The sequence below is a fragment of the Leopardus geoffroyi genome, chromosome B1, assembly GCF_018350155.1.
Source record: "Leopardus geoffroyi isolate Oge1 chromosome B1, O.geoffroyi_Oge1_pat1.0, whole genome shotgun sequence".
NCBI classification, from domain to species: domain Eukaryota; kingdom Metazoa; phylum Chordata; class Mammalia; order Carnivora; family Felidae; genus Leopardus; species Leopardus geoffroyi.
Genome location: NC_059327.1, coordinates 131706348 through 132187397, shown reverse-complemented (window position 1 = coordinate 132187397; position 481050 = coordinate 131706348). Strand labels below are relative to the sequence as shown.

Genomic DNA, 481050 nt, shown 5'->3' with positions numbered 1-481050 from the left:
AGTTGTCTTGCCAGAACCCTGGGGAAGGAGTATCCCAAGACCTCCCAGCATGGCACACCTCAGCTCCACTTACCACACCTAGGTACTCCCAGTATGGAATACCCTTGACCCCTTTGCACAAGCTTTACCCACTTTGGCTTTGGGCACACCCTGTGTGGAGTACCCTGGGACCCCTCAACCTGTGCCCACTCCAGTTCTCGCCATCCCATCAGGACTGCCCCAGTGCCGAGTGGCCCAGGGACTCTAGTCTGCACCTGCTACCGCTCTAGCTGGCTAACCAAAGTCAAAAGGAATGTGTAATCTACATGGGATGACCATACACAAAGCCATTTCCTCAGGTCTTAGAGAAGTTGCTGTTCTGCCTGATTCATAGAAACACAGAAAGTCAAACAAAATGAGGAAACAGAGGGATATGCTCTAAATGAAAGAACAAGACAAACCTTCAGAAAAAGAACTAAATAAAATGGAGATAAGTAACTTATCTGATATGGTGTTCAAACTAATGGTCATAAAGATGCTTATCGGACTTCAGAAAAGTGTACGTGAATTGTGAGACCTTCAACAAAGAGATGAAAATTATACAAGAGAACCAATCACAGTTGAAGAATAATTGTGTGAAAAATACTCCGGAGGGAATCGACAGTAGATTAGAGGACACAAAGAATGGATCAGCAATCTGAAAGGGTAATGGAAAACATGCAAGCTGAACATCAAAAAGAAAACAGAAAAGGAAATGAGGCTAGGTTAAGGGATCTCTATCAGAGTGTGAAGTATAGTAACATGCATATTCTTGAAAGTCCCAGGAGAAGAGAGAGAAAAAGGAGAAAACTTAAATAATAGCTGAAAACTTCTCTAATCTTGGGAAGGAAATAGATATGTAGGTCCAGGAAACACAGAGAACCCCAAACAAAATGAACCCAAGGAGATCCACACCACGACATATAATAATTAAAATGTCAAAGATTAAAGATAAAGACAAAATCTTAAAAGCAGCAAGAGAGAAACAACTAATTACATACAAAGGAAACTCCATAAGGCTATCAGCTCATTTTCAGCGGAAACTGCAAACGAGAGTGGTATGATCTATTCAAAGTGCTGAAAGGAAAAAACCTACAACCAAGAAAACGCTACCTGACAAGGTGATCATTCATAATCACAAGTTTCCCACACATACATAAGATAAAGGAGTTCGTTACCACTAACCAGTCTTACTAGAAATGTTCAAAAGATTTTTTTTTAATTTAATGTATTTATTTATTGAGATAGAGTGCAAGTGAGCGAGGAGCAGAGAGAATCCCACAAGTGACAGAGAAGTGGAGCTCACCCGGGGCTTGTGTGTTACCCGAAGAAGGGCTTGAGCTCACCTGAAGTGGGGCTCATGCTCACCTGATGTGGGGTTTGAGCTCACCAGACATGGGACTTGGTCATGAGATCATAACCTGAGCGGAAGTCAGATGCTTAACGACTGAGCCACCCAGGCGCCCCCAAGGGATTCTTTAAGCAGAAAAGGAAAGGCCATAATTAGAAGAAAACTGTGAAGGGGGGGGGGGGGGGGGGAAACCAATGTATGAGTAAAAGCAAACATACAGCACTTATAAAACTAGTGTGAAGGTTAAAAAACAAAAATAGTAAAATCCATGATACCTGAAAAATTAGTTAAGAGATTCACAAAACAAAGGATATAAAATATGACATACATAAAATGTGGAGGTAGAAAGTAAAAATCTAGTTCTTGTGAGAATTTGCTTAAGTGCCCATCAATATAGATAGTAAAACCTTGGGTTGTAACTTCTGTGAGTGTTCTGCAAGACGAGCAAACATTTGTAAGAAATTTTAACTTGAAAAACGATGTCTTGCAGTAGTAGTACGTGACACTGTCACATGATCACAACCGAGCCAGTGGTTCTCTCTCTCTCTTGCTGTGGGATTGTGGGTAATTGTCTCCCATGCTTGGATGCTTGGTCTCAGGCCGCAGTGTTTGGCAGAAATCTGTGATTTTTCAGAACTTCGGAAGGTGCCCACAACTGGAACTAGTGTATTTTTTGTCACTTCAAAGCATGTATGGACAGTTTTTTGCTTTTCCATACAAGGAATGCTTTGCTTCATTGTAGGGCAGCCTGCCTTCAGATATAGACCCTTTCCTCAGCTGCCTTATTATCAGTTACATTAAATACAGTATATGACAAGAGTTTATTAATACTTTACTGCTGTCAACATCCGTGTGAACATATACAATGGCCCCCATGCAGAAAAAGATTCCATTAGTGTTAGCTAAAGTCATCCTGCAATAATAACCCTCCCCTCTCTTGTCTCCCTCATACCAGCCATCAAGGTTTTCAAAAGTAAGTGCAGGTTAACTTATTTTTCTTTATATTTTTTAATTTCTTCCTTATTTTATATTACAGTATTGTAATCATTTTTATATGAATATTTTTGGGTTATGGAAGGAATCATCTGAGTTGCCATTTCTTATGGGGAAATTCACTTTTATATACAAGTGCTTTGGATTATAAGCATGTTTCTGGAACGAATTATGCTCACAAACCAAGGTTTTACTGTATATGAACATTATGGTAACCACAAACCAACAAACTCTGATAGATACACAAAAAAGTAATGAGAAAAGAATCCAAGTGTAATACTAAAGAAAGTCATCAATCACAAGGGAAGAGAGCAAGAGAAGAAGGAGGGAACATAGAACTACAAAAATAATGAGAAAACAATTAACAAATTGGCAATAAGTATATACTTATCAATAATTAAATGGGCTAAATGTTCCAATAAAACAACATAGGGTAACTGAGTGGATTAAAAAAACAAAACAAAAAAGACCCACCTATATTCTGCTTACACACCTACAAAAGACTTGCTTCAGACTTAATGACACAGACTAAAAGTAAAGGGATGGAAAAAGATACTCCATGCAAATGGAAGTGAAGAAAAGCTGGGATAAGCAATATTTATATCAGACAAGATAGTCTTTATTTTTTTTAATTTTTTTATTTTTTTTATAAAAAAATTTTTTTAACGTTTATTTATTTTTGAGACAGAGACAGAGCATGAATGGGGGAGGGTCAAAGAGAGAAGGAGACACAGAATCTAAAACAGGCTCCAGGCTCTGAGCTGTCAGCACAGAGCCCGATGCAGGGCTTGAACTCACGGACTGTGAGATCATGACCTGACCTGAAGTTGGACGCTTAACCAACTGAGCCACCCAGGTGCCCCTGAGACAAGATAGACTTTAAAACAAAGATTAACAAGAGAAAAAGGAGGATATTACATAAAGGGATCAATCCAACAAGAGAGTATATACTAGTTATGATTATGCACCCAACACTGGAGCCCCTAAATACATAAGGCAAATATTAATAGACATAAAGGGAAAATTGACAGTAATACAATGATATTAGGGGACTTTAACACCTGATTTATAATAGCTAGATCATCCAGACAGAAAATCAATAAAGTGGCTTTGAATGACCCATTAGACTAGATGGACTTAACAGATAAATATCAAACATTCCACCCCAAAGTAGCAGAATGCACATTCCTTTCAAGTGCACGTGAAACATTCTCCAAGATAAATCACGTTAGGCTCCAAAAACCTCAATAAATGTAATAATACTGAAATCCTATTAAACATCTTTTCTGATCACAACAGCATAAAACTAGAAATCAGTTACAAGAAAAAAAAAAACTAGAAAAAACCACAAACACATGGAAGCGAAACAATATGCTACTAAACAACCAAAGGGTCAACAGAGAAATCAAAGAGGAAATTTTATTTTATTTATTTATTTTTTCAACGTTTTTATTTATTTTTGGGACAGAGAGAGACAGAGCATGAACGGGGGAGGGGCAGAGAGAGAGGGAGACACAGAATCAGAAACAGGCTCCAGGCTCTGAGCCATCAGCCCAGAGCCTGACGCGGGGCTCGAACTCACGGACCGCAAGATCGTGACCTGGCTGAAGTCGGACGCTTAACCGACTGCGCCACCCAGCGCCCCAAAGAGGAAATTTTTAAAAAAGCACATGGAAACAAATGAAAACACAACAGTCCAAATACTTTGGGACATGGTGAAAGCATTTCTAAGAGGGAAGTTTATAATGATACAGGTCTATCTTAAACCTCAAAAAACAAGGAAAAGCTCAACCAATCCAGCCTTACACTCAAAAAAAAAAAAAAAAAACTAGAAAAATAACAAAGCACAAAGATGTTAGGAAGAAGGAAATAATAAAGATCAAAGCAGAAGAGAGTGTGTGTGTGTGTGTGTGTGTGTGTGTGTGTGTGTGTGTATAGCCTCTATTTCATTTATATATTTGGCCTCTATTTTTCGCCTCTATTTCATTTATATATATACATATATATAAAAGATCAGCAAAACCAAGAGCTAGTTCTTTGGAAAGACAAAACTGATAAACTGTTAGCCAGACTCATCAAGAAAAATAGGACTTGAATAAAATCAGAAATGAAAGAGAAATTACAACTGACACCACAGAAAAACAAAGGATTATAAGAGACTACTATGAAAAAGTAGTAGACAACTAAGAAGAATGAATGAATTCATAGAAAGATACAATCTTGCAAAACTGAATCAGAAAGAAATAGAAAATCTGAATGGATCAACTACTAATGAAATTGAATCAGTAATCAAAAAACAACAGAAAGTCCAGGACCAGATGGCTTCATAGGTGAATTCTAGCAAACATTTAGAGAAGAGCTAACAACTGTTCTTCTCAAACTATTCCAAAAACCAGAAGAGGAAAGAAAGCTTCAAAACTCATTCTAAGAGGTCAGCATTACCCTGATACCAAAACTAAAGACACTATAAAGCAAACCAAAAAACTACTTGATGAACATAGATGCAAAAATCAAAATTTTAGCAAACAACATTCAATAATACATAAAAGGATCATTCACCAGGAGACCTGGGTGGCTTAGTCAGTTAAGCGTCAGACTTTGGCCCATGTCATGATCTTGCAGTTTGTGAATTCTAACCTGCATCTTGAGATTCGCTCTCTCCCTCTCTCTCTGCCCCTGTCACGCTCATATGTGTGCTCTCTCACAAAAAAATTGGGGGGGGGGGGCGTGGGAAGGATATGTTTAAATAAATCAGTGGATCAATTATCACAAACAAATGGGATTTAATCCAAGGATACAAGGATGGTTAGATATCTGCAAATCAATCAACATGATACATTAACAGATGAAGGATAATATAAAATCATATCTCAACAGATGCAGAAAAAGTATTTGACAAAATTCAATATTCGTTTATGGTTAAAACTCTCTACAAAGTGTGTTTCAGGGAACATACCTCAATATAATAAAGCCATATAGGACAAATCCACAGTTAACATCATACTCAATGGTGAAAAACTGGAAGCTTTTCCTCTAAGACCAGGAACAAGAGAAGGATGTCCACTCTCACCACATTTATTCAACATAGTACTGGAAGTCCTAGCCATAGCAACTAGACAAGAAGAAGAAATAAACAGCATCCAAATTGGTAAGGAAGATGTAAAACTATCAGTATAGGCAGATGACATGATACTAACTATAGAAAACCCTAAATACTCTGACAAAAAACTATTAGAATAAATGAATCAGTAAACTTGTATGATACCAAATTAATATACAGAAATATGTTGCTGTTTCTATATACTTAGTGACCAAGTATCAGAAGGAGAAATTAAGAAAACAATCCCATTCACAATTGTACCAAAAAGAATAAAATACCTAGGAATAAATTTAACTGAGGAGATGAAAACTATAAAACATTGAAATTGAAGATGACAAAACAAGTGGAAATATATACCATGCTCATAGATTGGAATAATTGTTAAAATGTCTGTATTACCCCAAAGCAATCTACAGATTCTCTGCAATCCCTATCAAAATATTAACAAATTAATTGAACAAATTAATTGTTAGATCAAATTGATATGAAACCACAAAAGACCCCAAACAGCCAAAGCAATCTTGAGAAAGAATGAGGCTGAAGGTATAACAATCCTAGACTTTAAGATACATTAAAAAGCTATTATAATCAAAACAGTATGGCACTATCACAAAAAGAGACACATTAATCAATAGAAGAGAATAAAGAGCCCAGAAATAAACCCATGCTTATATAACATAATGTATAGAGAAATTAAATCACTGTTATAAACCTGAAACTAACAGTGTGTGTCAACTATACTCAAAAATTAAACACAATTTTTTGAGAACAAGATCAGCTTTGTTCCCTCTGAAGCCACAGATCATGGTCCTACACTAGAAATCTAGGCTGTCATCTTTAGGACCATCCCTGAGCAGGGCAAGTAAAATACCAAAGCTCTCCTACCATTTTTAAGTTGCTGTTTTCCTGATTTAGCATTCACTGGGCTATTTTCAAGTTGGTTGTGACATTAAAAAAATAAAACAGGGGCACCTAGGTGGCTCAGTTGGTTAAGCGTCTGACTCTTGATTTCAGCTCAGGTCATGATGTTACTGTTTGAGTTTGAGCCCCACGTCTGGCTCTAGACTGACAACACACAGCCTTCTTTGGGATTCTCTCTCTCTCTTTTTGTGTCTCAAAAATAAACAAACAAAAACAACCAATGCTTATATGGACAATCTACAACAAAGGAAGCAAAACTATACAATGGGGGGGAAAACTGTCTCTTTAATAAATGGTGTTGGGAAAATTGGACAGTTCCATGCAAAAGAATGAAACTGGACCACCTACACCCTATACAAAAATAAAATAGATTGAAGACCTAAACATGAGACACAAAATCAGAAAACTCCTAAAAGAATACACAGGTAGTAATCTGTTGGATGTCAGCCTTAGCAACATTTTTCTAGAATGTCCCCCAGGCAAGGGAGAGAGAAGCAAAAATAAACTATCAGGACTATACCAAACTAAAAAAGCTATTACACAATGAAGGAACCATGAAGAAATAAAGGGCAACTTACTGAATGGGAGAAGATATTTGCAAATGATAATCTGATAAGGAGTTAATATCCAAAATATATAAAGAGCTTATATAACTCAACACCAAAAATGAAATTGATCCAATTGAAAAATGGGCAGAGGGCCTGAACAGAGTAGACATTTTCCCCAAGAAGACCTATAGATTGGCCACCTAGGCACCCCTTTCAATAAATTTTTTAAAACAATTACAATGTATTGTTTTACCAGACTTAATAGATGGTTTAAAGGTGGCAGGGAGGGGTACCTGGATGGCTCAGTCGGTTAAGTGTCCAGCTCTTGATTTCAGCTCAGGTCATAATCTCATAGTTTGTGGGTTTGAGCCCCACATGGAGCTCTCTGTTGGCAGCACAGAGCCTGCTTGGGATCCTCTCTCCCCCTCTCTCTCTGCCCCCCCCCCCGCTTGTGTCTCTCTCTCTCAAAATAAACAAATAAACAAACTTTAATAATAATAATAATAATAATAATAATAATAAAGGTGTGAGGCACATGTATGGCTCAGTCAGTTAAGTATCCAACTCTTGATTTGGGCTAAGGTCATGATCTGCTTGGGATTCTGTCTCTCTCCCTCTCTCTCTGCCACTCTGCTGCTCACACTCTCTCTCTTAAAATAAATAAAAAGAAAAAAAAAAAGGTGGCTACCCCTGAAACCAAGAGCACACTATATATACTGTATGTTAGCTAACTTGAAAATATATTAAAATAAATAAAATAAAAATTTTTTAAAGGTGGTAGGGAACAGTAGCTTTCCAATAATAAGTTCTATTTAGTAAATATCTAATAACATGCATAAGTTTGCTATTAAGTTTGAGGGACAAAAAAATGCCTCATTTAATTTTTTTTAATGTTTATTTGTTTTGAGAGAGACAGTCTGTGAGCAGGGGGAGGGGCAGAGAGGGTGAGAGAGAGAGAGAATCCAAAGCAGATTCTGTACTGTTAGCGCAGAGCCAGATGCAGGGCTTGATCTCACAAACTGTGCGATCATAAGCTGACTTGAAATCACGTGTCAGATGCTTAACTGAGCCACCTAGGCATCCCCTGTCTCATTTAATTTTGAATGGAAATAGCCAAGTTATTTTAAATGTCTGGTGCTTGGGATCTTCATCCACAAAATGAAGAGATTGGACCAGATAATTTCTAAGAATTTATTCTAACATAAATTTGAAAATTTCTCACAGTAACAGTAGAGTAAAAACCTACAGTAGATTCACAAAAGATAAAGGAAATCAAAGCATACTATGTTGAAAAAAATCATCAATTTACAAAGCAAGGTAGGAAGAGAGAAGAAAGGAAGAACTTCAAAACAGCCAGAAAATAGTAAGATGGCATTAGTAAGTTCTTACCTATCAATAATTACTCTAAATGTAAATGTACTGAATTCTCAAAAGATATACAGTAGTTAGGTGGATGAAAAAACAAGCAAGCAAGTATACAAACAAGAACAAGACCCAACTAACTATATGTTGCTTATAAGAGACTCATTTCAGCTTTAAGGACACACACAGACTCAAAGTGAAGGGATGGAAAAAGATATTAACATAAGTGAAAACTGAAAGAGCAGGAGTAGCTATACTTCTGCAAAATAGGTTTTAAGCCAAAAATGTTAACAAGAATTAAAGAAAGTCATTATATACTGACGAGGTCAATTCACCAAAAAAAAAATCTAACAATCATAGTTATATATGCACCTAACATTGGAGTGCCTAATTACATTAAGAAGATACTAACAGATATGAAAGGAGAAATAGACAACAGTATAATAATGGTAGGGGACTTCAATAACCCACTTTTTAAAAATAATTAATTTATTTTTAATCTTTATTTATTTTTGAGAGAGAGAGAGAGACAGAGTGCAAGCAAGGGAGGGACACAGGAGAGGGAGATACAGAATCCTAAGCAGGCTCCAGGCTCTGAGCTGTCAGCACAGAGCCCGATGCAGGGCTTGAACTCACAAGCTGTGAGATCATGACCTGAGCTGAAGTCGGATGCCCAACTGACTGAGCCATCCAGGCACCCCAATATCCCACTTTTAACACGGATAGATCATCCAGACAGAAAATCAACAAGGAAAATTGGACTTTACTATACGTTAGACCAAATGGGCCAATATATACAGAACATTCCATCCAACAACAGAATACACATTCTTCTCAGGTGCATATGGAATAGTCTCCAAGATCATATGATGATAGATCACAAAGGATGTCTTAAAATATTTAAAAAGAGAGAAATCAAACCAAGTATCTTCCAACCACAATGCTTTGAAAAAAGAAACCAGCAATAGGCAGAAGCTGGAAAATCAAAAGATATATGGAAATTATTCATAATGCTGGACAAGGAATAGGTTAAAGAAGAAATCAAAAAGGAAATAGGGGCTCCTGGATGGCTCAGTTGGTTAAGTGACCAAATCTTGATTTTGGCTCAGGTCATGATCTCATGGTTTGTGAGACTGATCCCTGAGTTGGGCTCCACACTGACACCATGTAGTCTGCTTGGGATTCTCTGTCTATCTGTCACTTCCCCACTCATGCTCACTCTCTCTCAAAACAAAGAAATAAACTTAAAAAAAAAAGGAAATAAAAACATCTTGAATCAAACAATGGGAACAACAAACCAAAACCTGTGGAATGCAGCAAAAGTAGTTTTAAGTTTATAGCAATAAATGTCTACATTGAGAAAAAGGAAGAATCTCAAACAATCTAACTTTATACCTTAAGAGACTAGAAAAAGAACAAACTAAGCCCAAAGTTAGCAGAAGGAAGGAAATAACAAAGATCAGAGCAGAAATAAATGCAATAGAGACCAGGAAAACTATAGAAAAGATCAGTGAAGTTAAGAGCTGGAAAGATCAAATAAAGATCTTTCAATCTTTATTTGAAAGATAAAACTAACAAATTTCTAGCTACACTAAGAGAAAAGAGAGAGGACTCAAATAACTATGTAAATGACAAAGGAGATATTACAACTCCTACTACAGAAATATAAAGGATCATAAGAGACTTTTATGAACAATTATACATCAACAAATTAGACAACCTAGGAGAAACTGATAAATTCTTAGAAACATACAACTTATGTCTATTTCAAAACAGACCAATAACTGGGGTGCCTGAGTGGCTCAATCTGTTAAGCGTCCCACTCTTGGTTTTGGCTCAGGTCATGATCTCATGGTTTCGTGAGTTCAAGCCCCGCATAGGGCTCTGCATTAACAATGCAGTGCCTGCTTGGGATTCTCTCTTCCTCTTTCTGCCCCTCCCCCACTTGTGCTGTTTCTCTCTCAAAATAAATAAATAAAAACAAAACCAGACCAAAAAACAAGGAAGGAGATTGACTCAGTAATCAAAAACTTCCCAATAAGAAAAGCCCAGATGGTTTCACTGGTGAATTCTACCAAATATTTAAAGAAAAATTAATGTGAATACTTCTCAAATTCTTCCAAAAAATGGAAAAGGTGGGAACACTACCAACCTCATTTTTGAGGCCAGCATTGCCCTATGCCCAAAGCATAAGGACACTACAAGGAAAGTAAACTACAGACCAATATCTATGGCAAAAGTTCTCAAGAAAATATTAGCAAACCGAATTTAATAGCACATTAAAATCATTGTACACCATGATCAAGCAGGATGTATACCTGGAATGCAAGGATGGTTCAATGTATGCACACCAATAAATGTGATACATTAAACAGAATGAAAGATAAAAATAATATCATCTCAACAGATACAGAAAAAGGATGTGACAAAATACAACATAATTCATAAGAGCTGTCAACAAATTGGGAATAGAAGGAACATACCTCAACATAATAAAAGCCATATATGATAAGCCTACAGTTAACATTATACTCAATGTTGAAAGGTTTAGAGATTGAAAGCTTTTCTTCTGAGATCAGGAACAGGTCAAGCATGTTCATTCTCACCTATCCTACTCAATCAATATAGCAATGGCCAGAGCAATCAGGCAGGAAAAAGGAATAAAAGGCATCTAAATCGAAAGGAAGTAAGATTGTCTTTGCTTGCAAATGATACGATCTTACATGTAGAAAATTCTGACCATCCCATCAACAAAAAGTTAGCATTAATAAGTTATAGGATATAAAATCGACAAACATAAATCAGTTGCTTCTATACACTAACAACGAAATACCTGAAAAAGACATAAAACAATCTTATTCATAATGACATCAAAAACAGTATTTAGGAATACATTTAAACAAGGAGGTAAAAGAAAACTATGAAACTGTGATAAAATAATTGAAGGAAACCTAAAGAAATGGAAAGATATTCCATGTTAATGGATCAGGAGTTAATACTGTTAAAATGTCCATTCTACCCAAAGCCATCTATAGATTCAATGCAATCCCTTTCAAATTTCCAATGGCATTTTTCCCAGAAATAGAAAAAAAAATCCTGAAGTTTGTACTGAACCACAAAAGACCCAAAATAGCCAAAGCAATCTTGATAAAGAAGAGTAAATTGGGATGCATCACACTTCCTGTTTTAAACTATACTAAAAAGCTACAGTAATTAACATAGTATGGTACTGGCATAAAAGACAGACACATAGACCAATGGAACCTAGTCAAGAGACCAGAAGTAAACCTTTGCATATACAGTCTGCTACTATCTTACAATGAGCCAAGAATACTCTAGTGTCTTTAATAAACGTTGTTGGGAAAACTGGATAACCACATGCAGAAAAATGAAATTGGACCCCTATCTCACACTACTCATACAAATTTAACTCTATATGACTTAAACATTTAAACATAAGACTTGAAACTGTAAGACCTCTAGAAAAAAAATAGGGAAGAAGTTCCTTGACATTGGCAATTATTTTTTGGATATAACATCAAAAATCTAGCAGCAAAAACAAAAATTAGTACATGTGATTACATCAAACTAAAAAGCTTCTGCACAGCAAAGGAAACCATCAACAAAATAAAAAGGCAACTTACAAAATGGGAGAAAATATTTGCAAATCATATGTCTGTAAAGGGGTTCATATCCAAAGAAAGGAAATCGTACAACTTAATAACAAAAATACCAAACAATCTGATTAAAAAATGGGGAGAGGCAATCCCATTTCAGAGTATATATCCAAAGGAAATTAAAACAGGATCTTGAAGAGATATCTGCACTCCCATGTTCATTCCAGCATTATTCATAATAGCCAAGATATGGAAACAACGTGTCTGTCAGTGGATAAAGATGTGTATATACATATATACAATGGATTATTCAGCTATGAAAAAGAAGGAAATCCTGCTATTTCAACAACATGCAAGGACCTTGATAGCATTATGCTAAGTGAAATAAGTCAGATGAAGACAAATGCTATATGGTATTAGTTATATGTTTAATCTAAAAAGCCAAACTCATAGAAACAGAGAGTAGAATGGTGGTTACCATGGACTGTGGGGGAGGAAATGGGGAGATGTTGGTCAAAGGGTACAAACTTCCAGTTACAAGATGAATAGATTCTGGGGATCAAATGAACAGCATGGTAATTTTAGTTAATAATACTGTATTGTATACCGAAAAGTTGCTGAGAGAGATCTTAAATGTTCAAACTATGCAAAAGAAGTAATTATGTAACGTGATGGAGTCATTTAGTTAATGCTTTGGTGGTATTTTACGATATATATCAAATCAACATGTTGTATACCCAAACTTGTAAAGTGTTATATGTTCAATCATATCTCAATAAAACTGAATATAAGTAAATAAAATATAATAGTCAAATCATAATTAACCAGATGATAGAAATAAAGGTGGAATGAAGAGAGGGCATACAACAGAATACCAAAAGAGATTTGAGGTGAAACTCAATGAACAGAATATCTTATGTTAGGGTCAAGCATAGGAGAAAAAGTAATTTTATCATTTCTTCTTAAAAAGAAATGTAAGTGTTGCCTGTCTCCAGTTTTGTTTGCCTCCTAAAAATGGAACCAAGCAGATTTTAAACCAGTTGTTAAGTCTCTAAAATATCGAAGAACATAATGGCCACGTTGCCTTTGATAACCTTAGCTTTGTTAGTACGTAAGGTTGCTTGAGTTAGGAATCGTCTGGTTTGTGACTGTCCATTTTTAAGAGATTCCTTTGTGGAGCATTGCTAGGAGCCATTGTGGGCTCTGCCTACAGCCGTATCTTGGGGATCAGGATCTCAAAGAGTAGAGGAGCAGCTTGTAGTAAGGCAGAAGAGGAAGAGAATACGTTCCGTGTTTTAGAAAAGGTGAAAATAAATTCTCTTGTGCATATCAAGGGAGTTTTCCAGTTGGAAGTGACATAGAACCTACCACCATGCCTTTCAAACCCTTTTGGTGAAGAAGGATTAGTTAACTTCATAGAGCAGAGCCCTGTGGAGAGTGTGGAAAATGTTGGTCTCTATGACTTTCTGCTTTGGGGTGCTAACCCAGACTGGCTCAAATGCAGGTAGGGCGGCTTGGGTTCAGGCTTCTGGAAACCAGGACATGCAACAGAACAGGTGCTGGCAGAGGTGTCTACCCAGTTGTGGGCAGACTCTTTGGATCTGTAGTAATAACAGCCCTTCCCACTGATTAGCTAATCCAAGCTTGGGTGCTTTGTGTCCTTCCAAAAGTAATGGATTATGTGCTCCTGAGTTATGTGTAGCATGGAGAAAATTAGTTCAGATGTGAGCTCTTTTTCCCCCTTTCTTCCAAGAGTGACTGGATGCTTGGCAGGGTGCATAATCACATGGTCTTCAGATCTTTTAAAAGCGGATTTTCCTGGGCCTAATCCCAGGGGAGTTGGATACACTCTCTGGTAATTACTGATTCAGCTCCCATTGGTGTTGAACTGAGAAATTTAAATAAGAATTCACACACACACACACACACACACATCCTCAAGTGAAGGCAAACCTTAAACTAGATTAGTCTTCCATGGTCACCTTTTCTTTAGGAATAGGAGAGAAGGAAGCCCAAGAGCAGATTTGGAAATAACCCCATTCCCCATGGTATCATAAGAGGCTAGAGCTATTGAAGGTGAAGGTGAAAAGGAAGTGCCAGCTACGTACTGGCTCATGGTCCCAGCAGGACCAGCCTGTCGCTTCCAAAGGCTTCTTGTTAAAAATGGGTTTCCTGGTCCTTCATGCCTGGGCATTCTCAGGAGCTCACATGTTTGTGTAGCAGGCTCAAGGGCTCTCAAGTTCACATCACTGGCAGACTGTTTGGAGTTTCTACGTTTCTGAGGTAACGTGGGGCAGGGCTTTATTCAATGAGACACTAAAATCATTTGTACCCAAAGCCTGTTATGCTACTGAGCAGTGGCACCTTCAGTTTGTTTCTCTGGGGCTGGTGAGGGAGTGGGGGGGACCCCGGGTTTGGTAACATTTACTACACTGGTTAAAAGCGTGCCACAATCCGGGGTGCCTGGGTGGCTCAGTAGGTTGAGCTTCTGACTCTTGATTTTGGCTCAGGTCATGATCTCACAGTTTCTGAGATCAAGCCCCACATCGGGCTCTGTGCTGACAACACAGAGCCTGCTTAGGATTCTCTTTCTCTCTCCCTGTGCCTCCCCCACTCTCTCTCCCAAATTTTTAAAAAATAGCATGCCACAATCCAAGCAGCTCTCCTCCCTGGGGTATGCTTCAGTTTTAGTTGTTTAAAAATACACCCTGAGACAGAAATTTCAGGACACTAAGTGACCTAGAATCAGTTCAAAGGTTATTCTGTTCCTTCACAGAGCTCAGGCATTCCTACATTGGTCTCAACTGCCGTCTCACACAGTAAATTCCTTTTATGTGTGTGAGCGGGATTGGACCTCCCAACGTGTTTTGGGGAGCAGAATCAGAGGAGTTTGCCCTGCTCTGTGAGGGAAGGAGTTTAACAAGCATAGATCTTTCTGAGAAAGCCACACAGAGGTTTTGATGCAATTTTCTTGAAAATATCAAGTCACAATTTTATTTTCCTCAAGAGAATGGGTCAGTGTTCCCCTAAAATCTTGCTTACCCCATTAGCATGAATTTGTATTTTTATTTTTTAATTAAAAAATTTTTTTTAATCTTTATTTTTGAGAGAGAGAGAGAGAGAGAGAGAGAGAGCGAGCGCACCAGTGGGGGAGGAAGAGAGAGAGGGAGAGACACAGAATCCAAAGCAGGCTCCAGGCTCTGAACCATCAGCACAGAGCCCAACACAGGGCTTGAACTCACAGACTGCGAGATCATGACCTGAGCCCAACTTGGACACTCAAGTGACTGAGCCACCCAGGTGCCCCATGAATTTGTGTTTAAAGTGCTGGAGGTACATTCTGTTTATGACTTACTACAAACAAGGAATCAGAAGGTGAGGAGAGTGATGTGTGGGAAATACAAATCTCAACATCTTGTTGGAGTTCAGCAAAGAAAGAATCTTTGTCTCAATGCTGATAATAATAACCCACCACCATTTTTTAGTGAAGATTTATTGTTGTGCTTACTTTATGTTCATCCACATAAATTCCCATAATGACCCCATTAACTACTATGGTTTTTCCCATTTTTCAGATAAAAACACAGAGACATGGAGAGTGGGCAATGTACCCAGATCGTAAAGCTAGGCTGTCAGTGTGCAGACTGGGCCTTAAGCATCAAGCAGTCTTTGGTCTCTGCTTGTCTTGTCACTTGTGCTGGTCTCTGTTAACTTCAGGTTTTTGGAGCTGCTCATTTCCACAAATGCCCAGGATGCAGTCCACACCCTCTACTTACAGTGGGATCTCTGGACCAGCAGCATGGCAGCATCTGGAAGCCTGCTGGAAATGCAGGATGTCAGTGCACCTTCCTACCCGCCCGAAGACCCCTAGAAACTCACATGCACATTCAAGTTTGAGAGGCACTGCTCTCTGCTGCCAGAGAACAGTAAGTATATCCTTCACACTTTCTCTCCCTTCCCTCCCCTCCACTGAATCTTGTCTAGTAATTTTAATTTCTTTAAAAGTAACAATGACTTGGGGCGCCTGGGTGGCGCAGTCGGTTAGGCGTCCGACTTCAGCCAGGTCACGATCTCGCGGTCCGTGAGTTCGAGCCCCGCGTCAGGCTCTGGGCTGATGGCTCAGAGCCTGGAGCCTGTTTCTGATTCTGTGTCTCCCTCTCTGTCTCTGCCCCTCCCCCGTTCATGCTCTGTCTCTCTCTGTCCCAAAAATAAATAAACGTTGAAAAAAAAAAAAAGTAACAATGACAGAAAAATCACAATGTCTCAAAATATCTTACCGAGAGTACTCAAAGCTACCCCACAGAAGCATGACAAGGATTTCGGAGCATCTTTGAATTGCTTTTGAGAAATTAAAGAAAAATTCCAGCATCACTCTAAGGTGATGGGTTTCAGAATTCACAATCACCTACGCTTTATACATTCAAGGGCACAAGGGAGACATGGAGGTCCAAGGGGTCTGAGAGTCTCCATCCTTTCTTGTGTTTTGCACTGGGCCACAGTTCCTGAGCAGATGCTGCACAACACCGAGCCACCCTGTGGTAGAAGCCTTGTTGACGGAGGGGACAAGTGAGAACCAAGCTGTCAACAACCCCAGTTCCTGCCAAACCTCATTTGTCTGCCTGCCAGCCAGGATTCTGAACATACATTTGGGAATTTTGCCTTTTGCCTTGTACTGAATGTGAAGTTCTCCTGTGTGTGTATGTGTTGCCTCGATAAGCTGACCCAGTTTAGGGATAACTAGAATATGTTTTGGTTTACAAGATTCAGAATCTATTTCTAGAAGAGGTAAGAACTCTAGAACCGAAAGGGACCGCCTCTCCCCACCGTGCGTAGGTCCCCCTTCTGAAATTACCATTCAGGCGGTACCAACATTGCAAACGTACAGGGCAGGACACATCTGCTCTGGGGATGGGAGGGGGAGGGCTTCCAAGAACCTCCTCGCTCTGCCAGCCAGCCGCAGAGCCTGATGTACTTGAGGCCAGCATCGCGTCCTGGTCCCTCACAGGGGCAACGCGAAAATATGATTTAAGAAAATGGAGGCATCACGAAATGCTGCGTGCCAGTTCCTTCTAGATGTTGTTACTTTGGACCCAGCGTTTCAAAAGTTAAATTACTCAGGGTAAGCCGCAGTTTTGGCAGAATGGCATTAAATCGCACCATCTTTAGAGGTTCTGTGTCTTTCTTGGTCAGAAGACATATCTGTTGGAATCCTGGGCAGTACTCAAAGACTTTTTTTTTTTTTTTTTTTTTAATTTCAGGCTATACATATATGTGTGTGTGATACACACACACACACACACACATATATCTATATATTCAATATTTATTTTTGACAGAGTGTGAGTGGGGGAGGGGCAGAAAGAGGGAGACACGGAATCTGAAGCAGGCTCCAGGCTCTGAGCTGTCAAGCACAGAGCCCAACGCAGGGCTTGAACCCACGAACTGTGAGATTGTGACCTGAGCTGAAGTCGGACGCTTAACTGACTGAGCCACCCAGGCACCCCAGGCTTTATATTTTTAATGTTCACTTTTGGCATGTAGAGCCCATGTAAGACGTGTGGTTTAAAGAATACCTGCGTGCCTAACCATCACAGGGGTGTGTTCTTAGCTGTGCCCCCCAACTCTGGAGGCTGTTCAAGGTGCTCGTGAGGCAGTGCCTGGCTTGTGGCAGCTGATGCACGGGGCAAGATGCTCACTTCAAACTGAAATGCACCTTTTCCTCCGAGTCACAGTGTTCTGCTGGCCTTATTAGCGTCAGAATAATAAGTAGCTAACGAATTTACTACAATGGCCTCATTGACTTTGCAAAGATACTTAATTAAACACGTTTTTTTAGCTTAATGCCTTCACTTCTGCCCCTTCAGGCCCTTCCATGAATAGAGCACAGAGCAAAAGCCCATTTTTTTTTTTACCTAGAACCATGGGCATGCCTAATTTGTAATGAGTTTGCTTCACCTTCCAGTGACCTCCCTGGAAACAGAATAACAAAAGCTTAATCCTCATGAAGCTTCTGGGGAGTTCAGGGAACAGCAGTGATTCCTTACCTTAAGGTCAGACCACACAGGCAGCTGTCATACACTCCTGATTTTGTCAAAAATCTCAGAACATTCACAGTTAAAAATATTTTATTTAAGTTTACACAAAATACAGTCATGTACAAAAATGTACATAACGTTTTTCATTCAGTTTACATTTTAAAAAAGGACAACTGTAATTTCAAATACTTTCTGCTTATATGTCGTGTAAACATTGTTCTGGGCCCATATTAGTAACTAAAATTGCATCTACTCTTGGAGATTTGCATGACCGTACGTATAGGTGCTTTCAGACTGAGAAAGAGATCTGCCAAACCCATTTCTCAAGACGCGAGCATGACCACAACAGGCTGGGTTCCAGGCAAAATGAGAGTCTCTAGAGACATAACTGCAGCTTCCCAGCCACGTGAACTTGTAGGTGTACAGATTTCATTTTACAAACGTTTTTGTGTACATCGGTAATTGACCCCAGCCTATGTACATCTATTATGAAGGATCGTGGTAGAAGAATGCAGGCACCCATTCTGCAAAATGGCCAGTGCCCCAGTGCAGTGCCTGACATATAGATCATTCTTGTTTGGAGCGTGCCAGGTTGGCCACCATGCAAGGTGTGAGTGTGCACAATATGAACGAACACTCGAAAATATGTTTAGCTAGTCTTACATCAAAATGTACTCTTGAGTACATTTTGAGGGTCAAGTGGAGAAAACATAAAAGAAGGGAATAAAAGAAAACAAAGCACACTGAGTTCTGCCACACACAGTGTGCTTCAGAAGAAACACTGCTTCACATTTGAGTACAGTTTTGTCTCCCCCTGTTGACGTAACCAAGTGGATACTGAAAAGAACATCAAGGAGATGTTGATCATGAGGCAGAAACCACCTCTCTCCACCTAGGGGTGGGGAAAAAAAAATCCAGGAAGCAGTGTGTCAGGAAGATTCTTCTTGAAATCAAAACAGAATTTAGACTACAACCAACTTTTCATAAAGCGGTTAATAGTTTATGGTACTCAAATACAAATATACCATCAAAAGTAGTAAGGTGTTACTGTTAAGAAAAGCGGTATCTTCATTATCAGATTAAGAATCTCTTAAAAAGTTCATCAACCAACTGAAATTTGATTTACCTTGTAAATCTGATCATTTCTGGATACCGGGCCCAATTCTGTCTGCTGGGAACTAAGAAGTTCCAGAAAGAACCAACCTAATTGGCACCACGACCGCCCCTTGTATAAACCTAAATATTCGGCTTATTAGGAATTCTAAGCTCAACCACATTAACAAATGCTCAGCCCCCAGGGGCTCCAAGACTGCTGGCCTCAGGACATCTCAGTGCAACATTTATGCTTCAAGCACAGCCCTGCGGCGTTTGTCCAGAAATGCTACACCTGGGAGCAGGCACGCCCTGCAAGAGCCTCTTCAGCCACCACGCAAGAATTGCATCAGAATGAGACAACGCAAAAATGACACCAATGTCACAGAGATGTGGCTGAGTCCTGCCTAGGCAATAAATAATAACCTTTAGATTTCAAACTGTCAACGAAAGGGAAGAAATCTAATTTTTAGCTCTCAATGCGTTCTTATAGCTAGCAATTCAAAAAAATTAGTTCCCCAGCTTGAAATTTGGTTTGGTCTTCGATGGAAACTTCCCCTGAATTGGGAGATCACTGAGATTGTGTGAGCTTTCTTCTACCAGTTTAAGACAAACATGCTGTCTGAAAAACTCAGCAGGCCCTGATCCTAAACCCTGCACAAACATGTCTGCAAAGTGAGATTTGAACTAAATGATGCAGAGATGAAATGCAGTCATGATACCGTACTGAATATAAACATCTATTTCAATGTTTACTCCAGACTGAACACGATAAGAAGCAAATGCGTGTGTGAAAATTACAAGCCTCTGCTATTTCTCATTCTTACAATCATACCATCAAGTTTATTCACGCTTTACCTTTACTTATCATTGCTATTAAATAACCCTTGACATTTGTTTTGTTGGCATGTGCTAATAAACACACACACATTCCCAAGAGAGCACAGGAAAAAACCCCAGTCCAGAGTATTCTGTGTGAAGCCAATTAAGACACTGCCTCTAGGGCCATGAGACCCTGGGCTGCAGAAATGGTTGCTGTGGAAACAAATTTGCCTCAGCCTTTCTGGCAGAGCCAAAACCCACTGCCAGGTCTTCAAATAGGGTCTTGTGTAAACAGGGCTTTTCCGCCTTTAATGTGGGCGCCATTCTAGGAAGTATACAGATGAGAAATTACAAAGGAAAACACAACATTCCATGCACAATTTATTTGACTGTAACTTGGTGTTTTCTTTTATTCATCATACAAATTTGAGTGGGGAGTCCTGGATAAGTCTTTTACTTAATTTACTTTTGGCAGAAACAACAGATTTCAAACATTTAGTAGCTTCTCATTTATATAGCATTTTTCTTTTAAAATTCTGTGTGTAGCATATTAGTATTTTCAAAACAATACTCTTCAACAGATGTGCTTTAAAGGTTAACTGGTAATGATTTGATTTATATTATAGCTTATTCAAGAGAATAATTACTTAAAAAGGACACACTAGACATGTATTTCCTTAAAAAATACGATTTTTGGTCATGTGAATGATTCATGTTCAGATTTCAAAAATAGAAAACATCCTAAAGTGCTTAATTTTATTTATAATATAATTCCTTGAAATTATAGTGATCTGTAATGTAAACAGTAGAGCAAAGAATACCAAACTATATATTCATGTACATTTAAATTTGTAGGAATATGTACCGTCTTTAAATGTGTGGATTAAAACAGGGCACTTCCAAACACAGCTCATGCTTCTCTATATGATTATTGTTAAGAGCAAACTTAAAGGTATTCTTTTTCCCCACTCCCGACTTAAAACGATTTTCAACTGACACCTTCTACCTCACCTCAGCAATGGAAAACACTGCTATAAATCCAATCTGACCAGTTTCTCAAGAGCCCGTTTCGAAACTGACAACTGGTCTGTATAGAGTTTAGCGTTCTCTTTATTTTCTTCTTATTATCAAACAAAACAAAATGGTACCCTTTAAGAAAGCAACTCTCAAAACAGAGGAGGGCAGCCTTGCTCTCCTGTTCATCCTGCGACTTGATCTTTAAAAGGCAGAGCCTGCTGAAGTGCCTTCTCTTGGCAACCAGTGGCTGGTGTGCAGACACTTGACCTCAACCTCACAAAGCACATAGGTGGGCCTCGGACGGACAGGCAGAAACAGAATTCACTTTCCTCAGTGCAGATGCAGAAGGTTAAAAAGGAACAACAAATCACAAGGTGACATCAGCACAGTGAGAGATGAATGGTTTGGTGCTTTAAATTCCCTGGTCTTCCCCAAATGTCTAATATAGACAGCTTTGTGACACAGTCTTTGAAAAAAATTATAATCATAAGTGACCACACACCCTTATTTTCCTCTTTATACGTACATGATCTTGAAAATAGTGTGATTTAGATTCTGCCTTCGGCTGAGTTCTGAGGGCTACATTTACCCCTCAGGGGATTTTAGTGCAGGTTTACTTAAAAAAAAAAAAAAAATTAAACTCTGGTAAGTACTCAGAAGGTTTAGAACACAGGCTCACTCTTTCTCTCTCTCATGATCCTCAACACTTAAGCTAAGAAGTAAGCGAGATCTTTTATGTTTGGTAAGAGTCAAATGAAACCAAGCCCCAAACAGGATGTCATAGCATGCTGGCCTTGCTCAGTGTTTGGTGTTAAAATCTGAGACTGATAAGTGCAATCCATGTTCAGGAAAGAATTTTCCAGGCTCTTCACCCTGTTGCCTGAATTAAAAATCAACATTAATATAGCCACATTCCCTCCATCCTCTGCAGATGATCCAGTCCTAGTCAGGAAACAAAATGCTTCGCCAGCTGAGGGAGTCTTGAAGAAACACACCATCAAATAGATGACTGCACTGCCATTTTGGGCAGGTACGGCTTCCATCTTCCTGAGAACTGAAGGGGACATGATCCACACGGGTGGGGAAAGGCGCAGCTCTGTGGAAAGGTCACGAGAATGGCCGAGGCAGCAAACAGGGCTCCAGCACGTGTTCCCACTTTCCTGGGAAAGAGAACATGGACCTGCACAGCGAGTTCGTTCTCTAGAGGGAAGTCCTGAGCTTGTTTTCATCACAGTTAGACAGAGAATGGTCTCCTGTTTCTCAGTTATCCAGGGAAGAATAGTGTATATTCTCTGTAGATGAGCGTGTCTCAACGTAGTGATTCAGCACGGCCAACGTTAGTAAAGCTTCCCCTGCAGTATCCACATGCACCCATGGGATCTTGACTGTTCCTTGCAAAAGTCTTAAGTCGGAGCAAGTTGCCCTCTCCCATGCAGACAGCTTCTAAGGCAGGCGATGGAAGCTGGAGCTGATCCCAAAGGCCTGGAGGCAGTAGGGCTGTGTGCTCTGAGGTCCAGCTCCCACGCTGCCTTCCGGGTTTTGCAGAGATGCTATTTACCAGGGGAGGCGGGTAGCAAGTCCAGCCTGCACCTTCAGCCCCCTTAGTGCCGGCTGGGGCTGTGCCCCTTACATGGACTTGGAATCAGTGTCTCTCTTGCTGATGAGCACCTCCAAGAGCCTTAATTTTGCCTTTATGTGCTTATATTCATTGTATTCTTCAGCCATAGGAGTGCGGTCTTCCTTCTGGACACTTCTAACGGAAACAAAAGGAAAGGGGGCTGAGGATCGTTTAGATGATATTGCTTATCAGGTGAATTATCATCATGTAGAAACTCTGCAGTTATCAACCTGTAGAATCGGTGTTCCCAAGTGTCACTTGGTATCAAGACTGACGCTGGGCGACAATCAGCGAAAGACAGCTTCCCCCAGAAGGCACCGTGCAACTGAATTTTTGTAGTTAATCTGGCATCTTGCAGAATGATATGAAGGACTAAAAACCGAGAAATGTTTTCTCTCTGATGTTGGTGTATGGATTTGCATTAAGAGTCTCTGTAGACTGAAATCCTTTATTTATACTTAAATGTCTTTTCACTTTTATAGATTTCATCTAACGAACTATTAAGTTTCTAATTACCAACTGGGATACCCATAATTTACAGGTTTAAAAACACAGAGTTAATATCCTGATTATAAAATTAGTCTTGGAATTCAGCAATTGGATCACATAATACTAATAAAGCTTTACAGTTTACTAGGAATCTTATATGCATACCTTTTATATGTGCAAGTACTAACTGAGAGCTTATGGTAGGCCAGGAACTGTGCTAAGTACCCTGTGTCCATGATCTAATATAACCCTCACCAGAGCTTGATGAAATAGTGCTGCTGTCTACATTCTCAACCACTGAGCAATACAGCCCAGCTGCTTCTAATTTCACTTTGAAATGCACATGTCAAACATTCAAATACCAGGCTTCCTTTTCTTCTTAAAGAGAAAAACTGGGACGCCTGGGTGGCTCAGTCGGTTGAGCGACTGATTCTTGGTTTTGGCTCAGGTCATGATCTCAAGGTTTGTGAGTTTGAGCACCGCATAGGGCTCTGTGCGGAGCCTGCTTAGGATTCTCTTTTTCCTTCTCTCTCTGCTCCCCGCCTCCCCTCTTGCACTGTCTCAAAAAAAAATTAAAGAGAAAAATATAAGAAAGTAGATGCATGGGGCTTATATAATTTTGCTCAATGAACTGAAAGTTCATTGATTCATGCCCTGCCTTGTTCAAGAAAAGGGCTCTAGATGGCTTCTCAGCAGAAGGCAATGAAAGGAATAGCCATCTGAGAGTTGACTTCGCCCTGCTCTTTGAGGGGCTTCACTGTCCTCAGATATGAAATAATGGGACCAGATTTAATGATATCTGAAGTCAGAGTTTTAAACGTGTATGATAATGCACCTGGCTGGCTCAGTTGGAAGAGCATGGGGGTCTCAGTCTCAGGGTCATGAGTTTGAGCCCAACACTGGGTGTAGAAATTACATACATACATACATACATACATACATACATACATACATACATATACATAAAAACTTGTATGATTATTATAAATTCCCATTAACTATACTTGCTTAAAACCTGTGAAGTTTACATAATTTTATATAGCTCCTCAACAGGATATCTGCATAAAGTGACTATAATTACATGGAAAAAAAGATAAACAGACAAACCAAAAGTATGTTCAGAAAGAAGAATGGAAAAAACATTAATTCTGGTTTATCATCAGTTATTATTTTGCATATTATTTCTTTTGTCTGCTTGTCTATATTTTCTAAATATCATACAATGCATGGAGAAAGAAAAACAAGTATTTATGTATAAAAATTCATAGATCCAAATCAGGGACGCTAAAAATACAAAATTTATATGATAAACTGAAATGACCTGGAATATATTTTAAATGCCAAAATTGATGTTTACAGTGCTTTTATTTCCAAACACTTTTGAGAAGGATGAAAGGGGACCTTTTAAGGGGAAACTATATTTATATTGCTTAAATAACTTGGATTAAAATAAAATCATTTTAAAATGTTAAAACTGAACTTCCATGTAAGAGAGGTAAATAAATCCATTCCCTGTCCTTCCCTGTCTCAGGCTGTGACCTGAGTAAGAGCTGTCTGTGGTCACTAGCAAACAGGGGATGCTATTCCTTAGCATAATGCTCTACAAGGTTGATTATACCATGTCTTGAAACTCACCAGAGAAAGGCATACTGTCAGTTTCATGGACTTACAGCTTCTTGTATATTTTTCATTCAAACCTGACAACAATCACCTTTGCTTTTAAAATAAGCCTAAAAACACCAAGGTTTAGAATTGCCCTTTCCTTATTTCTCCTTCTAGTTTATGAAGACAAAACCAAACCCAAACCAAAAACCAGTGCTGTCAACTGGAAACTTAGCTTCAAGCTGCTCTTTTTAGATTAGAATTTGATGTGACAGGTTTTATAGATGTTAGCTGAATTTACATCAGTCGTGGATACTATTCAAGGAGCATTTCTTGCTGAAGGATCATACAAACCTCACCATCTCACCGTAAACTGCCAGGGGCCCCGGGTGCAAACCAAGGGACTAGGTTACAGAGAGGAGGCAGAGGGCTTCCCACCTTTGGAGCACTGCATAAATCTGACAGGAGCAAAAGAGGGGTGTGTGTGTGGAGGGGGAGAAGTGAGGGGAAAGGAAGCATGCACTACCTTCCATTTTGTCTGAAAAAATTGTCTTCAAAATCACGAAGTTTCTTTCGAATCCTTTTCTTTTGTTCTCTCATTTCCTGAAGATGTTCTAAGAGTTCCGGTCTGAGAGAGACAGAAAAATTTCAAGAAAATTGGGTTAAATTGGAATTGTTATAGATATGATGAATGTGCAATTTGACAGGGGTTGTGGAGAAGTGGGGGGAAGCATGGAAATGCAAAATCTGTTAAGGGAGCTGAGGGTCAGCAGAAATGGCGGTTTCCTATCCCCTGAACCAGATAGAGCTCCCCGGACTCCCGCAAAGCTCCCGCTACTTATGAAGTCTTAGTGCCCATGGCACTTTATCACATTTTGTTTTGAAAGAAAGATCTGTGCTTGGTACATGTTAAATGATGAGTTGAAAAACACAGAACCACAGAGTGCCATTCTAGAGCCCCGATTGTTGAAGTAAGATCTTGCATGCTGCCTCAAATAACATGCAATGGAGAGTAATACAAATGCTGAGCTGGAAGTAAAAGAAAAAAACTCACCATTCTATTTACACTGATGTACCCCAGGACAACTTATTTAAATACAAAGGCTAAAATATTTAAAAATGGTATTCTCATCAACACATTTCAACACCACCATCAAAATGACATACATACATTGAAGCAGCATGGAGGTTTGAAAGCCCGGTGTCTTGGCTGCATTTTGATGGTATTTTATCATCCATTGGGGAAATAAACCCATCAGCATCATCTTCAAATTGGTCCAGGAAGCAACGTGCACTGAAATCGGTTTTCAGAGTGACTGTGAAGTCTGGCTTTGTGTTGCTGTCATCTTCTGAGCCCTCATCTTCTTCCTGGAGATGTAAAACAACCCCAATAAAACATCTGGTTACTTTTCCTGGCACTCTTTCATTGTAAGTATCGTGTAACGACCATTTAATTATCCAGACAGCATATAGTTTCTTCTGTATCCACATTTAGCAACACATATGCACATTATCAGTATATAACTGAGCATCTATATGAACACAATAAATAACACAAACACTAAACACAGCCACTCAGTAGGGGGAAAAACTATAAAACTATAAAAACTAGTGTACTGCACAATTAACACTTGTCAAGAGGATATGAAGGAACCACCATTGTAATTTATACCGTAAATCAACTGCAGTTAAAAAAATCTAAAAATCCCCAGCTCTGTGATAACACATAACAAAATCCACCACCAGCAGTCAGTGCATTAAGGATTCCTTTAGTTGTGGACCTCAGAAAATGTGTCTTTTATTAAGCTATGAACATCTTGAGAAATTAAACAATACAGCCTTTCTGTTTAAGAGTTGAGATTAAAACATATTTTGTGGTTGCTTGATGCACACAATTTTAAGAAAGTTTTGAAAAGATCAAACCATTTATGTTCTCATCATTGGGGTCATAAAACTCAAGTATTTTTTTCAACGAGCTTCCAAGGGACGCGGCTGTATTGTTTAGCATCCAAGATTCTCAGAAAAGCATGATATTCTCTGTCTTGGCAATGCAATTAGAAAAACAATGAAGTCAAATCACAGCTTCTTAGTGCCAATTTAAAGCTATGTAAATCTAAGGATGAAATGATATCAGTCTAAGTGAAAGACTTTAAAAGAAGTAATTTACTGCCAAAATGTACAGTCAGACCAGAAGAGGATATCCTAAGATGTGAAAAATTGAAAAAGTGGTTAAGAGCACAGATATGTGAACAACAGCAAGTACAACATCGGCGGTTCGAGTTGAACCAGGTGACTTCAGCGCAATCCAGCAAATTAATCGCAGGAGGTGGGAGTAGTTACCATTGGTGGTCAAAGTATGCAGACCGCCAGGGGTGGATTTCCTTACCATAAAGTTTGGTATGTTTCTAATACTGCCTCTGAGGAGAGATAATGTGAAGAAACAAATAAACAGGAAACACAAAAACAAAAAAAGGACTATTGCACAACTATGATGAAAGTACTGCTCTGAAGGCACGAAGATAAAACTGGTCAAAACTAGGTAGCTTTCTCAGATTCCCTTCTGCTGTGACGTCAAATCTTCAGTCTCTTTGCTTAGAAGTAAATGCCTCATTATTAATTTTTAAAAATTGAAATTATTAAAGAAGATTTTAAATTTATAGTGTCAAAGTGACTTTAAAACTAATAATTTTAAAGTTTCTCTTTTTTTGTGAAAGGAAGTTAACAATTCCCACCTATGTAGTTTTCAGAATTAATGGAGATAACGTATGGACCTCGCAAGCTACATGGGGCACAGAGGCAGTGCAGATCAACCTCCTGCCCCCATCCCCTGCTCTCCTGGATGAGGAAGGACCAGGTGAAACTACTGGACAGAAAACTCCACTGAGGCGAGGATTTGGGCCTGTCTGTTCACTGCTGTTCCTAGAGCCTAGCCAATGCCTGCATATCATAGGTGCTTAATTAATGTCCGTCAAACAGTCTAGTAATTCAGTTTTAAAAGAAAAATACAAATTACTGGAGGAGAGTATAGCCTTGTAGCCCAAGGAAGGTAAGAAATAAAAGTCAGGTGTTTTGGCCTAATCAATTACATCCCAAGGCCCTAAGAGAACTTAAAAAGGTGAGAATGTGTCTTGCACACAGTGGGAACTCAAAGCATTTAAAGAGGAAGCTGAATAGATCTATTCTCAGTAAAGCTGTGAAAATCATAGGGGGAAAAAAAAGAAATGATAAACCTAGATCTTCAAATTGTAAGACCATAGGGTCCTTGTGCACATTGGGTAGATTCTAGAAGTTATCAATACTAGATAACATCTGAATGACTGAAAAAGAATCCATGATCAACAGTGACCCCTTTAGGAAAACCATTTTTCCTTTATTGACAGGACTGGCATAATATTTGGATTTCAATAATTAATGAGGTGAGCTGATCTACGAAAGGAGAGCTGATTGTGAAAATTGATGCAGGGTGATGATGCAGGGTGGTATGAATCTGGAGGGAAGTCTATAACAGGTCCTTTGCCGGACCCAGCCTTACTCAGTATTTATCAATCACTTGGATAAAGACGCAAAAGGCATATTCACAGAATGCATAGAGAATACAAAGTAGGGAGGGATATCTGATATGTTGGGATAAAATGTCTAGATTTAATCAGTTTCACAAGGCTGGTATATAGAAGTGTGATAAGTAACTAATTGAAAAAATTCAAGGTGGTACAATTTAGGTTAGAAAATAAAAGATGGACATGTAAATGACAAGCAATCCAAGGAAAAGCAAGCTGGGGACTATAAATCAGCAGTGAGATAGGGCTGTGGGCAGTGGTTCTCAACTGGGGGTCATTTTGATCCTGGTGGACCTTTGGCAAAGTCTAGAGACATTTTGGGAAGGGGGTGGAAGTAGTGCACGACTGGCATCTGGTGGATGGAGGCCAGCCCCCAACGACAACAAGTTATCTGGCCCCAAAAGTCTGCAGTGTGGAAGCTGAATGCACGTGCCCCAGAAAGAGTACAGCAAATTCACAATACATTGACGGTCATGTAGGCATAGAATTGTAGGACGAACGGCTCTGGCCGTCCAGATAAAGATCAGGATCAGTCCTTGCTCCACTGTCTTGCTGGCTAAATCATATCTAAAATAATGTTCAGTTCTGGGTATCAGTGAGTCCGAGGGCTCTAGGTAAACTGGTATGTGTGTATACAGCAGAACCGGTGGGTGGCTGGGAGGTGACCCATATCACATAAGGAACAGGAAGAAGAACTTGGAGAAAAAACTTCCACAGGCTGTGGGTGAGAGCAGACAGGGGAGGTGACAGTAAAGACATGAAGGGTTCTCAAGGAAGAAGCAGTTATGCTCATTCCATATTGTTCCAGAAGGCAACACTAAGCCTATTAAGTAGAAAGTCATACATTAATAATAACTAAGAATATTATAATTTTAAGTCATTTTTATAGTTATCAAAGTTATTATATTCTGAAATTTCACATTATATAATTATTATTTTTTAGTATTTCAATAATGATAATTATAAAACTAACACTATAAAATCACTTTTTAGCTAATATTGGAGCTTAGCCCATGGAATGAGTGACCTTACTTCTCCATTGTTGTAAACTTTTCAAGATTCAGGATGGAATCACTTCTTAGAGATAGTGTCTCTATTCTGTCAGATAAATTTTAAATGAAATTCTTATGTTGGGAAGGAGAACTGACTAGTCTATCTCTAGGATTTTTGGGCTAGAAGATGTTGGGCTCCAGAACTTGAGCTGGCTCTTTGTCATACACAGCAGGTTTCCTACCATTTAAAACCAGGGGTGGTTTTTAAGGAAACCACGTCGATACAATCTTCTGATCTGCACCCATATCAAATTCTAAATTATATCAGAATTGTCAAGAATTAGTACAATCCAAACACATGCTAATAATTTGGGCCAGTTGGAACAAAATGAACTGAAAGACAACACTATTTACAAAAGCAATGTAAGCATTGCAAAATTATCTGAAATTCTGACCACCACATGGGCCAAGAGAAGAGCCATGGCCAAATTATACTTGTGAAAAAGATAAACTAAGCCAAACAAGAAGATTTGGGAGACCATCATCATTGATATATCTTCCATTCGTTTAGTGAGGCAATTATTAACTGTCATATTTTGGATGTATTAAAGAACACATTTTTATCTAGTAACAGTTCTGTGGTGTGCTTCTAAGAGTATTTCTAATTTTCATACACACAACTGCCCAAATTTCTTCAGTGATGGTGATTTCATTCTTGTGTGAAATTACCAGACAAAATTTGTCTTCTTTCATCAACATCAAATCTTATTGTAAGAAAATAGCTCCAATTTTTAAAATATAATATAGCATATTTGCCTAAATTTTATGTTTAGAGCATTTTCATAAAACAAGGTCTATTTAAAATAATATGAATAGTGAGCACAATCATTGCCTAATACCTTCAAATTAGGTCCATGAAGTATTTAATTAAGGCCCCCAAGAAGTAAGAAAAGGAATAGAATAAATAAGAGAGAAGATGGTGTAACTTCTGGTACCTTCCTTCCGTCATAATGATGAGGACCAGGTAAGACAATGGAGCAGTTCTCAACTGGTGTCCCTCATGGGAACGAGGCCCTCATATTCTGTAATAACCTTTCCTGACTACAGTAAATAAATGACCTCCTCAGGCCTGGAACTTTCACAGAAATATGACAAATGAAACTCCTGAAACTCACTTCTGCTTTGGGTTTGACATTCCTTTCCATCTTAAACAATTGCTAAAATACAATCACAGATTTAAAAAAACAAAAACAAAACTGAATCTGACTTTTCATCTCTAGAGCCCTGTAGAAGGCAGTTCAGTTCGTTCCAGTTATCTGGAAACAAAACCAGGAAAGAAGCTGATCCTGGTCCAGGCCAGTTGGGTCCCTACAGAGATGTACAGACCCGCGAGCACAGAGTGTACTCCCTCTCCAGCAAAAGCGGCCACTGAAGACAAGGATTACCTGCATAAACTCCATAATTACTATGGGGGCAGAAAACAGAGCATATACTCCAGTGACTGCTGGCAATCGTACTATATTCCCAGATCAAGAGCAGATTATACAATCAGCCCCGAGGACTAAATGTGTTTGGGGAAAGTAAAAAAGAAGGAAGAGTGGGTGAAAGTGCGCCAGCAAGCTGTCAAAGACAAGGAAGATATCGGTCTATAAAACGATAGATTTTGTTGCATGCTATATGTATTGCCCCAGTTGATTTTGGGTTTTCTAGTAACTCAGTAAATAAGATTTCTGTGGAAGTTACCCAATGAGTTAATTAAAAAGGATTCTGGAATACAGAAAATCCATTCCAAAGAGAGGAAAAACAAAACTAAAAAATATTGTGAACGTGCCCCCCCCCCCAAATCCCCGAAAAGCAAAATAAAAACAAAACAAACAACAAATAAGACACCAAAACAAGCAGGGGAATGAGATGCAATAAAGGAAATCAGCTCGACCACAGTATCAGTAAGAGATCACAGGCGGTTCCAGGCATTCCTGATTTTGAGGGCACACTACAGGAAGCCACCACCGAGGGCCCAAGCATGACCTCACTGCGTCCACAAGCGGAAGGGAGGCCAGGAAAGCGATGCAGATTCAGCACGAGGTGAGCAGTGGGAGGTCCTCACCTTTATCTCCTTGAAGAAGGAAGCAGTTTCGCCCTCAATAATTGGCTGCAGCAAAGGGCTTCTCCGCTTGCTGGAGGGGGATCCCTGCGACAGGCGGTGACAGTTGGTTACACTGCGAACCCCTCTCCCTTTCCCGCCAGGCCTCTGCTTCCTCTGAATCACTAGGGTTTATTACTGCCTTCGAATTATATACTCTAAGCCCTCCCCACCAAAAATTCCCAGGAAAACCAGAAACAACCAAAGTTCTCGTCCAACTTGGTGCTCCGCTCCAGAGCCCACAACCCAAACCAAGGAGGCCACGTTAGAGCAAGAATAGCATGTGAGTATGTGAACTGAACGCAGAACAAACCTCAGGAGGAATGTGTGCTCCTCACTCTCTCTGCTGCCCGATCGCAATAGGTACAGGAACCCTAGAACTGTTACAAGCTTCAAGTAGAACAACATAGGCCCCTCAGGTGATTCAAAGGTTGTGTGACTTCCCTGTTGTACACTCACCTTATTTAGGGACACTTACTTAGGGGCACTAAGGGCTCCTAACTGGAGAATGAAAGAACTCCTTAGACTTAATCCTTTCACTGGTTCGTTTACTAATTTATTCCACAAAAAATTCCTAGAAAAGTAGCTTTCTTCTAACGTACCTGCCTAAAGTCTCTGGAACCTCATTCCTATGAACAAGTACACTGTCAGAAGAAATACAAAGATCATATCTCAGGCTTAGAAATAAACAAGGAGGTTGGGGGGGCGCCTGGGTGGCGCAGTCGGTTAAGCGTCCGACTTCAGCCAGGTCACGATCTCGCGGTCCGTGAGTTCGAGCCCCGCGTCGGGCTCTGGGCTGATGGCTCAGAGCCTGGAGCCTGTTTCCCATTCTGTGTCTCCCTCTCTCTCTGCCCCTCCCCCGTTCATGCTCTGTCTCTCTCTGTCCCAAAAATAAATAAATGTTGAAAAAAAAAATTTAAAAAAAAAAAAAAAAAACAAGGAGGTTGGGGCGCCTGGGTGGCTGAGTCAGTAGGGGCTGCCTGGGCAGCTCAGTTGGTTAAGCGTCTGACGTCGGCTCAGGTGATGATCTTGAGGTTCACGAGTTCAAGCCGCATGTCAGGTTCTGTGCTGACGGCTCAGAGCCTGGAGCCTCCTTCAGGCTGCTTCAGATTCTGTGTCTCCTCTCTCTCTGCCCCTTCTCCACTCATGGGTTCTCTCTCAAAAATAATGAACATTAAAAAAAATTTTTTAAAGAAATAAACAGGGAAGGTGCCTGGCTCAGTCAGCAGAGTGTGCGGCTCTTGGTCTCAGGGTTGTGAGTTCGAGTTCTATGTTGGGTGCAGAGATTACTTAAAAATAAAATATTAAAAAAAAAAAGAAAGAAAAAAACAAGGAGATTTACTTTTGTAAAAAAATTATTTTAGAGAGAGAGGGGCTGCATGAGTGGGGGAGAGGGAGAGGGGGAGGGGAGGGAGAGAGGGAGAGAGAGAGGGAGGGAGAGAGGGAGAGAGAGAGGGAGGGAGGGAGGGAGGGAGAGAGAGAGAGAGAGAGAGAGAATATATCCCAAGCAGGCTTCATACTCAGGGTGGAGTCCAATGCGGGGCTCAATCCCACAACTCTGGGATCATGACCCGAGATGGAATCAAGAGTGAGATGCTGAACAGACTGAGCCACCCAGGCGCCCCTAAACAAAGAGGTTTAAAGCAGGAATGGAAGAGAGGCAGCTAATGTAAGCATACATTTTAATAACAACATAAAAGCAAGGCCATGTCTGCTGATTGAAATGTTTAAAAGCCATCAGGGGAAGCCCCTAATATTCCTGGAGAGGAGAGCACTGGGACAGAGGCAAGTGATTCCCCAAGAGAAGGACAGGGCATTAACGCTCACGCATAAGCTGGGTGGAAAAGCCAAGACTGGAATATGGGAGGAGGGCTAGCTGGCCAGCGCCTGACAGGCCTTTCCAGAGCTGACAGCAAGCTTCCCGTCCCTTCTTTGGCCAAAAGCCGCTATGCGTAAGTCAGAGGATGGTGGTCTCCTTCCCTTTTCTTCTACCTCACGCTTGTCTGCAGCCTCCAAAAAAAGGAGGCTCTCTTGAGTTCCTTAGAGGATTTCTCCCAGGATTGGATTCCCAAGGGGGCTATCCCTCGCTTGGAGGGAGAGAGATGATTATTAACAGTGGGCCCTTGGGACAGAGAGGTCTGTGGACTGGAGAGGCCTAGAGAAACCACAGGCCTGTCCTGCTGGCACTCTGTCTCTGAGGAAAGGGGTAGGCGGTCCACCCAGCATGAGTCAGATCGATGTATACGTCAAAGCATGCCGCCCAAAAGAAAACAAAACTCTATCAGCTTCACATTTGCTCATTTATGGCAAATGTAGCCTCAGTAGTCTCTGATAAATCCTTCACTCCTCAAGCTTATGAACCATAAATATTAATGACAGGTTTTAACTATGAAAGACTACTCTTTAATGAGAAGGCAGGTTAGGGCCCTCTTAATATAGCCAGGGCCCATTCCAGCAGGCAATCAACCACAGAAAGGCGCCGTACTCACAATGATGGGTATGGTGTTGGCTCTGGACAGGATCTGTTTGACCAGCCGGTATCTGTCATACAGCGGCTTCATGACCTGACGTTCGTTCTTGGTTACCTGAAAGCAAGAGCAACGCAGCTGAGAAGCCTGCCTCTGGTGGTCAGGCTGTCAGCAGCTCAAGCTCAGGGCCTGGGGGAAATACAGATGATTCAACTCCGCTCTCGCCATTCTTGCAAAATGTACTTAAACTGATAATATTTTTCAGCCAGTGAATGTTTAAAATATCGACTTTAGTTGCAGACCTTTGGAAATCAGCAGCACTGCTTTTCCTCAATCAAAGCTATGACCAGAATTCCCAGGTGATTCAGGTTCAGGGAAGAAGAAAGCATGTATTTCTATAATACTTACGGTGCGACTCTGTAATCCATTTTTTTTTTTTTTACATGTTTCTCTCCCCGTGAAGTTGTTTTTAAGGACAAGGTTCTGGCGAACAGTAGGTATTCAAGGAACATCTGCTGCAAGACTGCATGGACTGACTCCTCCCCATAGCCCTAAAATCTGGCAGGGCGCTCACAAATGTTTAAAGAACAGCCCCTTCAGGCAGTGGCGGGGGGGGGGGGGGAATGACACCCAACTCCCTGGGGTTTGGTACTAGAAGCCTTTCGTCATTTGCTGCTTCTCCTCTCCTGTCACACCTCAAGCTTCAGAGATAAACTAGGCTGTCTCCTACCTCTCCGCCTGGTCCTGTATGCCCTGCAAAGGCTGCCTCCCTGCTTCTTGGTTTGGCAGGTTCCAGATCAAGAGCCACCTCCCCCGTGCAGCATCTTCCAACATCCCCCATTCTGGGACACCTGCTCACTCACCTGTGTGTCACCTACTGCACCCTGTGTATACTTTGTAACTTCACACATGCTGTGCTATAGACTGAATGTGCATGTCTCTGCCAACCTCCTTTACTGAAACATAATCCCCCATGTAATGGCATTAAGCAGTTGGGACATTTGGAGGTGATTAGGTAAGGGTGGAACCCTCATGAATGGGATTAGTGCCCTTAAAAAAGAGAGCTCCCTTGCCCCGTCTTCTAAGTGAGGACAGTAAGAGAATGGCTGTTGGTGAACCAGGAAAGAGCCCTCAGCAGACACTGAATCTAACAGTGCCTTGATCTTGGACTTCCCAGCCTCTACAACTGTGAGAAATAAACTTTTGTTGTTTATAAGGCACTCGTCTATGGTAGTTTGTTAGAGCAGATCTGTGGATGACACATTTTATACCCTATAGTAACTATGTGTTGGCACATCTGTCTCCTTTTTAAGACTGTAAGGCCCTTGAGAGCAGGTGTTTGTGTTTTGTATCCCTGGAAACTATGTCAGTGCCTGACATAATGGAAATATTACATGAATATCTGCAAAATGAGTGAACATTTAAAACATAAATATGTATGCAAAATGTATAGGTATGTATGCAGTTCACTTGTTTACTGAAATGGCCAAAGGGATTAAGGATCTTTGTTTTGAGTTTGCTATTTGTCTTCTGTGCTTTATTTCAGTGCACACATAAGGAATGAGTTACAGCCGTAAGGAAGGGCAAATAGCATTAGCTGTGACCATTTCTCTAATGGGCCTTTTGGGCCTCCAGCTTTGAAGACAACTGTGGATTATGCATGAATGGGTCACTCCTTTATAACCTTTTATTTTTGCCTTTCTCAAAGTGGTCAACAATAAGTAGACTTTGGACAAACTTCATGTGTCAGGATAGGATCCTGCCATTATGCAAAAACATCTTGTGGACTTATTTTCTATTCAGAGCACTAAATAATCTTTTCTATTTCTTCCTAATGTCACAATGTTAAGAGTCAAATGGAATTTTCCTATTTCTTGTTACCATATCAAAAGGAGTTTTAAAATTTTTATTTCACAGATGACTGTCAAAAAAGAAAGGGAATACAGACATCATTTTACACAAGAAAGTCTAAGGATCAAACTACGGATGTTACTACTGGACGCATGTACCACAACGGCTAACATGAAAGGACAGACAGTGCCAAGCATCAGCAAGAATGCTGAAGAACTGAACTCTCCTTCACTGCTGTGAAGAGTGGAACACTCTGGACAACTATGTGGCAGTGTCTACTAAGGCTGGACATAGGACTCCTCAGTTCCACTCTTTTTTTTTTTTTAATGTTTATTTATTTTTGAGACAGAGACAGAGCATGAGCATGGGAGGGGCAGAGAGAGGGAGACACAGAATCTGAAGCAGACACAGAACCTGAAGCAGGCTCCGGGCTCTGAGCTGTCAGCACAGAGCCCGAAGCGGGGCCCAAACCCACGAACCGCGAGATCATCACCTGAGCCGAAGATGGACACTCAACTGAATGAGCCACCCAGGCGCCCCTCCTCAGTTCCACTCTTAAGTATATACCAAACAACCGTGGCCTTAAGCTCACCAAAAGCCATACAGAATTATGTTCACAGCAGCACCTGGAAACCATCCATATGGCTAACAACGGGATGGATAAGGTATGTTCCCCAAACTGAATACTATACAGAATGAGGATGAATAAGCCACAGCTACAGGTAGCATTGTGCATTGATCTCACAAAAATAAACCCAAGTAAAATAAGCCAGACACTAAAGAATACATACTGTAACATTCTACTTCTGTAAGTTCAAAAATAAGCAAGTAGAATCTACAGAGTTAGAAGTCAAGATGATGGTTTTCCTTCATGCAGTGGAGGTCATGGTAAGGACTGGAAGGGGCTGGGAGCAGGGTTTTCAGAGGATCAGCAACATTTGTTTCTTGATACTGGTTACCTGGACTTTGTGAAACTGCATCAAAATATGTATTTATAATTTCCATTCCTTTCTGTATTTATGTCATACTTCAGCAAGAATTGAACAACAGCCACAGATAAGTCTGAGGAGTAGAAATGGAATGACTTGTACAATCTCACGTGTAGAATGACAAAATTTAGGACTGGAACACATGGAATAACTTTTTAAATACAAGATGTATCCATTAAATGTGTTGCAGATGAGGTTAAGGCACATCCTAATTGTCACCACATAACATGTGGAGAAATACTGTGCAAGATAAACAATAGTTTAGTGACCAAAAGACAAATCAAAAATAATCATAAGGAGCTAGCATTTCCCCATTGTGGACTTGCATCCTATTACTTGTTGCTTGGCATAAACATCTTTGGATTGTAGAGGACGGTCTGGATTTTAGAAGGAGACTTATCTGGTACAACCAGTCAGCTATGGCAAATTTAAAATATTAAATATCTTTAAGTCTGACGGATGGAAAGAACTGATACTACTTGATTTACACCAGAATTATTTTCATGAAATATCTCTGAAGACAAAGGCTTGGTGATACTCCTAAGTTAATACAATTTTCACTCACCATAAAGCCATGTCACATGCAATTATCAGTAGTGGATTTGTTAGATGAGCCAAAATCTAACCAACAGTTACATAAACAAAGCAGGGCCTTGGCTGAACTGCTAAAAAAGGGTCAGCTGATATTAAATGGACCATGGGAAAACTGTTTGGAAGTCAATGTCTCTTATTCTTGAATATTGGGCTGCTTGGAGATTCTGTTATTGACCCAGTTCTTGGTTCTGGCCTTTAAATGAGCCAATAAAGTTCTCTGAGCCTCGGTTTCCTGATTGGTAAACTGTAGAATTCAGATTAGAAAATCTTTATGATGTACAGTTGCTTGAAGATAACTTTAGGCTAAGCATGTAATACATGGTATTTTCTATAATACTTTCACTCCTCTTGCCTCAAACCTTTCTTAGATTTTCATTTAGGTGGTAGCTGTGAATGGCTTTCCAGTGTGTGGGAAAAGGGTTACTACAAAGATGTATTTTGCACACAAATCAGGACAACGTAAAAACCTAGATACAAACATCTAATGGGGGAAGGCAGCTCCTCCCATTCTGTCTTTGTTTTTGATTAAAAGAAATCTTCATTTACTGGTCTCTTACCACTTTATTTGGTTGCTCTGTAAAGTGTCAGATAATATTTCCAGGTACCATGGGAACATCAGACAATAATTAATCCACATTTAAGTAGAGGAAAGTCTTGGACAGAAATTACAAAGACCTGATGAGACAACTGCATTTGCCTGCCTTTATCTTTTGTGATGGTTTTTGTCTTAGCCTCAGATAAAACTTCCCTATAGAAATACCCATTTGAGGTCTGTTACCTGCACAACACAACAAAGGTCAAAGAGAAAATGATTGGTGCTTTTAATTTGAAGATAAAGATAGAACTAGAACCATGGCATGTTAGAGCTAGACGAGCCTTGTTTTTTCATATGATGAAACTAAGCACCTGAGAGGGTAATGACTTGCCCAAGGCAGTAGATCTGAGTCAAGAACTCAGGTTTACTGACTCCCAGCCCAGTTTTCTTTCCATTCACATATGAGCAAGATGTGAAGTAAAGTAGAAACTTAACATGGTTAAGACACACTAAAAATGTCACAGTGAAGCATTTTCCTCTAATAGGGCTTGACCAAGTTGTCTTCTGAGTATAAAGAATTCTGCCTTCCAAGCTCAGAGCTCTGCCTGTATTGAGTTCACAAGACCTCTAGCTATCAACAGTAGCACAGAAGCACTGTGCCACCTAAAAATCTTCTTAGTAAACAAGTGATTTGAGTTTGTGTGTGGAGGGATATCTCTGAGTCATAAAACTACTGGCAGGAGAAGACAAATAAGATGGATTCTTAGAACTATTGCATATTGGCCCATCAACTCAGAAAATGGCAACTGTTTCCTCTTTATTATCAGGTAAAAATGGTGGACTGTGTGATGAGCTGTTGGCAACGGCCAACTTCCGCAAGATCCAGATCAGGATTTACATGCAGATCAAGTGGATTGATGGGCTACTCCAAGGAACAAATCAAAGCGCACCTGATGGAGGGTCCAAAATAGCACCACGAGTAGGGTAATGAAATAACCAAAGTCACAACAACAGAGAGAAAGTAACAATCTCTGAAAAAACACCTCCTGAAGGGCCAGGCCCTGGACAGTATATGACCATCCTTTAATATAGCAGTGCTCACAGGTACAGAGCACACAACAAGCTTTTAAAACGCATAAGGGGCAGAAAACTAGCCAAAATGATGAAACAGAAGAACTCTCCTCAAAAGAAATTCTAGGAAGTAGAGACAGCTAACGAACTGATCAAAAACTATTTAAGCAATATAACAGAACAAGAATTTAGAATAATAGTCATAAAATTAATTGCTAGGCTTGAAAAAAGTATAGAGGACAGCAGAGAATCTATTGCTACAGAGATCAAAGGAACTAAAATATAGTCATGAGGAGCTAAAAATGCTATAAATGAGGTGCAAAATAAAATGGATGCGGCCATAGCACAAATTGAGGAGACAGAGGGGAGAATAGGTGAATTAGAAGATAAAATTATGGAAAAAGAGGAAGCTGAGAAAAAGAGAGACAAATAAATCCAGGAGTAGGAGGGAAGAATTAGAGAACTATGTGATGCAATCAAATGGAACAATAGCTGTATCATAGGAATTCCAGAAGAAGAAGAAGAGAGAGAGAAAGGGGCTGAAGGTGTACTTGAACAAATCATAGCTGAGAACTTCCCTGATCTGAGGAAGGAAACAGGCATTAAAATCTAAGAGGCACAGAGAACTCCCTTCAAACGTAACTTGAGTCGATCTTCTGCACAACATATCATAGTGAAACTGGCAAAATACAAGGATAAAGAGAGAATTCTGAAAGCAGTTACGGATAAACGGGCCTTACCATACAAAGATAGACACATAAAGGTATTAGCAGACCTATCTACTAAAACTTGGCAGGCCAAAAAGGAATGGCAGAAAATCTTCAATGTGATGAACAGGAAAAATATGCAGCTGAGAATCCTTTACCCAGCAAGTCTGTCATTCAGAATGGAAGGAGAGATAAAGGTTTTCCCAAACAAACAAAAACTGAAGGAATTCATCACCACTAAACCAGCCCTACAAGAGATCCTAAGGGGGACTCTGTGAGTGAAATGTTGCAAGGACCACAAATTACCAGAGACATCCCTACAAGCATGAAATCTACAGATATCACAATGATTCTAAACCCATATCTTTCACTAATAACACTGATTGTAAAAGGACTAAATGCTCCAACCAAAAGACACAGTTTCAGAATGGATAAAGAAACAAGACCCATCTATTTTCTGTCTACAAGAGACTCATTTTAGACCTGAGGACACCTTCAGATTGAAAGTGAGGGGATGAAGAACTATCTGTCATGCTACTGGAAGTCAAAAGAAAGCTGGGGTAGCCATACTTATATCAGACAAACTAGACTTTAAAGGCTGTAACAAGAGATGAAGAAGACCATTATATAATAATTACAGGATCTATCCATCAGGAAGAGCTAACAATTTTAAATGTCTACGCACTGAATTCAGAAGCCCCCAAATATGTAAAACAATTAATCACAAACATAAAAAACCTTATTGATAAGAATGTGGTAACTGCAGGAGACTTTGATACTCCACTTACAACAATGGATAGAACATCTAGACAGAGAATAAATAAACAGGGCCCTGAATGATATATTGGATCAGATGGACTTGACAGACATATTTAGAACTCTGCATCCCAAAGCAATGGAATATACTTTCTTCTCCAGTGCACGTGGAACATTTTCCAAGATAGATAACATACTGGGTCACAAAACAGCCCTTCATAAGTATAAAATAATTGAGATCTTACCATGCATACTTGCAGACCACAAATGCTATGAAGCTTGAAATCAACCACAGGAAAAAGTCTGGAAAACCTCCAAAAGCATGGAGGTTAAAAAACACCCTACCAAAGAATGAATGGGTCAACCAGGCATTAGAGAAGAAATTAAAAATCATATGGAAACAAATGAAAATGAAAACACAACCATCCAAATGCTTTGGGATGCAGCGAAGGCAGTCCTGAAAGGAAAATACATTGCAATCCAGGCCTATCTCAAGAAACAAGAAAAATCCCAACTACAAAATCTAACAGCACACCTAAAGGAAATAGAAGCAGAACAGCAAAGGCAGCCTAAACCCAGCAGAAGAAGAGAAATAATAAAGATCAGAGCAGAAATAAACAATATAGAATCTAAAAAAAACAGTAGAGCAGATCAATGAAATGAAGAGTTGTTTTTTTGAAAAAATAAACAAAATTGATAAACCTCTAGCCATGCTTCTCAAAAAGTAAACGGAGATGACCCAAATACATAAAATCATGAATGAAAATGGAATTATCACCACCAATCCCTCAGAAACACAAGCAATTATCAGGGAATACTATGAAAAATTATATGCCAACAAACTGGACAACCTGGAAGAAATGGACAAATTCCTAAGCACACACACACTACCAAAACTCAAACGGGAAGAAGTAAATTTGAACAGACCCATAACCACCAAAGAAATTGAACCAGTTATCAAAAATCTCCCAACAAATAAGAGTCCTGGACCAGATGGCTTCCCAGGGGAATTCTACCAGACATTTAAAGCAGAGTTAATACCTATCCTTCTCAAGCTGTTCCAAAAAACAGAAATGGAAGGAAAACTTCCAGACTCATTCTATGAAGCCAGAATTACCTTGATTCCCAAACCAGACAGAGACCCCACAAAAAAGGAGAATTACAGGCCAATATCCCTGATGAACATGGATGCAAAAATTCTCAACAAGATACTAGCAAATCGAATTCAACAGCATATAGAAAGTATTATTCACCATGATCAAGTGGGATTCATTCCTGGGCTGTAGGACTGGCTCAGTACTCACAAATTGATGTGACATATCACATTAATAAAAGAAAGGATGGAAACCATATGATCCTATCAATAGAAGCAGAAAAAGCATTTGACAAAATACAGCACACTTTCTTAATAAAGACCCTCGAGAAAGTCGGGATAGAAGGAACATACTTAAACATCATAGAAGCCATTTATGAAAAGCCCACAGCTAACATCATCCTCAATGGGGAAAAAATGAGAGCTTTCTCCCTGAGATCAGGAACACGACAGGGATGTCCATTCTCACCGCTGTTGTTTAACATAATGTTGGAAGTTCTGGCATCAGCAATCAGACAACAAAAGGAAATCAAAGGCATCAAAATTGGCAAAGATGATGTCAAGCTTTCACTTTTTGCAGATGACATGATTCTATACATGGAAAATCCAACAGACTCCACTAAAAGTCTAGAACTGATACATGAATTCAGCAAAGTTACAGGATACAAAATTAATGTACAGAAATCAGTTGTATTTTTATAAACCTATAATGAAGCAACAGAAAGACAAATAAAGAAACTGATCCCATTCACAATTGCACCAAGAAGCATAAAACACCTAGGAATAAACCTAACCAAAGATGTGAAAGATCTGTATGCTGAAAATTATAGAAAGCTTATGAAGGAAATTGAAGAAGATACAAAGAAATGGAAAAACACTCCATGCTCATGGATTGGAATTATAAATATTGTTAAAATGTCAATACTACCCAAAGCAATCTACACAATCAATGCAATCCCAATCAAAATTGCACCAGCATTCATCTCGAAGCTAGAACAAGCAATCCTGAAATTTGTATGGAACCACAAAAGACCCCAAATAGCGAAAGTAATAATGAAGAAAAAAAAACAAAGCAGAAGGTATCACAATCCCAGACATTAGCCTCTACTACAAAGCTGTAATCATCAAGACAGCATGGTATTGGCACAAAAACAGACACATAGACCAATGGAATAGAATAGAGACTCCAGAATTGGACCCACAAAAGTATGGCCAACTAATCTTTGACAAAGCAGGAAAGAATCCAATGGAAAAAAGACAGTCTCTTTAACAAATGGTGCTGGGAGAACTGGACAGCAACATGAGAAGAATGAAACTAGACCACTTTCTTACACCATTCACAAAAATAAACGCAAAATGGATGAAGGACCTGGATGTGAGACAGGAAACCATCAAAACCCTAGAGCAGAAAGCAGGAAAAAACCTCTCTGATCTCAGCCACAGCAATTTCTTACTTGACACATCTCCAAAGGCAAGGGAATTAAAAGCAAAAGTGAACTATTGGGACCTCATGAAGATAAAAAGCTTCTGTACTGCAAAGGAAACAATCAACAAAACTAAAAGGCAACCAACGGAATGGGAAAAGATATTTGCAAATGACATATCTGATAAAGGGCTAGTATCCAAAATTTATAAAGAACTGACCAAACTCCACACCCAAAAAACAAATAATCCAGTGAAGAAATGGGCAGAGGACATGAATAGACACTTCTCTAAAGGAGACATCCAGATGGCCAACAGGCACATGAAAAGATGCTCACCATCACTCCTCATCAGGGAAATACAAATCAAAACCACACTGAGATACCACCTCATGCCAGTCAGAGTGGCTAAAATGAACAAATCAGGAGACTATAGATGCTGCAGAGGATGTGGAGAAATGGGAACCCTCTTGCACGGTTGGTGGGGATGCAAACTGGTGCAGCCGCTCTGGAAAACAGTTTGCAGTTTCCTCAAAAAATTAAAAACAGATCTACCCTATGACCCAGCAATAGAACTGCTAGGAATTTACCCAAGGGATACAGGAGTGCTGATGCATAATAGGGGCACTTGTACCCCAATGTTTATAGCAGCACTTTCAACAATAGACAAATTATGGAAAGAGCCTAAATGTCCATAAAGTGACAAATGGATAAAGAAGATGTGGTTTATATATACAATGGAATATTATTTGGCAATGAGAAAGAATGAAATCTGGCCATTTGCAGCAACATGGATGGAACTGGAGAGTATTATGCTAAGTGAAATAAGTCAGGCAGAGAAAGACATACCATATATTTTCATTCATATATAGATCCTGAGAAACTTAACAGAATACCAGAGGGGAGGGGAAGGGGGGAAAGTTATAGAGAGGGAAGGAAGCAAACCATAAGAGACTCTTAAATACTGAGAACAAACTGAGGGTTGATGGGGGGTGGGGGAGAGGGGAGGGTGGGTGATGGGCATTGAGGAGGGCACCTGTTGGGATGAGCACTGGGTGTTGTATGGAAACCAATTTGACAATAAATTATACACACACACACACACATATATGCATATATATATATATATATATATATATATACATATATATATATGTTAATATATATATAAAGTTAAACTAATTGATAAAAAAATGGTAGACTGTGCAAAGAGAAGATAGTCCTGAGCAGCAGATAACCAGATAACCAGAGGGAAGTATTTACATAAAACTTCAGAGTTTGCATTTAAATTTGAACATAGTGTGTTTAGGGTCATGTTAGTTCCCAAGGTATTAAAATACAACGTTAAAATCTACTGATGAGGAACAACATCAAGAAGAAACTAGAAGTTCTGAGCAAGCAACTCCTTCCTTCCCCTCTACATTACCATAAAGGTATGGTTGGCAAAGGTAATACAGTGACGTATAGTTATGTGTTGTACTTCCTGTGACATGGACTTCGGTGAGACTGGTCCTTAAATGTTAAAAAGGACATGCTTTCCTAATAATTAATAGAGATTTATGTAAATGAGTGTGTTTTTGTTTTTCATACACATGTCAATCTGTAGAGTGTGCCGTTAAAGCAAACAGCCTTGTTTAAAAAAATCTACAAAGCAGCAGACAACTGTTTTGGTCTGTGATTTTGATATTCGTTGTCCTTTCAAATCAGAATTTGTAGACTCAGCAAAAACCCATGAGCTCTGAGCACCTGCTTTTCTAAAAAACAAGAAAAAAAAAACCTCAAAAAAGCAAAAAAAACACAAACCCACAACAACAAACAAATGAAAAACAAAACAAAACAAAACAAAACAAAAAAAAACCCAACAACAGCTAGGATTTGGAATGAAAGTTTGGCTCTGGAAATACATGTATTTTTCTTCTAAGAAGAGTTTGCCCAAATGGTATTTACAGTTCAGGGTCCACGGTAACATCACATATCTAAGAATGAAAAGTTCACTCTTTGATATTCACACTGGCCAGATATCAGATGAACTCTGCTTTTTGTGAGGAGGCTGGAGCATCATGTTCCAGAGGGAGGCAGACAGTCTGACTGTGAACCAGCAACTAATGCCACTCAAAGTTCTAGAGAACTTGTTTCCTGCCCTATGAGATGCTAAAATCTGGACCCAAAAGGGTGTTTTTCCAACATCTAAAAAAACCATGAAAGAAAAGGGGATAACAAAGCAGGGCCAAGATCTAAGATTTCACATTCCTAATGATAAGAGTGCTAAAAAAAAATTTGTGTTCTTTCTCCTGGTTCCATCATTTAATAAGAAGTAGGCCGTAGACAGCAGAACATATACTTGTAGCAAAAGTGAAAACATCATTGATTGGGCACCCCCAAATCTGCTACCAAGCCACTGTGTCCCACTACTCAGGCCAGACAGCCCACAGGTAAATGTGTGCGTGTGTGTCTGTCAGCCAGTCTCCATGACAACCTAGAACAGACATCTCTGAGGTTACCACAGTAGCTCAAAGCCAACAGAGCTGGTCTCAGTAGGGCTGGGTTCTGAATCTAGGTCTTCCCATCCCAGTCCCCGTACATGGCCTCAGGCCAGGCAGAATGAGAGGATCTGTGCCCAAGTCTGAGCAACAAACATCTGGCACACAAGCGCCTGAAGTGGCAGTAAAGATTAGGAGGAGAAAGCAGCTGAGAGATCTCAGGCCTCAGGCAAGGAAGTCTTTAAAGGAGTCTATCAATGTCGTATGTAAATATACACCACGAGCAGAGAAGGAACGCTGGAGAAGGAAAGCACGCGAGTCCTGCCCACCTGTCGGCCATGAGGAGAGCTGTACTTAAAAGCCTCTGAGCCGACCGTGGAGAAGGGGTCTCTCTCTTCTAGAAGGATTTCAGTTTCACTTCTACAAGTGCTGAGTCCTCCAGGAGAAAAGGACAAAGTTTCACAATGTATCTGAGCTCCAGTGCATTTACTATTTGGTTCAATGCCTTTAAAAAATCCAAAACAAAACTTGACTTGGAACAGAACCATTATCTCAGAGCACCAGTATTTTTCCACTGTTGGGACAGGCCAGCAAAATCAATCAGCAGCAGCTCCAGCTTTTTTTTTTTTTTTTAATTTAAACCTAATAAATCCAGAACCAAAATACCATGGAGGATGCAATCTATAGATAGTTCATTGGGCACATGATATGTATCAGGTCTCTGTGCTAGATGCTGAGGACCAGGTGCACCGCTCGGTGAACAAAACCCAGAATTCCTGTCCTCACAGACCTTAGAGTCTAGTGCAATTCCAGTCTGGAAACAAGTCTTTATTCAAAAGAGTGTATGTTACATGAAAATACCATCTCTGTTATATAGCCAGGGCTGTGGCTGCAGAAGAGATCTATGCATTTTGGCTATATAAAAATCCTCTGGGAATATAAACTTCATGCTTCTTTAACACCTGCTCTTAAGAACTTGTTTTGTTGGGTTCTTGGCAACACTCTTAACCGAAGGTCACTAGGAGTAACTGACAAGGATATCTGATTACAAGCTCCTTAAGGAATAAAGCAGAAGCCTATTGGGCCACAGTCTCTCCCAGGACTCACAACAAACATGCAATAAACATGCTTGCTGAATAACAAATCTCTTCAAATGCTTCCTGTTGCTGTGAAAAGGCAAAGCCATATTTTGGACTCCTCACACTTTTGGTTCAGGACGATGGCTGGAATTTCTCTACAGATAAACACTGGTTGCAACTACACTGAAGAGAGATTGAATTCTAGGGTAGATCATACTAGTTTAACACTTTCATTTTATGGATAAGAATGCCTAGAGCCCGTCATGAATTGTAGGGGCAGATCTGAGGCCAGGGAAATTTCTAGGGCTTTGTGCTATAATCTATAATCTACACCCCTCTATCACTGTCCCCCTGAAGCCAAACACAAGTGACTAAATGTTAGCTGCAAACTAATTTGTCTTTGGAGCTCAAACTCCACAACTGCTTGAGAGTGGAAGGCTCTTATCAGTTTAGTCTTTGGAAAGCTTAGTTCTGGTGAAAATATGTAATAATCTGATAAACATCAGGAAAACTCAAGTGTACAATACTGTACACAGAAGATTCATTTCTAAGGCCAAAGAGTTCACCCCCCATCAGAAAATTCAGTACATTCACATACCGGCCGTCCATGGATGCTTTCATAATATAGCAGAGCTTTCTGCAGAGCTACCTTCTCATTAGCAATCTGGTCTTTGGTCATATCCTGAATAAACACAAGGATAGAGAAATGAAAGAGGGGGAAACGTTTATGAACATCCCAACTTCTTTATTTAAACAAATTTTCTCAAGTAACGTTAAAGAGAATCCTCATACAAAAGCTCCTTGAGCTCTATTCAAAGCTCACTTAGGAATGAGCTCTTCCTGACTCTTTTACTGGAAATATGGATAGCACAGCCGAGGCATCATCAACTACTTGCATCTCCCATGTGGCAGCAAAGGCACGCTGAATACTGAGGTAAGCAAGGCAGCGAGGCACATGGGGGTCAGCTCAATGGCCCAAGCAGTGACTACAGTCACAAATTACAAAGTCCCAAAGCTCTGTCTATAATCCTTCCACTTCAGACTCATCAAACCGTCTGTTAGCCTGAATGAGGTCCTTCTGTGATCTGTACAATAGAGTTTTCTGCTTCCAATTTGTAGTCATAAACCAAAGTACCTACAGTGAAAACACTCGGAAGCTGTTTCAGCAGCCTCCCTAGGCATCTAAGAGTGTGGAAGATGAGGGTGTGGGAGGTCTGCAAAGGTGTCACCACATCTCTCTTCCCATTGGGACCCATGTGTCAGGCCCTATGTTTCTACCATGTTGACTGGAATGGTTTAGGACTAGCAGTTAGCTGGGGCCTTCACCAAATCGCCACACCTTAATGTCCTCAGGACGGCTGGTTTCTGTCCGCTTCTCCTGGAGCTTCCTCTGGATGGATTCCAGTGTGGCTTCAACGCTGGGCTTTATTACTTTATCCATGAGCTCTTGCTTCTTCTCCTCTTCTTTCTCAAGCTGGGAACCAAAACTCTTGGGGAGAGTGTTACTTCGCTGCCGCATCCTGGGGGTTAGGTCCTCTTCAGATATCTTTAGTTTTGACTCTAGTTGAAAAGATTTGGGGGTGGTGATACATGAGAATTGATGTTTGCTGAACCCAGATTGCTTTTCTGTGGTGTTAATAACTGTTTAGCCCCATCTTTTTGAAAGAAAGTATCTAATTATAACAGTAGTTAAAATCCTTGGGTTATTATGTAAAAGCCTGAAAAAATGCTCATGTTTTCTTGGATTATCTGGAATGTTTTCCAAATTCCTGGGAAAGCTTTAGCTATGTAACATCCATGCTTTGTCCACACCAACAGGTTTGCTGTTCTCAGAATGTGACAGACGTTTCCTATACTTTCTCCCTTACTGTTTATAGGTACCTCCTGATTCACCACTCAACTGCTGGCCAACTTTTTCTCAATAACTTACATCCCTCATTTTGGAATTACTTTCCCTTTCTATTCTATTTGGTTGTTTATGACTGTCTCCTAAAAGACAGCATGCTTTTTGAGGGACAAGGACCAAATTCTTTTCATAGACATCTGTGTTTATAGGTCTTCTCCTAACACCACAGCAAATAAAACCTTGGTACTTTAGTAAGTGTTGACTTGAAACCATCATCCTTAAATTCGTGATTTAGGGAATTGGAGAAATGTTTCAGAATTTGCATCTTAGCTGATCTGAGTTGACCTGTGATAGAAACCATGGACAGACATGGGCAAGGTGTCCCCTGAACACCACATGCACTGGGAAGCAGTGTTAAGGAACTGGTCTTTTCTGAAATATTTCAGCCCATGGTCAGGATGTGGTGAGATCATGAATTCTGCAGGTGGCATGTCTTACAGAAGCCATGCCATGGGTCTAGAACTTTACCTACCTTTAAGTTGTTTCCGGAATTTGGCAAGGTCATTTGTCCATTTTAGAACCTCTGGATTGGCTGCTTTGTCACTGTGGGAAGGCTGAGAAAGGGAAAATTTAACATAAATGTTTTCAAACTGGGGCAGGAAAAAGAAGAAAAGTTTGATGGTGAGTTTGTTTTAAAGAGGAAGGGAAAGTTGAGTCCCACTGGAAAAAGAAATTAAACATGAACAATCACAGCAAATGTCACAGGTGTGATTCCACTGTCTTTCTTTACATCTGGTTATTTTTGATGCTTTCAAAGAATTCCTCAGAGGCAAAATGGTGAATTTCTATGAGGTCCATGGCCCGTTTTCATGAGGTGTAGGGCTCCGGCCATCAGGCTAACAGAACAGAAAGCAGAGGGGTGTAGGTTTTACACTGCAATCACCATGCAAATGTCTTTTTGCTGCACTTGGGGGCAATACTAAGATAGATCTGAGAGTAGAATGAGGTCAATGCTAATGAAATTTTAGAAGATAATCTTGAATGAAGTTTTAGCCAACGAGAAGACGTCATTTAATGATTTTTCCCATTCCTTTTCATGGATAAATGTATAAGATGTCGACTACAACGTTCAATTATTTGTAAGAATACCCTGTACAAGGAAAATGCTGATACATGATGTTTGGGACTTATCAGGGTTTCCCATCCAGTTTTTACTGCCTTTTTGTCTTAAGGTCCATAGAAATCTCCCTTAATCTTTCATCGCTTCTCTGAGCTGCTGACAGGCTGGTATGTCAGGGGACAGGAGGGGACAGGGAGAACCCTGCGAGGAGGCACTTACTCTGTACTTCCTCTCTTCTTCAAATCTATCTTCAAACTTTCGGATCTTCTTTTTAAGGCTCTGAATCCGTCGCGTGAGCTGGGCAGGTGTCAGGTCCTCCTGCTCATCATCGTAGGACCCGAGAGAGGAGCTCCGTCGCCTGTGAGGGGCACAGCGTGGGACACTCACTGCCTGACAGGTGGGGCTTGGGGAAGGGGATGCAGCATGGAGGGAGAGGGTCCCAAAGGTCTCCATCCTCTTGAATAAGAAAAAGTTGACTACCAATTCACTTTGTGACCCTGGGCTCTAGATGTCCCATTTATTAAATAGGTCTTTCTATTGCTCACATTTACGATTGGCAAAGGTAGTACTAAACTATGTGCTGCAGACCCCAAAGTTACGTTTTAGATAAGCTTTGGAAAGGATGTGCTAATGTAAATTCAGTATGTGGTGATATAGTTGGGCCAATTGAAAAATTACAATGGAGCCTGCATACTGGGATGGAGTATTCCCCATAGGTTCTTCCAAAGACTTACAATGTAACTTAAAAAATTACTAGCCATCAACACCATTCCTATTCTTTCTAATGTTATGGCGATGATGCAACTGCTTACCAGCAACACAAACATACCTCATGAAAGAATGGGAATTTGGGGGAGAAGGAGGCACTTCTGTGTCATCCAGGTATTGCCGACTCTGCCCATAAGCGTAGAACCGAGGAGAGAGCATGGGGTCACTGTCCTCATCCAGGAGCTGACGAATCAGGCGCCCAGCCTGTGGGGAGAGGTGCGCTTCGTCGGAGTCCACGTTCTCCTGCTGCCACGAGAAGGTAGGGACTGGCTCTGGAAAATACAGAGGGTAAGAAGTCAAAACCACTCATAAAAGCAAATTGTTTCCAGCGTGTTGGGTGGGGGGATGGGCTAAGTGGGCGATGGGCATTAAGGAGGGCACTTATTGGGATGAGCACTGGGTGGTGTATGTAACCGACGAATCACTAAATTCTACTCCTGAAACCAAGACTACCCTATATGTCAACTAACTTGGATTTAAATTTAAAAAAGAAAGAAAGGAAGAAAGCAAGCAAGCAAGCAAGCAAGCATAATTGTTCCCTAGGTTTTCTGAATGGTTTAGGATGCACTGGATTTGGGAGGCACTGAACAACCTCTCACTTCAGATTTCAGGTGCAGATGAAGGGTGCTACACCCCAACAGAAATCATCAATAGATCTGACAGCCTTCATCTACCTTCTAGCTCTGTCCTCACTTGCATTCAAAAGAGAAGGGGATGAGAACGTTTTCACATGAGGGCATCTTGGAGAAGAAAAGCAAGTGCGTCAGCAAGAGAGATATTTGGCGTCATGGATATGTATCCATCAGTGAAATGACCAAAGAGTCAAATTCATCTTGTGAGAGCCCATTTACCTAGGAGTCTGGACTTCCATTTGGGTCTTTCAGTAAGCTGTTCATGTGCTTCTGCTTAGCGCTGGGATTAGCATATTTAAGATGCATGTTTTGCACTTGAAACTTCAGAAGCTGCTCAAGACTACAGTTAAAGTAAGGTGCTTACACAGATTAGTCAAAAACACAAAGAAGAATGGCTTGCAAAGGATAAATCTGTACAAATTATTTTAGTCTTTAAGGAGAAAACCATACTCAACACAACCTCCTGATTTGTCATTTTTGGAGGGAATAGTGATATTTCTCTTTCCCTCAAGACCCACCTCAATATATTCCTTTTTTCATTAAAAAAGTCCTACCAGATTTTAAAGATAGATCTCAGATGATGTAGGGTATTTCATTTGTAGTACTCCTACTCCCTGCATTAAAAAAAAAAAAGTTATGCCTTAAGTATACTTATGGATTACTGTGATTTATACAAGGCTAGAATTTGGCCATGCTCTGAAAGTTTGGGATTCCTAGAGCTTGAATCATGTAACATTTGTTCCTCCATCTATCAAAGTGTTTATAAAATCTACAAAATTATCTTAAACAAGTACCTACTCAGTATTTTATTTAAAAGCATTATATTATAATCATAGAACGTTAGAGCTGGTTGAAACTTCATACATCATCTAATTTAGCGATTTCTCAGCCCCGGCTGCATGTTAGCATCACAAAGGGAGATACGTGAAACTTCTAACGCACAGGTTGTCAACCACTCAACTCAACAGAATGTTCAGGAGAGGGCCCAGATATACTACCTGCCCCTCCACACCTCCCCCCTATCCCAACACACACACACACACACACACACTTTAAAAGCTGCCCAAGAGATCCTACATGCATTCAGATTTGAGAACCATGGATTCAGCCCAACAGAGAACATATAAGGAAAGTGAAACCCAATGAATTTAAGAGCAAATACCTAATCAATGACAAGAGTTAGGACTAACACTAGATCTCCTGACTTGAAGGAAAGCGCTTCAGTTTAGTATGTGCCAGATGTTCCAATAACACGGATGACTGTGACGTTTTTGAAGACCCCACAGTAGAAGAGGTAAGCACATCACTTAAAAAAAATTAACCTCAGGTAGAATGACATCCCTAGGGTCTCAACATTTAAAGAGAATGAAGTTATCTGGGAACTCAGGTGGTAATACAAATTATTTTTAAAAAGGAAAGCAATGTTAAAGACAGATTTTTGTCCACTCGTCTCCCAAAGTGGCAGGGAACACGTGGGTAGATGTACTTGACTAAAGCTGGGGGGGCCAGGAGTTCCCCTCATATGCACTAAATCTTGCAGCAGGCTCCTCCTAGGTGTCAGGGCTCAGATACAAGCAGCTCCAAACTGCTGGCAGAAAAGAACAGAAAATGGATGGAGGGGTGAGGGAAGGAGAGAGTCAGTGGAAAGTAACCCCTAGAGGAATAAGAAAAATGGAGTAAGCTGCAGAAAATGGAAGTATTAAGCTGGCTAGACTGTATCTTTTCATGATATTTCAGAAGACAGCAGCAATTTTCTTTAAGGAGTAGTATCAGTGTAGGCAGGCAGGGAAAGGGTTAAGATGGCTTACACAGTGGTGCAGCAGGCTATAACTTCACCCCAGAGTGGCAAAGGAGCAAAACAAGCGGGGGGGGGGGGGTGGTGGGGGAGGCCAAGGTGGCATGCAGGGGACAGAGGGCACCGGCAAAGCAAAGTCTGATATTGATATTGGCATATGGGCCATATGCCAGTTGACATTGGCCAGTTTGACATTCCGACTCATCACAATTTAAAAAGGTGTCACCTCAGATCCTGAAGTCCTTGAGTTTGTCTGAACCTAGCAGAATGTCTCTTTAGAAATAGAACAACTGGGGCACCTGGGTGGCTCAGTCGGTTAAGTGCCCGACTTCGGCTCAGGTCATGATCTCACAGCTTGTGAGTTCAAGCCCTGTGTCAGACTCCATGCTGGCAGCTGGGAGCCTGGAGCCTGCTTCGGATTCTGTGTCTCCTTCTCTCTCTGCCCCTCCCCCGCTTGCATTCTGCCTGTCTCCCAAAAATAAACAAACATAAAAAAAAAAAAAAGAAAAGAAATAGAACTAATCTTTCAGTTTTAAACTGTGTCTGAAACAAGAGTGTGTGTCTGTGACCATTATCCAAACATGTCTCCAGTAAAAAACTATATCGTGATCCTGAATTAACTATAAAATACTAATCGTGGAACGGAGTTATGTTATCCTTTGTGGGTAACATGGGGCCATTCATCAGATTTCCTTTTTCTTAACACAGCTCCATTCTTCACCACTCACTTCACTGACAAGATGTCCCAACGTGTCCTTTTCCTAACATCACCAGTGGTATATATGAAATACAAAGTGGAAGCAATTCTAGCTTATGGGTGACATTTTCTCTTAAAGGATAGAGTTAGCATAAATGCATTCACTAAAAAGCGAGAAATGTAAAACCATTATGAATTTCCACCTTAAAAATAAAAGGTTACGCTGCATCATTAGTATGCATGTAGAACAAAAGTGAAGTTTCTCAGGCAAAATGAAATGAAATGCTTGTGTTTCTCCTCTTTCTCTCTCTTTTGGTTTCCATGGATTTATTCATGTACTTTTTTAATTGAAGTGTAATTGACATACAGTGTTATCTTAGTTTCAGGTGTATAACATTCAACAATTCCATACATTACTCAGTGCTCATCAAGATAAGCATACTCTCCATCTCCTTTATCTATTTCACCTATTCCCTCCACTCGCCTTCCCTCTGGCAATGATCAGTTTGTCTGTCAGAATCTGTTTTTTGTTTGCCTCTTTTTTTCTTTGTTCATTTGTTTTGTTTCTTAAATTCTGCATGAGTGAAATCATATGATCTTTGTCTGTCTCTGACTTATTTCACTTAGCCTTATACCCTCTTAGGTCCATCCAGGTTGTTGCAAATGGCAAGATCTCATTCTTTCCTTTTATTCTATATGGTCTTATAATTTAGAACATATAGTTCAATATAACTCAATCAATAAAACGAACTATTCCTGTTTTAGCTTGAAATGATCTAAAAATACAAGGCCTACTCATGTTTTGATAATTGACACTTACCTGGACAAAGAAGAACTGAATAAGAACAGTGTAGTAAATGACCGTGTGTTCAGACAGTGATTTGTCCGCCTAGAGATTGTTTTGAGCATATATTCATTGCCATACCCCATTCCTAGTTTGGGAAATAGCTTATGTTTTCAGCAGTAATTCAAGAGCAATGAAACGGATGAAGATATCGCAAGAAAACTATCCAAAGGGAAAACAGAAAAGATTTGATGCTTCAAATTAGATTTTCATCTTAAAGCACCACATAAAACAAATGCAGCTTTATATCTAGACCAGAATTCCTTAGGTACAATGATTTTAGCCATGTGTCTTGTCACAAAGAACTCTGACCATAAATATGGCACGTCTCTCTATGAAAAATTAATCCACCAGGACGGCTGACATCACAGAAAGTCAGAAGTAACAGAGATAAAAAGCTACCTTAAAAAAAAAAAAAAAAAAAAAAGAAGGTCCTAGGGGAGTCCCAGTTCAGATACTACCGTACACACAGAAATAAAGGAAATTCACTGCGGGAAGAAGAAACATAGTTCTGAGTAATATGAATGTGGTCACTGGGATATAGCTACACTCTGCTTAGCCAGCTGTATCCATTTGCTCTACAAAAGACAAGTGGCTGCTAAGATGATTTATTTGATAAATCTGCCAGAATTAAGGGAGCTGATGTTTTCCATATCTCATTTCCAACTCTGTGCTATTTTGAGTCATTGCTCCCTGGCACGATGTCACACCGCCCGCCTTTCAGGGTGGCTCCTGAGTGGTGTCAGGAGGTCTGTGTACATCCCAGACACAGGAAGATGTAGAGGGTATTTACTGGGAAAATCCTATTATAACGGTTTCCTTCGTGTTACAAAACTTAGCTTGACAACAATGGTAGTCCTAACAAATCATTCAAATAATCTGGGTTACAAGGAGCTTTAGTAGTCAGCTTTGTCAATTCAAATTCCATCCTTAATTTTCATATATCTGCTTTGTCTCTATTTGCAAATTTAGTAAGTAGGCCCCCACTTGTTCTAGTTAAGTCATTAATAAAATATATGGAGCAGACTAGAGCTGAGGACTTTCCTAATAAGAATACCCCCCGGGGCGCCTGGGTGGCACAGTCGGTTAAGCGTCCGACTTCAGCCAGGTCACGATCTCGCGGTCCGGGAGTTCGAGCCCCGCGTCAGGCTCTGGGCTGATGGCTCAGAGCCTGGAGCCTGTTTCCGATTCTGTGTCTCCCTCTCTCTCTGCCCCTACCCCGTTCATGCTCTGTCTCTCTCTGTCCCAAAAATAAATAAACATTGAAAAAAAAAATTAAAAAAAAAAAAAAGAATACCCCCATTTGTGCCAACTTTGATCCATGTATCTGCACATTTAAGTACTGTTGTTAATCAGGTACTAATTCACTTTGCTACCTGTCTTCTATTCTTTCCACATCTGACAGGGCATTGGAGTCCCTGTTAACGACCTAGCTGAGGCCTTTTCAATGTAACCTTTCCCTAATCCAGAGTCTGTCTGTCTGTCTGCCTGTCTTATTCATTCATACACACACACACACACACACACACACACACACACACACACACACAGATTGGTTTGGTATTTGTCCTTGGTAATCAGTGGAGGATCCAGTAACTATGGACTTCTTTTCTGTGTTCAGAGTCATGCACTATCATCAGACAGAACTGGGCTCTGGTTTCAAAGAAGTCAAACTCAGGCTGGTTTTTCTTGAAACCATACTTGGAAACATTTACAGAAGATAGCAATAATATCAACTAACACTCACATAGTGCCTGTTAAGTTCCTATACTATGCCAAGCACTTTGCATCTATTAGATCCTTTAATCCTTGCAACAAACTTACTAAGTGAATAGTACTCTGTTACTCATTATCATCTACTGTTACACCTATCTAAAAATGGGGAAGTTGAGGCTGAAACTGTTACCACATTTACTAACATGTCCACAAAGCGGCAAAAGTATTAGAGCCATGATTGAACCCACGGTGTGCCTGGCTCTTAGCCATTATGGCCTACTGCCTGCCAGGATACATAACTGGAATTGTTGAGAAAGAGGCCTCAGAGAGGAAGTCAGGAGATTTGTTATCTCGAATCATCATTTTGCTTCTTTTGGCCTCAGTTTTCTTATCTGTATAATGGCAGTTTTCAGTCAAAAGATCTTTAAGATCCCTTGATTCTTTATCATTCTTTTAAAGCATTTCTTTTCCAAAGTTATTTTTGATAAGTAGTGATAAATAGGAAATATGAAGTATTTTATACCCTTTAAAAATGTTCTTTTAAACTTAATCTCACTATGACAAAGTTAGTAGAATTGCTGATGGTTTAAACCTCATCCTCCACAAACGGTACCCTCCAAATCAACATGAATTGGCTGATTAGGAACATTCTAATTAAGCAACTCTGAAGGGATTCCCCCCCCCCCCGCTTTTTTTAAAGTAGGGTTCATGCCCAGCATGGCACCCAATGTGGGGCTTGAACTTACAACCCTGAGATCAAGACCTGAGCTGAGATCGAGCTGGATGCTCAACCGACTGAGCCACCCATGCGCCCCTGAAGGATTTTAAGTAACAAATAATAGTACATTTGATTTGTATATTCATTTAATTTGGCAAAGTAGAAAAAAAATAATGCCATGTGGATAGATAAAAAATGTGCCCTGATACATAGCTACATATAGAGAAAAAAAAGAAAAGAAAAAGCACGTATTACTTATATGCCGACAAGCACGATTAGACTCTGATCCTAGCCTGTGGAATCTGTATTAGTTTCATTTCCTTTTTTGTTTCTCTGATAGAATATGCCCCCGAAGCCAGAGAACAGCTTTGCCATATGGCAGCATATGCTTCTGGGGCTAGTACTGGCAGGCTGCTCTGTGAGCGCCGCCTCACCTGGTGTTCTGCGATTGCATATGAGTGAGAGGGTATGAACTAAGGTGTGAGAACAGGGAACTGACAAGCCAACCCAAAACAGGAGGCTACACTGTGTAGTGACTTGGAGACTTACAGTTGGATGCTGGCTCAGAGGGTTTTAGTAACAATGACTTCCATTTATACATTTTATTGCATTGGTTTCACATTCACAGTTTAAATTAGTGCAAAGTGGACTCCATACTGCAAAGCTACCATTTTGTTCGTTTCTTACTGAAGCCATATATATATATATATGATAAATATATATATGTATATAATAAATATATATATAATAAATAAATATATATATATATATAGCATGTATATATGCGTGTGTGTGTATATATATACAACAATTCCTTTATTTTGACTATACTATTATAATGTAATTTGGAAATTTAAAATAAATATACAATAAAAAACGGCCACCGAAAACAGTAATCAAATGATGAAAACAGCCTTGAAATGAATCCGTGTACATTTTCAAGATATGCAAGTTCAGCCACTAACACAGTAACTGGCAAAAAAAGTTAAAACAAGTCCCTTCATTAATTACATGGGTAATACAATTAGTATTTCCAAGCCTATTGTATTTTTTCCCAATAAGCTTTTAAAAATTCTATCTCGTTTCCCAACACAACATAAAATGCTGATTCTTTTATCTAGAAGAGAATTCTTGACATTAAATAATAAAACAGTTTTAAAGAAACTGTAAGTTAGCTTTCAACCATACTGGAGAGGATTTTCATACTCGTTTCTTAAAATATGCTGGAAGAGATCACAAATTTATGATTGACCAAGATAAGAATAATCAAACCGAGTCTATTTCAGGAGGAGGAAGAAGAATCTACCTGTCCCTTTACTGAATACACCAAGATCATGTGGCTAATTTGAATTCTGTCCTGAAATCCTAGGTTTTTTTTTTTTTTTTTTTGTCTAAAGTTTTGTTTCTGATGTGAAGAGACCTTATTATTGAAACCCAAATACAACATTTGTTTTGGCTACTGCTTTTTTCTTTTATTTGGGTAGCAGTGGCTACTGTGGGACTTTTTTTGAAGGGGAGGGGTTGTTTTTATTTGTTTGTTTATTAATTTATTTCAATAAATGAAATTTATTGTCAAATTGGTTTCCATACAACACCCAGTGCTCATCCCAAAAGGTGCCCTCCTCAATACCCATCACCCACCCTCGGGGAGGGGTTGTTTTTAATGTATGAATTTAAAACACACCTCATTCTTCCAAAGTACCGAAAACAAAAGAAGAACAATAAAATACTATCCAGGAATATATCACTTAAACTAAAAACAAAACAAAACACCCTGCAATTCTAATGACTGTATCGTGAGCTGGGAAGATCGTTGAAAATCCCAGACCCACTGCCTAATTACATGTAAAGGGGGCTAGAACACGTTTCTTAGATTGCGAAGAGGGAGGACTAGAACAAAAACAGTTTGTTTTTGCTTCACCAAGCCGTGGATGCAAGGAGCATAATGGGATTGTTATTTTTCACCTTGTGGTCTGTTTACATCATCTTTTGGTCCTTCACCTATGCTCATTTACAAATGAGTACTTTTTGGTTTAAAAACGGGTGGGGGAGAAGACAAGGAAATCCAGGTGCTTTGGAAAAGGACTGATTTCCTGTAGCTGTAATTCTCTGTGCCGCTGTGTTGAGTTGTGCTGCTGTTCTGAAACCAAGCACACAATTTCTCCCTCTTTGTAGCCTCCAAACACACACACTACACAGAGGCGGCTGGGCATGCATTTTGGATACACGCTGATACATGTTTGGATGCAGACACATGGATAACGAAAGAAGAGCAGCCAGAGCCTTCCTGAAATACAATTTGGACAAGATGAGGATACTCTCTTCTTCCTCACAAGTAAATTTCTAATGTTTTGCCAAAAATCTCGAGAAAAACCAATCTAACACACTGTATTACAGGCTTCCAAGCACAAGCACTTTTTATTCATTGTTCTCTTTGATGAGCAAACCCCTTAGGCTGGCCAACCTGGCTTAAAAAAAAAAATTCTATCCATAAAATCAATCATAGAAGCAAGGCAAGCCAAAGCATCTTTCTCGAAAAAACGGGAAGAAGATTTAATGAAGGAGGTAGATGGTGGGTGTGGAGCAGCGGGAAGAGAAGCGGGGTGCCCAGATGAAGTCCTAAACGTGTACCCATCCGTTAGTCCTCTACTCGGTACTACTAGAGGGAAAACACATGCATCAGCACTCCTGGCGAGTTAAGAAATAAAAAAGGCTGCAAGGTGCCGCTCTGATAGAGGGCAAGCACATTTTCTTTCTTAGATTGCAATTACTCCTGGCAACATTTAACGTGACACATTCTATGCCAGGGAAAGGATTCTCAGTCATTTAGAAACACAGTTACTCCTACACCCATCGCTTTCATACGTCCATGTGGTTATACGCCTCTCGTTTATGCGACTTTATATATGCTCTGCCAATATTAAAGCATCCAAATAGCGGCTGACCCTACCTTCCCAGCTCTTCTCGTCACACAATGCAGTCAGGTCCAGCTCAGGCACTTCGGAGACAAAGCTCTCCTGCTGCTCATCGGCATCTTGGGTCCTCTGCAGTTTGGTGTCAGTTATGCCGGAGTGCTCCTGAATCTTCATTGTGGGGTTCTGCAATAACAGCACAATGTCCCCAAATATCTTACTGCTCACCAAAACCCAAAAATGTCTGCAGCAGTTCCACTCCTTCTGGATGAAACCTCCCAAGCTGAGGCTGTGGGTGTACCCAGCACAGAAATCAAAATCATAGTTTGATGCCCCCTGGATACTGGCTGGCCACCTGCATGCAAGAAGCCACTGTCCATCTATGCTCCTTTAACTTTTCCGCTGAGGAAGACAAGAGGATTTCCAAGAGCTGCTGCCCCTCCTGATAACTGCAGGCAGCTGACAGTCTTGATGGTTACTGATTGCGGCCAGGAATGAGGGAAAAGGAGTTTGTGTTTCCTTAAAGGAGTACAGCCCTGCAGACGGTAAACAACAACAAAAATCCTGCTACCGCCGTTGCTAAGGCTGTAGAAGCAACATGGTGTCTCCTGTGTGCAGACTTCTTTGCCCCGTAGGTAAACAGTCCGGCAAGGCCAGGAGCAGAGGCTGTGTGCACGAATGCCCTCCTGCTGGCCCTGCAGGCTTAGATCAATTAAGCAGGGCTAGCTGCACATTCCCAGATTTCCTGTGGTTGTTTTCTCCCCGAGTGTGGGGAGGACAGACTATTTATGGAGGAGCTCTGGGTATTAAAGCATTGTTGCGCAAATTCAAACAGCACAGGGGTTTGGCGGCTCATCTGGGCTAGCAGTAAGGAATACGGACTCTGGAAATGAGCCAAAATGACACAGGGAGCACTTTTTTTTTTTTTTTTTTTAAGTAAAAAGCCAAGAGCTGGCAAGTCAGCAATGCATAATTTATATGTTAACAAATATCAAACTGTCACTTGTTTTCCTACTATTCTTCTAGTCTGAGTACTGAATACTGAGCTCCACTTGGTTTTGCTCACTGGGGGCACCTACACCCTGCTCGGCTACCTGGGGGATGGGAAAACCCTCTCCCAGAGGCGGCTGTTTTAGCTGATTTTATGTTGACAAAATTTGCCCTGAAATTAATTCTTTTTTACCTTGCTTTTTTTTTTGGCATCTTGTAAGCCCAACCATTGTCCCTTTCCCTTCTCTCCTAAGATTATAAACCCAAGTGTTTACTCACAAATACCCTTCTCAAGTAGCACAGATCTGTACAAGAGATTTTCTTTGGAGAATAACTGGAAATTTATTTTAGCAAATATATTAAAGGAAAAAAAACCTAAACATCTGGAAATCATAAATGATTCCTTTAATGCATGAGAAATGTTCTCCTGCTTAAAATAAGCACTATTAAGACTTCCAGCTACTTTTAATAGCTATTCAACCCACTTTGATATCACCAGGGGAATAGATGGGGGCTTTTACTATTATATTTCCATGAAATGATGCACAAGGGGCTGCTATTTTCTTCACATTTGGAATAAAATGAAAGATCATCAATCAGTTCATGATGAGCTCCTAAAGACAGATGAAAATGCCAAGTAAATCTGGGGCTTTAAGATACCTCAAAATGCTGCTTGTCTAATGGGGAAAACAGATTATGCACTTATGCTATAAAAATTATTTGTTCCTACAGCTGAGTCCTAAGTGGACCAGGGCTGAATGACCAAATCTGGCACTCAGTTTTTTAAGTTACGGGGTCAGCCACCAACCACTTGTGTGTGTGTGTTAGAATCTGCATACAGCAAATACACATTTTTCTCAATATTTTTAACACTGGTTACACTTAGAGACATAAAAACGAATATAAGAAATATGATTCCATATTGTAAGCATGACATATTCTTCTGGAAGAGCATGTATCAGCCCCTGACACTGTGCACTCGTGGAATGGATGTGGAGTTTGCTTTACAGGCAGACCTGGGCTTGCCGTGTGGCCGACATTTACTAGCTTGGTGCTCTGGCTGAACTGCTTCATTCACAACATCAATCTTGCAAGGTTCCTATGAAGATCTGGGAGAAGGTATGAAAGGCCACTAACACAGTGCCTGGAGCATAAGAAACCCACACAGGGAGGCCATCACTCTTTTTTCATTACCAGGCCCCATATGCAGATGAGGAAAACACTGCCGTGTCTCAAAATGCTAGAGAGAGAGGTTGGAGATGAGGCATGTTCCACGGCAATTCGAGGTGAACCGTGCTATCTCAAGGGGTGGAGTTTTTTTTTTTTTTTTTAATTTTTTTTCAACGTTTTTTATTTATTTTTGGGACAGAGAGAGACAAAGCATGAACGGGGGAGGGGCAGAGAGAGGGGGAGACACAGAATCGGAAACAGGCTCCAGGCTCTGAGCCATCAGCCCAGAGCCTGACGCAGGGCTCGAACTCCCGGACCGCGAGATCGTGACCTGGCTGAAGTCGGACGCTTAACCGACTGCGCCACCCAGGCGCCCCTCAAGGGGTGGAGTTTTAGATGCATTATGAACAAAGAAAAGAGCCTTTTGGGTTCCAGACACAAGTCAGCACTAGCAATTTTGGTGTTTTGGGGCAGTGTGGGTGAGAAGGGTTGAGGAGGAGCAAGCACGAAGACAGGCACCATGGGAGTTCACCGCAATGTGTACTTTTTACGACTGCTACCTCTGTCTGTATTAGCACCCATTTCAAAGGAGATTGAGATCACAAAATTTTTTCTACATCTGAATTCGCATCCATTTCAAAGAAAGTTAAAATGAGAATATTAAAGTTTTTTCTCCCCCCTCCAAAATGTACAGACTTATTCATTCTTTCAACAGCATGGTATGGGGCACCCACTGTGCTGGGTGTGTGAGACATGCACGCTCCCAACACTGAGGGAGCTGGCACTTTGTGGGACAGGCTCAAGAGTGCTCAGGGGAGTTCTGAGCACAGTTGATTTGGGTGCCATACAACAATGGGCCACCTTGTGAATTAGTGAGCTGCTCTTCACAGTATTGCAATGAAGTTTGAGAGTCAGGTATGTGGGAGACAGAGAGATTACTGCCATGGGTGGGAGGCTGGAATAGATACCCCCTAAGTTCCTATTATTCTAACAAAGAGAATCAGGGCAAAACTTTTTGTTTGTTCAGTAATAACATCACATGCTATCTACTTAAATAGGGTTATTATGTTGTGTGCTAGAGATGCAAAGATAATATTTACTCATTTATTTAACAAATAAATTTTTAGTACTTACTACATGCTAGGCCATTTTCTACACACTGGAGATACTTCAGGGGACAAAATCAAGTCTGTCCTTAATGAATCTTACAGGAAGTGACAGTAAACAAAGAAAAACATGTCAGGCAGTGATATGGACTATGGACAAAAATAAAGCAGAGTAAGAGGGATGATGGAGATCAGGGCCACAGTCTGCAATTTTATAATGAGTGGTCAGGAAAGACCCATCCTATGAAGGGACATATGAGCAGAGATATGAAGGAAATGCAGGAGTGAGTCATCTACTGGAAGAACATCTCAGGAAGAAGAAAAGCAAGTGCAAAGGCCCTGAGGTATGGTTGCTGTGTTTAAGGAATAGCAAAAAGATCACTGTATCTGAAGTCACCATATAAGGGTGTTTAGATTGTGCCACATACAATGGGGTATCACTCACACTATAGACCTATATTAACTTACATAAGCTTCTGGACTTTCTGGCTGATTTTTTACACAGTAGCGGCGGGGTCTCTCTTACACAAACCGCAACCGCTTGCAAAGCATGGGCACACTCAGCACAGCCCTCATCAGCACACCCACACGCTCGGCTCTGTCCCGCTGTGCTGTGATCGGTCCCTGAGGCTGCTCTTTCATTTGCCCTCTGCTCTCAATTTCTGGCCTCACTGGTCTCACCAGAACCTGACATGGCTGCCTTGCCTGGGGGTGCAGAGTGGGCTGCTGGTGTGGACCCGGGGATTTATGTACCCGTGGGATCTAGGGATGCTGCTCAGGGGCCACCCACGCTGAAGCTGTTCAGGCTCGGCAGCAATACGCCGGCATAAAACAACTCTTCCTTCAAATGTTAGTTAGCCTAGTTTGGGTGATGCACCTCTCCAGATCATTCCACACACTCTCCTGTTGCTCATCATATGGAATTACACTTGTCTACTTGCTTGTCTGCTTCTTCTACTAGATCATTAATGTCAAAATGTCAAGGACATTCTCAAATACCAAAATATTTCTGGTTTCAACTTTTGTTGTTTACATGTCTTATATCATCAGTTGAATCAGAGAGTAAATGAGTTACAATAGTCCCCCCTTATTCTGAGGGGGTACATTCCAAGACGCCCAGTGGATGCCTGAAACCAAGGATAGTACTGAACCCTACATGCACTATGCTTTTTCCTATACATACATACCTATGATAAAGTCTAACTGATAAATTAGGCACAGCAAGAGATGAACAATAACTACGAATAACATAGAACCACTGCACTGCATAATGTAATACAAGTGATGTGAATGTGATCTCTTTCTCAGAATATCTTACTGTGAGATACTTACACTTCTTGTGATGCTGTGAGATGACAAAGGTCTATGCGAGGTGAAGCAAGGTGAATCGTGTGGACATTGTGACACAGTGTTGGGCTACTATTGACCTTCAGGTGACATGTCAGAAAGACAATCATCTGCTTCTGGACCAGGGTTGACTGTGGGTAACTGAAATCACGGGAAGTGAAACCGCAGATAATGGGGGACTACTGCTTTTTCACAATTTTCAACTCAGAGATCCTTATGCTGTGGGGTCACACACCAAACCCTTGTCAAAAATGTTGTGCCCTACAGAAACCCACTAAACAACAGTGTGGTGTGGCAGACAGGGGATGGGTTGAAGAGTTGGAGACCTGAGTTTCAATCCCGGCCAACTAGCAGCAAGACCTTCAATGAAAACCTCTTTGTGCTTTAGCTTCTTTTTTTTTTTATGGCTTTTTTTCTATAATGCAAGTGCAAGACTTCATAAAGTTGGCATGAAGATTAAGTGAAAAACATATACAAAAATGGCTGGCCCATAGTTACTGTAAAAAAAAAATGCTATTTCCAATTATTCATTACTTCCCTTTCACATTCATTCATCTGGCAAGTGTTTATTGAACACATACTATGTCCTAGGCACTGGGATTACAGGAACTAACAAGATATGGAATTTAGTGTGGAATGAAGACACTGAACATGTAAATACCAGTGTCACATATGTTATAAAAGAAAAAAAACAGGATGCCAGGGAGCACATACTCAAGAGAGCTCACCTTGCCTGGGACCTCAGGTGACATTCCATGTTCAGGTCAAGGAACCATTAACTACTATTCACCTGATCTTTGTCAAGACTTGCCCTATCAAACTGGGCCTGGCTTTTTCAATTCTCAGACTTCACTGATCTTGCTCCTTCCCTGACTTCAAATAGTTGAATTTTTGTTCCATCCCTTCTCCCTCCCTGCACAGGATATAAATAAGTAGCCTAATGGCTTACCAGAGCTAGGAGCGATGATATCAGAGAGTGTACTGTGTAATGCAGTTTGCACAGGAAGGAACCACACAGTGTTAACAGAAGAACCACATGGAACCATAAACATTTACTGTTTGGCCTGACAATAAAAGAAAGTGGACATAACAAATTTCCAAAGTTCATGGGAATTCCAAAGTTTCAGTGGCCGTTAGAGACTGGGTGAAATGGGAAGTGAATCTAAATAAATAGAGCCTTTAAATTATTCTTGTTCTAACATTAAAACCAATAATAACAAAATCCTAAGGCTTCCATGCAATACACCGAAGTTGAAATAACATGGTGATTCATTTCATAAATCCTTGTTGACAGGGATATTTCAGAATTTATCTCAATCCTGCTCAGGGCAAATAAAAGACTAGACTTAAGATGTTTGATAATTAATATTAATTTTCAGTCTTGATTGGAAAGCCTTGTCTTCTCTCTTACTTCTCTCTTTCTTTTTTCAAGCAGGATAAAAAAGGGAAATGGACTTTTGTTTACTATGAATGTCTTATTTGTTATCAAAGGTATGCTTCTAAGCTCTTCTAAGCAGTAGGCTTAGAAAGCATAAAGAATGTAAAAATATCTTGAAAGAATTTAACACTTCATTAACCTTATACTTCTGACATAAAATGACCTCTCCCAGATAAGGTAATACCCTTCCATGCACTCAATAATTCTTAAAGTTTTTTTTTTTTTTTACATTTATTCATTTTTGAGAGACAGAGACAGAGCACAAGTTGGGGAGGGGCAGAGAGAGAGAGGGAGACACAGAATCCGAAGCAGGCTCCAGGCTCTGAGCTGTCAGCACAGAGGCTGACACGGGGCTCGAACTCACAAACTGCGAGATCATGACCTGAGCCGAAGTCGGACACTTAACCGACTGAGTCACCCAGGCGCCCCATGCACTCAATAATTCTTACAGGTATTGCGTTCTTGATAAAGTATTAAGTATAAAGTTATAGGTTTCATGTTCTGGATTTTATACAGAGGCATGAAATATCTCCCCAAAAGGAAAGAACTTATCAGAAGGAATCACTGAAGCATAAGGTTGAAACTCCATTGTAAGAACTTCGAAAATCTATATTTTCAGTGATACCTTTTAGAATCTAGAAATTGCTGGTTTTAAGGACGACCTTTCTTCTGGATGCTTCCAGTTGTTCACTGAATTTAAAAAGAAACAAAAGAACAAAGACTCTGGATTCCATCTGTACAGGGAACAGTGTGCTAGGCTCTTCCTTACATTACCTCATTTCAAAAAGCCCAAATAGAATATTTTATTTTATTTATTTTTTAAATTTTTTAAATGTTTATTTATTTTTTAGAGAGAAAGCATGAGTGGGGGAGGGGCAGAGAGAGAGGGAAACACAATCAGAAGCAGGCTCCAGACTCTGAGCTGTCAGCACAGAGCCCCAAGTGGGGCTCGAACTCATGAACCGTGAGATCATGACCTGAGCCGAAGTCAGATGTTTAACAGACTGAGCCACCCAGGTGCCCCCCGGGTATTTTAGTAAAATGCCAGCCTCTTGAAAACCTACCCAAAGAAATCATACTTTAATTTTTGGCATTTTGAAGGGACTCTAAATTTTTTTTCATTGACCATTGGAGATCTCAAGCAGATTCTCTTTTTGGATAAGATGAGTTGATTCAAAAAATTAAAAAGATGTGCCACAAAGGGATAAACCGATGTTCAGTTGTCAACACATGCATTCAAACAAAAACACATTTAAGGGCTGCAAAATGATTACTTCAAAAATAAAGTCACAGTTGCGCCTGCATTTGTGTCTGAGCAGCAGATTCTAAAACCAGCTTCTCTCTGCCTACCTGTCCCTGTAAGGAACATCACCAGTGTTCCTCATTCTCATGGAAACGTGACTCAAAACAAGAAGGAAAGACCACCTTTCCCAACAGCTGTCATTTGTTGTCTTAACCTCACATGGATCTCAAGAATATGTAAGGAAAAATTTAAAGGACGGTATTAAGGAAGACAAATTGTCTTTATGAAAAATGTAGCTGGAAACAACATCACATCCATCCATGGCGGGCATGTAAATGTTGGCCTCTCAATCTGATGCTGTAGGAGGTGTGAAATAGAATACCGATTACAAAAAATTCTAGGAGGGGTAACCAAAGCCTAGACTTATTTTTCATCTCTGCGATTTAGGAATTATTGTGGTATTACTAGAAGACCAGATTAACTATTTAGGTTGTAAAATAAGTTCTAGAAAGTGCTGCACATGTTGAATGGTAAACAATCACAATACATGGCAAACAAGGGAAAGAGCTTTAAAAATGGAAAATGGATCTTTTTCACAGTCCATCACTAACAATTAAATATACATTTCCGGGGCGCCTGGGTGGCGCAGTCGGTTAAGCGTCTGACTTCAGCTAGGTCACGATCTCGCGGTCCGGGAGTTCGAGCCCCGCGTCAGGCTCTGGGCTGATGGCTCAGAGCCTGGAGCCTGTTTCCGATTCTGTGTCTCCCTCTCCTCTGCCCCTCCCCCGTTCATGCTCTGTCTCTCTCTCTGTCCCAAAAATAAATAAACGTTGAAAAAAAAATTTTTTTTTTAAATATACATTTCCTTCAGTGAAAGAAACCCATGCCTTCATGAGGAGAAACATCATCCGAATCTTATGAAGTGATGGCTTGTTTTTCTCCTGTGGGGCAGTTGTGAAAGAAAGGTGACATGGATTGCCGAGCTAGATTTTAACTCACTGCCTAATTTTATCTCCTAGCTGAACTTATTATGGTGGCAATGATTATTAATAGTGAGTGCTTCAGGAGAGCCAACCGGGGGCCGGGTGCTGACTGGTAACTGCACATGGCGGACCCAGGTAAGAATAGGACCTGGCACTTGGAAGAAGGACTTGAGATTTTTTCCCCATGATTCATCCACTGCCATAGGAGCTGCCCACAAAATACCAAGGCAAACTGAGTTCCAGCATGGGTTGAGTTTCGGTGCCACCTGGAATTTACGAGTTAATGTTATGAAGTCCATCCACAAAGGCTGCTCTATATCCTTTTATCTTATAGAGGATAATAGGCTGAAAAGGGAGGAAACGGAGGAGACCTCTCTAGGAGGCTGGCGAAGCAATTTTCTTTAAAGTAACGTTCAATGGCATGATGACTAGGTGCTTGCTGTGAGCAGAGGAAAAGAACAGAGAGAGGGTGAAATGAGAAGAAAAAGGAAACAACGTGATCACGGGGAAACTGTGTTCTGACAAAGGTACCTGGTGTCCAGGAAAAAGATGTCAGCTCGTTGCCTGGGTCCCAAAGAAGGAAGCTTAAATGGGTTGGAAACAAGAGATGAAAGAAGTGGCCCAGCAGCTGGAAGTCGCAAAGAGGAAGCATTCCCCTTCCATTATCTGGCTAGGTCGATGAAGTATACATGACAAGAACTGAACATAGGGAATATGATGAGTCCACAGCATTGGCAGGGAACGGGGGGAATTGGCAATTAATTCCCAGCTCTTTTATGCCAATTGTACACAAAGTGTGCATTTTTCTAAGAAGAAGTCTACAGCTTTTAGATTCTCAGTCTCCTGGATTGTAAAACTCCATGGAGGGTAGGGACTGGAGCCGTTGCTGAATCGCAGCTTCTAACACCGTATGTGTCCACAGCAGGACTCAGTACATGCTCCTGAGTAAATCTATCAGTGAATTAGAAAATGTCCAATAAAGATTAGGAATCACTGGGTTAGAGGAAGAGTTCTATGTATAATTAGTATTTCAAGATTCAGAACTCAAGAACAGGTTGAAAAATGCTTTAAATCTGGCCAAAGAGAAAAATTGATAAAAACATTGAAAGTAGAGTTGAAAGCATTTGGAAGTAGATTATGTACACATACATGAATGAAAAATGGGGTTAAGCACACTGAATGGAAGCCAGGGTTGGGAAAAGGGAAATCATTTTGGCCAGCATGGCGATGCCCTTGGAGAACAAGGAATACAGGAAATCACCAAAACTTTAAGATATAAACAACATAAGGGAGTTAGATACTTTTTCTCCATGGCTTACTTAAAATGAGACAAAACTCAGAAAACAAATTGGGTTTAGTAACTCACACTGAGTTTATCTTAATTTGAAAATTAATGAGATAAGTCTCTGTGATAGATCCACTAAACTCACTGCCTATTTATTTCAATCACTTAAAAAATGCATAAAACATAAAAAAAAAATCAAACCAGTAGCTTTGGCTTTTTGTTTTATTTTACAGAAAATCTAAAGAGAAATCTCCATGCTATTGAAGTTTCTCTCTGCAAGCAAAATAAAAGAGTTTAAAAAGCTATGGAAACCAATTTGACAATAAATTTCATATTAAAAAAAAGAATTTAAAAAGCAAAGAAAAGAGTTCTTATGATTCCTCATGGAATCTTTATGTCTCAGTATTTGCCTTTTGAAAACCAATCACAGTCCTGTCCCTTAATCTCATTATCCCTTACTGACAGTCTAATAATGCTTCCCATGTGCTCTCAGGAATGTATGAACAGCCCCATTACAGTCACAATTTTCTTAGCTACTCACCTCAAAATGCTGGGTATGTCTGCCGTCTTTTTCATTTTCTTTGCTACAAGTAACAGCAACAACAAAATATCATAAAAGGTCAATCTGTTTTAGAACAATGCTTTTCATCCACTGAAATTTATGACTTCATTCATTTTAAAAGGAAGCTGAATGGCTCTAAATTAGATTCTGATAAAATTTGAAAACAAAATAAAACAAAAAAATCAAAATAAAACAAAACTAGAAATACAACAATGCATACAGTGGTCTTTAAGAGCACCATGGCAGATTTTCTATTCCAAGCATTTTCCATGCTACAAAATACTGTTGGTGAACATACAGTCTTTTAATTCTATTCTTTTTAGTTCTTATAAAGCACACTGCATTAAGTGAAAAAAAAAAAAAAAAAAAAAAAGCTATTCATGCTCTTGTAAGCAATTTGAGGAGAAAATGCTAAAATTACCTTTCATCGGACATCAGTTCAACATCATCAGGTCCAGCCCTCTCATGAGATGGTGTGGAGTTGAGGCTTTCCATATTCTGTAACAAAACAAATTATTGGTTACCCAGTAAGAATGGTAAGAAACATGCAACAGAAGATCCTCCTTTATTTATAATAGTAAAATCAGATAATATGCAGATATAAGCTAATTCAAGTCCTATTTCTATCTTTGTTAAAACCAGTAAAATTATGACAGTTTAGTAGATGCCACTTGCATAAAATTGGATGTTGAGTTTTATTATCCCCTTAATGAAGGTATCTGATACCATCATAGAAATGATCACTATATCCTATAATGTCCTTGTTAGGTATCATCCATATCTTAGAGCTAACCATAGCAAAACCCAGATTGTCAGAACATCAGGGTGGCGGCATTTGAATTAGAACTAAGGAGGGGCGCCTAGGTGGCTCAGTCAGTTGAGTGTCCAGCTTTGGCTCAGGTCATCATCACATGGCTTGTGAGTTCAAGCCCTGCATTGGGCTCTGCACTTATAGTGTGGAGCCTGCTTGGGATTCTCTCTCTCTTTCTCTCCCTCTCTCTGCCCCTTCCCCACTTGTGCTTTTTCTTCCAAAATAAATAAATAAACTTAAGAACAAAGAAAAAGAAAAAGAAAAAGAAAAAGAACTAGAACTGGGGAATCTGACCCTGAATCTAATCAGAAACCAATGTAACATTCATTGTTCATTTAACATATTTTCAGTATAAACTGCAAATATAAAGTGGGAAAACACATAGCTAAACTGTAAACTATCCATAAAAAGAAATGGCGTAAAGAACCTTTGTTTCTGTGATATTTAATATTAATCTTTATATCAGCTAAGATGGGAAAAATATAAACAGGAAATTTACTTTGAATAGCATGTATTTCAGGCTAAGCCAAGAGGGCTTTAATACTTATTGGGAGGCATATCTGTAAGGTTTTTTGACTGCCTTTGTGAATGTGGCCAAAGCTTTCTAAATACAATTCAGGCAACTGAGCACATAATAAGTAAGCCATCCCCATGAAGGAAGATTACAAATAAGCAAATGAGAACACATTTACATTCACTAAACTGAAAAAAAAAATAGCTGCCTTGGAGATCTGAACCTGAATTTCACTGAACTCAGAGATTCGTATCTGCATCAAAAAGACATTAAGCACAACCCACCTATTGTGTATCATTAGAATAATAATATTGAAGCAACATGTGTTCATCTACATATTTATAGCCTTCCATCATGAAAAACCCTTCACAAAGTAAATCTGACTAAGGTTCACAATAATCTGATGAAATTGACATATATAAAAATCTTTACAAAATAAACACATAATTGGAGTAGAAAACTAATCTTTGGCTCGGTAGATGAATGAATTATTTTCCATTTACCTTGGTTTGACCCACTTACCTGGAATTCGTAAAGTTTAAAACCCTGGGCTCCATCAAACAGTAGAAACAAAGGGAGACACAGTAAGTATAACATAATAGAATGGTGACTCTGGAGTCAGAATGTTTGGGTTTGAATCCTAGCTCTATCATTTACCAACTGTTATGATCCTACCTGACCTTCAATTTCCTCTTCTGAAAAATGGAGATCGCAAGACTTAATATAGGTGGTCATGAAGATTAAAGGAGATAACACATGTATAAGCACTAGAATAATACCAGGTACATTTAAAGGATATTAGCTATCGTTGTTGATGCCGTGATTATTATTTCTGAAACTGTGAGATCCACCTCCCCTAAAATATTTTACTATTATTTCTCCAGTTAAGGAAATGTCCCCAGGAACTGGAGTGTTTGTGTCTTCCATTACTAAACATCAATTTAGACACTTAGATAATTTACACAGTTGATTTGAGAATCGATCTGACAAATGAAAATTATGACAAAATTCAATTATATATTTAGAAGAGGCCTCTCTAAAATGGATCTCCTTGAAGCAAAGCATAATTGCTCTTATTACCCAAATGTGATCTTCCTGAAAAACAAGAGATATATCTATGACAATCTTTGTTTGTTCTCATTGGTAATCTTTAATAGATTATCAAAATCTTTAGTGTAAGATCTTGGGCAACAGTATTAGGTTTTCCTAAAGTTATGGAACATGAATTCCTAGGGAAAGTACAACCTTCTACCCTCAGATAATTTTAGAACTGTGTCAATGAAATACATTTTTTAATTATATGCGAATGACTATTTCTGAATAAATAAAAATCTTCACATTAAGGCTAAGAAATATTCAGAAACAGAAAATAAGCTACAATATTATATGAATTTAAAGATACTTCAGTAAGATGCTATAAGAATTTTTTTCTAAATAGAAAGAACCAAGATATAATTGATTATAGATTTTGAGAATTATAGAAAAAAGATAGCTATGTTAATAACGGAAAGCTTTGCAAAAAGCGGTTGTAAAATGTGAGAAAGTCTAGCTGTTCTCCAGGGTTAAAATAAGTAAGCAATAACTTCAACTCCCTCCCCGACCCCACTTTTAAAACATGTTTGATCCATATGTTTGAGAGCTCCCCAAGGATTTGAGTTTTTATAGATGTAATAGACAAAGGGTGACTTTCAAAACTGTTCTATATTCCTAAGATTTTATGACAATTCCAACTTTCATATTGTCTACACGTTTGAGACTGTTGAATATTCATGAGCTGCTTTCACTTAAAGCAGCAAGCGAGCACCCAGTGTTCCTTTGCCAAGGCAGTTGGGTTGCCCCTATACCTTTTGGGAACAGGAACATGTGAAGAATGTGTTACAACTGGCAATCTACCTCAATTTTTTTTCAGAATGAAACAACAGTAGTAAAGATCTCTGAATACAGTAACAAAAGTACCTATTTCCATGGGCACAAAACATGTTATAAATTCTAACTTCCATTTTTTGCCTAAGGTTTAGGAAGGAAAGATAAAGAAATAGATCAGCAATTCCTCCACTTCAGTGAGATGAGAAAAGAGGAAACAGAATGTGTAGGTTAAAATAACAGGTGAATTAGAAGACTTCCATTGTATGAGAAGTATGCTACTGGACTTTCGAATGTTCTGCAGTTGTTAATAGTATTTGTCTTATGAAAAAATACTGACTCAATGCCTTCTGAAGATTTTGAACTGTTTCATGTCCCAAACACTTCTCTAGGTGTGGTAAAAGAGTGGTTCATTAATGTTTTCATTTATTAAAGGTTAAAGTAATAAAACTCTTTAAAAATATTTTATTGCATTCATTTTTATTTTAATTGGTCTTCTAAACTTAGGCTCTTTTAAATAGGTCATTTTAAGAAATAGCAAAGAACAGATTATGACTTTAAGTATAAATTAATAAAACTGCTTCTTGAACTGTATTAAAAAAAACAGATAAAGCTTAGTCTACAATCCATAAAATTCTGCTTCATTTAAGGCTTACCAGTGACTTTCAAAACACACATATCTGCTATGATATAATTTATTTGGACAGTTTTTATGTGTCAGAAGGAAGTGAATTTTAAGAACCACCTTCCTTAATTATAAAAATATCCTGAAATCTAAAAAGAGCAAAAGCCATGAAAAAATTAGCCTGAGACTGTGGAATTTATTTTCAATTCTTCCCCTTGGCCCCCCTCTCTGTTTTGGCATTAAAAGCTAGACTCAGAACCTGTTTGACCACTGAAGCACTTGAAAACACTTGGAGCAAAGACAAATTTGTCTTCTAGAACTGTAAAATGCTGACAAAGCCTTTATAGAAGACACTGAAAAAAAATGCCTTCTCTCAATATACAAACAGCTCAGTCTGAAGTCTGCAGAGAACACTGCTAGTCAAAACAGGTTCATTATTCTAACCTTGAGCTCTCAGAGAAGGAGCATATTTGATATATTCTTATTAACGAAGGATTAATGTGGATTTGAATTTCTTTTTGTACATTTTATGTTTTCCTGCAAAAAACCGTATAACTTAATCCATATTTAAAAAGAACTACTGGTAGGGTACGAGAATGCCGATAGAAGAGGTTGCTAGCTATCCACCCAAATCCACTCTACTTTCCTTCCACAGAAATAAGTAGCCCCAGGCCCAGTAACATTTCCTGGCCTCTCTTGCAATGAGATATGGCCATGTGATTAACTCCTCTCCTATAGGCTGTGTGAGGCAACGTGTGTGGCTTCCAGTCCTGGCTGATAAACTACCCTGGCAGGTACATTCCTCAATGCTCATGATGTCCTTCTGTGAGTTGGAATGGAGATGAAAACCACCGTAGTGTGCTGGAAGCTACTTGAAGAAGAGGGAGACAGTTGGCCTGGGTCTCGAAAAACTGTATGGACCAAGTCCTCCACTTCTCCCCCTGGCTCTCAACTCCTGTTTTAGGTGGTTATGGGAGAAAGAACATTTACTGTGTTCAAGATCTTGCATTTTGGGCCTTTTGTGACACAAGTTACCCTTAAAAATATGGCACCCATTCATGCACTCGTTTTTTTCAACACATGATTTTGGTCAGTGCTGAACTCTGCTAGGCATTGGGGTGCAATGGTAAATGGGGAACCAGACAGACACTGGTCCTTGCCATCACGACTTCTGTATTAAGTTCTTGCTCCAACTGTGGTTTGTTACACTCTTAATATTTTTCATTTCTAGATAGGTTCTTTCTGAATAATAATATTGGCAAATCAAAATTCAAAGTGGCTAGCATATTCTTTCCTAATTCAATAGTATGTACAGGAAAGAAATACTAGATGTGTATAAACACGGTGAGATTGAAAAGTCAGAAGGGTATTTATGTTTCTTAGGTGAAAGGTAGCTTGTGGCTAGGACATAGGGGCAGACCTTTAGCGTAATGTAAAGGAGGTAGTGGGGCAAACCATTCAAGTGTCTGATGAAACAGTCTTTAGGTCAAAGTAAGTTACAATCAAACCCCTCCACCCACCCACTAGGTTCCACCCTCTATCAATTACTCAAAAACACTGATTCTGCAATGGATCCCCTTCTCTTGCACATCAATTCCCTTCTCTATTGACTTATCTTACACAAATACTCTGCGATATCACTGTCTTTTAAATACTCTCTCTTGATCTTGCATTGTCTCTGATTCTGCCGCTTCATTTTTCTTCGCTCCTAGAGAGCCACACAGGTTCAAAGACTTTCTGCACTTGCAGTACCCAATTCATTTCCTCTGATTCTTTCTTGAAACCGACCAACTGGATGGTTTCTTCTTTCCTCCCACCTAAATCTACCATAAAGGCAGATGTGGGTATTGCAGTATTCCAATTTCTCTCCTCTGATTTGTTGCTGACTAAAATCCAGTAAGGCTCTTGCCGCATGTTTGTACTGAAGATTGCTAGTTGCTCCTTCCTAATCTTTTTTGCCTATACCTTCTCACCTGCCTACAAATGTTGGTATGTCCCAGAGTGCAGTCATTGGAGCCCTTCTTTTTGCTTGTTCCCTACGTGCCAGCTCAGACCATCCCAAGGCTTTAAATGCCAACTGGTGCCAAAGATTTCCAAACTTATCTTCCAAAGACTTCCAAACTTCATCTCTCCCCTGAGCTCCAGATTCATACACCTAACTGCTTACTTGACTTCTTTACTAATGAGCATCTCAAGCTCAACATATCTGAATGGAACTTTTGGTTTTTCCCTCTGAATTTGCCCCTCCAATATTATTCTCCATCTTTCCAGTTACTCTAAAGGTCTTGGAGTCATCCCGCACCCACCTCTTTCTTCACATCCACATCCAATCTATTAGAAAATCCTCTTTATTCCCTCAAAATACATCCATAGTCTGACCTCTTCTTGCCACTTAATGGCTATCATCCTGGCCTAAATTGTCATCAATTCTTGCTTAGATTACGTCAATTATTTTGCTTTAGTGTTTGTTCATCCCTTACCACCTCTGCGCTATTCTTAACACAGTTGCTAGAGCGATTCTTTCAAAAGGTATATCAGAAAATGATTTTCTTCTTTTTAATCTTCTAGTGGCTCCTCATCTCACTCCAGATAAATCCCAAAGACCTAAAAACAGCTATAAAGGCTTAAGTGATCAGTACCCTTGCTACATCTCTGACCTCATTGCTTATAATGCTCCTAACCTCAACCAGCAAGCCTGCTGCCCCCTCTCCCCTCTCCTCACTTGATGGCTCACTCTCTCACCTCTTTCAGGTCCCTGCACAGATCTTCTTAGTGAGCCTGACCGGGGTATCTTCTGTATATCAGTCCTTCACCCCCCACCACTTCCTGTCGTCTCTGCCCACTGCATTTTTTTCCACAGCATGTACTGCCATCTGACTATATATTTTCTTGTTTCTTATTTGATCCTATAAGAATGTAAACTTCAGGATGGCTGTGAGTGTATCTGTTTTGACAACTTCTGTGTCTTTAGCTCCTCAAAGAGTGCTTGTCATACAGTTAGTTGTTGTATAGTTGAAGGAATGAATAGCTTTAAATCAGTGGTTCACAATGTGGGGCTTTTTTACATTACATTGACACTACCCAGAGAATCACTGTCATGTAGTTTGTGACAGGAATTAGTGCACGGAAAACAAGGGTTGAAAATTGCTGCATTAGGTAGATGACTGTTTTGCAGGAGCAGGTAAGACAGCCTGGGGACAGGAGAGGGTGGCGGTATGCAGACATGTCAGGTGGCTATTTTGATATTCCAGGGCAATTATAACAAGAGCCTCAGTGATGTAGTGGCAATACAAAGGGACAAGGGGGTCCTTCATACCATTTTTAAAGTAGAGTCCACTAAATTTGACAACTAACTGAAAAGCTGGAAGAGGGGCTGGGGGCAAACAAAAGGACCAAGAAGATGTTGACTGATGAAATCAGATGGGTAGCCTGGTGAAAAAGAGATCCAGGAGGAAAAGACAATGAATTCGGTTTTAACATGCTCACTTTCTAAGGTGGACTGCAGAGAGCTTCAATCAAATGTTGACTTGGCAGTCATTGGTAGAGAGGTGACATCTGACACCATGTGAGTGGCAAAGCTCTCAAGCAAAGATGGAAAAGAGAAATGAGACAAAACTTGGGAGCATCTACATTCACCTATGCTTTATGGAGGCTGAGCCAGTGAAAGAGATGACACAGAAGAAAGTCATCGTGATCACAGGACACAGGAGAGGTCAGTGTCACCAAGGCAGAGAGGGAGAGGGTTCTGAGAAAAAGGGAAGAAGTATCAAGCCCCACAAAGGCTTGAGGAGTCAAGGACCAAGAGAATGTCAGAGCACAGGGGTCTTAGAAGAGCAGTTTCAATTCCATGTCCAGACAGCGACAGGGAGAAAGCAGGTTTCCCAGAGAAGTGGGCGTAGATTCTGGGTTACTGGGATTGAACAAGCAAGTGTGAGAAGCAAGATTCAGAACAAGGAAGTGCAGAGTGTTCAAAATGTTGGATAGCAAGTGAAGGAAAAGAGACTGGTCATTAGAATCTAGGGAGCATAAAGGAACTTACGTGTGAACAGTGTTCAGTTTTCTCTATTCTTTAGCACATTTAGTTGCATTTAAATCTCACAAAAAAACCACAGTGAGGCATTAACAGTCCCACTTTACGGATAAAGTAACTGAGGCTAAATAACATGCCCACTCGCTATAGATATTTTTTTTTTTAATTTTTTTTTCAGCGTTTATTTATTTTTGGGACAGAGAGAGACAGAGCATGAACGGGGGAGGGGCAGAGAGAGAGGGAGACACAGAATCGGAAACAGGCTCCAGGCTCTGAGCCATCAGCCCAGAGCCTGACGCGGGGCTCGAACTCACGGACTGCGAGATCGTGACCTGGCTGAAGTCGGATGCTTAACCGACTGCGCCACCCAGGCGCCCCTCACCATAGATATTAAGTGATAAAGTTGAAACTGAAAACTGAGGTCTGACTGTAAGAGCTATGCTCTTTCCTTGAACCCTGCCTGTGATTTCAGAGGGTGCACAAGGCATTAAACAGATACCGTTTATAAATAAGAGAGCCGCTAGACTATGTTTTCAGTTTTTGTACAATAACTGTGATGCTTACTCTATATTTTATAGAATTAGTATACTCATATGGGGAACATATGAAAAACAGAGCATGCTAACAGCCGCTTTTTTTTTTTTCTCCTGAGGAGGCTTCACGCCCAGTGTGAGGTCCAACAGGAGCTCGAACTCATGACTGTGAGACCAAGACCGGAGCTGAGATCAAGAGTTGGACTCTTAACTGACTGAGCCACCCACGCGCCCCTTGAGTGACAGCTACTTCTAATACTGCTACCACCACCATGATACAATCAATCACTTTAGGCTTATTTTCTTTCAGTCTTTTTTCCTGGGAATGAACATTTTTATATACATTTGTACACACACACGAGATACATACATATACACACATACAAATATGTACACATATACGATACATACATTTATAGACATACATATATAAAAATGTACAGAGACATATATACATATATAAATGGACACTTCATAACCCACTTTTAATATTGAAGGATATAGTAGACTCTCAGCACCACCACTTGTATGTGACCTTGACGATGTTATTTAATCTCTTCTGCTTCATTTCCCTCATGTTTAGAATGAGAATAATAATAATAATAAAATAATAATAATAATAAATCTGCCTTATGGATAATTGGGAGTACTAGAATTGATAATATATACAAAGCACTTAAAATATAACTTGTCAATGTTTTTTATTTTATTACATGGTCTTCCAAATAATAATTTTACTGAACTGACATCCACATTACTAATCTGATCTCGTACTTTTAAGCATTTAGATTGCTTCTAATTTTCCATGATTATAGAAAGCCTTGCAGTGAGCAAATTAATACTCACTGTCTTTTCCATATTTAAGTAGAACTGAGTGGCAGAAGTATGATTACTGGATAAAATGCATGACTGAGTTATGGGCTTTTGATTCAAGCTGTTAAATTGCACCCAGAAGAGGAAGCTTTTAGAGGTGGATGCTTTTTCTAGGCCAACAGAAATGAGCCAGTGGACAGGAAGCCATGAAAACCGTGTGAGTGTATGTGTATGTTTGTACATGTACATGGAGGTGGGGTGGGGAGATGGAGGTAGAAAACAGAATTTACACGGACACTTCTTGAGTTAGAAGGTAACCTCAGAAATTAGAAAAGCCATGTTATCATTTGAGCAGGTGAGAAAATAAAATGAGTGGAGTTCTTAGAGATGTTTTGAAGCAGGAGAGAAGCTGCTGAAACACAAGCTGGGTGTCCTAGTTCTTCCAAGTAAATGAGGAGACAAGGTTTTGCTCTGAGAATGACTGAAGGGCACAGGCATGAGCTAGGAGTTTAAAGGAGGAGGAAAAGCTTGGGACCGTGGCAATAATTAGAGATAAGGCAGAACACTCTAATGTCACTCACTACCACTAATTTTTAAGCTCTGAATTCTCTGTAGCCTCTTCGTTCCTGCTGGTCATGACTGTCTCAAGAGGTGACAGGGCAAAGGTGATGTGCCCAGCCAGTTCCCACCTCAGAGGTTCCAGATGTGCAAGATGCTTTTTTTGGTCTACAGCATATTCTCCTTGGTTGTGTTGTGGGCTGGTGTGATCAGTGTGAAATTATCACTCGCTGTGTTCAGGTCCTCTCCTCTCATTTACTCTGGAAAATGGCTTTTGCTCCTATCTCTTCAACAAAACCGCTCTTACTCAGTGATCTCCAGCTTGCTAACCCCAGTGGTCAAACGTGTAGTCTTCTACTTGACCCACCGTCTGACCTTCTCTCCTCTTTGAGATACTGGGTTCACCTGGCTTCGAAGGCATCAAATTCACCTTGTCTGTCTTCTACTTTGCTAGTCTCTTAAGTCTCCTCTCCTGGTACCTTCTCATCTCTCCATCCTCTAAAGGTTGGTGTGTCTCATGGCTTACAGCCCCTGAGGTGACTTTTCTTTTCTGTCCACACTCACTCCCTTGGTCTTTCAAAATACACCCAGAATCCATCCACCACATCACGATGACTGCAATGCACCACTCTAGGAGGAACTGTTCACATTTTAGTCTATGGGAACAGTGCCTCTAGAGTAGTGCATCATACAATCTGCAAGGAAATACATGCTGACTCTGGTATCACCTTGTTCAAACCATCATCATCTTAACTCCAGATTATTGCAATAGCCTCTTAACTGGGGTTCCTCTTTCTGCCATTGCCTGCTTACTGTCTATTCTCAACATAGCAGTTGATTCAAATTTCAGTAAGTCAGATCACTATTCTACTTAGAACCCTCAAATGGATTCTCATCTCATCCATATTAAAGGCAGAGTTCTCACAATGATCCATGAGGCCCTACTTCATCTGCCCACTTTCTCCCATTACCTCTTTAACTTTGCTCACTCTCCTCCAATCACAACGGTACCTTTTTTTTGTTTTTTTGAACATTCCAGATAAATGATTGTCTCAGGGCCTTTGCACCTACTAGGATAGTATGGCTTGCTTCCTCACTTTCTCTAAGTCTTTACACTCAAATGTCAAATTCTTGGGAGATCTTCTCAGATCACTCCATTTAAAATTGCATCACTTGCTCCCTCACAATTCCTGTCACCATTTCCAGCTCTATGTTTCTTCCTAGTAGTTATCACTATCTGACGTATTTTGTGTTTTACTTACTTATCTTGATTATTGTCTGTTCCCCCTACTAGAATGTAAACTCCATGAGGACAGTAACTTTTGCCTGTTTTTCTCACTGCTGTATCCCCAGGATCTGAAATATTTCCTGGCACATAAAGGCATATAATTATGTATGCATTTCTCCCCTCTCCCACCCAGTTTAGAAATAAATGTTTACTCAGGGTGTAAAGCACATGAAATGGAGCAGGAAAAGGTTTTGGGGGAGATTTGGGAAAAGTAAACCTAGAAGGTTAAAAGTAAGTGACAAGTTAAGATGCACAACTTAACTTTTAGGATGGAGACTAAAGACTTGCTATGTTCCCTGGCTATTTGCTTTGTGGTTACCTGTGAAGATCAGATTTAAAAATTCATGGCATATGACAGTTAGAAAAGCTTTTAGATAGCACCTTTACTTTCTACGTGGAAGTTGTGTTGGCAGGGTTTTCAATTATTCACTGCAAAAAGACATGGTCCACTTGGCTCACTTATGTTAATACATGACATTCACAATCCTGGAATGAGGAAACTAGCAACTAACATGGGGGCAAACCCTTTCACCTAAAAAGACCAAGATGGCATTGGGCTCTCCCATTCAAATGTTTTTAAGCAAAGAATATGTCTATAGTTATTATATCAATCAAACACAGATTCTAAGGAATAAATGTACTTTTTCATTTTTATTAGCTATCACCACCATGTTAATTTAAGACATTATTCCTTGTGGAAAAGAAATATTCATGGCTTCAGTTCACGTAAAAAGGGACTGAAATAGAGTACATTCTTTCCAATGAAGTGTTGGACTTTTAGTCATTGTAATCTCTTTGGCAGATAAGCAAATTGTGGGCCAAATAAAGAGCTAATGAACTTAGCACCATTTATTTTACTTAAAAATTTACTCTTCCCCTACGCAAGAATTAAGTTAATGCTAAAAACATTTAATATGTATAATGGTTCCAAAGCTTACATTCTTTATTTGGAGTGTATCAGAAATGGACCTGAGGTGGGTGATTGCTTCTGTCCCTTCTAGCTCGTCACTATTACTTCTAGAAACAGAGCATCAAGACATTTGGAGGGGAAAAAAGAAATTAACATGTTTCCCTGAATTTGCCTTTATGTATATTTTATTTAGGGCAAAATTGGGAATCTTCTCTGAGCACATGCATAAATTGACAATGGAAAAGAGGTGGCCCATATTAGTAAATGTATGAAAAACCCAGCATGGAGCTAAAAGCTGGTCAGAGATAAAATAGATCAGAGTATTTACACATTGCATGGTAAAAGCGGACATTACCTAATTTATTATGGGGACTCCAGCTCATGTTATATTATAAATTTTATCTTCAGTTTTTATTGTTGTTGTTAAATTTTTAAAAACTAAATGGACTAAGAAGACACACTTTGGTTCTCACTTTTCAGAGAAACTGAAGCATATACAGAAAAGGATGATGTATATTAATAGTATACAATAACTTGTAATAACTTATATATCAAATCAATAATCCAGGGTTCAATTCTGAGGTAACTGTGTAAGAGGCTGATCTTTTGTTTTTTTTTTTTTTTTGTTTCTGGTTAATTTGGAAGAAAATAGTTTCTAGAGTATAGGTTTAAACTAAATTTCTGAACACAGAGATTTTTGTACACAAAGATAGTTGACCCTCTTTCTCTATGTAGTTTTCTTTCACTTGGCTTTAATTTATTAATTTTTTTAAATAGTCATATATTCAAGAACAAACAGAATGGGGGGAAATAAAAAGGCTTTATGGGCAATATTTCAAAAATAAAATTTAAAAATGCTCCAAAGAATGAGATAAAAATCAGGCCAATTTAAATAAATAGTAAGTTTTCTGTCTTTGTTTCTTTTGGTAGAATATAATTTTTCTCGGCTTTGATTTTAATATTAAAAAGAAATATAAGTGTGCATATTTAGTAGCTCTAAGGTCTTCACAACTCATATCCTATAGTCCTATAAGCTCATGATTGGAATTATTATTATTATTATTTTACATAGCAAAGAAAAGAGATGTGGTATTTCCTAACTGGCTACAAATAAAAATTTTACAGAATTTTCACTTACCACAAGACCATCTTGATTTTCATTGAGTTCAGAGAGTTTGGAACTGGATTTCTGACGTTTAGGTTTGCCCCTTTCTCCAACACAACCAGAAGTATTTTCATACAACTTTTCCACTTCCTGAGCACTCAAAATACAATCTTCGAGGCTGCTGAACCCAGAAGGAATATTTTCTTTGTCGATAAGTCCCCTTGAAATTAAAAAAAAAAAAACAAAAAACCTTGATTTTACTTTAAAAGGTAAAAGGGACATTTTAATGACACTGTCACTGCATCACATAGGAAATCAGGAGGGTGCCCAGAAATTCCATTTTGCCTCTTTGATCAAAATCTGAGCACAAGTGCTACTCCTGAGACCAACTGGTGCCAAATAAATCACATTAAAAGAGAAATTATTCCTAGAGGCAAATTGGCAGGGACTGTGTTTCTACCAATGAACAACTTTTGTATTTGTACCAAAAGTAATTTGTATTCAAACAGAGAGAACAGTGCAAGCTTACAAAAAATCTTCCCATTATTAATAAATTACATCCCCCCCCCACATACACATTTTATAATCCAATGTGTGAAGAAAAATCTGAAAAGGAAATATGTTGTCTTTTTCTCTAGAATGGGACATGCTGATTTTTCCAAATGATGAAGACATTTCAGCATAGTAGAAAAGCATGAGTAACAGAATCCAACTGCATCTGATAGTCTTGGTAGAAATAGTATAAGTTTATAAAAACTACAGAATACACAATATTAAAAAATTTTTTTTATGTTTATTTATTTTTGAGAGAGACAGAGTGTGAGCCGAGAGAGGGGCAGAGAGAGAGGGAGACTCAGAATCTGAAGTAGGCTCAGCTTAGAGTCTGATGCGGGGCTCGAACTCACAAGCTGTGAGATCACGACCTGAAGTCAGAGGCTTAAGTGACTGAGCCACCCAGATGCCCCCAGAATACAAAACATCTTAACTTAAATATGGATTTATTACTTATCAGTACAAAGTTTCATGACTTAGTTTTAGCTTCATGACTTACAAGTAGATATGAATGCCGTAACTATAGAATTTAATTCACTTAATATTACTGAAACAATGAGTATCTTAAACATTCCCTCAAGGAGTTTTCACAAAATTAAATTACTTAGCAAATTATTTGTCTTTTACTACATCATGGAACAAATTAAGCCATCAGTATAGCGTCATGGCTTGCCAAAGTACAAATGAATGAGATCTCTCCCTTATTGTATGACTAAATTAAGGTAACTCCCTACTACTCATGGAAATACATGAGCTCTAAAGAGCAAAATTGATGACTACATTTTACCATCAGTTCAACCACATCCCAAAAAGAAAGATAATGTTAAATATTTATTCTGCAATCTAAATTCATATCCTGTTTTAGATGAGCTTATCATGGAGGCAAAATTATGAATTAAATATTATACTATCTTAGACTATCTTTGGTGATTTTTAGCACTCCACATTTAATTTAGTCTTATTTTATACAACTTTTAATGTAAAAACATATAGACTTAGTAAAAGTATATAAAAGATTGATGCAACAGTTATTAGAAATATCCTAAACATAAAATAACAGAAGGCATGAGAAAGCTGATAGGGGCTAACATGCTGGCACATATACTCATGCAAACTCTCTTAAATCTTCCCCCTTCATGCGCTGAGAGAGGTGCCTTTTATGGATAGTTGGATGAGTTTGGTATCAACTTCAAAAATAGTTGTTTTACTATATAAAATCTGTCTAATCGCTCTTCTGATTTCCTCTAACTCCTGGGGTATACATCCTACTATTATTTTTTAGTGGGGGTGGGGTTTATGTTTGAAAGCTCTTAGGACAGAATTGTTTACCCCCAAATTCCTATGTTGAAGCCCTAACCGACAACGTGACTGTTTTGGAGACAGGGACTTTACAGAGGTAATTAAGGCTCAATGAGGCTATAAGGGTGGGGCTCTACTCCCTTAGAACTGGTGTTATTATAAGAAAAGGAGGAGACACCGGGAAAGCATGCACACAGAAGAAAGGCCATGGGAGGACACAGAGAAGGCACTGTCTGCAAATCGAAGAGAGAAGTCTCTCATCAGAAACCAACCCCATCTGCACCTTGATCTTGGACTTCTAGCCTCCAGAACGGTGAGGAAATAAATCCCTATTGTTTAAGTCCCCCAGGTAGTACTTTGTGAAGGTAGCCCCAGCAGGCTAATACAAAAGCTAAAAACTAGTTTTAGAAATTAAAACACAAAGTTTATTTTATAATCTTTTTGAATAGTGAATAAATGACTGGAATAAGTCCTGTCAAAATAAATATATGAAAATCTGTTCAGTGTGTTCATGTGGAAATCCTGTTCTCTTTAAAAAAAAAAAAAAAAAAAAGGTCTCTGAGTCAACACCTTTCAGCCACAGTACAAATGTGACTGCGAGAGCACTGGAATACAATTCCTGACTGCAACATTCGGACAGCTTCCAATCGTACTGGACATCACTGAGATTTGACCTGAACTCAAATCTCTGCGGCTTCTCACTTCATCTACAGTTTCTCCCTCACCCCTACATGCACACTTAATGTTCTAGTAATACCTAACTATTTATCGTTCCTCTAATAGGACAGCATAATTTTTTCTTTTACTTTGAACTAGGAATTTAATATAATATTAGTAACAAAGAAATCTTTATATACATTTCCAATTTATTGTGTATTGGACAGTTGAAACCACTTTAACTTAAATTATGCTTTGCCTTTTAGAAAGTATTTTTTATAAAATTTTCACACACATAGAAAAGAAGAGAGACTCACAACGAACTTCCATATACCACTCACCAAGAGTCAACATTTCCATGCATCTGGCAGATGGCAAGCTTTTTAATAAATGAATTAAACTGAAACCTTTCACATAATGAACATGTTCCTTAAACCTTGGTATTTTTATGGTAGAAATAATAACATAAACCTGACGTTTCCTTTTAAATTTAAACAATAAATAATTAGCATTAAAATGAGATATTTACAGTCTATCTTCTGTATTTGTTTAAACAATGTCACGATGACTTTAGTATAGACTTTATTGGCTCTTTAATCTCATCCTGAAATATGGTCATCACTGGCTTTAAGGATATATTTTTTTAATTGGTTGCAGCTCTAAGTTGTTAGAAGGCCAAACAATAGACAAAAATATAATGAGTTTGTATATTTAAGAACTCTTTTTTTTCCTTTTTTTTTTTTTTTTTGAGGGGGAGAGGGGCAGAAGGAGAAGGAGAGAAAGAATCTCAAGCTGGCTCCATGCTCAGCACAGAGCCTAATGCGGGGCTCGATCTCACAACCACGAGATCATGATCTGAGCCAAAGCCAAGAGTCAGATGTTTAACCGACTCAGCCACCCAGGCACCTCTTTAAAAACTCTTTTTAGCCATTCCATAGAGTTATTAGTTTTGAATAGAATATATTAAAGTCTAGCTTAATTTTTATTTTTTAAACAAAGCCTGATGAAAATCTTTGATAAATGAATCAATTATGCATAAGTATATACTGAGAAAAACATACTTACTATAGGCTATGATAACGATTCTCAACCTTTGCACAATCAGTGATATGTCACTGTATCTCCTGGGGACATACTGGAGAGGACTTTCATGGGGACAAAAGTAGTAGGTCTGGGGCCCTGAGAGATAAGGGCCTCACTCTTCCACAGCCCTGGTGAGCTCAGAGAGGCAGTGCAGTGTGGCGTGGAGGTTGAAGAGGAAGGACTATCAAGACACGCTAATTACCCAGCATGTCAGGTGAGGAGGAGGCCATATGACTAGGAAGGCGAGGCCAACAGGGAACACAGGAAGGGGACTTCTGCATGCCCAGACCACACACCAAGGAGAAAGAGTAATGCAAGACTGTAAGTTACCTTGGCCACACACAGTTTGCAGCCCGAGATTCACTCACTCAGTGCACAACTTAATCTGACCACAATGAGTAAGCAGCATGAGCAGGGAAGGAAACTACCAGAGAAGAAACTTTAAGGGGAAGGCTGGAGTTTCGTGGATCGTTAGATTAGCCAGCTTCTACCATTCTCCATCTCATTTGTTCTCCTGATATTGATAGTAAAGTATGATTGAGATAACTTATATTAGAAACATTTCCAACTCTGGGAAACTAAACTCTGCAGGAAAGGTTACTTACTCTGTGTTTCATATTTTTCTCTCTATCCCCGTTCACTGTGACCTTACCCCACTGTGCTGTCCCCTGCCTGCTGCTGTGCACCCACCATCAACACTTCCACTGTCTGTCTCTGTTCTCTGTCTTGTGCTTACTACCACTTCCATCCAACCTCAGCTTGCTGTCCACCTGTCCAAACAAAGAGAGTGGAAAGCACGACATCGTGATGTACTAAGACTATTTTTAAAATGCAATGTGTTGCTACATACTGTTTGGCAAAAAATGAGGCAGAGGATATGAACAGTATTAAATAATTTGTACTTGCTGTGTAACATAATTTAGGCAGTACACAAACTAATTATACTCCTAAACATTTTCTATAAAGCTTAGTCAATAGCTAATTTTAAACATAAATACCTCCCGTATTACAATTTTTCTATTCTCTAAAGGTAGTATTACACAGCACCCTCTCCAACCCAGCAGCTCCAAGACAATTAAAAAAATTTTTTTTTAATGTTTTTATCTATCTTTGAGACGGAGAGAGACAGAGCATGAACAGAAGAGGGTCAGAGAGAGAGGGAGACACAGAATCTGACGCAGGCTCCAGGCTCTGAGCTGTCAGTCAGCACAGAGCACCACGCGGAGCCTGAACTCATGGACTGTGAGATTATGACCTGAGCTGAAGTCGGACACTTAACCGACTGAGCCACCCAGGCGCCCCTAAGACAATTTTTTTTTTTTCAATGTTTATTTATTTTTGGGACAGGGAGAGACAGAGCATGAACGGGGGAGGGGCAGAGAGAGAGGGAGACACAGAATCGGAAACAGGCTCCAGGCTCTGAGCCATCAGCCCAGAGCCCGACGCGGGGCTCGAACTCACGGACCGCGAGATCGTGACCTGGCTGAAGTCGGACGCTTAACCGACTGCGCCACCCAGGCGCCCCAAGACAATTTTTTTTTTTTTTTCAACATTTATTTATTTTTTTTGGGACAGAGAGAGACAGAGCATGAACGGGGGAGGGGCAGAGAGAGAGGGAGACACAGAATCGGAAACAGGCTCCAGGCTCTGAGCCATCAGCCCAGAGCCTGACGCGGGGCTCGAACTCACGGACCGCGAGATCGTGACCTGGCTGAAGTCGGGCGCTTAACCGACTGCGCCACCCAGGCGCCCCGACAATTTTTTTTTTAAAGTGCTGCCTATATCACTTAAAAAGTCAGTAGGTTATACCACGGATACTGTTTTATTTCTAAAATTACATTTGTTAGTATAGCTCTTAAACATCTTGACAATATGCGGCATGGTATTTATTTACACTACTTGTCTTTTGTGTCTTTCTTTAATCAAAAGAAATCTCTTTTTTCCCTTAGATTTTGATGTAGATTATGAATCCAGGTAAAAAAGAATGAGGACGACTAGGGTCTGATTTAGTCTTTGACATTTAATAAGGAATTCAAAACAATAACTTTTTAAGAGACTAAATGCTACGGTAGATAAAAATAAAATTTTTGGGAAAAATATATGAATATAACTTTATTTTCCATGACAATTTAAATAATGATTATTCAAAAATATGGATGATAATTATTTATTTGTATTTTCTCAAATCCTTGAAAATCTCAAATTCTTGAAATTCATGCTGTGGGAAAGCTTAAAATCAGTCACTATAATAATAAAGAACACAAACATTTCCTTTTCTGATTAGACTTAGGCTCAACATTCCTTACCCTAAAATGTAACCAACTGTCAGAATATTACAGTGATATTCTAATATTTCATCAGGCCAATATAGCAGGGAAATCTGTTGATTTCATAAGGTGTTCTAACAGCTAAATGAATGTTGTCTAATAAGAGAAAAACCACCTCTGGACAGGCATAGGGCCATTTTCTCTTCCAGTGGTTCAGCATCCCTCTCAATAAGATATTCATGAGGAAGCCATGAAATGTATTAAATCAGAGGTGGTTTCCTACAATATACATCTAGACAACATAAAACATCTAGAAAAAGCTGAAATATTCATTTAGCTGCCTACAAATTTCCAAAAATTACCTTAGTTAGAACAGTCAAGGGCACTTGGGTGGCTCAGTCAGTTAAGCATTTGACTCTTGATTTCGGCTCAGATCATGATCTCACAGTTTCGTGAGTTCAAGCCCCACATTGGACCCTGTGTTGACAAGCGCAGAATCTGCTTGAGATTCTCTCTCTCTGCCCCTCCCCTGCTTGCACTCTCTCCTTCTCAAAAACAAAAAAATAACAAACTTAAAAAAAAAGAATAGTCAAAATGAAACTTTTAAAGTTTTAACCTGAATACTGAAATGGGAATGGCTATAATGCAGTGACTAATTCAGGTGTATATTTTTAAAAGGAGAAGAGAAAATCCAAATAAGAGGCACCAATGCCAACTCACACATCTCTGCTGCATCGAACTTCATCCTGCTCTTTGGACTGGCGGCGGCGCTGTCTGGCAGATGTGGAAGAAGACGCTGATGATGTTCCAGACTCTGAGTCCTCTGAACTTTGGCCTCCAGGGCCATTAACATCAAAAAGATGCTGCTCTACTGCTGACCGGATGGTTCTTTCTAAGAGTCTAATAAAAAAAGAATACAGAGTCACTCAGGTAATCAAATTTATCAATGATTGTCTTTAAAAGTTTGTATCTCTAATTTTGGAAAATCTGTATTTCCAATGGTAGATCTACTATAGTTTCATGAACAGAGATAGCATATGAGACATCTCAAAATATCTGTATCGTGTGTTAAAGATAAAACCCAACCTACCAAATCCTACCAATTTGATAACCGTGTTTCTCATCTCTGTAGGTCCAGGATTACTGAAATGCTCACAGCAAGTCTAGCAACAGTTATCAGAGGCCATCAGGAAATAAGGGTCATTTATATAAGGCAGAATGAGGAAATATTTTTTTTCCTCATAGAATAAGAATAGACCTATTCTTATAAGGGTGAGTTCCTCCAGATGTCATACCAGTTCTTTAGAGGAAGGCAGTATGGTTTGTGAAGCAAACTGGCACAAATAATTTTATGATGGCTATTATCTATTTAGAATCCCTTTAAGATAAAATTATGCAGGGAATAATGCTATTAAAAAGGAATACCTTTTTAATACTACAATTACAAAGTAGAACAATTACTACTTAGAATAGCAAAATCTTTCTGAACCTCCATTAAATTAAATTGTGATGTATACAGTTGAAGCTGCATTCATGCAAACATTCTAATACTCATTACTGAAGATGGTAGGATAGATTTCCTTCGTCCAACATGAAGAAATACTTCAGTACAGGGGCTAAAAAGAGTGCACGATGGGATAGATAAGGTATCCTTTCTAAAGCTGTATGATCTTTCAATGTGTCCAAACTTCTTTTATCACCACACTATTTAATTCTAAATAGCAGGCATGGAAAATTCTAAACATATTCTCCTCAAACCACATTTTTCTGCACTTGAAAAAAGAATCACATCCAAACTCATCAAATGGTAGACATTAAGTATGTATAGTTTTTTGTGTCTCAATAAAGCTATTAGAAAATTTAAAAGAACCATGTACATAGTTTTAAAATGTTCAGATTAAGAAAAAATATTTGCTTAAATAAAATGGGTTTTAAGAAATTTAAGAACTTTAGATTTTCCAAATGTAGTTTTCTACCAGATGCATAGTAATTTCATTAAAACTATTTGTAGACATTGAACAAGTATAGTCTAACTTGGGCATTAGAACTTTTAATTTTTTTTTTTTTTCAACGTTTATTTATTTTTGGGACAGAGAGAGACAGAGCATGAACGGGGGAGGGGCAGAGAGAGAGGGAGACACAGAATCGGAAACAGGCTCCAGGCTCTGAGCCATCAGCCCAGAGCCCGACGCGGGGCTCGAACTCACGGACCGCGAGATCGTGACCTGGCTGAAGTCGGACGCTTAACCGACTGCGCCACCCAGGCGCCCCTAGAACTTTTATATTTAGAACTCCATACCCCAATGATTCAAGATTACCTAACAGTGGCACACAGGGATGTCAGTGAATTAATATGTACATACAAACCCATCCCACACCTTTTCCAAACTATGTAAGATATAAAAGAAGTAAAGGTTGTCAGGAAACACATAAGCAAGAACACATCAGTCTTGGTATAATTCCGGAATCTCTTTAAAATTCACAAAGCTAAGAGAGGTCAGTCCTGCCCTCTCATTGTTTCTTTACCTAACAAAGAAGAAAAAAAAAATCCCAATTTATCCTGTTGGATCCAAATTCATACTAACTAGTGCTTTTTAAAATTCTCTCTACCTCCTTATCACATCTTCCCTCCTTTTCTGCCTGATCCCTGTTGATGGAAGATGCTCTAAAAAGGCCCATTTATGTCTCAGCAAGGAAGGAAGGAAGGAAGGAAGGAAGGTGTGATGGAAAGTCTTTGAGCAAGAAACTATAAATATTTATTTAGTGCCTAATATACATCAGGCACTTTTCTGTATGTTAGGGATACAGCCATAAATATGACAGACAAGACCCCTGTGTTTATGGAGCTTACGTTGCTGTTATGAGGCAAGATGGGTAATAAACAAATCGTGAAATTTCAGATGATGATAAATTCCCTCCAAAATGGAATCCAGGATTGGAGAGTGACTGTGGATAGTCAGGGATGGCTTCTGGGACGAGAGGACATTGGAACAAAAAAGTGGATTATAGGAAAATTATTGGCCAGGCTGAAAAACAGCCAGTACAAGGGCTCTGTGGAAAATATACGCTTGGCCTATTCCAGAAAGAGAAGGTCACGAGGTTGAAGCATAATGAGCAACCTAGTCAGAGAGGGAGGCAAGGGCAGGTAACTGGAGTTTAGATTTTAGACCATGTGCAATTGGTGGCCTGAGGGAAAAAAAGGCAGATGATGGACATAATCAACAGAACACTATTGCTGTCCTGTGGAGAAAGGATTTGTTGCCATCATTAATTTGCTTTTGATTCTGTGTCCCTATTGGGCTGTAAAGTCCCTGAAGGCAGAGCCCAAAGCTTATCTGACATTACACACTTAACACTCTGCTTGGCATAGAGCAGGTACTCAATAAATGCTGGCTGATTAAACATTATGAGGGAAGAAGGAAAGATACTGTTACTACTTTAGCCTTTAATGACATCCTTCATTGCAAGATACCTCCCCCAACACACATTTTGCAAATATTAATAGACTATGACATTATTTTGACTGAAGCAAACATCTTGCATGTTCAAACGGTTGAGTCGTCTCTAGTCACACACCCACACAGAAGCTCAAACAGGAACACTTCTTATTTAGTCCTCTTCTCGGGTTTTAAAAATAATCATTGGTTGCTTACTGTATTAGTTTCCCAATACTATACACCTTTAGAGTAGCTTTTTTTTCTGTTTGATAAATGGGAAAGGAGGGGAAAAACCCCAATCCAAAAAACTTACTCTCCAGTTGTTGAAACATTGCTGACTTGGGATACATGCGTACTGTGGAAAAGAAGCACAAAGAAATAAAGTCAGATTAGAACACAGAGACTGTGAACCCAATGTCTGAAGGGGATTCCAGGCTGAAAGTATCAGCCAGACTCTGACTGTTCTCTGTACAATGTTTAACCATCCACTCGCAGATGCTGATTTTCACTTATTTCTAGAATTAGAGGATGGCCCTGGGTGTTTACTCCTGAAAGGTGCTTCCCTCTGCCCCTCCATTTTAAAGATGTCTATGACATAGAGTTCTAAAGTGACCTTTACAAACCATCTCTACCCTCTCACTCTACCACCACAGTTCTAGTTCAGGGTCTTTTCATTTTCCCAAAATGTTAATACAATGTTGCTGACTGCCTTCCTGCTACCAACTCCACCCATTCCTGGCGCTCCCCAGCCCAAATCTGGTCCCTCCTTGTCCACCTCCTCCAGACCTGCACACAGAAGCAGCTTTCTAAAGCTGCTCTGGACATGCAGACAGCAGCAGGAACCACAGGGGACAGAGAAGAAGGAAGCAACACTGGTTTCTACAGGACTATTTCTAAGCCTTCTTTTCTTCTGAAGTTCCTCAAGATGGAGAATCCCTCAAGCTCTACAATGTTTCATCTCAACACCTAATTTACAGCCCTTTTATTGAGCATTTATAAACTCCTTCTACCTCCCCATTTTCTCCAAAGCCTGAATTCCTTCAAAAGCATTACAAAGTAGTCAAACGTTAAGTGGAACAGTGAGATTATAGAACACTACCTGATCAGCACACTCTGGAACTTCTCCCCTCTTGCTTGCACCCTGTGTTCATATAACCACAGTGAGGGTTGAAGCTAGCAAATACTTTAGCAGCATCAATACCAAGACTTTCTCACAGTCAGCCTTTCGGTGCTTAGTCAGCTTCTAAATCAAGATTCAAAAGTCTGCTTAAAAGAAAATCCTTCATGCTTGTCAAACTACAGTTTTACATAACAGATAAAACAGTGCCCTTTTTTCCTCATTCTTTGTAGAAGACACCTGAAGAAAATGACAGTCCTTAATGACCAATACTGATGGCAGCCTTTCCAGCACCCCAAACATCCTCATTTGTGCTACACAATTTTCAACATACAAAATTGATTTTTTAAACCATCTGTTGGGTTTTTCTTCTATGTACATGTGTATCTCATCTCTTTCCATTCGGAATCTAAGTGCCTCAAGGGACGGTATGACACTTCTCCTTTACTACTATTATGCTCCCTACCATTACCACTATCATCAGACAGAGCTTAGCACTTATTATCCCAGAGGTGATCAACACTCACTCTTTAGCCCAGAGAATTTCCTTTAAAAAAGCCATAGCTATTTTCACGGCCACAAACCACAGTCAAATCCCGGAAGAGACCCAAAAAATAATGCTATTGTTCACAAGGGAAACTGATGTGAAAAATCGCAATAAATGAACAAATGAACAAATAAATACACTCTAACACTTACTGAGTACTTTGTATGTTTCAGACACTGTGCTAAGTATTTTGTACATAGATTTTCTCGTTTGCTGTTTACGATAGCCCCCTGAGGTAGGTACTATTGTTTCCTCAATTTTCAGATGAAGAGGTTAGAGGTTAAGAAACTTGCCCACAGTGACAGAGCCAAGAAGTAGATGAGCTGGAATTTGAACCAAGAAAGTTTTAGCTCAGAGTCTAAGCTTTTAATCACCATACCAGACATTCAATCCATCACTAACTAGAAGAAAAACTCACTAGAATCATCTTTGTAGATGGAGGCTTGGACTTAGGTATTTTACTTTGCTTTTAATCACAACCATTTTTTATCTGCTTCACAATGCCTGTTATTCACAGTGGTTCCCAGGTTACATAACCAATAATATATCCTTTGCTGTTCTCTGTCCTTAACTGGAACAGGCAGTTCCTGCTTTTGATGCTTTGTGGCTCACCCTCTGTAAAGTCAACACTGTATAATTAACTCCTGCATTTCACTTCTCAATGCAGTTGCACAAGCTTAGTTTTGGGAATATGGACCAATGTGAATGATGACTCCAGGAGAATACAGAAGAGGGAGAAAATGTGGATCTGCCAGATGCTAAAAATATTCCAAAGACATGTAAGTATAATCAGCCAATTAGTCCTCCAGGCCATCTCAGAATGAGGAGATGTACATCCTTTCTTCTCTTCTACATACTTTTAACCTGAACTTTTTTTTGCTTATTAAAGCACATGCTGATGTTTTTATGTTCCTTTTGGGGGGCTGGGGGCCAGGACACAAAAACAAAGGTGAGGAAGAAAGAGACAAGAAAATGACATCAAGTAGAATCAGGTTTTGAGATTACTAACTGAGGAAGTGCTTCTCAAACATTAAGGCATAGCTGAATCACCTAGGAGCTTGTTTACAAACAGACTCTCGTTCAATAGTCTAGGTCTCAGGAAGGGGACTGCCTTTCTAACAAATTGTACAGTGATTCTGAGGCTGCTGATTTGTGTAAGACACTGATTAGCAAAGCTGTAATTCCCTGCAACTAAAATTCTTCAAGACTTCAATTACTTGGATATCACAATAGCTATTTTTAAACTTTCTAATCTAAGTAATGAGGGTATGAGTTGGAAAACTTAGGCTAGCATAAGTGAATAAAAGGCAACATGTCAAAATTTCCCTCATAGCTTATAACCTAAGCCATCTAAATCAGTCTTGTAAAATTTATTTATTTATTTTTCAATGTTTATTTATTTTTGTGAGACAGAGACAGAGTGCCAGTGGGGAAGGGCAGAGAGAGAGAGAGAGAGGGAGACACAGAATCTGAAGCAGGCTCCAGGCTCTGAGCTGTTAACACAGAGCCTGATGCAGGGCTCAAACTCATGAGCCATGAGATCATGACCTGAGCCAAAGTTGGCCGCTTGACCGAATGAGCTAGTCAGGTGCCCCCAAATCAATCTTTTTTTCTTTTTAATGTTTATTTACTGATTTTTGAGAGAGAGTGCGTGCACAAGTCGGGGAAGGGCAGAGAGAGACACACACAGAATCCCAAGCAGGCTCCATGCTGTCAGCAGAGAGCCCAATGTGGGGCTCGAGCCTACGAACCATGAGATCATGACTTCAGCTGAAATAAACAGTCAGATGTTCAACTGACTGAGGCCACCCAGGCACCCCAACATAAATCAGTCTTAAAGAGCCATTTTCAGAATGCAAAATAAATGAATAAATCAATAACAAAAACAAGTAATTAAATCATATTCAATTTTGCTTATATATTGATGTTAGGTCAAATTTATGATAATTTACTTTCTTCAACATTCCTTTGGAAGTTTTCGTATACTTAGCATGCCAAGTAAATTGTGTAAAGCAAGTATTCTGAGAAGAGAATATTTTCCATTGGAAATCAAAAAAGGGAAGTTCTGGTCTCAGCTCTGCAGTTAATAAGCTGAAATCATACATTGTCAGTTAGCCTGGCTGTTTGGATTGGTTTCTTCCTACAGAAAATGAAAAGCTTGGCTACTGATCTCTGTGGTTTTCTTTTAGCTCTAAAAGTTTACTTCCCTAAAGTTTAAATCATTACAAAAGGTTATAACTGCATAATGTTTTATGATAGTTTCAGTCATAGTTATGGTTTATTAAATACCAATATGGCTTTGGTCAGGTATCCAAACACCTCTATAGTTCCTGTGGGATAATTCACCACTAACAAGATTTCTAAGAATATTTAATGACAGATATAGGGGTTATATTTCCATAGCTATAATTGACTCATGAAGGTAATTCTAAGACACTGATAAGAGAACAATAAGCAAATAAGCTAAAGTGAAAGATTTCCTTCAAGCCACATGTAGCTTGTTTTTTATCCTCTGCAGAAAGCTAAGAATAATGAATTCTTTCAGAGCCCTTTGCTAACAAAATTTCTTACCATGCTATATAAACACTTGAATATGGAAGAGATCATATCATAATGTTGATAAAGCAAGTATTCAAAACTGAAAGAGGGCAGCTGGGTGGTTCAGGCAGTTAAGTATGTGACTCTTGATTTTGGCTCAGGTCATGATCTCACATTGGTGAGATGGAGTCCTCCTATGGGCTCTGCATTGACAGCCACAGACAGAGACTGCTTGGGATTCTCTCTCTGCCCCTCTCCACCATGTATGGGCATGCTTTCTCTCTCAAAATAAACAAACATTTAAAAAAAAAAAACAACCTGAAAGAAATAAGCTTATATGCAGACTCCAGCACTATGGACAATTTCATTACCCAAGCCTGCTGTAAGCCACAGTGCAACTGCATTCACTATTGGCATAGTTATTTAAAATAGATTCTAAGCCTACTCTGCAATATATTCTAAAATTTTGTTTAATGTTTATTTATTTTTAAGAGAGAGAGAGTGAGTGAGCGAGAGGAAGAGGGACAGAGAGAGAGGGAGACACAGAATCTGAAGCAGGCTCCAGGCTCCGAGCTGTCAGCACAGAGCCTGATGCGGGGCTCGAACCCACAAACTGTGAGATCATGACCTGAGCCAAAGTCAGATGTTTAACTAACTGAGACACCCAGGTGCCCCTGCAATATATTCTATGACATACTTAAATATATTTAGTCCGTATCTCTATTAACAAAACTCAAACTACATTTCTGGGAGCTGAATATGCTCAACAATATTAGTCTATAAATTTGCATGTGATAAGATGCACAGAATGCCTGTTGACAAGTGATTTTCTAATTAGAGCTCTTGGTCTGAAATAAAGAAATCTACATATAAAAAGAATGAAGTTTCAATTCTACTAAAATCCGACATCTTGAAAAAGCATGTGTTCTCTTTTTCTGTATGTTCTCTTACTTCAGTGTGTTTTCTTTTCTGTGGTATATAAATCTGAAGCAGGCTCCAGGCTCTGAGCTGTCAGCACAGAGCCGATGTGGAGTTCAAACTCACGAGCTGTGAGATCATGACCTGAGCTGAAGTTGGACGCTTAACCGACTGAGCCACCCAGGTGCCCCTAATGAATAAGGATATAAAAGACAATTAAGTGATATTTAATTCAGCCTAAGCATGAAGATCATGTAGCTAATCAAAATAGCATCAAGCTCCTAATCTGTCTATTTAAGAGAATACACTATTTTTAGTATTATTTTAAAATACTAAAACAGTTGATATGCAGCGTCAACATTATAAGATGAATCTAATGTTATTTCTTGCAATTGCAGAACAGATTTCTAATTAAAGCTTTAACGATTGTCTTCAGTGGACAGTGTCATACAATAAAACAAATACACTTGATCTTCAGTGTTTATTCACTTTAAATTTTAGCTATTATTATGATATGTAGAAATTAACAGAGCATTTATAGGTGCTCAAACTTTGACAAAAATTGTATCACTCTTTTGTGGTGGTGTTACAGATAGTTCGGATTTAAAAGGCCTCACCTTTTTGGTTTTAAATCATATACTATGCATATAATACTAGAACATAAATTGAAAACATACTACATGGATATGAGTCAGTAGGAGGAAAATATTTATCCTCATACTTTATCAAACATTACACTTCCTAGTCCCTTAAATATTAGGATTTGAAGAAAAAAAATTATTCTTCATTCCTATATTTTCATACTCTATTATGCAATTTCTAACAAATTAAAGAGAGTCCATCAAAATACTGAAATACTCACTTTTCTGTTCAGGCCCTAATTATTGGAGTTTTTAGTTTTACATATTTAGCATGTTTTTGCATAAAAAGAAATTCAGTTTTAGTTTTTTTTTTAAATTTTTTTTTTTTTCAACATTTATTTATTTTTGGGACAGAGAGAGACAGAGTATGAACGGGGGAGGGGCAGAGAGAGAGGGAGACACAGAATCGGAAACAGGCTCCAGGCTCTGAGCCATCAGCCCAGAGCCCGACGCGGGGCTCGAACTCACGGACCGCGAGATCGTGACCTGGCTGAAGTCGGACGCTTAACCGACTGCGCCACCCAGGCGCCCCAGTTTTAGTTTTTTGACCAGGGCCTTTATAAAGCAAAATTATGAATGAAATGGATAGTTTACTATGTATACTCCTTTACAGATAAGTTTACACAGCTCTGATTCTCTCTCATTTAATCTGGCTTCAGAGTGTGTCCTTAATCCAGACATAATCCTTATTCTCAAATAATGCTATTCATATACATCTTTGGCTATACATCTAGTTATTTTCTTAGAATTAGAACAGATTACTTGATTTTTGGATCCAAATGGAATTTTCTTCAATTTTTTTTTTTTTTTTTGAGAGAGAGAGAGAGAGCGCAAGAGAACACACATGAATGAGAGAGCATGGGAGAGGGAGAGGGAGAGAGAATCTTAAGCAGGCTCCACCCTCAGTGCAGAGCCCTGACTTGGGCTCACAACCCTGAGATCATGACCTGAGCTGAAATCAAGAGTTAGACATTTAACTGAAAAAGGCACCCAGAAGCCCCTTCTTCTCAAAATTTATTTTTTATTTCTATATTTTCAGGTTTATTAGTATGAAATTGCAAGTAGTCTCTGATCTTTTAAAAACTACTACATACCTTGACTGCAAATTTCAATTTGGATTATTAGGATTGTTCCATTTTTTCTCAAGTTTATTAGAGGCTTTTCTCTGTTTATTTTTAATATTTTTTAACGTTTATTTATTTTTAAGAGAGAGAGAGAGAGACAGAGAGCGCGTGAGCGCGTGAGCGAGTGGGGGAGGGGCAGAGAGAGAGGGAGACACAGAATCCGAAGCAGGCTCCAAGCTCTGACCTGTCAACACAGAGCCCTACGCAGGGCTTGAACTCACAAGCTGTGAGATCATGACCTGAGCTGAAGTTGCACTTAACCAACTGAGCCACCCATGTGCCCCAGAGAGGTTTTTCTCTTTTAAAATTTTAATTTTTATTCCTAAAGAACCAGTTCCTAGATTCAAACATCAGTTCTGCTCTTTTCTCCATTTCTTTTATTATTATTATTAAAACCTTTTAAATTTCTAAGAGGTTGCTTTTCTTCCTTTATATGGTTTCTTATTCTGATTGTGTGGCTCATTTATTTTTAATCTTAAGAAGATGAAGTCACCTTTTAAAAAAGAGCTTAGAGGGGTTTCTGGGTGGCTCAGTCAGTTAAGTGTCAGACTTTGGCTTAGGTCATGATCCTGCAGTTCATGGGTTCAAGCCCCGCATCAGGCTCTGTGCTGTCAGCTCAGAGTCTGGAGCCTGCTTCGGATTCTGTCTCCCTCTCTCTCTGCCCTCTCCTGCTTGTACTCTCTCTCTCAAAAATAAACATAAATTTTTTTTTTTTTCTAAAAGAGCTTAGAACTCACAAGTTTTCATATGTACTTTCCTCCTTTTTCTTATCAATAGTCTACACTAGTTTTTATTTTGTCTTTGAATTTTTTTCCTCCCTTTAGGAGAGTTTTCATTAGTTGGGAATTTTTTGGTATTAATTACACTGTGGTTAGAAAACATGACTGTTAAAATTTCCACTCTTTGAGAACTTTCAGATACAGCTGAATAATTCTTTAGTAAGTAGCAGGAATGTTTGAGCCCTACTTGTATGGTGCAAAGTTTAGTATGTAATGCTCATTTTATTTTATTTTTTAAGTTTATTTATTTATTTTGAGAGAAAGAGAGAGAGCACGATTGAGGGAGGGACAGAGAGAGAGCACAAATAGGGGAGGGACAGAGAGGGAGGGAGAGAATACCAAGGAGGCTCCATGCTTAGCCCGATGTGGGGCTCGATCCCATGACCATGAGATTGTGACCTGCACTAAAATCAACAGTTGATGCCCAACAGACTGAGCACCCAGGCACCTCTGCAATGCTCCTTTATTTTAAATCTCATTAATTATATCAGATACTATGCTATACTGTGTGCTATGTACTTGATAAAGTTTGTTATAGACATACAATTTTATGTATAAGTTCTATACTTCAAATTTATTTGCCTGTTTATCCTTGTTAACTTGAGTTTAAATTTCTTTCATTTATTGCTGTGCTATTTTACACATGCTAATATATAACCTTTATGTGCTTAGTCATTTTGTTTCCTTGTTTGTTTTTAAGTAGCCTTCATGCCCAGCATGAAGCCCAGTGTGGGGCTTGAACTCATGACCCAGAGATGAAGACCTGAGCTGATCAAGAGTCAGATGCCTAACCAACTGAGCCATCCAGGCACCCCTACAATTTTAGCTTTTATCAAAGAATTTGATCATTTACATTTGTTGTTACAGTTGATGTATTTATTCTAGTTTTGTGTTTTTACTTTATGTTTTCTAATTTGGGAACTTCCTTTTCCTTTGATTTCTGTCTTTGCTCTTATCTTCTGAGGGTATTTGGATTATAGAAATCTTATAGAGATTTCCAATAGTGGTTTTTCTCATACCCATACATCCCTAATTATTATTTATCTCTGATTAAAACTAAAACACCTCCCCCAAACAAAACTCAAAATTCTGAGTCCCGCTTCAATTAAAAAAAAAAAAAAGAAAAGAAAAAAAGGAAACTCTACTACCTTCTATGAAAGACAAGAAATTCAGAATGTTATTACTTTCTTTGCCCCTCCATCAATGATAGTTATCAAGTTTCTACTACTTTTTAATTCACCTCTCAATTAGATGGGCATAACCTTTGATTTCTACTTTTATTTCTATTAGTATGTTTGTTTTCTTAGAATCATAATTTTTAGGTTGGCTTTCCAATCTCTAACCTTCATATCTAGCATTATTTCTCCCAGTTTTTCTTATCTTTTTCCTTTCCACTTTGGAAGAGCTTTTCAAGTTTCTTTCTCATCACATACTTGATTTATTTTTTATGTTTTATTTTTTAATTAATTAATTAGTTTTTAGTTTAGAGAGAGAGAGAATGTGAGCCAGGGAGAGGGGCAAAGAGAGAGAGTCTTACGTAGGTTTCATGCTCTGCTCAGAACCTGACACAGGGCTCATTCCCACGACTCTGGGATCATGACCTGAGCCGAAATCAAGCATCAGACATTCAACTGCTGAGCCACCAAGGCACCCTTGTGCTTGACTTATTTTTAATAATTTCTGCTCTCTATTGTTTCCCACGTAGTTTTTGAAATCTCTGCTAATACATTTCTAGGCTCCCTTCTCCTCATTTCAGTTATTCTTCTGTGTCCCTAGCGTTACAATTGTAAACCAATTTTCCCCTTACAGATTCCTACTTACGTTTCACAGAGGGTTGGTCATGTCCTTGAGCATATTTTTGAGAAGATTAGTAATATTACTTTCAAGTTTTCCTCTGAATCATATAAAAAGCAATTCTCTGCAATCTGTTTTTACATGGAGTCCTCAGAGCAAGTCATCCTTTCTCTTAGTTTGTAATTTTTCTTTATAGGCGCCAAATAGTTCTTCATGTTTTGTGGTTCTGAAGGAGAATCAATCAATCCAGGCACAGCTATTACCGACAACTTGGGTGGTAGATCATTCTTTATTTCATTGTCCCTTGGCTGTGGGTAGATGCCAGCTCATGAATTTAGATTTGAAGAGCCACCATATGAGTCTGCACTAGAATAATCTATAATGCTTAGATAGGTACACTTGCTATTTGGTCCAATTTTCTAAGCTGGAGAATCAAGAATAAATTTGTACTTTGTGCACTGTACTCTTCAAAGCAGGCATTATGTCTAATAATCTTCCTGCCTTTATCCTCTTCTCAAATGCTTTAAGTGACTGGGTATCTCAGGAGGACCCCCTCTCCTTTCCATTGTTTTGTATACTAGACATTCTATCTTTGAAGAGATACTGACATAAAAAAACTAATGGGGGCAGAGAAGTGAAAAAGAATATGCAACTCAGCTCTGAATGGTTCAGAGAATAACTTTCTGTTCAGTAGAGGGAATGTCACTTGTTTTTCTGGTCAGTAGTAGACAAAGGAAGGAAGTCAACTAATTTTTTTTTCCCCTTCCTTCTCTCTTTGTGACCATTTGTATTGTTTAGATAGTGGAGCATGAAGTCTGTAAAGTAATAATAAGTTTCTCAGTCCATCCCACTGATGTGATCTTTGATATATGGTATTCTTGATCATTGTTATAAAGCGATCTCTAGTTTTTGTCTTTAATATCATCACTACAATTTAAATGGGAATCTGGAAGTACTTCTATTAGGTAGAGCTAATCTTCTATTTGTTTAAATTAAAAGTTTAAATTAAATTCAAATCTTAAGTTCTTTTTAAAATTTATTTATTTTTAATGTTTGTTTATTTTTGAGACCGGGAGAGAGAGAGAGACAGAGCATGAGTGGGGGAGAGGCAGAGAGAGAGGGAGACACAGAATCTGAAGCAGGCTCCAGGCTCTGAGCTGTCAGCACAGAGCCCAACACGGGGCTCAAACCCAAGAACTGAGATCATGATCTGAACTGAAGTCTGACGCTTAACCAACTGAGCCACCCAGAGGCCCTGAGCTGTCGGCACAGAGCCCAACGTGGGGCTCGAACTCACAGACTGCAAGATCATGACCTGAGCCGAAGTTGGATGCCCAACTGACTGAGCCACCCAGGTGCCCCTGAAGTTCTTTTTTAAAAAAAAAATTAAATTTATTTTAAGAGACAGAGGGAGGAGCAGAGAGAGAGGGAGAGAGAGAATCCCAAGCAGGCTCTGCACTGTCAGCACAGAGCCCAATGCAGGGCTCAAACTCACAAACCGTGAGATCATGAGCTGAAATCAAGAGTTGGACGCTCAAGCGACTGAGCCAACCAGGTGCCCCTAAATCTGAAGTTCTTATAAACAGAAGTCTAAGGAAGGCAGAAAGACTGAAGAATAGAGCAGCAAGAGGTCTAGACAGAATGGCTCTAAAGATGTCATTTCCTGTGAGTAAACTTTTCCTTTGCCTTCTCATGCTGATGAAATACGTAAGAATACAAAATATAAAAATTCATATAATTTATCAGTATAGCCTAAATAAGAAGCTTAATATTTTAATTAACACTGATAGAATTAAACCCAGAATCTATACTAGTCTCATACTAAGTAAAAAATATGACTAGCTCAGAAACCAAGAACTCAATATTGAATACCTAAAGAAGTATATGATACACATTAGTTAAGTTTGTAATCATTCTTCAGTATAAAATAATTACACTAGTGGTCTGGTTTAGTGTTTTCCAGCTAGGGGTATATCTCTTATGTGACACATTTTTCCCTCAAATTTTTTGTTGTAGTAAAACACACATAAAATTTATTATCTTAACCATTTCTTAGTGTACAATTCAGTGGCACTGAGTATATTCACACTGTTGTGAATTCATTCCATTCATCTCCAGAAACTTTTTATCTTGTAAAACTGAAGCTCTGTACCTATTAAACAGTAACTCCTGATTCTCCCCATCCTACCAGCCCCTGGCAACCACCATTCTTTGTGTCTCTAGGAATCTGATTACATTAGGTACTTCATGTAAGTGGAATCATACAGATGTCTTTTTGTGACTAACTTATTTCACTTAGGAAAAATGTCCTCAAGGTTCATCTGTGTTATGCATGTATCAGAAGTTCCTTCTTTTTTTAAAGGCTGAATAAGACTCCACCATGTGTATACACTGAGTTTTGTTTATCCATTTATCCACTGAGGGACACTTGGATTGCTACTGCCTTTTTGGCTATTACAAATAATGTTGCCATGAACATGGGTGTACAAATATTTCTTTGGGACCCTGTGACCTGCTTTCAATTTCTCTTCATCTTTGACCACACTTGTTATTTTCTTTTCTTCATAGCAGTCATCCTAATAGGTCTGAGGTGATATTAGAGTTTTGATTTGCATTTCCCTGATGGTTAGTGATGTTCAGCATCTCTTTGTGTGCTTATTTGTTATTTGTATAACCTCTTTGGAGAAATTTCTATTCAAGTTCTTCGCTCATTTTAAAAATAATTTTGTTGTTGTTGACTTTTTGGAATTCTCCATATATTCTGGATATTAATCCCTTATGAGATAAATGATTTGCAAATATTTCCCCCATTCTCCTTTTAATTTCTGTTGGGAGTGTCTTTGTTGTTGTTGTTTGATGCACCAGATTTAAAAACTTTCATGAACTCCAATTTGTCTACCCTTTCGTTTCTTTCCTGTGCTTTTGGTGTCATATCTAAGGAATCACTGCCAAATTCAGGACTGGGTAGCTTTTGCCTGATGTTTTCTTCTGAGAGTACTTACAGATTTAGCTCTTACATTTAGACTTTTGATCCATTTTGAGTTAATTCTTGTATATGAGATATTAGGTGAGCGGCCAACTCCATGCTTTTGCATGTGGATATCCAGTTTTCTCAGCACTAATTACTGAAAAGACTATCCCATGACACATTGAAAATATGGACACCCACCACCACTCGAAGCTCAGAATCTTGGCTAGTGAGATGCCAGCATCTTTAAAGAGCTCTACATACTTTGTATCATAATGATGGTATTGTCAAAAAACAGAAAATAATAAGTGTTAAGAAAAACATGGAGAAATGGGACTTGTGCACTATTAGTGGAGATGCACTTAGAAATGGTTAAGATGTCAAATTCTATGCTATGTGTATTTTGCCACAATTAAAAAAATTAAAATGGAAAATGATACAGTTAATGTTATTTATATTTACCCTCCCCCCGCAAAAGAACTGTACAGGCAGAGACAATATGCTTCCTCAGTTTAGAAACACCGAGTTAAAAAGGACAATGGAAACAAATATTTTTAATATATACTTATTTGTGTTCAAAGATACCCAAATGTCTAGTTGACCTTATTATCTGGGAAAAATCAAGTAGCTAATCAAATAAACAGCCTGCTTGTTTGCTGTACTTGGTAGTCAACAACAAATAGAATGACTGATACATCTACTTCTTTAAACTATCCCATCTAAACATGAGAATTTTTCCCTCAAAATGGTAATTTAGAAAACATACAATATGCTTGAGAAGAAAAATAAACTATTAAAATGTAATAAAGTATGACCAAAAAGTCATAAATCTACAATTCCAGCACAAGTTGTTTGAAAGGTAATCCACAAAGAGCTATCTAAAAACTTTTCTACATAGCAGGACAGGAGTGGCATGATACAGTTTTCAGATCCCATCTAATGTCAGGTAATGTTTTTGGTTTGTTTTGTTTTAATTTTTAAAATTTATTTTTTGAGAAAGAGAGAAAGAGAGAGAGAGAGCACGTGCACAAGTGGGGTAGGGGCAGAGAGGAAAGACAGAATCCGCACCATCAGTACAGAGCCTGACACAGGGCTCAAATCTGCAAACTGTGAGATCATGACCTCAGCCGAGATCAAGAGTTGGACACTCAACTGACTGTACCACCCAGGTGCCCCTGTCAGGTTATGTTTTAATCTGAATTTACCCAAAGCTAAATATTTCTTCAATGTAAACTCTACAGTTAAAAGATTTTCATAAATTAATGATCCCTAGTTTCAAGGAATGAAAATACTAAAATACTCAAGAGTAAGTCTGTATTCCAAATAGGTAACTTAGAAATAAATCTATTTGATGTTCCTAATTCAGGAAAATTAAAAAACATGTGAATACTGAAATTGACCCTAAGCAATTCCAAACCTGCTAAAATAGGAATTTAATTTCAATTTGCACCTTGAGTATTAAAACTTGGGCTGAGATTGATAAAGACTGTCAATTTCAGAGTTTCAGTGGAGCACAAAATGAGAAAGAAAAAGCAGAGGAAGATTAGTGCAGTTGCTAAGAGGCAGATGTTAGGTGAGCAAGGAGCCACCATTCAGAGGTCAGGTGACCAGTGAAAGACTGGTTACAGGTATGTAGCCCCTGAAGCACATTTAGGATTTTGATAAAGTACGGGAAGAGATGGGCTTTACTTATGTAGATGGGTATACTGGCTGTATGTACCATCTACATATACAAACTATATATATATAATCCAGGAATTTGTAAAGAAGGAATTCAAGAGTAGAAGTCGGATGGGATGGGATAGGATGGGATGGGATCAGGACAAGATCTGAACCTGGCCATAAGGAATGTGAAGATAGTATAGGTGAGGTGGGAGTGGATAGAGATGAGGAGGAATGGAGAGTAGAGATGAAAAGCCTTAATCCCAGTGAAAATAAACACAGAAATCAAAATCTGAGTTTGCGGATACTGAAGACCCAGACAAATAAAACTAGAACTAGCAACAGATTCTAGCCAGATCTGACTGGATGACAGGGAAAAGAATTCAGACAATAACAGGCTGGATGTGGCACACAACACCTACGGCAAGTTGCTAATCTGAGCAATGAAGGTAGGGGCACCTTTCTGGGAGTCTAGCCGAGACTATGAGAGGCCAGGGTATAGACATCCTTGCCAAGAATGTTCTTCACCTGAAGTCTGCAGGTTCTTGTTTATTTTGTAGCAATCTTGCTAAGGGTTTGGCATAACCCATTCTTCCCTTTCATTTCCTTAATCACTTCAACAGGGTGGGTAATCTCTAATGAGCATCTGGGGAACAATGACACCTACTGTTTGAGCTACTGTATCTGCAGTAATCCTGCCCATGAAATGGCAGCAAGTCAGATTTGTAGCCACTCTTTCTTTCCTTTGCAAAAAAAAAAAATAAATAAATAAATAAATAAATAAAATAAAATAAAAATAAATAAATAAATAAATAAATTAGATTAGATTAAATTAAATAAAGTAAAATAGGACGAATGGTTCTGGTGGGTTAGGCTAGGTGCTGAAGAAGTGCTGAAATTTCAGAAGACAAAGTTCTTATCTGAGAAGATATTTAATCTAGAATGAGATTATATGAGTGCATGTCTATTTATAACAGTCCTACCTTACAAGAGAAAAAAACTGAGGATAAATGAAATGTATGGTAGACTAACATACGGTTCAGCCATGAGTGTTTACAATAGAGAACTGTAATCACAGAAACTGAAATTCTACAAGATGAAAAATGGAGCAAGGTCATGACTGAAATGGCCTCTCTGGTTCCCAGTTCCTGCATCCCACCTTCCTTCTTCCCCCAGCCACAGAAAGGTCCTAGAACCTCCATGAGTGGACTGCATGTCCTCTGCATGCCCTCCAGCTCTATCTATCCTCTGCCTCAGATACAGATTCTGTCTGCATTATACATAACAGATTCTGTCTGCCTCCACTCCAATAGCTGGATGTTTGTCTGATCTCCTGCACCTGAATTTCTTTATGGATCATCTATTTTCCTTCCTCTGAAACTGGAGCCCTGCATTGCCTTTATCTTCTGTTTTGATTCAGTCTTCCTAAAAACTGCCCACTCCCAGACTTACAGCCACTGAGTTTTGCCATTCTACCTCATGCTGGACCTTACAGAATAAACCACCAACTGAATCTCCTGCCACTGACCCGCTATTTCATTCCCGTCCCTCTGGCTGGCTGCCTGTGGCTGGATTTACTTCTGCTGAGTGCCCATCTCAGCTGATGTGCTCATCTCTTGTTTGGACCTTTCCTCTCTGTCTCTACCCCCCCTCAAAAACAACAACAACAACAACAACAACAACAACAACAACAACAACAACGACAACCAGTTAACAATGTCAAAATGTAATATACAGCACACAATATTCAACATTCCTAGTCAGGGAAGATATCATTTTGCAACTACCAGTCACTTTTTACTTTTCAAAGGCACAGTAAATATAATTTTGGGATTTTAAAGAGCCAATTTAGTTTTTCATCATGGTGACAAATCATTACGAAATTCGTAAGTCTTACAGTTAACTCCCCTTTCTGAGCACTGTAGGAATGAAATCTTAATAAAGTAGGAGGGAAAGGGAGACAAAGAAGCTACAGAAGTTTTAATATATTTAAAACATTTAAGCATTCATTTGTTCTTACTAAAGGTAGTGTCAAAAAAGTGCACTAATTTATAAATTAAATAAGCAGTGGACATGTTATGTTTCTAGTTAAAAAATCTGGAAGAGCTGTAATCATAGTTAACAATCATGTTTTCTGTCTTCCACTTGAATTCTGTATGCTAGAGTAACCCAAGAAAAGTTAATCTCAAACCAGCCATGCAAATAACTTGAAAACAAAACCAAAAAAACTCCCTCTAAACAGGTTCATGTGTTACTAATAGATTCTCCCTACTTCATGTCAAGTAGATAATAAAAAAAGTTAAATTAACTTGTATGAACCTAGTTCTTAAATAATTTCTAAGACTATCATATAATGTTATTCAGAAAAATAAACTACATTTGAGATTGTAATTTCAGGCCAAATAATAATTATTATTTCATTTGTGATATAGCTCTACTTCGTTAAATTTTCAAAAGAGTGTCTGCTCGTAACTTCCTTCTTCTGCAACTTTAGCTCTCCTGTAATGTGGGCTAGCGTGCACATTCATTATTTTTTCCTACTTCTATAATATTTTAGTTTTTATGACATTTAACATTGAAAGGTCAAATAGCCTCAACCAAGAGTTGTGGTAAATACATTTTCTTTACATTCTTTTACTTTCATTTTGCAACTATAGAATTTCTTTTTCAAGACTAAATAGTCTAAATAATTTTTAAAAATTATCACGCTAGAAGACACAATTATGTCTCTTTAAGGACTTAAGACATAATTTCCATCCGCTTTTTAAAATGGTTAAAAAAAAATAAAATTCAATACTATGTAAAACATAGATTGATGTTGCCCAGAGGAATAAAAATAAGACATTCCGAGAACAGTTCTCATTAGTTGGCATGATCTAGTGCTGTAGTCGTTTGTATTGTGTAAAATAATTTCCATTAATATATGATAATCATTTGTTTGATATTACTGTGTGTATTTACATAATGAATACCAGAGTCACCACATACTGGGCAACAACTTCCTCATGTGTTTAAGGTAATTGTATAGTTGAGGTAGCCTATGAAGTAGAATATGCTGATTTGATTGGCAGGAAACCAGAGTGAATCAAATGGACCACCATGTTGTCTCAAACTAAAACCTCAAATGTTCTCTCTTTTGCCACAAAGTGATTATGCAATATGCTTCAAGTTGCTGAAGGACAAAACGGTACTGAAAAGCAATCACTTGGCTAAGACTGAAGTCCTATGACACATTTCTGAACTATTGTTGGTTGAATTAAGGTCTAAATCTAATTCTGGGGCTATTACAACAAATCAGATTAAAAAATAAACAAACTCTTTATCACACATCCTGACATTTCTTTTAAAAAAGTAGATTTCACAATTGAGGAAAGAGTTAACATCTACTTTGAATTCTGTAAATTTACCTGTTGTAATAGCTTTTATTCTGCCTCTATAAGCTTTAGCAAATAGCCCTAAATTCCATCAACTCACTGAATACTTACTTTCACACTTAACATAGCCGAAGACTTTTTCAGCCAATGAGCCTTGTGCCCACACCCTTCCCCCATCTGCATATATGTATAGAATAGAAATTTTTAAGACACAGGTAACGGCCTAATCATCAGGAGGTTTCTGAAATTAAAATGGCTACCTTGGCATTTCTGGATTTAAAACAAAATATCTTAACCTTTTCAGCTCTGTTAATTTAAGATTTCTTAAACCAAAGAGAAGAAAACACAGCATGAACAATATGATGAAGAGTTCTAATAAGCTTAGTTTGGCCATAGTGTAGAACATTCTATTGAAAAGCATTAAAATGGGTAAATAAACTCAAAGGAACCTCACCCCTCCTCCATTCCCTGTAACAGAACAACAAAAATCAAATAAATACCTCAAATAGAAAGGTGACATAGGTCTTTCATCCTCCTGCGAACTAAAAGGAAAATAAATTCTGAATTAATTTCTGTTAATATTTTAACATGTCAATTTTGCTAAAATTCTGTTCTGCCTGTCAGAAATTTTATTTTGACACATTAGAGCTAATCTCACAAAGGAGCAAGGTTAATGAAACATACTCTACCTTGGACCTAGCCAAGGTCAATTACTTCTTCATGGGAGACCATCAAGAGAGGTTTCTTTCAAGATTAGCCTAAGGCAAAAGTAATTCACATCACACTTTCAAGAGGAAGCTTTTTACTACCCTATTTCTACAAGCCCAATCCAAGTTCTATATATTATACATAAACTCTTAAAATGATTGCATACATACTCAATTACCTCAATAAAGTTAATTATAGCTCATTACCACAATGATGAAAGTAAGAAGCAGCCAACAAAATATCCCTGTTAAATGTGAGCCACTTCAGGAATGATGCCCTAGCAATGAGAGGCACATCAGTAAACAACACTCTTGAACTTTGTTTTTGGCAGTTACTTTAAGTATTAATGAGTATGGATAACACGTAAGGACATAGATGAAATTATAGAAATAGTTGACATTATTCAAACAACATAGAAGCAATATAAAACTTAATGCAAAGGTATTTTTAAAAATGTAAAATATATACAATAGTTTTCCCTTTAATATGTGTTTTTCTTCTGATAAATGACTTCAAGGCAAAGAATGAGTCAGTCTCTCTCCCTTAGTGTCTGCTGGAGTGATCTTTGAACCGTTTTGATTATGCATTCATGAAATCTGCTTTTAAGCAGCCACTCCCCTCAATATATGACTAAGTATCTACCTCTATTAATTATGTGCATGAATTAAACAGATAAAAGTAGAAATAGAAACTGTTAAAATTAAAAAGAGGCTCTAAAATTTTCTCCTGTACTCCTATGGCTAATCTTGTATACCACATGGGGTGCACACCACCTTAGGGGAAGCAACTAGGTAATCTCAGCTTTCCCTCTCAGCTTATTTTTTATTTTCTTAAGCAACATTGATGAAAAAAGTTTGCTTCAGTCGGTAATATACTGGCAAAATCTTATGACAAAGTTATACTGTAAAACACATACACACAAACACAGCTGTCCTCCAAAGGTCTTAACATTTTAGTTGAAAGACAGCACACAAACTAAGACATACTATTTCTCATTCTTCCATGATTTTGGTTTCCAATTTCATTACAGCTTAGCTGTTCTAATGTTTATGTTGCCAAAGATTTTAATGTTTGTGATCACTTGTGCCAATTCTTTCTAAGTGAAGGGTAAGTGATGGATCAGCTTTCTTATGGACTCTAATGTGGGTGGATTGAGGGCAAAGCTTGTAGAGTCAGGCTGTGTAGCTGAAGAGTTAGAGGTAACATGTGGGAAATGTCCAGGTGTCTTGGGAAAGAAGCCACCTGGAGCTGTGCTATTACAAGAGGGGACTACTTTAAGCCAAACTGATACAAGGAGCTTACATATTAGCTTCAAAATATTCCTTGAAGCACTTAACAAATTACAAAAAATGCTGGAATTGGGTTGTTCCCAAATCAAGGATTCATGATCAAAAAGTACTAATTATGAGCAACACTATGCAAAAAGGCTGCAACTAAAAATCCGTAACGGTTTTGTTATTATAGGAAAATTGCCTCCATGTGTTATAAAATGGGCACCGTACTAAGTATTTTTTTTTTGCCCAGAACAGATCCTGAACTCTAACATGTAACAAAATTGAATGAAAATTAACAAGGGTACGTTAGTGAAGATTTAATTAGCAATATGGTTGGTTTCCTTAGAATTTAGATGATTTAGATGGTGCAGAGTTCTAAACACAGCTGTTCACATGTTTTGGCTAATGTTTATTTTGTGTGTGTGCTAAATTTCTTCGTAGCGGAGGCAATCAAAATCAATCCTTTCTGCCTTCACATTTTTTTCTGACATATTTATTCATTAACCAGGTGCCACCAGGTGCTCTAACATTAATTATCTCACGTAAATCCTCCTCCAAACCCTCCCTGGCACTTGCCTCTCAACCTGAAGAAAGTGGGCTCAGAGTGGGCAACATAACATATGCGGGTCACACAGCTAGTGATGTGTAAATTACTATATTACATGTTAGTCCATTTTCGTTGTTTACCATCTTCCCTTCAGTTTTAACCTATCAGAATACGGTGGGATGAATAGGCGAAGAAAATTGATGTGACAGCCAGTCTGCATTCCAGCAGCCCTCAGCAAGATCTTGTGGACTTTATATCCCATCATAAAGATTCTAGTGACTCTACACCAGACTTAGTCGGTCCACAATGCATGACGACTGATAGCATGTATAAAGTGATTATATTATTGAAGTGTACTCTGGCAGTATAAGAATATCTCCTGATAGAAACACAAGTTTTAATCATAAGCAAATATTTGTCAGGCTGCACCAGCCTACAGCCTACAAAACAAAGTAAAGTTGTCCATGAAAGACATGAGAAACTCTTAATTTGGATAGGTCCCTAAAGTTTAACTAATTTTACACGTTCCAAAAAAGAAAATGTAAAACTACTGAAATTTAAATAAAATAAAACAGGCTTAGTATTAGATTTCTTCAGTCAGCAGTGGTCAACAGGGCAGAAATCCACACACAGTACTCAAGGACAACAATATAATTCAAAACGAAAATGAAAATAAATCAATTTTGATAGTTAATTAGCATATTTCTCTTTTCCTTTTCATAAGAGTACCTTTTCCTTGGGTTTAGTAATGTAATCTTGACAAAGGTATAGATTCTAAAACAACTGAAGCACTGATTTCAAATTAAGTCAATTAATTCTAAAAATCAATTTAATGCACTGATTTAAAGGCGATTTTAAGCAAAAATGGCTAAGGAGAATTCTTCCAAACATAACTGAGAAAACAAACTTTTCCATACAATTTACATATCAGAACATAAGACATTTGAAAAAAATCACCATTTCTACATTGGTACAAAATGGTTATTTTGTTATTGTTACAGTCCCCAAATGTCTACTTATAGAGGTTATTTATGCCTGTTTCTGGATTTATGTCAATCTTAGGCATGTCTGATGGTATTAAACGAGTCATAGTTTTTGGCCTAAATTTTATTTTATTTTTTTAATGTTTTATTTTTGAGGCGGGGCGGGTGGCGGGGGGTGGGGGAACTAGGGCAGACAGAGAGGGAGATGCAGAATCTGAAGCAGGCCCCAGGCTCTGAGCTGTCAGCACAGATCCCAACGTGGGGCTCAAACTCACAAACTGTGAGATCATGACCTGAGCCAAAGTCGGACACTTAACCGACTGGGCCACCCAGGCGACCCTTGGCCTAAATTTTAAATTGAGAATTATTTCTGACTCATTTTTAATTTTTTAAAAATAAGAACAAGTACCGCAAATGAAAAAGGGAGTGTGTGCCATAAAAGTACACCAATGACAAATTCTAACAAATTGGAATTCATTCAGTTTCCTCCTTGGTTACTAACATAAACTCCAGGTTTTAATTATTTCCTGTTTGCTAACCCTGAATAATGGCCAAGTTTAAGCAGCCAATTAGTTTCCCTTTGTTTTCTCTTTAAAATTCAAACATACATTGAGAGATTTGGGCAGCCACCTCATGTATGCCAGGCAATCAGGTGCCTGATGTCCTCAGACACATGGTGATCTATTCTCTCAAAACAACTGTCTCTGGGAAGAACACTGATCAAACAGACCCAAGTAACAGTCCAAATCTAGGAAGCTACAACTGTGAAGGGCAATAACAGATATTATGTTTTTAGTGGGTCCTAATCGAACTTACTTATATGGCTCAACACTAGTAAATGCACATAAATGAATGAGAGCTAGACTTACAGTTTCTTCACAAGCTGTGCTAATTTCTAACGTGAGGCCAATGAATACAATGCCTATCAATTTAATTACATGGAAAGCTAACAGATATCACAAAATGTATGGCATTTTCTATGTCTGAGAAAAAACCAACGCTTTTGGGAGAATCCCGAGGGTGGTTTTCAAAATGGAACTTCCTCTGCTGGATCAAACCACTGTTCCAATCAATTACCTTTTGAGTTATCTCAATAAATGCTCCAACTAGTCCAACTGTCTAACTGGTTGGCTGGCTACCAAAAAAATGAACATCATCTGCATATTTAGCTACACACTTTAACTAAATTTTCAAGTGATTTGATCTAAAAGAAATAGTTCGCAAGTGTTCCTTGAGTACTGAGGAGTATGAAAAACAGGTAAATGCTAAGGATTAAGTTCCATTTATTGAAGAATCTAGGAAAACCATCAAACAACAAAACAGACAAATGACAAAGCAACAAAACAAAACAAAAACAACAAAACAGAGCAAAAGGGAGAGACCAAGTGAGGGAGTAATAAAAGATACAATTAAAAGTATTAAGTAAACATTTTTTCTGGAATTCAGGTTTTTCCCTCATGTTGCAGCAGAATGTGCTAAGTTTTCTTAGACGAATTTTCTTAGAGAATGATGAGGTGAGTGAAGTTAGCAGATTTTTTTCCTTCCTTCCTCTGCAAAACCTAAAGTGTCACACTTGAGCATTTTCAATTTGTCCCCAGTGCCAGGCATTAACCATGTACTACTCCAAGTGGAGAGTGATGTAACAGCTGGTGTTGTCCTCAGATTTTTGGTTTGGCCTCATTCAGGAATATGGAAAAAAAGCCACAACAATCTCTCTGTTCTTTTTGGGAAACAAACGTAGATGTTTTCAGATTGGTTCGTAGCTAAGTGTTTGCAGCTGTAATTTTGGGGGGATATTTTTGTAGACGTACGTATATACTTCTTTGTAAGTTTTGTAAGTATTATAAACCCAAACAGTTTTGGTTAGTTTTATTATTTGCATTTTGTGATTAAGAACACAACACGTGGCCAGTAGAATTAAAAACAAATTTTTGAAGTTCAAGAGCAAATTGATTTTCCTGACCAAAGGGTAAACACAAAGAGCTGAAGCTGTTAATATTCATAGGACAACAGGAATTTCTGACCAACACAAAGAGGTATTATTTTGGAGGCAAAATAAACAGACAAAACAAAAAGACACCCAAAAATTTAGAAGTTTTTTCTCAATTAGAAAAGAAAACATTCTTACCATTTTCTTGATCGCCTAGTGGAAATTTGAAATATACTGGTTAGGGGTTGAATTGTGTCCCTTCAGAAAGATATGTGGAAGCACTAACCCCAGTACCTCAGCATGTGACCTTATTTGGAAACAGAGTCTTTACAGAGGTAATGGAGTTAAAATGAAATCATTAGGGCACCTGAGTGACTCAGTTGGTTGAGTGTCCAAGTTGGGCTCAGGTCATGATTTCAGTTTGTGAGTTTGAGCCCTGCATCGGGCTTGCTGCTGTCAGTGCAGGGCCCACTTTGGATCCTCTGTCCCCCCTTTCTCTCTGCCCCTCCTCTGCTTATGCTCTCTCTCTCTCAAAAAAGACAAGAGAAAAAGAAATCATTTGAGGGGGCCCTAATTCAGTATAACTGGAGTCCTGGTACAAAGGGGAAATTTGGACACAAAGACAGACATGCACCGGGAGAATGCTGTATGAAGATGAAACTGTATCTGCCATTAAGCCAAGGAACTCCTAGAAGCCAGGAGACAGGCCTGGAACAGATCCGTCTCCAGATCCTTCAGTGAGCGCATGGCTTTGCCAACATTGATTTGGAACTTCTGGCCTCCTGAACAGTGAGGCAATAAATTTCTCTCATTTCAAGCCTCCCTGTTAGTGGTACTTTGCTATAGAAGCCCTAGGAAACTAATAAATCTACTAAATGTTTTTTCCCTAAATTCAGAAGTGAGAACCTGCCTAGCCAAAGTGTCTTCATCTTACAAAAAGTTTGTGTCTGAAAATTCCTTTGTAGACACGCTCAGACTAGAATTTATTTCCAACACTGAAATGGGGATTTGATTTCCAGGCCTGTACTAACCTCTCATTCAAATGAACTATCTTAATAAGCAGTCCAGAGACAATATTTAAAAGAAACCTCTGGTTATGATCCAGTTAGAAACACATTTTACGTCATTATACATACACACAAAATGGACACACATTTTATGAAATTTCCTTACTTTTGATATTTCCATTGTGTTACATTTTACTTATGTAAAATTATATAAAATACTAGTCACAACCTGCTAAATTCATTTTATGACCACCAATAAGTCATGACTCACAGTTGAAAAATAGTGTTCTAATAATTACACTTCTCCCTTGCTTGATATATACAATGATACTCAATGAATGTTGTTGAATTAAGATCTATGTTCCCACAGGAGAGAAAGAAAACACTCGTTCTTTCTCTGCTCCATTGCCACAACCAGCACTGGGCCAAAGAAGTACAGATTTTATCCAGTCTAGATGGCAGAGAGGCACAGAGAGGAAGTGGTCCCAGATAAACCCAGCAGTGGGCATGAGAACATAGTTCTAGAAAGCCTTGGGTACTTCCAAGTCTCTTTTAAATATTCTTTTCCTTGTTGAACCACAGGATGGTGTCAAGAGTGAGACTCAGGGACACGTGATCTCTTTGGATTCCTCCTGATTTCATGACGATGGCATTCTTTATCAACCCACATTCTTTTAGATTCAAAAAACATACTTGGAGGGAACTAAGGAACATGTCATTTTTTTTTCAGTTCCATATCCCCAACTACTTCTATCTCTGGATGCCTTTCTAATGAATATAATTCAGAGATTTGAGGGGAGTGAGGGTGTGCACACATCGGGGAAGAGCTTCTCATTAGGGAGAGGGAGGGTTCCTTTCTCTACTTCTATCGTGTCCCTTCTGACAGTCAGAATGTCAGAAGTGAAGATAACTACGTGCTGACTGACCGACATGCCAAGATGCTCACCCTGCACTTCATAGGGGATTTTGCCCAGAGAAATGTTTTTAAGTCACAGAAAGGAATTCCTTTTATAATACTGAAGTCATGTTAACAAGCCAACTGCTCTCCTTAAAGAAGTTTATCCCTCAAACTCACAACTGGTCAATCCCCAAATTGTGCTGATTCTACCTAAAGAAAAAAAGACAAGTCTCTTGAACTTGATCTTTCCATTACCACTGCCTTCGTCTTTCCCAGGGTCAGTACAGTTTCCCTGCCATTCACAACAGTTTATCCTTCATATTCCAGCAGGTTCATCCTCCTAATTTAAAAGCCTCTCCCACTTCCCCATTGCCTTGAAGTAAAATCCAAATGTCTAAACCTGGCACTGAAGGTCCCTCCCAATCTAGGTCCATCCAACATACCACTGTAGACCAGTCACTACACTTTTGTAACTCCTCCTGTTTGTACGTGCTGTTCCCTCTGCCTTAAATGTTTCTTCCACCTCTCTCAGCCTGGGTAAATATTTCGTCTTTCAGCTCAAGTGTCATCTAATCTGGAAAGTCATCTCCAGCACCCTGGAGAGGGAGCCGCCTCTTTCTGCAGGCTCCGATACACTGTTCATAGATGTAAACGAGCAACACAACACCAGAATTCATGAGTTACAGATGCTTGCCTCACCTCCTGGATTCATCTTTATCTCTGTACCACTACCAGCATCTAGCAAGGTACCTAGAACACTCCAGTGCTCAGTAAATGGCTGAGTAAAATCAGCATCACCAAGACTTTGCTGAGCGCTAACGCTACCAGTTTGATGTAATATTTTGAAAACATACACTGTTTAAATAGTAATAATTCATTTATTATTTGTAAAATGAATTGGGCTGGCTAGAAGCATTTTCAGACATGAGCATGTAGATTATTTTAAGTGCTCTTGTTCTCTTCTATTCAAAACTTAATGAAATCACAACTATGCCACAGGCTTTCTCTCCCATCCTGAGACACATGAAATTATTTTCTTTCCTTCCACTGCACAATGAGGTGCGAGTTCTGCCACTATGCCAGCAATGTAAATGCCGTACTTTCTGTGGTGTTCAGTGAGCCCAGAAAAGGATATGTTCAGGCAAGGTAATACGGCCTTGCCACACACTGTATCTGTTTGTTCTGGCTTGAGAGCAGGAAAAGAAAATTATTTCACTTCACTGCAGACCCAAAGGTTGTTTGGGGCTTAAACATTTTTTTGGTTTAGTCACCAAACTATTTTCGAGGCAGTTGGAAGCTTTCACTTGTCTCTGAGAGCCTTGTTCAGAAAAGTGAGGTTTATCATGGATTGCCTTGGGGAGGCAATAATTGAGAATGCTAAAACAGTAACTTTATGGGGGAGTTGATATGAGTTGATGAGAAAATACTTTTAGAATGTTAATAAGTAAGTTAAAATATTTTCTGATCTTTAGTTCAACAAAGTAAAAGAATATGAGGATACCTGCAGAACAGAGGAAGGAAATAGCAAATAACTTTTACTAACTTTTAAAAATAATTACCATTATAACATTATTGATGGTTTGTTGATATAGTTCTTATTTAAAAGATCTTAACTTCCCAAACTGTTGAGTCTGAATGTGGGTTTCTTGAGGGAGATAAAAATATGCAGAAAGCAATGCAAATTATCCTGTCATCTTCCTTCCTCTGCCAGAGGAGGGTTTTACACAGTAAACGAAGTCACTGACTTGTTTCTACTCTATCATGATTCTTACATTGGTTTTTAGGATGATGAGGAACTGGCCAATGTATGAAGGCTTGATGTCTACCTTCCCTTCAGCTTTGTGATCTTCCATAACTATATGCAAGAGCTCGTTCAGCAAGTTCTGAGTGGCTATTATGCGTCAGAGCCTATGATAGATGCTGCAGATACACAGGCTAATAGGATATGGTCCAAATCCTCACAGAATTTATAGACCAGGGAGAAACAGAAATCTGACAGTTGATAATGATTAGGAAGAAAGGATACATGGCTACCATGTATTGAGGGCTTTACCTCAATAAGTCAAGGCTTTGGGCTAAGAGCTTCACATCCATTTTCTCATTTGATCTTCAAAGACACACTTGGAGAGAGGTATCACTAACTGGATTTTTTTCAGATCAGAAAAACAAATCTTCAAGAGGGTAATTCACCAGCTGGAGGCCACAGAGCCAGGCAGGGCTGAGATTAAAGCCCACGTCTGTGGAAGCCAGGGCACCAGACCTTACGCTCAAGCACTATGCAGTCTGTTAGATTAGGGTCATGTAGGCATTATTAGGAGAAAGGTCACAAACAGGAGAACTCTTCCACAAGGGAAGAGAGTGTGCAAAGGAAGGAGGCAGCATGGAGCAAGTGCAGCTCTCCAGATGCGGCTGGTGCATCTAGGCAGGGGCACCCAGGACAGGCAGGCATTGGAGTTTTTGCTAAGTTAAGGAACTGAAAGTGAAGGAGTCATTTATAAAAATACTACACGGTGTATCAATGGTCCACTCTGGCTGGCTGTCAGTTCCTAATCTTGATTTCAGGGGCTATTTTAATCTAGACAGTGAAGTTATAGTTCTTTCCATGATCATTTTGCTGACAGCAAAATACTCATGTATCATACTAAGCTCTTTCTAAGCCCTTAACTTTTTCTGGCCGTTTTTATTCCCTTCAATATAATCTGAGTAAAGCAGTTCAGTTCTTTGCTTTTATTGATTTTTATTCTTACAGTTGATGAGAAACATGATTTCCTGACCACAACCTTAAAGGTTTTATCAAATGTATCGTGTGTCTCTCCTCTCCCCCACTGTCCAGTATTTTTATTTCTTTACCTAGGTATCTTAATTTTGAAAGTCAACTTGCTGGGCTTCCTAATACTTTGTGTTTTTTTTTTTTTTTTACCATTCATCTCCCCACTATTTCCCATTAACATGCCATTCTTATGCGAGAATTAAAATTAGTTTCCACATGTGGCTCTGTGACAACCTGCCCAAGTGTTATAATGTAGTGTCCAGAAGAGGCAAATGTTTAGAGACAGAAAGTAGATTAGTGGTTGCCTAGAGTTGGGATGGGGGATTATAGGGATATTGAGGGTTGTTTTAGTCAGTTTGGGCTGTTCTAACAAGATACCATAGATTGGATGGCTTAAACAATAGAAACATTTACTTCTCACAGTTCCAGTGATTGGAAGTCTAAGATCAGGATGCTAGCAAGATCAGGTTCTGGTGAGAGCTCTCCCTGGCTTGTTGGCTGCCACCTTCTTGCTATATCCACCGATGGTGGGGGTGGGGGTTGGGGAAGAGTGAGCACTCTAGACCCCTTATCTCCTTATAAGGACACCAATCCTATCATGGGAGCACCCCACCTCCATGGCCTCATCCAAACCTAATTACCTCTCAAAGGGTCCCATCTCCAAATATCATCACACTGGGGATTAGAGCTTCAACATGTGAATTTTGGGGGAACATATTTAGCTCACAATGGGGATTGACAGCTGAAATGTACAGGGTTTCTTTGGGGTGATGAAGATATTCTAAAATTGCTTGTAGTGATGGTTGTACAATCTTGTGAATGTACTAAAAAATCATTGAATTATATACTTTATATAGGTGAATTACATGGTTATGTGAATTATATCGCAATAAAGCTTTTTAAAAAAAGTTATTTCCAGTTCTTCTTAAAGAATAGTCCTTTTAAGAGGTTTTATACAGTACAAACTGTTTCTTGGCAATTCATTCTGATCATCACATAAATATATAAGGGTCACAGGAAAAAACAGGGCAGAAGGTTTTGAGAGTTTCAAGAGATTTGATTCCAGAGTATTTGTAATGACACTTCCTGCAAACCATTCTTTAAGCCACTTTCCAATAGTCATCCAATGAAATGGAATGCAATGCTAGAGCCTCACTTTACCTGTGTTAAGAAGTCTTGCATTCAAAAAATTGAAAGGTACTGAAGAATAAAAAAAAAAAAACCAAGAGAAAAGCAATATACTACTACTCTTCATGTCTGAGTAGTTTTGTCATTTAGGAAGAACTATCATATTCTTTAACTCTAAAATTGCCCCCATACGTAAGTATATGAATCATTATCATCCCATTTTATAGATGAGGAAGATGACCTGATCAAATTCACATGGCTAGCTAGCTGTCAGTCTCTGCACATGTTTATTTGATAGCAAGTTTACTACCTTTCTGCTGCTTTCCCCACTGCTTTGCACTGACTACTCAACATCTCTAATTCTTCCATGGTTTAGACAGGGTGATCTCTGTAAAATTTTAAAACATCCCCATCTTAGTTCATAATATCCTCTTAATTTGGAGTAATTAGCAAATATTTAGAGTCAGAGACACTGTAACCACCAATGAGAGAACTCACAGAGGTCTTAATTATTCTCAGTGACTTCTTGTTACTACCAAGAATAGACTAGATCAGTGATGAAATCTAAGTTTAGATACACAAACCCATAAGGGTTAACTTGGGTTTGAAGTGAGGCATCTTTTAACTCCCTCTTAGACTGTGTCTATGGAGGGATTAGGGGACAAGCACAGAGTGCTATCCAAGTATCAACAAGCTAGAAAGAATATTGGCTTACAGATAAGGTAACTGGTGGTGTCACCACCACAAGCAGTAGAGGGCTCTCTAACATTACACACAAGACACACAAGCAGGACTACCATTAGCTGGTGTGTTTTCTGGTTAACTCCTGCATCATCCCCATATTACCCGTGTTTTCTTGTTTGCAAAAGGTTATTCTAACTACCAATGCTTGGTCAGACCAGATGAATTCTGCTGATAAGAAGTTTCAGTGAAATTTTCCCATGCTGGGCCACTACTAACCTGTTAATGAACCCTGGGGCCATGCAAATTCTTAAAAAGGCCATTGCAATTTGGAATTGCAAGGTATTTCACCATCATAAAATAAGTAATCAGTAACAGACACTGAATACCATAATCTGAGAGACGGAGTAATGAACAAGAGAATCATGTAAACTTTCTTAATCTCAGTTTCCCACTTTGGTAAATAAACCAGGGAAACAAGAGGATGTTAACACATGAAAGCAGGTACATTAGTTTAGATTAATCATCAGTTCCTGACTTCATCTTCCATCATCATTCTTTGAGGATATAAACTGACTTAGTGGTTATTGGAAAGTTAATCGAGCAAATCAAAATACTGTTGTGAAAGTTGAGAGTTTTTTCATAGACATAAGACTCAGGGTTAAGATTTGTTTCTTAGCCTCTCAAAATCTTTCTATACATAAAATAGAGATCCTACCTAAAGGTCCACAATATGTAAGGAAAAAAGTCCAATAGGATATAAATCATACAAAGAGCCTGAGGTATAAGTAAAGCCTGGAATCTGATAAAACATACTATCTCATTAGTGACAGAAGGTAAATTTAGTCACCTGAGAAAACAAAACTCTAGGCAAGGCTCAAGATCAAGAGTCATATGCTGTACCAACTGAGCCAGTGAGGCACCTCAAGAAAACTTATTTCATTTCTTAACTTAATATGGTTTCCCAGCTTACCTCGGATATGATTTTACTTCTTTTGGGGAACTTTGTCAAATGGCAAGAATATCTATACAGTGCTATAGAGTGTACTGAGTTTTATCATTCAGTATAAGAAGTACATATAGATATTTTAGTATCTTCAAAAATAATGGAAACAGTCTTAATGACTCAATAGATATGTAGTAAGATCCCATCTTTGAGCCATTTGAAGTGAATTGTAAGAACTGAGTCCTTCACTTTATAGAGGGTCATATTTTAAACATTTAACCTCTGCAGTTTTTTTCTAAAGGTCATGAGTTCTTCTAAACAGTCAACTCCATCTTTGAAGGTCTATAAATTACATTAATAAACAGATAGCAAAATACATTAAAGGGAACCAAAGTATTTCATTCTTAGCTTTCAACCTCATCTGTTATTCTCATCTCAGTTACAGATTAGCAGTAACAAATTTATCTTCTACATACTTTCACAACATGCTAAGAAAGGCTAAAAAGTCACTCATGGAAATTGTAAGCTAAGGAGACATTAGGGTAAAAACACACCCTCTAATAAGATCATATGCTTATATGAGGTTAAATAAAACAAAGTAATGTTATCCATGTAGGCACATCTCTATTATTATGCTAATCACACTGTCTATTACTGAACTCATCACATGTATTGTAATTGTCTGGTACTGTGACTGCATCCTCACTAGCATGTGGCCTCTTTGAAGCAGAGCTTGTGTCTTGATTACTTTAGTATCGCTGGTAGTACCAAGTGTTTAATATATTCAACAACATTGTAAGTATGCTTTAACAGATAACACTAACACCTAGTAATTGAAAGCATCGATTATGAAAAAAAAATACTTCACGTAAGGTCATGATATTAAAGATGTTATTTGGGGACGTTGAGTAGTAAAGTGTTAGATTCATATATATACATATACATACATGTGTGTGTGTGTGTGTATATATATGTATGTATGTATATGTATATGTATATATATATATATATATATATATATATATATATATATACACACCTGCTGTCAATGGCTTTACACAAGCTATAATCATTAACTAGAGTTTAGATGTGTGTTTCTCTTAGTGTTTGGACCATTTGTGTCAGATTTGCTTTCAGGAAGCTTGCCAAAATGTATTTACTTTCCCTGTCACACCCAGATTCAGATTCAGTAACTCTAGGGAAAGAGGGCAGCAGGAATAAGCTGTTTTAAAAACTTAGTTCCTCACGTAATTCTCATGCATCTGAAGTATGAGAATCATTAGCCACTCTGCTCAATACAAATAGGAAGCACAAATTTTTTTAACTGGTATCTCGAGCTATTCTTTTACTCATCTACTTTTAATTCAGTTCTAGCCCCTTACTGCTCTTAAACAGAACTGAGCAAAGCATTCATGCCATCAGTCAGCACGCATACCACAAGGCTCTGCAACCTTCCTGCTTCAGGCAGCATTAACAGTGGGGTCGGTTGGCAACAGACAATCAGAGGCTCACAGGAATCCTTAGCGTAAGGTACTGAACTGGATTTGGAAGAAGCAATTATGCATACGAACGGGAAAGTTTTCTGCCTACATGCTTAAATTCACATGAGATCCTTAATGAAGAGAACTACACAAACCTGCTCCTTGCCTTCAGGAGGTTTATAATCAAAGGCAGGCATAGGCTGGAAGTGAAGACTGCAGGGTAATCAATCAAATTAAATTCTCAGAGCCAGGGAGCAATGAATATACCAATCAGCATTCCTGAATGCAAATTCAAATTATTCCTCTTACATAGGCTTACTAATATGGACTAATAATGCAAAACAATTCTGGAGGAAATCATGCTAATTCTATTTTAGCTTTCATTAACTCCCTCAGCAATATTTTCTTAACAGTTATTATATCATCAAGCAGCTTATTACAGAGTTCAGTAATAGCCAAAATTCTTATCTAGAATATGACTGCTTAAGACCTTTAAGATTGATGTCATTATAAGAAAAACAAGTCCCCAACTTTGAAGTTGGGAAGCAAATCAAGACTCCAAAAAGTGTACATTAGATTTAGTCTGTTGCAAGCTTTAAGTATGTGGCCCTTTCCACTGGGTCAATATAGAAAAATTTCAGACCTATCCATAAACCACTTTCTGCTCCCTTGGGTTATTAATTTTTAGAAGAGGAATTCTTGGGACACCCCCATCAAGTTCCCATTTCAGTGTGCTCGTCATTACAGTGAAAGAAAAACAACCACACTGGTCTATGTCACAGTGTACATCTGCAGGGAACACCCTGAAAATAAACACCGAATTTTTGTAAACCTCATTTTCATTGTTAAAACATGGACATTCAGTAAAATATTGGTGGCATGGTTTTTAAAATTGAAATTCACTTTTTCCCAGATATTTTCAGTCTTATAAACTATTTACTATTTGATATTTGAGATCATTTTCACTAATAAAACCCTTTAGAATTTTCTTAAAGGAAGCATTTACATGGAATCATGATAATGCATGTAAAGTTGAAATATAATCATATGGTTGGAAAAAGTAAATTTAAAAATCATAAAACGTGACCTTGGGCAACTTTGAGACTTCCTCTGTGCCTCAGTTTTCCTACTGTGAAACTGAAGGACTGAATTCCAGTCATCACAGACGTGACTTCCAGTTTTAACATTCTAGAATACATTATTCACTTATTCATTCACCAGCAGTGGTCTTTTTAACAAGCCTCTTTGTTTAAATTCACCTTTCTTTGCTTTGGTATAATTCCTCCACCCCACCCTCTGCAATCCATACTACAATCATTAACGAACAAAATAGAGCTGTGTGCTCATTCTTACACAGCAGTTCTTAGAAAGGTGTTTTATATATATATATATATATATATATATATATATATATATATATATATATATAAATCTATCTAGAATTATTTATGGGGAAATTCTTCCTTAACATTTATGTCCATGTATTACAATGTACTTATTGACAGAAAACCCTTGCTTAGATCTGGACTCCAGGAGAGATCCTAACATGCATTTTTAAAAGGTCTTTAGCCTATCACCATCCTTTAAAATGAGCTGAGAGCTTGCCACAGCTTCCCAACATTGCTAAGAAGCTGACTCAGTTGTATTATAAACCTGTTCAATACATTCTTTAGTTTCTGTTTTTCTTCAGATGTCAAAGATATTTTCTTACATTTATTCTCTTTCAAGGAAGGAAATAATTGGACACAACAATCAAGTGAGAAAGATAAGAAATTGGGCATAAATGTCAGTAAAAGCAGCAGTATAATATTCAAATTCTTCTGGTCTCAGGGAAGGACATCATGTACGACAGGCTCCACACGTTTGCAGTACACGACTAAAAGATGCCAAGTATTGGCAAAGTTACATGGTTTCGTACCACTCAGAAAATACAGAAGAGAATAAAACAAAACAAACAGGAAAGAACACTACCTTTGGAGAGGCATGATTTCACAGGCCATTCTTGTATATAAATTTGCCAGGGACCCTCACAACTGTCTCTTCCACGCCAATTGGGTCCGCCTATACAGGAAACGTCTTCTCACAGTGGCTAAGCTGGGCTTGGGGGTGAGGCTGCACCTCACAGCTGGAGAAGCGACTTGCTCTGCAGTTAGCCAGTGTGCTGCTGCTCCCAGCCTCCAAACTTCTTCAAGCAATGCTATTTTATCGGCCGCCTCTCTACATTTACACTGCAGTCCACTTTGACCTTTTGTTCCAGGGACGCAGCTGAACCATCCAGCCAATCAGAGGAGCAGCTGTTGTAGTGCTTAAAGGCGCTGCTTCTTTTGCTCCTGCTGCTCCTCCCTCCTCCTGCTTCTCAGTGGGCTTGCCTAATTCTGGTAACTCGAAACTTTCCTCTTAGCAAACCCACAGAGGAGCTTGTCAGTCTGGGGAGAGCAACCAATAACTACAGCAAGAGCAAAGAGTCCCCCTTACTTCAGTGTTACGGAGACTGCCAAGGAGGAAATCCATTTGTCAAGGGAAGACACTGCCCTATGAAACTAAAGGTTTCTGTGACAGAAGGCAAGAGCTAAGCTCCATCCTGTCTCTTCCTTAAAAAAAAAAAATCCAAACAAATCACTGGCATTGGAAGGCATGATTCTTCTAGGAGGAAGGCATGCTTCTAGACCCTTGCCCTACCCACATTTATTTCCTGCTGTTTGTTTACACTGCGGTGGTTACCAGTCACTGGTGACATCACCCAAGGCACGTAGCTCACACTTCTGGGGAGAATACATGTCCTAAGACTGTTCAACTTCTCAGGGGATCAAAGGGTCTACTCCCACGGAAGTTATTTCAACTTATTATCTCTTCATTTTATCTGTATAAAATTCAACGTGTTTATTTGTATAATCATTTTCCTCTAAGAACATCAACAGTATGTTTTGACTGGTTGCTTATTTATGTATTTATCTAGAGATCTATTTATCTATCTAGCTATTTATTTATTTATTTATTTTTACAACTAACATCAAATCAATTTTCCATAAGGTCTGCTAACTGCCTGTTAATTATCCAGTCTTCCCTTGCAATTTCTGCTTCAGTATGGAATACTAAAGTGTTGTTCTGGGGAACGTAATTATCAATCCATAGATTTCATACAATGCAGGAACAAGAGAAGTACATTTTTAAAAGGTTTCTTTCAGGGGGCCTGGGTGGCTCAGTCAGTTAAGCATCCGACTTCAGCTCAAGTCATGATCTCAGAGTTTTGTGGGTTTGAGCCCCACGTTGGGCTCTGTGATGATGGTTTGGAGCCTGGAGCCTGCTTCGGATTCTGTGTCTCCCTCTCTCTCTGCCCCTCCCCTGCTCTCTTTCTCTCAAATAAACATTAAAAAGTTTTGTTTAAAGATTTCTTTCATATCACGAGAGCTTACAAGGAGTTATAAGAAAGCTCAGGGCATCGCTTTTAGAAGAAGAAAGGGCAGAGGGACAGAGTCCATGGTGTTGAGAAACAGTGGGGTCTTAAAGGTCCAAATAGGTATCTTCCTCCTCTGTAGTTTTTCCTATTTTTTTTTCACAGACCACTCATAATTCTGAACTTAGAACACAAAGTCTTATTATGTGTCCTTTCCTTTACTATACCCGCTAATAAAAGCATTTCATTGTCTGATTAATCCTCTACCATATTTATGAAAATGGATTAGTCATCCTGAAACTTGTGTTCAGATATTAAGGTAAAATATCAATGACTAAAATCAGCCTTTAAAACAGTGAAAGTTGACTTAAGTCCAGGATTTACTTTAATTGAAATTGTCAGTATATTCTTTTTTAATATCAGATTTGGAAATTCTAATTTGATTCTATAATAACAACTTAGTTCTGTATTTTTGCTTAAGTTTATTTTTCAAAATGCCTTTACATCTTAACACTTCAATAAACCGCGTGAGTTAGAAAATCACTATTACATACCGTAATATCTATTTGATTGTTAAGTAAACCAGGTACTAGAAAATTAAGTAATTTGTTCAGATTTACATAGGAAGTCAGTAGCAGAACAGAAACTGGACTCAGAGCTTCTTAGGTCTGCTCTGGAATTCTGCTATGTCATAGTGGTTACTCTATACCATAGGAGTTTTTAAATATTTTGTAAGATACAGATAGGTTTAGAAACACAGTGGACCCTTGAACAACACAGGTTTGAACTGTGCAGGGTTAAATATAGTAGGGTGCTGTAAATGTATTTTCTCTTCCTACTAATTTTAATAACATTTTCTTTTCTCTAGCTCACCTGATTGTGAGGATACAGTGTGTAATATACATAATATACAAAATATATGTGAGTCGACTGTTTACATCATTGATAAGGCTTCCAGTCAACAGTAGGTCATTAGTAGTTAAGTTTTTGTGGAGTCAAAAGTTGCGCATGGTGTTTTGACTGCACAGGGATTGGCGTCCCTAACTCTTATATTGTTCAAGGGCCAACTGTAGTTGAAGTTCAAATGAAGTAATATTTTGTCTTTTCTCAATTTTATGAACACATCAATACTATATGGCTAAAAGGAGTTCGATAATAAAGGACCTAGCATCATAAACATAAGCTGTAACTCAAACTACAGTTTGCATTTAATATATACTAGAGATAAAACATTGAAGAACAGGGGCATTGGGCATTGAGGAGGGCAGCTGTTGGGATGAGCACTGGGTGTTGTATGGAAACCAATTTGACAATAAATTTCATATTTAAAAAAAAAAGAAGAACAGGGGCATTCATATTTTAACCTATGATTCCACCTATGTTTCCTTATAAATGAAGTCTTCATATCAGTATTCCTCTAACATGCCATATTACTAGTGAGACATCAGTGGTTATTTTTAAAAATTACCGAACATGAGAACTCCACAATTACATGCCTTTTCAAGTTTCTATTATTTATAACAATTCCTCCTCTTTTGGGCTCTCGGTCTATTTTCTGGGCATTACTTGATGATCATTGATGAATTTATACCTGGACTGCAGCTCTTTCTCTCTACCACACCCACTGCCAAAGTCCTTGATCACTTAAATACCTTTGCTATTTCTATTCCTAACATCCTTGTATCAGTTCTTCAGGTCGGGCAGCAGGAGTCTCATTCCCTGGACTCTGCCAGTTCTAACTCCCCAAACACTGATATCCTGACTGCATCTGCTCCACACTTAGCCCTACTGTTCATCACTTACCCCCCACGCTTCTGCCTCCCCCACTCCTCCCTCTCTTCCTTAGCCTTCTCTTCAGCAACAACTGTTCTGTCTGTAGAGTGTAACCTGCACCCAAACCAACTGGCATGCAGCTTTAAAAAAAAGGCACATTCCTGGCTCTTCTTAGCATTTAGTTATTTCTAAAATGGGCTCACTAGCATCCTCCGCTTCTTCACCCTCTCTAAATCCTGCCAGCTGGGTTTTCTACTGCCAGACCGCTAAAACATTGCAAAAGAAAGTCACATAACCCTGGCAACTAGTGACACTAAAAATTCATGCTATTTAACCTCAGCATGAACCTCGATACTGTGTGGCAACCTTTTTACTTATCTTTAAATGATTTTTCACTGCATGCCCATAGAAACTGCTACAAATCTTCACTGCCACAAATCTGAACCTCTCTCAGTCAGTAACTGCCTCGCCTCCTAAATTTATTGAGGAAGCCAAGATCATCAAATGCGAGTCATTACCTTTGTTCTTCCCTGTTACCCTTATGGGTTTAAGTGCACCCCCGCTGTCCATATATACACAACACACACAACACACACATGAACACACACACAATCTTGCCTTCCTCTATTTGACTTCTTCCTAGTCTAGCAGGAAAGGTCTCATTCACAGGACTCCAATTTCTTATCTACCTTTTGGATCTCTTCATTTCCTCCTTTCTCTGGAAGAAACCTGATCTCTCCTAGATCTTAAATCTGTCCCCCTTCCAATAGGAACCTGAGTAAGTATCCCCTAGCCTTAAAATGTTTTCCTCATCTGCCTTGCCTGCTGGTGCTGCAGTGCTATTTTCCCCTCCTCCCACTGACAGACTTCCCCAAAACCTACCTCTGCTGTTCCCACTTCTGCATAAGTTACTTACTCCCCCACCCCATGCCAACGGACGTGGGACTTCACCACTTTTCTGAAACTGCTTTAAGGCCACCAATGCTCTTTGGACTATTAAATCTCTACTCTTAACTTTCCAGAAACATCCACTTTTGGTTTTCTGAAAGTTTCTGGTTCCCTGTAATCTTTCCTGGGGATTCCCCACATGTCCTTGATTACTCCATTCTCCTTTTATTTCATTTGTCCTTCCTTCTCTCTTATCCCCTCCACACCTTGCTTTCTAGCCCAGCACCATTCAGTACAGACATTTCATTAGGGCTTAATAAGTTGTGCTCTGGAAATACGCTCCTGGGGATTGGATCCAGACTCTACAACAGATGAGCAGTGTAAACTTGGGCAGGCTATATAAAAAGCTCTGAAGTTGCTCTGAAGAATAAATGAGATCACATACGTAAAACATGAAGAATAGTGCCTGGCAAATCACTAAGTGCTAAATCATTATTAGTACTATTATCCTAATCAACACTTCCAAGGCCTCATATTATCTTATCCCCAAATTTCTCCTCCTCCTGGCCCCTCTTGTTAATGATGTTGTTATTCTCTTTATGAATCAGATTCAAAGAGTGAGTCATCTTTATTCCTCCTCCCTCGCCTCTCCTTCAAGCTGTTGACTGTCCTGTCTCTTTAATTAGCTGACCTTGGTCATTTGCAGTATGAGAATGATCTTTCTGCCTCCATTCACCTGATCTCCAAGATCTCCAATGCATACATTTCACTGTCAGGGAGTTTCCTACTGTGATTGTAATCTGCTCACTCACTCTTCTGCTAGAAACCTTCATTAGCTCCAAACCATCTTTTTGATGAACCCCAATTCTTTAACATAATGACTAAGACTCTCCACCAATTAACCTCAATCTACCCCTCCAGTTCATCTGCTTATACTTCTTAAAGAAATCACTCCAGACAAACCTGGACACTATTTTTTAATCTGCTCTAAACTCCTCTACCCCAAACATGTGTTCATGCTGTTCCCTGTCTGGAATATTTTCCCATTCCATTTTCTTCTGGAAAAATTCCATGCATACATCAGGCTTTGGCCAGTTAAAATAAATTTATTTTCCCTTTTCAATTTGTACAGCCCTATGCATCTCTAATATTATTTATACCCCCCACCCTGCCCCAGTTTTATTATTATTTGAACCTATATATTATTTCCCTACTGGAATATAAGATCTGCAGGATAAGGACTCCATTTCTGCTATAGCCACTACACAGAATAGACACTTAATAAGTGCTGAATGAATTAACTGATAAACCTAACACTCTTCCAGAAACTGAAGCATAGCTACTTTAATTGGATTTTAATTTGTTGAGCAATATTTCCATCCACTTTTTAACATTTCCCATTGTAGGCTAACACTTAAGATAAAGTAGACACCTCATGTAGGTTCAAATAAAGAATGATAACCAGTAACTGACAAAAGAAATAAATCAGAGTTTATGCATTGCTGTGCAATCACTGCGATGTAAAAAGTAGGATTCTATCCCAGACTTCTGAAAGCTTTTTTTTTTTAATTTTAATTTTTTAACGTTTATTCACTTTTTCAGAGCCAGAGACAGAGTGTAAGCAGGTCAGGGGGCAGACAGAGAGGGAGACACAGAATCCGAAGCAGGCTCCAGACTCCGAGTTGTCAGCACAGAGCCCTACATGGGGCTCGAACTCATGAACTGTGAGATCATGACTTGAGCTGAAGTCGGACGCTTAACCAACTGAGCCACCCAGGTGCTCCATCAAACTTCTGAAAGCTTTTAAGCATTTTACATTATCCAGTTTCTCCTGGATTGTCTATTTCTTTTTCTACAATTCAGCTGGCTTGCGGACTTCTAATTTTCTTACATAATTTCTTCAGCAGATTCCAAGAGCTTGGTTCTATGTGTGTTTGCCCTTGTGCTATCAAGAGCAACAATTGCTCCAAAAATGATGTGGCTTCATTTGCTTCAGTTTCAACATCAATTTGAAACAAAGAACTAAGAACATTTCTTGGCCACATTAGTTTGTTTTCATATATTGTTTTAAAATCAGACTGATTTATTTCCTAAGACAAAATGACATATTAAAGTAATTTCTTTCTTACAAGTTTCTTTCTAACAAGGTGCTTCTTAAACAAGGTTTCTTCCTCATATTTTTATCAATCTTTGTAAAATGGACTAAGGAGCAACACCTTTCACAAGACGGTCACACAGTCCTCATAAATGGTAATGACTAAATCTGATAGGAGTTTTTCATAGTCATGAAACCAATATTTTCACATTATGTATCATTTAGATATTCTGGTATTGCTGCACAGGATCCTGATTAAACTTGCTCTTTGGCAATCTGTGTTAGAATACCAGTGAATTCCTCAGGCGCCTGGGTGGCTCAGTCAGCTGAGTGTCCAACTCTTATTTTGGCTCAGGTCATGATCCAGGGTTGTGGGATCGAGCCGAATCAGGCTCCGTACTGAGCATGGGCCTGCTTAAGATAATTCTCATTCTCTCTCTCTCCCCACCTCCTCTCGTGCTCTCTAAAAAAAAAATAAATAAAAAATAATACCAGTGAATTCCAGGGCTCATCAGAAAACATCATCATCATCATCTACAACAGATGTCACACACAGAAAAAGGGGGCAGTGGGTAGGAACTGGAGAGGTAGTATATGTAAGGCAATTAGCATTTCTTAAGAATCTATGCTGTGCTCATTTTAATAGATGTGGATCTGAAGAAGTTAATTAACTTGAACACTCAGCTAGTAAGTGGCTGACATGAAGCCAGCATCTGAATGCCATAGCATTTCCACTGTATAATAACTCTTAAAGATTATAAAGTATTATAATTACCCATTGATATATATTATCAATGAGCAACAGGAAATAAAGAATCCTTTCTTTTCTTTTGGTCTGAGGTTTACACTTAGATGAGTGTGTATGCTTATATTATAATATCTTATAATGCTTGTCTGAACCAAAGACATACACTGGACCAGAACAAACCTCTTCTGCTATCGTGAGTCAATATTTTGTGTGTGTGTGTGTGTGTGTGTGTGTGTGTGTGTGTATGTGTGTGTAGTAGTAGCAGCAGCAGCAGCAGCCAGTTGTAGTTGCAATGGGGGAAGGAAGTGGTTGGGGTGGGCTGTTGAGAGAAAGAGGAAGATAGAAAAAAGATGGAAAAATTATGCTTTAAGTGGCATTCTTAACTATATTCCTTTTATTAAGAAGTTAATGGTAATGGTAATGGAAATGGGAAGTGGGCTGTCACTAGTTTTTATGTAAAAAAAAAACCCATCTTACAGTATTTAAGAATAATTATTAAAACCTTATAAAGGATTTATTTTAGAAATCAAAACAGTGACACTCAGAACAGGCTCAAGCTAAGTGGAACAGGGAATTTCTAGTTAGGTAAACTATTTCCTTTGGTAACAACAGAAATAAACCTGCTTCCATTACTTAAGGCCAAAATAAAAAAAAAATAAGAAAATCAACATAATTGTTTTCTCAGTTATTAGACTTGTCTATAGTAAAAGATTGCTGGAAAAAAAATCCCACAGGGACAGAAATGATCTAATTGGTTTAATTCTAATGGTGGATCATGCTTTTAAAACTGTGTACTGGCTTACTTCATTAAAATATATCTAACCAGCCTTGCCGGACTCTCAGATGGCTCAGAGGGTTCATTTACTCAGGCTCTAACATCCTACAGAGGTGGAATGACAAGGAGCACGCTGCTTTAACAATGAGGCAGGGTTCCCAGGCCTCAACACCTGGAGATGCATTACTCAGCTGCCCTTCCTCACCTGCCTGATGGCTCTGATTTCACTAATTCTAACAATCCTAATATAGAAAATAAGATATAGAACATTCACCAGAAAGGCTAATGATTTCAGATTGAAAGACAAGTGATTATATTTCATGGTACATGAATACACAGTTCTGTAGAAATTCATACAAAAGCTTTCTCTAATTTTTTTAAAGTTTATTATCATGGAGAGAGAGGAGAGGAGAGGAGAGGGGAGGGGAGGGGAGGGGAGGGGAGAGGGGGGAGAATCCCAAGCAGGCTCCACACTGTCAACATACAGCCCAAGGTGGGGCTCGAACTCACAAACCATGAGATCATGACCTAAGTCAAAATCAAGAGTCAGATGCTTAATTGACTGAGCCACCCAGGAACCCCTATTTTTTCTTAAAAAAAGTAAATTTATAATGACTGAGGGACTGAAATTTCTCCATAAAAACTGGCTAAAAATAAACTCTTTGAGACAACTTACATAATTGTTCCCCAACTTTCTGGGACACAGAAAAATCCACATTTTTGCCAGATGGAATCTCAGTTAGTGATCACTGCCAATAAATAAGTGCTCGAGTACATTTTCCTGGAATGGGACTCCGTGGGCATGACTTTCTCTAAATGTCCCATGGGAGTCCAGATAATAGTGTTTCTGTTCTTATAAAGTATGTCATGTCCTACACAACAGCTGCTACCACACCTGAGATCTGCTGCCTTAAATTGTCCCAGTGAACTTTCACCCTGTTAAATGATATTTCCTGGCACAGGAGAAGCAGGTTTCAGCAGAGCTTCCTTAGAGAAATGTCAAAGTTGCTCAGTGTGATATGGTAACAGACGGTCTAACTCTGTATCCATACAACATAAAATAAACCTCATCCTTCTGAGACTTGAAATACTGAACCACAGGCACAAAGTCTCTCAATGTCAATACTCCGGCTGGCAATATTTATTTACTTCAACACAAAGCATTGTGCTTTGCTTTGAAGCAACCAATAAATAAATAAGTGAAAATGTATTTAAAAACAAAATAAGAGGAATTGGCAATTGTGTTACCAAGAATAGGTCACATTAAAAAAAAAAATCAGTCATGGTACCTTAAAATGCCAACAACCGTACTGCATTTTAAATGATCTAATTTTTTATTTCGGAGAGAGAGAGAGAGAGAGAGAGCGAGCTGGGGAGGGGCAGAGAGACAGCGATACACAGATTCTGAAGCAGGCTCCAGGCTCCCAGCTGTCAGGACAGAGCCCAACGTGGGGCTCGAACCCACAGACCGCGAAATCATGACCTAAGCTGAAATCAGAGGCTTAACCGACTGAGCCACCCAGTTTTGGTTTTCTAAAATCAGGTTCAGATTTTTGATAAGGGGACCAAAAAGACACAACAGTGGGGAAAAAATAGTCCTTTTAGCAAATGGTGTTGGGACAACTGGACATCCACATGCAAAAGAATGATTCTGGACCTGCACCTCACACCACGTATAAAAATTAACTCATATGTACTATATACCTAATTGTAAGAGCAAAAGTATGAAACTCTTAGAAGAAATCATAGACCTAAATCTTCGTGACTTTGGATTAAGCAATGGTTTCTTAGATAGGACATCAAAATCATAAATAACTAGAGAAAAAAAGAGATTAACTGACCTTGATCAAAATTAAAACCTTTGGTGCTTCAGAGGACATTATCAAAAAAGTAAAAAGGCAATTGTTAGAATATGAGAAAATATTTGAAAATCACATATTTGATAAGGGATACTATCCAGAATATATAACTAACTCTTCCAACTCAGTAAAAAGTCCAATTTTAAAAATGGGCAAAGTATTGGAATTGCCATTTCTCCAAAAGAGATATACAAATGGCTAATAAACACATGAAAAGATGCTCATCATTAGTCTTTAGAGAAATGCAAACCAAACCCACAAAGAGACACCATTCTACACTCAGCAGTATGGTTGTAATAAAATAGACACTAACAAGTGTTGACAAAGATGTGGAGAAACTGGAAATATACTTTGCCAGTAGGAACACAAACTTTGAGAAATACTTTATGGGTTCTTGAAAAAGTTAAACACAGGTTATTGTATGAACTAGCAACTCCACCCCAGGCATATACACGAGAACTGAAAACATGTTTTTACAGAAAGACTTGTACAGAAATGTTCATACCAGCATTATTCATAATAGTCCCAAAGTTCAAGCAACCCAAATAAATGCCCATCAACTGATGAATAAACAAAATGTGGTGTCTACCTACAACAGAATATTATTCATCCTCAGAAAGGCATGAAATACTGACACATTACCATACGGATGAACATTCATAACATATTCTAAGTGAAAGAAGGCAGAGGCAAAAGGATGTTTTGTGTAACTGAATTTATACACAATGGCAAGAGTCAAAGCTTCATAGAGATGAAATATCAATAACAAGTGACAATAAAGGGTTAATAAAGGGTTAGTATCCAAAATATATAAAGAACTTACACAACCCAACACCCAAAAAAATCCAGTTAAAAAATGGGCAGAAGACATAAGTAGACATCTTTCCAAAGAAGACATACAGATGGCCAACACAGACATGAAAAGATGCTCAACATCACTCATCATCAGAGAAATACAAATCAAAACTACTGTGAGGATGTCACCTCACACCAGTCAGATTGGCTAAAATTAACAACACAGGAAACAACAGGTGTTAGTGAGGATGGAGAGAAAGGGAAGCCCTCTTAACACTGTTGGTGGGAATGCAAACTGGTGCACCCATTCTGGAAAATAGTTTGGAGGTTCTTCAAAAAGTTAAAAATAGAGGGGTGCCTGGGTGCCTCAGTCAGTTAAGCATCTGACTCTTGGTTTTGGCTCTGGTCATGATCTCATGCACTAACAGCCCAGAGCCTGTTTGTGAATAACATAAACCCATTAATTTATATTCTCTAGTAATGAGAAAAAAAAAATATATATATATATAGTTTTTCGTGACTCAATTATTGTGTATTTAAAGAAATAAATTATTTATGTTTATTACATCCAGAAATTAGATTGAAGGAAGTTCAATGTTTTCTAAAAACATTATTGTACTTATTTAATAAGTGCAACTTATTAAATATTCTTTCTTCAACAAAGCAGTTTAAAACAACCATGAATTTGTTAAGTCTAAGCACTTCTTTGCCTGGATGCAGACGCTAGCATTCATTAAGTATTCTCACCTACACATATACTATGGCAGTTGTTCTCAACCCTCAACCTTTACTAAACATTAGAACCACTTGAAGAACTTTTAAAGATTTTGGTGTCAATTAAAATCTCTATTTTTGGAGGACTTACACTTGGGGAAGTATTTGTAAAGCTTTCCAGGTGATTATAATGTGCAGTCAGCATGGAGAACCACTATACTATAAAATATTCTAAATGTGTAATAACCAAATTTTCTGTTCTATCTCAGGATACTTGACATAGGCTAATTGACCTGCCAGTTAGATCATCAGAGAACCCTAATATGACAGTGGTGGGGTAAAATTTATGAACTTTTCATTCTTGTGATATTAAAATCCACTTCCTTTCTGAAGATATTGCAGAAGACTCCAACTTTTGGTGCCTTTTTAACTTCTTTGGATTTTTAAATAACTAATTTTTTCCAACAAGTATTCAATAAATTTTAATGGAAACATACTAGGTACTAAATACTCTAATTTTTCTTGCATACTCTAATTTGTTATACTTGATGTCTGTTCTTTCAATTAAATATTTAACATCTCCAATAAGATCATAATCATGCTGAAGGCATGGACCAGCATTTCACCTCTGTAAAACAGATAGTATAGTGAAATAGATAGACTTTTCTGTGGAACAATATGGAATACAGAGTCCAATGTGTATGAATACGTATTCCAGTTTTGCTATTGTGGTCTCAAATAAAGTAATTTCCATGAACCAGGATTATCTTGACTATAAAAATATGTGATAACTTCATTTGAAAGTTGTGAGGATTATATGAGATCTCAAATGTAGAACACCTACCATAGATCTAACCATGAAAAGCATGCATTTGTACAGCCATCCACTTATATAGCAAATATTTGAGTTCTTGTTCTCTTAACAGTCACTTTTTCAGATGTTAGATACACTGAATGAATCAAAACATATTACATCTCTGCCATAATAGTGCCTCACTTTTCATGAGGGACTCAGACAATAATAAAACACACATATTTTTTTTTCTTTTTTGAAGAAGGCAGGGCAAGGAAATGATAATGAATATATTATAATCAATAGGTTGTGTAGCGAAGGATTTTTTGAAAACAGGACATTTGAGTAGCTAAAATGATGCAAAGGTGAATTTTAAATGTGTATCTTCTTCCTGTTGAAGAAGGAAGGAAAAGATGGCATAATGGCCCTGCCATCTGAATGAAATCCATGTTTTAAAGAGACAACAAAGGGTTCATCATGCTTAGATGCATTTAGAGAGACACAGAATGGTAGGAAATGAAAGTGAAAATATTGCCAAATGTAAATTATATAAAATTATAATAAAAATGTGTGGTAGGCAGAATGATCCCCAAAGCTGTCCACATCCTAATCGCCAGAACCTGTAAATATTTTATGTTACATGGTATGGGGGAATTAATATTTTAAGTGGGATTAAGTTTGCTAATCAGATGCCTTTAAAATAGTATTATCTTGGATTTTCTCAGTGGGCCCAATATAATGTAATTCACTGGCCATTGCCGGTTTTGGAGATGGAAGGAGGCCACTAGCCAAGATACATGAACAGACTTTAAAAGCTGCAAAAGTCAAAGAAACAAATTCTCCCCTAGAGCCTCCATGGGGAGTACAGTTCTGCTGACACCTTGATTTTACCACAGTGAAACCCATTTCAGATATGAAATTTTAAAACTTAACAATAAATGTGTGCTATTTCAAGGTACTAAATTTGTGGTAATTTGTTGTAGCACCAACAGAAAACTAGTACAATATGATAAAGATGACTTTGGTGAGTCCAGAGAAGAGGATCACCTCAACTGATTAACACTTTAAGAAAGGCATTTGGCTTCTGTATGGAGAATCATGTGTAGGGAGCAAGAGTGGAAGCAGAGAAGTCAAATGGGTAGGTATTTTAGTAGTTCAGGTAAGAGACGATGGGCACTTGAGCTTTAGCTTTAGCTAACAGATTTGATGCAAGGCATGATAGCAATAAGGAAAATAAAATATACCCAAACTGCTTTGATCTGCAGGATGAATTATAAAGCTATTTATATAATTGAAGTGAATTTGAAGTGGGACTTTCCCTACTGCACATATAACACCTAATACCTTAACAACACAGTAAGCACTCAATAAACATTTAATGAAAACAATAAGAATACTGTTGAATATGATGATGATAATGGCAATGAAAATAGTAATGATCCAAAATGATGATATTAATGGTGAAAAAGATAAGAAAAACGGATCCTTAATGGGCCTTTATTGAATATTACAAATAAGCATGTTAAATACTACTGTTTAATTTTCCCCTAAATTTTTTGCTAGGATTCTAGTGAGTTGGTTGCAGTGAGACAAAAACAGAAGGTATACCATGAGCTACGTATAGATTTGATTCCATATAGATGCTTAGGATTTTCTCTTAGTTTGTTTTTAAACTTTATTATCATGTTACCTTTAGTCAAGTAACCAAAAATTAAATTCTATGATCCTCTTTATAAATCTATTATGCCTCCATATCATATAGAAAAACCTTAGCAAGCCCTGTACATTTAATATTTGTCAACATTTAATTACCACAGGTATTGTTCATTAGGATAGAACTTTGCTTTGTTTACTGCTGTGTCCCTATCACCAAGAACAGAAAATTGCATATATAGTGCTCAAAAGACTTGTTGATAAAATGAACAAATGGATACGTCTTTTCTAATCTTTGTTTCATTGGTATTGCCTGAATAATGCAAATCCTAGAGGGACTCAATTTACCAAAATGTCCAATAAATTAAGTTTGGTTTACAATTATATGGGTAATAGCAGACATTCTTTGAGAACAACATAGATAAGATTTCAGGCCCAAAATTCTGACATTATTTAAAAAAAAACACAACAAAGTAGTTCTCTGTAGGACAATACATTCATTTTAGGTATACCTTGCCAACATAATAAAATAAGAGTTAGGTTTGATATTGTGCCTGTTAACATACTACTACTTCATTACTTTCTCTTGAGGAATTACAGAGGAAAAATGATCAGATATTTAGGTATGTAGAATACAGATAATCTTTGGATATATGATGCTCATTTGTCTTCAGTGTTTCCAATACCCACATTCATAACCTGAGGAGTAGGCTACGCCCAAACCACCAAATATTCCAGGGTGCCTGGCTGACTCGGTTGAGCGCGCAACTCTTGATCTTAGGGTAGTGAGTTTGGGCCCCATGTTGGGTGTAGAGATTCCTTAAAAATAAAAACTTTGGGGTGCCTGGGTGGCTCAGTCAGTTAAGTGTCCGACTTTGGCTCAGGTCATGATCTTGCGGTTTGTCAGTTCAAGCCCCATGTCAGGCTCTGTGCTGACAGCTCAGAGCCTGGAGCCTGCTTTGGATTCTGTGTCTCCCCCTCTCTCTATCCCTCCTCCACTCGTACTCTGTCTCTCTCTCTCTCTCAAAAATAAATAAACATTTTAAAAAAATCTTTGAAAAATAGTTTAAAAAACACTAAATGTTTAAAAATATTTTTTAAATATAACATTTTGAATATTAAAAAAGGAATTCTGTCAATAGACTTCTCTCTCTCTGCCCCTCCCCTGCTTGTAGGCATGCTCTTTCTCAAAATAAATAAATAAACTTAAGAAAAAAAAAGTTAAAAATAGAACTACCCTCTGACCCAGCAATTGCACTACTAAGTATTTACCCAAAGGATACAAAAATACTGATTCAAAGGATACACGCACTATATATATATATATATATATATATATATATATATATATATATATATATATATATATGTGTGTGTGTATATATATATATATATGTATATATATATATATATGTATATATACATACACATATATATATATTCCCTGTCTTTAATGTTTGATGATTTGTGTAATCTATCTCAGAGTAATCTTGATTGGGGTCCTTTGAGCTTCATGCATATGGATGTCCACATTCCTTCTAGGATTCAGGTAATGTTCAGCCATTATTTCTTGAAAATATATTTGATCATGACCTGAGCTGATATCAAGAGTCAGATGCTCGGGGCGCCTGGGTGGCGCAGTCGGTTAAGCGTCCGACTTCAGCCAGGTCACGATCTCGCGGTCCGTGAGTTCGAGCCCCGCGTCAGGCTCTGGGCTGATGGCTCAGAGCCTGGAGCCTGTTTCCGATTCTGTGTCTCCCTCTCTCTCTGCCCCTCCCCCGTTCATGCTCTGTCTCTCTCTGTCCCCAAAAAAATAAATAAACGTTGGAAAAAAAAAAAAAAGAGTCAGATGCTCAACCAACTAAACCACCCAGGCACTCCTCAGCCATTATTTCTTTAAATAAACTTTCTTCCCCTTTCTTTCTCTCCTCTCCTTCTGGGACTCCCATCATTCACTTGATGGTGTCATGTAGATTCCATATACTTTTATCACTTTTTTCTTTTTAATTTTTGTTTCTGTATATATTCTAAATGACCTGTCTTTATTTTCTGATTCTTCATGCTAAAGTCTGCTGATGAAATTCTCTACTGAATTTTCACTTCTGTCATTATATCCTTACACTTAAGGATTTCTGTTTGGTTCTTTTTTATGGTTTTCATTTATTACATTTTTAAATTTTTTTCAAGTATTTTTTTATTTCATTTAGTTGTCTGTGTTATCTTGCATCTCACTGAATTAAAAAACTTTTTTTTTTTTAACATTTATTCATTTTTGAGAGAGAGAGAGACAGAGTGTGAGTGGAGGAGGGGCAGAGAGAGAGGGAGGCACAGAAACTGAAGCAGGATCCAGGCTCTGAGCTGTCAGCACAGAGCCCGACGTGGGGCTGGAACTCAGGGACCATGAGATCATGACTTGAGTCGAGAATGGACGCCCAACCAACTGAGCCACCCAGGTGACCCTCATTGAGCTTTTTATGGATAATTATTTTGAAATTTTTTTGGCAATTTGTAGATCTCTATTTGGGTTTGGTTGCTGGAGCTTTATTAATTTCCTTTTGTGCTGTCATAATTGCTTAATTCTTTATGATCTGTGCAGACCTGTGTTGGTATCTTGCATCTGAAGGAGCAAGCATCTCTTCTGGTCTTTACAGATTGGTTTGGGCACATAAAAACCTTCTGTTGGTCCCTGGGCTGATGGAACTGCCTCTAGGATTTCAGCTGGGATTTCAGGTCATGTGGCTGCTGCTGGTTCTGCAGTGAGGTTGCAGCTGGAAGGCCTGATCCCTGGGGTGATGGGACTGCCTCCAGGACCTTGGCCAATAGAGTTGGCACTGAGACAAGGGTCAGCTTTTGGTTCTGCAAACAGTAGGCTTGTTACCAGGTACGCAGATGAGGGTGGCTTCTGCAAGGTTCCTGGGAGGGTTACCAGCAACCTGGGAGTTCCTTGGGTGGCCAAACTGGTCTGAGGCTGTAGAGGCTGGAGCTGAGTCATTGCTTCAAGGTCCACAGCTGGGACTGAAGTCTGTAGTCCTGCTCCAGGGGTATGGATGAGTGTGCCTCTTAACAGGTTCCTAGGTGGGTAGGACTTCCCATGGACCATGACCAATGGGGTTGGAGCTAGGTCACAGGGCCACTTCAGGATATACAGTCAGACCATGTTCAAGAGGCCTGCATCTGGTGGCTGAGAGGGGTCTCCCATCATGTCTCTGGTGGGCAGGAGTACTCCTAGACTGTGGGTGAGATGGGCTGGAGCCAGCACAACGACAACTTTAGGATCCTCAGGCAGACAGAGGTTGGCGGGTCTGTCTCTGGGGACATGGATAGATGTCTCTCTCACTGGGTCTCTGGGTCGGAAGGATTATTTCTGGACTAAGGCTGAGAGGGGCCAGAGCTAGGTCACAGGCTGCTTCATGGTCTACAGCTGGAACTGAGGCCAGTGGACCTATTACTCAAGGCATGGGTGGTGTGGCTCCTCCTTGTCCCCTGGAGGATGGTGCTATCAACAGCACCAAGACCAAATGGGGCTGCAGCTGAGTTCACAGATAGCCTGGGCTCTTTTCTGGGTCTGTAGTTATTATTATCTAACTATAGTTTGTGAGTCTGTCACCTGGGTGCAGGAATGCCTTTTCAAAATGGTCCTCCTCAGTCTTGGGTTTTACTGGGGTTTTGCAACCTTTTACCTGGATCCTGAAGCTCCCACAAAGACACTTTTGTCCATGGACAGCCACTAATTTAGTGTTGCTGTGGGGGGAAATGAGAGGAGGACCTCCTATTCTGTTACTTTGCTCTATAATTTTTAAAGTAAATATAAAGACAAAATATGACACATGGCCTAATCTTAAAGAGAACACAGGCATACCCCGTTTTATTGAGCTTTGCTTTACTGCACTTTTCAGATATTGCATTTTTTATAAATTGAAAGTGTGTGGCAACCCTGCATCAAGCAAGTCTACTGGTGCCATTTTTCCAACAGCATTATGCTCACTTCATTTCTTCATGTCAAATTTTTGCAATTCTCACAATATTTCAAACTTTTCATTATTATTATATTTATTATGGTGATCTGTGATCAGTGATTATGACTCACTGAAAGCTCAGATAATGGTTAGCATTTTTTTAGCAATAAAGCATTAAAATTTTTTTTTTAATGTTTATTGATTTTTGAGAGACAGAGAGAGACAGAATGCGAGCAGGGGAAGGGTAGAGAGACAGGGAGACACAGAATCTGAAGCAGGCTCCAGGCTCTGAGCTCTCAGCACAGAGCCCCATGTGGGGCACAAACCCATGAGCTGTGAGATCATGACCTGAGCTGAAGTTGGCCACCCAACCAGCTGAGTCACCCAGGTGCCCCAGCAATAAAGCATTTTTAAATTAAGGCATATAGATTGTTGTTTCAGACATAATGCTATTATATACTTAATAGATTATAGTATAGTATAAATATAAAATTTTATATGCACCGGGAAACTAAAAAAAATCATTCAACTCACTTTGAGATATCTGCCTTATTGTGGTCATCTGGAAACCAAAGCTGCAATATATGCCAGTATCTAAAACCAAGGTAGTCCTGGAAAGTATGGGTTATGTGGTGGCTGTAGGTATGAGAAAAAGACAAGCACAGAGCTGAGGGAGAAGAAACTGGAAAGACAAGTAGAGGATGGAGCAAGGAGTCTCTTATAGGCTGTGTACATATGAGCTACCAAATAGTTCTGAGCAGGAGTATCATCTGTTTAAAAGTTTCTGGGTCTGCAGAGTTGGTAAGGAGTGTGGCAGTAATGAAGCAAAATAAAGACAGTGAGATTGTCAAAGAGTATTTGGGAATTGGCTGGCTATGGGTAGATGATGGGGAGGGGGCAAGAAAGAGTTTGACATATATGAGGGACTAGGCTGACCAGTGTGTTAGAGTGATGTGGGGATATGGCTCAGTAGAGAATTCTCAATGGGAGACAGAGGTGTAGAAGTCATTGTATAGAGTTAGAAGTTGAAGAAAGAGGCATAGGGCCAGCTTGTGTAAAGAAAATGAACCCAGCAGGAGAGGGGAATGCAGAAAATGCAGTAATTATCTAACCACAAGGTGATGGAGGCCTAACTCAGAATTGAGCTCAGGGGGGAAAATGGAGAAAGGGATGTTGGAGAGACTGAAAACAAAATACTGACAAGGTTTGGTGACTGATCATAGAAAAGGTTTTGAGTCTAGTGCTTGAGAGAATGAAACCCATGACAAAGTGGAGAGGCAAAGAGGGGAAGACAAGTTGTCTTTGGTAGGGTGAGTTTATGGTAAAGGCTGAGGTGGAGATAGCTGACAGGCACTAGAATGCTAGAACTGAGTTCAGGTCCAAGATACTTGATTTGAAAACTATCATGCTATGACTAGATTCACTGTGGAGGGGACAGGAGACAGAGATGGAACAGGTAGCCATGGAAGGAGACATGAAGGTCACTGAATTTGGAGGTGGGAATGGAAGGGAAGGAACATCACAGGTGGAAGCAACACAGGAAATGGGGAATTTTCAAGAATATGTGAAGAACTACAATACATTGAGTATGATGAAGATTGGTTTTTAAAAAGTAGAAAGTGTTTAAAAATACATTCTGTATAAATACATTGAAATAAGTCTAGGAGAATATACAACCAACCTACCATAGCAGGAGGAGAGGGGAAGGAGTTAGAATTATGGAGCTAGGGGGCGTCTGGGTGTCTCAGTTGGTTGAGTGTCTGACTTTTGGTATCAGCTCAGGTCATGATCCCAGGGTTGTGGGATTGAGCCCGGCATCAGGCTCTGTGCTGAATGTGGAGTCTGCTTAAGATTCTCTCTCGCTCTCCCTCTGCCCCTCTCTTCCCCTGCTCTCTATCATTCTCTCTCTCTCTCTCTTTACTAAAATAAATAAATTAAAAAAAAAAAAGAATTATAGACCCAATGATTCATTGGGAACTTCAGTGTTATCAGTGATGTTTTAAATTTTTCTAAGAATCATCTATTCCCCATATAACTCATCAAAAATATTGAAAAATGGAATCAATGGACAGGAAAGCATTTTTAGAATAAAACAACTCTCTTGGACAGAAACACTCTCTTAAGAAAAGATTTGTCTTTAATACACATTGACTTATTGTAGTTTACCTTATTTACCTATCAAGTTAAAAACAACTCTGCAACAAAGATACTTTCTTTAGTTGTATATTCTTCATCATATTATTTTAGGTAAATAACTGGCAAATGGTAACTATTTATTCTGATTGCAGAAAAGGAAAGCATTTAAATCACTCTTCATTTCTTTATCTCTTTATGCAAGAGCCAGGTACAAAACTTTCACTGTCTATGTATCTATAGGACCCTCACTGTGGGACAGGAGACCACAACTTCTGTTCACACAGAACCACACTGGGTAACTTTTCTGCTTATGACAACGGACCCCTGACATTTTTTTAGTGAATATCCCAGGATGTTGGAGCTTTTTTTCTATGTCTCCCTGAAATACTGATCATTTCGATAACTTCTGATTACAGCACTGCACACCATTACCTAGGATCCTTCCAGATTCTGTCCAAAGAGCTTTCCTTCCCTCTTCTTCCTAAATCAGCTTCCAAGAGGACCTGACCTTTATTCCTGCCACCGTACTGTCATATTCGATGAAAAGTATGAAGGAACAAATTCTCTTAAAATGTAACAAACATAACCTTCTCTGCAGACAGCATTTACTTATAACAGTAGTTGCATTTTAGCAGTTTGCAATCAAGTGGCTTTCTTGTTAGAGTACATCCATTTCTTACTACTCCAGCAATTGTTTGTTCATTTGTTTTGGTACTTGTATTTTTTTTTAAACAATGTTATTGAGGTATATTTTATATATCCTAAAATCTACCTTTTCAAGTCTACACAGTTCAGTGATTTTTAGTAACTTTACCAAGTGGTCTAGCTATTGCCATAAATCAGTTTCAGAACATTTTCGTTCCCCCCAAATAAAATCCCTCAGGGCATTTACATTAATCTCTGTGCCTCCCTGGTCCTCCACCCCCAGCCCCAGAGAATCACAACTCAACTGGCTATTTCTTTAAACATGTCTTTTCTGGACATTTCATATAAATGGCAACATACCACACATGGTTTCTTGAGTCTTCACGGATTTTATAGAACAAAACTAGAGATTTTCCTTTGGCCTTTAAGAAAATGACACATTTAAAGAAATATATTACCTTTCAAATAAAACCTTGCAATAAATACTATTAAAAATCTAAAAAACTAAAGTATTAATCCTGTTTTAAGTTCTAAAATTTAAGAACATTCTGAAGGTAATATAGTGCTAGAAACATGAAATGATCACTTAACCTATCTCACACATTGAAACAGATAGTAAGACAGCTATCCCTAAAGCTTTTAATCATTTTAACATCTCCAACTTTACATGTAATAGAACTTACCCTTTTTCCTTTTGAGGATGGATGTGTAACTTTCCCTTCTAGGAAAAATTTTAAATGGCTGGTTTCTTAATATATTAGTTAATGCCTACAGGTAGGTGTAGGTGTAGGTGTGTGTGTGTATGTGTGTGTGTGTGTGTGTGTGTGTGTGTGTGTGTGTGTTATTTTTGTCCTCAGTATCTTTGAAAGGAATAAGAGTATCATGTGTAGCGAAAGGAACTGGAATGTTCCAGCCTTGCTTAAAAGGATGCACCTGTCCAATAACCTCCTGTTTTCTGTGAGTGCCTCTGATCCTCCAAATTTGTGCTACAGTGTGGAGAAGGGCAGGCACTGACTCCTTTGAAGTAGGCAGGTCAGATTAGAAATTATGCTTTTCAGTCTATTGTGAGTTTCAGTAATGTACACATCTCAACTACAAAAAAGAATTTTTAATAGTATTTTTGAAACTGCTGCTGTGAATTTTAGATGACATACATGGATTAGCTAATGCTTTCACTGAATTAAGTGAACATGTCAATAAGTACTTCTGTCTTTGGCTTGGAATTCAATATAAAATAGATAATTCTACTGAGCTCTAACAAAATCAAGAGATACTTATCCTTAAGCTTTTTTCATTGAATCACTCTAATTGGGACAGATTCTATGAAGAAAAATGATTGTTTATATGATCATAGCCTCAATGCCAATTTTTGAAAATTATAGAAATATGGAAAAAATGTCATTCATCTAAATAAATTATGCTCCAAGATAGAAATCAGCCTGTAAGCAGTAAGTGATATCCCCTCCTTTTTGAACTCTCAAAACATCACACTTTAAGTGTGTAGCTCTCTTTACTTTTATTTTTGCTGCCACTATCTGAAGACTACAAAATAGTGAATACATGCTGGTAACAATTCATACTTCTATTACATCTTAAGAAGAAATGAGACTCCCTAGAAGAACTGAAATGAAGAAGAAAAAGACCAAGTGAGACAACCTGGGGAAAAATACTGAACAAGGCCTCAACTCTAAACATTCAAAGTTATCAACACACACTGTTAGCCAAAAATTGCTTCTCAAAAGCCCTAGAAATTAGCCTTTAACCTGTTGTTTAAAAATCATAGGACACTTCACCATTCTGGAAATCTCAGTACCAAAAGGTTCTTTCTTGGTTTTATCTTTGTTATTAACTAATATGGTAATTCTGCTGTAAACCAAACCATGAGGTATAAAAGTGGTGCACTGATTTTTAAAGTACAGACAGAACGATTTTCTTTTTTTTGTAAAGTAAACCAAACTCACCAGGTCATAGACCAAACAAGAATAAATTCTGCTAAATTTTTTTCCCCAAAGAGCAACTACAGAATAAAAAAATCAATACTAGGAAAAACCCAGCTAAAGGCTGCCTGACAATTCCTAGAAAAAAAGTTGGTAAACCAAAGTAAATCTTGTATTAGGTAATAGGCACACAACAATGTATTTAATACACTATTGCCAACCTTTCTGTTTTAAGACTGGCACAACTGGGGCGCCTGGGTGGCTCAGTCGGTTAAGCGTCCAACTTCAGCTCAGGTCACGATCTCACGGTCCATGAGTTCGAGCCCCGCGTCGGGCTCTGGGCTGATGGCTCAGAGCCTGGAGCCTGCTTCCGATTCTGTGTCTCCCTCTTTCTCTCTGTCCCTCCCCCGTTCATGCTCTGTCTCTCTCTGTCTCAAATATAAAATAAACTTTAAAAAAAATTAAAAAAAAAAAAAAAAGACTGGCACAACTAATCAACTGTTAAGGAAAATCTTCCTTAAAGATTTAGAAAAAGTTGTGTGTATATCACATATACCACTTCGAATTTATTTAAAAATTTATGAACTAGGGTGCCTGGGTGGCTCAGTTGGTAAAGCATCCTACTTTGGCTCAGGTCATAACCTCGTGGCTCATTGGTTCAAGCCCTGCATTGGGCTCCATGCTGAAAGCTCAGAGTCTGTAGCCTGCTTGGGATTCTGCGTCTCCCTCTCTCTCTGTCCCTCCCCCATTCGTGCTCTATCAAAAATAAACACTAAAAAATTTTAAAAAAATTATGAACTAATAACTTGTTCTGGACAATAAATAGAAACAGCTTCATCAGTGCATTTTTGAAATGAAAATTGCCATAATATCCATTCTCTTACTTCAAAGATATATGAAGGATTTAAAGTTTATTTTTAGTTAAATTTATTTTAATTATCTCCATTTGTCTTTTGACAATTTGTCTCACCATCTATGAAGAGGTATATAAAGAGTAAATAGTAAAATCTCTGAATGGACATTACAGATTATGGACAGAGACGAGAACTTGGATGAGTTAATACTGCTTGATGATGAGTAGCATGGTTTCTCTCTTTTTTTTTTTTAAGTATTTATTTTTGAGACAGAGAGAGAGAGCGAGCGAGCGAGCATGCTCAGGAGAGAGCACAAACGGGGGAGGAGGAGAGAGTGAGGGAGAGAGAGAGTCCTAAGCAGGCTACATGCTGGTCATGGAGCCTCATGTGGGGCTCAATCTCACCAACCATGAGATCTTGACCCAAGCTAAAATCAAGAGTCAGATGCTCAACTGACTGAGCCACCCAGGTGCCCTATGAAACTTCTTCCCTTTCATTTTCTGCCTGGATGAATTAAAAAAAAGATATAAAGAACAAATATTAAAATTTTTCTTTTCATTATTTCATTAAGGCATTCCTGGCATAACTCTCTACCAAGTAATTTCAGAAGATAACATCTACACTAGCTCTTGTCACCCAGCCACTTGACTTGGATATTTAAACTAGAGAAGAAAACTTTAAAAAGGTCCAGTATTTCTATCTTTGGCCTTTATTATTTTTGGAGCTTTCCTCACTGCCCAAGGCCAGTTCCTCCACTGATGACACCCTTGCCGTTCAGTGGTGAAGACTGCACATAGCACAAACCCGGCCCCAGCAGCACAGCTATCCAGCAGGTGCATAGCCTGTGCTTCTCAAGATGTTGCTCCCTCGTTTCCGAATTCCCTCTGGACGCCTTGTTGTATTACCTCCAGGCTAGGAACATCAGGGTCTTTCTGTCCATGCACGCAAACCGGCCTTTCAGTTGTTAAAATATTATAACACCCCAAATGGAGTAAAACAAACAAAACAAGCCCAACCCTTTCTGGACCGAGTCCACTCGTGCCCTCTGTCAAAGTGCAGACTCGTCTGCCCCTTTGCCAAGATTCACAGGTGGCACTGGGTCCACCATGTGGCCTTCTCACTGATCCCACGCACCCATAACCTCTCCTTCCGCACAGATGCCACAGGAGCCTTTATAAAATACAAGTCTGCTTGGATTGCCCGCCACCTTATATTCCTGCGATCACATTCTGTCATGGTCAAGAGAAAATCCAAAGCCTTTAATATGGGGGACAGTTTTTCATGATCTGATCTATTTAGCCTCTTAGCCCACCTCTAGCCTCATCTACATTCTAAACCCCAGGGTCCTGAATCCACTGCAACACTTGCTGTTCTCTGAGCTGTCCTCACCACCCCGCATGTCCTGGCACATGTTGTTTTCTTCCAGGAGCACCTTGTCTCGATTTACCTGCCCCCCAAACTTCTACTTATCCTACTAGTCCTATTTCTAAAGTTGTCCTCTTTCTGAAACCTTCTCTGACCCTCCTCTCCTGATGTGGTCTGTTCCCCTCCTCTGGCCTCACACAGCACCCTGGGTATTGTACTGGAAGCTTTTTAAGAGCACCTGAACCTTACTTACGACTTTATCACCAGACCATTTCACAGTGCTTGGTAGATGATGGGCACCTAGTATATGTGTGTTTAATGATCACAATTCAACTTTTATTTACTTTTCCTCTGTGTCCCAAGTGTAAGACTTAGGTCTCTTAATTCTCTGAATTGCCAGCACCAGCAAGTAAATGCCACATAACTAGATCTCCATAAAGATTAATGACAGTTGAATGAATCAATACTATAACTACCTCCAGCCCTCCCTTGTCTCACTGATCCTGCAGGCTGATGAAAGATTACTTTTTCTAGTATACAATTTTCCATGGTTCCCATCACCTACTCCTACCCAGGTGAAACTTTTAGTGGCTTCCTATTACCTACAGGATGAAGCCCACTTCCCTAGCTTAGTTCTTTTGCATAGAAATGCACTTTCTTTGACCTTCATCAACACTCTCTTCCCCCTTTGCATCTCAGCTTAGGCTTTCCCTGCCCAAACTAAAATTGTCTTTGTGTGAGTCTGGGACATTAACCCGATTTAGTTTCTTAATATCCCCACTTATTAGAGCTGAAATGATCTCCACAGGCTCCCCGCCGCCCCCCGCCCACTTTTTCTAAGTGTTTTCCTATTACTCCCTTCACTAAAATGTAAGTTCCATAAACACAGGGGCCTGGTTGGCCTTGTTCAGTGCTGCATCCCTGATCCTAAAGCAGTTCCTGGAACCAGAGATTAAGTGCTGATCATTTGTTCAGTGAAGGAAAGACTAAATGCAAAAATATTTCTAGTTGGCATTCAAGGTCCTCAGTGACCTGGGCGCCCTCCATTTTCCCAGCCTTATCTCCAACCAATTCCTCACATGATACCTGTTTTCTATTTCCCAAATACCTCTATTATACTTCCTGACTAGGCCTTCTTTCTCTTCCTATTTAAATTCTCTTCATCTTTTATAGGAATTCCTTCTTTCATAAGGTAATCCAAAGTGGTAAGCTCCTGAGCTATATTATTTATCTATTTAATGTCTTAAATATCTTTCAATTCTCTAGAGCTTTCTTATAATGGATTTTTTTTTTAATTTTTTGTTTTCAACGTTTATTTATTTTTGGGACAGAGAGAGACAGAGCATGAACGGGGGAGGGGCAGAGAGAGAGGGAGACACAGAATCGGAAACAGGCTCCAGGCTCTGAGCCATCAGCCCAGAGCCCGACGCGGGGCTCGAACTCACGGACCGCGAGATCGTGACCTGGCTGAAGTCGGACGCTTAACCGACTGCGCCACCCACGCGCCCCTATAATGGATTTTTAAATAAATGGGCTTTAAGTTATAACAAAAGACTGAAAATTCTTAAAGGGAAAAACTTCCAAATGCTAGGAGTTAAAAAGATTCAGACTCCATTTTATCTATTAAAAAAAAAAAAAAACAAACAACCCTACATGTCTTCTTCAAGTATAACAAAGAGGTTTGTTTTCCGGTATAATGTGCAACATAATAAATAGTTAAAATGATACATTCAAATGTGTTAGTGACAGCTGGTTCCAGTAACAACTCTGATCTCCATTTTGACTGCAAATAATACTGGCCACTGACCATATTATGAAAAGGGAACCAAGAAGTAACTCTTCCCACTTACAACTCTGAGCCTAGCACAGTCCAGTTGACTAGATACTTTGTTTTAAAACATAAACAAAAAAGTACATATAACAAATCAGGAACACTTCTGTGGTAAGAACTATTACTCAAATAAAATTCCCAAAACTTAGAAGGAAATTTAAATAGTTTTACTGATCTGCATCCTGTTGACCCCAGTGGTAGTTACATGCAAACATTCCTAAGTATGCCAGGCTATACATGGGAGCAGACAATACACGCTGTAACATGTAAACAAAAGAAACATGCCAACCTGGATACCAACTTTGCACCACTAGCATCTTCTGCTGAATTCACATCATTCCAGTAGGGTTTTCTATGACTTAGCCGCAGGCTGACCTGAGGAACACCATCTGACAGCTCTGGTTGTGGTACTCTGTGTGACTGAATAGATCCCTCACTCCTGGATTTTGGGATCTAGAAAATACAATTTGGGGAGGAGGGCGGATTTAAAAAAATCTTTCAGATTAAGTTATCAAAGATAATTTGTTCTAATTTATTAGTAACCTAATGTATTAATAACATTCCAGAAAAATACCAACCTAGGTATAGAATTTAAAATATTAAAAATAAATTGCTAAAAAGCAAAGGGCACAGAGAAAGGGAGATATCAATACTTCCAAGGGGAACTTTCAAACCATATACATCCCACATCCCTCTCCTGGATTCTGATACAAATCTTCCCCAGGCTTACCCCATCCATCCCTCCCCTAGCCCCCACCATTAGAATAATTATGCTGTGTAATGAGAGATTATGAGAGTATATCAGAGTGGCAACCTGGAGTGAAGGAAAGAAGAAATAGAAAAAGACAGGGGACAAAAAGGGCTGAGAACCACTGAAATGAAGGATGACAATATCAGAAAGGTGTCCAGAAATATTTACTACCAGCAAGTAAAATCTGCACCAGTTCGCTAATAGTTTCTGTTGTCATCTTCTTTTATAGGGCAAAGTATGGTCTAATACACTTTTAACTAAAGAAATAGCTAGGAAAAATGCACCTTTTTAGTTCTCTTCTGTCTCTAGAAGCATGGGCAACACAAGTGCCAAGTAAACCCTGGTGTACTGACTTCTCCTATCTGAGGTTATGTGCTCCCTCCAACCCCAGAAACACCCTCATGCTTTTATATTGCATCAGAAACAATGTGAATACAATTGATATCCTTCTCCTGAAATTGTGTAAAAATCATGTGAGAGTTTCAGGAAAAATTCACACCCTCAGATCAATTGTATTTGTTACACAGGAAGCTCTTTCTCATCTCCTGGACTTTTCTTATACTTGTCCTTCAACTGGAATGTCATCTATTCATCACTGGCCACTCACCAATTGCCTAAGACCAAACCAAATCTTAACTTCCTTTGAGGCTGAGAGAAGAATCCACTTCCCGGGGTGCCTGGGTGGCTCGGTCGGTTGAGCGTCTGACTTTGGCTCAGGTCATGATCTCACGGTTCACGGGTTCAGGCCCTGCGTCGGGCTCAGTGCTGACATCTCAGAGACTGGAACCTGCTTTGGATTCTGGGTCTCCCTCTCTCTCTGCTCCTCCCCTACTCAAACTCTGTCTCTCTCTCTCAAAAATAAGTAGAAAGATTAAAAAAAAATTTAAGAATCCACTTTCCACAGAGCGTCTCTAACTAAGCTCAGGTCTTAATGACCTTTCCCAACTTTGAATTCCTGTAATACACTGCCACAAAATCCATGCTTGATCTCATGTCGCCTGATAGTTGTTTTATATTTTTAAGTTATATGGCCTCAGCCAGATGTCTGGACACAGAGATTATAGTCTCATTCTCTTCCCCTTTCTCCTCCTCTACCGTGTCCTTTTCCTCCTCTTATTTATATTATTATTTTTAACATTTTGGCCATTGAGTCTAGTTAAGTTTTGAACCCATTAATACTTATTGTCAGACAACACACTTTTTTTTAGAAGGTATTTTTTCTTTTCTTTCTTTCCTTTTTAAGTTTATTTATTTCGAGAGAGTGCATGAGCAGGGGAGGGGCAGAGACAGAGGAAGAGAGACAGAATCCCAAGCAGGCGTTGCAGTATCAGAACAGAGCCCAACATGAGGCTCAAACCCATGAACCATGAGATCATGACCTGAGCCAAAACCAAGAGTGAGATGTTTAACCCACTGAGCCACCCGGGTGCTCCAACAGCACACTTTTCAACTGTAAGATATTCCAAAGACACTGACTGACCAAGAAACTAGGGTAACAGGCAATTAAAAAAAGTAATATGGGGACAGTTATAAACATCAATATTTAATAAATTCATACCTCTATGAGAATTACAAAAATAACACATGAAAATAATTTAGCAAATAGTTACATTTACCACAGAGCAAAGTACTCAAAATATTAATTTTAATATTAATTTAAATTAATTTAATATTAACTTATTAATATTGTTAAGTAAAACTTGCCCAAATCTGACAATTACCAATGAATTGTTCCATTACATTTCTCTGTAGAGTGTTCACAAAAGTTCATGAAAATCAAGGGAAAGTGAATTTTTTAAAATTATAAACTATAGTTCACTGAGATATTTGCCAAGATTACTTATGAAAGAAATATTTAGGTAAACAGCAAGAGAACATATTAAAAGTACAAATATATGCTATTATATATTTCATAAAAGGGGCTCTTTTGCATGTGGCTATTTTTCATATGAGTAGACAGGAAAAATAAATACACTGAACAAGCAGTAAGATTTCAAACTAGTTAGCTAAAAATTCTCATACCCAGACTTAATTCTCTCAATATTAAAACAAATATAAGAATAGTTGTTTGGCAACATTTTATGGTGTTAAAATAAGGACATAGCATTTTAAGTTCAGTGATAATTTGGGCGTTCTAAAGTTGATTCAATAGTTTATGTAAAGGAGAAATATTCTAAGGTAGAAAGGTAACATGTAGCTGATTCCACTTGGTCAGTTTACATTAAAATAGACTACATAAACAGATCACTTAAGACTCAGATACCATAAACTCTATCAGGCACATTTTTCAAAGTATTTTTCTGTGATGATTTAATCTCTATAAAAATAAAATAGAGGGGTGCCTGGGTGGCTCAGTCCATTAAGCATCTGACTTCGGCTCAGGTCATGATCTCATGGCTCATGAGTTGGAGCTCCACCTCGGGCTCTGTGCTGACAGCTCAGAGACTGGAGCCTGCTTTGGATTCTGTGTCTCCCTCGCTCTCTGCCCCTCCCCCACTCACGCTCGGTGTGTGTGTGTGTGTGTGTGTGTGTGTGTGTGTCTCTCTCTCTCTCAAAAATAAACATTAAAAAATTTTTTTAAATACAACAGGATTGTCATTAGCCATGAACTTTAAAATATAAATTTATTAATATATACTAAAGTAGTCCAAAGAGCTGATCTTATGCACAAGTACATGAAAACACCACATGAAGCCTATGAGAGAACAAAATTGTTAGAAAAAGGTAGCTCAGTAACTCTGAGACCATTAGAACTATAGAGTGTGTATATATATATATATATACACACACACACACACACACACACACATATATATACACACACTATATATATATATACGCTATATAAATATATATATATACACTATATATATACACTAAATATACACTATATATACATATAAACTATATAAATATATATATACACTATATAAATATATACACACACACGTTTTAAAAGGAAAGCATGTTTTTTTTATTTATTTATTTTTATTTATTTTTTTTAACGTTTATTTATTTTTGAGACAGAGAGAGACAGAGCATGAACAGGGGAGGGGCAGAGAGAGAGGGAGACACAGAATTGGAAGCAGGCTCCAGGCTCTGAGCCATCAGCCCAGAGCCTGACGCGGGGCTCGAACTCACAGACCGCGAGATCGTGACCTGAGCTGAAGTCGGACGCTTAACCGACTGAGCCACCCAGGCGCCCCGTGGAATGCATGTTTTTAAAGGAGATAAATGATACCATCATGAAGATGTACCTTCAAGACTACACATTTCATTACAGATATGATTACTGTAGGAAAAATAGATAAAAATTTAAAATCGGCTGCTCTACCTTTGTCATTAATTTTAGTACAAATGTATTAACTTTGAGAAAAGTAAAGAGATCACTGTCTTTGCCTTAGCTGGAATTGAGCTTTTTAGAGGCACGTGATTTGAGCCTTGGCCTTATAAGGTAGGTAGAAGAGATAGTTTTATTTTTATGCTCTGAGTGTCCACCTCAGATTGTGTAACGTTTACACTTTAAGGTGGTATTCAGGGCTCCTTTCATCATAGAACTCTCAGAGGAGGAGGAAGACCCCAGTTATCCAAGGCAAAGGATACAAGGAGACATCTTATTACAGTGTAGCCTTAAAGCAGTTCTTCTCTCCAGCAGCCAGTTTTGTCCGGAGACGTTACTGGTTGTCATGATGGGGGTGAGTGGGTGTGCTACTAGAGTCTAGTGGGTAAAGACCAGGAATGTGATGAAGCATCTTACAATGCACAGGACAGCCTGTCACAAAAAAGAGTTATCTGATCCAAAATGTCAGTAGGGCTAAAGCTGAGAAACTGATTCAGGGGCATGGTAAGAAGAAACCTGTATTGACCCAGCTCCTCTTTTTCTATCCTTTTCTTCTGGCTCCACCCTCCCTTTTTTTTTTTGCCATTGCCAAGATGTAATGGGCCCAGGTCAGCTATAGGTTTAGCAAAAATGGGCCAGCTAGGTCATCTAGGCCTGCCTTGTCTAGTCATGGGTGATATTGATTCTGTGAGGTTCAGTCAAGCTCTGTGGGGCAGGGACTCCAAATAGGGCTAAAAGCCTATGATAAAGGGAGTTCATGTGCTTCGAGAGATCCACCTGCAGTTTCCCTCATAATATGTGGCTGCAGTTGGAAAACTGCCAACCATCTGGAATACTGAGGTGACAAAGCTTTTCCTTTCCACTGGAGATATCCATTAAGTCAAAGCAGACTTGGCTTCGTTTTTTTTAGTGATTGCTTCATGATACTGTACTTGAAGTGAAAACTATAAAAGCCCCCAAACCATTTATGAAAAACACTTTGCTCAGAAGAATTCTGCCATTGACTGTTTGAGATAAGGATCTAGGCACTTGTTGTGTGATTGATGTGTATAACCGAAATACTAACAATTCCAGAGACTGTAAAAAGAGCACATTCCATGCATGTATTTGCAGGTATGGAATAGTCTAACACAAGTAATTCAAGCTGCTTTAGATTTTGAGATGCCATGGGGCTAGAAACAAAAGAATAACCTTTGATAAAGTAAAATTAGGAAATATTCTCCTGAATGTTGCTGCTATTAGTTGTAAAGATGTAGTGTTACTCTGTGTTAGGCATGGTTCCATGAGATTTATATCAATTAATCTATTTAATTGTCATGACAACCCAAAGAGGCAGCGACTATTATTACCATCTCACAAATGAGGAAACTGAGGCATTAAGAGTTTGAATTATTTGTTCTATTGAGTAAGTGGCAGAACTACAGTTACAACCCAGGGAATCAGGCCTCAGTACTCGTGCTTACCATTACTTTCTATATCTGGTTACATGTTAAACATTAGAATTGCAAGAAGAAAAGACACTTTTGGATGAAAGTCACATTACAGTCCATAACGCAAACCATTTTCTTCCCTTTTTTTGGCATTAGTAGTTAAAACTCTCTTTAAATTTATCTCTCTGGCATCTACTGAACTGTTCTAGCAGTATAATCTTAGGAGAAAAAGTCAGTTATGAGGACAAAACTATACAGAAAATGTATTCATATTTTTTTATTTATAATGGGCCAAAAATGTAAGCATTTTACAAAGTCAAATTACTATCATAGGCAATTATAGCACATCTATATTTTGAAGGATATCTCAGCCATTAAAATATCTCTAAAGTTTTTAATGAGACTGTGAAATTGTGTTATGATATATAATACAGTGTGAGCCCATTGAGCAAATAAAAATGCATATAGGTATATACCTCCAATAAAACTCAGATCATCACCATACTTAAAACATACACAAATAAATTTCAAAGGCCAAAAAACAAATTTTGTCACAGTCAACACTGCCAATATTTTAACATGGTCTCATCTTTAAAAATCGAACAGGAAATCCAGAACCAGAAAAACATCTGTGAAACTAGGCTCTGATTTACCTTTATACATTGATGTGACTAACAACATTAAAAAATCATGTACCTCAATTTAATATTTATCCATATGAATCTATCACTGTGAGGCCACAATTGTAAGTCATAAGTACAGGCCTTCCATCCCCCAGGCAACTGCAGGGTAAGAGTTGTGTGTCCTACAGGACTGAAACAAAGGGATGGCAGGTGAGTCAGGAGGAAAGGCTCAGTTGACTAGACAGGGACCAGTCTCTAAAATCCAAATCTCCCTTTTCTTTGTGTAGGTGGAGTGAGTTCATTGCTTATTATGGGTTTCTTCCCAGCAAAGTAATGTGCATATGAATCAAGTGCAGGAAAATTTATGGGTCTTCAGAATGATTTGATAGTTATCTAGCTGTGTTTGAGAGACAAGATGAGCCTACGGTCCTCCTACTATGCCTCCATCTCAGCTCCCCTCCTCAAGTGCAGGACAATTTATAACAACAATTTAGAATGCTATCAAAGTAGTTTTAAGTTTTTTGAAGCTCAAGCATAAAAAAATAATATTTTGGTCTTAGGAGTCACCCTAAGTCCTGGTCAGTTGCTGGGCTTGCAATTTGAAATTAGAAAAACTGTTAAGTCTATTCTTTTCATCCTCAGATACTTTGAGCTCTGTTTAGAATAGGGCAGAAAATCACAATCAAGGCTCAAATAATGAAGGAAGTTGTGACAGAAGGAGTCTGAAAAGTTAATTTTTAACATTTAGACGTTCTAAATAAAGACTATTAGACTGTCTCATCTCCTTGACCGTTTTTTTCTCTCCGCTTATCATTTGTATGGAAGAGGGCATAGCCTCTTGCCAAACTTCATGCTCATTCAAGTCATAATCTTCATAAGAAGAAATGGTGAAATAACAGAGCACTAGAAAAGAGATGTTAAACTCCGATTTTTTTTAAAAAGACATTTCTAGGGTAAAAAAGGTTAAAAAAGTCCTCTAAATCTGAAAAAAGCCTTTGTTTTTAATTAAAAATATCTAAGTTTGCTTTTCAAAAGTGAGGTCTTTTTTTTTTGTTTTTTGTTTTTTTGTTTTTTTTACTAAACAGCTGCAGTTTTTCTGATAATCTGATCAATCTATTATGTGCCAGTGACAGTGCTAATTGATGGCCCAGGCTTTTTTCTGAGAAAGCTATTAACATGCTTTAGGGAATTTTGGGGAGTTTCTTGTACATACTTTTCCTTCCTTCCTTCCTTCCTCCCTCCCTCCCTCCCTTCCTTCCTTCCTTCCTTCCTCCCTCCCTCCCTCCTTCCCTCCCTTTTTTTGTAAAAGTGGGTCAGTGTTAAAGTTATAACTAATTAAAATCTCATCTTGATCTAAGTTTTAGTCTGTACTTTAGAATAAAATCACTTTAACTTTGTTAGAAAAATTGTGTACAAAGACAAAAATTTCACAATTAAAAAAATAGTTTATCTTGAAAGAGATCAGATAGATCAATTACAGGTTCAGAGTGTGTACCAATCAAGTAAGGAACCCTCAGCACTTGGTGTTCCTTAACTGTTCTCTTTTCATCTCCTTTCCCCTCTGCAAAGGTAGGTGCATCACAGCAGAGATTTTTGTTTGTTTTGCTAACTGCTGTAGCCTTGGCTCCTAGAACAGCACCTGGCAAATAGTAGGCAACCACTATATATTTGAGTAATAAAAGAACAAATGAATGACCAAACTAAACATCATCTACCTTCCTCTCAGAAACACTGAAATGTTAACAGATTATCCGTTGATACGATAAAGTAAATTCATTCTCCTGTGTAAGCATTGCTCTTATTTTAGAAATTTCATTTATATTGTTTCAAATCTTATAAGTTAATTTTTAAAATGGCTATGGTACAGAAATGGGAAGAAGGGGCAGGAAGCTACATTTACTCAGCATAAGCGATCCCACAGTAGAGCCGTCTGACCTGGGACATAGGCTCAAGAAGTCTCACCTTTTAGAATCTGCTCACAGATCAATCTGTACATGGCAGTAAGCTGAGGCTTATTCACATCAACACAGTTCCAACTGCTATTTTACAAAGTTATTCATTCATGTCCCTGACTTCAGGTCTTTTACCAGGGAAAAAATTCACGCAGAAAGTAATTGTAAAGTGAGCAGTTTAGGAATTTACATAGAAGACTTTCAAAAATTTTCCTTCTATTAGTAAAATAAAAATTTGCTTTAAAATTTTTGATCACTTATTTCTAATTATCAAAATCAATGATCAATCAATGAGAATGTTTATCATCTCATCCCAAATACAATCTTTTGACCTCAAGTTCTTGCTAATGTAGAGGACAGGATTATACAGGGTGAAGGAGTCTTAAAATAGGATGTTCTCTGGAAGCTTATTCCAAAAGGATGCTACCAACACTGGAAGGAATGCTGTGAAAAAGTGGTTCTGACCCAGTGGGGCACATCACAATATCCTTTGGAGATTTAAAAAGTACACCTGCCTTAATTTATCCTACCACCCCATTTCTCAGTCTGAAGGAATATCTCTGAGACAGATCCTGGGCAGGTGAATTAGAAACAAACACCTTAGAATAATATGTGCTGCTGCTGATTCAAAGTTTTAAAATTTGCCAAGAAGCAAATAATTTCTCTTTGAGGTTTTGAAAATAAGTGTTGAGGTAAAAAAAAAAAAAACATTATATAACTGAATTGTTTGATTATAGCTGGTCATATAAGTTCCACATTTATACCAGAAAAATTAGGTGGAAAATTAACAAATCAGATGTTTATTTTAGAACCACTCAGGTTTTGAATTGAAGAGAGGTCTACTCCAACTCCTTTATTTCAAAAATAAAGTCTAGGGGTGCCTGGGTGTCTCAGTTGGTTAAGTGTCTGACTCAGATCATGATCTCACAGTTCGTGAGTTTCAGCCCCTTATCGGGCTCTGTGCTGAAAGCACAGGGCTTCCTTGGGATTCTCTCTCTCTCCCTCTCTCTCTGCCCCTCCCCTGCTCATTCACTCTCTCTCAAAAATAGATAAACATTAAAAAAAAAATGAAGTCCAGGGGTCCAGAGAACTGAAATGAGCTGCCCAAGGTTGTATAGATGAAGGAAAACTGGCTATTAAAAGCCCTTTCTCCTGACCAAAGTGACAGTGAGAAATAAAGTGATAAAGTGTAAAATTCGGGGCGAACTAGCTGATTAGTGGTAATCCAAGGAGGCAACATACCTTCTGTGGCCCAGATGGCAACACCTTGGGCCAGGAGCGTGCTGCCATTGTGTGAAGTTGTAAGCTACCTGGTACAGTCTCATTATCGGTGCCAGCCTGACATACAGGTTTTGTTTATTTGAGAAAAACGCACTTCTATCTTGTTTAAGTCAATGTTGTTCGGGGTTTATTTATATGCAAGCGAACCTAATCCAAACTGATACAAGATTTTGGTCAAATACTACTTTATCAGTAACGCCTTCTTTGACACAATTTAATAAATAGCAGAATTCTCCCTTATGCACTACTCCCCACTTCCTTGGCCTTGCTTTATTTATCTCCACTGCACATAATACCATCTGACACACTGTATATTTACTTTTGCTTATTTATTTGTTGTCTTTTCCTCCTACCCAGATATAAATTCTATGAGGGTAAAAACCCTCATGGGTTTGTGTTACAAACCTGGTGGGATGGAGGGAGGGTTAAGGAAGGGCATGGCTCACCTTAAAGGGAAATATAACTGCTTACTTTTATTGGGTCAAAATTTAGTCACATGGTGACACACAGCTGCCTGGGAAGTTAGAGAAAGTAGTCTTATAGATGTAATTCAGTGTATAAAGCCAAGGGAGGGAGGGAGGGAGAATAGGTTTTGGGGAGGCCACTGGCAGTCTTGAACACAGACCTAAAAATAAATAAATAAATAAATAATAAATAAATAAATAAATAAATAAATAAATAAAGACATGTCTGAAAGGGATGTTTGGGGAGGAACACTCCAGATAGAGAAAAGAGCAGGGCAAAGGTCCTGAGAAGGAAGCATGATTCCCAAGTCTGAGGGACAGTAAGGAGGTCACTGTGGCTGGAGCTGAATGAATCAGAAGAGTGGCAAGAGATGAGGCCAGTGATGTAGCAGAGGGCCCAGATCATGTATACCCATAGGTATTTTAAAGACTTTGGTTTTTACCTTGTGCAAACAGAAACTTTTTGGAAGATGTTGAACAGAAAAGTAACGTGTCTGACTTCCATTTTAACAGGGTCATTAGTATTGCATTGAGAAGAGACTTGTAGAAGGGGCAGAGTAATACAAGGATACCAACTAGGAAGTAGCCGAGATGCTTATGGCTTGAATCCAGGAGCTGGTTAGAAGGCATTATTAGATTCTGGATATAACCTGAATGTGGAATCAACAGGATTTGCTGAAGCACTGGATGTGAGGCAGGCAAGAGTCAAGGATGATGAAACTGCCATCAGGGAGTTAGGAAAGATAGCAGGGAGTATAGATTTTGGTGGGTAAATCAGGAGTTTATAGCCTTGGATGTGCTAAAAACTTTAATAACTTTGGACATGCATGCACCTAACAGAGAGTTGGAGACAGCTGGATATAGTAGTTGGAATTGAGAAACTTGGACTGAAAATACAAGTTTAGGAGCCATCTATATATATGGATGATATTTAAAAACTAAGTAATTAGAAATGATCGTCTAGGGAGTGAATCTAAATAGAGAAGGGAAGAGATCAGACCAAGAACTGATATCCAGAGCATGCCAAGGTTGGAGAAAGAAGACCCAGAGAGACTGAGGAGTGAACAGTGAGGTAGAAGGAAAACTAAGAGAATATCCTGAAAGGCAAGGGTAAAGGGATTCAACAGGGAAGGAATAAATACAGTTACCATGTTATAAAGCAATTCCAAAACATGTATCTACATAAAGACTTGTACATGAATGTTTATAGCAGCATTAACTGTTATAGCCAAAAAGTGGAAACAACTCATATGTCCATCTACTGATGTCTGGGTAAGCAAAATGTGTCTATCTGTACAATGGAATGCTATTCAACCATAAAAAGGAATGGAGTACTGATGCATACTATAACATAGATGAATCTCAAAAATATTACCCTAAGTGAAAGAAGGAAAACATAAAAAGACACATAGTGTATTATTCCATTTATATGAAATGTTTAGAACACACAGATCTACAGAGACTGAGAGTGGCTCAGTGACTTCCAGGGACTGAGCAATGGGGAGTGACTGCAAATGGGTATGGGGTTTGCTTTGGATGAAGGTGTTCTGGAATTAAACAGTGTAGACAGTTGCACAATTTTGTAAATATACTAAAAAATCACTGAATTCTAATTTTAAAAGTGAATTTTATGTACATAAATTATATCTCAGTAACACTGTTATTTATAAAAGAAAGACGGTGTGATCAAGTGTGTCAAATGCTCCTGACAGGGTGAAGAGGATGAAAACTGAGAATTGACCCCTGAATCTGGCAGTGTGTCGTCACTTGACAAGAGCTGCTTCATTCACGTAGTGGGATTGATTAGAGCGGGTCCAGGGAGAATGCAGAAGAGGAAGTGAAAACAGCAAGCTCATATGGTTCTTTTGAGGAGTTTTGTTGTAAGGAAATGAGTGATTGCTAAAAGGGGCTGTGGAGTCAAGGGAGAGGTTTTTTGTTTTGTTGTTTCATTTTTTTTTTAATAAGGCAGGAAACACTATAGCATATTTCTATGCTAATGGGAATGATTCAGTAGACAAAAACCTGATGACCTACAGGGGATAGGAGGGGGGAGAGGATTCAGGGAGCAGAGTGCTGGGGTGGGTGCAGTATGGGACTAGGTTCACAGTGGAGGGGCTGATGTTGGGCACAGCAAGTGCAGCACACCTCCTGTGTCTAGAAGAAAGGAGAGACCATGGCGTGGGGGGCAGGTACAGGGTGCATGTGAGGGTGGGAACAGGTGAATATTCTCTCTTCATGTTCTCAGGGAAATAGAAAGTAAGGTCATCATCTGAGACAGACGGGCGAAGAGGCAAAAGCTGGAATATGAAGACCAAGGAATAAGTATAAAGCAGTTTGAAAGAGAGGAAGAGTGGAAGGATAGGGGAGAATGGCAGGCAAGCAACATGAGGGCTGAGTTGAAGTTGGCAGTCATATACTTAAAGTGAGACCTCAAACCTGTAGTAGAAGGAAGAAAATGACAAAGATCAGGGAAGAAATAAATGAAACAGAGACTAAAAAGGTAATAGAAAAGATCACTGAAACTAAGAGCTAGCATTTTGAAAAGATAAACAAAATAGACAGCTCTTAGCTAGACTCAAAGAAAAAAAGAGGACTCAAACAAAATTAGAAATGAAAGGAGACAACTGAAATACAAAGGATTGTAAGAGACTACAAAGAATAATTACCTGCCAAACAAATTAGACAACCTAAAAATATTCAATCCACTAAAACTGAATCATGAAGACATAGAAAATCTGGGGGTGCCAGTTGAATGTCCAACTTTAGCTCAGGTCATGATCTCACTCACGGCTTGTGAGTTCGAGCCCCGCATCAGGCTCTGTGCTGACAGCTCAGAGCTTGGCGTCTGCTTCAGATTCTGTGTCTCCCTCTCTCTCTCTCTCTCAGCCCCTCTCTTACTTGTGTTCTGTCTGTCTCTGTCTCAAAATTAAACATGAAAAAAAAAAGAAATAGAAAATCTGAACATACCAATTATTAATAAGGAGTAATGATTAACTCAATAATCAAAATCCTCCAATAAACAAAAGTCTAGGAGCAGACAGCCTCACAGGGAAATTCTAACAATGTTTAAAGAGTAATTAATACCAATCCTGCCCCCATAAAAAGATGACTAGGGAACACTTCCAAACTCATTTTACAAGTCCAAAAAGTCCTGATATCAAAACCAGATACTACAAGAAAATTCTAAGACAATATTCCAGATGCAAAAAATTCTTAACAAAATATTAGCAGCCTGAATTCAATACTAATTAAAAGGATCACACACCATGATTAACTGGGATTTATTCCAGGTATGCTTAATGGTCCAACATCAGCAAATCAATGTGATACATCATATTAACAAAATGAAAGATAAAAATCATATGATCATCTCAATAGGTGAAGAAAAAAAGCATTTGAGGAAATACAACATAGATTCATGACAAAAACTCTAAAAAAATGGGTATTGAGAGAACATACCTGAACATAATAAAAGCTATATATGACAGGCCCACAACTTAACATCATAGTCAACATGAAAAGCTAAAAGCTTTTCCTTTAAGATCAGTAACAAAACAAGGATGCCCACTCTTGCCACTTTTACTCAGCATAGTGCTGGAAGTCCTATCTAGAGCAATTAAGCAAGAAAAAGAAATAAAAAGCATCCAAATCAGACAAGAAGTAGTAAAACTGTCTCTTTGCAGAGGACATAATCTTGTATACAGAAAGCTCTAAGACTAGACCAAAAAAGTGTTATAATTAATAAACTCAGTTAAGTTGTAGAATATAAAATCAATATACAAAAATCAGTTGCATTTCTATATACTAATAATGAACCACCAGAAAGAGAAACTAATCATCTTAACAGTTGCATCAAAAAGATTTAAATACCTAGAATAAACTTAACTAAGCAGTTGAAAGATTTGTACACTGAACACTGTAAGACACTGATGAAAGAAACCGAAGATGACACGAATAAATGGAAAGATATTCCATCCTCATGGATTGGAAGAATCAACACTGTTAATATGTCCATGCTACCCCCCAAAGCAATCTACAGATTCTGTACAATCCTAGTCAAAATTTCAATGGCATTTTTCACAGAAATAGGACAAGTAATCCTAAAATATGTATAGAAGTATAAAATCCCCAAAATAACCAAAGCAATCTGGAGAAAGAAAAAATCTGGAGGCATCACATTTCCTAATCTCAAACTATATCACAAAGCTATAGTAAACAAAATAGTATGATAATGCTATAAAAATAGACACAGAGATGGATGGGGCAGAATAGAGAGCCCAGAAATAAACACACACATATACGGCCAACTAATTTACGACAGAGGAGCCAAAATATACAACAGGGAAAGGGCAATCTCAGTAAATGGTGTTGGGAAAACTGGACAGCTACATGCAAAAGAACAAAACTAAACTATTATACTATACCCCAAAATGAACTTAAGACAGATTAAAGACTTAAATGTAATACCTAAAGCCATTGAACTCCTAGAAAAAAACAATGGTGGTAAGCTCCTTGATATCAGTCTTGACAATGATTTACTGGATTTGATACCAACAGCAAAGGCAGCAAAACCAAAAATGAACAAGTAGGACTATATCAAACTGAGAAGCTCCTACACAGCAAATAAAAAGAACAAAACAAAGAGCAATATGCTAAATGGGAGGAAATATTTGCAAATCATGTATCTGTTAAGGGGTTAATATGCAAAATATATAAAAAATTCAACAGCAAAAAATATTTTATTATAAAATGGGCAAAGAATCCATATAGACATTTTCCCAAAGACATAGGTGGCCAGGAGGTACATGAAAAGATGTTCAGCAACTCTAAACATCATGGAAATGCCAATTAAAATCACAATGAGATATTGCTTTACATCTATCAGAATGGCTAGCATAAAAACACAAGAAATAACATGGATTGACGAGTATGTGGAGAGAAGGGGACACTTGTGCACTATTGGTGGCTATTTAAAATGGCAAAGGAAGTATGAAAAATAGTAGAGTTTCCTTCAAAACTTAAAAACAAAACTACCATGTAACCCAGAAATGGAATTTCTGGGTATTTATATGAAGGAAACAAAATCACTAACCTGAAAAGATATCAGTACCCCCATACTTACTTCAGTATTATTTACATCAGTCAAGACATGGAACCTAAGTGTCTACCAAAAGATAAATGGGTAACGTAGTATACATACATAATGGAATATTACTCAGCCATAAGAAAAGGGAAATCCTTCCATTTGAACCAAAGCAGATGGACGTTTAGGGCATTATGCTAAGTGAAATAAGTCAGACGAAGTACTATATCATCTCACTAAAATGCAGAATCTAAAATAAATAAATAAATAAATAAAGTCACGGATACAAAGGCTAGATTGGTAGTTGCCAGAGATGGTGGGTTGGGGGGTGGGCAAAATGGATAAAGGTGATCAAAAGACACAAACTTCCCGGTATATGATAAATAAGTCCTGGGGATGTAATGTACAGCATGGTGACTATAGTCAACAACATTGGTATACATTAAAAAATTGCTAAGATAGCAGATCTTAAGAATTCTTATAAGAAATTTTAAAAAAATTAGTAACTTTGTATAATGATGGATATTAACTAAACTTATGGTAATCATTTCACTGATTATCTGTACTAGGTGCAGAGATCTTTTTGAGACAGTGATTTCAGAATATATATATATATATATGTATATATATATATATAAAATATATATACTTATAAGTATATATATAGTTCATAAATTATATATATATTATTTGTATTTATATAATTTGTATATATATATTATTTGTATTTTTTTGTATATATATATACAATATATATACAATATGTATATATATACATATATATATAGTAAGATGTTAGCTTGATATTCTAGCTTCTCCAGCTCTGTTCAGCAGGTAGGGTAGATAAGGAGTAAGCAGAGTGTTGGTTTGGGAGAAGGCTGAGGTTTTAAGATAGTAGATCTCTTTATTCTTGTGTTGTAATTGCTTGTTTACATGCTATTGGCCTCATTAGATTGAGTGATCCCCAAGTTTATGTCTTTCTCATTGTTGTTTCCCCTGCTTAAGTCTTTGACATATAAGAGCTGATTAGTGGATGTTCAATATATTTTCCTTATGAAAACAAATTTATAAATTACTTCATTGGTTTTTCTTCTCCCCTTCACCCCAAACATATAGCTGATACCTCAGACAGATTTACTTATAAATTATATATTACAAAACTATAATCAGGTTTTCTATGCAAGTTCTTTACATTTAAATGGAACAAAATAGTATTTTCAAAAAGTAATTACACTCTGTTTACTGAGCACTCATCAAATGAGTTCATCAAAGCATCTTTTATAATAATGTCATTCATGAAATCTTGCCATTTGCAACTACGTGGATGGAACTGGAGGGTATTATGCTAAGTGAAATTAGTCAGAGAAAGACAAAAATCATATGACTTCACTCATATGAGGACTTTAAGAGACAAAACAGATTAACATAAGGGAAGGGAAGCAAAAATAATATAGAAGCAGGGAGGGGGACAAAACAGAAGAGACTCATAAATATGGAGAACAAACTGAGGGTTACTGGAGGGGTTGTGGGAGGAAGGATGGGCTGATAGGGTTAGAGGCGCTACGGAATCTACCCCTGAAATCATTATTGCACTATATGCTAACTAATTTGGATGTAAATTTAAAAAAAATAAAAAATAAAACAAGTTAAAAAAAAAGTAATGTCATTCATGGGTTCTTGAAAATACTATCTTCTTCTAAGCATAAATATGGGAGAGGGGATGAAGTCTATGTTTCTCCAAAAAATAAAAGTTAACCCCCCCTGGGAAAGATAAGTATGTGCAGAATTCTATGCTCTAAGAACTCCTCATACTATTCTACAAGAGTTGGGTTGCTTCCTTTGGAAAACTAGAAATCTTTCTTTCTCCTATGATTGTGAATAGTAACTACCATTATTATCTAGTGATATCTGGTTCATAGCTGTGATAAATCCATAAGTGAAGAAACATTTTCTATAAGGGGTAAAATCAACTCACACATCAACACCAGTGAAGGAATACTGCATTTAAAGCTCTTTCTAGGGGTGCCTGAGTGGCTCGGTTGGTTAAACATCTGACTCTTGATATTGGCTCAGGTCATGATCTCATGGTTTGTGAGATAGAGCCCTGAGTTGGGCTCTGTGCTACTTGGGATTCTCTCCCCACCTTTCTCTTTGACCCTCCAGTGCTTGTGAGTGCATTCTCTCTCTCTCAAAATAAATAAAATAAAAAAAAAATAATAAAAAAAAAGTCTTTCTGAAGGTGCTGTTATGGTAAGCAGAACAGTACATTTGCATTTGCATGTATTTATCATTCTGTGTTGTGTGCATGACTGCCAAAAAATGATTTAAAGGGATAAAAAAATGCTATTTATAATCCTTTTTTTTTAAATGTTGTCCTTACTATAAACAAGGAAAGCTGATGGAATGTTTTGCACTCTTTGCCAAACTCTGAAACTAATGAAGCCTCATCCACTAAGCCACTTGGAAACTATTTGCCCTGGAGTCAATGAGGTCTCTTTCATTTTGCAGGAAGTGTCCTTTGTTAGAGCACTGCTCAATGTGACAAAGCTATGACTCATAACTAACTATTTGGGGTTAGTAAAATGCATATCCTCAACAGGTTAAAAAACTTTTCTATTATTGTAAGTGAATACAATAAAACCTTGGACTGTAACTTGTTCTGCAAGTGTTCTGCAAGATGAGTAAACACTTCTAATAAATTTTAACTTGATAAATGAGCGATGTCTTGCAATATGAGTATTATGTGATACCAAATGTCATATGATCACAACTGAGCCAATGGTTCTTCTCTCTCTCACTGCAGGACTGTGGGTGATCATCTCCCATGCTGGGATGGTTGGTCTCAGGCTATGGTGTTTGGCAGAAATCAGTGATTTTTCAGAACGTTGGAAGTTGCCCACAACTGGCGCTAGTGTATTTTTTGTCACTTCAAAGCACCTATGGACAGTTCTTTGCTTTTCCATACAAGAGTAAGCTCAGGAATGCTTTGCTTCATTCTAGGTCAGGCTGCCTACATAGACCCTTTCTTCTGCTGCCTTATTGCCAGTTACATTAAATACAGTATATGACAAGAGTTTATTAATATTGTACTGTAGCTGACATCCATGCGAGTGTATATACTGGCCCCCATGCAGAAAAAGGTTGAAAAGGAAAGTGGTAAGAAGGAGATGATTACTGTGGAAGTTAAGAAGGAAATCATTGAGTAGTACGAATGAGGTATGCGAGTGACTGAAATTGCAAAATTTAATAAGAAGTCTACGTCTGCATCTTGTCTGCAGAGGAGGAGGAAAAGAAGATGGAGGAATCCCTCACTTCAAATGAGATTAGGGAGATGTGTAAAATGTGGGAAACAGTGGACAATTTTGTAGAAAAGCACCACCCAAATAAGGCCATAGCAGTGCGAGCAATGAATCTGTTTAACGGCAATGCAATGTCACATTTCCACAAAATCTTCAAAAGGAGGCAAAAGCAAGTGTAATTGGATAGGTTCCTTGTTAAACCTGCATGAAAAGAAAAAGATTCCATTGAGCCAATAGATAGCAGTGATTCCGTTAGTGATAGTGAAAGTTGTCCTACCCAATAACCCTCCTCTCTCTTTACTCCCTCACACCAGCCACAAAAGTTTTCAAAGGTAAGTTCAGGTTAATTTATTTTTCTTCATATTTTGTATTTTCTTTATTATTTTGTATTATATCACAGTATTATAATCATTCTTATATGAATATCTTTGGGTTGTGGAACAAATCATCTGAGTTTCCATTATTTCTTATGGAGAAATATGTATGAAGTTTGCTTTGATATACAAGCTGCTTTGGATTACAAGCACGTTTCTGGAACAAATTATGCTTGCAAACCAAGGTTTTACTGTACTTTGTTTTACCACATATTCGTTTACAGGGGAAAGACTGGCTTTGAATTCTATTTTTCCCTGTTACCAGCTACATAATTTGGTGCAAATCCTTTAACTTCTCTGAGGCTCATCTATATAATTAAAAACCTACACCTTTTATGATGTTATGGAAATTAAATGAGATAATTCATGTTCCATTAGCACCTGGAATAGAGTAAGCATGAAATAAATGATAGAACTGAGATCTATTAATTTTAACAATTATAAAATAAATTATAATGTAAATAATTATAAAAATAAAAAACATCAGAACTTGGGAAGACATGTCACTATTACCAAATGGTTTAATTTTAAATAGCATTCCTCAAATTTGACAACAATGGAATTCAATAAGCATTTATTGAACAATTATGACATGCTGGGCCTCGGGCCAGGCCCTGGCATCATTAGTGATGTTGGCTGTAGTCTTAAAGAAGTGGATGGTCTAGCAAGGAGACAGACACATAGACTCTAACCTCCAGCAATAAGCACAATTAAAATAACAGCTAACTGTTGGGTGTTTACCAAAAGGTAGGGATAATATTTTAGCACTGTATATATATTTTCTGATTTCCAATTAAAAACAACCGTACAGGGGCACCTGGATGGCTCAGTTAGTTAAGCATCCAATTACAGCTCAGGTCATGATCTCACTCACGGCTTGTGAGTTTGAGCCCTGCATCAAGCTCTGTGTTTACAGCTCAGAGCCTGGAGCCTGTTCAGATTCTCTGTCTCCCTCTCTCTCTGTCCTTCACACAGTTGCACTCTCTCAAACATAAATAAACATTAAAAAATTTATTTAAAACCCCCCCCCCCTACAAAACAAGTACTATTATTTCCATTTTATAGATGAGAGAGCAGAGATACAGAGAATTTTAAAAACTTGTGTAAGGTCACCCAGGTAGTAAGTGATGAATCTGAGACTTGAGTTCATGGCAATCTGACATAACAGCCAGCAATCTTAACTATCATGTCTCCCTACCTCTTATATTTTCAAAAACATTCAATAGCAACAGATATTTATTGAGCACTTGTCACCAGTGGGGGCATTAAGGATACAAGAGAGCATAAATCAGACCTGAATTCTGTACTCTGGAGCTTGTAGTCTAGCAGAGAAGACAAATATTACTCACAGAACTGCATGAATATATACATATATGCTACGATAAGTGTTAGGAAAAATCATGGGTGTTAAGGAATGCATAATGTATGCAATGTTATTAGAGAACAAGGTACACAATTCTGCCTGAAGTGGGTGAGGAAGGAAGGCCTTTCAGGAAATGAGAACAGGAGAAAATATATATAAGAAGCCTGAAATGACTGAGCATGGAGATGAAGAGAATAGATGGCATGAGTTGAGGCTGAAGGGTGGGGCTGTGGTAAAACTGCTGAAGGCATGTGTACTGTGCTAATGGGTTTGATCTTTACTCATTATTCAGTGGGGAAAAAGGCATTTTATAATAGCTATTTTGGCCATGGTGTGGAAGGAAGGGAAAACTAGGGTGATACTGATATATTTTTTGACTGAAACTCCCACAAGCACTAACCTTTATCGATAAAATATAATACCCCAGATAATATTCATACTTTTTTCATCTTTTAAGTTTGATATTCACGAAATAAAGCATGTTGAATGGAAAATTATTGGTTGCCTTCTCAGAGCTCATATCCCTTCTTCTCCTATGCCAATGTCCCCAATTTCCACTGGTATTCCAATTGTATTCCTAATTTCCTAACAAAGTGACCTCTCTCATGGCTCTAAGAGTGAATCATGTGATCTAGACCAAGCCAATTAGCAATCCTATCTCCTAGCTATGGTAATGTCATCAGGAAGGTGAAGCTCTGGAATTCTCCTGGGAATGTTGAGACAAAGGTGCTCTCTTGTCAATCAATACCAGTTCTGCCAAACACTGATTAATGAATGACCTTAAATTGATAAACTGTAGCTTTCAGCAACCTGATGATTTCAGAGTTAATTTGGTTTATGTGCCACCTGATGATTTCAGAGTTAATTTGGTTTATGTTTAAATCAGACATATTTTCAGATTAAAAATACAGTTCATACGGAATATGTAAGAATACCTTTGGATTCAAATACAGCAAACAAAACCATTCTAATTTATTTAAGCAACATAGGGAAATTATTGGCTCACATATTAAAATCCCTAGAAATACTGTGAGCTTCTGACAAAGGTTTCTATCTATCAAGGCCCTAATTTCTTTTCATCTTTTTCAATTGATCTGAAAATCTACACTTGAACTTCTTTTCTGCTTCATATTAAAACTTTTTAGGTGTGCCTGGGTGGCTGAGTAGGTTAAGCGTCCGACTTTGGCTCAGGTCATGATCTCACGGAAGTGGGTTCAAACCCCTACTTTGGATCCTCTGTCTCCTTCTTCCTCTGCCCCTCTCCTGCTTGTGCTCTCTGTCTCTCTGTGTGTCTCTCTCTCTTGCAAATAAACAAACATAAAAAAATAAAACTTTTAAATTGGATGCTCACTCCGACTTTAGCAAATATAAGTCAGAAACAAAGTAAAAGCAGAAGAAACACTGATCAAAATTATGGTAAATCTTTGGGGCACCTTGGTGGCTTAGTCAGTTAAATTAAGATGGAAAATAGGGGTGCCTGGGTGGCTCCATTGGTTAAGCATCTGACTCTTGGTTTTGGCTCAGGTCACGATCTCACAATTCCTTAGGTTGAGCCCCACATCAGGCTCTGCACTGTCATACTTGCTGTCTGTCTCTCTCTAAAATAATGATTATGGGATTATCCACATTGTCTATTATTATGTTTGCGTTAGCCTGCATCTAAGTAGAGGTCAGAGAAATTATTCACTTGAAAACCGACTCATCAGATGAAAAGGTAAGGCTGAGAAAGCAGTATGATTTCTTAATTATAGGAACTGTAAGAGGAGTGCTATTCTAGTAAGCATAATTTGAAGAAAAGAAAAGTGTTAAACAAAGGGGAATGTAATTTTCAAGTAAAATGATAAATTCACCTGCCTATAGCTAATGAATAATATGTGCCTTATAATCATTACGTAAGTTTTTTTTTTAGTTTATTTATTTATTTTGAGAGAGAGAGAAAGAGAATGAGTGGGACAGGGGTAGAGAGAGAATCCCAAGGCGGTTTGCACTTTCAGAGCGGAGTCCCATGCAGGTCTGGAACTCACAGACTGGGAGATCATAATCTGAGCTGAAATACAGAGTCTGACACTTAACTGATTGAGCTATTCAGGTGCCTCTAATAATTACATGTTTTAAAATGACAATATAGTTGTAAAATAGGCCAAACAGAATAACAACAACAACAAATCAAACACATAAATTCTGAGCTTTAGTATCTGGTAATGGTAATAGCAATTGATGAAAGTGATCAGTAACAACAATAATTCAGGTGTTTACACTGACCTATCACAATTGTGATTTTACATTAGGAGTTGGAAAACTGTTTTTGCAAAGGCCATACAGTAAGTATTTTTCACTCTATGAAATATATGGGCTTTGTTGCAAATACTCAACTCTGCCATTACAGTGTGAAAGCAATCATAGACATTCTGTAAAGAAATGCACATGACTGTGTTCTAACAAAGCTTTATCGTTATTATTTTTTTTAACAGAACTTTATTTACAAAACAGGTGATGAGTGGATTTGGTCTGTGGGCCATAATTTGCTGACCTGTGTTCTACATCATTCATTCATTTCTTTCAGCTTCTTTTGTGTCTATTTGTGTGAGTGTTCAATCATCACAACTTTGTGCATAAAATTTTATATTAAATTATTTTAAATTATTTGACTCAATTTTTTACGTAAATGATACAAATTGGAAGGGAACTGTCATTAGGAAAGGGTGAGTTACTGGGTGAATTTATTGTTCATCACAAATTTTAGCTTTAGGGTTGGCTACAAATAGCACCATATGGTATGGCTAAAACAGAAAACTCCTGTCTTATTTGCCATAAAGTAGAGGACTGAGTTTGAGGTGAGCAAAGCAACTTCAGAGTGAGGGAGAAAATCCTGGAAAGGAAACAGCCAGATAAGGAAAGCCTTACACTGTGTGTATAAATTTTGCCCGCCCTTGGCTGTTCTCGAAGCTACGTGTACACAGGTCAGACTATAAGCAGCAGAGCTAAGGAACAAAGAAATAAAGATAGATTTTGATCTGTTGTTTTCCACAGGGAGATAGAGCTTAGATTTTCTGTCCAACCAATATAACAAAATCAAGAAGCTCTACAAGATAGTATTCATGGTATCCAGAATGTAATAATAATTTGTAGACATATGAAGAAATAGGAAAATGTACCTCATATAAGAATGAAAGGTAACTGAGAAAGTCTGATCTGAGATCCAGATGTAGGATTTTGTGGACAAGGATTTTTCAGCAGTTATTATTACTGTACTCAAGAACTTAAAGGAAAATATGGTAATAAATATGCTCAAGTAGGAAATATCAGCAGGAAAACAGAATCTATAAAATAAAATAAAATAAAATAAAATAAAATAAAATAAAATAAAATAAAATAAAATAAAATGAATTTCTATACAAAACCCCACAGTATTTGAGAGAAAAATTCACAACATGGGTTAACAACAGATTTGAGATGACAGGAGAGTCATTAATGTTTAAGACAAAACATTATTATCCCACAAGAAGAACAGAAAAATAATAAAGATTTAATAGCCCCTGTGAGATAATATTAAAAGGTCTAACATACAGCTACTTGGAACCCCTAAAAAGACAAGATAGGCTGAGGCAGAAAATAATACTTTAAGAGAAATAATAGTTTAAAACTTCTCTAAATTTGTTGAAAACGTATTTTAGTTAAAATACATAAACATAATTTATAGTTATAAAAACATAAATTTATAGTTAACCCCCCCCCCACAGTAAGCCTCAAACAGGATAAAAGAAAACCAATTTAAACATATTATAGTCAAACTGCTGAAAACCAATGATACAGGTGCAATACTGAAAGACACTGGAGACAAATAAATATTACATATATGGGAACACTAATACAATGATTCAGAACTTACCTTCAGAAAAATGAAACAAAAGAGACCAGAAGACAATGAGTTTAAAGGCAAAAGAAAAAAAAGTAATCATAAATATAGAACTCTTTACTGGTCAAAATATCCTTCAAGACTCAAAGTCATATGTAGATAAATAAAACTAAGATTTCATAGTACACGTGAAACTAATGTGTGAATTATTCCTCAAAACAATTACAACAAAACCACACAAACACAAACACACACACCTCTAAGACTTCATCATCAGAAGATATATACTATAAAAAATGCTAAAAGAGATTCTGTTGAACAGAAAATGTAACAGAAACGGATGATTTCTGGAATGAAAAGTGCCAAAAACGACATCTACCTATGTATGTGTAAATAGGAAAGACTGTGTTTCTTTTAACTTATTTGAAGTACATATAACTCTTTAAAGCAAGAATTATAACACTGTGCTGTGGAGTTATAAAGATATCATACATATGCCAATTATAGCATTAAGAAGTGAAAGGAGATAAATTAATCTATGATTACAAGGTTCTTACATTTTATGTGAAGTAGTACAACATTAATTCTGAATAGATGGTGAAATGTTAAGGATGTATATTGTAATCCCTAGAGCAGTCTTTAAAATAATAACATAAAGACCCATAGCTAAAAAGTCAATAGATAAACTAAAATGGAATTTTTTAAAAAGGTGAAGTAACCCCAAAGATGACATAAAAGAAGCAGTGAAATAACAACAGAATGAACCTACAGAAAGTAAAATGATAGACCTTTATCTAACCAGATTAATAACTGCACTACTAAAAGGCAGAGCTCGGGGCGCCTGGGTGGCTCAGTCGGCTGAGTGTCCAACTTTGGCTCAGGTCATGATCTCACAGTTCATGGGTTCAAGCCCCGCGTCGGGCTCTGTGCTGACAGCTTGGAGCCTGGAGCCTGCTTCAGATTCTGTGTCTCACTCTCTGCCCCTACCCTACTCACACTCTGTCTCTCTCTCTCTCTCAAAATAAGCTTAAAAAATTTTTTTTAAAATAAATAAATAGATAAATAAATAAATAAATAAATAAATGGCAGAGCTCAGTCAGAATGGATAAAAAATACTTATATATTGTCTATAAGATATGCTCTTGAAATATAAAGACAAAGAGTTTGAAAATACATGATAGAAAAAGATGTATCATTTAAAAGTAAGCATGAGAAAGATAGAATTGTTTTATTAATAAAAGATGAGGTAGACTTGAAGACAAAGAGAATTACCAGAGATAAAGGTAAAATATCTTTATGATAAAAAGCTAATTCATCAGGAACATATAACAATTGCATACATGTATATGCCTTAAAACAGAATTTCAGAATAATGAAAGCAAAAAATTGACAGAATTAACAGAAGAAATAGATAATTCTCTAGTCAGAGATTTCACTCATTCATTCATTCATTCATTCATTCATGTTTTTGGTCAGAGATTTTTTTATTTTTTGAGAGAGACCACGTGCCAGCTGGGGAGGGACAGAAGGAAAAGGAGAGAGAGAGAGAATCTTAAGCAGGATCTATGCCCAGTGTGGAGCCCAATGCAGGCTCCATCTCATGAGTGTGAAATGATGACCTGAGCCAAAATCAAGAGTGGATGCTTAACGGACTGACCCACTCAGGTGCCCCTAGGCAGAGATTTTAATACTCACTAAGCATGTCATAAAAAAAAGACGAAAAATATCTCCAAAGATATACACAATTGCTAAAATAACCTTTAAAACATAACCAGCCACCTTGACTTCACAGATATTTGTAGAACAGTATAATAAAAAAATTGTAAGATACATACTTTTTTCAAGTCTGCATGTAATATTCACCAAGATGGATCTAATGTCAAGTCATAAAAATAAGTATCAGTAAAAAGATTAAACCATAAAGAGTATGTTCTCTGATCACAATGGAATTAAAAATTAATAACAATGAGATATATAGGAAATGTTCACATATTTGAAAATTAAACATCACACTTCTAAATAATCCATATGTCATTCAAAACGGAATAATAATGAAAATATGCTAAAATTTTTGTGATGCAGCTAAGGAAGTATACAAGAAGAAAAAAATTACGTCCTTGTGTTCTACCTTAAGAAACTACAAAAAGAGGAGCTAAGTAAACCTATCATAAAAGGAACAAAGCTTCCAGAAGAAAAGAGGAGAATATCTTTGTGAATTGAAAATAGGCAAAGATTTCTTAGGACTAAGAAATAACCATAAAAGAAAATAATCAATAAATTAGACAATCAAAATTAAAATCCTAGAGGAGAATATAGGCAGCAACCTCTCTGACCTTGGCTGCAGCAACTTCTTACTAGACATGTCTCTGGAGGAAAGGGAAACAAAAGCAAAAATGAACTTTTTAGACCTCATCAAGATAAAATGCTACTGCACAGCAAAGGAAACAATCAACAACTAAAAGGCAACCAATGGAATGGGAGAAGATATTTGCAAATGACATATTGGATAAAGGGTTAGTATTTAAAATCTATAAAGAACTTATCAAACTCAACACCCCAAAACCAAATAATCTGGTGAAGAAATGGGCAGAGACATGAACAGACACTTTTCCAAAGAAGACATCCAGATAGCTAACAGACACTTTTCCAAAGAAGACATCCAGATGGCTAACACACACGTGTAGAGGTGCTCAACATCACTCATCATCAGGGAAATACAAATCAAAAGCATGATGAGATACCACCACACACCTGTCAGAATGGCTAAAATTAACAACTCAGGAAACAACAGATGTTAGCACAGACGCAGAGAAAAAGGAACACATTTGCACTGTTGGTAGGAATGCAAACTGGTGCAGCCACTCTGGAAAACAGTATGGAGGTTCCTCAAAAAATTAAAAATAGAACTACTCTGAGACCTGGCAATTGCACTACTAGGTATTTATTCAAAGGATACAAAAATGCTGATTCGAATGGGCAGATGCACCTCAATGTTTATAGAAGCTCTATCAACAATAGCCAAATTATGGAAAGAGCTCAAAAGTCCATCAACTGGTAAATGTGGTATATATACACAATGGAATATTTCTCCATGATCAAAAAGAATGAAATCTTGCCATCTGCAGCAATGTGGATGGAACTGGAGTATATTTATGCTAAGCAAAATAAGTGAGTCAGAGAAAGACAAATATCATGATTTCCCTCATATGTAGAATTTAGCAAACAAGACAGATGAATGTAGGGGAAGGGAAGGAAAAATTAAATAAGGTACAGAGAGGGAGGTAAACCATAAGAGACTCTTAAATACAGAGAACAAACTGAAGGTTGCTGGAGGGGAGATGGGTGGGGGGATGGGCTAAATGGGTGATGGGCATTAAGGACAGCACTTGTTGGGATGAACACTGGGTGTTGTATGTAAGTGAAGAATCACTAAATTCTACTCCTAAAACCAACATTACACCATATGTTAACTAACTTGAATATAAATTTAAAAAATTAAAATAAAATCTTCTCCTTAAAATCTTTTGATTATAAGAAGATGCCATTAAGAACATGAATTGTTAAAGTTCCAGGGTAGAAAAATTCACACACAACATTTATCTGACAAGTGATTGGTATCTAGTATATAAAGCACTCCTACAACTCACATCAGGCAAATGATTTGAATAGACCTTCAAAAAGAAACATATGCGAGTGGCCAATAAGCACATGACAAAGTACCCCAAATCATTAGTCATCAGGGAAATACACATTAAAACCAAGTAAGCTACCACTATACCTTCTCTGGAATGGCTAAAATTAAAAAGATGGAAGTACTGGAATAGAAAAACATAATTAAAGCAAAAAAAAAAAAAAATCCAAACAGTTGTTCCTTCTAGGTAACAAGGACAAGGATCAACTGAGGAGGGGCACCAGGAACTTTCTGAGGTGTTGTCAATGTTCTACATCTTCATAATTGTTTGGATATTTAATTATCTAAATTAATACAGGTGTATAAATTTGTAATATTTGTCAAACGACATATTTAAGATTGTATATTTCACTATATGAAATTTTACATCAAAAAGTAAACAAATATTGAACTCTAATGAACTTCATGCTTAAGTATTTAGAGGCAAAGTGTATGGATACGTGTAACTTAAAATGAAATACATAAAATATAAGATGTGTTGAGAGATGGATAAAGTATGGATAGATCCACATGTAATAAAGTACACGGAGTAAAATGTTAATCACACCATCTATGTGAATTATTATATGTGTGTTCATTGTAAAATTCTACTTTCTATCTTAAAAATTTCATAATAAAATATTGGGAGAAATATGTAAGAAATCAATGCAGTTTCATTCATATTGAAATCTTTCTAATACATCAAATGTAGTTTTCTAAAAACTGCTTAAGGAACCAAGACTCCTTGGAGAAATGGCTAATTCCAGGTCCATGACAGGAAAAGTACTATTAAAAGTACATAGAGGCCAGTTTGAAAAGTCTCCCACTGGCTAATGTGGCACATTTTATACAAACAATAAGCAAAAGGCTTACAATTCATTGAATTATAAAAGAATCCATGAGTCCATGATAATAGTAAAAAGACAAAAGGGATAAGATGGGGGGGGTGCTCTTCTTTACAGAAAAATGCCTATTAATAAATATAGAAGAAATACTAGAATTAGAAAATTTGCACCCCCAGCAAAATAAATTATTTAAGCAAACGTCCTCAGTATATGCTTATGACATTGTTGTGTGAATGCTGGGCAACAGACTATTCAGTTGGTGTCAAAGATTACTTATCAATTACACATGGAGAAAAGTCATTTTACAAGAGAGATCTGGCAGACACTACCTCAACCAGGTGATCAAACTTGACATCATCAAATAAAGAAGTATGTAGACACTATATACTTCCTAATGTAATGTAATTAGAAACACAAAACAAAAAGATTAACCTCAATCTACTAATGAAGTAACAGATAAATCTAGACTGTGGCACATTTCACAACAGGAGTTGGCAAATTGTTTCTGTACAGGCCCAGAAAGTAAACATTTTAGGCTTCGTAAGCTAGAAGGTCTCTGTTGCAACTATTCAACTTTGTGTTGTGGTGTGAACGGGTATGGCTATGTTCCAATACAACTTTATCTACAAAAAAAAAAAAAAAAATGGTAGGTCTTGACCAACGGGCTCTAGTTTGCCCATCTCTGTTCTGTTCCATGATACTTGTCCATGTGTCTAAAAAAAAGTCAATATCATCAAAGAAGAAAAAAGGCAGAATGTTCTAGATTAAAGCTACAAGGCAGGGGCACTTGGGTGGCTCAGTCAGTTGGGCAACTGACTCTTGATTTTGACTCAGGTAATGGTGTCCTGGTTTGGGGGTTCTAGCCCCACATCAGGCTCTTGGTGTGTCAGTGCAGAGCCTGCTTGGGATTCTCTCTCCCTCTCTCTCTGCCCCTATCCCACTCATTTTCTCTCTCAAAATAAATAAATAAACTAAAAAAAAAAAAAAAGGCTGCAGGGCAATAAAACTCAGTGTTAGATCCTTGATCTGATACTGGACTTTAAGGATATTCTGGGGACACATGAAGACATTAGAATAAACATTTAAAAATTACTTTTGTTTATTGTGTCAATGTTAAATTCCTTCAGTGTAGTAATAGGATTGAGATAATGTCCTTGTTTTTACAAGATATATGCTGAAAACATGTCTGGAAATTATTTTCAAAAAGGAAAGATAAAGCAGATATAGCAATATGTTAAAAACAAAATAGGCCATCTACTATTCTGTGTTCAATACAATGGGTATGTAGGAGAAAAACAAACCACAACAGTTCACTGAAAAGAAAATGAATAGCTCAAAGGGCAACATGTAACAGAAATTTTCTTGAAAACTGTAACTACTTTTTGGAACTTCAAGGAATATAATTACATTTTATTTTACCAAAAACTACTTCTAAAGTTTCCAAAAATATAAGATCTATTTTGCCAAGGATGTTAAAATACCAACACCAAACTTATCTCCATTTTTAAATCTTGAAAAAAGAATGATTCACAGGTGGCCTTAATTTTTGCTAAGGTCTAATCAACAAACATGATACTATGCTTGTATCTGCCCTGTCAAAGTCTATAATGAATGTTTAATCAAAATATTTTTATGTTAGTCTTAGCACTTTATGAGAGAAGTTCCCTGCTTTTTCTCTAAATATCCCAAGTTAAACTCATTCTTTTCCTAGCCCTCAAATAAGCTTTCCTTCCTTTAGGGCTTGCCTTGATGAGGGTAAGAAACATCTACCCTGATCTGGAAGTCATTCCTCTGAGGTTTTTATCTATTTACCATCTTTCCCTTCTTATCCCTTTAGTTTAGGCACTTCTTAAGTCTCATTTGGACTATAGCTTCCTACTTTTTAATCCACTATGTCTGTTGACAGGAGTGATCTGAGCTTATTCCCTGATTAAAACTGTTCCATGACTTTCTACAATCCAAACTCTACAGCACTGCATAATTACACCAGACTATTTCTGCAGGTTCATTTCCTGCTGCTTCCTGAGACACACTATACACAGTAAGACCAAGATTTTTCAAGTCTATAAAAATGCACATTCTGTCTTATACCTCATTTCCTTTGTACACTCTTCTCTCTTTGCAACACACTTTCTTAGAACCCTTAAGTTCTGTCTTGGCTACTCAGTACAAATGTAATTTCTCCACGACTTCAACATAGGTGAAGTAATAGTCATCTGCCTTCTTCTTAGTTTGCATATTACAATACAGAGAAGATTATGTCCCCTCATTTCATGTGCCAAAGTGACCTATATGCTAATGATTTTTAAATTTGTATCTTTGTCCAGTCTTCTCTTCTAAACCCCAAACCTATTTCCAACCATGATCTTGAATTGACATCTCCATTTGGAAGACAGTGAAACTAAAGCAAAGAGCTTAGGGAGCACACAGTAGGGCCAGGGCTCAAATGATTAGGTACATGGTCTCCAACCAGCTCATTCCCCAGGCCAGGAACATGAGAGTCATCGTCGACACTTTCCTTTCCCTTCATCTCTCACACAAAATGTATCACCAAATTCTAATTCTGCAACCTATGGAATGGGAGAAGGTATTTGCATATCCAACAAAGGGTTAGTATCCAAAATATATAAAGAACTTATACAACTCAATACCCAAAAAACAAATTAAAAAATGAGGAGACAAGAACAGACATTTTGCAAAGAAGACATCAGCTGATGAATGGATAAAGAAGATGTGGTTTATATATACAATGAAATACTACTTGGCAATGAGAAAGAATGAAATCCTGCCATTTGCAGCAACGTGGGTGGAACAGGAAGGTATTATGCTAAGTGAAATAAGTCAGTCAGAGAAAGACAGATATCATGTTTTCACTCATATGTGGATCTTGAGAAACTTAACAGAAGACCATGGGGGAAGGGAAGTGGGAAAAAAGTTACAAACAGAGAGGGAGGGAGGCAAACCATGAGAGACACTTAAATACAGACAACAAACTGACAGTTGATGGGGGGGTGGGGGAGAGGGGAAAGTGGTGACGGGCATTGAGGAGGGCACTTGTTGGGATGAGCAATGAGTGTTGTATGGAAGCCAGTTTGACAATAAGTTATATATATGTGTGTGTGTGTGTGTGTGTGTGTATGTATATATATACATATGTATGTATGTATATATATATATGTGTGTGTATATATATATATATATATATATACATATATATATATATATATGTATATATATATGAAGACATACAGATGACCAACAGACACATGAAAAGATGTTTATCATCACTTACCATCAGGAAAATGCAAATCAAAACCACAGGGAGATATCACCTCAAACCTGTGAGAATGGGTAAAATCAACAACACAAGAAACAACAGGTGTTGGCAAGCATGCAGAAAAAAAAGAACCCTTGTGCCCTGTTGGTGGGAATGCAAACTGGTGCAGCCACTCTGGAAAACAGTATGGAGTCTCCTCAAAAAATTAAAGATAGAACTAGCTTACTATCCAGCAATCGCCCTACTGGGTATTTACCCAAAAGATACAAGAACACTAGTTAAAAGGGATACATGAACCCCAATATTTATAGCAGCACTATTTACAATAGCCACGGTATGGAAGCAGCCCAAGTGTCCATCAATTGATGCATGGATAAAGAAGAGGTGGTATGTATGTATGTATGTATGTATGTATGTATGTATGTATGTGTATATATACATAATATTTCCCATAAAAGAAGGAAATATTATTATTCAGCCATAAAAAGAAGGAAATCTTGCCATTTGGAACAACATGGATGGAACTAGAGTATAATGCTTAGTGAAATAAGTTACTCAGAGAAAGACAAATACCATATGATTTTACTCATATGTGTAAATTAAGAAACAAAACAAATGAGCAAAGGGAAAAAAGAGAGAGAGGCAAATCAAGAAACAAATTGTTAATTATAGAGAACTGATGGTTACCAGAGGGGAGATGGGTGGCAGGATGGGGGAACTAGGTGATGGGGATTAAGGAGTGCACTTGTGATGAGCACTGGGTGCTGTATGGAAGTGCTGAATCACTATATTGCATACTTGAAACTAATATAACATTGTATGTTAACTAATTGGAACTTAAGAAATAACTTTAAAAATATACAAAAAAATAAAGACTTAGAATGAAAAAACAACCAAATAAACTTAAGGAGTAAACAGCTTGAAAAGTACAGTATCATTCAGTATCATACAGTATCAGTAGTATCATTGAAACGGGGAATAAAAAAATACCTTTGCCCAATGACAGACCAACATCATAATAAAAAATAATCTGATACAGAATTTTTCTCATTGGTTATTCTGTTCTAAAATCTATTCAATGGAAGGGTGCCTGGTGGCTCAGTCGGTTAAGCGTCAGACTTCTCCTCAGGTCATGCCCTCACGGTCCGCGAGTCCGAGCCCCACGTCGGGCTCTGGGCTGATGGCTCAGAGCCTGGAGCCTGCTTCAGATTCTGTGTCTCCCTCTCTCTCTGCCCCTCCCCTGCTCACATTCTGTCTCTTTCTCTCTCTCAAAAATAAGCAAACATTAAAAAAATTAAATAAATAAAATCTATTCAATAGATCATAGGCAGATTGAATCTTAATATACCATAACGCTTTAGTCATGTCACTTCTTCTACTCACAAACCTTCACTGCCAATATTTTTAACATAGAATTAATTCACACAGCTACTTATGAAAAACACTAAGGTTGCAATTGCGAGCCAAATGGAAAAGTACATTAAACTGAAAGATAATTTATAAAGGAGAAAATGTAAGTAATATAGAATTCCATTAGAAATAAATAACATGCAATTTAGAACTGGCTCTTATTTTTCTGTACTTGCTCATAGACAAAGATAACACCTAATGGTGGTAAGGATATGTGCAATAGACACTCTCATATTTTCCAGTGGCTGTGTACTTTTTTTATAACTCTTTAGTAAAAATTTAACTTAGCAATAGATTTCAAGGGCCATAAAATATTTATACCTTTGAACTAGTGAATCCACTTTTAGCAATCTATCCTGTGGATGAAATTCTAACTAAGAAATAAAGCTCATGCCTAAAAATATTTAACCAAACAGTTACAGTACTGAATATATTATAACACGGAAAACATCTGAAATACAAAATACGACAATGGTCATCACTGTTACTATGAGCCCTTGCTAATATAGAAAATGCTTACACCAATAAATTAAGGGAAAATATCTTTCTCAAATATATCACATACATGTAGGAAGAGAGTGCTTTAAGAATCATCTGTAACATATATAGAGCTATTTATGCCTATAAAGTCGAGGTACAAGAGTCCCTAACAAACAAGCAGATTTTACAGCTGCATGTGATAGCAACAGCGTGGGGCAATGAATAAATGTCACCACAACGAGTAAAAAGTCTGACTATCCAAGACTGACGATATGAAACTTACGTGTAATTTTCCATAGCAATATCCACATTGTAGGTAAGGCATTAGATTCCTAGAATACTCCACTAAAGCCTATTTAGCTTATAACATTGAAAGTTTGGTAGGCCAGCCTTATCAGCCTGTATTTCAAATGCTTAGTTGACACATGATTTTCAGGATGGCTGATGAGAGTAAGTTGTTTGCAATTGGATTCCTTTACATACAAAACATGTCTAATGTTGGTAATGGAATAACAGCTGACTTCATGGAGAAAAATACAGTCACTTTAAAATTAATTCAAAGATTTTGCATTTAAGAAAGACTCTGAGTTATCAGTTAAAAGTAAAATAAGAAAAGAAAACTTTCACTAAGCCCTACATGCTTACTCCATGACCCAGGCTATATATATCACTTACTAACATATATTATCATTAATTCTCACAACTACTCTGCAAAGGAGGTAGTATAACATAACGTAGCATATAGAACTAAACAACAGGAGGCAATAAAAGGGTAAAGAATTTGAGCTTCAGAAGCAAATACCACCCTGGCACTTATCTATCTAGGGAAAGTTAACTAGCCTCTATAAGCCTCTATCTTCTCATCTATAAAGAAGGAAGGAAGGGGTACCTGGATGGCACAGTCGGTTAAATGTCTGACTCTTGATTTCTGTTCAGGTGATAATCTCATGGTTTGTGAGATCAAGCCCTGTGATGGGCTCTGCACTGACAATGTGGAGCCCGCTTGGGATTCTCTCACTCCCTCTCTCTCTGCTCCTCCCCTGCTCGTGCTCTCTCTCTCTTTCTCTCTCTCTCTCAAAATAAGTAAATAAAATTTAAAAAAAAGTTAGGAGGAAGGGAAATGCAGTAGACTTACTGCTATTTACCCAGTATTAGTAAAGTTCCCTCCAGATGCATGCTAGGGTTGTATTTCCTGTCCCCACTATGACTGGGTTGGGTAACGTGATTAGTTCTGAGCAATGAGTTATGAATAAAAGTGACAGAATTACTTCTGGGCCAGAGCTTTTGATTGTCAACGCAAGATTCTACAGGACTCTTTCTTTTTCCTCTAGCACAGTAACTGGCCACATTTGAGATGGGCTGCTCTGTCGGTACACGTCTCTCGGCGACCAGCTGAAGCAGAGCCCCCTTGTCAATCTAAATTGGGCAGGCAGCATAAGTAGGAAATAAATGTTTTAGGTCACTAACATACTGGGATCGCTTATTACTGAAGTATAACCAAGGCTACATGGATGGATAAAGGTCATTTCTATCCTACAGTACTGTGATGATTTCATGAAGTAATATTAGAAGTATTTCCACAGTGTCTAGAATAGAGTAAGTACTCAGTGTCATCATTATTAGATGTTACTATTCTTATAAATTAGAGTACTGAGATCATAAAGTATCCTACAATGTACCTCAGGATACACTACTATTAAATGACAGAGTTGCTTCCGTAAGACTATAAAGCCGGAAATCTTTTCATTAAAGTCACCCTCTTCTTGTATCTGATGTAGCAAAAAACTAAAAGTCCTCTAGTAACTATCTCTTTGTTCATATACGTGTTTTTGTTGTTGTTTCAAAACCTTATCTCTCTTGCAGAAAAACAGATTTTCTTTTACTCTCTAAGTTTGTTTTCTGTTATTTGCTGTTTATTTCATTTAATAAATTTTATCAAATAGCATGGCAACTGTTACGTAAGATTTAATCATCAAACATCTCTATGGTTTGGCTACAACCCATCTTTCAGAATTTATCTTTTATTGCTTCCCTTTATAAACCTTCTGTCCATGCTAGTTTGGCCTATAAATCGTACAGAACATACAATGCTCATTTTGTCCTTCGAGTCTTTGTTTATGCCACTGCAACTGAAATCCTTCCTTTGTCCAGTTTTCCAATTCTTCTTTTTAAAAATTTAAGTTCTCTTTCTTCCACAAAGTCAGCTCTAATCAATTTCATAGCACATACGGTCTATTTTACTTATTTAAAACATAATTTCATAGGGTTTTATAAGATAGCTCTGTATTGCAGGGGCATATTCTCAGAATCCCTTGTCAGGAGGGTTCTGGTTAATTTCTTCCAGTGGGGAATTCTCCTGAGTACTAGAAGGCAGAGGAAAGGATGACCTACTTTGGGTATAATAACTGGCTCACAGAACTGCCTGAAAGCAAGTAAATTAGAATCACTTACACTGTCACATTTTTGAGGGAATTTACTGTCGATCCCTTCAAACCACATCTAACAAACCGAGAAACCATCACCACTGCCATGAAAAACCATTAGCCCAGACTTAAAAAAAAGCCTCTGCTGTTAAAGAGTTAAAACAATCCCTGAGTCACCAAACTTCTTCCAACAGGCAGCAAGCTGTAGTTTAATAAAGACACACTCACTATAAGAGCAATAATGACCAAGAGGGGATTCTAAAAGGTAAAGGCAGCAGCCAGAGAGAAAACAGACAATGGAATCCTTGCAGAAAACAGAATCTAGGCCTAATCAAATCATCTCCACTTCTTCCTGTGCACCTGTCTGTAAGTGTGTGCATTCGCGTGTGAATGGGATTGTTTAGTCCCATTTGTATATGGGTGTGTGTGTGTGCGTGCAGGGAGGGACACCCTGTCTTATTACTGCATAGATTCTCCAATCAAGAGGAAGCATGTCAAGCCCCGACAGAGTACTAACACATCACCAAGAAATTCTGGAGCTTGAGCTGATTGTAATGACTGGTTGGTTTTTTGGATTTTCATTGTCGCAGAAGGATTGAGTGTGTTTTCTGCACAGTAAGAGAAATGGAAAAATATATTTGGCAAACAGAAGGGTAGGCTGGGGCAACAAGTTTTCCCCAACTCCTACTTCACTTTCCTTTTCCTAGGCACACCAGAAAATTACATTTCCCAGATTCCCATGGATGTTACTGAGTTCTGAAATGTGAGTAGAAGGGACAGGTGTTGTTTCTGTGCTGAGGCAGTTAAGTGCCTGTGAACTTTGCACGTACTCCTTTGTTCAGTGCTGATATTAGAAGCAAACACTTTTTAGATGACATAGTTGAAGGATGGAAGCAGCCTGTGATCTGAATCACTGCTTTGAGGCTCACTGCTTATGAATCTCTCCCTCCTTCCATCAGAAAATGACTAGAGTGGGAAATAAACTTTTTAAAACAAATACAATTGTATTATAGGGATTTTTGTTATAGCAGTCAGCATTAATAACTTTGATTAGACTTTGGTCATATTTGTAGAACAGGGCAAACCAGGGAAAATGGGAACAAAAAGGCCAGTGAGATCTTTAGGATTAGTGAAAAATCAAAGAAACCAGGCTAAGATTTGATAGTTTGCAAAATAGGATGGTGAATCCAAAGGTTGACCTGAGATCCAAAAATCAGTCTAGCACATGTAATGTTTTGTATGCATGTCTGGTCTCCAACCTAGTTCCTTGAGGAAGAAGACAATGGCTTTTCAAATTTACATCCCTAACACCTGGCACAGGATATATTGATGAAATATCCAACACTTCAAGGTGTTTATCAAAGCAGGGCAGATTTGTAAGAGGAGATGTTTCAGGCTTGGGATGGTCAGGGATCAGGTGTGGAAACCCAGTCTTAGTAAATTGGGTACTCAGGACTATGAGACCAGACTGGCTATGTACTGGATTCCATGAGAGTGCCTAGTCCAGAGATACTCTCATAAGGTTCTTCTATTCCTTGGCCTATGGTTACAATTGCTTACAGCAACTGGAAAGAAAGACAGGGGTTAAGTGAGCCAAATTACTAGACTGAGAGATAAGGTAGGTACATCCAGATCCATCAAAATTTGAATTTTTATTTAAGGTAAATACTCAACCCTGTATTATATTTTTACTTGATAGTTTGTGTATATTATAAAACACAAGAAATTTGTGTATAAAACACAAGAAAATACTATCGAAATAATTGAATCTACCGGTCATTAATTCTAAAGAGATTCCAAGAATTCTTCAAATGGTTCAGTGGTAACTTAGGAAACCAAATAAAGAATATGCTTATAATAAATAACAGATTTAATCATAGATATAACTCTAATGATAAATTAACAAAATGATTTATAAAAATCTTATGCTACTGGGTCGCCTGGCTGGCTCAGTTGGTAGAGCATACAACTCTTGATCACCCGGTTTCGAGCTGTAGCCCCATGTTGGGTGTAGAGATTACTAAAAATAAATAAATAAATAAATAAATAAATAAATAAATAAATAAATAAATAAATAAATAAATATCTCATGCTACTAAGCACTGAAGAGATAGCTTTGCAAAGTGATTTCCTAAGATAATGAAAGAGGCAAAAAAGAAACAGAAAATGTTATCATCCAGCACCCATAGAGGAGATGGCAAGATATAAAGCATTTTCTATCTAGTAAAATAAACATATATTCATATATAAAAACATATGGGGGCAGAAAAAGCAGATGGAAAATTATTTTAAGAAAAGTTCAAGAGAGATAAATCAGGAAAAAATACAGTTAAAAGCCAAAAGTCTTAAATTCCAGATATAATTATGTGTTTAACGGTTATTGAACCCCTTCCAAATGAAAATGTACTAAATTTGGCTAAATTCTCACAAAAGCAAATTTCCCATAAGCACACACACACACACACACACACACACACTGCTTTCATACAGAATAAGATAAAAAAATTGATTAATTCATTTGTTCATTCTCAAGTATTTATCAATGGATCACTATGTGTCTGACATTAGGAAAATATTACCAAAAATCAAACCAAAACAAAACACACAAAAAATAAGGAAGGAAGGAATGAAATGACATGATCCCAGAAAGAGTTCTCTAATATAATAATGGACACTCAAGACATCAAAAAAAGCTTTTAGTAAACAGAGCAAATACACTCAAAAGAATTGATCATCAAGCTTCAGTATCAAACCATACAGAAAACATATTTATAATACATGCCTATTGGGGGAAAAGCTGTCTGACATTAGGAAAAAAAAATCTACCATACAAATAATAGATACAAAGAAGAAAGGGAGGAATAATGAGATCAATGAAATGGAAAATGAAGATACAACAGAGAATCAACAAAACTAAAATCTGGTTCTTTGCAAAGACTAATAAAGTCTCTGGCAAGCCTAATCAAAAGCAAACAAGAAAAAAGTTCCCAAAAGATAATATTAGAAATGAAAAAAAAGTTTAAGGATTTAATAAAGATTTAAAAAGAAGAGGAAACACTGAAATATTTGATGCTGATAAATTTAGTTAAAATAGTTTATATTCTAGAAAATGTAACATTAAAACTAATTCAGAAAAGATAGAGGGGCACCTGGCTCAGTTGGTTAATCGTCCAATTTTAGCTCAGGTCATGGTCTCAGGGCTAGTGAGTTGGAGCCACATATGGGGCTCTCTGCTGTCAGTGTAGAGCTGGTTTTGCATCCTCTGTCTCCCTCTCTCTCTGCCCCTCCCCCACTAGCGTGCGCATGCTCTCTTTCTCTCAAAAATAAGCATAAAAAATAAGAGAAAACATGAATAGGACTATAAGCATTAAAGATATTGAATCAGTAGTTAAAAATCAACTCACCAAAACAAATTTTAAAAACAAACAAAATAAAAAACAAATAAACCAATAAATAAACCTCACTGGGCCCAGACAGTTTTATATGTACAAGATTGAAGGAATTTGATCATCGTGATCTTAAACTATCTCGGAGATTAGAAAAGACTCTCCTTATCTCATTTTGTTAGGACAGTATAACTTTTACACCAAAAGCAGGTAAAGTGAAACATTTAATTTTTTTTTTTTTTTTTTTTTTTTAGTGTTTATTTATTCTTGAGAGAAAGAGAGAGCACAAGCGGGGCAAGGGGCAGAGAGAGAGGGAGACACAGAATCCAAAGCAGGCTCCAGGCTCTCAGCTGTCAGCACAGAGCCTGACCCAGGGCTTGAACTCATAAACCATGAGATCATGACCTGAGCCGAAGTCGGATGCTTAACTGACTGAACCACCCAGGCACCTCATGTAAAACATTTATAAACATAGATGCAAAAATACTAAACAAAATATCAGCTATTCAAAACTTGCAAGGTATTTAAAAATATGTATCAAGATCAGCTTCAGAACTACTATGCTCCAGTGATGCATTAGTTTAAGCTTAGATAAATTATCAGTATAACTTCCCACCAGAAAAGAGTAAGTGAGAAAAACCATGTAATTATCTTCACAGACACAAAAGGAAACATTTGCTAAAATTTAACTTTCACACAAGATAAATATTCGAAACAAATCATAAATACAAGGGAACCTCCTTAAGGTTATAGGGTTATACCTACAGCAAATAGGTATACCTATTTGTAAGGTTATGCCTACAGCAAATATTGTAAACCTAATAAGTGTATGTGTGAAGAAAAACATATATGGAAACATACTAACACTAACTACTATCATATGGAATGAAAGCAATGAAATAATGAGTTCATTTTGAAGTCTTTACTGAAGGAAAGCTATGTGTCTGGCATTGTGAAAAAATTACACACACACAAAAAAGTAAGAAAATGAAATATGCCATGATGATACCAAAAAGTCAAATGTAGAAACTGTCCATAAAATCAGGAAGGAACTCAAAAAGGTACGCTATCACCATTTCTATTTAGCCTTTACAGTATATTAAAAAAAGATTAAATGATGAAAGGCATGAAAAAAAGTCAACAGAACTCATCATTTTCAGATGATATGACTGTCTACAAAGGAAATCAAACATAAGTGATCAACAAAATATTAGAACTAATGAGAATTTGGCAAGGCCTCTAGATGTAAAAGTCAACAATAAAAATTAGTTTTAACACTAATTATCAGCAACAAAGTTGGAAGACATCATGCATCATGAATATTTCATTTATAGTATCTACAAAATGTGGGCTACCTAGGACAGTTAAAAAGAAAATTATATTTCTTAAATCAAAAGACATTAAAAGAGGTCATGAGCAAATAGAGAGTTCTATGATGGTCATGAATGGAATACCAATTTTCATGAAATGAATCTATCAATTCAGTTTAAATTCTAACTCAAGTTTCTCATGAAATTTGGCAATATTCAATTGCAAAAGCAATGGACCAAGAATGGCCAAAATAATTTTCAAGAAGGGAAGAAAAACTGAAGAAACTGGTTTTACCAGATATCACTAATTAGGACATTGCAATAGAAACATGAGATAAACAAATGGATAAAGCAACCAATAACAAAGCCCAAAACATACAAAACATGTGACATATAATAGAAAGGACATTTCAAACAGTGGGGAAAAGATGAACTATTGAACAGACATGCTACACTGATTGATTTTTATATATAAAATTAGATTCCTACTTTATGCTTACAAAGAATTCAACTTCAGATGGATTAAGACTAACATATATGCAAAGCAAAATTTAAAATTTGTTGAAAACTATAAAGTTGGTTTTCTTAATGACCTCAAGGTATGTGAGGATTTCTCAAACAAGATATAAAGAACACAAAAACTAAAAACTAATAAATTTGACTACATTAAAATAAAAAGCTCTTATACATTAAAAGGCACTACATTCAATATAAAAAGAAAACTAAAAAATTGGGAAAAAGTATTTGAGACATATATAACTGAACTAACAAATTCATAGAGATAATTAAGAAAAAAGCAAACAGGGGCACTTGGGTGGCTCAGTTGGTTAAGTATCTGACTTTCACTCAGGTAATGATCTCACAGTTTGTAGGTTTGAGCCCTGCGTGGTGCTCTGTGCTGACAGCTCAGAGCCTGGAGCCTGCTTCAGATTCTGTGTCTCCCCCCTCTCTCTGCACCTCTCCCGCTCACACTCTGTTTTTCTCTCTCTCAAAAATAAATAAGCATTAAAAAAAAAATAAAGCAAACAACCCAATAATAAAAATGGCAATGACAGGAAAAAGTAGTACTCAGATTAATTATCAGAGATATGTCCAAGCTTAATAAGCACATGAAAAGCTGCCCATATAAATTAATCAGGATAGACTACATTATAGCGAAGTTACAAATTAACCCAGAAGTCTCAGTGGCTTAACAAAACAGGTTTACTTCTCAGTAATGACACAAATCCAGTGTGGTGTCACAGGGGGCCTCTGCTCCAAAAAAAGCCACTAAGGGACCCATGCTCCACTGTCTAGTTGCTACACTGTAAGAAAGGGCTAGAGAGTCATGCACAATTTTTCAATTCTCTGCCCTTAAAGCCACACTTGTCACTTCTGCTCACAGCCTACTGGCCAGAAGCAGCTGGCTGGCCCCAGCTAACTGCAACTGGGCTGGGAAACATCGGGGAAACGCATGGGTATTCAGTGAATAATAAATGTCTCTGCAACAACTAGAAATTAGAAAAATCCAAATTAAGGCAATAGCAAGACACATCTCACACTCATTAGACTGGGGAAACAACAACTCTGATATTACCAAGGACTGGTGAGGATGTAAAAAATGGAAACAATCATCTGCAGCTGTTGAGGATATAAATTGGTACAACATCTTAAGAAAATATTTGTAAATTTGGGACAAATTATAGATGTACATACTTACGACTCTACTTCCCACATGTGCACAAAAGGTGTTGTGAAAATAATTTACTCAAAAATGTTTTAATAGCAAAATAGTGGAAATAATCTAAATATTGGAGATAACCTAACTATTGGAAAAAACCCAGAATGATACCTAAATAAACTGTCATATATTCTTACCCAAAGTGAGTACTGATAGAGCATACTGAACAGAAAAAAAAAAAGAACTGTATTAAGTAGTTAATATAGTATCTGGCACTTGATCAACGTTAGCTCTAATTACCACCACCACCACCACTACTTTTATTAAAAGCAGCAGCATGCAAACTAGCCTTAAACATGGAAATGCATAGTATAAAGTCAACTGGAAAAAGTAGAATGCTAATTAGAATGTACACATTAATTAAAGCAATATAAAATGTATGCATGTCCATTAATATTTCTAAGATACTCTAGAAGCTTGGTAAAATTTAATGCTTATTAAATTACTCTATTAATTTGCTTACTGAAAATTAAATTATATTGCCACTAAATTTATCAAAACCCTCCATTTTTAAAATTTCTAGTTTACTAATAGGCACAGGAATTTTTAAAAACATTTAAGAAAACAGGGTTGTGACAACTATTGTCATCATTGAAGAAAATCTCCTTCATAAATAATTCATGGTGCTTGAAACCATTAACATTTGAAAGAAAAATAATTTAACAGTTGCTTCTATTACAAAAATAGAAGCAGTGTATTTGATAACTGCATTATCTTTATTACACATTTTATAGTTAATATGACTTTGTATACTAAAGGAAACCTCTATAAAAGCATTAAGAGAATCCAATAACTAACTAAAACTATTATGTGCTTATAATTTAAATTTCATCAGCACAGTTTTATCTGGTGATAAAAGGAAGGAAATACATTATCTTTTATTTTATACCTTTATCCTAGCATTGAGTGGATCTGGTATTCATTCTTATACCATGACCTGATGACCTTGAATTTTTTGCTGAAGCCAAGAACACAGCAATGATAGTGGGAAGTCCAGAGCATAACCCAAAGGAAAGGAGAAGAAAAATAATTTTCTACACTCAATTCACTGGATACTATTCAGGGTTTATACTGTGGTCAATGAATATAAGTGTGAGGCTTATTTAGAGACCGAGTACCTGTGTTTGGTAGAAAAAGACCATCTTCTCTAATCCTATTAGGTGACAAGGAATTTTCTCTATGTTCAATACCTCTTTATAGATCTATTTGATATTCTCTTCTTTATCATCTTTTCTGATTATTTGTTTACATATGTACTCTGCACAGTATTGGGCATGAAATGGTTATATGAATATGTCCTTGAGTTACCAGGGCTGGTGATTGTTGCTCATTCAGGAAGTGTCATGGCACTGTGTAATGGAGACACTTTTTTCAGCTTGGACTCAAATCAAGAAGTGGCTTTCCTACCTAAGAAAGAGAAATATAATCCTTCCTATTGCCTAGGAACAGAGACAGCAACTGTTAGAGGGAACACAGATGGGGACAGATGGCTTAGACTAGAGAGACATCTCCAGAGTCGATGGACATATGCCATTTCTGGATTACCATGTTATATCTCTAGCCATATAGGGAGCAGAAATACTTAGCTGTCCAAGGCAAATACAGCTGTAACTGGAGATATCTGAGAAATACAGCTATGGAGGCCAAATGGAGTAACATTAATACCAAGGATACACATCATTCTCTTAGCTCACTATGTCACTCTAGAAAGGACACACCAACCATATTTTGAAGGTGTTCTCAGCTTTAGCTTTCAAATATCAACTGGAGGAAAAAAGATCTTAAGATAAAATCCTGGTGAAAGAGTTAGTTCCTTGTAATCTCTTATAGCTAACATGCTCTGCCTCATTTCTGGGATTTGAAATTACAAGGATTTTAATCACCCATAAACTAAGCAGAGCTTAGTTTGCTCATGTAAACGTAAACTTGCTCATGAAAGGCCACAGAGAAGCTTAAGTTAAAAACCAAGGCTTAACTAATGAAGTAATTTCTCTATTGAATTAGTTTGTTCATGAACTGTACAGCAAGACTGGTAGGAGATAATAAATGTACATTAATTACCGATTTTGTATACAGCTGAAACATTCCAAATAGGATTACTTTCATAAGAATGATACAATCCCTTCAACTTTTATGACAAGTTTTGAGATGATCTTCATTTAGGAGGTGATTCATTTAGGGTCTTTTCACATAAAGGTAGTTATACCAATATAGGAGTTAATAAGCAAATGGTACCTAATGATTTTCCTAAAATCATGCATTTTTTCAAGGCATTTGTTTATGAGTTTATTTTTTACACTGAATTTTTATTAATTCACAATAAATAAAATTTCTATAATACATTGGAATTAATTATACATAAGTGTGTAGACACAGATATTTCAGTGAAAAAAAAAACCCAAAAATAGTTGGTAGCTGAAAAGGAAAGCATGCTGGATAGTTTCGATAATTTTCCAGAAAAAAATCAAGGTGGAATAGGTTTTATTAAAAAAGGTGTTTTTATTTCTTTTAAAAATAAACCACAGACTTACCGTAATTAAGTCACTAAGCAATGACTCAATACTTAATTTGCCTTTAAAAATAAAGCCACCATTATTTTTACGGTAACTTGCAGTTAAAAATCAGAGATAAGAATTCTTTTAAATTTTGCTTACAGTGAACTCAAAGTTTGGTGAACATTTTTTTTTTTCTCAGAACTAGGAAAAATAGTAGCTCTATAAATCTCCTGGTGGCCAATTATGAATATTCTATATACCTAATAGGAGAAGTTCTACTTAAAAGATTAAAGATTAGGAAAGATACTCTAAAATTAATGCAATCACTTTTCTGGTTGGACAAATAATCAAATAACTTTCCATGACATATTTTGGGTTAAAGGGGTTTTTCTTTTCACTGGCAAAACATGTGAATTTTGGATTTTTCTTACAATAAGGAAAACAAAATTTTACACATTAGACTATTCTGTCATAGGTATGACAGTTCTTATTTCTTCCTGGTTAAAATTTACTTAATTGATCGTGTGTTGTTTTTATAATTACGAAAAGTCAATAAAGTGACTTCTATTTTAAAAAAAGAGAAATTACAGCTAAACATTTCACTTTACCCCTCAAACAACCAAGGAAAGATTACTACATTTGACTATATCCTATGATTTAGGCTTAAAACAATCCTGATTTAATATAAGTAAAACCATGTACTAAAATATATCACTGTTAAATAATAGGAGTATCTTAAAAATTGGGGGATGAATATCACCTTGGATTAAAGCACTAAATGAAAAGTGCTCTTTACGCAATCAGGACCAAAAATACAAATAAAGAAAAAGGCTGAAGGAAATGCAAGACACAGAGCATGGAATCATGAGGACATGAATAACCCTGCTAAATGTTTCACATGGTAGCCCAAAGGAGCAGACATAACTTACCCTGGTTTTTAGAGATGGTTTTTGCATGTCTAAGTCTTTTGTCAGAAGGATGGGTAAGGGGTTCTTACAACTGGCCTCCTATAAAAAAGTATAAAAGAAGTATTAGGAACCAAAGAACATTACCCTAACTGGAAATTACAAGGTTGTAAAAAGCAATTTTGATGGGAGACAAGGCATTTTTGGCTTGAGCTGCTTATAGCAGAAGCCACAGAGACTGTCTTGAGGAACCAAAACATTTCCTATTGTTCATCTACAACAGTGAAGCAAGTAAGATAAGATGGTGATGGAGTAGGTATGGGACACACAGAACACATATTCAGAGATGACCATTAAAAAAGTCTCATCTATGCTATCATGTAATTTACACATCCACAGTCAGCTCCTCTCTTCTTTGGAGAAACAGGGGGTTAATTCTCCAAGATATCAACCACAAACTTAGGGTTGCCAACTTTCCCTACAACATTTTACAAATGCGTTCTTATTCTGTAAATAAGAATCTTAAATGAATTCCTTCAATTAGTTTAGCAAACCACTATTGAACAGGGACAGTTTCACACCAACATCCTGAGGAAAAATATCTGAGTATTTGTTTCCAAAATTACTAAGCTTCTAAGTCCTCGGTTCACACCAAAATAGTACTTGCAAAACTAGCAGAAATTACAAGGAGGCAGCTCACATAGAATTGGATTTACTATTTATTTCTATGTGACAAACAACAACAGTAATAATCTCATTAAAAAATAAAAAAGGGCCTCACTTCTCAGTAGCCACTAATTTGGATACATTTTTCATAAATGATTTCATTTCCAAATTAAGGTAGAAAAAATATATAAGGTCATAGACAACAATAAAACTAAGGAGAAAATAAGTTCAATTTCTTTCACTTGCACTATAACATCAACCTCTGTATCCCATTCCTTCCCTCATCATGCTCACCATCCACCACTCCATTATTTAAATTATAGGTTTTTCTCTCCAGTTTACTTAAGGATCAGTTAATTATAACCTTTTAAACAATGTTTTTGTCTACATGCTTTATAATATTACTAAAATTTGCTGGAGTTTTATTCATTTCTAAAGGGAACAGTACATTAAGATAAAATGTCTCTAATGAAAATGCTACTACTACTTACTACTAATGAATACTTATTGAATCTTAGGATTTGGAAGGCACTGTGCTAATGTCTTTGCATTAATGCCATTTTTGCCCCCAGTAGCCCTATTAGGATTATGTACTATTATCATTACTCCCCCTTTAAGGGTAATGTAAAATCTTACAGAAGTTAAGTACTTGCCCAATGTCACATGGGACTCAAAGATGGCTCTATAACTTTATGAACTCTTTATTACCTCCAATATCCAATATACTTGACATCTTAAACCACTAGGTTGTACAACCATAACATTTTAAAGCCAAAGAGTTTTTAAAAATTAGCTATTCTGCCTGCTCATCTTATTTTACAGATGGGGGATTTGAGGACAACTGAGGTGATGTGCCCAAGATCACACAGAGAGTGGCAGAGCTGAGACCCATGCCTGGACCACAGAGTTGTATGTGGCACCTGTTCCAGCTTTGTGCTAGGGAGCAATATTACCAGACTCAGAGGAGATCAAGAGCCTCCTCTAAGCTGGGGGTAGCTGTGGTCCTGCCAACACTCTCAGCTGCCTGTGGCCTCACGTACAGCCCGATGGAAGGGCCCAAGGATACGTTTCTGAACTCTCCAAACAAGCACGCATTCTAGTCCTACCCTTTCCCACAAGTCACAACACCTGCTGGCAGTAAGCTGCTTACTGGAAATAGTGAATGAACCCATTCCCACTTCTGACTCACTGTGAGAGGGATAAACTATATCCAGCATGACATTTAGGAGATCCAAGTGATTAACTGCATAGTCTATTGCGTAATTTGACTACACTTGGATAATATAATTATGCTTAATCTTTATACCCCTTTTAAAACTACTTGTATATAAATGCTAGAATGTCATGCAAGAAAAAAAGGCTGACTCTTAAGGGAAGCTAATAGGAATAGCTGACCTTTGTTTATGACTGTCTGAATGTTTACAAATGCCTACAATTCTTTCTTCCTTATGCACAGGCTAAAAGTGATAGTGTTTCTTTATTCCTCTTATCTCCCCCACCCTGTCCCTGTGAATTAATGAGTACAAGGCTGATGGTCAGCTTTTCCCTATAAAACTCTGAAAATATTTTCTGTAAACTTTTACCTGAAAGTGCCGCTTAATGAATTATGTTTATTTTTTTGTTTTAGGACTTTAAATTCAAAAAACAGAGACAAAGTAAAATTTAGTAGCCAGAGAACTGAACTTGCAGTCAAGAGATCTGGCTTCTCATCCTGGTTTCCTAACCAACTGGCTATAGGAACTCAGGCAAGCATTTTAACCTTTTGGACATCCCTTGGTTCGAAGATTTATAAAACAATTGGATTAGGTGAATTCTGAGAAACTTTTCTAGTTTATCAAGATTCTATGATTCTTTCAAGAAGAAGCAATATTTACTGACAAAAAGGTAACCCACCACCTGTCTGGAGTTGCATTCCCAATGTCCCATGAGATTGCTGCTGAAGCGCTGGTCCCCCCTCCCCCCCCATGCAGGGGGCAGTGAGCCAGGGGGCTGCAGAGCCACAGAGGGAACACCTCCCACAGGGCTAATGTTGGATTTCTGGAGAAAAATTCATGAATTCCACTAGTAGCTTAAATAAGTAACTGGAAAGAACTCCATGTATTCTTTTTTTGTTTGTTTTTCCTGTGTATTCTTTTAAGACAGATATATTATGGAATGAAGTGAGAAATATTTTCAAGATAAAACTTTTTTACAGTTATGCCTTTAAAAAAGCCATTTACACTGGCAGGCATATACCTAAGAGAATTAAAAACAAATGTCCACACAAAAACTTGTAGACCAACACTCATAGCCAGAATTATTTATAAAAACCAAAAAGTGGAAACAACCCAAATCACACGATAAATGGATAAAGAAAATATGGTATATCCACACAATGGAATATCATTCAGCTATAAAGAGGACTGAAGTATGGATACTGGCTAGACACAGATTAACCTTGAAAACATCATGCTAAAAAGCCAAGCATAAAAGGACACATATTGTGTGATTACATATATTTTAAACATCTGGAATAGGCAAATAGTGACAGAATGTAGATTATGGTTGCTGGGGGCTAGAAGGAGGGAAGTGATTCCTAATGGGACCAGTCTATATGAGTTTCTTTTTAGGGTGTTAAAAATGTTCTAGGGGTGCCTGAGTGGCTCAGTCGGTTGAGTGTCCAACTTCGGCTCAGGTCATGATCTCATGGTTCATGAGTTCGAGCCCCACGTCAGGCTCTGTGCTGACAGCTTGGAGCCTGGAGCCTGCTTTGGATTCTGTGTCTCCCTCTCTCTCCCTGCCCCTCCCCTGCTCATGCTCTCTGTCTCTCAAAAATAAATAAATATTAAAAAAATGTTCTAGAAGTAGGTAATGGTTGCCCAACACTGTGAACATCCTAAAAACCAATAAATTGTATATTTTAATTAATTTTTTAATTTACATCCAAGTTAGTTAGCATATAGTGCAACAATGATTTCAGGAGTAGATTCCTTAATGCCCCTTACCCATTTAGCCCATCTCCCCCCTCCCACAAGCCCTCCAGCAACCCTCTGTTTGTTCTCCATATTTAAGAGTCTCTTATGTTTTGCTCCCCTCCCTGTTATTATTTTTGCTTCCCTTCCCCTATGTTCATGTTTTGTATCTTAAAGTCTTATGATATTTGTCTTTCTCTGACTAATTTTGCTTAGCATAATACCCTCTACTTCCATCCATGTAGTTGCAAATGGCAAGATTTCATTCTTTTTTTTTTTTTTTTTTTTCAACGTTTATTTATTTTTGGGACAGAGAGAGACAGAGCATGAACGGGGGAGGGTCAGAGAGAGAGGGAGACACAGAATCGGAAACAGGCTCCAGGCTCTGAGCCATCAGCCCAGAGCCCGACGCGGGGCTCGAACTCACGGACCGCGAGATCGTGACCTGGCTGAAGTCGGACGCTTAACCGACTGCGCCACCCAGGCGCCCCAAGATTTCATTCTTTTTGATGGCCAAGAAATACTCCATTGTATATATATACCACATCTTCTTTATCCATTCATCCATTGATGGACATTTGGGCTCTTTCCATACTTGGGCTATTGTCAATAGTGCTGCTATAAACATTGGGGTGCATGTGTCCCTTCGAAACAGCACACCTGTATCCCTTGGATAAACACCTAGTAGTGCAATTGCTTGGTAGTAGGGTAGTTCTATTTTTAATTTTTTGAGGAACCTCCACACTGTTTTCCAGAGTGGCTGCACCAGTTTGCATTCCCACCAGCAGTGCAAGAGGGTTCCCGTTTCTCCACATCCTTGCCAGCATCTGTTGTTACCTGAGTTGTTAATGTAACAAATTGTATATTTTAAATGGGTCAGTCTTACAGCATGTGAGTAATACCTAAATTTTTTGAAAAGTCATTTAAAGCAAGTCCCCACACACCCAGGGCGAAGGGAAGAGACCTTGGGTTTGTTTGAACTCCTCAGAACTTCTTGAAAAGGTTTGAAGGGGGAATGATTTGTGTTTTTAAGTATTAAAGTATATGTGGGCATAAAAATTCACTCTAAAAATTTTAACTGAACCATATCATGTGTGGCATTCTAATGCTAGTCACCAGAGAAGGAGAAGGTAATGATAAACAAATTAGACATGATTACAGGGTATATTTATATTTGAACATTTCATCTGCTGAAATGAGACTTAACTGATTGCTCACTCTAATGACATTTGTGCAATAACCAACTGCTTAAACCAGCTGTGTCACTTTGGTATCCTGAAAACACCATTTAAAAATATAATAGGGATGGAAAAATACTTCATCACAGTTTTGTTGGCCTTACTATTGGACATTAAAAAAAAAGCAGAAAAAGCACTCACTGTTCCCTCAGCCTAGCACACTACTCACACAGTAATTCACAGGTTTGTTTCCTCATTTCATTCAGATCTTTGTTCAATTTCAGTAAAGAGGATTCCCTTGCTGGAACACCTTATCTAAATTGACACTGCTCTCCCCTCCCACTTAATGCTCCCTCTCTCCCCACTCTCTTTCATCTACTTTATTGATTGATTCATTAATTTTTAAGAGAGAGAATGCAAAATTGTGAACAAGGGAGGGGTAGAGGGAGAAAGAACGCCCCATCTCACGACTCCAAGATCAGGATCTGAGCTGAAATCAAGAGCTGGACATTGAACTGACTGAGCCACCCAGGCGGCCCCTCTCTACTCTCTTCATAGCCATTAGCAAAATCTGAATTTAATACTTTAAAACTGGTGGTTGCCAGAGGAGAGGGGGTATGTGGTTGGGCAAAATAGGGGAAGAGGCATGGCAGCTACAGGCTTCCAGTTATGGAAAGAGTAAATCTTGGGAATAAAAGGCTCAGCATAAGGAATATACTCAATGATACTGTCCTAGTGTTGTATTGGGACACATGGTAGTTAAACTTGTAGTAAGCATAGCATAGTGCATAAACTTGTTGAATCTCTATGCCGTACACCTGAAACTAATGTAATGTTGTGTGTCAACTAAGAAAATTAAAAAAAAAAAATACAAGTTCTAATTCTTTGTCCATCTCACCCTATTCTGTGAAAGGGCTGGTTAGTCTTGCTATTGAATAGATCCACAGGGCCCAGAATAGAAGCTCAATTGTTGAAGTGAATGGGTAAACCAGATGAATGAGTAATACCCCTTTTCTAACCTTTCACAATCCCCTGGGCATTCTTCCTGTTTTCAACTCCCTCCATCAGCTTACATTTCAGGACTCTTCATTCCTTTGCTAATACACTTAGTTTTCTCCATCCTGTTTTCAATCGCTGCATTCATCTGGAAAAAGCACAACCTTGGATGAATCCAGCTCTATGCCTTCTCTGTGCTGGAAATTGAGCAAATGAAAGTGGTTGGGGAAAAAGTATAGAATTGGTTGATGCTTTCATGTTAATTTTATTGCCATAAATGTTGAGTGATCTCTAATGCACAGCAATTCTGCTATAATTCTTTAGCAACTTGATTTCCCATCCTGCAACATGACATTGCATATCTTCTCTTTTCTCAAACTCCTTTCATTTCATTCTTGCTTCATGGCTCATTGGAAAAACAGAAGCATTGGGGCAGATGCTACTTGCTGCCCCACCATCAAATTTACAAACCTGTCTGCAAACATTCCATCCTTTCTGTCTTCCCTCCAGTTACAATGAAAGATAAGATGCTGATCCTATCAGCGATTCCCTCCACCCACCCTGGGGTGGTCTTGTCTCCTCTTATTTTCTGAAGGATTTCACTCCATCAATTATCCCCTCATTCCCTCTACTAGGTCATTCCCATTAATCACAAGCATGTTCTGGAATTTTATCTTTTTGGTTTTTAAAACACTTCCTTAATCTCATTTCTCCCACTGTTATGGTCCATTTTTTGGCTTTCTTTTATAGCAAACTCCTTTGAAACAGCGGGTCTTCATTCCTATCTCTACTTCTTCATTTTTTTTTTTTTTAATTTTTTTTTTTTTCAACGTTTATTTATTTTTGGGACAGAGAGAGACAGAGCATGAACGGGGGAGGGGCAGAGAGAGAGGGAGACACAGAATCGGAAACAGGCTCCAGGCTCTGAGCCATCAGCCCAGAGCCTGACGCGGGGCTCGAACTCACGGACCGCGAGATTGTGACCTGGCTGAAGTCGGACGCTTAACCGACTGCACCACCCAGGCGCCCCTCTACTTCTTCATTTTCAAAGCCCCCAAAACTGTTTTGTTGTTTTTTGTCATCACAAGGGGTGAAATAGTCACAGCTTAGTCTCCATCTTACTGGGGTTTTTAGCAACATCTGATTCAGGAAACTCCTTATTCTTGAACTACTCTTCTCCATTAGCTGCCAGGACATCACCAGTAGGAAAAAGAATAAATTCCTCCCACTGACCAACTCCACATAGTCTCCTTCCTTTGCTGCTGCTTCTCCTCTAAACAATTAAGTTACATATTTATTGCTTATTGCTTTATTTTCTGGATCATTAACTATATAGAAGTCCTATGGAAGCGAATAATTGGTTTCCTTTACTCACTACTGTAACTACAATGCCATAGAAAAGTGCCTAGAATAGTAGGAGCTCAACAAATACGTGTTGGATATGGGGCACCTGGGTGGCTCAGTGTTCAAATCTCAATCTCAGCTCAGGTCATCTCAGGGTCATGAGTTCAAGCCTCACACTGGGCTCCCTGCTGGGCATGAAACCTACTTAAAAAAAATGCGTGTTGAATAAACGAATGAAGTTGGGGTGACTCAAGAGTTGATTAAAAAAATCTTCCTTTCCTAAATGATACAATGATCTCAACCACTTTTATGGCTTTTATTATTTTTTAATGTTTATTTTTGAGAGTGAGAGTGAGAGAGAGAGGGATGGAGGGAGAGAGAGGGAGCGTGAGTCAGGGAGGGGCAGAGAAAGACCGAGACACAGAATCTTAAGCAGGCTTCAGGCTCCAAGCTGTCAGCACAGAGCTCAACGCAGGCCGGAACCCACCAGCCATGAGATCATGACCTGAGTCGAAGTCGGACACTTAACCAACTGAGTCACGCAGGCAGGCACCCCTTTCAGGGCTTTTAAATCAACCAATACACTAAGGACTCCCAAATTCCATTTGTCTTTGATGTTTCTCCTAAGTTAACATTACTTTTAATTAACTGCTCCCTTGGCAACTCTACATGGCTGCTAATAAGCTTCTAAACTTAGTACATCCAAACCTGAGTGTATACTTTATCAGCAAAAAAGCATCTGTCAGTCCTTGAGTCTTCCCCAGATTAGCAGATGGCACCCACTTGCTCAAACTAATGTCTTAATCTACTTTATTTCTTCCCTTTCCTATATCTCCCACATCAAACTCACCATCAAGTGCAGTCAGTGCTACCTCCAAAATAAACTGGGATTCGTTCCCTTCTATGTACACAGCTACCCCCAAGTCATAACCATCATTGTTCACCTAAATTATTTCAGTCATCTTGCCTTCTACAAGGTTTGTATATGTAAATGGGATGATGTCACTCCTCTGTCAAGGTCTCATCATTATTCCTGGACTTTTTTTGCCATAACCTACACAGGCCTGCATGATCCAACTTTTCCCTATTTCTCTAACCTCATCTCCTATCATCTGCCCTCTCCCTGACTATGCTTCAGCCACATTGGCCTTCTCTTCTCTTCTTCATATACTCCAGATCCCTCCCTACCTTCAAGTATTCACCCTTTATGTTTTCTATTTCTGGAATGCCTTTCCACCATTTTTTTAAAGCATGGCTGCGGCATTCTTATGCTTCAGCCTCTGTACCAGCCCCTGTCAACCACCAATCTACTCTCAGCTTCCAGGAGTTCAACTTTTTAAGATTTCCACATATATATGAGGTCATACAGTATCTACCTTTTTATGACTAGCTTATTTCATGTAGCATAATGTGCTCTGGGTTCATCCATGTTACCACAAATGTGAGGATTTCGTTCTTTTTTAATGACTGAAGAATATTCCATTGTAGATACATGCAACATATTTTATTTATCCATTCATCTATCAATGGACTTTTAAATTATTTCCACACCTTGGCTATTGTAAATAACACTACAATGAACATTGGAGTGCAGGTATCCCTTTGAGACACTAATTTCATTTCCCTGGATATGTACCCAAAAGTGGGATTGCTGGGTCATATGGTAGTTCTATTTTTATTTTTTGAAGAACCTGCACATTGTTTTCCAAAATGGCTAAACGAATTTACATTTCCATCAATGTAGTACAAGGGTTCCCTTTTTTCACATTCTCACCTATACTTTTTATCTTATCTTTTTGATAATAGCCATTCTAACAGATGTGAAATAATATCTTGCCGTGGTTTTACATTTCCTTGATGATTACTGATGTTGAGCAGCTTTTCATGTATCTATTAGCTATTTGTAGGTTTTCTTTGGAAAAATGTCTATTTGGGTCCTTTGCCTTTTTTTTTTTTTTTTTTTTTTTGCTATTGAGTTACATGAGTTTTTTTGTATTAACCTCTTATTGAGTATATGGTTTGCAAATATTCTCTCCCACTTTGTAGGCTGCCTGTTCATTTTGTTGATGGTTACCTTTGTTGTGCAGAATACTACAAAGTTTGTGTTTTAGTTTGATGTAGTCTCACTCATTTTTGCTTTGGTTATCTGTGCTTTTGGTGTCAGATTAAAAAAAAATCATTGCCAAGTCCAATGTCAAGAAGATTTTCCCTTATGTCTTCTTCAACAAGTTTTATAGTTTCAGGTCTTATGTTTAAGCCCTTAATCCATTTTGAGTTATTTTTTTTTTTATGTATGATGTAAGATAAAGGTCCAATTTCGTTCTTAGGCATGTAGATATCCAGTTTTCCTAGCATCATTTATTGAGGAGACTATCCATTCTCCATCAGGTGTTCTTGGTACCGTTGGAGAAGATCAGTTGACTGTAGAGGCATGGATTTCTATTTAGACTCTGGATTTTGTTCCATGGTCTATATGTTTACTCTTATGTCAGTATCATACAGTTTGATTACTATAGTGTGATGTTACTAGCTTTGCTCTTCTCATTCAAGATTGCTTTGGTCATTTGGGGATTTTCATGGTTCTGTATAAAATTTAGGACTGTATTTTTTTCCTTCTATTTCTATAAATATCATTAGGATTTTGACAGGGACTGTAATGAATCTGTGGATCACTTTGGGCAGTACAGACATTTTAACAATATTAATTTTTCTAATCCATGAACGTGGAATGTGTTTGCATTTATTTATGTTGTCTTTATTTAAAAAAATTTTTTTATGTTTATTTATTTTTGAGAGAGAGACAGAGAGAGAGAGAGAGAGAGACAGAGACACAGCGTGAGCAGGGGAGGGGCAGAGAGAGAGGGAGACACAGAATCCGAAGCAGGTTCCAGGCTCTGAGCTGTCCGCCCAGGGACTGATGTGGGGTTTGAACTCGTGAACTGTGAGATCAGGTCAAGTCGGATGCTTAACTGACAGAGCCACCCAGGTGCCCCTATTTATGTTGTCTTTAATTTACTTCATCATTGTTTCACAATTCTTAGTGTATGAGTCTTTCACCACTTTGGTTAAATTTATTCCTCAGTATTTTATTGTTTTTGTTGCTAACGTGAATGGAATGTTTTCCTGATTTCCTTTTCAGATACCTTGTTGTTTGTGTACAGAAACATGACTTTTTTATGTTGATTTTGTTTCTTGCAACTTTCCTGAATTCATTTATTAGTTCTAACAGGTTTTGAGGGGCATGGTTTTTCGGGCTTTCTATATGTAAGACCATGCCATATGCAAACAGAGACCATTTCACTTCTTTTCAGATTTGATTCAATTTATCTATCTATCTATCTGGTTTAATTGTTCTGGATAGGACTTCTGGTACTATGTTGAATTGAAGTGGGAAGAATGTCCATTCTTGCACCTGATTTTGGAGGGAAATCTTTAAGTATTTCCCCATTATGACACTACCTATGGGTTTGTTAGATATGGCCTTCATTATGTTGAAATAAGTTTCCTCTATACCTATTTTTAAAAGGGATTTCATTATGAGTGTTTTAAGTGTTTGTTTCTGTTTTAAGTTTTTTAAGTGTTTAATCACATGTTTTTCCTTTAATTTTGTTAATGTGATATATCGCATTGATTTGTTTACATTGAAATATTCCCGTATTCCAGGAATAAATCTCACTTGTTCATGTTGAATGATCCTTTGATGTGCTGTTGAATTTGGTTTGCTAGTATTCTGCTGAGGACTTTTGCAACTATGTTCCTCATTGATACTGAGCTGTAGTTTTCTTTTCTTGCAGTGATGTTGTCTGGTGTAGTAGCAGGGTAATGCTGGCCTCATCACATGAGTTTGAAAGCATACCCTCTTCTGCTTATTGAAGAGTTTAAGAAGGATTAGTTTTTTGTTTTGTTTTGTTTTTTTCTGCATCTACTTTGCCAATGAAGACCATTCTCAGCAATCAAACTACCAACATTTCAGAAAATGCTGACATCACTCTGAAGTGTTACCTGAAGCATTGTTTTTGTGAAGATCCCCAGAGGAACCATGCAGGTGGACTTCAACCACATCAGTGTAGGACTCAGTCTTTTTGAAAAGAAAAAGAAGGGGTTCCAGTTTGACAAATGGTGGGAAAATAGAAAGGAACTAGCCACTATTTGTACTACCTGTAGCAATGTACAGAACATGATCAGGGTGGTACACTGGACTTCAATTCTAATATGAGGTCTGTGTATGCTCACTTTCCCATCAATGTCATTATTCAGGACAATGGTTCTCTTGCTGAATTCCAAAGTTTTATGGTCAAAAAATACATTCACAAGGTTTGGATGAGGCCTGCCATGGCTTGTTTAGTATCTGAAGCCCAGAATGATGAGTTAATTCCTAAAGGAAACAACACTGAACTTGTATCAAATTTTTTCAGTAAGCCACAACAGCTAAAAACAAGGATATCATAAAATTTTTGGATGGGATCTGTTTCTGAAAAAGGAACAGTTCAGCAAGCTGACCAGATCTAAGCTGTCCAGCTATAGAAACAGCAAGATGTCAGATGATACCTCTGACTTATTTGTGATGTTTTTTTTTTTTTTTTTAATTTTTTTTTTCAACGTTTATTTATTTTTGGGACAGAGAGAGACAGAGCATGAACGGGGGAGGGGCAGAGAGAGAGGGAGACACAGAATCGGAAACAGGCTCCAGGCTCTGAGCCATCAGCCCATAGCCTGACGCGGGGCTCGAACTCACGGACCGCGAGATTGTGACCTGGCTGAAGTCGGACGCTTAACCGACTGCGCCACCCAGGCGCCCCTTATTTGTGATGTTTTAAAGATGCAATAAAAGTTGTGTATTTTTTAAAAAAGAAGGCAGATTAGTATTAATTCTTCTTTGAAAGAAATCTGGTATTGAGGTTTTCGTTGTTGTTGGAAGTTATTTGATTACTGATCCAATCTCCATTTTTGTTTGTTCAGGTTTTCTATTTCTTAATTCAGTTTTGATAGGCTGCATGTTCCTAGGAATTTATTCATTTCTTCTAGGGTATCCAATTTGTTCGCATATAGTTGGGCATAGTAGTCCCTTAGGATCCTTTTCATTTTTGAGGTAGCTATTGTAATGTCTCCTCTTTCCTTCTAATTTTGAGTCTTCTTTCTTCTTTCTTAGTAAGTCTAGTTAAGGGCTTATTAATTTTTTAAATCTCTTCACACAAAATTCAGTTTAAAAAAAATATTTTAACGTTCATTTATTTTTGAGAGACAGAGATACAGCATGTGTTGGGGAGGGGCAGAGAGAGAAAGGGATACACAAATCCGAAGCAGGCTCCAGGCTCTGAGCTGTCAGCACAGAGCCTGATGTGGGGCTTGAACCCACGACTGCAAGATCATAACCTGAGCCGAAGTTGGACGCTTAACCGACTGAGCCACCCAGGTGTCCCACAAAACTTAGTTTTATTGATTTTTCTACCATTTTCTGTTATTTCTGCTCTAATCTTTATTATTTCTTTTCTTCTGCTAATTTTGGGTTTACTGTGTTCTTTTCCCAGTTCCTTGAGTTATAAAGTTAGGATGTTTGAGAAATTTGTTTTTTATATCAGCATTTATCACAATAAACTTCCCTCCTAGCATCTTAAATGTTCCTCCTTCCTTTTTGTAGCATCATATAAGTTTTGGTGTGTTGTGTTTTTGTTTTAATTTGTCTTAAGATGCTTTTTAAATTCCCTTCTGATATCCTTTGTGACCCAGTGTTGTTTAATAGTGTACTGTTTTGTTTTCAACTATTTGTGAATACTCCCATTTTCCTACTGTTATTGATTTCTAATTTCATTCAACTGAAGTTGAAAAAGATACCCAGGATGATTTCAATCTTCTTAAATTTGTTAACTTTTGTATTGTCATCTAAGATGTTATCTACCCAGGAGAATGTTCTGTATGCACTTGAGAAGAATGTATATTCTTCTGTTGTTGGGTAGAAACTCCTGAACATGTCTGTAAGGTCTATTTGGTCTATAGCATTCTTCAAGTCAACTGTTAATTAATTCTTGTCTAGTATTCTGTTATTGAACATGGGGTTGAAGTCTTCCCAGTATTATTGTATTGCTGTCAATTTCTCTCCAGATCTGTAAGTATTTGCTTGATGTATTTAGGTCCTCAAATGTTGGGTACACTTATATTTATAATTGTTAAATCTTCCCACCAAACTGACCATTTTATCATTATGATATGACCTTCTTTGCCATAGAGATTTTTTGACTTAAAGTTTATTTTTTTCCTGATATAAATATAGCCACCTGGTTTCTTTTGGATACCATTTTCAGGGAATACTTTTTTTCCAGTCTTACATTTTCAACCTCTGTGTGCCCTTAAATCTAAAGTGAGACTTGGGGCACCTGGGTGGCTCAGTTGGTTGAGCATCTGACTCCTGACTTCAGCTCAGGTCATGATCTCTCACCGTTCATGAGTTCAATCCCAGCAATGGGCTCTGTGCTGACAGTGCAGAGCCTGCTTGGGATTCTCTCTCTCCTTTCTCTCCCCCTCCTTCACTTGTTCACATGCATGCTTGCTCTCTAAAAATAAATAAACTTAAAAAAAAATAAAGTGAGACTCTTATGGAGAGCATATTGCTGGATATTGGTTTATTTTTTTTTCAAGTTTTTATTTGAATTCCAGTTAGTTAACATATAGTGTAATATTAGTTTCAGGTATAGAATTTAGTGATTCATCACTTACATACAATATCCAGTGCTCATCACAACAAGTGCCCTCTTTAATACCCATCATCCATTTAGCCCATCCCCTCACCCACCTCCCCTTCAGCAACCCTGTATGTTCTCTATAGTTAAGAGTCTGTTTATGATTTGCCTCTCCTTTTTCCCCCACTATGTTCATGTTTTGTTGCATAAATTCCACACGAGTGAAATTGTATGGTATTTGTCGTTTACTGACTTATTTCACCTAGCATAATACTCTCTAGTTCCATTCATGTCATTGCAAATGACAAGATTCCATTCTTTTTTATGGCTGAATAATATTCCATTGCATATATATACACCACATCTTCTTTATTGACTGATAAATGGATGTTGGTTTTTAAAAATCCATTCAGCCACGCTATTCCTTCTGGAGAGTTTAACCCATTTATATTTAAAGTAATTATTGACAGGTGAGGACTTATTGTGATTTTGCTCATTGTTTTGTTTTGCATTTGTTTTGTTCTGTTTTTCCACTCTTTCATTTGTTATTTAATTTTTTTGAAATGGTTTGCTTTGGTTCTTTTCTCATCTTCTGTGTAACTATTATAGGGTTACATTTTTTCATTGTGGTTATCTTGAGGTTGCCTAAAATATTTTTGCAGCTATAATAATCTATTATATATTGATAACCATTTAACTTTAGTCACATAATTCCACTCCATCCTGATATACTTCGCTTTCTTGTGGTCAGAATTTGCTTCTTTTTAAATTGTGTGTCCATTAATAAATTTTTGTTTTTTAATTTTTAGGATTAAAAGTAATTTACACATCACTATTATAATGTAACATTATTCTGCATTTGTCTATATTTTTACTTTTAGGGGCACCTGGGTGGCTCAGTCAGTTAAGCATCAACTTCAGCTCAAGTCATGATCTTAAGGTTTGTGAGTTCGAGCCCTGTGTCGGGCTCTGTGCTGACAGCTGGGAGCCTGGAGCCTGCTTCAGATTCTGTTTCTTTCTCTCTCTCTCTCTCTCTCTCTCTCTCTCTCCCCCTCCCCTGCTCGTGCTCTCTCTCCTTCTCCTTCTCTCAAAAATAAACATTAAAAAATGTTTCATATTTTTACTTTTACAGTGAGATTTATGCTTCTGCCTGTTGTACACCATACTTTTATTTCAGTTTGAAGATCTCTTTTTAGCATTTCTTTCAATGTAGGTCTGGTGGTGACAAACTTCCTCAGTTTTTATCTGGCTCAGTTTTTGTTTTGTTCCCTTGGTTTGTTATTTATTCTTAAGGGATAATTTTTCCAGCTATAGTATTTTTTTGTTTTTGTTTTTTTTTCTTTTAGTGCTTCGAATATGTCAGTCTACCCTTTCCTTGCCTGTAAGGTTTATTCTGAGAAATCCACTAGTAACCTTATATGGGGGTGGAGGGCTATATGTGATGAGTCATTTTTCTCTACTTTCAAATTCTTTGTCCTTTTTTTTTGACAGTTTGATTACAATGTGTCTCAGTATAGGTTTCTTTGGGTTGATCCCATTTGAAGCCCTTTGAACTTCATTAATCTGAATGCCCATTTCTCTCAAATTTGGAAACTTTCCAGCCTTTTTTTTAACAATAGGCTTTCTACCTCCTTTTTTTTTTCACTCTTCTCTGGGACTTCTGTAATACACATATTGATTTACTTAATGTCTCATGAATCCTGTAGGCTCTCTTCATTCTTTTTCATTCTTTTTAATCTTATGACTGGCTAATTTCAGATGACCTATATTTGAGTGTGCTGATTCTTTCTTCTGCTGGACTGAGTCTGCTGCTGAAGCTCCCTACTGCATTTTTTTCATTTCACTCATTGTATTCTTTTGCTCCAGAATTTGAGTGGTAATTTTTATGATTTCTCTTTGTTGAACTTAACTTGTTCATGTATTGTTTTCTCGATTTCATTGAGTTATTTATCTGCATTCTCTTGTAGTTTGCTGAGCTTCTTTAAAACAATTATTTTGAATTGTCAGGCATTTCACAGATCTCCATTTCTTTGGGGGTCAGCTCCTGGGAATTTTCTGTGTTCCTTTGCTGCTGTCATGTTTCCTTGATTTTCCATGTTATTTATTATCATATGTTGGTGTCTGCACTCAGCTGTTGTAAGCAACAGCAGAGACTATAGGGGTCCTCAAGACTGTGGTTGTTCATAGTGACAGCGAGGGCTGCTGGGGTCCTTTTGTTCTTTTTTACATCCACAGAGGGAAATCAAAGCCAAGAGGATCCTTGTTGGTAAAAAATGTGCTTTGGCCTGTAGAATAATCTAATGCAGGTAAAATGCTTTTGTCTACACCTATCTATGTGGCCATTCTTGGTTTTTGAGCTCCATTTAGTTGCTAGGTCTTCTTCATTGTACTCTGAAGCTTTCCCAGAGCTACTTTCATCCATTAGTGGTTGTCAGGTCATTGTTTTTGTGGGTGAACCAGGGCTGGGCCTCCTATACTGCCTTCTTGCTTATGCGCTCAGCTTTTCTTTCTGTTCTGTGAAATACCCCATGTACTTCCAAACAAGTACTTTACTTTTCCTTTGTTTTTTAGTCTTATTTTAGCCACATTTCCTTTTTTATTGTTTTCAACCAAAGTACTTTAAGTTATGCAAATATTTACTACAGTGTCACTTATAGTGTCGTCACTCAGTAGAAAAATGTGTAACAAAATCTTGCAATAATGATGATGATAATCAAAATAGAATACTGGTTATCACTTACATAGTACTTACTATAGGCATGGCATTTTTCTAAGTGATTATATATTTATTTATGTTATCTTCACAATAACCTCTCATAACCCTATGAGATATATACTTTTGCTATCTAAATTAAAAAATATATATTTATTTTTACAGAGAGAAAGAGCACATGCATGAGTTGGGGAGGAGCAGAGAGAGAATCCCAAGCAGACTCCGTGCTGTCAGCACAGAGTCTGATGTGGGGTTTGATCTCACAAACCTTGAGATCATGACCTGGGCCAAAATCGAGTCAGATGCCTAACCAACTGATCCACCTCAGTGCCCCTATCTAAATTCCTTATAATATAGAATTTGATGTATTGAATATAAAAGTAGCTTGTCCATAGTCACACACCTAATAAGTGGCAGAGCTGGAATTTGAAACTAAGCAGTCTGTCTCCAAAGGCCTGCTATTAACTGTATAAAAGAATTCTGGAAGAATCCTTCCTATTGATTGGATAAGGAAATGTTGAAAGTTAGGTAATCCTGAAAGTAAATTACAACAGGATGATTTAAAAATGATACATAGAGACCCCTGGGTAGCTCAGTTGGCTGAGCATCTGACTTTTTTTTTTTTTAATGTTTATTTATTTTTGAGAGAAAGAGAGCATGGGAGCAGGAAAGGGGCAGAGAGAGAGGGAGACACAGAATCCGAAGCAGGCTCCAGGCTCTGAGCTGTCAGCACAAAGCCTGATGCGGGGCCCAAACCCACGAACCGTGAGATCATGACCTGAGCCAAAGTTGGCCACTCAACCTACTGAGCCACCCAGGCACCCCATGAGCATCTGACTCTTGATTTCAGCCAGGTCATGATCCCAGGGTCATGGGATCAAGCCCCATGTCAAGCCTGCTTCTCTTTCTTTCTCTGCCCCTCCCCACCATCTGGATGTATGTCCACTTTCTCTCAAAAAAAAAAAAAAAAAAAAAAAAAAGAAAAGAAAAATTAAATTTTTAAAAATGATACATATAAATAATACTTTTTTTTACTTTAAAACACTGAAATGTTCATTTATTTTCCAGTCTTTTGATGTGGGCATATTTTTGGGAATAGTCCAAGAGCTTGGAATTCCACACCTTTTTCCTTGTATAAACCACAATCATCATGTATCACCTATACAAAGTAAAAATGTAAACCTCTTAATCTTTATCAAGTCTTTCCAATGTATTCAACTTTCCTTTTGTAACAGAAATAATTCTTTGTGTACACCATACCATCTCCTCATTTCCTCTGTGTCCTCTCCTTAGGCACCAGGAAGACTACATTTCCAGTCTCTTTTACAGGTTGGGAGCAATATGACTGAATCTGCTCAATCGAATTTAAGAAGTGTTTTAAACCACTTCCAGGTGTAGTCAGAAACCTATCCCATATTCTAAACCTCTTCTTTTCCTGCTGAAGCAATTTTGGAGGAGGGTTTAGAAAAAATGGAGGAAGGCTGCTCAACTCACTGCACTATGAAGTGACTGAGAAATAACCTTGAATTGTATTAATCCACTAAGATTTCAGAATCTCTTACAGAAGCTTGTATTAATTACTCTGAAACCATTTTCCTACAAATAGTTATAATGGCGTTAACATTGCATTTGTTTAATTAAATTATACAGGTACTATAAACAATAAACTGGCATGAATAGTTTTGGGAAAAGACAAAACTTTTGATTAGCATAAAGTAAAACCAGTAATGAACAAGTATATGAGAGAATAGCTTATTAGCCACCAGCCTTCAGCGTTGCCATGGACAGCAGTCAGTAGGCTTTAAAAGCAAATGCAGAGAATTGATTAAATTGGCAAATCAGTTGGATAGAGTTCTGTTAAGCAAACTGTTATTGTGTACTCTAGAAATGTGAACCAGTACTAATTCCAAGAATAGTTACATGACTTTCCTAGTATAAATTTGAGTTAGCTTTTATTTAGGTGTACATGGTGCAATTCAATAGATGTTTTTGAGTAAATATAAGAAACTAGAGTAAGTGCTTTGGGAGACACAAGAATGTATGAGTTATTCTACAATTTTTTAGAGAAAAAAATGAAGGATAAGTAAATAGGAGATCTTGTTCTAACCCTTGAAAAACATATAATGCAATACGAGAGGAGGAAAGCAACTCACCCAATGCAAAATGCAAGACTTGTCCTAAAAGAAGGAGAAAGAAAGTGCCCTTAGACAGTAGAGGAGATGGAGATTAACTGCACCTGGAGATGAGAGAGGGCTTCATTGAGTGAGTAGAATTTGAGACGTCTTAGGTTGGACTCCCACCTACCCAATTGAGAGTAGGCACTACAACAAGGATTGAGGGCAAGTAGTTCATTTGAGTGGTTCAGCAGGGAAATGGGTGACAACAGATGGAAGAAAAGAGCTAATAAAGGTGTCATTACCAAGCTAGTAGAGCTTCTGCAGTAGTTCTGAGACTCCAACTTGGAAAGCTCTGGGAAACACTTTAAAACACACACAACAGAATGATTCCAACCAAGGAGTAAAAGGAGCTGGGAATATAAACCTCCTGTTCCTCAGTCATTAGTTAAGGGCTGCTCCTGGAGGTATATTCCTTTCTAGGCACTTGTGAGTCACAGAAATATAATTTCTATCTTCAACTGAAGAAAAGAGCAGAAATTTAGCACTAAAGCAAATTCAAGTAATCTTTTGAAAATCTGCAAATATGCAAGTGAATTTCCATTTACTGAGGGTCTCTACTTGCCAAATACACACAATATCATGATTTAAAATAGGCAACTTCTGAGATGTCAGATCCAAAATATTGTCATCTCACCGTAAGTCATTTAAAGGTTCTAGGGCACAATGTTTTCATAAGCAAAGCACTTTAGTCTGTCTTCTGTTAAATATTTTTCATAATAGGAAAGAAGGAATTTAACACCTGGCAGATATATCTCATCTATTCCAACGATTCCTGAGCAGATATAACTTTCTAGTGTTTATATGTGAACACTCTACAAAATGTCTGGGGAAAAGAAATTAACAGCAATATGAATTATAAACACGTGACTATCATCTAAAAGAGTCGCAGAACTACCCCAAACTAAACAGTAACTTGTAATTCTACTTTTATTACTTAATAACTTTTAATACTACTTTTATTACTTAATGCTTTACATTCATTGATAATCTAATCAGTTGCAGCTACTGGAAAGTGACAATTTGAATCATGCAAACAACATTCTATTATGCAATTTTATCTTTGTTTCTTAAACATCATTTACTATATTTTTTAGCCTTCAAATTCAGAACCAATATAAAAGGTACAGCTCACTGTCCAAAGAAAGGTCTTATCTGAATAAACCAGCAAATTAACTTATTGCTACCTCTGAGTTCCTAGGTGCTCAAAATGATAACATTTTGCTGAGTACTAGTCACTTTCACTATGTAAGTTCACCCACACATAAAGGTAACAGCCAAATTACAAAGCATTAGACAGCATAAACACCAAAACATTTATTTCCTATTATGACTCCACTGCTTCCCAGTTTGGAGTATTCTTGAGGGGCTATAGAAGAGGTTAGGAGTAGTGAATGCATAAAGGACTAGAATCAGAACAGAAATCTTTCCTGACACCAAATTACTACAACACATACTGAATGAATAAATGTGTAAATATTCATGGCATTGATATTCCAACTTAAACTAAGATTTTGGTTATTTCCATATTTGGCCTGTAATGAGTACTTTGAGTTTAAAACTCAACTCTGTCATTTACTACTCTTGATCCTGAATCATCTACTCTTTAGACTTCCTCACATTCAAAGCAGAATTAAGTTCATTTACTTCATGGGGCTACCGTGAGAAGTACATGAGATAATATGTATAGAAAATTTTGTATAATATCTGACATAAATATCTCCCTTTTGTCCCTCTGTTCCTGCACTGATTCTATGAGTTTGTTATAGACTAGAAGTTCCTTTAGGGACAGGGGCAGATCTTGCTTATTTTCTGAGCAGGCTAACACTTAGTCTAGAGTTTTGCACAGAGTAGGTAGGCATTTACTAAGAAAAGAAGTGAACATTTGAAGTTAATTTGCTTAAACTGTAGCCCTAAATGAAAAATAAAGACACATGCAATTTTTTAAGCATGAAAAAGACGTGGGAAATAATTTCAGAAGTTTATGTAATCTATCAATTTATGTGACTTTTACTCTACAGGAACAAGACTGAACTTTGTAATCAAACTTGTCATACCACATTATTGATAAGTGAGTACTTCCCTCAAACTAATCACTATGAAAGGTTATTCTAATATTTTTCTTTTGCTTAAAAACATGTTTTTAGCTATTTTGAGAGTTTGCTTATGAGTCACACAGGAAAATCAGCATAATTACTTGATAGCCAGATTTCAATTTTAAACACAAAAATTAATATTTAATCATAACTCCCCAACTTAGTGACCTGCTGTGGTTCAAAAGGACTACTGATTATTTCCCGTTATCAAATGAAGCATTAAAGTACAAAGATTTCCCAGTCCAATGATGACAATGCCCAATACAACACATGAATGACATATGTTCTGAAGTCAATTTCAAAAGAAATTCCCCAAGGTATAATGAGCAATAGTGACACTGCCTAATAAAGACAGTCTCAGAAGATGTTTATGTGGAATACAGTGATACTCATCCAGAACCTCTAGATGGATATTTAACAACATATTAATCACATTATTTTGTGTATTATACATGAGGCCCATTAGCCCTATTAAACACATACAAATGTAATTTATTCACAAAGCATGCATATAATATGTATATACTAGGCAGACCAGGCTCACCTCCTTCCCAACTACATCAGTATCTGCCATCCTCTTGGGTAAATTCAGGGCCAATAAGAACAAACTATCAGTGTGTTTATTCATCATCTTTAACCATCTCCTTTCCAATGACTTTCTCTTCTCCACTTCAGTCACTCATTATCATGAATACAACCTAAATCTCGTTGCCACTCCAGACTGCTCCACCTCTAAAATTACTGATATAAACATCTATTCTCTGTTCACAGCTTACCACTCTTCTAGCCTGCTTGCTCCCATCTCAAATATTCTCTGGCCTAACTAAGGTCTCAAGTACCTCCTGTTGTGTTGTCCTTTCATATCCTAACTCACCTGTCAGCTCTTCTCACCACTTTCACTATCATTACCCTGGCCCAAGCCACCAGCATTTCTTAATCAGGCTATTGTGATAAACTCCCAATGGGTCTCTCTTCTTCTGTTTATTCCTTTCAATAGTCTGTTCTCTGCCTAGTAGTTCCAGTAATCCTTTTAATATATAAGTCATGTCAGGGCACTCTTTTGTTCACCACTGTCTAATAAAATACTGTCAGGGTAAAAGTCAAAGTCCTTACCATGACCTTTAAGAGCATCCATGATCTGGTCTCCTGATGCCTCTTTGACCTCATTTCTTTAACTTTCTCCCTAGCTCAGTGTCATTCAACCATACTAGCCTTCTCAATTCTGCTTTAACAGACAAAATAGGTACACTCCCACCTCAAGGCTCTACTCCTCTTCTTCCTGTATGGAAAGCTGTTCTCTCAAATGTCTTCATGGCTTGCTCCTTCCTGCAAGTTTCTGTTCAAATGTCCCAATGTCAATGAAGCATTTTGACCTCCCTATTTAAATGAGCAAATGCCATTCCTCTACTTTACCAGTATTAGTTCTCCCTCTCCTTGCTTTTGTTCCACAGAATCTATTACCATCTGACATACTAATTTCTTATTTATTTCCTTATTTATTGTATTTTCATTAGAATATGAGCTTCATAAAGGCAGAGATTTGTCTATTGCTTACTATTGTCTAGAATAATGCTTTGCACATAGCAGGCACTCAGTAATTATTTAGATTTAATAAATTCAGCTTAGATTACATGGTGCATTACCTAAACCATATTTAAGCCACCAAATTTTGTGTATGTAAATATGTGGGTGATTAAGACAAGTCTTGAATATGAGGGAAAAACTCTTAAGTCTTGGATTTAGATCCTCCTATGAAGACAGACTACAGAATTACTCTGAAGCTAAAGATATTAAACTACAGCTGTTAGAGGTCTACTTGAAAGATAAGTTTCTCCTAACCTAGTTATTTAGAAATGCAGATTTGATCTTCCAGTTTGGCAAAATAAAGGCATTTCTATTATGCTCCTTCCTTGAAACCTACCAAAACCAAAAACAGTGAAAAAGAGAAAAGAAAGCTGCACCTTAAGAAAGAAATGGCCATAACTATAAAGAACCAACTGTGAACATGACTTGCCAAATTCAGCAAAATGTGGATGAAAATGCCAAGAGCCAACATGTATATTCTGAGACCTCCAACAGACAACAGTTTTCTCCAAATGTCACAGTCCTAAGAGGTCTATCCAAAATTCCTTTGATTGAAGTAGCTAGATTGGACATGCCTATACCATTGCAGAATCTGGAAAAACCTTATAGGGACCTTAGTTCACTCCCAGAATGAGAGAGAGGGAGGGAGGGAGGGAGGGAGGGAGGAGTTGAAGAACTGTCCTACAGATAAACCTTTTTCCTCATTTTGCCTTGGCTCTGGAGAGGCTTGTGTACAAGTGTGGTTGATGGATGTGTTGTACAAGCCATGATCAATTTTGTGGCACTGACCAGAGTCAGTTGAGTAGAAATAGATATTAAGCTACTTCCCTGAGAGCTTATTACAAACAGGCTGCACTGAAGAATGACACCAACTTCCTGCTTGCACCAAAGAGATAAAGGAAAAATCTAAAGTGCAACTTAAAATAAGTCCATCTTGTTCTTAAAACCTCTCATTATTCTCCCATTCCTGTGAGTGTTAACTCCACAGTTAAACTGCATACTAGTTCACTCGACTATGTAGCTCTTGTGCTACTTCCTATGGCCTGGCGAGAAACGTCTGCTCACCATTACACAAAGAATACATGACTTAAAGCATATCCTTCTGCCTGGAAGATTCTCTGCTTGCTTCCCTGTTCACGTCCTCTTCCCAGCAACTAATGGAAATCCCATTTTTCACAGAGCCACTTCAAAACTCTACTCTTCCATAAACTACTACTTTTAAAAAATAATTCATTTTCAGGGCACCTGGGTGGCTCAGACAGTGGAGCATCTGACTCTGGGTTTTGGCTCAAGTCTTGATCTCATGGTTTATGAATGCAAGCCCCACACTGGGTTCTATGCTGATGGTGCAGAGCCTGCTTGGGATTCTCTCTCTCTCTCTCTCTCAAAAATAAACATTAAAAAAATTCATTTTCAAAAAACATGCCTGACTACACATATTAAATACCAAAATCACTTTTCTGTCCATTGAAGGGACAATCATATTCAATTCTTGCTTTTCCAGATTCAAGAGGATACTTAATATTACCATAATTAAACAAAAAAAGCCTAAAATAGTGAATAGCAAGAAATGTCTAGAGGCAGTAATTCTTTTGTCATGAGTAACACATCTGATTGTCAACTTTATTTTTTTTTTGCTTTTGACTCTCTTTTCCTTCCATTATCAAGCTTTATTCTCTTTAGGGTAAAGAGAAGTAAGGAAATATAAAGGTGATGTAAACCTAACAATTTATTTTCAAGCTAAAGGTTATTGAAAACGTGCTATTTTTATTTCATTTAATCCTAAGAAAAACCAGTCAAAATTAGTGACTGTTGTCCTATTTTATAGATAAGGAAACTAAGGTTGAAGGAAAGACTGAATAATTTGCCCAAAGTCACACAAACTGGAAATTCTAACCCATTCTGTCTTATTCTAGACTGGAGTTTTTAACTCTGTGCCCTAAACTTATTGATAAATCTATCTACTGAAGTATCCTTGACTGGATCATTTGAAAGTAAGCCAAGGTCTTCAGCAATTACACTCTTTAAACTATAGTATCACTTGACCCCTCCCCTTCAACTTAATACTTTGCATTTCTATCCTATTTAACTGGTTTTGAAAATACTTTCCTAAGCATTAATGGTTTTAATCTCACAATAGAATCTATAGATTTTTTTTTTTGCCATTTAAGATGGCAGAGATACTATAAATTACCCATATTGCTGAGTAGCCAGGTTATAAATACACACCCTCTTATTCTAATATCAGAGTGCTCTTTCCAGAACTGTTAAAAACTTTTAAAAGTATCTAGAGTACCTTTTCTCAAAATATGACAGTCATGAAGTACTCAGTGAACTATCATGTTTTCAATTTTATTCAATTATTTTGAAAATAACTTAATATTACTTTCATATTATGTACAAATTGTGACCAGAGACATTATTTTCAGTAAAATGAATAGAGTCCATCTACTGAATTCAAGGAATTTTCAATGCCAGGCATTAAGCTCAATAGCTTGAAAACATGAGACCTGAAATGACATTGTTTCTACAATCACGTCAAAGACTTCTTAGTATATCAAATGTATGGGAAGGAGTGGTGGGAAGGAAGTGTGAATAAGCAGGGTGGGCTCAAATCATGAAAACTCCTGTTTGTTTTGCTAAGACTTAGATTTTATACTATAGGGATGGGTAAAGAAAACCCACTGAAGAATTCTGATATGGGATTGACCATGTTTGTATCTGCATGATAAAAAAGTAGTTCAGGCAGAAGAGGGACGATGGGGTCACAGGACAGACTAGACTCAGGGAAAACAAGAAGACTGTTGTAACAGTCTCCCAAGGATCACTCAGACTGCAACTCTGGCTGATTATTAAAATTGCCAACGAAGCCTTTTAGAATGCAGGTTTTGAGGCCCCAGTATGAGTTTCTGACTCTAGGTTTGGGTAGCCAGGTGATTGTGATAATGAGCCAAGTGTAGAATACCCTTGCCTGGATGAGAGGCTATGAGGAAGTAGTAGTGGGCAGGGAGATGCTGAAGAATTAACAGGTTTTAGTGATTGCTGGACATCAACCTGGAGCAGTTGTGTGGGTGGACGAAACCAATCATTAAGACAAGTGGAGCATTAGATCTTCAAGGACAAGAAAAGATGATCAGACAATCCACGGGACATGCAAGTGACCACTAGGCCCTAGTGACCACTAGGCAGTTAGATATTTATGTATGGTTTGCCAAGCACAGCTGTGTATTAAAGACTGAAGGATGACCTTAGGAAATAATAATGTTTAATTCTGACTGAGAATGAAGAGTCCTCAAAGGAGACTGAAGAAAGGTCAGGGAAAGAAGAAGCAGACAAGAACCATTTAATATTCACTCAAATATTTAAAAGAGAAAATTTGATTTGGGGACAGTGTGACAGCTTGAACTTCCAAGTAAAGGCATCTTAATGACATATTGTGAGCAAAAGAGTGGGAGACAGATCAATGACAGCAAAAGGTTTATTTACTTAAGGCAGGAATATATTATGATCAGGCTTTTATAAATTTTAATTTTTATTTTAGGGAGAGAGCACATGAGCAGGGGAGGGGGCAGAGGAAGAGAGAAAGAGAATTGTAAGTAGGCTCCATGCTCAGTGAAGAGCCTAACCTCACAACCCTGGGATCACAATGGGAGCTGAAATCAAGAGTCGGAAGCTCAATCAGTGGAGCCACCCACGTGCCCCTGATCAGGCTTGCTTTTTAGCCACACAACTCTATCACTGGTAGGAAGGAGATGGGAGGGGAGTGAGCCTGGAAGCAGGATAACAGTTTGAAACTGGGTGCCTGTGATAAGGTCCTATCTAAAGCAATTGTAATGGGTAGACAAGAGACACCCATTCCAAGAGACAGAAGATAGTATCTGAGTCCCTAGGGACTGGTAAAGACTAGAGGAGTTAAGGATAAAGTAAGGATTCTAGTCTGGCAGGCTGGAGGCTGGGAAACTAGGGTTGGAGGGGATAGAACACAAAGTTTTGGGTGTGAGGCACCAGCGTGGCATTTTCTAGATAGTGGGAAATACAGCTTTACTGCTGTTCTGACAGGACAGGCTTCAGTGATGGTTTCAAGGTCATCAGCAGTGTGGTACCTAGAGTAAAAGACAGTTATTCAGAAGAATATGTACTTAATGAGTGTAAATGGGTCACAGTGGTGATTGTCAGGAGGGTCAGAATGTAGTACTCAGAATCAGATAGAATACTGCAGATACTGCCAGACCTACACCAAGAGCAGTGAGACCTACATTCTTTGTTCTGCATACTATTGGTCCATTCAGTGAATGAATCTTTGGTATTTTGGAACAATTACATCACACTGATATTTTGTACTGTGCTGAAAAATTAACATCTGTGGATGATTTTCAAATTTAACGATTATTAATTTTGGTCTCCTTTGGGCTATATTTGTACAAATCATTTTACAAACCTAAGTACAGCACTTTCCAATTATAGCGATTGTATCAGGTATGATGCTTTTGGTGCAAGAAACAGAATGCTCTGCTAAAAGTAGTTTATATTTTAAGGACCTTTACTTCCCTCATGTAACTCAAAGTCCAGAGGTAGGCATGTTTGGGGCTGGTTCAGCACATCAGCAAGGATGAGGAATCTAGCCTCTTTCCTCCTTGGGCTGCTCACTTCAGTGTGCCAGTGATACATTCATCAAGGGCAAAGATGATAGCAACAGCTCCAAGCATCATACCTTCAGATGATAACATCTGAAAGCAGGATGAAAGAGATGAGCATCTTACTCAAAGGCCTGCTACCTTCTGTTCTTTGTAATTAAAAATTAAAAAAATAATTTACATTAATTAAAATGGATAAACGTTAAGTGTACAGTTGAATGAGTTTTGACAAATGCTTACATCCATATAACCCACATCCCTAATGAGATACAGAAAATTTTCATCACCCCTGGAGAGTACCCTTGGGCATTTTCCTAGTCAATCACAACCACCAGGGCTACTATACCCAGAGGAAAACCACAGCTCTGGTCTCTCCATTCTTTTTTTCTTTAGTTTATTTATTTTTGAGAGAGAGAAAGTACAAGTGAGGAAGAAGCAGAGAGAGAGGGAAAGAGAGAGAATATCAAGCAGGCTTTCACACTGTCAGCGTAGAGCCTGATGAGGGGATCTACTCATGAACCAGGAGATCATGACCTGAGCTGAAGTCAACCCTGACCTAAAGTTGGACCCTTACCCAACTGAGCCATCCAGGTGCTCCTTCAATCATTCTTTTTAATCAAGGATGACAATCTTTCCCAGAGGTCTTCTGCCTCCAACACACTTTGCCTTACATCTCCCTGGCCAGAACTGTCTCAATCTTCCTTTAAGTCATAACTAACTTAAATCTTAAAGCTAAAGAGGATGGTAGTAAAAACCATTGTGACTCATTCACGGATCCCTTGGAACTGTGGGAGAGGCCCATGTGACCTCAGCACATTGCTGCAGGCCCAAATAAAATGCTCATTTGTTTGAAGCAAGAAAGAAGAGGGAAATGGTACTACACACACACACACACGCACGCACACACGCACGCACACACATGCATGCACACACATGCACTCACACATCATTCTGTTAGTCTACATACCCAGCCATCCAATATCTGAACGATTTTTCCAGCTTTATTTTACTTGCAAATGTGCTAAGTATGTACTCATTTAAGTCAATGATTAAAATACTGAAAATAACACAAACAAATGTAGAGACCTGCCCTAAGTTAACACCAGTCCAAATTCAAAGTCCTTCATCCTGGTTCCATTGCAACCAAACTTACATTTGTCTTGGCCCCAAATCTCCCTAAAGCACACAGGATATTGTGAACTTCATTCAATCTTTTATGACTCTGTTCCCCACAATGGGGTACACAGAGGTATGTTGGTGGATACATTTAGTACTTCTTCCCCTTAAAAGCCCATTTCTATACCTTAGTAGTTTCCATGAGCCTAAGCTTATTCTCAGCTCACTTTATGTGTCTGTCATTCACATTCACTTTATGTGTCTGTCATTATTACTTCTTTTGTGCTGGTATCTTCTTCTACCTATCCTTCTAAAAGCTGAGCTCATGAGAATGACCAGAATAAGAACTTGTTTCTTTTAGTTACCTTCCAGTTTTCCAATTGTTTAGTATGTTAATGATTTCATTGTCAGCCTCCCATTTCCTTTCTAATCCAGTATTCTTTTGGTTTGTATCTAATATGTCCCTGATTTTAGGAATTAAAAAAAAAACTGCTTTCTAAACAATGTCCAAGTTTAGATAACTGATTATAGCTAGCATGTTCTTTATTTTTATGGACCCTAAAATGGCACTGGCATATTCCATTAAAATCATTTCTGCAACTTACATTTCGTCCTTATTGGCTGTAACTAGATTCAGAACATCATATTCCCTTGTAGCATAAGGTACCATCTGAGATGAACTATCAGCAAGATCAGTAAAGAATGCACCAACTATTTTGCTTTAGCAGAATGATGCTTCCACGGTATAGAAATGCAGTTTTCAAACATGGTCTTTATCTGCTTCTAGGCCAGATCTGAAACTTGCATTAGGGGAGTAGCAGTCATATTCTTTATCTACCTAAGATACCTGTATTTGACTCCCACAGTACTACCAGTTTGTGTGTCTTATTATCTTGTACTCTCATACTAAGTTCTCCACTAGACTTAAATCTAGTAGCTCAATGAGTTCTAGGCAGGGACTCCTTCTATATATTTAAACAGGTGTTGTTTTACTTACACAGCATATAACCTCTTCTTGGCATATTCCAGTGGGGGGGGGGAAATATATATATATGTCAGCAAGTTTGTCTTGCCTAGGAGATCATATTTTTCTATTATATTTTAGGCTTATCTGATTATCTTACAAGCTCTAGTTAAAAAGTACAAGTGCTAAAAAGTGTTAATCAGAGATACAGCTGTAGCAAAGTCAATCACTTTTTAATACTTTAAAAAGAGACCTTTGCAAAGTACTCTAGGAGACAGAGGAAGAAATTTAGGATGTATTTTTTTTCCTATTTAAAAGAGAATTTATTTTAATTTTTTGGTAGCAAGACAGTGTATCTTCTTTCCGTATTTTCTCTGGTGAATCAGGGACATATTTTCTCAGCTACTGTGTTGCCTCCAACTTACATTATTATTGTATCTCATCATTTTATCTATGTATTATTCTTCCCTTCTTTAAAAGTTTAAAGTTCTCTTTATCAGTTTGGCAAGATTCCAGATAGAGGCATTTCCTCTCAGATGTACTATAGTCCTTACAAGGAGTCTGGATAAGAAAACCTAGTTTTTGGTTTTCTTTTGCTTTTTTGGTAGAGTGCTACTTGATACTCATTACCTTTTATTTCTTCTTCAAAGTCATGTTCTCAACTGGAAGAAGGGATGAAAATACCTCTTCAATGACCAAAACAAGTGTCTTGGGTTTTATCAGTCATTGCCATGTAAATCAACAAGTATAATGCAGTCTGTAAAGGTGATAAGTCTCAGGAAATCTCCTAAGGGAACCTCCCATATCCATTCCATCATGATTTGCCTCAATATAAGTGATAAAGAAATATGATCCCTCCCCTGGGGGATTTGGCTTGGTTTATTGTCGGACTTTCTTTAGAGACCTACTACATTTCCCTAATGTGTAAAGGATAGGTTATAAATTATCGGCCAATGTATAAAAAGATGGAGATAGTATTGTTAAGGATTCCTTTACAGCTTATAAAAATACTTTCCTTTACTGATGATAGTTGCCAGGGGATACATATGTGGGACTTAAAATCTGAAGGTGAACTTGAAAGTGTGCCAGACACAAGGGAAATAAAAAGACAGTAACATTATCTTCAGGAATTTGCCATCTACTCAGTAAGCTAGCACTCCTAACACAGCTATAAGCACATATCTCTGCTGTAACACCAGGCTTCCATAAAAATCAACCAGAGCACTGGGCCTACATAAGTGATTTTGAGATGATTTTACAGCGGCAGGGAAACATGAATTCACAATTATTCTCCAATCTTAGAAGAATATAGATCAGTTAAATACTTGACACAGATTATATTTCATAAACAAAATTCAATAAACACAGGAATAATAATCTAAGTTATACCCATGACATTTTTATGACAAAGAATGATCTATATGAAATGTCTTCCATTCAAAATATAAGCAATACTGAAGATTATATACCAAAGTTACTTACTTTTACTATGATAATCCTAGCCATGTTTTCACATCTCTGGTTATCATTTCCTGTATACTCTACTTCAAACAAGGTATCATAATTTTCTAGTAATTTAGCCATTATCTTGTTGCAGATGTCTTGTTCTTTCATGCCTTCAAGCCCAGGTGGCACACTAGAAATAAGGAGAAAAAATGAGAGGACTTACTTTGTAAAAACAAAAATGCCAGTACAGTTGACTCAGGCATATACTTTAACATCTCCTGTATGATTGATCAGCCTTCTTAGAAGGACACATGGGATTTTCAACAAGCTATATGGTGACATGTATGATGTTGATGGGACAACTGGCAAATTCCCAAGATCTGCATCAGTAGCTTGTGCTGGCTGAATAAGAAAAGTACATGTTGTTTAGGAAGAAGGTACAGGTTAACATAGGTGCCATAATTCTTTGTATATATTAGAAATTGCTACACATAAGATAACATTTATATATAACAAATATATAATATTCACATATAACATTTATATAACATTTGTATATAATGATATAATATTTGTATAAATATATCATTTATAAAATGATAAAGAAATATTATCAGAAAAAATATTTTATCATGACAGAAATTGCTACAGAAATAATAGCAACACAAAAAGATTGCTTAGATAATGCACGAAAGTACATAAAAAGTACATATTTTCTGGAAAAAATACTGATACTATTGAAGCTGAGTGATGGGTATATGGAAAATGTGTTATACTACATACTATTCCCTCTTCTTTTGGGTATGTTTAAAAATTTCCATAATTAAAAAAATGTGAAAAAGATCTGAATGCAGAAGACAGAATAAGGTAGCAAGACAAGGTACAGATTATGAATATCTCTTTAGTAACAGGGACAAATGACAGGGTTAGTAGGTAGAATCGATAAGAAAGTAAACTGAAAAAAAGAAAAGACAAAGGACAGGAGTTGAAAAACTGATAGAAGAAAACCGGACATCAATAATCTTATGCAAAGATACTTAATCTCATTTAATAACCAGTGAAATGCATTTAAAAAGCAACACTGAGACATCAATACCCATTTATATTAGTTTTCAGTGTCTTCTGTTACAAATTATCATACAATGTTGTTTAAAATGACAGAAATTTATTCTTTCATAGTTCTGGAGGCCAGCAGACTGCAATCAGTATCATTGGGCAGAAAGTAAACTACCAGCAGTGACACACTAGCTGGTAGCATTCCTTGCCTGTGATTTCAATCTTCAATCAAGGTCAGCATCTTAAAATTCTCTCTGTTTCATCTTCATATGGCCTTCTCTGTGTGTTGAGTCCAGAAACAAACCCACACTTTTATGGTCAATTAATCTATGATAAAGGAGCCAAGAATATAAATGGGGAAAGGATAGTTTCCTTTAATAAATGATATTGGGAAAACTGAACAGCCATATGCAAAACAATGAAACTTGACCACTACCTCATACCATGCACAAAATCAACTTAAAATGGATTAAAGATCTGAATGTAAGACTTGAAATCATAAAACTCTTATAATTTATATTTTGTAAACTGTAAACATGTGCTGATTTTCATTAAAAATGATGGATGATTCAGAGAGCAGAACCAAAACCAAAACCAAAACAAAACTAAAAAATAGGGTGAGGTTGAAAACCATGGAGAAATATTTCCAGGACTTGAAACCTAGTCAAGAGATTCCCAGCGTTAGATTAGATCCTGATATTAGAACTGCCATTGAGTCAAACAGAAAGTAAAAGAAAAAAAAAATTAAACTACATAAAAACAAATGAAAATAAAAACACAATTGTTCAAAACCTTTGGGATACAGCAAAAGTGGTTCTAAGAGGGAAGTTTATAGAAATACAGGCCTACTTCAACAAGCAAAAAAAATCTCAAACAGCCTAACATACCTATACATGCTAGAAAAAGAACAAACAAAACCTAAAACCAGCAGAAGGAAAAAAATAATAAAGATTACAGGAGAAATAAGTGATATAGAAACTAAAAAAAGAATAGATCAATAAAACCAGGAGTTGGTTCTTTGAAAAAAAAAAAAAACATTAAAATTGATAAACCTCTAGCCAGACTTATCAAGAATAAAAGAGAAAGGACCCAAATAAATAAAAGCACAAATGAGAGAGGCTAAACAACCAACACTCCAGAAAGGCAAAGGATTATAAGAGAATATTATGAAAACCTATATGTCAACAAATCGGACAACCTAAAAGAAATGGGTAAATTCCTAGAAACATATAATCTCCCAAAAATGAAGAAGAAAAGAAAATTTGAACAGACCTATTATTACCAGAAAAGAAATTAAATCAGTAATCAAAAAACTCCCAACAAACAAAAGTCCAGGACCAGATGGCCTTACAGGCAAAATCTACCAAATATTTGTAGAGTTAATACCTATTCTTCTTAAACTATTACAAAGAATAGAAAAGGAAGGTAAACTTCCAAATTCATTCTATGAGGCCAGTATAACCCTGATACTCAGGCCAGACGAATATACCACACACACACACACAAAAAGAGTACAGGCCAATATCCCTCATGAACATAAAAGCAAAAATCCTCAACAAAATACTAGCAAAAAGAACCCAACAACAATTTAAAAAAATCATTCACCACAATATAGTAGGATTATTTCTGGGTTGCAAGGGTTATTCAATATTCTCAAATCTATCAATGTGATACATCACATCAATAAGAGGATAAGAACCATATGATCATTTCAGTAGATGCAATGTAAAAGCACTTGACAAAGTGCAGTATTCACTCATGATAAAAAAAAAAAAAACCCAACAATGTAGATTTAGAGGGAACATACCTCAAAATGATAAAGGCCATATATGAAAAACCCATGACACTTCTGAGTGGGGTATCAGCCTGGCTCAGTCAGTAGAGAGTATGACTCTTGATTTCAGGGTCTTAGGTTGAGAGAGAAAGAGAGAAAGAGAGAAAGAGAGAGAGAGACAGACAGACAGACTTCTGAAAAACCCAGAGCAAATATCATCTTCAATGTGGAAAAAGTGAGAGACTTTCCCCTAAGGTCAGGAACAAGATCAGGATGTCCAATTTCACTACTTTTATTTTACATAATACTAGAAGTCCTAGTCACAGCAATCAGACAACAAAAAGAAATAAAAGACATCCAAACTGGTGAAAAAGAAGTAAAACTTTCACTATTTGGAGATGACATGATACTATATAGAGAAAACCTGAAAGACTCCAGCTGAAAAACTGCTAGAACTGAAACACAAACTGTACATTCTCAGGATACAATATCAATGCACAGAAATCTGCCCCATTTCTATACACCACCTATAATGAAGCAGCAGAAAGAGAAATTAGGAAAACAATCCCAATTACAATTGCACCCGAAATAATAAGATACCTAGGAATAAACCTAACCAGAAAGGTGAAAGAACTGTACTCCAGAAACTGATAAAACACTGATGAAAGAAATTGAAGATGACACCAAGAAATGGAAAGATGTTCCATGCTCATGGATTGGAAGAACAAATATTGTTAAAATGCCTATAATACCCAAAGCAATCTACATTTTTAATACAATCTCTATCAAAATATCAATAGCATTTTTCACAGAACTACAACAAAGGATCCAAAAATTTGTATGGAACCACAAAAGACCCCAAATAGCCAAAGCAATCTTGAAAAAGAAAAGCAAAGCTGGAGGCATCACAATTCCAGACTTCAAGGTACATTGCAAGTTCTATTACAAAGCTATAGTAATCAAAATAGTATGGTACTAGCACAAAAAATACACACATAGATCAATGCACCAGAACAGAAAACCCAGAAATGAACCCATGACTAAATGGTTAATCTTCAACAAAGCAATAAAGAATATCCAATGGGAAAAAGATGGACTCTTCAACAAATGGTGTTGGGAGAACTGGATAAGAACATGCACAAGAAATGAAACTGGACCACTTTCTTAAATCATGCACCAAAAAATCCTCAAAGTGGATTGAAGACCTAAATGTGAGACCTGAAACCATAAAAATCCTAGAAGAGAGCACAGGGTAATTTCTCTGACACTGGCTACAGGAATTTTTTTTCTAGATAGGTCTCCCAAGACAAGGGAAACAAAAGCAAAAATAAACTATTGGGACTCATCAAATTAAAAGCTTCTGCACAGCAAAGGAAATAACTAAGAAAACTAAAAGGCAACCTATGGAATGGGATAAGATACTTGCAAATGACATATCATTTGATAAGGGATTAGTATTCAAAATATTTAAAGAACTTATATAACTCAACACCCCAAAACCAAATATCCAGTTAAAAAATGGGCAGACGACATGAACAGATATTTCTCTAAAAAAGACATACAGATGGCCAAAGACACATGGAAAGATGCTAATCATCCCTTTTCATCAAGGAAATGCAAATCAGACCTACAGTGAGATATCACTTCACACCTGTGAAAATGGCTAAAATCAAAAACACAAGAAACAACAAGTGTTGGTGAGGATGTGGAGAAAAAGGAACCCTCTTGCGCTGTTAGTGGGAATGCAAATTGGTACACTCTAGAAAACAGTACAGAGGTTCCATATAAAGTGAAAAATAGAAGTATCCACAATCCAGCAATCACAGACCATCAAAATATACGAAGAAAAAATGAACAGAATATAAGGGAGAAATACACAGTTCTACAATAGTTCACTAGTTCAACACCCCAGTCACAACAATGGGTAGAAGAGACAGATAGAAGATAAGAAACAGAGGACTTAAAAAACAAACCAGCTACATCTAGCAGATGTATACAGAATATTTTACCTGACAACCAGAATAATCACTTTTCTCAAGTGTATATAGGACATTTTCCCGGATATACCATATATTAGGCCATAAATTAAATCTCAATACATTTATTTTTTTTTCCATTTTTTATTTTTATTTATTTTTTCAATATATGAAGTTTATTGTCTAATTGGTTTCCATTCAACACCCAGTGCTCATCCCAAAAGGTGCCCACCTCAATACCCATCACCCACCCTCCCCGCCCTCCCACCCCCCATCAACCCTCAGTTTGTTCTCAATTTTTAAGAGTCTCTTATGCTTTGGCTCTCTTCCACTCTAACCTCTTTTTTTTTTTTTTCCTTCCCCTCCCCCATGGGTTTCTGTTAAGTTTCTCAGGATCCACATAAGAGTGAAACCATATGGTATCTGTCTTTCTCTGTATGGCTTATTTCACTGAGCATAACACTCTCCACTTCGATCCATGTTGCTACAAAGGGCCATATTTCATTCTTTCTCATTGCCACGTAGTACTCCATTGTGTATATAAACCACAATTTCTTTATCCATTCATCAGTTGATGGACATTTAGGCTCTTTCCATAATTTGGCTATTGTTGAGAGTGCTGCTATAAACATTGGTGTACAAATGCCCCTATGCATCAGTACTCCTGTATCCCTTGGGTAAATTCCTAGCAGTGCTATTGCTGGGTCATAGGGTAGGTCTATTTTTAATTTTTTGAGGAACCTCCACACTGTTTTCCAGAGTGGCTGCACCAATTTGCATTCCCACCAACAGTGCAAGAGGGTTCCCGTTTCTCCACATCATCTCCAGCATCTATAGTCTCTTGATTTGTTCATTTCGGCCACTCTGACTGGCGTGAGGTGATATCTGAGTGTGGTTTTGATTTGTATTTCCCTGATGAGGAGCGACATTGAGCATCTTTTCATGTGCCTGTTGGCCATCTGGATGTCTTCTTTAGAGAAGTGTCTATTCATGTTTTCTGCCCATTTCTTCACTGGGTTATTTGTTTTTCGGGTGTGGAGTTTGGTGAGCTCTTTATAGATTTTGGATACTAGCCCTTTCTGATATGTCATTTGCAAATATCTTTTCCCATTCCGTTGGTTGCCCTTTAGTTTTGCTGGTTGTTTCCTTTGCTGTGCAGAAGCTTTTTATCTTCATAAGGTCCCAGTAGTTCATTTTTGCTTTTAATTCCCTTGCCTTTGGGGATGTGTCAAGTAAGAAATTGCTACGGCTGAGGTCAGAGAGGTCTTTTCCTGCTTTCTCCTCTAGGGTTTTGATGGTGTCCTGTCTCACATTCAGGTCCTTTATCCATTTTGAGTTTATTTTTGTGAATGGTGTGAGAAAGTGGTCTAGTTTCAATCTTCTGCATGTTGCTGTCCAGTTCTCCAAGCACCATCTGTTAAAGAGACTGTCTTTTTTCTATTGGATATTCTTTCCTGCTTTGTCAAAGATTAGTTGGCCATACTTTTGTGGGTCTAGTTCTGGGGTTTCTATTCTATTCCATTGGTCTATGTGTCTGTTTTTGTGCCAATACCATGCTGTCTTGATGATGACAGCTTTGTAGTAGAGGCTAAAGTCTGGGATTGTGATGCCTCCTGCTTTGGTCTTCTTCAAAATTACTTTGGCTATTCGGGGCCTTTTGTGGTTCCATATGAATTTTAGGATTGCTTGTTCTAGTTTCGAGAAGAATGCCGGTGCAATTTTGATTGGGATTGCATTGAATGTGTAGATAGCTTTGGGTAGTATTGACATTTTGACAATATTTATTCTTCCAATCCATGAACACGGAATGTTTTTCCATTTCTTTATATCTTCTTCAATTTCCTTCATAAGCTTTCTATGGTTTTCAGCATACAGATCCTTTACATCTTTGGTTAGATTTATTCCTAGGTATTTTATGCTTCTTGGTGCAATTGTGAATGGGATCAGTTTCTTTATTTGTCTTTCTGTTGCTTCATTATTAGTGTATAAGAATGCAACTGATTTCTGTACATTGATTTTGTATCCTGCAACTTTGCTAAATTCATGTATCAGTTCTAGCAGACTTTTGGTGGAGTCTATCGGGTTTTCCATGTATAATATCATGTCATCTGCAAAAAGTGAAAGCTTAACTTCATCTTTGCCAATTTTGATGCCTTTGATTTCCTTTTGTTGTCTGATTGCTGATGCTAGAATTTCCAACACTATGTTAAACAACAGCGGTGAGAGTGGACACCCCTGTCGTGTTCCTGATCTCAGGGGGAAAGCTCTCAGTTTTTCCCCATTGAGGATGATGTTAGCTGTGGGCTTTTCATAAATGGCTTTTATGATCTTTAAGTATGTTCCTTCTATCCCGACTTTCTCGAGGGTTTTTATTAAGTAAACATTGCTGAATTTTGTCAAAGGCCTTTTCTGCATCGATTGACAGGATCATATGATACTTTTCTTTTATTAATGTGATGTATCATGTTGATTGATTTGCGAATGTTGAACCAGCCCTGCATCCCAGGAATGAATCCCCCTTGATCATGGTGAATAATTCTTTTTATATGCTGTTGAATTCAATTTGCTAGTATCTTATTGAGAATTTTTGCATCCATATTCATCAGGGATATTGGCCTGTTGTTCTCTTTTTTTACTGGGTCTCTGTCTGGTTTAGGAATCAAAGTAATACTGGCTTCATGGAATGAGTCTGGAAGTTTTCCTTCCCTTTCTATTTTTTGGAATAGCTTGAGAAGGATAGGTATTATCTCTGCTTTAAATGTCTGGTAGAACTCCCCTGGGAAGCCATCTGGTCCTGGACTCTTATTTGTTGGGAGATTTTTGATGACTGATTCAATTTCTTCGCTGGTTATGGGTCTGTTCAAGCTTCTATTTCCTCCTGATTGAGTTTGGAAGCGTGTGGGTGTTTAGGAATTTGTCCATTTCTTCCAGGTTGTCCACTTTGTTGGCATATAATTTTTCATAGTACTCCCTGATAATTGCTTGTATTTCTGAGGGATTGGTTGTAATAATTCCATTTTCATTCATGATTTTATCTATTTGGGTCATCTCCCTTTTCTTTTTGAGAAGCCTGGCTAGAGGTTTATCAATCTTGTTTATTTTTTCAAAAAACCAACTCTTAGTTTTGTTGATCTGCTCTACAGTTTTTTTAGATTCTATACTGTTTATTTCTGCTCTGATATTTATTATTTCTCTTCTTCTGCTGGGCTTGGGGTGTCTTTGCTGTTCTGCTTCTATTTCCTTTAGGTGTGCTGTTAGATTTTGTATTTGGGATTTTTCTTGTTTCTTGAGATAGGGCCTGGATTGCAATGTATTTTCCTCTCAGGACTGCCTTCGCTGCATCCCAAAGCATTTGGATTGTTGTATTTTCATTTTCATTTGTTTCCATATATTTTTTTTTCAACGTTTATTTTATTTTTGGGACAGAGAGAGACAGAGCAAGAACGGGGGAGGGGCAGAGAGAGAGGGAGACACAGAATCGGAAACAGGCTCCAGGCTCTGAGCCATCAGCCCAGAGCCTGACGCGGGGCTCGAACTCACGGACCGCGAGATCGTGACCTGGCTGAAGTCGGACGCTTAACCGACTGCGCCACCCAGGCGCCCCTGTTTCCATCTATTTTTTAATTTCTTCTCTAATTGCCTGGTTGACCCATTCATTCTTTAGTAGGGTGTTCTTTAACCTCCATGCTTTTGGAGGTTTTCCAGACTTTTTCCTGTGGTTGATTTCAAGCTTCATAGCATTGTGGTCTGAAAGTATGCATGGTATGATTTCAATTCTTGTATACTTATGAAGGGCTGTTTTGTGACCCAGTATGTGATCTATCTTGGAGAATGTTCCATGTGCACTCGAGAAGAAAGTATACTCCATTGTTTTGGGATGCAGAGTTCTAAATATATCTGTCAAGTCCATCTGATCCAATGTATCATTCAGGGCCCTTGTTTCTTTATTGACTCGTGTGTCTAGATGATCTATCTGTTTCTATAAGTGGAGTGTTAAAGTCCCCTGCAATTACCACATTCTTATCCATAAGGTTCCTTATGTTTGTAATTGTTTTATATATTTGGGGGCTCCTGTTTTGGTGCATAGACATTTATAATTGTTAGCTCTTCCTGATGGATAGACCCTGCGATTATTATATAATGCCCTTCTTCATCTCTTGTTACAGCCTTTAATTTAAAGTCTAGTTTGTCTGATATAAGTATGTCTACTCCAGCTTTCTTTTGACTTCCAGTGGCATGATAAATAGTTCTCCATCCCCTCACTCTCAATCTGAAGGTATCCTTAGGTCTAAAATGAGTCTCTTGTAGACAGCAAATAGATGGGTCTTGTTTTTTTTTTATCCATTCTGATACCCTATGTCTTTTGGTTGGCACATTTAGTCCATTTACATTGTTATTATAGAAAGATATGGGTTTTGAGTCATTGTGATGTCCGTAGGTTTCATGCTTGTAGCGATGTCTCTGGTACTTTGTCTCACAGGATCCCCCTTAGGATCTCTTGTAGGGCTGGTTTAGTGGTGACGAATTCCTTCAGTTTTTGTTTGTTTGGGAAGACCTTTATCTCTCCTTCTATTCTAAATGACAGACTTGCTGGATAAAGGATTCTTGGCTACATATTTTTTCTGTTCATCACATTGAAGATCTCCTGCCATTCGTTTCTGGCCTGCCAAGTTTCAGTAGAGAGATCGGTCACGAGTCTTATAGGTCTCCCTTTATATGTTAGAGCACGTTTATCTCTAGCTGCTTTCAGAATTTTCTCCTTATCCTTGTATTTTGCCAGTTTCACTATGATATGTCATGCAGAAGATCGATTCAAGTTACGTCTGAAGGGAGTTCTCTGTGCCTCTTGGATTTCAATGCCTTTTTCCTTCCCCAGTTCAGGGAAGTTCCCAGCTATTATTTCTTCAAGTACACCTTCAGCACCTTTCCCTCTCTCTTCCTCCTATGGAATACCAATTATGCGTAGATTATTTCTCTTTAGCGCATCACTTAGTTCTCCCATTTTCCCCTCATACTCCTGGATTTATCTTTTTCTCAGCTTCTTCTTTTTCCATAATTTTAAATTTTTTTTTTTTTAAATTTTTTTTTTTTTTCAACGTTTATTTATTTTTGGGACAGAGAGAGACAGAGCATGAACGGGGGAGGGGCAGAGAGAGAGGGAGACACAGAATCGGAAACAGGCTCCAGGCTCTGAGCCATCAGCCCAGAGCCTGATGCGGGGCTCGAACTCACGGACCGCGAGATCGTGACCTGGCTGAAGTCGGACGCTTAACCGACTGCGCCACCCAGGCGCCCCTCCATAATTTTATCTTCTAGTTCACCCAGTCTCTCCTCTGCCTCTTCAGTCTGAGCTGTAGTTGTCTCCATTCTTTTTTGCAACTCGATAGCATTTTTTAGCTCCTCCTGGCTGTCCCTTAGTCCCTTGATCTCTGTAGCAAGAGATTCTCTGCTGTCCTTTATACTGTTTTCAAGCCCAGCGATTAATTTTATGACTATTATTCTAAATTCACTTTCTGTTTTATTGTTTAAATCATTTTTGATCAGTTCATTAGCTGTTGTTATTTCCTGGACGTTTTTCTGAGGGGAATTCTTCCATTTGGTCATTTTGGATAGTCCCTGGAGTGGTGCGGGACTGCGGGCACTTCCCCTGTGCTGTCTTGAATAACTTGCGTTGGTGGGCAGGCCGCAGTCAGACCTGATGTCTGCCCCCCAAGCCCACCGCTGGGGCCACAGTCAGACTGGTGTGTGCCTTCTCTTCCCCTCTCCTAGGGGCGGGATTCACTGTGGGGTGGGGTGGTGTGGCCCGTCTGGGCTACTTGCACACTGCCAGGCTTGTGGTGCTGGGGATCTGGCGTATTAGCTCAGGTGGATAGGCAAGGTGCACAGGGGCGGAAGGGGCAGGCTCAGCTTGCTTTTCCTTGGGAGATCTGCTTCGGGAGGGGCCCTGCGGCACCAGGAAGGAGTCAGACCCGCCAGAGGTATGGATCCACAGAAGCACAGTGGTGGGTGTTTGCGCGGTGCAAGCAAGTTCCCTGGCAGGAACTGGTTCCCTTTGGGATTTTGGCTGGGTAATCGGCGAGGGCGCTGGCGCTGGCAAGCGCCTTTGTTCCCCGCTAAGCTGAGCTCTGTCGTCGGGGCTCAACAACTCTCCCTCCAGTTGTCCTCCAGCCCTCCCGTTCTCCAAGCAGAGCTGTTAGCTTATTACCTTCCAGATGTCAAGTCCCGCTTGCTATCGGAACACACTCCGTCAGGCCCCTCTGCTTTTGCAAGCCAGACTCCGGAACTCTGCTTGGCAGTCGGGCTGCCCCTCCGCCCCAGCTCCCTCCTGCCAGTCCGTGGAGCGCGCACTGCCTCTCCGCCCTTCCTACCCTCTTCCGTGGGCCTCTTGTCTGTGCTTGGCTCCGGAGACTCCATTCTGCTAGTCTTCTGGCGGTTTTCTGGGTTATTTAGGCAGGTGTAGGTGGAATCCAAGTGATCAGCAGGACGTGCGGTGAGCCGGGCATCCTCCTATGCCACCATTGTAGGGTAGAGATAAATCTCAATACATTTTAAAAGATAATCATTTTACAAAGTAACCTCTTGGACTACAATGAGGTAAAGTTAGAAATTAGTAACATAAAGAAAATTGGAAAATCATCAAAATTGTGGAATTAACACATGTTTAAGCAATTGATGGAACAAAAAATAAATTTCAAGGAAAATAAAAAATATTTAGAGATGAATGGAAATGAAAACACAACAAACCAAAACTTATGGGATGCATCAAATAAAAACCTAACTTTACAGCTTAAACAACTCGGAAAATAAAAATAAATAAATACAAAGCTAGCAGAAATTGAAAAATTATAGATTACATTAGAAATAAGTGAAATAGGGGCGCCTGGGTGGCGCAGTCGGTTAAGCGACCGACTTCAGCCAGGTCACGATCTCGCGGTCCGTGAGTTCGAGCCCCGCGTCGGGCTCTGGGCTGATGGCTCGGAGCCTGGAGCCTGTTTCCGATTCTGTGTCTCCCTCTCTCTCTGCCCCTCCCCCGTTCATGCTCTGTCTCTCTCTGTCCCAAAAATAAATAAACGTTGAAAAAAAAAAATTTAAAAAAAAAAAAAAAAAAAAAAAAAAAAAAAAGAAATAAGTGAAATAGAGAAATAGAGAAGAATCAATGAAACCAAAAGTTGGTTCTTTGAAAATATCAATAAAATAGGCAAACCTTTAACTAGATGAATTTTTTAAAAAAGAGGAGGGGGTTCAAATTGTTAAAATCTGAAATGAAAGTGAAGACATTACTATGGATTCTATAGAAATAAAAATAATTATAAGATTATACTATGATATTTGTACACCAATGAACTGGATAACCCAAATGAAACACAAATTCCTAGAAACACAAAACCTACCAAGACTCAATCATGAAGATATAGAAAATCTGAATAGACCTATGGCTAATAAGAAGATTGAGTCAGTACTCAAAAATTTCCCAACAAGAAATGCCTTAGACCTGATAGCTTCATTGGTGAATTCTACCAAATATTTAAACTAATACCAATTTTTCTAACATTTCCAAAAAATTGAGGAGGAGAAAACATTTCTTATCTCATTCTGTGAGACCAACACTACCTTATGTCAAATCAAGACAGAGACACTACAAGAAAACTACAGACCAAAACTCCTTATGAACACTGATGCAAAAATTCTCAACAAGATATCATCATACATAATTTGGAAGCATATTCAAAGGGCTATATAGCATGACCACATAGTATTTATTCATGGAATGCAAGGATGGTTCAACATACAAAAATCCATCAATATAATATGCCACATCAACAGAAAGAAGGAAAAACCCGACATGGTCATCTTGATTGATGCAGAAAAAGCATTTGACAAAATTCAACACCCTTTCATCATCATCATCATCAAAAATAAACAAACACTCAACAAACTAGGAAAAATGGAAATCTATTTCAACACAACAAAAACCACATATGAAAAACCCTAACAGCAAACATCACATTCAATGGTGAAAGAATGAAAGCTTTTCCTTTAAAAGCAGGAACAAGGCAAGGACACCTGCTTTCACCACTTTTTCAAACATAGTACTCTACATTCTAGCCAGAGCAATTGGGCAAGAATAAGTTAAAGGCATCCAACTTGGAAAGGAAGAAGTAGGGGCTCCTAGGTGGCTCAGTCAGTTAAGCGTCTGACTTCGACTTAGGTCATGACCTCATGGTTCATGAGTTTGAGCTCCACATCGGGCTTTGTGCTGACAGCTCAGAGCCTGGAGCCTGATTCAGATTTTGTGTCTTCATCTCTCTCTGTCCCTCCCCTGCTCACATTCTGTCTCTCTCAAAAATAAATAAACATTAAAAAAATGTAAAAAAAAAAAAAAAGAAAAAAGAAAAAGGAAAGGAAGAAGTAAAATCATCTCTGCTTCCTGATAATATGATCTTAAGATCTCTAAAGATTGCATAAAAATCTGTTAGAACTAAAAAACAAATTAAGCAAGGTAGCAGAATACAAAGTCAGCAGACAAAAATCAATTGCATTTCTATAAATAAACAATGAACAATCTGAAAAGGAATTAACAAAACTATTCCATTTGCAGTATCATTAAAAGGAATAAGATACTTAGGACTATATTTGACAATGGAGGTGAAATGCTTATACAATGAAAACTATAAAATGCTGGTGAAAGAAATAAAAAATAAATATATATAAATATTTCTCACGTTCATGAATTGGAAGACTTAATATCACTTAAATGTGAATATTACCTAAAGCAACCTACAGATTCTATGCAATCCCTTTCAAAATTCCAACAGTATTTTTTTAGAAATAGAAAGCCCATCTTAAAACTCATATGGGATCTCAAATGATCCTAATAGCCAAAACAAATGCAATAAAGAAGAACAAAAGCAGAAGACTCACATTTATTGATTTCAAAATTTACTACAAAGCTATGATAATCAAAACAGCAAGGTACTGGCATAAAGGTAGACATATAGACTAATGGAATAGAGACCCTAGAAATGAACCTTTGCTTATATGGTCAAATGAGTTTGACAAGGGTGCTAACACCACTGAATTCAAAGTGGACTATCTTTCAATAAATGGCACTGCAAAAACTGGATACTTGTGTCCAAAAGAATGAAGTTGGCCCCAAACCTAGCACTATATACAAAAATTAATTCAAAATGGACCAAGAATCTAAAACAATAAAACTTACAAAAACACATAAAAAAAAAAAAAAACTTCATGACATTAAATTTGGCAATGATTTCTTGGATATGACACCTAATGCTCAGGCAACAACAACAAAATAAACAAAGTAGATCACGAAAATTTAAAAATTTTGTGCATCAAAAGAGACTATCTACAGAGTAAAAAGGTAACCCACACAATGGGAGAAAATATCTATAAATCACATATTTGATGAGGAACTAATATTTAGAATATAGAAAGAACATCTAAATGTCAACAATAACAAAAATCTGATTTAAAAACTGGCAGAAGACTTGAACAGTAATTTCTCTAAAGATTCATGAATAGCCAATAAGCACATGAAAATATGCTCAACATCACTAATCATCAGAGAAAGGCAAATAAAAATTATAATATCACCTCATACCCATTAAGATGGCTGCTATAAAAAAACCCCAGAAAACAACAAGTGTTGGTGAAAATGTAAATACATTGGAACCTTTGGGTACTGCTGGTGGGAATATAAAATGGTGTAGCCACTATGGGAAAAAGTATGGCAGTTCCTTAAGAAATTAAAAATAAAACTACCATATTATCCACAAATTCCACTTCTGGACATATTCCCAAAATATCTGAAAGCAAGGTCTGGAAGAGATATTTGCACACTCATGTTCATAATAGCATTATTCACAACAGCTCAAATGTGGAAGGAACCGAAGTATCTATCAGTGAATAAAAAGATAAGCAAAATGTATTGTATTTTACATACAATAGAAAATTATTCAGCCTTAAAAATGGAAAAAAAATCTGCAGTATGCTACAACATGAATAAACATTGACAGCATTATTTTATATAAAATAAAACAGCCAAAAAAGACATATACTGTATGATTCCACTTACTTTAGGTACTTAGAATAGTCAAAATCACAAAGATAAAAAGTATAATGGTGGAAAAAAAGTATAATGGTGGTTGGCAGGGGCTAGGGTCAGGAGTGAGGAGTTACTATTTAATGAGTATAGTTTCAGTTTTACAAGATCAAGTTTTGACGATGGATGTTGGTGATGGCTGTCCAATAGTGTTAATGTGTTTAAAATCACTGAAATGTCCACTTAAAAATGGTTATGATGGTTAAGTTTTATGTTACATGTATTTTACCACAAAAACATTAAAACAAAAAAGGAATTGCATTTCTCTCTACGTTGCACATAAGACAACTGAGAACACTGACATCTGGTTATTATGACTCCTCAGTTATGACTGCTTGATGAAAGGCAGATAAAGTGATGAGGCAGGACAGATTTGGAATAATCATATTCACATTAACAACATGTTAAAGCTATATGCATTACATGCATCACAGCATTTAGCAAAAATAAGATTAATGTTTTATTCTTCAATAGAATTACCTTGATCACTTCATATGAAGTCTAGATCTAGATTAAAAGCAAACTCTAAAAGAATTATTTAAAAAGCCATATTTTGGGGCAACTGTGGGGCTCAGTTCAACATCTGCCTCTTGATTTCGGCTAAGGTCATGATCTCACAGTTCATGAGATTAAGTCCCATATTGGGCTCTGTGCTGACAGTGTGGAACCTGCTTGAGAATCTCTCTCCCACCCCCACCCCCTTGAAATAAACAAACATTTAAAAATAAGCCATATTTTAACTTCTCCTGTTAAATAAATTTGAAGTTTACCCTAAACAGCTTATTTTACTTACCTACATGTTCTGAAGACACTTTCATGAACATCATGCTAAAAGTCTGCTGTGGTATTTACTATAAAATTTTCAGCGTTGTGAATGTGTGTCTCATACTCCAGACTTCTGTGTTATGCACACCAGGTGGGACAGTGGTTGAAGACTACTGCTCAGTCTAAGCAATGGGAGTGTACTGCCCCCAGTGGGGACAAAATCGTTTTTAGGGTAGGTGAAAAAAACTTACTGTTTTTGATATATAAAGTACACACAGAGATAGAAAGCATATTCATGATACTAAAATTTAATTAGGGGATGGGGGCATGAAAAAGTCTAAAAAGCCTCCTTAGGGGAATGATAATAAAAAAAAAAATGGAGAAACCCTCCTCTAATCTCTCCTCCAGGAAGTTACTGTGACAATTAATACTGGCTTTGAATATAGGATTTACTTTGGAGTTGAATGAACAGTGCAGAGGAGAGTGGAGCTCTTGGAGAAAAGAGCAAGATGGAAGGGTCAAGGAAAGCATTTAGGATCCTGAGCTAGAAAATAAGGGTTCAGGGGTGCCTGGGTGGCTCAGTCAGTTAAGTGTCCTACACTTAATTTCAGCTCAGGTCATGATCTCACAGTTCATTGGATCAAGCCCTATGATGGGTTATGTGCTATTAGCAAAAGGATAAGAAAGGATAGGATAGGATAGGATAAGATAGGATAAGGAAGGAAGGATAGGGAAGGATAAGAGCCTGCTTGGGATTCTGTTTATCCCTTTCTCTCTGTCCCTCCTCTGCTCATGCTTTCTTACTCCTTCTCAAAATAAGTAAACATAAAAAAAAAAAAAAAAAAGAAAAAGAAAAAAAGTTTCAGTACCTGGTTCTACCACTTATATAAATGAGCCCTTGTTTCTGGCTTTATAAAATAGACATGTTGGTAATATTAATGTTGTAGGGATCTCATGAGAATTAAATTTTTTAAAGTTATGTGAAAAATACTTTGCAAAGTTATGGGATCTTAAAACAGTCAGTGGTTACCAAGGATTGGGGTGAAGGTAGAGGTTGACTAAAAGGGACATGAGTAACTTTTGGAATGATGGAAATAGTCTGTATCTTAACTGTGGTGGTGATGATGATGAATTTTGTCAAAACCCATTAACACTCCCCTCAAACGGATGCATTCTGTAATAATTGTGCCTCAAGAAATCCAACATTTAAAAAAAGTACCTTGCAGGGGAACCTGTGTGGCTCAGTCGGTTGAGAGTCCGACTTTGGCTCAGGTCATGATCTCATGGTCTGTGAGTTCAAGCCCCACATCCGGCTCTGTGCTGACAGCTCAGAGCCTGGAGACTGCTTCAGATTCTGTGTCTCCCTCTCTCTCTGCCCCTCCCCCGCTCATGCTCTGTCTCTCTCTCTCTCTCTGTCAAAAATAAATAAACATTAAAAAAAATTTTAAAAAGTACCTTGCAAACCATAAATAATCATACCAATGTTTTCTATTATGAAGAATAATTTCTACCTTTCACAGTAACACTGTTGGTTTACACTGAACTTGCCATTGGCTAAAATTCTCATCTTTTTCATAGGAATTGGTATTCAAATAGGTCTTTCTAGTCCCAATCCCTCTTGAGAATCAAAGTTCAAGACTAAACATTTATTCACTGTAAATATCTGCTAATTCTCCATCTATTTTTTCCACTTATGATACAATAAAAACTAACACTTGTGTGGTCTTCTTCAATACATTTTTTTCTAACCTTGCTATTCAACATGAGTTATTTTTCTCAGTTTTTTGTTGACTAATTTTGTATGCATAAAGTCTTCTGTCTTAATCTGAGTCAATAAAAGTCTTAAGTAGGTAAAGAGTCATGAGATGCTTCATTTTTTTTTTTTACAGATGCCTTTTATTTTAATGCTTATTATTTTTGAAAGAGAGAGACAGAGAGAATGTGAGCAGGGGAGGGGCAGGGAGAGGGGGAGACACAGAATCTGAAGCAGGATCCAGGCTCTGAGCCCAATGCAGGGCTTGAACCCACAAACCGTGAGATCACAACCTCAGCCGAAGTTGGATGCTGAACTGACTGACCCACCCAGGTGCCCCAAGATGCTTTATTTGTAACCTCTCTTTGGGTTGTCATCATTTTGATTCATCAACATCCTTAGAATATGACTGCTCACCCAAGCCCGAACGTACCTAATTGCATTATGTCTAGATCACATTGCCCAATCTTGTCTATACACATTCTACACAAACATTATGTCCTTAACGTATTATTTTGCAGTTCAAAAATGCTGACATGCTGGGACATTCCCCCTAATGTGGTTCTTGGAAAAAGAAAAAAAAATTTTTTGAAAGCAATCACTGGAGGCCAAATTTATTAACGATTTTAAAAGGTGTGAAAGTTTCCCAATACATACTGTCTTATCTATAATCAATTGCAATTGACTTATACATATGATAAGAATGAAAACTTAATAGAAATGAAAAGCTGGAAGATGTTTTTTAAAGATAACATTCCATAATAAAGCTCCTAATGTTTCTTGGAACTGAGGTGAAGCAGTGGAAACAAAAATTTCCAGAATTGTTTTTGTACCTGGCCCCGCCCTTGGCAATGTTTCCTTCTTAAGAACTATTGATGTTGGTGCTTCCAGGTATTCAATTTATATTACGTGTGTCAGCTCCCATTTCTTTCCCTTCTCATTGCAGATTGAGTGCCACTTATAATACAGTCACTGAGTTAGTCATTTCTACTCAAAAGCACTAATAGAACATAAAATTTCCTAAATGAAAGTTCTAGACTACTAAATCAACAATTAGCCAACCATGTTTTTATAAAAATCAGTATTTTGGATACAATGGAAAATCTCACATGAATTATTCAAATAATCCAGATGTCTGGATTATTTTCAAATATCCAGATGTCTGGATTATTTTCAAATATCCAGATGTCTGGATTATTTTCAAATATCCAGATGTCTGACAACAAGTTACCAATCATTTGGCTGGATAAGTAATTTTTGAGAACTTTATACTAGATAACTAGGTATGTTTCAATCTCTTAGATATATAGATACAAGGTTTCATGCAAAAATAATAACTATTATTCTTAAGGATATTGATATTAAACCTACAATAAGAAAAATTAGAAGTCGATATACTTAAGCAATGAAGACTGAGGTATTGTTACCGTCATTTTCAGTAGTTCTCAAAAGATTTGCCATGTTATATACTATAACTAAGCATCTCTTTAAGTGTCTTATAGAAAAACTATCAATAGTATAGAAGCAAGGAGACTACTGAGATAAAGGTAGAGGGGTGAAAGGGGTTTTTCTGAACCACTACCAGAATTAAAAGAGTAACAGTGTCAGCGTCTCAAAGGTACATAACTGTTTATCTGAAAGGATCACAATCAGAAAGGGCGTATCAGACGCTGGTGAAGATGAGTGCCCCAATTTAAAATTTGCCTCAAAATTTCCATTACTCCTACTTTTATGCAAGCATGTGGCTGATGTTAAGGCAGATTAACTATGATGGGTTAATAACTCAATTATGATCTTGTTAAATTGTAAGATCCACAGTCAGGATATCTGTGGAGTTTCAGATAACCTGAATCAGACAGAAAAGTTACAACATGACAAGAAATGACACATAGAGGGAAATGGGGTTCATGTACAGAGGTATGAGCCCTTCACTGGTTGCTCTGCTGCGGACCCGGAAGAGCGAAGGGCTAAGGGCCGGGTGGCTGTGCTGCTATGGTGCTTCTGCTGGATATCACTCTTGCCACCTGGGCAGCTCATTTGCAACATCAGTATTTAGTTCTGAGTGACATCTTGGATCTCCTCCATTGAGTTTGCAGAAACTCAACTTTAGGACAACCTCTCATTTCAAAGCATGAGGTGAAAAAATCTCACTTTCCATTTAAAGAATGAATTTCAGGGCCATAGCTATATGAACAATTTCAAAGTCATTGATAACAGAGAATATCAGTTTTAGTCCTGGTCTTGCTTATGAATCTTATGCCCAACAAAAGTGATTAAGATTAGACTGTTAGCAGTCTGAATGCCTCAAGTAACTTCCAGCATTATTTTTATCATTTTCTCCTGGCTTTTTCATCTGATGATATAACAATACATTTTCAATCTTACAGCTTCTACTCATGATATTTTTTTTCCTGTAAAGTCCTTCCTCTTCTTCATTTAGTTAAGTCTATTTATCTTCCAAGGTTCAACTAAGTTATGTCCCCCACTCCATTAGAATTATCTGCTGCTTCCTTATTCTGACAGAATCCGTTTCATCTTCTAGTATAGCATTTATTAGACTCTGTTTTGTGTCATAATTTGCTGTGAAGGTATTTCTCTCCATTACACTGTGAGTTATCTTAAGGGCAGGGAGTCTAACTCATTTAAATCTCCAACATAACTTACAAAAAACTAAAAAAAAAATGCATAGTCTTAGAAACAGAACTTATCTTTCTAGTTTCTTTTCAATTTATCTAAAAAGTTACTTGCCACTTTCAGGTATAAGATGAATAAGGTCTAGGGATATGATGAATAGCATGATGATTACAGATAAAAACACTACATTATATATTTGAAAGTTGCTAAGAGAGTAGATCTTAAATGTTCTCAACACAAAAAAGAAATGGTAATTATGTGATGTGATAGAGGTATTAGCTAATGTTATGGTGTAACCTCTTTGTAATATATAAGTACATCAAATCAACACACTGTACATCTTAAATTTACAATGTTACATGCTAATTAAATCTCAGCGAAGCTGGGAAAAAATAAATTCTTAATGTCGCCAAAAAATGTTAATTTTCTCTTTGCACATAAGTGGACCATATGCTTGAACTGCACAATATAAAATATAGTGTAAAGGATATACTGAATGTTCTTGTTTATATCAGAATAAATAATATATACAACACATTTCATCTCCAATGGGAAGAAATAGTCCCCAAATTAGCAAATTAAAGGCAAAACCACCCATCTTGGATCTAAATAACCTTTGAGAAGAAACAACTGGAATGTTTCCAAATGAGACAAAAAAACATTGGGCAAGACTTTTGACAAAGTACCAAAAACATACGGTCTTCACCCAGAGTGCATCTTGTAATTCCTGAAGATAAAAGAAAACTTGGATCATTTATTGTTACAGTATCAATACATTTTCAGGTCTCAGTTGAGATGGATAACAGCAGTTATCAAAACAGTAAAACAACAACAAAAGTTCAGAGTCTCAAAATTATAATACATAGAAAGAAATGTTTTGATACCTAGCTTCATGGTATCTGACAGCAGTCTAGCTATAAACTGTCAAGAGTCTCATGAATCGTAGTTAAAACATGGTGAAAATGTAAAAAAAAAAAAAATACCATATAACTCTTGTTTTGTCCCCTGTACTCTTTACAGATACATGTGCTTTATTCTAAACCTTAGCTCAGCAAACACTACAGAAAGGTTTCTTCAAGTAACAAACTTGACTAACTCAAATTTCAGCTCCTTGTCTTCTCTTCTTTTTTAAACTGTGGTTAAAAATAAAAAACCAAAAACACGTAACATAAAATTTACCATCGTAACCATTTTTAAGTGTATAGTTCAGTAGTGTTAAGTACATTCACATTGTGAAAGAGATCGCCAAAAGTTTTCATCTTGCAAAACTGAAACTCAATAGCCTTTAAATTACAACCTCCGTTTTCCTGCTCCCTGAGGTCCTGGAAACCAACATTCTGTGGTTTCTATGAATTTGACTACTTTCGATACTTCATAGAAGTATCATCATATAGCATTTGTCTTATTGTGGACTTTCCCAGTTAGGATAATGTCCTCCAGGTCCATGCATGTTGATGCAAATGACAGGCCTTCCTTCCTCTTTAAGGCTGAATAATATTCCCCCCTGTATGTATCTACCACATTTTGCTTATCCATCCATCCATCCATCCATCCATCCATCCATCCATCCATCCATTCATCCAATCAATTGATGTTTTGTTGCTTCCGCCATGGCTAATGTGCATTGTCTCTTTTTATATGGAAGTGTTAAATAGGAACAAAGTGTTTAAATAGTAGGCCAAGAAAGTATGGAATAAGAACAGTGAACAAATTCTAAAGTCAGCCTTTACCCAACAGAAGTGAGCCAAAATATTTGGAAATAACAAACACTTTCTGTTTACTCCAGAAAAATAAAAGAAAATGTTAGACTTCCTGAATTTAGTTGGTCTGCCAAAAGTGAAGACAAAGTGGGTCTTGAGAAAATCCAAAATAAGACAATTTGGACAACACATAATACCTTATAGAGTATTATCTATTTGTTTCTTTAGTCTAAGGACATTTTTGTCAACTTTCCAAAAAAGTAAATACTTTATCAGTATTAAATAATAATTTTATCAGAAAAAATGAAAATGGATTCATGACCGTGAACTTATTCCTTTTATCTGTTTCTTTAGGGCAGCCCAGGTACACACAGGAGAATCCTACTATCCAAGAAGAGTTAGAATACTTTTATAAGCACTAAACTGTCAGCTGTCTATCCATAAATCCAACCATCCATCCATCCACCAATTAATCAAAGTATCAGAGGCTAGGCAAACACTGACACTTCTACATGGATAAATCCACCTTCTTTCCCAAAAGAAGTTTATAAGTGGCATCAGGGCGAGTGGTCAGAAAGAAGACAAATGTTAACAGGCTTAAACAACTATACAAAAGATGACAGTGATACAAAATATAAGGCTGTTCAAAATGTTACAATAACTCCAAGAAAAGTAATTATTACTTGTTATTCCGACCAACACCATTTTCTCTTTCCTAGCCCTTAATTTCTTGATTATAATCCCAGTGAAATATCACTCTGTCAGGTCAAATCAGTACAAGTTAACTTTACCACTTGTGCTTCTTTAACACCACTCATAAATTTGTAACTTTCACAAAGATTTTAAGATTGGATGCTACATAGTTTTATCTTTCCTCTCAGTTTCAGCTGCAGGAGAGCCCCAGATAAAAGACCTTTCTTAATCTTAAATTCAGAACATTAATATAATCTATCTGAAAACAGGCAATCCCCAAGTGATAAACAATTGTGCCTGAAAAATTTACATTGTAACTCTGACATTGTAAAAACTGATGAAATAAATCAGAGGTGATACTAGCAAACGGAAAGATATTCTACGCTCACGAATTGGAAGAATTAGCATTGTTAAAATGTCCATTACTACCCAAAGCAATCTACAGATTCAATGCATTCCCTATCAAAATAGCAACAACATTTTTTTTCACAGAATTGCAATAAACAATAAACCACAAAAGACCTGAAATAGCCAAAGCAATCCTGAGAAAGAACAAAGCTGGACGTATCACAATCCCAGATTTCAAGATATACTATAAAGCAGTCGTAATCAAAATAGTAACACAAAAACAGACACAAAGATAAATGGAACAGACTAGGGAGCCCAGAAAGAAACTCATGTTTATATGGTCAATTAATCTATGACAAAGGAGGCAAGAATATATAATAGGGGAAAAGATGGTCTCTTCAACAAATGGTGTTGAGAAAACTGGACAGCAATATGCCCAAGAATGAAACTGAACTACTTTCTACCGCCACACACAAAAACAAGCTCAAAATGGATTAAAGACCTAAATGTGAGACTTGAAACCATAAAAATCGCAGAAGGGAACACAAGCAGTAATTTCTCTGACAATGGCCACAGCAACATTTTTCTAGATATGTCTCCTGAGGCAAAGAAACAAAAGCAAAAAATAAACTATTGGGACAACATCAAAATAAAAAGTATTTGCACAGCAAAGGAAATCACCAACAAAACAGAAAGGCAACCTATTGAATAGGAGAAGACATTTGCAAATGATGTATGTATCTGTTGAGGGGCTAACATCCAAAATATATGAAGAATTTGTATTACACCAAAGCAACAAATAATCCGATTAAAATGGACGGCAGACATGAAGAGCCATTTTTCCAAAGACGACACACAGATAGCCAACAGACACATGAAATATGCTTATCATTATTTCTCATCAAGGATATGCAAATCAAAACTGCAATGAGATATGACCTCACACTGGTGAGAATGGCTGAAATAAACAACACAAGAAACGACAGGTGTTGGCAAGGATGCGGAGAAAAAGGAATCCTTGTGCACTTTTGGTGGGAATGCGAACAGTGTAGCCACTGTGGAACAGTATGGAGGTTCCTTAAAAAATTAAAAATAGAGGGGCGCCTGGGTGGCGCAGTCGGTTAAGCGTCCGACTTCAGCCAGGTCACGATCTCGCAGTCCGTGAGTTCGAGCCCCGCGTCGGGCTCTGGGCTGATGGCTCAGAGCCTGGAGCCTGTTTCCGATTCTGTGTCTCCCTCTCTCTCTGCCCCTCCCCCGTTCATGCTCTGTCTCTCTCTGTCCCAAAAATAAATAAACGTTTAAAAAAAAAAATTAAAAATAGAAATACCATATGATCCAGTAATCCCACGACTGTGTATTTACCCAAAGAAAACAACAACACTAATGTGTAAAGATACATGCACCTCTTTGTTTACTGCATTATTTACAATAGCCAAGATATGGAAACATACTAAGTGTCCATCAACAGATGAATGGATAAAGAAAATGTGGTGTGTGCGTGTGTATGTATATATACACACATATATACATATATATAAATGAAATATTATGCAGCCACAAAAGGATGAGATCTTGCCATATGTGACAACATGGATGGTCCTAGAGGGTATTATGCTAAGTGAAATAAACCAGACTGAGAAAGACAAATACCTATGGTCCCACTCATATGTGGAGTCTAAAAAGCAAAACAAATGAATAAACAAACAAAAACCAGAATCAGACACATAAACACAGAGAACTACTGGTTGCAAGACGAAATAGGGGGTATGAGCAAAATGGGTGAAGGGAAGTGGGGGATACAGGGTTCCAGTTACAGAATACATAAGTTATGGGAATAAAAGTTTCAGTGTGGGGAATACAGTCAATGATATTAGTAACAGCATTGTACGGTGCCAGATGGTAGCATAACCTATAAACCTGTTGAATTACTATGTTGTACACCTGAAACTTATGTAATATTGTGTGTCAACTATACTGAAGAAATTTTTAAAAATTCACATTGTAGGTCATCTAGAATATAGAACATATTCTCTCATTAAAAAAAAGCATGGTGTTTAGGTTCTTATGTCACACTCCAAAAAATCAGTTTAACATATAAATTCGAAGATTTATATTCCTCACAACATAAATGAAACTAGAAGAGCGAGAGGAGCATATTATATGGTGTTAAAAAATATTTTTTGTGAGTTTATTCAGGAACCTGAAAAACGTAACAAAGAGCATGATATGTGGAAGAAGTACAAGAGGAATTTGCATTGAGTACTTACTGTGTATTGATCAGTATGCTAAACATTTTGAATTCATGATCTTATTTACCCTCTCAACAATCCTAGGAAGATGCTGCTATTACCACTGTTAGAGATAAAGCAACATTACGCAAAGTGAAAAAAACAAACATGAGGGACCACATACTGTGTGATTCCATTTGCATGAAATGCCAAGAAAAGGAAAATTTAGAGAAACAGACAGTAGATAGATTAGAGGCTGCCTGGAGAATGAGTCAACGGTAAAGTGGGCTTGAAGGGTCTCGTTGGAGGAGTAAAAATGTACCCAAACTGATTTGGTAGTGGTTATATCATTCAGCAAATTTACTAAAAAATCACTAAATTGTATACTTGAAGTGCGAGAATTTTATGACATGCAAAAATATACCCCACTAAAGCTGTTACAAAGAAAAAACATAGAGAAACACAGGCCTGGAGTTTAAGGAAAATACCCACTGTCACTATGTTACTTTCCTATTGTTGTATAACAAATTACCAAAATTAGTGGTTTAAAGCAACACAGATTTATTATCTCATGGTTTTGGAGGCTAGAAGTCCAAAACAGGTCTTGCTTGGCTAAAGTCAAGGTGTGAGCAAGGTTGCATTCCTTCCTGGGGTAGAACAATTCTTCACCTCTCCTCCCATCATCACATCTCCCTCTCTGACCCTCCTGCCACCCTGAGGGCCCCTGTGATGACACTGGGTCTACCTGGATAGTCTCATCTCAAAATCTTTCTCTTAGTCATGCCTGCAAAGTCTTTTCCACCATAGAAAGGAATATATTCCCAGGATTCAGGGATTAGGATGCAGCCATTTTTGGGGGTTAATTCTGTCCCCACTGCAGTCTCCTCTCTAGGCAGGTTGAAAACCAAATCCAGGGCCTCATAGCCCAAGCACCCTCTTGCTTCAGCACTGCATTACTGTGTGCTCCTGGCTGACAGCAAGAAGACACTGAGACAGTTCTGAAAATGTCTTCTCAAAATAAACTGGATACTCAGAAAGAAAGGAGTCTAGGGTCTTAAAAGCAACTCTCATTCTCCAGAGTTCTAGGGGCAGCCATCTCAAATCTAAAGTGGTTGGCAATTCACATGTATGGAAACACCTGTACTAAGTCAAGAGCAATCTCCCATCTCTCTGCAAGACATAAACGACAATGCTATAGGGAATCCTCTAGGAAAATAAACTGTCAGTTATTGTCTTTCTGCCTCATTCTTGTTTGCTTTCTTTTCCTTCTTTTAAAAATAAACAGCACAATTTTAACATCCTGAGGCTTATTTCTGAGAAAGGCAGTTTAAGAATTTTTTTAATGTTTATTTTTGACAGAGAGAGACAGCAAGAGAGAGCGAGAAAGAGTGAGAGAGAGCAAGAGAGTGAGAGAGCATGTGCGTGAGCAGGAGAGTGGCAGAGAGAGAGGGAGACACAGAATCTGAAGCAGCTCCAGGCTCTGAAGTGTCAGCATAAAGCCTGACGTGGGTCTTGAAAGCACAAACCATGAAATCATCCTAAGCCAAAGTCAGCCCCTTAACCCACTGAGCCACCCAGGCAAGGTAATAATTGTTATGCTAATTCTGGGGCACCTGGGTGGCTCAGTTGGGCATCTGACTTGATTTTGGCTTTGGTCATGGTCTTGCAGGTCGTGGGCTGGAGCCCCGCATCAGGCTTTGCACTGGCAGTGAAGGGCCTGCTTGGGATTCTCTCTCTCTGTGCCCCTCCCCCCACCCCCCAAATAAATAAACTTAAAACAAATCATTGATATCCTAATTCTGAGTGGAAGTATAACTGAAGATATAAGAAAAAATTATAAGTTCAACTATAAAGCAATAGAAAGAAAAACAGGGATAAAAAAAACAGCCTGCCCAAATAATCAGGAACAATCTCTTGGGTTCTACTCCCTCAATATCATCTGCATTAAAGAAAGAAAAAATACATGAAAGAGTTAAAAAGCATTTTTTCCAGAAATCATCAAAACCTCAGTTTAGGGGTGCCTGGATGGCTCAGTTGGTTAAGTATCCCTTTCTTGATTTTGGCTCAGATCGTGTTCTCATGGTTCATGGGACTGAGACCTACATTGGGCTCTGCGCTGACAGTATGGAGCCTGCTTGGGACTCTCTCTCTCCCTCCCACTTGCACGCTCTGTCTCTCTCAAAATAAAATGAATGAACTTTAAAACAAACAACCCTCCGTTTAAATATTAAGATGAGTACTTGGACACTCTCAGGGATGGAAAAGAATGGAGACAGCAGGTAGGAAGAAATGTATAGAGGTATCCCCAATATGCTTTTCATTAAAAAAACATCTTTTTAACAATAACTTCTTTATCATGATAATTAGAACATTAATTTTTTAACATAGTAGGATCCTCATCTTGATATATTATCACATCCTTTGATCAGTTGCCTCGCCAGACTTCCCTCTAATACTGTCAGTTTATTTTCTGCATTTCCGCCCCCCATGTGACTTTCCCAATACCCTCTTTAAATTACAACCCAAATGTAGCATTTCTTTGTCACTGTAGGCATTGCCTTTTGCAAAACCACTTCTTGAAAAAATTAACGGGATTATTGTTGAATACTTATGCAGTGATTTACATTTGTAAAGAAGTTTTGTGCAAACTGTAACAAAACTGAATTGCCAGTGAGATAAAAATTCATGAGGAAACTAACAAAATTATGCCTTATGGACATCAACAAACTGCCTTCTTAAGAAGCACAAATATCCAGCTGCACTAATCCTCAACATTTTAAGAAGGCCTTCCTCTTGCAGCTTGTATTTCAAAGTTCATGTTAAATCAGCTTCAGAATATACTCTCTGTAAACACAATAATCAAATGGTGATTTAATTCCAAGTTAGCCTAGAGCAGCCAATAAAATCCATAAAAATTTGAAATACCTTACATTGAAATGAGAAAAAAAAAAAAAAAAAAAACTAAACAAAAAACCCAGAAACTACAGGTGCAATGAAAGCTTTAAAATAAAATATCCAGGGGCGCCTGGGTGGCGCAGTCGGTTAAGCGTCCGACTTCAGCCAGGTCACGATCTCGCAGTCCGTGAGTTCGAGCCCTGCGTCAGGCTCTGGGCTGATGGCTCAGAGCCTGGAGCCTGTTTCCGATTCTGTGTCTCCCTCTCTCTCTGCCCCTCCCCCGTTCATGCTCTGTCTCTCTCCGTCCCAAAAATAAATAAACGTTGAAAAAAAAATTAATAAAAAAAAATAAAATAAATAAATAAAATAAAATATCCATTTGAAAAATAAAAGAAAGCAAAGTTTGTTTTACCTACAATTCACTTATTCACTTAACAAATACCACCTACATTTGCCAAGAACAGGGATACGTCGGAACATATTCCTGCCTTTGTAGAACTTGCCTTAGTGGTGTGGGGAGGAGGCAGACAGGAATGCGGGAATAAATACAGAATATATCAAATATTGCATATATCTCAAGTAAGGGGACTTGAAGAATCATTCAATGGAAACATTTTGGATTCATTCCATTTGAAGGGTTCTAAGCACAGCTTTTTATCTTCATGCTGTGCAATTCCAGTTCAGAATTTACGGAATCTTCTCTTATACATGGATGTTTTATCAAGCCTTGGGAAGTGAAGGGAGAAAAGAACAGGTTAGGGAAAGAGAGGGGAAAAGGAGGAGAGAGAAAGTAAAAGAGGCAGGTAAAGGAGGTAACTGGGTAAGAGTCAGAAGAGAAGAAGAAAGAATGAACGAGATGAAGGAAGATTCTGAACAAGCATTTGTATGACAAAGGATTTTCTACAAGAGAACAAACTAATCCACTGCTGTGAAAATGAAAGGATAAGAGCAAGGATGAAGCACTTACATACTTTTCCAGAGGAGAGAGAAAGGAGGTGGGAGCAACACTGGGAAGAAGAGTTCCAAGTGGATTGTGGCAAGGAGGCTCCAGGGTAGGAGCAGGGAAAGGGGTACTCGGAGTATTGCCGAGGAGTTGCTGCCATTTGTGTGTGTGCGCGCGCCCTCTCAATCATGAGGCAGTCATCTAGTAAACTGCGTAGATTTTAATTTCATGATATAACTAGAAGTCAGTGAAATGTTTATGGGATGTGCATCATCATTCAGTCAGAGTAACCATCAACCTTTCTGGCCACTGGAATGTGAGTAGATAATATTCTAATATTGAAAACAGGCTAAGTCTTCAAGAAGGTACTAATTATAAAACAAAGGAATGCTAAAATTATTACAACAGTGTATATAGATTAATGTTTGCTGATACAGATATTCATGGCATAGTAACTGGTGAAGGAGCATGGGGGAAACTGAGGACAAAATACAGGCTAACAGCACCCACACCCCACATGGACTGTGTGTGATATTCCTCGGACACTCCCAGCTACCCAAGAACAAGGGAAAGGAATTTAAGCATTTGCCATGGCGATGTAGGAAACTAAGGCAAATTAAAAGGTAAGTTTCCTTGGGATGAGCACTGGGTGTTGTATGGAAACCAATTTGACAATAAACTTCATATATTGAGGAAAAAAAAAAAAGTTTCCTTACTGCCTATAGCCCACTGACAGGTCCTTGAAATCAGCAAAGTGACCTCCCTCTAGAAGCCCAGCTGCCTCAATGACACTTTGCTAGGGGTAAAAGAGAGCAAAGATTCTCTTAGCTTAACATTATCCCAACCTCGAGAATACTGTAAGTCTACTTCCTTTATCTCAACTGCCCCAAGTTATATGTTGGCAATCTCTGCCTCCCCTCCCCCCCCACATCCGAAGGGTCTCATGACTGAGGTTTCATTAAGTGGTAATAAATGGTGTTTCCCCAGCAACAGCTAGCCCCTCAAGGTCCTGGAAACCTTGCTTCCAAAATTCCTTAGAGACTTACTCTATCCCTGACCCCCTCCCAACCTGAGGGTATATAATAAGTTACCTGTCATGACCCTATGCAGCTCTTCCTGCCCTGTGTCCTGTACCCGTGCTCTAATACAATCACCTTTTTGCACCAAAGACATCTTCAAAAAAATTCCTTCCTGGTCATTGGCTCCAGAACCCCCACCATCACCCCAAAACTTCATCAGTAACAACAGCAAGTATGATTTCTTTTCTGTAAAATGCATTTAAATTTCTGTATAGATATTTCTAAAAGAATCTTCAGAAAACCGTGAATAGCAATGGGCCAGTGGGTAATTTTGGTTTCTTTGGTATGATTTTAATTCCTCTGGTATGATTTTTTGGTATGATTTTAATTCCTTACAAGAAGCAGTGCCATCTTAATGAAACTAACAATGTCACTTAAAAAAATTAAAGTAATGAGAGTATGTGCTTCTGTGAAGCAAACCAATCTGGTAACAGTATCATTACCTCACCCAGACCAAACACCTACTTTTAATAAGACGCTCCCTTGTTCTACAGCAAAAGGTTGGCCACCCAGAGAGAAATTACTAATACTCTTAACAATTTCATTTGAAACCTTGTTAGTAAGAATGAGATAATTTCACCTCAGTGTGACCTCTAGCAAAACTATTAGTAAAAAGGCAGTATTAAACATCAAACTATATTTTACATAGTTTTGATGAAAAATTCAATAAAAACATGTAAAAGAAAGCCTCTTCAAACTGTGAGTAGTAAGTGGCATTCCTGTATGTGACTATACTCTTAGATCAACTAAATTAAAATCAGTTCCCTGATAGTACTAAAAATTAATTTTATGCCCTAATTTTGTTGCATAGGTTTAACCTTAAAAAAACAACAACCACAACAACCAAACAGGTCTCTACTGAATAAGCATTGCTGATGGGTGAGTACCTCTGTATAATGGTTGCAAATTCCTCTAGAATAATAAGATCAGAGTCTCCTTTCAAAAGTTTTTTTTTTTTTTTAATTACGATTCATAGTTCCTTGTTTATATGTTTGAGTGATCAGGCAGTCTGCTAGTTGGTGCTAAAACTTGTAAATAATATGGTAGAATACTTGTATTATTTGAAACCTATTAGACTGATATTAGGGTATTTCAAACTTGCACATATCTACATTTTTTTAACTTGTTTTATTTTTTATTTTTTTAAATTTACATCCAAATTAGTTAGCATGTAGTGCAACAATGATTTCAGGAGTAGATTCCTTAGTGTCCCTTACCCATTTAGCCCAACCCCCCTCCCACGACCCCTCCCATAAGCCTCAGTTTGTTCTCCATATTTATGAGTCTCTTCTGTTTTGTTCCCCTCCCTGTTTTTATATTATTTTTGTTTCCCTTCCCTTATGTTCATCTGTTTTGTCTCTTAAAGTCCTCATATGAGTGAAATCATATGATTTTTGTCTTTCTCTAATTTCACTTAGCATGATACCCTCTAATTCCATCCACGTAGTTGCAAATGGCAAGATTTCATTCTTTTTGATTGCCAAGTAATACTCCATTTTACATATATATACATACACACACATATATATGTATATATATACACACACACACACACACACACACACACACACATTTTCTTCATCCATCCATTGATGGACATTTGGGATCTTTCCATACTTTGGCTATTGTTGATAGTGCTGCTATAAACATTGGGATGCATGTGTCCCTTCGAAACAGCACACCTGTATCCCTTGGATAAATACCTAGTAGTGCAATTGCTGGGTTGTAGGGTAGTTCTATTTTTACTTTTGTGAGGAACCTCCATACTGTTTTCCAGAGTGGCTGCACCAGCTTGCATTCCCATCCACATTTCTTTAAAAGGCACCAGCAATAAATGAGTCATCTGATGGGCGAGCCCATGAATAAATGGATACTTCGTGTAAACTGTGGTGTATGGTACACTCCTCAGGCAGGTCTCATTAAACAATAGCACGAATGAAAAAGAGAAGCTGTAAACAACTTCCCATGTGCCAAAAAACTCAATGCGCTTGACTTCTATTCAATACAAACAAAAGCTTCCTGAACAGTCAACAAGAAATTAAAGGAACTGCAATCTGCCTACCTAGGTTAGGCAACAGAGTACAGTGATAAGGTGGATTTGCATACCATTCATATGCCTGAGAACAACCATAACGGTTAATTTAATGAATATGTAAACACTCGACTCATTTTGATCCAACCAATATTTACTAAACACTTAGTGCTTGCTTTGCTGGTGGGAAGTATTTCAGACAATGCCAAGCTTCTTTAAAGGATAGCCCCTGCTGTAAAGAAGCTTCTATAGGGGCGCCTGGGTGGCTCAGTCAGTTAACTGTCTGACTTCCGCTCAGGTCATGATCTCACAGTTTGTGGGTTTGAGCCCCGCGTCGGGCTCTGTTCTGTCTTTCTCTCTCTCTCCACCCCTCTCCTGCTCTTGCTCTCTCAAAAATAAATAAATGTTAAAAAAAAAAAAAAAAAAGAAGTTTCCACAGTGGTGGGGAAGAAAATTATAAAAATATCATAATAGACTATTTCCATAACAAAGGTACAAACTAGTATAAGATAGGTCACAAGAGTTAACAATTGTGTATTTTTTGGGGGCGGGGGGTTGTCTGTTTAGGTATTAAAAGTATTATTATTAGGGAAGGTTTCCAGGGGGTAGTATTTGATAGAAGACTTAAAGACTGGGTAACATAGTTAATTCAACTACATTTGCTCTGTTACATCTTTTATAGAGAGCACCAACTAGAAGGCATGGTCAATCAGGAAACTCACATTCTGTTCTTTCAACAAAATATTTAATGGAACATCCACAAGGATGTATTTGCTTGGGTATATGTTTTCTTACTGCCTCTTCTGACATAATGGGAAAACAGTCACATAATCATACTTTACATCTTTAATCTTCTTTTAAAATTGAATAAAATGAATAAAATTGAACTGGCAATACTAAGCATACTTTAGACTTAGCCATACATAATAAATGCTACAATTTGAGCAGTTCTGACATGTCTCTTCTTGTGTGTGATGAGTACCCTCACCTTTAGTGGAAGAAACAGTGCCTTCCACACAGGGAGAAACATAAAAAACATGGACATCTATGGATTATTCACGAATTACAAGGTGATCCAAAGGAGACTTAGTTTGCTCCTTGTGCATAGAGAGCTTCTAACCTAAGAATGTTCCTCTATCAAAAATATACAGTAAATTTCTCTTTCAAACAAAATATCCCTTCTACAATATAAAGGTGAGATATTGAGGCACAACATAAAGTAAATTGTAATCTTTTCAGAACATTATAAAGGAAGGAAAAATGTTCAAATTTTGTAGCTACCTAAAACACCGAAAAGGAAGCTGAACACAGGCAAAACTATCTTACATTCAGTAGTATACAGGAGCGCAAACACCATGCATTCTTCAGTGGCGTGAGGTATATTCACATTGTTGTGAAGCAGCTCTCCAGAAAGTTTTCATCGTAAAAAACTTGAATTCTTTAGCCATTAAAGAGATCTCCTTTTTCCTCACTACCCAATCCCTGGCAATCACCACCTTACCTTTAGTTTCTATACATTTGAATAGATACATCATTTAAGTAGAATCATAAAGTATTTATCTTTTTGTGACTAGCTTATTTCACTTAGCATAATGTCCTCCAGGTTCATTCATACTGTATCTTGTGACAGGATTCCCTATTTTGTTTATAAAGTTTTTTTTTTTTAATTGAGAGAGAAAGGACGCGCTCCCAAGTGGGGGAGGGGCAGGGACAGAGAGACATGGGGCTTGATCTCAGGAACCATGAGATCATGATCTGAGCCGAAATCAAGAGTTGGATGCTTAACCAACTGAGCCACCCAGGCGCCCATGAATTTCTTTCTTTTTTAAGGCTGAATAATATTCTCTCGTGTGTGTATACTACATTTGGTTTATCCATTCATCCATAGATGGACACATGGATTGTTGCTACCTCTTGCCTATTGAGGATAATGTTATGAAAATGAGTGTGGAAATATCTTTTTGAGACTCTGGCTTTCAATTCTTTTGGATCAATATCCAGAACTGGGATTGCTGGATCATATATTAGTTCTACTTTTATTATTATTATTTTTAACATTTGCTTATTTTTGAGAGAGAGAGAGACTCAGAGCTGGAGCAGGGAAGGGGAAGAGAGACAGAGGGAGACACAGAATCTGAGGCAGGCTCCAGGCTGTCAGCACAGAGCCCGACATGAGGCTCGAACCCATGAACTGTGAGATCATGACCTGAGCCGAAGTGAGATGCTTAACCAACTAAGCCAACCAGGTGCCCCTCTACTTTTAATTTTTGAGCAACACTTTGAAGACCTTTTGTGTGCTTTTTGATTACTAATGTGGTTTCCAAACTGGATTCTTACCTATTAAATTCTAATTACATAGATTATTAGTATAGTACAGGTTAATTCTAGGTAATTGCTTTTTCTAAAATAAACATTAGATTCTTGAGGGTTACATCCTTTTTTTCTAGAGCATTACACACAGTAATGAGAGACATTTCCATCCAACTTACAACATAACAAAGAATGGTGGTAAGGAAGTCAGCGGGACAAGCATTGTACCATCACAATTTTAGGGGGGAAAAACCCAAACTTTGATCAACAGAGGCTCCCACTGTGGGCAGGGGTGGGTAATGGGAGAAGAAGGCAAAGTTCTTTTGGAGACTGTAACTCAGTTAATACCCAGCTCTTAGCAGGAGTTTTATGTATGTTGTTTTTCTGGCTATTATGTCCCTCAACAGTGCCTAGTGCTGCCACATGGAGGGGACTAGCTGAGTGACAGAAGCCACAGTGGCTTGAGTGTGTTTCCTCTCCAATTACTTTCCTCTACAATTACTTTCCACTGCTACTTACTTTTCCTGTTTTCTCCTTTCCACAAAGGACCTACCATAATGTCAATGCTCATTGACTAAAGGTTTGTTGACTCAAGTTGGGAGGCTGTCTGGGTCCAATGGCCAAGACAGACAGGTAATAAGAACTATTTACATTATTTCTGATATAATGCACATATAGAACACACCTTTCTAAAGTGTCAACTTTGCACTTATGTTCTGAACAATTAAGGGGGGTGTGGGCCAGACAATCATAGTTTCCCAACATAGCAAGTATAATAATATGAGGATCAGTGGCAAGGTAAATTGCTTTTTTTTAAAAGCCGCCTAATTTTCTGTTGGCCTTGACCTAGAATCAAGCTTTGATGAAGTAGGGATACAATACTGAGTCCACAATTAAACTTTCTGTTTAGAGTTTAGAACACTTGGCAGTTGCTCTCAATCTTTTTTCTGCCTCACATGCATGAGCAGATATACACTGTTCTTTTTTTATGTATTTAAAAAAATTTTTTTTAACGTTTATTTATTTTTCTTTTTTTTGAGAAAAGAGAGACAGAGTATGAGCAGAGGAGGGGCAGAGAGAAAGCGAGGGAGACACAGAATCTGAAGCAGGCTCCAGGCTCTGAGCTGTCAGCACAGAGCCTGGTACGGGGATCAAAACCCCAAACCGTGAGATCATGACCTGTGCCAAAGTTGGACGCTTAACCAACTTAGTCACAAAGGAGCCTCTACACTGTTCTTTCTTAATGGCAAGGGAATTGCTAACTTAATTTTCAAAAGTGTTTTGGAGGGTTTTACCCTGTCACCCCCTTTCTCTCCCTTCACTGTCCCCTCCCCCATTTCTTACTTCATATTCCTGCCCTTCTCACCTTATCTAGCCCAATAAGTATTTAAATCCGGGATGGAAGACCTAAATAATTGCCTTTTTTTTCCCCCAAAGAATCAAGCGGCATGTATTTTCCCTCTGTATTCTCAAACTATTACTTATTTAACCAAGAGCAATCCCTGTAACACTGTTAGAGACTTCTGGGTCACATCACAAAGTACAAGCAGTCTCTTCCATCAAAGGAATGTACATTTTAACTAAGGGTTATAAAATATTTGTGAGAAAATTAAATAATAATGTCATCAGTATAAAAGATGTTCCAAGGAGGTCATAAAACTTAATGTCGAAATTAACAATGACAGAAATAATACTTAAACATACATCATTTCTATATTAGCTCATTAGATTTTATCCTTAAGACCAGTCTCTAGTAATTTTCATAATTTCTATGTTAAATACAGGAAATTATAGATCAGAAAATTTAAATGACTTATACAGATGGCACAGTTTTTAAGTGGCAAAGATGGGAGTCTACCCAGGCCTTAATTCCAGGCCCTAGATTGTAGTCGCAAACAGGATAGAAAGCTCACGGGTAGGAGGGGCTGGGAGAGACCACCTGGAGAATGCTGGGAAACAATCTGCCTAGTGGGTAGACTCGTAGGAAGGTTCTGGAACAAGTTAGGAGTGGAAAAATAAAGGCATCGGATTGGAAGAAAGTTGTGAAGAATGCATAAGTAGGAACGTAATGGGACATTGAGCCAAGGATTCAAGGTAGGAGCAGAGGGACAAAGAGTTGGGTGGAAGCCAAGCCTGTCTGGGGAGAGCCTCACCTGCCAGAGTTGAATGTTTTTCCTAAGTAATACCGGGCTTTAGGTAGAGAAGTGACAGGGCAAAGACTGCATTTTAGGTGGATTAATATTGGTGTTGGAAAAGATAGAAATGGTTGCATTACAATGGAAGGATATGAAATCAAAGGTCCTGGGCCAGACCCATGCTCAATCAGTGATTATAGGAGCTGGGCATGCCATAGTCCTTTACTGTGGGTTTCCTTTTCAAGAGAGTTGTGTGTGTGTATGTGTGTGTGTGTGTGTGTGTGTTTTAATGAGAATCAAATTAAATAGCAGATATGAAAGCACTTTTAAAATCAGAACATGCTACACAAATGCAAAATACTATTTCACATATTAATTTGAACCAAAGAGAGAGGTTTTTTTTTTTCTTTTTTGAGAGAGAGAGAGAGAGAGAGAGAGAGAGAGAGAGAGAATGAATGAATGAATGAATGAATGAATCCCAACCAGGCTCTACAATGTCAGCGCAGAGCCTGGACCCATGGGCTTAATCATACAAACCATGAGATCCTGACCTGAGACAAAATCATGAGTTGGATGCTTAAATGACTGAGCCACCCAGGCGAACCGACCCCCCCCTGCCCCGCCGCGAGAGGGAGATTCTTAAGGCAGAGACTTCAATTGGTAAATTACTGTAATAATTCAGAGGATGAGAATATAGAATAGGGTGATAGTAGATTCAGGGTCTGAAAGACATTATAAGGAAATAGTAGGCAGAACCAGGCACTGATGTTTATCAGGAGGATCAGTGAGAGAGAGGAGGATGCCAGTTCTGCCTGAACAGAAGAAGTAGGAAAGTTTATCAGAAGTTGTGAGGGAAGGTAAAGGGGACAAGTAAAAATGACCACCAAGCACACAGTGGAACAAGAGAGACAGGCCAATCTGGATAGAGATTTGGGGCCTGGATCTTCTTCTCTATCTCATTTCACTCTCCCTCAGGTGCCTCTTCCACATAATTTCAAGAGCTTAAAACCCTTCCAAATCTGCTCAGGATTCCACCTCCACCTCATCACATTCAGCCACACTGTCATCCCCCTTCACCAGGACCATCCCAAAAGCCAGTCCGCTGCCCTCTACACATCTCCCACTGCAGCCAATTGTGATCTTTAAAAAAGGTGAGTCAGGCAATGTCACTCCCCTGCTTAAAACCTTCCAACTGCTTCTCCCTCCACGGAGAGCTAAGTCTAAGCTCTTCACTCTAGCTGAGGAAGCTGTACACATCTATCCTGGCCTTCTTTTACATTGTCAATTCCTACTATGTTCCAGAAACAGAGCCTAGGTCTTATCTTAGCCTCAGACAAGGCCTGAGGCTTACCTAAACCTCAAGCTTAGCCTCATCTTTCAGCCTTTGTGCTAAGTGTTTCCTCTACCTGGGGGGAAAAATAACAAAAGGTAACATTCACTGAGTGCTTACTATATATAAACACTGTACATGTCTTAACCCACTTACCTTATCTTTAACGTAAATGCTAATAATATGTCCCTTTATGGAGGAAAAGGAGTCTCCGAAAGATTAAGGAAACTACCCCTAGAATATATAGTTAGTAAAAGGCAGAGGTTGGAAGTGAATCCAGTCAGCGTGGCACCAGAGACTATATTCTCAAGTATTTTCTAACCTGAAATTCTCATACTCCTGTTCCTTGCTTGGCTGACTTCTTATGCTTCATATCTAAACATAAATGTCACCTCTACAGAAAGGCCATCTCTGACTTCCTAATGAAAAGTGGTCACCGAAGCCTGTGCTATTGTATCATCCCATCCTCAGTCATAAAACAGTGCTTGTCACAGAGCAGGCCCTCAAATACTTGTGGACTGAATGAGGATTAACAAAGTAAAGCACCAGACCCCCCCCCCCCCACACACACAAACTTAAAAAAAAAGTTTGCTACAATTCCTAGAATTTTAGAGCTGTAAGACAGCTTTTGAAATAATATATTCCAACCTTCCCTTTTGTATCTGAGGAGAGTTGAAGAGATATAGTGAATTCCCTAAAATAATTAGCCATGTAGCAATAATGCAAGTACTTGAATACAATGCTCCTAATAGCCATCTTCATTTGTTAAACTTACTCCATTGCTTCCAACTTTGAGGGGCCTTTGATAGTATATTTTTAATCAACTTTTGATGACTGAAGCCATATAATATGCTTAATTAAGAAAAAGAACGTTAAGAAACTAAAAGCCCATGTATATCTATCCATCCAGCCAGCCAGCCAGCCAGCTCATTTTATGTGTAGGTTTATGCTCTGTTTTTTTTAATTTTTTTTTAACGTTTATTTTTGAGATAGGGAGAGACAGAGCATGAACGGGGGGGGGGGGGGGGGCGGTCAGAGAGAGAGGGAGACACAGAATCTGAAACAGGCTCCAGGCTCTGAGCAGTCAGCACAGAGCCCGACGCGGGGCTCAAACTCCCGGACCGCGAGATCGTGACCTGAGCCGAAGTCGGACGCTTAACCGACTGAGCCACCCAGGCGCCCCTGCTCTGTTTTGTTTTTAATATTCCTACATCACTACCAATGCTCCGCATTATACTTTTTTTCTAATTTTCTTAGTCCTAAGGATGAGAAATGATGGCTCTTAAAAAAAATCCTCTGGTTACTTACAAATTTTAACATCTCTTCATATACTTACTACTCTTCTATAAGCTATCTATCCATTATCTTTTGTTTTCTGTACAATTGAGAAGGTTTTTTGTTTTGTTTTTTTTTTTCGTATATTCTCAGTAGAAATTCTTTGGTAGTTTTAAACATTGCAAATATCTTCTCTGAGCCTGTCATTTGTTGTCTTTCACTAACAAAAATCTTTAATTCTGATATAATAAAATTCATCTTTTTTTGTTTTCTCCATATGTTTTGTGCTTTGGGATTTTATTTAAGAGCTTTTCCTTTCCCCTATCACAACCATATTCTCCTTTATTTCTATTCATTGTATAATTTTTCCTTTTGCAGTTAGACCTTTAATCTACCCAGAGTCCACCTTTGGACATGATGCTAGTTAGGTATCCCATTTCATTTTTTCTCCACGAATAAAAATGCCAGTTTTCCAGCATGATCTTTTAGTTTATATACAAGTTTATGTTTTTGAAAGAGTGGAACTGATAGCATAACTGACTAACAAGGAGAATGGCTAAGAGATTGACTAGTATTTTGCTCATCTTTGAAGTCATTTTCAAAAAAGAAAAGCTGCTAAGTTGTAAAACTAGTAACCCCATGTTGCTCTACTTTAACGTTAATTAAGCTTAAAATATGCCAGTCTTCAAATTCCCAGACTGCCCCATTTTCTCTTCATCCAGTATGGTATAGGTAAACAAAACCCAAGCTGAAAGTTGTATGCCAGGCTTCATACATCCTGGAATTTTAGCGCACTGATCTAACTTAATCCAACTTTGCCATTTCTCAGGGTAAGCATGAACTCTCCAGTAAGGCAAGCACTTTTCTTTCAATAAGGCAAGCCTGTTTCTACATAGAGAGAATTAGGATGTGTACCTGATTGAGCACACAGAATCAGGAAGGGGTGAATCCAGGGCACACCTGAAGATAAACTATTTCTCTGAGTCACCTTGGTTTCTTTAAGATAATTATATTTGGAACAGGACCATTTCATCCATTAGCTAGAGAGCCCAGGGTTTAAGAGTTTTTATGAGACAATGAAAATGTTTGAGATCCCAGGATTCCAAAATATAACAAAAGGTCAAACAAGAAACCAAAAAAAATCCCCAAACACTACAAAATTAAAATTGCTAAATACTTAAATATTTAAAATACTGCATTAGGTTTTTAGTAACAGATCAATAGAAATCAATTTAAAAGTACATTATGATTAATATGGGTCGTGGGTGCATTTGAACATGTTTGATACGATGTGGTGTGGAGCTGCCAAAAGCAAGAATTCAAGACCTGAGAGAGTCTTGATGGAAGACAAGATGGAAACACAAGACATCTAGAAAAGCAATACGCTGAAATAAATGAAAGGAATATTTCCCATACATGTTTAAAAACATTTCCACGAGAAAGATTAATCCATGCTCATAGAAATTACACTTTATATTAGAAACAAATATTGTAATTACATTTAGGAAACAATAGTGCCTAAATTTATATACGTCCCTGGGCTTCTCTCTCTCTCTTCTAAAAAACTAGGAAAACCTATTTTAAAGACAAATTTGCCATTGTAATACTATCACTGATCTGAGGCCCCATGATGGGTAGATTTACAAACTAAAGAGAATTTGCTTTCTAAGAAAAATATTGGACAATAATATTAGTAGGTTCCAGGAAGTATTCCAAGTTTCATATATGTTATGTAAATATATAAAAAGTCATATACACACTTACACACAGCTATGTTCAAATTTGTCAACAACCACTATGTAAGGTAGCTAGTATTTTTACTCCTATTTTATAGATAAATGAAAGGTTTAAATAACTTGCCCCAAGTCACATTCTTAGAAAGCAGTGGAGCATGGGGCACCTGGGTGGCTCAGTTGGTTAAGCGTTTGACTTCAGCTCAGGTCATGATCTCGCGGTCTGTGAGTTCAAGCCCTGCGTCGGGCTCTGTGCTGACAGCTCAGAGCCTGGAGCCTGTTTCAGATTCTGTGTCTCCCTCTCTCTCTGACCCTCCCCCGTTCATGCTCTGTCTCTGTCTCAAAAATAAATACATTAAAAAAAATTAAAAAAAAAAAAAAAAAAAAGAAAGCAATGGAGCAAAGTTTAAACCAACACAGTCTGGCCATATTGTCTTGCTTTATAAAATTATATAAAACCTGAACTGTAAGTTTTATTACATCTTCATTCATCACAAAATTGTTCCCACAATCCAACAAAGTAATTCTCTAGGCTCACTAGGAGAAATAAACTTTGCTTATTAGTAACATTAAAGAGAACAAGATACCATGTGACCAGTTTGTCTTTAAATATTCTATTAATCTTTAATCATGACTAGGTCTCTGTTATTTCTAACTGCTAACAGTTAAATATTTAAAATCCAAAGTGATTTAACCTTCTACCTGAGCCCAATCTAACACAAAAATATTCCAATCAACTATGTATACACATAGGTAACATGTTATTCAATCAGGTTCCATAGAACCCATGAAAAATTAGGTCATCATTCATTCACATTCTGCTTTAGTAATCTAGACCAGAAAACAAACCTACCTTCATATTTCCCCCTTTTGCTCTCTCATGGAAAACTTAGAGGCAGCATGACATATTTAACAAAGACTGAAATGGTAAAAAGTTGAGAACTTTAAGTTTAAAAATCAAGTCAGCCACAATTTATATTAATATATCTTAAAAGAGTACTAATTCCAGAAACAGGCTTCTATTCTGATTCCAGAGGAAGAGTCCATTTTTTTCCCCATGTAACATTATGCTTCTTATAATATTTTCTCAGTGAGTGTTCTTCAGAAGATTGTTCTTTTGGAAGCCGTATAAAGTGTCATTATGTGTCTGCAATTATTAGTTTGAATGACCTCTACATCTACAAATCCAGGATATGTTCCTCAGTTCTATTTCTCCTTGATCTCTCTCTCTCTGTATAGTTCACCCTTTCTTTGAAATTCTATTTTCTTTGGCTTTGGTGCTGCTACACTAGAGATCATTCCTATGATCTCTCCAACTGTCTTTTCCAATCCCCTAACTATGCACATTCTCCAGGATGTCCCTGTTCTTGGAGGGTTTGTCCATTTTGTTTTCAAGAAATACATTAGAATGACTTCCAAACTCTAGCTCAGACTCCAGATTCTCCTCTAACATAATCACAGTTGCTTATCTCCAAATCCCTGATGGAGAACTCTTGGGAAGTAATAGAGACGAGGTGAGGCTACATAAGAAATTATGAACCAAATCATTAAAGGCTTTGAATGCCACAGTAGAGAAAAGAAATACCCTTGAATGGAGGTCTTGGAAACAAGAGAAGGGTATGATCTGATTTTTCTAGTAACAGCATGGATTGGGACTGAAGTGGGTGAAAGTAAAAAGGAAAACCAGAAGTTACCAAAACCAGCCTAAGAGGAGGTTGAAGAGATCTGGCCGGGGGTGTCAAGTGCATTAAAAAGGAGACATCTAAGTCAGCCAAGCTTGAATGAAGCACAAGCCACTTCTCTGGCATACACACTCATGTATTCACATGATCAGAATCTCCGTCTTTCCATTGCAACACAGATCGCAACTGTAATTCAGTAATTATTTAAGGAATCTCCTCTTTCCCCCCATATCGTATGAGGTCCCTGAGGGCATGAACCATGATGTTCGGCCAATATTTGATACACTGCCTTCTGACACATAGTATATGCCTTAAAAAATATTTGGCAAATTAGTAAATAACAATTATAGACAACTAAAATCATGTAACAAAATCTTACTGCTGAAAAAGAAAGTCACGTATCTGGTAGCAAACAGAGAGCTAGAAAAATTGACTTGCTTAAAGTCATAAAGCTAGTTAATAACATAGAAGGGAGTAGAATCTGTTCCTCCAAGACTGAGGCTCTATAGTAAACCTCATAGGAGAAAATAAAAGACAACTGTATATATATGTAGCAGGCAGATGTGAGGTATTAGGTAATAATTTCTGGAGACTATAAGTGTGCATACACACTCCCAAATAAAATGTAGAGAATATAAATTTGCCACTGGATTTTGTCAACAGCTAAGAAGAATGTCTCTTCCTCTCCCTCCTTCTCCCTCCCTCCCCCTTCCCTTTCTCTCTCTCTCTCTCTCTCTCTCTCTCTCTCTATATATATATATATATATATATATATGTATGTATTGTATATATATGTATATATATATACACACACACACACACTTATATTTTTATGTATTTACATATTTTTGTGTGTATGCCTAAATTTACCACTTGTCATCACTGGATGATGATTCAAGGAGTTTAAAAGGTCACTGCTATTTTCAAGATTACGCTTTAACAAGACATATGGCACTAGTTTTAATTTTGAAGGCTTACAGACAGCAACCATACTCCATTATTAAAATGATTTTGTGTTCACTTTTTCTTTTAGAGACATTTAAAATGAGAAAATCTGGGGTCCTGGGTGGCTCCATTGGTCAAATATCCAACTCTTGATTTTGGCTCAGGTAATGATCTCAGTTTGTGAGATGGAGCCCCATGTTGGGCTCTGCACTGACAGCACAGAGCGTGCTTGGTATTCTCTGTCTCCTTTCTCTCTGCTTCTCCCCTGATTACACTCACTCTCTCAAAATAAACTTAAAAAAAATAAAATGAGAAAAGCAGAATGATCAGAACCTGCATTTGCTTTTTTCTCCCAAAGAAAAGAGAATTTGTTTTAAATTCTTTCACTTTTTCAAGCTTGTATTTAACAACTGACTATACATACATGGGCCATATCAAGTCAAGTGCTACAATAAACGTTATTAATCTCACAAATAACCCATGACTAGTGAGACAAAGTATGGTGCAATAAGCAGCATCTATAGTATTATCTTGAGAAAATATGTGATCTAGTAGAAAACATAGCAGATCAGGAGTCAGAAGGCACCCTATTCTTAGTCTTCCTGCTTACTAATGATATAACTTGTGGCCAATCATTGATACCCACCCACGTACCAGCCACCCCTTGGAGTCCCATGTCAGCCTTTATAAAATGAAATCATCTGGCTTGCTCTCTTAAGATTGATATAAGAAATAAACAAGATCATGAATGTAGAAGTCCTTTGAAAGTCTATTTGAAAAGAAACATGCAATTTTATTTTTTAAAGTAGTATTTAGCAGAGTAGTGTTGATGTCTTCAGGCTGGACATTTCTCTTTAATAAATAACCAACTGACTTAAAGGACCTTGAATTTACGCAGGGCCATATAGTTCTCCAGATGATCATTAACTGCCAGACAGATGTTATTGCTTAATCACTGCATTCCCACAGACATTGAAGAGCTCCAGAGATTATTTTTAAAAAGGATAAGACATCTTTGACTCTGGACCAAATCAGCAATGTTCAACCACTAAGCCTGGTTATTTCTCTAGAGAGGTATATTCCAGAGAAGAGTTCACACATTTTAAAAACATTGCATCACAGTGGTGTTGTAAAAGACTGGCAAACCATCTATTTCATATTTTCTCGTATCAGCACTAATCTATAATGCACTAATCTAAGATTACTATGAAAAAACATCAGTGCTCCTTGTAATATAAGAAATTATTTCATATAAGAAAACATACAAATTACACTGCATAATTTTTAATATTATTGGTTGCTTGTTTCATATATAACAAACAAGCAATCAGTATGCTGGACAACCACTTACAGACCTACTGTCATCTCTTAAATGAGACCAAGATCAAGAAGCATCCTTTGATTATTTTTGTTTGAGAAAACCAAGGTTTGAAGTATCATTATCATTAAAATAATAAAGTTTACTCTTCACACATAATACCAGGAGGAACAGTATGTATGGCTTATATAAAGTTATAAAAAATATCATGATTTCTGAAAAAAATGGCCATCTGATGGAAAATTTGTAGTATTGTTTTCAGTATGCATATTCAATTTCTTATGATTCAAATTCATGTTCTTAGCTGATAGTAATAGTTTAGTAATAGACTTGAGCTTACTATTAGACTGAATTATATGAGTTTCTGTATTTGGTCATTTTGAAGTAGAAAAATAGCAGTTTTATATGGTCAATACTTCTATCCATCTGATGACAAATCCAAAGAACAATGATTATGTAGAAATCTTTCTGCCCAGTCTGTTTTTTACTGTCCTTAAAAAGCAATTGATTATTCTCTTGCTTACTTCCAGGTTTCATTTGTAATGGATCAAAATCAATACGCAGTTTCATTTTAGCTCAATAATCCTAAAAACTGATATTTCATGCAATTCAGTTCTTTAACCATAAAAACATGAGACTACCAACTACGCTTTTGAATTCACCATGAGAAATGGATGACTGAAGGATATATTTTTTCTACACACAGAATTTAATAAATGTAAGTCTGTCATCTTCTATATAAAAAGTCCTAGCTATGAGTAATTAAAAAATCACATAAACTTGGGGCACCTAGGTGGCTCAGTCAGTTAAGTGTCTAACTTCAGCTCAGGTCATGATCTCGTGGTCCATGAGTTCGAGCCCTATGCTGGGCTCTGTGCTGACAGCTCAAAGTCTGGAGCCTGCTTTGGATTCTGTGTCTCCCTCTCTCTCTGCCCCTCCCCTGCTTGTGCGCTGTCTCTCTCTCTCTCTCAAAAATAAATAAAACATTTAAAAAATCCTTTTAAAAATAAAGTATATATGCATGGGAAAAAAGCTGGAAGAAAATAGATAAAAAATTTAAAGTTATTACATTTAAGTACTGTGATTAGTGGATGATTTTTCACTGTATTCCTTATAACTGCACATATTTTTTTCAAGCTTCTACAGTTTTATAAAACAAAAAATACATAAGTAGAAACTGGACCACATGAGGGGATACATCCTTTTAATAAATGAATGACTCAACATTAAATATATTCAACAATACCTGGTAAAATCTAAAAGCTCACTGGGAATTTTTAAATCTAGAAAAATGTGCTGAAGTTCTTTAGGGAATATGCACATAATTATCCAGGACAATCCTGAAAAAGAAGAATTAAGTGGAATACCACACATGTCATTAAAATATAGTATACGATACTAGCACCAGAGAAGCAGACTGATCAGGGTAGCAAAACATAACCCAGAGAAAACCAAAATATATTTAAGAACTTGATATAATGATAAAAATGACATTTGAATTACTTGGCAAAGTATGAATTATTCTCTAGATATTGTTTGGTTAACAGGTTAACTATTCAGTGAAAAACTAGATCCTTAAATCATACCTTACTCAAAAATAAATTTCAGTAGAATTCAGTACCTAAATATTAAAAAATGGCATATATCCTAAGAAAAAATGTAAGAGAATATTAAATGACTTTTAGATTCCCTTACCATATCTGTTGTAAGACAATGTCCACATATATTCGAGGTTTAAATATTAAAATTTAAAACCTCAAAAACATTGAGAGGGTATTAGTAAATATTCTCATAACCTTGAGGTTGAAGGCCTTTTAAGGGTCACATCAAACCCAAACAACACAAATTGAAATATCTCTAAACTTCTCTGTGGCAAAAGAATTATGAGGTTCTAACATGAATTATAGGAATTCACACAATGTGAATTATAAGAATTCATGTAATAGGAATTACAATTATGTGAATTACAAGCTATGAGAAATATTTTCTATGTATAACAATAGATTAATAGTGATAATCAAAAGGAACTCCCGCAAATCAACAACAAAAACAGCGTAAAAAAAACTGACAAAGAGCATAAAGGCAATTGACAAAAGTAAAACTGGGAAAATAGGCTCACAAATACATTAAACCACAATAATCAAAATACAAAAATCAAAACTTGTATAAGAAATAACGTTCATTTATTATACTGGCAAATGTGTTAAGAAATGATAACACCAGTGTTGGAGAAGGTGTGGGAAAGGAGCCACAGCCACAGACTGCTGCTCACAGCGTGAACTGGTACAACCTTTCAATGAAGAAAAAATTTGATAATATGAATATTCTTTGACTAGGCAAGTCTACTTTCAAAAGTACATCCAAAGAAAATAATTAATGAAGTGTGAAAAGATGTATGTTCAAGAGTAGTCACTGCGATGCTGTTTATAGGGGAAACACTTACAGAGCAGTGATTAGGGCTTGGAGCTCAGGAGCCAGGCTGTCTGGATTTAAAACCCTGACGCACACTTCTTAGCCATGTGACCTTGAGCAAATTACAATTTCAGCTTCTTCATGTGAAAAGGAAAGATAAGAATAGTACCTGCCTCATAAGGCTCTGAGAATAAGTATGCAAATAAATGAAAAGCACCTAGAACATTGCCAGGAGGCTAGTAAGCACTCAATAAATACCACCTATTATTGTTGAGAAAAAAAATGTGAAATGCCCTTTATAGGGACAGCTTAAATAAAGGATATTGATCAAAGGATGAGAACGCAATGCTGTCATTATTAATGATGATGTAAAATTTTAAGTATGGAAAAATGCCATGATTAGAGGGCATGAAGTTTTAAAATAAAGGTTATAAATCAGTATTACATTATCACCCCCACCTTTAATCAGACGTAAATATAAATGCATATGTAAGCAGGCAATGAATATGAAAGCACAGAAACCTAAGTGTGAACAGTGACTGGGTCCAGGTAGTAGAATTATGGAGGATTTTAATTTTCATATTTACACCTGGGCTTTCTTGGTTAAAAAAAAAATTTTTTTTTTTTAATGAACATATGTTACTTTTGTAACAAAAAAATAAACTTATACCCATTTTGGAAAAAAAGGCAACTGCAAAGTCAATTATCACCCTTACAAGGGACAGTGGGATAAGACAGAATTATAGGCAATGAGGTAACTGCCGCAAAGCACAGGTATAGGTTTCAGCAGAGACGGGAGGAACTTTCCAATCACCCACTCCTTAATATGCCAAAAACATGTTTATGAAGGATAACAGTAATAAGTATAATTGTGCTAAAAATTAAATGAGCAATGTGCATTTTATGTATTTATACTAATGAGGTTATAAATATAGGACAATGTGAGACCAGAGGTTATAAATATAGGACAATGTGAGACCAGGGCTTGGGTTTAATTTTTAAAAATCTCAACTATCTACATTTTTCAATCCAAATTACCAATTTTCCAAAAGTAACATTTGGGTTGAAAACCAAACAAAGCTGCTTACTAGCTATTAGCAGATAACATGATGGCAACACTGTAGGCTTATCTAGTTACACATCCTGTTTGTCTACAAATTTAGCTGATCTCATCTAATATTTACTGATGTTGCTCAAATACTTTATTACACACACATAAACATAAATATCATGAACCACGAGTTACAAGTTAGTGATTTGGTACCATTAACTTATTGTGTCTTTTTTCTGCAAGATTTGAAGGAGCCCCAAACAACTTTAAAATGGTTTTTATACTGCCACTAAGCAAAAATGTACTATCTTGGATTAATGCACACATGGAAGGGTTTATTCAAAATCTAAAATTCCTTTCTCTTTTTTATGTTTTATTTTTGAGACAGAGTAAGGGAGCAAAGGAGGGGCAGAGAGAGAGCAAGAGAGAGAATCCCAAGCAGGCTCCACACTGTCACAGCAAAGCCGGATGAGGGGTTCCAACCCATGAACTGTGAGATCATGACCTGAGCCAAAATCAAGAGTCCGATGCTTGACTGACTGAGCCACCCAGTCGCCCATCTCTTTAAACATCAGAAATAGCTAGAATGGGAGCACCTGGATGGCTCAGTCAGTTAAGTATTGGACTCTTCATTTCAGTTATGGTCATGATCTCATGGTTTCGTGAGTCCAAGCCCAATGTTGGGCTCTGCACTGGCAGTATGGAGCCTGCTTGGGATTCTCATTCTCCCTCTCTCTCTCACTGCGCCTCCCCCACTCACACTGTCTCTCTCTCTCAAAATGAATAAACTTAAAAACAGAAAAAGAAATAGCTATAATATTATCGAGTGCCTTACTGATTATATCGATACACTTATTTCAAGGGGTAGGATTAATTTACAGATCTATAGACAAAAGACATAGAAAGCAAAGAAAATGAAGCAGAATTTGATCAAAATGGCTGAATCATCAGTAGGTGTTAGCTTACTTACTAGAGATTAAATTTTGATGTAATTGACGTTATTAAATGATTGAAACTAAGTGTGCACAGTAGATTTAATGCAAAGGATCAAGAATAGTAACAAAAATAAATCTCAGCTAAAGGTCATTAAGGCAATTCGGTGTCTTGTTAATGTTTTTTAACAAATACATTTTTAAATTGTTGAAATAACAGTAAACACAAATATTTAGTTTTTTCCAACATTATTCTCAGCTTTGAACACTTTTTTTGGTCAAAGGAAACTTTAAATTCCAAGGAGTCATATTAATAATATTGGGGAAGTAGAACATTTACAGTGGAGTTGGTGTTTATGAGGAATTTAGTTTCCAAAGTCAGCATGTGAAAAGATCCTGCATGGCTAACATTATCCTTTAATATACTTAAAGTACAACATCTCTCATCGTATCTTGAGAAAACCAGCTTTCCTTCTGTATTGGAACAGTCTGCTCTCTGTAGGTACACAGTGCCTTAGAGCAGATTCTCAAAAAAACTGAGACTAAGCCAAGGATGAGGATGCTGGTGCATTATTTTGGGATGGGGTACAGGGCAGCATGGGTAAGGAAAGAAGGTAAGTAGGGTAAGGAAAGAAGGTAAGTAGTGCAACAAAGTCAAGTGTAAATAGCTATTTCACAAAGAAATCCCAAACCACACATCAGTTGGCTTGGCAGATGCTTTGTTTGGCAGTCTGGAATTCAAACAGATTGGCTGCAAGAAGAAGCCTCGGATAAAGTATTCCATGGGAGGAAGAAAAAGGGGATCTACCTAGTTCCCTCCTGACTTCTATTTTCCATTGCCAAGGTTCACTCAGAAGGATTTAACTGTTCTAGACTTTCATGTTGCCTTATCCAGCCCCTCTGGCAGCCCATCAGGAATTCAGGGTCCAAAAGCGGTGGGGAAGCTGGTTGACCCAGCCATACGACTGTGGCCAAGGAGAAGGATCCAGCATTCCCAAGGCAGGTGAAAAATGAAACACTGGTGGCAGACTGGTCTGGGAGGTGGGTAATGCCAAGGCAGTCTGAGCACATCAGAAGATTTGTGTCTGATATGAACACAAAAGTTGAAGAAATTGGTCTGTATATTTACAAGTTTTATTGGATAAGAAAAATTTTCTTTAAATATTAAAAAGTATCTCAATATTCTAAGAAGCTTGTACCAAATGTAAAAATAAAGTGAAAACTAAGATAGCTGAGGTAAGAAAAAAGTCATGTCTCCCATCTCTTGTTTCTAAGGAGCCTAGTCACTAACTAGTATGATGTACAGAATCTATAAAACCTGATCTTTCCCTTAAAATAATTTTAAATGTGTTCAGTTAAATGCACATGTTTTCCAACACTACTCTACTAATTGTGTACCACGTACAAAGATTTCCTCTTATGGTCTTAAGTCTCAAAATAAATCCTGTAAGTCCCATTGTACAGAAAATGTAACAGAAAAATAAATAATGCAGAATATCAAACCTACCAAATGCCAGAAGACTAGAATAACTTTCTTTTATTAGGTCATACTATCCAAACCATGGAAAATCTAGCATCCATTTTAATAACTATCAAAACTTAGGGAAAGCAATTCCTGCTAATCTCTAAGAATAATATTCTTTGGAAGATTTTTACTGGTTCTAGAAAAGAGGATATTAGAAATTTCCTTAGAAAAGTCATATATAACACACAAAGTTTACAGTCCAATGTTTGCTAAATTTTTTCATAGAAAAATATGATTATTGTAACATTATAAATATATAGTGGATTCTATGGAGTGATATTCAGATTCCTTCTTTTGTTTCATTCATTACCCTAGCTGCTGAGAGTAATGTCTATTTATGGTTCATAGCTGAGCCCTCTCCCAAGATTATACCACCTCCCTAGGCACATCTCATCTCCAGTGACTGATGGAAAAGGTTAAATGTACCAATGCCCTTGACTCAATTTGAGAGATCTCTGAAAGGCCATCCAAGCTCCTAAGTACATTTGAGACTGCTGGAGGACTTTGTTATAACTGCATGAAATATTCAACTTCTTCTGCCTAATCCTACATCTGTCTATGGTTTACAGGTGCAGCTCCAAAGAGCGTTACCCTATACAACTACTATTTGAATCCTCTGTCTCAGGGTTTGTATCTTGGACAATTCAACCCATAGCAAAAAGTGATACAGTAATATTCAATGTAATGTTCCAAAATGATACTGAGGGAGCATTAGTTTTAAATGTGTTTATTAGAGGAAACAAAGTCTAAAAATAAATAAGTATTAAACAAACAAGCAAAAAAAACCCCTGAAGACCTAATAGGAAAATGGGCAAAAGATAGGCACAAACACATCATGAGAAAGGCAAACGACCCTTAAACAGATATCCTGTAAAGATGTCTAACTTCATTCATAATAAAATAAATGCAAATTAAAGCTATGTTAGCACTACCAATGAACAAACTAAAAATAATATTAATTATATTTAGAATAACTTAAAAAATACTTATTAAGATTCAACAAAGGAAGTGTAAAATTTGTACTCTGAAAATAAGACATTGTTGAAATAAAGACAACAAAAGTAAATGGAAAGATATCCCATATTCATGGATTGGATAACTTAATATTGTTAAGATGGCAGTACTCCCTAATTTGATCCACAGATTCAAAAAAATTCTTATCAAAATACCCCCTGGCTTTTTTGAAGAAATTTATGAGATGACCCATACTCATACGGAAAAGCAAGGGACCAAGAATAGCTAAGACAACCTTGAAGAGAACAACACAGCTGGAAGATTGACATTTCCCAATTTTAAAACTTACTAAAAGGCTACAGTAATCAAGTAATCAAGACCAGGAATCAAGTAGTACTGGCCTAAGGATAGATGTATAGGGATCAATGGAATACAACTGAGTCTAGAAATAAACTCTAGCAATTATGGTCAATTAATTTTCAACAAGAGTGCCAAGGTAATTCAAAGGGGAAAAACAGTCTTTCCAACAACTGGTACCAGGATAACTGCACATCCACATGAAAGGAATGAAACCGGACTCCTTCTTTACATGGCACAAACATAAACTTAAAATGAACTTCTTAATATAAGAGTTAAAACTATGAATCTCTTGAGAAAATATCTTCGTAAGTTAGGCAAAACCTTCTTAGATGCAAACAAAAGCATAAGCAACAAAAGAAAAAAATTGGTATACTAAACTTAATCAACATTTTAAAACTGTGCTTGAAAGCACACAATCAAGAAAATGAAATGGAAGGGACTGCTGGGAGGATGACGGAGGAGGACCATCACCTCATCTCACACCACAGTCACAACTAGGTAACACTCACATCAGTGTAAATAACCTAGAAAATGACCTGAAGACTGGCAGAACAAACTCCACAACTAAATGTAGAGAAGAGTCCATATTAAAGAGGGTAGGAAAGGCAGAGACAGGGTCCACATCTAAATGGACTCATGGGACTGTCCATTGGAGGGAGGGACGCCACAAACATGAAGAGGGGAGAGAAACAGATCCTCACATCAGGGAGCACACATGGGGCTAAATGTCATGAATTCTTACAGCCAGTGGGACTTAAACCTGGAATTTTAAAAATCATCAGGCTCCACTCTGGGAGAGCCAGGAAGGCAAGAGAAAACTTGAGGAGATAGCACAAAAAATACCCTGCAGAGACACAGCATAGAAGCAGTAGTTTGAAAACCGCCTGGGGCATATGGGAAGGAGAGTTGTTTACAGAGCAAGTCCTGAAGAGACAGTCTCATTGGGAGACTCCTCCTGGAACAAAGGAGTTGGTAGGTGCCATTTCCCTCCCCTATCCCCAGCACAAACACACAGCCACCTGCAGAAATCAGCATGATGCCTATACTAGCTACTTGTCTTGCTAACACCATACCTCCTGCCCCCTCCATCCAGGCTTCTCTCAGTCCTTGCACAGCAGGTCTCTCCTCCAGAACACCAGTACAAACCTTGCTAACACCATGCCGCCTCCCACCACCCTTACTCTGTTGATCTGCCTGGGCTAACCTGGCTGGCCTTGGTTTCAGCAGTTGCAGGTCTCCTCTTGAAGAGGACCAGCTGCAAATTTTGCTAACACTGCGAGACTTGCCCCCACTTAAGTTGTGGATCTGCCCCCTCCAATATGCTTTTGGCCTGGGTGCATCCAAAGTGGTGCCACAAGCCAGGCAGTGTGCAAGCAGCCCTGACAGGGGCCAGCACCACACCAAGTGACTACTGTCCCGGCAATGGGCTGAAGGCAGACATCTGGTCTGACTGCAGCCCTGCCCACCAATGAATGCTTCCCAGGGGAAAACACAGGGAAAGTGCCCTCCAGTTTGGTGTTACTGCATCTCTGACAAATGACTGGTCTGATTCAACTCAAGCCCATTGCGGCCATAGACTGGCCCACCAATAACACAGGAACCAAACACTGCCCACAACAGGCAAAGAGAGCCACTGCAGGTGACTGGACTGACAGAAAAAGGAGCTGAGCCACAACAGCAGGGCACAATCAACACACACAGGGGACTGCCCTCAAGTGCCAGATTCTGATGAATGGGGGGGGGTGGGGGTGGCGGGGATACTGTACTGCAGGGTACTACAGGACCTCATCTTAAGTCTACTACTTTCAAGATCAGGAGATGTAGCTGACTTTCCTAACACACAGAAACAGACCCAGAGAGTGAGACAAAATGAGGAGACAGAGAAATATGTTCCAAGTGAAAGAACAGGACAAAATCACAGCAAGACAGCCAAACAAATTGGATATAAAATGCAGTAACATGCCTGATAGAGAATTCAAAGTAATGCTCATAAAGATACTCACTGGACTTGAGAAAAGACTGGAGGACATCAGTGAGACCCCTAACAAAGAGATAAAAAAGAGTCAATCAGAGATGAAGAACACAATAACTGAAATGAAAAATATACCAGATAGAATAAACAGTAGGTTAGAGGAAGCAGAAGAATGAATCAATGACCTGGAGGACAGAGGAATGGAAAGTAGGTAAGCTGCACAGGTGAGAGGAAAAAAAATTATTTAAAATGAGAATAGACTTAGGAACTAAGGATCATAAAGTGTAATAACATTTGCATTACAGGGGTTCCAGAAGAAGAAGAGAAAGAACATGAGGCAAAAAATTTATTTGAAGAAATAAAAGTTAAAAACTTCTTGAATCTGAGGAAGGAAACAATCCAGATCTAGGAGGCACAGACATCCCTCAACAAAAACAACCCAAGGAGGTCCATACCAAAAAACATAGTAATTAAAATGGAAAAAAAGTAATGATAAAGAGAGAATTTTAAAAGTGGCAAGAGAAAAAGCAGCTACATACCAGGGAAACTCCATAAGGCTATCAGTTGACTTTTGAACAGAAATTTTGCAGGTCAGAAGGGATGGCATGATATATTTAAAATGCTGAAAGGAAAAAACTTGCAGGCAAAAATACTCTATCCAGCAAGGTTATCATTCAGAATAAAAGGAAAGACAAAGAGTTTCTCAGACATAACTTTAAGACATCCATCACCACTAAACCAGCCCTATAAGAAATGTTAAAGGGGAGGCTTTGGGTGGATAAGAAAGAACATAAGTAACAGTAAAAAAAAAAAAAAGTACAAAGCACAAAAGCAGTAAAAATAATTATATATATAAAAATCAGTCAAGGGACTCACAAAATAAAAGGAGGTAATGTAGCACTGTATATCTAAAACATGGTGGGAGGCGGACAGGAGCAAAGAACAGGTTCAAACTTAAATGACCATCAACTTCTGCCATATGCAGAAGATGTTATAGACAAACCAATGGTAACTGCTAATCAAAAACCAGTAATGGACAGGCAAGGAATAAAGAGAAAGGAATCAAAGTATGTCATTAAAAGGTAAATAATCTTGAGTCAAGAGAGCAAAGACAGGAACAGAGAAAAACCACACAATCAACCATAAAACACCTAACAAAATGTCAATTAAAACATACTACCAGTAATTACTTTGAATGTAAATGGACTAAATGCTCCAATCAAAAGACATAGGGTGATGAAATGAATAAAAAAAAAAAGACATGTATACATGCTACATGCCTACAAGGAACTGATTTCAGACCTAAAAAAAAAATTCACATTGAAAGTAAGGGTATGGAGAAACATATATCATGCCAAAGGACGTCAAAATAAAGCCAGAGTAGCAATACTTACATCAGACAAAATGGACTTTAAAAGAAGGACTGTAACAAGAAATGAGGAAGAACACTTCATAACCACAAAGGGAACAATCCAAGTAGAAGACATAACTACTGCAAATATTTATGCACTGAACATGGGAGCACTTAATAACATATAAAGCACTTAATAACAAACATAAAGGGATTAATTGATAGTGATACAATAAGAACAGGGGACTTTAACACCCCACTAATGTCAATGGACAGAATGTCCAAATAGAAAATCAACAGGAAGCACTGGCTTTGAATGACACACTGGACCAGATGAATGTAACATATATTCAAAACATTCCCTCCTTAAAAAAAAAAAAAAAAAAAAAAAATCCCTTCTAAAACACCAGAATACACATTCTTTTCAAGTGCACATGGAACATTCTCCAGAATAGATCACATATTAGGCCACAAAACAAGTCTGAACAAATTCAAAAAGATCGAAGACATACTATGCATCTTTTCTGACCACAATGCTATGAAATTAGAAATCACCACAAGAAAAAATCTGGAAAGGGCACCAATACATGGAGGTATAACACACTATTAAGCAATGAAACCAAGAAATCAAAAAAGAAATAAAAAACATATGGAGATAAATGAAAATGAAAACAGTCCAAAATCGCTGGGATATAGCAAAAATTCTAAGAAGGAAGTTTATAGCAATACAGGTCTACTTCCAGAAGCAAGAAAAATCTCAAACAACCTAACCTTACACCTAAAGAAGCCAGAATAAAAACAATAAACAAAACCCCAAATCAGGAGAGGGAAGGGAATAATGAAGATTATAGCAGAAATACATGAAATAGAAACTAAAGACCAACCAACTAGGGGCGTTTGGGTGGCTCCAGTTGGTTCAATGTCCAACTTTGGCTCTGGTCATGATCTAGCAGTCCATGAGTTCAAGCCCTGTGTCAGGCTCTGTGCTAACAGCTCAGACCCTGGAGCCTGCTTCAGAATCTGTGTCTCCCCTCTCTTTCTGTCCCTCCCCCACTCATGCTCTGTCTCCTCTCTCTCTCTCTCTCTGAAAACAAGTAAACATTGAAAAAAACAAACAAAAAACAATAGAAGGGATCAATGAAACAGGAGCTGATTCTTTGAAAAAAACAAAATTGATAAACCGTTAGCCAGACTCATCAAAAGACAAAAAAAAAAAAAAAAAAAAAGGACTCAAAAAAATAAAATCACAAATGAAAGAGTAGAAACAACAGATACCACAGAATTGCAAAGGATTTTAAGAGAATACTATGAAGAATTATATGCCAACAAATTGGACAACTAGAAGAAATGGATAAATTCCTAGAATAACCTCCCAAAACTGAATCAGGAGACATAGAAAATGTGAATAAATGGATTACTAGCAATGAAATTGAATCAGTAATCAAAAAACTCCCAACAAACAAAAGTCCAGGACCACATGGCTTCACAGGCAAATTCTACCAAATATTTAAAAAAGAGTTAATACTTATTTTTCCCAAACTATTCCAAGAACTGGAAAAGGAAGGAAAACATCCAAATTCATTCTATGAGGCCAGCATTAGACTGATGTCAAAACCAAACAAAGACACTGCACAAAAAAAAAAAAAAAAAAAAGAAAACTAGAGGCCAGTATCTCTCATGAACATAGACGCAAAAATCCTCCACACTTTAGCAAACCAAATCCAACAATACATTGAAAAAAAATCATTCACCATGATCAAGTGGGATTTATTTCCAGGATGCAAAGGTGGTTCAGTATTCACAAATCAACCAATGAGACACATCACAGCAATAAGAGAAAGGATAAAAACCATAGGATCATTTCAATAGATACAGAAAAAGCACTGGATAAAGTACAACAACCACTCAGGAAAAAAAACCTCAACAAAGTATGTTTGGAGGGAACATACCTCCACATAATAAAGGTTGTATATGAAAAACCCACAGCTAACAACGTAGTCAATGGGGAAAAACTGAGAGCCTTTCTCCTAAGGTCAGGAATAAGACAAGGATGTCCACTCTCATCATTTCTATTCAAATACTGGAATTCCCAGACAGAACAATCAAACAAGAAAAAGAAATAAAAGGCATCCAAGTTGGTAAGCAGAAGTTAAACTTTCACTATTTGCAGATGACATGACACTATATAGAGGAAACTCTAAAGACTCTGCCAAAAAACTGCTAGAACTGATAAATGAATTCAGTAAGGTCATAGGATACAAGAATCAATGTACAAAAATATGTTCCATTTCTATACGCTAATAATGAAATAGCAGAAAGAGAAACTGAGAAAAAAATCCTATTTATAATTGAACCAAAAATAATAAAATATCTAGGAATAAACTTAATGAAGTGAAAGACCTGTAAAACTGTATGCTCTGAAAACTGTAAAACACTGATGAAAAGAACGTGAAGATGACACAAATAGAAAGACATTCCATGCTCATGGATTGGAAGAACAAATATTGCTAACTGTCCATACTACCCAAAGCAATCAACAGATTCAATGCAATCCCAATTGAAATACCAACAGCATTTTTCACAGAAGTAAAACCAACAATCCTAAAATTTGTACGGAACCAAAAAAGACACCAGATAGCCAAAGAAATCTTGAAAAAGAATAACAAAGTCACAATTCGAGAGTTTGAGTTATACCACGAAGCCGTAGTAATCAAAACAGTATGATACTGGCACAAAAATAGATACACAGATCAGTGGAACCAAAATAGAAAGCCCAGAAGTAAACCCACATTTATATGGTCAATTAATCTTCGACAAAGCTGTAAAGAATATCCAATGGCAAGAAGACAGTTTCTTCAACAAATGGTGTTAGGAAAACTGGACAGCTACATGCAAAGGAATGAAACTAGACCCCTTTCTTAAAGATATACACAAATAAACTTAAAATGCATTAAGAACCAAAATATGAGACCTGAAAACAAAAATTCTAGAAAAAAGCACAGGCAACAATTTCTCTGACATTGATCCTCGGAACATCTTTCTAGATAGGTCTCCTGAAGCAAGGGAAACAAAAGCAAAAATAAACCATTGGGACTACATCAAAATAAAAATATTCTGCATAGCAAAGAAGACAACGAATGAAACTAAAAGGAAACCTACGGCATAGGAGATGTTTACAAATGACATATCTGATAAAGGGTTAGTATCCAAAATATAGAGAGAACTGATACAAACAACTCAACACCCCAAAACCAAATAACCCAATTAAAAATGGGGAGAAGACATGAACAGACATTTCTCCAAAGAAGACATGATGTTCAACATCACTCATCATCAGGGAAAAACCTCAGGTTTTTCCTGAGGATGTGAAGAAAAAGGAACACTTGTGCACCGTTGGTGGGAATGCAAACTGGTACAGTATGGAAGTTCCTCAAAAAATTAAAAATAAAACTACCCTATGATCCAGTAATTGCACTACTGGGTATTTACCTGAAGAATATGAAATACTAATTCAAAGGGATATATGCACCCCTACGTTTATTGCAGCATTATTTACAATAGCCAAAATAAGGAAGAAGCCTGCGTCCACTGATAGATGAATGAAGGAATATTATTCAGCCATAAAAATACATATACATATATATATACAAATAACATATTATTTCACTCATATGTGGAATTTGAGAAAGTAAAAGAACAAAGGAAAAAAAGACAGACAAACAAACTCTTAATTGTAGAGGACAGATGGTTACCAGTGGGGAAGTAGGTGGTCGGAATGGGTGAAATAAGTGAGGAGGATTAAAAATACACTTTCCTTGATGAGCACTGAGTAACATACAGAATTACTGAGTCACTATATTGTACACCTGAAACTAATATAACACTGTATGTTAACTATACTGGAATTAAAAATTTTTTAAAAGCAAATGAAAAGTAACTCACAGAAGGAGAGAAAATATTTGCATATCCTGTATTTACTAAGGGGTTTATATCCAAAATACATATAAGACTCTTAATACATGTAAGACTCTTAATAATAAAGACAATCTGATTAAAATATGTGTAGAGCATCTGAACAGACATTCCTCCAAATAAATAAAAATAGCCAATAAACACATTAAAAGATATTCAACATCAGGGAAATGCAAATCAAAACAATGAGATACCACTTACCAGGGAGATTCCAAAATTCCTCTGAAAGAGCAAATATAATAGAAAAATAGAGGACAAGAAGGAGCCATACAAAAACGAGAAACAAACATGTATACAGTACTCATGTATTCCCACTCATGTGGGAAGTTAATATGTGATAGAGTTGGCACTGTAAATTAGGAAAGAGATATGCTACTCAGTGTATAATTTGGCACCAACTATTTGAAGAAAAATCAAACTGGATCTATACATGATACATGCCATATAAAAAAGAAATTCTAGATAAAAGTGAAAAGGTAATCATAAAAAAGCTATAAATATAACAAAAGAAAAATATGTAATGTAATACCTTTGTTATTAATGTAATATTAAGCAAGAAACAGTATTCAGATTTATTAAGCAAGATACAAATGTCGGGGCGCCTGGGTGGCGCAGTCGGTTAAGCGTCCGACTTCAGCCAGGTCACGATCTCGCGGTCCGTGAGTTCGAGCCCCGCATCAGGCTCTGGGCTGATGGCTCAGAGCCTGGAGCCTGTTTCCGATTCTGTGTCTCCCTCTCTCTCTGCCCCTCCCCCGTTCATGCTCTGTCTCTCTCTGTCCCAAAAATAAATAAACGTTGAAAAAAAAAATTAAAAAAAAAAAGATACAAATGTCAACAAAAAGAGGAAGAGTTGAAAAGTTAATTAAAATTTTTTTTAATTTAATATATAAATCGCCATAAAGCTAAAAGGCAAACAATCAAAAAGAATTTTTGTAATTTTTTTTTCTAAATAAGGATTAGTTTTTAGAAAACCTAAGGGACTCCTACAAAGCAACAAGAGCCACAACTAAAAAAATTAAAAGCACAAGACAGACACAAACTACAGTGAAACACAAATACTAATGCCACCTACCACCTAAATCTAAAATATACTCAATTTCACAAATAATTAGGATATCCTTTTTTCCCATTAGATGAACAAGTACTGAATTATGTGTTAACATTCAGCATAGCAAGGTTAGAGGGAAACAAGTATTCTTAAACACCAATGGTAGAATCATAAATTGTTACAGCTTCATTAAGGGCACCACACATTAACTTTAAAATGTGTATACTCAGCCAAGCAGTTCCACTTCTAGGTTACCTTTTCTATAGAAATAGTTGCAGATGTACATAAGGAATTAAAACACTTAATATATTCACTGCAACACTATTTTCATGTAAAAGATTTGACACTAAGTGCTTATCAGTAGAGGGAAAATTAATCAGGCTAGGGGAAATTCCTAGTATTCAATAGTTAAAGAATAACGTATGTAAGTAGAGTGATATTAAAAGTTCCAGTGATACTAGTAAGAGCAATCATATGTATCATTATAAGACTTATATTTAAAAATTAAAGTTTTATGGCTGTGTTCAGACATAAGGATGGAAGGATATATACCTACTGGCTATGGATTTTTATCTCTAGGAAGGAGAGGTTGGCATGGGAGGTACTAATGGCGGAGACTTATGATAGAGACTTTATTTGTATCCTATATACTTTCTATGTTGTTTGAGTATTTATAATGATAATATTACATGATCATCTAAATTTAATAAACCTGTAACTAGGATTACATATTGAAAACCTATAATTTAAGAGTCACCCAGAAATCCAGAATACAGAGCACCAAACATTCATCTGCTGTTAGTGCATTTTCTTCCATTTTATAATTATATATTTCATAGCCAGTTATCTTTTTATATCTAAAATTTTATGTTCTTTCAAAAGTTAATATTATTTCATGAAGATGTTTCTTTATTTAAAAAAAATCTTCCTCATCTATCAACTAGACAAGGTATTCACCTTAGGTATTAAGAAAAGCATTTCCTTTGTCTTTTAGTGGGTCTTGGTAAGAATTATCCTTGAATCTCAGCATTCCACTGATCATCTTTGTAACATGAATGGACTAAGTGTGGTCAAAAGTTGAAATGTCTACTTTTCCTTAACTTGGACAGAGGAACTTCAAAGACAACATAAGCCACTTCTGCCTCTTTAGAATCAATTAGATATAGGAGACAGTACAGTACTTGGTAAGAAGTTCAATAAACAGTTATCTGTTGTAAGAATTATACTCTATTTCAGTGTGAAAAGGACCTAGTAGTGACTTCCAGAACTGTAAGTTTAGACACACATACCAAGTAGATCACAACAAAGTACATATACTTAATGCTGTTGAACTATACACTTAAAAATAGTAAAATGGTAAATTTTGTTAGTGTATTTTACCATCAAAAAGGATAAAAGCTATACTAATCAGTAGAGCCTACAAAAACTCATTACTTGATATTTTTGATTGACTAATTGAAGCAAGTTACCAGAACTTCCAGATCAAGCCCAATCCAGTAAGTCAGCAATGAGGTATGGATCTGTGAGTTATAAAATGATCACTCTACTTACAAAATCATTTTCACCTCTTCTAGAATTTAGGGTTTCAAAATTATTGAACACTTTTCTAGTTATCTCTATTTCTTACATGTAGGTCACTAAACAAAGGTTTATTTTGAAGATAGGAGTAAAAATAAATACAGCCTAATACAAAGCTCTTGAGTAAGAAATTAGTAGAGGCTATGTGTGAGATATTTATTCATAAAACCCTAACATATCCTATGAAATGCTATTATTTAAAACTTAAATCTCTAAGGTTACAAAGGGGATAGTTATTAAGGTAGAACATCTCACCAGAGTAGGCTGTGAATGTCCTGGAACCCTGGAGTCACTATGATCTAAGTCAGAGTTTATATTTGGACAGTCATTCTGAGGATTGTACTATTCCTAGTTCTGGGCTGCTGAATGAGCTTAGCTGAGTATATAAACAAATACACTATTAAAAAAATTGCTGAGAATTTCTGACGGCTTTAAAAGCAGGAGCGTTCTTTGTTCTTATTACTAGAAGAAATGTGTTTGATATCAGTGGGGATTAATAGGTTAATTAATAAAAGAGTTAAAAGCAAAGTCCCTAGATTGCAACATCGTATTTTACACATCAACAATGAAATACCTTTAAGGAATAACAGGGAAAAGAAAACATGAAGTTTTACAAAAATTTTTATGGCCAGTACTATAGCAGCCACCAAGGAGACTACTTTATTTCTAGTCTAGTTTATCCTTAGAAAACAAATGTAGTTGAGGTTACATTTTTCTGTCACTGACATATTGAGCTTGAATTTTTTCATTTATTAGCAATGATTTTAACTATCACATTAAAAAATTATGCACTATATTATACTCCTTCCCTTTCTGCTAATCAATGTTTCAGATTAGAATTTTTAAATGCCCTTTTTTAGCAAAAGTAAAATGTATTTCCAGAATTTTAAAGGCAGTTGTTTGAAATATTACAAGCTATGGTTTCATGAAAGGCATATTTGCCTTCTTCAAAATTGGGATGAAAAACAAGGCTAAAATGCCCACTAGCAAGATAGAACTTCCCCAACATAAACTGGTTGACTTTTCAGTCTGAAATATGACTTTACATCCCAAATAATTTCAGGCAGTAACAAAGGGAAAAAGTAGTATGTGATAATATTAACAGCAAAGCTCCATTAACTTACTGAAAGCAATTTGGCCCAAATACAGTGGCGAGATTGTGAACATTCATGCGATTCTGCACATGGTACTTGGCCACTTCTGTCAAGAACTGGCATAGGTACTTGAGGAGGCAGTAGTGGACATCTGGCAGCTCTTTTATTAATGCTCTTAAGCCACTGTCCTGAGCATCATTTCTGTCATCTGGAAAGAAAAAGAATAAAAAAAAAAATGCTCTCAGGCATATTTCATAGTAACAAGAACAAAAGCACAGAGGCATAATAAAGTCTAACATTTTATTCAGGAAAAAAATCCTGAAGACTTAAATATTAAGGCCATCAAAAGGTGGGGGGGGGGGCAGTTTTGCTTTTTCTTTGATTGTTGAGTTTCCTTGATGTTAAAGATTTACTAACTTATTCAAGACACTCTGAAAATCATGAGCTTTACTTAGTGCATTAAATGGGTTCTTATTTCACTTCTGTGTGTTCCTTACCCAAAATTAAGACTGACTTTTTATTCATTTGATTAAGGTCTTCAAGTTTGTTAAAAACAAGAATCTCTTGGGGCGCCTGGGTGGCGCAGTCGGTTAAGCGTCCGACTTCAGCCAGGTCACGATCTCGCGGTCCGTGAGTTCGAGCCCCGCGTCGGGCTCTGGGCTGATGGCTCAGAGCCTGGAGCCTGTTTCCGATTCTGTGTCTCCCTCTCTCTCTGCCCCTCCCCCGTTCATGCTCTGTCTCTCTCTGTCCCAAAAATAAATAAACGTTGAAAAAAAAATTTTTTTTTAAATAAAAAAAAGAATCTCTTGGTTGAATAAGATTTAATACAGGAGACATTTCTAGGTCACCATGAACAAAACTAAACTAGTGATCAGGAATCTAGATAGAGAAAACTGAAGGAAGCTATTTTTTTTTAATGATCTATAATCCTATTTAGGCATGTACTGTATGTATGTATGTATGTATGTATGTACGTACATACGTATGTATTTAATTAATTTTTGAGAGAGTGAGAAAGCAAGCATGGCGAAGGGGCAGAAGAAGAGGGAGAGAGAGAATCTCAAACAGGCTTCACACTCAGCATGGAACCTGATACAGGGCTCTATCCCACGATCCTGGAATTTATGACCTGAGCCAAAATCAAGAGACAGAAGCTCAACTGAGTGGGCCATCAGGCGCCCCAGAGAAAACTGAAGGAAACTATCAATTTCTACATAGCTTTTTCTCTCTCCCATGTCACAGAGTTTAGAATTTGATATGTGCTTTTTATACAAAGCCTACTAACCTATATAAAGCTAAAAATATCTTACAGTGAGCCAAAATTCAGACACATATATGAAAAGTTTCCCTCAATTCTCAAAGATTTATGTAATTTGTCAATATTAAATACAGAAAAGTTATCTTACAAATTTTTGTATACTATTTTCTTTCAGAGGCAAATATAAATCTTTTATAGCAAATACTTTAGGGGAATAATCATAATCCATCCTTTTAGGCACATGTCTAAGACAATGAAAACTTAATCCGGTTATAACTAACATACACTGGATTCCTTAATTTAGATAGGTCAGCTACTTTTAGCCAGTCAAGTGTTAAGAAACAGCAAAGTGAGGCAAATGTGTTGCAGTGGAAGAGGATTAGTCAGTGTTACAAAATGCATGCATAACATGATGCCACTGAAGGAAGTGAAAACCTAGAGAACACGCAGAAAGTCACAGAAAGTGCTGCTGAGTGGCTGCAGTGCTAGGATTAGGAAGGTCAGGAGTCACTTCCTGGATTAGAATCCTCCTTCTGGCACTTGCTACCTGTGTGAACTTAGACTCGATACTAGACTCATTTATAAATATACTAAACTCATTTATAAATGGGAATATTAACTACCTCATTGGGTTGTGATGAGGACTGGATGAGTTTGAAGTTGCAAAGTACTTAATATTTTTCAAGTTTTTATTTAAATTCTAGTTAACAGTTGCAAAGTACTTAAAACAGAGAGGCTGACACACAGTAAGTGCTATGTAACTACTTGTTAAACAGAGCAACTTCTTTTACTTCACCGTCACAAATTTGGTTTTATGAGAACTGAGGTTTTAATGACATGTCTTTTAATATAATGAGCCCATTTCACCTTTATGAATGTTAGAATATGGGATGCTGCCAAAAAATAGCAATGCCAAAAATGTGCAGACTTCAATCTTTGTTAAAATCGCTTTGGAGAACATTCCCTTTATGACTGGAATAATGATTTCTCACTGACCACAAATGATGTGATTCAATAATGTATACAATGTATAACTAGTTTTCTTGATATTAGAAAATTTTATTTACTTTAAAAAAAGAAAGAAATCATATTTAAATACTTTGATAATCCATAAAACCATGTGGTATGTTGCTTATGATGGCATTGTTTTCCACTGTATTAGGATCTTGACTAGGTAAGAAATGGAAATAATTAAGTTTGGAGTGATTAAAAACTAACTGAAAACTACACATTTCTCAGCCCTTTGTGTTATAAAAATAAATATGAACTACAAGAAAATGAATTCGATTTTGCCCTTTTTATTTTCTTACAGTGACTAATCCAGAGTGAATCTGGATGTTTGCATGGGTGTGTACTGTCTGCCTAAAATTGTAGTTTAATTCCAGTATTTAGGAATACAAGCAACAACATTCTAACAGCCTTGATAATGGGCCATTAGCCTTCTGGCTCTGAGATGAAACTTCAGATCCCAAGTTTGACGATGTGTGAAGACACCAGATTAAATAAAACAAATATTGAAAACAGTTATGAGTTTATGACAATAACATCTTTCAAAGAGAAGGAGCACTTCCATCATTTACTTCCAAGTTTTGAAATACAATAGATAATTTTCCCAGAAGTAAAACTGACAAGTAACGGGAAGGGAGACAAACACACACAACCTAATTCCTTTATGGCATGAATGGAAGAATCACTAAATGTGTTCTCAAAGAGAAAAAGCAGTTGAGGAGAAAGTATCTTGTACGTGTTTCCTACCCCAAAGCATTTGTTTCCTATGACTCAGTGATTCACTCACTGGGCGAGTATGTGAGTGTCCTCTCCTTCACAGGCTTGAATGGCAACACACTGAATTTGAACCCTGAATATTCATAATTTACTTCCTCTGTTCAGACATACTGACACTGCTGTAAAGATCTTAATTTATTAGCATAACATTTGTCACCTCTTTTCCTACTAAGCACGTGCTAACATACTAGGACTCTGTAATTAGCACTGTTTCTAGAAACATGGTAAGTATCACTGCTATAGCCAGCCTGAAGTAATCTTACAGACAAGATTTCTTGCACGTGAGAATAATTGTTCAACACCTTTAGGGGAGCCTTGTAGAAGTATGCCCAGCATAGCTTCACTGGGCAGTTGGCAGTATTGGTGCAAATGTGCCTTTTGATGCCTGAGAGAAAAAGTTCATAGTAATTACTACTGCTTGCATTATTTTTTGATGTGCTGATACGTAAATATAATAAACATTGCCTTGTCATTCATACTCTTGCATTGATATTGGTAATTACAATGGCTTCCTCAAGGTCTCACATAAAAAAAAGTGAGCAATGTTTCTATTTTCATGCACATTTATTCATATATTATTTGTGATACTTAGCACATGCTTTGTGCATCTGACATTCTCTAATGCTAGGCATACAGTACAGAAAACAAACTTCATGCTTTTATGAAAGTTATATTCTAATGGGAGAGACAGACAGTCTAACTGTATATATGTGAGTGGTAACATCAGTGCTCTGAAGAAATATAAAGCAGAATAAGGGAGAATAAAGTGGAGTGACACAGGGAGGGAATGTTATTTCATTCAGCATGATCAGGGAAGGCCACTCTGATATGGTGACTGAGCAGAGAGCTGAAGGAAACAGAGAATTGTATGTTAAGCAGTAGTAACGGCAACGGCAAAGGCCAAGTTTGGGAGGGTGGCAGGAAATGAAATCAGGAGACAGTGTGGTGGGGGCTGGAGGGGGAGGGAGAAAGAGCCAGGGAAGATCATTACAGTCTTATTATAAACCATGCTCCCCTGCAACCCTGAGTGAGAGTTTTGAGCTGTGAGGAGGCTGCATTTAAGAGGGCCACCCTGGTTCCTGTGCTGAGTCTGGACTGTGGGGGGTGGGGGTCAGTAGAGGCAATGGAAAGCGGGCAGCTGAGCTGGGAGACTCCACAGTCCCTGAGAGAGAGGCTGGTTGGCCTGGAGCAGGTTGATAGCAGTGGGATGGCAAGACATGGCCAATTCTGGATATAGTTTGTATCTTGTTTGTTTTATATATGCAAGTTCTTTGTTTTCTATGTGAAAAATACATGAATGGAATACACATTCAATCATTCAACAAATATTTACTGGATGGCTATTCTGTGTCTGGCACAATTCTAAGCGTTTAGGATATATCAGCAAACACAGCAGAAACCCCTGCCCTCAGGGAACTTATGTTCTAGTAGGTGTGACACTGAACAGTAACTACAGTAATAGGGATAGAGGGAATTCGGAGTCCTGGCCCCGGGGTTATGGTGGTAATTACAATTATATACACGCTTTGTCAGCAAGGCCTCATTGAGGAAGTATTTGATGTTTATTGTCGGTTAATGTAAAAAATTCGCAAACCAGCAGATGTAAGCTCATTCAGAGTTGGAGGCTGAGGTGTAAACATCTTTTAAATTCCCTCAATGCCTTGCATATAAAAAATGATAAAGAAATAGTTTAAATAGAATGATGCTTTTAAGATACATAGAGAGTAAGACAAACTAGTATAGAAATAAAAAGACATATATATTCCAAATTTTGAAGAAATGTGGAATAATTTAGTCCATTTATACAACCAGCTGGATTGAAGTGTTGAGTAGGAAGGGGATCACAGAGGATCCAAATGATAACAAAAGTGTCATTTGATGGTCAAAGGGTAAGGACACTCAGCAATGAAATTCCACACAAGAAGAAGTGAAACGCACCTCTGCAGTTGTACTGAAATATTTTAACTGTTTAAACTTGTAGTTATCTCTAGAATTAAACTGGAATAAGAATTAGAGTATGTTATAATTCATGAGGCAAAAGGTTTAAGAAAACTTTGCAGATGGAATAGTGGTTAATAATTGAAATAGTCATCATTTTCCTTGACATTAATCTTTTCGTAGGACAAGAACTCTCTGTATTAAAGAGTCACTTCAAATTATACAAGTTTTCCTGAAAGTTTGCATTTGCTGTTGGCTAAATTTGAACCATTTCTCAAGCTAAAAAACAACTGCACAATGAGCACAGTATATATAGTATACAGAGGAAACTACTCAGCACTTAAAGACTATACCATAAAAACTTTTGTTCTAGATTAAGCAGCAAACATTGAACCATGTGGCCAGTATTCTCATTAAAAAAAGATTATGATCATAATCAGTAATGCTGAACCTATACCACGGGATGGCACTTAACTCTAATCTGGACATTCATCCTGGTGTTTGTCACGTGCTTTGACTTTTCAATGACCATGAAGTTATACTCTACTTACAGCCTTAGGCTCAAGGAGAAAAAACAACAACAACAATAAAAAGAGCAAACTGCTAATCTCTACCACGATATATCTCAGAGCCACGAGAAGGTCAGCCATTATTAAAAGAACCAAAATATTTAGCCTCATGGCGCCAGATTTATCGAAGTAGCTTTTTATTTCCTCATTAAGCCTCACAAAGGATTCATGAAAACTTGCTAATCTGTTAGAACAATAATAAGCTGTTGCTGATTTTGAAGATGAGGGAAAGGTCACAAGCCTGAGCATGTGGAAGCCAAGAAGAAACCAGCAAGAAAACAGGGATCTTGGCCTTACGACTGCATGAAATGGAAAAGTGCCAAGGTTCCAAATGAGCCTGGAAGCAGCTTCTCCCCTGGAACCTTCAGATAAGAACCCAGGCTGAGTGACATCTGGGTTTGGCCTTGTGAACCTGGAGCAGAGACTCCAGCTGGGCTCACAGACTTCTTACCCACACAACAGTGAGGTAATTTGTGTGGTTTTAAGCCACTCAATTTGCAGAAATCTGTCACAGCAGAAATAGGAGCCTAATATATCTCCAGTTAGAACGAGACTGAAACAGAGATTAACTTGTCCATGTTCACACAGTACCAAGTAGCCAAGCTATAAATCAGGTATGGCAGTAGGACCTCAGAGCATATGATCTGATCAGTGTGCACTAACAAACTGAGATATAGTTATCATTGTTACAGAGCAACTACCACACTGTCTCATACATGTAAATGTTTAACAAAAGTTTCCTGAATCAGCAAATGAACAAGCAAAATTGCTGAGTATTGGGGGGCGGGGGGTAGTCTTAATTCATTTATGATATATTATAGCTTCTTAGGTCCTGAGGCGTATGGGAGGAGCATTTTAATAAAAGCCTACACGAATGTCTAGGCACAAAATGCTTTGTAGAATACGTGAGAACAAAACATAAGTTATATTTCTTTCTAAATATGCATTTGTAAACAATAGGAAAAAGAATCATAAAACGCCAGCTACATTGGAATACACTGGGTTTTACCCTTGCATTTCATACCCCAGGAATGGAATCACTTCTTTAGTGTGGCGAGAAGCTTATCTAAACAACATAATTGTATTTTCTGGTTACTGGAATTGGTAGATTTCTATGTAAAAGTAAAGGTTCTATTTTTACAGCTCTCTTAGAATCCTTGCCAATGACAAAGTTCTCAAGGCCTCACACAAATTTCTCAAAGGGTGTGATGATAAAGTGACTAATAAAATTTAATCAAGTGCAGTCTATTCTTAGATATTAATGAAACTACAAATCTTATTCTGATTAGATTCTACAAGACTCACAGGTGTGTTTACTACAAATTAGCCAATATCTACACTGATACTCCTGGCTCCCAGAATGAACCTGCATGGAAAGGCAAAGGCCTGTAGGATAAAAAAAGAATTTGATGATACTTTACTTTTCAGTCCCATGACAAAATACTCCTAATGATGCCTAAATAGTATATCAGCAAGTCTATTCCGTGGGCACTTACTGAGTGCTGAGTGCTTGTTAATGGGGACAAGCTGACATAGATAAAAAGATAAGAAACACATGAAACAGTCCATCTAAAGTCAAAACTGCGAGTTCACATCTAGGCTAGATGTTAGACACAAGCATTTAACAGCTAAAGAACCTGTTTATGTGGGAATGTCAGTACACAGGAGAGTGAAAAAAAGCAATCGCAGCACTTAGGAAAGGGAGCCTCCTACAATATAATATGTGAATTTTTAACAATACTGGCAATATCCCAGCTAACAAAGCTTGGCTCTTTCCATAAATCTAGTTCTATATTAAAGAGGCAAAGTACAGTAAGTGTGTAATTTCAGTGGAAATCATTTTACCACCAGTTCCCACCCTCTAAAACCCTAGTGATCCAATGCTCAGCTGTAACTGGACTTATTTGGTGTCATAGGAGGTACACCAACAAACCCAGTTTTTAAGTCTATTTTGGACGTTGCTTCCTTCTCCCTTAAGTCCTCAAATTATTTATGGAATCAGTGTAAAGGTTGATAATTTCCACGGGTTTAGCAAAATACTGGTATTCAGAATACAGCTTGACAGAGTTAGGGCTGAGCTAGAGGCGACTAGCAGGCCAGTCATTTGTCATCCCTTCAAATTGATATTCTTTTAACTTCATTACATTTTTTACATGAGTTGATTTCTAATACAAATAATATATATATTGGGGCGCCTGGGTGGCGCAGTCGGTTAAGCGTCCGACTTCAGCCAGGTCACGATCTCGCGGTCCGTGAGTTCGAGCCCCGCGTCGGGCTCTGGGCTGATGGCTCAGAGCCTGGAGCCTGTTTCCGATTCTGTGTCTCCCTCTCTCTCTGCCCCTCCCCCGTTCATGCTCTGTCTCTCTCTGTCCCAAAAATAAATAAACGTTGAAAAAAAAAATTAAAAAAAAAACAAAAAAAAACAAATAATATATATATTGTATATATCACATAATGTATATAATATACATTTATATATATATTAATTTACTGGCTGTTCTTTTTCTCTTCCAGCTCAAATAAGATGCTCTTCACATAAAAACATTAGTGAAAAATGCAGAATTTACTGGAGATTTCATCAACTCACAATTCATTCTAAAAATCTCCAACAGACATTATCTTGTTGGCCTTTAAGCAACCGGTCTTCTCTCTGTTTGTCCTCTTCAAGTTTATAATTCATCTGCTATTACAATTCTACTGCCTCGACTACAAGGATAACTAAAATTAAAAACAGATAATAATAGGTGTTGGCAAAGATGATGAAAAATCAAACCTTCATTTATTGATGATGAGAATGTAAAATAGTACAAGTATTTTGGAAAATCATTCCTTAAAATGTTAAACAATGTCACCCTGTGACCCAGAACTTTCACTCCTTGGTAGATACCAAGAGAAATGAAAACACATGTCCCTACAAAAACTTGTACATAAATGTTTGTAACAGTATTATTCAGCTAAAAGGTGTAAATAACCCAAATATCCATCAATGGATAAATGTGATATATTCATACAACAGAATACTAACCAGCCATAAAAAGGAATAAAGTACTGATGTTACAACATGGATGAAACCTGAAATATACACTAAGTGAAAAAAACCTGTCACAGAAGACCACATACTGACTCCATTTACATGAAATGCCCATAAATCTAGGCAAATTTACGTAGCTAGAAAGATTAGCACATGCCTAGGGCTGAGAGAAGTGGGAGAGGTGGAGAGGAAGGGAGGAGAGTGCCCACTAATGGGTTTAGAGTTTCTTTCTTTCTTTCTTTTTTTTTTTTGGAGTGATAAAAATGTTTCAAAACTAGATAGTAGTGATTGTTGTATTCTGAATATACTAAAAGCCACTGTATACTTCATTTATTTATTATTTATTATAATTTATTGTCAAGTTAGCTAACATATAGTGTATGCAGTATAGCCTTGGCTTCAGGTGTAGATTTGCATAATTCATTACTTATATACAACACACAGTGCTCATCCCAACAAGTGCCCTCCTCAATGCCCATCACCCATTTTCCCTGCCCCTCCCCAACCACTGCCCATCAACCCTCAGTTTGTTCTATGTATTCACTGTATACTTTAACAGAGGCAATTTTATGGTGTGTAAATTGCATCTCAATAAATTTGTTCTAAGGAAACTATGTTGGCTTTAAAATCAAGTATAAGATGGGGCTCCTGGGTGACTCATTCAGTTAAGCATCCAACTTTGGCTCAGGTCATGATCTCGCAGTTCATGAGTTTGAGCCCCGTGTTAGGCTCTGTGCTGAGAGCTCAGAGCCTGGAGCCTGCTTCAGATTCTGTGTCTCCTCCTCTCATTGCCCCTCTCCTCTCATGTTCTGTGTCTCTCTCTTTCTCAAAAATAAACAAACATTTAAAAAATATAAAAAAGGTCTCCTGGGTGGCTCAGTCAGTGAAGTGTTTGACTTCGGCTCAGGTCATGATCCCCCAGTTGGTGAGTTGGAGCCCCTCATCGGGCTCTGTGCTGACAGCTCAGAGCCTGGAGCCTGCTTGAGATTTTGAGTCTCCATCTCTCTCTGCTCCTCCCCTGTTCACACTCTGCTCCTCTCTCTCTCCCAAAAATAAACATTAAAAAAAAACCTAAATAAAATCAAGTATAAGTCAGTGGAGACCTTTTAAAGATAAGCTTATCTACTTTTCCTAATACCTTACTAAAATGACAATGAAAGAATTAAGAAATATAGGCCGTCAAGATAAAAAGAACAGCTGACAATAGTAAAGATCTTTACAAAGTTACATACATGTGAGTATACATATACACACGCACACACACATTCAAGACCAGTTGTTCTAATGCAGATTAACTGCTCAGCCATGGGCTCTCTATTCAAGTTTGCATAACCCCACTCACTACTTAATGTTATCTGGTACAGTCAAAAAGGAAAATAAAGATTTGTATGCATACTTAGCAAACAAAATATCATCTAGTTGTCAAGATCTACAGTCTTAGACATCATGGGGGGTTATAAACACAAATAAGGTTTTCCTGTCACATGGATCTAGGAGGGAAGTAGAACCAACTGGAATGTCATCGAAATGTGTAGTCAGGTTTGGAAACCTCCAATTTATTCCAGTGGAGGTCTTGCAGAAACCTGATTGACTGGTTCCTTGGGCAAATATGCAAGTGGCAACCTTTAACTCTTTGGGTTTAGGTCTGCCCAGAAACACAGAATAGTTTATATATTTAGCATTGCTTCTAGGAAACCTAAAAAGCACATAATGAAAATGGAAAGGGCTTAAATATGGAGTTTTAGTATAATGATTCTGTTTTTCATAGAAACAAATTTGAAGGTTGAATAATTTCAAAAGAAGAGGAACTTCTCAGTAAGAAGGAATTAAACCCAGGGAAGGAAATATGTCATATGCTTGCTATGGAGCTCATACTATCCAAGAAGAGATTACTTAATAAGTAGAATTGTAACTAACCAACATTTGCATGGTACTGTAATATTTTCAAGGCAGGGCACCTGAGTGGCTCAGTATGTTAAGCATCTGACTTCGGTTCAGGTCACGATCTCACGGTTCATGAACTTGAGCTCTGCCATCAGGCTCTCTGCTGTCAGCACATAGCCTGCTTTGGATCCTCTGTCCCCCCTTTCTCTCTGCTCCTCTCCCACTTGCACGGTCTCCCTCAAAATAAACTTAAAAAAATTTGCAAGGCAAAACCACTCAGCTAACCTCCAACAATAAAAATGGCATTATGATACATAGTATGTATAAAAGACAGGCTTAACTCAAACTCACCCTGGTGAATTCCTCACGTAATGAAGAAAAACATAACTCAATCTTAGGCACAACTCAGCTTATTAAATTAGGTTTCTTTACAATTAGGCATTGTACTGATTGAAATGGTCCTGTTATTAGGGTGCTTTTCTTTAAAAAACAGTTGCTGACTAAATTATCAAATTCTCATAAACTAAAATTCACAGGCTTGTAACTCTCACATATTGTTTGCACAGCTGCTACTATAAAATTCTGTTCCATTTAAAATCAAGTACGGGGGAGAAAAAGGAAAGGGAGAATGTCCATTTTAAGAAAAGGATTGATCACTTGTATTTATCTAATTAAATCTGCTTCCCAAGAACCCACTAAAATGACAGTAAAAGATGTTTAAAAAGTATACGCACAAAAAAAGGGCAAAAAAAGAACAGCAGAGGAGAGAGAGGGAGATGAGATTTCAAAGACATTTGGAAGTGAATGCAAGGGACGGAAAACCCCAGTCTGTTCTAAGGCCTGTCAAGGCTCACAGGAGCCTCCACCACCCTGTACATCCAGGCAAGCATGCGGTTAGGCAGGAGGGCTGAGGCTTAGTCCATGGATAATGTCAATGGATTCTTACACTCTGGAGATAGTGAAGGGCTAGAGCAAGGAGCATAATTGAAAATCTGAGGACCAGTGAAAACCTGCTTAGAAAGAATGGGCGCATTAGCACACTTCCTCTTCCGTGCTCTTGAGGAACAAGATGGATGAAGAGAAAACTATGTCCACGTATAGACATTTGTGGGTCCCCAAATCAAATAGGCTACATTTCCCTCCATCTATACCCACTATCTAATCCTCCTAAAGCAAAGTATATCAGTAGACAAGCCCACTGTCCCCATATACAAATGTTTCTCTTAAATCCTATCATCCAAGATCACCCATGTTTACATGAAGAAATGCAAGAAATCCCACAACACAAATATAAGGAAAAGAAACTATAAACAACAACAACAACAAACTTGCTGTTATCCTCAGAAAGATAAGATTAAGAATAGGATTCTATAAAAAGAATAGAGTGCTTTGAAAAAGAAATAGCGCTAATATTTTGGATATTAACAATATAAAAACTAAAATTTAAAAAACAAGCTTGGAAAATAAAGTTGAGAAAATTGCATAGGAAATAGAATTAAAAGACAGTGGTAAGACAATAAGCATTCAAGACGGTGATATAAAAAGATCCTGAAACTATCTCCTCCCACAGACACAACCAATCTAAAGCTACATATGGAACAATTTCCTCTGAAAAAGACCTGAGAAACAGTGTAACAGCAACTGCACAAGTATGAAAGAAGCACACTGAGATGGGTAGGAGAGACAGAGACATTCTTCCTCCCTCCCCCCCCACAGAAAAACCCACTTCAGGTACAGGAACCCACAATACAGAGGGATTTCAAAAATATGTGACTTTTTCCTGAGAAGCAAGGGATTTGTGTCCCACATCAGGCACCCCAACCCTTGGGACCTACAATGGAGAGATAGGCTGCCAAAGCATCTGGCCTTGAAAACCAAGAGGGCTTACATCCAGAAGAACCATAGAGCTGTAGAGAATGGAGAACCCACTCTCAAAGGGTATGTATGCAGATTCATTTGCCCCAAAATCCAGCGCACAAGTAGTATGAATAGTACCTAGACCTTATGTGAAGAAGATCCATTTGCTAGTTTTAAAGCCTCTGCTGGAGAGACAGGAACCTATTGAGACTCTCTGGGGATGGAGCCATTGGCAGGTGCAATTTTTGTGTTATTCTACCTTGGTAGTACAAGTGGTGGTCGGTGCTATGTTGGTACTCTCTAACCTGCTAGCACTGGTAGGTATACTGCTGCCACAGAACCATCAGGCCAAGTAGGTGAATTCCCTGCCCCTTGTGCCACAGCTGCAGGTGCATGCAGCCCACACATGGGATGCCCCTTGAGCACCTGGCTCTAGAAGCCAGGGGGGAATCACACATCTGGGCCCTCTGGGCCAACTTCCACACATGGCCAGTCCTTCAAGACTAGGAGAGGTAGCTATTTTGCCTAATATGTAGAAATTAACAGAGAAAAGTCAAACAAAATGAGGAAGCAGAGGAATATGTTCTAAAAGAACAAGGCAAACCCTCAGAAAAAGACCTCAATGAAATGGAGATAAAAAAAAAAAACACTACTTCATAAATCAGAGCAATAGTCATAAAGATACTTATAAAACTTAAGCATGGAAGAATACAGAACTTCAACAAAGACAGAAAACATAGCAAAATACCAAACTGAAGTCACAGAGCAGAATATGACAGCTGAGCTGAAGAATACACTAGAACTGTTCAAAAGCAGACTAGACTAAATACAAGAGTGGATCACTGACCTAGATGACAAGGCACCAAAAATCACCCAAACAGAGCAGCAAAAAGGAAAAAGAATTAAAAAAAAAAAAAAGGAAGATAGCTTAAGGGTCCTACAGTACATAAGGAGAATAACATCTCCCTTATAGAGGACCCAGAAAGAGAAGAAAAAGAAAGGGGGCAGAAAAAAATTATTTGAAGAAATAATGGTTGAAAAGCATGGAAACAATCTAAAGGTTAACAGATGCATGGATAAAGACACACACACACACACACACACACACACAAACACACACACACTGACACTATACAAAGGAATACTACTCATCCATGAAAAAAAGGAAATCTTGTGATCTACAACAATGTGGATGTACCTTGAAGGTATTATGCTAAATGAAATATGTAACACAAAGACAAATATATATGATATCACTTATATGTGGAATATAAAAAATAAGACGAACCAAACTCATAGATACAGAGAACAGACTGGTGGTTTTCAGAGGGGAGGGACTTGGGGAAAAGCTAATATAATGTTATCTACTAATTTTGCCTCAAAAAAAGAAAAAGAAAGATAATATAGGATAATTTCAAAGACCCAAAGAGGGTATTTTCCACATAGGATGGACTTAGAGTGCCGAGAACAATACACTGAAAAAAAGACTCCGGGAAATAGCAGGTCCAAGAAGGAAGACAGGTAAGAGATTCTCAGAATCAGCCCTGCAACCAAATTAGATGGGAACAGAAGAAAAGGAGCCAAAGAGGAATCTCCCCAGAAATAAAGAATTGATAAATTATTTGAAAAGCTTTGAAAGGTTAGTGGATTTATTGGAAAATTTTTGCAGTTTGAAAAAATCTGCAGATAGGTTTATAGAAAATTATGTGAGTGAAAATGTAAGACACATAACATCTCACACATACACACACACATACCCTTATGTAGTCATAACAAGTCAAATATTAATCAGGACATCAACTAAACTTGTGATACAACACTACTGGGAGAAATTGCTCGTTGGAAGAGACAACGTAACAGCTAATTCTACATATTTCATAAGCAGAAGTGATGAGATAATGTCTGCAAGAAATTAAGATATAACATTATAAGAATATTATCAAACGGAAGCAAATACCAAGGAACAGCTAAATAAATGAAATCTGATTTCCTCTAGGAAAGAATTGAGGACTTCCAAAGGGTGTGTAGGGGTTAGCTGGTTTTCCTTACTAGTCTCTGAATTTCATTTGATTTTTGTTAAAGAACTATATGCATCTATTATATAAAACAATTTCTTTTAATAAAGGAAAAATATGTCCAAGAGAATGAAGATGTATTTTAATGAAAGTAATAAAGTTACTTAGGAATTGGCATTTCAGTATTTGATTAATTTTATTGCAAGATTACCAAATCCAACTAGATTTACATCCCACCCAACACATTCACTACGCTTACTGTTGGAATCATGTGCCTGTTTTCCAAACACCTCTGTTCATGTAATCCTCTCTTCCTAGATTACACACTACCTATGGGAATTCTACCAGTCATCCAAAGCCCAAGTGAAGTACTACCTTCCTCTGATCATCTGTTTTAGAAGGGATCCCTCCCCTTCTCAACCCTACTTCTATTCCGTGTATCCTGGCTCACTATTACTTCTTCTATTCCCAAACAAAACTGGAAGCTCATTGCTGGCAGGACAGTACCCTAATTTTTTATGGGAGCAATAGTAAAGCTAATGCCTTCACCTCAAAAATTGAGAAGAAATTTTTATTTTTGAGTGAGTGAGAGAGAGAGAGAGAGAGAGATCATGAGAAGGGGAGGGAGCAGAGAGAGGGAGAGAGAATCCTAAGCAAGATCTGCACTGTGAGTGCAGAGCCTGAAGTGGGGCTTGAACTCAATGAACTGTGAGATCATGACCTGAGCTGACATCAGAAGTCAGATACTTAACCAACTGAGCCACCCAGGCAGTCCTAGAAGGAATTTTTTAATTGCCAATTTCATATACATAACAGGCAATGTTTATTTGCAGGCTTCAATTTCCATTAAAATCATATAACAAACAAAATAAAAATTAACTGGCAGTCAATACAAAAACATTCCCAAGTCCATCTTGTGTGATTTGCCAACTCAACCAATAATCAAAAATACAAGTAGTTTCAATTAATTTGGGTAAGAATTTTGAAATCCTTATTTGAACCCCAAACTGTGGCCTTTTGTTACTCTTTTCTACTCTTTCCTAATTATTAGGCAGGAAGTGTACTTATTCTTCTATAACACTTTTGTGATTTTTTTTTTTTAAGAGATGGAAAAGGTAGGATACAGAAAAGGTAAAGAGATCAGGGTTAAGCTTGAAAGTAAACAAGTGGGGGGAACTGCACTAAATGGCTTGCCTTCTTATAATCAAGAAAACAAAGGGCAGAGGCACAGGCTGAGGATGAACTGGGACATAATCATGGGGGAAGGAAGACTACTATGAAAATGTGGATTCCTACATCCCATTCTCTATAGAGGATGATTTAATTGGCATATGACAGGACTTGATCTCTGGGAATTTTCAAAGCTTCCCAGATAATTCTTATGGGCTGCCACAGCTTAACATTTATTAAATGGCTTAACATTTATTAAATATTTATTTATTTTTGTTCTCAATTTTGCATGGATAATCTCAGTTTCCCCAATAAGCTCAGGAAGTAAATACTACTTTAAAGGTTAAGGAAAGGCTAGGGAAACTAGGAGTGGTGGTTTTAAAATGTCCACAAAGCCTGACACTTACCCCTTTAAAAGAGGGCACCAAATCCCCCTCCCCTTGAATACAAGCCAAATTCATGACTTGATCTTCATGAATAGAACAAGGTACGAATGGTGCTGCTTGTCTTCTGAGGCTCAGTCACTGAAAGGATGGCTTTCATCTCTTTCGAGTTGGTCATACCAGGGGAAGCCAGCCAGCAGCCAACGGGAGAGATTGATAGAAAATGGAGCTGTGGCCTCTCACCAAGAGCCAGCACTAAACTGCCAGCCACGTACGTGAATCACCTTGGAAGCACATCTTCCAGCCCCAGTTAAGCTTTCCGATAATTGCAGCCCTTGACGGTTCTGGACCATAACTTCCTGGCAGACTCTGAACCAGCACTGTCCAGCTAAATCACACCTAAATTCCCAACCCACAGAAACAGTGAAGGAAAATAAGTGTTTACTGTAGTTTTAAACCACTAAGTTTTAGAACAATTGTTATATAGCAATAGATAGCTAATCACTAAGGCACAAGGTTCATTTGATCATATTCATGCAGCTAACAAAAGGCAAATGGAGATTTGAAACTAGTCAGAAAGGATCCAGATCTTCTGCTCTAAGCCATGTGCTCGAATTTCTTTCTTCAAAATGAAGATTATCCTGCCTATATCTTATTAGAGCTGGTGCTGGAATCAAAAGATACTATATAAATAAAACATCTGCAGCTATTAAACTGAATAGTGAGTAGGTACTCAGCATCTGTTATTACCACTAAAAGACATAAATTCTTTTTTTTTTTTTATAATTTTTTTTTCCAACGTTTATTTATTTTTGGGACAGAGAGAGACAGAGCATGAACGGGGAGGGGCAGAGAGAGAGGGAGACACAGAATCGGAAACAGGCTCCAGGCTCTGAGCCATCAGCCCAGAGCCCGACATGGGGCTCGAACTCACGGACCGCGAGATCGTGACCTGGCTGAAGTCGGACGCTTAACCGACTGCGCCACCCAGGCGCCCCAAGACATAAATTCTTAAAAAGAATATTAAAACAGGGACAGAAAACACACAAGAAATTATCCATATAAAGGAAACATACCCCCATAAAAAGTTTTCCCATGGCAGATTATTTATTTTAAATTCATTTGTTACTTCTAGGTATGCTAGTCCTTTAAAACTTCTAGAACAAAAACATCAATTCTGTAGTAATGTCTCACCTAATTAGCATCCACTACAGGATTTTGCTACTTTTTACTCATATACCTATCAATTGCCATACATTTTTAAAAACAGTGTTATGGACTAAACTTTGTCCATACAAAACACACAGGTTGAAGCTTTAACCCCCAAACTGACTGTATTTGGAGATAGGGCCTTAAGGTCATTAAGGTCAGATGAGGCCACAAAGGCAGGACCATAATCCAACGTGCTGGTGTCCTTGTAAGAAAGGGAAAAGACGCCAGGAGAGCTCACACACAGAGAAAAGGCCATGTAAGGACACAGTGAGAAGGTATCATCTGCAAGCCAAGGAGGGAGGTCTTATCAGACACCACCCCTATAGGCACTTTGATCTTGGACTTCCAGCCTCCAGAACTGTGGTGATAAAATAAATTTCTGTTGTCTGGATGAGTCTACATAGAGGACTATAAAATTCACATCTTTAGCCTTCATCCCTTTCTCCTAAGCACTGACATTTATTTTATTCATCTATTTAAAATAAGCTCCTCTTCATGGCTCAATAAGTACCTTCCCCTCGTGACTTTCATTATCTGTTATTAATGGACCAATTGTCAAGATGCCACACCAGGATCTCTCTTCCTTCTTCAATAGCAACAGCTGGATCTGAGATAGACGATTAATAAAGAGATCACCAGAACCTACCAAGCTAATAGCATTTGAGCCTTTGGCATAAGTCCCAGATCCTACCTGGAGATAGGGAAGGAGCATTAGTCAGCCACAAAACGTTCCTAGAAAGTTCACGTCTATGCTTCCTTTCGGGACAAACGATCAGGTCTGACAGGCGGAAGCATTTTAATAAGTAAAGGACCCACCCTCGGTACAGACAGAAAAGACTGAATTATTGAAGACAAAAACAAAACAAAACAAAAAACAGCTGCCTTGGTTCTCCTCAAAGCACTGAGTTAGCAGGGAGCTCTCCCTGGTGCTACTTCAACCTAGTCTTAAAACTTTCTTCCTGATTTATTAGTTCCTATTCACAACAGTGTGACAAACTGGCCTTCTGGCCCTGTGGCCCTCCTCAGAGGTATGGGCATCAGGATCCAGCCACCACACTACCCCTCCCGTTCTTCAAGTCACATAAACTCAAAACCTTCTGGTTATCTTTGACCCCTTTCTTAATCTCATTATCTAACTACTGGCCACCCTGTTCTGTTTATGTTTTCTTTAAAATTCCATTACCAGTTTCTGTTGAGATGCTGATAAAGTTCTGGAGATGGATAGGAATGCACTTAATGCCACAGAGGTGTGCAGGTAAAAGTGGTTAAATAGTCAATTTTATATTACATGTATTTACCTCAATTAAAAAAAAATTCCACTGCCAATTATTTGTCAGACACATGTCCTTAGCATGGAGACCTCTGTTTCCGCCAGTCTTCTAGATATTCTCCCTGCACGCAGCCTCTTCCCATCCATCCATCTTACATAGCATCATTTAAAATACTGCTTCCATCCTATGACTTCTTTCTTCAAAAATTTACTGTTTGTAGGTTAATATTAATTCCTTAACCTAACATTCGATACGCTCTACCATCTAGTCTCATTCTACTTTTTAGGCAATATCATGTGCTAATCTCCTGTAGCTACCTACTGACAGCTCTGCCAGACATTTCTCTTTTCCACGGACAATGTTTTTGTGTTCGTGCCCTTTTCCTCGCCTGGATGATTTTCCTCTCCATCCAAAGTCATCTTATGCACCCCAGTTTACTTTTTCCACAAAGTGTTCTCTGATCACCATAATCCAGACTGATTTCCCCTCTCTTCTTGTTACCACTGACAGGATATTCTTAATACTCATTTGAAGAACTGTAGAATGTATACCACACACATTCTACCTCCTCCAATCACACACTCCTTGAAGTCAGGATGTTTAATCTTTTATTTCTTGGTATCATTCTGTATCCAAGTAGAAGGTGCTAAATAAATATTGATAGACTGATCCAATTCCAACTCACCAAGTAAGAAAAAAAAAATTTGTTGTGAGATAGAGATACTTGTATTTATATTACAGAAGATTTCTAACAGGGAACTTTCAGATAAAGGGGTTTCTAGTTAATCCTAAATGAAATGAATGCTATCCTAAAACCTTTTTATTGCTTGCAATCCACATCTATTCCCAAAACATATGTGCGATTGTTAAAATAAAAACTAGACATGTTACTGGCCCACCAAGATAAGGATAAGAAAAAAAAATGGAACATTGCCAAGCTGAGGCAATTAAGCTAAAACCTCAATCAAGAAAAGTGAGTAGTCGCAGTGGGAGGGAAGTTTAACATGGCAACAAGAAAGGATGATCACTCAAGTCCTTTATGGTCTCTCTTCAGTGTGAATTGTCTAAACCAGGGCTTTGACTCAAGCAAAAGGTTCTGGCAGACATCAACTTTAGTGGAAGTTTTTGATAAACATCTGGTATGCAGAAATCTCGGTATGCTAACCTAAAATAGAATCTCAGAACTTCAGACCTCAGTCAAGTCTAAAGTTGAAAATCTGTTATTAGTGAAAGAATCTCAATGGTGTCCTTCCACCCAGAGGTCACTGTTGGTTTACATGATCAAAAGATGACCTAGAGCAGCAGGGATGCTTCCATGCAGCATTCAGACTATCCTCAATGCAACTGTTGGTTTAGCTTCAATGTCTTGAAAAAATACCTAGTTGAGGCTCCAGAATTTTGTAAAGCATGAAAGAGAGGATCTTGATCTGGAAAACTAAGTACATTCAATGATCAAATAGCTTGCTCTTTACACAGGATAGAACTCAAAGGCCCTTAACACTTTTTAGAAAAGAAATCTGGCAGAGGGTTGTGACAGAATCTAAAAGCTGCTTAATCTGTTGTCATGAGGACTGAAATATAAAAGCAAGGTAGTTTTTACTAAGGAAGTTTTATCAAAATAATGTCTAGTGAAAAAGGGGAGAGGAGAATATAACTGGCCAAGTGTAACTTCTGCCTTTACTGAGTCTGTGAAGAGCCTTGCTGCTTCCAGCTTTCGAGTGACCTGTTGTCACGTGTACCCTCTTCTCTAAGCAGAAACCAACAGAAGCACCACTGCTTTTCTTTCTTTTTCCACCACCCGAATTAGGAAAGAAAAATTTATTTTCAAGAGGCTATACTGTCTGATACCTAAAGCATACTTTATTTCCTCCCCTCACTTAGCAGCTTATCACTAGTAGGTACCTTCATTAATACTTCCTTTACTGAACCTATCAGATGTAGCCCCAGAGGTTTTCAGGAAATGAGAGACTACCACCACTAAGGCAAATGTTAGGGTCTCTGCCCCATTTAGAATTTGTTATTTGTGCATAATCACACAACTGCTTGAGTATATAGCCAGTCTTACGTTTAAAATGACAGCATTTGCTTTTTGGCCATCAGGGAAAGAGGTCATGAATGAAAACATATTGTACAAAGACCAAAATTATTACAAAATATCACTACAATGTAATTAATAAAAATAAAACAGTGCATCCTCCTAATCAAATGTAAGCTGTTCTAAGAAACATGATAAAACCTTTTAAAATTCACAAGTATTCACAAGTATTGATATTAGTATCTAATATTAAGACATAATATTAATAAAGGTTCTTAATACTATATATTTGATTCTTAATTATTTTGTATAAAGCACATATTTAAATCTTCAACTAGCTTTTGTAGCAATTATTTTTAAATGCTTTTCAGAAATTTATTTAATTATTTAATCATTTATTTTTATATTTATCATTTATATTATATTATATTATATTATATTATATATCATTTATATTTAATCATTTAATTATATTTAAATGATTTTCAGAAATTTAATATCTCCATGACAAGGATAATATATTCCTTACCAGAATCATTTAGGGAGTAATGTTTACCCCCTTGAAATCCTCACACATGTAAACGTGAAAAAGTTGTTTTTTTTTTAGTTTTTTTTTTTTTAATGTTTGTTTTTGAGAGAGAAAGACAGAGTGCAAGCTGGGGAAGGGCAGAGAGAGAGAGGGAGACAGAATCTGAAGCAGGCTCCAGGCTCTGAGCTGTCAGCACAGAGCCTGATGAAGGGCTCGAACTCATGAACTGTGAGATCACGACCTAAGCCGAAGTAGGAAGCTTAACCGACTGAGCCACCCGGTGCCTCAGAAAGTTCAGTTTCTAATGAACAAGCCTCCAGTATGTCACTTGCACTTACTGATATAGAAAGCTTAAAATACTGAAATAACCAGAACAAATGGTTCTGTATTTTGTACTTTCATATATAATCATGATTTTTCAAATAGAATACAACGTACAACATGGCCTTCTAGCATACCCATTCTTTAGTACATATACTACATGAGAATAATTACTCTGCTACTTTAGAGGAATGTGGCTTTAAGTAACATCCTTTTTAATCTGGCAATTAACACTCTTACAAATATATTTTCTCTTTTTCACTCTAACTTGGCAAAAATAAGAATAAAATGGCTTTTCAAGACTAAATCATTGTTCTTACTATATTTAGGAAGGAGAACTAAATAATGATTATGCCTATAGTTACTACCTTGACTTCACTCATATGAGGACTTTAAGATACAAAACAGATGAACATAGGGGAAGGGAAGCAAAAATAATATAAGAACAGGGAGGGAGACAAAACATAAAAGACTTAAATATAGAGAACAGAGGGTTACTGGAGGGGTTGAGGGAGGGGAGGATGGCTAAATGGGTAAGGGGCATTAAGGAATCTACTCCTGAAATCATTGTTGTGCTATATGCTAACCAACTTGGATGTAAATTAAAAAAATAAATAAAAATACCAAAACAAAAAAAAATGAAGTTTCTTCACTTAAGATCACTTCATCATGCAATCAAAAATCAATTTTCCTCCAGTTGTGTAAAAGGAACACAATTGTTTTAGGACTCAATCTTGCTTAGGCGAGAAACACAGCCCACTGTTGACCCTCCAGTCTCAAAGGTCACTAACCAAATACAACTTAATTAATATCTCCTACAGAATTTAATGCCTTATTTCCACTCCTTCTATGATAGCTACTCGCCAGAAAAGAATTTCTCTGGCCCACAAACATTAGAGTTTTTCAGTATTAGTACACTTAATGGTGGCATTTCATAATCTGCTTAGTATTATTTTAGGGTGGAAAATGAGGGCCTAGAGTAAAATAGAAAAATGGATGTTGTGGAGAAACCACTAATATTTAAAAGTTTCTCTTAATATTTGAAATTTAGGTGTTTAATATTTAAAGGCTTAGTTTTACCCGAAACATAAAGCCGCCTGAAGTGCTGGACGTATTTAAGTGCACTAACCCTGGAAGAGTTGAATGAATCGAGGCTGTAGGGCCGAGGTGATCACGCGCTCCGGCAGCTCCCTCAGGAAGAGCTTTAACAGACTGGCTGCTGAGCAGACGTCCCCGTCTTTCCCGAGCTCCACCGGCACTCCACTCTCAAACTTCCATCGGAGCTGTTCCACCACCTTTACGTTGCCATTCACCCTAAAAAGGCCTTCCTGGGTGAGTCCTGGGGCAGGTGAGCAGACATGCAAGAAAAGAAATAGAGGTCTCTCGCAAACAGACACTAAAACTCTAAAGAACCATAACAACAACAGAAAATAAATTTCAGTGCAGGATTTTCCAAATAATTATCACCTACTGGGAGATGGTAATATTTTACAAAGATGCTTTGCTAGAATAATAAATTTTCAAATCTACTATGTATCAACTAAAAAGATCATATAGGATTGTGATAAAAGCTGACCTCTAAAAATAAGGTTAGGACACATAGAAACCTAGAACAAATGCTCTTCTACAAGGAAACTGCATTTATAACCTTCTGTAGTACATAACAGAAACTGACCCTGGGCTCCAACAGCACCTTAGCATTTTGAAAACAACTATGTGAAAAAAACAAAACAAAACAAAACAAAACAACTAACACGTATGTGAGAAACTTAACTGTATGTGATTACCTTTGTAATAAATAAGAAATATTTCCTTTGTAATCACTAAATTCAGAGGATAACACTCTATGAGACTATAAAGTAGTATAAGACAAGATCCTTGCCGTCCCCCAATTGATGGGGGATCTTATTGTCGGCTGGAGCAGCAGAGAAGCCTCCATAAAAGAGCCTTTGGCTGCTGTGCACCATCTTTGGCGAAAGCATCAGGAAGACTGGGGCTGATGAACTGTGAAGCTAATGCAGTTTAAGCCTCAGGGTCCCTCATTTATTTAGGCTCTTTCCAATGTTCTGTCCCTAATTCTGTATTCTTAACTTTGTATTCTTTTTCCTAAAAAGGGCCCTCAAAGGGTTAAGCAGCAGGACACAGAAAACCGTGATTCATCCTTGAGAAAGAATGAATATATGAATTGCAGAGACAGGACAGCATAAAGGAAGATAAACAGACGAAAGTGTGGAGAGTTTTTGTCAAGGGTGATAGGGTAATAAAATGGAAGAAATGGGATAGAGCCACAAATATCAAGTTCAAGAGTGAAGACATGGGGCTCTTGGCTAGCTCAGCTGGCAGTGCATGTGACCCTTGACCTCAGGGTCATGAGACTGAGCCCCACAATGGGCATAGAGCCTACTTGAAAAACAAGCGAAGACTTTATCATGAGAGCATTAAGGAGTAGGGGGAACATGATAAAATCAAGGGGTAAGGAGGATCTTGCTAGCTAAGTAGAGAATGGAGAGGGCAGAAAGCTTGCCTTAGGGAACCACATTTTACTCTAAGGCAGTAAGACAGATTCTGGTGGGAAGGAAGTGAAAAGTAGAGAAAAAAGATGATTTGGTAACTTAGTACAAAAAGGAAATAAGGAAGAGTTGAAAGGTAATTTTAAGGTTTACAAACCAGGAATCCAGGAAAAAGCACTGTAAAGGATAAGGTGAAGTGGGGGTGAGAGACAGTACCAGGTTCAGGGGAAAGGTCATGATTTCCAGCTCATTGTACTGGGGTTTAAGGAGACAGAACACCATGTAAGAAAGTAAGCCAGCCTGTGGAGGCATGCTGAAGGTATAAGAAACAATCTTTCTAGTAAAGAGCAACCCAAGGACTCAACTGCACCACTCTTCTTTTGAGAGTCTAATGGTGAAATTTAGCAATGACTTAGGACACTGAAGCCCATTAGAATTATTCAGATGTGAGCTGTTTATATCAGCTTTCGCTTCTTTCTCTTACATGCTAGTTGTATTGTTCTTTCTAAAGAAAAAGAAGAAAGCTAATTTCATTTTAATTTGTAATTTGATAAAAAATTTTATGAACCCTTCAACTTAAAAAATATTTAATGAGTACTTAGCATTGTGTTAAGAAACTTAAAAAAAAATCTTTGAAAAAATAAATTCAAACACTACCATTATCCTTACAGAGATCATAGGCTGGTAAGATGTTTGCATTTATTATTTTTTTATCAATTTTTTTCAATGTTTATTCATTTTTAAGATACAGAAGGAGACGAAGTACAAGCAGGGGAAGGGCAGGGAGAAGGGGAGACACAGAATCTGAAGCAGGCTCCAGGCTCTGAGCGGTCAGCACAGAGCCTGACATGGGTCTCAAACTCACGAACCATGAGATCATGACCTGAGCCACAGTGGGAGGCTTAACCGGCTGAGCCACCCAGGAGCCCCAAGATATCTGCATAATGTATATGTATGTATATTTATACCTATATGTGTATATACATATATGCACATATTTATACACGTGTGTGTGTGTGTGTGTGTGTTTATAATTTGGATAGCAAAAGTTGACATGAATTTTAGCTCCAATTTTGACAAAAGTTTGGGAAACCAGAGAGGATATTTGAAGTATTTTAACAACCAATATGACCAGGGCACCACGTAATGAGAGGAAATACCAGCCAGTATGTGTGGTAGGCAGCTTCTCAAATCACCCTAGTGATGCCCATCTCCTGGTTTCCACACCCATGTGTAATCCCTTCCCCTCGCCTGTGATCTGGATCTAATGACTTGCTTCTAACAGAATATAACAAACAAAATTATGTTAAGGTTCTAATCTTGTGTTTGAAATTAGGTCATAAAAGACTGATGTTCATCTTACTTCTCTCTCTCTCTGGCTTTGCTGGCTTGCTCACTCTGATGAATCAGCTGCTTTTTATTTTGTTAGCTATTTTATGAAGAGGTCCATGTGGCAAGGAACTGAGGGCGGTTTCTGGACAGCAGCCAGTGAGTAACTGAGACCCTCAGGTCAACAGTCCACAAGGAACTGAATCCTGCTAACAACCATGTGAGTGAACTTGGAAGTGAACCCTCTCCTAGTCAAGTACTATTATGACTGCAGCTTTATAAGAGACCCTAAGACAGAAAGCACAACTAAACTGTGCCCAGATTCCTGACCCACAGAAACTGAGATAATAAATACTGCTGTTTTTAAAGCTACTGTGCTTTGGGGTAATCTGTTACACAGCAACAGTTAACTATTATGATATGACATTCTCTTGAATATTGAAAAATATCAGTTATTGAGAGACTTCCTGTTTAACTCATTTTTAAAGCTTTCAAGGTTTAATTTCTTCCATTCTACCAGCTTTATCTATAACTTCACAATTGTGTACTGCCATCAAGCAGATAGCACCCCCAAAAGAGAATCCCATCCCAAGGCCCAAATCATGAAAATTTAGAGTTTTGCATCCCAGTCCTGTATCTACCCAGCTCTGCAGCTTTTTCTTGGCCAGCAAATGCCTCTTGGACCTGATTTCACAGTGTTTTTCTAGCTTTGACCTTAAGGTTTTCTTTTCCAACAAGGCTTTTTGACCCTTCCCTCAAATAAATATTTCCAGTTATTCGAAAATAACTACCCAGCTCCAAGAACTAGCTTTGGTTTTCAAGGTCCCTGATCCCACTGGCCTTTACTGGTGGAGAGATAAGGTATAAATGGAAGTCACTTAATGCTTCTCAGTTATTTTTTTCTGACCCTATTCCATTTGTTTGTATGACCCTCTCCCCTCAAAAACATCTCACCCAAACAATTCTTATACCCAGTGATTTTCAACTAGGGACAATTTACCCTTGGACAAGGCTCCATTATACTCTGGGGAAAAGATCCATACAGTTTCTTAAAAAGCCCCTTATGGATTTATAATATATCCAGTACCCATAAGGCTTATCAGATTATGCAATCTCTCAATTTTCCTACTCTAAATTCTTAGGAAATGATGATTTTAAAAGAAATGTCCAGAGGAAGGAGACGTTAGAAGGCTTTGTGGAGTTACTCTCCTATATTTTTGGGATTCCTTTATATTCGATTTCAGGAGTTATGGGATAAACATCATGAAGCAATAACTTAATTATTGGTTTAAAAATGCAAGAATTATATAAGCTAAAATGTATCTACACCATTGATTGTCACTTTTCCATACAACTGAGGTATTTATTTCAAAATAGTATGCATACGTCGTTAGAAACTAAGTGTGCCGTAAGTCAGAATTTGCTTAACTGGCATGCTTTGCAAAATAAACATAAAAAAAATTAAAAAAAAAAAATAAAGGGGGGGCGCCTGGGTGGTTCATTTGATTAAGCATCAACTTTGGTTCAGGTCATGTTCTCATGGTTTGTGAGTTTGAACCCTGCGTCGAGCTCTGTGCTCACAGCTCAGAGCCTGGAACCTGCTTTGGATCCTGTGTCACCCTCTCTCTATGCCCCTCCCCCACTCGTACTCTCTCAAAAATAAAATAAACATTTTTTTTTTTTTTTTTTAAACTGGAACACTTTGGCCCAGAAAGTACTAGGACAGTACATGAGCATATTCTGCCACCTGGTGGTAGATGGAGAGTCCTACACTATTTAAAATGGTACATTCCACAGTATCTTCATGCTAAAGGAATCCAGTAACATTGTCAACAAGATTAGTTATTTTAAAATAGTGTGAAAATGATATGCCTTATAACTTGTAATATTTTCCTTCCAATGGGAGAAAAAAATTTTTAAAAGGCAAAATATGTAAAGAAAAAAAGTTCAGAGTCTTTTTAAAAGCCTTCCTATAAACCTTAACAAACCCTTTTTGTCCTAAAATTCTTTTATAACAAAGAGTTTTCCCTCAAGTTATTAAAGGTCTCCATTTATATTAAACATCAAAGTATGACCCCAGTATCTACCTAGGCTTAAATGATACAACCAATCATTCCTGACGGAGTGCCTATTATATTGTGTAATACACAGTAATACACAATAAATATCTATTGATGTAAAAAAAAATTAATGAAACTAATTGAAGTATCTTGCTCACAAACTTTATACTACCCTTCAAACTTATACAAGGGTTTTGGTTTATTAACATGGTAGTTTCAGACACAATAAGGACCTTTTAGTTGTCTACATAGTAATTAACTATGTGGCCTTTCAAAATATAGGGTAGGTGCCCTACCTACCTTAGCTTGCCAAGCCAAGATTCAGATTCCATGGATCTAAACTATCATCAAGGGATGGATATTCTGAAAATACTCCACTAGAAATTCTATTTCCCATTTCTAGTTAAGAATAGATTTTCTATTTTACATTCCTAATTAAGAATGAATGATTTAGCCCATTAAAATATTTAGTTTGCATTACCTGAATACACCCTGTTAAGGTAGAACTATGGGTAAGATGAAATAGAATATCTAATTCATATTTTGTCAAAATTTCATACAGTGATGCTGTGAATTTAACTCGTTCAACTCTTAGAGTTGATTATAAATGCACATATACTCTGACCCAGGAGTCTACAGATACACTCATAGTGCTTGAAATGACACATGTTAAAGTTTAGTCACTGAATCATTGTGTATAGATAGCAAAAGACTGGGTAAAATTCGGTATTCATCACCATGTGACTGCTTAAAGAAATAATACATACATAGAGTCAAACATTGTACAAGGGGAAAAAATAATTACATGAATAAAGCTCTTTATGTGATATGGAAAGATCTCCACAATATACTGCTAAATGACTTTCTATAAAGATTCATAACAGTATGGATGATATGCTATATTTATGTTCAAAGGGAAAAAAGAAGATATGCATATATGATTATATATTCATAAAATATCTTCATAGGAATATATCAGACACTAGTGAAGCAATACTATTACTGGGAAGTAATACTGATAATGAATGATCAGGGGACAGGTTTTGGAGGGAGAGATTTTAAATTGTATGCCCTCCTGTATTTTGTACTACATAAGTATATTAAAATTCAATATTTTTTTATTAAAAAAAATTTTTTTTTCAACGTTTATTTATTTTTGGGACAGAGAGAGACAGAGCATGAACGGGGGAGGGGCAGAGAGAGAGGGAGACACAGAATCGGAAACAGGCTCCAGGCTCCGAGCCATCAGCCCAGAGCCCGAAGCGGGGCTCGAACTCACGGACCGCGAGATCGTGACCTGGCTGAAGTCGGACTGCGACTTAACCGACTGCGCCACCCAGGCGCCCCCAATATTTTTTTAAAACTTAAAAACAAAAGTGATTATTACATAAGAGTAATCCCAAGAGGTTATTAGTCATTGTTGGATGAAAGATCAGAACACTGACTATGCTAAAACCAAAATATTTTAAGTAGTCACACTTTGGTATCCAAATGAATAATACTCAACCTTATTTAAGAGATTAAATTAATTACCTAGAGATCCTTTGTATCTAAATCAGGACACAGTTTTAATCAATACTGAGTGTTTGAGTCCTTCAAAATCCTAAATTAATATAACCTGGCTTCAAGATCCTCAGGCTGAGGTCCCATCATCATGCCATGATGTATATGGCACCTTTTTTGTTTAACCTGTTTAAAGTATTGTTATAAACCCAGAGCTGTTCTCTAAGAATCCTACCTGTCTGTAGCTTATCATCCTCTAAAAATACAGAGATAGCTCCTATGAAGTAAACATGCAAGCCTGGCTCTTCAGTCTTCAGAACAAAATATCATTTTGGCATCTACATAACTAGTAACCTGGGCAAATAGCTGTTTTTCAGTTAACACAAACACCTGAGCTTCTGAAGTCTGAACTACGTGCCATACCATTCCTGTCACAAGTTCATTCACGTTCCTACAGAGGAACAGATACACTGTGCTTCTCACGTATTCCCAGTGAAGGATCTTAGCGGCAGGTGGGGGCTGGGGGATGGACTCATAATCATCAGAAGATAAGGAAGCAAACTGCACAAAGTACAGAATACCTCTGAAGTCTCAAGTTTTAACTTTAAAAAATCCAACTAAGTTTCAGCTCTACTCTGCAGTGAGTCTTTCATGTAGAAATGTTGCTTCAGTATAGAAAATGATGAAAATTCCAAGCTTTTCCCTCAGAATATGTCCTTCTCAAAACTTCTAAAGCTTATTGATATTTATTATGCAGTTTGGGGTGTTCCCATAATACTGCACCCTCATTTGAAAAGCATGAATATCGAGGATATGAAAGAATTTCTACTTATCCAGGTTTTTAAGTCCTAGTTTAAATAAAATCATTTAAAAAAAGACGTAAGATAGCTCTCAATAACAGATTTATCTTTTTATCATTCAATGAACTATGGTATTCTCCAATTGTTTTACATGCTTAATTATATCACTTCAAAAGTAAATGACCCCCCATAAGAGGCTATATATCATACCTTTTTAAACTATCCCTACTGAGCTATGAAAGCAATCAAAGCATCCAGTAAGCTCATGATTGGCCTCAGCTGAAAAAGATACTCCAAAAGTGTTATTACACTAAAAATTAGTATCAGTTGGAATTTAATGAAATCAAGAGAAGTCACTAGTAATATTAGAACAGTGTATTTTAGAACTCAAAACTGGGATCATTCCAAACTAGAAATCTCAACGATTAAATTGGTCCATGGTAAACTGAATAGTACTTTCAAAATTATATTAAGCAGTAATAATGCTCTTAATGTCCTTTTTTAAGGGAAAAGATGTATTACATAATTTGTATCCTAATTAAGGTGTTTTAGGGACTATTCCAATACAGTGTAAAGTAGTTCACACAAAAACATTCTTCTTGTATGCGAGAACTGTAAAAACACCAGAATTAAAACATAACTTACCATGTTTCGTCAAATACTCCACTATATTCCCCACTATTGCTGGAATGCCGTTCTCAGTGAGTCCCTGCTGCTGAAGGTCTTGGAGACTGACTCCAAATAGCTTTTTATACGTGGAACTTCTCTGCTCATTTAGTGGCACCGCCACTATCTTTTTCATGTCTTCTTTCAGCCGAACCGCTGCTTTACTTTGCTTAAAAGACCGTAAGAAAAAAGAGCAGTCAGTCATATTTACCACAGGAGGTTGCATGGTGACAAGGGAAACACCTGAATTGAAACAGAAGTGTCTGGAGACCTATAGTAGGGGTCTTTCCTTATTGTTACTTCGACTCCAATCAGAACTACTAACATCTCTCACATGTTGCTCTGTGCTATGAATGGCACATACTGATAGAAAGGTTAAAAGGAATGAAAAATAACGAGAACTCTAAAGCCACAACTTAACTGTAGCTAAGGTAGGGAGCAATACACTGCAGTATCTAAGACAGATTATTACAGTAACCAAGGGGTGGGACTCAGAAGTACCTGGCCAACAGGAAAATAAAACATTTATGAGATTACCGAAACTCCATGCAGATCCCAGAATAAGATTTCTAAAGATTAAAACGTATCTAGATGCCATTTTAAGGTAACTTTAATTTGGAGCCTTAAGAAAAAACGTTTAGGTAGAGTGAACATTCCTCTGATTTAATTATCTGTGAATATACCTAATCAGCATTTTTTGACACATAAAATCAGTCCAATTCTCATTGAAGTTCAAAATATTCTATCTATGAAACAGCAACATTTCAGGGAGTCACAAACATTTTCAACAAGACTATACATAAGTAAAAAAAAATCAGCTTATGTTTAATTCAAGTTATCACCACAATGAAAAATCCATATAAATTTGTTTCTTCCTCTTAATAGAAATTTGTACTACAAGGGAATGTTATATTAAACCATATTAAAATTTGTCTTTTATAACCGAGGGATTTTCTTTTTAAAGCATATGTACTATATAAATGTTAAGTATCTACGAGTCTAAACACTGAAAATCTGGAAAAATGCAAACCATTTTCAGATTGGGGGAAACTTTCACTCTTTGAGAATGAATGTGGCAACCAACCAAAGTGTAAATATTGTAAGTGCAAGCTCATTAGTATCTCAAATAAGAAACCTTACCTCCAGTTTAGAATTGAGGAAACAAAGATCAGAGTTAAGTAATCTGGCACAAGTCACAGAGGTGGTAAGAGAGTGTCGTCGTCCTCCTCTAAGACCATGTTCCTCTCCTTACAGTAGATTTATATTAATGTCCTAGTGTAGTTCGTATGTAATTACAGTAACATACTATGATAAATCCTATATACTGTATGACCCAAATAATGACACAAAGTTAATTCTACAATCTTGATTTTGAGTAGGGTCCCTGTATCCTCAGTTTGAATCTATAACCTACAGAATCAAACCAACTTCCACGGAGATATATGCATCTTTTTTTTAAAAAGTATTTATTTAAATCCAAGTTAGTTATTTTACAGGGTAGTATTGGTTTCAGGAGTAGAACCCAGTGATTCATCACCTGCATATGATACCCAGTGCTCATACCAACAAGTGCCCTCCTTAATGTCCATCCCCCACGTAGGCCACCCCCACCCAACACTCCTTCAGCAATCCTCAGTTTGTTCTCTGTATTTAGGAGTCTCTTATGGGGGCAGCTGGGTGGCTCCATTGGTTAAGTGTCTGACTTTGGCTCAGGTCATGATCTCAGGTTCATGAGTTCAAGAACCACATCAGGTCTGTGCTGACAGCTCAGAGCCTGTAGCCTGCTTTGGATTCTCTCACTCAAAAATAAACATTAAAAAAAATTATTAAAAAGTCTCTTATGGATTGCCTCTCTCTGTTTTCATCTTATTTTCCCTTCCCTTCCCCTATGTTCGTCTATTTCTTAAATTCTATATATGAATGAAATCATAGGATGTTTGTAAAGTTACAATAGAGACTTAGTATCTATTAATACAGATAGCTAGCTACTATAGAGTAGTAGTATTGGCAATTATTATAATCTCTGTTACCAAGGAAATTATGAATTTATTAATTAAGCCAAATTTGTAACAGCTAGTAATTTTTTGTGTGTGTGGGTTTAAAAACCTATCAATCTCCTTCAACTGAACATAGGAGAAATTTCAGTCATCTAGGTATAGCTGGTGAGCAAGAAGCCAAAAAAGTAACCAGTATTTAATGAAAACTTTGAAAATACTCTCAATATGTAGCATTAAAAATAGCTGACAATATAAGGTTAAATCGTACACATTTTATCTTTTGTTTTGTCTTCTTACAGAGACAATATAGCTTAGTGTTTATTTTATTTTTTTAATATGAAATTTATTTTCAAATTGGTTTCCAACAACACCCAGTGCTCATCCCAACAGGTGCCCTCTTCAATGCCCATCACCCACTTTCCCCTCTCTCCCACCCGCCCCCCCCCCCCAGTCAACCCTCAGTTTATTCTCAGTTTTTTAAGAGTCTCTTATGGTTTGGCTCTCTCCCTTTTTTTTTTTTTTCCTTCCCCCCCCCATGGTCTTCTGTTAAGTTTCTCAGGATCCACCTAAGAGTGAAAACATATGGTATCTGTCTTTCTCTGTATGACTTATTTCACTTAGCATAACACAGCTTAGTGTTTTAAAGCATGAACTGTGAACCAGGCTTCTTATTTCAAGTCCCATTCTGCTCTAATTAGCTGTGAACCTTAGACAAGCCACTCAACTTATGTGTGCCTATCTCCTGATCTATGAAATGGGGACACTAAGAGTTCCTATCTCATAGGAATATAGGACACTTAAATGAATTCATATACATAAAGGAATGAGAAGAGTATGTGGAACACTCATTAACTAGGGATTATTAGAAATCATCACAACCACCATCATCATCATCCTTCTTCTTCCAGGACATTATTCTGATTTCTTCTTTTAAAAAATGGAGATACACTCGATTATTTCTATACTCAATGTGTGTCTAAAGTTTGCTGTTTAAGAAGGCATCATGGTCAGCTCATGTTTGGTTGGTTGTCTGATGATCTAATCATTCTCTCTATATTTCTCATCTCCTAAAATATGTAAGAATGACTTTTGAATGATAAAGATAAAATAATTTTGTATAGAGGCACCTGGGTGGCTCAGTCGATTAAGCATCCAACTCTTGATTTCAGCTCAGGTCATGATGTCACGGTTCATGAGTTCGAGCCTCATGTTGGGCTCTGCACTGACAGCATGGAGCCTGCTTGGGATTCTCTCTCTCCCTTTCCCTCCACTCCTCCCCAGCTCACACACACCCTCAAGATAAATAAACTTAAAATAATTTTGTATATATACAAAATTATTTTAAGTTTATTTATGTATAAGAATTCCTTAAGTTTTTATTAGACAGTCAAGACTTCCTTAGAAATCCTGTCTATGTTTAACACCTTGGATTAGTGCTCTTTCTGCTAACAACCCCTGCTCTTCATTCTGTCCTTTACTTGGAACTACAGACCGTATGTTGGGTTTCCTGTTAATAGACAGTGTAGATAAGCAATCTTGGCATTATAGATGAGAGAGTTTTCAAGTAAGAGACAGGCAACTGACCTCACAGACTGTGAAGTAACTACAAACGAAGCTACCTGTTAACTCAATATAGAGCCATACCACATAGAAAGTTATATGTAATCATAATAAAGGAACCTCTGATTCTTGTTTTTATTTGATAATATAATTCAGGTTAAAGTTTAAAAAGTAGTTTTAAAAAAAACCCACAATGAAACAAAGCAGCTGCATTTCCTAAGTCATCAGAATCAATTCCTCAGCGATCAAAAATACATACTATAAAGTCTTGCTCATCTAGCCTAGTTGGTGAAGAAAACAGCTAGTAGGAAGCAATAAATAGTTTAGGCTGAAACTACTATACTACTTCAGTAGTTTATACCTAAAGTGTTAAAAAATATACAACAGCTTATAACAAATATAATTATCCCTTCTGGTAAGTAAGAAATATTCAGTAGTCCCTTAGTCATGGAAAAATAAAATAACTGTAGAAATAAAGTCATTTATGATTAATTCTATTTAAACTGAAATTATTTTTTACTCTTAGACAATAATATATCATTATCTCTTTACAAATGTCAATATCTATGGAATTTCAGCTTTTGAAACGCACATCTTTCTTGATTTAATACAAGCTAAAATCTGTAATCACTAATTGAGTCAAACTTAACTGTTTAAACTTTGGTTTGTGTATATTCCTATTCATCACTTGAGTCTGGAAACGGACCACTTGGGGTGTGTTTATGTACATATGTAAAAGTAAATACATTCCTACATTTAAAAAGACAGGGAACTTTGAGATTTTACTGCTGGAATACTCCTTATGGGTCATTTAGTACATATACCATCACCTTAGGAATAAAGAAACCAGAACCCAAAAACCCGTGGTGCACTCCATGGAAAAGGGCTGAAACTAGAGCCCATTTCTCTTCAATTTTATACCAATATGCATTTTTTATAATTAAGAGTTGGTGATCTAGTTTTTATTCCCCCCTCCTTTTTTCTTTTTACTAAAAAGTAATTTAGATAGCCAACAAAATGAACATGCCGTGACTATAGCAATATTTGTTAGTTTGGGGTCACCTAGTCTCCACTCCCCCCTTTTTTTGTAGTAACATATCCTGTCTTTTGGGGAATGACTACAGCCTTATGAGTAACTCTGTAGGGACTGCCACCGAAAAGGAACACCTTACCCTGTTCTTTAGCAAGAACTGGACTCAGGCTCCCTACCAGGTCAATTAGACCTTTTTCTCTTGCAGGCCACTGAGGCCTGAGTGGACTGTCACAAGCACGGAAAAAGGCTGGAGCTAATTGGTTCCAGTTGCAGTGCTCTCACAAGATGTTAATTAACCATGAGATTAACTCTTGCCACCTGCATTGTTGGAGCTGCTGTGGTCCTTGAACTGCTCTGACACTGGTGCTTCAGCTGTTCCCTCCGTGTGGTGACTTTCTAGTAAAGTTTCTTTGTGCTTAAGGTAGCCAGAATCCATTTCTGTTCACACATGTGCATGTGCGCGCGCGCACACACACACACCCCTTCAACTGATAAAAGTATTTTGGAAAAAAAAATAAAAGAATAATTGGAGCATATAGAAAACCAGGATTTTAGAAAAGAGAAAATCAGAAGGAGAATGACGGCTAATTTATATGGAGTGAGTTTTTGGACTGTATCAGTTATGGCTTCAGATACTTCAGAGAGCTTCATTCATTAAACCCTAGTAAAGAAACACCAGAAAAGAAGAGCCTTCTGTGTTCCCCATTTCAGAGGCACAGAAGATCTAAGTAGTGTGCTCTAGGTCACATCAAGGATGTGGTGTAGCCAAGAGTCACGCTAAGGCAATCCGAGTCCTGAGGACAGATGCTTAATTCTGCCTCCACACAGGAAGTAGTGAGAACAAAAAGCACATGCTGGACAGTCCACTGCCCTTGTTAGAAATGAGAAAATTCTTCTTCCTGTGAAATAGGAACATAGGATTATTTACAAGTTTCTTGGTCACCCTAAAATAAAGTCAGAGATACTCAAAAACAACATCAATATTTCTATTAGACCTGAAAAAAGAATACTTTCATCAATCCCATAAATGCACTGAATTTCAGAAGCCTTGAGTTTTATAATAGCTAACATTTATTGGGTGCTGATTTTATGGCAGCTCTGTCGTACTTTAAAATTAACATCTCTAAATCTTGACTGTATCAGTAGGCATGTTTACTATCCCCATTGGGACAAGTCAATTAAGGCACAAAGAAAAAGGAACTTGTCTAAGTTCACAGAACTAGTAAGTGTTAGAGAATGTAACCCCCAGGTCCTCTGGCTCTAGCGTTTGAGCTCTTAACTATGACACGGTAGTTTATTTCCAGAACCTTTAACGTCAGTGGTTCTATATGAGCCCCAAAGGGACGACACTACATGAAGCTCTTTGTTGGCAGAGCTTAATATAAAAATCAATTTGAGACTACTGAAGTCAATGGCTTGTAATTCTTTAAGACAATCCTCCAAGAACTTAAGTACCAGGATTTTAAGGTACTTTGAAGAACAGTCAGATTACATCGCTGGTTAAATTCAGAACTGTGGGCTTAAAACTCTCTGGGGCTAGGACTAATAAATCTAATCATGTATGTGGACAGTAGAAAGCCACTCCACCACCAAATAAAAGGAGTGCAAGGAAAGCACAAGATAAACCTGAAATCTCTTGTTCCAGAAAGCAAAAAAATGGTCAAGGATGAATGGGATGTATCAAAAAGACCTGTGAGCTAGATTAAACAGGCTTCTATGGGCCAAATCTGAAACAGGTGGAACCCCAGGACTAACAACTATAAGTGCTAATAATATACTGTGGAAATAAAAAATGAGATTTAGGAGGAAAGAGGTTTTTTGTTTTTTGTTTTTAAGTATAGGTGCTCCATGCAGAAAATGCTGCATCCAAATGTAGGAAGAGTAACAGTAACAGAATCATAAAATCACCAACTTCGCTAACTCATTTAACAAATGACCCTATTGAGGATTATCAATGGACACTAAAATGTCAAGTGAAAAGCTGTTGGATAACAGGATCTTCACAGCATCAAAGATGACATAGTATTTGCTAGAGAAAAAAAGTCCCTTACACTTAATACCTCAGTATATTCACCTTAACTCAGTATATTCACCTTAACTAAAAAAAGTCCCTTACACTTAATACCTCAGTATATTCACCCAAAAATCAAATCTATCATCATTTATCCTAAGACATGACATTACATGCTCTTGATTTAATGCAATGCAATGCAGAATATATCATTTATAAAGTAATCTTGCCACAAATGTTTAAACTGATGAAAATCTAGCTTCTAAATCTAACTTACAGTTTACAGGAAATACAAGAGCCAAAAGAATAAGTGAAAGAGACCATGAGAAAACAATGCACACAAATCCAGAATGAGGAACATTCTAACAGACAACTGGACTCTTCAAAATATCAATGACATGGGGGAAAGACAGATTCTAGAGTTAAAAGGAACTAAAATACACAAACTTCAAATGTAATATATGAATCTTAATTGGTTCTTGGTTTAAAAAAAAAACAAACAAAACCCTCATTTCTTTGAGACAATTGGGGAAATCTAACCATGTGTTGTATACTAGATGGAATTTTTAGAAGTGTTTTTAAGTAGCATAACATTGTGTAAGATCTAATTTATTTCACCTGTAGTGTGTTCCTTATTCTTATGAGGTGCATGCTGAAGTTGGGGTATAGTATCAGGTCTTCAGATACTTTAAAATTGAATACGAAGTGCATGCATACATGTGTATCTATGTATATATGTATATATGCTATGTATATACACACAAAGACATAGAATGGGCACAAATAGAGTAGAATGTTAATTTTTCAATTTAAGTATACAATATATGAAATGTTCATTTACTATCCTTTCAACTTTTATGAATACTTTTTTTAAAATAAAAAGTGGGAAAAATAGGGACATCTCAAAGAGACTGCCTACTAACAAGGAGAAACACCATTTTGACAGCACAATTAGGAGAGAAAGGAACATATCTCTTCAAATTCCAATTAAAAAATTAACAACATTGTGAGATTATACTTATATAGAGACATAGACAATCATATAAATTTGGATAGGGTTGGATCATTGAGAAAGCACTCCATCTGAAATTAGGGTACCTAGGTTTGAAAACTTGTTTTGCCACTGACTTATGTTTCTCAACAGGAATGCCAGCCTCTGGTCAAATGTGCAGCTTTGGAGAGGGGCAAAGGCAACAATAAGAAGGATGACCCATGGTCTCTGTCCAGCCATAACAGCAGAGTCAACTTAAGGGTCACTGGGAGGACAGTACTGCAGCCAAATCATCACATTCAGCCTATTGACTATATAAAATTTTTCATCTACACCAAGACTGGGTCTTCATGTTTTAAATTTTTTCCACCTAAACCAAGATTGGGTCCTCATCTATTAAATGCAGTAACACCTCCTAAAGTGTTAGGAGAGTTTAATAAGGTAACAAATGTTAAAGTACCTATCACACAACCAGAAAAGAGTCAATGATGAAAAATGTTAAGAATTTCTTTGGGTAGGGGCGCCTGGGTGGCTCAGTTGGTTAAGCGTCTGACTTTAGCTCAGGTCATGATCTCATACTCTGTGAGTTCGAGCCCCGCGTCGGGCTCTGTGCTGACAACTCAGAGCCTGGAGCCTACTTCAGATTCTATGTCTCCCTCTCTCTCTGCCCCTCCCCTGGCTCGTGCTCTGTCTCTGTCTCAAAAATAAATAAAAACATTAAAAAAAAATTTCTTTGGGTAACCAATTCTTTGAGAAGACATTACGGCAGAGTTTGTAGTTGCTTACTGATAGGTAATTTTTCTCCTCTTCCCCATTCATAGAACTCTAATTTTGTTTGATAGGGTGGGGAACAACGCACCCAGTTAAAATATACCACCTTGCAGCATTATTCTTATAGATATGGATAGTCATATATGTAAGTTTAGCCAATGAGATATAAATGGAAGTTGTTAGGACCACCAGAAAAAACTCCTTAAAAGGAAGGACAGCTCATGCTGATCCCCATATCCCTTGTTCTCTGCTTAGATGACAGATATAGTGCCTGGTATCCATCTTGTGACTATGTAGCCACCCAGAAACTAGAAGCTAAACTCTAAGGATGGTAAAATAGAAAAAAAGAGAGACTTGCATTCTGATGACATTATGGAGTCCACTCAGAATACCTATCTATGAATTTATTTATTTTCATGATACGGGGAGGGGGGAATCCCATCTCAAATAATGCTATCAGAATTTCAACATTTATTCAATGTATTGTTAAGTCAAGGAAATAAGCAACATTCTGTAAATCAATTTTTCCAAATCTAGGTCATTAATTTTAAAAGTCAAAGCACTTTTGGGGTATCTTATTACACAACATGTTGTAGCATCTAGCAGTATCTACATTCTCTGTAGATCTAAACAAGGATTCTTAAGCTAGAATCCATGGATAATGAAGCCAACAAAGTACATGAAACATTCTATTTTTAGAAAGCATAAAGATAGCACAAATGAATAGAAAGATAATCCGTGCTTATGGATCGGAAGAATATTGTTAAAATGTCCATACTACCTAAAGCAATCTACAGATTCAACACAATCTCTATCAAAATTCCAATAGCATTTTCCACAGAAATAGAATAATTCTAAAATTTGTATGCAACCACAGAAGACCCAAATAGCCAAAGCAATCTTGAGGAAGAACAGAACTGGGGGCAGCACACTTCTTAATTTCAAACTGCATTATAAAGTTATAGTAATCAAAATAATGTGGTATGGGCAGTAAAAACATATAGATCTAACAGAATACAGACTCCAGAAATAAATCCACACATATTTGGTGAATTAATTTACAACAAAGGAGCCAAAAATGTACAATGGAAAAAGGACGGTCTCTTCAATAAGTGATATTGGAAAAACTGGACAGCCACATGCAAAAGAATAAAACTATACTACTATTTTATATAATACATAAAAATTAACTCAAAATGGAGCAAAGACTTGAACATAACACCTGAAACCATAAAACTCCTAGAAGAAAACACAGGCAGTAAGTTCCTTGAAATCACTCTTAGCTTTAATTTCTTTGGATTTGAAAAGCAAAAATAAGTGGGACTACATCAAATTAAAAAGTTTCTACACAGCAAAGAAAACCATTAAAAAAATAAAAAGACAACCTAATGAGAGAAAATATTTGCAAATCATATCTGAAAATAGGTCAATATGTATAAAGAATTCACACAACTGAAGAGCAAAACAAAAAATCTGATTAAAAAAATGGGCAGAAGATCTGAATCGACATTTTTCCAAAGATGACAAATGGATGGCCAACAGGTACATGAAAAGATGCTCAACCTCACTAATCAGAGAAATACAAATCAAATGAGATATCACATCACATCTGTTAGAATGGCTATTTTAAGAGATATGTTAGAATGGCTATAAAATGAGATAACAAGTGCTAGCAAAAATGTGGTGAAGAAGTAACCCTTGTTTGCTCCTAGTAGGAATTTAAATAGGTGCAGCCACTATGGAAAACAGTATGGAAGTTCCTCAAAAAATTTAAAAAAGAACTACCATGTGAACCTGCAATTCTACTTCTGGGTATTTATCTGAAGAAGACAAAAATACTAATTCAATAAGATATGTGCACCTCCATGTTCATTGAAGCATTATTTGCAATAGCCAAGTCATGGAAACAATCTAAGTGTCCATCAAAGAATGAACGGATAAAAAAGGTGAGACACACACACATGGAATATTATTTAGCCTTAGGGATGAACGAGATCTTTCCATCTTTGACAATACTTATGGACCTTGAGAACATTACAGTAAATAAAATAAGCCAGACAGAGAAAGACAAATACTGCATGATCTCACTTTTATATGGAACCTTAACCAACAACTCATGAGCTCATAAATACAGAGAACAGATTGGCGGTTGCTAGATGTGAAGGGAGATCAAACGGTACAAATCCAGCTATAAAAATAATTAAGTCACGGGGATGTGAAGTACACCACGGTGGCTGCAATTAATAATGCTGTACTGCACATTTGAAAGTTGCTAAGAGAGTTTATCTTAGAAGTTCTCACCACAAAAGAAAAATTTTATAACTATGTATGATGACAGATGCAAACTAGACTTAATGTAGCAGTCACCTGGAAAGTTACGTAAATACTGAATCATTCCATTGTATACCTGAAACTAAAGTGTCCTATATCAACTATACCTCACTTAAAAAAGAAAATCTTCATGTCAAAGGAGGTCTCTCATGGGAGAAATTAAGACTCAAAAATATTTAACATTTATAGAAAGGTAAGGCTTAATCCAGAAAAGTTTTTTTTAACTGATTATGAAAATAAACATACTTAAAAGTATCTTGTATCATCTTGTGTCTCACAAATAAGTTCAACTAAAGCCTACAACTTAGGCAAAAAAGATTAAAAAGGTAAGTCCTTATATTATCTAAGGATTATATTATACTATATTACATTACCGAAATGTTCAAAAAAGGATTTAAAAAAACCCAATAAAAATCTTGTGAATTTTATCACTTCTAAAACCACACAGACTAAGAAAAGGATGAAGAAAAGTAACAGAAGACAGAAAACCTGTAAACTTCAATTTGTATGTAAGTGCTACTGAAGGGGAAGGTGGGGCAGGAAGTTTACTGCAGACATCACACCAGTACTGTGAGGAGGCTGGAGAGGTCCAGTGGGGATGCAGTAGTGAAAGGTCTTTAAAATCTCTTACAGTTTTTGTTTTAAACATATAGTACACTTTAAGAGGGAGATGAATGGAGCTCAATTGCTTAAAGAAAGAGGAAAGAAGGTGCAGAAAGTGCTACGGTAGCTACAAGGACATCAAAGGGGCAGATATCAAGAAGCACAGAAAAATACACTATCTATAGTGAATGCATTCCCTTGGAGAGCAAGTTTATGAAGAAAAGACAGCAGAGCCCTCCTAATGCAGGTTGGATTATGAGAGGCAAAGGAGAGATGGGCAAACAGAAGCCATGTTTAAGAAAACAGTCCTTTTGGCAGCAATGGAAAGAGTCCCAGGGCTGTGTAACTTGAAAAGCTGCCTTAGCCCTGATCACTACACCCCACAGGAGCCTCTTGCTACTGATATCACAAAAATCCATCTCATTGGAATATGAGTAAGAAAAAAGGAACATTACCAGCAACTATACAGAGACAGTACTTGAAAAAAAGTATAAAAAAGCATGACTTTCCTAAAATAACTCATCAGAAAAACCTTGCCAAGAAGCAGATGGAAATTGTAACCTAACAAACAGAACAAAATAGAATAAGGAAATGACACTAAAAGACAAGCAATAATAACATATAAATTTGATTTTATCAAAATTAACAACTTAAAAAGACAACCCACAGAACAGGAAGAAATACTTGCAAATCTTGTATGTGATAAGGAATTAATATCCAGACTATGTGAATTATTTCTAGCACTCAGCAGTCAAAAAACCAAACAATCCATTTCATAAATTGGGAAAAAAGCTGAATAGATATTTCTTAAAGACAATATACAGACGGTCAATAAGCACATGAAAAGATATTCAATATAATTAGGGAAATGTCAATCAAAACCACACTGATCACAAGCAGTAACCTCTGGCCATAGCAACTTCTTTCAAATAGGACTACTGACATGAGGGAAACAAAAGCAAAAATAAACTATTAGGACTTCATCAAAATAAAAAGCTTCTGCTCCCAACAAACAAGAGTCCAGGGCTGGAAGGCTTCCCAGAGGAATTGTACCAAACATTTAAAGAATTAATACCTATTCTTTTGAAGCTGTTCTTTTGAAATGGAAGGAAAACTTCCAAACTCATTCTATGAGGCCAGCATTACCTTGATTCCAAAACCAAAACCCCACTAAAAAGGAGAATTACAGATTAGTTTCCCTGATGAACATGGATAAAAAAATTATCAGTAAGATATTAGCAAATCGAATCCAACATACATTAAAAGAATTATTCATCACGATCAAATGGGATTTATCCCTGGGCTGCAGGGCTGGTTCAATATCTACAAATCAATGTGATACATCACATTATTAAAAGAAAAAATAAAAACATGATCCTCTCAATAAGTGCAGAAAAAGCATTTGACAAAATACAACATCTTGTCTTGATAAAAACCCTTAAGAAAGTAGGGATAGAAGGGACAAACCTCAATATCATAAAGGCCATATATCAAAGACCCACAGCTAATATTATCCTCAATGGGGAAAAACTGAGCACTTTCCCCCAAAAGTCAGGAACACGACAGGGATGTCCACTCTCACCACTGTTCAACATAGTATTGGAAGCCTTAACCTCAGCAATCAAACAAGAAGAAATAAAAGGCATCAACAAGGAAGAAGTCAAACTTTCATTCTTCACAGACAACATGATACTTCATGTGGAAAACTCACCAGCTAGAACTGATACATGAATTCAGCAAAGCTGCAGGATACAAAATCAACTTACAGAAATCTGTGGCATTTCTATACAATAATGAAGCAACAGAAAGAGAAATCAAGTAATCAATCCCATTTACAATTGCACCAAAAACCCTAAATACCTAGGAATAAGTCATAGAAAGTTTAGAAAAGAAATTGAAGAAGACACAAAGAAATGGAAAAACATTCCATGCTCATGGATTGGAAGACCAAGTATTGTTAAAATGTCGGTATTAACCCAAAGCACTCTACAGATTCAATACAATCCCTCCAAGTAACACCAGCATTCTTCACAGAGCCAGAACAAATAATTCTAAAAGTTGTATGGAACCAGAAAAGACCCTGAATAGCCAAAGGAATGTTGAAAAAGAAAACCAAAGCTGGAGGCATCACAATTCTGGACGTCAAGCTATAGTACAAAGCTGTAATTATCAAGACAATATGGTACTGGCACAGAAACAGACATGTAGATCATTGGAACAGAATAGAGGAACCAGATATGGAACAACAAATGTATGGCCAACTAATCTTGGACAAAGCAGGAGAGAATAGCCAATGGAAAAAAAGTCTTCTCAGCAAATGGTGCTGAGAGAACTGGAAAACAACATGCAGAAGAACGAACTGGGCCCACTTTCTTACACCACACACAAAAATAAAGTCAAAATGGATGAAAGACCTAAATGTAAGACAGGAAACCATCAAAATCCTAGAGAAAACAGGCAACAACCACTTTGACCTTGGCTGTAGCAACTTATTACCTGACATGGGACCTCATCAAGATAAAAACCTTCTGCAAAGTGAAGGAAACAAAGAGCAAAAGTAAAAGGCAACTGACGGGGAGAAGATATTTGCAAATAACATATTGGATAAAGGGTTAGCATCCAAAATCTACAAAGAACTTATCAAACTCAACACCCAAAAAATACATAATCCAGTGAAGAAATGGGAAAAGACATGAACACTTTTCCAAAGAAGACATTCCGATGGCTAATAAACACATGAAAAGATGCTCAACATCACTCATTACCAGGGAAATACATATCAAAACCACAATGATGTAACACCTCACACTATTCAGAATGTAAACAGTAAAATTAACAACTCAGGAGACAACAGATGTTGGCAAGGATGTGGAGAAAGGGCAACCCTTATGTTCTGCTGGTGGCAATGCAATCCGGTGCAGCCACTCTGGAGACCAGTATGGAGGGTCCTCAAAAAATTAAAAAATAGATCTACCCTATGTGCCAGCAATTGCACCACTAGGTATTTATCTAAAGGATGCAGAAATGCTGATTTAAAGGGGCACATGCACCTCTGTGTTTATAGCAGCACTCTTGGCAACAGCCAAAGTATAGAAAGAGCCCAATGTCCATCTACAGATGAATGGATAACAATGTGGTATGTATAAACAATGGAATATTGCTCAGTGATCAAAAAATGAAATCTTGCCATTTTCAACAACATGGACAGAGCTAGAGAGTATAATGCTAAGTCAATAAGTCAGAAAGACAAATACCATATGATTACACTTGTATGTCAAATTTAAGAAACAAAATAAATGAGCAAAGGGAAAAAAAGAGAGGGAGAAAAACCAAGAAACAGACTCTTAACTATAGAGAACAAACTGATGGTTACCAGAGGGGAGGTGTGGAGGGGTGTTAACTAGGTGATGGGGATTATGGAGTGCACTTGTGAGGAGCACCAAGTAGTATATGGAAGTGATGAATTACTATATTGTACACCTGAAACTAATATTACACCGTATGTTAACTGGAATTTAAATAAAAACTTAAAAAAAAAAAAGATGCAATGTTAAAAAAAAATAAAAACATCCTTCAAAAAATATATCAGGATCATTCAGCAATTTAACAAAAATAAAACAAACCCACAGTGAGATGTTGCTTCACATCCATTAAGATGGCTATTATTAAAAAACAAAAAAACAAAAACAAAAACAAAAAAAAAACCCAAAGGGGCACCTGAGTGGCTCAATCGGTTGAGTGTTGTATTCTTGATTTAGGCTCAGGTTATGATCCTAGGATTGTGGGATCTCGCTCTTAAATAAAAATCAAACAAAACAAAAAAACAAAAAAACTCAGAACAAGTGCTGACTAGGATGTAGAAAAATTGGAACCTTTTTTCATCACTGGTGGCAATGTAAAAATTGTATAGGACTATGAAAAACAGTGGGTTCCTCAAAAAAGTTAAATATAAAACTTCCATGTGATTCAGCAATTTCACTTCTGGGACTATTCCTTAAAGGCAATGACTCAGATACATGTACCCCTATGTTCACAGCAGCATTACTCATAATAGCCAAAAAGTAAAAATAATACAAATGTCCATCAACAGATGAATAAACAAAATGTGGGATGTATACACACAATGGAATATTACTCAGCTTTATAAAGGAATGAAATTCTGACACATGCTATAACACTGATGAAGTCTGAAGACATTATCAAAGTTAAATAAAACAGACACAAAAGGACAAAAAGTATGTTTTTACTTATAAGATACCTAGAATAGGCAGATTCACAGAAATAGGAAGTAGAACAATGGTTACCAGGGGCTGAGGGGGGAGGGAATGGGCGATTATTTAATGGGTAACAAGTTTATGTTGGAGATTATGCAAAGTTCTGAAAGTGGATATGTTGTTAAGGAGAGTTAAGGATTGTTACACAACATTATGAATGTGCTACTGCCGCTGAATTGACATCAAAAAATGGTTAAAATGGTAAATTTTCTGTTATGGACATTTTACCACAATTAAAAGTTAATGAATTTATTACAATAATGAAAAGATAGAAAGCAGAAATGCAAAAATGTAGGGAAGAGATAATCAGTCCAAGGAGAAATGTGATATGGAAACTGGCAGAATCATAAAGGGAAGAAAAAATATTTCAGAAATGAAGACTAAATTATAAAGAGCACAACAAAGGGGAACAGAAACCATTAATGGCCCAGTAAGGGATACAGAGGACATAAATGAGAAAAGTAGATATAATGAAACATTAAGAAATGAATGACAAGGATTTAAAAGATAACTACAGAAAATCAGTTTAATGAGCTCCAATATATGTGTTATTAGAGTCTTCAAAGAAGAAAACCAAATAATGGAGAATATTTAAAGAAATAATTTGGAGGGGTGCCTGGGTGGCTCAGTTGGTTAAGTGCCCAACTTTGGTTCAGGTCATGCTGTCACAGTTCAGGAGTTTGAGCCCCACATAGGGCAGAGCCTGCTTCGGATTCTGTTTCCCTCCCTCTCTCCCTCTCTGTCTCTCTCTCTGCCCCTTGCCTGCTAGTGCTCTTTCTCTCTCAAAATTAAATAAACATTAAAAAAAGCAGTAATTGATAAAAACTTTGTTTCAATTGAAGCCTTGAATCCACAAATTGAAAAGGCACACCTTAGACCCAGAACAGTCCACATGAAGATGTATTCTAGGGAAATTACTAGACTAACAATAAAGAGTCCTTTGGGCAGCCAAGTAAAAATGTCATAATAAGGAAAGAAAATAAGAGTGGCCTCAAACTAACAGACTGCCGTATTTAACATCAGAAGACAGTGGAATAAGACCTAAAAAATATTTAAGGAGAGACCACATGCGCCAAATTTAATAACCAGCTGTCCTTCAACTACAAAAGCTATAGTTTGAATATACAAAGGCTAAGAAAATATTATACACTTGAACCTTACTTGAGAAAACTATCCAAGGACAAATTTTAACCAATTAATAAAGGGCTGGGAAGACTTTGATGAAGTGACAAGCAAATAAATTTTTAAAAAGAAAAAAAAATTTAAATTTAAAAATTAATAATTTAAAAAATATAACCATGTTATATGAGGAAGGAATGAAGAACCTGGTATAATTACCCTCAAACGGGAAAATCTGAGGTCAAAACATTTCTAGATTTTAAAAGAGCTTCCATGTAGTTCAGAGGACAAAACTAGAAAGTGATAACTTAAACCAGTTATCTGGAGACAGGTTTTAAGACAAAAAGAAGAAATGATAGTCCCTTCTAAAGACAGAACAGATTTTCTCAGGAGGTGGTGAAGATCCTAACAATCAAAGATAGGCAAAAACAATGTGATGCTATTTGTCATCCATTCTACTAATGCAAATTTCTTTGAAAAGAGAAAATATTGGTAAGAAGCAGTGGATAATAAACTGGTTAAAATATCCGGAGGGCAATTTGGCAATGTTGAAGAAAAACTGGGACCTCCTTCCAGCCTGTCCTCCCTCTAGCCTGGTCTCCAAACACAGGGGAGTGGCAAGTAACAGTGAGCAAGACTCCTATCTTAGACAAATGGGACCTCTAGATATTCACAGTATATTGTTACTTGGGAGAAAAAAGAATTCTATGAAACTAATGTCAAGTCTAATCTGTTTTTATAACTATAGGTTCATAGAAAAATGAACCTATAGGACATAAGCACACATAGTACGTGTTTATTTCTGTTACAGAATCTTATTATTTACTTACTTCTATTTCCTAAATTTTATACACTAGACATGTATCACTGTTATACCAGGAAAAATGAAGGTTATCATAAAAAGTTAAATTCTCTATATAAAATGAAGTCAAGACCCACTGCTGACTTCCTGTGATAAAACACAGGGATCTATCTGCAAATGATCTCCCAAACAAAACAATACGAAGGTAAACAAAATTGCCAGAACAGTCATTTTAGGGATCTAGAAACTGACCAAAGGAAAACAAACAAATTGAGAGACACTTATTTGTGAAAAACTGATGAAATTTAGTAAAGAATAATGGGAGTTTGTGGCACTCTTGCCTGGGCCTACACCCTACTCCTCCTACCCCTCTGGTGGGGTTGCCACAACAGTAATGAAACCATCAGCTTTGGTGCTGGCTGAATTGATCTGAAGGACAGGACAAAACCCTTCACTCCCAGTAATATATCTGATAAAGGACTTGTACTGATAATATATAAAAAGAACTCTCTTACAACTCAAGAAGAACAACCCAATAAAGAATGGGCAAAAGACATGGATATTTAACCAAAGAAGACATACAAATGGGTAATATGTATATGAAAAATGTCTAGCATTATTAGTCATTAAGAAACAGCATCACAAATTCACTAGAATGGCTAGGAAAATAAAAAGATAACAATACCATATGCTGGCAAGGATGTGGAGAAACTAGGATTCTCATATACACAATGAGAATGTAAAATGATGCAATCATTTTGGAAAAATTTTGGCAATTTCTTAAAACATTAAACATAAATTTAGAATATGATCCAGCAATTCCACTCCTAGGTCCCTATCTGAGAGAAATAAAATACATTGTCACACAAAGACTTGTGTACAAATGTTCGTAGCAGCATTATTCATAATAGTTGGAAATAACCCAAATGTCTATGAACCGATGAATAAGTGAACAAAATGTGATATGCAATAGAGTATTATTTGGCACTTAAAAAGGAATAAAATACTGATGCATGCTACAACATGGATGAACCTCAAGAATATTATGCTAAGTGGAGTGTCTGGGTGGCTCAGTCAGTTGAGCGTCCAACTTTGGCTCAGGTCATGATCTTGTGGTTCATGAATTCCATCCCTGCACTGGGCTCGCTGCTGTCAGTACAGAGCCTGCTTCAGATCCTCTGTCCCCCTCTATCACTCCCCAGCTTACGCTCTCTCAAAAATAACATTAGAAAAAAAAGAATATTATGTTAAGTGAAATAAGCCAGTCACAGAACATATATTTTATGATTCCATTGATATGAAATGTCCAGTAAAGGTAAATGTACAGAAATATTTAGTTAACATTTAGAAAATAGTAAATTAGTAGTTAGTTGTCTGAGGTTTGGGTGGGGGCAGAGGGGCAGAGGAAGGGAGGACAGATTGTGGGAATGGAACTAATTGTAAATGGGCACAAGGGATCTTACTGAGGTGACAGAATGTTTCAGAACTAGGTTGTGGTGCTACTCACACAATTGGTAAATTTGCTGAAAATTATTATATTGTATATTGTCTTTTTTTTATTAAAAAAATTTTTTTCATGTTTATTTTTGAGAGAGAGAGACAGAGCATGTAAAGGGGAGGAGCAGAGAGATAGGGAGACACAGAATCAGAAGCAGGCTCCAGATTCCCAGCCGTCAGCCCAGAGCCTGACGCAGGGCTTGAACTCAAACTGCAAGATCATGACCTGAGCCGAAGTCAGATGCTTAACCAACTGAGCCACCCAGGCATCCCTGTATATTTTCAATAAGTATACTTTATGGTATGTAAATCACACTTCAAAAATGCTGTTAAAAACATAGAAAAGAAAGTGCTTAATAACTTTTTGCCAAAATAAGTCTGTGTATCAGTAGAAAGAATATACTGACGTCAAAATGCTTTTCCACATTCTTCATTTTTTAAATAATTTTATTTTTATTTATTTTTAAAAGTTTTTTTTAATATGAAATTTATTGTCAAATTGGTTTCCATACAACACCCAGTGCTCATCCCAACAAGTGCCCTCTTCAATGCCCATCACCCACTTTCCCCTCCCTCCCACCCCCCATCAACCCTCAGTTTGTTTTCAGTTTTTAAGAGTCTCTTATGATTTGCCTCCCTCCCTTTTTTTCCCCCCCTTACCCTCCCCCATGGTCTTCTGTAAAGTTTCTCAGGATCCACATAAGAGTGAAAACATATGGTATCTGTCTTTCTCTGTATGACTTATTTCACTTAGCATAACACTCTCCAGTTCCATCCACGTTGCTACAAAAGGCCATATTTCATTCTTTCTCATTGCCAAGTAGGATAAATTTCTTTATCCATTTGTCAGTTGATGGACATTTAGGCTCTTTCCATAACTTGGCTATTGTTGAAAGTGCTGCTATAAACATTGGGGTTCAAGTGTCCCTATGCATCAGCACTCCTGTATCCCTTGGATAAATTCCTAACAGTGCTATTGCTGAGTCATAGGGTAGATCTATTTTTAATTTTTTGAGGAACCTCCAAACTGTTTTCCAGAGCGGCTGCACCAGTTTGCATCCCCACCAACAGTGCAAGAGTGTTCCCGTTTCTCCACATCCTCGCCAGCATCTATGGTCTCCTGATTTGTTCATTTCAGCCACTCTGACTGGCGTGAGGTGATAGCTCAGTGTGGTTTTGATTTGTATTTCCCTGATGAAGAGTAACGTTGAGCATCTTTTCATATGCATGTTGGCCATCTGGATGTCTTCTTTAGAGAAGTGTCTATTCATGTCTTCTGCCCATTTCTTCACTGGATTATTTGTTTTTCGGGTGTAGAGTTTGGTGAGCTCTTTATAGATTTTGGATACTAGCCCTTTGTGTGTCCAATATGCCATTTGCGAATATCTTTTCCCATTCCGTTGGTTGCCTTTTAGTTTTGTTGATTGTTTCCTTTGCAGTGCAGAAGCTTTTTATCTTCATGAGGTCCCAATAGTTCATTTTTGCTTTTAATTCCCTTGCCTTTGGGGATATGTCAAGTAAGAAATTCCTGCGACTGAGGTCAGAGAGGTTTTTTTCCTGCATTCTCCTCTAGGGTTTTAATGGTTTCCTGTCTCACATTCAGGTCCCTCATCCATTTTGAGTTTATTTTTGTGAATGGTGTAAGAAAGTGGTCTAGTTTCATTCTTATGCATGTTGCTGTCCAGTTCTCCCTGCACCATTTGTTAAAGAGACTGTCTTTTTTCTATTGGATGTTCTTTCCTGCTTTGTCAAAGATTAGTTGGCCGTACGTTTGTGGGTCTAGTTCTGGGGTTTCTATTCTATTCCATTGGTCTATGTGTCTGTTTTTGTGCCAATACCATGCTGTCTTGATGATTACAGCTTTGTAGTAGAGGCTAAAGTCTGGGATTGTGATGCTTCCTGCTTTGGTCTTCTTCAATATTACTTTGGCTATTCGGGGTCTTTTGTGGTTCCATACAAATTTTGCCTGGAACACCCTTCTCCTCAGATTTGGCTTCTAAGGCTGCTGCGGCCTTATCCATCTGGAGTTTGTAATTCCTGGCCTGATGAAAAATGGTGTTCCAGTGCATGGTCTTTGCATATGGGTTCACCTTCAACACGATTCTCAGGTTTTCAGTGGATTCTTCTTGAAGACTCTGCGATGAATCTTCTTGCGTGGTGCTCGGAGGGCTTTCTGGATCTCAGGGCTCTTCAAGATTCTGCTAAGGTCTGTATTAAGCATCTTATGCATGGAAAGGTTGTAGTTACTCTTGAGGAAGGCAGCCTTATGCCATGTGCCATAGAAACCATCCAACTTGCGGAAAGAACTTTCAGTCCAGATGCAGAAACGTCCCACATGCCCCCCAGGAGTAAGTTTCAAATGTTCAGTTTGCTTACATTAAGCAAAGTAATTCTGGGGATGTTTCTGAAGGCCTTGATGATACCATTGTCCTCATTATAGATGATGCAGGGTCCCCTATGCTGGATACAACAACGGTTTCTCATTTTGCCCTTGCCAGCTTTCATTCGCTGAGAGGCATAGACCTTTTTGATATCATTCCAGGCTTTAAGTTTCTTAAGAAGCAAAATGGCTCCTTGGTCTTCTTGTAGCCTTCAACTTTATCTTCAACCACCAAAGGAAGTTCTGGAACCTTCTCAATACGATGACCTTTAGACATGACCAGTGCTGGTAAGGCTGAGGCAGCCAGGGCAGAGCAGATGGCATATCGCTTCTGTGTTGTGTTCACTCTGCGGTGCCAATGGCTCCAGGTTTTGGTTGGTGCGAACATGCGGCCCCCTTGACACATATTTCCAAAATGGTGAGTCCAGAATGGTGAGTCCTACCACCTCGAACTCTAGGAATTCGAGCCATGGCTCTGCCAGTACCCCAAGACTCAGCACTGGTTTGATGACCTGCTAATTCACTGACAGCATATGGCTGTTGTTTTTGCACAAGCTGGTGTGAACAAAGTTCACGATATCTGGCTGAATGGGAGCCTTGAATACAGCAGGCGGAGTAACATTTTTGCCAGATGACTCCCCCTTTTTGGAGTACACGGATATCAATCGATGAGCACACGCCATTGCGGAGAGAGAAGAGGGCCACACTCCTCGACATTCTTCATTTTAATAGCACACATTATCGCTCTTCAGTAATTCTAGACAAAATAGGTAAATTCTGCAACGGGTCACTTTTAAGTAATTACTGATTCTATACCAATATATAAAAAAAATCTGAAAGCACAGAATCATTGTGGTGCTTAGAATCCCTTGGTTATCTGGGGACACTTGTCTGGCTCAGTCTGTGAAGCATGCAACTCTTGATCACAGGGTGTGAGTTCAAGCCCTGCATGCGTGGAGCTTACTTAAAAAAAATAAATATATTAAAAATAGAAAAGAATTCCTTGGTTATTTGGAGAAAGAGGGGACAGTTCTTAACGTCACTAATGTTAAACCTTTTGTTCATCATTGTTGTCAGTCTTAGCATAGCCAAGGAGGATTTAAACAGAAGAGAAGGGTCTTGCAGGAGATTGCTGTGAGTCGAATTTGAAAAATGCTCTTGCAAAGGCTATTCCTGCCATTGTTTCTCAACAAGTTTAGTGAAATGTAAAGCCAGAAACAGAAGGATGCTTTTTAAGAAGTTACAAAGACTCAACTAAAGTTAAAGAAGTAATATGATAAGAACTACAGTGTTAAAAACATTTCATTTTTGGAAAAATTAAGACCAAAACATATAGCTTCAGAAAACCCAAATGGGCTTAAAACCAATGCTGCATATTAGTACTTGCAGGCCTACCTGAATTATTTACAGTGTAAAACACAGAAATAAAGATTTGTGTATAAGATCATTTATTTACATTTTAACTAAAACTAGTTTCTTAAATATTAAAGGAATCTCTTGAAATTAAGACCAAAAGTAAATTACTATCATTGATAAGACAATTTTACATCAAAATTCTCCTTGAACTGTTTTTCTTTAGCTTTTCCACTGCTATTCTACATTTTTTCTAGAATGAGCCATTCAACTGAGTTCTATTGTAGAATTTCAATTTATATCTTTTTTCATAGTAAAAATTTAGCAATCTTGTAATAATATCCTCTGTTTCATTTATACACACACACACACACACACACACACACACACACACGCACACTTAACAGCTTATTAAGACTTCATTTACCAGTTAAAATCTGGGACCTAGCTTTATTATTAAGATCATGGAATTCTGCCTTCAGCTTTGGACAATCATCCAGTCCTCCACATAGAGGAAGCCCTAACTGAAAGAAGGATAAGGGTTAAAAGACCTATGTGTGCTAAATTTCCAAAAGTCTTACAAACTGGCTGAGAGCTACCAATTCTGGGAAGTACACACTGATTCAGAGAATCCTAGGACATTGCAAGGATACCTCACCTATAACTCTAATTCCATGACTTTCCTATGACAAGTCAACCCATGACTACTCATCCTCTTCTTTCTTACTTGTGGTGATGGAGCACTGACCACCTCATGAGACAACCAGCTCAATTTTTAGATACTGCAATCTTTAGACACTTCCTTCTACTTGGTCAAACTTTTTCATTACATTCTACCCAGCTCTAGTCTGCCCTATGATGTGCAGGGAAAGTCTATATCCTCCTATATATTAGACAATTTCAAGTAATTTATATATTTCAAAATGTATCTGTAAAAAAACTATAGACATTCAAATATTCAGTGCCTTCATGATTATAAACTAATCATTATTTAGTCTAGACAGCTACCATTCCATTTTTTGAGTAGTCTTTATTCTTTATTATTATTTTTTTTAATGTTTATTTATTTTTCAGAGAGACAGACACAGAGCACGGGCAGGGGAGCGGGAGCGAGAGCGAGAGCGAGAGCGAGAGCGAGAGAGAGAGAAAGAGAGAGAGAACGAACCCAAAGCAGGCTCCAGGCTCTGAGCTGTCAGCACAGAGCCTGATGCAGGGCTCGAACCCCACTGACCACGAGAGCACAACCTGAGCTGAAGTTGGGATGCTTAACTGACTGAGCCATCAGGTGCCCTGAGTCGTCTTCATTCATAATAATTTAAATATATGCAGTCAATCAAAACTCAAACATGAGAGTTTAAACTACGAAGTCTCCCTATCCCAGTTACTATGTTTCCTTGCAAAAGTTTTCTATGCCTAATTAAGGATATGCATTTTATTTTTAAAAAGGAAAATATAACTATACACTATTGTGTATTTATGCACATAGTTTTTGTTACTTGATCAATTTGGAGGTTACTTGATCCATATTGGCACATACAGCTGTTTAATATTATATTATCTAAAGATACTATACTTGATTTAACCCATCTTATTTACTATAATGTTTAGGTTATTTACAGTTCTTACTATTACAAGTATTTCAGCAATGAACATTCTTGCCAACATTTTTACATAATTGTACAAGTTATCTGTAGGATAAATTCCTAGAAGTGAGATTGCTAGATCAATAGGTATACAAATTATACATTCTGACACATACTGCCACAGTGTCCTACGAAGATGCTCCACTGGTCTACATCTTGATCAAGAGCATGTAATGCTGCTGTTACTTGTGAACGTACCATTCATAAGCTTTGGTCCATTTTTAATTTTTATTTTTTTTAATGTTTATTTTTGAGAAAGAGTGTGCGAGTGGGGGAGGGGCAAAGAGAGACAGGGATAGAGGCTCTGAAGCGGACCCTGTGCTAACACAGCACGCTGACGCAGTGAGGCAGTGAGCCGGATGCAGGGCTTGAACTCAAGAGATTATATGACCTGAGCCAAAGTTGGATGCTCAACTGAGCCACCCAGGCGCCCCAACTTTGGTCCATTTTTTAAAGGCCAGTTTTCTTTTTCTTACTGACTTGTAGGAACTTTTTCTACATTAAAAAAAAAAAAAGTAAATTTTTTTAAGCCTGTGTATTTTAAGTATCTGTCCTAGTTTTGGCATTTTTAAATGTTATTTGGGATTGTGCAGACATTTTAGTTATTTGTCAGAAAAATTCACCAATATTTGTCTTTAGGGTTTCTAGCTTCGTTCTTCTTTAGAAAGACACTCCTTGATCCAAAATTATTGTTTTATGGTTTTACTTTGGTATTTATATCCTTGAACCATCTCTAGTTTAAAGAGTAAAGAAGAAATCCAGCAATTATTTTTATTCAACTGGCTAGCCATTATAATTTCAAATGTTTTAATTTCTGTTAATATCTGATGTGGTAGACGCTCCAAATTTAACAATCTTAAAGAAGTAGCTGTAATAATTCAAAGTTGTTGCAGCATCTTTTCCCATAAACCAAGTTCAGAATGACAAATTTTTAAAAAATCTCGAATCTGCCTGCTAGTTACAAAACTTATATTTAGTTATATAACTTATATAAACTTAATTATGCTATGATTTGCTACCTCTTTATAAACCATTGGAAATCCACAATTACAGATAATAGCTCAAGTAAGGTTTCTTACAGTTTCTATTTCAGAAACTATTAGACACAAGCTTCTTTATCTTTGGAATTTCAGTTGCGTAAATCACTTTAAGATTTAGATTGGATTAATCTAATTTATTACCTTAGCCTAGTCTTCTTTACCCAGTTACCCTATTCTTCCACTTTATATGCTTCTTCATGCTCGTTTGCACTTTTCACCAGTCACTAATGCTTACTTACAATCTTCTGCACAGAGACATTAAACCAATATACACGACTAACTGTGCTTCAAATGAAACTGAAATTAGTAACCTAGATACTAGGGACTTTACCCATGATCAGATTCTAGACACTAATTTTGACCATATTTTTGTTTGATTTTTGAATTCTGTATGGCAGAGATGAAAATTCTTCTTGCAATACAATTCAGATTTCCATAGGAAAATTTACATGCTTTTGTTTGCCTGTTACTAATCTTGTCTTCCTCTAGTACCTCATCAGTTTATTGTGGAAAAACAAAAGATTAAAGGCTTAATCCTGTTTAAAATTTGGTCCAAATCCAATAATATCAACAGTCCCTTCAGAAGTATAATCCATCTGTAAGGACAGTATTAAGGAAATCACCTTTAAAAAAAGACATAAAGTAGACTGCCACATAACAAAAGTAATTTTTTATGAAGTTTTCAATGTATTTTTACATTACTGTTTTATTTGATTCTCACAACAATCCTGTTTAGGCTGTTGTTATCCCTACTTGATAGGTGCGGAAAGAGAGAGGTTAAGTTTATTGCCCAGGGTCACACAGCCAATAGCCAGCCAATAAGTGGTTGAGCCAAGATTCAAACCCATGTGTCCTGCCTCAAATCCTGCCTCATTCCAGTTCATGACAAGCTTCCCAAAACCATTGCAAAGCAAGCCACTGCATGATGAAGTTTATCAATTAAGATGTTTTGGCTGCATGTAATTGAAATTCTAGTTCAAACTGGCTAAAATAATAAGGCCATTTATTATCCCATTATACTAATACAAAGGAGTTCAGGGGAAGGAAAGATTCTAAGCTGGTAGATTCAGTGGCTCATGAATGTCACCACTGTTCTGCCATTTGCTGATGTATTAAGATATCCTTAGGCTGTCTTCCCTCTTGATCCATAGATTAGATATCTGTCAGCAGCACCTGGGGTGTGTAATTCCTTGTTTACATTCAGTAGGAGAATTAGAGACAGAACTGCTTTATCCCAATTATGGAGCATACATCTTTCTCTTTGATTTGAGCATTTTAGGTTATGCGCCAGAAATAGTGTTTATAAATATTCCATGAGGTACTTCTCTACATTTCCAAACCACCTTTGCATCACATGGGAACATACGACTAGTTCAAAGAAATGAACTTTAAGAGAAATGAATCACTTCCAGAATGAGGCAGATAAAAACATGTGTACCTTCTCTATTTCCTTTTATCCCTGATATAAACTAGGGGATACATAGTCAAATGCTGAAACAGCAAATATCTCACAGAATGGAGGCAGTCTGGACACTAGAGTCACCAGATGGAGGAGAGATTCAACCTGCATCAGACTGTGAGTAATCCACAAATTTATCTGTTTCCCCAAGCTACTGAGATTCCAGGGATTTCCTGTTGGGACCCTTGGTATTAATTACCCTGATTAAAGCAGATTACATGCCCACCTGAGGGAAAGCTATGCCCTGACCAGCCCATACATCATCTGAGATGGAATGGATGTGCAGAATTACTTGCATTGACTCGATGCAGTTTTATAGTAAGAGAATTCACGTGTTATTCAGCTGGAGACTCAAATGATTTTTTAAAGTACAAAATATTTACAATTATACTGTTCATTCTCATAAACGGCAAATTGTGCCATTTTCACAAGAAGTACCATCAAAGATCGAATGCTTTTGCAGGCACGCCTTTAGCTTTATGAGGGTCTTCAAAAGACCCATTTAAACATAAAATACACTGAAGCCAGGCATTAGGCTTTATAGTTTCACCTACCGTTTCTGTGCTAATATTTATTGAACAACTACTACTGCTTAGCCCTGAACAATAGGTAAGAGATACAAATAAGAAAGGACACCTGTGTCCAAACTTTACTGTCTGCTAGTGAGACAAATATGTAATGTCAAGGAAGCTGAACAGATGGTCAAATGTTCTTTAAATTATCAAGAAATCATATTGTTTAATAATGTCTAAGGTCAGAGTAAATAATATAACCAAGATTTAAGCTCATGTTTGCCAGTTTCCAAAATGAGCCTACATTCTAAACTCCAAACAAACAAAACAAAACAAAGACAGAAAACACAGAAGATGGAAAAAAAAATGAAGAAATCCATCATGGCATTTAAGAAATGTAAATGTAGTCTGTTTGGGATGAATTTGGTGCCAAACATCAAACTAGAAACAACAAAGATAAATAACCACGATGGGTTTTGAAACTTGAATTTGCAAAATATTTGTTTGTTGTATTACTTAAGACAATTCAGTTCAGCCAAATACAGAAGGGAAAAACAATGAGGAGAAGTACAACTAAGTTTCAACAATATGTAAGGAGATAGTGTGGTGGACACAGTTGACATAGATAATTAAGTAGAGATGGAAGAAACAAGTTAAGCACCCAACAGTTATGAGACATCAAATATTCATCTCTTAAATGAGTCACCCATTGATTATACCCTTGCTGGCCCCATGTGTTATCTGCCTGAGATATGCAGATAAAAATCCATAGCCATTCAGGAGTCTATTTTAGCAAGTTAGAACTATACCTAGGCACACTTGCCTCTGATGATAGAGCAAGCTGTGTTGGCTCAGTCATGTTCCATCTGCTGAGTCCCCTGCACACACTCAACACTGGTCTTCAAAAAACCCACTGTGACCAGGAAAGGTTGATGTGGTAGAGAAGACGAGAAACAGAACAGACAAATACCATGTAACACAGGACTCAGAATGTGGGCTTTCCATCCCACTGAAACCCTTTCTATGTAGGTAAGCCTAGCAGATCTTTCCCTCCTTGCTTTGTGCTGTGTTTTAAGCTGTTCAATAAATCTGTGACTAGAATATCATAATATGGTTTGTGAACCTTTCTGTACTAGGACCACAGCTCCTGCTTGCACTATGGGATAGACATAAAGGTAGCTGAGGATACACAGTGATGAGGCTACAGGAGTGGAGGGGTCAAATTAGGGACAAAGGCTACAAGGCCCAGGACACCCTTAGAATTGTTCCCAGCACCAACAAAAGTTGGAGTTAACTCAGGAGGAGTGGACTGCAAGGCCTGGATAATACCAACAGAACTTACCTACAAATTCACCGAAGGTTTGCTAAACACATCAGAGACCAGAACATCCACAACATAAAAATCGACACGTATGTATTCTGGGCCCCTCTTTCTTCAGCCATTGGGATATGGCAACTCCTACTTGCAAGCCCACCTTCCTCTAAATACCCAGATGCCACCTTGGACAGAACAGCAGGAGGTGCAAGAGGTCTGGAAAACTCAAGATTTCACCTGAGAGAGCTGGAGTCCTCTCAAAGTGACATTTAAAGCTAGAAGAGACTAAGGCAATATTAACTGGCAGGTATGGTTCCCATTCCGCCTGGGTGTAGTTTATTGAGGAAAAACAGATGTTATAGTGAAGAAGCTGCAACTTCTTTGTAAATATGAGTAGTAAGTGAAATTTTGAGCCCACTTTGGCTTTACTAACAGTGCTAGTAATATGGGAAGAGATGAAAAGAATGAGGAAGAGAAAGGTGGTTAGTCAATGGACATAGAAATGGAGGCTCTTTGAACTCCAATGAATGGAGTGTTCCACTTCAACATGCGTACGTATGCACACACACACACACACACACACACTACAAATATCTAGTATACTATTATTCTGTCTAAACAACTATCTTCAGTGTCAGGATATCTGAGCCATTGCTACATATAAGATATGTCTAGGTAAAGAGGTCCCAAACTAAAAACAAGTATGCCAGCCCCTATGCTTACATTTACATAGCTCTCACCTTTCTGCCACAAACATGAAAAAAAATATTTTTTTCTTCTTCAGCTATGTTTTTCCAGAAATACTATGCTAAAAATCCTAAAAACATAAGCATTTCCTATAAGTAGAACTGGGATAGAAAAAAAAAAAAAAAAAAAGGCTAACCTGAAGTTAAAGAATAGGAATGACTGAGAATCACTCCTCTACTAGAGTGAATAATCTCTTATATAGTATGATTTTCATGTCAACTTTACATGAAATTTTGCATATACTTTGGATTAAACTAAGGAAAAATATTCAGTTTCATACATGGGTCAGTGTGCATTTCAATCAAGTAGAGATCAATGCATACAGGCCACAAGCAAGAAGTAAGGGTCTAATCAGAGATGACTGTCTCAGGCCAAATAGGTTGATCTGCTGCTTCATACTCTACACATTTCCTGTCCTAAAGTATTTGTTTTCCAAACTTGGAAAGATGAAGTGAAATAGAAGGTCAGTATTTTACAATAGAAAAAAAAAATCAGATTTTGAAGAAAACTCTTGGGAATGATAAAAAGATAATCACATGGATACCTGGCTGCTACAAGGCTCAGGGCTAAGAAGAAAAGAGACAGACAGGCACACAGGATACCAAAAAGTTCCAAGCACAAAAATGAGGGAGTTTTACTATGAAAATTCAATCTGTGGGGCTGATTTACCATGTGGTGACCATTTGGGGCATATGTGTAAAAAATTGCCCAGATATCTCTAGATGTTTTAGGATGCCATCACAACCTACCACAAATCGCAGCTGTTTCTGAAACTTGAAAAAAAAAAAAAAAAAGAAGAAAGATGTGACCTGTGATGATACAGAAGTCAGCAGATAAAGTTGATAATAAAGAATAATATATATTTCTCATTTAGCTCTTCTAGGGACAAACAAAATGCCCCCTTGGAAGACAATACCAGTTTATAAATACAAGTATGCTTGATATATACGCATTTTCTATATATTGAAATAAAAACTTAAATCACAGCATTCTGGTATTGTATAATTGGCAATACGTGGTTATTGCAAAAGTAGCATCGACAGAACTGCTTTTGAAATTTATTAATTCAGCCCTAGAAATACATGCATTTTCTCATGGATTTTACATCAGTGGTATTTATTGATGCTACTGTATTGTAACCAGAAGTTTCTACAGTCCATTAAGGTTTCACAAACATTTATCAAACAAGCTCTTTCTCTGTCACTTTCAGCAACCATGCTTCAACAGAAATTCTAGCATTACTAAAAGAAAACAAAAATGTGAATAGAAAAAGGTCATACACATACCCAGAAGGAACAAATTCGTGGTTATTTTCATTCGTTCTCAGTCTAGCCACTAGACTTTTCCAGTAACTACAATTAAGCATTCATATTTAACTCATCTATAATAAGGAAGTCTGAAATGCTCGAGAATGCTTTACTTTAAATCAAGTTGTCCTAACCGCATAAACTCCGGCACACTTCTTCCTTCATCTTTTTTGGAAAGGCAAACAGACAAAAATGCTGAATGCTGCCCCAAACACTGTTTAACGTCCATTTGAATAGATAGGCATTTAAGTAACAAACCTTCCCCCACCTCCTAGAAAGGAAAAACAAAATCGCACAAACATCGCAGCAAAACCAGGAGGGCACAGGCCTCTCCTCAGCCCCGCCGTGTCCACAGAAGACGGGGGCGGCCTGTACTCACACAGATAGCGAGAGCGCCTGCCCCCATTCTCGCAGGAAGTGCCTGGTAGAAGTGATGAAGACCAGATGAAAACATCAAAATGACAGCAAAGTATGAGAATTCCATTCAGTAGATATGATTTCATTTGAAACACAGTTCCTAATCCAGAGGCCTCAGAGGGAGCGAAGAGCAGCTCCTAACATTTTCGGAAGCGTGGTTTTGCTTCTCACTCGGCTGAACCCACATGGCTGGCAGGACTGCCTGGAGTTGAAATCTGATCCAGAGCGTCTAGTATTGGCAAGTAGAGGAGGTCATGTGACAGGGGCCTTAAGCTGCTGACATCTTTTTCTTAAACCTGACTTGCCAGATGCCACACACAGGCTTTCTCCGGTCAGAAAACACCCATCACCTGGTGGTATTCATTAATAGGAGGACTAAGTGCAAAACAGTGAATATGCAAACCTGATTCCTAGTTGCTACTCCTAAGAAAAATTCACATATTCACACTCAGGTTTCAATCTGCAGGCACATGCCTCACTTTTCTGAGACACTTTTCACTCCCACTGCCCCTTAGAAACTAGTTAAAGTCTATCAAAACATTCTTCCCTCCAGCTTTAGTCTATCAGAATTGTTTTAAGTGAAAATACTTTATTTTATGCAACTCTTACCACTTCTCGTTACTTTTGAATTATCTTATTCACAGACACTGGTGATCAACATAAAACAACATGTTTCTAGACTTCCACAATTCAACATATGTGATTTATAGTGTGGAAAATCAGCCTCTGGTTGACCTTTCAACAATGTCCTACTTCACATGCTGTGTCATTAGAAAATGTGACAGACTTTACAATTTCCAAATATTTGAACTGATAGCTAAAATATCCATTTCACATAAGTCAGAAGGACACTGTCCTATTTTTTTTATTACCACTTTTTGGTCAAATCCTTTTTAGTGGCACATTTAAGAGAATGCTGACTAATACTGCGTGAGAAGTTTCACTTTACCCAATTTTAGAAGACTTAAACTGCCCTCAACAACAAAACATAATAAAATTGTATCTTAAAGGCACAGGGTGGGAAGACCAGGGAAAGCTGAAATCAGTTCCCATTTCGGTACTTCCCTTCAAATGTATATTTCCAGCCAATCAACAGTGCCCACAGCAAAGCCAGAGGACATGACAAAGTCCATTTTATTTCAATGCATGCATTTAGAACATTGCAAAGACACTTCCACAAGGTGCACTAACACAATCCCAAGGCCAAACAATGGAATGGGAGTGGGCGAATGGACAGAAACCCCTCCACTGAAAAATAAAACTTTTTTCTGCTTCCACCTAATGTAGATTTTATCACTTCTGCTTTCCATTTACCCATTAGAAAACTAGGCTATTAAAGAAAATTATTATAAAACAGACTTTTTCCAATACATTAAAATTTTGTCTTCTTTTTCTGAGGATACAAGTACTGCCAGTCTTTGGTGAAAAATAAAAGCCTAAAGATTAGGTCAATTTTTATCACCTATACTGGTTGAGGCACTATGCAACAATATACAATGATCAGAAAGACATGATACCTTCTCTTATGGATCATTCAATGGGAGGAGAGAGGAATGAAAATCAATAAGACTTTTTAATTAGTCATCACAGAGGCAGTAACAAAGAAGCAGAGATGAGGTAGTGAAAAAATAACAAAGGACACCCAAAAACATTTAACATATTTCGATTCTATTTTTTGTTTTTGAAAAACATAATTTAAATCTAATTTGTGAGTTTTCCATCCTAATTTTTTTCACTTAACATTATATCACTGACATGCTCCCATACTGCTAACACTATAAACAATTTTAATCACATACAATATTACGTTCTGTATATATAATGGGTTTTTTTAGTCATTCTCCTATTTTTAGGCATTTACATGGTTTCTGATTTTACGTGTGTATGTGACTGTAAGTAATGCTTTATCCTCATTCTGATTATTTTCTAGTCAAGACTCCAGAAAGTGAAATTGTTGGATCACGTTGAATATTAACATGTGCTAAGGTTGTTGACACACATTGACTCTGGCAGTTTATAATCCTCAATTCACGCTACCCAAGTTTGAATATTTTGTAAAATATTTCATAACTTAATAAACAAAAAGGACTTCTCACTTAAAATTCAGATTTATCATTAAAGATAAGAAAATTCCTCATTAGTCATTTGTATTTTCTAACCCATGTGTGGCATTGTCCATTTATCAAATCGTTACTTAACAAGTCTCTTTTAGAAGCTCATTTTAAGGATTAAATGATATATAATCTATAAAAAGCTCTTAGTATATTACCTGGCAAATAGTAATAAAAAATCAATTTTGGATGCTTATCATATAGTTGGATTATTTATCTATTTGGAATATTTTTTGAAATATAGCAAAAAATGAGGATCTAAATTGATTCGATTTTTATTTTTCATTTAACTACTGTGGCCCACATGGTTAATTCTTTCCAGTATGCAATCTCTTTTTCTGATACTATTAGAGCTTCTTTTCCCTCTTAGTTGGGGCTGAGCCCATAGTTGTTCATCTACAGATTACATTTCCCAACCTTTCATACCAGTAGATAGGGCCATGACTCATTAACAGAGTGTGAATCGATTGGGTATGTACAACTTCTGTGTCGCATGATTCATAGGATCCTTCCTCTTCATCACATGTTGGAATGTGAATATACCTCACTTGGATCATAGAGGAGAAAGAGTCCCAGGGGATGAAAGACTGAGCAGATGGAAGGAACCTAGACCTCTGAATGACCTTGTGGAGTATGGCTGCATTAACATGCCTGTATCAATTAGACTCCCATTGGAGAAAGAAATCAAACTCTCAAATATGTTACTATATTTGAAAGTCCTGTGTGTGTGAAAACAAGTTTGTCTTTAACCTAATATACTAACCGAATGACTCCCATTTATTGAGCAAGTTTTTCATTTCCCATGTATGATACTATCCTTACTATATATTAAATTCATATACGTACACATACACAACCAGGGTCTTTTTCAGACTAATATATTCTATCTAGGTTTTTCTTTCTTCCATAGTTTACCTAGTTTTATTCCATATCCATATTTGAATAACTGTATCTTTATAATTGACTTAAATAGCTGATAAAGATAGCCTTCTCTAATTATTTTTTCAAAACTTTATTGCTCCTTCCCAATTTTTCATGATGGATCTCAAAAACATTAAGTAATGTTAGAACAAGTTAGAACATCAAAATACTATACCTTGCATTATTGTTCCTAATATGTACATATAATACTACATAAGGATGACAAAAATCTAGTCCTTATTTTCACAAGTACTTGTACACTATTATAAAGTGAAATTAGTACTGTGCTAAACTTATTCTTATTTTTGGTAATGACTATATTTCACGGCAAAAAGATACCCTGAATAGGCCATTTAACAAACAGAACTAAAAACATTCTTCACATCAAACAATATCTTTCCATGGAATAGATCTAAAATTGGAGTCCAAAATAATTTTCCTCACCCCTAAAGAGATGCAAGTGATAGTAGAGTCTAATTCCAGAAAGTTCTCTGAGCTGACAAACATATATATTCCTAAGTATTGATTTATAAAGAATCTTAAGATATACAAGCCCCAGCCAAGAGAGTTGTTTATATAAAGTATGAGCTATCACTTTTTTTTCCCAGAAAGAATAAAGAAATTGTAACAAGTATTTTTCAGAATAGTTTACTCTGGTAGGCTAATTCCATGACTACTCCCAGAAATGCTGAGATACCAGGTCAGAAAAGGATCCCTATTTTCAAGATCTGTGGGCTGCCTGGAGGAAGGAGTCAAGCTGACTTCATAAAGGATGGTCAGATCCCTAGGATGCTTCATTCAAATGACCCTGTAACCTGGGGAAGTTTGATGAAGGGATCTAAAAAGGCCAAGTTGTCCTGTAGCCACTAAAGAAGCTAAAAATCCTTCAAAGTCGATCTCTCTGATGTTAACTGGCAGAGCTACCAGTTTTCAAAAGACAAAATCTCTTCAGCTGGAGTAGCAATAACAGTTGTCAGAACAGCAGTGGTCAGCAGTTACAGTACTACTGGCCATGTAGCAGAGACCGGCGAGTATCATAGGGTGTGGTGGTGGCGGCACTGACAGCATCAATCACCTGATGCCCATTGGAAATGGGACATTGGAGGCTTTTCCTCCCAAACTCAGTCTGCCTATACTCCAGCTCTACCTCTATCCCAGCTACTTCTCCAGGAGTACACTAGCCTGGACCAGAATCAGTGGCATCCAATCAGACAGGGTATCAGTAGTCAGTCAGCAACTATTTATTGTTTATATACTATGTCTTGACCAGAGAGGTTCAGATATTTGGGGTTTTGAATCTCTAGCAGCATGTGCACCTGAAAGATTATTTGCTCTAGGTCAGCAGTCAGCAAACTACAGTCTGTGAGCCACATCTGGCCACCACAGGCCCCTTCCAGCTACTCTAGATCAACTCCGGTTGCCCCCATCTGTTTATATAACATGCCTGGCTGCTTTGGTACTACAGTGGCCAAGGTTAGCATCTGCAACAGAGACTGAACCTATGGCCCACAAGGCCTAAAACATTTACCATCTGACCCTTTACAGAAAAAGTTTGCTGACCCTTGCTGGTTGGCTATTCAGTAACATTACTGGGCATGAAAATCTTTATATATCCAAAGAAAGACTCTTCTATGGGCCTTGGCTCCTTGGAAAATAATGGGAAGTAGGTCTTTCTTGGGTTTATTAGTCTATTTGTTACCACTGCTCCATTACCTGGCCTTGGGACTATTCTTACCTTCTTCTAATTATTTTCTGAAGGAGTTTCCAGAAAGAGGTCCAGTTCATAATCTGATCATATTTCTGAAGTCTAGGTGCATTCTCATCCCATTTGAGGGAAAAAAAAATACAATACTCCTAGGAAAAGATCGAATGTTCTGTAGCCATGGAAACAAATAGCCAATACAACTCATTTTAAACCTGTTCAATTGATCAGCACCTTCCCTCAGTAAACCAAATAATTTTGCAAGCCAACCTATCAGTAACAGCCCAATTAAGAAGGGGCTCAGTCTGATAAGTATGTCTTTGAGTGTCAACCAATCAATAACTGTCTCATTTGAGTAACCACTCTCCTTCCCATGATGTCACACTCCTGCAAACCCACCTGTATAATTATCATCAGTCTGCTCTGCTCAGAAAGACCATGCCTGACCATCAGAGTTTTCCCCCACTGTGACAGTAAGTTCAGCTTTGTCTTTTTGTCAGGTACATAGTGTCGATCTCGTCATTCTTTGACACATCCTTAGTTTAGACATCCCAATTCTGTGGGTCATTATTTAGGCCTTATTGTTTGACCTGCATTTCTATTATTTCCTCACTTGCTTGCCTAATGTCCCTTTTTCCAATTCTGTTTATGGCCCCACTTAACGCTTGGCATGTCACTTGACTAAGGCTAGACTGGATACTATTCCCTACCCCTTCCCTGGAAGCCAAAGCAGATCCACTTTGCCAGCATCCACAGAAGGAGAGAATCAGGACCCAGTCCTGTAAGAAGTGGACAAGAGTACTGATGGGAATGAGAGGTTCCATTCCTCAGTCCGGGAAAACTAGACAAGAGCTGAATTTTCTTTTGAAAACAGTTTATTTTCCCACTAAGTTTGCTAAAACTATAATTTAACTTCTAAATTTCATAAGCACTTATATAATAGACAATGTGTACCTATTAGTATTCGAGGAATTATGGCTAAGAGGAGGTATGAATAATGGTATAGTACTTGAACTATGAAGTATACGTAAGAATTTTTTTGAGGACACTATTTGCAAATCTTGAGAAGGTATTCCATTTGGCCATTCTGTCTCACCAGCATAGTGATTTGAAAGGCCACATACCTAGGTGGGAATTACTAGCAATCAACACAAACACTTTAATGCCCATTGTTCCTTACTCTGCCTGCTTCACAGTTTATGATTACTTCACAGACCCTGAAGGCACTTGAGTCTTAATCCTTCAATTAACACATACAATACACTAAATTGTATAATCAAATTTGAAATGTGTGCCCTTAGTACTTAAGAATTTGAAGCCAGGGGGCGCCTGGGTCGCTCAGTCAGTTAAGCATCCAGCTCTTGATTTCAGCTCAGGTCATGATCTCATGGTTCCTGGGACAGAGCCCTGCAGAGCTTGCTTGGGATTCTCTTTCTCTGCCCCGCCTCCATGCTTGCACACTTGCTCTCTTTCACAAAAATAAATGTTAAAAAGAAAAGAATTTGAAGAAAGAAAAAAAAAAAACAAAAAACAAAAAACAAACAAACAAACAAAAAAACAAACCCATGATGGATGAAGGTCACTGGAGCTAGAGCCACAAGAAGGCAGGTGTTGAGTGGACTTCTACAGAAGTCACTGATTATGAAGGCAGGGGAGGGAGAAGCCATTCTTATGTGGGTCTTTGTGATGGGCAAAGAGACAGACATTAGCATGAAAAGTAAGGGACTTTAAATAGAAGAATAAGAAATCTAGGCAGGACCTCAGTCATGAACTAACTACTGTATGTTCTTAAATAAATAGCTTGACAAAAGTGCTGCCAGATTAATCTGAGGTCTGACTAAAATGTGTTAAAATAAAAAGGAAACTTCATATAAATAAATGGACCCTGTTAACAATTGCCCAGCTGAGAGGATAATTTCTTGAATTTAGATACTGAAAGATAAATCACAAACTTTGTAGACAGAACTTGTAAGACTGATAACTGACTTTATATACGAGGCAAAAGAGGTGTCACGTAGTCAAGAACAGCATGAAGGAAGACTCTAAGATTTGTTTGCCAGGACAATGAAATTGTGCCAAGTAGTGTATCTTAAACTCCAGTCTGCCTGGCAAAGTTCCAATTTATGCTTGTTGATTCAATGCAGTTATTAATAGCATCGCTTTTCACTCTTAAAAGTGTTCTGGAAAGGTGAGGCTGAGGGGGGTGAAAGCGAAGGGTGCTGCCAGAGTATCAGGACCTGTTCTACCAGGATCCTAAGAAGGGAGAGTTCAAGACTTCCATCTTTATGTGTGGAATCTTAAAGAAAGAAAGAAAGGAAGAAAGAAAGAAAGAGGAAAAGAAAGGAAAAGAAAGGAAAGGAAAGGAAAAGAAAAAAAGAATGCCACTAATATGGAGGATAATATCATATAGTCTAATTAGAATCCTAGGAGGAAATGAAAGATTGGACTAGAAAAACATTTTTGAAAATAAAAGCTGAAAAATTTCAAAATTGATAACAAACATTAACCCTTAGCTCTACAGACCTCTAGAAGGATAAAGAAAACCACTCATATTTTTAACAGTGCTAACAATGAGAGTTAAAGACCAAAAAAGCCTTTAAAGTAAATCAGAAAAAGATGCTTACTTTTTTAAAGTTTATTTATTTTGAGTGAGAGACAGACAGACACACACACACACACACACAGAGAGAGAGAGCGAGCAAGCAAGCAGGGGAGAGACAGAGAGAAGAAAAGAGAGAGAATCCCAAGCAGGCTCTACACTGTCAGCATAGAGCCCAATGTGGAGCTTGAACCCATGAACTATGAGATCATGACCTGAGCCAAAATCAAAAGTCAGACACTTAACTGAGCTACCCAGGCGCCCGCAAGATGCTTACCTTTAATGGAACAATAGGAGTTACAACTTAGTTCTCAGAAGAAATAATGGAGACCAGAAAATAATGGACTGATGTGTACACAGGGTTTTGGATATGTAATTTTACAAAATTAAAATTACATATCCAGAGAAAATGTTCTTCATAAGATGAAGGTGAAATAAAAACATTTTCAGAGAGAGGAAAGCTGAGTGAATTTGACGTTAGTGAGTTCACACTATAAGAAATGCTAAAAGGAGTTCTTTGGGTGAAGAGAAGTGATACCAGATGGAAAAACTGGATCTACTAAAAGGAATGAGGAATGTTGTAAGTGGCAAATATGTGGAAGCAGGTTTGATTCCCAGCAGAAGCTGTGGGTGTCTTGTGTGATTTGCTGTGATTCTGATGGACTTTGGCGTCCTGAAGGGACTTTAGGCAGCCTCATCATTTGGCTTCAGCATCTCCTAAAAAAAAAAGTTACACAAGATTATGGGAGCTGAAAACATGAATTCCAGTCCTCTTCACTTCTAATTTCCTTGGGGGGTGATGGCATGGTCAATGATCCTTGGATTTGTTCTCTCATCTCAGGGTGAAGTTTTCACTTAATATCAACTCTATACAGAAAGGAGAAAAACCTAAGTGTACAACTTACCAACAATTTGAAACATAAAATTCTTAAAGTTTAACTATCTTAAGAGAAAGTTGGAGGACCTAGAATCATCCTTAAGAGATAATGGCCTTTGTAAGGAGTTATCAAGAATGGCAAGAAGGGAGGCAACAGATGAAAAGCTAAATGGGTCCAATTCTGTACTTGAGGGTGAAACACATTTTAAAGAAAAAGAACAGAAGAAAAATCTAAATATTCAGACCTAGATGAATTGATCTCTAACTTTACAAAGAGGGCAATCCCACTAGAATACAAATCAAAGTCTATGATATCACTAGGGACTTTTCCAACTAGAGCTCACAGCAGATGGCATTTGGATATGGTCCTTCACTAAAAAGTCTGTCTTCATTGGAAAGATCTTTTCACTGCCCTCCACATACATTTTCACCTTGGCAACCAAGCTTCATTCCTCTACCTCTAATGCCAGTGCAAGGTCCTGTGGGCCAGTTTATGACATCAGGACCTGAGAAGGCATATGTTGACCAGGTCAAAATACCCCACCAAGGGATATTCTAGAGCCACCACATCCTATAAGGAAGTTTTACAGAAATCTAAATTTCAGGTTTTATAAATAAGTTTTGTAAGTAAGGTTTATTTGAATATCTTTAGGGGCGCCTGGGTGGCGCAGTCGGTTAAGCGTCCGACTTCAGCCAGGTCAAGATCTCGCGGCCTGTGAGTTCGAGCCCCGCGTCAGGCTCTGGGCTGATGGCTCAGAGCCTGGAGCGTGTTTCCGATTCTGTGTCTCCCTCTCTCTCTGCCCCTCCCCCGTTCATGCTCTGTCTCTCTCTGTCCCAAAAATTAAAAAAAAAAAAATGAATATCTTTAAAAATAGTTATAAATAAATCACTGTCTCAGTTTAGACTATGTATTATATGGCTACCCTACTAATAGAAGGAATTAATTAGTTGGGGAACAGAACATGTTTGAATAGAAAGTTGCGTTTGATTTCAGGCAGATTCCAGAAATCAGTCACACAGTGGGAGGAAATTTCAGTAGGAAGTATACATTAGGAGCCTTTTCATAAACATCTCAAAGCCTGCTTCAGTCTCCCCTGGCTTCTTTAATCATCATAGCCTATTTACTCTACCTCTGAAAATTTTTCAACTCCATTTTCTCTCCGCTATTGCAGCTATTCTTTAAAATTAAAAAATTGTTAAATGTGTGCCTCATCAGCATTCCTTTGGTGCAAGAACACCACTAACTACACTTCTGAAACAGATTTGATTATGTTACTTTCCTGCTTATTTTCTTCCTCTTCAGGCCTAAAGGCTTCATATATTGGCTTCAAGGGATCTGTGATCATGCAAGTATTATATTTGAATTTTGAGTGTATGCACATGAATCAAGCATCTATCGTCATACTTTTAACTTTTTTAAGGAATAAAAACTGCTGGCCTATAGATTAAGTTCCAAACTCCTTAGCACAGTTTTCAAAGTTTTTCAAAATCTAATTTCATACTAGCCTCACCCCCATTATGTAACTTAAATTTTAGCTTTCTTGCTGGTAGTAGGCTGAATGATGGTCCCCCAAAGATATCCACATCCTAGCTCCTAGGACTTGTGAATATGTCTCCTTGCATGGCAAATGAGATTTTAGGATGTATTTATGTTACAGATCTTGGGAAGGTTATCTTGGATTATCAGGGCTCAATCTAATCATATGGGTCCTTATAAGGAGGAGGAGCAGTCATGATAGAAGCACCAATTGTAGTCAAAGAGATACCAAGCTGCTGGCTTGAAGATGTAGGAAGGTCACAAGCCAAGGAATGAAGATGGCCTCTAGAAGCTGGAAAATGCAAGAACTCATTGAGGGTACCAAGAAGAAGCTTGATTTTAGCCAGTAAAACTGATTTCAGATTTCTGATATCTAGAACAGTAAGATCATAAAGTTGTGCTGTTGTAAGTCACTAAGTTTCTGGTAATTTATCAGAGTACTAATAGGAAACAAATACATTGTTGTTCTTTTTTTTTTTTTTTTAATGTTTATTTATTTTTGAGACAGAGAGAGACAGAGCATGAACGGGAGAGGGTCAGAGAGAGGGAGACACAGAATCTGAAACAGGCTCCAGGCTCTGAGCTGTCAGCACAGAGCCCGACGTGGGGCTCAAACTCACAGACCGCGAAATCATGACCTGAGCCAAAGTCGGCGGCTTAACCGACTGGGCCACCCAGGTGTCCCTGTTGTTCTTTAAACTACTTAAGTGGTACATTGTCTGACTTCAGAATCTTTATGATCTTGTATTTGCCAGACATGCGTCTCCCTTTTCTTATTTAGGGAACTCATACACATACTTCAATGCCTAGCACCAAGGTCTCTCGCATTCCTAACACTGCTCCTCTGTGTGCACACATATGCCTGCTTTAAACCACTTGTAAAATATTTACACACAGCATTGTTATTGTTTGCAAATTTATCTTTCTAGATTGAAATCCTTTGAGGACAGAGTAACATAACATTTCCTTTCAGGCCTCACAACAAATATTCATATAGTTACTGCATTAAATGTGTGGTGATAAATCGTTGGTTGTTCCTGGCTTTGGGACTCACTTAAAAGTCAGGACAAGGGATGCCTGGGTGGCTCAGTCGGTTAAGTGTCCGACTTAGGCCCAGGTCATGATTTCATAGTTCGTGGGTTCGAGCCCCACATCAGGCTCTATGCTGGCAGCCTGGAGCCTGCTTCGGATTCTGTGTCTCCCTCTCTCTCTGCCCCTCCCCACTCACATTCTGTCTCTCTCGAAAATAAACATTAAAAATTTAAAAATTCAGGACAAGAAACAGGGATCACATGAGTGTCATCAGAAAAAGAATTGAAATGTGTGAGCATAGACATGATTTGTAAGGAATTTTGGAGAAAAAAGTCCAGAGTTCTAAAAGAAAAAAAAAAAAAAAAGAGAGAGAGAGAGAGAGAGAGAGAGAGAGAGAGAGAGAAAATATAGTGTGGAAAAACAGGGGAAGGTAGTCAAAAGTTACAAACTTCCAGTTATAGGATCAATTAGTCCAGTGAATGTAATGTTCAGCCCAGTGATTACAGTTAATAGTCACTATTAACTATGTATATTTGTATATATGTATTAATATTTATATATTCACTGTATATTTGTAATCTGCGGAGATCTTAAAAGTTCTCATCACAAATAAGAAAAACTTGTATGTAAAGTGATGTGAGGTGATGGATGTTAATTAAACTTACTATAGTGATCATTTATCAAAATTATACATATATATATAATCAAATGTTGTATACCTAAAATTATAATATTATATGTCTATTTTACCTTAATAAAACTGGAAGAAAAAATAATGATCTAAAGATTTGTATTTCTGTAAGAAATCTGAATATAAAATTTTAACCTACAATTATATTAAGAATATAAAATCTGTAAGACAGAAGGACTATGTTAGGAATATAGTGCTCATGGAAAGATATGTTCATAGTCCTTAATATTTGAGTTCTTCATTTGCAACATCTTTTTGCCAGGAAGATTCCTTTAAGTTTTTTTTCAAATCTTGTCTCTAAATAAAGGTTAAGTTGAAATTCTTGAGGCAATTACTTTTGATTTTTTTAAATAAAAATCCACTTGTATATATGGATTGTATATGACTTGTGGCTGGCATAGTCCCTCACCTATTGCAAGACTGTAATAAATAATACAGCATATATAGTTTTTAAAAATCCAGCAAGTAAAAAAATACTTTGCTATATATATAATATATATATATATCATAATTATGTATATATGCATGAAAAATAAGAAAATATTCCTATTAACTTAATAACAATTCCCAGAACTAGAATTACAAGATGTTTCGCTTTGTGAGGGGGTATAGGGACGAGTCAGTAACAATTGTTTATCATCCAAGGCTTTCAGTTGTGTTCTCATTTACTTATTACAATTCCACAGCATACATATTATTCATGTTTGTCAAATGAGACCGCAGCTCAAGGAAGGTTGAGCGGCCAAACCTACGCTGAGACCTAGGTTTTCACAAATGCATTAAATTAAGATAGGTTAAATCCCCATTTGGAATGCACCTGGTTTCTAATTGTGACTAGGCTAAGGGTACTCATATTATGAATATCACTGTCAATTACAAGATATAAACAGTAAACCAATATTTCAACTGAGAAAAATACTAGAACAAGAGGTACCTTGAGAGTTTTTTTAAATATTAATTATAAGCACATTTACCTATATTATCTCATTCAATCAACAGGAAAACAAGCTAGGATATAAATGGCAAAATTCCCATTTTGCAACAACAAAAAAACCACTTGAAATTCATAAATCAAACTACTTGCCCAATCACACAGCTGGTAAGATGTACACACAGAGAATATAAATTTAATACTTTGCTTATTTATTCCCTTAACAATCAAATATTTAATAAGATAATACCATGTGCCATGCACTATTGCAGACTATGTTCCTCTCCAGTGGATTACTTTTAATGGATAGAACTTATACTCCTGGAAGCCTTAAAATTCCTATATGAGTTATAATGTGCTAGGCTGCCATGGACTTTAGGAAAGATGGAGGGGTGCTGCTATAGGATTCTTGTACATTCATGTGGCAGTTAACTGTTTAATAACAACATCTCACATGGCTACAGCTGTAACAGTTTATTTTGTACAGACACATATTGATACTAAATACCTATTTTATATATAACAATGTTTGTTTCTCTTCATTAGAACTATAGCAAAACTCTTAGTGGTCAAGGACGTAACTACCATAACCTGAGACAAATCAATTTCCTAATCATTTATATCAAAGAGCCTCACACTAGGGAGGCTGGGAAGATGGCAGAGTAAGAGGACGCCAAGCTCACCTCATCCCATAGATACAACTAGATAACACTTCCATCAGTATATAAATAACCCAGAAACTGACCTGAGGACTGACAACAAAATCCACAACAAAAGGTGGGGAAGAGGGCACATCAAAGAGGGTTGGAAGGGTGGAGACACAGGGGGAAGCAAAATGGACCAGGGCACAAAACAGGCTATCATACCTGGAAGCCTGCACAGGTAAGATGGATCCCCATGGCATTTGGCTTTGAAAGTGAAAAAGACTGAATTTCAAGAGTTCTTACAGCAAGAAGGACTTAAATCCTGGAATTTTAAAAATCAGCAACTTGGTCCTGGAAAGGCCCAGAGAGCAATAGGAAGCCTAGTCCCTGCCCTTAAAGAGACTGCACCACAAAAAGCCCTTTGGAGTTACAGCAGAAAAATACCTGGAGCATATGGGAGAAAGAGCTATTTACTCGTCTCAGAGCATGTCCCAAAAGGGCAGAGATCCTCGGAAGACTCCTCCAAGAACAAAGAGGCTGGCAGGTACCAATTCCCTACCTTCTACCCACCCATCCTCTCTTAGAATAAGCACAGAGCCAGCTGTAGGAACCAGAATGCTGACATTCACCACCTAACTTGTTTACATCAAGTCCACCCCCACGTTCTTCAGCAGATCAGCCATTTCCAGTCACACGTGCTTCAGTCCCATTGCTGTGGGTCTCCTCATCCAGAAGACTAGTACAAGCCTCTGCCAATACCACATCTCCTGATGAGCATGCTTTTGGAGGCTTTGGTCTGATTGGGGGTAGTGGGGTGGCAGCAGCATCGGTCATGCACAAGCCTGAGGCACACCTTGTTAAAATCGCACCTGCCCCCACCACACAGCCCTGGTCGGTGGTATGTGTCAATTCACAAGCAGACTGGCACGCATGTTGTTAAAGCTGCTCACCCACGCTGGGGACCAAACACTGCTGCAACAGACAAAGACAGACTCTGCAGATGACTGGATTGAAGGCAAAGGCAGCCAGGACACAACAGCAGGGCACATGTAACACACATAGGAGAGACCCCCTGAGACACCAGGTTCTGGGGAAGAGGCAACACTGTACTGCAGGGCACTACAGGAACTTTTCTTCATACAGCCACTGCTTTCAGGAGCAGGAAGGAGAGCTGACTTCCCTAACACAGAGAAACAGAGATTTAGACAAAATGAGGAGACAAGGAATACATTCCAAATGAAAGGACAGGACAAAATCACAGCAAGAGACCTAAGTGAAATGTGGGTAAGTAATATGCCAGTCAGAGAATTTAAAGTAATGATCCTAAAGACACTCACGGTACTTGAGAAAAGAGTGGAGGACATCAGTAATACCTCTAACAAAGAGATAAAAAAGAATCCATCAGAGGTGAAAAACACAACAAATGAAATAAAAAATATACAAAACGGAATAAATAGTGGGCTAGTGGAAGCAGAAAAATGAATCAGTGAGTGACCTAGAGGACAGAGTAATGAAAAGTAATCAAGTTGAGCAGGTGAGAGAAAAATCATTATGCAAAATAAGAATAGATTTAGGGAACTCAGTGACTCCATTAAGTGTAAAAACATTCGCATTACAGAATTCCAGAAGAAAAAGAGAGAGAAGGGAACATAAAATTTATTTGAAGAAATAATAGCTGAAAACTTTCCTAATCTGGGGAAGGAAACAGATACCCAGATCCAGAAGGCACCAAGAGTCCCCAACAAAATCAACCCTAGGACGTCCACACCAAGACACATACAATTAAAATGGTAAAAAGTAGTGATAAAGACAGAATTTTTAAAGCAGCAAGAGAAAAGAAGGCTTTTTTGATACTTTTGATACTTTTTTAGATACTTCGAAAACCCCATAAGGCTATCAGCTGATTTTTCAGCAGAAAATTTGCAAGCCACAAGGGAGAGGCATGATATATTCAAAGTGCTGAAAGGGAAAAATCTGCAGCCAAGAATATTCTATCCAGCAATGCCAATATTAGGAATAGAAGGAGAGAGTTTCTCAAACAAAAACAAAAGGAGTTCATGACCACTAAACCAGCCCTCCAAGAAATGTTAAGGGGGATTCTTAATGGAAGGGAAAGACCATATGTATGAAAAGTAGGAAACACAAAAACTTACAGTAAAAATAAGAATATCCGTAAAAATCAGTCAAAAGATTCACAAAATTAAAAGATGTAAAATATGACACCATGTACATAAAATGTAGGGTAGAAAGGAGTAAAGGGGCTCAAATTTAAGTTAATATAAGCTGCTATATGCAGAAGATATTATATACAAACTTAATGGTAACAACAAGTCAAAAACCAGTAATAGATAGGCAAAGAACAAAGAGAAAGGAATCCAGTATATCACTAAAGAAAGACAATAAAGTAGGAAAGAGAGCAAGAGAAGGGCAGGGACAAACTAAAAAAGAAACAACCACAAAATAAGTAACAAAATGGCAACAAATACATCTCTGTCAATAATTACCTTGAATGTAAGCAGACTAAATGCTCCACTCAAAAGACATAGGATGATGAAATGGATTAAAAACAAACAAACAAACAAAAAAAAACAAGACCTAGCTTTATGCTGCCTACAAGAAACTCATTTCAGACCTAAAGACCCCTGCAGACTGAAAGTGAGGGGATGAAAGAAACATTTATTAAGCACAATGAGGTAAAGGAAAGCCAGAGTAGCAATACTTAGATCAGACAAAATAGTCTTTAAAACAAAGATTGGCATGAGGGACAAAGACACTATATAACCATAATGGGGACAACCCAACAATAAGGTATAACAATTGTAAATATTTATACACCCGAATACATAAAGTGGTTAATAAAAATATAAAGGAAATATTCAATAGTAACAGAATTATAGTAGGGGACTTTAACACCCCATTTACATCAATGTACAGATCATCAAAACAGAAAATCAATAAGGAAACAGTGGTTTTGAATGACACCCTGGACCAGATGGGTTTAACAGATATATTTAGGATTCCATCCTAAAACAGCAGAATACACATTCTTTTTAGGTGCACATGGAACATTCTCCAGAACAGATCACACAGTAGGCCAAAAACAAGTCTCAACAAATTTAAAAAGATCAAAGTCATATCACACATCTTTTCTGACAACACTATAAAACTAGAAATCAACCACAAGGAAAAATCTGGGAAGAACACAAATACAGAGAGGTTAAATAACATGCTAAATAAACATGGTTGACATGAATGGTCAACCAAGAAATCAAAGAAAAAATAAACACTTACATGAAAATGAAAACACAACCATCCAAATGTTTTGGGTTGTAACAAAAGTTTTTCAAAGAGGGAAGTTTATAGCAATACAGGCCTACCCCAAGAAGAAAGAAAAACCTCAAACAACCTAACCTTGCACGCAAAGGAGCTAGAAAAAGAACAACAAAACCCCAAAACAGCAAAGGAAAGGAAATAACAAAGATTAGAGTAGAAATAAATGATTTAGAAACTTAAAAATCTCTATAGACAAGATCAATGAAACCAGGATCTGGTTCTTTGAAAAGATCAACAAAACTGATAAAACTCTAGCCAGACCCATCTTTAATTCATTTATTAATTAGAGAGAGAGCGCACGCGCAGGAGCGCACATGCACACAAAGTCATCAAATGGAAGAAGAGAAAAAACTGATACCACAGAAATATGTGATTGTTAGAGATTATGAAAAATTATAAACAAATTAGACAACCTAGAAAAAATGGATAAATTCCTAAAACATACAACTTACCAAAACTGAAGAAGGAAGAAATATAAATTTGAACGGACTGATTACTAGTGAAGAAATTGAGTCAGTAACTACAAAAACTCCCAACAAACAAAAGTCCAGGACCACACAGCTTCACAGACAAATTCTACTGAACATTTAAAGAGTTGATACCTATTCTTCTCAAAGTATTCAAACAATGGAAGAGGAAAAAAAAACTTCCAAATTCATTCTATGACCAGCCTTACCCTGATACCAAAACCAAATAAAGAGACCACAAAAAAGGAGAACTACAGGCCAAACTCTGATCAACACAAATGCAAAAATCCTCCACAAAATATTAGCAAACCAAATCCAACAATACATTAAAAAAAAATCATTCACCACAATCAAGTGGGATTTGTTGCTGAGATGCAAGGGTGACTCAACATTCACAAATCAATGTGATAACATCACATCCGTAAGAGAAAGGATGAAAACCATATGATCATTTCCATAGATGCAGAAAAAGCATCTGACCAGGTATAGCATCCACTCATGATAAAAAACCTCAACTAATTAGGTTTCCAGGGAACATACCTCAACATAATAAAGGCCTTATATGAAAACCCACAGCTAACACCATACTCAATGGGGAAAAACTGAGAGCTTGTCTCCTAAAGTCAGGAACAAGACAAGGATGTCCACTGTCACCACTTTTATCCAATATAGTACTGGAAGCCCTAGATACAGCAATCAGACAACAAAAAGAACGGAAGCCAAGTTGGTAAGGAGGAAATAAAATTTTCACTTTTTGCAGATGACATGATACTATATATATATAAAACCCTAACAATTCCACCAGAAAACTAGAACTGATAAATGAATTCAGAAAAGTTGCGGGATACAAAAATCAATGTACAGAAATCTGTTGTATTCCCATACGCTAATAATGAAGCAACATTAAGTGAAATTAAGAAAATAATTCCATTTACAATTGCACAAAAAAATAAAATAGGAATAAACTTAACCAAAGAGGTGAAAAACCTCACTCTGAAAACTATAAAACATTGATGAAAGAAATTTGGGATGATGAACAGAAATGGAAAGGAGTTCCATGCTCATGGGTTGGAAAAATAAATATTGTTAAAATGTCTATACTATTCAAAGTAGTCTACAAATTCAATGTAATGCCTATCAAAATACCAACAGTATTTTTTCCACATACCTAGAACAATCCTAAAATTTGTATGAAATCACAAAAGACCTCAAATAGTCAAAGCAATCTCAAAAAAACAAAACAAAACAAAACCCTAAACTACAACAAAACAAAACAACCCTGCAAAACAACAGATACCTCCAGGTTTTGGGTTTTTTGTGTATCACAATTCCAGACATCAAGTTATATTACAAAGCTGTAGTAATCAATACAGTATGGTACTGGCACAATAACAAACACATAAATCAATGGAACAGAATAGAAAGCCCAGAAATAAACCCACAGTTTCATGGTCAGTTAATCTTCTACAAAGGAGGCAAGATTACGCAATGGGGAAAAGACAATCTCGTCAACAAATGGTGTTGGGAAAACTGGACAGCTAAATGCAAACGAAATGGACCACTTTCTTACACTATACACAAAAATTCAGAATGAATTAGGGACCTAAATGTGACATCTGAAACCACAAAAATCCTAGAAGAGATTACAAGCAGTAATTTCTCTGACATTGGCCATTAGCAACATTTTTCTAGATATGTCTCCTGGGGCAAGGGAAACAAAAGTAAAAAAAAAACTATTGGGACTACATCAAAATAAAAAGTGTCTGCAGAGCAAAGGAAACCACCAACAATTCTGACAACCTACTGAATGGGGGAAGATATTTGCAAATGACACATCTAATAAAGGGTTAATATCCAAAATATATGAGTAACTTATACAGCTTAACACACTAAAAACCAAATAATCCAATGGAAAAATGGGCAGAAAACATGAACAGTCATTTCTCCAAAGACGACACACACAGATAGCTAACAGACACATAAAAAGATGCTCGACATCACACATCATCAGGGAAATGCCAATCAAAACCACAATGAGATACCACCTCACACCTGTCAGAATGGCTAAAATAAAAAACTCAAGAAGCAATAAGTGTTGGCGTGGATGTAGAAAAAAGGAACCCTCTTGTACTGTTGGTGGGAATGCAAACTGGTGCAGCCACTGTGGAAGACAGTATTGCAGTTCCTCAAAAAATTAAAAATAGTACTACCCTACAATCCAGTAATCACACTACTGGGTATTTACCCAAAGAATACAAAAACAGTAATTTGAAGGCATATATGGACTCCTAGGTTTATTGCAGCAGTTTTTACAACAGCCCAACCACAGAAGCATCCCAAGTGTCCACTGATAGATGAATGGATAAAGAAAATGTGGTTTGTGTGTGTGTATACACATACACAAATATACAGCCATATATATAATATATATACACACACACGATATACAACCATAAAAAAGAATGAAATCTTTCCATTTGCAACAATATGGATGGAGCTAGGGAGTATAATGAAAAAATAGAAGAGAAAGGAAAGCTTCCATATACATTGCACAAGGTTAGCAATACCCTGATACCAAAACCAGTCAAAGAAACCACAGAAAAAGAAAATTACAGGCCAGTATCCCTGAAAAACATAGATGATACACACATACACACGGGAATATTATGCAGCCATAAAATGGATGAAATCTTGCCACTTATGACAACAAATAAGTCAGACTGAAAAAGACAAATGCCTTAGGATTTAACTCATGTGTGGAATCTAAAAAATGAATCAAATTAATAAACTAACAAAAAGCAGAATCAGACCTATAATTACAGAAAACTGATGAATGCCAGATGGACTGGGGGTGGAGGAATGGGCAAAGTGGATGAAGGGGAGAGGAAGATACAGGCTTCCAGTTATGGAATGATTAAGTCATGGGTATAAAAGGCACAGCATAGGGAATATAATCAATGTTATTATACTGTCGTTTGGTGACAGATGGTAGCTACACTTGTAGTGAGCATATACATATAGAGATGCTGAATCACTGTGCTGTGCATCTGAAAGTAATGTAAAACTGTGTTATCCATACTAAAAACATAATTTAAAAAACTCATCTAAAAACTTTCTCTTGAAAGTCTCTATGACTGTAACAATGATAAACTAAAACCACCTATTGATAAAAAAACAAAAAACAAACAAAAAAAAAGACCAACAACTGAGGAACAAAGAAGGTCAGCACAAAGTTAACTCCTGTATTGTAGTAACAGATATCATTGTTAAATAGTCTGTTTCTTTTTAACAGTACTGGAAAAAAATTGAATTGAGAAATTTTAAAATTCCAGTCAGCTTCAAAATATGGATTTAATAGTCCTAGAAGTTTCTCCTCAACAAGCAGTCATGTAATTGTACATCAATTTCAGTACATTGATAGGGACTTTTCAAATTGTTAGCGAGTTTAACTATTACATCCCCGTAGGAAAAGAACACGATGTAGAAGATAAGGAAAGGGAAAAACAGAAATTTTTGAACACTACAAGCTTAAATGTAGAGAGAAAGAAGTTGGGAAAAAATACATATGTGGGTGTTGGTGGGTGTGGGTATATAGGTGTATTTATAGGTATATATGTATATACATATATGTGTATATATACACACACAATTATATACATACACATATATATAATAAAAGAGGGGGAAATATGACACACCAAGAAGATAACTATCACCTACCACTACCTTTTGAAGTTGGCCATGTCAGGGTTTAGGTTGACAGATACACTAAACTAATAAGGGCAGGGTTAGACCCCTTTCTCCAATTTCTGTAGTTTTTAAACTATATAAGGAGAAGATAATAGCGTATATCTCAAACATTTTCTAAATGGAGGACTATTTTAAGACTGTCAGTTGCACCTTACCCACATTTTGTATCTTTACCATTCCCTTCGGATGCCTAAAATCAGGCTAAAAATCTGCCCACACCACAATATACGAGATATGCTATGATTTAGGATTCAAGCAAAGAAAGAAAATGTGCATCTGTTTTGGATTAATGAAATGAGAATTTTCAATAGATAATCCTGAGGTAGTTTTTTGAATTTCCATAGACATATAATCTACCTTCACAAAAATTCTACAATATCATTATATGTGTATGAATTAATCTGGCCTTTCCCACTATAGTTGTCTTTTAGCTACCTAGAGCTCCTTTCAAAGCCTCCTTTCTTAGGAGGTTAAGAGAATGTGGGTATTTCCTTCTAGTCAAAAGATGCAGGAAATAACATCATAGCTAGTATTTACTCAGGGCTCAGTGCAGAGTGTTGGGTACTCTGCACAGCAATTTATATATACACTTTTAGTTCATCCTTATAACAAAACTAAAACAGTATGATTTTTATTCCAGTTGTCCAAATGTGAAAGATTTTATAGAACCAGTCAGAGATTCCATGGCTGGTAGATGGGAGAAGTACCAAACAGAGGTGGTTTCCAGAACCCATAAAGTTTATCACTAAGATGTACTGCCTGTCTGGTCTAAATTTATTGTTTAGTAAATTTCCAGAATAATAGTTGAGGTTACTGTAACATAAAAAAAGAATTGCATTAAAACATTAAAATTTTAAAAACACAATCAATGGATAAGGAAAAGACAAGTACGGGAATTCAAAATGAATTAGCTATGGCAATGAAGCACAAACTTAAACTCAGAGATTTGTTGCAAGTCAGTGCTAAAATGGACCTATCTAGTTCTTTCTTGTGTCAGATAAAAGAAAGACAAATTTCATCTGGAAGTTGCCTTTTTTCCTGACATTAAAGATAGTCCAAATTTTTCACGGGAATCCTTAAGTAAAGAAAGGGACAGTGTATCACAAGCAGTACTTTCAACATCAGTGGGGCTAAGAACGGAGATATTCCTCAGGAGGTTATTTCTTACCTCTCTCCTCTAAGAAAGCCAGTGGAGGAAGAGTAAATTGGATCATTTAACACTGTAACTTTGTTATAACTCAGTTAAAATCTGGGCTAAGGATCTGAATCGCCATTTCCCCCCAAAAAGATACATAAGTGATAAATAAGCACAAAGTGATGCTGGAGATAGCCATCAGGGAAATGCAAACCCAAACCACAATGCAATACGATTTCACACACACTAGTATAAGGAGAAAAAAGATAAGAACAAGTGTTGGTGAGGATGTGGAGAAATTGGAGCATGCTACAGCCTGAATGTTTATGTCCCTTCATAATTCACATGTTGAAATCTTAATGCCCAATGTGATGGCATTAGGGGGTGGTGCTTAGGTCATGAGGATGGAACTCTCATTTAGGGAATTAGTGTTCTTACAAAGGAAACCCAGAGATTCCTTCTCCTTCCACTATGTGGAGACACAGCAAGAAGGTACCAGCTATGAACCAGGAAGTGAATCCTAACCAGCCATCACACTGAATCTGTTGGCACCTTGATCTTTTACTTTCCAGCCTTTAAAAATGTGAGAAATAAATTCCTGTTGTTTATAAGCTACCCAGTCTGTGGTGTTTTGTTGTAGCAGTACAAATGGACTAAGACAAAAGGACTAGGAGTCCTTATACACTGTAAAAAAGTAACTTGCTTTAGAAATAGCTCCTCAAGGAGCACCTGGGTGGCTCAGTCGGTTAAGCATCTGACTGGCTCAGGTCATGATCTCGCAGTTCCTGGGTTTCAGCCCCACATCAGGCTCTGTGCTGACAGCTTGGAGCCTGGAGCCTGTTTCAGATTCTGTGTCTCCTCTCTCTGCCCCTCTCCTGCTCATTCTCATTCTTATTCTCTCTCTCTCCCTCTCTCTCCCTCAATAAACACTAAAATTTTTTTTTAAAAAAATAGCCCCTCAAAAGTTTAAACACAGACCTACCATATGACCCAGTAATCCGAATCTCAGTTATGTACCTGAGAGAAATGAAACCATATGTTCAAATGTCTGTATGTACAAAAACTTGTGCATAGATGTTCATACCAACATTATTCATAAGAGCCTAACAATGGAAACTTGAATGTCCATCAACTGATGAATAAATGTGGTACATCCATATTACAGAACAGTATTCAGCAATAAAAGAATGTGATGTACTAATGCACGCTATCTAACATGATGAACCTTGCAAACTTTATGTTCAGTGAAAGAAGCCAGTCACAAAGTACACATATTGTATGATTCCATTTATATGGAATGTCTAGAATCTGCAGATCCATAGAGATAAGTGCTTGCCAGGAGCTGGGGAACAGGAGAGGGTTGGGGGGGATGGAAAGTGACTGCTAACAGTATGGGATTTCTTTCTGGGTGATGAAAACTTCTAAAATTGATCAAAGCTACTTGAGAAGCACTATCATGGGAACTTTTTAATCTAGAAGCATGGAAGCCAAGTATTAATAACAATCTTCCTCAAACATAAGAGAGTCTCACTAAGGTAGAATTGCATTATGATATTATCTACACAGCTAAATTAGGGATAGTTTCAAGGCTGAATGAGCTTATCTATCAATGATTATCATTTAAGCTTTTTTGGATCCTGGATCCTTTAAGGATGTGTTGAAAGCTTTGAAGAAGGTAGGCATGGTGTTACCCCAAGGAGTCTAAATAACTTCACAGACATTAGAGGAGGACTCTCCATGATTGTAGTAAAATAAGACAAAACAAGAACATTGCATAATGCTGCTTAAATGGAAATGTAATAAGTGAGTGTTGGGGGGGGGGGTGGAAAGCTGGGTAACCACAAAAATGATCAAATATCCCCCTCTCCTGGCTTGCAGGACTGACTACCACTGCCTCTCCAGTGAAACTCTAGCCTGTCCCTGTAGCTTCCTGGATAAAAATCAAAAGACCCAATAGTCAATTGCTCCTGCTTTCTGGCAGCACTTAATCCAGAATAGACTCTTCACTTTCTTTAAACCTCCCTAAAATCACCTTACCCAAGTCCTTGTGCCAAGCTCACCTGACTCCCTCTTTTTGAGATATTCCATGGTTTTTCAAGGTATGGATCTCCCTTACTGCAGCAGTAAGCCCAATTTTGGCAACAGGTTGTGTTCCTAGTAATATTTGGCTGATAAGAAGCAGTATCATAAAATATAATATGCTATTAAGAGTATGTATATAAATTTTTATGTTTATTAGGACTTTATGTTCTCATTTAAAAAGTGATATAAACTATACTATATAGGAGATAATTACATCAATAAAAGACAATGGATACACCCTAAAATGTTTAGTGTTATTGTGTCTGAATGCTAATTTATTTTCTGTTTTGCTTTTCTGTATTTCATATTTTCCTTCAAAGATGGCTTATAATTTAAGAAGAGAGGGGGAGGGGGAAGAAGAAAAACTCCCTTCCAAAAGAATATGAGCAAAGAACTTCATATTCAAAATGGTGGTCAGTGGGGCGCCTGGGTGGCTCAGTTGGTTAAGCGTCTGACTTCAGCTCAGGTCATGATCTCGCGATCGGTGAGTTTGAGCCCCACATCAGGCTCTGGGCTGATGGCTCAGAGCCTGGAGCCTGCTTCCGATTCTGTGTCTCCCTCTCTCTCTGCCCCTCCCCTGTTCATGCTCTGTCTCTCTCTGTCTCAAAAATAAATAAACGCTAAAAAAAATAAAAAAATTAAAAAAAATGGTGGTCAGTATGTAAGGTTTTCAAACTTTAGCATATTAGAATTTCTTGGGGTGCTTGCCAAAAATGAAAGGTTCCTGGGTTTCATCCCTGGAGTGAGCCCCAGAAGCTACAGTTTGGACCCCAGGTGATTCTGACCCATCAAGTCTGAGGAGCAACCTTGGGAGCAGCAGTTTTTGGACAAACTAGAACAGAATAATGTACAGATTAACAGAGGAGGGATTGGACTTGTTTAGGCTAAAACAGCAGCAAGCAGAACCTTAAAGCATGAAGCTACATGTGTTGGGCACAGGGAGCATGGGTGGTCTGGTGCACAGTGGCTTTCAGGAAGGTGGATTTCATCAATCTAAGGGAAACTGAGGACTCCTTCAGAGAACAATTTGGAAAGGTAAAGTGGGTCTAGATTTTACTCAAGTTTCCAACTCATACTGTGGCCACCAATTAGCAATTCACTGGTTTCTTCAATTTATATCCACATTTTTTTTTTTTTTTTTAGGAAGCAAGTCTAATTTTTCCTTAAACATTTCCACCAGTAATTTTCATTTTTTCAACCCTATCAAATCTTTTTTATCTTCCTAGGAACTCATTGGCTTAGCTTTGCCTATGCTGCCAGTCAATTGAAAACCTACTGCCAGCCAACAAGGAAACACAAAAAACAAAATTAAGTTTAAAAGCCTCCTACTGGGCATCTATAGAAGACTCAAGAATATGAAAAAAATCACTACCTTTCAATATCAGGTTAAAAACCTTCTTAAAAAAGATAAGGGATTTTCCAAAGAGTAATCTGTTCTGTCATTTGTGTCCAGAAATTTTCAAGTGGAAAAGCATTTCTACCTTTAACTATATAAAAGAGATTTTTTAACACTAAAAATGAATGATTTGGGCTTTTGTCTAAAATACAAGGTGAAATAACTTTACAGCTAAAAGAGACTTCAAAGAATAGGTTTTCATTTTGAAGATAACAACTGTTTTATATCTTGTTTGCCCTAATACACTCCAAAATATATTATATTTTAGCTACAAAAATCCCCTCCATATTTTATGTCACTCAAAGTAGGTGACAAATGGTCTTTGTGAAACCATTTGCTGCAAATCAATTGGCAATATTTTTCAATCATTAAGAAATACTATTTGATATTAAATCAGTTTAATACAAATGGAATAATAGTATCAGGTCCTCATCTTAAGCTTACTGGAGTAGCTAATTTGGGTAACTTAACCAAAAATTTCCAAGTAAATGAGGATCAGTGATAAAGTAAATGAAATCAAAAAAGCAAGAAAGCAGTTGCTTTACAAGAATTTACTCTATCTAGAGATGCACTATTCTATTACAAAACTATCATGCATGAAACATACTATGGAAAATGAGGCTGCAAAATGTATTTGCACTGAGGTTATCTTAGTAGAAAAGGGAATTTAGAACTTTGAATGATGAGAAACATAAGCCATTTCAGGTGATTTGGAGTAGCCTTCAGCACACCCACATTCCAACGAACCAAATGCCATGTCTGATGAACACTGCTACAGACTTAAGGTACCCTCACAACCAGAATGCCACTTTGGTAGGTTTATGTCGAAAATTCCATTTTAACAAATGGCCACTTTAATTATGCAAAAATAAATACCCACAATGTACTTTTTCCTCTTTTTACATCTTTGAGTTAAATATTTCCATCGTGATGGTGGGCAGAGCACATTGCCTTTAAAACCAAATAGTTCTGGCTCAACTCTTTATTCTGCCACCTACGTTTAATAGATTCACACACCTTTTGGCTTTTGATTCATTGTACAAAAAATAGAGGTACCGTTGACCTCATAATACAAGGATTAAGGGATACCACATACAGAAGGAAAGAAATCCTCGTAGCAGCATTCCCTCAGGAGTGAACTGTCTTCTAATTAGAGAATAAACCACAGTGAATGGTAAGGGACAGGTAGAAAAAAGACACAGAATAGAAAACTTCCCTGTGTCATAAGGGAAAAAGAATCTAAGATCACAAATAGCTCAGAGGGAAGGTTGGGGGGATGCTGAGACAGAAGAATGTTGGGGAGAGGAGAGGATGGCATGTCAAGACGGAATGATGTGGTGACCCAAAGAATGGACAGTAAGAAATGCCTGTGGTCAGCCTGGCTCCTAATAAAACCAGGAGGACACACGCTCTATTTTAAGGTCCCCCTCCCACTCTTGTACTTGAATACAAATCTTCCACAACTAGTAACCCCTCCCCTCAACAAAAAGGAAAAAGTCTGTTATAGAAAACTAGCTTGTGTAAAGACACAGCTGTCTTGGGTAAAGTCAAGTCTTATTAATAAGTCTACTAAATACAACTGCCTTGTGGGAGGTGGTGTTTTGAGGCAACCAAGGCATATGGGCTGTGTTCCAGATTTAAACTCACACAAGGTGATGAAAAGGGAACAGTTCTAAGAGACAAGACATGATCAAGCTGGAGAATCAGCAGAAACAGAGAAATGATCCAAGGGGTATCTGGAAAGAAATTAAACCTCAGAGATATCGGGCAAGGGAGAGAAGAGTCAGGGGTCACTTTATTTAAATATATAATAGGACCCAGTGACCCCAGTAGGCTGGCGGGTGAGGGAGAAGGCCAGGGGGCTAACATCTGGTTACATGACACCGCCAATGGTTGATAGTCGGTACATATCGGCTCTTTTTCCTTAAGGAATGGATACCATATGAGATACAACTGTTTTCACGCTTCTTACAACTGTGGGGGGGGGCAAACTTTTAAAAGTGATATAAAACTTGCATGAAGTTGTACTTTACCTCAAATAGTCAACCAAACTTGCAGAAACTGCTTGGTTGATAGTTGGGAGGAAGGGTGGGGGGAGGAGGGGGAAGCAGGTATTTGTCTAAAACTACTTCACAGCATAACTAGGAGATCACAGATTTTCCATCATGCCAGGTAGAGGAAAGCTGCGATTTTCAGGTAGGCAATTGAGCAGTTTGGGCGCGGGAGTCAGATAGTTAGAAGCCTTACAATCATCTCTTTGCTGCAGTATGAATGCTCAGGTCAGTTCCCTTATGAAACGTTTTAGCAACAATATGGCCTTTACAAATAAATGACGAATTACCATGCTACTTTATGTTAACGAAAATGAATAGACATTTATGTTAGGGTATTGGAGAAACTTTAGCCTTTTCCATTTTTCAAAGTATTATACACGCACAGAGAGAGAGAGAGAGAGAGAGAGAAGGCTAAACGCGTTTCCTTGGTAAACAGGTGCTGCAGGATGGAGGTGCAGCCACTCCCTTCCCCTGGGAAGGCTCTGAGCAACCCCCCCCGCCCCCCCCCCCCCCCCCCCCCCCGCGCCCGCCATAAGGAACGGAGTCCGGGAAGGGGGAGTTGGCATGGTTCAACGCAGAGGTTATTAGTACACAAGTGCTGGCATTCGGTCCATTTAGAATTCCAAAATAGAAACTAATGCTACCTCCACTTAAAATAAACCAAGGGACTATTTGTCAAACTGCAAATTTCCTCATTACTACCGAGAAGCAGAAGGAGAAAAGGGGCGGCAGGAAACTCACGAGGGAGTCTCCCACAGGCTCACGCGTCTCCCAGGTGCAGTCCGTCTTGCACAGGGTCCGCTTCTATGGTGACTGTGACTTCAACCCTGGAGCATCGCAACCAGGGAGGGAATACTCGATACCCAGTTTGACCAACCCCTGCTGCACCTCAGGAACCCCGGGCTTGCTCAGGTAGATTATGCAGAATGTAAGCCCAGCTCCTCTCCTGAACCCGGTCCCCAAAGGGAGCTAGCCTTCCTGCCCTCGGCCAGCAACCGCGTCTGCTCGCTTCTACCTTTGCTCATGATCCTCGCTCCGACTCCTCCAGTCCCAGGTGACGGGCGCTGGAACGCACGGGTGCAGCGGCCGCTATTTGTAAACACGCTCCACGTGCGCTCGCCCAGCCCCATTCGCAAGCCGCTCGTGGCACCTGAGGATGAGTAGCTTTCTCCAGAGCCCTCAGAGGGTGCGATTTTTATTCCACCTGAGAGAGGAGGAAGCCTCGCCCCCAGAGGAGAGCCACTGAAAGAAGGGCCAAGACAGGGTGGACTTGGACCGCCCCCTGCTGGCCGACTAAATAGTCTGCAGGCTAGAGCAGGCAGGGCTTTAGCCAAACCCTCGCCGCGCCTAAAGAAGCTGCAGCGGCCGGCCCCGCCCCCGCCCTCTCGCCGAAGACCCCGCCCCCGGGCCGCGCGCACTCGCCCGCGCAGGCCCCACCCCCTTGCCGACACAGCGTTCTTGCGGGGGCGCGCGCGTGCACCCTAATCCCCCGCCTTCCGGCTCCGGCGGCGACGCTCGCCGCTTGCCGCTGCCGCCGCGCCACCAGTGTCAGCCTCCCTCTAGAGACTCCATTTGCTTTCAGGGCGGTCTGGCCCCCGCGCGGGCTGGCGGAGAGCGATGCCCCCGGCCCGCTGACTGGCGTCCCCTGGGCCAAGCGCTCGCTCGCTGCGGCGGTGACACCCTGGTCGCCGGCGTCCACGGAGGAATCCGGGCTCCCTCCGCGTGAGCAAAGACGTCCCGCGCTCCGGAGCTCGCCCTGCGGGGAGAGGCCCTCGCTAACGCGGCTTGTCTCTGACCTCTTAATTTCAGGAGGTAGGCAATTCAGGTCCCGCTGTCACTCCAGATAATGCCTAAAAGCATTATTTGTCGGATTTTGCCATCACACTGATAGGAGGCGTTAATTTTCTCAATATAGTTGCAGGATAGATACGAGTAATGCCACAGACCCTGATATTGAAAAAAAAAATGTTTTTGGTATTTTCCTTTAGGTTTCGGAGGCACCGAGTGCTTATACAGCTCCCCACAGGAACTACTTCTGTTGGCCCATCGAGGATCATCTTTCACCAGGATTATTTTAACATCTTCACTGAGCCTTCCACTCCATACCTTCTACCATGAGTTCTGATTTCTACCAATGAAGTTTTTGATGCTTGCTTTAATCATGTGACACCACCTCTTGTCCGCCTTTTGCCTTTCCAGTTGCCAAATACATTAGGTATAAGTTTGTGTCATGTTAAAGTACAAAGTTTTCTGCCTGTCCATTTTCACCTTATTTGCACTGCTCACTTCTGTCCAGCTTGCCTTATCTCGCCTGCCTATGATTTCCATAACCACTCACTTGAATAATTAATCTCTAGCAGTCCTTGCCTAGAAGAGGCTGGATTCCATACAGTACATTGCCTGACAAAGACAGCGTCAGCGGATGAGTTTTTCCATTATATTTTCCCATGTCATGTCTACAAGTCCTCTCTTAAACTATTTATCCCTGACACATTTCTCAAAGTACTCCCACCTGAGTCTTAGTTCCTTTTGCAAAGAGTCTCTACCTGTAATGAAAGAAAAATTAAATACACAATAGGACTGTTTTAGAGACCTTACTGGTACAGATTGGTTGCAGTCTCCTTTGAGATTGCAGTTCATGAAAAGACCTTAAACTAAGTAGGGAGGAAGAAAGAAGATAGGTTTAGTTAAAACTAGTCCTTGTTGAAAGAACTTTGTAGGCTTTAAACAACAAAGTGAAGAGAGTCACATAGGCCTGGCCTGGAAATTGGCCAGCATACCATCCATCTAGGTCCTGCGGAGAAGGGAAGGGATCTTAAAACCCCATTTTCTAGTCTCATTGTATTCAAATCTAAGTTGTTAAATATCTTGTTCTAGTAATTGCTTAAAATATTGGACATTTAAAATGTTGGGGAAACGTAAGCGTGTGGTGTTGACAATTAAGGACAAGCTTGACATTATTAAGAAACTTGAGGAAGGCATATCTTTCAAAAAGCTTTCTGTAGTGTATGGAATTGGTGAATCCACGGTTCGTGATATTAAAAAGAACAAAGAAAGGATAATAAACTATGCAAACAGTTCAGATCCTACAAGTGGGGTATCCAAACGTAAATCAATGAAGTCATCGACATACGAGGAACTTGATAGGGTTATGATAGAGTGGTTTAACCAACAGAAAACAGATGGGATTCCAGTGTCCGGAACAATTTGTGCAAAACAAGCCAAATTCTTTTTTGATGCTCTGGGAATGGAAGGTGATTTTAATGCATCATCTGGCTGGCTAACTCGATTTAAGCAGCGCCATGGTATTCCAAAGGCTGCTGGTAAAGGAACAAAATTAAAAGGAGATGAAACTGCTGCCAGTGAATTTTGCGGTAACTTTCAGGAATTTGTCGAGAGAGAGAATCTACAACCGGAGCAAATTTATGGTGCTGATCAAACTGGATTGTTCTGGAAATGTCTACCATCAAGGACATTAGCTCTTGAAACTGAACAAACTACTTCTGGTTATAGGTCAAGCAGAGAGAGAATCATTATTATGTGTTGTGCAAATGCCACTGGTTTACACAAACTTAATCTTTGTGTTGTGGGAAAAGCAAAAAAACCCCGTGCATTCAAAGGAGCTGACCTTTCAAACCTTCCTGTCACTTACTTCAGTCAAAAAAGTGCATGGATAGAACATTCTGTTTTCAGACAGTGGTTTGAAAAGTACTTTGTGCCACAGGTACAGAAGCATTTGAAATCCCAGGGGCTTCTAGAAAAAGCAGTGCTTCTTTTGGATTTTCCCCCAGCACATCCAAATGAAGAATTATTGAGTTCAGATGATGGCAGAATAATTGTGAAATATTTGCCACCAAATGTCACAAGTCTAATTCAACCTATGAGTCAGGGGGTTCTAGCCACAGTAAAAAGATACTACCGAGCGGGACTTCTTCAGAAATACATGGGTGAAGGAATTGACCCAAAAATGTTTTGGAAAAATTTGACAGTGTTGGATGCAATTTATGAAGTATCAAGAGCTTGGAACATGGTAAAATCTAGTACCATAACCAAAGCATGGAAAAAACTGTTCCCTAGCAATGAAGAGAATTCAGGCATGAACATTGATGAAGGAGCCATTTTAGCAGCTAACTTAGCAACAGTTTTACAGAATACAGAAGACTGTGAACACGTTGACATTGAGAATATTGATCAGTGGTTTGACTCTCGGAGCAATGACTCAAGCTGTCAGGTGCTAACAGACAGTGAAAGTGCTGAGGACCAGGCCAAGCCTGCTGAACAAAAACATTCCAATAAGACTAGAAAAGCAGAACTGAATCCAGAGAAGCATATTAGCCATAAAGCTGCACTTGAATGGACCGAAAATTTACTGGATTATCTAGAACAACAAGAGGACATGCTTCTGTCTGATAAACTGGTATTACGGAGGCTTCGAACAATAATAAGAAGAAAACAGAAGATCCAAAATAACAAAAGTCATTAATAATACTCTTAAGTGTATTTGTATCTTTGTGACTTTATCTGCAGTGGAACTTCATTATCTTCTTTGAAGTGCTGTGGATTTTAAAGCTAAATACATTTTATAAATGATTTTAGGATTAGATGCCATTTTGGATTACTTAAATTACTGCTCTTTAATGTTGATTCTAGTACGTGACCATTGCCATCCATGTAACTTGTTTGTTTACTCTTTCTAATCTGTATTATACTAGTTAGATCATAAGGTACCTGAGGCCAGATATCTTGTGTCTGTTTTGTGCCTGAATTTCAATGTGTCTAATAGAGGACCGTGCACACTATAGGCAATCAATAAATCTTACTTAAATTAAATTTTTATGACTTGCTCTGAACTCCAGTTTCCAAATGAAATATGTTGGGGGTAAGTTTCCATTTCCATGATGTTTCCACCTGGTGAAATTTTAAGAACTTAGCAAAAATTTGTCAGTGCAACGAGAGCACTGAAGGAAAATAGTCTCAAACCTGAAATATGGGATTCTATATCAACAGTATTTGGGTAGTCAGCAATTCAGATTGGCCATCTCTGAGTATAATGAAGGAAGAAGAAATATAAAATGTCTCCAGGGAGAGGGCTTGTGCTTCACTTTTATTCCAACTGACAGCAGAGAGAGTTCCTTCAGAGTTGTAAAAAGAATGCCATCCCTATTTCAGAAAAAATAGTTTTCAGTTCCCAAACCGTCGTAATCAGAAGAGGTAAGAGTTATACTTTGTTGTCTTTCATTTCAATTCTTCATTAGAATAGATATATCAATAGTTCTTGTTTTTAATAAGCTGTTTGATATTTATATAACACTTCAAAGCTTACAAATTATGTTGTTTACTTTCTTATAGCATATTTTTTTCTGACGATAATTGAGAACATAAGCATGCATAAAATTTGTGGAACCATCCACCACATGAACAGTGGACTAACATTAAGTAGAACATGAGAAAGATTATTATAGAAGCGTATGGGCTGCTGTGTGACCATGGGCAAGTTATTTAACCCATATGTAAATTAGGAGTAATACCTGCCTTAGAGAGTTTTTGTGAGCAGCATATGATTTAATGTATGGATTTTAAGTATTATGGGCTTAGAAGAGGACCTGACTCCGCTTAAGTCCTCTTTGAATGTTAGCTACTGTTACTGAGTTCCTGAAACTATGAGTTTCAAAAGTTAATGCTGAACAGACCCGGTGTCTCTGTTGAGTAACTGTGAGGTTGCTGTGTTAGGAAAACCCTTTAAAGGGAAGTGAGATAAAAGACAAGTAACTAGCTTCAGTTGAAATAGAATAATAATTTATTTCAGTGAAAACTGAAAGGTTAATCCAATTTAGAAGTCATTTCCTGACCATCTATTGCTAGGCACAGTGAGGTCTGTGGGCACATTTAAGACATCTTAGATTGAATTATAAAATAAATGGGAATGGAATTATAATTTCTTTGCTCCCTGGCCTGCTAATAAAATAAATAGATGTTACCATTATTCATAGAAGAGAATCTATATTACTAGTATTGGCATAATTTACTGAAATAATAAAATACCTTAAAAGTAGATAAGATAATAAGCAGGACATTTGAAATATTTTATTAAATTACAGTAACAGAATCAGTAGAAAAATTCAGAGCAAAAGAAACATGACAAAAAACTCTGGTTATAGCAGTTAAGCCCAGCCATATATAGGGAGCTTTGTTGTGATTGATTTGAGATTTTAGAGACCCTGACAATTCTTCATGAGGCTATCATTAGAGTGCAGGGCCCTGCCTTTTGAGCTGAGGTTTTGGTTCAGGAAAGCCTATTTCAGAAAACCACTAAGAGTCCACTTTCTTTGGGAGAATTCACCTATTAACACACCTTCCTCAGTTTACACAGTTTCAGTTACTGGATGGGCCTGAGGAAATGAAGACTGTACATGGAATAAGTCCTGAGGCTATTTGGCTTCTTGGAGACTAAGAGATTCAAAGCTGATAATGGTAAAGACATATTTGAATGTTGCTTTGCATTTTTCACAGAGTCTTTTGCTAACAACTCTTCAAACTCCTTTCAATTACGATATTGAAATGGTTTAATCCTGTGTTTCATCATAGATGCTAATATAAAGTGTGCATTCTAATTCCATATTTAATTGTAATACAAAAATCTTTTCCCTTTTCCAAGTTATATGGTAATTATATTTTCTAGTTTGAGAAGCACAGAATTAATGTGCTCTCATTTGACTTTGTGCACTTTATTTGTTTAAAAAAATTTAAGTTTATTTATTTATTTTGAGACAGAGAGCACGTGAGCAGGGTTGGGGCAGAGAGAGAGGGGAGAGAGAGAGTCCCAAGCAGGCTCTGCACTGCCAGCACAGAGCCCAGTGCGGGACTCGAACTCCCCAACTGTGTGATCATGACTTGATCCAAAATCAAGAGTCAGCCGTTCAACCGACTGAGCCACCCAGGCACCTCTGACTTTGTGCACTTTAAAGAAAATAGTCACAAATTCTAACTTGGTCACCATTTACACAAGTACATATTTTTTAGAGGATTTGAAAGACTAACAAAATTCACACCAAATGGAAAGTGTTTGGCAATTAAGAGTATACTATTTATTTATGTATTTAAAAATTTTTTTAATGTTTTCTTATTTATTTTGGAGAGAGAGAGGCAGAGCATGAACAGGGAAGGGCAGAGAGAGAGACAGAATCCAAAGCAGCTCCAGGCTCTGAGCTGTCAGCACAAAGTCCACCATGGGGCTTGAACTCATTAACTGCGAGATCATCACCTGAGCTGAAGTCAGACGCTTAACTGACTGAGCCACCCAGGCCCCCCCAAGAGTATACTTTTTAAAAAGAAAAAGTATAGTTGGGATATTTATTATTTCATAATTCAATCTCAGAGAATAATACAGAGGTTGATTGGAAAACTTTGAGTGCTCAATCAATATAGAAGAATTGGTAGGGCCCAGATCAATAGCCACAGTCAATTTAAGCAGAATTATAGGATTATAATGGCAGTCTTCTTCTGGTATTCATTTTGTTTTCACTCTAGCTTCCGGCTGAGCTGTACAGTCACTTCATCATGAATTTTCTGGATTCAGGGAGGATCACAGTGGACTAAATGGCACAGCTGACTTGAAGCAGGACACAGCTACTTAAGTCACAGGCTCAGAGACACTAACCCTCCAGTGATATGACTAAAAGCCACCTAAATCAAATTTAGAACCTGTACTCCTAGTTTGGAACTCTTCAGGAAGGCTATGTCTACTTATTACCTGGATATTTTTGCAAAGTTGACCTTTCTTGATTTAAATATATACTTTATCTACATCCTAAGCAATGATACCTGTAAAATCACAGGTCTTGTGTGCCAATTGTGGTCTTTTTCTAGTTTAAAGTAAATACAAAACAATTTTTTTTAAATAATTTGACCATCTGTAACCTAAAATCATCTTGCATACCTCATTGGCACACTGAGAAACACTGGCCAAACAGGGTTGCTGAAGGTGAACAGACTGGAATGCAAACACCAGCTTCTCTACTTTCTCCTTAGATAACCTTGGCAGCTTTCTGGACCTCTCTAAACCTGTTTCTTCATACGTAAAATGTTGGTGGGTTATACAGGTACACTCCAAGGTTGCACAAACACCTGGTTTCCAGGCTCGGCCCAGGGAATGAGTCACAGCTGTTCTCTCACAGTGACCCTGCAGACTTACAGGGGGCCTGGGCACCCCTGTTGAGGTCTAAGGCACTGCCTCACCACTGGGAATGCTGGCTGGGGTGTCTGTATGAGTCAGAGGGCATTGCAGAGTCGCCAGGCTCCGGGGACCACAGAGTGTGCTGTCAATCACCACGGGGGCCCATTAGCAAAAACCAAAAAAACACAGGTGGGGCTTGCTCTAGCTGCAGTCTCAGATAACAGGGCTCAAAGAGAAATGTGTTCTTCCAAGCAGCTGAAGGCATACTCGTGAGATGATAAGCTTGTATGCTAAAAGCAGAAATGCAAACTGCCTGTGCAGATTCAGTGGGGAAGCAAGGGTAGATTTGGACCCAGTCACAAAGCAGCACTAGCATTACTATTAACAGCACCAATAGCACTGTCTCCCTCAAAATGACGAGTCCAGGGGTCACTGGGCCCGGTTTGCCCTGCACCATCCTGGTTTATACTAGTTCTCTCAGAGTAAGTGTTGTAGTGCTCCTTTAAATCTCAAGTGTCCCAGTTTAGGTGAGAAATCAGACGATTTCCCTACCGATGACCCAGAGAAAGGAGTTGATCCGCCCAAAGTCACACAGTGACCAAGAAGGAAGTAGAAGTTGCTTCTCTAAACTCCAGACAATGTGGCCTAGTAGCCAAGGATATAGGCTCTGTCTAGACAACAAGCCTCCAAGAGCTGGATTGTAATCTCTTTCACACTTCATCCTGGATCCCAGCACTGCACCTGCCTTCATGACACAGGCAGGAAGTCTCTTATTGAAATTCTGTCTCTCCTGGAGGACAAAGAGTGCTCCCAGGTCACGTGCTGAATGTCTGCTATGTGCCAGGCACAATGCTGAGTGTTCCACAAATCAACATATGCTTTGTGATCCTCAACACAAATCCTGTGAAGTGTAATAATACACCTGTTTCAGAGGGAGCCCCCAAAGGGAGCTGGCAGAGACCCAACCAAACATTCCTGTCCAAGACAGGGCCAGAGATCTCAGCCCATGAGGGAAGCTGTGGTCCTTGGTTCCCTCTTGGGCATCCATGCTACAGGAATCCATGAGGCACCAGCCAAAGCCTTTTGTAAAACCACATTTAGCACCCAGAAATGTGCTGGCTGTGTATAATTCCAGAGAAAGCTTCCACCAGTATTATTCCCCAGGTGGTTGAGAATCATTGTAAATCCATCGGGCTCAGAAAATCCTTGAATGAAGCTCCATGCAACTGACAGGTGCAATTGTCATGAGGGCCCCTTTTCAATCCCCTTCTGATCAAAAGATCAGGCCTGGGGCTGGAGGGTGGGTCTAGCCGTATCTCTACATGTCACCAGGGTGGCCAACATCACTTGGATGGATGGAAATCACTTGGGGGGTGCTGGAGCCCATTGCTGTTTGCAGCTTCTCTTTCTTCTTGTTCACATGACCCCAAGCCCCCAGCCTACCTACTTCTCACACTCATGTCAAGAATGTACTTGTTTAGTATAATTTGGAAAGCCAGAAACAAGAAGTATTATAAATGCATAATAAAGTATGTAAGAAATAACTGTCATTTACATTTGTAGCCAACCTAAAGATGAATATGAACATACTTAGTGTAGTTCCTTTATGGAGCTTTACATGTGATTTATGAATATCCCTACAATTTTGAACATAGACCAGAATAAAAATTTCATGGGGATTTTTATTTTCATAGTGACCCTATAATGAGATTATCAGCTATTACCAGTAATAACTAATTAAATCACTGAGGGATATAGTAGAGTTACTGTACAGATATCAAAGAAAATCCATGAGATTTTGGAACTCTTAACTTTTTTTTTAACAGAGAAAAACTGACTGTAAAGTAGTCTCATTAACCTATGAGGTAACCTCTATCAAAGTGCTTTTGTTCTCATGGGGAATCTTAACCAAATCACATCTAATTTCTTCTAATTATAAATGATACCTAATTCTTTGCTCCATTTCAGAATATGTTGATCTTCTGGAGTTTATTTACAAAGAAAACACAACTACCTTTGAGCCTAAAAAAAGACAAAGTAAACTTAAGGCAAATAGTTTTTCTCATTTACTGGAGCAACTTTTTCTTGTCATAAAGTTTTAAAGATACCTTTTTCTTCATGAGAAATGTCTGAGGTTATGCCTGTAAACTTAGTGTGTTAATTTGAGATGATAGAGAGCATAGATATTTTCTTTAATTCCCTTTTTGGTTTTAAAAAATTAGCTTCAAAGTTCAATTCAATAGGAACTTTAATAATCTGTGTGATCTAATACAAACTAATATACTTTAAGCTCTTTCAGAATAATCACAACACAAAGCTGTCTCACAAAGTATAGTTGTATTTTTAAAATAATTGTAATTTTGGGACAATAAGAGATAGCATTTCCATTTTCTGTTAATCAGCTTTTGGGGCCATTTACTGATTGACTTTAACATTTAGGGAGTTTGTGTCTCCCCTGTGTATTAATAATAAGATATTTCACTGATAGCACATAAAATACTTAATTACTTTTCTGTAAAAACTAGAGAATGCAGACACAAACTAGAGCTTGTGTCTCCTCTGTGTATTAATAAAATATTTCACTTATAGCACATAAAATACCTAATTACTTTTCTGTAAAAACTAATAGAGAATGCAGGGTTTTATCCTGCACTGTACAAATATTCAGTACTATAGATTAGGCTCATGTCAGCTAAATGGGCACATATATAATAAATTCATTTCTACCATGAGAAAAAAGACTGTATTTTCATTGATCCTAAGATACACATTTTACTGTTTATGAAATTGGGGTAATTCTTACAATCAATAGCATTTTATAATTATAGTTGACAGCATTTTTGTTTTTATTTTTTATTAAAAAATTTTTTTAATGTTTATTTGTTTTTAAGACAGAGAGAGACAGAGAATGAATGGGGGAGGGGCAGAGAGAGAGGGAGACACAGAGTCAGAAGCAGGCTCCAGGCTCTGAGCCATCAGCCCAGAGCCCGACGCGGGGCTCCAACTCACGAACCGTGAGATGGTGACCTGAGCCGAAGTCGGACGCTCAACCGACTGAGCCACCCAGGCGTCCCCATTTTTGTGTTTTTAAATGATACCTAATATTGTTTAGATTTCATGAAATATGATAAAAACTTTTTTGTGTGTGTTAATCTTGCCTTCCTTTTTAAAATAGAATAATGGTGTACATAAAAATTTTTCATTTAGATTTATGTTTATAAAATAATTATATATATACTACATATATACTATATACTATATACACTATATATGAATATGCAAAAGTTAGATATTAAAATAATCCAGCTTCAGAAGTCCTATTTTGTAATACCATCAATTGCTCACACACACACTTCTGTTTTACACACACACTTCTAATTTGGGAGAAAAGGTAGGGTATTCCTTTTAATTACAGAATGTTTTTAAAAGATGTGTAGCTTTATTTTATTTAAATATATAAGATAAATTGTAGAACTAAAAAAGTGTAGCTAAGTAGTGGTTTTATGGCCAAATAATGATACATTATTTGATCCATTCTAATGATACATTTTAATGATTCGTATGTGAATTAAACTTGGTAAGAAGTTTCTAGATTGCTCAAGAATAGCATGTTTTCTTGTTTATATGTTCTATCCATATGACATACATAATAGTTTTTTAAATACATTTATTTAGGTTTCCTTAGTTTTTTGTTTTTTTGTTTTTTTAAAGTAAGCTCTATACCCAATGTGAGCTTGAACTCATAAACCTGAGATCAAGAGACACATGCTCTACTGACTGAGCCAGCCAGACACCCCAACATTTCCTTAGTTTTAGCCCAACATCCTTTTTCTGTTCCAGGATCCTATTCAGGAAGACACATTACGTTTAGTTTTCATATCTCCTTAGACTCATCTGGACTGTAACAGTTATTTAGAATTTACCTGTTTTTGATGCCCTTGACAGTTTCGAGGAGTACTGATCAGATGTTTTGTAGGATGTCCCTATATCATAATTTTTGTTGTTTTTCTTTGTGCATTCCTTGCCTACCCTAACATAAAGAAGATTGTGAAAGTGCTATGATTAGAAATACATTATACAAGTATGAGAGAGAGAGAGAAAGAGAAATTTTGATGAGGATCAGGGAAGGCTTCTCATCACAGGTAAAGCACAAGCTTGCTCTTGAAGAAATTAGTTGTGTTATGGTGGGATAGGGGGAATGAATATGAACGATGCAAGTCATATTGTAGTGACAAACTGATATGATTTCAACATGTTTATTAAAGGTGTAATTAGAAGTAACAGTGTAAAGTTTGGTAGCTGGCTGAAGGTTCCCCCCCCACCCCCGACACCAAATGGCTGTTTTGTAATTCTGACACTAACTACCCAGAGTTAGATTCTACAAGTTTAAGGGCTCCATTCCACAAGACTGTCCTCACTTTAGATGCTAGTTGCTGGTACCAGGTCCCCACTAAGTTTACCCACACTTCTGTCTGACGGTTACAAAGCTGGGGTTTTTCACACTCACACCATTACAATTATAGTTTATTATAAAGGATGTGACAGACTCCCAGATGTAAGGATACATAAGGTGAGATCCACAGGGGCCTCTTTCCCTGAGGAGTTTGGTGTGCCAACCTCCTAGCACATAGATACACATTTGTGGGAGCTTTCTAATTTCTCTTCTTTAAAATGTTTTATGAAGGTTTAAGCATGTAAGTATGATTGACTAACTCATTGGCCATTGATGATTCATTCAATTTCCAGCCCTCTCCCCTCTCCAGAGTTGGGGTGGGGCCAAAGCTTTCAAGCTTCTAATCAAAGCAACCAGCCTCTATCCTGAAGCTATCTAATGGCCCATCAAGAGTCATGTCATTAGAACAACTACCACCATCAATTCCAAGTTAACCTAGAGGAAAAAGTGGAGAATGAGAAGACACACATAAGTGGAGGAACAAAAGTGTAAATGTTTGAAGGAGAAAGAATAAAGAGGGAGATTGAGGTGCAGAAAGAGATGAGCAGGTCCCTATCTTTTGAGGGAGAAGTTGGAGAAGGAGAATGTGCTCCTCAGAGTCACCGTCATCATCTTATCTGCCAATGTTCTTAAATGACATATGTACACACAGCTGTCATAAAAAGCAAGATATTCCAGAACACTGCAAGTCTTGGTGGAGGATTGTTTAACTTCCTATTTCTAGACTTCTCTACCCCAGTTAAGCCAATTTATTCTCATCTTGGGCTCCATCTGATACTCTGAACCTAGATTTGGTTCTAAAATGCCCCCCTTAAGCAGCTAATTTTAACTCTTTTGGTCCTTTTTGCTATTTCTATAAATATAATCTTACTCTCTTTTGTGGCTGACAATTGTCTTCTTTCCTCTTGCTACTTAGCACTGGATCATTCATCTATTTCACTAATACTTTTTTAAACACCTACAATGTACTTTCATAAATTTAAGCTTCAGGAGAGCAGGGACATTAAATGCCTGGGCAATCCAGGACAATCCAGTCCCGAATAGTTCTGGTACAAATGTCAATAAATATTAGTTGACAGAATGAATCAGTATTATATTGAGCACTATATACATAGTTAAGATAAAAATTCTGTTCTCAAGGATCTTATAATAAAAGAGTGGGGGGAAAATGGGGGCATCTATGTGGCTCAGTCAGTTAAGCATCTGATTCTTGGTTTTGGCTTAGGTCATGATCTCATGGTTTGTGAGTTTGAGCCCCATATTGGGCTTTGTGCTCACAATGAAGAGCCTGCTTGGGATTCTCTGTCTCCCTCTCTCTCTGCCCCTCTCCTTCTCATGCTCTCCCACTCTCTCTCAGAAATTAACAAATAAACACTTAAAAAACACAAAAGAGTGGGAGAACATAATTTCTTCAAATGATTACAGTAAACAATTGTTTAATGAAAGTCAGAAAGGAGAAAATCTCCCATATGTTTTGGACCACAAAAGACTACGTCTTCAGTGAAAGGGAATTGGAAATAACCTTACAGGAGGAGCAGTAAGAAAACTTTATTGTCCAGACCTTGGCTGTGAGTGGGAGGAATAGAAACATTTTTCTTGAGAATTTATTTATTATTATATTTTTTAATGTTTATTTATTTTTGAGACAGAGAGAGACAGAGTATGAACAGGGGAGGGGCAGAGAGAGAGGGAGACACAGAATCTGAAGCAGGCTCCAGGCTCTGAGCCATCAGCCCAGAGTGGGGCTCGAACTCACAGACCGCGAGATCGTGACCTGAGCTGAAGTCAGACGCTTAACCGACTGAGCCACCCAGGCACCCCAGAGAATTTATAAACACAAGCTTGACTTCATAGGTTTGCAATATGAATTTACTCTATCTGTAGGGTCCCCAGAACATCAAACTGAGGGTTTAATTTAAGGTGGCTAAGCTTGTAGGACCTTGGTAGGAATAACACAAATCCTCTCTGAAAGAATACAACTTCAGTGCAGGCCTCAGAAAAAAACTTCCATGGATAAAGTTCCAAAGATCAACAGCTCACAGAGAACAAGAGCTCACAAGGCACCCTGGTAAGAGCCAGCAGAAACAATTGAGAACAGTACCAGACTCCACTTAGACTCTACCTATTGGAATTATTAGGTATAGAATGCAAACATTGCAGTTTAGTTTGTATACAGAGACATCAAAATATGAGCAAGGAATAGGAGACTTAAAAAAAAAAAGATCAAGAAGATTTGAAAAGTAAATAGAAGTTCGACAATAAAATATAGTTATGAATATAGTAATTACAAATGGGTCACTGTGACCTCTGTCAGAGCACAGTGATTTGAGGGATGGGAGCAGAATGAAGTTAATAGTCAGTTGAAGCGTTAATAACAGTAAATAAACTATACTTATATTTTTTGTGCTTTTCCTGTATGTGTGTGATATTTTACAATTTTACAATATTAAATAGAAGTTAATAAGTGATGAAAAAATAAGAAAGGTAAGCACAGACTATTTCTAGTACCTTTCAGTGGTGACAAAACTGATGGTGATGAGGAAAGACAGGGAATCCCTTCCTCCTTCAGTGGATAACAATCCTACTTCCAGATAACAATCCTACTTCCTTCTCTTTAACTAAAGGAAAATGGGAGATGGCATAAAGAGGGAGGGTGGGAAGATGAGGGAGAGGGGGAAAGAAGATTAGGAATAAGAAGAAAAGGCAAAGTAAAAGGGGAAAGGAGGGAGGGGAAAACCCATATAACTACATCGAGGGATCCCCTGGTTCCTCTGCTGGACTTTGTGGCAATGGAGAAAAATACGAACGTGGGAGAGAAAAGGGGGCCATGTGAAGCACATTCTAGGTCGATCAGCTTGAAAATGAACATTATATTAAGATTTAACTTTTTGACTGTCAGTCATTAATTACAATTAAAAACTTAATGCTAACCTAATCCTCTCTAATTTCATTTTCAACCAGAAGAACTGGATTTGAACCTAACCAAAACCTACAAACTCCATTCTGCAAACCTTGAAACATCACTGCTTCTTAAAAACAAAAAGTGTAAAGTAGGACATTCAGTTGTCAGCTTGAATTTCTCTTTTTTTATAAACATGGTTAAATCCTCTCAGAGAACCAGGCCTAGGGCAAGGGGAAGGGCATGAAGCCCACCCACTATTGGATTTCATAGATCTACAGAAATGTAATTCATCTTCTTGATTTTGTAGTACTAAGGATTAAACATCTATCCAACTCCTTTGAATGAAGTTAAAAGTCAGGTAATATTAAAAAAGCACAATATGATTTTCAGACAAATAGAACAGTATGTCCATTTTAGTTCTTTTCAAAATGGCAAGTCAAAGCATATTTTATTTCAAATACAAAATAATAGCATAATTATATAATTAGAAACATTTCTCAATTCTAGTCATTGTTCTCTCATCTTATTTTACAAAGTACTTTAGAATGACCATTACATTTTCTCCACATTATGCTTCTATTTGAAAAGTAACCTGACATTGGGATGTTGTATTCATTATGACTCATTATAATGCAAATGTTATAATCCAACCTATACTGGTTTGAAGGAGGAATGTCAAAGTTCATTGAGCACTGGACTCCACAGTTCAGAGGGAAACCTGGCATTAGGTGTGGCTTGATTGAGGACCTAGCTATGTTTTTAGGATCCATCTCTGGTGTCAGCCAGGCTGGCTCCTCCCATCACATAAGGGTATTGTTGAGCTCTAAGCCCCATTTTCTACTCATAGCATCAAATCCACCTCCAGCAAATGTCTCCTCATTCCTTCGTGGCTCTGATAACTAATGTATGCCATTAGGCTGGAGCTATAGACAATGGGATGGGTCTGACTGCCTGGCTTAACTGAATCAGGGCCCAAAACCGTTAGGGTTAGAGCAGGGAATTGTCCCTTCTAAGCAGCATTGCTGAGAATGAGAGAGGGGTGGTGTCCAAATAAAACTGGAATAAAAGTATACAAGCAGATTTTACTTAATTGTGCATTTTGATCAAGACACTATGGCCAATTTCTCCCTTCCCTTTGCCACTCTCTTGTTACGTATTTATTTAACAATTATTGAGTATCTTCTATATCTCAGGCACTGTTTTAGGAGTTGGAAATATAAGATTAATGCTTTATTATATCACCCAAAATGGAAACCCAATCATATACTTGCAATACAATATTGTTTTGATAAATTATAGAGTGGAACATATATATGTAAATGAATATAAAATTATGATTATTTCTGGTGTGGCAAGGATAATACTCTGGCTACCAGGAGGAAGAACTTTTCTGAAAGAAAAGTTTCTCTCGAACTAGAATTGTGTTCAAGGTTTTCCCCATCACCGTCCTTTACCCCTAATGGAAATTGCTCAAACTGTTAGTTGATAGAAAGAGGATATGCAGCATCTAAACAGGGTTTTCCTAAAATGTGGAACAAGTTTGTAATTTAAAGAAAAAAGAATTCTATCCCTTCTATTATTTATTATTCAAGCTTAACCATTAAAATAAAAATTAACATATGTGAAACCATCCTATATTAATACAAATGAGAAGGCAAATATATAGTTCTTTTGGTTAATCTATTTCCCCACCCTGGGATATTTGAGGTCACAAAACCAGGGCCTGGGAGAACCAGATTTTAATGAAATTCCTACAAAAAGATGTCTAGAAGGCTTGTTGCTTCAGATGTAGCAAAACAATATCTGATTGGCAAGTGGCCACTTGCCACTTAGCAAGTGGCTAAGTTTTCTCCCACTTAGCCAGAATCCTAAAATTAATTTTCACAATGTTCTGTCCCCGTGTAATCCTTATGCTTTAGAGAGGTGGAACTGTGAGGTGGGCTGACTGGATTCTGACTGCCTGGGTTGGAATTCTTGCTCTGCCTTATCCTAACTGTGTGATTTTTTCTCTCTGTTTCTCTTTCCTCATCTATAAGATGAAGATAATAACAGGACCTACCTCAGAGGATGGGTATGAGGATTACATGGATTAATATATGTAAAGTGCTTAGCATGCTTGGAACATAGTAAAGGGTATGTGTTTGGTTAAATACACACTAAACACACACACCCCATGTGCACACACACCACACAAACACACACAGAGTAATTTCACACATGTTGGATAGTCAAACTGGAATTATGATTTTATAATTCCCTTATATAACTATAAAGGAGTATTTTATTATTCAACTTGGCTTATTCACTGAAGACTATTAAAACTTGAAGGATTAGATTGGATATCTTGCATACACATGAACTTTCTAACTCTTCCATTGAAGATGGCTATCACAAGTACTTGTATTTAATACGTGTTTTATAGTGTCATAGTTGTATGTGTTCCACAACAAGTCCGCAATGGGTATAAAAATTCACAAGTATCATGAAAATAAAGGGGGAAAAAGGTCTCATTTCTAGTTATAGCTTCTCGATGGTGTTCATTTTTCATTTCTTTCTTTCTTTCTTTCTTTCTTTCTTTCTTTCTTTTTCTTTCTTTCTTTCTTTCAAGAGAAAGAGGGGGAGGGGCAGAGAGAGAAGAAGAGAGAGAATCTTAAGCAGGCTCCACACCCAGCATGGAGTCCAATACGGGGCTCAATCTCATGACCTTGAGATCGTGATTGTGAGATCATGACCTGAGTTGAAATCAAGAGTTGGTTGCTTAACCGACTGAGACACCCGGGCGTCCCAATTTTGCATTTCTGAACATATATTGGCAATGGGAATATAAAGACCAAAAGGAAGCTTTTCCACTTAGTGTCAAAGAAAAGCCACAGCATACTTAAGGAATTCAGGAATGAATGCAGGAAAACTGTAATGAGGCATCTGGGACACTTGTTCTTCATCATTTGTGAAATATGTGGTATTTCTTAACCAGGGAAGTACTGTGCTTCTAAAAGGCGTTCAAGAATGTGCAGATACCTTATACTTACATAATATTATTTGTCATCTCTCAATAAATCTGTGGGGGGGGGGGCGGGAAGGAATGTGCAGGTGCTACCAGCATTTAATGGGCTTGGAATAGGAATGCTAAATGTCTTGTAAAGAGGGGGAGAATCCTGCAAAATGAAAAATCGAGATGCTCAAAATGCCAATGGCACCTGGTCTTCCTGCACTGATGATCACAAAGAATGCTGTAAGACAAACAACTGGCCTGGAACATGGGAGACCTGTGCTGTGGACCTGCTTGACTCCCCAACTAGCTCTCTGACCTTGAGGGAGTCCTGGAATCACTCTGGATTTCAGTTTCCTCACTTATAAACATAATGGAAAAAGTCCCTTTCATCACTACTTGTTGAGTTAAAAGTCTAAAGATGGTTACTTTGCTTTTTTAACAATAACTTTTCAGCAATATCCTCTCCAAGCGACGTGATAATCTATTTGAAGCCGCAACCTTGCACAAATACTGTCCTAAAAATATTCTAATAAGTCTTTAACAAAAATATTTAGTTTTAATTGGAGTAAAAAAATTGAACAAACCTGAATTCAATTTTAATGTGAAATTATTATTATTTTCTAATTTAATATATCTGTACTATATTTCAATTTATTCCTATTCAATTTATTCCTAGTCCACTCTAGAAAGCTGCATCTAAAAAAATGAGAGCACATAAAAATTCAGTTATAAATAATATCATCATAGTTCTCCTTCTCAGAAGTAAATATCAAATAATACACATAATGAGAAAAGGCCTATCTGACCAACAGAGCTAATGATCTCCCTTACAGAGACAGTTTATCAGCAAATTCTGACCATATTTAGAGTTGGCCAATTTCAGTGTTTGTCTCTTGAACCTAATAACTGTAACTCACCCAAAATTGTTATATTAAATTTGCAACTTATAATATAGGGTTAACTGATGCAGAGCATATTTTTTACATTTACATGGTGAGCACCTAAAGTTTAGTTCTTTCATTTTTATTATATAATTACTTAATTTTATCATATGACTAGACTCTTATTCTATATAAAGTGAACACTATTAAATATTGATGTTAAAGGATTGACAAAGAAATCCAATCCAATATACTCTGCCTTTGCTTTGCTAAAACCCAAGGATGGAAAGTTTCTCACATAATATTTTTCCTCCTAAGGAAAGCAGTTTGTTGCCAATATCACGCAAGCCCCTGTGTGAAAATGAAGTTGATGCGTGCCACTGAGAGTAGCGGAGACCACCTTCCTTGTGAAAATATTTTAGCCATTTTGAGTCAGGAGAGGTGCTATTTAATTGTGTTCTGCACGTGGGCATTCAGTCCATTCTGACTGATTCATGGATCTGCTCTAAGCTGCGCAGCTTCATTTTGAGACCTGGGATAAAATACATAAAAGCCATTACTGGATAGCATCGGCAAACTCCAGATCCAAAATAGATTTCTAAAAACAAAAACTCCCTAAATCTCTGAGCTCCTGATGGGAACACAAGAACAACAACAACAACAACAAAGTGAGCTTTTGTGACACATGAGCCAAAATAAGTAAAATCACTTCTTCACCTTCCAAGAGCCTTTTTTATCCATGTAATTGTTTAAATATACCCTTATCGTAGGAGATAAAAAGACATGTGGGAGGATTTTTCTGTTTGTTTTGTTTAATTTGTAGGAAAATAAATTACTTTTTATTTGAAATAAAATCTCTTCTTTACAAATCTTTAAAACTCCAATTTCTAAATAATTGCTTATGTCTTATATCAATAGTTATTGCTAACAACTGATAATATCAGTCATATCCTTGGCTGGAAAGGCTAAATGATATTTTTAAAATATTTTCTTGGGAAACATAAAAATATATTCTAGTAGTATATTCTAGTAGAATAGTAGGGTTACTATTCTAGTGGTATGAAGCTACCTTAGCTTTTAAAGTACTTTTTATACAGAAGGTATGAACACATGGCCATTCATTCATGTTGTGAACAGAATTCATTTTGAAAAGTTAAAAATTCTTTAAAACAATTTTTTTAATGTTTATGCATTTTTGAGAGAGACAGAGCACGAGTGGGGGAGGGGCAGAGAGAGAGGGAGACACTGAATCTGAAGCAGGGTCCAGGCTCTGAGCTGTCAGCACAGAGCCTGACATGGAGCTCGAACCCACAAACTGTAAGGTCATGACCTGAGTTGAAGTTGGACACTTAACGAAGGAGCCACCCAGGTGCCCTGAAAAGTTAAAAATTCTATATTTTGATGATAGTTAATTTTTTCCATTATAAAATGATTGTGTGCTTATTATGAATTATGGATAATAGTAATGAAGGTAAAAATTAAGAAAAATATATATCACGGTCAAAGAAAATTATAGTTAGCATTTTGGTGTATATACGTCTAATGTTACATTAGATACATTACATGTTAATTAAATACATTAATGTTTTTAAATTAAATTATAATTTGTGCTGATTAAATGAATTAACATATTTATGCAAAGTAAAACATAGGCATAGTTTAAAATCAGAGTACTGTAAGATTTATAACAGTAATCCCCTCCCTTTCCTACCCCTGAGCCTCTATCCCCAAATTCAACAATTATTTTCTTTTTTTTTTTTTTTTAATTTTTTTTTTTTCGAGCATGAACGGGGGAGGGGCAGAGAGAGAGGGAGACACAGAATCGGAAACAGGCTCCAGGCTCTGAGCCATCAGCCCAGAGCCTGATGTGGGGCTTGAACTCACGGACCGTGAGATCGTGACCTGGCTGAAGTCGGACGCCTAACCGACTGCGCCACCCAGGCGCCCCACAACAATTATTTTCAATAGTTTGTGTGGATTCCAATATTGTCTCCACATCCAAAGATATCCACATCCTGATCTCCAGAACCTGGGAATATGTTACCTTACTTGGTAAAAGGGATTTTGCTGATGTGATGAAGTTAAGCCCTCTTGAGATGGGAAAATTGTCCTGGGTTATCTGGGTAGGACTGATGTGATCTCAAGGGTCCTTATAAGAAAGAGGCAGGAGGATTGGAATCAATAGTAGGAAGTATAATGATCGAAGCAGGAGGTTGGAGTGATGCAAGGAAGTCCAGTTAACAGTCCATCTGAACACCTAGCAAACAGGCAACATCCTCTGCCAGCCAAGTAAGTGAGCTGTCTTAGACTTTAGCCCTGCAAGCCAAATAATGCAGGTGGCCTCTGGAAGGTGACAAAGACAAGGAAATGGATTCTCCTTGCACAGCCTCCAGAAGAAACTAGCCCTGCTGACCTTGACTTTCACCCATTCTAATTGATCTCAGACTTCTCTACAATAGCTATAAGAAAATACATTTTGTGTTGTTTTAAGCCACTAAATTTATGATAATTTTTATAACATCCTGTTACATTTTTATAGAATCCTGTTCTTACTTTTTCCAACGTGCAGATTACTTTTTCATTTCCTCTGAAACTATGATTTTTTTTTAATAAATTACATTTCCTTTTATTCTTGTACATTGCTTGATTTTTGGAGATCCTCTTTTCTGGTTTTTCTCATTCTATTGTTTTATTATTTTGGATAGCTATTTATATTTTAACAGTGAAACCCTGAAAAGCTGTGAGGAAGCATTGTCTAAGTGGATAGATTTATCCCTAGGATGTAGAGGGTAATTGATGGGCATATGGCTATTTCACTGAAATCTCCCTGTTTCTGTTCCTGTGCTTCATAATAAGTTACCCTAAAGTTTTGTGGCCTAACATAATTATTTCACTTTGCTTGATCCTTTGGTGGGTCAAGAATTCAAGAGGTTCAGCTGGGCAGTTCTCAGATGGGGTGTCTCATGTATTTGCAGTCAGATGTCAGCCGAGGCTGACAGACTCATCAGAGCTGGAGTCGAAGATAGCTCACTCACCCGGCTGGCAGTTGATGCTGGCTATTGACTGCCTGCTTGGATGGATAATAAACTGTATTGCCTACATGTGGCCTTTAGAATATAGCAGTCCCAGGTAGTCAAACTCCTGTCAATCCCAGAGCAAGCAGCCCAAGAGAACAAGGTAGATGCTTCTTGATCTTTTCTGACCAACCTATAGAAGTCACACAGTGTTATTCCTCTTCATTCTATAGGTTGAAGCAGTCATATGCTCACCCAGATTTAGGGGAACTGGATATAGATCCCACCATTCAATTGGAGAAGTGTGCAGATTTTGGAGATTAATTATTTATTCTGTTCCATCGATCTATTTGTCTATCTTGACACCAACACTATAGTTTTGTAGTAAATCTTGAAATCAGGTGGTGTTATTTCTCCAAATTCGTTCTTATTTTTCAAAGTTTGATTTGGCTATTTTAGGTCCTTCGTACTTTCATATGAATTTTAGAATCAGTTTGCCAACTTCTAAAAAAAGGGGGATGCTTCTGAGATTTTGATTCTGATTGCATTAAATCTATAGACCAGCTTGGGGAGGATTAACATCTTAACAATATTGAGTCCTCTCGCCCTTGATCATGGTATATCTCTCCACTAATTTAGGTCCTCTTTAATTTCAGTCTGCAATATTTTGTTCTTTTTCAGGTCTAGGTCTTTCACATCTTCTACTAGATTTATCCTTAAGTTTTTCATATTTTTATGCTATTGTAAATAGTATTGATCTTTAATTTCAATTTCCAATTGTTCATTACTAGTATATGGAAAATACAATTGACTTTTGTATATTGATCTGTATCCTACAACCTTGCTAAACTCCTGTATTAGTGCTAGTAGCTTATTGTAAGTTCCATTGGATTTCCCACATAGACAATCATGTCATTTGTGAATAAAGGCAGTTTTACTTCTTTGCTTCTAATCTGGATGCCACTTATTTCTTTCCCTTAACTGATCATACTGGCTAAAACCTCCAGTACACTGTTGAATAGAAAGGGTAAGAGCAAACATTCTTGTCTTATTATCTGTGAGTTTAGATGGAAAGAATTCTGTCTGTTACCATTAAAGTATTAGCTGTAAAGTTTTAATTTTTTTAAATGTTTATTTATTTTTGAGAGAGAGAGAGAGAGAGCGAGCGAGCAGGGGAGGGGCAGAGAGAGAAAGAGAATCTGAAGTAGGCTCTGGGCTTTGAGCTGTCAGCAGAGCCCCACACAAGGCTCAAACCCACAAACTATGAGATCAAGACCTGAGCCTAAGTTGGACATTTAACTGACTGAGCCACCCAGGTGCCCCAGATGTAGGGTTTTATACCTATGCCCTTTATCAGGCTGAGAAATTTCCCTTCTTTTCTAGTTTTTTTTTTTTTTTTTTTTAAATCAGGAATGAATGTTAGGTTTTGTCAAATGGTTTTACTGAGTCTGTTGAGGTTATTGTATAGTTTTTCTTTTCTAGTCTGTTTATATGGTGCTTTATATTGAAGGATTGCAAATATTAAAACAACATTGCATTCCTGAGATAAATCCCATTTGGTCATGAAATATTACCCTTTTTTATATATAGTTGTGTTTGATTTGCTAACATTTTGTTTGGAATTTTTGCATCTATGTCAAAGAGGGATGTTAGTCTGTATTTTTCTCTTGTTTTAAATGTCTTTAATGCTGATCTCATAGAATGAATTGGGAAATTGTCCCTATTTTTCAATTTTCTGTAGACTTGGTGTTATTTCTTCCTTAAACATTTGGTAGAATTCACTGGTGAAACCATTTGGCTGGAGTTTTCTTTGTGGAAATTTAATTTTAAAATAGATATATGACTGTTTGCCTTATCTATTTCTTTTTGAGTGAGCTTTGGCAATTTGTGTCCTGCAAGAAATTTTATCTATTTGTTGAATTTATTGGCATAAAGTTAATAATATCTCTTCTTTCCCTTTTAATATCTGTAAAATCTCTAAAGATGTAACCCTTCCATTTCTAATATTGATAATTTGTGCTTTCCTTCTTTTTTGTCCTTATTAGTCTGGCTAGAGGTTTGTCAATTTTATCGATCTCAAAGAACTGGCTTTTAGTTTTATTGATTTTTTTCTATTTTCTACTTCCTTGATTTCCATTTTATTATTTTTTTCTCCTGCTTACTTGGGGTTTAATTTGCTCTTCTTTTTCTATTTCCTTAATGTGGAGGCTGAGGTTACTGATTTGGGAACTTTTTTTTCTAATATAGGCTGTAAATTTCCCCCTAGCCACTGCTTTAGTGGCATCCCAGAAATTTTGGTATGTTTTCAATTTTCATTCCATTTAAAATACTTTCTTATTTCATTTTGACTTGTTTTTCTTTGCTTTATGAGTTATTTAGAAGTGTTCTAGTTTTCAAATATTTGGGAATTTTGCAGAGATCCTTCTGATTTCTAATCTGATTCTATTTTTTTCAAAGAACTTACTTTGTATGAATCAAATCATCTTAACCTTGTTTTCTGGCCCAGAATATGGTCTATCTTGGCAAATATTCTGTGTGTACCTGAAAATAATGTATATTCTGCTGTTGGGTGGAATGTTTTATAAATGTCAGTTAAGTTGTTTGAAAGTATTATTTGCATTTTCTGTGTCTTTACTCATTTTCTGTCCACTTATTCTATCAAAAATTGAGATAGACATATTGAAATCTGCAACAATACTTCTGGATTTGTCAATTTATTTTTTCACTTCTACCCATTGTTGACTCATGTATATTGAAATTCTGTACTAGGTACATAAATGTTTAGAATTGTTATCTTATTTTGATGAATTGGTCCCATTATCCATAGGAAAACACCTTATTTTATCCCTGGTAATAGTTTTACTTGTTAAGTTTGTTTTCTTTGTTATTAATATAGCCACACCAACATCCTTGTCATTAGTGTTAGCATAGTATATTTTTTCCATACTTTTAACTTGTTTTTGTCTTTATATCTGAAGTGGGCTTCTTATATACAGCCTATAATTGGATCTTATTTTTAATCCAATCTTACCATCTCTTTTAATTGGAGTATGCATATAATTTTCCAATATAGTTGGATTTGGATATATGATTGTACTATTTGTTTACTACTTGTCTACTGTGTTTTGCTTACCTTTTTGCTTTACCTAACTTGTTTTGATTAGTTAGATATGTTCTGATTCTATTTTATCTCATTGTTTGCTTATTAGCTATAACTCCTTGCTTTTTAGTTTAGTTGTCACTTTAGGGTGTATAGTATATATATATTTTAATTTATTATAGTCTATCTTCAAATTATCATACCACTTCATATACAGGATAATATTTCAATAGTTTACTTCCATTTTTCCCCTCCTTACTTTTGCAGGTATTTTTATAATACATTTTACTTTCTCATATGTTATAAACCACAGGCCACACTGTCATTAGTTTTGTTTAATTACAGATATTAATACTAAGAAACTTAAATAAAAAGAAAAAATTATATATGTTTATGATAACCATCGAGTTACCATTTCTAATACTCTTACTTCTTTCTGTAGATCATATTCCCACCTAGCATCATTTTCCTTCTGACTGAAAAATTTCCTGTACCATTTCTTGTAATGTGGGCTTGCTGCTGATGAAATTCGTTGGCTTTTACATGTCTGAAAAGTGTTTTGTCTTCATTTTTGAAAGATACTTTGGGAGCTATAGTGTTCTGGGTTGACAGTTTTTCCTTTCACTACTTTAAAGATTTTGCTCTACTCTTCTCACTTGCATTGTTTCTGATGAGAAATCTGATGTCATCCTTTCCTTTGTTCTTTTGTATGTAATGAGGCTTTTTCTCCCGTTGCTAGGATCTGTTTCTCACTGGTTTGGAGAAGTTTGATTGTAATGTGCTTTGATATAATCTTCTTCATGTTTCTTGTGCTCGAGTTTGTTCAGCTTCTTTGATCTAAAGCTATTACAACATAGTGCTTTATTCAGAAGAGGTACTAATGTCAAAAATTCATATAGATGAAATGAAAAAAGCTCTGAATGACACTACAAAATTGTTAACTTTATTAAATAAAGACCAGTTCATTTTAGAATGTTTAAAATTGTGTTGTCATTTGGATAAGGATCATGTAAATCTTCTGTTACACGTAGAAATCTTGTGGCTTGGCTTAGCAGACAGAGTTGCAATAGTATGTTTTAGGCTAGAAGGTGAATAACAGGAGGATTTGCAAGAAAGTAGTATAGGCCACATTCTGTTGAGTGTTTTGAAGAGGAAGGCTGCAACTACTAGCTACTAAGGCTTATTTTTCATCACATGAACCAGTTTACCGAGTATTCACAAGACCCTAGAGAAAGTAGTTTGACTTCAAGTTACAAAAGTCTTCAATTTATAACAATCTGGCCCTTTAGGAGAAATTATATTGCAGTCAGAAATCTTGGTATTTTCCCACTTGGGAGTGAGGAAGGTAGCACGAGTTAAGCTTATTGAAAACCACCTGGAAGAAACCACCACATAAAATGGAAGAGTATTGCCTCTTTCTTTCAATACAAGGTCGAGAGACCCTTTCTCTGAATCTTCTGCTCAGCCTGAAGCAGAAGAGCCAAGACTGACAGCTGCAGTCTGATCATGCAGTCAAGAGGAGGTTTACTGATCTGTCTCTGGACAAGTTGTGATTTCTGTGAAAGAAGAGTACCTTGCTAATCATAGGAAAGCAGCAAACATTTCACTGACACTTTCTTCTACTCATTACATATGTGAGCAAGCTGTGACTTGCTTAAGAATCATGAGCAGGAATGAAAATCATCTCATTTTCATTGAAAATGAAGTTCTTGCATGCTTATCTCAAGTTTGATCTAGAAGTGGATAATTGTGGAATAGCAAAACAAGCACAAGTTTTATGTTATTTTGTTCTTTATTTCTAGTTTCAAAAATAACACTTTTTATGCATGAGTAGGGATATAAAAGAGATTTTAAAAAGCTAACCTATAATAATTTCACAACTGCTAGGCCTATAGTTGAGCCTAATCATGTTACTCAGGAAGAAAATGATTTTTTCAAAGCTTTGTATAAAACTACATCTTAAGATCTATTTTTTTTCATATTCTAATGGCTTATGGTTTAGTAGCTGCACTAACTGCAATGTCAATAATTTTTTATGTTGTAATTTTTAATTAAATCAATTTGAAACTTATTTAAATTAAATCAGCCAAATCTATTTTCAGAAAAAGTAAATTATTTTTTTTTCTTTTTTGGCTTCAGCCACTATTTAATGGAAATTTGTTAGGTTGCCTTAGGTTGTTTTGATATTTATGAAGAGGAAAGCAAGACATTAATTTCAAGACAAGTAAGTCTAATTTCTTTTTTCAAGAAAATTTGGGTAAAAAATCATTTTAGTTTTCAATAGGGAAAATATCACAGCTTACCTTGTTAGCCACTTGTAGAGTAGAAGTTTATGATACACATTTAGGCCTTCTTAGGTGTGGCAACCACAAGAATATGCCTTGCAGACCCCCAGCTACAGGGGATGTGACTGACCAACGGTGCTGGGCACTGAACTCCATCCCTGTGCTGGTGCTGAGGCCACAACTCCCATGAACTGCTCTCAGCTAGGGACTGAGTGTGGCAGGAATACTGAGGCAGACCCATTCCTGGATGTCCTTAGTCTCTTCTGATGGCTGATTTGGGCTCAGAGACTCCATGACACCCTGGCTGACCCTTCCTGGGGCTTCATGGCAATCTAGGACACTGTCACCCAACTGTCCTTCTCTCTCCTTCACACAGGTCATTCGTGCTTGGCTGTCTGATGGTTTTACCAGTCTTCCCTGTCTCTTTCTCTCAAAGGTGCTTCCCTAGTAGAATCTTTGCATATGTAATCCTGTCTTTGCATATGTAATCCTATCTTTGCGTATGTAATCCCTAGTAAAATCTTTCCATATGTAATCCTGTTTTAGGACTAGGGCTAACATCCTGGATCTGGTTAAAAAATCAAATAGGAAATAAAAATGAAAAGGAAACCTAAATTTTCTTTGCCAGCGTATGTTAGAGTTGTTGTCTTTTGTGGGGAGAAAGAATCACAAAAAGATTAGACTAATAATAAGTTATCCACAACCATTGACAATTGTTATTGGATTATGTATAATTTACCAAACACATTAATGTCCTATGACTTGTAGACATAAGAATATTTATATAGGAGTACCCTGAGACTTGACAATTATTTCAAGAATCCCTCCACAGTTAAAAGATTGAAAACCAATATTCAAGGCTGTTCATGACCTGCTTCAACTCAATCTCATCTCATTCCATGATCCTCTGGGTGTTATATTTTGCGTTGAAGCTGAAATATTCTGCTCCCACTCTGCAGCTCAAAGTAGCTGAGTCCAATTCCTGTCAACACAGAAGCCTACCCTAAAAGCCATTTCCTGCCTGTTTCCTTTTACCTCTTCCTTTTGTGAGTTGTGGTTTCTTTAATAGAGTCTAACTGGACTGCAGTTAAAAGGCCAGATGCTAGTCCTGGAGTGATTGCAAATTTTTGCAAGATTTTTAAGACATAATTTGTACAGTGATAATATGAGGCTAACTGTTCACAGATTTAGGGGAGAAAAATCAGCATTTTGGTATTAAACACGGCAAAAATCCCAATTGCTACAACAGGCTGTCACAATCAAAATCAGGAAAGGGGCATAGTCTAGTATAAGAACATTCTGCATTGGAATCAATCTTCTTGAAACCTGTCTCCTTCACTAACTGTATCACATTTGGCAAATTACATTAGTTCTCTAGTTATCTACAGAAATAGGAATTACAATGCATACTTAGAATTAAATGCAAAAATATATGTAAAGTGCTAGCACAGTGTAATCTTTGTTAAAGGATAGCTCTTTTTTTTTTAATGTTTACTTATGTATTTTGAGAGAGAGGGATAGAGAATGAGCAGGAAGGACAGAGAGAGAGAGAGAGAGAGGGAGAGAGAATCCCAACCAGGCTGGGCACCTTCAGCACAGAGCCCAATGTGCGGTTCGAACCCATGAACCATGAGATCGTGACCTGAGCTGAAAGCAAGAGTTGGATGTTTAACTGACTGAGCCACCCAGGAGCCCCGATAAAGGGTAGCTCTTATCATTAGCAAGGATGATTTAATATAATTTTTTATCTGAGTACTATACTATGTAGTCATTTTGCACCTCACACTGAGATCACATTCTTTTCATATGTTAATTTTTATTATCACAAAACATAGGAACAAATTTTAAAAACCTCAAGGATACAGAGGCTCCCATAGTCCAGCATGTACACTCCCCTTGTATGTCCCTACTTGAAGGCCCTCATCTCACTCCCGCTCTCCACGGTGTCTTTAAGTCTGGAGCCTCTCTATTCATCCTTTCCAGAGAATAAATGTTTGAGGGGAGAGGAAGGGATAGGACATTGTGGGACCAACCAGGGGTAAGAGAAGGGCCCTGGCCATGCAGGTATTTTGTATGGAATGTTCCAGCAAGTCCTCCATTTTTAGACCCTGGCCTCACAAGATCCTGAATTTGTTGGTGCCTCTGCTTGCACAAGGCAGATGCCCTCACCTCCCATGTGGGGTGACCTGTCTGCAGTTTCCAGGTTGTCACCTCTTGAGGTTGTCACTCTGGTAAATTTGCTACCACTCCTCCATCTACTTTCTGTCTTCTGAGAATTTGTTGAAATATGTTTCCTGTGGTTCTCCTTGTAGGACAGCCCACAATACTGACCATCTTTAGCCCTCTTTCTAGGGCTTTGTTTACCTCCATCCACTCACTGACGCCCTGGGGCTACGTGTTCTAGGCCCCTTGGAGGTTAACATACCCACCAAGGCTGGGATGGGGGAGGCTTGACTTTGGCCTTCTGTAAATTTAAGGATAACACAGTCTCTCCCCTTCTTAACACACAGGTGGTGCCATGAGATCTAAATGTTAGATGTCAATTAGGTGTGTGTGAACACTTTGATCTGACTACAGTGAGCTCTGCAGGTCCCCTTGTCCTATAAAATCTGTAGATTAACATCCAGGCTTTGTGGAGAATAACTGCGCAGCTGGGGTGTAGCCCATCTGATCCCCCATCATTAGGTTACCCTGAGTAAAACTCTGTGTAAACTGTATGGAGCAGCCGGCTCTGTTTTTCAGTCTCAAAGTGCCTTCTCAGGGGGCGCCTGGGTGGCGCAGTCGGTTAAGCGTCCGACTTCAGCCAGGTCACGATCTCGCGGTCCGTGAGTTCGAGCCCCGCGTCGGGCTCTGGGCTGATGGCTCAGAGCCTGGAGCCTGTTTCCGATTCTCTGTCTCCCTCTCTCTCTGCCCCTCCCCCGTTCCTGCTCTGTCTCTCTCTGTCCCAAAAATAAATAAATGTTGAAAAAAAATTTAAAGTGCCTTCTCAGTTTTGGGGATCCCTTCCCCACCTTCTAACATCCCCCTACAATCCTTTTGTCCTTGTGAGTTAATACTTTTAAAAATCCCTTTCATATCATTTCAGAAAGATTTGGAGGATTGGGAAAGAAGACAAACACATGTGGTCAATTACTGTTTTTAAACCTGAAGCGGATGTCAGATTCTAACACCAACCCATATGACGAAAATTGCATTTGGACAAAATTTACCTTGAACCCATGTAATATGGAAAGAAAATTATCTTTAAACATTAGAGTTCCAGTCAGCTTGGTGAGATACTCTGTGAGAGGCACATGGGACCTTTGGCGCGGGAGGACGACTCCCATTGCCCACCTAATGCTCTCCTCTGAACATGACCTCCTCTGCTGACACCGCAAGTGGAGTTTGTTATTTAGTCCTACGCTATTATGAAAATTACAGAAATATAAAATATAAATGTATATAATATAAAATACATAATTTTTGTGGAAATATGTAATATACAGATATAAAAATAATAAAAAGCAATTATTTTTTGCTTTGTTTTGTTTTTACTTCTAAGTCTTTGCATAAATAAAATGTGTACAAGATGCTACGTGTAGCTCTGGTAGTTTCTGAAATCCCTCGGTAGAGAGTTTGGTATAAAGGAATCTAAGCTGAACACGTAGGCAAGGTTAGGAAGTCGTGATAGAGGGAGGAGGAGTTGGTAGGTACTGACTAAGGCCGGGACAATGGCTAAGCTGACAGCACCTGAACCAGAACCACTCTCTTCCTACTTTGCTCTTTGCACTTTTTTTTTTTTCTCCTTAAGGTTTATTTATTTTTGAGACAATGTGAGAGACAGAGTGCAAGCAGCAGAGGGGCAGACAGAGGGAGACACAGAATCCGAAGCGGGCTCCAGGCTCCGAGCTGTCAGCCCGGAGCCTGATGCGCGGCTCGAACTCATGAACCGCGAGGTCATGACCTGGGCCGAAGTCGGACACTCAACCGACTGAGCCACCCAGGCACCTCTGCTCTTTGCACTCTTACTCTTTGTTCGTCCCGGGCTGTGGACCCCACTTCAGCACACTTGGAATCAAATTAAAATTGTGGAAAGGCTTTGAGCGAGGGTTGGTTTGGCTTTCCACTGCACATCTACTAATGAATTGTACTTTTCACTTTTATTCATATAATTTGAAATAAAAACACATTTAAAATGAGATAATGTATTGTGTAAGCACTTTACGCTTTGATTGTTTCTTTACCCCAGTTAATCTTCACAGCAATTCAGTAAAATAGATACTGTTATTACCCTAATTTTACTGATTAGTAAACTGAGGCTTAAGGGGGTTGAGTAACTCCTTCAGTTCCTACGGTGGCAGGCCAAGATTCTGTGATTTTATTTATTTATTTATTTATTTATTTATTTATTTATTTATTTATTTTACCATGGTATCCTGAGTGGTGGTGGTGGGAGGAGGGGGGTGGGGGGGTGGGGAGGGAGTCTCTGTTTATTTAATTCAGACACTTAAGGGAACATGATCACAAGGGCCAACACTTAAAAAATCTCTATTGCCTCTAAAAGTCAGTTCCTAGCTCTTAGAATAAACAAAATTTTAGAAGTAACAAGGAGAGGAACTGGAGAGAAAAATATTTTGTACTTGCCACTCACTCACCATAAAAAGGTGATTGATTATGATAACCATGAACTCAAAGTTTTCTGGACATCTAGGTAAGAGTTTGTTTCAAAACATATCTGGATTCAAGAATCAGGCTGATCTAATATTAGTGTTTTCTACACTGAAACTTGGAGAAGTAGTTATTAGAATTATCTTTTATAAAGTGTCCAGTTTTATTTCAACTTTATAATACAACTGTAAAAGTTTTATTTTAACTTTAATGTAAATCTGTGCTAATTTACTCGTGCTAATGAAAGCCTTTCTGCACACTGGCAATCTATTCTAAAACTGCTTATCTGAAAATGTTACGTCTGCCAATGATGACAATATCGTCTGTAATCAATTTTGTAACTTAAAAAAAAATAGCCTTCCTCCCTGTTTTCCCCTTATGATACAGCATTATTTTTAAGATTTATTTTAGTTCGTATTTTCAGACTACATCTGCTATCAGCCATAGAAAAATGACAGACCCCAAACCTCAAATGATATCTGGACCAGCTATTACATCTAACGAACACATTTTATAAGCTGACCTTTTTATATTTATAGTTGAATAAAATTGTTTTATGAACAAGGGCATCATTTATTGAAAATATATATCTACACAAAGACTTTCATAATAAGCCTTTAATGTGATTACCTAATGCCTTTAATGTTAATGAAACAAAGTTTTTTCCTGAAATAAAAGAAAATGGCATTTATTTGGGATCAAGTAATGAAGCTCTTTTACTCAGGAGATCACTAACTGCCTTAACTAGGTATGCAGTAAAGTTATAATGATCAGTTTCTTTTTATAATACTTTCTTGACAGGGGCTCCTGGTGGCTCAGTTGGTTAAGTGACATACTTCAGCTCAGGTCATGATCTCACACGGTTCATGGGTTCGAGCTGTGCATCAGGCTCTGTGCTGACATCTCAGAGCCTGGAGCCTGCTTCGGATTCTGTGTCTCCCTCTCTCTCTGCCCCTCCCCCACACATGCTCTGTCCCTCTCTCTCAAAAATAAAATAAACATTAAAAAAATTTATAATACTTTCTTGACATGTAGACATGTTTTAAAAAGTTGCCAATGTAACAATTGGTGGAGCTTATTGAAAGAAATCTGCAAAGTACAGTAGTATTTCCTTTAAAATTGGATTTAGAAATCACTTGTGGGCTTAAAATATGGCTTCTCTAAAAATATTTCTTATTATGTGCATTCTGTTAGAAAAATGTTATGAACAGTTTGGTGACTTTGACAAGTTCCAGTTCCTAAAAATAGTATCTTCCAGTAATATTTTAGTTCCTTCAAAAACAATGGTCACTGAAAGATTTCTGTCTTTGCCTATAACACTACCAGTGCATGCAAAATTTCACTGCCTTCCATTTAGGAACATTACTTTTTGGACATGAATTATAATTGCTTATAAAACATTTCTGAAAAAAATAATAGCATTACAATGAAAAGCAATATCCTATTTACCATAAAATAAGCAATGAAGTTAAAGATTAGTACAATTAAATTTAATCTAGGGGGATCTTAAATTAAGACACAGCAGTTCGGCAATGTACCTTACAAAACAGAATCAAGAAACCAGGCACAAACTGGTGATTACAAGGAGAATACATGCAATTCAGTGCATTTGGGACTCTCAACTTCAAGTGATGGATATGACCTGTAAGCATATTGGCTTAAGGTTGACTCCAACATTATCAATGCTAAGGCTTTTTATGTCTCAACATATTTTTGTTTCATTTAAAAATAATGGCCCAATCAGAGGTGCCTGTGTGGCTCAGTCGGTTCAGTGTTAGACTCTTGATTTTGGGTTGGGTCATGATCCCAGGGTCATGGGATTGAGCCCCACGCTGGGCTCCATGCTGAGCTTAAGATTCTCTCTCCCTCTCCTTTTGCCCTTTCCCTGCTCATGCACATGCTCTCTTTCTCTTTCTCTCTCTCTCTCAAAAATAAAGGCCCAATCAGAAATTCTATACAAGCTAAAAGCTCAACAGAGTTGTGATTGCAGTTTTAAGATTTGATGATATTTTTAAAGCATTAAGGTTATAATGATACATTCATTTATCAGGACCATTTAAAAGGAATATTTAAATCAATAAATATTAATGCTTATGTTTTATTATATCTATATGTCAAAAATATATATTTTTAAATAATTTACTTTCACCAGAAGGACTAGACAGAAATTTTTGGCCAGATGAATTATATTCTCTAGGATAATACAAATCCACTAAAGAAAAAAAAATTATTTAACATTTTTAGGAAATGCATGTTGAGTTTTTCTAATCAAAAAGTATAGTTTATATTTATAGTTAAACAAAGATTCTATGGCAATTAAATATTAGGTAACCTTATATTAATATGCCAATAGCTTATTGCTTTGCTTCTCGGGTGCTTAACATCCTTATTTCTAATTAGAGTTTTTTCAAAACATAATGGTCTTTTAATGTCTTCGATATAAAAAAAAAGCTTGTCAGACTTACTTTCTTGATAAAATTTGCTTAAAGACCCATAAGGAATAAAATCTATTACTAAATGTAACAATCCAGACTTTTACAAAATAACTTGTAGAGTCCTTCGTTTTTTTCTATCTAACAATTGATCTCTGATCTTCACAAAGACTATTTGCTTGTAGGTGATTTCACAGCGATGTGTCTTGCTCCATCACTGAAGTGTAAACGCGGGGACTATTCATAATGAACAGGAGCATAGCTTTGAGACTCAGACTCCTTGGCTTCAAATACCAGTTTTGCCACTTAATACTGGTTGTGAGGCTTTGATCAAGTGACTTCATCTCTTTGTGTCCCAGATTCCCCAACTATGACATGGGAATAATAACTCTTTTTTTTTATAAAATTTTTTAATGTGTTTATTTTTGAGAGACAGAGAGAGACAGAGAACAAGTGGGGGAGGGGCAGACAGAGAGGAAGACACAGAATCCAAAGCAGACTCCAGGCTCTGAGCCGTCAGCATAGAGCTGGCACGGGGCTCAAACTCACTAACTGCAAGATCATGACCTGAGCCGAAGTTGGACGCTTAACCGACTGAGCCACTCAGGTACCCCGGAATAATAATAATAATTCTTATCTTGAAGGGTTATTGAAGGTATTAAATGTATTAATACGGGTCAAACATTTAGAACAGCATCTGGAAACTAGTGAGGTTGAAAAAAACTCTGAGCCATTATGAACATGAATATTTATTTCTACAATATTTTATTTCCCAAGATACTGACTCTGCCAGCTAGGCAAAAATGAATCTTAATCCATATCTCTAAATTTCCTGATGGTTCCAGTAAGCTGTGTCTTTTTCATACAAGTGAAAAAAACTCTGTATCTTGTGTACTCACTGATTTTTTTTTTTTTTTTGCAAGGGGAGACATAATGTTATTAGTTAAATTCTGTCCCCCTAAAAAGATCCATTGAAGTTCTAACCCCAGTACGTAAGATTATCTTATTTGGAAATAGGGTCTTTGGAGATTTAACCGGGTTAAGATGAGGTCATTATGGAGGCCCATACCCCAGTATGTCTGATGTCCTTATAAAAAGGGGAAATTTGGACACAGACATAGAAAGAAGAAGTGTGAAGATGGCTGTGTGACTGGAGTCATGCATCTAGAAGCCAAGGAATGCCAAGGATTGTTGGCAAAGACTAGAAGCTAGGAAGTGGCAAGGAAGGTTTCTCTTCTGAAGCCATTAGAGAACATGGCCCTAGGTTAGCTTGATTTTGGACTTGTAGCCTCCAGAACTGTGAGACAATCAACTGTTGTTTTAAGCCACCCAGCTTTTGGTACTTTGTTATAGCAGCCCAAGGAACTGAATACAAGTGACAGAGATTTATCTACACATCTAATGAAAAACTGAGGTGGCTACAATTAATCATTGTCCCCCACCTTTTTTTTTCTTGAGGATCATACACTCTGGATTTGAAGAAATGAATACCTAATTTCTAGATGTACATGAATTAATAAAATTATTTTTGATCAGTGAATGAAAAACATTCATTTCATTCCTTTCATTAATTCACTGTATTAGTCTACAGAACATAATTCATTTGACCAAAAATTTCTGTCTAGTCCTCTTGGTGAAAGTAAATTATTTAAAAATAAAACATTCAGTGATGAGTCACAAGCAATGCCACAGTGTGCTTGGGCATTTTGTATCTTCTTATTAATAAACTTTTCAAGGACTATATTTGTTGATGTGTTTTTTTTTAAACTCACATTGCTATAAAAAAAATGATCTGTTTTTATATTCTGAGAGACAAATGAACCTGTAAATTAAGTTTTCTTTACCTTTTTAAGTGCCCACCACAGTTGTAGACCCACACAGTGGTTGAATTAGCAAGAAATTAACAGATCGGGTAGTTCAACTAATTTATTTCTCAGAAGAAGAAACTGAGGTCAAGGGAGGTTAAGTAATTTCGACTTCTAGCTTTCTTATCTGCATCACATCACTGAGGATTTAAACATAATTTAGATCACATTTAAAAGGTCAGATTTTCTGGAACTTTCTGTATTCTCTTCGTGGCTTCAAGCATAGTGGGCTACTAAAGAGATAACTGTTTAGTGGGGACAATGCTTATTGATCACTTATCTTGAAGCTATAAAAAAAACTTGCTACTAATGGTTATATAGAATGTGGTTGTCCATGGTTGACCTGTCCTTGTTATAGGCATAATGTCTTACAGCCAGTGCTTGTGAACTCTATGTTGTTTTCTAAAGGCAGAAGCCTTCCTTAGGGTGGGTGAGGGAGAAGAGATATTTCTAAATGAGGCACCAAGTCGAAACTGTTCCTGAGGTTTGGAAGCACATGGGCATTTTTTATATGTCCTTATATCCCACCATAGCTGACTTTGGAGGTACAGAGTGAGGAGGTAATGAGAAAGATCAACAAACCAAAACAAAAAAGAATCTAGGGTAAATTGCCAAAATTTAAAAAAGAGAAAAGCCATAACATCTTTAATAAATGACTTTGTCTAGAGCTATCAGTCAGTTAATAGTTTACAGATTCTCCCTATAGTTAATAGTTTCATTAATATTTACTTATCTACAGTTACTTAGAGATCTCTCTTCATCTTCAAATAGTATTCACTTCAAGTAATATCAAATTGACTTTCTGCAAGAAATCGTGCTAATCACTTTACAGATGTTGCCTTTTTTAATGCAACAAAACAACATGAAACTACCATTAATATCTTCATTTTACAGTAATGAAAATGAAGTTCAGAGAGTTTAAACAACTTGCTTAATGTTGCATTGCTAGCAAACCGTGGCCAAGATTTAGACTTAGCTGTAACTCCAATGGGCATTTCCATTCATTATCTAATCACAGGGTTGATAGAATCCCTGACTGGGCGTATTTCCCATCTCCCTTCTGTTAGGTGACATATGGGCCCTCCTGCTGGTTAAGCACTTGGGTCATTCTCTTCATCTGGGGTCAGCTTTCAGTATAATCCTTTCTTCCTGCAGGCCCCAGAGATTTGGTCTGCTTACTTTTCTTTTTTCCAGCTGTCACTACTGATTCTCCCTCCTGTGATTCATCTTCTACTAGAATTCTGGAGTAGAATACAGATCCCCTCTTTTCCTCTTCCTGTTATTCCTGATTAAAACAACAACCCTCCTAATGGGAATCTCACTAGCAACTTCAAGTTGTAATGTACTAATATTAGTAATTGCTGCTGTGTTTCACTAATATAAGCTTACTTTTGCTATTGCTGTTAAATTTACTGTTCGTAATTATTTTTGTATATGTTTTTAGACACTTCTATGGCAATGAGTAGAGTTTCAATTTGACTCATATTTATAATTTCTTAACCCTTGCCCTTTCTGCAGACTTGCAACTGCCCTGATTTATCTTGCTAGGGCTTATACTTGAAAGATAATAAAAGATATTGAACATCACATGTCTCAAGATTTGCATTTTAAGAAAGAAGCTGAGAGGAGAGACCTGAATATTAGGCATTTCAGAAAAAGCTCTCACATTAGCCAATCTTGCCTTTATTGAAACTGATATTATTTAATGTTCTAAATGCTTTCCATATACAAATTCTATGATGATGATTATCCACATTTTACTGATGAAGAAATTGAAGCACAGAATCTAGCCAAGAATACTAATAAGTGATGAACCTAAGCTTGAAACCTAGGTCTGTATAAAGAGATACATTAAGTAGCTTCTCACAAATGTAGTGTAGGAACACAAATCATGAGTAAAGAACACATTTCATTTTCTACATTTTTTATCCCAGAGTTCCCTTGAATCTTCATTTGTTTTCATATTTGTAGTATTGCTTGATGCTTTTGAAAAATGCATCTCTTCTTATTCTGAAAAGTTTAAGATTAAGTAATAGATGAAATGTTTTGTTAAGTGTGAATTTTATAATTTAGTCTTTGTGAGGCTAGTTGGTAATTCTTTTGAGGTCCTTGGTTTAAATTAGTTTCTCTAAATTTAAACTCTTAAAAACTTACATTTGCCATTTGTCCTCTGAATTCCTTGATAAATATAAGTATGTAATTCACATATAATAAAGCCTTAGTTACACCATCAATTTCACAGTCCCGTTCTTGTAAGCTTTACCAGCTGAAACCTTCTTTCTACAATTAAGTGGTTTTGTTTTTGTTTTTTATGTATTAAACTCTTAAAAGACATCAAGCATTCTGAGTGAATTAATAGTTTCTATGGGATTTGTTTTTTTCTGTTGTCTCTTTTTGAGGGAAAGAGCAAAAATAAAAATACCCTTCCCTAGTAAACCGCCCCCCCCCAAAAAAAAAGCTAGCAATGACTTCAAAACCCAATTATTTGTGTTTAATAGACAGTTTAATATAAATGTGTTTAGTAAATCATGCATAGTTATTTTAACAGAATGGTTCTGTAATATCAGAAAAAAATTTTTTTAAAGAAAAGATTAAAACAAAGACTATTTATCTAACAATAGTATGGTCACTTTATAGTAAATGCACATTATACTCCTAAAATGTCTCCCCATTTGTAGTCATAAACTTTCCTGACAGAACTCCTATGAGCTTACGATGCAGGTAACCTTATATTTTATCTCACTTTATTAATCCTTTAAGGAATTTCTTTTTGTTAATTTTTTTGATGTTTATTTATTTTTGAGAGAGAGACAGAGAGAGAGAGAGAGAGAGAGAGAGAGAGAGAGACAGAGCATGTGCAGGGGAGAGGCAGAAAGAGGGAGATACAGAATCTGAAGCAGGATCCAGGCTCTGAGCTGTTAGCACCAGAGTCCAACAAGGGGCTCCAACTCATGAACCACGAAATCATGACCAGAGCCAAAGTTGGATGCTTAACTGACAGAACCACCCAGGTGCCCCATGAATTTCTTAAGATACCTTAAAAATGGAACAGACCATACAATAAGGGAATGGGAAACATTTTAAAGGTTATTAGTAACAGCCAAGAATCAATGATACTACTGAACTCCAAGGCCATTTTTGGGGGGGAAAAGATTGTCTTATCAATATCTATTCTTGGTGAAATTATTTTTCCTCTATTTCTAGAGTCAGTTCAGGTTCAGAAAGATGCCTTTCAGAGGGAAGAAGCTGATATAGCTTTATCCATGACATTTTTAAAAGACCCAAAGTCATAATATAGATTAACCCTGTGGAAGTGCCTGCATATTGGCAAACATCCAGAACTATGCTGACCACATTTCAAGTTTGTAATAGCCACAACTGCAGAAAGTTCTACTGGACAGCACTGATTCAGAGTCAGAAATTGTAGTAAACATATTGAGGGTCAGATAGATTTGCAATATTGATCCAGATAGTCGGTAACACACAAAAGTAATAGAGACTTATTTCTCCTAAGCATGGCACATTTAGAAAAGATAAAAATAAGTTAAAAATTTATTCAACAAAAGTTGAATAAAACTCATCAATATGTGAGGTAGTATTCAGGCAAAGCTGAATAAAGTATTATTTCTGACCTTGAGATAATTATAGTCTGTGGATGGCTGGACGAACATCCAATCACTAGAAACTTTGAAAATGTGTGTTTTGCCGTCATGATATTAGGTGCTAAACAAAGAAGACATTAGTCCTGTCTAGAGGAATTGAAGAGGACCTTAAACAGGAAGTGATAGTTGAATTATTACATTAACGAATCTGTTTGGTAAGGACATACAATAGGAATATGAAATAAAAAGCTCACTCTTTCTTGTTGCCTGTATAAGTAAGTTTGGGCATGGCCCTAACTCTGAGGTAGTATACCTCATCATTCTGTAACATTCCCTTGGGAATATCTGTCCACTACATACTATTCTAAAGGCATATACTGTATTTTATGTCTATAACTTGGCCTACTGTGTATACTTTTTGGAAATGCAGGACTAACAACAAGAGCTGCTATAGCCAACAGGATGATAGGTAGGAAGGGATTAAATAGTGAAGAGCCCAAGCATTCCCTTGCTTCTGCCACCAGGCCATGATTAATGGTGTAACACATAACACAAGAATGTCACGAAGGGCTGCAGAGTGGGTGGCTCCACCCTCAGGGTGACTCTTTTGGGTTTTCATTTTTTAATTTTTTTCAAATATTTTTTAATGTTTATTTATTTTGGAGAGGGAGAGAGAGGGAGAGAGGGAGAGAGGGAGAGAGAGAGGAAGTAGGCAGAGAGAGAGGAGACACAGAATCTGAAGCAGGCTCCAGGCTCCGAGCTGTCAGCACAGAGCTGACACGGGGCTCAAATTCACAAACCGTGAGCCAAAGTCAGGCACTTAACTGACTGAGCCACTCAGGCGCCCCTCTTTTGGGTTTTTAAATGCCTCCCAACACCACAGCTGGAGAAAACTGGTAATTAATGCCCAAGAGAAAACTGGACTAGGACAATAAAAGAATGGAAGGCCCAGGTTGAGAACACTGAAGATTACTGTCTCTGAAGACATTCTGGTGTGGACATGGTAGGAGAGGAGCAATAGAGCACATGGGGAATCCTGGAGTGGGGTTGAGCGGTCCAGATAGGATCAGAGAGGAGACTAGCCTGTAACTATGCTGTAAGCACAATCATGACTTCCTTAAGTGAAAAAGATAGGAAGTTAATTATAGAGACATTGCAGTATATTAATAAATCTGTATAAGTCTTCATATAAGTCAGGGGTCAATCAGGGCACCATTAGGATACATCTGTAACAATCAGATATTTGTTACTGGAATTTGATTCTATGCAATTCTGGGAACTGGTAAAATAGCCTCTCTAAAGATGTCTTGGCATCTGATGCTGGAATTTAATTTTTTTTTTTAATGTTTATTTATTTTTGAGACAGAGACAGAGCCTGAGCAGGGATGGGGCCAGAGAGCAAGAGGGAGACACAGAATACAAAGCAGGCTCCAGGCTCTGAGCTGTCAGCACAGAGCCTGATGTGGGGCTCAAACCCACAAACTGTGAGATCATGACCTGAGCTGAAGTCGGACACTCAAGGTACTGAGTCACCCAGGCGCCCCCCAGATGCTGGAATTTAAAGTCCACAGGGCAGGCAGTTGGGAAGAGAAGATGGATGGTAAGCAGGGGAGCCCCCAAACAAGCTAGACCCAGAAGCATGAGCTGGATCCCACAAGGAGAGTCAAACCTCTGTCAGTTCTGTGACCTTGAGGGTATGGATCTCCTACAGAAGTTGGGACCCTTTGTCATGGGCTAAATACACACCAGGGTCAGGAACTGGAATTGCTGAAGGAGGGTGGAGAGGAGGGTTTGCAGGCCTGGCCGCTGCTTCACACCAGTGGGGTGAGGATAAATGAGAACGTATGTGAGCTACAAAAATGACTGCCACTTCACTTTCACCATCCAAATCTCACAGAGTCTCTCTTGGGTCTCATCCCAACTAGAAACATACCAGGAGAGTTCTGGGAAATGTAGTTCAGCCTGGCCACGCCGCCACATTGCAAAGCTACCACAGCTTCATTGCAGAATACAGGTTCTGTCATACCCAATGATCTTTTTTTTTAGCTTCCTAGAACCATGTGTTAAAACAAACAATGATTGCTTTAGGTATTTATGTAGAGAGATACTCAAATGGAGTGGATTCTGGCTATTCCGCTTTAGAATTTTGGCCAAGTGGGCAAAACCAAACAAGTATCACTTCTTAGAGAATTTTATCTTGGTGAAGATATGCCTATGTAATGTCAACTTTCACAGCCACATACACTTGGTTACTACCTTCCTGGGAGTTAAACCCAAGAATTAAATGTAGATTTTTTTCAGAAGTGTGCAAAAATTAACTAGGGAGGTAAAAATGATTAGATAAAATTCTTAAGTTTTTTGGTTGTGTAACCATGAGGCTGAGAAACTCCTCTATGAGTAAAAATGAATAAGAACCACATAAATATATCTCACTAAACCCAAACTACACATATCCTCTACTCGTTTCTGCTTAGCAGGATTTGGAAACGCCTAGGTACCCTAAAAGCAATACATGATAGGAAGTAGGAATTAAAAGAGACAGTGGTCTGAAATGGTTGTGATTTAAATTTCTTATTTTGCAAACTCTGCAGAATCATATAAACGTGTGAAACCATTGCCAAGCCTTTTTAGAATCATGAAAGTGAAGTATACAGAAACTTAAGCTTCTTTAGGTGTGTGTGGTAAATCTGCCTGTGGGCCGTGCTTAATTACGATTGGCTGTGAGATCCCTGAGATCACTGCCCGCACTGCTTAGCTCAGTTGTGAGCACATTTTCATGTCTTATTAAATGTATGTTGAGGAGAGAATAAAATGAAGGAGAGAGAGGGGAAGGGGGATGGGAGAGAGAGAAGGGGAATGGCAGGTGGGAAGAAAGAAGGAAGGAAGAGACCAAAGAAAGAAAGAAAGTTAGGAAAGTAGGAGGAGAAAGTGAGGAAAGTGAAAGAGAGAAATGTACTGGGTAACTGAGTTAATCAAAGACAAATCTTAGGGGCACCTGGGTGGTTCAGTCTGTTAAGCGTCCGACTATTGATTTCAGCTCAGGTCATGACCTCATGGTTTGTGGTTTCAAGCCCTGCATCCTGCTTGGAATTCTCTGTCTCCCTCTCTGTCCTTCCCCCACTTGCTTTCCATCTCTCTCTCTCTCTCTCAAAAATAAATTAATAAACATTTTAAAAAAGGACAAAAACTTAGACTAGAATCCAGATAAATAAATAAAACTATACATGTATTTTGCAGGCTTAAACTTGGAAATTTATGATTATAAAAATATTAGCAATATCCTTTATCATGTAAATGTTCATTACAACATAGTGTAGAAAAGTAATGTTTGTGTTGCTAAAATTAGTGTTTTGTTCTTCAAAAATACCTTATTCAAAGAACATGTCCATGGATCTGTAGGGTCTTAGTGAAGATTTATTTTTGAGTTTTGAGTGAAACTAGTGAAACTAGTGAAGATTTAGTTTTGAGTCTCTGGATCCCAAAGAGCCCATGGCTAGAATCAGGTGGTCCATGAACTTAGAGATGAAAAAATTTAACCATTTTCCACTAATTTCTAGCTGTAATTTACCATTTCTTTCACTTTACTTTCACTTTAAAATATTATATTAAAATATGTCCATAGTTTTCCAGAATCTCATGGACACAAAAAGCATTAAGAAACCTACATTTTGCAAGGACAAAATGTCTCCCTTCATTGCAGTACTTTTTTCTAATTAGTATTCTAGAGAAGCTGATGGAAACTAATGGTGCTTACAGGCATAGTACACAAGGTGGCAGCACATCATAGCTTATTTTTCCCAAATCAACTTGCCTCATTCTTGGCCATATCTGAGTGTTAAGTGGCAGCTCTAAGATAATTAGAATGTAATACATTTTTTAAAAATAGCTTTTGAGGGGCACCTGGGTGGCTCAGTTGATTAAGTGTACGACTTCGGCTCAAGTCATGATCTCGCGGTTCGTGGGTTTGAGCCCTGAGTGGGGCTCTGTGCTGACAGCTCAGAGCCTTGGAGTCTGCCTCTGATCTGTGTCTCCCTGTCTCTCTGCGCCTCCCCCACTCACATTCTAATAAGTGGCAGAGGTAGAATCTGAATCAAAGACGTCTCTAGAAGCTGTGCTCTAAATGGCTACTTTATACTGCTAGGAAGAAATGAGCGTGGCAAATGAAGGCAGGAAGAGAAAGAGGGAGGCGAAAATGATGTACAGGGTGAGCCCAGGGCTGGTCGTCAGAACCTGTTGTTTTTTCTCAGGGAAGCTTTTCCTGACTCTGAGGGTTTACTCGTGAGAGATACATCTCGAAGCAGGGGGGTCTCTGGGGCCCCAGCTCAGTTAGAAAGCTTGGCTATGGAGATCTGCACAGGACTTTAAAACATGTTCTCAAGTTTTTCTTCCACCATTCTCACAGGCAAAATTGCAAAAGCTTTTCAGGACCCCATAGGCCCCCAACCCTGAAGCTGGTTTTGGGTAGAAAGACAATCAAGTCAGCACCACCAGACTTGATGATAAGTTCTGTGTGGTCCGGTACATGATACACTGCCACATATGGCATTCTATTTGTTGAAAATACGGATGGGCATGTTTAATGTAACAAAGCAAAATTCTATGTACACTTATAGGCATGAATAAAATGGTATTTAAAAGCATTTATCTAGCATTGCTCCGTATTGAATACATACAGGATGAATCTGCAAATTGCTCATGTTATTAATTCTACCTATAAGGTGGAAGATAAACTTGATGATGATTAGGTTTCCAATACTTAATTTGCTAAGGGAAACATCTGGAATATGACTAGGACTCCTCCTGGCCAGAGCAGCTGCTGCTGTCTTCATATAAGCAAGAAGGTATTGAAAATTCTTTAGCACTCTGTCAGGCTGGCTGGAGAAGAGACGACTCACTGAACAAATTAGCCTCCACCTCCCCAAGGGCCCTTCAGCCCCAGAGCACATAGAAGAGAAGCAAGATAGGGGCGCCTGGGTGGCGCAGTCGGTTAAGCGTCCGACTTCAGCCAGGTCACGATCTCGCGGTCCGTGAGTTCGAGCCCGGCGTCGGGCTCTGGGCTGATGGCTCAGAGCCTGGAGCCTGTTTCCGATTCTGTGTCTCCCTCTCTCTCTGCCCCTCCCCCGTTCATGCTCTGTCTCTCTCTCTGTCCCAAAAATAAATAAAACTTTTAAAAAAAAAAAAAAAAGAAGAGAAGCAAGATAATTTTCATACTCAGTGAGATGTGTGAGGAAGGTCTGAGAATTGAGAGCCACTACTTACAGAATGGAAAGACAACAAAGAGGGAAAATAATGACAACTAATAATTGTCAAGAAGGTCCCTACTTTTAGGAAGAGAAGGGATGCTGTTGTAAGGCTGCAGGGTCACCTGACAGTATGGCAGGGTTTCAGTGGATCACCAGCCTGAGTCAAAAGGAAGAGCAAACTGGGAAGAGCACAGTGTGGAAAGTGAGAAGACCATGAACTGACTTACAAGAGAATGGTTTCCTTGGGTCACACCAACCTCAGATGCCTCAGTAGCTAATGCAGTGCAGACAGCATCCCAAGATGAGGTCAGACAAGTGTAGCCCGAAGAAAGTTAATAAAGATGAGAGGCCAATGCGCAGATCAGATGTGTGCCCTACCACCATTTGAAGTCATCATGTAAACTTCTTTCTGGATCTAGACGCCATTCTGGGAAAAATGAGGGAGGGGAGGACATGTAGAGGGGCTGCTGTCCAGAAATGATGTTTGGAGCTTGAATGGACAGACTGCATTCTCAAGAACTAGGAGGTAGCCAAGAGGTGATTACATTGCTTTTATTTGGCTAAGTGTCGATGTTCTCATTTCCCACATCCCCTCCTCATGCCCATTCGAGTGAAATAAGGAACGTGTGGACAAACTGAACTTCATTATAGATCAAAGAAATTTCTTCCCTAGCGACTTGTGACTATAAACAATAAAGCTGCTATGTGTCCAAAACACAAGCTGCTTGCCTACCAAGAATTTGGTGTGCTACACATTGGCATCATGTATAGTGCTGCAACATTTCTCTGTTGTTATAAATTCCCTCTGCTGTTCACAATACACAATACTGACATAGATTCCGGTAAGAGGAAAAGGAGTATGAAAATAGTCATGTCAAAGTCAGCATTTGAAAAGATATCAGTATACTTACATTATGTTTAATCTATTCATACAGTCATCTATTGCTATGTAACAAATCACTCAGAACTAAGTGGGTTTGAGTCTAGTTTGGTAAATATTAGGATACGTGGGTGCCAGTCCTCTTTGCTGCTAACTGCCCATGATCCTATATAAGGATGCTCATGACCAAGCTTTTCTTATTGTCATTACTTGGACTACAGAATCCTTAACTGAGTAGCCCTGAAAGAGTCAAGAATCACACCTATTCATGCAATTTATTATCAACCTACAGATGGCACTTTTGTATAAGCAGAAGTTCAACATGCATATAGAAGCTCAATTTCCAAACTTATGCTAGAGACAAGCATATCAGAAAATTAAGTCCTCACACATTTATTTATTTATTTATTTTTAATTTTTTTTTTTTAACATTTATTTATTTTTGAGAGACAGAGAGAGGCAGAGTATGAGCAGGGGAAGGGCAGAGAGAGAGAGGGAGACACAGAATTCGAAGCAGGCTGCAGGCTCTGAGCTGTCAGCATAGAGCCCCATGCAGGCCAGAACCCACAAACTGCGAGATCATGACCTGAGCTGAAGTCGGATGCTCAACTGGCTGAGCCACCCATACACCCCAGTCCTCACACATTTAAATAGCACACCATTGTCGTGACTATAGCAAAGTAAAAGGAAGGAAGTAGCCTCATGTAAGGATTTTCTAAGTGAATTCTTATCTAGTCATATAATCCACCCACTGAGACAACATAAAAAAGATCCTTTACACTTAGGCATACCCTCAATTTACCAAATATTTAGAAAAGTCCATTTTGTGAAATACCAAATTTCTATCCAAGGGAAAGAGAATCATTTCTACTATCCTTCCCCCCTCCCACCCCCTTTCCTTTCTTCCTATTTATGTCTAGAGTCTTTTCCATAACAAATACTCATATCTTCTCCTTAATTGATTGTTTTGAATAGTTCATTAGTAGATCATGTCTGGAGAGTTGTTTTAATTTTCAGTGACCCTATTATATCCTCATACATTATCCCATCTCTAAAGTAGTATCATATGACTCAGGGTATGTAGTTGGAGGTATCCTGGAAGGATTGCTATCAAGGAAAGTGTGCCCAGAGTTAACTACTTCAACTTGAACACAACAAGTAAACCTGATGTGCATCATGGATGCAATGCTGCATATAAAGGACATTATTAAACAATGTATCATTTAACCCTGGGCTTCTGTGTTACTAGGAGGGGTGGGGTACCTTATCCGGCACATTTTAGAGTTTTAGGTGTTAAGCCCAATTGATTGTAAGAACTCCAAAGTTAGGCTGAATGTTTCAAAGCCGAATGTTATGTGGATCTGTCTTCCTAGTGTGGGCTGCCCATGCCTTGGGTGCCTGGTGTGGGGTTTGCTCCTGTCCCCTCTCTGCATTCATGGTGTCCCACAGACAGTCTCTTGGGGCAGTTTGGCTTGACTATGTCTCTGCCCTTCCTACCTTCTTCAAAGTGGCCTCTTCTCTGCATTTAGCTGTGGAGAGTCTGTTCTGCCTGTCTTTGGGTCATTTTCTGGTTTATTTACACTGATGTGGGTGTTATCTAGTTGTATCTGTGGGAGGGGGTGAGCCTAGGATCTTCCTACCCCACCATCTTCCTATAGCCCTACATGTTTCTGGCACATTTAAAAAAATTTTTAAAATATATATTTTTTCTAATGTTTATTTATTTTTGAGAGAGAAAGACAGAGTGTGTGAGTGAGAGAGGGGCAGAGATAGAGGGAGACACAGAATCTGAAGCAGGCTCCAGGCTCTGAGCTGTCAGCACAGAGGCTGACACGGGGCTTGAACTCACAGACCGGAGATCATGACCTGAGCCGAAGTCGGATGTTTAATCAACTGAGCCACCCAGGCGCCCATAAAATTTTTTTTTTAAATATTTATTTTTGAGAGAGACACACACACATACACACAGGCTGAATGGGAAAGGGGCAGAGAGAGACGGAGACACAGAAACTGAAGCAGGCTCCAGGCTCTGAGCTGTCAGCACAGAGCCCAACACGGGCTTGAACTCACAAACCACGAGATCATGACCTGAGTCAAAGTCAGATGCTTAACCAACTGAGTCACCCAGGTACCCCATGTTTCTGGCACACTTTAAAGAAAACTTCATAGGTAGTCCTTCCTCTCTACTGCCTTGAATTTTGCTGATCCACTTAACAGATCATAGTTTTAAAAAGTTTATATTTCACTTTTGTACAGTATTTTTTTTCTTGTTGATTCATCATTTTCAGGCACAGATTATTTCCTTTGTACATTATTCATTCATCCATTCACGAAACACAGAATGAAGACCTAATACCTATGCAGAATGATGACCTAATACCTATGCAGAATGACATTAGCTACTGGTGCAGGGTCAGGGCTTCAAAGATTAATTTAGCATAATTCTCTTCCCTCACAGGTTCATAACAAGGATGGCCCATTTGTGGCAAGAGTGCCACCTTTGCCTTAACCCTTCATGCTCACGGCAACACTGGACCATCGGGCTCCTTCCAATGACTTCAAAATCCTTTTTAATATACCACTCACAGCAACTACTCCCAAAAAAGAGTTTTGCAAGGGATAAGATTAAAACATTCAGATATTTATCATCTGATAGTGCTACAAGTACCACCCTGTCTTTGACACAGCCCTCATCTTCCGAGACCTTGTGACTCAATGGGAGAGTAATGGTTCCTACCCTTGAAGGGTGGGGGTTCTCAGTAAGATGAAATATTGGATGCTCACATGTAAAGGAAGGCTTAAGAACACTGAGAGAGAGAGACAAACAAATATAAATGGGTAAAATGCTATATTCATCTCATACTTGAGAGGTAAGAAAGGAAATTAATAACTGAAGTCTGCCTAGAATGCCCCAGCACTCTACTAGATTATTTATATATAGTATGTCACTTCATCCTTGCAATGACTGTGTGAGGTTAGTGTTAATATCCCTTAACAGTTTAGATAGCTTACTGATGTTGCACATTGGACAAGAGATGGGGGTCAGATTTCAGACCCAGGCTCATGTAACTCCCAAAGCCTCTCTTCTTTGCGTTGCATTGAGTGGTCACACCAGTCAGATAAACTTTTTGGTTTTAAAATGGGAGAAATCCAAATAGTTTGGAAAGACAAAGTGTGGCTAAAGCACAACTACATTTGCTTAAGTATTGGAGAAGCAAAGTCTCAGCATCAATGCTTTTCCAGCTATGTCTTCGACAAAGAAATGGGTATCCAAGGTCGATCCCAGATTCTACTGGCTTCTTACCAGCTCAGATTTACAATACGAATTATTGCAGCTCTAAAATATTTGATTTACAATAAATCCAGTCTTTGACTAAAAAGTGGCACAATTTATACTTCCCATATGCTAAAATCTTAAAAGGCAGGGTAGTTTAATGAAGGGGAAATCTAGTGATAATGAAATCAGGTAAAATCTTCCTTAACCACTTGACAACTAAGAGACTTTAAATAAATCATTTAATATGTTGGAAAAGAAGAATATATAGTACCTGGCTTTTCTTCCCACCTATAAATACATTTTCTTGTTTCTTCTTTATTTGAAACTGGGGAAGGAGGAAGTTAGAGTTGACACCTAAGGGACAGGAAAGAAAATCCAAGCATTGATTAATTTACTTACTCATTTGACAGACATTTATAGAGCTCTAATAATGTGCCAGCCACTGTGTTACCCGCTTTCACATGTTATTTCATTTGATTCTTTTAGGAAGGCCATGGGAAATGATTTTTATCCTCATGTTATATGAAAAAGCAGAAGATCCAAAATGAAGATGGAACAGAAAAAGTATTGGACTAGGGATCAGAAAACTTGGGTTCTAGATCCCTTTGTTACTAATTAACTGTGGAACTTGGGAAGAACTTTACATTCTCTGTGACTAATTTTCTCTTGTAGCGAAAAAGAGACCAGACACAACCCTAAAAGCAACGTATGTCCCTTTCTACTCTTGAATTGTGAACTCAACACCTGTATTTGCCACTTGCTTTGGCTTTTTCCCTTTACATTTAATTCACTTTTTTTCCCCCTATTTTATTTTACTATTATCATTGCTACTAAATTTATCTAAGCCAAGTTTTTAACTAGAGGTAAGAAATCTAGGGTATTTGAGTCAGAAAGAGTTTCATTAGCTTTGGACCAGAGTGCAAACTTTTATAGGCAGGTATGTGCCTCATGTTTAGCTTCAGATATTCCTGTAACATGATGTTCTTGTTGTTGATGCTAAACTTAGGGGAAACTATGCCTCATGGAAAATTCCAAATTAGTGTTAGCTTAGGAAACTTTTTTTTATCAGATACATTATTGGATTGACAATAGGAAACACACGGAGAACCATTAACAGTATTTCAGAAACTGGTACCGAGAATAGCTTGTGTGTGTGTGTGTGTGTGTGTGTGTGTGTGTGTGTGTGTCATATGTATATATAGTATATATATTTAATTAATATGTAATTTATTTAATATATAATGTATAAAAATTTTATTAAGATATTGTTCACATACCTTAAAATAACTCTTTAAAAATGCACCACTCAGTGTTTTTAGTATATTCATAGATTTGTGCAACCATCACCACTACTTAATTTTAGAACATTTACATTATCACCCCCAAAACCGCACACTATTTAGCACTCTTTCCTTTACTCTGCTAGCCCCTGGAAACCACTAACTATTCTCTGTCTCTATGGATTTGCCTATTATAGATCTTTCCTATAAGTGAAATAATACATTATGTGGTTTTAAACTGGCATAATGTTCACTTAGCATAATGTTTTCAAGGTCCACTCATATGGTGGATCAGTGTCTTTCTTTCTTTCTCTTTCTTTCTTTCTTTCTCTACAAATTGTTTTATTATTTATTTATTTATTTAACTACATTGTTTTTTTTGTGGTTGAATGATATTCCATTGTATTTATCCATTCATCTCTTGATGGACATTTGGGTAGCTTTTATTTTCTGGATATTATTAAAAAATGCTACTCTGAATAATTGTGTACAGATTTTGTATTTTGTATGGACGTACATTTAAATTATCTTGCATATATACCTAACAGTAGAACTGCTGGGTCATACAGTAATCCTATGTTTAACGCTGTTAAACTCTTCCAAAATGGCTGTACCATTTATAATCTCACCAAGTGTGAGTTCCAATTTCTTTTTATCTTTACCAAGACTCACTATTGTTTATCTTTATTTTAGCCACCTTAGTGAATGGGAAATGGTATCTCATTGCGGTTTTGATTTGCATTTCCCCAAAGGCTAATGCTGTTAACCCTCTTTTGATGTGCTCATTGGCCATTTTATATCTTCTCTGGAGATGTCTATTCCTTTTTTTCTTTTTTTTAGCCCATTTTCTGATTTGATTATTTGTCTTTTCAATATTGAGTTGTAAGTGTTCTTTATGTATTCCAGATTCAAGTACCTTATTTGACATATGTTTTAGAAATATTTTCTCCCATTCTTTGGATTATCTTTTCACTTTCTTGATTATGTCCTTTTTATTTAATATTTAAACAAATACTTTGGGAGAGAGAATAAAGGAAAAATGCCAAATTTCAAATGATATTAAAATTTATAAACAGTGAAATATAAAAGAATGGAAGATGTAGAAGTAGGTAGCAAATCACCACACCAAAGTCAATACTTATAAAATGTATCCAGGGAAAGAAGCTCAAATAAAAAGTTAAAATAATAGCTATTAGTTTTTGAAGAACCAGGACTATATCCCGCTAAATTTTACATTCAGGGACGGTTGCTGCTGGTGTCCACTTCATGGTCCACATTAATATTTTAGGCTCCTTAAAAGACCAGGATGTTTCAGTAAGAAAGACAAAGGCAAAGGAAAATATGATCACACATATGAAACCATGAAAAAGGAGATAGTGGAAAATCTTTACTTTTTTGAAAAATTCTAGAATGTAGAAATTTGGAGTTTCTTAATGGTGAAGAAGATAGCTTAAATACAGATAAAATAAGTTATATATATATTATATATATGTATATTATATATATATATACATATATATAATATATATATAACATATATATATGATAGAACTTATTACCACCAAATCTTATAAATAGTAGAAATAAGATGTATTATAAAAAAGATTTTTGGAAAGATTTATACAGACTCAATGATGATAAGAGTTTTAATAGGTTGTAAAACCTCCAGTCTCTGAGGAGAGTGTCATAAAACAGAGGCACTGTAGTTTATCATAAATATCTTTTGGAACTACTGTTACAGGCAAAATTAAAGGCCAGATGGAATACTGATGATCCAATTCCACTAGGCACTTCTTATGTTCTAATAAATAAGTAAAGTATGTACTTAATTCATTTCAGGTTAGAGGTTCTTCCCTATTTTTCTTTAAATAGCTACTGACCTTTATTCTAGTTAACTTTTCTGGTTCCTTGTGAGGAAGAAAGCTAAGGAAAAAGAGTAGTAAGTTTGGTTGATACAGCCAAAATTTTTAAAATCTCATCTTAGTCTAATGAAAGACGTTATTTATGAATTGATTAATTGAATTTCTGGGTTTTAGGATAATATTGTAAACCATATTTTCTTTTGTATTTTTTATTTTGACACTCTCCCAGCCTCCACGTAGGAAGGTCAACTAATTATTAGAAAATGAATTTGTAAAATGACCTTGAAAAGGCTACCGAGTTTGGAACCTGAAGATTTGTGTTTGACGTTCTTTAACATCACTATGTACTCTGTAATATGACTTTGGCCCAGTGATTTTGTTTCTACATTGTTTCAACCGGGGATAAAAAAAATTACCTCAAAGGGAGACTGTTTTGAGAAGGCAATGGGCTAATGTATATAATGGTGAATTGTGACCTGTAAAGTTACTCATGTGTTAATTGCACATATTTATGATCAATAACATTACAGAAAAACACCTGTCCCCTTCTTCCTCTACATCTTAGACTTTGAGGGGGCAATAATCTACTAAAAGTCTCTTCAGGATACTGAAACTTTTTCCTTAGGGGATCTTTACTGAGATCTAGACAAGGGTAGGTCCAGGCAGAGAGTGTTACTCAATCCATTTAAGTTGCACATCAGAGCAGATTATTCACCTCTATCTGCATGATGCCTGTATCTATCTCTCCACTGGTTCCAATAACCCAATAACAACATTAATTCACACTAATTTTTTATATATTTATTTATTTTTGAGAGAGAGAGAGAGAGAGAAACAGAGAGAGACAGAATGTGAAGGCGGGAGGGACAGAGAGAGAGAATCTGAAGCAGGCTCCAGGCTCTGAGCTGTCAGCACAGAGCCTGATTGGGGTGGAGGGGTGGGAAGGGTGTGCTCAAACTCAAGAGCAGTGAGATCATGACCTGAGCTGAAGTTGGAGCTTAATCAACTGAGCCACCCGGGTGCCCCTAATTCACACTACATTAATCACAAATTTAAGATGCACTTCATTTAACTTACTAAATATCTATTGCTAAGTATGTATTATAATGAGTAAAGTTCTGGAATGATTACGACATTTATCTATTTATCTATCTATTTATTTATCTCCATGCCCAGCATGGAGTCCAGTGCAGGGCTTGCTTGAACTCATGACCCTGAGATCAAGACCTGAGCTGAGATCGAGAGTTGAGAACAAGTCTTTATATATTCTCTGTGGGGCTACCAAAATTGATTTTTGTGGGGCTCAAAATTAAGATTGAAATTGGTTTTTAAAAATTAATTTTTTTTTGTTTAGCTATGCATAAAGAGGCCCTATCCTAAGAGATGATCTCTACATTATTGAAACATTTGGAGATAAATAGTCCTGTTTAAGGAAACCTTAAGACGGCACCAGGACACAGACATATATACATAAAAACGAACATTATAAAAAGGGACAAACCAAACCTCAAACCTAATAGAGCAGTTTATAACCAAGCTATCCACAAAATTGTGTTAACATTTTGTTCATGTTCAGGAAGAAATGAGTTACAGCTTAAAAATATGCTAGTAGTTTACCAGTGTTATTCAAGAGGCAGTATTCTTGACCAGTGGACATATGCCTTGGGCTCCTTTACAAGACTAACTCTTGTAGTAAATATCAAAGCTTCAGATTTCTAGATTAACAATAAGTACTCAGCAAGTGTATATAGCATAGAATCAATCTACTATCAGTTCTCAAAATAGAATTTTTTGGTCCTGTAAAGCCAAAGGCCACATCTAGACCCATGGTTATTAACGTACTTTCTTTCCCCTGTGAGCAGAAGTGATATTCACATTATCCAGCATGGCATGTGTCCTGAACACTAGGAATGAAATCACGGACTGATTCAGAGTCCCTGGGAGTGAAAGACCAAGATAGTCTGGCCTGTGAAGAACTCAATGGTTCACGAGCATTAACATCAAGGAATCATCATCTAGGAATCAAGCATCAAGGAATTTACATCTAATGCTTTTATTTAAATAAAATTATTATTAAGTTTATTTATTTTGAGAGAGAGAGAGAGAGAGAGAAAACACAGAGTGTGAGTGGTGGGGAGGGACAGAGAGAGAGGGAGACCCAGAATCTGAAGCAGGCTCCAGGCTCTGTCTGAGCTGTCAGCCCATAGCCCCACATAGGGCTTGAACTCATGAACCTGAGCTGAAGTCAGAGGCTAAACTGACTGAGCTACCTAGGCGCCCCCCACCCCCTTAAAAAAATGTTTTTTTAATATTAAGTTTACATCTGACCTTTTTAAACCAGGTGATCTTTTTTCAGAGAATGTAAGATTGCCAAAGAAAACCAACATTAGCAAGTTCTGACTCCAGTAAGTAACTGCTAGAGAAGTATGCATCCTATTGTCTTGAATATTTCTAGCTCATGCCAAATGAAACAAAACTTTAAGAAATAATAATCTGTGAAAATGGATAATGACTGGAAACTAAACGTTAAAAGAAGCTAGTAAATTCCAATCCATCTGAAAAAAGGATAATAGGCCAATAATTTCATTATTTTTTTCTCTTTTGAATTCTGTTATGAAGTTTGATAATTGAACTTTAGGACATTTATCTTGGGGACATCATTGTTATTCAATAAATTATTAAACTACCAAATCTCTACTGAATATTATCATGTGTAAGATTTTCTTTTTCTCTTTTGTGTTTATATATGCCTTATCACTCACACAGCACTCAATTATGAATAAAACTGAATTTTGAAAACAAAGGAAATTGCAGACAGTACTTCACATAGTATATACTATATACTACACTAATGTTTTTATTGTGCAAAGTCTAATTCATATTATTATACTTCTAAATGGGTCTTTTATGCCATCTGGTATGTAATTTCACTAAAAACCTATAACTAAATATGCCTGATCATGGAAAAGTTATTTTGTTGCCTTGGAGGAGGGAGGGTCTTTCTAACTATGATTCATAATTTAGACCCATAAAATAAAAGATTCAGAAAATTAACTGCATAAAAATAAATATGTATGGCAAAACAGCATTGGCAGAAACAAAAGCTAAATGTTGGAATAAAAGAAAGAAAAACATTTGTAATTCATATTACAGAGTATTAATTTCCTTAATATATACAGAACTCATAGAAATGGATAAGACAAAAACAATCCAGTAAAAAAATGGACAAAAGATTTCAAGATAGTGTTTACAGAAAAATAAATGTAAGCAGCTTTTAAGCATATGAAAATATGCTCAGCTTTGTTCATTCATAATAGAGAAATACAAATTAACCAGAATGAACACCATTTCCCATTTACTATATTGTTACATATCTGAAAGTTCCATAACACAGTGTGTGCGTTGATGGAGGGCAACTTGGAGATTGTATCTAAATCGGAAATGTAATCCTTTGACCCATGGATTCTATATGTAGCACTATAAATTTCACATATATTTGCACACATTAAAAAAGAAGTACAAGATTATTCATTGCAGAATTTTGTAAAAGAAAAAGATTGGGAATAACTTAAATGTCCATCACTAAAACACTGGTTAAATAAATTATGGTAACTCATATAATACAATGTTATGAAGCTTCAAAAATGAATGCTCCAGCCTCTTGAATGTTGAAAGGACAAGGTCTTTCTAAGATAGGGTTAGAGCACCGTGTATTGTATGTTGTCTTTTTTTTTTTTTTTTTGTAATTTTTCAACATTTATTCACTTTTGAGAGACAAAGACACAGCATGAGTGGGGAGGGGCAGTGAGAGAGGGAGACACAGAATCCAAAGTGGGCTCCAGACTCCAAGCTGCAGCATAGAGCCTGATGCAGAGCTCGAACTCACGGACCAGAAGATCATGACCTAAGCTGAAGTGAGACACTTAACCGACTGGGCTACCTAGGTGCCCCAATGTTTCCTTTTGTATAAAAAGATAGACATATGAATATATGTTTGTATTTTCTTATTTACGAATAAAGAAATTCTGACAGCATAAACAAGAAATTATTTGCACAGGTGGTTAATTGGGTGCCTGGGGACAAGGAAGAGAGGAAGATTTTCACTCTTTATTATTTATAATTTAAATAATATATATGTATATAATCCAAGTGCTAATCCAAGGTTTTCTTGTTTTCTAAATTAATTTTACTGCAAGATGTAATCTACATGAATCTCCTAGAATCTGCAGAATTAAATAGGACGGGACTTGTAGTGTAGACATCCAGTGAGCAAATTCCAAGAGAACAATAGAAATGCCTGTGGAAAATATCACTGTTTATCAACACTACTTCTCAGGCTCATTTCCTGAGTTTATCAGACAGAACTTCTGATTTAAAAATATATAGGCTTAAAAAATTGAACTGAATTCATAGTGGCTCACTCATGTTAATAGAGAAAGAAGGTAGAAGCTGCCGAGGGACTGTATATTATGGTCATGCACATGACATCTGAGAGTCACAGTTCTATCTGACTTTGGCATTTCACAGGAAATTAGGGTTAGAATTCTGTCCTCAAGTCTTAAGACCTGAGTTTTTTTTCTTGCCACATTTACTATTAAATACAGGTACAATTCAGCTGAAAGGAATTCAAAAGAAATAACCCTAGAAACAGCAAAATTGCTTCCTTTTTATAACAGAACATATATAACAAGAAATGGAGCAGAAAATCAGTTTTTGTTACCTTCAGAAGCCTAATAACACATTTTGGAATGACGTGGTGATACCAAATACAGACTTTCTATCTCCTTGTGGGGCCTTTGTCTCATCTAGAAATTTGTCCAGTAAGAACTCTGGCATAACAAGTCCACTCTCAAACAGATGGTTTTGAACTGCTCTTTCGTTCTTGAAACTGGCAATTATTTTGTCCCTGAGTGCTTGAGGTTTGGATGGGAGTGATTTTTTTTTTTTTTCATAACTATCAAGCACAACATGAATGAACAGAGGCCTTCATTTACAGGAAATAGATAGCAACAGTGGAAACCTCTATTGCACATATTTCAATGTTGTCATATAAAGCAGTGTTTCTTTTTATCAGCAAGTGGTTTATAAATGTCGACAGCCTCCCCCCCCCCCCCCCCCCAAACAGCCTGGTTTCTAACAACATATTTGATTATATATTCACTTTGTAACATTCGGTGCCCAGCATCAAGTATTCTGCTCCTGTTTTAAGCAAACTGTTTAATTAAAGCTTCAACAAGGGTCTCTAGAGCTTTAATAGCAAAGCATTACATTTGAAAGCAAGGTAATGCACTTCTGAAAAATTAATTGAGTATGGCCTCCTTATGCCAAATAAATAAAAATATACAAAGTGTTGCCTGGTATCAGTCTTGCCTTCTGAAAATCTTGTGAAAATACTAACTTAAAATCATGTTATATGATTATATAACATATAAATCATGTTATACACCCTATTGACTTACTTATGTATTCAGTCAACAGCATATAACCCTTAGGGCCCAGTCCATGGTAGGAGCTGGTGAATCCTACTTGCCCTTTCTCTTCTGGCAATGGCACACTCTCCCTCGGCAGACACACCAACCCAGATATTCTAAAGAACAAACTGAGGGTTGTGAGATTGGTTGTGGGGGGGGGGGGCGGGGGGTGTGGTTGGAGGGATGGGCTAAATGGATGATGGGCATTAAGGAGCACACTTGTTGGGATGAGCACTGGGTGTTATATGTAAGTGATGAATCACTGGGTTCTACTCCGGAAGCCAAGACTACACTTATGTTAACTAACTTGAATATAAAAAATAATAATAATAAAATAAATAATAATTAAAAAAAAAGAAGCCAAGAGACTTGGCAAAGAAAACAGAGTGCCTAAATGGAGCAAGTAACTTTCCTTCAGCTTCTGCAATCTCTATAGCAAATTCGCTATTAGCTACGTCTGAAAGTCTAGAGAGAGTAAGTATTTAACTCAACAGAAACGCCTTTAGTGCCCATGGCACTAAAGCCACTCTGGGATATCTATGTAATACCAAGAAGAGAATGAGTATGTATTTTATGTAGTTCTTTAATTTGATCATCTTATTCAGCAAATTGTGAAATTTCACCAACTCATATTTTAATTTCTCTCCTTTGAAAGAGGGCATTGCTGTGGAGGAAAGGACTACATTTGGCTTAGAGCAGACTCATGTGTTCTGCAGTGAAAAGCATTGGAATCAAAGTTTGATATTTGAATCTTATTTGCCCGCATATTATCTATGTGACCCTTGTGAGTGATGATCAGTTTGTGAGCCTTAGGTTTTCATCTAGAAAATGGGCTGCCCACCTCACGGTGTTGTGAGGATGAAATGAGATGATATGTGTAAAACTGCCATCTCATTGACTTTGGCATGGTAAGTACTTAAGGAAGCAAGATGTTACTATTCTGAAGTATTCCAGACATTAGTTTTAGTCAAAATTTCCAGCTGTTGGCTTTTCTTTGCCAGTTTTTCAGGTCCATACTAGAACAAGAAGACCGTTTGGTGAATACTATGTGCCAAGTCTGAAGGGTGAAGGAGAGGTACTTTTAAAATAAAAATGAGAGGTGCAGGAGAAATGATCCAGCTTGCATATGATTTCTCTTGATAGGACTGACACAACAAAAAGGCACTTATCCCTCGCTTATCTAAATAGACAAATTAAATTTCCAGACCATCCCAAGGTCAAGTTCAGAAAGTCAGCAGTGGGAGGTTGAGGTTGGAAGCTACATGTGAGCATTAAGAATAAATCAAGTGCACTCACCTTTCTGAAAACAGAGAAAGCACAAGAGGCCTTTGTTAATCAGACAGGAAAATCATAGCCTGAAAATGCTGACAGTGACATTTCAAAAGTCTCGATTCCTTAGTAATAGGCAAGAACATGTGAAGAAGGAGGAAAAAAAAAAAATCCCTGAAGTTATAAAAAGAAAACAAAAGGATCAAATATCTATTAGATGTGAGAACTTTATCTTGCAAGGTTACTTCAGTTCACATTTCCTAAACGGGGACACCTCTGTGGAGGGAACACGAGGCCCCACTTGTGAGGCAGTGTGCTGATAATTTGTGCCTCTGACAAATGCCATCTGATTGATGGCCCCACCCATCCCACTTAAGGCAGTCAGACACATACTGAAGACAGAGAGTCATCTAAATCCAAGTTCATTTATAAAATACCAAAGGGAACAGAACCTCTCATGCCCTCCAGATCCCCTCCCACCCTGGTGCTCTCAGAGGCTGGAGACTCATGGAGACTAGCCCCGTGATGAGAGACTAAGGGGACCAGCAAACATCCCAGGTTCAACCCAGACACAGAAGCATATAGGATCTTCATCAGCCTCAAGTAGACACAAGATGTCTTCTGTCTCTACCCCACCTCCTTGATCAACCACTCCTTCACTTTCTTTTCCATCTCTCACTGTCTACCCACAAAACTTCTGGAGGCCTTAATAACTGAGTCCCTTGCCTAAGAAATTCTTCCTGCTTATCCACTCACCCTTTCTCCCAACCTCTCTCCTTCCATCTAGACCCTGAACCATAAATAATTTGTCTGTCAGTCTAAACTCTGGGGATTCAAATGGTGAAATGCCACCTAACTTCAAATGATGATTCTCCCAAGCTATAAGCTCCATTGTTCCAGTTACAATAAACCAAAATGCCACGAAAGGAGCACCAGTCTATATTCTTAAATCTTAAGAAAGAAAATCAGGTAAGTGATCAATCAGGCAGTTGCCCTGGGAGAAATCAGTCTCTCCTTGTCACAGCCGCCACGTATCTGCCATTGTTGTTTCACATCTTTGTTTACTGACAAGGATTAGAGAAATCTCCAGGCCCAGCAAAGGAACAGGCTGCTTCCCGCATCCAGTCTCTCCACCCAGACAAGAACACTGGGTCAAGGTACAGAAGAACATGGCAGTTGGCCCAGAAATGATTGGGAACAGGGAAGCAACAACCTCAGAATCACAAAGGCTAAAGGGAGGAGTTGGAGTTGAGAGGTATGCAGAGAACTGGCATAGAAGTGAACTTGGGTCACACAATGAGCGGAAGAAAAGGGTGATTGTTTTATTTTTTTTTTTTAATTTTTTTTTTCAACGTTTATTTATTTTTGGGACAGAGAGAGACAGAGCATGAACGGGGGAGGGGCAGAGAGAGAGGGAGACACAGAATCGGAAACAGGCTCCAGGCTCTGAGCCATCAGCCCAGAGCCCGACGCGGGGCTCGAACTCACGGACCGCGAGATCGTGACCTGGCTGAAGTCAGACGCCCAACCGACTGCGCCACCCAGGCGCCCCAAAGGGTGATTGTTTTAAGTTAAATCTCTTTTCTACCTTTTTTTGAATTAAAAATCACAACTAAAAGCTTAGAGGATTTATAGGCTTTGTCTAAGGCGCATATCTTTTTTTTCCTTCAATAAAACAATATCTTGAGAGATGAATAGGACTGCAAATGCATTTTTTTTTTTTAAATCCAGGATGAGACATTAAAAAGCAGGAAACAGTGTAAACATAAGTATTTTTATCTAGTCATTGAAAATGTTTCAGCAAGCATGAATAAAGTGACCTTTAAGCTACCATAATACAGCCAAAATAGATCATTCAGCAAAGGAGGGAGACTGAGTTCCACACAGATAACAAAAGTATCTTAGAAATAGATACAATTGTATCCACTTAAAATACAAATTGCTGTATGAATTGAGATGCACCATGCCGAAAAAGTGCCCTGGGATTTTGGAACAAAGCTTGAGCTTGGATGGTTCTGACTTTGTATTTCCATGACTTTGAGAGAGTTCTGGAGCTACTCTGGGCCTCAGATCCTCATCAATAAAAGGAGAGGGCTGGGACTTAAGTTGCATCAAGGTCCTTCCTGCTTTGGAATTAACTTCACTATCAAGATTTATAGAAAGAATGTCCTAAGAAACACAATCAGCCTGTAGTCTGGGCATTTTTTCCCCTGTCCCTTCATATTTCACTATGGGGTTCACTGACCCCTTTCTTAACAATTAGTTGCAAAACTCTTTAGTGAAGCTGTTACACTGTGGCCTTTGGGCACGGCCAGACCTGGGATGGGTCTTACTGGCAATGTAACAATGAACAAAGGACGGTGCCTCTCTGGACCTGTTTCCTCCTCAGTTAAATGTAGTACTTATAGGTTTGTTAGAAATAAAATGACATAAGTCACATAAAGAGCTCAGCACAGCACCTGCCACCCAGTGAGCACACGACAAGTGATGTATTATAAACTGTATGGTGCATCTATAATATGCAAAGTGTATGATAGAATCAGCATAACATAACCGGTAGGTACATGTTCTCTGGGATCTGGAGCCGGATTTCTTAGGTTTGAATTCTCCTCTGTCATTTCTTAGCCATGTGGGCTTGGGCAGATTACTTAAATTCTCCATTTCCTCATTTGTACATTAGGGATCGTGATAGTATTTACCAAGTTGGGTTGTTGTGAGGTGTAAATGAATCAGTATGAAAACTCTCAGAACAGTGTCTAGCTCAGGGGAGACGCTATTAATTAAAATACTCAGATCACCTTTTAATTAAAAGCTGATGCCCAGAACATATTTAAGCATTTTTTTTTTTTTAATTAGCAGCTTAAAGTGTAATTACTTGTATTCACTTTGGCCATCTCCTGCTTAAAACCTTTCAAATAAGTATTGTCTTTTAGAGGGCAATTGAATACCATCAGGATTATAGGTGGGAACAAGGTGTATCTGTAGAAAGTTCTTCCTCTAATTGAGTCCGAGGTAACTGGCTCTAACCCCTGGCTGGCAAATTTTGTCTCCTAAGTATGCATTTTTCCAGTATGACAGTAGAAACTATGAGATGAAATTAGCTGCCTTTGTGTTACTAAAATAATAAATTAAATAAACCAAATAAATTTTGTGTCATTTCACAGACAGTCTTCGGGTCAGGGCTTTTTTCAAATGAAACTCTGTCTTTTCCCTCTCGCGTCTCTTTGGAGATGCTCTTGATTTTCCATTTACCTGAAAACACACATGACTCACACAAGCCAGCAGAGCTCTAAACCTCATTATCTGATCCTGTTTTATGGTTGAGATAGAACAGTAGGTCAGCTGTATCTGGTATACGGTAAGGCTTTTGGGGAAGAACATTAAATTCAAGTATCACTGATTAGTGAAATAATTTCAACAGCTGTGATTTCAGGAGATGGAGATTCATAATATGGATTAAAAAGTCAAAAGTCTTTTGTGATAAACTTATTGAATGCACTTATCTAAAGTTGTAGAAGGTGATGTCAGGCTTGTGCAAAACAGTTTCCAGTTAATGGATAGTGAAATGATGAGGCATTATTTCGCAAATTATAGAAGTTTCCTAAAAACTCCTGCTTTGTGCCCCAGAAGGCACATTTTCCTCTGATGGTAATAAATGTATGAAAATTCTCTTTGCTAATGTATGCTCTCCATGTGTTTTCAGAAGGGAATAATGTCAATCATCATCAGTTACTTTGATCTCAAAGGTCCCTTTCATCTGTAAGATTTTGACTCTGACTTATTGAACACCCACACTATGTGAGCACTTTATCCAATGTTGGCTTTTATTCCAAATGTTGAAACAGGCTCCAGAATCTCCCCAGAGATCTTCCTCCACACAAGAATGCATGTTCTCTCCAATCACTGCAGTGTTCCCCAAGTAACCATGTATCTTCAAAGACAAATGACTTTTCATTATGAAGTTGCTACTGAAATAAAAATTTATTGAAACACTCACTGCCAATCCTTTTAACATTCACAAGTCTTGGAAAAGTCTCCTTTGCTGTATCTTGTATCCACTTTATTATAAACCGTCTAAAACTTAAGAGGGTCTTGACATCATGCAAACTACCATATACAGGAAGTAGCTTGATGGTTATTTTCAGAAATGTGAAAAGTCTTGTGCTTGGTACTCAGTAAATGCTCAGTCAATAGGATTTGAATAATTAATGGGTAAATTAAAGTTTTGTAGATCTAGAGAATATATTAAATGTAATAAAAGAAAACATTACTGGAATAAGTCACAAGTACCATTTGAGATACTAAAGGAGGAGCATTCATAGTTAATGGTTGCCAGAAAAGAAACTCTTCAAACTGAGTGCATTTTAATGAAAAGGCTATAATTAATGTATAACCTAATTTGGCATAAGTAGATAGAAAGTGTCAAAAGTGAAAGTATCTGCTTGTGCTTTACAGATAAAGTAAGTGGGAGATTTTCATATTAATTTTCTATCTTTCACATATAAATCTTTGGATTCAATTTTTTAAAGTTTATCCATTTATTTTGAGAGGGAGGGAGGGACACAGAGAGAATGAGCACTAGTGGGGGAGGGGCAAAGAGAGAGAGAGAGAGAGAGAGAGAGAGAGAGAGAGAGAATCCCAAGCAGGCTCCACACTATCAGTGCAGAGCTCAATGTGGGGCTTCATGACCTTGAGATCATGACCTGGGTCGAAATCAAGAGTCAGTGGTTCAACCGACTGAGCTGCTCAGGCGCCCCAGATTCAATGTTTTTGGCAAGAAACATAAATATGTTTTATCTTTAGAGAACATCGCAATTTTTTTTTTTGTCCATGATATTGTACTTTCTGGGATTCAAGGTGCATTGGCCATATTTGAATGATATCTGCTCAATGGAGGATAAAATTCTAGGAATACGTCAAGAACCTTTTCATTTCTATTGATTAGCTATCTGAATGAAAAAGGTAAACATGAAAATAGAAATCCCAGTGTTGCTTTCCTAGGCTCTTGCACCAGTGCTGTGTCTATAATGCTGCTCTGAGGACAGTGTGGCCTAGGGGAAAGAATAGGAGCTTTGGCAGCTGATAAAATACCTGGAATTCTGGCCAAGCCATTTTCTAGCAGACCTCAGACATGTTACTTAACCATCTCGGGCCTGCATTTCTGTTTTTGTGAAATGGAAATAATATTTATACCATTTGGCACACACATTGCCTAGCATATATTTTTTTTTTATTGAAGTATAGTTTACACACAATGTTACATTACTTCCAAGTGTAGAGCACAGTGATTTGAGAAGTCTATATATTATGCTATGCTCATTACAAGTGTGGCTACCATCTGTCATCATACAATGTTATTGTAATGCCATTGAGTATATTTCCTAAGATATATAGATTTTTTAAACTTTTTATCTTGAAATAATTTATACTTCTAGAAAAGCTGCAAAAGTAGTACAAAGTGTTATTATATAAGTAGGTTTTTAATGAATGTTACTATTTCCTTCTCTTCCTGTGCAATGTAAATTCGGTCTACACGTTTCTAGTTCAAAAACAAAGGAAGAGCTTCAAATCTTTCCTTCCCTTTGATTTGACCTCGCTGGTAATCAAATATTTACATATTTTTTTTCAGTAGACTTTATTTTTTAGAGCAGTTTTAGGTTGATAGCAAAATTGAGTAGAAAGTACAGGGCATTCCCATTATACTCCCTATTCCCACACGTGCATAGCCTCCTCAATTATTATTTTTTTTTTTAATTTTTTTTTTCAACGTTTATTTATTTTTGGGACAGAGAGAGACAGAGCATGAATGGGGGAGGGGCAGAGAGAGAGGGAGACACAGAATCGGAAACAGGCTCCAGGTTCTGAGCCATCAGCCCAGAGCCTGACGCGGGGCTCGAACTCACGGACCGCGAGATCATGACCTGGCTGAAGTCGGACGCTTAACCGACTGCGCCACCCAGGCGCCCCAGCCTCCTCAATTATTAACATCCCCCATCAGAGTGGTACATTTGTTACAATTGATCAATCTATACTGACACATCACTATCACCCAAAGTCCAAAGTTTATATCAGGGTTAACTCTTGGTGTTGTGCATTCTGTGGGTTTTCATATGTACCCACCACTATAGTAGCATACAGTGTCATGCAGTTTCACTGCCCTAAAAATCCTCTGTGCTCCACCTATCTATCCTACCCCTTCCCTACTCCCTGGCAACCATTGATCCTTTTCCTGTCTCCATATTTTTGCCTCTTCAGGATGCCATACAACTATGATCACACAGTATGCAGTCTTTTCAGATTGACTTTTTTTCACTTATTAAGATGCATTTACATTTCTTCCATTTATTTTCATGGGTTTTCATTTCTCTTTAGCCCTGAAAAATATTCCATTGTATGAATATACAGTAGTTTATTTATCCATTCACGTACCAAAGGACATCTTGGTTGCTTCCAATTTGTGGCAAATATGAATAAAGCTGCTAAAGACATCCAAATGCAAGCTTTTTAGAGTTAAACGTTTTCAACTCATTTGAGTAAATAATAAGAGTGATTGCTGGATCATATGGTAAGAGAATGCTTAGTTTTGTAAGAATATGCCAAAATGTCTTCCAAAGTGTCCCATTTTGCATTTCTACTAGCAATGGAGGAGAATTCTTGTTGCTCCCCATCTTTACCAGCATTTGGTGCTGCCAGAGTTTTGGATTGTCAACACTCTCATAGGTATATAGTGGTGTCTCACTGTTGTTCTCAACATATATTGTTTAGGTGCTTGAACTGTTTGGGAGGTTAGAGTTAAAGTCTTTTTCTCTAGGAGACACTTGTATAAGTCTATGTATCAAATTGATAAATGAAGAGGGGATTGACGTTTCAATTTATATTACTCAATGGGGTGCCTGGGTGACTTGTATAGAGTTGTTGGTTAAGCGTCCGACTTCAGCTCAGGTCATGATCTCGGGGTTCATGATTTCGAATTCGAGCCCTACATCGATCTCTGTGCTGACAGCTCAGAGCCCAGAGCCTGCTTCAGATTCGGTATCTCCCCCTCTAACTGCCCCTCCCCTGCTCATGCTCTGTCTGTCTTTCTCTGAAAGGAAAAAAAAAAAATTATGTTACCCAGCAGAGTCACTTGAATACCAGCTTCTGCTGGCCAAGAAAACTAGATCCACAGTGAACATCATTTTGGTGGAGTCTCCTTCCACCAAAACTTCAGCCTAGTGTGGGTACATAAGAAAGGCATACTTACAGACTCAAATATGATTCAAGAAAAAGCAAAATCATTATATGACAATGTAAAACAAAAGGAAGGTGAAGGATCTAAAGCTGGAGAATTTAATGCCAGCAAAGATGGTTTGATAGTTTTAGAAAGAAGTTTGGCCTACAAATGATAACAAGAGAAGGAGCTTCTGCCCACCAGGAGGCAGCCAATGAGTTCCCAGACTCACTTGGAAAATCATTAAGGAGAAAGAACAGTTTTGCTGCGTTCCAAAGATCTTAGACCATTGTGTTTTAATTTTCATTTGTCTCTATGTATTTTTTAAGTTTCCTGTTTGATTTCTTGGTTGACCCATTCATTGTTTAGGAGCATGTTATTTAACCTTCATGTGTTTGTGCTCTTTCCAGATTTTTAATGGCTGATTTCTAGTTTCATAGCATGTGGTTGGAAAGAGACATGGACCAGCACGAACCTTGCTAACACTGCAGGTCTGCTCCCACATGCTTCTGCAGATTCACCCTCTTCAATATACTCTTGGATGGAGCCCATCAAAGAAGTACCAGAAGCCTGGCAGTGTGCAAGTAGCCCCCATAGGAGCCAGCACCACTCCAAAGTGATACCTACTCCAAGGAGAGGGAGAGATAACCACATACCAGTTAGACCCAGCCCCAGCAGTGGGCTGGGCTCAGACAGCTGGTCTGACTGCAGACTCCACCCACCAGTGAAAGTTCAGGGTACAAAACAGGGAAAGCTACTACTAGCAGTTCAGTGCTACTGCCTCTCTGGCAAATGCCTGGTCTGACTCAACTCAAGTCCAAGATGGCCCCAGACTAGCCCACAAACAACACAGGGGACAAAACCCTGCCCACATAAGAGGCAAAGAGAGCCCACATAAGGCCCACATAAGGCCAAGAGAGCCATTGCAGATTACTGAACTAAAGGCAACAGTGGCTCAGCCACAACAGCAGGGTGCAAACAACACACATCAGAGACACCGCTGAAGTGCCAGGGTCTGGTGAACAGGGAACAATTCACCACAGGGCACTACAGGAGCTCTTCTTCATAAGGCCACTACTTTCAAGAGCAGAAGACATACCTGCCTTTTCTGAGACATAGAAACAGATACAGAGAGTTGGATAAAGTGAGGAGACAGATGAATATGTCCTAAATGAAAGAAAAGGACAAAAATCACAAGAGACCTAAACAAAATGGAGATAAGTAATATGGCTGATAGAGAATTTAAAGTAATGGTCATAAAGATACTCACTGGACTTGAGAAAAGAGTGGAGGACATCAGTGAGATTCTCAACAAAGAGATAGAAAACATAAAAAAGGATGAATCAGAGAAGAACTCAATAATGAAATTAAAAAACACTAGATGGGGGAGCCTGGGTGGCTCAATCAGTTAAACATCTGACTCTGATTTCAGCTCAGGTCATGATCTCACAGTTCATGAGATCAAGCCCTGTGTTGGGCTCTGAGCTGACAGTGGGTAGCCTACTTGAGATTCTCTCTTTCCCTCTTTCTCTGCCCCTCCCCTGCACTCTCTCTCTCTGTCTCTGTCTCTCTCAAAATAAATAAAACATTTAAAAAATACACTGGATGGAATAAATAGTAGTCTAGCAGAAGCAGAAAAACAAATTGGCCACCTTGAGGACAGAGTAATGGAAAGCAATCATGCTGAACAGGTGAGAGAAAAAAAAATACAAAATGAAAATAGACTTTGGGAACTCAGCAACACCATCAAAAAGAGTAACATTCACATTATACAGATTCCAGAAGAAGAGAGAGAAAATGGGACAGAAAGTTTATTTGAAGAAACAATAGCTGAAAACTTCCCAAATCTGGGTAAAGAAACAGCATCCAGATCCTGGAAGCAGAGTGCCTCCAGCAGAATCAACCCAAGGAGGTCCGCACCAAGACACACAGTAATTAAAATGGCAAAAATTAGTCATAAAGTGAGAATTTTAAAAGTAGCAAGAGAAAAAAAAAAAAAAAAAAAAAACAGTTACATACAAGGAAAACCCCGTATGGCTATCAGCTGATTTATCAGCAGAAATATTACAGGCCAGAAGGAAGTGGCATGATATAGTCAAAATGTTGAGAAAAAAAAAATCTGTAACCAAGAATACTCTACCTAGCAAGTCTATCATTCAGAACAGAAGGAGAGATAAAGAGTTTCCCAGACAAACACAGATTTAAGGCATTTATCACCAGTAAACCAGCCCTACAAGAAATGTTAAAGGGGACTCTGAGTGGAAAGGAGAGACCATAAGTAGTAGTAACAAAGGTAGGAAGCACAAAAGTAGTAACATTAAGTATATGTATGTATGTATACATATGTATTGTATGTGTGTGCATATACATATGTATATTTATGTACATGTAATAAATACATAAATCAGTGAATGGACTCATGAAATAAAGGATATAAAGTATGACACCGTATACCTAAAACATGGTGGGAAGAGGAGTGAAGAATGTGCTCAAACTTAAGTGGCCATCAACTTTGATATTTTTATTATTATTAGTTAAAAATTATGGAAAATTTATCAGAAATCTTGGTATGGAATGTATATTGCTTTTTGCAAGAGAATGCCAAGGGAAATTCAGTACTTCCTGAATGTGTTGGGTTACTTTTCAAAATGTTCTACCCTCAAACTTATATAGTAGCAATTTCAGTTAAGCTGGGCTACTGTGAGGTTGAAACTGTGAATGGTTGGATGCCACAATGTAAAGTGCCCCAGAAGATAACAGCCTTGGCCGTGGTTCAAAACACAGTTCATATGCTAAGTCCAGCAGTCAGCAAATGACTTTAAAATTTTTATAAGTTTGCACAGATAGTGAAATTTGGAAAAATCCACATCATCTAACTAAGTTAACATTATGATGGTATCTACTCAATTTCATGTCTTCTTTACACCCCACATATTCATAAAATATTATACAATACAAAGTTAGAAAAATCTTTAGTTTCCCATCTCTACATTAAAACAAAAAATACAGCATATCACGTGATGGAAAAATAAAGTTTGATTTTAGGAGGTGATATAATTTTATGCTACTGTTCTTTTCTTTTGGAGAAAGGGAAGAAATTAATATTTCCTAAATTCTCACTTTATATGGACTGTCTCTGCCTTAAGAGAGTAATTTGGGTTTGAAAGCCCCTTCACAGGACAAAATATTAGAAGGTTAAACCTTAATTATTATTAAAAATATTATATAATTTTTAAAAAGTACTTCTGAATCTCAAAACCAAAACTATTTGTATTAAAAACACTATATTCCATTAAAATGGAAAGAGCTCATGGGGGAAAGTGAGATAACCTTGAGAATTACAAATGTAGGAGGACTGGAAGACACTGGGAAAAGATACTTATTTATTTATTTTTATTATTATTATTTTTTAAAATTTTACCAGAGCCCAGGGCAGCAGCCTCAGCAACTGGGACCCAGAGAAGATCTTACTGGAATGGCAACCTCCCTTTTCTCCTCCTGTCACCTTTTAATCTTCTCTCTGCGCCTCTTGGCATGGGAGTCTGGGAAACAGTTTGTAGGGATTAGTTCTCTGTGATATGAAGCAGAGCCAGGGGGAGAAGGTAATTTATCTGAGAACAAATAGGTGGATGACCGGCATAGTCATATAACAAACCAGTTCCCCAACTGAAACACATAAAGTACAAAATAGTCTGTTTCCATGAGTTTGATTTATTTTATTTTATTTATTTATTTATTTATTTTTTAATGTTTATTTCTTTTGAAGGAGAGAGAGAGCATGAGCAGGGGAGGGGAAGAGAGAGAGGGAGACAGAGAATCTGAAGCAGGCTCCAGGCTCTGAGCTGTCAGCACAGAGTCCGATGTGGGGCTCGAACTGATGAACTGTGAGATCATGACCTGAGCTGAAGTCGGAAGCTTAACTGACTGAGCTACCCAGGCACCCCTGATTTTTTTCTTTAAAGATTTCACATGTAACTGGTACCACACAGTGTTGTCTTTGTTTGTCTGCCCTATTTTACTTAGCAGAATGCCCTCAAGGTCCACCTGTGTCAGAAATCACAAATGGCAGAATTTTCTTTTTTTTTTGTTGTGGAATAATATCCCATTCTGTGTGTGTGTGTGTGTGTGTGTGTGTGTGTGTGTGTGTGTACTTTGTTATCCATTGATGACACTTAGGTTGTTATCATATCTTGGCTATTGTGGATAATTCTGCAATGAACATGGAGGTGCAGGTATCTCGTCAATACCCAGTTAGCATTTCCTCTGAATGTCTACCAGGAATTGAGACTGCTGGATCATGAAGTAACAGGAAGGAAATAGGAACAGGTTCGTAAAAGGGTACCAACTTTCAGCTCTAAGATGAATAAGGTCTGAGGAGCTAATGTAATACATGATGACTACAGTTGATGACACTGTATTATATAATTGAAATTTGCTAAGAAAGTAGAACTTAAATGTTTTCACCCTTTCTGCCCTGCAAAAAAAGAGATAAATATGTGAGGTGATGGATGTGCTAATTAACTAGCTGGAGGGGATCCTTTCACAATATGTAGGCATATCAAATTACCACAATGTGCACTTTAAATATCTTATAATTTTACTCAGTTATACCTCCATGAGGCTGAAAAAAAAACCCCAAAATAGTTGTTATAAATGAAAACAAAAAGTGCTTATTAAGCCAAAGTAGGAGTATTCAACAGAATACTTCAAAAAATACAATTCTCATAGCCCAATTGAGTATTTTTCAGGATTTTACTGCATTACATATTGAATTAATTACTTTGCCTCTGCTAAATCCTTTAATCTTCAGCAAGGATTTAGGCACTATTATTCATATAAAACAGAAATAGTAAGGCTCAGAGAGATTAAATAATTTTCCCAAAATTACTTAATTAAGCAAGAAAACTGAGGTTTGAACCAAGCACTGCCCGATCCCCATACCATTTCCACTAGATCTTGATATAAACATAATTTGGTAACCACTAAACAAATGAAATGTGCCAATCAACATTATATATATATATATATATATATATATATATATATATATACATACATATACATATGTATATACATACATACATACATACTGAGAATTTGGGGTTTATCACCTAAAAAATTATAATTCACTTAATCTAAACTAGACAAAACTGATGTAAATTTATATTTGGTCTCAGATTTGTGTTTTTTGCTAAACCAGTATTTCTCAATATGTTCTCTGAATCATCTAGAAGGCTTGTTATAAATTTAGATTTCAGAGGCTCACTGAATAAGATTCTCTGGGAGTGTGGGGAATAAGCTTAGGAATTCTCTGAGCCTGCACTGATGGGTTAACAAGGCATAAAGAATTACAAAGCCATAGGATGCTCACACCCAAATTTGGGTAAACAAGATTAACTAAATAGATATAGAGAGGGCGGGGCCAAAGTCCCAGTATAGAGAGGGTGGGGCAAAGGTCCCAATACAAGGGTATATGAGGTAAATAAGATTAGGTATTCAGGATGGATACGCCACCTCCCCCCCCCCCCCCCAATTTAGTACTATAGTAGAAAGCTGCTTTCACAGGAAGGAAGGACCAAATTAGGTAAACAGGTAAATAGGGCTATAGGCCTCTGCAGGGTGAAGTTGCCCAAAGTGGAGCTGATTATCAAAAGAAAGGTGCCTTGTTAATCCTGAGGTAGCATGGTTTATCTGTCCTATCCCCTAGGCTACCTAAAATAAACAGACTTGGCACCTGATGTCTGCTGTTAACAAACATCTGCCCTGTGCCAGGATTTTGTTTTATATTGACGCCAAACCCCTAACACCATATATCTTCAAAACCCCCTTTCCCTCATGCCCATGAGTTAATATTCACAGCTTTATGGTCTCTTTGTGCACATCTATCACCATGTTTGTAAGCCTTCTGATTCTAATAAATATGGAGCAAGGACCCTTAATCGGGGCTCTTATCTCCTACCGGACATTAGCCATCTCTTGCATTTTAATCCTGTGTCCCACTTTCTTGCTAGACAAGAAAAAGCTCTAGACCCAGGACTATGACATGGGAATGGTGCCTGGGAAGCTGCGTTTGAAATAATCTCTGTCATGGATTCTTCAGCACATGAAAGTTGACAATTCCCAAAATGACTCTATTTGGTCATACTACTTCTTCTACCAAGAGTTATTTTTAAAATAATTTTCCTTACAAAAGGGAAAAAAAAATCAAAACAATCAAAAAAGACCAGAAATAGCAAGGATGTGGAGAAAAGGGAACTAAGGAAAATGTGGAGGTCCCTCAAAAAAAAAAAAAAAATGGAACTACCATACGATTTAGCAATTCTGCTTCTGGGTATTTATACAAAGAAAATGAAAACACTAACTCAAAAAGATATCTGCACACTGCCTCCACTTCACTGCAGCATGATTTACAATAGTCAAGATGGGGAAACAACCTAGTGTTTGTTGGTACATGAATGGATAATGAACCAAGTTCAGTCTTCAAAAAGAATGAAATCTTGCCATTTATGACAACATGGATAGAACTTCAAGAGCCGGTTGATAAGTGAAAAAAAAAAAACGAGACAGAGTAGGACAAACACCATGTGATCTCTCTTATAGTGTGAAATTAAAATGAAAACAAAAACAAAAAACCAACTCAAACCATAAAGCCAGCTCATAGCTACAGGGAAGAGACTGATGGTCACAGAGGTGGGATGGGGGGTAGGTGTCTGTGTCTGTGGAAGAAAAGGACTAAAGGGATCAAAATGATAAGATAAACAGGTAGATAGATAGATAGATGATAGATAACAAAAATGACCAAAAGGAACAACAAAACAAAAACTGCACAAAACCAATCTACTACCTTATATATAGAATCTTAATTCAAAGCTGATTAAACCTATTCAGGTTGGTAGTATCTTTAAAGAGAAATATGTGATATATGATTTAGACGTATGACTTCTGAGAAATTTGGTCAAGTTACAAACATCTCAGGCTAAGTAGTAACTCTAAAATTTGATAATCCAAAAATGTCGTTAAATGAGAAACTCCAAGGTACAAGATTTTATTTATTTATTTATTTTATGTTTATTTATTTATTTTTGAGAGAGAAAGAGACAGAGACAGAGCACAAGCAGGAGAGGGGCAGAGACAGAGAGAGAGAGAGAGAGAGGCACAGAACTGGAAGCAGGCCCTAGGCTCTGAGCTGTCAGTGTAGAGCCTGATGGGGAGCTCAAGCTCACGAACTATGAGATCGTGACCTGAGCTGAAGTCGGACACTCAACTGACCGAGCCAACCAGGCGTCCCAGTACAATATTTTAATGAACAACTTAAAATCTTCTTTAAAGTACCAACTGATTAATTATTTCATAGGATGATTTTTACTATCAAAAGCAATGGATGCCTAGTTTTATTCACACTAAAATTAATTTAGTTACCTAAGTCAAATTTGCTGTTACTTAAATTCGATATTAAGATTCCACTTAATATGTGAACAATGGGGACTTTGTCTCCAAATATATACATTTCATTTTTATACTTCTGATACTGCTTTCCCCAGTCTTCTAATTTCTGAGATGATCTCAACAGGCTATAAGCTGGTTTTATGATATGGAATCATATAAGGCTTATGATACATGTTGGGCAGTTAATGTATCATACATACATTATATATATCATCTAATTCAAATCACAAAGCATTCACTTATCCAATCATTCAATGACTCTTTCTTGACCACCTACAATCTGCAAGCAGAGTCCCAGACTCCAGTGATGCGTTGGTGAAAGAAAAAAAATCACTGCCCTATTGCAGCTTGCATTCTAGCAGGGGGAGACAATATACAGTAAGTATAATAAAGAACTAAATTACACAGTACGTTAGAAGATAACAAGTGGATAAAAGAAAAAGTAAGGCAGAATAAAAAAAGAAAAGATTTAGCGTGAATTCTCCTAATCTAGGTTTTCAACACAACAAACAGCAACAGCACAAAACTCCAAAAATCCTTTCTCAAAGAGTAAATTATTACTAATTCCTTTCTTAGCATAAATTTAGACGGCCCATGAGAAGTCTTGAAAGCTAGTAAACGCTGACTAACATTTTGTACTTGGTCTCCATCTGTGAGAATGCTGAAAGCAAGTTTAAAATAAAAAAGGTGCTACAGAAGTTTCCAGGCACTTTGGTATAAGTGCTGCATGGTACCAGCAGGAACCAATTTGATCTTCTGGATGTGTTTGACACATTTGATGTGTTTGACACAGCAAATCTTGGAATATGTACAGAGAATCTTTTTGAGAACTTTGTAGGAAATGCCTTGCAAATTATCTACATTAACAATTTCAGTCTTTGCTGACCAATCAGATGCAGGCACTGAAATGGAGAATGCTGTCAGTGCTACCTGGAACTCTAGAGGTCTCCACGGAGCCAAGGAAGAAGGATTTTCCCACCCAGACTGGAACCCAATTTATGAAAAGTTAATGAACAGCATTAACTTGTATAATTTACAGGCCTCCTCCCAAGAGAGTACAAATGAATAGAAAATTAAAAGAGCAAGTGTCTGCTTTTCTTTTTAGTCTCTAACTTTAAAAAAGAAATTACTTATTTTTTTAATGTAAACTACCTCTAACGTGTGGCTCGAACTCACAACCCCAAGACCAAGAGTTTCATGCTCTACTGATTGACCAAGTTTTGTTTTAGTCTTGTCAAGAGATGAGTCCTTAATAACCAAAAAGGGGAATAAAAGAAAGAGCTACCACTAGCAGGGAGTCACTTCATGTCTTTTTTCTCTCTGTGAATAAACAAAATCCTCACTTTATTGTATAGTGTGCAGGTAAATATAGCTTTGCACTCAGTTCTGTTTCCATTCTGACCGGTCTTTGCAGTGACCTTTGGAAAATGATTCCTTTTTGTACTCTTCTTAGCAGCTAAAATGAATTTACAGACAATCTTTTCACACTTGGTTGATGATTGCAAAGGTGCTCAAATCCCACGACATGTTGTGTTATATAAACTTTATATTGTCAGGTTGTTCTCTGACAAACTATTTTTTGGGTACACTCTTTTTGGGAATCTTTGAGGACATTTTAGGAAAAATAAAATTGTGTTAAGAGGCATTGTTTACTTATTACCGAATTGGTGTTTTTTGAGCATCTTTTTTTTTAATTTTTAAAAATTTTTTTTATTTTTTCAATATATGAAATTTATTGTCAAATTGGTTTCCATACAACACCCAGTTTTGAGCATCTTTTATGAGCCAAGCATGTTTTTAGGAGCAAAGTTTTATTCCAAGAACTATATAATATATCTGTTAAAGAGTCTGTATTTGTGGTAGTTAATAATATGGGGTCTAGAATCAAGTGGATCTGTTTTAATTTAGGGTTCATCATTTACTAGCTATCTGTCCTTGAGCAGGATACTTAAATTGTTTAAACCTCAGTTTGCTCATTTGTAAAGTGAAAATAAAAATTGTACCACCTCACAGGGTTATTATGAGATTTAAACGAGATAATATATGTGACACTAATTTTATATTTCATTTTCCTTATTGTATAGAAATCAGCAAGAATGGGACTGTTACAGTTTTATTTACTTCCCTTCTTCCTCCTCCCCCCTCCATCCTTCTTCCTCTCCTAGGTGGCTTCAATCAAATTCCTCTATTTCTGTGGAGAGGGTGGGATAGGTATGAAGACAATTTCTTTTTATGGTGATGGGGCTCAGGACATGCTGCCCCCAAATATGGCACCTTTGCGTACTGAATATTTTAGGCTGAAGGAGTTGGGAATAATGGCAGAAGGTCACTCTGTTCTCTCTTGACCCTGTCCCCTTTAAACAGGTCATAAAACCCTCTTGTGGGAAGTACCCTCCTCCCTATTCCCAGAAAGAAGGAGATCCTTATCTCCAAGGACAAAGGGATGCCATGAAAAATCTGAACAAACAGGACTTGCTAAGTTTTCCACCAGTTACTACACTTTATCTCTTATATTTCTTCAGAACCATGCATTCTTCATCAAACCTAGCATAAAACAATCAGGTCTGTTTCTTTGGGACGTCACTTCCCCACAAAGGTTCCCTGTCAGGTAAAACTTAGTGTATGCATATGCTTTTCTCTGGTTAATCTGTCTTTAGCAGTTTATTTTTAGGCCCAGGCAGGGAAACTAACAGATCTGAGGAAAACTTTGTTGGCCTTTTTTATGTGTGTAAACTTGAACTCGTTGTGGGAAATACATTAGGAAGGGAAAGCAGAAGTAGCAAGGAGAGAGATTTTTTTCCCCATGGCGGGAAGGGCCTGTAGATCTTTGGGACCCAAGAGGAGCAGGAAATTGAGCCCAGGTCCACGGTGGTGGCTGTGGCTGGAGGTGGCATGAACTTGGTAGGCCCTTCCAGGGCACTCCTCCTCATAGGCTGGACCCATACACTCAGACTCCTGGCTGTGAACCGTCCCCACAAGCGGGCTTGGCACAGACATGTGGGGGCTGCCTGTTTACAAAAGACCAAAGGGTTTGAGCAATTTTATTAGGGTTTATAATAGCACCAATAAAAATGGGCCAAAGAACAGAGAAGCTGTTCCCCATTTTCTGGAAGTCACATAAACTGTACTCATTGTTGGGTGACCCCCCACCCCCACACACACAGGGAAGAAGAAGTGTACCTCACTAATGACTGAAATTGAATTTCCTAATCAGTTTGGCAGGATTGGGTTTGGCATGTAATTTGATATGAAGACTATAGACATATAACTTTTCTTTAAATACCAGGCTCATGTATATAGAACATTCAACACAGTGCCTGGCAAATGGTAAAGCACTTAATCAATGATATCTACTATTATGGCATCTTTAATTTGTGTGGAAAAACATTTTTATTACTTTAATCTTTCTAAGTATTAGCTGTTTGGAAAGCTCGAAAATTTTCTGTGCAGCATTAGTCACCAATATCAGAGCAGTTCACGTGCTTCAACATATCGTGGAATGGACATAATAACATCCGGGTCGTAGAATAGCACGAATGCAAAAAGTATCATGTTGAGTTTAAATAGGGTATTTTACGTACATGAAGGTGTGGGATGGGAATTGTCAAATATCTGAAGTTATCACTCACTCCACTGTCAGCTAAGAGTCCAATTCATGTGCTGATGTTAATGAGTCAGAGTTCTTCTGAAGGTTGCAGGGAAGGTAACGAAGAGATCTTTTCTGGTCTTCCTGGCCATATTCTTGAACTTTGAAGCCCATGCTGGAACAGACGCTATTATCTGGGGAGAATGGAATAAATCCCCAAGGGTTCTTACCAACTCCAAGTCTGAGCCAGCAGCAGGAAAGCTCGCTTAACTCGAAGATCTTCTCATTGGCTTCTGACAAGCTACTTCCTTCCTGAGGAGTGTATTGTTAGCATTCATCCCTCACCCTCAACCAGGGAATGACACTCTGACAGGTACCCAAGGAACAGAGAAACGCAGAAGTGAAATCAAATGGCTCTGGCACTGCTAACATAGAATCACCAACAGTTCACACGTCAAAATTCTCAAAAAGAAATTTAAGAACTCTATTTCCATTACTGCTCAAATGATTACCTTTGAACACTTTCATCTCTATTGGACCTGATTAAAGTAAGAAATGTGATTGTGTCAAGTATTTCAAAGTTAGTAAATGCTCTGAAATGAACGTTTGAAAAGCATTATGTTAACCAAAAATCTTTTATTTCTTCTGTAGAACTGAACCTTAATTTAAGAAAGTCCAGCATGGGCAAATCTGACCTGAACAAAAATGTGAGAAAGTGGAGGCACAAAGAGGCAAGTAACTTGCCCAAGGTCACATGGTTAAACATTGGCAAAGCACGTTGGGACAGTATGTCTTCAGAGCTCTGTGCACAATCACTGTGCTATACATCTGTTTGTGACTCGTATTTCACTTCCCTGAGTTGCTTGTTTGTGTCCTTTGCTTATTGTTCTCACATCCTCATATCCCCAGATATATGTGAAGTTCTTGCTATGTTAAACTTTTGCCAAATACTTGTTGCAAACATTTACTCCAGATTGTTCTTTATCTCTTATGAAAGTGTTTGTGTTTTGAGAGTTTTAAAAATACTCTGCAATTTAAAATTTTTTTAAGGTCAACATCAGCCTTTTTACACATTTAGAAAGCATTTTAATTATTCTTAGGATTTAAAAACTATTATTTGCTTTTTGGTTTTGTACACTTCTTTCTTGCTTTCTACTTTAATTCTCTAATCTCTCTGGAATTCATTCTGATAAAAAGCAAAACTCCAACTGATTTTTTCCCCCAAATGGCTATGCAGTTATCCAAAAATAAGTATTGTTAATAAATCTTTTAACACTGATTTAAGCTATAACTCATATTGTAGATTTAATCTTTATATATAATTGGGTCTGTTTTAATACTGTCTCTCCAACTAAACCTGTACCAATACTGTGCTATTTTATATTTTATTTTTATACACTGTAATATCCAGTATGAAAAGTCCTGACTTTATTATCCTTTTTCATAAATAGCTGCCTTTTCTGCAAGTTTATTATTTCAAGGGAATTCAAGAATAGCTTTATTAATAATCTCTTCCAACTCCCAAAATTCCGCTGGAATTTTTATAGAGATTGTATCCATTTTGTAAATTAACTTGGTGAAACTGAAATTTTCCAATTATTCAGTTTTGTGGGTGTCTCCATCCACTCAACTCTTTTGATAGTTTTAAGTCATGTGTTACAACTTCTCACTCAATTTATTCATAGATTTTATCTTGTGTAGTTGTTGTGAATAGTTTCTTTGCATTTTCTAATTCATCGTTGTTTGTCCAAAGTCAAGATTTTTATTTTTTGTATATTTATATTTTATCTGTGTTACTGAACCCTCTTTTTTTATTCCCAATAATCTTTCAGTAGCTTTTCTTGTGTTTCTTGTGTTTTCAGGTAATAACTATATTACCTGCAATAATGTTGCTTTGCTGCTTATATAGGTTTGTGGGTTTTTTTAAAAAATAATTTTATTGATTAGCATTTCCAAGTCCACCATAAATAAGCAGCCTTGTCTCTATTCTGATTTCAATCAAATTCTACTTTTTTCTTCCAATGAAAGTTCACTTTTGGTTGATCGTTGTTGACAAGTCTGAGTTGGTCAAGCACCGAATGTCATGGGCAAGCAGGGGACAATTACACCATTATGATAGACTCCTCACAAGTCCAGGATGACTGCGGCCCTAGGTCAGAATTTCCAGGGCTCCACCTGATTGAGTCCAAATAGTCATTGCTCAGTGGACAGAGGATGATGATGCGGACATAGTACTTTGAAGAAAGAAACCCAATCTTAGGAAGATCTTGAGAAGTCTCAGAGGTGTATCAGCAGCTTGGTGGCTTGCATGTTAGTTCAAATTATATGGTTTCATCTGATAGAGCTTGGGACACACTAACTACCTCAAAATATGGCACCTTGGAATATGAAACATTTTAAGCTGAAGGAATTTGAGAAAATGGCAGAAACAGGAAGGTCACTCTGACCTGAATCATAAAACCCTCATGTGAGAAGTGCCCTTCCTGTACCCAGAGGAAAGGAGCTTTTCACCTCTCAAGATGAAGGGATGCCAAGAAGAATCTGAATGAACAGGCACTACTAAGTTTCCCCCACTTACTACTCTTAGCTCATACTCCTTAACCTATCATATTCTTCCTATTTCATCAAACCTAACATAAAACAGGTCTGTTTCTTTGTGTCTTCATTTCCTCATGAAGCCTCCTGCATCATGTGAAACTTATATTAAATAAATAAGTGTGTATGCTTTTGTCCTGGTAATCTGTCCTTGACAGTTTAATTTTTAGACCCAGCCGGAGACCCTAAAAGCATTGAGGAAAACTTCTCCTCTCCTCTACACCTTGATATCCTTCACATCTAAGTAGAGCTGTTCGATCTTAAACCTCCTCTAAGAGAAACTGCTTTCTCATCTCTCCTTATCAAGAAACAGTGCTGCACACAAATGAGCAATAAGAGCACTAACTTCCTCCGTGTTCCTCCGCTCTTTCCAAAGACACCATTGAAGGTAACTGGGTTGGGGTAAGAGGGTGTGTTTTGTTGTACTGATTTAAGGAACTAAATTGGAGTGGTATCTGTAGAAAAAAAGTTTTTCCTCTGACCCTGCTATGCATCTTCTTAAATCTTTTCCTGTCAAGAGTGAAGCTTGTCCTTGTAAAAACAGGATTCTTGCAATATGGCTAAGCTGGTGTGACCTTCAATGATCTGCCAAGTAGATGTCTGTCTCATTAGGCAGGTTAGTTGGCCTGAAGGCAAATACGTTACAGTATTATCTGCTCATGTTGAAAAGCAAATATAAAATGGGTGTCTGTGCATATGAAAAAAGAATAAAAGGAGGCTTTGACAAGGCAACTACTTTATTAAGCATTCTGCGCTACCTACCTTTTCTGCATTTTTAGGTGCAGAAATCTGGGTTTCCAGGGCTTCTGATAGTGTTAATAAAATATAAGTTGTCGATGCATGTTTGCTTAGAATAAAATGTGTTTATGCATATTTTCTTAAAGCACGTTGGAGAAAGGGATCCTTTTATTTAGGTTTTACTAACACTTTCACAAACAGTAGTCCCCTTTTATTTTTTTTACTTTTAAAGTTTATTTACTTATTTTGACACAGAGAGACAGAGAGAGCAAGCAGGGGAGGGACAGAGAGAGAGAGAGAGAGAGAGAGAGAATCCCAATCTGTGCTGTCAGCATGGAGCCCCATGTGGGGCTCGAACCCGCAAACAGGGAGATCATGACCTGAGCTGAAACCAAGAGTGACGCTCAACTGACTGAGCTACCCAACAGTAGCCCCCTTTTAAACAAACTTACCAGGCAGCACAACAGTAACTGGCAGCCTGTGGCACCACTTCTTTGCCCACATATTGTCTGGTTTCTTGCACTATTTTTTGTGCTTCCTGACACAAACTTGGATTACAGTAACCCAAGCTGGGATTAGTTTTGACTAATTTATTATAAGGCCGGCCAGCTTATAATAAATACCGAAATACTACTGGTGCATTACAATTTCCTGGAAAATATAATGAAATGGAGAAAATGATATCATCAGAATTCTTCCTAGGGAGGGTTCTGTATACAGTTGGAAAAAATATGTTGATGCTGCATTCTCCGTTAGAAATGCACACTTGGAATTGCCAGGCTGTCTTTCCGAAGGGTGGCCCTGGTTGGATGCAGGATTTTATTTTGCTGACTGAGGTATTAATTTGGGGCCAGAGTGAAATTGTTAGAGATAATAAGAGAAAGGCCACCTGCTCTCCATGAAGCTTTTAGCGTCACTTCAGTATGACGATCAATGAATATAAAAAAATATGTAGGCCTGATCGAAGTATGGAGAAAGGATATTGAATTGTTACATCCAAGCACAGGGAACCCAAACAGCAAGTAAACACATGAAAAGATGCTCAACTTCACTGGTCATTAAATAAATGTTAACTAAAACCACAGAGATGTTGTTTTGTATTCATTATATGACCAAAGTTAAAGCTGGCAATATTAGGATACACAGAAGTTCATTATGTTATTCTCTAAAATTTGGGGGTTGTGAAACATTTCAGTGTAAATGGATTTGAAAAAATAAATTGATCTGAAGGGGTTCCCACAGTGCCCATGGGTCTCCATCTGGCTCCATGTTAACCACTTGTTTCTTTTGGCCTTGCATCAGGTCATGTGAGAAACCTGATATTCTAGATCTCAGGCAGGATATACTCTCACAAAATGCTCTCACTGGAATTCCTTTAAGGCACTAGTATTTTGGGTTCCAGGCATTTTGTAATGAGCTTGGTTCTAAGGCTAAAGTTGAAGGTGCTACAAATGGAAGGAAGTTCCCAGTAGGAGACAAAATGTTTTCTTGTTTTCTGTGAAATTCAAAAGAGGAAGTTAGGCATTTTATGGTGGCTTGCATGTCTTCATGATTCTGAAGAAAAAGGGCAGACTTATCAAGTATCTGCTTTGGGCTTAAGTGAGATGTTAAATGAAAATATATTAAAGACCTCATAGGAGTTTATTGCATAGTCAACACTATTTTTTCACCAAATCATTTTCTTTTCCTTTTGTGTACATAGGAGACTATATTTACTCCCTTCTTGCTAATTACTTGTGGGCACGTGTCTGAGTTCTGGTTAAAACAAAGTAGGTGCAGATGATTTCTGCCACTTCTAGACCTGCCCATGGAACGTCTTAGGCCATCTTCTACCCTATTTCTCCCTGTCCGTATGTCTGAAAATTAAGGACTGTGAGACGGTGGAACAAACACATGAAATAAATCTGGATCGTTCAGTCACCGCTTGGAGTAGAGCCACCCAGGAAAGCAAGATACCTGGGGACACCTGCACTGGTACTGGGTGTGTATGAGGAAGTGCATCTTTATTGTGTTAAGCTGCTGAGATAACTGGGGGCTGTCGCAGAAATTAGCCTATTTTGACTTACCCAATCAATTTCTTACAGTAAGATATAGTTTCTTAAATGTCTCATTTATATCATCGAAGGAAGCTCTTCAAATGTGCCAGGACATGGGGCGGCTGGGTGGTTCAGTCAGTTAAGCATCTGATCTGGATTTTGGCACAGGTCATGATCTGTGAGATGGAGCCCCGTGTCTGGCTCTGTGCTGACAGTGCGGAGCCTGCCTGGGATTCTCTCACTCTCTCTGCCCCTCCCTTGCTTGTTCTCGCTCCCTGTCTCTTTCAAAATAAATAAATAAACTTAAAAAAAAAAAACAAAAACAAAAACAAAAACCAAAACAACAAATGTGCCAGGACAGCTATCAGCTAACTTGGGATTATTTTACTATTAGCTAGACATTGAAATAAAGGATTTTGAAATGACTCAATCTGTTTTCCTCTTAGCATGGTCTCTCTAGAGGAGAGACAATGTGGGAATTGGACATGCTTTATGAGGAAGTGATATAAAAACTGGAGAGGAAACTAGACTTTTTTTTTTTCAAATATATATTTTCTATCTATATAGAAGTAAGCAGCAAAAGCAACCAAGAGTATAACATGATGCATGTAAATGTTAGTATACATTCTTTAGAATACACAGGAAATTTTATTTATAAGAAAAGAGAACCTGTACGAAGCTGTTGCATTTCTTTTGGCTAAATTTTCCGGCACTAGAGGGGATTCAATCTTTCACTTGTGACCTCTCCTTCTTCGTTCGGTTTCTAGAGAGTACCTCTGGAAGAGGACTGGACAAAGGAGCCAATCTGAACTATTTTGGAGGAAACTTGATTTTTGAATTCTGCTGTACACACGTCAACGTTTGATATTAGTATAAACTTCCAGTTTCCTTTGATGTGTTCTGTGCAAATGATTTCCTGCAACATGCAAGGGTCTGAGCCAGCTCCTTGTAGCCCTGGTAGCTCAGCCAAATACATTCTCGCTGATCTGACTTCTTAGATTTTACCACTATTTAATCTTGGATTATAGTTGTTACTAAGAGTTGGGATTTAAGTTATATTTATATGGGTGGGCTTTTACTTTTCAAGTGAGGTGACAAGATTTGAGATATAGTGAAGTTTTAAGGACAGATCTAAGCAAATCACACCGAAGTTTGATACTGAGTGCAGCGTAGGTCCCCTGAGACCAGAAAGGACTGACTGTGTGTGGGAAGATAATAGTATCCTCCACACAGTGAAGCCATGATTTACATATCCAGCTGCCTCCCCAGCACCTACTCATGGATGCCTAAGAGTCATCTCAACACTGACATGTTCAAACATGAAATTTGGTTCCCCCTCCCCCATACTGGTAAAGGCCACTCCATCCAACTCAGCATCACTCTTGACTCTTTCTTTGTCCCTTTCCATCTAGTCTGTTAGGATATTCTGTGGTCCTTCTTTTAAAATATATCCTAAATCCAACCCTTTCTCAACTATCCCTACCACTATTTCTTTCCTGGATTATCTCAATAGCTTCCAGACTGTTCTGCCTGTTTCTACCTTGCTCATGGTTTCTTCCATGTCACTTAGATAAAGCCAATGCATTAACAATGCATTTTTAACAATGGCTTCCAGGTTTTACCTCGTCTGTGCCCTTCTCTCCCCCTAAGCCTTTTCTACCTCATCACTGATCCCTTGCCCTGGCACTCACTTTGTTCCAGCCATGCTGACTTCCTTGATCTTTCTAGAATATACCAGACGTGACCTATACACCTCAGGGCCTTGTATTTGCTGTTCCCTCTATTTAGAACACTCTTCTGTCATTCTCCATGTGGATTAAATGTCACTCAAAAGTCACTTTATTGGTGAGGCTTCCCTGACCACCTGAAATCTAGCAAATCCTTTCCTCAGCACCCTATCCTCTGGAGCCCTTACCTCCATCCACCGTGCCAGTGGGTGCTTCCTAGCTCTCTCTACTTGTTTTATTTTCCTCTGTAACACTTATTCCCATCTGATATTCTTATGTTTGTATTTTTTTTACCATCTTAACCATTTTCAAGCATGCAGTTCAGTAGTGGTAAATATATTCACATTGTTGTACAACAGACACAGATAAACAGAAAGTTTCTTTAGAACTCATTCATCTTGCAAAACTAAAAATATCCTCATTAAACATTAACTTCCCCTCCCCCCCAGCCCTTGGCAACCACATTTCTACTTGCCTTTTTTTTTTTTTATGATTTTGACTACTTTAGATACTTTGTATGAATGAAATTATACAGCATTGTCCTTTGTTATTGGATTATTATGCTTGGCATAATATCTTTGAGGTGCATGTGTATTGTTACATGTGATAGGACTTCCTTCTTTTTTTTTTTTAAGGCTACATAATCTGTTCTATGTACACACACACACACACACACACACACATATGTTTTATTCATTCATCTGTCAATTGGCATTTGGATTATTTCCACTTCTTGGCTGATGTGAATAATGCCCCAATGTACATGAATGTGTAAATATCTCTTTAGGATCCGGCTTTGAATTCTTTTAGATATGTACCCAGAACTGGGATTGGACTTTTAAAATATCTATTATGTTTCTCCTAATAGAATGTGAGCCCCAACAAGGTAGGAATACTCTTTTATTAACCACTATATCCCCAGTGCCTGGCACAGATAGGCACTGAACACATACCTGTTGAAAATCAAATTAATATTATTATTTTAATTTATGTGCTGCCTGCCTCTACTAGAATGCAAGCTCTCTAAGAACAGAATCACTGTTTTTTTTTTTTTTTTTTTTTTTCACCACAGTGTGACCCCAGTGCTTAGAACAGCTCTTGGCTTGTGGTAGGTTCTCAACAAATATTTTTTAAATGAATTAATTAAGGTCTTGACATGGAAAGATGCCAAGAAAAATATCAAAAAATAGTCATCCTCACTAGTAATCAAAATGCAAACTTCAACAACATCATGTTGATCTATCAAATTAGCACTTTTTCAAGCATGTATTTTAAACTTCAAACCTAAAAGTTTCAAGAACAGTACAGTGAGCACTCATACCCTTCAGCTGGATTTGCCTGTGTTAGAAGTATGACAAATTTGCCTTTTTTCTTTCTCTTTCTATGTGTGTGTTGTAAATAAACACAAACAAACAAACAAACAATTTTACCATACCACTTGACTTTGTTTCAGACATCATGATACTTTACCCTTAAACACTTTGGTCCATATCTTATAAGAAGAAGGAAATTCTATATAATCCTTATTCAAACCCACACTCAGATAATTTGTCATTAATATGATGCTGTTATGTAACATATGGCCCATATTCAAACTTCACTAGTTGTACCAACTATGTTCTTTTTTTTGTTTATTTATTTATTTTGAGAAAGAGAGAGAGAGAGAGCGAGCGAGCCAGCATGGGAGGGGCAGAGAGAGGGAGGGAGAGAGAGAGAGAATCCCAAGCAGGCACTACACCATCAATGCAGAGCTCAATGTCGGGCTCAAACCCATGGACCGTGAGATCATGACCCGAGACAAAGTCAAAAGCTGCATGTTTAACTGACTGAGCCACCCAGGCACCCCCATCCCAACCACGCCCTTTATCAGTATCTCTCTTAACTGAAGATGTAATCAAGGATTATGGATTGCTTATACTTGTCATGCCTCTCCAGTCTCCTTTCATCTAAAGCAGTCTCCCACCCCTTTTTTATCTCTTTCATGACACTGACATTTTTGAAAGTCCAGGTGAGTTGCTTTGTATGATGTCTCTCTATTAGGATTTGTCTGAATGCTTCTTTATTGTTATATTCAGGTTGATCAATGTCTTAGTCTGTTTAGGCTACAATAACATAAGTGCCATAGACTGGGTAGCTTATGAATGGCAAAATTTTTCTTCTAGTTTCTCATAGATCTGGAGACTCTAAGTCCAAGATTAAGGTGCTGGCAGATTCAAATCTAGTGAGGACCTGCTTCCTGGTTCATATAGAGCTGTCCTCTCATTGTGTCCTCACATGGCAGAAGGAACAAAGTAGCTCTCTGGGGCCTCTTTTAGAAGGGGCCTAATCTCATTTATCAGGGCTCTGTCCTCATGACCTACTCATGTCCCAAAGGCCCTACCTCCAAGGATCATCACATTGTGTTTAGGATTTCAACATATGAATTCTAGGGGTCACATTCAGTCAATTGCAATGCTTTTTGCGGAAATATTATCTAATTGGTATTGCATCCTGAGTGCATGCTATGAGGGGTACATAATGTCAGTCTGTCCCAAAGTAAATAGCAACTAACTCCAGGCTTAGCAAGAGTGCAGTTAATAGGGATTCATATACTGCTGTGCATTAAGCTCACTGATGATGTCAGTTCTTAAAAAAAACTTGCATGCATTTTAGGTAGCATATTAACAAGTAGATCTTTTCTTTTGGAAGAAGTAAGGTCAATTGTTTCCTGTCTCCTCTGGTGGCAGAAAATGGAAAAATTTACCAGGCAGACACTGCAAATGTTAGCTAAGAGAATTATAAATCTGAGATTCTGAGCACTGCAACAGTTCCTGTCATTATTGTTCTTGGACAACTTATTTAGTTGTTGGTCACCTTTCTGATTTTCAAAAGAAGGGAAAATCATGCTTGCTGCTTACCTAATCTCTCTCACAAAGGTTCTGGGGGTCTGGGCCAAGAAAAGGTATTAAAGGGGGTACCAATTTTGTAATTGAAATGAAAGACATACAGAGAAACAACACTCTAATATTATACAGACTGTTTCCATAATTAGTATTCCTCGGAAACTGCAATTTCAATATATTGTACATTTACTAAAAAAGTAAGCAACAGATGAGACTGGAGCAAGCATATCCTCGAGAGAAAATAAAACACTTATCTCCAAAATCTCTCCTACAATGAAAAATTTACCATCTTAAATATAATCCTGTAATTAAGATGAAGCCCCCTTTTTTTTATTAAGAAAAATTAATGGGTCTTTAGTACAAGAGTAGTTTATAAGATGAATGGGCCAAGGTTTATCAGAGGAGAGAATCTCATAGTCCCAAGTGTCAAAGCTTTGTCGGGGGGTTGGGGAGGTACATTGCAATTATTACAGAGGAATCTGTAGAAAACAGACACCATGTAGTTGAACAAAATTAACCATGTTTTAGCCAGTTATCTTCCGAGGTAAGGTCTATACATTTTTTGCCTTAACTAGAATTTGATTCTTTTTTTTTTTTTTTTAATTTTTTTTTTCAACGTTTATTTATTTTTGGGACAGAGAGAGACAGAGCATGAACGGGGGAGGGGCAGAGAGAGAGGGAGACACAGAATCGGAAACAGGCTCCAGGCTCTGAGCCATCAGCCCAGAGCCCGACGCGGGGCTCGAACTCGCGGACCACAAGAACGTGACCTGGCTGAAGTCGGACGCTTAACCGACTGCGCCACCCAGGCGCCCCTAGAATTTGATTCTTGATGGAGGAAACTGCTTTCTATGCAACAATTTGTTTTTCCAGATCTTATGTTCCAAAGGGTCATGAGTAGGGCTGACACTCTTCTGGCTGTCCACTGCTTCCAGTCTTTGGCAATTCTACATTTGTGAAGCTTAGGCATCTAAAAAGCCTTCATAGTCTCCTTTCTGTCAATGATCTGACCTCCTTACCTCTTCCTCTTATTTATTCAACATCTTGGGACCTACCTAGGGACCTTGGGATCCCTAATACTCAAACAGTATTTAGACCATTGTACGACCAGCTTCATGGATGTTCAGCCTGTGTTGTTACATAGAGCTCCATACTTAGAAGGGCCCAACACTTGGTTAAATGATCTGCTACTGCTACCTTAAAGCTCTTAAGTTTTGAACAAGTTTCATTTTGTCCTGGGCCTTGCAAACTTTATAGGCAGGACTGACTTCTGTTACAACCTAGGTTTCCCAGGAAGCAGATTCGGAGATGCAGATTAGCAGAGAGGTTTATGGGGATTGCTGTTGGTGTCACCACTGGGCAGGGGAAGAAGCTTTGTTCTGATGCAGTCTAGATGAAGACCTCTTCAACCACACAGGCAACTCGGATACTAGAGTGGCTTTTAGGGTCGTCCTAACTTGAGGCAAGGGAGCCAGGCTTCTATTTAACTGTTAACTGTCACCAGATGTGAGATTCCCCAAGAGGGCAGCACAGCCTTGGGAGGCTGACTCTCTCCAGCCAAGGAAATTCCAAAGACAGTCTACAGCTGAGAGCTATCTATCAGCAGCTAGGGGAATCTAGGTGGCACACTATAGCATCTCTTACAACTATCTATCCAACCATTTAGCCCTTAGTTCTTCAAACATTATTCTTTTAATAGCTTCAAAACATTCTGGGGTACTTTTTTACTGTGTGGACTTGCTTCATTTTAGAAATCTTTATGTCCTCACTCTCACTGCTGTGGCTGAGTTAATATATGTTTGTAACACAATTTTCTCTTTCTTGGGACAAAGTTACCTTTCCCTTGTATTTAGGTTGAAATTGAGTCCTTGTCAACGGAAATATGAATGGACATAATATGCCACCTCCATCTGAGACAGTTAAAGGTTGGGTGGGTTCTGCACACACACTCTCTCTCTTTTCTTCTGTTGGTTGGATATAAAGATCCACAGGATGGCAAAGATACAAGATAGAAGCATTTCCAGCCCCTAAGTCACTTTTGGAAGAAGCTCTTAAAGGACTGTTGTTTCTATCACACTGGACTGTGATAACAGTGACTGAAACACTGCTCTTCCACTTAAACAAAACAAAACAAACAAAAAACATCAACAAAAGTCCAGGCTTTTAATTTCTGCTTTTATCCCCACCAGGCTATGAGCCCCTCTTAGCCATTTTCATTCCCAAGCCAGTTTGCAACTTACAGCTGAACATTAGAAACACGCTCTTTTCTACACCTTTATTTGCTTTGTGTACTCTTCTGCTGTGCCTTCTCAGCAAAACCTCAACTTTGGAGAGATTCAGCAATCCATTTTTTCCTCTTATAGCAGAATGGCTAGGCACTGCTGGACAACACACCATTTGTCTGAGTAATACCACCAAAGAGTCATAATTTCCATTCTCAACTAGACCTTTAGCATCTCCTCTTAGAAGTCCTGGATCCAACTCTACTTGGTCGCTTCAAAAACCTTTCCCAAATTCACCAGTTTCCATATACCCTCTACTCAGTCCTTATGTCAAATAGCAGAAGCCTTATTTCTTTAAATGAAATAAATCTCTAGACAGATCTACCTTTAACTTCCTTTAACTATAAAATTTTGGATAGTACTCAAGAGAGACATGAGATAGAAGGGATGATTTCCCCCCCACATTTTCCCCTTTGTTTTTCTAAGCTAAATTACAAATTAAGCCTGCCTTTGAGTCCCCACTTAGCAGGTTGTGAGACATTCAATTTCCAGCTTATCCTGAAGTCTACAAGGATCCTGGGGGCTTGTGTGGGGTCTGGTACACAGGGAAAAGGCCTCTGGGCCCCATCTCTTATGGGAATCATGGTGATATTTCAGAGTCCAAACCTGTGGGCCCACCTAAAGAATGAGTGCCTATTTTCCACTTGTTCTCTCAGAGGTGAGGCATTTCTGTGCCTAGTGTCCAGCATTTGTATGTGACCATATCTAATTTCCCTCTGAGTTTTGGCTGTCCCCTGAGATACTTTCAGAGACTGGGGACCCTTGTCACAGTGTCTCTCAAAACATATCAAGAACTTCATTCATTTTTAATTGAAGAAAATTCTATGTCTTTGATTCTCTGACTACTTCAGTATCTCTTCTTAAAGTTACTCAGCTCTCACTCCATTCCCCAATAGGATGATCTAGCATAATCACTTCAATATCTTTCAGTTTTCAAACACAAAAACCTGGGGGCATTCTGTCTTCAAGAAATTTGTGCTTGACAACCTAGAAGAAATGGATAAATTTTTAGAAACATATATTCTGCCAAGACTGAATGATGAAGAAAGAGAAAATGTGAACAGATTAATTACTGGTGAGAAGATTCAATCAGTAATCAAACACCTCTTAACAAACAAAAGTTTAGGACCAGATGCCTTCACTGGTGAATGTTATCACACATTTAAAGAAAAATTAATACTAATATTTCTCAAACTTTTCCAAAAAATAGAAGAAGGAAGAACACTTCCAAATTTATTTTATGAAGCCAGCATTTTATCCTGATATGAAAACCAGACATGGACACCACAAGAAAAAAAAATTATAGGCCAATATCCCTGATGAACATACATGTAAGATCCTCCACAATTTTAGCAAAGCTAATTCAACAATGGATTAAAAGGACCATACACCATAATCAAGTGGGATTTATTCCAGGGATGCAAGAATTGTTCAACATTACAAATTAAACTCTGTAATACACCACATTAACAAAATGAAGGACAAAAATCACATGATCATCTCAATAGATGCAGAAGAAGCCCTTGACAAAATTCAACAAACACTTGTGATAAAAATTCTCAACAAAACAGGTATAGAGGGAAATGTACCTCAACATAATAAAGATTATATAAGACCCACAGCTAACTGTATACTCAATGATGAAGAGCTGAAAGCTTTTTCTTTAATATCAAGAACAAAACAATGATGTCTACTCTTGCCACTTTTGTTTAACAAAGTATTGGAAGTCTTAGCCTGAACAATTAGGGAAAAAAAAAAAGAAATAAAAGATATCTAAATCATAAAGGAAGAAATAAAACTTTCATTATTTGCAGATGACATGATATTACATATAGAAAATCCTAACAACTCCACCAAAAAAGTGTTAGAATAAATGAATTCAGTAACTATGCAGGATACAAAATCAATATACAAAAATCTGTTGTGTTTTTATACACTAATAATGAACTATCAGAAAGAAAAAATAAGAAAACAATCCCATTTAGGACTGCATCAAAAATAATAAAATACCAAGGGATAACTTAAATCAAGGAAGGTGAAACACCTATACCCTGAAAACTATGACACTGATGAAAAGAACTGAGATGACACAAATAAAGGAAAAGGTGTACCATACTCATGGATTGGCATAATTAACATTGTTAAAATGTCCATACTGCTCAAAGCAATCTATGGACTCAATGCAACTCCTACCAAAATACCAGTGGTATTTTTCACAGAACAAGAGCAAAGAGCCCTAAAATTTCTATGGAACCACAAAATATTCCAGATAGCGAAAGTTACCTTGAGAAAGGACAAAGCATTGCTATCATGCTCCTTAATTTCAAACTATATTACAAAGCTCTAGTAATCAAAACAGCATGGTATTGGCACAAAGACAGACACATAGATAAATAGAACAGAATAGAGAACACAGAAATAAATTCACATTTATATGGTCAATGGACATATGATAAAAGAGACAAGAATATACACTGAGGAAAAGAGTCTGCTTAATATGGTGGTGGGAAAAACTGGACAGCCACATGCAAAAGAATGAAACTGGACTACTTTATCACACCATACACAGAAATAAACTCAAAATAGACTAAACACTGAAATGTAAGGCCTAAAGCCATAAAACTTCTAGAAGAAAACATAGGTGGTAATCTCCTTGATATTGGTATTGATGATGACATTTTGAACTTGACTCTGAAAGAAAGGCAACAGAAGTAACAATAAACAAGTGGGACTACATTAAACAAAAATCCTCTGCACAGCAAAAAGAACCATCAACAAAAAGGAAAGGTAATGGACATCCAGGGAATATAGCAGAGCAGCAGGATCCTAAGCTCACCTTGTCCCATGGATACAATTAAATAACACATACATTAGTGTAAATAACCCAGAAAAGTGCCCAAAGATTGGCAGCATAGGTTCTCCACAGCTAAATATAGAGAAGAGCCCACACCAAGGAAGTTTGAAAGGACAGAGACATGCTCAGGAGGTAAACACACCCTTGAGACTGCCTGAAGGAGGGAGGGATGCTGTAGGCATGGAGAGAAAAAGAGAAATAGGCATTCACCCCAGGCACCCCAGGCAGGTGGACCAGCACTGGGAAGACAAATTCTTATAACGTTTGTCTTTGAAAGCCAAAGGAGATGAATTTCATGAGTTCTTACAATCATCAGGGCTTAACATCTGAAGCTTTAAAAATTAATGGGCTTGACTCTGGGATATACAGAGGGTGAGAGGAAACTAGTCCCTATGCTTAAAGAGATAGCACAACAGGCAGCTGTGCAGAGATACAGCATAAAAGCAGCAGTTTGAAAAATGCCTGGGGTATATGAGGAAGGGGATTTATTTACTAATATCAGAGCATGTGCTGGATGGGCAGGAATCTTTGGGAGAATTCCCTAAGAATAAAAGAGCTGGCAGGCACTGTTTCTCTCCCTGACCACCAGCCTAGATACAGGGACACCTGTGGGAACAATCTTAGCACAGCACCAACACTCTCCACCTAGCTTGCTCACAGCCTGTCCCACTCCCACATGCTTCTGCAGATCTGCCCCCTCCAACCCGGTGGCCTGGGGAGAAGTTTTCCCACATAACTGCAGTTCCCCTCTCACTATGGCACTGCAGGCCCCATCCCCACACTCTCTTGTTGACTCACCCCCTCCAGCCCTGTGGTGGATGTCTTCTAAAGTGGGTCCAGTTACCCTCACACAGCAGACCTATGCACACCTTGCTAACACCACATTCCCAGCCCTGTGTTCTCCTGTAGACTTGCTTCTTCCAATTCCAATATGCCCTCAACCAGACCCCATCCAAAGAGCTGCCAAAAGCCTAGGAGTGTGCAAGCAACCTTAACAGGCCAGGAGGACTCTAAAGTAACTCCTTCCCTGGAGAGAGGGAAGATATCATACACCTCAGTCTGAATGAAGTCTCAGCAATAGGCTGAGGGAAGAATCTGGTCTGACTGCAGTCCCCACCCACCAATGAAAGTCTCTCAGGGAACAACATAGGGAGAGTGCCCTGGAGTTCCATGCTTCTGCACCTCTGACAAATGTTTAGTTTGACTCATCTCAAGCCCAAGATGGCCACCGACTGGCCCACTAATAACACAGGGACTAAATCTTGCCCACATAAAGCAAAGAAAGCCTTTGCAGGTGACTGAAGGAGAAAGCAGCCTAGCCACAACAGTAGGGTGTATGCAACACACATAGGAGACACCATTAAAGCACCAGGCTGTAATCAAAGGGGACATTGCACTGTAGGACACTACAGGAACTCTTCTTCATAAGGCCACGACTTTTAAGAGCAGGAGGTGTAGCTGACTTTCCTAACACATAGAAACAGACACAGAGAGTTAAAATGAGGAGACATAGGAATATGTCTTGAATGAAAGGACATGACAAAAATCATAGCAAGAGAGCTAAACAAAATAGAGATAAGAAATATGCCTAATAGAAAATTGAAAGTAATGGTTATAAAGATATTCATTGGAATTGAGAAAAGAGTGGAGGACATCAGTGAGACCCTCAATAAAGAGATACAAAACATAAAAAAGAAGTAATCAGACATGGACACAATAAATGAAATTAAAAATACATTAGGTTGAAAAAATAGTAGACTAGAGGAAGCAGAAGAATGAATCAGTCATCTGGAAGATAGAATAATGAAAAGTAATCAAGTTGAAAAGAGAGAGAGGAAAAACCAATACAAAATAAAAATAGACTTTGGGAACTCAGCGACACCATCAAGTATAATAACATTCACATTATAGAGACCCCAGAAGGAGAAGAGACAAAAAATGGAACAGAAAGTTTATTTGAAAAAATAATAGCTGAAAACTTCTTGAACCTGGGGAAGGAAATAGAAATCCAGATCCAGGAAGAACAGTGTCCCCAACAGAATCAACCCAAAGAGGTCCACACCAAGACACATAATAATTAAAATGGCAAAAAGTAATCATAAAGAGAGAATTTTAAAAGCAGAAAGAGAAAGAAAACAGTCACATACAAGGAAAACCCTATCTGGCTATCAACTGATTTTTCAGCAGACTTTGCAGGCCAGAAAGGAATGGCATGACATAGGAAGCATGCTGAAAGAAAAAAAAAATTGCAACCAAGACTATTCTATCCAGCAAGGCTATTATTCAGAGTATAAGGAGAGATACAGTTTCTTAGAGAAACACAGATTAAAAGAATTCATCACCACTAAACCAGTCCTACAGGAAATGTTAAAGGGGACTATGAGTGGAAAAGAAAGACCATAAGTAAGAGTAAGGAAAGTAGGAAGCACAAAAGCAGCAAAACTAAGTATATCTATAAAACTCAGTCAAGGAGGGGTGCCTGCGTGGCTCAGTCAGTTAAGCGTCCAACTCTTGATTTCAGCACAGATCATGATCTCATGGTTTTGGGATCAAGCCCCATGTTGGGCTCTGCGTGACAGCGTGGAGCCTGCTTGAGATTCTCTCTCCCTCCTTCTCTGTCCTTCCCCCACTTATTCTTTCTCTTTCTCTCCCTCAAATAAATAAACTTTAAAAAAATCAGTCAAGGGATCACAAAACAAAAGGATGTAAAGTATGACATCATATATCTAAAATATGGAGGAGAGAAAAGTAAAGAATGGGTTGAAACTTAAGTGACCATCAACTTAATATAGACTGATGTATACATAAAATGTTATATATAAACTGAATGGTAACCACAAATCAAACCAATAAGTATAATACCTATCAATAATTACTTTGAATGTAGTGGACTAAATGCCTCAATTAGAAGACCTAGGGTGACAGAATGGATAAAAAAGCAAGACTCATCTATATGTTGCCTATAAGACACCATATCAGACCTAAAGACACATGAAGATTGAGAGTGAAGGGATTAGAAAAGCATTTATCAGAGAAGGAGCCAAGATGGCGGAACAGCATGGAAGCTTTTTGTGTGTGTCTCACGTCCATGAAATACAGCCAGACCAACACTAAACCATCCTACACACCTAGAAAACTGATTGGAGGATTAACACAACAATCTGCACAATCTGAACCACAGAATTCAACAGGTATGCAGCACAGAGAGCTGAACTTGGGGAGCAAGAAGCCACGAAAGGTAGGGAACCGCTTTTGAGGGAGGAGAGAGGACAGACTGGGGAGATGGGGAGGATACGGGGAAATCACCCCTCCCCAAAAGCAGCTGGAGAGAAAGTGGAAAATTGGAAACAGCTGCAGGGACTAAACTAAAAGGGGAGAAAGGAGAAAGGAGAGGGTTTAAATTCCATTAAGAGTGTAAACAAGGGGCGCCTGGGTGGCTCAGTCGGTTAAGCGTCCGACTTCAGCTCAGGTCACGATCTCACGGTCTGTGAGTTCGAGCCCCGTGTCGGGCTCTGGGCTGATGGCTCAGAGCCTGGAGTCTGCTTCCCATTCTGTGTCTCCCTCTCTCTCTCTGCTCCTCCCCCGTTCATGCTCTGTCTCTCTCTCTCTGTCTCAAAAATAAATAAACGTTAAAAAAAAAAATTAAAAAAAAAAAAAGAGTGTAAACAAGGGGAGTGCAAAGGCTGCAATTCCGCAGCTCGATACCTGGTGGTGCTCTGGTGGGAAGGGCGAATCCCCAGGAACAGAGTGGGGTCTGGGAGGTTCTCGGGCCACAAGGGGAAAAGTGGTTCCACTGCTGGAAGGACATTTGGTAGAGACTGTTTAAGCCACCTGGTCCCAGTAGACCCCAGAAGGCAGCCACATTCTCTGGTGCTGGAGCAAGGTCGTTAAGGGTGAAGCCTGGTGCCAGATGTGTGTTGTGATTTTCCATAATCCCTGAAATGCTGATGCTACACTGTCTTGTGAACTTTTTGGGGGGCGGGCTGGCACCTGGCTGCAGTCTCGGGGTACCGGCAACAACAGGGTCCAGTGGGAGTACCTCGATACAGCCGATATTTGGCCATTGCTCATTCGGCCATTGCTCAGTGAGACCCTCCCACAGAGGGGTGGATCGAGTCAAAGCCACAGTCCTTTGGAAGTAAGGGGATAGGAAAACAGCCGCATCTGAGACAAAACTTGGGAGAGAGGTACTGCCTGGGGCCTGGTCACGGAGAGCGAAGAAGCGGGAGTGGATGAGAGCTGAAGACGGAGAACAGGTGCATGATTGCTGATCCGGGAGAACAGACTGGGTGGCTGGGTGGTGCCATTTTCACCACTCCCGTGCATGCGCATACGCACCTATAAATCCTGCAACAATCCACCCCAGTAGGCTAGCAGCGCCATCTAGTGGAGAGCGGAGCGGTTACACTGGCCCCAACTGGGCCAACATTGCTCTTCAGGAACACAAGTCTCACTGCTGGCTTGGTTTATGGACTATAGAGAGCTACATAGACTGACTTCTAGGGGAAAACGAAGCAATTTCAGTCCTACTTCAATCTGTTGGTAGATTCATCTGTTCAATTTTTTTTTTCTTTTTCCTTTTTCTCTTGTACAATTCTTTTCTTTTTCTTGAATACAGAAAGATAACTCATTTTTATTTTCAATTTTTATTAAAAATACCTTTCTTTAATTTTTATTACTATATTTTTTACTTTTCTGTAAATTTTTTCAAATTCTACTTTACTTCCATCATTTTATTTTAGTCTACTTCAGTGTACTCACCTTTTCAAATTTTCAAACAATTTCTTTTCCTTTATTTTTCTTTTTTCCTTTTTTGTTTCTTTTTCTTGAATGCAGAAAGAGAAAAATATCATTTCTACTTTCAATTTCTATTAAAAATATTTTTATTTAATTTTTATTACTATATTTTTTGCTGTTATGTAATTTTTTTCAAATTCTATTCTACTTCCATCATTTTATTTTAGTCTACTACAGTGTATTCACTTTTTCAAATTTTCAAACGATTTTTTCTTTTTTTCTTTTCTTTTTTCTTTTTTCTCTTTTTAGTTTTTTCCCTTTATTCTTAAATACAGAAAATGAAAAAAATCATTTATTTTTAATTTCTATTAAAATATTTTTCTTTAATTTTTTCTACTATATTCTTTACTTTTATGTATATTTTTTCAAATTCTATTTTACCCCCATCATCTTATTTTAGTCTACTTCAGTGTATTCATTTTTTCAAATTTTCAAATGATTTCCTTTTTTTTTCTCTCCCCCCGCCTTTTTTTTCTCTAATCTGTCAAACCACTTTCAACACCCAGACCAAAACACACCTAGGATCTTGCATCATCTATTTGATTTTTTTATGTGTGTGTGTGTGTTTAATTTTTAATTTTAATATGTTTCTTAATTTTAATTTTTTAAAATTTCAATTTTTCTACCTCATTAATTCCTTTTCTTCCTTCAAAATGACAAAACAAAGGAATTCACCCCAAAAGGAAGAGCACGAAGAAACGTCAGCCAGAGACTTAACCAGCACAGATACAAGCAAGATGTCTGAACCAGAATTTAGAATCACGATAATAAGAATACTAGCTGGAGTTGAACACAGATTAGAATCCCTTTCTGCAGAAATAAAAGAAGTAAAAAATAACCAGAATGAAATTAAAAATGCTATAACTGAGCTGCAATCATGGATGGATGCAGCGGCAGCAAGGATGGACGAGGCAGAACAGAGAATCAGCGATATACAGGACAAACTTATAGAGAATAACAAAGCAGAAAAAAAGAGGGAAATTAAGGCAAAAGAGCACGATTTAAGAATTAGAGAAATCAGTGACTCATTAAAAAGGAACAACATCAGAATCATAGGGGTCCCAGAAGAGGAAGAGAGAGAAAAACAGGTAGAAGGGTTATGTGAGCAAATCATAGCAGAAAATTTTCCTAACCTGGGGAAAGACACAGACATCAAAATCCAGGAAGCACAGAGGACCCCCATTAGATTCAACAAAAACCTACCATCAACAAGGCATATCATAGTCAAATTCACAAAATAATCAGGCAAGGAGAGAATCATGAAAGTAGCAAGGGAAAAAAAGTCCCTAACTTACAAGGGAAGACAGATCAGGTTTGCAGCAGACCTATCCACAGATACTTGGCAGGCCAGAAGGGAGTGGCAGGATATATTCAGTGTGCTGAATCAGAAAAATATGCAACCAAGAATTCTTTATCCAGCAAGGCTGTCATTCAAAATAGAAGGAGAGATAAAAAGTTTCCCAGAGAAACAAAAATTAAAGGAGTTTGTGACCACTACACCAGTCCTGCAAGAAATATTAAGGGGAACTTTCTGAGGGCAGAAATGATTTTATACATATATATATATATATATATATATATATATATCAAAAGCTGATTATATATATATATATATGTATATATATATCAAAAGCTGATTATATATATATATATATATATATATATATATATATATATATATATATCAAAAGCAACAAAAGATTAGAAAGGACCAGAGAACATCACCAGAAACTCCAACTCTACAAGCATCATAATGGCAAAAATTCATATCTTTCAGTACTCACTGTAAACGTCAATGGACTCAATGCTCCAATCAAAAGACATAGGGTAACAGAATGGATAAAATAACAAATCCATCTATATACTGCTTACAAGAGACCCACTTTAGACCTAAAGACACCTTCAGATTGAAAGTAAGGGGATGGAGAACCATCTGTCATGCTAATGGTCAACAAAAGAAAGCCAGAGTATCCATACTTATATCAGACAATCTAGACTTTAAAATAAAGACTGTATCAAGGGATGCAGAAAGACATGATATCATAATCAAGGGGTCTATGGACCAAGAAGACCTAACAATTGTAAACATTTATGTGTCAAATGTGGAGCACCCAAAGATATAAATCAATTAATAACAAACATAAAGAAACTCATCAATAGTAATACCTTAATAGTAGGAGACCTCAACACCCCACTCACAACAACGGACAGATCATCTAATCAAAAAATCAACAAGGAAACAATGGCTTTGAATGGCACATTGGACCAGATGGACTTAACAGATACATTCAGAACATCTCATCCTAAAGGAGAATATACATTCTTCTCCAGTGCACATGGAATGTTCTCCAGAATAGACCATATACTGGGACACAAATCAGCCCTAGGTAAGTACAAAAAGATCGAGATCATACCGTGCATATTTTGAGACCAAAACACTATGAAACTCTACATCAACCACAAGAAAAAATTTGGAAAGGTAACAAATACTTGGGGACTCAATAACATCCTACTAAGGAATTAATGGGCTAACCAAGTAGTTAAAGAGGAAATCAAAAAGTATATGGAAGTCAATCAAGATGATAGGACCACAACCCAAAACCTCTGGGACGCAGCAAAGGCGGTCATAAAAGGAAAGTATATAGCAATTCAGGCCTTCCTAAAGAAGGAAGAAAGATCTTAGATACACGACCTAACCTTACACCATAAGGAGCTGGAAAAAGAACAGCAAATAAAACCCAAAACCAGCAGAAGACAGGAAATAATAAAGATTAGAGCAGAAATTAATGCTATCGAAACCAAAAAAAAAAAAAAAAAAAAAAAACCAAAAACCAAAAAACAAAACAAAAAACACTAGAACAGATCAATGAAACCAGAAGCCGATTCTTTGAAAGAATGAACAAAATTGATAAACCACTAGCCAGTTTGATCAAGAAGAAAAAGGAAGGGACACAAATAAATAAAATCAAGAATAAAAGAGGAGAGATCACAACCAACACAACAGAAATAAAAACAATAATAAGAGAATATTATGAGCAATTATATGCCAATAAAATGGGCAATCTGGAAGAAATGGACAAATTTCTAGAAACATATACACTACCAAAACCAAAACAGGAAGTTTAGAAAATTTGAACAGACCCATAACCAGTAAGGAAATAGAATTAGTAATAAAAAATCTGCCAAAAAACAAGAGTCCAGGGTCAGATGGCTTTCCAGGAGAATTCTACCAAACATTTAAGGAAGAGTTAACACCTATTCTCTTGAAACTGTTACAAAAAATAGAAATGGAAGGAAAACTTCCAAATTTTTTCTATGAAGCCAAAATTACCTTGATTCCAAAACCAGACAGAGACCCCAGTAAAAAGGAGAACTGTAGACCAATTTCCCTGATGAACATGGATGCAAAAATCTTCAACAAGATATTAGCCAACTGGATCTAACAATACGTTAAAAAATTTATTCACCACGACCAAGTGGGATTTATACCTGGGATGCAGGGCTGGTTCAATATCTGCAAAACATTTGACATGATTCATCACATCAATAAAAGAAAGGATAAGAACCATATGATCCTCTCAATAGATGCAGAGAAAACATTTGACA

At 37.7% G+C, this 481050-nt stretch overlaps 2 protein-coding genes and 2 pseudogenes across 10 annotated transcripts; 2 read left to right on the top strand and 2 right to left on the bottom strand.

Annotated features, from left to right (window-relative positions):
- Nucleotides 1-18017: 18017 nt before the first annotated feature.
- On the bottom strand, nt 18018-380885 carry FAM13A (family with sequence similarity 13 member A). Of its 9 annotated transcripts, none has more exons than XM_045473125.1 (24): nt 380679-380885; nt 321219-321408; nt 313501-313710; nt 291144-291321; nt 228174-228327; nt 197626-197703; nt 152154-152317; nt 109801-109842; nt 92152-92193; nt 89122-89301; nt 82577-82763; nt 69915-69991; nt 69473-69515; nt 59408-59555; nt 50117-50327; nt 49507-49645; nt 48700-48781; nt 47661-47881; nt 46920-47003; nt 33767-33862; nt 31242-31325; nt 25757-25953; nt 25112-25213; nt 18018-22629 (listed from the first exon to the last, which is right to left on the bottom strand). In XM_045473125.1, exons 2-24 carry the CDS (start codon nt 321373-321375, stop codon nt 22503-22505), a joined length of 3003 nt encoding a protein of 1000 aa, XP_045329081.1. In that variant the 5' UTR covers nt 321376-321408; nt 380679-380885; the 3' UTR covers nt 18018-22502. The 9 variants fall into 9 exon arrangements, with proteins under 9 accessions (XP_045329081.1, XP_045329022.1, XP_045329052.1 ...); XM_045473066.1 differs by lacking the exon at nt 380679-380885 and adding an exon at nt 352364-352606; XM_045473096.1 differs by lacking the exon at nt 380679-380885 and adding an exon at nt 352364-352606 and having other exon boundaries at nt 152166-152317.
- Nucleotides 207737-209245, top strand: LOC123583858 (annotated as a pseudogene).
- LOC123583855 lies at nt 337802-343349 on the bottom strand (annotated as a pseudogene).
- Nucleotides 380886-381144: 259 nt separating the features above from the next.
- TIGD2 (tigger transposable element derived 2) lies at nt 381145-384493 on the top strand. The gene is made up of 2 exons (XM_045473052.1): nt 381145-381475; nt 381652-384493. The coding sequence occupies exon 2, from the start codon at nt 382569-382571 to the stop codon at nt 384144-384146; it is 1578 nt and encodes a 525-aa protein (XP_045329008.1). The 5' UTR covers nt 381145-381475; nt 381652-382568; the 3' UTR covers nt 384147-384493.
- The last annotated feature ends 96557 nt before the right edge of the window (nt 384494-481050 follow it).

Bases quoted from the DNA above. Each gene is read 5' to 3' on its own strand.
- FAM13A (XM_045473066.1), bottom strand. From the start codon at position 352,468: ATGGAATTCTCATACTTTGCTGTCATTTTGATGTTTTCATCTGGTCTT. The intron at 197,704-228,173 runs GTAAGTAACTTT...ACTTTTTTATAG, and splicing joins CTAGGATTATCATAGTAAAA to GAGGCCAGTTGTAAGAACCC. The intron at 89,302-92,151 runs GTAAGTTTTTTG...TTTTTTTATTAG, and splicing joins AATGTTTCAACAACTGGAGA to ACTCTTAGAAAGAACCATCC.
- TIGD2 (XM_045473052.1), top strand. From the start codon at position 382,569: ATGTTGGGGAAACGTAAGCGTGTGGTGTTGACAATTAAGGACAAGCTT.